The sequence below is a fragment of the Neofelis nebulosa genome, chromosome 10 (assembly GCF_028018385.1).
Source record: "Neofelis nebulosa isolate mNeoNeb1 chromosome 10, mNeoNeb1.pri, whole genome shotgun sequence".
In the NCBI taxonomy this organism is placed as follows: domain Eukaryota; kingdom Metazoa; phylum Chordata; class Mammalia; order Carnivora; family Felidae; genus Neofelis; species Neofelis nebulosa.
Window position 1 is genome coordinate 82,452,769 of NC_080791.1, and position 576,716 is coordinate 83,029,484.

Below are 576,716 nucleotides of genomic sequence, written 5' to 3' on the forward strand. Positions count from 1 at the left end.
TAGGAAATAAGGGTGTGTAGGAGGTTAAATAAGTAACCCCAGAAAAGATATGTCCCAGTTCTAACATCCAGAATCTGTGAAGGAGACCTTATTTGGGAAAAGGTCTTTGCATGTGGCATTAAATTAAGGATCTTTGGATAAGATCATGCTGGATTTAGGGTGGGTCCTCTATCTGATGACTTGTGTCCTTTTAAGTGAGGGACATTTGAGACATAGATACACAGGGAGAAAGCCATGTGAAGAAAAGGCAGAGATTGGAGTAACACACTCACAAGCTAAGGAATGCCAAGGCTTACTTACCTACAGTCCCCAGAAGCATGGAATGCATTCTCTCTCATAGCCTCTAGAAGGAATCCACCCTGCTGACACCTTGATTTCAGACTCCTGGCCTCCAGAATCATGAGAGAATAAATTTCTGTTGTTTGAAGCCATCAACTAGTTGGTAATTTGTTAAGGCTGCTTTGGGAACTAATTACAGGGTCAATGAGATTTTGCTACGATCTCACTCCCGGAATAGACAAGAGACCAGGAATCAGATAAAGTGGTCCTACTAAGAGAATGACAGAATTGTGATGTGGCATCTTCCCCAGACTCTGAAAGGCACAATTCTATGTGTCTGCATTTGTACCATGTCATTCTATTGCTCTTGGATTTCAGCTTTTGGATGATATTTGGACCACAGACCCAAGAGACCTAGTGGAGCTAATTAGCAGATTGATATGCTATATGATACACAGATCAAGCATATCCTAGCTGAATCAGAAACAAACACCCAAAAAGGCTTTTTGGAATTTTTTGACACTTGACATTTCAAAAAAAAAAAAAAATCAAAATAGACATTAAAAAAAAATCAAAACTTTTTTTGAATTCCTTATATCTGTTGCCAACCAATAAGAAAATTTTGTTTACCAACATGACAAGATAAACTTCTAGGTTTATAGGTGGAATCATCAAATGTATGCCTATTGTATCTAATTAGTCATTTAGTTATATCTAAATATCATAAATCACATATAGAATACTACATCGATTTAGAAGTATGTCTTTTCTTTCTCATATATCACAAAACAACTGTATTCAAACTCTTCAAAGTATTTTTGGCATCAATATCTTGTTATTACTGCAGCCAGTTTTGAGTCATTTAATCACTTAAGACTCAAAAAGTTTATTTCCAGAGAACATCATTTGTATTTCTGCATGAGTTGTTAGAGATAGAACACTTACTGAAACCTTGTGTGACATAGCCACTGTTTTTTTTTTTTTTATCTCGAGCACACAAGAAACCATTTCTGTAACATCAGGATCCTTGAGTTTTTCATATGAATATATTTGTAATTTCCTCAACACTAACACTTATTCTGTTGTATATAAAGGTGGCTTTAAAGAACCTGTTCACAACAATATTCAACATTTAGAATGAGGGGCTCGTAATTATAATAATTAGTAAATCTGTGTTGAATTTCTTTGTCTCTCTCTCTCTCTCTTTTTTTTTTTTTTTTTACCAATTCTGCCAGGTAACCTCAGTAATCATCCCAAGTCAGCATTAATTGAGAAAATTCTAGGGCTAATCTATTATCCTCAAACAGCGCTTTTGTTCAAAATGAAGTATTAGAGAGAATGTTCCAGAATATGAGACATTTTGAAAGAACTTGAATATAAGGGGACTCCCTCTTTTCATTTCTTTTTTGTGTATTTATTTTTGAGAGAGAGAGAGAGAGAGAGAGAAAGAGAGAGAGAGAGGGAGACTGAGTGAAAGTGGGAGAGGAGCAGAGAGAGAGGGGGACACAGAATCTGAAGGAGGCAGGCTGTGAGCTGTCAGCACAGAGCCTGATGTGGGGCTTGAACTAATGGACTGACAGACAGATCATGACTGGAGCTGAAGTCAGCCGCTTAACTGACTGAGCCACCCTGGGGACTCCCTCTTTTCTAAAGGATAGTTTTTTTTTTTTTTTTAATGTTTTAAATTTATTTAATGTTTTTATTTATTTTGAGAGAGAGACAGACAGACAGACAGGGTGCGAGCAGGGGAGGGGCAGAAAGAGGAGACACAGAATCCGAAGCAGGCTCCAGGCTCTGAGCTGTCAGCACAGACTGCAATGCAGGGCTTGAACTCAGGAGTCGCGAGATCATGACTTGACCTGAAGTCGGCTGCTCAACAGACTGAGCCACCCAGGCGCCCCATGGTTTTATTTTTTTTTTGAAAGGGGAGGAAACATTGCCAAATATGATAGTAGATAAGATTCTACTACATACTCCTGTTTTTATTTTGAATTACTCGTGGGGTTGGGCAATATGATCTTTCCAGTATTTGGAGCTTCTAAACATTTTCATCCCGTTCTAAGGTGGCATTGAGTCAGTAAGTTTCTCTCCCTTGAGAATTTGGACTAAGTCACACAGGGGTTGTTAGTTGGTGGTGGGCCTTGAGGTTATAAGATCGCTGGATCTTGAGGTCAGGTGACCGAGTTGGGCCACGTGCAAGATGAGTAAGCAGAAGATTTCCTGAGAGAAGCAAGTGAATAGGGCCAACTGGCAGAGAGAAGCAGAGAAGAGAGAGCACATGATATAGATACTGAGATGAGCTGCGGTGATTGGTTCTCACGTGTAGGCTCCACGGCCACTTCCTGACCTTGGGATGTCCATGGGATTGCCTTCTCTCTTTTTATAATACATCCCCGTTTTCCCCAATCAACTTGAATGCCACTTAAATGCCTTTAATAAGATTCTCTCCCATGACGTTTTCTTCTCTCTAAATGCCTCATTTTTTCAAAATCTGACATGTGGGAACATTGGTAGTACCCCCTACTTGTCAGTGGATAGATCAGACGAGGTGGGAAAATTGAATTTTGAGAAATATAGGATGCTGTATAAAACACATATAAGAAATTAAATTATGGCTTCTGTAATTATTCAAGATGTTCCGAAAAGGATCGGCAGAATTAGAGAAAGTCGTAGGAAAATCTTACCTACTAGCCAGCGAGCTCATGTGCTGCCCTCACATGCACCAAATCACGGGATTTGTTATTCTCTATCATGCTTCACACACCACTCCCTCTAATGAGCTAAGAATGGTGCCCACCCCTTTTCAAGCCTCCGGATGCTGCAGAATTTCAGTAAGGACATTCTGGGGCCCACCCAGGAATGACTAGAGCCCAACTAGGACAAAATGATTCCACTTTCAAATGCTTCTTGGTTCCCGCCTCAGGTTCTTCTTCTTCCAGCAGGTGCATGCGCTATTTATTTTGCTTCTCTGAAATCTTCTCTCCATCAACACTAACCTGACCTCAAGGCCTTGCTTAGGGTTCTTCATCCAAGCAACATGACTGTACAACCCTAGGTAACATGGTTGCCTTTTATTTAAAAAGAACTTGCTGGGGCACCTGGGTGGCTCAGTCAGTTAAGCATCTGACTTCAGCTCAGATCATGATTTTGCTGTTCCCGAGTTTGGGCCTGCATTGGGCTCTGTCCTGACAGCTCAGAGCCTGGAGCCTCTTTCGGATTCTGTGTCTCCCTCTCTCTCTCTCTGCCCCTTCCCCACTCACTTGATCTCTCTCTCTCTCTCTCTCTCTCTCTCTCTCTCTATATATATATATATATATATAAATAAAATAAATAAATAAACATTAAAAAAATTAAAAGAACTTGCTTTTTTTCTCTGATTGTAAAAAAAATTCACCTGCAGTTCTAAAAACATAAAGATAACCATTGCTAATGTTTTGCTATTTACCATTATATTTTTATGAATATGTTTCTTTTTCTAAAATGTATTTTCCAGGCTTATTGAGGATATAGTGGACACATAACCTGTGAGTTAGGTGTGTACATAGTGATTTTGTATACATACATGTTGCAGAATGGTTACTACAATATTAGTTAACACATCCATCACCTCACATAATTACAATGAACATATTCTTAAATAAAATTTGTACATGCCATATATATTCATCGCATTCTGCCACTTATATCATGAACATTTTCTTATGCCATGAAATGTTCTTGAAAAATATCGTTTTAGCATATGTGTAATAATCCATGATTTGACTTTTCATAATATAGTCGACTCACTCTTACTTGGATAATAACGCTGCAATGACATCCCTGTGTCTTTGAGCACAAATTTTTGTACATGTGATTATTCCCTTAGGATGTGTGTGTGTGTGTGTGTGTGTGTTATATAATATAAAGAAAGAGAGAGAGGAAGAAAGAGGAAGAGAATAAGCATTTTTAAGTCTTTGATGCATAGGTTCATTTTGTGGTAAGAATTTGCTATTTTTTTTGCTCCCCAATACCTATTTTTTGATAGGGGTAGCATCTGAATGTCCTTTTAGGAACAATTGGTACCACATCCTCAGTCCATGTACTTTTGTGGCGCTAACTCTATCCTTTGGCATAGGACCTCAGGCTTAGCCACTTATTTCTCCAATTATAGTGATTCATTTAGGGATGGGCGTGCCACCCACAAGGAGACATTTACGCCCCAATCAGAGCCAATCATGGCAATTTTGATTGAGCATGGGAGCTGAACCCGTCCTCTTACTCTTGGATGTGGAGCTGGAAGAAATGGCAGCCTATTACTGCTAAGTCCCCCGTGGGAGCTTTCTTGAGAGGAGTCAACATAGAGCAGACAGAGGGAGAGATGGAGAAAGAGGAAGTGCTTCCTGAGGACATTGTTAGGTACCCCGAATCAGGCCCAGCCCGAAACTAGCACCACTCCATGGTCTTTTCAGTGATGCAAACCAAAATAGTTCCCTTTTGCCATAAGGCAGTTTGATTTGGGTTTTCCATCAGTTGAAATTAAAAGAGTGATATTTGATAAACACATTTACAAGGGCTTTTGGGGAGAATGATACCCTAGCCCAAAAGAATGATTCTAAAGATACGAGTCTTTAAATCCCTGAAAACTGAGATAGACTGGGCAACACACCCTGAAGTCAGTGAGATACTGCTCCTCTTTCACTCATTTGAAGGACAAGATCTGGACCTGTTGAGAAACATGAGGCCCTCTTCTTGCTCTAAGAATGGCCCCTAACAGGAAGTTGGCAGTTCTCCCAGACTGAGCAGATAAAGAAGGGGCTAGTGCACCAGTGCGGAGGTGGATAGACAGATGGCATCTACTTATACTTATTAAGGTTACGACTCTAGCTCCAGCTAGATTAGGGATGATTACAATTTCCCTGGTGAGTTTGTATTTGTCAACATCTCTGAAAAAGTCATGGCCCTGGTTATAAAGTGAGCACTCAAGAATACAGTCCAAAAAAAGCACAGAAAAATCCACAAGTGTCTTAGTCCCTAAGAAAGGATGCTCTGGGTCCCTTGCTAGCACATATCACAATTTGTTGGCCCACATCCACTCTGTATATTGATCAAAGGCTTGACATGCTGTGGGGCCTGCAACATGATATAAATCCATCCAAATAATCACCACGATCCCTAAATCCCTTCCAAATGTCACAAGCCACAGTTCAAATTCCATGTGTGTGGGTGGAAAATGATGGCTCTTAATGACCTCATTGAGAAGACCCAGGATGTAGTAGAGGAGCAGACAATGAGTTATGCTCCAAATTTTATTTCTGAATGGTAGATGTGTCTTCTTGTTATCTGGAGTTGAGAGCTCATTCATGTTAAAAACAACCACAAGAAAAAACCCCGAGTACCTACTATATGCCATACGCTTTTCATATTGAAAACAGAGCAATGAAAAAGACAAGGTCTCTACTCTCATTGATAAGACAGGAAGTACAGGACATTCTGGTAGCATATTGAAGGGCACCTAGCCTATCCTTTAGGTTAGTGATCAAGGAAAACTTCCTGGAAGACATGAGATAAAGGAAAGCCCAGAAGGAACAGAAAGAGAAGGCAAATTTGAGGAACTACAAGTATTTCACCAAGGCCAGACCAGAGCGTGCAAGACAGGGAACGATTTGAGATGTTTGGATCAAGTCAGGGAGGAATTCTGTGTCTTGTTTAGACTCTTGGGTTTTATTTTGATGGCAATAAACATATTTAAATAGGAAGGTGATTCTCCCTTAAATTAAGGGTTTTATTTTCAACGCCAGAAAGGAAACCAGATACCTTAAGATTTGCAGGCTCTTTCTTCTTTCATTAGATGGATTAGGCATCTTACAGTAGAGAGAAGTTTAAAGCAATAGACAAGACTATGAAGTAGGAAATGTGCAATGGCATTCCTGCCAGTCTGTTCTGTGGGTTTCCTCTGTCCTCCATGGTGCTGTGTCTTGCAGAAGTGAGCATAGTCCTTCCTTTCTGATCTGCAGGTCAGTGTTGACAATCCCTAGGAGGCACTGGGATGATTGAAAAATGCAATGTCAACAGCCAGGAAGGGAGCTGGGGAGCTTCCCAGAGATGCTGAATTTGAGTTCACAGTAAAGGATCTTTAACTGCTTATTTTTGTCTTTTCAACTGAAAGCACTTCTAAGGAAGCTCCATTGGCATTTAGCACTATTTTTGCCTTAAATCTCAGACAGGGTACTCCACAAAACACTTCTCACTTAATCTTGTCTCACTTAATCTTTTCCAAGACTGATGTCCAGGATTATTCTTCCCATTTGACAGATGAGAAAACTCTGGCTCAGAGTGGTTTGCCCAAAGTCACACGATCTCATTTGTTGGAAGGGGTTGTGTTGGAACCTAGGTATCCTGATCAAGAGTGTGATATTAATTGCTGACAATACTGAGAACCAGGCAACATGAAGAAAGGTTGCAGAAATAGGGAGGAGTGGTCTTCAACCTAAAGAAGAGAAGACACATTTGAAACATTCATTCAGGGGCGCCTGGGTGGCGCAGTCGGTTAAGCGTCCGACTTCAGCCAGGTCACGATCTCGCGGTCCGTGAGTTCGAGCCCCGCGTCGGGCTCTGGGCTGATGGCTCGGAGCCTGGAGCCTGTTTCCGATTCTGTGTCTCCCTCTCTCTCTGCCCCTCCCCCGTTCATGCTCTGTCTCTCTCTGTCCCAAAAATAAAAATAAAAAAAAATGTTAAAAAAAAAAAAAAAAAAAAAAAAAAGAAACATTCATTCATACAATAAATTGAATATCTACCATGTGCTAGGGTCTCTGGCAAGTGATGAAGAAAACAGAAATGGCTCCAGTTAATATAGCATGTATGATTAAGGGGGAAGATGGGCATACAACAGAAAAATTCCATATTTTTTTGGTTGCTCAGGTTTTCTTCTTTTGAGAAATTATCCATTACCTTTTTCATAATACGTAGATTTTTTCTGAAGCACTGGCCTTATTAATTTGCCTGTACATTAATTGAACCCAGAGTGGGCACCTGGCTTAGATCTGGTCAATCAGTGATCCTTCCTTTAGTGATTGGTTTAAGCCTGGCCATGATCATGCCCAAAAATTTTGTGGAAGCCACTGGGGAAAATATCTGTGCTCTTTTCTTGGGGATCTTGGTCTGTAAAGAAGTATAACACTGGAAGACAGAGTGGCCATTTTTGCCATCCTATGGGGAAAAAAAAATCTGCTTGAAAATTTATGCAAGCATGGAATAAAGCAGAAATTAGGAGGTGAAGAGAGAAAGAACCCTGTAAACTTCATGTCAACTCCTGGTCTAGAGATGCCTTTGGGTTAGGTAGGGCAATAGATCCCCTTTTATGGATTAGATTAGTTAGTATTGGGTTTCTGTCTTGTTTGATACAAAAAGAGTTACATAATTTCAAATTGTGACTCTTCAGTGTAGTCTACTACCCTCAGGAATGCCTCCAGGGAGGGTGTGTATATGTTCTAGCTGGGTGAACATCTAAGAAGAGAGGTGGATTTCTCATGGGTCTGTGTTGTGTAAACCAGAGACTCCATGCATAGACACAGGAGCCCAGAGGTGACAGTGATAGCGTAAGACCTGCAGGTATCTGCAGAAATCCAGGAAGGTCTTAAAATTCTATGGAGGCATGGGACAGAGAATTCGAGACCAATCTTGTCTAGATCTCAAGGGAGAAGGAGCACCCAGCACCATGAGCTCTTGGTTATACTCACCTTATTCCAGACTGAGTATACTAAATGTTATACTTCTGTTACAGCATGATTTACATCGCATCATAACTGGGGTACACATACATATTCTTCTCCTTGCCACCGTCACCCCAAGTGTGAGATCCTTGAAGTTCTTATAGCTTCTCTGGTGCCTAGTACCTGACAAAGAAGGGGCTAGATAAATGCTTGTTCGGGGTCCTGTGCCTTTTCCCTAGAATCAGAGAAGCTATGAATCAGCCTCAAGCCACTAACCAGTTATAAGCTCCTAGACAAAGGCTTGCTTTGGTTCTGGGAATTGTGATAATGAGCCTGCAGAGGGCCTCTGGGCTGAGCCAGCTGCTAAGGACACAGGCCCTGCCCAGCTCCTACCTCGTGTGGGCTCTGACTGGAAACAGGGATGTGGAAGCTCATTAGGGAGGAATGGTTTTTAAAAAATAGCATCATCATCTTTAATCAGGCAGTGGGCTAGGGGTCAGATCCCTCTTAACAGGAATGTGGGCTGAGAGGGCAGGGGTGGGCTGGCCATGAGAGAGCACGAAGGGGCAGCTGTAGTCAGCTGCCCCGAGTGACACTTCTGGTCACCCTCGCCCACCTGCAAGGGCGCTGTGCTTGAAGGTCTTAATTAGGGCCCCTGCGGTGCAATCGGTTCCTTGGGAAACACAGCCAACCACTCCTGCCAGCCTTACAGGAAAGAGCAGATGTGCTCAGGCCTGGGCTTCGCGACGGAAAGGCGAGGTTGGCCTGGCACGGAGTAAGTAGCAGAGGAGGCCAGGGCACCCACACAAGCCTGGCCCTGCCAACAGCGTCGGGCTCGTGCTTCCGGGACTTCTGATGGGAATGCTCAGAGCGGCTGCGGGGAAGGCCCAGACTTCCTCCCCACACAGACACTGCTTATTGGAAGGATGTTGGCGCAAACCACACTGCTGGCTGTCCCCCGCTTCCCCTCAGCTCAATTAAGACAGTAATCGGTATTTCTTAATTGCTGTTCCTGCTGCATCTCCTGCCCCTCCCCCCCTCTCCGTCCACCGCAGCGTGGTACCCGGAGACCAGCCTGTCCTTCGGACTAGCCTGGGAAGAAGAGGAAGTGGCTCGAGGAGGCTTAAAAAACCCTCGACGCCTGGTAGGGAAAATAGTGCTATGGCAGGATCACTACCTGACCGGGTTCAGACCCAAATCGGAGGCCACCCTCCAGCACCTAGGGTGACATCGGTCCAGCACGTGGGTCTATCTCTACCTGGCCTTGCTTTTCTAACTCCAGTTTTTCTAAACTTGATTCTCATTTTATAGTTACATTATTTCAGTATCGGAGTCATTGTCTGTGATAAACCTCCTCAGATCTTTGTGGAATAAGGTTGGATATAAATAAAAAAAAAATGGCAATTATTTGTGTGGCAATAAAAACACAACTGGGTAATGTGATGGTGAGAGACTGGTGGGTGGGCAGAGCACAGTGTCGAAAGAGGGCTTTTTTTGATGCTATCAAAATCCCCAACTTTACATTCCCTCCTCTGAGGAGGTAATGAGATTACTTGGTATAGGAGCAACTCTAGAAATTAAATGGTTAATTACCATAGAGGTGCCTAGGGAGCCCGGGGTAGCCTGGGAGACTCTTTGAGGCTCTCAGATTAAGATTTTCTAATAAGATGTGCTTCTTGACCCTCTTCCCTCCTTCCCTCCTTCCCTCCTTTCCTTCCTTCTGTCTTTTCTTCTTACCGTCCCACCATCCCTCTTTCACTTACTTCCTTATACATTTAATTGAGCATTCAAGTTCAAGGTTCTGTATCAGAGATTAACGCAAAGGTAAATCAGATATGAATCCTCAGTGGAAGCTTTTTTGGAGCTATGTTCTAAGAAGGGAGATCGGATATGTTCACACACAACCATCATCATATAAGGTAGGCAATGATATGTGTCTTCAAAGAGACACAGCCAAAGCACTAGGGAAATTCTTTATTCCCCCTTCTGCCCCCATCTTGGCTATTCACCCACGCTATCCAAAGTCCAGAAATGATATTCAGGTATTTATTACAACTTTAAGGCGATCCCCCTTGGATGGGTTGACATTCTTGGGCCTTGAGACTCTTTGTCTCAAGGCAAATACCTATTTGAAGCCCATGAGGCCAAACATCTGTTTAACTCATCACTTGAAGAGCTCTGAGAAAGTGCCCAGTTGATGCAGACACTCTTAATTGGTGATTAAGTTGGCAGTGCCAGCCTGTCTGTGAGAGGCTGACAGAGGGTGAGGCTCATATGAAATCAAAATCCAGTCCAGAATAATGAACTTCAGACCAAATAGTGCTTTCCCCCAACCTGACTTTGAAATTGGCCTCTATTATCCATAGCTTATCCATCTTCTTAAACCTGCTCATTAACTCTTCGTGAACCCAATTGAGAATTTACATGACAGGAAAGATCATGCTCACTACTTTCTGGAAATTCAGCCTGGCCACAAGCCCCCAAGAACTGCTCAGGTGGCCTGGGAAGTGGTCAGTGGCTTTGTGCAGGTGTTGGACAATGTGTTATATGGTGTGAACAAGGAACAGTTCTAAGACTCATTCAATCAGTTGGCCCATGCTCTCCAATAGAAAAATGTAATGCGAAACACAAACGTGAGCCACTATATCATTTACAATTTTCCAGTAGTAGACTTATTTTTAAAAAGTGAAAGGGGGGTGCCTGGGTGGCTCAGTCGGTTAAGCGTCTGACTTTGGCTCAGGTCATAATCTCACAGTCCCTGAGTTCGAGCCCCGCGTCGGGCTCTGTGCTGACAGCTCAGAGCCTGGAGCCTGTTTCCTATTCTGTGTCTCCCTCTCTCTCTGACCCTCCACTGTTCATGCTCTCTCTCTGTCTCAAAAATAAATAAACAGTTAAAAAAAAAAAGTGAAAGGATTTAAGAAAAGGAAACAGGTGAAACTAATTTTAATAATATATTTTATTTAATTCATTATATATAAATATCCCTTCAGCATGTAATCAATGGGAGAAAAAATTAAATATTTTACATGTTTTTGGTGCTAGGTCTTCAAAATTTGGCACAGACTTTACATTTACAGATTAGCCACATTTTAAGTGCTTAGTAGCCACACAAGGCTAGTAGCCGCAGAATGAAGTACAGATTTGGACAGTTGGGAGAAACTTCTTACCACTAAAGCCTGTTGGCAAGAAATACCAGCATTAACTTTTATCTTCATCCCATATATATACACATTACTTTTCTTTCCAAAATACAGTTTATCTGTGCATGTACTTTATCCCTATTTTGTGGATGAGAGAACTGAGCTCAAAGAAATGAAGTAATGTGCCTTACAAATTACTTCAACAGGTAGGAAATTATAGAGCTAGGACTTGACTCCTCCAGGTCTGTTCTAAATTCCACCATGCTGGCATTTTCCAAGATCCTATAAGCTCTGTGAGATAGGTTTGGGGTCAAGGATATTTGAGGAATGTCCTGTATGATGGCCCCGTCTTGGGGATTCACAGTATGAATTACATGTTGAAGGCCCTGGGAAGTCCTCTAGTTAAGGGAACCTGCTTATTTCTGTTTCATCCAAGTTTCCCAAATGTGGACCATGGAACTGTTTTTCATGCAACATCTATTAACGTTCTAAGGAAATAGCATTTCACATAACTGGCTTTAGGAAATGTCCTCAGCCAATGGAGTTCCATTTATGGAAAACAAGGCTCCCAGCCACAGAAGAGGTCACATCACAAGTAATGACAGGACTTTTCAAAGTCAGCCTCCGGCATTCAAGGAGGCAACACTGTCTGGTGACTTCAGTTTAGCAATAATATTATTCCCATTTGGCCCTTTCAGCTTCAGATTAAAATCATGGAGTGTGACCCATCAGGTTCATCTTCGCTAGCAGAGTCCACACAATACAAGAGCTCAAATAATGAACTCTTTTTCCATCTCACACAGTGGTGATTTAGGTTCATGGTGTTAATTGGGGCCCTTTAGGACCTTAGAACAACTTCTGAACCAAAACAGAAAGAAGCTCAGATTCATACAGTGTAGTTTTAGCATAAGATAAAAGTGATCATGTTTCCACTTTTTGGAAAATCACCTATTTTATATGGGAACATTGGTGCTTAAATTGATTGAGTACTTATGTGTATTCCACATGGTTCGAAGACCTCATGATGACTCAGGGGAGGTAGGAGCCACTATCATCATCATCACCACCATTTTAAGCTGAGGAAACTGACGCACAGAGGGGTTACGTAACATGCCAGAGGTCACTTGCTAGAAAGCAGCAGGAAGTCTGTGCTTTCGTGGAGTCTGGCACCTATTCCATATGTTTAACCATCACCATGTAATCCTGAAGCAATGAATCCTGTAGGACAACCCATTTTAGAACCCACTGGAACACATGGGGTGGATGAGAGTGTGTGCTTATGTGCAAGGAGATAGAGAAAGAAGGAGACACAACAGAGAAGGGAAAACTAGACCGTATTAGAGATTGAGAGAGAAGTGATGGAAGCTCACAGTGAAGTAATACTTTGTAAAGAATTTTCACGTATATTATCTCATTTGGCCCTTATAATAATTAATTTGAATGTGGTACTAGGGCTGCTAACAAAGTGGCTGAAGAGGGGAACTTGGGCATCTGCTCTCGGGTCACAACCCTTTCCACCATGGGACTGCTGCTGGAGGAAATGAGCCTCAAGCTCCTTCCAGCCTCCCCTCTTTGCCTTAAATTGCCTAGATGCACATTAAAACAAGGACTGCGTTCATGCTTCTAGTACATACCATAAGCCTCCTTCAAATTCTGAGTCCAGACACCATCCATGCTTCCCTCCACATTTCTAAGGCCCCAATGAGACTGACCAACAGCGTGGCAAGGAGCCAGCATTCTTATTTCCTGAGGTTGGATGGCTGGGAGGCCTCCGGGCGTCTCGGCCCATTTCCCGGCACGCAGCTGCTGTGGCAGAGCCTGTAAAAATGTTTCAGCATCAGACTGGGAAACTGCATGAGGAACCATTTGGAGAATGGAGACACTCTCCTCGGGTCAATGTCAGGAAAGAGAGAAGCAAACTGAGGCCCACCGGGGGGCCTGGATGGGAACCTGTCTGGTGGGTATCCTGGAGAGCCCCTGACCCAGGGAACAGCTGAAGACCCCAAACCCTTCCCTGTTCTCAGTTGCCCTCCGAGACCCCAGAGGACTGGCTGAGGATCAGCGTAGGAAATTCATGCTGGGGTAGGGTGGCATGGGGTGAGGTAGGAGCAGTGTTAGAGTCCCTCAACTCAACCTTGTCCCTCTGCTGGAGGGTCACGTGGACACATTGTCAAACCTCTCTGTTTCCCCTGCTGGTTCCTTCCAGATGCAAGTAGAGGGGCCTGTTTTATATTTCTATTTAACAAATTAGTTACACCTTTTGGGTTTTCTCACACAAGCCAGCACATCAAAACATGCCTGAGAGCTCTGGAGAATGTCCCAGTGGTCCCAGACCCTCTGGAAAAACACTCATTTGGACAGCTGTAGGATGTGGGACCAAAGACTTACTCTGAAGCCCCTCAGTGGAGGAGGAAACTTGCCAAAATGGCCCCCTGAAAGGGGTGGGGAGACACTATATGGTGAACCTAATTCTGTGACCAAACTGTATGCTTTTACTAGAAGCTGCTGCTGCTGTGGATCATGTTAATAGCTACCATTTACTGAATATTATTCATCAAGCATTTAACACATTCATTTGTTCATTGAAGATTGCTTCACGTTCTCTTATTTAATTCTCACAATAACCCTTTATGAGCTGTTATTTTTTTTCCAGATGATAAAACTGAAGAGTACTTTTAAAACTTGTTTGGTTTCCCTAAGCTGGTTTTTATAGTGGAGGTGGGATTTGAGGCATCGATTTTTTTTTTTTCTGATTCCAAAGCTCATATTCTTTATTCATTTATTCATCCATTTATTCATTCACGTGCTGAGCAAATATTTATGAGTGTCCACGAGGCGTCAGGCATTTTTCTATATACTAGGGGTATAGGAGTGTACAAAACAGACAGAGCTTTCATTCTAACAGGGAAACAGACAAAACCCAGTAAACTAGTGAAACTGTAGTATGTTAGTTGTTGATGTGCAGGAAGAAAATGATGCAGATGTTGGATGTTAAGTGGAGGAAAAAATTTAAGCAGGGTAAGGAGTATAAGGAATACTAGAATGGGGAAAGGAGTACTAGTTAACTTTAGATTGGCTGGTGAGGAATATCATCCCCCATAAGAAGACACCTAATTTAAGGGAGCCATTTAGGTGAAGGGGTGGGGGGGTCCAGTTGGGAGAATAAGTGCAAAGGCCCTGAGGTGAGAATACGCTTGGCACTGGAGGAAGAGCAAAGAAACCAGTGTGGCTAGAGTGAGGCAAAATAGAAGGAAATTGGTTCAGAGAGGAAATGGGGGCCCAGATCAAGCAGGGTTTTATAAGCCATTGTATGAGGTCAGTGAAGTGATAAGTCAGAGGAAGGTTTTGACCAGAGGTGTGACTTGAACAGACTTACACCCTAAAGACTGCTGTGTATGGACCAGTGTGCATACGGATATTTCATAGTTCTGTCTGCTGATGGGGTCCAGGAGCAATGACATCCCCCTACCAGCAAGTACATTTAGCACCTAGATCTTGGCTTCTAAGTATTATTTCCCAATGAAAGAAACTAGGGCTCCCTTAAAAAGTTGTTATTTCCAGGATTAAGGCAGGAAAAATATAAGATGGAATATCTTTTGGTACCAGAAATCAAGGAAATGCCTGAAAAACTTTTAGGGCCATGTTGAAAGGAGACAAGAATCAATTTAAAGGTCAAATCTGGGTCAATTTGAGCAAAATAAATAGTGGTAGTATTAGATTAAATTCATAGAATAAAATAAAAATAGTGATATAAATATGTAATTCATTAAATAAGAAAATGGAGAAGGAGAGACAGAAGAATTCAAATTAATAAATGTAGAATCAGTCAAGGAAACATAAAATTACCATTAGTATACCACAGTAATAGTTGCTGCAGGCAAGTTCCACCAATAAATGCTCAAATTTGAGGGTGAACATTTGAACAGAATAGAATATTAGCACAGTTTTGAAGTATATCCTCCCAAGTATTGACTAATTACAAAGGAAACAACATGATAGTGGAGAAACCCAATATATGGCACTTGAAATCAAGTGATTAAGGTTAACCTCACCAATAAGATGTCAATATCTTACAGCATCTTACATCAACATCATATGTAGCCTAAGTATGGTGCCCTGAGAACATACCATCACTTCTGTGGTATGTTTGTTAAAATATATATAGGGGCGCCTGGGTGGCGCAGTCGGTTAAGCGTCCGACTTCAGCCAGGTCACGATCTCGCGGTCCGTGAGTTCGAGCCCCGCGTCAGGCTCTGGGCTGATGGCTCAGAGCCTGGAGCCTGTTTCCGATTCTGTGTCTCCCTCTCTCTCTGACCCTCCCCCGTTCATGCTCTGTCTCTCTCTGTCCCAAAAATAAAATAAAAAATGTTGAAAAAATTTAAAAAAAAAAAAAAAAAAAAATATATATATATAATCTTAATCTCGTCATGAGGAAACACCAGACAAACCTAAGTCGGTAGACATTCAGCAAAATAACTGACCAGTACTCATCAAAGATGATTAAAGCCAAGGAAAAACTGAGAAATTGTCACTAAATTATAGGATACTAAAGAGATAACATCATGTAATGTGGGATCCTGGATTGCATCCATCAAGAGGTAAGGAAACAACAGAGGAAAAAAAGGTGAACTTTGAACACAATCTGTACTTAATAGTCTTGTTAATGTCCCGGTTTTGACCATTTGACTATGGTATGTAACTGTTAACACTAGGGGAAATTGGGTAAAGGACATGGGTGAACTGTCTGTACACAGTTGTGGAACTTGTCTGAAAGTCAGTATTTCAAAATTAAAATAAAAACAAAAAGAGAGAGAATATGTATATTAACTAGGCTTATTGCGGGTAGTCATTTTACAATGTGTAAATATATAGGATCATTATGTTGTATACCTGAAACTAATATAAAGTTATATTTCAATTATATTTCAACTTTGTAAAAACCTAGATAAAATATTTTAAATAAGAACCTTTGACTGAAGGCTGCTAGATTGACAATACACTGTATGGGGGCAAGGTCAGGAGTCAGAAAATCAGAAGGCTATATTGGACATAATCCTGGTGAGACTAATGGTACTTTGGAGTAGGGTGTAGCCAGAAAGGAAGTAAGATGTAGCTGGATTCTGGAAATTTCTTGACAGTGGTGCTGACAATATTTGCTGGGAGAATGATTTTAGGAAGAAAAAAACCAAAAAGAACTTAGGATAACTTTCAAGTGTTTACCCAAGGAACTAAACTTCCAAGAGAATACATATTTTAAGGTGCTTTACTTATATTATTTCAATTAATCCTCACAAAAATATTATGAGCTAAAGTACTCTAATTGCCCCCATTTTAATAGTGGTAAAAACAACTACTATTTCCCAGGTATTTGCACTGGGCACTTCACATGTAATGTCTCATTTCTTCCTGACTTTGTCATTATTCCTATTTAATATGTGAGACAACAAGATGCTGAGAGGCTGAGGAGCTTTCCCACTGCATCCAGCTAGTACCGAATGGAGCTAGGATTTGGCCCCAGGGAGCCTGACTCAGGTGTCCCGCACAATGAACTGCCTAATTTTATAGCTGAGGAAACAGAAATTTAGGGGTTGCGTAATCTGCCAGGATTCACACTGTTCAAATGTGGGTAGGCCAGAATCTGACCCCAGCTGTGATTTCAAAGATCACGCTCTTCAGCCTAATGCCCTGCTGTTGGATCCTGTACGTTCAAGTGTAGATGGTGTCAGATACAGAGCTCTCTGGCACAGCCCACAAAGGGTTGGCTGGGGGCTGTTTGTGGCGAGAGGCCACAAAAGGTAGATCTGCCGCCTGTGGGGACGAACTCCAGGCCAGCGATTTGAGCAGCTCCCTCGCCCCTGGTTCTTACGCTGTTCCATGCCCTGAGCAAGGAGGGGGAGACGTCATTACCAGCCTGGGCAGCCCTGCGGTTCCATATGCTGGAGCCACACGTGCCCAGGAAACCTGCTATGCCCATCAGCCTCTTTGGTCAGCCGCCAGTTGGAAAGGACAGATAAATCATGCACTCGTTTTAATGGGCCAAAAGGTCCTTGCTTTCCTTTTCTGCTCTGTAGCAGGCCTGCCCAACCCAGCCTGCCCCAATGCACAGAGATGTGTTCTCAGTCTCCAAAAAACAGAAATGAAGTCTTCTCACAAGAAAAGGATATGCCCAAAAAATCAATTTTGAGTTGGTGTTTTTTGTTTGTTTGTTTCTTTATATATACTTTCTTTTTCCGATTTTTATAATGATCATGTAACTTTGAATATTTAAAGTATTGATAATTCTATAATTATTTAAAAGAAAAATCTAAGTGTGGACACTGACTTAAGAATCCTTACATTTGAGGGGCACCTGGATGGCTCAGTTGGTTGATCATCTGACTCTTGGTTTTGGCTCAGATCACGATCTAGCAGATTGTAGGTTTGAGCCCTACGTGGGCTCTGCGCTGACAGCACGGAGCCTGCTTGGGATTCTCTCTCTCCCCCTCTTTCTGTCCCTCCCCAGCACTCTTTCTTTCTCTTTCTCAAAATAAATAAATAAATATTAAAAAAAAAAAAAAGAATCCTTATATTTGAATACTAGGTTTACCCCTTACTGGCTATGTGATCATGAGTAAGTGAACTATTTAAGACATAGTCTCCTTATCTGTCGAAATGGGTTAATATATAAAAAAATCCTACTTCATAGAGGATTACATGAGATAATATATACAAATAATTTAGCACTAACTTCTAGCTATATTATTATTATAATTAGTATTAGCTTTTCAATTATACTCAGTTTTCTTCCCTCCAAGCTATCCCCTCTCCTTTGCCCCCATCTGGGTGCTAAACTCATTCTGTTGGCAAACAGAAGGACCGCAGGGAAAAATGGGTAGCCCCACCAGCAGATGGTTTGAAAGTGGACTGCAGGGAGATTTCTCCGGAAAAAGTAGGCATTTCATCACTATGGTTCTTAGCAAGGCAGTCAGACAGAGGCTGGTGGTTTTCGTTATTCCCATTCTCTGGGGAGCACATCCTCAGTGTCTCCAGTAAATTGGACTTTCAAAGGTAAATGTAAATTGTAGTGTTAATTTATTTAAAGTAAATTATTCAAAGAGTCATATGTCAGCAAACCTCATTTTGTGGCACTATATTAATGTCTTCCTTAAATACAGCTCGCCCTTTCTAAAAGCTGTTTTATGGGTCCAGGAAATCTGTCTATTACAAAGAAGTGCTTATTGTAAAGGATGTTTTAGCCTTTGGGTTCAATTAGGGAGAGAGCCAGGGTCAATGGGAGCCCTATGTGTGAAAGAGCCTTAATAGCTGAGATGTAGTAGGGAAGTGGGAAGCCCACTAAAGCACATGGGTTTTTACCCGGCAGGAAGGGATGTGAAGAAAGATAAATGCAGAGCTTGATTCAAGTTTCACCAGCCTTCAGGGAGCCCAGTGACAGTGTCCAACCAATCCATTGTAATGGAAAGAAGGCAGGTTCAGTGTGGGAATTTCTGGGTCCTAGTGTCTTCTCAGGGACAATTCATCTCACCATGTCTGGACCTTTTTCTCTCAACAGGGGAAAGGAGTGTTTTCCCTCCAGGGCTACTCGTTATTGGTATCAAATGAAACAGCTGTGAAATGCTTTGAAAGATTCAAAGAGCCATAGAAATGGAAAGCATTTTATTTATGGCTATTCATTACTCTTTTTTATTATTATCTGATCTCAGGTACACGGGATTGAATTACTTCTACTTCATTGTTCTTGAAATATTATCATCACCAAGGCCCTTTTTCTTTATTTCTTTATTCTCTTTGATCCTGGTTCTTCACCCCTCTTTCCCACTACCACTACCCCTTCCAACAACTAATGTGTTTAATATGTTCTTGAGAAAATACACACACACTCACACACATAGGTGTTTCATATGCATGGAGTTAAAATTTACATATGAATCTCGTTGTCTTTTAGGGTTCCTAGACCCAGTTTCAACGTGTGGGGTTGGTTGTACCCACACAACACCAAGCAATCCTTGGACACCAGCATCAGATTCCACCAGTTAAGGGTTTGGTCCTATAAGACTGCCCGCTACCCCACTTTGGAGGTCAGCCACAAGCCCTAGGTGTCACCTGTCCTTCTGACCAACCAGCTACAGATTGGAGCTTGCAGTGACCTCCCTAGGTTCAATTAATTTGTTATCATGCCTCATAAAACTCAAAGAAACACTTATGTTTACCAGTTTATGATAAAGGCTGTTAATCAACAGCCAGGTGAAGAGGTGCATAGGGCAAGGTATGGGGAAAGAGTGCAGAGCTTCACTGCCCTCCCCAGACAACACCACTCTCTCCCATCTCCATGTGTTCACCAACTTGGCAGCTCTCAGAACTCAGATCTCTTGGGTTTTTATGGAGGTTTCATTGCAAGGTCATGACTGACTAAGTCATTGGCCATTGGCTGATTGAACCTCTTGCCCCTCTCCTTTCCCTAGAGATCCGGGTGGGACTGAAAGTTCTAAACCTCTAATCACATGGTTGGTCCTCCTGGCAACTAATCCCTGCCCTTAGGTGGGGCCCAAAAGTTACCTTTATTAACATAACAAAAGTCACAGTTATTATCCTTGTTACTGGAAATTCCAGGGATTTTAGAAGCTGTGTGCCAGGAACCATGACCAAATACATATGAAAAATATATTTTGGTCATCTGAATGACCAAATACATATTTCTTATAAATCACAATATTGTGCATCATTTTATACATCTCATTTTGTTTCTGTTATCACCCATCTTTATGTTTCTAAGAATCATCTGTGCACCTAGTTAATTACTTAGAATTGTCACATAATACCTCAGAATATTAATTCCCTCCCACCTTGAACAATTAATTCTCTAAGTGAAGGGCCTTCACACTGTCTCCAATTTCTAACCATGTCAAATAACAGCAATGTGCACTGCTCTTTATGGTACTTTTGAGAATGGTTTTGGAATATAGGCCCTGGAGCCGAATTGGGCAAAGGACAAGAACAAGCAATTTCCAGAAGAGGAAACCCAAAGGACTAGCAAGCATTTGAAATTTTGATCAAACGTATTAGTAATCAGAAAAACGTGAATGAAAACAAATGAGCTACGGCAATCAAAAAGAACGAAATTTTGCCATTTACAGCTATGTGGATGGAACTATAGGGTGTTATGCTAAGTGAAATTAGTCAGAGAAAGACAAATATATGACTTCACTTATATGAAAACTTTAAGATACAAAACAGATGAACATAAGGGAAGGGGAGCAAAAATAATATAAAAACAGGGAGGGGACAAAACATAAGAGACTCTTAAATATGGAGAACAAACAGGGTTGCTGGAGGGGTTGTGGGAGGGGGGTTGGGCTAAATGGATAAGGGGCATTAAGGAATCTACTGAAATCATTGTTGCACTATATGCTAACTTGGATGTAAATTGAAAAAATAAATTAAATTTAAAAAGTGAGCTGTCAACACATTTTAAACTGCCAAAATTAGACAATTGGAGAGTACCAAGTGTAAGTGGAGATGAGGAATATAACTGCCCTCACCTGCTGCTGGTGGGGAGCGTTGGGAGGGCAAGAGTGCTTCAGGAGAGCCATTTGACCAGTATTTAGCCAAATTCAGACACACATCATTTCTCTTTCTTTCTTTCTTTCTTTCTTGCTTGCTTTTTTCTTAAAGGTTATCTATTTTTGGGACAGAGAGAGAGAGAGAGAGCAAGGGGGGAAGGGGCAGAAAGAGGGAAAGACAGAATCCTAAGCAGTCTCCATGCTGTCAGTGCAGAGCTGGATGTAGGGCTCAAGCTCAGAAACTGTGAAACCATGACCTAAGCTGAGATCAGGAATTGGTCACTTAACCAACTGAGCCACCCAGGCACCCCCTGACACACATAGTTTCAGATAGTTATTATTTTTTATGATTTCATCTTTACATTAAAAATAATTATCAGGGGCCCCTGGGGGCTCAGTCAGTTAAGTGTCTAACTCTTGATTTTGTCATGATCCCAGGGTTGTAGGATCGAGTCCCACATTGGGCTCTGCCCTGAACATGGAGCTTGCTTAAGATTCAATCTCTCTTCTTCTGCCCCTCTCTCTGTCGCTCCTGTGCTCACTCTCTCTCTAAAAAAAAAAAAAAAAAGAAAGAAAAAAAGAAAAAAATTATCAAGCACCTACTTTTTTTCATTCAAAAATAATTATTCAATACCTATTAATCTAATTCCTCCTAGCTCTACTGGGTGCAAGGTCGACAACAGCCTACAGCTCAGACATGGTCTTTGCTCTTAGAGAACTTAAGATATAGCTGGAAATGCTTGATCATCTCTGTATTGTCAGAACTTAGCAGGGTGCCTGGCTCCCTCTAGCTCAATGAATGTCTGCTGAATGAATGAACAAGGAGCAACATAAATTAACCACACCATTTCTTTCCAATCTAACCATGAGTGTGGATCAACTTTCAGCTCTAAGTCCCCTGGCAAGGCTGGTACTTTTGGTTCTGCAACCTGTTCTTGGCTTCCAGGGTGACCCTTAAACCCACCTACCCAACCTTCACTGTCACTCCCCCCCAAAGTTATTTGCGACTAATATTATTTATCCTCCAAACACTTGGCTAAGCTTTTTTATACTTCAGTGATGTAGGCACTGTTATTATGCTTATTTTCCAGATGAGGAAACTGAAGCTTGAGCAGTGCTGAAAGATGCCTGAAATCACACAGCTTTTGAGGTGTAGGCTAAGCTCACCCCAGATCATACTCTGCTCAATAGCTTGAACCCTTGCCCACCACATCAGTATGTTTAGGTGGGTGGATTGGGTGTGTCTTATTTTGGGCTGCTAGAACAAAACACCACACACTAGGTAGTTGGGTGAGGACCCTCTCAGGGTCCCAGACTTCTTGGTGCATCCTCACATGGAAGGGGCAAGAAGCTCTCTTAGGCCTCTTTCATAAGGACATCAATCTAATCAGCCCCCATTCCCAAATCAGCCTAATCACCCCCCTCCCAAACCCCACCTCCTAATGCTACCACATTGGGCAGTAGGATTTCAACGAATGAAATTGGAGGGGACACGAACATTTGGACCACAGCAGGGAGCATTCACCTTTGTGGGAGTCCCTAGCACAGTGTGCTCAGCATTGGCAAATACTTGCTACGTGAAAAGGGCATTTATATAACTGTGTTTGGGCATGAGTTTTCATCCCATGGTCTGGATAGAGAATCACCAACACCTGCCTCCTACCCTCACTCTCCATCGGCAGGGCTCATTAGGATGGAACCCCAATGCTTCCCCTTAGCTCCTCCCAGGAACCTCATCCCATCCTCTCACAAATGGTTCTGATGAGGGCTGAAAAGATTTATAGCATCCTCTAGCTGCTGACAATGTTTCTCTATTGATCCTGCTTCCGGAGCTCTGCTCAGAGGACACAGAGTGACCGAAATGCTAAATTTTTACCAGACTCATTGCAAAAGCAGCCAGACAGCCCAGGCCTCCTTTGGGACCTGGAGCCCAAGGCAAAGAGCCACTGAGTCACACATGCTTCCTTCTGATCCATAGTGGGCGAATTGTCCCCTCCCTCAGTCAGTGCCTCAAGAGCCAGTTTACAGGTTTAATCCAAGGTCTTGGCTTGAAGGTTTCAGTCTTCCCTCTCTCCTGAGACATTGACTCCTCTGTGGTGCCGCCATAGCTCCACGTACCGCCACTGTAGCCCATTTCACACTGCTGGGCAGGATCCCTCTAAAACACGCATATCTTTTCTGTTAATCTTTAAACTCTTTGAGGGCAGGGACCACACAGCTCCAGCACTTAGAACAGGGTCTGCTGTTGAAAATGTTGAATGAAAGAATGACACACAGACTGGTCAGGTTTCACAGCAGGAACTAAAATATGAGAAACTACTACTACTACCATGGACGAGTTAGAAAAGCCAAATTTCAGTGCCATGAGTCTGGAGAGCAGGAACATCGTTTGTTTCACGCTTAGATACAAGAGATCTTATCCACAGGACAAAAACAGGTCAGGAATGGCAAAGTCTATGTCCACATACCACCCCTCCCTATGATCACATCTATAACAGACATTATTGTCTAAGGCATCCTGTTGCACTGAGTATCCAGGCAACATTTACAAAACCATGAGAGATGAAACCTGTGTGCTATCCTTTGACTAGAAACAGTGTGCCATATTGTGCTTTGCACCACAGATTACATAAAACCATGGTTCTTACAAAACTAATTGGAAAAGAAATGCTTTCACATATTAAAAAAAAGAAAAAAACAACCTTAAATAATACTACAATGCTCTGTGATAGCTTATTCATTTACTTAACAAAAATCTCTTGAGTATCTATTACGTGCTGGCTACAATATGAAATGCTGGGGATATATGAAGATGAACAAACAAGGTGCCTGTTCCTGATTTCAAGGAGTGTGTAGTCCAATGGAGGGCATGGAAACATGCTGGTAATATGCAATGTGTTAGCTGGTATTGAAGATGTGGGGCACTATGCACACCCATAGAAATGGCCTGGGGAGGTCTAGGAAGGACCCAGAGAAAGGACACTGTGTTAGTTTTCTGATGATACTGTAACAAATGACCACTAATTGGTAGCTTAAAACAACAGAAATCTATTCTCTCACAGTTCTAGAAGCCAAAAGCCGGAAGTCAGGATCATACTCCCTCCAGAGGCTCTGGGGGAAAATCCTTTCTTTGCCTCTTCCAGCTGCTGGTGGCTACCAGCCTTCCGTGGCTTGTGGCCTCGTCACTCCAATCTTCAAGGCCAGCATCTTCAAGACTCTCTCTGTTCTGTTTTCACAGCAGGAACTAAAACCTAAAACCATGCCTTTCTCCTCTGTGTGTGTCAAATCTCCCACTGTCTCCCCCTTATAATGATACAGATGTGGCATTTATGGCCTACTCAAATAATCCAGGATCATCTCCCCATCTCAAGATCCTTAGTTCAATCACCTGTTGTCTTCTGTTTGTCATATAAGGTGGCAATCATAGATTCCAGGAGTTAGCATATGGACATCTTTGGCGGGGTGGTGGTGGTGGTGGCATCTTTCAGCTTTTCGTAGTACCCAGTGCTTGAAGTGTGCCTGGCACGTGCAGGCATTCAAATGTTACATGCATCAGGAAAGTTGCATCTAATCTGGGAACATAAGAATGAGTATGGAGAGAATGGCATCCTCTTGCACAGAAAAGACATGGAATAAGAATCAAGAGGGGGGATCATAAGGCAGGTGTGCCCTGCCATGCCCCAGGAGCTTCACAAGCTGCCGCCATCTCTGGGCATCCCTGGCACCACCTAGCCTGTGGAGCCCCATGGAGCTAAGCCCACAAACTAACCTGAGCCAGTGGCCCAGAGCCAGCTGGTGGGCATCCTGAAGGTGGCAGGCATCCCAGAGGTGGTGGCCTCCAGCCCAAAGGGCAGCATGGCATTGGCAGATAGAAGCTCCACAGGGCGGCAGGGGCAGGGGTGGGTGTGGTGGAGAGGGTGGGGGTGTGTAGGAATGGGGGAGTGGTGTTGGTGTTTCTGGCTCCCTGGCCAGGCAGTTGTGACCCAGAGCCCTGCATCTACCTTCAGGGCCCATCTGGGGCTGCAGGTGAGGGCTCTGGCCACAGAACACAAGGGCCCAGTGGGGCACCAAGGGAAGGTCACTGGTCAAGCAAGACCACAAGGAGTTGGGGAAGTGCCTCGACCTGGAGGAGTGAATTCTGGGGCAGCTCACTGGCCTCTACAACCACCAGGAAAAAGAGATCCTGGAATTGGAGACTGACATGGGTGAACTCTTAGGGTTCATGAAGAGTGATGATACCAGGGCTGCCAGGGTCATTGAGCTGCTGGTTGACTGTTACAAACCCACTGATACCTTCTCTGGCCTGTAGGACAAGACATGGGGCACACAAAATGAGCATACCCCAGAGGAAATAAGGGTCCTCCATCCAGCTGACTGGTGGCTCCCACAGGACATCTACTGCCCCCTCCTTCCAAGAACTGCTGCAACAGCAAATGCCAGGGGGCCCTGAGCCAGGCCTGGGCCATGAACAAGGCTTCTTGTGAACCTGACCCCTCTTCCCTGTTCCCTCAGTTTCCATTTTGGGGTTTTTAAAATTGTTATTAAACTGATGGAACTTAAAAAAAAAAAAAAGAGGAGGAGTCACAAACTGGAGAAGGAAGCAAGAAGATCAGAAGTTGAAATTCATTCAGGATGGACACCCCAAGTAGAGCAGACAGGAGGTAGGAAGCAGGCCTGGTGGTGATGATGGACAACAACAAAATACCAAGAAGGAAAGTCAAGGCCAGAAGAGTATTAACCTCTCTAAAATAGAAAGTGCACCTGCATCCACTTTAGGCATGACTTTGACCTCTTTGCGGGGCTAGAACAACTGTGGGGAGAATGGTGGGGATGCTGGGATGCCATGGGCCCCAGGTTTTCCCATCTGTTTCCTGTGCCTGCAGTGCCCTTCCCCCACACCTTCCTTGTCAACTGCTACTCTCCTTTCTGGTGTCAGTCCAGGAACCTGTTCCTGACTCTGGCTTTCTCATCACCCTGCCCTTTTCCCACAGAGCCCAGGGTGACCAGTTAGAGAGGGGAGCAGTGGCAGGGTAGTAGGTAAGAGGGAGCATGCTGACATGGAAGGCTCTGCCATAAGAGAAGCTTCACAGGGCAAGGATTTTGTCTATTTGCTTCACTGTGGTGTGCCCATGGCCTAAAACAGTGCCTGGCGCATAGCAGACACTCAATAAATGTTTGTTAGGAGAATGAATGAATGGAGCCAGATTTTGTTTCCTAATCTGGGTACTACTACTTACTAGCTGTCAGTAAATTACATAACCTCTCTGTGCCTCAGCGTCCTTGTCTATAAAATCAGGATACTAGTATCTGCCTCATGGGGTTGTTCTGGAGAGTAGAAGTGTTGATATGGGTGAAACATTGAGAACTCTGGCACAGAGTCATTTTTCAAATCTATATTGCAGAGGTATTCAGTGGTTTCACAAAGCTTGGGAAATACTTGATTTTGAAATATATTCTAGGGGTGCCTGGGTGACTCAGTTGGCTTGGTATCTGGCTCTTGATTTCTGCTCAGGTCACGATCTCACCATTTGTGCATTCGAGCCCCCATCAGGCTCTGTGCTGACAGTGGGGAGTCTGCTTAGGATTCTCTCTCCCTCTCTCTCTGGCCCTCCCCTGCTCCCATCTTCTCTCTTTCAAAATAAGTAAATAAACTTAAAATATTCTAAACTATTTGTAAAACTGCACATTGACAAAAGGATGCACCCTCAAAAGTGTCCTGTATCAGCATCAACACACAGCAAAACCCCAGTGCTTCCACTTCCTGTCCTCTCCTTAACTTTAACATCTGTACAGGATCTGAGCTAAATTTTCAATAGAAAGCTATTCTAGCAAAATAACTATCTGTTAACTCTGTTGGGGTTCTAAGAAGATATTTCGCTGGTACATAGGGTCCATTCCCTGGGGGAGATGCTGGCAACCACTCTCAGTCAACTCCATTTAAAATTGTTATTAAACTGATGGAACTTAAAAAAATATATAGTGATAGGATTTGATTCTATACATTTTGAAACATATGCAAAGAAGGCCATAAAGTTCACCTTACTTGAGGGAATGTCCTTGTTCCAGCCCGAAGGGAGAGGAACAGTTATGATTTGTACAAATCACCAGCATCCTTGCCCTAGTGTCCTACTGCAATCACAAACTGAGGGACAGGGCACCTGGGTGGCTCAGTAGATGAAGCATCTGACTCTTTCATCAAGGTCATGATGTCAAAATTCATGGGATCAAGCCCCTTGTTGGGCTCCATGCTGACAGTGCAGAACCTGCTTGGGATTCTGTCTCTCCCTCTCTCTTTGCTCTTCCCCCTGCCCACTCTCTCTGGCACCAGGATGATGTCAGTCTTCAGCTTTGCTCACTAGTGAAAAGAATTGTGCAAGAGAGGGCAAATTGACAGGATGTTCTTTTTTTCTTTCTCTTTCTTTCTTTCTTTCTTTCTTTCTTTCTTTCTTTCTGTCTTACTTTCTTTTTTGTAAGTTTATTTATTTTGAGAGAGAGAGTGGGTGGGGGAGGGGCACAGAGAGAGGGAGAGAGAGAATTCCAAGAAGATTCTGTGCTGTCAGCAAGGAGCCCAACATGGGCTCATGAACCATGAGATCATGACCTGAGCTGAAATCAAGAGTCAGACACTCAATCGACTGAATCACTCAAGCACCCCAACAGAATGTTCTTTCAAAATGGATAGCTCGGCTGGACCACTCAATCTATTTTTCATTATTCTTCATTCCAGATATGAGAATTAACAACATACCGTATTGTGGGTATTGTGTTGGGTGCCGAGGTTGTAGTAGCAGTGGAAGCGGGACAGATAAGTTCCCACCATGATTGAGCACAGAGCTCTCAGGAAATGAACTGAAAGTAAGAGGAAGTGTGAGAAGTCCTACGGTAAAGGCAGTGCTCCCCTGTGAGAGCTGGAGTAACTCACTTAGGTCTAGAAGGGACTTCCTTGGACTTTCAGAGGAAGAGGGACTTAAGCTGAGACCCGAACAATAAGTGGGAGGAGTTGGTTGAGTGAAAAGAAAATGTAGGAGGTCAGGGAGAGAACAATATTCCCGCAGAGAGAAGGCCATGCATGAAGGCATAGAGGCTACAGACAGCATATCACGCTTGCAGAACGGAAAGAAATTTAATATAGCTGGACCACAGAGCTGGGACTTTTACCGTTAACAGCCCTTATTTTTCAAACATGCTCACTGGTATATCACTCAATGTATTTCTTGGCCTTTAATTTCTTTTTTAATTTCACCTCTCTTTTCTGATTGTTGCTTGCCCCATTACAATATCCACTTTTCCAGATGGCCGTTACTCTTTGCCATATGTCCAACGTACCTTCAACCTTTTGATCTTCTCCAGCATCCCTGACTCTGCTTTCCCATCTCAGTATAAATGACACCTTCCTGTCTGGTGGCTGCCCCAAAGTTTTTCTCATGTGCCTCTCCTGGGACTCAAGTTTCACACTCACAGATAGCAATCTTCAAAGGGAGATTGACTCGGTGTAATAAACTCTCCAGCTTGGGCTTTGCAAAATGAAGTAAAGTCTTTGATCCCTTTCTGGTTGCCCCTTGGAATGAAATGAACTCTTTGAAGCAAAGTTTGGCACACCTAGAAATGATAAAACAGGACCATAGGAATTACAAGGTTATGACCAAGAGGGTGCTCTGTGTAGGTTATTTTGTTGTTAAAGAACAGATTTGAGGAGATTATCCAAGAACCTAGGTTTCAGCTGTCAAAATTAGCATCAAAAACTAGACGATAATTCAAGCTGAAATATCTCCCCCCTCTATCCTGGCCCTATGCAACAAGGTGGCAATCCCAAACCGTTACCCATTCTCCCTCAAGAACTTTCCAGAATGTATTCCAGATGCCATACAAATCAATATTCAGATTCATTTTGTTGCAGTCCACAAACACACACTATTTGTCTTCTAGAATTACACCTAGCAAGGCACCAGCCTTGCCGCTAAGGGCTATGCAACACATGTGCAAACAGCAGTGCCTTCTGAACACCACTCACCAGCACTGAAGCCATATGATTCACACCACGAGGGAAAGGAATCCAAAAATGCCAAGTTTACTTTGTAATCAGGTCTACCAAGCAGGGATGGTTAAAGGGTTGCTCTGGGGCCTGGAAGCTAGCCCCCAAACAACTCAGTTCACCCTGTTTTCTCCCTAAATCAACTGCATGTGCTGAAGAGCAGTTAAAGCATGTGCTAATTAACTATCCTCCAGATGAAGGCCATAACCAGCCTCCAACAGGAAGCAATATTACCCTGTGCTCAATTCTAGCACGTTGAGTCGCCAGTAGGTGGCAGAAATTCAAAAAAATTTGTAATCCTGCTTTCTTTTTAAGCAAGGTCCAAGTGTGTTGAACCCAATCGTCAATAGTCTGCCACATCTGTATGAGATTAGAAGCGGTGAAAGACATGTTTGTAAGGCTGATGGATAACCAACTTTGATTTACCATATTTTTAAGTAATTTTGGCAATTTCCCCAGAGGGTGTGAAAAAACCCTGTGGTGCAAAGCGTTTGATCCATTGTATTATTTTTACAACTCAGTCATAAGAAATTTTTCTGTATTGTGTGGATTTTATTCTCTAGCCAACCCTAGTTCTGGGTCTTTCCATTAAATGTCTACACTCACCACCCTTGAATTTTGAAATATTATAGTCCAAACTTTTCCCAAGAGGATGAAGTTAGCAACTTTTGATGAACATTCCCTTCTTAGTCTACAATGAATAGTTCAACAGATGTTAAGTTTTTTTAATCCCTAAAAGTAGCTTTTTTTTTTTTTTAACACACACTTTTAGTATGTATTCAGTGGTCAGAGTTACATGGAAATAAAATTTAAAGCCATGGAGAAAAACAATATGAAATAAGTATTTCCAATTAAGATCCACAAGATAGCATTTATAGGTTTTCAAGCTGGGCCATTTGAAAGCAACAGGAAACATACAACATACGAGGCATCCTAAAATGTTTCCCTTCTTGTAGAACCTGGGAGGAAAACCAAGTTTTTGTATGGTTCATTTTTTTGAAAGACCAATCAAACAACACCCAGAAACCTCTTAGAGGTTTTGGAAGGTTAATGGGTTCTGTCAGTAACTTTAAAATTCTTTAGGAAAGACTGCCATAGAAATATAAAACGTCATGGTTATTAAGGATGACTTTCTGGCGATATCAAGGAATCGGTTCACAGTTGCAAAAAAGTACATATTTTCCCCCATGTTATTAGATTTTTTTTCCTCCCTCCTGATACAGAGAGGCAAGACCCAACCTAATTTCATTTCAAACAGATATTGAATTTCTCTTCATCAGCTCTGGTGAGATCTTCCCCAAGCCAGCTTCTCTACTTGGTGGTTCTGTCCCTGGGTGATCCGCCAATAACCACACCAGTTTGTCACTGTGGCTGTTCTTTAGGTTTGGAAGCAAAGAATGAGGTGGGTAGGGACCGAGCCCAGATTGCCTATACTGCTATTACTCATATCGTAGGCCAGTGTTCTTCAAATGTAGGTAGGTTACTGACCAGAAATAGCAGCAGCATCTGAGAATTTGTTGGAAATACAAATTCTTGGACTCTGTCCTTAGACCTACTGAATCAGAAACTCTGGAGGTGGGGCCCAGCAGTCAGAAGCCTTTCAGGTGGTTCTGATAGACATCCAAGTTTGAATCTTCAACAGAATAGAGGTCCAATGTATTTAAGACTTAGAGATTTCTCCTGGGGGTTATGAAGTGCACCCCTAGGTACTAAAGGTCAGGGCAAGGAAGGAGGACCTTGGAAACTCTTTGGTCATTCTCAGTATATGAAAATGGTTTGCTTTATTCTGTGAGTGAAGTTATTTTTCCACAAGCTGATTTCCTTTCCTTTCCTTTCCTTTCCTTTCCTTTCCTTTCCTTTCCTTTCCTTCCCTTCCCTTCCCTTCCCTTCCCTTCCCTTCCCTTCCCTTCCCTTCCCTTCCCTTCTCTTTCTTTCTTTCTTTCTTTCTTTCTTTCTTTCTTTCTTCTCTCTTTCTGTCTTTCTTTCTTTGAGGGAAAGTGGGGAAGAGCACCAGAGGGAGAGAAGTAGAGAATCTTAAGCAAGTTCCACTCTCAGTGTGGAACCTGACATAAGGCTTGATCCCATGACCCTGGGATCACAACTCAAGCTGAAATCAAGAGTCAAACACTCAATTGACTGAGCCACCCACGTGCCCCAAGCTGATTTTCTTTTCTTTTCTTTTTTTTTAAAATTATGTTTTATTTTATTTTTGAGAGGGAGAGAGAGAGAGATAGCATGAGGGAGAGGCAGAGCGAGAGGGAGACACAGAACCCAAAGCAGGCTCCAGGCTCTGAGCTGCCAGAACAGCTGTCTGATGTGGGGCCCGGACCCATGAACCATGAGATCATGACCTGAGCTGAAGTGAGACGCTTAACTGACTGAGCGACCCAGGCGCCCCTGATTTTATTTTCTGAAATCAGTATGGTGTAGTATGAGAGAATGGTCTCTATCACCTGTTGGCTGTGTAATGTTGGGCAAATTACTTCATTTATCTGTGCCTCAGTTTCCACATTTGTAAAGTGAGGTAATACTAATTCTATTTTTTTTGCACTGTAAGAATTAAAAGAGATAATGCTTGAAGAGCATGAAAAGTAGTGCCTGATAGGTGACAACTACATAATAAATGTTAGGTATTATCATTTTTATCAACCCTCAAAATCAAGCTCCTTTGTCACCCAGTGCCAAAATCTTTTTGCCTCTGTCATTCTGAGTTGATTGATCCTTTATCTGCGTTGTGATAATATTTCATCCTTAACATGCACACATTTGTCTAGGTCATGTGCCACTCATGTTAATGGAAAAGGAGTGGCTCTCCAACTGAAAATCAGGGTGCTATTACTAGAAGAAAGGGGTAGGGATTCCAGGTAGGGAAACACAAAAATGTCTATTAAAGGTTCTATCATCTTTGCAAGTCCTTTGTTATTCTATAAAACCAAGTTAACCTAACAAATAGTCATTGATACAGTCACATCACAAGTTTTAGCTACATGAATATCCAATAGTTACCTAAACATTGATCAAAAGTGAGGCATGTATGTTACAATTATATTTTTCTTTTTTTAAAAAAAATTATTTATCTACTTGTTTATTTATCTATTTATTTAGAGAGAGAGAGTGAGCATGGGAGGGGCAGAGAGTGGGGGGAGGGCGGTGGAGAGAGAGAATCCCAAGCAGGCTCCGCACTATCAGGAGAGAGCCTAAGGCAGGGCTCAAACTCATGAACTATGAGATCCTGACACTTAACTGATTGATCCACCCAGGTGCCCCTATATATTTTTCTTATATAACAGGTGCCAGAAAAAATTATGAAAGACTTTGAAATGGGCAAAACAAGATTGGTGCATGAAGCTCATCTACCTAGGTTGTCTTTGCCTCTCATTATCTTTGATCTTTTTAAATAATTCTATCAGTTGTAGAAAACTAATAACAGTGCATGTTACTGTTATTCACAGAAATACAAATGGTTATGTATGGTGGAGTGCTGTGGTGAGCACATTCTAAGATGGTCCCCCGATGACCATGTCCTAAGAAAACCTCCTCCCCTTGAGTGTGGGCAGCACATGTGGATGAGATATTGCTCCTGTGATTATGTTATATTCCATAGCAAAGAGGAGATTATTTGAGTGGGTCCAATCTAATCCCATGTACCCTAATTTCATGAACCTTTAAAGTAGAGGGCTTTCTCCAGCTAGTGGCAGAAGGGGAAGTTAGAAAGATTCAATGCACCAGAAGGATTTGACATGCAGTTGCTGGCTTTGAAGATGTGCAAAGCACATGTGCAAGAACCAGAGAAGGGTTTCTAGTTGTTGACAGCAATCCCAGTCGACAGCCAGCAAGGAAATGGGGTCCTCAGTTCTATAGCCATACGGAATTAAATTTAGCCAGCAATCTGAATGAGACTGGAAGCAGATTCTTCCTTAGATCCTCCACAGAAGAGTCCAACCCAATAGACACCTTGATCTTGGCCTTCTAAGAGTCAACAGAGAACTCACCTGAACCCACCCAGAGTTCTGACCTACAGAACTGTGTGAGATCATAAATGTGTGTTGTTTTAAGCTATGAAATTTGTGGTGATTTGTTACACAGCAAAAGAAAACTAATATGAATGCAATTGATTATTGCCCTGTAAATAGACCATTTTGCTTCTCTTGGTAAATTCATTTCAGAATTCCTTTTTCCTTATGCATAATTCTGCTCTTTGAATTCACCCTTTGTATCAGTTGAACCATTTTACCGCTTCTCTCCTCAGGTGAGGGGTTAAATAATATCTTTGACACATGTTCATTTTACATTTGTATTACAGTCATAATTTTATCTTTCTTCCCCCTGAAAATTGCTCCTTAACACTGGAATGGACAATTGTGGTTTTTTTTTTTTTTTCATTTGTTATTTACTGTGTATCTGTTACTCATTCAGCCCAAAATTTCCTTTCTTTCTAAAACTTTATTCAATATGGTAAGTCATGCCAGGTAGTTTATCATTGCCACCTCACTGCCCCCCACCCCCAATACCTCCTAGAACCCTCAAACCTGCTACTCAGTTGGGAATAAATACCCTCTAAGCCTGCTGTAGAATTGTTATCCTGGAACTTCCCTTTATTACCACTCTGTGAATCTCCTTCACTTCTTTCCTTTTTCTTATCCCTTTTCTTGGATTTATTCTTTGATTATGTCCTCATTTTGTAGGAAAGCATCCTTCTTTAGCTCCCTGGAAAAGGATATATAAAAGATAAAGTTTCATGTCTAAACAGACTCTTCTACTTTTACTAGGCTATGAATATAGTTCTATGTTGGAAATCATTTTCCCTTGAAATTTTGAAAGCATTATCCATTTGTATTTTAGCTTTTAATGGTACTCTAGATTAGTTTTATGTTATTTTGAATCCAACTTTTTTGTATGTGGCTTGTTCTAATTGCCCCTCTCTCTCCTCTTCCAAAGAAAGACTTCAGAATCTTATTTTTTGGTCTGGGATGTAATGGAATTTCATAATAATGTGTCTTGAGGTGGGTCATTTTATTTATTTTTATTTTTTCATTGCCCAATAGTTTGGTAACTTTTTATTTAAAACTTACAGAAAAGTTATAAGGATGATACAAAAAAACTCTCATTAAGTGTTTGTGTCTATTAAATATGAGATACATAATGTTGGTAAATATATACTTATATTATTGATATATATGTAAATATATCATGCATACACACATACATGTCAGTGTATTTATTTTGCCACATTTATTCCATAATTTTGTGTACGTGTCTATGAGTGTATGTATTTATTCTTATCTGAACCAATTTAGAATCAATGGAAACATCATATCCTTTTACTCATAAAAAAGTTGTTAAGTCAAGAAATCTAACACTGATAAGATTATATTATCTAGTTCAAGTCTATATTCAAATTTTATCAACTGCTCCTTTTATAGATTTTATTACCCTGGCTCAGAATCAAATTTCAGGTCATAAATGTTTCTTTAACATCTCTTAATCTGAAAGCGTTCCTTAGTTTTTCATTGCCTTTTTACCTTTAATTTTTTTCTTTTCATTTATTTTTTAATTTAATTAATTTTTTAAATTTATTGATGTGGGTCATTTTAAATTCCAAGTATTGGCCAATGGATGGGTGCTTTCAGTATATAACTTCAGATTCATCATACTTGACCTTCAGCGACAAACAATATAACTGACCACTCTTTCCTTCCTGAAACACTCCTGTATCTGACTTGGCTAATGCCTCACTCTTACAGTTTTCCTCCTAGCTTTCTGATGGCTCCATTTTAATTCCCTATGTATTTTGTATTCTGGGCTCTTTGTTTTCCCTTATCTTCAGTATTTTCCTGGGTGCAACCAGCTCTTCTCATGGCTTTAAATACAATCTATATGCCAACTATGATCAAACACACATCTCCAGCAAACTTTTCAGTTCCAGATCATATATGCAATGACCTAATCAACACCTAGCATCTCAAACTTAGTATGCCTCAAACTAAACCTTTGTCCTCTTACCTTTGTCCACCTGCTCTGCCACCCCCCAGTGGCCTCCATCTTTTTAAATTTTTTTTTATTTTTTTAATGTTTATTTATTTTTGAGAGACAGAGACAGAGCATGAGCAGGGGAGGGGCAGAGAGAGAGAGAGAGCAAGACACAGAATCTGAAGCAGGCTCCATGCTCTGCGCTGTCAGCACAGAGCCTGACATGGGGCTGGAACTCATAAACTGTGAGATCATGACCTGAACCTAAGTCAGACGCTCTACCAACTGAGCCACCTAGGCACCCCAGTGGCCTCCCTCTTTAACACAAGTTCTGGGAACCAGAAACTGGAATCCTCTTCCATTCCTTCCTTTCCCTTATCATTGTATTCAATTCCATCCAATTCCTGCCATTTCTACCTGTAGAATATGTCTTGAATCAATCTTCTTTTCTCCATCTCCATAGCCACCTTCCATCACTGCTTTTCTAGTGGCTGCAATAGCTTCCGCACTGATCTCTTTACATTTGCTCTTTCTCCAACTTATCCATTCTCCAAACAGTAGTTTAAATGATCAGGTTTTAAAGTCAAATATAATCACATTAGTTGTCTGGTTGTAACTCCTCAATAGTGTCAGAATGCACCTAGAACAAAACTCAGTATTCTTAAGGGATCTCCAAGGCTCAAGTGTTCTAGCCCCTGCCTACCTCTCTAAAACCACTGATGCCACTGTCTCCCTCCTCACTTTGCTCCAGCCACACTGGTTTTGTTCATGTGTCAAAAGTGCCAAGCTTTTTGCACCTCAGGGCCTTTTCCTGGAATATTTCCTTCCTTACCTTTTACATAGTTCTTACTCATTGCTCAGGATTCAGCATGAAGTTGCCTTACAGAGAGGCCTCTTGTGATCACCACAGCATGAATAAAGGCTCTCATTCATTCCTTCATTCCTTTTTCTTTTAATACCTAGCAAAATTTTGTAAAATTTGTGTAATCTATTTGTTTTTATTTTTCTTTTCCATTAGAATTGTAGATGTCTTAAAAGCAAGAACTGCATCTGCTTGCTTTACCACAATTCCTAGCACAGAGCATGGAGCCTCATCTTTTGAATGAATGATGATTCATTTGGAATTTTAGTAACACGATTCCAGTCCTGGCCCCTCTACTAATTGTGCAAATTTGGGCAACTTACTTAACCTTTCTTGGCCATAATTTGCTTAACTGTAAAATGAGGATAATAGTACTTACTTCACAGGGCTGTTATAAAAAATTAAAGGAGAGAATCTATGGAAAATGGTTTTCGCAGTGTCTGGCACATAGTAAATGCTCAGTAGTTTTAGATGAAAATAATAACAATGAGAAGCTATAATTTCAGATCCAAGAGTGAGAAAAATGTGATGAAAAGTCGAACGAAGGGTTTTGATTGTACCTACATGACTTAGTCTATTTGGGTTGCCATAATGAAAATACCGTAGGTGGGTGGCTTAAACAAAGAACATTTTTTGTCTCACAGTTCTGGAGGCTGGAAGTTCAATATCAAGGTACCAGCTCTCTGGTTTAGAGATGTCTGTCTTCTTACTGTGTTTTCACATGGTGGAAAAGGATGAGAGTGTTCTGTGGGGTCTCTCTTATGAGGGCACTAATTCCATTCATGAGGACTCCATCATCATAATCCAATCATCTTCCAAAGGCCCCACCTCTTAATGCCATCACATTAGGTATTAGGATTTCAACATATGAATTTGGAGGGGGGGAGAAAGGTGGAACAAACAGTCCACAACATCACCTAAAGCTACATAAACTGCTCAACTCCATTGTGTATGATGACAATATTAGGTACCTGGCTATCCCACTGTCTATGTTCCATGAATGGTAAATACAGGAGGTGGTGTTGTTGTCTACCTAAAATTAACTTCTTCTTAGAACATTCTTTTTTGTTCCCTCCAGAGGTGTATCCTCTTGAGACAAAAATATGCCTCAGTCAAGCCAATTATGGGCGTCCCACTCCCCTTAGCAGTGACTGATTTTGGAGTAGGCATATAACTTCTTGATGGGGGAGTCCTGCTTGGGGTTGGAAGGAGGCCTGGGAAAAAATTTCCCCTTTTAAGAAGGAGCACAAGAAAGGTGCCTGGGAGGCTCAGTTGGTTAAGCCACCGATTCTCGACTTCAGCTCAGGTCATGATCTCACAGTTTGCAAGATGGAGCCCCACATCAGGCTCTGTGCTAACAGCATAGGCCCTGCTTGGGATCTCTTTGCCCCTCCCCCCACCTCTCAAAATAAATAAACATTAAAAAAAAAGAAGCACAAGAATAAACAGTCTTCTGCTGCCTCTGGACCCTGGTTGTAACCATGTTCTGATCACAAGGGGAATCAGCCTTAGAAAAAAATCTGTTAAAGACCAGAGAGATGGAAGGAAGATAGTCTTTGATGACATCTTTCAACTCTATTGTGCCATGCCTGAGTCTCACCTTCTTTCTCCTTCGGGTTTCTGGCTATAGGAGACAAGTTCCCCTAACATTTAGGCCTGAGTCAGAGCATGATGTTACATGAAGCCCAAAGCACCCCAACCTGGACCCAGTGGCTAGCTCTTCATTAGAGGCTGTGTGACCTGAGGGCCATAGGACCTCTGAGGAGTCTTCCCACTTTGAGATAACATAGTGACAAGTAGTCATATATTAGACAAAAATTACTCATGGGGGCGAAGATGAGAGAGTTTGAAAAGACTTTTACCAATAAACAGAACTCCACATTTGAGTGTTCTTAAGTGGGTGGGGTGATGTAAACGCCCCACTCCTAGCTGCTGGACTGTGGCACAATGGCTCCAGTGAATAGACTCTTGTTTCCACAACATTATTCTTCCACAGTCTTGCCAGATGGAAAACATCATGTGTTTTTCCTCTAGAGATAGGGGATCAATTCATTTTCCAGTATATCAAGAACATTCATTGTTTTGGTTCTCTTTGGCCCTGTTTTTGATGAATTTTATTACTTGTCCCAGAATTCAGAGGTCCTAGAAGATACTAAAATGGAAGTAGTTTTCTCAGATGTGCCTGAAAGGCACCCAAAAAAGTTCTGATGGGCACATGAGGCCAGAGGGCACGGGTGGCCTGAAGATTTTGTTGTCCAGAAGACATTCATCATGGAGTTTCTTGCTCTGTGCCTATGCCTGTGTTAGGCTTGGGGAATACTGGGGACTAGTTTAGTGGCATTGCATTTATGTCAAACTAGGTGCTAAAGTTAGCACATAAGGTAAACTTTCATGTGGTCAAAGTATTCTTGAAAAAGTCTTTAAATAATTGATGTAGAATAAGGTACATGATTTTTCTGTGTACAACCCTGCATATGGATGTATGTATATGTGTGTACAAATGTGCAATGCATTTTGTAATCTACAGTAGTATGTAATAAAGAAGATAGGAATGTATGAAAAGTATATATCTTGGTTAGAACCATACTCAGCAAGGCAAGATGCTTACATGGTGAAAGGAACTGAGAATATAAACGGAACAGCTGTTTCTTATCTTCCATCCTATGCTTGTTCTGCTATTCCTTTCTTAAATGAAGCCCATATAATTACCTGTACGTATAGTCTCCACACTGGAGGGTTATGGTTTAGAGTATCTTTATTTTTTAAAATATAGAAACCTAGGAGAAAGCCCAGAGACCTTGTTCAAAATCATAGTAATGGTTAATGGTGGTAGCAAAACTCCACAACCCAAGAGTGTCACTGGGGTGGATTTGCATCAGGACCAAAACCAGGAGGCTGAGTGTTCGTATTAGAGGTTCACATACCTGTGCAGGTGTCCCAGTGCTAAGAAGTCATGATGCTTTTGCAGGATACCATGAAAAAATCAATATGTGAGTCTTAAAATGATTCCATCAATAGTCTGCTACCAGATCCGATCTGAAATGCACTGGCAAGTGCCAAAGCCTTAAGAAAATGTTATTTTTTAAATGCCTTCTTTTTTTCTTTTTTCATTCTCTACCTGTTTCACTAGGTTGTTGCAAAAAAAAAAAATGACCTTTGCAAATGTTTTCTGTGAATTTCTAAGAATGGTAATTTTATGCTGTTTTAAGGGGCACAGAAATCCCGGTCCATAGGCTCCACTTCATGGAATTGTCAAAGAGCAGGATGAGGAGTTGTGAATGTAGGCATTGTACATGGCCCCTGAAAACTTGAAGATTGTTTGGGTTTGGGGAGAAGGTGACTGAGACTCTATCATAGTGAGAAGCCCTGGACATTTGTGGGTCAAAGCCTTGAACACTGGGACTCTTGAAGGGGGCCTTGTAGGCAGAGGAGGGGAGACTACATTTGAGGATGAGTCTAGTCCTGCTAAGGAATTTCCCTTGGATGGGCCCAGTCAAAGTGAAGAATGGGATCCCCACCTGCTAATGCCTCTAATTTCTGGGCACTAACTAATGATCAGTGGAATGTGGAAACATAATACAAGCCATATATGTAAGTTTGAATGTTCTAGCAGTCATGTTGATAAAAAGTCAAAAGAAACACATAAAATTCATTGTAAAAAATACTTCTATAACCCATTAGATACCCCAAATATTATCATTGTAACATGTAATCCATATAAAAAATGTTAATGAGATATTGAACACTCTGTTTTTTTGTACTGAGTTTTTGAAATCCAATGTATATTTACACTTACAACACATCTCACTTAAGACTAGCACAGTGTAAGTGCTCAACAGCCACATTCGTTTAGTGGCTACCCTGATGGACAGTGCAAACCTAGCAGGTCATATCACCTCCTGAGTGCCATCTGCCTCATCCAGTGTGTATATTTTATCTATATAAGTTCTAGGAAGGCAGAGATTTGTGATGTATCTCCAGCACCTACAATACTACTTAGCACATAGTAATGACACAATAAATATTTGCTGAAAGAGATAATTATTGAATGGCTTTGTATTTTATCTATGAATGAAGAAGCAGATAAATTGGTCTGGAAGAATATACCCCAAGATGACAACAGTGGTTACTTGGGGGAAGGACAGGCTGGAGAATGTGATCATAAGGAACTTCATCTGTATGTGTTATGTTTTCACTTTTTATATATGTTTTCATTATTATGTGTATTTGGGTATTACTTGTGTAATAAACTATTGCTAAAGATTAAAAATAAGATGGTGATTATTTATAATTAGAAAAACTGCCAGTAAAAATCAAGAAAAACTAGAAAATAACTAGGCTACAGTATTTGCTTCTGATGGCTACTGTAGCAAATCACCACATACTTAAGTGCTTAAGACAACAAAATATATTATCTTATAGTTCTGAAGATCAGAAGTCCAACCTAGTTCTCACTGAGCTAAATTCAAGGTGACAGCAAGACTACCAACCTTCTGGAGGGTCTTGTTGAAAATCCATGTTCTTGCCTTTTCCAGCTTCCAGAGATTACCTATATTCCTTTGTTCTTGGCTCCCCTCCATCATCAAAGCCAGTGATTATAACACTTCAACATCTGCTTCTGTCACCATGTCTTCTCTGACCCTCCTGCCTCCCTCTCACTTATGAGGACCCTTGTGATTCCGTTGGGTCCACCTGGATAATCCAAGATAATTGCCCCATTTCAAAAGGCTGAATGCAGTCACATCTTCAAAGTCTCCTTTGCCACGTCAGGTAACACTTTCATAGGTTCTACAGATACGTAGGGTTTGGGAGCCCTTATTCTGCCTGTACCACAGTTTCTTTGTCAGATTCAGCTGACAGGCTTCCTGTGATGTGGAATTGGTTGTGTGCTCTGGAATTCTCCCATCTGTGGGCTCTGTGGTCCCTAAAAAGGGGCCTGACTGTTACCGCTGGATATGGATATAGCCTTCTCTCCAAATTGATCATTTGCAGAAATCAGGAGGGACTGATTTTGTAGTTCCTATAATTTTTGGCTGTCACTTCCCCTCTTTTTGTGAAAGCTGATTCTATTTCCTGAACTTGTAGGTCTAACCTCTAAGAAGGCCACCCAGTGACTTCCACCTCCTGGGATGCCTGCTCAGTGTAATTCTATCCCTTTTACTGTGGGCTGGACGATTGACTTGCTTTTAATGATAGTATATGGCAGAAGCAATGGCATGTCACTCCAAGATTTGGTTACAAAAGACTGTGGATTCTGTCTTGGGTGTTCTCTCTCACTCTCTCTCTTGGTCCAAGGAAATGGAAACCAGCTGCTAAATTGTGAGTGGCCTGATGGAAAGGCCCAAGTGGCAAAGAACTGATTCTTCCTGCCAACAGCTGGAAAGAACCTGAGGCCTTGCCCTCATGCCTTCATCTTGACCTAATCACCTCCCAAAGGCCTCACTCACCTCCTAATGCCATCATACCTGAGTGTAGGGTTTCAACATATGAATTTTGTGAGGGGACACAAATGTTCAGTCCATAATGGACACTCAGATAAACTGTGGTTGAATTTCTGATCCATAGAGACTGTGAACTAATAAATGTGTACCTTTAAGCCCTTAGGTTTTGGGGTAATTTGCTATACAACCATGGATAACCAATACAGACTCTTCCTTCTTTCCTTTGTCCTCCCTCCCTCCTTCCCTCCCTTCCTTCATCCCTCCCCCCCCCTGCCCCCTGCCCCCATGTGAGACCTGATCTTGATCTTTAAGATAACTTATCCTGGAAAGGGTCAGTTAGTAAATATTTCAGGCTTTGCAGGACACATATAGTCTCCGTCTCATAGTCTTTTATATATGGTTTGTCACCCTCACATATTCTGGTTCAGAAGCAGTTTCTTCAAATCTGTCTCCTTCAGCAACTCTTCTACTCAAACCCTTCCATAGCTCCCCAGATCTCTAGGAATAAAAGCCTAAATCCTGGTGATGGTCTGCAAAGTCTTGGGCATTGATCATACTTACCTGTCACCACACTGCCCCTCACCCTGTTCCAGCTGCACTGGTTTCCTTGACAGTCTTCATGGGAGCAGCCCACTCTTGCCTCAGGACACGCATGCTTCGTGTTCCCTTTGCTTGCAGTGCCTCTCCCCAGAAATCCACACAGCTTGCTCCTTTACCTCCTGCCTTTCTTGGCCATCCTATTCAAAGCCGTATCCCTCCTTCCCTCCCTTCCTCCCCAAACATCTTCTGTCCTTTATTTTGCCTCATCTTACACCCTAGATATATTTGCTTATTTATGTTGTTTATTGTCTGTTTCCCTGTTAGAATTTAAGCTCTGTGAAGCCAGGACTTTTGGGGAGGGGATTGGGAGGGGGTGTCTTTTTTTTTTTCCTTTTTACTGCTGTAGGCCCAGTATTCTAAAAGTGCATGCAATTTAGTAGACACTCAATAAATATTTATTGAGTGAATGATATTTTTAGAAGCACACTGGTCTGGTTTGAGGAGCCCTAACTTCTAATTTGACTATGCCAAGACTACCCGTGTAGATTTAGGTAAGTATACAATATTAAGCAAAATTATAGTAAATAGGTGCTATCATAGGCTGAACAGAGATTTCATGTCATGTACTGTTGTAAGTGGCTTTTATTTATTTTTTATATTCATTTTTGAGAGAGACAGAGTGCAAGTGGGGGAGGGGCAAAGAGACACGGAGACACAAAACTCAAAGCAGCCTCCAGGCTTCAAGCTGTCAGCACAGAGCCCAACTCGGGCCTCAAACCCACAAACCGTGAGATCATACCTGAGCTAAAGTCGGACGCTTAACCGACTGAGCCACCCAGGTGCCCCTGTGCTAAGTTGTTTCTAAACATTACCTTAGGTACTATTATCATCTCTTTTTAACCTATAGGTTTACTGAAGCTGAATTTCATCATCTGTAAAATGAAAAGGTTGGAGCCAAATAATTGCTAAAGTCTCTTTCCCTCCTCAAAAGTATGTCTTTTTAAAAAAGATACCTATGTCTTTCTATTTGAAAAGATCCATTTATTTATCCATGACTCAAAGAAAGAAAGTCTCAAAGCTCCATCGTAAATTTGAACATCAATGCTACCGTCAAATAAACCATCTTTCACTTCTGTTTGTTCTGGAATGCTCATCTCAGTTTGCTGGATCTGGAATAAGCCTTTAGAAATGAATTATCACCACAGGACACTCCTGCACTTGCAGGCAACTTGCAACATGTAAATGCAAAGTGTGAGGTTAAACTCTTGCATTTTGAAAGAAAATCCATGACCAATTATTTTTAGGGCACCTGAAAAAAGTTCAATGTTCATTATTGGTTTTCTATTAGTAATGGAATTCAGAGCTGTTGTCACTGAATGTTCTTTGCCTCTGGCCTAATAGTCTTTCTTTAGCAATTTGTCTCAGGAAAATTGGATTAAAGGGAAAGCTTTATGAGACTCTGTACCTATACCTCGAATCACACACTTGAGGGCTGGAAAGGACCAGAGTGATACCTGAGGTAACCTTCTCATTTTGCAGAACAGGAAAAGGAAGGCTCAGAGAAGGAAAGCTATTTACAAAAACACACACAGCTAACCAGCTGCAGAGTTGGAAATTTGAACACCGATTTATCCAATACCAAAGCCCATGCATGCCTTTTCCACTTCAACACACTTCCTGACTGTGACCTTGAGAGGCAGGTTCCTCTTTGAGATTTGATTTGGAGCAGCTGTGTTTTTTTTTTTTTTCCTCCCCTACCACTGCGAATGTAGCAGAAAACACTCATGTGTATAATACATTCTCATCATATATTCAGAGTTTGATGGAAAGCAAACAGTATTTTGCATGAAAGTAAACAAATAGTATCATGAGGCACTTACAAGCACTACCACGGTTTATAATTGGCACAATTATGCAAAAGAATGTAAGTAACAGATTACATGAGTTATAAACACTTCCCTGAGTTCGAAAATTCTGATGAAAATGGGACTGAAATAATAGCTTTGACTAAATACTTACAACGTGCCAGGTGTCGTACTAAGTGTTTCAGGTTCAAATGCAGATGCAGCAAAGAATAGTGGTTGCCTGGATTCAGATCCTGTCACTTGTTAGGTGTTAAATTTGGGCAATTACCTGGACCATTATTCTTCAGTTAGGCCTGTTCACAGACTAGGGATCCCTGCAGCGGCAACTTCCTGAGGTTATTTAAGGATTAAGCATGTGGAATGTCCATCGGGGTTTTCCCACCTGCTAGGCTGGGTTCTGAGACTTCAACAAATGTCACCCATCATTATCTCATTGAATCTACACCAGAACACACTAGAAGGTGAGCTCCATGAGCCCAGAGATGTTTTGCTCACTCTACCTGACACAATTATGCACGAGGACGTAAGCTGCAGTGCCTCGAACATAGTAGAAGCTTGATAAATATTTATTCAATGGATAAATTGTGGGTTCTGTATACTTTTATCTTCATTTTGCAATTGAGGAAATAGAGTCTTAGTCCTTTTTCTAGAATCGCGTGACTAGGCCCTGTGTTGTCATGGCATATTAAAACACGTGACAAGAGATCGTATCAAAATGCAATTACCTGCACATGAGACAATAGAGATAACCCTCAATCTGTTCTAATTAATTTTAATAATTTAATTATTTCCAAATATGGCTGTTTTCACTGTCTTAATGCATAAATTACTAGAGGCATACCTGATATAATTGGGATACATCAGTGACTGGGGTAAACTTATAAGCAATACAGAGCCACAAGGCATTAGACATAGGGTGATGTGTGCAAAGGCTTTAAGGAAGACAAGTGTGGCATAAGTGTGCAGGAAAGATTGGAGGACCAGGGGCTGGGTGCTGGGAGGGCTGGACAGCAATAGGATAGGTTGAAAAAGTACAGAAACCACCTTATAGTTACCCCAAATCATTAGATAATTCTGAGCACCCCTTAACTCCTGGATCTCATTCACCAGGGCTCAATGAGTAGGAGGAAACCTAATCCAAGCCGGCAAATTCCAAGTGGCCTCCAAGTACCCCCCAGCCCAGGTAAGAAAGGCTAGATGGTGAGTCTGCCTGACCCCAGGGATATTGATAGGGTTCTTTTCAGGGGAAGAGAAAAATTCGATCTGGGATTTACCTGTGACTGTCAGAGGGGGTGGTGTGCATTCATGAATAATCCAGAGGGAATTCAGAACCCTGCAGCGTCCGCTGCCCTACAGTGGCTGGCCTGGCTGACAGCGGAGCCAGGCTGGCGGTTGTGACCTGTGGAGTCAGTTCACCCCAAGGCACCTGTTCCTGCTCCTCTGCAGCAGCCCAGCTTCATCACAGCAAACATGCGGGGGAAGACATTGGGCGGGAGGAGTTTAGGGAGAAAGGAAAAACTAAGGTGGAACATGCTGGGCACAGGTCTTGGCTTGAGGGCAAGATGCAGGCTGGTGAGCAAGTCAGGACCAATCATGTCAGCCTCAGTCTCGCTGGGGGCAGTAAAAACAGTGTGGCCTTAATGCACACCCAGCATTTCTTTATCGGTGATAACAAAACGTAAGTCTGGAAAGCAGGGTGTGAAGAAAGATAGAGAGGCTGCAAGAGAGAAGGGGAAGGTGGTTTTGTGAAAAGGCTGGTGAAAGGTCAGGACCCCTTTACAGTTATTGGCAGCTGTATTCTAATCCTACCCAAGAGGCTATGGCTACATTTGGAAATGTACACAGGGACTGAATGGAAAAAGAGAAGGATTCCTGAATCAGTGGGGGATCAGCCTGAAGGAAGAAAAGTTGTGCGGCAAAAAGACTAGACTGCAGCGGTCAGAGAGACCTGGGTTCAAGTCTCAGCTCAGCCAGTTTCTGATTGGGTGACTTTGAACAGATTATGTCACCTATCTGGGCTTCAACTGCGTCATCTATAAAACAAAGATGACAGTGATGCTAATAAAATATAATAGTGAATGTTTTAAAGCACTACGATATGCCAGAATCATAATATATTACACAGCCTGATGCATAGAAGTTACATGTATAGATCACACTATGTGGGTGTGAGTCTTACTGCAGCCACTGATGAAGCAATTTGTAAAAATTAACTTCTTTGAGGTCTAGTGTTCCCATCTGCTAAATGGAGACAGTAGCAATATCTGACTTTCATGGCAAAGGCCCAACCAATATTTGTTACATGAATGGGGGTGGTTGAGAGGACTTCATAAGATAATGTGCAAAAACCCAGATAATTGGCACATAATAGTTACTCAAAAACATACTGGCTATTATTATCTGTTAACAGGACTGAGTAAATGGAATATCTTGTAAATAAACAGTCCCATAGCTGCTGCCTATCCAGTGCTTATTTCTCCCCTTCTTTCCTTTTCCAGCCTTGTGAATGATGCTTTAAAGCCCTCTCTCCCCTAGCCCTGCCCTCCATCCAGATACCTCTACAGCTCCAAGTTGGTCAAAGATTTGTAAGCCAAAGTCAAATCTGTGTGTCTACTAGATCTGAGAAAAAAGGCAATAGGCCGATGCAATGCCCTGGGTGGTGGTGGGTTCTTTCCAGAGTCTGCAGGCTTCCTTCCTGAAAATGCCATGCTGCTCGGAGCACCTGGACATCTTGCTGTACCAGCTATCATGGGAAATCTACCCAACTTGTGGTGATCTTGGCCTCTTGTGAGAAGATGAGCAGCAGGCAAACTGCTGAAGTGATTCCATGAAGTGATGGCCCATCTCATTCAAAGCCAGTGTTTCTTCCTAGACAACCACTGATCCCCACCATTACATGCATTCAGCCAACCTACTAGAAATCCTCCCTCCTTTCTGCCTAATGGGATCCAATGAACCTTTTAAAGCCTCATGTCCGTGAGATACCACTCATTACTTTCCTCACAGCTTAGATGCAGCAAGTTCATTCAATAGCACACGGAGTCCTCCTATGCCAGGGGCAGAGCAGCTCATGTTGAATCAGCAATCCGCAGGGTACAAAACACTTTCACATACTCTGAACTCCCTGGAATGTAGGCTACCTGAGGGAAAGGACTTTTATCTATTTTGTTTATTCTTTATCTCTGGCTCCTAGAGGAAGGTAGGCACTCAACACACATTTGCTGACTGAATGACTCCATCATGGGATTCTCACTGCCAATCCTGTGACTTTGGTAAGGCAGGTGTCCTTCTGATCATCCACATCTATAACAAGGGGCAAAGGAGGCTCAGAGGCATAGAAACTCCAAAACAGGGAGCTGATGGGCAGCTGAGCTGAGACGCAGACCTTATTCATCATCGCAAAGTATATCTTTTTCCAATAAACTGTCTTTCACTCCATGTTTATTTTCCCCACTATGTGGAAGTTCCTCCAAAACCATCTGTATGAGAAACCCATCATGCAGGTAGATAATTTCTTCACGTGGAGCTTTCTCTGTGATAATTTTCATGGTGGCTTTCTGATTTGTGGGTCTTGCTTATTTTCAGGCTCCCGATACCTAGTTGGCCTTTGGTTTACCAATTTGGAAGCCTGCTGAGCTCTGCTCCTAGCCTCCAGTTCTAGCACATTCTCTTACTAGTGCCTGACTGTGCTATGATTTCTAATCCTCTGGTAAACTACAGACCCAGTATGACAGTGTCATTTCTTCTTCTTTTTTTTTTTTTAATTTTTTTATGTTTATTTATTTCTGAGACAGAGAGAGACAGAGCATGAGTGGGGGAGGGGCAGAGAGAGAGGGAGACACAGAATCCGAAGCAGGCTACAGGCTCTGAGCTGTCAGCAGAGAGCCCGATGCGGGGCTCGAACTCACAAACTGTGAGATCATGACCCGAGCCGAAGTCGGTCGCTCAACCTACTGAGGCACCCAGACGCCCCTTTTCTTCTTAATCCCTTTGACACTCAGCCCATTTGACAACATGTGTTTATATACGTTTTAAGTGTATATGCTTTGACTGTCTTTGTCCAAAGGTGGAGTTGGAGAGGATTTTATTTTCTACTTCATGTATTTGTGAATTGAAAAAAAGCATAGCCTTTTCACAAAGATTATTACTTTTATCATCAGCAGAAACAAAGATATCTTCATCAACACTGGAAATGCTCCAGCAGACATTGAGGATATACAACCTTAGTCTTGAGTTGTACCACCTCATTCACGTATATCTTAGTCTACTCTGTCCACTCCATTTTGCTCACATAGTGGTCCCTTCAAGTTACCAGGCTCTAGTGCTATTCTTTCAGCTTATGTATTTTCATTTTCCTCTATTTGCTCATACCTCCCTGAAACCCTACAACTCCTTTTCTGGTAGATGAGCAAATAATCTATGAAGGTGACCTTCATCAAGTAGGGAAAGCCTCAGAGGAAAGACAGTTGGAATATAAAGCTCCCTTCTCTGCCCGCACAGGAATTTGTGTTCTTATCATACAATCATGCACTAGGTTATGTACCCAATTGTTTTCTCATGGGTTCTTGGTATTTCCCTTATATTTCTGACTATATTTTGAATTTCTCAAAACAGGTGTCTGGAATAATCATTCTCTTTATCCCACATAGAAGGTCTAAATATGTTTTCCATGCTCTGGATCCAGATTCTTTCCCTAATGAAGGCTGTTTTTAACACAATATTCTGCAAAAGAGATTTCCTGGGACTCTCACTTGCTGCAAATGTCTCTCACAGGTTTATTTGATAAGTGATTAAGCTCAAACCATCTATTATGGTTTACAAAGTCCTTCATAATTGAGTACCAAACTATGTGACCAGGCTCATCTTGCCTTCTGCTTCCCTCTCCCACACATGCAGCCCAGTTTCCAGTAATAATTAATTTCCTCCCCATTCCACGAATACATCATCACCATCATTATTAATCATCGTTAATACTTTTACATTTTGATGTCTTTGCCCACTGAATATAGAATGACCTTTTTCTGTCTGCCCAATCTGAGATGCCCTTCTGTTCCTTCTAAGACTTGTTTCAGATAACTCCCCCTCTGGAAAAAACCTTGCATGGTTCCCGAGGCGGAGCTAGTCTCTCTCTCCTATGCTCCCACAAAACTTGAACACTTACACTTTACTTGTATGATTCTTTCTCTTTGACTTTCTCAAAGTAAGAGTTGGGTCTTATTTTTGTGTGTGTGGGTCCCTAGCAGTACCTTTTATAATATCTGACAAAGTTGGCACACAAAATATGTGTTGAATGAATGCATGAGCAAAAGACAGAAGTGTTTTCCAGGTAGTTACCATGATGGATTTGAATGTGGAGTGATGGTGAACAATGAAAGAAAGGAAGGGGGTGGGGGTCATTTTACTGGAAGTCAAAGGGATTAGTTCTTGCATCACACAGTGCAGCTGACCGCTCCCAGAAGGGAGACATCCAAATGTAAGATGCAGAACATTAAATATTGAAAGCAAAAGTTAAATATTAAATTTTAATATGAAACATTAATGCCAATAAACAAAGCCAGCCAGAGGGGGACAAAATTAGGACCAGGCCACAGCCAAAAAAGAAAGAGTCATGGCTCAGGTTGAAAGCTGACCATGGCCTGGACTTTCCCAGCAGGGCTCATTGGTAACGGTCACACCCATCAAATTTCCCCAGGGGAAACAGCGGAGGGGAGAAAAAAAAAAAAAAAAAAAAACCTTTTATAACCCACAGCCATAAAACCCAAGTCTTTCCTACAAAACAAAACACAGTAAAGTGTTTCAGGACCGCCAAGGCTTTAGAACTCATGGTACACTGGAACAAAAGTAGAGGCAGCAGAGAGGAAAATTTGAGGTTCCTGAACCCTTGGGGCAGGAATCCTATCTTTGCTTGTACTGTGTGGGACCGGGCTTGTGTACAGCCAACTTTGGCAGAAAGAAATAACAAGAGCCATAAAAAAAAAAAAAAAAAAAAAAAAAAAAAGCAAAAATAATGGGCTTGCTCATGTTGGTGCCAATGAGTGTTTGCCTAAATGAGGAACAATTTTCTGCTCAGGATCAGAAAATTGAAACTAGTGCTCAAAATTTTAACTTATTAGGGCCCAAGACTTACCCCATCTGGGAATGCAGAAGCACTTGTGTCTACCATGACTATTCACAGTCAAGGGCCTATTAGCCTTATAGGACTCAAGCTAACCCTGAAAGTCTCATAAATTGTGGATTTTCCATCAGAAAGCCAACAGAGTCCGTTGGTGAAACTCCATAATTAGGCGACTTGTTGGGTTAAATTCAAAATGATCTGGATAACTTACTTCTACACCTATATTCAAATCTTGCTTGGTACCCTTAGTTTATGAAAAATTCTTATTCTAAACATTGAGGTTGGGACTGCCGAGCCAGATCAGATTCTTCTGAGGCAACTGTGGTGAGGCATTAGGAATCGACATCCGTGACCATTGAAAGGAAATAACTTCACGGCGTTGGCCTTCAGGGTCAGGATGACACAGAAGACTATTTGTCTTGCTTTAAGCCTTGGAGTTGAGAGGAGAAGCAGAGAATTCTGGGAGCAAGACCCACATCAGAGCAAAGGTCTCACATAACCAGTCTCCGGGTTATAGGAAACTTAAGAGGTCATTGAATGTAAAGCTCTCACTCCTGGCCAGGCTTTCACTGAACCTGGGAAAGCACAGGAGTGTGCAGTACGTCAAGACAGAGGAGGTGCTCCACCAAGTCTCCTATTCCCCAGGAACCCTGATGGTTTCCAGGGGAAATATGGACGCGATGATAAAGGAATGAGGGTAATTTAGCTGGAAGGATAATCTTCACAAGAAATTAACAAGCATAAGGGGGGAAATGAGCATGGATTGATGGTTTAATTTTAACCATATGGAAGGATTAACTGATCGGTGCTATCGAGTAACCATATCAAGTGAAAGTCAATCAGGAGACAGCTTGAGGGAAAATTAGGTTTTCTTAAAGGAAACAAGGTATGAAAATGGAAGCTGGAGCCAAGAAACACAGAGTCCATATTATACGATGTTTTCTTTTCTCAAGGTCTCTTTCTTTTTTAGGATATATTTTGGTTACTTTCCTTTCTTTCAAACCTATTTGGTAATTTTTATCTGGTTTCTACCTCTTTCCCCCCACTTTTGTGTAGCCCACATAATCACATGAGGCTGAAAGAGGTTAGCCCTAGGAGACTGAATAGCCTGCTGAGTTTCAGAAGAGAATAGGGAGTTTTAATGTGAGTTGTGGTATTTTGGGTGTATACAAACTCACTTATGTCTACATGTACAGACATATAGAGAGACAGACAATATAATTGGCTTCTCTGGTAAAATATTGCCTCTCCTGTAAATAAATATTGATCATGTTTTATAGGAAAAATAGAAGTTATGGTTTGTATGCTATCGGCAACATCAAATTATTCTTAATGCCTCGCGGAATGCAGAGAAAAGATTAATGAGCCAGACAGTCAGGAATAGAGCCCAGCATTCATACTGACTCACGAGGTGACTCTGAGGTGATTACTCAACAGTACCAAGCTTCAGTTTCCATGCCTGGAATATGACAGGATTATACCAATAGGTGGTTCTCAGACTATAACCCAGGGGTCCCTAGTGGTTCATGGAGAAGCAATTCAGGGTCCACTGTAAAGGCCCATGGGAACTGGAACAAAATTAGCTATTTCAACCAGAGTTGCTCCATTTGACTCAACTTATTTCTGTATTGGACTTTTGCAATATAGTTTATGTTTAAAAATGGATTCATGGGGGACACCTGGGTGAAACAGTCGGTTAAGTGTCCGACTTCGGCTCAGATCATGATCTTATAGTTCGAACCCTGCATCGGGCTTTGTGCTGACAGCTCAGAGTCTGGAGCCGGCTTCAGATTCTGTGTCTCCCTCTCTCTCTGCCCCTCCTCCTCTCTCAAAGATAAAGAAACATTAAAAACATTTTTTAAATGGATTCATGCTTTAAAAAGTTGAAAAGTCATTGGGCTATAATAGATGATCACTTAACAATGCTACCCTCTTCTATACCCTTTCACACATATAGAGAACCACCGCTTCTTAGTATGAAGGGATTGTGGGGATCACATGGGTGAACTCCTTCCTCTGACATGTGAGGAACCCGAAGACCCAAAGCACAAGTGACTTGCCCAAGGCCTCATGGCCAGTTGGTGCCTGAGCAGGTTTATTCTTCCTAGTCTCCCAGACCTACTGCTTCCTCCATTAGATAAGTGTTGGTAGAAGCTGGTGTATTAGTTTACTAGGGCTGCCACAACAGGTACCAAAGACCCGTGGCTTAAACAACAGAAATTTAGTTCCTCAGAGTTCTAGAGGCTAGAAGTTCAAGGTAAAGAGGCTGGCAGGGCTGGCTTCATTCCGAGGCTACTGTCATTGCCTTATAGATGGTTGTCCTTTCCCTGCTTCTTCAAACGACCTTGTCTTTGTGCACTCCTGTGTCCTAATCTCTTCTTCTAATAAGGATGACAGTCACATTGGATTAGGACCCACCCATAATGACCTCATTTAACCTTAATTATCTCTTTAAAGACTCCATCTCCAAACACAGTTACATTCTGAGGTCCTGGGGGTCAGGGCATCAACATACGAATTTTGAGGACAAATAATTCAGCCCATAACACTTGGTGATTATAGTGATCACTCAGAGAGGTTCCTTTTTTTTTTTTTTTTTAATTGTTTTTATGCTTTAAAAAGCAATACATGCACTCATTCAAAAAATGCAAGCAATTCGAAAGGGCATACAGTGAATAATCACCTCAGTTCACCAGTTTCCTTTCCCAGGGACAACTACCATTACTTTTTCTTATGTATCTTCCAGAAATAGTTGATGTATATTCAAACCTATAATATATGTGTGTCCCCCTAGTATATACTGGGGAGATTTAAAACAAATAAAAACTCCTCTGTCTCAATCCCAGACTAATTAAATCAGAATCTCAGTAGCTCGAGAGAGCCCCAGGCGTGTCCAGCAATAGGATAGACTCTGGGAACTGTACAGGTTTTTGCTCCTCAGGGAGTGTCTGAAGTCCAGCAGCAGCAGCATCACTGGGAAGTTGCTGGAAATGCAGAAGCTCAGGCTCCACCCCAGACCCACTGATCTGAATCTACATTTTAATAAGCTCCTCCCTCCGGTAATTCAAATACTGGTGAAGTTTGAGAAGCCAGGTGACTTCCAGTTTTTTACTGGAACTTCTACTGGAAATTTTTATTGGAATTTGCTGGGCATACTAATCAGTGGAGGGTCCCACCGAATAGGCCCAACCAGAACAGAGAAGAATGGCTGATGCCTCCAAGGGAGGAGTTAGGCTCCCACGGGGGCCTGTCACTTGGGCCAACAAGTCCTCTGATGACATGTCCCCCAAGAAGAAGAGAAAGCACAACCTTGCCGTCCTTGCCTTTCCCCTGCAAATGCTCAGGGCCCACTTTGGTACCAGTCTGAAAAGCCTACTTTAGATCATTCCAGTTTTGCAATTGGATAGTCTTCTGCTAGCAAACAAATGTGCCCACTGAGAGCTGGATAATGGCTCCCCTAAACCACAGCGAACACACGGCAGAATCGGCAGCCTGGCATTCCTCTGGCCTGTGCAATAAATTGTTGAGGCCATCATCCGTGGCAAATAACCCTCTGCCTGGCAGCCCGCGGGGGAGGGAACCAGGGGTGGGGAGGTGTCAGCCAGTCAATTAGCCACGGAAACAGCATTCCTTCCTCCAGGGTGGATTTTCCTCTTTTCAGCACCACTAACTCAAATGTCAAACAAGTTGTAACTGCCATGGAGAGCAGGCCCTGGTTACAATATTTGCTTTCTGTAAGAGAGAAAACAACCCGCCATTTCGGCTTTACCTTTGGAGTTCTGGGACTTGGGATGGGGCCAAGTGAGCTGCTTGTTAGCAGCTTTTCTACTCCCACCCAGCTCTACACCTAGTGTTGTTAAAGGTAACCACTTCTGAGCCCACTCAATGCTGGTTGCAAACACAGAGCTGGGGGAAGTGGGGGAACTATTCACGGAAGAGTCGCCCTTCTGGGGCCAGCTGTGGATAGATGTCAGCCCCAGTCAAATTAAAGCATGTTTCCAGCATCTTGGAACCCATCAAAAAGATGTTAATGAGGACTTGGAGTCCACCCAATCCTGGAATGAACTGAGATGCCCTTCACATCCTGTAATGCCAGGTGTTCACCTCAAAGAGGCCTTTATGGGAGTACTGGTTTTGGCACTTCTCTTTGACAACAGCGACGGAGCAATGGGATGTGCCCACCTAGGGGAATGTTAGATGCAAAGAGCTTCTGTGACTTGCCCAAGACCACTTAGCAGGGAGACCACGTGGATTACAAACTCTCTGAACTTGAGTTCCCAGAGGGCAGGCACCACGGTTTGTGAATGGACTTAACACTTTGTCTGGGGGTTCTTTGGAGTGGGAGGCATGTAGGAAAGGCTCAACGCTAGGCAGGGGTAATGGAGCCTGGGGATGAATTCTACCCAATCCTGGAGCCAAAAGGGCATAGTCAGTCCTACCTAGGATCTTAAGGCAGGTGGACATCTCATTTGGGGAGCAGGCAACTTTCCAAAGTGGTTCTCATTTCCTCCCTTACTTGAAGTGGGAGTGAGGGAGGTGCTAGTGGACATTTGGTTTCCATTTAGGGGGACTGTGTAGACCTAGGCAAATTTTGATGCTCAAGGGCTAAGAGAGCATGTTAACAAGGTAGCCAGACATATGATGAAATGCCAAGTGAGCAAAAGACCATCTTTGAGTGGTCTGAATGGTGGAGGCTAAATTCTAAGAGGAGAAAGCAAAGCTGGAAACAGAGTGGAAAAACACAGTCAAAGGTTGAGTAGAACATGAACAGAGTATGGAGTGAGACAGAGTAAAAACAAAGCCTGGGGGCTTCTAACTATTTTTTTCTGGCTGCCAGCCAATTAAGGTATAGTTCTATTACTTCATTTAAAGACATGAAGTAGGAGTAAACACAGTCTTGGGCACAGAGTGCAGGAGCCTCCTTCCTTCCACCTGCTATCAGCCTGGCCAAGCTGTGCACATAAAGCTGGGGTTATTAGGTCCCTCTACACAGCTCTGGCCATTATGGACCAGTAATATTTTAATTTCATCTGTAGGTATGTGGCAATGGGTTGCCAAACCCTGGTCTAAACCACCCCCTTTCACTTCTTGGAGCAATGGGACATCCATTGAAAGCTTATCTCCTGTTTTCCTCTCATTGACAATCAACTAAGTTAATATCTAACACTAATACAATGCTTACTGTGTTTCAGGTACTCTTCTAAGCACCACAGAAATATTTACTCATTTAATCATCACAGGAACACTACATGGTAGGTACTAATATTTTTCCCATTTCACAGAGAAGACCACTGAGGTACACAGAGATTAAGGAGCTTTCCCAAAGTCGTTTGATTAGTGAGTGGTGGAGAATGGAAAGGAACCTCAACAATCTATCTCCAGACCAGTGTTTTTAACCTCTACACTGAATTGCATTTTGAGCTCATTCTTCTACTATTGTAGCTAAATCCTTGTTGTTTTCCTCTGGATCAGTGCAGAGGATTGGCAAAAACACCTACACAGTAGATGCTTTATGAAAATCCTCCATATATTTGGAGGAAGTATTTGAGTTAAGCTTATGTCTTCTCTGCGTAGCTCATGGATAGACTTCAGGAAGTACTTTATCCAAGAAGCTTCCAAGCAGAGATCTCTAGCAGATCCACAGCTAAATGAGGAATATGTAGCAAGTGCTTCAGTGAAGGTAATATAACCTTATATAGCTGGGAGCCCATGTGGTCCAGTGTATGCCTCGAGTCATATGCAAAAGAGTACAGTCCAGAGCCAAAAATAAGTAGAAAGTGGTTTTTAGTTTTCTTTCAAAAAAAAAAAAAAAATTAAATGGGACCCATCTCATAACTCACACGATTTTTTAAAATCTGTTTGTCTCTCTTTCCTAATTTATTCATACCCCCAAATCATTCCAGTGCCTCTCTCTTTCCCAGTTTATACTTTTTTGTTCTCTCAGAACTCTCCCTGACATGCATGCCACCCTTCTCCCAGAAGTGGAGATGCCTTTCCATGACTGTCAAGGGACTTGGCAGCTCTGGGTCTCAGCTCTTTGCTCACGTCCCAAGCAAGACACGTAATCTTCTGGAAAGCTTAGCTCTTTCTTGTTTTGACTATTTCTCAATGAGCAGATCTCCCGGAGAATTTGTGGAAAACAAAGTTCTCACTTGTTACATGAATAAATACCATTTTTGAGGACCTCCAACATACCAGTACCTGTGCTAAGTCCTTCAAGTTTTGTTATGTTATTTTTCTTCATAATAGCCATCCCAGAAATGTATTACTGTTGCATCAATTTTACAGGTGAGAAATTTTACGCTCACAGAGATTAAATAACATGCCTAAGGTCATACAACAAATAAGTAGCAAAGTCAGACCTACTCAAATTCTTGTCTTTCTCTTTCTTTCTTTCTTACTTACTTTCTTTCTTTCTTTTTCTTTCTTTCTTTTTAATGTGTGTTTATTTTTGAGAGGGGAAGGGTGCAGAGAGAGGGAGAGAGAGAATCCCAAGCAGGTTCCACACTGTCAGCGCAGAGCCCAATGTGGGGCTGGAACTCACAAACCGTGAGATCATGACCTGAGCCAAAACCAAGAGTTAGACGCTTAAAAGCCTGAGCCACACCGGCGTCCCGAATTCTTGTTTCTTAAAGAATGGTCTGCAGAACAGGTGATCAGAATTAGCTAGGGTGCCTGATAAAAATGCAGGTTCTCACTTCCGTCCTAGATCAAGTTACTATGGAGAGTGGTGCTGGGGAATCTTAATAAATATTAAAATGTATAATCTTATTGGTTGCAGCTTGCCCTCCCCCCAAGTCTCCCCTCCCCAGTCAGGCCTCGGTCAGATCCAGGACCTGCCAGGCATCTAACTAGATTCTTTCTGCAGGTGCAACTCAGGCCCTTTACTCCCCTCCTTCCCCCATAGAACAAGGGCAAGCAGTAGGCACTCGCTTCCTGCTGGGCCTGGATTTGTATTTTCTATTTGCAAAACACTCTCCTCCCTAGACCCTCTGAGGTCTGTGACTAGGGTGTCCAGTCTATTCAAAATCAGAAAACAAACAAGGCTTCCTGCTGGAAGGATCCAGGGAAGGAGGAACTCCAGCTGTCTGTGGCTACTAGAGGGAGGGAGCCAGGCCTGAATCCAGCTCTCTGGAGCAGATGACACCTGGAAAGAAAGCCATTTGGCATTTTTGAAAGAACTCTGGCTGGGAGCGAACAATCCAGGTCCTTGCTGTTGCCCTGTCGCTGATTCCCCGCAAGGCACAGGCTTCTCCGAACTTCATCTGTATGATGAGTGGTTAACAACAGCTCTAAGGACCCTGAATCCCTCCAAGAACCTGTGATTCCAGAAAAGCAGGATGTCAGGTCATCTACAAGGCATCCCAGAGAAGATATGGTTGAGACCCTGGGCGCATTTTGGTTCAGACGCTGGGTCATCCTGGTCAGTTTCAGTGTCTCCTTTAGTCAAATGCAGCAGGATTAGCACTTCTGCCTAAGCAAGGCTGAGGCCTGATGTGCTCAGTGGTAAAGAGTTAACTTAGGCATTCATTAAACACAATTTACTAAGCACCTCCTATTTGCCAGGAGCTAGGTACTGGTAAAAAAGCAGAGATGACACTTGCAGAATACTTACATGCCATGCACTGAATGTTTCCCATGCATCACCCCACTTCATCCTTAGAACAACCCTATAGAGTAGGTAGAATTATTCTCCCATATGATAGGTAAAGAAGCTAACACCCAGAGAAGGTGGCCTGGGGTTTAAATCTAGGCAGTCTGACCTCAGGTCTCTTGCTCTTCAGCATCACACTACACGGTCCAAGGCATCAGCCGCCAGGAGGGCTGGCTTTCCCGAGGTCTGGCTGGGCACCTGGTGCCCTGGCCTCACTTATCCACATGGATGTCTACACCCCGTGGCTGCCCCACTGCTGCCATGTCCACCCTACCACTTGGCTGAATCCTTTCCCAGGCCTGTGTATATCACAGTCCAGACCCTCACTTTCTCTCTCTAGATGAGGGCCACGCCCACTTGCTGGCTTTCTGGGATCCACCCTGCTCCATCCCTGCATACTTCTTGAGTCATCTTCCACCAGCTCCATGGCAACCAGATCAGCTCAGGACCAGCCCGTCACCACCTCTGTGGTTCCCACAGCTCACGTTATACCAAGTGCAAACTTGACATTCCAGAGACCCACTGTACCCTGAACCCTGAGTACCCACCTCAGATTGGCCTTCACTCTTAGCACACTTCTGAAAAGAGAGCAATTCTGTAGGACTGATGTGCCTTATGCAATCTGGGTCTCACGATAATTCTGCTGTTTTCATTTTATAGAAGTGGAAATAGAGGTTAGATTTTCCCAAGATCAGGCAGCTGGTACACAGTTGGGATTTGTATTCAAGTCGTGTGGCTCTAATCCCATGCCCTGGCATTTTCCTAACTTCAGTTATTTGTTTGCTATTTTCATGATTTTTTTTTACATATCCTCACACGCTGACCTTATAGCTTAATATTTTTTTTTCAAATGAAACTCCACCTCCTTTATTCACTTTAATACATTTTGTCGCATCCTACCCCCAAACTCCAAAATAATTGTGGGTTTGATGTGCTAGTTGCTTTTTCTAATACATGTTCAAATATATTTTTCATAAATTTACTCTACATAGCCCTGCTTCCCTTAACTTTCCTCACTGTTCTCCACAGATATGATTCTAATGACAGGGCCCATGCCAAGTAACCTGGGGTATTAGAAAGACCCTGAGCCAAGGGAAGGAAAAACCGGCTTCTCAGCCTGGCCATGCAGCTCCGAAGCCATGTGACTTTGGGAGAGGAGACTCCCAGCCACCAGCGACAAGTGAAGTCACTGGAAGAGAGTGATCTCTAGGGCCTCCTGCAACTTGCCAACCCGAGCCTTTCTTCTCTTCAGGGCATGCGATGAGCAACTAGGCAGCTGGAAAAGTGTCCCTTCCCCAACCATTTCTTAGCGCTGCTGTGGGATTTGGTGTACCATATATGTGCCAGAGAGCCAGCACAATACCTGGCATGGTGTGGGCGCAGGATAAGTACTCGTAGCCTCTCCCTACCAGGGCTGCAGCATCTGAGAGGGGACCCAGGCTGGAGAAGCCGGGGTGTGACAGAAAGAGATACTAATTCCTTCCCCCTTTCCGACCCCTCTGTCCTAACCCCCTCCACCTGCCAGAAACAGAGAGGGAAAAGAAACCAGAGAGGAGAGGCCGGTGCAGCTGGAGCTGGGGAGGGCTGTAAAATAATCGGAGGGCAGCCGGCAGGTATCGCTTTGCAATGATTGCTCTGGGAGGTTGTGTCAAAGTGAGAGACTGAGTCGCAATCATGAAACATTAGCACATTGACACACGTGGCCCCAGCAGAACGGGGCTCTCTGGTTTCAAGAGGGCATGACCTCTGCCCTGACCCCTCAAAGCTGGGTGACCGAGGACCCTCCAGCCACCAGATCTAGGGGCCAGCCTGTGTGGGGAGCTCCATTGCCCTGGAGGAACTCTAAACCACTTCTTTACCTGTGACCTGTGGCTCCGGAGAGGCTTCTGGTGAACCTCACTGTGGGGGAGACATTGGTGATCCCTTTGGATGCTGGGTGGGTGGTCTGCTGATGCCAAGGCAGCTAAAAGCCTTGTTTCAGACTTAGTCATCTCTGCCAAGGGTTTGCAGCCAAGCTGCCTGGAATTTCACCCCTGAAAGGCTGTGTGACTTTGTAAAGTCATGTAATCTCTCTGAGTCTGTTTCCTTGCCCATAAGTGAGGATGGAGATATCAAGCTGTCAAGGTTATTATGAAGGTTAAATCAAATATTTAACCTGATAAGGGCCCCAGGGCAAAATCTCTAGGTAAGACCAGGGGAGTGCAAAAGATTGACAAAAGAGTAGGGGAAATAGAGACGATGTTTGGTTTCCCTTTCTGTAAAGATTTAGGGGAGGGTACAGAATGAGCTTCTAACAAGGGATGTGTTTGCAGACAGGAGGCCCTGCCCTCTTGGATGTGTATATAAAGTCAAAAGGCAGATAAACACAATTTAGGGACTCCTGTGTGATCTCTTAAGCAGACCTGTGAAAGTTGTGGGGATTTTTGAGCTCAGAGTGAAGCTGGTAGGTTAGCATAGGGGCATCTTTTTAGTGCCATTAGTGTATGATGTCCACATGTCTCCAACCTAAGGCCTGGCCTTTACCAAGCTTCTTCCTCAAAAAGCCCCCAGTGATCTTCATAGTATTCATACTCTTAGGTCTTCTCCTTCTGCATGGAGCCAGAGATGATTCGTGTGACCAATAGATTGTTGCAGAGGTATAAAGTGTGACTTCCAAAGACATCATGGCTTCCACCTTGGTCTCTTGGATCACTTGTTCTTGGGGATGTCAGCTACCATATTTTAAGAACACTCAAGCAGCCCTCTGGAAAGGACCACGTGGAGAGAAGCCAAGGCTTTCTGCCAATAACCAGCACTAAGATGCAAACCATGTTAGGGAGCCATCTTGGAAGTGAATTCTCCAGCCCCAGTCAAGTCTTTGGATGACTATAGCCCACATCTTGGCGGTAACTTCATCACGGCCCTTGAGCCAGAACCACCCACCAACCATTCTCAAATTCCTAACCCACAGAAACCATGAGAGATAATAAATATTCATTGTAGTTTTAAACCACCAAGTTTGGGGATCATTTGTTATGCAATAATAAATAACTAATACAGAGCATCTCAAGAAAACCCCATAGACATGCTCTCATGTTAGTGGAAAGCATTTGGCTGAGCTGCGTTTAGAAAATCAGAGGCAGCTGAAGAGGTGTTTTAGAAACGTATAATCCTGTGTTCCCTATCTCACAGATCTGTATGAGAGTCTCTTTGGGAATTTGTGAAACCGTGTATTCCTGGGTCCTGCTCAGGGAGATTTGGACTTAGGAAGTCTGGAGCCCATGAATCTATATTTTGCTTACTTCTATAAATTCCTCAGTAGTTTTTGGTGAACAGACAGTTTAGATCTAGACCAATTGTAGATCTGGACCCGATTTTGTAGATCAGGCAGTGTTGAGATAGGAAGTGGCCCACGAAGACCGCAAAGCAAGGCGGGGACAGAGGAAAGAATAGAACTCAGGGGTCCTGGCATTAAGTTTAAGGCTCTTGCCCCAAATGCACAGACTATGGAGTTCAGATGGTAAAACAGGAGGGCAGCTAGGGAGCGATTGATTTCAGGTGTGGAGACTCAGTACCACAGTTTCCCCTAAGGAGGTTTTGGGCGGGCCGCTGCAGACAGGCAGGCAGGCTCCACTGCCCCTGTGGCTGGGCTGATCACACCCATCTCTGCAGGTAATAGCATCGTAATGAGCCTGCTGTGCTTTTAAAGTTGCACTGAACGCGGCATTTGAGTGAAGATGGCTGCTGGGTTTAGGATGGACTTCCATCTGCCAGTCCCAGCCAAATGCCACAATAACAGCTGGGATCACTGGGACTGCGTTTACATGTGTCTGTGCGTGTGCTTGTGTGTATCTGAAATAAAGAGCACGTGAGTGCAGAGGTGTAGCTGGGAGCCCAAATATGTGGTCACATGCCTATGAAACACACACACACACACACACACACACACACACATCTGCTTGTGCGTGTGTTTATTGCTACCATCACATCCTGTACTCCAGAAAACACACATGATTTGCAGACACAGGAAATGTCTTTGATGTCATGCAGGCTTCTTGTCCATTCTTGGTGCTACGCGTGGTGATTTACAAAGCCAACATTCCATATTTGATCTAAGGGAGACCTGACATGGAGCCATCAATCTGGTGGCTTTGTAAATATTTTCAGTTCTCCAGTCACAATGGGCACTGAGAACTCTGTGAAGATCAAAGGCCTCACCTCTGCCATGGTATTTGTAGGAGGAAGGGATGTAGCCAAGTAGGCGTGAGGGCGTTTGTAGAAGCATTATTAGGGAAGAGTGTGGGGGACGGAGGGTCACCCACCAAGACCAGCTGCCACCCCATCACTCCCATCCTCCCCAGCCCCCACTCCCCCAGCTTGGGGCTTCAGCTCCTCTCCCTGCGGGCCTGTTTCCAGCTGAAGTAGGGAGGGGTGATTTTAAGGAGCTCGATGCAGTGTTTGGCACCTCGGCTCCTCATCAGTCTCTGACTTTAATGTCCTAGTTCTAACAACTAAATGCTGGTGATTCTAGTAACTGCTGCTCTCATTCTTCCTGAGGCTTTTGATATATATGTTTCTGCGAGAGTTATTTATCATCTTGTATTACAGAAATTTGTTAATGTGCCTGACTCTCCCGCCTCCTAATCCTGGAGCTTTTTGAGGGCAGTCATTCTATCTTGTTTACTGCTGTATCCTCAGCCCCAGCCCAGTACCTGAAGCCTAGGTGATGGCCAGTCGGTGGTGGACCAACAGATTGAATTAGGGCCTTGCTCCTGTAACCAAAACTTTCCTCGAACCCTAGAGTCTTAGTACGTAGATCCCTGTCTCATAGCCTCACTCTGTATCATTGCTGGAGTCCCTGCTCCTTGAGTTGTCTGGGACCGCAAGTTTACCCTCTGAGAACCAGATATTGTCCTCCCTTACTCCCACCAGTTCCTGTAGCAGCTCAGCTCCTGTCCCTGCTTCCCAGCCTATGCCAGAGGAGAGCCTACACTGAGAGCCATCTGTGGTCTGCAGGTGCAAGAGGCCTATGGTGCTCAACTCCAACCAGTCTGAGGCCTGCCCTTTGTCTCTGTATCACATTGCTACTTCCTAGTGCTTCAGATACCTACAAGGTCCCAAGACCCTGTTCTGATAAAGAATGGTAGTAACAGTGATCCTCCTTTGAATTCAAAAATACTATGTATCTAGTGCCAAGTGTTTTATATACTTTAATTCTCATGGAGAAGTTTCTCTCAACAGATGAAGAAACTGAGGCTCAGAGAGGTTAAGTAACTTGCTTGAAGTCACACAGCTTCTGCAGTCAAGACCAATGGAGGTGGCCCAGTGGGGTTGAGGGAACATAGGCTATGGGCTCAGGAACACCTGGATTGGAGCTTGGTTGCTAATTGGCTGAATCGCCCTGGACAAGATGCTCTTGGAGCCTTCTCTGTAGAATATGGAAAACAAGAGCTACCTCTCTGGGTTGTTATGACAACCCAACGAGCTGTGTCTGCAAAGTGTCCAGCGCAGAGTCTGACGCTTAGTAGGTATTCAGTGTTTGTTGCCATCTCTCCTCTTCTTGGCCTCTCCTAGTTCCATCTTGAGTTCAGGGACTCTGACAAAGAGGAAAGTCGCTGACATAATCTCTGATCAGAATGTCCAGAGCTATCCTTTCCTCTTGTGGTCCCTTTATTTCATTGTCTCTAATGGGACATAATGAGAAGGCTAGTATTCACTAGTCTTTAAAAAAACTGTTCTCATGACAGTAAGCTTATGTCTCCCCTCCCCTCACTGTTAGATCATTGTGAACGTGACAAGGGAGAGCCTCATGGAGAAGCAATTATCCCCAGCAAATGAATTCCCCACAAATTCAAAGGTGAAGATTACAATGAGAACAGAGACGCGCATTATTAGAAAATTAAAGTGGAAATCAAATAAAGATTAGGAGCCTTGAGTCTCAAATATTTAATTGTCATAATTGCCTAATTAAAATGGTTTTTTAAGCACTCCTCCCCCTCACGCACGAGTGCTTAGAAGGGCTCTATAGCCAGGAAGACAATTGCGGCACTTAGACTTATCATAACATGAAGGGTGACCCCTGGCAAACCTCTCTGCTGACAGAAAAGTTAGACTGCCTCTTCATTCATGCCTTCATTTAGCAACTCCAAAGTGAGTGTGTCCTACCACACGCTGCTTTGTAGGCAGGCTTGGGGGCCACACCCTGGGGGCAAGTGAGTGGGAGAGGGCTTCAGAGCCAAGTTGAATTGACTTGTTTACCTTAAAGACTGCTCCTAGTTTGGCAAACCAAGAGGGATTCAGGGAGAGGGCTGGTACAGGAAGGCCAGAAGGTGGGTCAGGCTGGAGGGAACAGGAGAGGCATAAACTGAGCTGAGTCACACAGCAGAGCAAGTTGTGAGAAGGGACCAGGAAAAGGACAGTTGGATTTGAGTGTGTAAATGCAGATGTCCCCTAGAATATCTTTTGCTCATTTGGCACCTGTCTTCCCATGCTAGACTGAAAGCCTTTTTAAAAAAAATGTTTGTTTACTTTGAGACAGAGGGAGAGAGAGACAATGGGTGAAGGGCAGAGAGAGAGAGAGAGAGAGAGAGAGAGAGAAATGAAGAGAGAGAAGGATCCCAAGGATGCTCTGTGCTGACAGTGCAAAGCCCAACATCGGGCTCAAACCCACAGACCGTGAGATCATGACCTAAGCTGAAATCAAGAGTCTGATGCCCAACAACTGAGCCACCCAGACACCCCTGAATTGAAAGGCTTTTGAGGGTAAGAACTGTGTTCATCTGATTTGCTGTATCCCTAATGTCTAATGCATAGCAGGGGATTTTTAGAATGTGTAGTTTAATTGGGTTAAATTAAAATGACATTCACTTGAAATGGACCTTGATGTGCTTTAGGACAGAGGCCTTGGAGGAGTTGAGTTAAGATGGACACCTACTATGCCTGGCACATAGTAGATGCTTATTAAAAATGTGATGAGTGAATGAATCCATGAATGAATGAATGCCAAGCACTGTTCTACACATTGCAATAGAAAGATGATTAATGCATGGCTCTTGCCCTTGAATAGCTCCTAGACGAATGAGGGACACAGACTTGTGACCAGCTAATGAGAACCCAACCTAATCTGAGATGAGTCATACCATTTATCAAGCCCAAGAGCTGGCATCTCATTTTCATTAATCTAGGAACTGTTGCCAGGATCATTTTTGTGGGTCTAGAGACTTTCCCTCTTCACCTTGAGTATAAACTTTTGACAGCAGAGACCTGAGGCTATCACGTTATATTTGCTGGGTGAAGGCATGAATGAAAAGGCAACGTAAACTTACCTTTAATGGAAACGTTTGCCTGGGATTGTTTTCATGTTATGACAAGTGCTGTGATTGTCTTCCTGAACAAATCCTATGCATTATTGCATCCAAGTTTGCCTCTTTGCTTAACAAGGACTTTTTCTCTGACATTCCAGATATCTCAAGAAATTGGGTTGAAATGCACTTAGTAAATCTACTGCAAACACTATGCCAGATACTAAGGGGAGAGATCAGGAAGCATAGGATATGATCTCTGCTCTCAAAACGCTTATACTCTAGTTGAGGGGATAAAGCCTGTGTCCATCAAAAAGATCACCTTAGCAGCACCCAAGCAGAGAAAATGAGATGTCAGGTCTCATGTTTGATAAATGGTCACCTGCCTTCCCACCAAGAGCATTAGCCCACTTCGCCATTCAAGTTCTTAAGTGTCGCTGCTCTGCTAAATGAGTTGGTTAGACTAGGAACATTGACCCATGTTTCCATCTCCCTGGGTTAAAAATAATAGGTGTTGGGGCCTAGGACACAGAGAACTCCGGGGCTGAGTAGGTGACATGTGAGATGTGTAGGTAACTAATGATATGTCAGAGGTGGGTCAGGGAACAATTCACTTGGGAGGTGGCATTTGAACTGTGCCTTGAAGGATGGACAGAATTCTCTATGCAGAGAAGTGTCAGCACATAGGGAGAAGTGAGGCAGTACGCTGTGATTTGACACAGGCACTCTTTCCTCCTCCCTATAATCTAATGAGATAAGTCCTGCTAATATCCCCTTTTTGCATTTGAGGAAGCTGAGCTTTGGAGGGGCGGAGTCCCTTGCCCACAGACATCCTGCACCAAAGTGGTGAAGCCAGGCTCTGAAGCCGCTGTGTGGCTTTGAAGCCCACTCTCCTTCCCCACCGAGTTCCACGCAGGGGAGCTGGGGATGATAGAATTGGAAAGTAAACTTGAATTCACTGAAATCAATGAGCGAGAGCATTTATAAAAATAGAGTTGGAACCTTTTCTAATTTTCTAGCCCTTTCATTTGCTTTCATTTGACTGAGTCGTGTAGTTATTTTTGCCTTCACTTTGAAAGTGAAATCTCTGCAGGTTGGGGAAGCGATCATATGACTGATAACTCCTGTTGCCTTCAAACTTCAGGTCAGCTATTTCCAACGTCTGGCTTCGGAAAGAAAACAAATCTTCTTGGAGGAGAAACTGAGAGAAGGGGGTAGACAAATGGGGGAACAGGGAGAAAGGGGAAAGGGGCCACAGGAGCATAAAGGTGATGAACATTACTTTGATGTTCAACATTCATATCAACCAGACACTGAGAGCTTGTGTGTCCCAGAGTTCCTGTGAACACTGGAAGTGGGTAGTCTCTGATACTTTCTTAAGAGGAGCTCAGGTGGTAAATATAAAGAATTGCTCTAAGGGCCCCAAAAGAAGGACTCAGAGTAGAAATAGAAACAAAGCTCAAAAGAAGCCGTGATATTTTTCAGAGTAGATACAGAGATGCTTAATAATTTACTTCATTGCAGCATCCGACATAACACTTGAAAGCTTCAATAAATAAGCATAATGGGCTCCCTTTAAAAATGTATTGGTTGGCAATTTATTTACTCATGTATATGCACCTTATGGTATGTGACATGTTGCCCTTCCTCTCTTCGAGGAAAAGTGCTCTATAGGATGCTCTAATTAGTGCTGGCAGCTAAGGCCAGAAACTCTTTGCTTTCCATGCATTTCCTCTGCATTCTGTAGTCTTCTAGGTCTGCTTTTCCTTCTCTTTTTCTTGTTCATCTCCCTTCTCTCTCAGTCCCTCTTTCTCTCTTTCCTTGTCTCTCTCTTGGATTCTCTCTCTCCTTTGTTCTCTTTATTTCTCTCACTTTCTGTTTCCCTTCTTTCTTTCCTTTTCTTTCTTTCCTTTGTTCCTTCTTCCCTCTCGCCTTCCTTCCCCCCCCTTTCTCTCTCTCTTCCTTCCTTGCTTCCTTCCTTCCTTCTCTATAAGTATGCTTTGACATACTTATATTTTATTATCCTTTATTGAACACCTACTATGTGGCAGCTTGCTAAATTTTTAATTTGTGCTTTGACGTATAAATCTTAATTAAGTGTCCCAAGAATTCTGTAAGGTTAGTATGAATATCTTTCTTTTAAATGTCATGAAAATGAAGCTCAGAGAAAAGAAGCAACTTGTTCAAGGTCAAACAAAGTTGTCATAGTTGTGGGATCCAAGCTTAGGTCTCCTTGTTCAAAGTTTGGTGCTTCTACGAGTACTTTGGCTGACCTGATGGTGATTTGTATGTTGGCACGTGATAAAGTATGCAAAACTCATAAGCACCCATACTTACAGAAGTGGAAAGAGTGCTTATTCTGGGCCATTGTGTTAGTTTGTTTCCCTTTTGGGAAAATGTTGTATGCCATTTTATTAAGTGAGCAGTGCTCCTCTTTGGGAAGCCTAAATCAAAACAGTAGTCAAGTCATGAAATCATGGCAATGGCCGCTCACTGTGGCTAGTGCTGAAAGGCTGGTCTGGGTCGCAATGTCTTGCCATCTTAATTGAATCAGATGTGACCACCATGGTTGGCACCACAGGTAGGCTCAGCTGCCCAGAAGAGGATCATGTTTGGCTCAATCAGATGCTGTCAATGCTACTTGGCCTCACCGGATGCTGTCACCAATAAGAAATGACTACAGGGATAGATCTCATGGCAGTTTCCAAAGCATGTCTACATACACTCGGAATGTCACAATAATTGTACAAAGTAGACCACGCAAGTTGTAGCACCCTCACTTGACAGATGAGGAAATTGGTGTCTGGTGAGTGTACATGCTATGCAACCTGCTCAAGGTCAAACAAGTGCTGTAAATTGGTGCCTTCATTTTGGAAAGTAATTTGAGCACACATATACAGTAACTTAAAAATATGCATATTCTTTTACCTGGCAGTTCCACTTTGGGGAAACTGTCCTGAGGAGAGAATCCAAAAATCTGCAAAAAGCTGTGTGCCCAAGACATTTGTAGCAATATTATTTAAGATAACAATAACTGGAAACCACCAACATACTCAAACCTAGGGCAAAGATTAAGGAGATTAAGGCAAACCCACTCTGTAGACTGTAATGGAGCAACTAAAATGGTCTTTTAGCAAAAGGCTTTTAATCAAATGGGAACGTGATAACATACGATGTCAAATAAAGAAAATAAATTATGTATACAAAAATAGTGCAGTGATAACCATATAAACTTGCTAAAAGGAAATATTCCAAAGTGTTAACAGTGATTACCTCAGGGTATGGAATAGTCATTTCTCAATAACATACTAGTAATTTTTAAGAAGTAGCATTGGAAACAATTACAATATACCAGGTTCTCTTCTAAGCATTTTGCATGTATTTACTCATTTAATCCTCATAGCCCTGTATGGACTGAATGCCTGTGTCCCTGCAAAATGCTTGTGTTAAAATTCTAGTCCCCAGTGTGGATGGTATTAGGAAGTGGGGACTTTAGGAGAAGATTAGGTAATGAGGGTGGAGCCCCCGTGAATGGGCTCAATTTCTTACAAAGAGCCCCAGAGAACAATATTAGCCTCTTTCTGCCATGTGAGGACACAATGAGAAGCCACAGTCTGCAGCCTGGAGGAGCGCCCTCACTAGCACCTGACCACCCGGGCAGCCTGGTCTTAGACTTCCAGCCCCCAGAACTGTTAGAAATAAATTCCTATTGTTTATAAGCCACCAGTCTATGGAATATTTGTTACAGCAGCGTGAAGTGCCTAAGACAATATCCTAGTAAGACAGCGACTGTTACAGATGGAGCTGAGCACAGTAACCGCCCTCTGCCTCAGGTCATCAGGGGCAGAGCCAGGCCTCCGAGTCCGTGCTCACTCCTGCACAGTGCTCTGTGGCCTTGCCGTGACCACTAACCAACACAAAGTGCTTGATCATCTTGTTCAACTCTCCCATCAGCACCACGAGGAACATAGTATGATTATGCCTATTTTACAGATAAAGCAGCTGGTGTCTGAAGACATTAAGTTACTGTGCAAGGCGGTCCCACAACCCTGGCTCGGGCAGGCCGACTTGACTGACCCCTACAATATACTGCCTGCTGCTTCTTGGGATGCATGTCTGTCCTTTCGTAAACTTTCTGCAGTGAGGGTGCTTTTCACTATTATTTCAATTAGATGTCACCTACCCACGTCCATCTTGCTGCCTATTTTTTATTTATTTTTTTACTTGTTTGTCTATTTATTTTGAGAGAGAGAGAGAGACAGAGAGCGAATGGGAAGAGGGGCAGAAAGAGAAGGAGACAGAGAATCCCAGGTGGGCTCCACAGCTGCCAGCACAGAGCCCAGTGCAGGGCTCAAACCCACCAACTGTGAGATCATGATTTGAGCCAGAACCAAGAGCCGGACGCTTGACTGACTGAGCCACCCAGGCACCCCTGCTGCCTATTTTTCAAATAAAAAAATTTTGGGACACACCGATGCTTATTCATATATGTATTATCTATGGCTGCTTTTGCTAACAACGGTAGAGTTGAACAGTTTGAGATACAGAACATCTGGCCCATAAACCCTAAAAAATTTAATGTCTAGCCCCTTATAGAAAACATTTTCTGACTCCTGATTTAAATCATCACTGAACTTGTAAGGAAAACAAGGGAACTAGAATCCTGGTCTTCCGGCAATTGATTGCTTGGAGGCAGTAGATGGGAAGGGAAATGAAGCAATGAGCCCGCCAGTGAATCTGTATATGTGATATAGTCATGCCCCAAACCTGCCCCAAATCAGTTAGCCCTCTCTCTTCTCAGATTAGACCAGACTGGTAAAATCTGGTACAAATGATATGACTAGCACATTGTTTTCATCTTTAAACCGTCCCATGAAAGCCTGGACAATTATAAAAGCGGCAGTGAACGACTCTGGGGTCCTTTGTAAATTGCCAACATTAAAGGCACTTTGAATGATATGGGTGTGTCTGCAGGATGAAAAATTTGAGCAGACAAATGAGAATTGAGAGTGTTTTTAAAGAGCATTCCAGTCATTTCAGAAGTTTCCCATCTAAACAAAAATGCAGTAAATGGGAAGACACACCCTTTTGAACGAGAAGAGTCTTCCTGTCAAAGTGGGCCTTGAGGGCACTCCAGATTGGGAGACGGGTGGAATAATATTCAGTAACCCCCTGAAATTAAAGTGTCCGAGGGGCAAAGGACAGACAATACAGCCTTTGGACCATAAAGCTGGGCTATAAGCAACTAGAGATAAGTCAGGTTTTATGCTAGATTAGTCTCTGCCTCCTTGGGCTGGGAAGGTTCCTATAAACACAGAAAGAAGCTTAAGGAGATCTCAAGAAGTAACAAGACAGAAAGAAAGAACTTTTTTTGAATACTACGTATGTTTTCCATACTATATTATATTGTCCTCAGGCATTATCTTACAATATTTCTTGGTGCTATCTCCAATTTACAGATAAGGAAACCGGGGCTCAGAGAGACCAAAGGACTTGCTCATAGGTTACATATCTAACAACAACAACAACAAAGACTTGCTGAGTGCCATGTAGTTTAGTGGTTTAGAGGATGGAGTCTGGAGCCAATTCAAGGATTGTATCTCAACTCTCTCACTTACCTTGAGTAAATCACTTCCCTATGGCTCATTTTCTCCACCTGTAAAGTGGGGATTACAATTGCCCTCACCTTAAGTAGACAAGACAACTAATGTGTAGTGCTTAGAACACTGGCACGTGGTGAACACAAGAGAAGTATAAGATAAGTAAGATAAGTACAAGATTAGTAAAACTATGTGTGCTAGGTATGTCCTAAAGAACCTCATATACATTATTCATGTAATCCTATAAAACCCTATAAAAAAGGTATTCCCCCATTTTATAAATACAAAAGGTGAGGCCCCACACAAACAAGCAATATTCTCAAATGGTAGGGCCAAGAGTCAAATGCAAACAAGCTCCAGAGCTGACATAAAACCATGTCACTCTACTGCCTCTAGCTCTAGAGTTTGTCTCTCATGTTCTCAATCTAGATGTTTTATGACTTGGCATCCTCCTTGGTGCTATAGCTCTGTTTGGGCACATGTTCCATCATGGAAGACCCAAATGGCCCCAAGGCAACAAGGTCTGGCTCACCCAGTTCACCCTCTTTCTCCTGTCTGTGTTTGCCCTGTACCTGAACCTGAATCCAAAGGCTCTCTTTTATCAACCCTCAGAGGCTGTGTGCCATGTTTACATTAACAGAGAGAGGTTCTGCTCAGGATAGTTTTTAGCTGGGATTTTTTAATGCCTTCAACATGCTCTGAGAAGAAGATAGTCCAGGAAGGAAACCTGGCCAAGAGACTGTAGTAAAGCGAAGAAGCCTTGGCAACTGAAATCTAAGGACGAGGTTCAAGATCTGTGTATTACTTTGCTGGGGCTGTAATAACAAAGTACCACAGACTGGGTGACTTAAATAACAGAAATTTATTCCTCACCGTTGTGGAGTCCAAGATCAAGGTCTTGGCACTGTTGCTCTCTTCTGAGGCTCCTCTGCTTGCAGCTGGCCATATTCTTCCTGTGTTTCCTCACATGGTCTTTCTCTGTGTGTGTCTGTGTCCTAATCTTCTCTTTTTATAAGGACACCAGTCATATTGGATTAGGGCCCAGTCATATGACCTCATTTTACCTTAATTATCTCTTTAAGGAGGCCCTATCATCAAATTCAGTCACATTCTGAGATGCTGGGTCTCAGGACTTTAACAGCTGGTCCTTGGGAGGAATACAATGTAGCTCATAACAACCAGATTCCACCACTTTTTATGACTTTGTGTAAGACATTCAATTGCCCCAGTCTTTATTCTAGGTCAATCTGTGAAATGGAACAAGGAAACAAGATTGTTGTGGAAGGCAAAGGAGACTCTAAAGGACTCTATAAACATCTGAACCTGCAAATTTATCTTGCCTCAAAAGACTATAAAACACACAGATATGGCAGTAATTAAGATGACATCCTTGGGATCTCTAGCTTCAGACATTGTACTTTAAGAGGAACATTGGCAAACTGGGATAACCAATTTGAGAGGGACCAGAATGGTGAAGGATCTGGAGTAGAGAACACGGAAGGAACAGCTGAGTAGACAAGATATTTGGGCCAAAGAAGGAGAATACAGAGAGCCATCTTAAAATACTTGTTTACTATTATGATGAAAAGGGGATCGAATGAGTCTGTTTGGTTTCAGAGAGGAGATCTAATGACAAAAATTTATAGGGGGGAATATTTGGGCCCAGTAACAAGGGGAGTTTCTAATGGAGCATCCATAGTTGAGGTACTGAGTTTGCTTTCTTAGAAGGAATAAGGCCCAGGTGCTTTTCTAAGCATCTACTCTGCCAAACAGGATGCTGAGCAATTTCACGTAGAGTGGAGTGGGGACAATCAGTCCTGCAGGGGGGCCAGCTTGGAATAGCTGGCCTCAGAAGTCTCCCCAGTGTTGAGGTTCTCCTCCCATGAACAGCATTACCTATGAGGAAGGGAAACTTAGGCAAGCAAATTTTAGTTGATGGAGTCATCTTATAAGGAAACAGAAATTCTCATGAGAGTTACTGCCAAAAGTGTAAATTTCTCATAAAGGACTAGAACTGGAAACTAAAGAGTTTTCAGGGATAGAAACAATTCCTCTCCCTCCCTCATGGTGCATGGCTCTTAAATGGCCCCCTCAGCCTCAGAATCCAGGTCCGGGTCTAGCACATGCAGCTAATCAAGTACAACTTCTGACTTCCAGCTCCAAAGGAACCCAGCTTGTGTGGGATGTGCATGCGTGGTTCAGAAAGCTACTGAAGGGCAGGCTGGGGTAGAGGGGTTTCATTGTTCAGAGAGCTGTCGTGACCCATCCTTATGGGAGGGGGTCAAAGCTTTCAGAACATAAGGCTGGGTAACTGCCCTAAACCATGTTTGCATCAGGATTTCTCAAACACCCAGATGGAGATTTTTGACTTCATCATTCTTCAGAGATCCAGATTCCACAGGTATTGGATAGGGTTTGGAAATCTATATTTTCTAATTGCTCTCATGGGTGATTTGAACAAAAACCACTGCACTGCACTGTGATTCTGTCCATCATGCTACTAATTTATCCTTTTTTCAATCAAAATGCACCCTTATCTCATAGGAATGTGTTTGTATACCTGACAGGACACCTTTCAAATTATATTTACCCCAATTTTGTTTTATATCCTCCATTTAGTTATGTGGTCCTGGAGGGCACAGATTATTTCTCTCTCATCTTGCCAACTCCTACGAGCATTTACCACAGTGTCTGGCACAGCACTGATTCCCATAGAATCAATATGGTTCTGAGGACCTACAGAAAGCTGCATTAGTAGGATGTTTCTACCTCCCCAACCCAGGCAGGGAAACCCACTCAGAAAATGCCTAATTGTTCTGTGATTCGACATAGCTGGGTAGTCAGGCTGGGATGAGGGTGATTAATTACAAGCAGCATGCTGTGCTGCCCCAGAGGCTGGTAGCCTATGTTACACAGTCAATTAGCTACCCGACACAATCATCTAGGTTGTTATTTATTACTGGGTATGTCTGAGCAGTGAATCTTGTGAGGCAGAAAACAAGTGAGGGGATCTGTCACTGTGGACCCCCAGGCAGGAAAACCAGAGAACATGTTCCCGGGGAGGGGGGAGCACCAGGGACCCCTGAACAGGGGCCATTCTCTCCAAGTCAGGCAGCTGGAGAGGTTCCAGGTCTTCCCACCTACAGCTCTGAATACACAAGTTGAGAAGGAGCTAAACACATTCATTTTGGCCAGGGTGTGCAAGGCACCAGGGAGACCCCAGGGGTAGAGAACACAGAAAATAACAAGATCCGTTCATGGGAAGTCTGCAAGCTGGTGGGTGAGAAAGAGACACGCACTAGAGAAAAGAGACATCACAGTAATCGCTCGAAGCAGCTTTATCTGACCTCAGTAGATGGGCTGTCGATGAGAAATCAAAACGCAGCTTACAAGTTGTATGGATCATCATTGATGAAAGTTAAAAGAATATCACTTTCCGGGTGCCTGGGTGGTTCAGTCAGTTAAGTGATTGACTCTTGATTTTGGCCCAGGTCCTGATCTCACGGTGTGTGAGTTTGAGATCCACACTGGGATCTGTGCTGACAGTGTGGAGCCTGCTTGGGATTCCCTCTCTTCCTCTCTCTCTGCCCCTCCCCTGCTCACTTGCTGTCTCTCAAAATAAATAAATAATCATATCTATCTATCTATCTATCTATCTATATATCACCTTTGACAAGGGTGATCTGGAAGAAGGTGGAATGCCAGCCAGACCTGGAGGGTAAAGGGAAGGGAATTGCAGGGAAGAGGGGAAAAAAGAAAGCTTCGGCTTTGTAGACCCCACCTCTCAGACACTATACTTCACACTGCGAAAGATAGTGGAAACAGCGTGGATATTGGGGCCAGATTCAACCTGACTTTGAAAATCCTGGTTTTGCCACTTACCTTGGGCTAATTTCTTAACCCATCTGGTGCTGTTTCCTAATCTACCATAAGGAAAAAAGATATTTATCTCAAGTGTGGTTACAAAGATGGATCAAGATAATCGTGTATGTGAAACACCTGGCAGGTGCTCAAAAAGCAATACCTGGTGTTTTTATTCTCGTTGCTCAAAACAATGTTCAAAATGGACCCACAAAGCTGGCTTATCCCTTTCACAGATGAGAAAACTAAGGCATAGAGAAATGCTGTGATTTATCCAAAATGACAAGCTGGCGACAGAGTCAGAACTGAAATTTATACCTGTTTGACTCCAAAGTACATGCTTTTCCAAGTACATCTTAAAGAGAAGGGGGTAACACAGAATGTATTTGAGGGAACGTGAAAATGTCGTCATTTTGATAAAACTTCTCGTTGGCTTCAATTTGCTTTGAGCTTCCTGCCCACCTCTGCCCCACTTTCTCTCCTGCTCCTCTGACCTGTCATTTCCTCTGGCCTCTGCTGCTTTAAATGGCCTTGTCTTCCACTGGCTTCTGTTGCCCCATACTATCCTTATGTTCACTGTGTATGTTCCAGAGGGTCCAGCACAGCTTGGTGATATCTTGAAGAACTTTTTTCTCTTCTTAATAAACTGAGCAAGTCCCTTCACTCCCCTCAGATGGAATTTCCTAGGCCTCAGAGACTAAAGACACAGCTGTGAAGTGTCATACTTAGCCCTTTTACCCACAGCGAGGTCTCGCACCAGAGGAGAAGCAGGGAGAATAGATTTAAGAACCATTCCTGGGGGACTGAGGACCAACAGCCCCCCCTTCCATTCTCAAGCTCCAGGACAAAGTCCAGGTCCTTGGGCTAGACTCCTGCCATTGGTATGAACTGTCTCTCTGGTGTCAATCCACCACCATTTGCAATTTTGCTCCAAAAAGACCCACCTACCCACACCTCCACATGAAACCTGTGCCTGATTGTGTTTGGCCTTGGGAATTGGGAATCAATTATTCTCTAGGAGGTTCTTCAACTACTAAGTAACGTACCATGTTATACATACAGTGACCTGGTGGTTCCATATGCCCATTTTCTAGTCACTCCTGAATATCAGTTCCAGTATAGCTGTTTCCCCTGTTGCAATATTGTTACTGTTATTACTCCTTTGGGTACCAGCTGTACAAGCCAATTTTCTCAGCCAGGATGCTTCATGCTTCTTTTCCTTCTTCCTCTTCTCCTCCCCATCTTCATCTTTTTCCTCATCCTTCTTCTTCTGAAATAGGAATAGCTGGGGATCCCTGGGTGGCTCAGTCAGTTAAGCATCCAACTTTGGCTCAGGTCATGATCTCACCATTGTGGGTTTGAGCCCCACGTTGGGCTCTGTGCTGACAGCTCAGAACATGGAGCCTGCTTCAGATTCTGTGTTTTCCTCTGTCTCTGCTCCTCCCCTGCTCGTGCACTCTCTTTCTCAAACATAAATAAACATAAAAAAATTTATAAAATAGGAATAATTGTGTCTCTGAATCTTCCAGAAAGAAAGAAATCCCTACCATTTCCTCCAAAATAATAATGTTAATATGGGACTGAACATTCAATATCTAAACCAGGACTTAAAAGAAACTGGGAACTAAGCTCCTAAGAGGCCCATCCAGGGCAGAAGCATTTCTTGAAACTTCAGCCCTGTTAGGTGGGGATGATGACAGGTGGCTCTGCTGTTAGAGTAGTGTTTCTCGAAACCTAGCGAGCATCAGAATTACTCAGTGTCTGCAATGTCTATTGTGTTCCCTGGTGGTGTTGGTGCTGCTGGGATGGGGGCCACTTTGAGAACCAATCTATTGGAAGACATATGTACTCCTGCATTGCTGAAGTTTAGCCAACTGTATTAGGATTCTGGGAAGCTCTCCACATTTCCTTCTGCTGACCTTCTGCTCTTAGTTAAGGCCAAGAATGGTTTCTGGTTGGCTTTTTCTGACAGTGACTTTTCCAAACGGTAAAAACAATCTACCTTTGAAAGCCAGCTCAAATGGTACCAGAGTGACCCTATTTAGCCATACTCCAAAAAAGAAAGTTGACTTCTCAACCAGAATAGCTCATTTAAGCTTAATAGCCAGGGGAATGTCAAGTGTGTAAATTATGGACGTCTTGAGCAATGGGGAACGCTGACATGGAAATACTATTAGAAGTGTCGTGTTCCTTTTTCCTTTGGGATATAATGTAAAGAAGAGAACTTTAACTTACAAAGTCACTTCGTATTTACTGTTTAACAGCCCTCCTCCCTCATGCCTTATTTGTGCATGAATAAGCTCACATGGCCAAAAGCTAGCTGTGCATCGTCTTTATCAAATGATATGGTACATTGATTTCTTTTTTTAAATACAGCTGAAAATTATGGCTTCATTCAGAAAAGAGGGAGTTGACGGGGAAAAGAGATGTCTTCCCATTTTACTCAGAGCCTAAGAAGAAACTATAATTGGTTCCTTCTCTATAGGATTCCAGCTAAGGATTATTTCCCTTGATCAGAGTCCTTTGAGCAAGGCTCTCCATCCAGGACATAGGGCCTCGGACAACCCTGGGCAGTTGGGGGCCCTGAGATAGTGCTTCCTCCATACTGTGCACCACAGGATATAAGCAGGCATTAAGTGGGAAAAGTTTCAGAGTCAAATATGTTTGAAAAATACTAGGTTAAACAAGTTTATTTGTTATAGGATTTCTCAGAACCTTTATCTTGATGGTTCTTGTAGATCTCTTAGAGCAGGGGTAATTCTATAGAAGTCTTACAAATTTAATATTTTTTCAGTAGGGATTACAGCCATATGGTTCAAGGGTATACACTTCAAGAACCTTTTCTTCTTCGTATCCACTTTATCTCACTACAAGCTATATTATTTTTTGGTGTATCTTCCTAGGAATATTGTATTCATGTATAGCAAATATATATCTCTTCCATCTGTTTCTGAACAAATGGTATCATACTTTAAACACTAGTCTACACCTAATTTTTTTCTCACTAAATATTTTTTTCCACGTTAGTACTTTAAAAATCACCTTAATGTTTTAACAACATTGTAGTATTGTTTCATGGATGTACTAGTAGTCTCTTCTGTGAATATGTACTTTTTTCTAATTTCAAGTTATTAGAAACATTACTGCAATAAATAATTTCATACATAGGTTTTATACATGTGTGAGACATATTTCCAGAAGTGGAATTGCCATGTTAATATATCTACAATAGAAAGAGGCTGAGTGCACTATATCAAATTTTTGGAGATTTGCCAAAATGATACGTGAAGAATATTTTTTTCAGTGTAGCAATAATGTGCTTTTTTCTTATGAAGGATGTTGAACATTCTTTCATACGTTTAAGAGACATTTGTATTTATTTTTCTGTGAATTCTTTATGATCTTTGCCAATGGGTTTTTTGTCTTGTTTTTATTGATTTGTAAGAGCTCTTTAGGTATCATAAAATTGGCCTGTTTTTGTTGTGTTTTGTTTTGTTTTTTAAGTAATCTGTATACCCCATGTAGGACTTGAACTCAAGACCCAGAGATCGAGAGTCACATGCTACACCAACTGAGCTGACCAGGCACCCCTAGCCCCTTGTTTAATGAGTTGAAAATATTTTTTTCTAATTTGTTTTTTGCCTTTTATCTTTAAACATGGTGACTTTTGCCATCCAGACTTTTTTTTTTCCTCCTGTAAACAAAATTATTCATCCTTTTAAAAGACTTTGGGATATTTTATTTTTTACTTATTAATATTATTATTATTGTTTTAATGTTTATTTCTTGAGAGAGAGAGAGGGAGACACAGAATCCAAAGCAAGCTCCAGGCTCTGAGCTATCAGCACAGAGCCTGACGTGGGGCCTGAACCCACAATGGTGAGATCATGACCTAAGCCAAAGTTGGAGGCTTAACTGACTGAGCCACCCAGGTGCCCCAAGACTTTGGAATATTTAATTTTTTTTTTAACTTTATTTATTTGATTTTGAGCAAGAGACAGAGAGAGTGAGCAGGGGAGGAGCAGAGAGAGAGTGAGAGAAACAATGTCAAGCAGGCTCCATGCTGTCAGCACAAAGCCCAGCACGAGGCTCAAACTCACAAACCATGAGACAATGACCTGAGCTGGAACCAAGATTTGGATGCTTAACTGACTGAGCCACACAGGTGCCCCAACTTTGGGATAGTTTAAAAATCACAGGTAGAAAGCTTTTCCTGCTCTGAACTTGTAAAAGAATTTTTCCACAATTTCTTTTAGTACTTTTATATTTTCGTTTTTACATTTAAATAATTGATTCTTTTAACATTTATAGTGGGGTAAGGTGTAATTTATACATCTGGTTTTTTTCCAGATGGTTAACTGGTTGTACTGACAACAATTATTAAATAATTCATCTTGTCTTCAGTGTTTTGAAATACTACTTTCTTATGTTTCTGTGAGTATTTAGGTCTATTTCCAAACTTTTTAAAAAGAGTTTATTTATTTATTTTGAGACAGAGCGAGCAAGTGGGGGAGGGGGAGAGAGAGAGAGAGAGAGGGAGAGAGAGAGAGAGAGAGAGGAGACAGAGAATCCCAAGCAGGCCCATGATGTCAGCACAGAGCCCTATGAAGGGTTCCATCTCACGCACTGTGAAATCATGACCCGGGCCTAAATCAGTAGTCGGATACTCAACCGACGGAACCCCCCAGGCTCCCTTCTATGTCCAAACTTTTAATTGTTATTTGAATCATTTTCTATTCATGCATCAGTAGCACACTTTTAATTATTAAGTGTTTATAGTGTGTTTTAATATCTGGTACCTCTTGTTCCCATGTCACTCTTCTTTTTCAGAATTTTCCTGGCCGTACATTTTTGTTTATTTATCCAAATGAACTTTAGAGCTAGCTTGTCTGATTTTTTTTTTTAAAAAAACATTCCAGTTGGTATATTTATGGAATTGTTTTAATCTGACAGATTACCTACTGAGAATTGACACCTTTTTGAGGTTGTAACTTCCTTTTCAATGATATAGAATGCTTTTTTTCATTTGGTTAAGCCTTTTGAATCCCTCAAAAGAATCTACAATTTTTCATTATATAGATGTCACATATTTCTTATTAAATTTATTTCTAGGTATTTCATCTTTCGTTGCTATTATGAATGGGATCTTTTCTGCTGTGCTATGAAGCTTTTTTGGAAGGGACTCTTAGGAGATTAGTGGGCTGTGGGATCATCTTGGGAAATACTGCTTGACTCTGTGCATCCTCTTTGCTCTAAATAATGTGTGGCCTAGATGGAAAATGACGTTTCCATAGAGCATCCAGAGACCGTGTGAGAAAAGGGACGAGGAAGACCATTCTTTTGCCTTTGGAAGCGGTTTGGTCCCATCCTGTGACATAGAATATCTGAATTGGAAGATTATAAGAGATCAAGCAATTAAATCCTCTCATATGGAGTTGAGAAAACAAATGATCCAAGAGAAAAAATAAGCTGCTGAGGTTGGGCAGAGCCGGGGTTCTGGGCCATGTCTGTGATGTCTGGGGCTTCTTGTAACTAAGCTTCCAGGTCACCAGTAGTAAGCTACATCCTCTTATTCCTTCCTGAATTTCTTCACGATTTCCTAAAGGTTTGAGGGAGCATGTCCAACATCTATTTCACCCTAGTCATGTACCAGATGCTGTGTCATCCACCGCATATACACTTGTCTTATTGACTCTACTCATTTCCATCTTTTAACCCTGCACAATCTTGACTAACCTGTTTTTCTATTCCAGTAGAACCTTTATCTCTTTTCTATACCCAGAGAAATGGTTTGGTTACTTTGTCATTGCATGTGCGGTCAAAATTACCTGGTGTGTGTGTGTGAACCATGGCTAAGCTGCAATGGGGACCTGAAATGAGGGTGTCTGGAAGATTCAAAATGACTTCGATTATTGAACAGAAGCAGGGACTAAACGCCTACCTTCCTCCTTCATCCCCCAACCCTTCCCATTCCACAGGAGTTTAACTGTGGAAGTTTCTTGAAGCCTGATTTAGAGTTGCTGATGATTCATCAATCTTTCTTTGATTTCCACAGTCTCCTCCCATGTCCCTTCCTGGTTAATCAGCAGCTGACTGCAGTTTGCCATAAAGATTTTAGTGATGATAATCATGCCAAACAGCATTTTTCCATGCAACCTGGTAAAAGGGATACTGACTTGGGGAGGCAAAAGGCCTGGACTGACATTTGGCTCTGATGGTTACTAGTTGCATGACCTACAGATGGCCACATAAGCTTCAGGCCTGTTTTCTCCTCCCATCAATGGGAGAGTGAATAAAAGCACCACAGTTAGAATATATGAATTATAGCCATATACAAAAATCTGGATACACCTTAGCAATCCGCTTTTTGTGTTTATTTTGTTTGTTCATTTTGAAGCTAATTCAAACTTATAAAAATGCTACAAGTACAGTCCAAATACCTTTCTTTTTTTTTTCTGATACATTTGAGAATAAGTTGCCAATCTGATACTTCATCATCCTTGAATACTTTAGGGTATATTGTCTACAGACCAGGGCATTCTTTTACACAACTACAATACAACAATCATAATCAGGAAATTGTATTAATGTTTGACCACCATGCAATCCTCAAACCCTATTTGAGTTTTTTCAGGTATCCCAAAGTGTTTTTTAATTTTTTTTTTAATGTTTACTTATTTTTGACAGAGAGAGAGAGACAGAGCATGAGCAGGGGAGGGGCAGAGAGAGAGGGAGTCACAGAATCTGAAGCAAGCTCCAGGCTCGGAGCTGTCAGCACAGAGCCCAATGAGGGGCTTGAACTCACAGACTGCTAGATCATGACCTGGGCTGAAGTCGGACTCCCAACCGACTGAGCCATCTAGGTGCCCCCCAAAGTGTTTTTAAGAGCAAAAGAGCCCTGGGGCGTCTGGATGGGTCAGTCAGTTAAGCGTCCGACTTTGGCTCAGGTCATGATCTCACTGGTGAGCTCAAGGCCCGCGTTGGTTTCTATGCTGACAGCTAGCTCAGAGCCTGGAGCCTGTCTTCGGATTCTGTGTCTCCCTCTCTCTGTCCCTCCCCTGCTTGCTCTGCCTCTCTCTGTCTATCTCAAAAAAATAAATAAAACCAAAAAAATTTTTTTCAAAAAAGAGCAAAAGAGTCTAGTTCAGAATCACATAGTGCATTTAGTTGTCATGTTTTCAGTCTCCATCATCTGGAACAGTTCTTCAATTTTTCTTTGACTTTCATGACCTTTACACTTTTGAAGATTATAGCAGAGTTATTTCACTGAATGTCTCTCAATGTGACAAATTGACATTGGTCTGATATTTTCTCATGATTAGATTCAGGTTATGTATCTTTGGCAAGAATATCCCAGAAGCAATGCTGCATTTTTTTTCATTGCATCCTATCAAGCACATGATTTTGATTTGTCCCATTGCTGATGAAGTTCACTTTGATCCCCTGATTAAGATGATGTGTGCCAAGCCACCCCTCTTTGGAGTTACCCTTTTTCCCTTTAGCAATATAATTTTAGGTAAAAATAGTAAGTCCGGAAATTATAAGCAGTATAATGCCTTTTTATAAAGTTAAAAATAACTAAACTTTAAACAATGCTTACTAGGAATATATATAGATGAGAGAAAACCACATAAAAGGAAAAGTAAATGAATGATGAACACAGGAGTGAGGTTGGCAACTATGTTGGACAGAGGCAGGCGGGAGGGGAAGGAATGCACAGGTATGTGTAAGCAATTGCCAAGGTTCCGACGTTGGTGTTGGTTGGATGGAGACTTACTATATTGTTGAAGCAAACACAATGTCATTCTTGGACTTATGGTAACTGTGAATCGAGAACCATTGATTATGATTAATTCAGTTCTATGTTCTTAAATCCAATTTTTAGAGTGTAAAGATTGTTTGATAGGTACATAGTAGAGGGATATCGGGAGTAGAGAACAGCATTTCTAAGGTCACTCCAGTAACCCCTGCCTCCAGCCCCAACCACAGTGATTATAGCTATGTGACAGAAACCAAATACTCCAAATCCTTCTACTACCTTGGTCATGGCAGATTGCTTTGAGCCCAGAGAACAGACTCTACAGACCTTGGAAAGCCATTAAAGCTTAGAGCATTTTGATAATAAAATCTAGGAAAATTCATCTCCTTCCTGGAACAATTTTGCATCCCCAGAACATTTGCATTTTTCCAGCTTCGTTTCCCATTTGCAAGAATACATATGAACTTCCCTATTTTCTACTTCGCCCGGGCCCTGGCTTTTGCATGTTTGGGTTTGGCACAGTTGACACAGACAAGTCTTTATTGTAGAGTCCTGGGTTCTAATCCCAGTAGCATTTTTTTTTTTTTTTAAGTAAGCTCTATGCCCAATGCGGTGCTCGAACTCAGTACCCTGAAGTCAAGAGTCACATGCTCTACCAATTCCAGTTGCGTTTTTATTGTTTTATTTTATTTTAAATTAAAAAAAATTAAGTTTATTTACTTTGAAAAAGAGAGAGAACACGTGGGGGAGAGGCAGAGAAAGAGGGAGAGAGAGAGAATCACAAACAGTCTCCACACTGTCATCACAGAGCCCGATGGGGGCTCAAACTCACAAACCATGAGATCATGACCTCAGCCCTAATGAAGGGTTGGATTCTTAACAAACTGAGACTCCCAGGCACTGCTCTCCGCCCCTCCCCCCACCCCTCGTTGCAGTTTTAATTGTTGAGTAACCTGAGGCAAATTATTTCCCTTCAGTCAGCCTCGGCCTCAATTTATCCAAGAGGGATTATCCACCCTTTTCTTTCCCCCAGAGATTCTGAGTTGGTATGCCTGGGTAGAGCATATTTTGAAAAGGCTACTCAGATAAGAGTCAGTGCACTTGGGGCGCCTGAGTGGCTCAGTTGGTTTAACGTCCAACTTTGGCTTAGATCAGGATCTCACAGTTTGTGGGTTTGAGCCCTGTATCCGGCTCTGTGCTGACAGCTCAGAGCCTGGAGCCTGCTTCAGATTCTGTGTCTCCCTCTCTCTTTGCCCCTCTCCTGTTCACGCTCTGTCTTTCTCTCTCTCAGAAATAAATGAATATTAAAAAAAATTAAAAACAGAACTAGGTTAAAAAAATCAGTGTACTTTTTGACCATCTCACCCACACGTCCACGTCCTTACTTTAATGCTTTGGCTGTCCTGGGTGTTTTACCTGGCAGTGGATGTGCATTGGGTTGTGGCTCTTCTCTGGGAAATGACCACACTCCACAGACGTGGGCAGCCAACTCTGCCCTATCATCCTGACTCTTCCATGTAACCAATTTGTCTGGGGGTTGTCATCTGACTCAAAATAGGTGAGTCTCCCCCCCCCCCCCCCCCCCCGCCCCAAGAATTTGGAATTGGGACAAAGAAATTCCAGTCTCAGTCTTGGATATTCTCCTGAGTCTCAAAGGAAATTTCTGCATTGTAAGATTGGGTAACAAAAAAAGTTTTAGAATCAAGCTGATGAATAGAAAGGAGGGGGAGCAGAGAGGGGCTGTGAGAAGTGAGCACAATTTTCAATTGTTTCCATTTCTTGGTTCTGGTCTCTCTGGATGCCTGTTTTTTTGTTTCTTGTTTCTTGTTTTTCCCCTCTACCCTTATGCGATGGTTAATTTTATGTGTCAGCCTGACTGGGCTAAGGATGCCCAGGTAGCTGGTAAAACTTCATTTCTGGGTGTGTTGGTGAGGGTGTCTCTGAAAAAGATTAGCATTTGAACCATTATCTTGAGTAAAGCTGTTCCCCCACCGGCCCCCTGATGTGTCTGAGCATCAGGCAATCCCCTGGGAGCCTGGACAGAACAAAAAGGCAGTGGAAACATGAATTTACCCTCTCTGCTTAAGTTGAGACATCTATTTTTCTTCTGCCCTTGGACATTAGTGCTCTTAGTTTGTGCACTTTGGGCTCAAACTGGGACTTAACACCATTCAGTCCTCAGGCCTTCAGACTTAGACTGAATTACAACATTGGACTTCTTGGTTCCCTAGCTTGCAGATGGCAGACTGTGGGACTTTCCAGCCTCCTTGACCACCTGAAACATTTCCTATGATGAATCTCCTCTTTCTATGTATACTTATCATATCCTATTGGACCTGTTTCACTGGAGAAACTCATTGATTACTACGTCTTGAGTAGATGGGATGATGAGATAATAAAGTCGCCTTCATTTTGTTTAAGTTTTCTATTTTTGAGATAATTTGCATCATAATTTGTTCTCTCCTGGCCACCTCCAGCTCAGTCTCTTTCATCCTAGAAGGCAAGGACTTCACTGTGGGTGGACAGACTATAGACTGAATAGCTACAGGTAGAAACAAGCTGCTGAACTTGGTGGTGGAGATACGGAAGTCAGATAAATGTGAAAGTACGCTTAAGTTCCTAGCTTATTAGAGGGAGAGATACTTATTAATTCTACACATTAGAAAAATATATTTGAGTATGCGTGCTAAAAGTTTCAGAGTAACCATTGGAAAGGTAAATATAAATACGGATATCTTTCAAATGAGTAAAGCAAAATAGATTGAATTGTATACTTTTTGATACAATAGCTCTTCCCATTAGAAAACCAAAAACAGAAACAGGAAGTTTCCCTCAATAAAAAGAGTAATGATATCAAGTCAATAATGAAAATGCCACTTTGGTCCTATCAAATTGACAAACAAAACATAACAAACAAACACACAAGCAAAAATTGTAATATCTAAGTCTAAGTATGGAGCAATGAACTCCATATGAACTTCTGGTGTGAATGTATATTGCCACAATCTTTCCAGAAGGAAATTTGGCAACATATACCAAAGCCCTGATTTATGTATCTTGACTTTTGACCCAGAAATTCCACTTCTCAGAATGTATCCTAAGGAAACAATTACGAAGGTAAATAAAAGTATTTATTCTAGCATGGTTTATAATAGTGAAAATATTAAAATAACCTAAGTGCTTTAAATTACAGTATTGTTATAATAAATCATGTTATTTCCATACTTCAGAATACTATGCAATGATTATCAATTATAATGTAGCTTATTATTTATTAGCATGAAATGGAAAGATATTCACAATAGTTTTTCAAGTAAGAAATAGCGGGATGTACAGGAATATGGACTGTTTTCACAAAATTAATATGTATCTCTAAATGCATAGAAAAATGTTGAAAGAACTCACACCATATTAACTGATGTGTTTTTCTTTAAGTAATAAGCTTGATTGCTCATTTTCTTCTTTTTCCATGGCTCACTTGGAATTATGAGAATGAAAAGTTCTGGGTGAACTCTTAGTCACTATTTTCAAAAGTATTATTATCCTAAAATATGCCACTGGAAAAGACAGTCCATATCCTTTTGTATCCTGCTGTTTCTTACCTGACTCTTCAACTTGGCTCTACTCCTGCCTTGCTGTGTGAACTGGGCAAGTTCCCTAACCTCTCTATGTTTCAATTTCCACATCTTTAAAATGGAAATAATCATAGTCTTACCTTATAAAGTTGTAATGAGCATCGAGTGAGTTAATACTTATAAGTATAAAGACTAATACATGTCATGCTCCCCAAAGGTTAACTGTTGTTTTTCATACAATCAATCACCCCTAACCCAGAAGCAGCAGTAGCCCAGGGCAGTATGTGGGCATATGCATTTACCTTCCAGGTACCTACCTCATTTTGTATTGAAAATGGTTTTTTAGGGGCGCCTGGGTGGCTCAATCAGTTAAGCCCCCGACCCTTGATTTCAGTTCACCTTGTGATCTCACGGTTTGCAGCATTGAGCCTAACATCAGGCTCTGTGCTAAAAGCATGGAACCTGCTTGGGATTCTCTCTCTCCCTCTCTCTCTCTGCCCCTTCCCTGCTCTCTCTCTCTTTCTCTAAAAAATAGATAAGTGAACATTAAAAAAAAAGAAGAGGGGTGCCTGGGTGGCTCAATCACCCAGCTTTGGCTCAGGTCATGATCTCACAGTTCGTGGATTCAAGCCCTGCATTGGGCTCTGTGCAGACAGTTCGGAGCCTGGAGCCTGCTTCACATTCTGTGTCTCCCTCTCTGTCTGTCCATCCCATGATCACACTCTGCCTCTCTCTCTCTATCTCAAAAATAAACAAACATTTAAAAACTTAAAAAAAGAAAGAAAGAAAATGGTGTGATAAAGGGTTCCCATACAAATCACTTCTGATCCTGTTCAGTGCTCAGATGTATTTCATATCAGCCCTCCATTGCCCCCTCCTTTCCTGCCAGGACCTTTCTTTGTACTTAAGTCCATTCCCTTTTGCAAAGATACCATTCCATCTCTCTCCTGCACCACCTTCAGTGAATGTGTTTGTATTATCAGCAAGGACCTTCTAAAGACAGAATATCTCAACTTAGAGACACTATGAGGTTTGAAAATTGTGCTTTCAGACCATACCTCTCGTACTCTAGAATCCTTCACACTTGATAACTAGGAAGGAAGCTGGTCCTTGCTTATTTTCCTGGGACTTGGTCTTCAAGGGGCTGAGAGACAGAGAGCAACCATAATTGGGGCAAACTTGAATTGGACACGTGCTTGGCAATTGTAGCCACCAGGGAGAGATAGATCTGAAGGTAGGAAAAGGAAGGTGATTTTTGAACTGATTTCTGAGAACATCAACCTACAACTAGTTTTTGATGTTTTGGAAATGCCCTAACCTCAGTTGTCAATGCTATTACGAGTGGAAAATAAATAAGCAAAAACTAAATAGCCCTGTGGATTTTACTATAGAAGGTAGATTGCCTTTGTGGGTACATTGGGGGCATTTCCAGAGAATTTCCCGTGAGCATTAATGAGATAAATCCTAACAGCTGGGAAATACTAATTGCTGGGAATCCTAAAATCTGGCTAATGCAGGTAGAATACAGGATGAGATCTTTTTGATTTTACATGATGTTGAAAAAATTCCACTGAGCATTATTATGAAGAGGCATTTGTCTGCATTGCCTTAGTCCTCACTATGAGTGTTGGACAGCAATACCTGTCCTGAAGGTGCCTGAATTTCCAAAAGGGCTTTCATTCAACCATTAGTTCATTCACCAAACATTTGATGAGGCATCGAAACTAGGGAGAGGGGGATCAAGGAGATGCTCTCCTTTCCCCCTGAGGAACTCACAGTCTAATGTGGGAGACAGGTGAGTAAATGGATCCTTGTTATTAAAATTATATACCAAAGGTCTGGGAGCATACAGGAAGGGATGCTGGTCGTAGACCTCAGGGGGATGGGTGGAGGTTTGAAGGAAAGTTTTTTCAGAGAGGAGAATGTTAACAGCACGTGACCGCAGACTGAGTAATTGAATAAAGACTGAGAGTTTGGTTGCTAAGAGCAACATGGACATGGAAAAGCACAGTTTCCACTGATCTGGAAAAAGAGCTTTTGCAATGCAAGGTGTGATTCAGTGCATGGAGGGAGCTGCATCTTGTCCCTTTTGTGTCCAGCTCAGCGTTCTATTTTGTATTGGATGAACTAAAGTGAAAAGGTGGTGATGAGGAACTATGAAGAAGGGGATTAGCATGCAGATCCTCTGATCAACAGCTCACTTAAGTTTATAACTACAATTAGACCAATGTTTAAAGCAGTCTCTCAACCTCTGTACAACTGACATTTTAGACTGGATAATTCCGAGTTGTTGGGGAGCTGTCTCTACATTGCACTATGTTTAGCAAAATCTCTGATCTCTACCTATTGATGCCAAGAGTATTTAAGAACCAAGAATATCTCCAGATATTGCCAAGTGTCCCTTGGAGGACAAAATCACCCCTAGTTGAGAACTATAGATTTATTTATTTTTTTATTTTTTTTTTTTAATTTTTTTTTTTAACCTTTATTTATTTTTGAGACAGAGAGAGACAGAGCATGAACGGGGGAGGGTCAGAGAGAGGGAGACATAGAATCGGAAACAGGCTCCAGGCTCCGAGCTGTCAGCACAGAGCCCGACGCGGGACTCGAACTCACGGACCGTGAGATCACGACCTGAGCCGAAGTCGGCCGCTTAACCGACTGAGCCACCCAGGTGCCCCGAGAACTATAGATTTAGAAGAAAGTAGCCAACATCTTTCCATTTTGCTGAATGAAATTTCCATTGTACCAGAAGGGATTTGGGGTGCAGATCAGTGGAGCTTTTCTGAAAATAGGAAACAACCTCCACAGCCAATAGAAAGTTGGTTAAATTAATCATGGTATACCTATATAATGAAATATTATATAGCCATTAAAAATAATAGCATAAAAGTATATTAACATGGAAATATGGCTTCAGATGAATTTTGTTCCAGCATGTGTGTGTATATATATATATTTGGCCTAGGCAAAAAAGCATGGGAGGACATACACTAAAATGTTAGCAATGAAAATCTTAGGGAAGAATTACAGGATTTTCTTTTCTTCGGTATTTTCTTTATTTTGGTATTTTCTACAAGAAATTTTCTACCTTTTTTTCCTAAAGGTAGATATGGGAGGAGAGGGATATGCCACTTCTAGGCCTAAACAGTAGGGATTTGTTTGATATGTTTGCTTCTTTTTCCTCTTGACATTATATGCCAAAAGGTTGCAGCTTCCTTGGGGACCTAGTGTGTGGTTTTTCTGGTAAAATTGAATAAAGCTTACCTCAAGGCTGAAGGATGCATAAACTGAGTTGTTCCTGCAATCCTCTCCTTCCAACATGGAAATGTTCAGATAAGAGAGCTGCTCAGAAGAGTCTTGAAGAAAGTGTACCCAATACAGTGAGTGGCCTAAAAGACCCTCTTCCTGCTGATGACCCAATAAAGGGAAAGGCAACCCGGGCTTCTCTTTGAGAACATTCACTCTTTGGCGTCAGTTGACTGCAAGCCTTTTCTGTGTAACAGCCACTGATTGGACTGCATGCGTATCTTTAATTGCCCACAGGCTGAGCAAGTAGCTCTTTCCCTTCCCCACAGGCCATAACCCTGAGGAGGCAAAGCCTTTGGGCTTTAGTGAGTCAGCCCCAATAAGGCCAGGGAAGAACAGCATGAAGGTGGGGCGGCTGTTCTGGCGTTATCCTGGGTGTCTGAAGCCAGTCAAGCTGGGGGCAGTGAGGAGGTGTGTACTTCTTCTGCAGGCCTTTTGTTTGGGGGGCTCAGAGTGAGAACTAGGAGGGGAGGTAGAGGAAATGAAGAACCCTCTCAGAAACAACAGAAGTGATTTCTTCTCATGTATTTATAAAGGCAAGTTTTTAAAAGTGAGATTTGTTTGACCGTGAGTCATCCCCAACATTTGATGGATATGATTCAGATGACCTTCCCTGGCAGCATATTCTGAAAATACAGGCTAAAGTTTCCTGATTGTTCAGAAGCCCTTAAAGAGTTCTAAAAGGTAGCATCCTCAGCTTGGTGTTTAATCATCTATATTTCTGGTGGTGGTGTTGATAGGTTGAAAGAAAATAATAACAACCCTTGGCTCTGCTGGAAGAATGGATGCTTATGGAGGATTGCCAATAATTAAGTTGCCATCGGATGCAGAGCATGGAAATAAGGTGGAATTCAAGAGAACTGAGTGACCAGCAGGGTGCCTTGACCTTGACCAAAGCACGTTGCCAACCTCAGATGTGCCTCTCCAGGTAGAGTTAGCCTGGAGAATGTTAAGGTCCCTGTCACTCTTCCTTGGTAGCCCAATACTCATCAAGGTTAAGTGTCCACCCTCTGTGCAGCCTCAGCACCTTGTGTTTCTTCCTGTAATAACACTTAACAATAGGATATTGTCATTCTTGACTGGTCTGTAAGTCCTCCTTAGACTATAGATAGAATCCCTGGCTTATTCACCACTGTATTCCCGGAACCTGGAACACTGTCTGTGTACAGCACATAGTCAATTGATATTGTTGAATGAAAGTATGATTGATGTTAGGGTTTCCCAGTTCCAGTCTCCAGTCTCATTTTTCTGTCTTCTGTTATTTCTCCTGTCTTCTCTTTGGGTCTAGAATAGAAATGTTTACTCATACTTTGGGTGACTGTTGTCTTCATACTTTGGGGAACCAGTTACACTAGATACCTTTTGGGTATTTACTCAGTTCTTAATGATCATTGATTGTTGTGGCCATGGGAATGCAGCTCACAGATGTTTACCTATGAGAGTATGATCCACTAATGGCCTAAGCTGCTGAGCTCTGAAATCCACTGCCATGTTTGTTCTAAGGCCACTGCTTCCAAAGGCTACTTCTAACCAATGACTGAATCCAGCAAGGGTGCTAATGCAGATTTCTTCCTAGTTGACTAGGGTCTCCCCTGATGAGCAACTTTGGCTTGAGGACTCCCAAGTGGCCTTGCTAAACTCTCCTTGGAGCTTAAAACTTGGATCAAAAACCAGGCTAAAACACTTCTACCCTCCCTCGCTTCCTCTCTCCCTCCCTCCTTCCTTCCTTCCTTCCTTTTCTCTCTCCTTCACTTGAGGTCATATTTATATCTAATGGCTCTACTTTGGCTCCCTTACCATTTTATATCACAAGCATTTCCCTTAAGACATTTTATCTAATTTAATCTTGTCTTGGCATTTGCTTCTTGGAGGACCAGGACTAACAAAACTACTTTCTCTGAGAGTTTCTTCTACAGCACTGGGTAGGCCCCCAAGTAGCTTCTTTGTCCTTCACCCACTTCCCACTTGTCCTTCACCCACCCACCCACTTGTCCTTCACTCTCCCAATTTAGACCAGGGATAGACTAATTACATTTTCTTTCCAAGGAATTTGAAATTGGTAACAAGGTAGTCTCTGTGCATGGCTATAACTGAGGGAAACAAATAGTAACCATGGGACAGCCATCTTCTGACTATCATTACCTGAAGAAGCAGAGAAAGCCAGTCTGGAAAGAAAGAAAATGACACAAATCTCAGAGACTTAAAGATAGCACTGCCTAGTACTATCTCTTGTTTCAGACCTGATAACATTTCTGTTCCTTGTTTCAGACCTAGCTGTCCCTAACTTCTGCAAGATAATTTAGTATCTATCCAGTACATTATACTTTTGGCTTAAGCTATTTAAATTGAATTCTGTTGCTTGCAATCAGAAGAACCTAATATTAGTCACTATTCATACCTAATAAAGTTTCAATAATGAAATAGGCCCTTTGTAAACATATAACCACAGAAGCTGTCATTACCCTCTGTCCTATCATGAGGGTGATCATACAATTTATTATCTAAACTACAACACTCAAGAGTGAAAGTGGGAGTTATTCATAATTGCATTAAAACAACAAGCTTACTCTATGATTTTTTCTGGACAAACTGGAGCTATTATGGTCACACTACTCCTATAAAGAGAGTCAGTTGATAAAAGAATTAATGAGGTTGGACATAGTTGTAGTGAAACAAACCCCTTATAGGATCATCAAAATCCCAGATGTCTCTGAAAAAGGAATTTTCAAGGTTTTTTTTTTTTTATGTTATTACTTCTCAGGCAAAGAAATTGAGGTTCAGAAAGAAGTAATTAGCTCAAGGCCAGTCAGCTAATAAGTAGAAGAGTTAGACTCGAACCCAGGTCTCTGGTCCCCTAGTACAGTGTTCTTTCCTCAATATAAGAGACCTCAGAAGTGTTGATTCCCTTTTGGTGTGAGTTTAGGGTTCCTCCCCCTGTCAGAAACACCAAGGTCACTCAGATCACATATTTTTTATTTTTATTATTTAAAAAAATTTTTTTAATGTTTTTATTCATTTTTGAGACAGAGAGAGACAGAGCATGAGCAGGGGAGAAGCAGAGAGAGAGGGAGACACAGAATCCAAAGCAGGCTCCAGGCTCTGAGCTGTCAGCTCAGAGCCCGATGCGGGGCTTAAACTCACAGACTGTGAGATTGTGACCTGAGCTGAAGTTGGACACTCAACCGACTGAGCCACCCAGGAGCCCCTATTTTTATTTTTTTATTAAAAAAATTTTTTTTAACATTTATTCATTTTTTGATTGAGAGAGACACATGAGTGGGGGAGGGACAGAGAGAGAGGGAGACACAGAATCCAAAGCAAGCTCCAGGCTTTGAACTGACAACACAGATCCCAACGCAGAGCTCGAACTCATGGACTGTGAGATCATGACCTGAGCCAAAGTCAGACGCTCAACTGACTGAACCACCCAGGTGCCCCAGATCACATATTTTTAATAAGAGTATATTCTTAAAACAATCTTGGGAGTGTCCTCCTTATGCCAATGTGACAGACTGTATTTTCCAGAGATGGTCTCAATAATATCTCTCAGCCCTATGCTGTTCTACAGTGAATTCTTGCCACTCCTTCATCAAGAGGTAGAGTCTATTTTCCCATTACTTTGAATATGGGTGAGTCCTATGACTGCATTGAGCAAGAGGATGTGGTGGAAGCAATGCTGATGTAGTGTGGCTTCTTTACAGTTTTTGCTTGGGCTACTTGGAATGCCTACTGTTAGGAAATTCCCTTTTGGAACCCAGCCACCATGCTGTGAGAAGTGCAAGCCATCTGGAGAGGCTGTGGTCAATAGTGCAACTGAGATTCCAGCCAACAGTCATTATCAACTCCCAGCCATGTGAGTGAGCCATCTTAGACACCCAGCATTGTTGAGCCTTGAGATGCTGCAGCCCAGCCAATGTACAGCTACAGTCTCATGTACAACTACAACACCAAGTAAGAATCACTCAACTGAGCCAAGTTAACCCATGGAAACATGGAACATAGTAATAAATTTTTGTTTTAAGTCACTAAATTTTGGAGTGTTTTTTTTATGGGGGGGGGGGGTGGTGGGCAACAACCAGAACATCCAGAATCCTCTCTCCATGTCCAAAGCAGTCCCAGCTGGGAATTGACCACTTTCTTGGGGTAAAGTGCTCTCCTCCTAATTATAGCCACTGTGAGTAATCTAGTATTTGTCAAGAGATCCTTTTATGGGGGAGATTGGGTTACAATTCATCTGAGTTTTTATTACCTGGGATAGGAACTGTGAGCTCCATTGGGATCGTTTTCATGGAACAAACCAAAGTAAGATCCAAGAATACTTGGCACTCTATCCATGACTTGGCCCCCTACTTACATGCCTCATCCCCTAAACTCTCTGCTGAGATCTGGCAACACCTCATGGTTTTAGTGCTTCACTGACAGCAAGCTGTTTTACTGCACCATGCTGTGCTCATGCCATGGTCTCGCCCTGGAATTCCATTCATATCTCAATTCACCTATTCCCACTTACTCATCCTTGATGTAGTTTGAGACTGGACATTCTTCTCCCAGTGAGGGCTCCTTCAACGCTCTGCATTTGTTTATCTAAGCAGATAACATATTGTATTAGAATTGCCTGTTAATGTGTCTAATTTACCAAGGAGGATGTAAGCCTCTGGGTGATGGTATGGCCTTTATCTGCTTGTCTATCTACCTATCTCTCATCATCATCATCTGTCTATCATCTATCTATTTATACATCCATCTATTCATTAGTTAGTTAGTTATTTTGGGGTCTTATTTCTTTTTTTAATCCTCAGTATAATGACACTGATCACGGAATGTTTGATGAGTGAAACCAAGGAGTCAATGAAAATAGATGGAAGATTTTCAAAGAAGCCTTTCCCTTTTAATCAACAATTACTCCTCCTACCACTAACAATCACAACAGCAAAAGCAAACACTTATAAGGCAGTTACATGAGCTAGGAATTCTTCTAAGTGTCATACATGTATCATGCACACAATCCTCGTAGCTTTATGAGGTGGATATTATTATCTTCATTTTACAGATGAGAAAAAGGAGTAATTCACCCAAGAACCCACAGTTTTTAAGTGACAGATCTGGGATTTGAGACTCTGGTTGTAAAGCCTGAGTTCTTATCCTTCATCACTACCTCCCTGAAACTAGTTATCATGACTTGAAATCCCTGGAAAAGCTCAGGGTTAATGGCCCCAGCTCTGCTCTACTGTACTCTGTCTGGGGCAAGTTGCTAGTAACTGCTGCATTCCCATAGGAAGACAAGGGTAATGAAAGAGAAAGAAAGGTGGATAAATAATTTACCACCTGAGCACTGAGAAGAGATTTCTTGGATTAAGAGTCAGGAAACTCAAAAGACACAATTTAGACAATAAGGTAATAAATGACACAATTATTATCCAATTGGCTACAGGCTCATTCCGGCTCTAGAGTCTGCATTTCCCCTGACATGGCTCCTGCTTCTGCTCCTTGACAATAATCCCTCCACAAACAGAGGCAGATTTCCTCCCACCAACCTCTACCAAAATAAATTTGCTTGTAAAGCCTGAATTCTATATTTTTAAAGGAGTGAATCTCCCAATTTATTAGCATGTGTGTTGAGCTATGGGATTGGGAAAGAACTTGGGGAGAGATATAAAAAGAGGGAGAAAGAACAGAAAGACTTACAGAGGTTGGCAGAGAGATAGAGAGAAAGAAAGAATCAGAGATAGAAAGAGACATGAAGAGATGTCATGCTGCTGTTTCATACAACTTCATGCTGAGCAGGGCCCCCACCTGCATGGGATTCCTTGGAAATGTGGCTAAGTCAACAATAGATCCACAGAGGAAATAGTTTAACTGACCCACCCAAATTCCAAAACAAAACAAATTCCATTTTCTTTCTGTCTAGAATAAGAATTCTTCCCAGTTTCTCTTTGCATAGGCTGTGGGAAGGCAATATTCAGGAGTGAGTGAAAGTGTGGGCTCTGGGGCCAGATTACCCTACTTGGGGTTCTGGCTGTCCCACTCACTAACTGTGGAGCTAGAGTAAGTTTCTTTATTTCCTTCTGTTTCAGTTTCCTCATCTGTAATAACTACACCTAGTACAGGGTTGTTGTGATTAATTTGCATGTAAACACATAGAGCAGTGACTAAACTTTGGAAGTACTTGGTAAATATTAACTTAGAATATTTAGTCTTGGCAAAATATATGACAGCTACAGCTTGTCCCTTCTTTGATAAGGGCTATGGAGCTAAGACTCTGCAGGTTACTTCTCTCTGCATACAGCTACAGGCTGGAGAGAAGAGACTTACCTAATGGGATGAGAAGTTAAGCAGAAAGACTGGGTGTCACCAGTTGGATCCCCAGTTAAGGCTGGGGAGTCATCACTGGGATCATTTTCCACCCATGTATCTAGTTGTTCATTTATGAAACACGAGTAGTTATTACATTCTTCTTAGTAGGTCCTGTGCTAGAAGCAAAGGTTAGAGAAATGTGTAAAAAGAGTCTGTGCTCTTGAAATCATCACATTACAAGGAATAAGATGGACATATAGAATTAACATGGATACAGCTTTTTGGGTCACCAAAAAGCTCTTGGTTCAAATCCAATGACTGATGAGCTAAGTGACTTTAGGTTCATGAGGTCTCTGAACCTAAAATTTTTTTTCTCTAAAATGAAAATAACAATACCAGTAATAATAATAATAATAATAATAATAATAAATATGTAATTCAAAGTTTTTATAAAGTATAATGGAAAAATTCACATAAAATGCTTAACACAAAGCTAAGCACTTAATGAATACTCAATAATTATAGCTTTTGAAGAGTGTGATATAATAGATAAAAGAAGAGTAATAGAAAACACAACTGCTTTAAAAGAAACAGTGTATTAATAAAGATCTATGAGGTGCCAAAGGAGGAGTTAGGCATTAATCCATTGTGGATTGGGGGAAAGTGGGCTGGGTTGGGGGAGGCAGAAATTGGAGCTAGTGGTTAAAATGGTTAGGAGTTTGCCAGGGGAGAAAGGAGGGGGCATTCCAGGCAGAGGATACAGCAGAAGCAAAGGCACAGAGAAAAGAAAGGGGACAGCAGTTTCAAAGAAGATGAATTCAGTGAATCAGAGAAGGGAAAGAGTGGTCAGAGATGCTGTGAGAAGGTAAATCAGGCCAGGTCATGCAGGAGACCTTTCTTGACCAAATATGGAGTTTAGACTTTATCCTGCAGGCCAACTGCTCCCAGGATCTCTTCTTTAAAATACTCACATTGGAAGATGTAAGCAACCTCTGCATGAACATGGTCTGCCCTCAATAAATCCAGGAAGTGCTGGGTAGAACTACAGGGAGCTCTTTGCTGCCAGACTGTGCAATGCCTTTAACATACTAAGAGTCCTCCTGCCCCAAGATGAAGAAGCATATATAGCATTTCCCCCAAGTATTGTCCCATACCCTCCAATACTGGTTCTAAGAAATTCCATTAGGCAAATGCTGCCATAGGTATCACAGCAGTAGAGACTGCATCTTCAGAATTGCCTTTAAACAGACTAGTGAACAGAGTAACAGTACAGAGCATGGACTCTGCAGCCAAACCACATGGGTAGGAATCCCAGCTTTGTCCCTTACTAGCAAATGACCTTGGACATACGATTCCATCTCTCTGTGCCTCAGTCTCCTCCTCTATAAAATGAGAGTAATAGTATGCTCATGGGGGGTATTATGAGGATTGAATGAGATAATATTTATAAAGCACTTAGAACAGTGCTTGGCACTTATTAACACTGCGAGAGCATTTTGTTAATTAAATGGAGAGGACAGGATAGAATTCTCAAAGGAGTTTTGTTGGAGCAAATCAGAAAAGAGAGTGTGCACTGTACAAAGCTCTCTTGTCCTGTGCTTGTTTCTTTTTCTTTTTTTCTCTCTGTTTCTTTGGTTTCCTTTTTCCCTCCCTTGTTTCGTTTGTAGACCAGAGCAGTTGTATTACCTGACAAAGAAGCAAACTGGGACTTTATTTATATGAACACTCAATTTACATGAGTGCAAAATAAAACAAAATAAAATAATTTTTTAAATAATAAACACATATATTAAATTGGATATTAATATAAAATATGTAATAAAAATGACATTCGTATAAACATTTAAGTGGTAGGGGCCATTAATATGCCCACTTATAGAGGGTCTCTGTTCCCATGTCCTGCCCAGACAGGCAGCAACTTGCCAAGCTGAGGGTGATTCAACGGTTTAAGAGTAGCTATTTTTCTTATGACTTGTCTCTTAAATGCAAGCCAACTTGGTCTAATGCACAACTGAAGAAACAGACATCTGTTTCTGGAAAAAACACTGGCTGTGTTAGTTTAACTGGAGGCACCTTTATAAAGACTTTGAAAGGTAATTTTGAAGATGTGTTAGTTTTATCTAAATATACTTCAGAACACACTCTCTTGAAATATAGAGCTGAGATGATGACCTGGGTCTTCCTGACTCCATAGTCGTTGCTTTTTCCACCACAAAGACCCTCTTGGTCAAGTGCTTGTGTGTCATCCACTTGTTAACTCAACACCTCTTTACTAGGCATCCACAACATGCCAAGAACCATGCCAGGTGCTTGGGGATAGAGTGTGGAACAAGTGAGACACAGTTCCTGTTCTCATGGGGCTCCCAGACTCTGGGGAAGGTACAGGGTGAGAAATGAACTGATACAAGGCAGTATGGGGAGAAAGTCACCCATTTACTCACACTTTTTTTTTTTTAAATTTTTTTTTCAACGTTTTTTATTTATTTTTGGGACAGACAGAGACAGAGCATGAACGGGGGAGGGGCAGAGAGAGAGGGAGACACAGAATCGGAAACAGGCTCCAGGCTCTGAGCCATCAGCCCAGAGCCTGACGCGGGGCTCGAACTCACGGACCGCGAGATTGTGACCTGGCTGAAGTCGGACGCTTAACCGACTGCGCCACCCAGGCGCCCCACCCATTTACTCACACTTACAGCACTTCCCTAGCCCACTTGGTAAACCAGAACCTGAGTTAGGGTCCTGGGTGTTACGATTAAATCAAATCAAAACCATGGCTAGATTTTAAAATGGGAGGGGCAGTCTCAGAGAGTGTGGCTTAGTCCACATATACTCCACCCTTGCTGCCCATTAGAATCATCTAAGAATCATCAGACTTTATCTGAGATAAATGTAGTAAAAATCTCTGTTTAAGCTAAAGACTAAGAGGCTTAGAACTGACCCAAAGATTGAGAAGATATGCTGCCTCCACACATCTGCCCAAACATTGCAGAAAAAAATGCCCTAGATCTTAGAGATAGAGACATATATGGAATACCAGCTCTGGAGATTCTAGCTCTGCTACTTGCTAACTATGTGGCCTTGGACATGTCATTTAACCTCAGGGTTTCAGATTTCAGTTAAAAGGATTAAGTTAGTAGACCCAAACCTCTTAAAGGATCAAATAAAATACAGAAAATAATAAATGCTAGCTCTTAATGTTATCAGAAGAAATATGAGAAATCCCATTATAAGAAAATTGCATAGACCAATATGAAGCTTGGAGGAGTAGCCCTTCCACTCTTTCCCTGGGCTCTTGGTGTGTTCCTTCTTCTGTGATTCAGGTCTTCTGAGATTATATAGGACTTCCTATTGTCCTAGTTTCTAAATTACACATTCTGTACACTAATGCCCCTCTTTTTAATTGAGATATAATTTACATATAACATTATGTTAGTTTGGGTGTATGACATAAGGATTTGATATTTGAATGTGTTGTAAAATGGTCATCACAGTACATCTGATTAACATCTGTCACCACACACAGTTACAGGTTTTTTTTTTTCTAGCGATGAGAACTTTTAAGATTTACTCTCAGTGACTTCCGAATAATACAGGATTATTAACTATGGTCACTATGCTCGGGGCGCCTGGGTGGCTCAGTAGGTTAAGCGTCCGACTTCAGCTCAGGTCATGATCTCACAGTTTGTGAGTTCGAGCCCCATGTTGGGCTCTGTGCTGACAGCTCAGAGCCTGGAGCCTGCCCTGGATTCCTCTCTCTCTCTGCCCCTCTCCCACTTGCACTCTGTGTCTCTCTCTCTCAAAAATAAATGATAAAAAAATTTTTTTAAAAACTATAGTCACTATGCTGTATATTAATTACATCTTCATGACTTATTTATTTTATGGCTGGACGTTTGTACTTTTTTTTTTAATGTTTATTTATTTTTGAGAAAGACAGAGCATGATCAGGGGAGGGGCAGACAGAGAGGGAGACACAGTATCTGAAGCAAGTTCCAGGCTCTGACCTGTCAGCACAGAGCCCAACGCCGGGCTTGAACCCACAAACCGTGAGACCATGACCTGAGCCAAAGTCGGACGCTTAACTGAGCAATCGAGGCACCCTGGAAGTTTGTACTTTTAAATTTCAACTTCTGACAGTCTGTTCTCTACATTTGCAAACTCGGTTTTGTTGTTTGTTGTTTTCCTTAGATTCCATATATAAGGGAGATCATGAGTATTTCTTTCTCTGTGTGACTTATTTATTTCACTTAGCATAATGCCCTCAAATTCCATCCATGTTGTAGCAAATATTAAGATTTCTCTCTTTTCCTGATGTGTCTTTTAATTCATGCTTTACTTACTATTTGGCTTTCAGTATTGTGACAACTTAAAAATGACATTAAATTCCGGGCACCTGGGTGGCTCAGTCTGTTAAGCATTCAACTTTGGCTCAGGTCATGATCTCTTGGTTTGTGAGTTCGAGCCCCGCATCAGTCTCTGTGCTGACAGCTCAGAGCCTGGAGCCTACTTCAGATTCTGTGTCTCCCCCTCTCTCTGCCCCTTCCACGCTCATACTCTGTCTCTCTCTGTCTCTCAATAATAAACAAAAAAAAATTTTTTTTAAAAATGACATCAAATTCATTGCTACTCATCCTATTGAGAAGTAGTCTAATTTTTGTTCTCTTGAATCTGGGCTGAGCATTGTCTTTCTTGATCAATAGAATGCAGCAGAAATGATGCTCTAAAATTCTGAAACAAACTGATAAGAAGCCTCAGAGCTTCTGCTTGGGCGTTTTGGAGCAATCACTCCAGGAAAGCTAATTGCCATGTAAGATGTCTAACCACTCTGGGGGTGCCATGCTAGAAAGAGCACATGAGAGTTCCTGAGACAGTGTGAGGATAGAAACGTGCCTGGACAGCACCCATCCGCTCTAGCCCCCAGCCATTATCTCATCTGGTGGCCCAGACATCGCATGGAGCAAGATGCGTTGTCCCTGCCAAGCCTGGTCCTAACTGCAGATTCATGAGCAAAAAAATTAGTAAGATTTAGAGTGGTTTTATTTGTGGTGATAGTTAAGTGGGAAATAAATTCATAAATGTCCGTGCAGGACCATCTTCTTTGGGAGACTGGGGCCAGGTATAAAACATGATATGGATATTATGACAAAGAAACAATACACATTCTGTTAAGCAGGGTGAAGCCTCAATAATTCTGCAGTCCACTTACATGTTGGTGATCTAGCCTGGAGTGGAACCTCATGATTCCTGTCATTGCTCTAAGGTTTGCTCTTGTATTCTCCATAACTAAAAACATAGTCCAGAAGAGGGATGCTGAGAATCACAGGCAGGCAAAACTGATTCACAAAGCTGAGACTAAAAGAGGAAATGAGTCAATGAGTCATATGTTAAGGATGTGAATTTCCATTCAACAAAACTTTATTGAACATCTAGAATATGCCAGCCTATGTATTAGGTACATACAGATAAAATAGTCATGAGGTCACAAGTGGGGCATGGGAACAATAACTCCCTTCTTTTTTGTTAAGAGTTATTCCAGAGGTTATATGCAGGGTTCAGTGGGGCACAAGAGAAGAAATATTTAATATTCAACTCCACCTGAAGAGATCAGGAAAGCCTTCATGGAGTGGACTACTGAAGAGTTAAAAGGAGTTCACCAGGAAGCCACGGGACAGGCGGCTATTGCACAGTGGCTAAAGGCATACAACCTGGAAGCAACCTGTATGTATCTCATTCCTGAATCTATCACCATTAGTTGTCTAGACTAGGACAAGTTACTTAACCTCTCTGAGCTTTGGTTTCATTTTTTTTAATTAAATTTTCTAATGTTTGTTTATTTTTGAGAGAGAGGGAGAGACAGAGCACAAGCAGGGAAGGAGCAGAGAGAGAAAGAGAGAGAGAGAGACAGAATCTGAAGCAGGCTTCAGGCTCTGAGCTTTCAGCACAGAACCTGATGTGGGGCTTGAACTCACAAGCTATGAGGTCATCATGATCTGAGCTTAAGTCGGATGCTTAACTGACTGAGCCACCCAGGTGCCCCTGCCTTGGTTTCGTTTTTTATAATAGGATCAACAATTGCGGGGTATTATAGGCTTTTTCTGTTGTTTAAAAGAGTTAAAGCACATAAATCACTGAAAATAGTGTCTAGTACATCACAATTATGTTGACTCAGAGAAAATAGTATGGACAAAGGTACAGAGGCAAGAAACAGCATAGTAGAGTAAGTGAACTGCTAGCAGTTCACAATGACTAGCATAAGGAGTTGTTGGGGACACAAGCGATGGGGTGAGCTGGCAAATGGTGGCAGATGAAGCTAGAGATGGCAGCAGGGGCTGGATCATGAAAAACTTTGTACACAATGTATGGATTTCATCTCCTAAGGAAGTTATTCTTCATTGCAATATGTCTTTGGAAGGAAATATCAGAGTCACTGGTTGGGCAGTATATTTTTTCCACAGCATTTTCACCATTAGGAATACCCATTGCTTTGATAATGCACACTACCAAAAATAAATGCAAGCAAACTTCTCAACACACAAGATACTCTGTCTTCAGGACACTGGTGACCTGCCAATTCAGAAAATAAAAGAGGATATGGGGCATATCCAAAGCTTGGCAAGAATGAGGAGTGAGATTTTTTTATTTTTTTTTTAATGTTTATTTTTGAGAGAGAAAGAAACAGAGTGTGAGTGGGGGAGGGGCAGAGGAAGAGGGAGACACAGAATCTGAAAGAAGTTCCAGGCTCTGAGCTGTCAGCACAGAGCCCGAGGTGGGGCTCAAACCCACAGACTGTGAGATTATGGGCTGAGCTGAAGTAGACACCTAACCGCCTGAGCTACCCAGGCGCCCTGAGGAATGAGCTTTTTTAAAGCTGGGGTGTGAAGAGCTGAGAACACTATAGTCGGGGATGAGGAGCCATCGAAGGGTTGTAATCAGATGAGAATCATGATTAACAATGCAGTTTAGAAACATGACTTTTATTGCAGTTAAGGTAGTATTGGGATGATAGAAGAAGAGGTCAATGCTGGAAGCCGATAGATGAATAGGAGAATATTGCAATAGTCCAGGCTAGAAATTATTAGGACTTTAATTAAGGGAGTGGAAGATGGAGAGGAGGGGGCCCAGCCTTTATGGCAGAATAGATGGATGAGGTATGTCATAAAAGCTTCCAGATAGCTGAGGACCCTTAGATGCCTGTGCCCATGACAGGGTCCTTTGGCCTTCACTGTGAGCATCTCTCTGTCTTGTCTTTCACGCCAGACTAAACAGATTCATTCTTTGAACTCAAATATGTGAGCTCCTACACTGTGGCAGGCCCTACACAAGACAATAAAAGTAAAGGTTATGGTTGTTCTCTCCCGGGGTTATCTTACTCTATATAGGCGAAAGACCAAAAATAATCTTGACCCACTAACTTGTGGGTTTTTTCAGCGGAGAGCCAGAACCACAGGAAGGTCACATCTTAAAACCCATAATCAGGTGGATTTCCCCTAGGCTGGTTTTGCAACCAGGTGCAGAACTCATTTCTGAATCCTGCCTGACTCAAGGCGACTGCCTTCATTGTAAAGTAGAGACGTGAAGAGAGAGGAGGGCAGCCAAAACCATTTTGTCTTCACACCCAAATCCCTGGGGATTAGACTCATCATTGTATTGTGACTCTGAGGCTTCTGACAGGAAAAGCCAAGACATAAATCCCCTCCATTCTAAAACCATGCGGGAAGTAAGCCAGCCCATGTTTGAGAGTCTCATTCTTAAAATCACTCTGATCTCCAGGAGCTTCACTCAGCGTCTTGATGCCTGTGGTTCCCCACCTATAAAGCCGTGGGGACAGCCTGCTGGCTTCTGCTCTCTTCTTCCCAGGGGAGGAGGAAGATGCCTGTATGCATGCTTCTACTGTCTCTATCTCTGAGCTCATTAGCATAGAGTACTTCTTGGAAATATGATGTCTTCTGATGCAGTAAGCAATGCTTTTTTTCAACTTCTCTTCTTACAATGGTTAAGACAACCACATAACTAACCATTGTATCCTTTGTCTACACAAGCCAAAAGTAAAAAGAAGGTTCAGCAAGAGAGTGCAAGGGGGACAACATGGTAATGATGCTGAATCTTCCTTCATGAAAAGAGGACCCTGGCAGGATCTAAGAATCTGAGCTAGGCAAGAGGCTTGGGATGAGATGGGTGGTTCTGGGGCACGTGGAGGATACCGTTTGCCTGTTGCCTCCTTCCAATTCATGGAACTGAGTGGCTAAGAAGACACGTCTTGGGGACAAACCAAAATCAATACTACCAGACTATCCTAAACCAGAGGTCATTTGTATAGGAGTAGATGAGAGAGACTCTAGATGCTGAGCCCTGGGAAGGAGGCTTAGGAGACTGGATAGGAACAAGTGACTTTGAAGGAGAGTATAGGAAGACAACCTTTCTGACCTAAAGAATGTGGTGACAAGGGCTTTGAGTATATCCAGGAAAGCAGTCATAAAAGTAACCAACCTGACTTGCAAATACCAGAATCTGATTTCAGGTGCCCCATACACCTGGGCAATCAAGGAACTGGAGGGTAGGATTTACCTCCTATTTTACAGTTAAGGAAACTGAGCCTCAGGAAGGTGAAATAAATCATTCATGTTTGTATATCTAATGAATAACAGAGCCAGTATTAAGTCCAGGACATGTGACTTCAAATATCATGTCCTTTCCATTATACCAAATGTTTTATAAACATCTGAAGAAAGATGAGAATTCAGAGTTTCCATAGTAAAAGACTGATGTGAATCAACTGACCTAATCAGACTAGTATTAGGGGCCAATAATTGGAAATGGGCTGGAGCCAAGGAGGTGCTAAAGACATGAGGGGCAGGGGTTACAGAAAGGCAAGTATCTCCAAGGCATGAGGATGAGGTTGTGTGAGTGTTCTAGAAAGGAGACTGGAGTGAGAGGTGGGTTTTTTCCACCTCAGAGAGACATCACAGGAGTATCAAGATGGACATGTACTGCCTGGCAGCCAGGGGGATACAGGTTGTTCTCCAAAAGACATTTGCCACCTCAGCTTCTTAAGGAGAACACGCAGTGATGACTATATAGCCATTCCCAGTGCAAAATGAAAATGTGGTACCCTTACTCACAAAGCAGGAAGAGTCTCAAGCTATAAATAACACCTGCTAATCTAAGGGTGACTCCCAAGCCCCCAAAGCTGTTTGATTTCCTCCTGCCAATGTTCAGATGGCTTCCATGGTCTTCTTGGAAGTCATGAAAATGTCTTTCTATTGTCACTGATGCTGTCCTCCACTCTGCAGCTTCCAGTAGTGCTAATGGAGCTGCTAATTGCTGCTGCTATGGGTGCTCCCTCACCAAGGCAGGTAAGGGTCTCTCCTTGTGAATGTTTATGTGTCACTTATTAGAAAGTGTGGCCTGGCCCTTTCCATTTCTCTCATGCCCTGTGTTGAAGAATTTGGAGAATGTCTTTTAGAGCTAATGTGAGTATATAACTGATCATCCATATTTGACATGAAAGGAGGTTAAATTTAATAATCACACTAGGCCAGCAGGAATAACCGGGACTGTTTCAGGCAAATTAGGACATTAGGGTCATCCCACTTGGGACTGAATAGGAAGAGATTTGATTGGTCTTGTACAGTGGCACACACTTAAGAATACTAACACTGCCACCTCAAACCAGTTCCTTAACGTGAAACCCAGGCATCTCAATTTTCTCCCTCCTTAGGGCAGCTTCCCAGAACTTCCAAGGGAAAGACCAGCCTTTCCCTGCTCCACCACTATTCCCAATCAATATTCCTAATCTCAGTGTCTGTGAACCTAAATTAGAGTTGCATAGCTCCCTGTACTCTTTCTCTGCTTGGAGGCCTAGAGGGTCTTTATTCAAATTCAACTCCTAGTGAGCTGTGTAGGGATTCCCAGATTTGGAGTGGGAGTGGGAGAGCAACGAAGGTATCTCTTGTATCTTTTCTGGGTCTGTAAATGGATTGATTTTTCTCTACTTTCCAGTTGCTGTTGGGAAGCATCAAACACCCACCCTCACACCTCCATGTTTCCTGATGTTCTTCAAAGGTGCCAGAGAATTGATATCACTGGCTGAGAAATCTTAATTGGCCTTAAACAGCATATTTCAGAGTTCAGAAGGGATTTTATTAATGATTTCATTTGAAAGGTAAAGCTCACTCTTGCTTAACCTTTGCTGTAAAGGTAATTGCTCAGCCCAAATGATTCTTCTAAGAGGGTGAAATCATTCTTACCATTTCTGAAGAGACTATCAATAAAGAGAGATTTCCTTTATACTGCTATGCCCTATTTTTTTTCTCAGATGCTATCCCTCTTCCCACCATGGGAATGTGGTCACAGAAAAATCAACTCATTGGGTTTCCCATTTGACATCTGAAATGATTTTTATCCTCATACTATTTCTCTTGAACAAGAACTATGTTTTTGAAGAGTTCTATTTATGCCATGAAATACAAGTATAACCTTTTTGGTTCCTTCTGAAACAAAAAACTTCAAGGGAGTATAACTTCAGTAGTGTCAGCCCTGAGCACTTGGGGAATTTATGGTTCACAAAAGTGGGGGATCCTCCAAATCTTCCCTTACAATAGGATAATAATGGAAAGCCTAATCTTAAACTCTCAAATTTTCTTTCTTTGCTTAGTAATTTTGTTTGAAAGTTTATCATTCAAGCCATTATGTTCTTACCTTTCTCTTCTCCTATCCCAGAATCCCTACTTTATCTTTTACCCCCCCTCTTTTTAATTGGGCTAGGATCCATAAAGTGAAGGCAAAATTTTTTGATCAATTATTTTTTGAGAGTTCTGTGGAATTCTTATCTAGCCTCACCAATACTATAGTCACCATAAATTTATTAAATAAAAATATGTTTGTGCAACTGTTAGGGGCTGAATTGTGTCCCCTCAAAATTAATATGTTGAAATCTTAACCTCAAGTGCCTCAGAATGTGACTGTATTTAGGGATAGGGCTTTAAAACAGTAATTAAGTTAAAATGCAATCATTAGGGTAGGTCTTAATCCAAAATGAATTAGTGTCATTATATAAAGAGGAGATTATGGAAGATCACGTGAAGAGGAGGAGGAGATGACCATCTACAAGCCAAGGAAAGAGCCTCAGACGACACTGAACTTGCCAACACCTTGATCTTTGACTTTTAGCCCTCAGAATCATGTGAAAATAATCATGTTGTTTAAGCCATCACTCTGTGATAGTTTTTCAAGTAGCCCTAACAAATTAATAAAATAAATTTATCTTATATCAATTTACCACTTTTAATTCTTTCTAAATTTTAAAAAATCAACTTTATTGAAGAATAATGTATATATTATAAAATATGTCTTATTTTAAGTGTGTGGTTCAATGGATGTTGACAAATGTATATATCCATGGAAACATACCACAATCAAAATGTAAAATATTTCCTGCAACCAAAAAGTTCTTTTATGCTGCTTTGTAATCAACCCCTACTCCCCAGATACAGGCAAAAATTGATATGCTTTCTGTTACAATAAATTAATTTTGCCTGTTCTAGAATTGTATATGAATATTATCTGACAATATGAATTCCTTTGTGTCTAGTTTCTTTCACTTAGCATAATGTTTTTTTTTTTATTTATTTATTTATTTTTTTTAAATTTTTTTTCAACGTTTTTTATTTATTTTTGGGACAGAGAGAGACAGAGCATGAACGGGGAAGGGGCAGAGAGAGAGGGAGACACACAGAATTGGAAACAGGCTCCAGGCTCCGAGCCATCAGCCCAGAGCCTGACGCGGGGCTCGAACTCACAGACCGCGAGATCGTGACCTGGCTGAAGTCGGACGCTTAACCGACTGCGCCACCCAGGCACCCCTTAGCATAATGTTTTTGAGAGTCATCCATGTTATTGCATATATCCATAGTTTGTTACTTTTTTTTTTCTCATGTGTAAAGAAAGTTGATTTGAGCCCATGGAAACAAAAATTCACTACTCTCATTTGTTGTTAGAATAATCATCCAGTAGCCTGTGTGGATCTTCTCTTATGAACACATGGGGAAAATATGAGTTTGGTTATGATATTACTCACCAGAGAGGGAATACTACTCTGGGTAAAGTTGAGCATGTTTTTGAGCTTCTTCTAAATAGTACATTGGGGCCCCTTGGTGGCTCAATCTGTTAAGCATCTGACTATCGGTTTCGGCTCAGGTCATGATCTCACAGTTTGCTAGTTTGAGCCCTGTATCAGGCTCTGCACTGACAGTGTGGAGCCTGCTTGGGATTCTCTCTATCTCTCCCTCTCTCTCTGCCTCTCTTCAGCTTGTGCTCTTCTCTTTCTCAGAATAAATGAATGAATGAATGAATAAATAAATAAATAAATCAGATAATATTAATTTCTGGTGGTTATCAGTTAGCTATTGCTGCATAACAAATCATACCAAAACCAATACCTTAAATAACAAGTATCTTATGTCTCAGGAGTTGGACAGGATGGCTGGGTGGTTGGTTGATCTCAGCTGCTCTTGCTCATGCATCTCTGGTCACCTGGTCAGTTGGGTGGGACTTGCTGGTCTAGCATAGCCTCAGCAGAAATGACTCTGCTCTGCCCCATGTAGTTTTTTATTTTCCAGCACTTGTTCTCATGGTGGCTGTAAGAGTTTAAGATAAAAGTGGAAGTATGCAAGGTCTCCTGAGATTTACAACTGACACATCATCACTTTTGTCACTGTCTTTTGGCCAAAGAAAGCCCAAGGCCAGCCCAGATTTCAGGGTAGAGAAGTGAGTGTCATTTCTTGATGGGGAGAACTGCAGAGTCATTGTTTCCAATCTACCACACTGCTCAGTGGCACAGGGTAAGCAGGTTAACTATTTGTGAAACACTTAAGACCCATTATTATCTAGGTATTATTCTTTCTTTTTTGATGAGGAAACTGAGACTCAGAGAAGCTAAGAAACTTGACCAAGACCACAGAGCTGGAGATTTGGAAACCTGAGATTTCATTTATTTATTCGTTTATTTATTTATTTGTTTATTTATTTATTTAAATTAACATTACTTAACATACCATGTAGTTTTGGTTTCAGGAATAAGACCCAGTGATTCATCACTTACATATGACACCCAGTGCTCATCCCAACAAGTGCCCACCCTACTGCCCATTCCTCCACCCACCTCCCCTCCAGCAACCCTCAGTTTGTTCTCTATATTTAAGAGGTTTGTCTCTCTCTCTGTTTTTATCTTATTTTTCCTTCCCTTTCCCTACGTTCATCTGTTTGGTTCTTAAATTCCAGATATGAGTGAAATCATATATTTGTCTTCTCTGAGTGACTTACAACCAAGTCACAACCCTGAGATCAAGAGTTGCATGCTCTACTGGCTGAGCCAGCCAGGACCCCAAGTGGTATGTTCCTTTTTATTGCTGACTTGTATTTCACTGTGTGTATAACCACAATTTGTTTATTCATTCATCTGTTGATGGACATTTGGGCTATTTCCAGATTTGTTTTTATGAATAAAGCAGTTATGAACATTTGTATACAAGTCTTTGTGTAGATATCATTTTTATTAGTTTTTTAAAAAAATGTTTAGTTTTTTATTATTTATTTTGAGAGCGAGAGAGAATACGGGAAGGACAGAGACAGAATTTCAAGCAGACTCCACACTGTCAGTGCAGAGCCTACCTGAGGCTCAATCTCATGAACCATGAGATCATGACATGAGTTGAAATCAAGAGTCTGATGTTTAACCAACTGAGCCACCCGGGTACCCCTGTTTTTATTACTCTTGAGTAAGTCTACCTAGGAGTAGAATTGCTACTTTTTATGTTAAGTGTATGCTTCATTTGAAGAAAGAAAGAAAGAAAGAAAGAAAGAAAGAAAGAAAGAAAGAAGAAAGAAAGAAAAGGGAGAAGGGGAGGGAAGAAGGAAGAAAGGGAAGAAGGAAGACAAGACGGAAGGAAGGAAGGAAGGAAGGAAGGAAGGAAGGAAGGAAGAAGGAAGAAGGAAGGAAGGAAGGAAGGGGTGGAAGGACCTGCTAAACTTTTTTTTCAAATTGTCCACTTTTCCACTGATTTCACTTTCTTAAATCACAAATTTACCATTTTACTTTCTTACCAACAATAAATGAGAGTTCCATTTGTTCGATGTCCTTGTCAGCCTTTGGTATTGTCAGTTTTTAAAAATTTTAGCCATTCTAATAGGTGTGTAGTGTTCTCTTACTGTGGTTGTAATTTCAATCTTCCCAGATAACTAATGATGTTTGAGCATGTTTTCATATGCTTACTGAATATTTGTATATCTTCTTTGGAGAAATGTTTGGTCAAATGGTTTGCCCATTTTAAATGGGTTATTATTGAATTGTAAGCATTCTTTATATATCCTGGATATAAATTTCTTGTCTGATATATGTATTGAGATTTTTTTCCCTCCATCTGCGGTTTATCTTTCCATTTTCTTGGTGGTGCCTTTTGGTGAGCACTTTGGTGATCATTTAACCTTAATGATGTCCATATTTATCAACTTTTCCTTTCAATAACGATCGATTTTTGTATTCAAGGAAATCCTAAGGTTGCAAAAATATTCTCCTATATTTTCCTCTGAAAGTTTTGTAGTTTTAGTTTTTACATTTAGTTTTATCATTAACTTTAAGGTGTGTGTGTGTGTGTGTGTGGTATGAGGTGAGGCTCAGGGTTCTTTTTGTGTGTTCATGTGGCTGTTCAGTTGTTCTAGCACTGTTAGACATAAAGATAGTTCTTCTCCCATTGAATTACTTTGGCATCTTTGTCAACAATTTATTGACCATATTTATGGTAGTCCATTTCTGCACACTCTATTGTTCCATTACTTTATATGTCTATCCTTATGTCAATACCACATCATCTTGATTACTATAGCTCTATAGTAAGACTTCAGGTCCAACTATCTTCTACTTTAAATTTGTTTTGGTTAAACTAGGTCCTTTATATTTCCATGTAAATTTTAGAGTCAGCTTATCAACTTCCCAAAAATCTGATAGAATTTTGGTTGGGATTGTGTTAAATGTATGAGTCAATTTGGTGAGCATGAGCATTTTAATAATAATGAGCGTTCTCATGCATGAACATATGTTTTCTGTCCAATTATTGAGGTCTCTGATCTCTTAGTGATATATCTGAGTTTTCACCATACAAGTTTTGGACATAATTTATCTCTAAGTGTTGATATTCTTATAAATGCTATTGTAAAATTTTTATTTCCTAATTGTTTATTGCTATTGCATAGAATTACAATTGAGTTTTATATATCAACATTGTTTCCTGAGTAGTTGTTTAAACCCTTATTAGTTCTAGTAGCTTTATTATGGATTTTTAGAATTTTCTATGCAGACAATTATGTTGTCTGTGAATATAGTTTTACTACTTCCTTTCCAATATTTATGATCTTATTTCTTTTTATTGCCTTATTGCACATGCTAGGTTTCCAGTCTAATGTTGAACAGAAATAGTAAGAGCAGACACCCTTACTTTGTTTCTATTCTGAGTGTAAAAGAATTCACTGTTTTGACATTAACTTTGATGTTAGCCTAAGGTTTTCCACAGATGACTTTTATCAGGTTGAAGAAATTCCCATCTATTCCTAGTTTGTTCATAGCTTCTATCACAAGTAAGTGTTGCATTTTGTCAAATGCTTTTCTTAAAAATCGTCTATTAGGATCTTTCCATTGTTTCTTTTGAGTTAGCTATTGTGGTGTATAAAATTGATTTTCAAATGTTAAACCAAACTTAGTTCTTTTTAGATAAACCCAGCTCTTATTGGCAGTTTGAGACCAGCCTTGTGCTGCCCCATCAGAGGACCAAGCAACAGCTGAGTGGAGCCTCTTCCTCAAAAATCTGAGCACCAGCTCTGTGGGAGTATTTCCTCTGAGACCCTGAAGTATGCAGGCCTTTCTCAGAGGTCCAACTACTCAGGTTCAATTCTCTGGGGAATGAATTTCCGGTAATCCCATCTTCTTCTTTTCACCTCCCAGCCTACGGCTCATGGTGCTTTCATAAAAGCATGGTTTCTCAGAGTTGGAAATACCTTAGAAATCATTTAGTATAAACATCCAGAAATTTCTCTGTTAAATCTTCACCCATCCTCGGCTTGAAGTCATTTGGGACGAGGAACCCAGTATCTCTTGCTTCCTCAAATATAAATAAAGAAAATCAAGCAGATTAAGAAGAGATGGCCTTATAGTTGGGGCTTTAGCTTTCCTGAGCATTGCTAAAAGGCCATAATCCACCGTTTAATCTGTTTCAATGTTTGTGTTTTTGTTTTTTCTCTCAGCTCAGTTCTGAGAACTCCCATGAACATACTCTCAGGTTCCATGAGTTACATATGGAAAATTTTTAAAAATTTATTTCTATAACACTCTAAAGAAAGTAATATAGGTATATTCTGGATGATTTCCATGACCACAGAGTACTCATAACAGAGTACTGTTGCACATTTTCAATGCCCATGTTTACTTTGTGTTTATATTTACAGTCACTTGAGAAGCTATCCTTGAGTAAGAACAAGAGCACTGGATCTAGGATGCCTCAGTTGGATTTCCAGCTCAGCGACTGATTATATGTGTGACTTTGGGCAAATTATGTTATCTTTCTGAGCCTCAGTTTCCTCATGTATAAAATGGAGATAAAATACCGCACTCCTAGAATTATTGAGAGGATTAAATATATTAATATGTTAGAACAGTGCCTGGCACAGAGCAAGTGCTGTATAAATGGTAGTATCACCAGATAGTACTAGCTTAATTATTGCCAGCTATTAACAGAAGCAGGCAGACTTAATGTGTGCCTTTATCACTGTGTAAGAAGTGGAGACTAAATAGCATCACAGCACAGTGCACAGAGGATTCATAGTACTTGTAATAGGTAAAGTCGTAAGAGAATTAAGTAATCATATGGCACATAGTACCATAAACATACTCCACAGCACAGAGAGAGGCAATTTAGTTTCTGCAAAATAATATCATTTGTCATATTAAAGTTCATTTAAATTTTGCTACTTTTATCGTTTGCTTATAGCTAATTGTAAATTAGTTTTCTATTTCTATGTGATAAGGACTAGAAGCATATGGAGTTCATATTTAGTTTCATGTTATATATACTTAAACAACATGCTACTGAAAATAATTTGTCAGTACTGGAAATCCATGAGATAATTTTTACCCTTTAAAGTAGGTGCATTCGTTACTCAAACTTGAGAAGTACTGATACAGCCAGTCCAGTTCTTTCTCTGATGAAGCACTGTCCCTAGCAGTAGATGTAAGTGGGCAAGACATAAGACAGGCCACATCTGTCCAAGGCCAGTCAGGAGGAGGGCAGTGTTGGTCTCTTTGAAGCTTCTGAATCAGGGGGGCTCGATCACCAGATTTAGGATCCAAAGTATGAAATTGGGAAAAGGTATATTTAGAAGAGATTAAGTACCTGTGATGGAAGAAGAATGAAATCTAGGAGTAGATAGGTAGATATGGAACAAACACATGTTTGAGTTTCTTTAAGTGCCAGGCACAACTCTCATAATTTTGTGATTGATGGCCTTATTCTCTACTTTTCAGATGAGGAGAATGAGGTTTAGGGAAGTTAATAACTTGCCTGCAGTCACAGAGCTAGAAAGTAGCAGAGCCAGGGCTCCCATCTGGCTGACTGGCTTCAAAGCTGATCATTTTGCACCATAGTTTTATCCCTGAAAGCCACCAGCAAGCACTGAGATGGACACCCAGGACCAGGACTCCTGTCCAGGAATTCCAGAATGCAAGCTTGTTTTGGAACAGCAAAACTAGAAGAGTCTCTTTGAGTATTCCTTGGCTTCTGATCCATGGTGGGAAGGTTGGGTTACTGTGACGGTTAATTTTATGTGTCAGCTTGACTGGGCTACATGATGCCCAGATGGTTGATAAACTTGATTTCTGAGTGTGTCTGTGCGGGTGTTTCCAGAAGAGATTAGCATCTGAATTGGGTAAAGCAGATCCAATCCACTGAGAATGTAAATAGAACAAAAAGGCAGAAGTAGGTTTAATTAGCTCTTGTCTAAGAAGATGGGACATCTGTCTTCTCTTGCCTCCAATGACCCTGGTTCTCAGGCCTTTAGATCCAGACAGGAATCTTCACCATCCTTTCTGGCTCTCAGGCCTTCTAACTACACCACTGGCTTTTCTACATCTTTAGCTTGCAAACAACAGATCATGGGGCTTCTTAGCCTTCATAATTGTGTGAGCCAATACCTCATTATAAGAAATATCTTCCTAGATATATATAAGTAAATATTTTATGGTTTTGTTTCTCTGGAGAACCCTTATACAATTACCCTCTGGCAGAGGCAACTAAAGAGGGCTAACTCTCAGCATCCTGATGTTCTAGCTACAGGTTAAGCTGGAGGAACATTCCTACGAGAAGCTTCTTTCTTTCCTTAACCCAACTATGTTAAGGAAGAACCACAGGACATTTATTTTCACAAGTAGGTTCATGACCTCAAATAATTATAGATCCAAACATGTCTAGGAAATATAGGCTTTCCCTTCCTCAATTTACAAGTCATTTTCTGCTAAGGAAGTGGAGGTGTCCATGTCTTACAGCTGGGAGAATCCTCTCCTTCCAGAAAAGCGTGGATGCTGAAAAGAAGGCACAGAGACCAAAGACCTGCTCTCCTTCTACCTATGGTTTTACCTTTTTCTTGTTCTTCACCACTAGAAGGCTACATGCTATGCTTCATCCTCAAACATTCACATAGTAAGTTAGAGTTGAAACTCCTCCCAGGCCCTCCATTTTCAGAAAGCTCAGACCCCAAATACAGAGAAGACTTCTGTGAAAATGTTGTGGTTCCTCTCCTCCCTTGCTGCTGCAGTGTTCCCCCAGGGGCTCCCAGACACTGGAGAGCCTTGTCCCCCCAAGTCTAGGCTCTTCTTGCTTCCTCTGCTATGCCCAGCAAGGGGCACTTGACATTTCTCCACTGGCTTCCCCCTATTGTTAAGGTCAGATGTGGTTTTTGTGGAGGGCAGTTAATATAAATATTTTTAAATTATTGATAGTTTAGGAAAGCTTCTTTCAGTTTTACAACTCATTTTAGGTAACATGTAAATTAGAATTGTCAAATTTACAAAAACTTTATCAAACTATAAGATTTGGAAGGAGTTTCCACACAATACCAGCTGTTGGCTCCGTATATTCAAACCTTATTCCTCTTCCACTCTCCACATACAGCTGGTGCTGAGTGCCACAGAAAACATTCCTATCATCATATGACCTCTGGCCTTGCACCTTCAAGTCATGACACCAAGTAAGTTAGCACAGAACACAATAGGATTATTCCTGGAAGCTACATCAACACCAGCATAACTAATCATAAGTGTATAGGGAAGTGACTTTAAATCACATGAGTATGTAGTAGCAAGCCCAAGGTCATTGCCTTCCCAATTCAACTTCCCCTTAGGATGTGCAAGATGCCTATTGTCATACCAATACTACTGGGCATGCAGGCAAGTTCAAGAGAGGGAACATTGAGGGGAAAGGGCAGTCTTAACCAAGTGCAGGAGAGTGTGACATATATTGTAAATATTACAAAACATATGCCCACATTAGTACATTACTAGAGTTCTCCCAGAAACTTGGAAGGGCCTGATGCAAATGAGCTCTGAAACTTAAGCTTTATTAGCTGCTCAATCTGTCTCTGCCTTGCATTTTGGGTGCGTGAACTTCTTACTCTTCACAGTCCATTTCTCTTTAGTGCTCATACTGTCTTTAAAGGTATTTATTCCTTTACTAGATGGCCTTCCTAGATTGCTGAGGTAGATTATTAGCCATTTAATTATTATTTAAATAATTAATCCCTACCCCCTCTTTATCCTAATGCTATTACAGAGAGTTGCCTTTGGGAGAAACAGTGATTTGAAGGGTCTTACACTTGTGACTTTCAACTTGGGACTTAAATTTGGAACTAAGGTTTGTTTTCTTTGACTACAACTGGCATCTTAATGTTTATGGTCCATCTTTTCTGTTTGGTCAATAACTTAGACCTCACGTGCTTTGCTTTCAGCTACTCCGGAGAGTAACTGCCCATCTCTTTGAAGTACCCCCTAATGACCCCGCAAAGTGAGCTTCAGGTACAACATATTGCCTGTTTAGGACCCATAATCCCAGTCTCCAAATTTGGTGGAAATCTGGTCATGTGATCTATTTACAAACAGACTGACACATACGTTTATTTGTATAGTTTCATGTTCTACATCATTCCCTAAAGGATTCAAGGTACTTTATGATTTTACACTTTTTTATGTTTTTCCAACAAACAAACAAACAAACAAAACTAGAACAAAACATAAAATTGAGAGGAGAAAGAAACCTGGTCCAAGAATGCTTGGAGGTGAAAGTTCATACATAGAAAAGCACAAATGCAAACATGATGGCTGCATTTGTGTTGGTAAATCAACTCTGAGCTTCTTTGTGACAAAAACATAAAGAGATGCCTGATTAGTTATGAGATGCACACTGTTCAACAGATCAGACCATCACTATTTTTCAGAAGCTTGTCCTGGCTCAGAGAGGGGGCTCAGGATATATCTCATTCATTGTTTAAACTCCAGAGTGGTACCTGGTACTTAGTAAAAACTCATTAAATATTTTTTAGAAAAAAATGAATAAATGGATCAATGAAATCAATGTTTGCTTTCTCTAATAAATAAGTTGAAAATTATTTAAAGGCCTATTTTGTCCCTCATTTATCTTTATATCCCCCCCCCCCAATAATTATTCACTCAACAAAAATTTATTGAGGGACTGTTACATGCTAGACATTGTTCCAAGCTCTAGGAACATGGCAGTGAACAAAACATTCTAGTGAAGAAACAACAAATGAAGTGATATATATATATATATATATATATATATATACACATATATATATACATGTATATACATATATATATATGAAAATATTTATACAGTATATTAAATAGTGAGTGATCCTTCACTGTAGTAAGCACATGTTTCAATTTTGTGTAAATTCCAGAAGGAGCCCTATCCCCCAGAAAACCCTGGAGGGTCTTCTAACCACAAGGCCTCACAATTGTAATATAACACCTGGGTCTGTGGAATGGCTTTGCTGGAGGCCTTAGAATGGTTCCTGGATTGTGTGCCTCCCAATAATGCCTGGGATATCCTTTGAAAATTCTAAATCAAAAGACTCTGGGGTGGGAGACTTTGGAGCCCAAAAGCTCTCTTGGGAAACCCTATCCTTCTCAAATTAAGTAGTGAGAGCCTGAACTGAGGCCATCTTTAGAAACAGGATCTCCTTGTGGCCAATTTATAACTCTGAGTCATTCTGTTTCCTACTAAGGGAACTCCCAGGATGCCCCCCCCTCCCCAAATCAGCCAAATACCCACGGTCAAACACGGTCATTGGCCCCTGAAGAATGTTCCTCTCCTTTCCTTTGGCTCTCCTTCAGCATACAGGGACTGTTCCAGCATTGCCCTTATCTGTGGCGCCAAGAAGACTAACAGTCCCATGACAGCAGGGGCTGGTAGGGCACGCACTGGAGGCTGCCTGACGGCCAGGGCCCATTAACCTCCTCTTCCAGCTCATTGTTTTACAAGTGGTCATCGCCACCTCGCCGCCCAGTCAGAAGCCAGTAGCAGCTTTATAGCCTACTTACAGAAAATGGCTCAGCACTTAGGCATTTTCTGGTGCCCCAGGGTTCAAAGTGAAATTAATTTCCATTACCTCCCATAATAAATCACCTCACCCAACACATGTATGAAATTCCATTCAAGAGACTCAAGTCATTGTGGGGCTCCACAGAAATGCATACACACGTCAGCTTGCACTTAGTTAATTTCTCTGCTTGGGATGGAGCCGATGGGGCCCTGCAAAACAATTAGGTTCCAAGAGAGCCAATGGACCTCGAAGCAGCCCTGTAACATACAGACAGGGAGCCAGCCGATGATCCTGGGTTTATGTAGAAGAGAAGGGGAGGGGGGCTATTTTTCCCTTGGGACACTTTTTGGTGGTTTCTTTCTTCCCCTCCAAGGCCTTTCTTATCACAGGCACAGATACACAGAACCTGGTAAAGTAATACGGACATCCGTCCCTATTTGACATCAATCTGGGTCTGGTTGGAAACATTTTGAGGCCTTTTGGGGTTATATGTGTGGCTAGTCATTCTGATTCTCAATCTTTTTATAAAAGAGACCACTGAATTATCCTAAGTGTGGCACATAGCTGGATAATGAAGAAACTAAATGGCAAGGTGTAGTGTCACTAAGACAGATCCATGGAGGTTGCAAGAACGGTGAGCATGATTCACACTCAACAAATCAAATGGAAAGAAACAGAAGATTATAATAGTAACTACTACCATTTATAATAGTAACCCCCATTGTGCCTACAAGGCACTAGTTTCTAACATTTACATCAATTAAGCTTCGTAGAAAACCTATGAGGTAGGTTTCTTTTCTTTTCTTTTCTTTTTCAGAACAGATTTATATTTATAGAAGATTGAAAAGAGGTCACAGAGAGTTCCCATATATCCTACACCCAGTTTCCCTTATTAACATTTTATTAAAAAAATGTTTATTTACTTATTTTGAGAGAGCATCAGTGGAGAAGGGGCAGAAAGAGAGGGAGAGAGAGAATCCCAAGGAGGCTCCACACTGTCAGAGCAGAGCTCGGAATACAGCTTGATCCCATGATCTGTGAGATCGTGACCTGAGCCAAATTCAACATCAGATGCTCAACCAATCGAGCCACCCAGGCATCTCAACATTTTACACTAGTATAGTACTTTTGTTATAATAAATGGACCAATATTGATACACTGCTATTAACTAAAGTCCATATTCAGATTTCAATTTTTAGTAGTTTGATCAGGTATATTTTAGGATGCCCCATCTGTTGAAATTTGTCTAATCTTTTTTCTCATGATTATAGATGGAGGTTACAGTTTTTTGGGAGATGAGATAGGTATTTTTATTCTTATTTGCAAATGAGAAAACAAAGACTCAGTGGAATAAGGGGAATGACCCTAAAACATGTCACCAAGAAGTAATGGGGTCAGGTTTGGAACCCAGGTCTTTTTATTTTAATGACCAATCCTTGACCATCACACTACTTCCCTATAACCCAATGAGTAGGAAGCCCAGCTGAGACTTCAATCTGAAGTCCAAACTGATGTTCACAGTTCTCTGTGAAAGGGTGGCATCCACCCTTTCACAGAGATGGATGGATAGTTAGAGTGATAGGGAGATAGATGATAGATAGATAGATGACTGTTTATAATTGCTTTCTGATGATGTAAGTAACAAACTTTCACTAAATACTCAAGCATTATAGACAAGTAGAAAGTAAGAGTGCTCTGTAAACCCTCTGAAATCATTGTTACTGTTAGGTATAGAACCCTCCATTTTTTTCTATGCTTATGCCATAAATTATGTCAACATATTTTTTTTGAACATGCAAGTATCTTCCACTCAATTTTATACAAATATAAAACTGCTCTTAAAAAGTAAAATCTATTAAAAATTGGAAGTATCTTATACATATCGTTCTGTAACTTCTTAATATATCACACAACTTTATGGAATATATATATATATATATATATATATATTAGTTTAACATCAAACTTTATACACACTCTCAATTAATTGATTCTTTAACATCAAGTCTCTCAAATTATTATTGGTGCTTTTTCCACTAACATGGTGGGTCTAAAACTTTAGCAGGTATGAGCATCATTTGGGGAGCTTATTAAAAGTGTATATTCTTAGGCACCAAGGCTAGAGATTTTTATTCAAAAGGTCCTAAGTAGAACCCAGGAATTTAGGGTTTTGTTTTTTTAATAGATACAACTTCTTCCTCTAGGAGATTATATGTGATAAAATTATTATAAGTGATTTTGAGACCCTATTTTGCAAAAACGTTTAACTTCTTTTTTGTATCTTGGCAGTATAGTTCTCTTCAGTTTGGAATGAAGTAATCCATTTGGGCATCCAAACTTCAGAAACTCCAATTAATTGGGTAGAGTGAAATAAATCTGAATATGTGATTTTGAAAAATAATTGGTATTTGAGCTCTGAATGGACTTGCTTTAATGGAATAATAGATTTTACAGTATAGGTTGTGAGTACTTCACATATATTGTTTTAGTATGTGTTTTCACATTACCGACTTAACATTGTCTCCAGCAATCCAAGGGGTAAGCAGATTACATGTCTGTGGCATCTTATGTATGAAATGCTTGAGAGCCAGAGGAGCTTGTGAAGGTCACATGGGTGGTGGTCTAGGTTCAAGGGCATCGACCTAGGCTGACTTTGTATCAGTTAGCAACATTTTGGTTAAATGACCTGACTGGCTCAAATAACAAGCTCACAGGAGAAATGACCCAGTCCAGGACTGCCAAGACTCTTACTTTTTGCAGAAGACATTTTCACACGGTGGGAAACTTCTCCATTAGTAGCTCCAAACTTACATTCAGCAGTATTATGGCTTAGGTTGAGGGAAGGTCTTCCACCCAATTTCAGTATAAGAAAGAATCCCAGAGGATTCCCTGAATTCTTATGGGCCCACCGTGGATACATACCAACATCTAGACCTACCTCTATAGCCAAGGGGATGGGGAGCTACAACTAGCCAAAACTGGGCCATGTGCCTAACCATGAAGCTCCATTAGAATCACGGGCAGAAGGGGAGGAGATGTAGACCCTTAAAGCAAGGAGCTGAGAGGCAGACACTGCTACTAGAATAAAGGGAAAGGGTACTAACGAGACAAAAACAGCCTATGTCTACCATAGGTTCTCTCCACATAACACTTTCCATTTGTGGAGCTATATCATTTTCAAGACACTTTTACATTCAGTCTCTTCATGGTAAAAGTCCATTGGTAATTAGCAGAAGCCATTAACATCAAAATAAAAATGTCCTTTAGAAAGTTTGTTTCTTAAAGAAGATTCTATAATTACATATGTTCTATGGTTGAATGAGCACAACATACTAATTTTCTTCTTGGTGATACACTCTGCACAATAGCATATAGAAGGTTCTAAAAAGTCCTGCAGTAAGGAAACCTGTTTAGCTTATTCATCTAACCATTTCCCAAAGTAATTTTACTATGGATTTTCCCCCCTTATATATAGCTATCAATTCACTTAGAACTAGAGTTCTATGAAACTCATTGAAGGAAATGCTATACCATACAATTCACCATTCAATTCCTTTGTTAGTAATTGTCAGTAAACTTCAGCCAAGACAAATAATTACAATTTTTAATAGGAATAGCCTGAAATAATAGTGCTTTACTGTAGAATATAAGATTCTGCAAGTAGCCTTACTACATTAGAGTACTCCAACTCTGTCAAACAGAAATACTTTTTTCCACAAACATTTTGTAATACTCCCTTTATCATCCTAAAATGAAATTCATAGATGATGAAACTTACCTATATTTTGTATATGCATTTTTTAAAAGATCAATGGTAACTGTAATATAAAAGAAATAAAAGAAAAATGTCTTAAACATGTGTGGCAACATGTAAATGTTTAGCTACAACTACTCTAGAACATCTACTGAAGAACACACTTGCACTTATGCGTAGAGTCTCCAGGAATGTGACAGCTACAGATGCAGATTGATAAGGAAGTGTTGTATTGCTAACTCATATACCCTGGGTTAGTGTTGCCATCAATGATGTGATTTTTCTTAAAGGGTCAACTACTCCTGGTAGAGTTCTACACAGGATAAAGGACAGTCTTCTCTATTTACACAATAGGTGCTTTGCTGGAAAATTCAGTCCATACTTTGTGTTTATATATAACATTCAGTTCAATTTTAAGCTCGAATAATTATAAAAAGATTGTTTGATTTACCTACAGGAAAACCTACTTGGACATTCAAAAGTCATGCAGGACACAGGGAACAATTCTTCATATGCAGTTCAGCCCACATAAAATGCAAGACATTTAGAATCCCTGGTCCCCACCCACTGAAAGCCATCCCCCAGTTATTTGACAAACAAAATATCCCCACAAATTTCCGCAATGCTCCTCATGATACAGAACTACCACCACTGAGAACCACTGAGATACAGGTTATCTTTTGGGTAGCAGCTAAATTTTGTATTATAATCAAAGTACTCAGTTCTCAAAAAGAAAACTGGAAATAGAAAATAAATTGTCCCAACAATGTTTCCAAAAATTTCACAAGGAGAAATGGATGGGGAATATTTAGGCCATTATTTTCTCTATTTGGAAAATAAGTTGATGCAGAATAAATCTAGTGCCCAGTGGAAAATGTTACCTCTTCATTTTTCTCCACAAAATCCAGGTGTCAACAATGAGAAAGAAACACACAAAGAACAGGGCAGGAATCACTAGTTATTGCTGAATTGCCATCCACCAAGCCCAGTGCAAAGTATACCACATTTCCTATTTCTTTAAAAGAAGCTTGGGAGAAAGATATGATTTTCCCTTTTTTGGCAAGGTGATGGGGGCTGCTAGATCTGATAAGTCTGACTGATGCCAAACTGTACTGTTTACCTTTGTCTTGAAGCACAGCAGGGGGACAGCAGTACAACACCAAGGATATGCCTGGCATCTAAGTCCTGATTCTATTACCGCTATAGGAAATTGGGCAAGTCATTTAGTCTCTCTGTGCCTCAGTTTACTCACCTGTAAAGTGAGCGTGATCATAGTATCTATCTTCAGAGGATCATTATGAATATTAAATGGGTTACAACACTTAAAACTGTGCTTGGTATATAGAAAAGTCACATGATTATTAACTATAATAATAATCATTTCTTTTTCAGCTGCCTTAGGTAGTTTTGTAATTTCTTCCCCTGGATCTAAGTTTCTCTAACTGTGGAGGTCCACATTTCCTCCTTTTCTTCAGATAATGACTGTCACCACACGCCTGAGGCATTTCACAGTTCTGATGCAGCCACTGTCTCCCATCCCTACATCCCACTCCAGTCCCTCCTTTAAAAAAAAAAAAAAAAAAAAGGTGCTGCTTCATAGACACATGAAAAGATGCTCAACATCACTGATCACCAGGGAAATGCAAATCAAAACCACGATGAGCTATCACCTCACACCCATTAGAATGGCTAAAATCAACAACACAGGAAACAACAGGTATTGGTGAGGGTATGGAGAAAGGGGACCCCTCTTTCACTGTTGGTAGGAATGCAAATTGGTGCATCCACTCTGGAAAACAATATGGAAGTTCCTCAATAAGTTAAAAGTAGAACTAGCCTGTAACCCTGCAATTGCATTCCTAGGTATTTGCCTAAAGGATACAAAAATACTGATTCAAAGGGGTACATGCACCCTAGTGTTTATAGCAGCAATACCAACAATAGCCAGACTATGAAAAGAGCCCAAATGTCCAACGACTGATGATAAAGATGTGGTGTGTGTGTGTATGTACATGTACATGTGAATGAAATCTTGCTATTTACACTGATGTGGATGGAGCTAGAGAGTATTATGCTAAGCAAAATAAGTCAGTCAGAGAAAGACATGACATATGATTTCACTCATGTGGAGTTTTAAAAATGTGTATTTATTTTGAGAGAAAGAAAGCATGCACAGAAGTGGGAGAGGGGCAAAGAGAGAGAGAATCCCAAGCAGGCTCCTCACTGTCAGCACAGAGCCCAGTGTGGGGCTTGATCTCACAAACCATGAGATCGTGACCTGAGCTGATATCAAGAGCCAGACACTTAACCAACTGAGCAACCCAGGCATTCCACTGTGTGATATTTAAGACACAAAAGAAACAAGCAAAGGGGAAAAAAAGAGAGAGAGAGAAGGAAACCAAGAAGCAGATTTTTAACTATAGAGAACAAACAGAAGGTTACCATAGGGGAGGCGGGTGGGGGATAGGTGAAATAGATGATGGGGATTAAGGAGTGCATTTGTGATGAGCACCGAGTGTTGTATGGAAGTGTTGAATCACTATATTATACACTTGAAACTAGTATTACACTGTATGCTTACTAACTGGAATTTAAATAAAAATTTTTTTAAGTGAAAACAAATTTTAAATATTAAAAACAAGTTTTGGGATGCCTGGATGGCTTAGTTGATTAAGCATCAGACTTCTCTTCAGGTCATGATCTCACGGTTTGTGGGTTCAAACCCCTCATCAGGCTCTGTGCTGACAGCTCAGGGCCTGGAGCCTACTTTGGATTCTGTGTCTCCTTCTCTGCCCTTCCTCTGCTTGCTCTTTGTTTCTCTCTCTCAAAAATAAATTAAATTATTTTTGAGAATACAAAAAATTTTAAAAACAAATTTTTTTAAGTTTTAAAAAAAGGTACTGGCTCTAGGAGGGTACATGGTAGAGAGAAACTGTTCCCAGCACTTCCTCTAACTTGCTGGACAAACTTGGGCAGGTCACCCCAATCCTCCAGGCCTCCACTTGTGCATTTGTGAAGCCCAGCGACCGTTAAGATTCCTTTAAGCATCTTTCACCTCTCCCCATCCCTATCTGTACCTGGATGAGGGAGAATTCTGGAATTAGAGTAACAGAGACTTCCCTTGTTAGAAGCCTTTGTGGGTTTCATTCATTCAGCATCAGGCTTTTTTTAAATGGCCTCAGCTACTCCCAGAAGTCAGGGTTTGTCAGCCTATTAATTTGAACTCCAGCCAGGAAGATGCTACAAATGCAGAGATGCACCTGCTCAAAGTGGGAACCAGGCTTTCAAACAGTCTGTTGGAACATTTGAAGCATTCAGTAATTATTATCCTTGTTATTTGCACAGTACACTGACTTTTACATGCACACACACACACACATACATACACACACTCACACATCTGTTAATCATCATAGCCATTCTACAAGGAAAATGTTAGCAATCACCATCCCAATTTTGCAGTTGAGAAAACTGAGGCACAGGAAGATTATGTGGCATGCACTTGATTCGCAAGTAAGGCTCTAGTGGGACCCAGGTCAGCTGACCCGTGGTCAGATGTTCTTTGCATCACTGATAACAAGCACATAGAGGGCACTATATTCAAATGTTTCAGACATATGATTCAATCTTCACAATGGCCTTAAGAAATAGGTATTATCACCTATCTGTAAACAAACTCAGTGCCCACTAGACTTAAACCTCCCCCATGTGTGGGACCTATCACATTCTCAGTGAACTCCACCAAAATTACCTAGATTGAAAGTGTCAGATTTGGGAACATGGCCAGATCATCTGTCTATTCCACACATACTTCCAGAGCCCCTGTGCTGAGATCACAAGGCTCTACCTGTGTGTGCAAAACAAACAGCTTCCCCTGTGTGCTCTGGGAAGTAGAGGGTCTGTAGGCGAGGAAGGCCCGTGTTTACTGATCACCTCCTTCTTGCATGCAGGGCCTTTACATCCATTACTGCACCAGAATTGACCTCCCTGGAGCTCCTGAAGTAATGGATTCATCCAGTTTTCACATTTTAGTTTACGTGTTGAGAGGACTCATACTCTTCCCTCTTGTCAAATCTGGGGTTAGGGGCACCTGGTGGCTTAGTTGGTTAAGCGTCCAAGTCTTGATTTTGGCTCAGGTCATGGTATCACAGTTCATGAGCCCAAGTCCCAGGTTAGACTCTGTGCTGACAGTGAGGAGCCTGCTTGGGATTCTCTCCTCTATCTGCCCCTCCCCCCACTCATGAGTGTACACATGTGTTCTCTCTCTCTCTCTCTCTCAAAATACATAAATAAACATTAAATAAAAGATCTGGGCTTAGGACAACATATCAAGGATAACTTTTTGGGAAAATCAACATTAATGTATCATCTGAATTCCAAGATCCAGGCTGGATTGGAAGAAGTTCTTGAGACTGGCAGGAGATGGGCCTCAGTTCAGATTGAATGCCATTAAATTCACCAAACCTCCACACAGTGCTATTCCTGTGGCAGGTGCTTCAGTAAGCACTGCCAGCATAAAAATGAGGAAGGCCATCCCTGCCCTCTAATAGGGAAGACGGATGGAGAGAAATGTGAAGAAATGGAGGCAGCATACGATGTGGCCTCTGGAATCAGGGAAGCTGGGCAGAATCCCTGCTCCAGCCTTTACTATGTGACCTTGTGCATGTTTCTGAACCTCTCTGTGCCTTAGTTTCATCTATAAAGGGGAGATATGATATTAGTCCTACATACGTATTATTTTTGCAAGGATTAAATGACTTAATATGTGTGAAGTGTTTAGAACAATCCCCAGCACAAGGTAAGTGCAACCATGAAACCATTATAATACAGGGTGAGAAGTACAGCAACAGAGATAAATCCAAGGCATGAAGAGGGAACAGTGAATTCTTTCCAGGGCAGTGGGGGTCAGGGATGGCTTTACGGGTTTGGAAGGATGACTAGGATTTTTTTCCAGGAGACGTCAGAGTCAGGACAGATGCTACTGGTGCTAAGATAATTACTAACTAATGAGCACCTACTGTTTGCAAGCCCTGTGCTAATGGTTGGCATGGGTTATTTCATTTAAGTCTCTCAGTAGTGATTCCATGAAATTGGTACCATTATTATTACCATTGGAGACATGAGAAAATAGAGACCCAGAAAGGTTAAACAACTCACCCAAGGCCACAAAGCTGGTATGTGACAGACAAAAGTGAGACTTGAATAATGTTTGATGTCAGAACAAACTTTTTAAACCATAAAGTTATATTTTAGTGGCTCTGTCCCACTCACAATTATTGAAAGCAACTTTGTTCATTTCAGAGTTTGACCCTTTAGAATTTAAGATCCAGCCATTTGAAGAGCTTGCCTGTCAGTATGTCTGTACTCAGCCAGCTGAGTACATTGTCTCATTGGCTGATAACTACTATGTGGAAAGTGCTGGGCCAAGAGGGGACATCTATGGACAGGGGAGACTTCCAGCTTTCCTCCCAGCCACTGCCGTAGGCACCACCCATCTTCTACCCTTTCTCTGAGCAACCCTGTGACACCTGATGAAATAAAACCTACTCCAACAGGAGCAAACTATGGGCATCTGCTTCTCTGGCACTTTTAGCCTAATTGCTGCCCAATGAATATAATAGCTTCCCCACTATCTTTTCAGCAACACAAGCTCCTGAAGCCATTCAGAAAGGGCTCAACACCAATAACACTCACCCTACTGTCTGAAGGCTGAAATCCAATACCAGCCAGACGGTCCTAGTTTACAACTTGGTTTTCATCTCAACAAGGTCCCTCGGTCTCAAGTTTACTGCCCAGTTGCTAGACATCTGGAGCAGTCTGTGACAGCCCCTTAATCTCTCTCCTGCTTCTCACATCCCAGGGCTGCTGAACTCAGGATAGGATCACAGCAATACTTTTTAGGCTAAGAGCAGGCACAGCAAACTCCAGCTGAAACCCATTTTGTTGAACTGCTACCTATTGACTCCGAAGAGGCAACTGGCTCAAATAATTCCAGGTTTGAGTTTAGAGACCAGATGGAGAGATTCAGCGAATTAGACCTGCTAATGCAATAGACAAATGTGGATCCAAAATTGGAAAGTGCTTGCATGTAGCACCTTGCCCTAACTCTAGATCCTGCAAGGAGCCAAGAGAAAATCCAGCTCCTGATAACTAAATTTCAGGCACCTCAGTGTTTTGGTTATCTATTGCAAGGAAACAAAACAGACCACTCCAAAACTTAGTGGCTTAACACAACAGATATTTATTTATTTCTCATATTTTTGTGGGTCTACTGGCTCAACCAAGTAGTTCATATGCTGTCTCGCTTGGGATCTCTCATGAGGCTGCAATCAAACGGTGGCTGGACTGAAGTCATCTGGAATATCCAAGATGACTCCTCCCATGTCTGTACCATGGAAGGAAAAGCTGGAAGGAAGATAGGGCTCAGACGGGACCCCAAGGCAGGTAGGCTTATCTCTCCATATAGTCTCAGGGCTCCTTCCTTTCTACATGGAGTCTCCATGAAATTTCTTCAACTGAGTAGCTGGACTTATTATGTAATGGCCCAGGGGTTCCAAAAGTAGAAGCTATCAGTCCTTAAAGCTTAGGCTCAGAACTGGCAGTGTCACTTCTGCTGCATTCTACTGGTTAAAGTCATAGGGCCAGCCCGTATTTGGGGAGGGACCTTACAAGAGTGAAAATACTGCATGATCAACTCAGTGGAAGCCATCTTTGGAGCTGTTGAATTCTCCAAAGTGTATGCATCTACTGCTATAAACAAGTACAGAACAACATTCCCTTATGTAAGTAAGGAATCCTTACTTTCATCCTTTTACACAGCTGCCATTTGTTTCATATTTACCATAGGTAAGGCACTACACTAAATGGGTTAGATCACTGTTTTAGGCTTACAAAAAATGAGAGCTGGTCATTAGTACCTCTCTGTTACAAATGAACAAACTAAGACCATAGAGGGTAAATAAACTTCTCTAAATTATCCAGCTGGTAGGTGGTAGAGCTAGGGTTAAATCTAAGATCTGTATGCCTACAAAAAATATGTTTTTTCTATACTCAGACATAAGTCATAGTGTTGTCCTTTCTTATAATTCTGGTATGGTAAAAAGCCACAGTTGGCCAAGCTGAGGCTGTTGGTGTTTTGCCTGAGAACCCAAGGATGTGGAGGGTGAATATGGCTGCATGCTCAAAAGATTTTGCTACAGGCTTGTCAAGCTTTCTGCCCTGGGTTCCAGCCAGCCTACACTTGCATGGTTTTGATGAATTCAGGTCTTGGGCAGAAGACCTTTTGTTCTGGTTAGAGCATTCTTGCTTCTCTCCTGCACCCATAAATTAATTCAGCACGCTGGCTAGATCCTAACAACTTATTTCACAGCCTTCCCAGTCTTTGATCCCTCTAATTTTTGCCTGGACTCTTAACTCCTACTATTGGCCCTTCCAGAGTGTAGGACTTTCCTGCCCAGACGTGAGCTACCTGTCTGCTTTACGTGACCTTGATGAACCTGGTCCATGCCCATCTAACCAGATAGTCCTCTGTTTCTGGTCTACTTGGATCTGTTTTTGGTTAATTTGTTCCTTCCTTTCTTCATTCGCTGGTCAGTCAGTAGATCTTTATTGAGGGCATTTCATTTCTGAGGCCTTATTCCAGGCAATGGAGATGTGACAGGGAGAAAAATTGACATGTATCCTATTCTCATGAACTTTCAACTCAAGTCTGGGGGATAATTAATAAATAAGCAAAATTATGATTGCTTATTATAAGAAAAAACGGGAAGCAGAAGAAGTGTAAGAAGATATTTTAGTGTGCACAGGAAGAGGCTGTTCTCAACAGGGCTGTTGGAAAATGCTTCATTTGGGGAGGGGGTACTGGAACAGAGCCAGGGTCCTTCTGGATAAGAAGAAAGTAGCCTGTGTGAGACCAAAAAAGTGATCATTTTAAGCACAGGGAACACTAAGTACAAAGGAAAAGAGGTTGACATGTTAGGAGCCAGGCCAGTGGGCTTGTGGAGGAGTGAGGGAGGAGAGAGTTATCACACTTGGCTGGTTCCCACATGCTGATGTTGCATCCCAAATTTCATTAGGATGAAAGTTGTCTACAACAGAGAACACTCGGGGAAAGCTAGCTCCTCTGGGATGGGTTGAAGACCCTTCCTACACGAGTTCACTTTCTGTCATTCCCACTTAGTTTTATAAAATTGTTTGATTTTTCCTATTTGTCTCCTTTATTAAACTGTGAATTATTTTCTTTCTCCCTACCAAGTGTTCACCACAATGTCTGTCCGGTAAATATTTGTTGACATAAGGAAAAAAGGAATGTAGGCAAGAAGGACACGTGTTTGGTGATTAACCTGTTCCAAACCTGCCATTTGCCATCTCTAGTTTTATAAATCAAGTTTCATAAAATTAACCATCTCATTTCCAAGCATTCTCAAGGTTGTTAGCAAAACTTTCTCTCAGATGATCTGGCAGAAAGTTTCTCTACTTTGTTTTTACTTTTTCTACTTCTTAGATGCCGAGATCTTGAGCTATACAGACTTCCTAAACTCTCAAAATGGGGAGAATTTTCATGCAAAGTCCATGCTCTGCCCATCACTTCTGGATCCCATCTGTGGTCCTTTACTACTTGCAGAACAGTAGTAGATTTCAATCTTTCCCTCTGGGCTTTTGCATCTATGTTGGGACTTCCTATTCCTTCCTTAAGGCAGAAGTTTCATGGAGAGAAAAGAAGGAGAATTTGACTAAGGCCAATTTGATTTTGGTTAACTGCCGGCTGAAGATCTAATTCAAATCAAGGATCAAAGTGAGGCTTTGTATCATCTATAAATTTCACAGCGTTACTACTTCTTCATAAAAATATTAAAGTCAACTCAACAAATACTGAGCACATTTTGTCCCAAGTACTGAGAATATAATGATAAACATGATAGCCATAACTCATACCCGAGTTAGAAGAGAGGTAGTAAGTATAAAGAAGGGAAAAATTCCACAATTCTGTTGGGGGACATAGGATGAGCACATAGCCCTGTGACTGAATCAGTCAGGGTAGGTCAGGTTACGCTATGGCAAAAACAAACAAACAAACAAACAAACAAACAAACAAAAATTTCAATGGCTTAGACAACAAAGATTTGTTTCTCACTCATGCTATGGGTCCAAAGCAGGCTGCCAGGGGATCCAAGCTAATGGAGCAACCAGAAATAACAGAGGGAATTTAGCTCAAGAGGGTCTGGAAATACCAATGAAATGCTACAGCCTGGGAGTGATACATGTCACCTCTCTTCACAACACATTAGCTAAATCCAGTCATAGTTCTACCCAAACAGGAGAGGATCAGGACCCCTCCTACATGAACAGGAAGTGATGTTTAAACTGAAGAATGAGTAGGAGTAAGATAGAGAGGAGAGCATGAGGATGCAGACAGGGTGAAGAGCAGGAAAAAAAGTTGGGGGAAAAGGAGAGAATATTATTTTGGAGAATGAAGTGTGGAGTAGGGAAGAAAAGAAGCATCCTTGGTTATCACTGTAGGGTTTAAAACATTATAGATGTTTCTCATATGAAAGAAGCAGACTTCAATAAATCAGTTGACAATTCATTCATTCAGTCACTCAAATCAGTTATGTACTCTTTCCAATCACACTTTATCTCCAAGACTTTTAGCTGTTTTTTCTAATATTCCTTCAATGATTTTATCATAGTCACTGTGTGGGCAGATACCTATGAAAATACTTAGTTAGCAATTTCTTCAATGCTAATTCCATGACTTTATTATAATACTTTACTCAACCAAGAACTTGAGAAAAAAGTTTTATTTATTTATTTATTTATTTATTTATTTATTTATTTATTTATTTTTTAATATATGAAATTTACTGTCAAATTGGTTTCCATACAACACCCAGTGCTCATCCCAAAAGGTGCCCTCCTCAATACCCATCACCCACCCTGCCCTCCCTCCCACCCCCCATCAACCCTCAGTTTGTTCTCAGTTTTTAACAGTCTCTTATGCTTTGGCTCTCTCCCACTCTAACCTCTTTTTTTTTTTTTTTCCCTTCCCCTCCCCCATGGGTTTCTGTTACGTTTCTCAGGATCCACATAAGAGTGAAACCATATGGTATCTGTCTTTCTCTGTATGGCTTATTTCACTTAGCATCACACTCTCCAGTTCCATCCACGTTGCTACAAAAGGCCATATTTCATTTTTTCTCCCTCCATTAGTCTCAAGGAAAATCTCAGAATTCAAGAAAGTAAGGAGGGTGGGGCACCTGGATGGCACAGTTGATTAAGCTTCTGACTCTTGATTTGGGTTCAGGTCGTGATCTCATACTTCGTGAGATCGAGCCCTATGTAGGGCTCTGTGCTGACAGATTTTCTGCTTGGGATTTTCTCTCTCCATCTCTTTCTGCCCCTCCCTCATTCATACATGCACATGTGCATGCTCTCTCTCTTGTTCTTTAAAAAAAGAAGAAAGCGGGGCGCCTGGGTGGCTCAGTTGGTTGGGCATCCGGCTTCCACTCGGGTCATGATCTCACGGCTCATAAGTTCGAGCCCTGTGTCGGGCTCTGTGCTGACAGCTTGATGCCTGGAGTCTGCTTCGGATTCTGTGTCCCTCTCGCGTTGTGCACCTCCCTCGCTCATGCTCTCTCTGTCTTTCAAGAATAAATAAAACATTAAAAAAACTTTTAAAAAATGAAGAAGAAAGTCAGAGAGGAAAGTGACCTCTCTGAGTGAGTGACCACTTTAAATATCTGCAAATGAAGCCCTATGCAGATATAAGTAATGGAATTCATCTTCTGAATAGGGATTTAATTGATCTACGATTCTCTTTTTATCAGTGTATGGGGCCAACCAGGCAATGTCCATAGGCTTGCATAAGAACAAGAAGTTCCAGAAAATAATATTTTACTGAAGAATTTCAATGTATTTATTCACTGTTTCTTTCATCAAATATTTACTGAGAATATGCTGTATACCAGACTTAGGAACTGAAGGTATAGTAATGAACAAAACAAAGTCCCTGTCCACATGGAACTGACAATCTGGTGAAGGAGACAGACAATGAACAAGGAAATATATGATGCATCAGATGGTGATAAATGCCAGGGTTAAAAATAAAGTAGGATAAGGAACATAGACACCCAAGAATGGTTAGGGAAGTCATGTAACATAACAGATCTTAAGGAAATAAAGAAGGCTATCTGGGAGAACAGCTAAAGGAAGGCAAAGGAAAGGACAAGAGCAAAAAGCCTTAGGACAGAATCATTCTTGGAATGTTCACAGAAGCACAGAAAGGGGCCAATATGACTAGAGAAGTGTAAACACTGAGGAAAGAAGTAAGAGATATTGTCTAAGAGATAAGAGAGAGAGACAGAAGTCTCTCTTCACTGTAAGGATTTTTGCTTTAAATCAGAGTGAAGTAGAAAGCTGGTGAAGGATTTTGAGCCAAGAGTGGCATGATGTAATTTAGGTTTCAGAAGGAAGACTTTGGCTGCTGTATTGAGAATAGAATTGGGGACTTTCAAGGATGAAAACAAAGATCAATAAAACTAAAAGGCAACCTACAGAATGGGAGAAGATATTTGCGAATGACATATGAGATAAAGGGTTAGTATCCAAAATATATAAAGAACTTCTACAACTCAATTTCCAAAAAACAAATAATACAATTAAAATAATGGGCAGAAGACATGAATAGATATTTTTCCAAAGAAGACATCCAGATGGCCAACAGACATATGAAAAGATGCTCAATATCAATCATCATCAAGGAAATGCAAATCAAAACTACAATGATATATCACCTCACATCTGTCAGAATGGTGAAAATCAACAACACAAGAAACAACAGGTGTTGGCAAGGACATGGAGAAAGGGGAACCCTTGTGCACTATTGGTGGGAATGAACCACCACCGTGGTGTGGCCACTGTGGAAAACAGTATGGAACTTCCTCAAAAAATTAAAAATAGAAGTACCTTATGATCTAGAAATTGCACTTCTGGATACTTACCTCCAAAATACAAAAACAATAATCTAAAGGGATACATGCACCCCAATGTTTATAGCCACATTATTTCCAATAGCCAAATTATGGAAGCAGCCCAAGTATCCATCAATAGATGAATGGATAAAGAAGATATGGTGTTGGGGCACCTGGGTGGCTCACTCGGTTAAGCATCCAACTTCAGCTCAGGTCATGATCTCATGGTTTGTGGGTTTGAGCCCCATGTTGGGCTCTGTGCTGACAGCTCAGAGCCTGGAACCTACTTTGGATTCTGTGTCTCCTTCTCTCTCTGCCCTCCCCTGCTCTCTCTCTCTCTCTCTCTCAAAAATAAATAAACATTAAAAAAAAAAAAAAGATGTGGTGTAAAAGAAGACATCCAGATGGCCAACAGACACATGAAACAACGCTCAACATCACTCATGATCAAGGAAATACAAATCAAAGCCACACTGAGATATTGCCTCACACAGGTAAGAGTGGCTAGAATGAACAAATCAGGAAATTATAGATGCTGGCAAGGATGTGGAGAAACAGGAACCCTCTTGCATTGTGGGTAGGAATGCAAACTGGTGAAGCTGCTCTGGAAAACAGTGTGGAGGTTCCTCAAAAAGTTAAAATAGAACTACCCTATGACCCAAAAATAGCACTGCTAGGAATTTACCCAAGGGATACAGGAGTGTTGATGCACATGGGCACGTGTACCCTAATGTTTATAGCAGCACTTTCAACAATAGCCAAATTATGGAAAAGAGCCTAAATGTCCAACAACTGATGAATGGATAAAGAAGATGTGGTTTAAAAGTCCCCGAATAGCCAAAGTAATTTTGAAGAAGAAGACCAAAGCAGGAGGCATCACAATCCCAGACTTTAGCCTCTACTACAAAGCTGTAATCATCAAGACAGCATGGTATTGGCACAAAAACAGGCACATAGACCAATGGAATAGAATAGAAACCCCAGAACTAGACCCACAAACGTATGGCCAACTAATCTTTGACAAAGCAGGAAAGAACATCCAATGGAAAAAAGACAGTCTCTTTAACAAATGGTGCTGGGAGAACTGGACAGCAACATGCAGAAGGTTGAAACTAGATCACTTTCTCACACCATTCACAAAAATAAACTCAAAATGGATAAAGGACCTGAATGTGAGACAGGAAACCATCAAAACCCTAGAGGAGAAAGCGGGAAAAGACCTCTCTGACCTCAGCCGTAGCAATCTCTTACTCGACACATCCCCAAAGGCAAGGGAATTAAAAGCAAAAGTGAATTACTGGGACCTTATGAAGATAAAAAGCTTCTGCACAGCAAAGGAAACAACCAACAAAACTAAAAGGCAACCAACGGAATGGGAAAAGGTATTTGCAAATGACATATCGGACAAAGGGCTAGTATCCAAAATCTATAAAGAGATCACCAAACTCCACACCCGAAAAACAAATAACCCAGTGAAGAAATGGGCAGAAAACATGAATAGACACTTCTGTAAAGAAGACATCCAGATGGCCAACAGGCACATGAAAAGATGCTCAACGTCACTCCTCATCAGGGAAATACAAATCAAAACCACACTCAGATATCACCTCATGCCAGTCAGAGTGGCCAAAATGAACAAATCAGGAGACTATAGATGCTGGCGAGGATGTGGAGAAAGGGGAACCCTCTTGCACTGTTGGTGGGAATGCAAATTGGTGCAGCCACTCTGGAAAGCAGTGTGGAGGTTCCTCAGAAAATTAAAAATAGACCTACCCTATGACCCAGCAATAGCACTGCTAGGAATTTACCCAAGGGATACAGGAGTACTGATACCTAGGGGCACTTGTACCCCAATGTTTATAGCAGCACTCTCAACAATAGCCAAATTATGAAAGAGCCTAAATGTTCATCAACTGATGAAAGAAATTGTGGTTTATATACACAATGGAGTACTACATGGCAATGAGAAAAAACGAAATATGGCCCTTTGTAGCAACGTGGATGGAACTGGAGAGTGTGATGCTAAGTGAAATAAGCCATACAGAGAAAGACAGATACCATATGTTTTCACTCTTATGTGGATCCTGAGAAACTTAATAGAAACCCATGCAGGAGGAGAAGGAAAAAAAAAAAAAAGAGGTTAGAGTGGGAGAGAGCCAAAGCATAAGAGACTGTTAAAAACTGAGAACAAACTGAGGGTTGATGGGGGGTGGGAGGGAGGGGAGGGTGGGTAATGGGTATTGAAGAGGGCACCTTTGGGATGAGCACTGGGTGTTGTATGGAAACCAATTTGACAATAAATTTCATATATTGAAAAAAAAAAGAAGATGTGGTTTATATATACAATGGAATACTATTTGGCAATGAGAAAGAATGAAATCTTTCAGCAGCAACGTGGATGGAACTGGAGGGTGTTACGCTAAGTGAAATAAATCAGGCAGAGAAATATAATATATGTTTTCACTCATATGTGGATCTTGAGAAACTTAACAGTAGACAATGGGGGAAGGGAAAGGGGAAGAAAAGTTACAAACAGAGAGAGAGGGATGCAAACCATAAGAGACTCTTAAATACAGAGAACAAACTAAGGGTAGATGTGGGGTGGGGGTGAGGGGAAAGTGGGTGATGGGCAGGGAAGAGGGCATTTGTTGGGATAAGCACTGGCTGTTGTATGGAAGCCAATCTGACAATAAATTATATTAAAAAAAGATGTAGTGTATGTATACAATGGAACATTATTTAACTAAAAAAAAGAATGAAATTTTGCCATTCAAAACATGGATAGAGCTAGAGAGTATAATGCTAAGTGAAATAAGTCAGTCAGAGAAAGACAAATACCATATGATCTCACTCATATGTGGAATTTAAGAAATAAAACAAATGGGCAAAGGAAAGAAAAAGAGACAAACCAAGAAACAGACTCTTAACTATGGAGACCAAATAGATGGTTACTAGAGGGAGGTAGGTGGGAGGGATGAGTTAAATAGGTGATGGGGTTAAAGAGTTTACTTATCATGATAAAAAAATAAAATAATAATAATAATAATAATAATAATAATAATAATAAAGAATGGAAACAAAGAGATTCCTTGGGTCTATTCTAGGTGAAAAATAATTGCAATTGGCCTAAGGTAGTAGCAGTTACTATAATGATAAATGGTCAGATTCTGGTTCTATTCTGAAGGAAAAGCAGAGAGTATATGATATGTATGGGACTGGATATGGTGTGTGAGGGAAAGAGTAACATATGACCCCAAGGTTTTCATGCTGAGCAACTGGATGGATGGAATTGTCATTTACTGAAGTGGGAAAACCTAAAACCCCAATTTTTGACATGTGAAATTTAAAATGTCCATTAGACAATCAAGTCAAAATACTAGGTAGGTAGCTGGATATATAAGTCTAGATGTCCGGGAAATGAACAGGCTGGAAATGTGTATGTAGCTAAGAGAAAAGTATTGTGTAACTCATAAGGTGAACTAGTTACATTTTAGATGTTTATACGAGTCTTCACCAAACTACAGTTTATGAGAAAGAAGCAGAGTGTCATAGGGAAACGAAGATCTCCAGTAGAGTTAAAAGTAGTTCTTATACCATAACAGTGGGAACTTGATATCGATTCCTTAAGGTAAATGAGTGAAGAGTGGTGTTTGAATGAGCTCAAAATTAACCCAAATGTATTTTTCTAAACTTAGTCAAGGTCAGCATTGTCCAGATGTCTCCATTTTATTTCATTCCACAACATGTCAGGTACTATCAATATCTCTATAAAGATGAAGATTATGTATTTTTACTTCAAGAAACTCAGGATTAAGTGGCCATGCCTGGTGAAATATCCCACCTAGAGGGCACTCCTTGGTCAGATCAGTTCTTAAGAAGTTCAAAGGAGTCTTTAAATGGGATCTGTGGCCACAGATGAGTCCAGCAATAAGAAAAGTTGCAATCCTCTCATTGTATAACTGTAGCATTCAAAATATCCAGCTATAATGACAACACTTTAAAAAGAAAGTAGCATTTTTTCATTCCAGAACTATCCCCAATGTAGTACAAATGAAGTATTTCAATGCGTGGGGAAAGTGATTCTCACTGCTATTTTTTTTATTTTTATTTTTTTTTAAGTTTATTTATCTTGAGAGAGAGAGAGAGAGCACAAGCAGTGGAGGGGCAGACAGAGAGGGAGAGAGAGAGAATCCCAAGCAGGCTCTGCGCTCCCAGCACAGAGCCTGATGCGGGACTTGAATTCATGACTCATGAGATCAAGACCTGAGCCCAAATCAAGAGTCAGATGCTTAACCGACTGAACCACCCAGGCGCCCCTCTCATTGCTATTTAAAGAAATAAAAAGTAAAGTAACACAAAGATACTATCATACTCAGGGTTATGAGTTCAAGCCCCACATTGGGGGTAGAGATTACATTTAAAAAAATAAATAAAATAAAAATTAAAGAAAAAAAAAGAAGTTACTTGTCCAACACAGGGGAATAGTAAATTAAGCAAGTAATTTACCTTAAGTAAATTAAGGTACATATAAGATCATAAAAGATATTTATAGCATAATATTAGAGAGAAAATAGAAATAAAATTTATAACAGTATGATTTTTAATTATGAAAATACTCATCTAAGTGAACAAATTTTAGACAGAAATATGATGTAAGAAAAAACTTACTGTGGGGATTATCAGTGAGTTATTTTTCCTTTAAAGACCTTTCAACAACATTTTACGTTATTGTTAAAATAAAAATAAATGACTCTCATTAAATATTTTTCTGATGCTGCTTATCTGGGAAGCAACTAGCTAGGAAATACATTTGCTATGGAATGCTAGCCCCCTGGAGAAATGAGATAGTGCCTATTTAAACATCTTGAGGGTATCAGATGCTAAGGTGTAGTAACTTGCAATCAATACCTGTAATTTGATGAATTGGTAACAAAATCCAACCATCTGAATCCAATCTTTTTTTTTTTTTTTTTTTTTTTTAATCATAGACTAGACTAAAAACAAATAGCAAGGTTTTAAACTATCAATTCAGGTAAAACACATAATTTTATCTTTAATGAACTTTAAAATATGATCTGCACAAAAGGAAGATAGTGTGAGGATCCAGAAAGAGGGGTGATCCAACTGTTGAGCCAGGACACTTCCTGGCTAGAGCCAACAGACACACTGGCATTCTTACATGGGGAACAATGCTCAGCTCTCCTCCCCTGGGAGCCATGGCCACAGAGCCAAGGCCTAAGTCTGCCTCCCAGATGGCACAAACACAAGCACATCTCTGATATGGGTCAGGGCCAAAGTTTTGGAGACAATTTCAGAAAAACCCAATATCTCTGGATGTTATCTGGACATAGCTCCTTAAATTCTGAAAAGGAGTATGAAAATGTCAACATACATTTTTGGGAACTGTAAATAGGGAAATTTCAACTGTTATGGTTCCAAGAGGTGTCTTGATTTCTTAACACATTATTTTTCAAAATAAGTTTTTCATTCATTTTCTACAAAGAAATCCATATCGAGTATCTATTTGGAGCTAGAAGCTAGAGATACGGTAGGAAACAAGAAAGACAAAGGTGCCTGCCCTTGGTGAAGATTATATTCTACTGGGGAAAATCTAGATTAGCTCTGTGCTTCCTTCAACTTTTGGCTAGGAAAAGATTAAGAGGTAAACATTCAAAGTAAAGATTGATGTTGCCTCTAAAGGATAATGATAAAACAAGATATTAACTAACCCAAATGAATTCCTAGAAGACTTTTATTGCTTAGTCTCAGATACCCCGAGTATCAGTTGATTAATACCAACACACTGTCCATGCAAGAGGCCATTCAAATACTAAAATTGAAGAACTGACATTGTTTTGAATGAAAGAAGTTTTGGATCTATTTCCTCTTCCTAATATTTGCGCCAAGGACTGTTACTAGAAGCAAAGTGCTTCCCCATCTCTTGTTGGTTTTCCTTAATCCTATCAAACCTTTGTAATAATCCCCTCATTAAACCCTCCTAAATTACTCCATTTGAGTGGCCATCTGTTTTGTATTGGACTCTGATTGCTACAGCTTGGGAACTGGAACCTAAGAACTAGGTGGGCAAAGTGTTTCCCTCTAAAACAAAAGTAAGTGGCACAGACCAACCCTAAATGGAACCCTTCATATATGCAGTGCGGAAAAATCTCTTTAATGCTTCTTTTTTTTATCTCTCCCTGAAGATGGAGTTTATCTCTCATTCTTCTCCAGAATTTTCAAGGAGACAAAGTTATTTTATTCTTTCAGGGTCCTTTCACTTCAAGTTTGATATTTCTTCATCTAAAAGTTTGGAAAGTTCAATAAGGTCTGAGACCAGAACAGATGTTAGCATTTTAATATCAAACTTTAATATAATCCCTTTTGGTATTACTAATGATGCCTGATTGCTATAAGTTTCATAGTAAAATAAAATCATTTTGACTTTATTTTAGAATGATGGAACATATTGTAGTTACATGCTATTATTTCAAAAGAGGCTACCAGAAGGAGAGACAGAGACAGAAGTTAGTAACATGGGATCTATTACGAGTCTCCCCTGTCAACCATCTTAATAATAAAAATTGGTCTACTCAGGAAGCCAATTAAAGCCTCCTTACATTCTCCTTCATTGGCCAGAATAACGATGGCCTTAAAGCAGTCCAGTTGGGAAAAGGAAATGTTTCCCCCAGAAATAATGCACCAAAATTTGTCTTACAGAGGTGTAAGTCAAATGCAGCATTAGTCTTTGAAATGTTTATCCAGTTTTCCCTGACTCCACTCCTTCCCACACCATGGACCTAGTTCAACAGCTTCCTAATGGTCTCTCTGCCTCTACTACAGCTCCTCTCCCTCTGTCCTCCATGCTCCAACCAGAAAGTTCTTCCTATAAAGTGAGTCTGATCATGTTTTTTCCCCCATGTGTCAAACCTTTGGATGCCATCCCATGGTCTACAGAATAAAGCAAACTCCTGAGTAATGCAAACTAGTCTTGGCTCCCTTTCTGGTTGTCTCTACTGCCTTCAATTACCCCAGGATCTATATTGCAGGTCCCTACCCTTCTATTTTCCGGATGTAGCTTGCTCTATCTCTCTTCCAGGGTCTTGCCTGTGCTGTCCCTCTGCTTAGAATATTCACTGACATCTCCACTGTTAAGCCTCCTCAATGTCATCTCATGCCCAAGAGACCAAGTTAAATGTCACCTCCTGGCTAAAGCTTTCCCTAACTGCCTCCCCACAATAGCCTTCTATTACCTTTCGTTTCCTTCTCTCTCTCTTTTTTTAAATCTACTAAATCCCCCTTTTTTACTTTGTTCAAAGTTACATCCTTTCAGAATAGGGAAAGTTACTACCAATTCTCTCTTATAATGCTGTGCTTTTATGAATCAATGAATTCTAATTATATATTTAGAAAGGAAATAATGTTTATCTACCACCCACTGATGTACTGTGTGCATGATTTACATACATAGTTTCATTTAATCCTCACAGAAGCATTAAATAGAGACATACTATTATCCCATTTTGTTGATGAGAAAACTGAGCTTCAAAACAGAGAAACATTTCTCAAGACAGTATAGCTGGTGGTGGGAAATCCAGAATTTGAACCCATATTCTATCTGAGTCCAAATCTGCGCTTTTTCCATTGTGTCACCATTTTCTCATATAAAAAGTTGATTCTCAGACTTTTCAGACTCCCTTTTGCTTGTATAATGTTACAGATTACCAAGTACTTCCACAGCATTATCTGATTTGATCACAATAAATCTGGGAGGCAATTAAGGTAGGATGAAGGGCCTCTCTTTATGGATTGGAGGGTCCGAGGGGGGAATGATTTTTCCAAGGTTGTTAAACCCAAAACCGGAGGCACTAGGACCAGATGCGCGTCTCCTAAGCCAGGGCTGTTTCTGTATAACAGCACTATCTCCAGCATAGATGTTATATTTTCTTCCTGGAAGGAAAGAAGACTTGGAGCTTCAAAACAGTGTGTCTGTCTACAGGGGCTCCAAGTGAACTTCCCACACATCTTGCTCTTTTGTCCTATTGTCACCCTCCAGGACTCAACATCTGCCCTTGATTGGTCAGCTCAGCTGAGCTCTAAAACAGAGATTTCAACATGGTAAGCCAGCAGTCAACTCTGACCTCAGATATGGGATTTAATTTTGGTTTTTGCCCTACACTGCATTTTTAAAAATGTAATTAGTTCCTAATTTTTAAAGATCAGGTGCCTAGCTTCTCTTGGAAAAAAGAAAAAGAAAAAGAAAAGCTGACCTTGCTAAAATCACTGGATCTGACAATGAGATGAGACAAACACCCTCCATTTCCTTCTTTTTTGTACCTTTTGGCCCCATGGGCTCCTGCGTTTCCAGCTCAGGTCTCACCATTCAGGATTCCCAGTAGATCATTTTATGATGCAGAGGGCTTGCAGGAACACCTGCTACAAATTTGCCTCCTTCTCTAATTTTCTTCTCCAAGTTTAGCGCCAGATTCTGCCTTCCTGGAATGATTACTTTCTTTTAAGCATTGAAGAACATCCTCTATGAGTCCAAACTCTTTGCCCCTTCATGCAGGAATAAAGATACCGGGCATCATCTACTCCTGAAACTTCATTCCATCTGTGCTGGTGATTACTCTTCCCTAAATGCTCCAGAGGAAAAGGGCATTGGTGAGTAGGAAGGAATTGTTTCACTGCAGGAGATGAAGAATAGCTTCTGTCTGCTAGGCTTCTGTTCTTTGTTTCACCTTCCCTAGTTTCTGAATGACACTATGTAAATTCTATGGTCATTTCTGAATGACCATAATGTAAGTGACAAAAAATATTCCTCACTAATCCTCCTGGGTCTCAGTTTCCTCATCTGTAACATGAGGGTGGCAGATCTTTTGTTCTTTAAAGGCCCTTCCAGGACAGATTCCATATGTTTCCACTCCTATGTGGATCCTGAGAAACTTAACAGAAGACCATGGGGGAGGGGAAGAAAAAAAAAATGGTTAGAGAGGGAGGGAGCCAAAACATAAGAGACTCCTAAAAAATGAGAACAAACTAAGGGTTTATGGGGGATGGGTGATGGGTATTGAGGAGGGCACCTGTTGGGATGAGCACTGGGTGTTGTATGGAAACCAATTTGACAATAAATTTCATAATAAAAAAAAAATGAAGGCCCTGCCAGATCTAAAATTCTCTAATGCTATGAGGGAACCATCTTTAATATAAATCCAACTTTTTTCTTAAAAGTGTTTTACTCCCCCAGTTGTAATTAAAAATGTATCCTGATTTACAGGTAGAAAAACAGCCTAGTGAATTCTCATAGTGTTTTGCTGCCCTCAAAGTCAGGTTATTTCCTGGATATATATGAAGCCCCATGATTAATAGAAAGCTGATAGCTGATAGTTTCTAGGCTGATAGCCAGGAAACATGGTTGTGCCACTTACCTCCTATATGATTCTGGGAAAGCCCCTTTCCTTCTCTGGGCCTTGGTTTCCCCATTGTAAAATGAAAGCATTGGATTAAATTCAACAAATCTGTGATGGTGGATGAAAGAAATACACATCTGGGGGCTTGACTAGCAGCGGTAATGGAAAAACAAACACTGGACAGAAGGTCAGGAGACCCAGGTCCTATTAATAGTTCTGCTACTCACTAGGTGTGTGACTTTAGGAAGTCACACCTATATTCTCTGGGACTTCATCCCTATTAGCATTTGTCACTTTACGCTATCTGTTTGTCTTTAATCTATCCAGCATCATTCATTTTCATAACCACTTGGACCTTGCGGTCATCTGAGTTGCCCTCCATCCAGGAGTTTAGTTTATTTGACTAATATCTATTGAGCATCCCTTGGAATCCCAGGACTTTTCTGAGAGTTGGTGATAGAGTCAGGAGTGGGCTGCCCCAGTGAAGCAGACTCTCTGGGGAAGTTTATGGTTCTGTCTTATACACACAACACCAAGTCTGGTTGCTGGTACAACTGATTTTCTTCATCCTGCATTACCTTCCCTTGAAAGCTTCATCCTTATCCTTTCCTCCAGCTCCCACCCAGGGTTCACCAACACCTGCATGTTCTCTCAGGGTGCGCCCTGCCCCCACTCACACCATTCTTTAGTTCGCATCCACCCAGCTAGCAGCCAATGAAAGTAAGCATATGTGTAAATATTAAAAATAAATGTGTGCAGGTGGATAACCATCCCAAAGCATGGTGTGAGCAAGGGCTCTGGGCTTAGGAGAATGTGGATTCAAATTCCTGTGAAGCTACTCACTGGCTGTGGGACTTTGGTCAACTTCCTTAACCTTTTGGAACCTCAGCCTCCCCATCTGTAAAATGGGGATAACAATAGTACCTATCTTTCAAGGATAGTCTTAAGGTTTAGTAAGATAATGCATGTTGATGTTCAGCACAGTGCTTGGTCTGGAAGATTTATTATTATTATTTTTTTTAATTTTGTTTTTTATTTTTTTTAAATTTACATCCAAATTAGTTAGCATATAGGGCAACAATGATTTCAGGAGTAGATTCCTTAATGTCCCTTACCCATTTAGCCCATCCCCCTTCCCAAAACCCCTCCAGTAACCCTCAGTTTGTTCTCCATATTTATGAGTCTCTTCCATTTTGTCCCCCTCCCTGTTTTTATGTTATTTTTGTTTCCCTTCCCATCATCTGTTTTGTCTCTTAAAGTCCTCATATGAGTGAAGTCATATGATTTTTCTCTTTCTCTGACTAATTTCACTTAGCATAATATCCTCCAGTTCCATCCACGGAGTTGCAAATGGCAAGATTTCATTCTTTTTGATTGATGAGTAATACTCCATTGTGTGTGTGTGTGTGTGTATATATATATATATATATATATACACATATATATACCACATTTTCTTTATCCATTCATCCATCGATGGACATTTGGGCTCTTTCCATACTTTGGCTACTGTTGATAGTGCTGCTATAAACATGGGTGTGAGTGTGTCCCTTTGAAACAGCACACCTATATCCCTTGGATAAATGCCTAGTAGTACAATTGCTGGGTGGTAGGGTAGTTCTATTTTTAGTTTTTTGAGGAACCTCCATACTGTTTTCCAGAGTGGCTGCACCAGCTTGCATTCCCAGGCCTGGAAGATTTTAAACACTCAACACACAGTTGCTGTTATGACCAGCACAAGGTCCAGACAATGGCATTTGTGGGCAAAATGATACCAGAGATGTTCCAGGAGAGGAGAGACATTCCCATCACCCCCAAACTCATGCCAATTAGCCTATATTAAGGATGGCATTCACAAAGCCTTAGTTCAAAATCACCCTCAATGACACAGCCCTCGGTGAGGGAATCGGCCCCAAGATTGCAATTTGGCCCTTTTGTTCCTCAGTGTAGGAAAGAAAACCTTTGCCAGTTCCAGAGACAACGTATCATTCCCCCGACACATGGTTGTGACTTCCAGTGCAGAAACTCTGCAAACGTGCTTGTCAGGGGCCTTGTTGTGCAGATATTGTATTTACAAAGGGACTTGTTCTTCCTTTCTGGCACCTTGAAAGGAAAAAAAAGTCCCTGAACGAGAAGAAGGATCAAGTGGCTGCTTTGCATGTACAGTGCTTCTTGCCTACAGATTGTGCCACAGTGTTGGAGGCTAGGTTTCATAATTACACAGTGCTGGCACACAATTACCCACAATTAGGCTAATTATATAAATAGACTATGATTATCTGAAAGATAATGTTAAATAACACACAAAGAGGACTGCATGGTCCTGAGGTAAACCTGAGGGGGTTGGGGGAGGGGAATGAAAGAGCAATCAAGTCAGTTCCCTGGGATCCAAGCACCAGGTGCTAGAGGCAGGCATCAGCTTCAGGCTTCCCTGGCCAGCCTCCCCTCCTCCCAGCTCAGAAACAGGTCCTTTCCATAGTCTCCTTGGGTGGTCGCCCTTCAGGTAACCCCACAATGTTCCCTTTACCATCTCTGTCTGGTAACACAACAAATTATAAAGGACAATTGGGTTGGAAACCATATCTAAATTTCGGGCCAACACCAAAGCCACACTGCTGACATTTAAAAGCAAGCTGTGGGTTCATTCCATATTTCCACACTTTACTGATGGGCTTGTCATTCTTAGATGGTCAGGCCAGAGCAATTAAGCAAAGGTTTATACCATCATAGAAATTATGCTGACTGACAGAGGGCCTTCTGCGGAACCTCTGGCCTGCTCTAAATACTGGCTGCCAGCTTCACATTTTGATAAATGCTTGTTGAAATCTGAAGAAAAAGAGATCACTTCACAAATACGTACAAATAACATTTGGGGTTAATATACCTCGTTTCTGTTTCTGTTTCCTGGACTCTCTTGGACCAGAATTCTCCATATTCATTCAACAAATAGTTAACACCATTTTTTTTTTCCCCCGCAGTCTCCAAATTCAGTGGAGGTAGAACAAGGAACAAAACAGTCATGGTCCTTGCCCACCAGGAGTTTCTACTGGAGCTGTAGGAACCAGGGGTCTAGGTTCTGCGTGCCAGTGGATTTGCCTTTGCTAGGACTCTAGAGGCCTGTGTTGTTGCTCCCAACTATCCACTCTTCCCTCTGGCCCTGTTGTTTGCCATGTGATGTGGTAGTTCTTTTCTCTAGAAATGGAATTACTTCCCTCCCCCACTTTTGGTGGGCTTGGCCGGGTGACTTGCTTTGGCCAGTGCAATTTGTGCCAGGGTAAAAGTGAGCTCACTGCAAACTTTGTCCTCAGGAGACATAACCAGTGTCCACTCATCTTTCAGAGAACTTCCACCCTCTGCCGTGAGAAGAACATGCCCTGTGTGTCCTGATGGTCTCAGCAGAAGGAGAAAGACATGCAATAGACCTAAACTGAAATTACAGCCAATCCCCACCTGTACAGCAGACATGAAACAGGAACTTTCTGCCTGGAGCCACGCCCAGCAGCTGACATCAGCAGGACCACACAGCTGACCCTCAGATGTAGGTGTAAGAAATAGATACTAATGGTCACATGCCACTGAGATTTTATGGTTGTTCTGTTACCCGGCATTTTTACGGCAACAGAGGACTGAATCAAAGACTCTTTGAAGTTCCAAAAATGACTTGAGTATAGGATGTGCTTCACCTAAGAAGATGCTGAAGACAAAAAAGTCTGGAAGGATACAAAGCAAACCAAACTGTTAACGGTGTTTTCCTTTAGAAAGAGATATGGGGAAAGGAGCTCAGGGTGTGGGAAAGGGACTATGTGGTTTTTATTCTATATTCTCTGACTCTCTTTAGATTTTAGTACCAAACATTATTACTTTTACAATTTTAAAAGGAATGTGTTTAAAAAAAAACAGGTCATTAAAAAAAAAATCCAAAACATGGAAATGAGAAGAGAAGACAAACATTCATCAAGCTCTTCTTGTGTTCTAGGGAGTATGTTATCACTTTATATACATTACCTCGCTTAATTTTTACAATAACCTTTCAAGGTGGGTAATACTCTGTCTGTCTTAAAGATGAGGAAACTGGGCTAGGCAAGTTCTGATAGCTTGCCCAAAGCCAAACAGTTAGTATGCTGGGAAGAGAACGTTTGAATTCAAGGCTGCCAACCTCAACATGTCATCCTTTCCTTGGTGTATTGTTGCATGCTGGAACAGATGAACAAACACTCAGGGCCTCAGTTTCCCCTTCTGTAAGAAAGAGAGGTCAGGACTGCATCATCTGTTACGTCCCTGATAGTCTAAGATTCCATGAGTGGAGATTCACATCATGAAATAAAGATTCTTTACTTTCAGAGGAATACAACCAAGTTTCTTTTAAGTATAGTGCTCCCCTAGCTCACATAAATGCTCATTATTTCCAGATCATTAACTGTTTGACATAGAGATTTGGCTGAGAAACACGAAACTCAAGTGTTAGAGGACTCTGGCAACTGAAGATCAGTCAAATGTGGATAATGGCTTCTGTTACTATAATGCAAGTCTACAGGAAAAGATGATTTAATTTATAAAAATTCTATCAAATACAGCTTTTCAGGAATTCATCTGTTGAGTACAACAAGATACATCTGTACTGTATTATCCAAATAAGTTCCACCTGGCAGGCAGATGACGGTAATGCTTAAGAGGGTGGGGGTGGGGGCACAGAAAAAAAGGAGTTTTTAGAAAGTACTTCCTCAGCTCACTCCATTTTAACTTGTTCTATTCTATCACACCCTTATTTATAGGTGGCACAGAGATATTAAATTTGGCCAAGCTATGGATGATGCACTTTCATTAACATAAAAATGGATTAATCATGAGAAATTCCTTTCAAACGTCATTCCACAGTATGGAAAATTGGGAATGGGGTGGGGGAGAACATGGGAAAAAAAAAAAAAAGCAAGAGCCCATTCTTTGTCCAACTGGCCTTGCTTATGATGAAATTCATAAAATGGTCATGGAAGCTGTGTAATGTGAACCCCCAGAGGATTGTTCTAGCTTCTGCCAAAATCGAGGGCCCTAAGAATGTCAAAGGAAAGAAAACAAGCTATTAAGAAAACTCACCATCATTTGGGGGTATTAAGAAGATCAAGACAGGTTATTTGGATGTCTGGGAAAGTTGGTCTTGAAGAATGCTTTCCAGGTCAATATGATTTAACACACAGGATTCTTATTATAGACCCTATTCTGCCACAGGTAACATTTTAACTTTCAGCAGGAGATCTCCTTACCCTCTCTCCACCCCCTGCTCATTTTTCCTCCTAGTCTCTGTGGCTTCACCCAGGACAATGTCATCCATTCTTATTTGGGCCTTTGTAAACCAAAATACCTCCAGTCTAAGAAGTTAACTTCAAGGGGCCAGACATCTATTTCATTATGAATATCTGTCTAGACTTAAAAGGGATCACTCAACACTGCCTCCCATGGTCCTGTGAGCACCATGACAATAACAGGCCAACACAAGACAGACACACATGCACCCCACCCACTCCACCCCTCGGGGCTCTGACTAACCTTAATAGATTCTACTTGCAATAGAAGCAAATGGGAAGTAGGGAGGCTTCTCAGTTGGTAGAACTAATTGTGCTGTATGCAAAGACTAATTTTAGTTTCTGAGTTTATGGTTTTCTCTTCTAAAGGCAGAGGTGGTTTCCTGGTTTTGGGGGGAAGTCTAACGTGGTCAGCCTTATTAGCCCTTGGGTTCATTATTAAACTAAAAAGATCAAGAGGAAAATGTTAGCTGATTATTTTGTCTACAGCTGGAAATATTGTGCAGAATTGCTGAACTATAATCAACAGGTGAACTGTAAGAGGCAACTTTCTTAGGAATCATGTTAACTCATAATTGCTCCCTTTTGTCATCCCTTCTGAAAAATGGTGATATTGAATGGTCTCACGTAGTGTTGATAAATTCATGATGGGGTTGGGGTAGGGGATCAAGTCCTTTGCCTCAAGACAGAGGTTGTACCAAGAGAATTCTCCATCTGGATTTTTATTTGAAATCTCCAGAGCAAGTTTTTAAATGTATGCATTCTCAGAAACAGCCTTCTTAAAGTATATTCTTCTCATTTCATCTCTGAGGAGACTAAGGCACCGATATGGACACTCAGACTTGATTGTACATGTGATATTAACAAAATAAGACTGGAAAAAATATATAATAACCACATTAACATTACTATCCTTAGAAGTATGTCAATAGGAGGCCACATGCTTATTCTTTTGAGGTTTCCTTTGCTCCTAACTTTCTCCTATCTCCTTGGGAAAAAACATTCAGACTCACTTCAGTCACATGGAAAAATTAATCTAAATACTTCAAAATTCTTTTTTTTTAGCAAAAAAAAAATGACATTTGCCATGTTCTACCATTTACATGAGATTTGGTACCTAAAGATTGTTAATATTTCCAAATGTCAAGTCCACCATTGAAGGATTATTTGCAGCTATTAAAGGTATTCCAAAGAATGTAACACAGACCTTTAAGGTAATTCTAAAGTTGTTAACAAGGCAATGTTTTTGGATTAAGGCTTTCTATGGAGGTGGCTATGTAGAGGAAGCCTCTGCTCATTTGCATGCATATATTCAGGTCTCCATGTTGCACAAACTATGGAGGGTCTCATTGTATTCTACGTAAATAATACCCCTTGGGATTTTGTAACAGAGGACTCTGTATATCCTACTTTGGATAGGATATTTTGTCTGGGAAAAAATAATAGTATGACTTGAATTGCTCTCCCAGTCTTCATGGCAGCCATCCTTTATAGCATCCTTTTACCAGTCTAAGTCAGAATATCAGGCCCTTGTGGGTTATAACAGTTTTCCCCTTAAGTATATTTTTCATCCTGTGGAGTCACTGCGTGATAGTCCTATTTTATTGCTAATTATTCTCTGTCATATATGGGACTTTCAAACAAATGGGCACTACCTTCTGGAGATGTTTAGGTTTTTTATGTTTTCACATTATTTTGTAATTTTTATAGGACAAAAGTGGCAAGGTTAGAAACATTTCTGTCTTAAAGTTGGTGAGACGGTCTGGGTTAATGCTAGTCAAAAGGCTTGGAGTTTAAACCTCAGATGTGGTTGAGAACTTTACTGCTGATGTTGTAATTTTCCTTTAATCTTTTCATAAACAACAACAACAAAAAAGCACAGTTAAGAGGGAGATTGGAAAAAATGACAGAAACTCCTAAAAAATCCAAGAATAGGAATTGGTCATTGGCCCCATTTAACCATTTAGGTTTATAGGTCACATTAATCAATATTTGGTTTCATAGCAGATGTGGAGGAAGTGAAAAGTCTGGATTCCAAAAGAACCCAAGAATACTGAAAAGTATCACATTTCACACACGTGGGGGAAAATGGAGAGAGAAAAGATTTATGTGTATCTGAAAGCAATAAGGATAAAAAAAACCTCCTCATCAAAATCACTGTTGAGAAAACAGATTTGAGTTCTGCCTAAAGTTCTCTTAATTAAGTTTCAACATCAGCAAGCCATGAATAAGTTGTATACTCCTCAGTACAACAGCGATCTGGTGTCCCACCTCGCAGAAGAACACTTTAAAATCACACATGTAAGTATCCACGCACAAAGGCAAGCATTCCATCTTTCTCTCTCTCTCTCTCTCCATCCCTCTCCATCTCTCTCTCAAAACATTTGGATGGGGCGCCTGGGTGGCGCAGTCGGTTAAGCGTCCGACTTCAGCCAGGTCACGATCTCGCGGTCCGTGAGTTCGAGCCCCGCGTCGGGCTCTGGGCTGATGGCTCGGAGCCTGGAGCCTGTTTCCGATTCTGTGTCTCCCTCTCTCTCTGCCCCTCCCCCGTTCATGCTCTGTCTCTCTCTGTCCCAAAAATAAATAAAAAACGTTGGAAAAAAAAAATTTAAAAACAAAACAAAACAAAACAAAACAAAAAAAAAAACATTTGGAGTTTAGCTCCTTGTATCTTTTGCAGAAGATATTTTGTACCTTTTGTTCATTGAACAAACCTTTACTGAACTGTCTCGGAAGGCCAGCCTTGCCACTAGGTAAAAAATACACAGAGAAGTTTGACTGGTGAAGCAAAGAAACCCCAAATGGTGAAAATTACTAAAAATAGGAAGGGTCTTGAAAAAATATTGGAGCAAAATTGAATGTGGAGAAGGAGAACGCTTGCTCCCCTCCTGGCATCCACTCGACCCAGATGTATTTGTTAATTCCTACTGTGTGCTTGCTGTGTGCCGGGCACCCTGGAGAATACGACAAAAGCAGAACAGAGCTTTCTCTTCTCATGAACCTTGAACTCATATTTTTAAGTTTTATGATACTCTTCTTTCCAGGCCTTCTTGAACCCAGTCTTTGCTTGCAGTCACCAAATCACACAGCTGGATGCTAGCAGCCATGTCTGCCCATTTCCAGCTGGCTTGACTATGTAACACAATTACAGATATCCTACTAATAATTTGAATCAGTTGTTTACCAGTACAGTTATTTTAAGGCCGGCATGTGACTGCTCCCGGCAGGTTGGTGAACAGAGGAAAACGGGAAATGAATGAAATCATTTATTAACATTGAAAATAACAATTTGAAAGGTGCTGCATCCTGGGGCAAATAGTACTTGGCTGCTGCAAATGAGGGAACGGGAATTTTCCGAGGAAAGGGCTTACCTGAAAGAATTTTCCCAAATTTGGTTTTGGTTTCATGGAAAAACACTAAATTCAAAACAATGTTACTGATTGCCAGACATGTTGTCAAGAATCACATGCTCGCTAAGAACTATAACATGAACATTGTTGTTCAAAATAACTGCAACCTTCATGCCTTGAGTATATCCTGAAGATAAAAGAGAAAGAAAGAATAAAACAGGATGTGGAATTTTTATTGTGCACCCATGCATACCGGCCTAGTAATAACGATGTTTCCACAAACACCATGTTGCCTACATGTCACAACACTGGGACACCTGGGAGTTAGAATTGCCAGTTTACAAATGGAAAAAAATGGAGGCTTGGAAAGAGTTAAATAACTTGACTTAGGTGACACAGCTTGTAGATAGAGTGTGACTCCAATTAGGATTCATGTCTTTCTATCAAACTGCAAGTCTGCCCTGACTCAAAGTACTCTCTCCAATAAGGGGACTTATGTGAGGGAGTAGGAGCTCTGGGGGGAAATTCAGAAATTTTCTTACTGAATAATCAGTTTAAGTCATGTTAAACTCTTAAGTCACAAATCGTACTTTATTTATTTACTTATTTTTATTTATTTATTAAAACACAGGCTACTTCGTGAATTTGTGTGTCATCCTAGCCCAGTGGCCATGCTAATCTCTCTACCACTCAAATTTTTAGCATATCTGCTGCCCGAGTGAGCACCAAATCACGTTTTAATTCAGTCTGACAAATTATGTATTAATCATATTTTCCTCGAAACGTCTGTAAGTCTAGAGTATTATTAAAAATTGAAAAACATTTTGATTGGACAAACATTTAGTTGTCTTGTCCTTACCTTTATCCTGGGACTCTGCATTACTTTGGGGATGGGCAGGGACCCAGGAAGTCAGTGCGTAGGGAGAAAGATAGGTCTGGAAGTTGTCACTAAAAGGACCAAAGGATTTTATCATATGGAAATAATCAAATAAGTGACAACTTTTGAGTAAGGATGTTCGTTGCAGTGTGATGCAGTGGCAAACTCAGCAGTGCCCAAATGTCCAACATAAGAATTTGGATAAATAAGAAGCTGTTTTGTACACTGGGGACGTTTTCAGTGGTTAACAATAGTGGTGTGTTGATTGATGGTGGATATCTGGGGGTTTGTTATCCTATCCTGTTTTGTGTGTGTTTGAAATTTCCCATGATAGGGGCACCTGGGTGGCTCAGTCGGTTGAGCGTCTGACTTCAGCCCAGGTCATGATCTCACAGTCTGTGAGTTCGAGCCCCGCATCGGGCTCTGTGCTGAGAGCTCAGAGCCTGGATCCTGCTTTGGATTCCGTGTCTCCCTCTCTCTCTGCCCCTCCCCCGCTCATGTTCTGTCTCTCTCTGTCTCAAAAATAAATAAAAACATTTAAAAAACATTTTTAAAAAAAGAAATTTCCCATGATGATTTTTAAATATTGACCATCTCATAAATAATTTTGTGATATGTATGTGGGAAAAGTAGATTATTAAATATAGTAGAAATTTCCATTGTTCATCTGCATTTTCCTCCCCTTTCAAGTATGTGGGAGGATTATATTTCCCTGTCCCCTAGCAGTTGAGCAAAATCATATAACTGGCCAATAGATGTAGGTGGAAGTGACATGTGTCACTTTCAGGCTGGAGCAATTAATTGCCAGTGTGTGACTTTACAGCCCTCTTTATTCCCTATCTCTGTGAGCCTTTGTCCCTGGATGAGACCAACACTGAACAGCTTCCTGACAAAGCAGAGTGGACATGTAGTGTGAGCAAGAGATAAACCTTTGATGTCGAGAGCCACAGAGATGTTTGCTGCTTGGCACTGCTTAACGTATCTTGATTGATAAACAAACAATGTAACTTGACAAGAATACTCAGCCTGCTCCTTCTGTTCTGTAAAGTCTTTATGCAAATTGCATTCTCTGGATAGCTTCTCCACTTAAGTTCATATTAAAAAAAGTCAGAGCCCATAGGATTTGGCAGGTCATGGAGTCCAGTTATAAACACTGAGGCCCAGAGAGGTCAAGTGATTGCCTAAGACACAAAGATTCAGGACCAGTTCCTAGCAAATATATTCATTTTATTGTTTGTCTCTCCCACAGGGATTTTTGCCTGCCTGTCCAGCTGTAATTAATCTGTAACTCAAAAGGATGAATGAGTGATAATAACAATGTATACATATACAATGCTATCAGTAATACATATTATCACATTTTACTCTTTTCTAACTTGGAGAAAGGTAAAACTATAATTATTCAAAAATTGAGGCCTAGAAGAAGTAAGTGATCTTTTCTAGATCAAAATCACACATCCGAATCATAATAGTTTACAATTTGCTGTGGTCTTTTCCTGTACTAAGCATCTTCCGTGTTTTATTTTATTTGCCTCTCGCAACAATCTTGCAGGATCAACTGGATTATCTTTCCCCTTTTATAGGTGAGGAAAGAGACAAAGAAAAGTCTATGGAATTTAATTAATTCATTCAGCTAACATTTGCTAAATACCTGTGAAGTCCAAGCAGTGCTGTATGCACTAAGAATAGAGTACTGGGCAGACAAAATCCCTTTCTCATAAAGCTTAAATATCTGGTGGGGGGATGGGGGGGAGAAAGTGATGTCTATCAGGAGCCTCTGATGCCCCCTCATAACCCCTAAGCCATATCTCTGAGTTGAGCAACTCCCTGAAGGCTCCCATCACTTGGCATTGATAGTGTGTTACCTCAAAAGTGCACCTAACATCTTTGTTTTCCCTCCCTGGAGGTATTTTGGCATATAAGCAGCTCAGATGTGGGCAAGGAATTAGCACCTGTCGATGCAAACTTCAACCAACAGAGAATGGGAGCTGATGGATAAAACTCCCAATTCCCAATGTAGACAGGCAAATAATAAGAAGTTTAATGAGCAATTATATTAAGTGCTATCACAAATGTAAAGTAGGGTGAAGGGGTAGAGAGGGATCTTGGGACAGGGATGGCAAGGCTCTGTTTGTAGGTTGGATATCCAAGAAGAACCTCTCTAGGGTGGTGAATGGTGAACTGATGATAAGGAGGCAGTTCTATAAAGATCTGGGGCTGGGGAGGAGTGTTTCAGGCAGGTGGAACAGTGGGTGCCAAGCCCCTAATGAAGAAACAAACATGGGTGAGAATAGTATATGAAGTGGAAAAGGGAGTTAGGGGCCAGAACAAATGGATCTGATTTAATTTTTTGGTTGGCAAGGAAAATCAGAAATTATTTTCATTATGATGACAGCCTTAGGAGGGTTGCAAGCAGGGGTGTGATAGGACTGAATGGAGTCTTCCAAGTCCAAAGCCCAAGTTCCTTATCTTTGTATAAGGACATGGAGTCAGTTGCTCTAACCAAGACCACACCCGACAAGAGCAGAAAGTTATTTATGTGTCATAGAACCATCCAGGGTCTAATAGCTGATATAGCAGCCCCATGGTGCTGGGGCCCCAGAATTCTTGTGACTTTCATTCTTTCAATAAATATTTATTTAGTGCTTATTATGTACCAGGGCACAGGAGGTACAGAGGTGATATATGTATATATATAGTTGCCCACCTTCACCTTATATTCTTGTAGGAGGCATAGACAATAGACAAAAATATAAATTGTAAGGTATATTAGAAAATGGTAAGTTCTTCTAAGAAGAACAAAGTAGGTAATGAGTAGGATGGGGGTGGAGGTGGGGTTGCAATTTTAAATAGAATTTTCAGGACAGACCTAGTTAAGAAGTTCACATTTGAGCAAACAATTTCAGGTGTGCAAGTTAACCATGTGGCTATCTGGAGGAAGACCATTTCAGGAAGAAGGAACAACCGGTGCGAAGGCCATAAGACCAGGTACACCAAGTGTATGAGGAACAGCAAGGAGCCACTAAGCAGTTGGAGCAGAGAAGTGGGTATAAAGTAGTAGGCAAATTTGGAGAGGTAAAAAGCCCAGACCATGAAGGTCCTTATAGGTTATTGCTAAGGACTTCCCATCTCTGATTCAGGTGGGAAGCACTGGGAGGGTTTGGAAGGGAGTGAATTAATGTGACTTGGTAAGAGTTAAAAGAATCCCTCTGGCTTCTCTATGGAAACAGACTGATGGTGGGGAAAGGGGGGGAATAGGATAAATGCTGTGAGGTCATGAACAGCTACTGTAGTAATCCAGGTAAAAGGTAATGATGGCTGGTACCAGTAGAGCTGGGGAAAAGTCAGTGAATTCTGGATATATTTGAAAATAGAGCCAATGGGATTTGCTAATGGACTGGATCTCTTTCTTTGATAGAATAAAGAATCAAGATAGCACTGAAATTTTTAGGCTGGGCCAGATGTCTTACGAAAGGATGAGGCTGCAATACAGCAGGGTAGGGAAGATTGCAGATGGAGTAGGTGGAACCATCACAACCTAGGGGGTTGCCCTCATCTTCATGGTCAAATATACATTGCTACTTCGCTCTGACTCCACATTCCTACACGTGGAAATAGAGGAAGAGAGGAAGTGAAGAGCATTCATTTTAAAGGCAAACATCTGATGTTGTTCATATGTCTTCCACTCCACATTCCTTTGGCCAAAATTTTGATATCTGGTTTTAAAGACAACTAAGCAAAGTCATCTTCAGCTGGACAGTCATGAGCTCAGCTAAAACTTGAATGTTCTTTTTTTATTTTTAAAAGTTTTTTTTAACGTTTATTTATTTTTGAGACAGAGAGAGACAGAGCATGAACGGGGGAGGGGCAGAGAGAGAGGGAGACACAGAATCGGAAGCAGGCTCCAGGTTCTGAGCCGTCAGCCCAGAGCCCGACGCGGGGCTCGAACTCACAGACCATGACATTGTGACCTGAGCTGAAGTCGGACGCTTAACCGACTGAGCCACCCAGGCACCCCAAAACTTGAAAGTACCCCTGGGTACATTGCCTTCCCAACCAGCATCCAAACACAAGTGTTCTGAATCTTGCTACTTAAGGCCCTTTCTCCTACCAAGACGTTCTTCCAAACAGTCCCCTCTTGCTTAAGCAGTGAAGCACTTACCACAAATCCTATCCCACCAATGCCAGGTGAAGTGCTAGTTTAAGTTAAGACATAAGTCCGCTCCCCATTCCTTTATCCAACAAACATCAACTGACCATCTACAGTGATCAGGACCATATAATAGAAGCTTTGAGAAAAACAAAAATTAATAAGACTTGGTCCATGTCCTCAAAAATAAAGTGGCAGAAGAGGGAGGAACATTTATACAGTGTATTCTAATCAAAGGCAGAATTAAATTAAAGTAATAATAAGATGTAAGCAATTGGTTATAGGGACAGGGGTGCTTGGTGGACTGCTGTTTGAGTGGGTCATTGAAGAGTAAGAAAGATTTTGCTAGACCAGAAAGGCAAGGGAGGGCATTGTAGCCTAAAACACAGATGTGGGGTGGGGTGGGGGGCGGGGAATGCACATATTGTTCAAGGGATGATGAGTCGTCCATTGGGCTGTGGTATTTCCTAGAGTGCATGGAGGGATGAAACATGATATGAGGTTGGAATGATGGCTTGGGGTCAGACGGTGACAGCATGAAATCCCTCATCAAGGTGTTTATACTTCATTCTGCAGGTGCTGGGGAGTCGTTTAGGGTTTGTGAATTTGGGAGTGACTATATCTGACTTTGGTTTTAGGGCAATTACTCTAGCAGTAAGGTGGAGTGGGTGGGGAGAGAGATCTTAGAGGAAAATTATCCCCCCAGCCCACCTTTGGGAATGCCAGCCCTTGAGCCTGTCAACTGCTCACTTTTCAAACCGATGGTTTCTCTGCTGAGCTTCTCAGAGTGTCCCGGCCTTTCTGGAATTTGATGGTCTTCAGTGCTGTAGAAATGAGCCACCCCACATGTTTACATTGTGCCTGGATAACCTGGAGGGAGAAAAGCATCCTACATAATGCTTGGGGAATTATAGGACTGAAAGGTATTTGTCACAACCCTTGGGCAAAGATGTGGCCCTGGGAAGCTTCTCCACTTAAGTTCATGTAAAAAGTCAGTGCCCATAGTATTTGGCAGGTCATCTTGTCCAGTTATGTATACCATGGCCCAAGGAGCTCTAGTGAGTGCCCAGGGCACAAAGATTCTGGGCTAGCACCTAATATCACAGGCTCCCTCACCCTGTGTTTTATCTCACAGCAATAACCACAAACAATCCTTGTCACTCAGTAGAGTCTCATATTTATACTAGCTAATTTGGGCCCAGCATTTGAGCTAGAATGGGCTGAGAAAAAAATGGACAAGTGTTTTTTCTAGTAGCTACCCCAAAATTTAATTAAAGCACTTTTTAGGCTTAATGATATTTGATACACATTAGCACATTTCCAGTCAACTTACAGAATCATAATCTCATAAAGACTTTGAAGTTCATCTGGTCCAATTATGCAATCTTCAGAATTCTAACACTTGGTTTTGTGAAAGGCACAAGGGCTTAAACCAATTGTTGTCTTGGGTTACAGTATAATAAAATGTATTAGTTGTATCATTCATTCACTCAATGAAGGGAGTGACAAAACTGATTCAAGGTGCTTATAGCTCAGTCTTCAAGATGCTTATACTCCAGTAAAATATCTGTATATGTCCTTCTTTCTATCCTCTACTGCCCTCAGTATCCTTGTTATTGATTTGTCCTGTTTAGCAATTTTAGCACTTTGTTCTTAGATTTATTCAACAACCTGAATTTGACTTTAGGGGAAAGTAAAAGAAACTCTATAAGTCATATAGAGACACCTCTCAACTCTCTTTCTTCTACCCCAGACTGCACATTGCCTAGTGCAAACATCTGCTGAAGCCTAAGTTCTTGCTCTGCTGTGTTTGCTGGAGAGATTTTCCCAGCCAAGACCAGTAATCATTGACAAGCAATATGGAGACCCTTGACAGGGCCTGGAAATAAATTGCCTTGGTGAAAAACATGCCAAACTTTAGCCATAAATTACCCTGACAGTAGCAGCTAGAGAAAATCTGGTTCAAATAAGGATCCATTTGCCCCGTGTTCAAATTTCACATCTTCCTGGGGTTAAACTCCTGGAACGAGCCCATCACCCTTGTCATAGGAAGACTTTTGCTCTTCAGGTTCCTTTTTACTCTTGAAGCACATACTGGCAGGAACAGCGTGTATGCTCCAAAGATAGAGCCAGCAGTTGTAATCATAGTAATAAGCTTAAGCAAAACACTTTTCTGTTTACAAAGCCCTTTCTTACATGTATTTGTTCTCAGTGTGGAGAAAAGACAGATTGCAGTTGGGGACAGGATATGATTGAGGTGCTTCTACCTTCCTTCTACCATATAAAACCAAATTCCAATTGCATGGTGAAAGTTCTACAGATCATTAGTACTTAATGCACCAAAGAGTTGAGTGCAGTGATAGTCAACAGGCATCTTGGGATCTGTAACTCTACAGTTGTGCTATCCAGTACAGTAGTTACCTGTGGTTATTGAGCTCTTGAAATAGACTAGTCTGAATTTAGAAGCCCTAGAGGTGTAAAATACACACCAGATTCTGAAGACTTGCTATAAAAAATGTCTTTAATATTTTTTATATTTTTGCATATTGAAATATTTTAGATATGATTAATAAAATATATTATTATAATTAATTTCACCTGTTTCTTTTTACAGTTTAAAATGTGGCTACTAGACTATTTAAAGTTACATGTGTGGTTTGCATTATATTTCTATTGGACTATGTTGTTTTGAAGGCCTGTCTGGGGATGAGCTAGTTTGAACCTCCTTAACCCCTCTTTAATTGTTAAGAAGACATGCCTCTCCCTAGCATGGCAGTGCTGGGAATCACTTCAATAGAATCTAGGAGACAGACTGGAGTTGTCCAGATAAACGCCTTATTGCTTCCTTTCTCCAGCCCCAGGACCAAAAGAAGGAGGCCACTAGGGGTGTCTCTGCCTTGAGGAAAAAAGCCACAGAAGAGATTTGAGAGACGCCCATGTCTTGAAATAAAGTGAAAATATGGCAGCCACACATGACGACAGGACTAAGGCCTGGCTGGATACAAAAGACAACCAGTGCCTTGGTCACGAAGACACCCAGGAATTTCTCTGTCGTCGAACTGACCCACTGAAGAAAACATGCAACCAGGAAAATCAGGAAAGAGCCTTGCTCTCATCAGCTTCATGCTGTGACAATCTTCTCTGGTCAGCTGAGATGAGACTATCCACAAAGTGGTCCTGGCACTTAAGCCTGTTTAAATCAATGGCTGGATGGGTCTTCTTTCATAAACTTGTCTTCTTACTTCTATCCTTGCCTCAGCTGGAGTATCTCTTTTAAAACCTAAGTTAGATCAAGTCAACTAACTACTCAGAACCTTCCTGTGGCTCCTGGTTAGCCTCAGAGTAAAAGCCAAAGCTCCTACAGTGGCTTGTGAGACCCCATGTCACTTCCCTGACCTTATCTCCTACTCCTTTCCCCCAGCTCACTCAACTCCCAGCTCTGCCCTTTCCCTCTGAATGATGAGATCTTTCTCTCATATCGACATGGTTGATGGCCTCATCTCTTTAGGCTTTGCTCAGATTTCAATTTTGTAGCAAGGATTCCCTGATCACTCAGTTAAAATTGCTATATGCCCTCCTGTAGCCTTCTTTATTTTTTTCTTTTTTCAAAGCACTTCCTGTCTTCTAAGAAAACACCATAAAACTTTCTTATTCATCTAATACTGTTTGTCTCTCTCCACTGGAATATAAATATAGTGAGGGTAGAACCTTTGTATGTGTATGCATGTGTCTGTGTATGTGTGTTTTGTTTATTGATGCATCCCAAGAAACTAGAACTCAATATGCATTTTTTGGTAATAAATAAAGGGAGTTACATAATGTCGATCAACCTTTTTCTTCCTGTCATTACTTTTCCAGGGCAAACCTATATCATCTGGTGCCAAGAAGGCCCCAGTAGCATCCCAAGTCCTCTATCTGGCATGCAGGTCTTTCCAGGTCCCATCCAACTGAGTCCCCTTCCATCCCATCCTTTTGCAAAGAAGACATCCAGATGGCTGACAGACCCATGAAAAAATGCTCAACATCATTAACCATCAAGGAAATAGAAATCAAAACTACAATGAGATATCACCTCATTGTCATGGCTAAAATTAACAACATAGGAAACAACAGATGTTAGTGAGGATGCAGAGAAAGAGGAACCCTCTTGCACTGTTGGTGGGAAATGCAAACTGGTGCAGCCACTCTGGAAAACAGTGTGGAGATTCTTCAAAAAGTTAAAAAATAGAACTACCCTATGATCCAGCAATTGCACTAGAAGGTATTTACCCAGAGGATACAAAAATACTGATTCAAAAGGATACATGCACCCTGATGTTTACAGCAGCATTATCCACAAAAGCCAAATTATGGAAAGAGCCCAAATGTCCACTGGCTGATGGATGGATAAGGAAGAGCTGGTATATATAATGGAATATTACTCAGCCAGCAAAAAGAATGACATCTTGTCATTTTCAAGGATGTGGATGGAGCTAGAGGGTATTATGTTAAGCGAAGTAAGTCAGAGAAAGACAAATATCATATGATTTCACTCATGTGTGGAATTAAAGAAACAAAACAAACATGCAAAGAGGGAAAAAAAGAAACAGAGAGGCAAACAAAGAATCAGACTCTTAACTATAGAGAACACACTGATGGTTACCATAGTGGAGTTGGGTGGGGGAATGGGTTGAATAGGAAATGGGGATTAAGGAGTGCACTCATCGTGATGAGCACACGGTGATGTATGGAAGCGTTGAATCACTATATTGTACACCTGCAGCTAAAATTGCACTGTATGTTACTGAAATTAAAATTAAAAATTAAAAGCAAATCCACTAGATACTTGTGAATAGCCAAAGTCAGTAAAATACAAACGTTTGGCAAATGCTGGGGTATGGATAGTTAATGATGGACTCCTCTAGCAGGCCTCTGAGGCATAGCTCTTTTACTATAGAGTATTTAGTCTTAAACCTGTAGGCAATAGGGAATCATTGAAACGTTTTTAGTAAGAGAGGTGTGATAAAAGTGGTGCTTAACTATTCATTCTTTTCCATTTTTCAAGGCAATTTTCTCAGAATCAATTTAGATAGTCCTAAAACAAACTAGTGGGTTCACATTATCTCTGACCTTGCGGGAATAGCTTAATTGAGCTACAATTTGACTGTAGACATGAAACCATTTTATAAAGAGCCATACGATCTGGACAGTCTCACTGTGTATTTTCCAAAGTTGAAAACTTTTTTGTTTAGTCACGAATAAGTTAATAAAAGACCTACATGATTGTTCTACATTAAAAGTGGTAACAGAAAATAATATTTTTTGCTTTTGCAAATCAATGATTTTTCCTTCATCTGAAAATGACAGTAAAATCTAATATATATTATATATATTATATATACATATACATGTATTTTTTGCCTTAGTAGTCAGAAAAGCTTAATTCAGTGCCCTATCATGCTATTTACCTTACCACTTATATCTTGTAACTTTTGGGGAACAAGGAATTAAGCTCTACCACCTGAAGGAAGGAGTATCAAAAGAATTTGTGGACATAGTAATTTAATAAATATCTGGGAGGGAGTTTTTGTGAGGCTACCAAGCATTATTTTAACTCTAAATCAAGTTCTTCTTCCTCCAAGTAGATTTTCTAAACAATAAGGATTCTCATCCTTGGAATGTCTCACACACAGTGTGTATATTAGCACATATCAATCTTTGTTCACTATGAGCTACCTGAAACACACATTCTCTTTTTTGCCATGGTCCAATGGCTCAGACTTCTAGCTATAATACTATCGTTTTTCATTCCAATGGTCAAGACACACTGGATCTAGCCATTACCTCTCATTTCAAAATCAATCATGCAAGTCCTTGTGCATTTTTGTCTCTGTATGTACGTGTGTGTGTGTGTGTGTGTGTGTGTGTGTAGTTTTCAACTCTTGCATTCTTTTTAGGTATAAGAGTTTTCAAGGATGTTGGAGTCAGCTAGACTTATGTTGGAATCTCAGGTTTGCCAAATATAACTACGAGATATTGGGTAAGTCATTTTATCTTTCCAAACCTTAGGTTTCTTTGGGTCAAATATAAATGCTTATACCTACATATCCAGATTGTTTTGATGATTAAATTAATTGATAGAGGCAAAGCCCCAGTAAGAGTGTCAAGCACAGAGGGGAGCATATTAGCTGTGGTTTCCTCACCATGACCAACCATAGTCATAATCCCAAACCTTGACTGATCTATGCTTTTATACATCTTCTGGAGCTATTGGTTTTTCACACTGTAGTTTGTGGAGTCCTTAGAGGCAACCTGGAAAAAACTTATCGATGGAACATTAAGCTTCTACTTCTGCGTCCTCCAGAACAGTCTGAATTGAAGTATTTTATACATTAATTTCAGCATAAGATTTTAGTTCAAAAAAAGTGAATTCTAGAATTTATTATTGTTTTTTCATTTTTTTATGGTTAGTTTTGAAAAAGAGAGAGCACGAACAGGGGAGGGGCACAGGCAGAGGGGGAGACACTGAATCCGAAGCAGGCTCCAGGCTCTGAGCTGTCAGCACAGAGCCCGACGCAGGGCTCTAACCCACGAACCACGAGATCATGACCTGAACCAGACACTTAACCGACTGAGCCACCCAGGCACCCCTAAAATTTATTATTTTTTTAAAACCTACACTATAAGTTGCAGAGGGGAGAGGAAATCTAGTATACTTTTCTTTGGTCATAACTCAGTATAGACCATGAGATTGTACATGTCATTGATGTTCAATAAATGTCCAACCAATAAAGGAACTAAAACTCATTTTGGCTCTTGGTCTTGTAGCAGAATGTGGAATATTTATCCACTGATTTTTAATATCCAAAACCACACATGACCTGCCTGAAGATGGTTATATGGTATCCTTAAAAAAGATCAACATAGGGCACCTGGGTGGCTTAGTCAGTTAAGCGTCCAACTTCAGCTCATGTCATGATCTCATGGCTAATGAGTTGGAGTCCTGCATTGAGCTCTGTGCTGAAAGCTGGGAGCCTGGAGCCTGCTTTGGATTCTGTGTTTCCCTCTCTCTCTGCCCTTCTCTCTCTTGTGCTCTGTCTCTCTCTCTCTCTCAAAAATAAACAAACATTAAAAAAAAATTAAAAAAAAAAGATCAACACTATAAATTTATTTTCTCAGAGACCCTATAAACATTGGGTTGTTGGCACTAAATTAAATATATTATTGGGGTGCTTGGGTGGCTCAGTAGGTTGAACATTCGACTCTTGATTTCGTCTCAGGTCATGATCCCAGGGTTGTGGGATCAAGCCCTGTGTCGGGCTCCATGTTTAGCATGGATCCTGCTTAAGATTCTCTCTCTCTCTCTCTCTCTCTCTCTCTCTCTCTCTCTCTCTCTTTCTCTCTCTCTCTCTCTCTCATTCTGCCCTTCTCCCCTGCCCACACTCTCTCTGTCTCCCTCGAAAATAAAAAATAAATGTTTTATAAAAAATAAATAAGTAAATAAACAACCAAATAAGCAATTGATTGATTGATTTGCTGAGTAGTTTCTAACTGGAAAGAAGCTGTGCTCCTGAAACTTTCTGAGGGCTTATAAAAGTTTATAAAAATTCTTCTAGTCTCTGTAAATTCAGTTTGGAAGTTGTATTTCACACACTTACACTCATGCAAGTGCACTGAGACATATCTCAAGGCAGATACCAAACTGCCAATAGTATTTATTACCAGTTTATAGATTATGTGTATTTCTTATTTTTCCTCTTTGCTTATCAGCCTTTTATAATTTTTCCATAAAACTTAATAAAATGTATTTTACCAAGAAAGTATATGAGGAAGAGAGACAGAAACAAAGAGAGAAAATTGAAACATATTATTGAAATTGAAAGCACAATATTGAAATCTGCATTCACATTTCTTTCCCTAACAGATTTTCTCTGCAGTCCTCCTTGAAATGTTGTTCTCTGAAGCTCTCTGTGTCTCAGTTTACTGGTGGCAATGTCATTTGCAGCTTCTTTGCATCTCTGGTAGACAGGCATGGTAAGTCAATGCCCCTAGTGTGCCTCAAGAATTACAAAAGCCATCATCCAAAGGTAGTTATATACTTAACAAGCCCCTGAAAAAGGGACTAACCTGATGATGCTTGAGGATTTTGCATATTATTTGGACATTGCAACTGTTTTTGAAAAGACAAGAGAGTCATAGAACTCTACAGCAGATTCAGAAAAGAACATCTATTCCATCCTGAGACAACTGAAGTTCAGAAAAGGGGATGTGATTTTCCCAGGACGATTTATATCTTCCCACGAGAGCTTATTCTCCACCTTTTCTTGGCTGCTTTGCTCAATCATCACAGCTCTGTATGGTCAGTTTTCTCTTTAGTTGGTTTTTAGAAGCTGTACTTTTATTTCATCATCCAGGTAAATAAGACCAAAAGCAAAAATACCTTGGAAACAAAGCTGTACCTCATTTCTTCTGCCATGATTACTTTGCTTAATGACCTAAATGCACCATCACTTTGGTCAGGCTATTGATTTATCAAGTAAGAGGGTGTTATTGAAAAGGAGTGAGTCAGAACGTCCACACAGAGAAATATTGCTCTCAACACACTATGAGCAAGATGTTGGGGATGGGGAGAGGGAGAGTGGAGGTGGTACACAGGGAGTTAGGAAAACTAAAAGATTATGTTTAAGATATAGAAAAAAAAAATTACAGTCTCCAATCTGCTCAGTTCGCCCAGATTATGGAACAAAGACCAAAGCCAAGTGATCCCCACTGGGCCTTGTCCTTTTGAAACAAATCCCAGCCACATTCTTTACCCGTCCAGGCCTGGGCTGCCAGACTTGCACTGCTTTTGATGAAGCCAAGTATCCTTGTTTGCTACGCTGTCATAACAAATTATCACAAACTGTGTGCCTTAAAATAGCAGGAATGTATTCTTTCACTGTTTTGGAGGCTAGAAGTCCGAAATCAAGATATTGGTGGGGTTGGTTCCTTCTAGGGGTACGGAGGGAGAACCTGTTCCATGGCTTTCTCCTAGTTTCTGGTCATTGTCAACAACTCTTGGTATTCATTGGCATGTAGATGCATCACTCCAGTCTCTGCCTCTCTCATCACATGGTATTCTCCCTGTGTCTCTTCTCCTTTTCTTATAAGGACCCCAGTCATGTTGGAGTAAGGGCCCATCCTACTCCAGGATGACTTCATATCAATGATTCCATTTGCAATTACCCTATTTCCAAATAAGGTCACATTCTAAAGTGCTGGAGCTAAAGACTTCCACATATCTTCCTGGAGAACACAATTCAACCCATAACAGGGTCCAATGGACTTTAACTGAGCAAAGAATGTGTTTCCTTCATTGCGAAAAGGTCAGTGTCCAGTTGGGATAATCAAATGTGGCAGCTTTGACATTGATGTGTGAGCCAGTGCTACATGAAGAATGAGGAGAGGGCAACAAGAAGGAACACTAGGGGCATTTATGAGAAGGTAAGAGTGAATCAAGAGTGGTTAAGGTATGAGTTTGGGGCAAAGCAGATGAGGTGAACAGCGGAACCACCCCTGGCTCACAGGCACTTCAAGAAGTGTTGGAAGTCCTAGCAAGCCCATGGAATGGAAGAAGTTAAGTTCACCACTGGAAATTTTGAAACGGTTGAGCACAACTGCTTCCATGCTTGATAATTCTAGTCTCTACCTCCCTGTTTGCCATTCTGTGTCATATCCTTACAAATACATGTGACAGCCACCATACTACTCTTCCTCCATAATTCATTAGAGTGAGGGTTGCAAACAAAAAAAAAAATTCTAAGGGGCCAGATGATAAGAGAAACAAGTGAAGTGGACTGGGTATAAAATACTGAGAGTCCATCGATTTTCAGTTGTTTAATTGGTACTGGGTCTCAAAGCTGGGGAGAATGAAAATAATGTTAGAGAAGAATGTGCCCCACCTTTAGAAGGAGCTGTGTGGCTACAGCTGCCAGATGGAAGTGTGCAAGAGGGTGCTGACAATGAGGGAGGTGGGGGAAATCCGACCTGGTCTCCTCTTACTGAGCTGTGAGCCCACCAGCCCCATCAGCCTGGGGCAGCCCCTTGTTCTAATTTATGCAAAGTACAGGAGTATAGACAGAGAGCTGGTTCCAGCTTGCTATTGCCAGACTACAAAGTGTACTCTGTTTCTAGGTCTTTGGATTTTTGAAGAGAAGCTGGAAATCTGCAACTTTGTATGTAATCTCCTAATATTTCTACATTTTTAAAAATTTTATTTATTTTAGAAAGAGGGAGAGAGCACACATGCGAGGGTGGGGGAGAGGAGCGAAGTTGGTGGGAGGGGCAGAGAATCTTAAGCAGACTCCACACTCAGAGCAGGGCCTGACATGGGGCTCGATCCCACAACTCTGGGATCATGAACTGAGATGAAAGCAAGAGTCAGATGCTCAACCAACTGAGCCACCCACATACCCCATAATCTAACTTTTACATGGTGGCTCCAATATTGTAAAAGCCTGCACAGGCCAGTGAATCCATGGCAGCAGGCTCTGTGCCCCAGTGTGTGAGTCTCCTCTGGTGGGCACAGAGGGGATGGCACCACACCAGTGTACTAGCGTACTATCAGAGGGTCACAGGTGAGTATATGTATAACCCCTGCCTCCTAGAGGACTTCAGAATTAGTCACACCAGCCCAGTGTCTCAGTGGAGAGGTGCTGGCTCTCCTGGACCCTCCCATTAAGGTAACCCCTCCAGAAGGCCTCTGAGTGTGAATTATTGGTGAGTGGCTGCGAATTACCAGCTGTGTTACCTAAGGCAAGTCATTTAACTTGTCTGGGCATTTGTTTTTGCATCTGAGCCAGCTCTCTCAGAGGTGCTTACAATGATTAAATGAGATAAAGTTTGTGAAGCCCCTGCATATGGCTGTCATTCAGTGCATGGCAGCAGCCATTACTTTCAAGATTTGACTGTGAGGACATGCTGATACCCTTTTCATCAGGAAGGGCTGCCGCTGCAGTCTTATTCTTGTCACAATCAGACTACCCCTTTGAGTAACAATGCCTAATATCCTGCCCATAATTGTTACAGCATCCAACTGTGGGGATCAGAAACCTTCATCACCACCTATTATTTACAGGCATAACAAATTTAGTTATATTCAATCACGTGAAAGGAACATAGAAATGGTTTAAGATACTATTTCAATTTCCTCATTTACCAGATGAGAAAACAAAAGCTGAGAGAGAGAGAGAGAGAGAGAGAGATTCATCTGTGGCCACACAGTGAAATATTAACAGAACATGAAATGCACTTTATATCTATGTTTTTTGTTTTAATATTGAGCTTGAAAGAATGTTATGCTTTTAATTGAAATTTTGAACATTGTAGATGTTTCAAACACGAAGTAATAAATGTATTCTTGATGGATTTGGCAATGAAATACCAATTTTCTGATCTGAACTAAAATGTAAAAAATAAAAATACACTGTCCAAACCATACCCCCCATTATCCACCCCATCTTTGAAGGGAATGAATTGTATTAGAAACATCTTGCTTTTGGAGGCAATCGAAGCTGTATTTAGCTTTTTGAAGTGTAGGGTTGGCTTTGATCTCTTTTTTGGGGGAACCTGGGGAGCAATGTGCTGGTACCTTCCTTATAGAGATGTGAGGATTACATGATCAGTACTTGGAACCTTATTAGTCCTCAATAAATGGTAGCTTTGATCTCTTCCTTTTCATTCCCACATACTACACCCTATATACCCCATTCCTGCCCAGAAAACACACATAGACTTCACACTTCTACACTGTACTAGGGGCATTTTGGGGCCACACTAGTGTCTTTTATTTTATATAGATCTGGAAATAGTACAAGACTGGCCACCGTGAACCTACTCAGTAAAAGTTCGCTGAATTTAATTGACTTACTGTGCTGCATTCAATCATAAGAATTTAGATTATGCTCAGAGAACAAATTCATTCACACATTTGTTTGTGTGTTTATATCCCACCAAATGCTACAAAGGATTTAAGTCTACTTAATTGCTTTAGGTCAGATGTAAAATACTTGATATTTACCCCTGTGACCACTTTTAAATGTCTCTGTTACAACACACATGTGCTTGATACTCTGTTTACATGTCAACCTCCTGAACTATACTGTGAGCTTCTAGAATCTAGAAGCCAAGACAATATCTTAGTGTTCTTTGCATCTGTCTCAGTTCCCGGCCTTGTGCCAGGCATATGTCAAGTATTTCATTAAAGTTTGTTAAACTAAAGAACCAGGTTATTTGAAAGAAGTTTGATGAAGAGAGAGAGGCAATGTTTTTTTGTTTTTTTTTTTAAGTTTTTAAATTTATTTAGGGGGGCGGGGAAGGCAGAGAGAGAGAATCCCAAGCAGGCTGTGTACTGTCAGTGCAGAGCCTGAACTCATGAACCATGAGATCATGACCCGAGCGGAAGTTGGACGCTTAACCAACTGAGCCACCCAGGTGTGAGGGGCAACTGTTAGAGGCAAGTGTTAGTATACCTGATAGAACAGGTTTCAAGAGTGGGCAGAAGGGGAGAGGACCAGAGCACAGGTGGAGGGATTAATCTTTGATAGGAAGAAGTCTAATAATAAGTGGGATTTGATTTCTCTCCAACATGACCATCATCATTTTCCTTTTAGGGCTATGCACACAGCCAGGCACTAAATATTTCCCAGTGATTATTACCAAAGCAAGGCCTGGGAAAAACATTTGTAACAGAAAGAAATATCACAGTGAACTATCCTCCAAGAGGGCTGGAACCAGTATCTGTGTTTATGTTATAGATTAAACTGAATATGACTTTTTAAAGAGAGAATTATAATTTTCTCACACAATATTAATCTTTACTACATAACATTTTGAGAATGGAACAGGTCCAACAGAGAAGAGAAATGAGTTGCTTAAAGTTCCAAGTCACATAAATGATAATAGTAATAAATATCTTGACACTATCGAGTAGCAGTTTTAGAAATATTTCATTTTTCTTCATCAAAAGTTCTGTGGGGGGTTAACAAAGCATGAGTTGTTACTTCCCTTCCAACATGGATTAGTCATGGATTAAGTCATTTGGAGTAGACCAAATTCAACAATACTATTGTTTATGCATTAAGCAGCAGCAGTAATGTTACAGGCACAGGGCTAGCTCTGGGGGACACAGAGATGAACGAGGCATAAGCCCTATCCTTATAGAAATTACTTTTTAATTACCCCAAACCCAACTAATTGAAACTTGTCTGTAGTCAAGTTTGAGGAGAAAGTAGGCAAATAGGAAGATGAGTTCATCTTTGACGATTCTGCATTTTTTTACAGCAGCAGAGTATCTCCTAGGGCTATTCGGCATTGAGCCCAGTCTTCCTCACAGCAGCTGACATTTTCCATTTCTGTGATGACCCAGTGCTCCTGTATAATCCTCTCAGACTGCACTGGTGGGCACACACCCTCCCCTCCCCTTGGAGATCTGAAATGTGTGTATAAACAAGGAGCACAATAGAAACACCTGTGGAGCTCCCCTGGGGGTCAGGTGTGTGGAATAGCTCTGGAGTTAGCACCCTTGTTTCTGTGCACTGGAGAATCTGTTTCTGATTTGGACTCTGCACAGGAAGTGACTTGAATTGCCAGATGGAATTTATATGTTCTTTTTCAACTTCTCTCACAATTGCTCTCTTCCTTCTCTCTACCCTTTCAATTGCCAAGACTCTTGCAGATAAGAATACAGATAAGAATGCAGATAAGAATTAGAGAGACAGGAAGATGCAGCATGATGCATGGCCAGCATTTTGCAGAGCAGGATGGAAGGAAACAAGGCTTTCTAGGCTGTGCATCAGTGGATAAAGCCCTGGAACTTAGAGGTGTACTTCAAGTACAAACTTTTGGGCAAATGCACAACAAAGTTCAGGACTTAGTGGAAAGAACCTGAAAGAAACAGTGGACATCCCAGTATCAGGGCTGCCCATGTGGCTACAGTGTGGGATTCCTGAAGAAAGACACAGACTTCCCTAGGTAAAGGGTTGATTGTCATCAACTCCCTAATAATGAGACAATGCATTTATTCAATGTGAACTGCATGCCAGGTGCCATGTTAGCCTACAGACTCGATCTGTATTTACTGTAACCTGATCCAAGACAAGCTTTTTAGATCACTACTGTGATTATCTTAATTATATGAATAAACATAGACTCAGAGAAGTAAAGGAACCACCCAAGAGTTCATGGCCGGAACTCAAACACACATCTGTCCAACTGGCTTTGCTTGTAACCATTATTCTCTACCACCTTGTCAGAGAAGATCAGGAAACTGATAGCAGAATCCATCATTGATCCTTTATGATCTGTTCTGTCCATTTACAGTATACTGTATATAGTTGCAAGTCACACAATATACTTTTTTTCTACAAAGTGTGTTCAGTCACTTATAAAAAGCCCTCTGTCCTTTCATAAAATGTAAGTGCAAAACAATACCTGAAAAACTCCTGGAGATAGAAGACAAAAATGACAGCAAGTAATTGTAAACTATAAAAATTGGGACAGCACTTATTTGCAACAGAATCAGCCAGAAATGCTCAAACTGAAAAATAATGAAAGGTTAGGGCCCAAAAGTTCAATTTGGCAGCAGTGAAAGGATGGAAAGTATGGGAGAGAGATACTTAAATGAATAGGTTTAGTATGCATTTAACTTGAGTCCTAGGAGAGGAGAGAGAGAAAATGCAGAGATGATCAATTATCAAATATTTCTCTGTGATGCATTTTTCTAGTACATTTTATCTTTTCTGAGACCAGGATTTATCTGATAACTGATAGCCTCCTACTTTTACTGAAGCTAGACAACTGTTATCTATTATCATTGCCTGTGCATAAGTGAATAGCAAAAGTGCAAACAAAAACTTGGAGGAAAATCCCTGAGACAGTAGTGGAACACTCTTTCCACTTGCTAGAAAACAAATGGTTATGGGAAGAGGATGAAGGAGATCACACAGGCATGTTTAATGACATTTTCCAAAGAGAAGTCATTCGTAGGCTAGTTTTATATAATTTCAAAACCAGATTAGGAGCCCATCACTAATGGCTTTTAGTTCCTTAATGGAATCTTTGAGGAAAAGCTATGGATGCAGAGTAGCCAAAAAGTGATTCAGAAGACTTAGATTCTTTATGGGAAAAAAATTTTTAGGAATACCTGTGTAGGTAGTTTATTTTGCTTATGTTTTCCTTGTTGGGTATTGCAATGGTTAGTTTTATGTGTCAACTTGGCTGGGCCACAGTGTCCAGATATCTGGTCAAACATTATTCTGGATGTTTCTCTGAGGGTGTTTTTTAGGTAAGATTTGAATAAAGGTTATACTTTGGAGTAAAGCAGATTGTCCTCCATAATGTTGGTGGGCCTCACACAAAACACTGAAAGTCTGAATAGAACAAAAGGCTGGCCTCCCCCACATAAGAAGGAATTCTCCAGGAGACTGCCTTAGGACTCGAACTATAACTCTTTTCAGATTCTTCAGTTTGCTAGCCTCTGTCATCAGATTTTAGACTCGCAAGCCTCCATAAACACATAGCCAATTCCCTGAAATAAATCTATCTGTCCATCTACCTATATATACACTCACCCATCCTATCCATTTCCCCACAAATGCATCCTACTTGTTCTGTTTCTCTGGAGAACCCTGATTAATACAGGTATGAGCAATGATATATAACACAATTCTGTCTAATAAAAGGAATTCTGTCTAATAAAAGAAGATACAAGAGGAATGAAAAGCAACCAAAATGGGGGCACCTGGGTGGCTCAGTCAGTTGAGCATACGACTCTTGGTTTCGGCTCAGGTTATGATCTTATGGTTTGTGAGTCCAAGCCCTGTGTCAGGCACTGTATTGACAGTGCAGAGCTTGCTTGGGATTCCATCTCTCTCTCTCTTTTTCTCTTTCTCTCTCTGTCCCTCCCCTCTCTGTCCTTGTGTTTTCTCTCTCAAAATAATTAAATGAACTTTAAAAAAAGAGAGAAAAAGAAAAACAACTAAAATGGAAAATGATGGGAATAAATCTAAATAAACATTGTATATTATAATAAAAATTTTGTCTGAGAGATAAGATACAGAACAAATTCACAAGGAAATGAAAACACATAAGTGAGAAGGGGGTAAAAGGAGCAAAAGTGTGTGATGATCTTTGTTTAGTCTCGGAGGAGGTAAATTACCAAGGACCATTAGACTTTGGTAAGTCAGTGATGCATGTTGTAATTTCTAGTGAAATCACTAATAGTAAAGGAATATATGCATCCAAACTGACGAAGAAAAATGTAATAAAAAATAATCCAAAGGAAGGAGACCAAAAGGGAAAGAGAAGCCTAATAGAACAAGCAGGACAAACAGAAAGCAAATATTAGATTGAACCGTATGAAATTATTGGTTTGTAGGAAAAATGATCAAATATTGGCAATTTCATATAACTCAAACAATAGTGAGATATATTTACACAAATACATAAGGAATGATGATAATGTTGGTATCAGACATCACACCAGCAACACTGCATGAGTTCTGGGTGGAAAGGATACTGAATACAGAATTCTGAATACTCAGCCAAACTGGTAATCAGTAGTAAGAGCCAAATTGAGACATTTTGGGACTAGGAAGAAGTCTGAAAGTTTGCCTTCCACACACTCTTTACTTAAAAAAAAAAAAATTATTCAAGGAGGTACAATAGCAAAATAGAAACTACATCATGTAAATAAAAATACATGGATTATAGTAAATAGTTGGTTTACTAATAGTTGGTTTACTAGTGGTTGGATATAAACTAAGAAGTAAAGGAAGAGCTAGAAAAAAATGAAGGGAAGCTGTTTGGAAGATTTTCTGTCAAAGGGCAAAGTCTTCTTGCAGACTATTGTTTCTCAACAGGGGACAACTTTGCTCCCTGGGAAAATCTGGCAATGTCTGGGAATATTTTTGGCTTCCACAACTGGAGTGGGGATTGCTACTGGCATCTAGTGAGTAGAGGCCAGAAATGCTGCTCACCATCCTATAACGAACAGGAACAGCCCTCTATATCAAAGAACAATCTGGCTCAAGTAACGCCCCAAATGGGAGTAGTGTCAACTCCAATGTAGAGTATTACATTTCCTTCACCTTGGATAAAGTCATACTACTTAGTTCTGTATACATGATTTCTATGTAACTATAGTAATAACATTGAGAGTCCTTAGTTGGTTTATGTAAAAGAACAGAACATGTTATATAATATTATATAGTTTAATATAATAATAATAATATAGTATAATCATATACATAATGAAGAAAAATTGATGGTGGAGGAAGAAAGGATGGAAAGAGTACATATTACAGATTGCCTGGAGATCTTATTAAAATACAGTTTTTGATTTAGGAGGGCTGGGGTGAGGCTTGAGATTTTCCATTTCTAACAAGTTCCCAGGTCTTTTTCCTCCCTGGTAATATTTATTTATTTATTTTCTTTATGTTTTGAGATTTCACCAGGAAAGTCTCCACAACAACAACGTATTGATCATTTATTTTACGTTTACTATTATTTGAAGACAAGTGTCATCAAATGTGTACCATGAGAGCCCCTTTTGTCAGACTGAAATTTCTAGCAAGCAAGAAATAGCATTTAAACAGGTTTCCCTTTAGTTTCTTCCTTCTGGTTGTTTTCTTTTCTCTTTCAGAGAGGAGTGAGAGCTTTTGGATTGCATTGTGTCTTGATTTTATATTTATTCCCCCTCTGGTCTGGATTCCTCTAAGGCCAGTGTTTTATACACATGATGATGCTGATGTAAGACATTCATTCATGTATTAATTTCATAACATTTAGTGATTGCTTGCTGGGTGCCACATTCTGTTAAGGGCTGGAAACAAAATGGTAAATAGACCATTCGAGTCTGGTTGGAGTCTTTCTGGGAAAGCTTTTGTTGCTTTCTTGAGAAAAAGAGAGATGCATCTGGGGAAAACCTTGCACTTTCCTTTTCTTCGTGACTTGAGTATAGGAAATGACAAGAAAGACCTAGAGGATTGCAGAGAGAACATTCCTGAGCATTGCTCAACTGCTGAACAAACATTAGCAATTAGTTATCTTTAGATTTCTAGCTAGGAGAGGAAGTACATCCTCATTCCTTAAGCTTTTGTACTTGGGTACTCTTCCTTGCAGCTGAAGGCATTTTTGACAGACACAGCATACACAAGTGATTAGGAACTGGATGTTTCACAGTGGTGTTATCAAGTACTTGCAATAATGGTTAATGATACTGCACAGCAGATTTTACATTATATATAAGTGGGAGGAATTATATATATATTATTATTATATATATAACATGGGAGGAAAGGATATACCTTTATTGCTTCCAATAACAGGACTAGAACCAATGGACCAAAGTTTCAATGGGCCAAATTGAATTCAACATAAATTAGAACTTTCTAACAGGGGCGCCTGGGTGGCTCAGTTGGTTGAGCATCCGACTTCGGATCAGCTCATGATCTTGAGGTCTGTGAGTTCCAGCCCCGCGTCAGGCTCTGTGCTGACAGCTCAGAGCCTGGAGCCTGCTTCCGATCCTGTGTCTCCCTTTCTCTCTGCCCCTCCCTCACTCATGCTCTGTCTCTCTCTCTCTGTCAAAAACAAATAAACATTAACAAAAAATTAAAAAAAAAAAAGAACTAACAAAGTATTCCATTCATGGAGTGTGCTCTCTTGCAAAGAGATTGATTCTTAACCATTAAAATTTTCAGGAAGAGGCAGCAACACCATAGCTTAGGATTCTAGCATTGTGTGGAAGGTTAGAGGAGGAACTCCTAATATTCCTTCTTACTCTAAGGTTCTAATACCACTTTTCAACAATGAGTGTCAAAATCAAAAAAAAGTTTTAAATCAGAAACTTCTTTTAAACCATTAAATCTCAAATTCAAATAGCCAGAGCACCGGGTTCCTTAATTCTGATTGGTATTTTGTCAGACAGAGATAATAGTAGTGTTATCCAATTCCTACTCAAAAATGAAACATTTCACTTACATATAAAATGTGATTTTTTTTTCTTTATGAGTCAGTAGGTAAAGAAAATGAAGCTATAGTATAAAACCTAGATGTTCAAACATATTGAAGTGGTAAATTTACACAGGATTAATAAAAGCTGTGTACTAAATGTGTAGTATGAGTTTCAATACAGCAAAAGAAAATAATACTTTTAGCTAAAAATAGCCTGTAAACAATTACAGTTATAATTCCAGGCAATCACTTATCTTGGCATTATAGACGAGTCCAATATGTTAAAAGTAATTTTTAAAAATTTCAACAGAAGTTATTATTAAAAAATTACAGTATTTAGGGCTCAAATGAGAGCCTTGCCGAGAATGGCATAGCCATCTATCCCTCTGCCCACACAGAGGGAAAAATGGCATACACCTCTCAGGTTATATGACTCACTCACTACCTGAGAGATATAGAACATATGACCCAGGCCACTCCGGAGAAGTCAGAACATATTTTAAGAGATAATTGTAAGAAATAAATCACTTTTTAATTGCTGGTTAAAAAAAAATTGTTGTGCCATTTGTACAGACAGTGTTGGAATTGTGTTCTCCTAAATTAAGCAGTTTGCATCCCTCTGGGAAATGCCAAACGTGAACCATGATAGGGCCTCCCACTGGAGTTCTTGAGCACAGGAAAACACCAAACCAAGTACTGGGTTATGTACAAGGTGAACAAAAGTGACATGATCTTGAATTTCATACAGCTTCGAGTCTTATTGCTATGAGCATCACATAACTAAAGTGCAGTGGAATATGAAATACTGATTTATTCATTTTAAGTGAAATAATTTCTTTCTTGGTTTCCCTACTCTAAATAGAAACAGCTCATTACCAAGAAATGCAAGTTTACTCACAAATAAGTCACTGGGTTCTGCCCAATGTTTATGGCTATGCAAACCTATTAGACTATGGCTCTGATTATAGTTAGGTGAAATAAACCTAAATGACATTTCTGAAACTTTTACAAATAAGTTAATTTTAAAATGGCAAATCTAAGGTTTCAAAGTTGGCCTCATGAATATTTACAGTGGATATTTTCTACTCAGCTTTTTGTTTTCATCTAAGGTACAGGTAGTTTCATGTTTGCATCAATGATTTCTTCTAATTTACTTTGACATTTCAACCAGTTATGAACGCTTCTTAATGTATACCTGTGGATAGGCTAATTGGCCCTTTCACAAATAGACATGTTTGAATACAAAGGGTCCATTTTGCTACATGTGTGCTAATGCTACAACTGCCTTCATCAATATAATAGTCTGAAGAATTGGTTACTCAGGAACAGGTTTTCTCCCTTCCCCCAACTCCAGCATTTTTCTTTCTAATGATACTTCTAATTGAAAAATATTCTAAATCTAAGCCACTTGAATTGCTGAGTCATGCTAAGTTGTGCAATATTATGTTACATTCCATCTGGCATTAGATAATATGTTAGAATGTAGAATCTTGAATTTTAATTTAAAATACGTTTCAGATAGAGATAGATTTCAAGGTATCATGAAACTACCTATAGTTCAGGATTTATCTTGAATTCTATAAATAGCCTTTACAATGGCCACTATAAAAGGAAAACATTTTTACATTCATTGTACCAAATGTGCTTTCCATATCCAAATGTTAAAAATTATTGGCATTCATTTGAAGAACTTGTTAAGCATCTAAAATTTTGTACCAGCAAGTATCTGGAATATGCCTTGAAGCAACTTCTGTTTACAGACAAAGTCTGTAAGATATCCAAATACCACTGTGATGTGTTTACAGTTTATAAAAGAATTAAATATCAAGTCCTTTTGGGTGTGTATTTCTAAATGAGCATTAAATGAATTGGGGGAAAAAACTAGAAAATTTTCATGTCTGGTTCATGCCAAATGAACGATTGCACTCATCGCCCCTTTTCAGCTTACTTTTGGTTGATGAGGGACTCTCTAATGGTCATTAAGGTCATTGCTGGGAATTAGTTTACTTTTGTAAATGAGTTTCACCTGGAAATGTCATTTCAATGCAATCAACTGTATCATCTTGGGCCTATGAGCAATGATGCTGAACTACTGACAGATGGAGAATTTTGAAATGAGTTCCAACTAATTCTGACAGCCATCACTTCCCACCACTCTTAGTTAAAAATTAACTTCCAATAGTGGGAAAGAAAGATGATGAAATCTACCCAATACCTACAAAAGATGTTTCATATCACGAATTGTTACCCATCATTTCTTTTTTGGGAGGGAGCATGGGTTGATCTAGAGAGTCATGATGACTACCAAATACAACCAAAAGTTCATTACACTACACTGCCGACAAAATTAAACTTGTAGTCATAAGGAAGCAGTCTCCCAGGGAACATCACTGTTACAGGAATCAAAAAGTATTATCTTGGTGAAAAAGAAGCATTAAAATTCACCTGCATGGAGTTCATTTAGTTCAATTAGTTCTCAAGGCTTGCCCTGTATTTATTTTTTATTTTTTTTAATGTTTATTCATTTTTGATAGAACACAAGCTGGAGAGGAGAAGAGAGAGTGGGTGACACAGAATCTGAAGCAGGCTCCAGGCTCTGAGCTGTCAGCACAGAGACTGACGCGGGGCTCGAACCCACAGATGAGATTATGACCTGAGCTGAAGTCGGTCACCCAACTGACTGAGCCACCCAGACACCCCTCGAGGCTTGTCCTTTAAATCTTGCCAGGAAATGGAGAATAGTAACAGCACATTTTTTTCAATTCAAGATCATTAAAATATTTAAGAGAGTCCCTGTGGCTGTCTGGGTACCACACAGAACTAAATTAGACTTGGTTACTTCTTAAAAATAGAAAACATAAAAAAAAAAAAAAAAGAAAGAAAAAAACGTAAGCAAGAGGGAATCCTCTTTCATTGGAGGCTTTGAAAGCAAGAACTAAGATCATGAACTTTGGGCTTTCAGTAGTGGAAGTGCCCAATTGCTTGAAAGATTTATACTCTCGTATACTCAGGGTAGCTTTATCGAACTAAGAACCAAATAGAGGACTTTGGTAGAAGCATCTGCTCAGAGTCAAATGCTAATTCTGAAAAAAATTTGTGTGAAAGATGGCTTTTGTTACTCTAATTACCAATAGACGTTCTACCTTTTCCCATCATGCATATCTCTTTTTGATACCTTGTATCTCCTCTCAGCTTTTTTTTTTTTTTTTTTTTCAACGTTTTTTATTTATTTTTGGGACAGAGAGAGACAGAGCATGAACGGGGGAGGGGCAGAGAGAGAGAGGGAGACACAGAATCGGAAACAGGCTCCAGGCTCCGAGCCATCAGCCCAGAGCCCGACGCGGGGCTCGAACTCACGGACCGCGAGATCGTGACCTGGCTGAAGTCGGACGCTTAACCGACTGCGCCACCCAGGCGCCCCTACTCTCAGCTTTAAGGCTCATGTGCCAGTGATGGCCAGGTACAGAAAGGCAAGCTTTGTTGCTATCAATCCTTGGCTTTAAAAAAAGAAAAAAAAAGCATATGAGGACAAGATGGAAACATTGTAAATTTATTTCAGTAATGTAAAAAAATGTAAAAAGAGTGGCAGCCCTCATCACAACAACAAAGGTGAGTAAATGTGTTTGAACTGAGGATGAAAAGTTGAGAATAGGTACTCAAGAGATGGAGTCAAGTGGAGTTGAATAATACAGTTATGGGTCAGTTGTGCATAGGAGTGATTTAATTCAGGAATTGAGGACCATGTTTGAAGTGTGTGTGTGTGTGTACATATATATGTATGTATGTATATGTTATATATGGGGGAGAGAAGGGGTAGAGTGAACATAAACAGATTAGAATTTAAGTGATCACCATGATGCAATAAAAAAATTTCAATTTAATTGTGGAAAGCACTTAAGTGTGGCAATATCTTTGAGAAGTCATATAATACTTCTTAAAAAATATATAAGCATCTTATATTGGGAAGTTTGGGAAAAACTAATCTCTCACATCTCTTCTCTAGGTTCAAAACCAATTAAGAGGTAGACATGAGATCTGGATGTCTAATAGAGTATACTAATAGAGTATAGAGCTTTCTATCACTTCCCCCCTAGTTTATATCTTGGAATTCTTATACCCACCTAGCTCCTCAGGGACATAGGCTATGCAATGCTCCTGGAATGCGAATGAGCAAGAATAGAAATGCTGGAGGACAGCGAGGCTCCCGGCTTATGTCCCAATCCTGGCTGTTTACTACATGGAAATAAAGTCTGAGAAAGCACAAGCCAAGAGAATGCAAGAAGAGATGCAAGAGAATATAGCAAGAGGCCAGGCTACACATGAAATAGAGTAATAACATTCTACAGTTTAACTCAACCCAGTAGAGCAATGTAGAACAATGGGCATTGGGATTTTACTATCCCAGCTTAGATAAATCTATTCTCTTTGAGAAAGTAAAAATAGGAAGGTGGAGGAAAGAAGCTTCTCTATTTCCATTCAGAGAGAAGAAAATGTTGGATAAAATTCCTAATTTATGGGCAATAAAGGAATATGTAAAGATGGAAAAAAATTTTCTTCCTATACTCTTCTGTCATTTTCTGCTTCTATTACTCAAAACTCTTTTAGATGCAAGTGATCGAAAATTAAAAGTGACTCAACACACAAAAACCTGTATGTGAATAGTTTATAGCAGTTCTAATTTTAATAGCCCCAAACTGGGAACAACCAAAATATCCTTCAAGAAATGAATGGTTAAACACATTATGGTATATCCATATCCACATCATGGGATACTATTCAGCAATAAAAAAGAAATAAACTATTGATATATGCAACTTGAGTGACTCCGAAGGACATTAAAAGAGTGAAAAAAGCCAATCTGAAAAGATCACATACTGTTTGATTTTCATTTATATAATATTTTCAAAATGATCAAATTTTAGAGATGGAGAACAGATTAGTGATGGCCAAGGGTAAGGGATGATGGGTGGGTTTGACTATAAAGGGGTAACATAAGGGAGGTCTTGGTGGTGATTGCAGTGGTGGTTAAATGAAAATACATGTGATAAAATGGCCTAGAACTATTCACACATACTGTACCAACATCAATTTCTTGGTTTTGGTATTATGCTGTACTTAAACTGGATGAAGAGGACACAGGACATCTTTGTACCATTTTTGCAACTTCATGTGAATCTAGATCTTAAAAAGTAAAAAAAAAAAAAAAAAAGAAAGAAAAAGTGGCTCAAGTAATAAAGGGAATACATTGGTTTATGGAATAGGATAGTCCAGAAGTTGAATCTACTTTCAGGCAAATCTGGATTAAGGAGCTCAATCGGGGGGCCCGGGTGGCTCAGTTGGTTAAGGGCCGGACTTCCGTTCAGGTCATGATCTTGCGGTTTGTGAGTTGGAGCCTTGAGTCAGGCTCAGTGCTGACAGCTCAGAGCCTGGAGCTTGCTTCGGATTCTGTGTCTCCCTCTCTCTCTCTGCCCCTCCCCTGCTCAAAATTAAATAAACATTAAAAAAATAATAAAAAAAAAATAGGAGCTCAAGCAATGTCACCAGGCGCTTGCTCTCTCTCTCTCTCCTTTTTTCAGTTCTGCTCACCTTTCTGTGTTGACTTCATTCTGCTGACAGCTTTCTCCATGAAGCTGGGGAAGATGTCAGAGATCTATGCTTACACGATCTAATAGTAACCCGGGAAGAAAACAAATTCTCCATTTTTAGGGAAGACTCTAAATTTTGGATCAGATGTCTTCTTGGAACAGATCATTGTTGCAAAGAAGAGGGACTAAATTGACTCTTCACGGTGGGCTGGGGGAATGTATGCGTGTGCTTGTGTGTGTGCAGACACATGCACAGAAATAGCTCCATTAGGACCTCACTGAGGAAGAGTGGTTTCCCAAAGAAAAACTGAGATGGTTTTATCAAACTCATGTTAGGCTGGGCCAGGCAAAATACAGATTTCTACTATCCTATTAAAATGTCACAGTGATAACTCTGTGGATATATATAAATACTTGAAAATCTAATATTTGAATATTGATAAAGTATAATGAAGAGTGGCTACAGGTTTAAATTGCATGTATTTTTTGGGGGGTGGGGGAGAAGAGTTAAGGCTAAAAAGACTGAATAGAATTTAGTAACTAGCTAAAGATCTACCAGAAACATGATAAGATGTAGGGCAAAATGAATCTCAAATTGCAATGTAAGTGAAGTTAACAAAAAACTACAAATTCCCCATGGTCTCTAAATCATACAGAAAACTAAACTTTTATAGGTAAAATGATGGAATAGCTGAAATAGGTTAAATTGAAGTTTTGGGGGAAAAAAAAAAGTAGAAGCCCTCTAACACTGATTCCAGGATTTAAAAATACCCACTTATGCTCTCAAACCTGGAAAATACCTTTTTTTATTGGCAAAACCCCACTGTGATTATCTATTAAGCTCAGTGGTAGCTGGAGACTTTTTTGAGTTGGGGCCATTTTAGGTAGTGCTCTGTAGCAAAAGACAGAAAGAGGGTTGCTGGTTGTTAGAGATGTACTCTGAGTGAGGAGATTCTCTTCAAACTGTGGGGGCAGAGCTAATCGGGGACTAACAACATAGTTCAGCTTGAAATTGAATGGGGAGGTAGAAAAAACTGGCAGACTTGTTTGGAGAAAGCAAAGGAATCAGGCAAAGAGGAAAACATAATGGCAGTCAGGTGGTGATCTTTCAGACTCAGCTTGAGTAGATTTGTTTTATTTGATACGAAGAATTCAGAGTGGCAATATACTTGGAAAAGGAACATTTTCAAATAGCATTTTGAACAGTGAGAATTAGGGTGGGAATTAAGAACCTACGTTATTAATTGCTACTGGGAAAAACAGGAGAGAGTAATATATATATATATATATATATATATATATATATATATATATATATATATATATATATATTTTAACGTGTGATTCTGGAATAGTCATATAAAGGGAGAATGGGAAAGGGATGTGTGCAGGGGATGGTAGAAAGGAATCCCAGCATTTCGTTTTTGAGAAGTGAGAGGGTAAGAACATTCTGCAGGGATGAGAAATGAGGCTGAGGACAAAGTCCTGATCATAGAACTATTTTCCTCTCATGTCACTAATCTTCTTAATTATACCAAACAGACATCTTTCACCTTCCATCTGTTTGAAAGTATGAGAATAAATATTTTTTTAATTATAACTCCTGGCTTATTTTGTCTTATATCTGCTTTAGGTATACAGACACATACGTGATAGAAATATCTCAGAACTAACCTTTCCTGACAGCTCTTAACTTGACAGACTAATCCCTATAGTGTTATGCAGAACTTGCCATTTGCGGGGCTTGAGTGGTTTGTTAAATGATGTTCACTCTGAGAAGTATGGACTATCTGTCAACTACTGTCTTTTGAGGGAAGTTACAGGAGAGGGAGAACTTAGTACTCTACCTATACATTTAAAGAACTATTTTTCTGTGCTTATTCTTAAAACACATACTATATTTTGTATTAGTGTCCAAGTGGTGTCTTCAGACTTTGAATACAGAATCTTAACACAAAAAGATTCAGGATATAAACCAGTGATTTTGTAACATATCTTACCTTGAATAGTGGCCAAAACCTCAGGAGCAATTTGTGAATATGCAATTGATTGAATAATCAATCCATACGATTTGTGAATGTCTTCAGTGATACTATAGACTTCTGTTAATAATATTTTAATAATACTTTAAATTGTTTTTGTTTTCACATAAACAATATGAGATAAATATAATTGACTTATAAATTATGATTTTATAATTATAAAATGCATTGAATAAACTTCCACCAAATCTGTAGTATAATCAATTTGCTGACCTTCATCCACAAATTAAATTACCTAATCACAGGTGACCATGGGAGTGGAACTGGTTTTCTGTAGTAGATACTTTTTGTACAGTTATCCGCTCCACTGTAGATGAAGGTAATGTTTACTGTCTAGGGTTAACAGCAACCCTTTTATACCAATCTTAGTTCAAAATCCCAATTCTGCTACCATTTAGTTGTGGGATTTTTTTTGGCAAATTAATAAAATTTTCTAATTGTCTTCTCTCCTTTTTAAGCAGAAAAATAGATATACATCTTCTGAAATAGTTGGGGCTAGGAGTTCGGGAATTCAAAATTCTTTGTTTCGGAAAGGCAATATAGTACACATACTTGCTGATACAACACCCTCAATGGGATCTAGGACAATACTCCATAATCAGTAACATTCTGTAGTAAAACCTTTGAGTTTTTTTTTTAATGTTTATTTTGAGAGAGAGCGAGCGAGAGAGAAGAAGGAGGGGGGAGGGGCAGAGAGAGAGGGAGAGAGAGAATCCCAAGCAGGCTCTGTGCTGTCCGTGTGAGTTGGATGCAGGGCTCAATCTCAGGGATCGTGAGATCATGACCTGAGATGAAATCAAGAATTGGGTGCCTAAACCGACGGAGCCACCCATGCGCCCCTGAAAACTTTGAATGTTCACTCCAAGTGGGATAAATACTCTCATTAGTTTCACATTAGCGGAACTCAGGTTTTACTGCCCAAAATTACAGAAACAAAAAACTTCTAGTAATTTTCAAAACCTATGAAGTTTTAGAACTGTGTATGAGGGGCTGTGGGTCTGTTTTCTCTTACTATTATTATTTTTTAAATGTTTATTTTTGAGAGGGAGAGAGAGTGCGAGTGGGGGAAGGGCACAGAGAGAGGGAGGCACAGAATCTGAAGCAGGCTCCAGGCTCTGAGCTATCAGCATACAGCCGGATGCGGGGCTCAAACCCACAAACTGAGATTGTGACCTGAGCTGAAGTCCCATGCTTGACCGACTGAGCCACACAGGTGCCCCTGTTTCATCTATTTTAAGTTTGTTGTGAATAAATGAAAATTGCATTTAAAGCACTTAGCACATGATAAGAGCCCCCCCCCCCCCGCCCCAAATGTGACTATTATTAAAAGGTATTGATTGATGGCTCCTTCCCAAGGATGGGATACTTCAGAAGACTTGTGACTGGAATTCTCTCTCAAGGGAGGGTTAGAATGTCTATTCTACAATCTGTATCTCTAACAACACCAAAGCTCTAATTGAGCAGTTATCTTAGATATTTCTAAGTTATTTAAATGTGAAAGAACCAAAGGATAATTTAAAATAAAATACATTTCTCATAAATACTAATTCTTCTGATTATTAATAATAAACTCAGTATTTACATGTATAGTTCTGCTTTAACTGTTTTGAAAACACATGAGTTTGCTCCAGCACCACTGAGAGATCAGGGGAAACAATTTGAGCATAATGTACATTTCGTGTTTGTGTTATTTCATCCATATGAAACACTAGGTGAACACAAAACACTGCATCCGGCTGAACCAAGCCATGTAGGAGCACACAAAATGCACACACCTCACAAGAACGAGGAGCCATGGCTATCCACATCTGATCTTATAAATGTCCATCTAACTTTGGATCACCCTCCTTCCATTATTTTACATTAACTTGTACAAGCTACAACCCTTTGACACCCAATTTTACAGGCAAACTTCTTTTTCAAAGCAAAGTGCCATACTTATTTATTCATTTATACATTTCTTAAACATTTAATGTGTGAAGCTGGGCTACTGTTGATATTAGCTTCCAGTCTTTGTTTTATTGTGTCAATGACAAAGCTTTTGAGTGTTGTGTCCCCTAACCCATTTTCCCCATAAGCTCTGTGGTTTTACTGCATAGTTCTGCACAGCAGTGGTGATTTTTAGGAATACATACTGTGTATTTAGTATGTATTTAGGAATACATACTGTGTATTTAGCATGTACACAGTTAACACAATATCCAGGCACATAAGAACAAGTTCCCCAGCTAATTTTAAAAAGTAGGAAATCATAACATAAACTTACTTTTTAAAAAATGTTACTCTACAAAAACGAATGAATGAAAAAGATTGGTGGATTTAGCACTAACATGTCAAAAGAGGTTATTTGAAACTAGTAAATCCCTACCATAAAACTCTGTTTTATAATCCTGTTAACTTTATAGAGATTTTTAATCTAAAACACTATTTTTTAAATATTTATTTTGAGAGAGAGAGAGAGAGAGAGCGAGCACACATGCAAAAATGGGAGAGGCAGAGTCAGAGAGGGAGAGAGAATCCCTCTCTGGATTCTATAATTATATAATTATATATAGGATTATATAAGGGTTCACTGCCTTATCCTTACTTAAACATTTTTTTTTTTTTTTTTTACGTTTATTTATTTTTGAGACAGAGAGAGACAGAGCATGAATGGGGGAGGGGCAGAGAGAGAGGGAGACACAGAATCGGAAGCAGGCTCCAGGCTCTGAGCCATCAGCCCAGAGCCCGACACGGGGCTCGAACTCACCGACCGTGAGATCGTGACCTGAGCCGAAGTCGGACACTCAACCGACTGAGCCACCCAGGCGCCCCCTCACTTAAACATTTTTAATAAGTTTGAGGTTTGAAAGGAATTTGAGAATTACTGGATTAAATCAAATAAGATGCTGGATGGCAAGACTTCAGGGTTTACATTGTCAACGTGCATGATCAATGTCCCAAGAGACTCTGTTTCCCACTCTTCTTTTACACAACACTCTTCTCTTAGTAGAATATCCAAGGTGAGTCATGTGTGTGGACCATCCTTTGGATACTCATCTACAAATAATACTGAGTAATCCAACTTATTCTCAGAAACCATGTTCAGTGTTAGTCAAAAGAGACTGAGCATCATCGAAGTTCCTCTCTGATCTTTGATTTGTCACATATAAATTATTTGTTGTCAGCTGATACTAAGAGCAGTCTATTTGCGATAGCAGTACTTAAAAAATTCACACTTAAAAATTTGACATAGATGGCCATGCTGCTTTCAGATATGAATAAAAAAGCCAACTGCAAAACAATATACAGCATGATACAAGTTTTATATAAAACCAAGCATACAGGTTTGGAAATGACCCGGTGGGGTACCTAAATTATTAGCAGTGGTTACAACTGGGATGATATTGGTAAGGGATGAGGAGGGAACACATTTTTACTGTCTATAGTTCATGTCAGTTTTTCAAACAAGATATTATTTTTTAATAAAAATAAATTTAGTTAAAATCTGTCTATAGTGTTAGAATAGTGGTTACCTTTATAGGAAGGCGGGATACAAGGGAGGCTTTTGGAGATATAATTTTCACTTCCTTGATCTAAGTACTGGTTACATGGATGTGTTCATTTTGTGAAAATTCACTGAGCTATATACTAATGATTAGTCTCCTTTTTACATGAATAAAGTTCATTTAAAAATTGTTTTCCAGGCACGCCTGGGTGGCTTAGTCAGTTGAGCACCTGACTCTTGATTTCAGCTCAGGTCATGATCCCAGGGTTGTGGGCTCAGAGCCCTGTGTTGGGCTCCATGCCGAGCGTGGACCCTGCTTAAGATTCTCTCTTTCTGCCCCTCCACTGCTCACTCTCTCTCTAAAATTATAATAAAAAAATTATTTCACAGTGACTTACTGAATAGCATTCTTGTTCTAGTTTAAATGCATGTAGTTTCTCTGTATTCATATAGTCAACAGCTTTCTTTCCTCACAATCATTATGATTTCTTCCCACTACTTTCTCCTTAACATGGTTGTATCGCAAATGCATTATTATTAATTTTTATAGAAGGCCAAACCTCTAGCTTATAAAAATGGCATATAAGAAAATCATTCACTCATACTCAGCCATACAAAAATGAGATCTTGTCATTTCAACATGGATGGACCTAGAGGGTATTGTGGTAAGTCACACAAAGAAACACGAATACCATATGATTTCGCTTATATGTGGAATCTAAAAAACAAAACAAACGAACAAACAAACAAAGCAGAAATAGACTCATAAATACAGAGAACAAACTAGTGGTTGCCAGAGTGGGGAGGAGTGGGAGATGGGGGAAAAAATAATCACTCACATCTTATGGTATGAGGTGGACCACGAGGTGTGGTCACAGAATCCTGCTAGCTATTCATCATTACCTAGTAAAAGGATGTGTTTTTTTTTTTGAAACACATAATTTCCTAAGACAGATGGAAAGGAAAACAGGCGAAAGTGACTGGTAAATAGGCAACACAACTAAAGGCTTAATGTCAAAGGGACCTCAAAGAAATTGCATGGGTGGCTCTTGCTATGACAGATCCTGTGTGCACATTTATAAACATGGAATTGCAGACCCAGAGTTGGGAGGAACCTGAAAGATTATTATTCCATCTCATACTCTCCCACCAGATTTTAAGTTGAAAAACATGACTAAATTAAAGGTCCTAAGATGTTTCAACTGGTTGTTAAGTGATTGTTTGTTCTGGTGGAACAGTTCCCAGGCCACATAAAATTAAAAATGTGCTTGATCAAATATTTGTTGCACTCAGAAGATGAACAGGTCAAACACGGCAAGTGAACAATATGATTAATTGCAGCTCCATATATTTCCTATAGGAGAAGGAATGATTAAAAACATTGTCTCACTATCATTAAGGAATCTACGGATTATTTTCAGACTTGGTGCTACTGCCATATACCTTGATCTAAATTGAAATACAAATCTACAAAATTCACATGTTACACAAAATGATAGTTTAAAGTGTGTAAGGGGTGGTAATAAGACAGAAAAGCCAACATTGTAAAATCTACATCTTTAATATACCGAGTAGCAAGGAACAATATTAGTATTTTATTCATGAAGACTACTTAAATAATCTTTACAACAACTTTATGGGCACATATATGTACATTTGTACATCAAAGTATTTTTGGAAAGTAAAGTCACATGTGATTAAAATAATGTAAGACTAAACATATCCTGTGCCATAATTTTATCACTTCTAAATTCTCCTTATTTTAAAACAAACAGTAAGGATAACGTAGCTCACTATTATTTTCTAAAATGTCCTAATCAACTTGTTGTAGCACAGTAACACTGATCTGCCACCATGCTGACTTAGGGATCTCAAAAGGTAACAAATATGTTAGTAACTTTATTAAACCATAACTTTTTCTGTTGAAATTTCATATTTGCTTAGAATACAAAAGAATAAAACAGAAAGAACTTCATCTTCTGCTTGTTAAAGTAATTAGGGTAAACTGAGCTTTATTTAAGATGGTCTTCTTTCAAAGGTTTTAAATAAGTTCCTGAAAGGGGACTGGCAACAAATCTTTTTAAAAGGAGACAGGTCAATTTCGTTTTCCTTGATTTTGAAGTGACTTATCTTAGACTTCCTTTTGAAATACTTCTTCCAAATTTTCTAACCATGTTTGCCTTTACTTTATGGATGTTTCTTTTATAGTCTAGAAAGGAAAAAAAAAAGACATATAAATATGGTAAAAGTATCATTCAAAAATAATTTTCACTTTTCATTCAACGTATAAAAATTTGTTAAAAATTATAACCAAATAAGAAAAATTTATTTTTAAAATTCATAGTTGTTAACTAACATGATTTAAAACATGACATGAAAGAAACATTAACAACATTCATTTAAAAATAGGAAATCATTTCTCCATGTTGTCAACTGAGTTTGACAGGTATCAAGTAATATCACTGAATAAACCACTACATTTACTTTTGTTCTTTTTCAACTATTCTACAAGCATTGCTCTCTTTCTTTTTTGCATCATTTTTTCCCCTCATTCTTTGGGATTACTTCCCTAAGACTTTTAAACTTTCATATTTTTCCTATTTAAGAGTATAATTTGCATCTAGTACTTCCCTATGTGCTAATCCTGATCCCATAGCCCTTATTCCTTTTCCTGCCACCTCTCAAATGTCCATTCCTCTGGTTCTTCATAAGCCTTCACCATGACTGCTCAACCAAGCCGTTAAAAACAGTGCCAATGACTTATTTACAGATCAGCCTAATCTCTTATCCATTTTCCTGGTCACATTAGGTTTTAGTTTCAGGGGCACTTAGTCTCTTGACACTCTTATTTCTCAGTAAATAGCAGTTACCTTCTTTCCCACTGATGTTCCTTTGTTTTTTTTATTTGTACATTGTTAGTTGGAAAACTCAGATAAACATATTCTAGGAAAGGCAGCTCTAGTTCTCTCTTACTTTTCTAGTAATTTCTCATGTGTATTTGGGCATTTTCACTTGGCTATCCTAATACACATAAACTATTACTGCCCCTTAAACCAATACTTCTTTCTAAGTACTCCATTATCCTTAATAACACATAATCTTTTAACTTAGCTTTAGCTCCTCTTTGCTCTGGCAAGCACTGCAGTTTAGTATCAACTCCTACATTCTTCTCTGTAGAATTTTTTAATTCACCTCTCTTTATACATGAGATATTTAATGCATTTTTATACCACTCTTAGGAAATAAGCACATTAGGAAAACCAAATCTCTATTTGAGAAATATCATAAATTATTTAGTTGTAAATTATGATTTCCTGGGGAAATTTTTCAGGAGACCAATGGGGCAATATATATCTATACCAACTGCACATACACATTTTTAAACATTATTAAGTTTGGCATGCTAACCAAATAATTGTAGTAAATTTTACATTTCAGGACTTTTTTGATTTTTAAAATATTCATTAAAGACATTTCCACTGAACTTAAGGATGCCACTGGCTACCACAAAAAGTAAGGATTTATCGATACAGTTCGGCAAAGCTATTGAGAGATTTTGTATTACTCTAATAAAGAGGATTGACAGGGAAAAAAAAAGTTTTCATGTTATTCTTAGAAACCCTCATTATCTCATGAAACCCCTTTAAATTCCAAGCACCATAATGACAAGTTACTTTAGGGAAGAAACCAAACTGGGTCTTAAAGATCTTGCTATCTGTCACAGAACCTAGCATATAGTCAGTGCATAGTAAAGAAATACTTCCTAAATGAAGTCTTATGAATTACAGTGTCAGAGAGACAAAGGTCTGGACACCAACGCCCAGATGCTGGTTTGTGCTACTACCTCTACTTTTACCAAAGATGTGGTTTTGTTGCTACAGATTCATGTCACTGCCATATGCAATTGAGAAGATGTAGCTGTCTCCATCAGCATCTTTTGCAACTTGCTAATGTGGTTTACAATATGACTATAACTAGATACAGATTGAAGCCTGGCAATAATTACACTAATGATTCAGAGGCCAAATTATTAAAAATAATAAGCTAATAAATTTCAAGTAAACTGTAAAATACAGTTAATCATTAACTTATTAAATAATACATTTAGCTAATTATTTCAATTATTACTTAAATTATTTATGAATTCTTCTGCAGTATGGGTGTAAAGAATACTGAGTTAGAAGTCTGGTTCCACCATGAAATATCTGTGTGATTTCAGGTAAGTGTTTTCTATTTTGTGTCTTAAATTTTCTTATCTGTAACATGGAAAGTCACACTTATCATGTAGTAAATGTAATGGGTAGATAAAAGGAGATTCTTATGAGAACACTGTAAAAAAAAAATGTACTATACATATGTTTGGCAATCATGTTATTAAATCTCAAATTAAGAGCTGAGACATACCTGCTGTTGGTCTGTTTTCTTGTAAGTGCTTATCACTTGCATTATCTTGTCGAACACGTTTGGCAAATCCAGAATTTACCTCCACAGTTAATGAAGTATTTGATGCAGAACTTGAGGGAAAAAAAAAATTATTTTAGTAAAGCATTTTTTATATTTAGAATTCTAATACATATTCTACATGCAAAAAAGATTAAAGAGAAAGTGAAATCATAAAACAGTTAGGTTGCAAAATTCCATAAAATTGGAGGTACTAAACACATTTTTGGCCCATAGGGAAACGTAGTGATTTTAATGATGTTTACTCAAGTTGGAGATTATGACTGTAGGTATATGTAAACAAGTCTGTAACAAAATATTTTCAGAGTGCCCTGCTAGAATATAAGCAAACTCTATTATTCCAAGTGTAGAGATAAAGAGCACCCTGCAAGAGGTTAAAAACCAAGTTCATATTATACATTTGGAGCATGAACCTTAATCTGGAGAATATAAACAAGTGAGATTTTTGGAAACCTTGTTTTTATATCGAAGCATGGTAATAGACTGAGAATCTCTCTCTGATTACTACAATTATAGAAACTGAAATGAAAAGAATGGCCTATTTTCATTTGTTTTGTCTTAAAAAAATTTTAAAGGGTCAAATTTCTAACTCAATTTGAGGTGACATATTATGACTAAACACCTACTACTATGGTCTCATGTTACAGGATATACAAATAAGTTAGGCATTAATAACCCCTGTCCTGAAAACTTACATAATGAATTTATGGGGAGTGGGGGACAAATAAGACAAATACACAAAATAATACAAGGTAAAGCAAAAAACAGTGCTGTAGGTTTTTAAACTACAAGGAGCTGTAGGTTCCTGATTTTAAAAGTAGAAAAAACAAAACAATTGAAAGATTGTGGATAAGAGGAGTTTGATCTGGGTCCTGAAAAATAGCAATCCAATCCTTCTTAATCCAAAGAGGATCAAGTTTTAACAGGCAGGGTTGGGATCCAGTGAAGGATAAACATCCCCCCTTCATACTGATTCAAATAAGCTAATTTAGGGAGTTGCTGATTAGAAAAGATATCATATGCCATTTTACAAGTTGATACTAATTTGAATGTGGGTTGCATTAACACTTGGGGGCTTCCCTGTTATGGCAACAGCTTGCTCTAACCAAATAGTAAACTGATGTGGGTGTGTTTGTGGAATAGGGAGAAGATGGATCAGTTGTATGGTAACTGACAGTGGTCAGAAATGGCAACTTACCATGATAGGAAAGAAAAACAGGCATGAGCACACTGAGTGCTGGCAAAAATAAATCAACCTATGTACCTCAATTTTTCTACAGCCTGTGAGAAAAGTAATTATGGTACTCCAAATGTAATTTTGCCTACTCTGTTCAAGAATATAAATTATATCTACTCAGAATGCTAACAAAAAAGTACTAGTATTATGAAAGCAAACAAATTTGGTTGTAGAAATTCTCCATTTCTAAATGGTGCTAAATAAACTAAGTTACTATAATTCTGTTTGGGGTACTAACTGCCCTTTTTGGATAATATATGTATCCGCTGTCTAAGGCAAAAATTCTTTTTTGGTCATTTGGTTATTTCAAGTATAGAGACCAATGTCATGGGTTACTTTTGATAAGAGTTAGTTTTCCTAACAATTTATCTTAAAATTACCTTTATTATTATGTGGTACGATTTTTCACTTTGGTTCTAGGACCTCTGTTTTTACTCATAAATTGTTTTTACTTGAAAATTAGGCTTTCGAATAAATCTATCTGAAAGAATCTTCATATTTCGAGGAATGAAATAAAAAATAAGTTATATATTTATATATAAGTAAAATACCTGCAGTTTTTTAGGATTTAGATAAAACAGTCCACTAATGAAATGTTTAACATTCATGTTATAAATTTATTTTAGATTTATGTTGGATCACAAAATAAAAAGACTTAAAATTGGTATGAGTGAAAATTCAAATTATCTTAAAGACTATATTGAGAAGAAATTTAATAACTCTTCTGGTTATGTGTCAAATATACTGTTACAACTATTAATGAAAGTAAAGATTTAACCCCTGTCCCTTATAAAAGTAGTATGTTTCTGCATTATGTTAACATAATGCATCTCATATTCTTTCAGTTGAGATAGTTTCTAGTTGGACTCATTAGATGCCTTTCAGAATTTTATTATGGTTTATTTATTTTTTTTTTTTTGAGAAATAGCAGGGGAGGGAAAGAGAGAGCGAGAGAGGATTCCAAGCAGGCTTTGTGCTGTCCACGCAGAGTCCGATGCAGGCTCGAGCCCACAAACTGTGAGATCATGACCTGAGCCAAGATCTAGAGTTGGACGCTTAACCAACTGGGCCACCCAGGCACCCCTAGATGTCTTTCAAAACAAACCAAAAATGTATTATGAATGTGAGACTCATTTCTGGGTGCTAAGCTAGATTGTGAAACAAAGAAAAAAACCAACTAACCAAATAAAGACAAAGCAAACAAACCTCCAAAACTCTGATTAGTATAATTTATAAGTACAATTTTACATATGTATATATACATTTGATAGGTTGATTTATAGTTAAATCAGTGTGCTATAGTGGTATTAAATAATCTGAAATGATTAAAAATTTCATATTCTCAATTTAAGCAGTAACTAAGAAGTTGAGTTTCATAAGTTTTTAGAATATCCAGTGCTTTTGGGACTGCACTTTTTTTTTTTCAGAGAGAAAAACTGGTACAAAATAATTAAAATAACTATACATATGGAGGCTTCCCTTCTTCATTTTTAGAAACCACATTAGAATACACATACACACCTAAATATGTACATAAAATGGAAAATATGCTAAGTGGAAAATACCAGAGTTTATTACTCTCAAACTCATGTAGGCTTAATTGGGGAAAAGGAAGATTAAAAAAAAAAAAAAAAAGTAATTATGTACATTTCTAGCATTAATCTCTTTTAACCTTAGTTAATGGCAGGATCTAATTATTGGTACCAGAGGGAATGTAATAGAGCAATTAATAGGCTATGAGAAATCTTACTTTCTTCATATGTCCTTTAATATTATTTCGCAATATTAGCTGCTCATGTGGAAGCTCTTTAATTCATCTAAAACCACTCTAAATATAATTTTCATACCTGGACATTTCTTGAAAACTCATTTGATTTTGATAATGATGCAAACATTTTGAAATGATAATTAGCTATAAACTTTTGCTACATCTTAGTTAACACAAAAGAGCATGCTATCAGTGAAGAAGCACAAGAACCAAAAATTCCAACACTAATTAGCAGAAAGAATAACACAACTGACGCAATGAAAATTAGTGATAAGATGGATGAAATGTGATGGTTAGCTAGGCTCACTCATTAAATGATTGATACTCATACAGGAGCCAGACAAATTGCATCATTCAAATTTGTGCCACAGCAAAATACAGAAATTTAAACGTTATGGATAAAGACATTCTAGAAAAATCAATCCATGAATCTTAAATCTATGTTCCAAGTCTGCTATACTTTGGAAGGGAAAAGGACAGATCTTAAATATGCTAATGAGGTAATACTCTATGTGGCACAAACAGATTATTTGTAAGTTTGTTTACACTAGCCCAGATGATAAGAGGTTCATGGTGGAAAACAGTAAACTTAAAAAGAGTTATCCTATCTTAGGATCTTATACTCTTCCTCATAATCACATGTCAAAGAAAAAGAGATAAAGCAATTCAGTCATTTTATAATATAACCATTTACTACAATCTTGTCATTGCATTCAGTGTCGTGAGATATAAAGACTACAAAATGGACTTTGTGTCCTATAATTCAGTATATTTAAGATTTTTTCCTTGTCTTTGATTTTTAGTTGTTTTATTGCTATGTAACTAGGTATGTTTCTTGTAGTATTAATGCTGTTTGTGGTTTGCAGTGCTTCTTGAATCTGTGATTAGTTATCTTTTGTCAGTTTGGGAGAATTATTAGCCAGTATCTCCTCAAACACTGTTTTCCCCATTCTTTTTCTCATTTCTTTCTGGGACTCAAAATACACACATGTTAGATCTAATTGTGTCCCATATGTCTTTTTCACTCTGTTCCATATTTTCTATCTTATCCTTTTGCACATTGGTTTAGTTTTCTGTCAATCTGTCTTCCAGTTCACTAAACTCTCTTCTGCTGTGTCTAATCTATTAAAAATTTTTTTTTATTACTTATTTATTCTTAAATTCAGTAGATTTTCATTTTTCAGTTCTAGAATATTCATTTGATTCATTTTAATACAATATAGTTCTTTCGGAAATTGTCACTGTTTTGTTGAACTTAATCACAGTTAAATTTTTAAAGTCCCTACCTGATAATTTTAATATCTGTATCACTTATGGATCTTCAGTTTTCAGTAATTTGGTCCTGTCTCCTGGCATACTTGGTGATTTTTGCTTAAGTGCTAAACATGTAAAACAAACAAACCAAAAACCTGTATATGCTCTAGGTATACTTCTCCAGAAATTAATTTCTTCTGGCAAGCAGGCAGGACAGAGTTAGATCACTCTGATCCAAAAAGAGACTGAGTTGTTGTAAGGTCTGTTTCAGGCTTTCAAGAACTGGTCTATCTCCAGTTTGCCCTACTCCTACAGCACAGGCCTTCAAGAGTCTCAAATAAAATCCTGAAGGTTTAACAGCACCTTTTCTTCTTGATGGATCCCGGTACAGTTTTTGTGTCCCAGCCGCATGAGAATGTCAAAACTCTACTTAATACTTCTGCTTCTTTCGGCTTTATTTCTTGGCCTCTTATGCCACAGAATTTAGAACTTGGCAAACATCTTGAGGGCAAAAGCTACATACAGAACTATTTTATTTCCTTAGCTCAGTGAGACTGCTGGTAGCTGGAGTCTTCCATTTTGTGCTTGGCCTCTACACTTGATGCTTGGCAAATGCTAAATGGAAAAAAGAGGCAGAGAAGGTTTGACTCTCTATAGCTTGTCTTCCTTTCTTCTGCATCTTAGACCTTCAAGTCTTGGCTACGTTGGTTGTTCTCCAGTGCCTTTAAAGCAGCCGTTGGTTGTATTTTATCAGCTTTTATAACTTGTTGATGGGTGGGCTCGGTCTGATATAAGCTACATTGTCATAGCCAGAAATAGAAGTCTCTTTGTTCATTACATTTTAGTCATATATTAAAATACATTTAGTCATATATCAAAATACATATTTTAGGACTGAAGTAATTAATTAATGTATAAAAAGAAAAATACCAAATGAGTACAAGTTGTCACCAGAAGAAAAGTTAAAATTAAATGACATTTTTGAAGGCCAGAAGACTTTTCAACTTATTTTTAATTATCTGAGATATAGAATACTTTATGTAAATAGCAAGTGAAATACTTGGGATTTATCAAGATCTGCTTTTGATAATATAAATCCAGTGCTGCAGAGAAATTAATTATATATACGTTTAAATATGAATTCACAGGGGGCGTTTGGGTGGCTCAGTTGGTTGAGCATCCAACTTTGGCTCAGGTTGGTCATGATCTCATGATTTGTGAGTTCAAGTCCCTCATATCAACTTTGTGTGGAAAATGTGGAGCCTGCTTCAGATTCTGTCTCCCTCTCTCTCTCTGCCCCTCCCCTGCTCACATACATTCTCTTTCTCCAAAGTAAAGAAACATTAAATAAATATGTAATAATTCACAGTTTAATCACATGAAATAAAAAGCAACTATAGGAAACAAAGTATAAAGATGATCTTATGTAAATACTGAGTCAGTTTATGTTTAATTGTACCTTGTTAACTTCCGTTTCCTTTTGGCAGCCGCAGTCATTGCCATGTAGGATGGTACTATGCTTGGTATAGGCAGAGAATGTTTAGTTGAAAATGAAGAAGAGGCAAGCCTGCATATTAAATAAAAAATAAAATGAGTACTTTTGATTTGTACTATGGAGAAAAATGAACATACACTTTCATAATTAGAATATTATTTTGTATGAATATACAAAGAAAAATATTTTTGTAGACTATAAAGCCTCTCTTGCTTGCCCTAGGGTTTTCTTCTTTTTTATCTCATAGAAAGAGTTGCTCTCAAGAGATTTCTGTATCCCAACAGCATAGAAAGGTGAAGGTATCATTCTTCCCATATTTGTATTACTTGTGATTAAACAGATGAAGTGTACAGGACATGAACTGAGAAGAAGTGAGAAGGCTGTTTGCTTGGATGACATGTAGTCAGCCATACCTTAGATATATGATGATTCAGGGTAAGCTGAGGTTCACCGAACGTGAATAAAAAATGTGAGATTTTCTTTAGTGAACATATTAATAAATAAAAGTAAACACAGTAATCCTCTGATGATGGCTTGTATCATCTAACTTTGGAGTAGGTAGGACAAACTAAATATACCTTAAGGTTTCTTCTAGTCTACTGAGGGTCAATCAACTAAGATATCAAATTAAAGACTTTAAAATATTGTGTTAGTGGATTAATATTTATAAAAACAAGATTTAATGAAGGTAAAACACTGACTTTTGTCATCAAGATAGCATACTTGACTCATGAAATAGACCTTAAATATAACTAAAGAAGAAAAAAAAGCTACGGTTTAAAGACTATGTAAACAAAACAAAATGAAATAAAAACACAAACAAAAGAAGAACTGGTAAATACTCTTTTTTGTACCTTTGTAAAATGTTATTGTTTGATAGTGATTCTTGTTCAGGTAATTTACTCTTTAAGCTCCTGGTGTCTTCACATATAGTAAATGTAGAGTCCAAATCTTCCTGTCCATATTCTTTCTTCCTGCTGAGAGGAATACCTGCTTCACATAACATTTTCAGAGAATTATCACTGTTTACATTTGAGCTGATGGTCTGAAAACTTGTAGAATGTGATGATGGTTGTAGTAAGGTCACTATAGATGAATTTTGAGTTTTTCTACAGTCTTCTGGTGTATATACAATAGGTTGAAGTTCTTTGCTGAGAGAATCATTGAGCTGCAAACTTTCAGACAGTGTAGACTTTTGGGGATGTTTTGTGTTCAAGGGAGAAGGCATTAATTTTCTTCGGGTTCTTTTTTGTGGAAGGATTTTAAACAGATTAGATTCACTTGAAGATGTACCTATTCAATAAAATTAAGAAGAAGCTCAATAATATCACCTAAATAGTTTTCCAATAACCATATCAGTTAAACAACAACATCACCACCAATAATAAAGTACATTTTCTGCCAACTGATTAAAATTTAAAAGAAAGCTGGAAGGAAAAAACATAGTTTATTGCTAATAACTTTAAATAATGTTAATGAACTCATTATAAAGAGATTCTGGAACAGAAAATAAATAATAAATGGCTAATACCAACCCTAATTCTTAGAGATAGCAGAATTTAGATTTTATGTTTGATTTATGTTTAAGATAACAAAAAAGTACTCAATAATCGTACACATACAGATTAATAACTTAATAATTTAGAGATTATAAAATATCACCGGTTATTTTTTAATTGGGTGGCAGTCTAGTCTAAATTAACAAGAATGGCAATAACCGATAAAATCCCAAGTGAATGAAAGAATTAAATCTGTTACTATCTCAGATATGATGGTTAATAAAGCGTTCTGATCATTTGTTTCCTATACCATACATAATTCATCAGTTTTTGAAAATTAGATTAGTACCTTAAGATAAATGAACATAATTTGAAGAGGTCAGAGTACTCTTACATGGCCCTTCCTTATCACTCTGTACAAGTAAGTCTCCTAAATGTCAAGAGGTTGTCAAGTTTAATGAACTTTTCTTAGCTCTATCCTACAACTTCTGTAGCTTTTCAAAATGATTTCCCTCTCCAACATCTATTACCTTCTTTTTCCTTCATCCAGTAAACATGTATATTTCCCTAAAGATCTGTACTTGACCTCTAGTCTTATTCTACACTCTTGTAATTATCCTCTCGCCACTACTTTCTCAGTCACCTGGGTCCCAAATAACTAACTCTTACTGTTTCCTTGCATTTTCGAACCTCCACCAATCCTTTCTCTCTTACACTTAAACTTGAAACATAATGTTGATGTCATTCTTCTGACTAAAGGCTTTTAGTGATCTTTAAACAGAAACATGATATCCAGAGATTATTAGTAAGGAAATTCCTGTTTCTTGTTCCAAAATTAAGAGACAAATTGTTTTGTTTGAACTTAAGTTTGAATTCCCACAATCTAGACAGGCTTAATATTTACCTCTCAAATACCTTTTTAAAATATATAGAATAATGAATTGATTGAATACATAACAATACACTTCATCAGCTCCAGTGTGCTAATCTTGTCTTTCTTAATTAACTTTCCGCTGCTTTGCCAGTTTCATTCACGGTGAACTTCAGGTGCCTGACATGAAGCAACTTTGCTGGAGGTATACTGTCAGGAAACTACAATGTGTATTTCTGCCCATGTTTTCAAATCGTGCAGTAAGATTCCCAACTAATGCTATATTTGCTTTATGATATAATACTAACTTAAATAACACTGAAAGCTGCGTAAGTGTTACATATTTCAATAAAGCAATTCAAGCTTTCAACCCAGTTAGAAAATACACTTATAATAATCACTTATAATAATCAGTACATGCATTATTCTTACTATGTTAGTTGACAATAGGCTCTGCTATGACTAGGTTGACAATTACCCTCTAGGAAAGACAATTTAAAAACAGGAAGAAAAATATGATCCCTGTTCTACTAAGGAATTTTACTTTTCTGAGAACTAGATAAATGAGATCCAGATCTTAAAATAATTTTCCACTCCCTTTAACATGACATTTGTCAAATTTTCCATTACCAGATATTTTTATACTAATGCTGCAGTGTAAAGACAGTTACTTTTCTCCACTGTGCTGCTACCACCAATTTGGTGGCTATTAATAGCTGGAAGATTAACTTCTTTTCCCATGAGAGGCAGCAGGGGTATATAGAGGATAGAAAACTATATCAAGGATAGAGAGCTGAATTGGGAGTCAGGAGACTTGGATTCTATTTCTGGCTTCAGCAACAACTCACTGAGTGACCTTGGGCAACTCACTTAAGCAGTGTGGGCATTAATACCCCCTAAAAAAGGCTGGTGGGGGTGGGGGAATACTACCTTCATGTACAGGGAGTTTTCTAGGATTAGGTAAGATCTATAAAATACTTAAGGTTCAAAGAAAGGCTCTAGAAATGTAAATATGATCCAACTGTTAGCACTACTACTTTTACAGAGAAAGTTATAATTTACTTTCCATTAATACATTATACACAGTTATCACAAAAAGAACACATTTCAAACAATGTCTCATTTTTAGTTTATCAGATAACCAGTTTACCAAAGCTGATAGTAAACTGTAATATAAACCCAAAGTGTTGGTAAAGCATACACAACTAAGTGTTCTTTAAAAATGCAGGCTTCATAACAATATTGTAAAACTTAAAACACAATGGAACATGAAATCTCAAGAGATAAGGATTATCCAGAGGCACTATTTTTCTTGTACATAGTATCTAGAAAGGGATAATCTCTGGAGTGGCACTGGGCAAATTCCCATGATGGTGGACCACTTTTACCCTACTGCTTGTAAAGAACATGAAAACAGGGGTCTTCCATAAGACACTGAAGAAATATCCACCTGTTCTCTGGGATAATTTAAACATACAGCCAACATCAAATTTTGATATCATCAGACTAACAGTTTGTCAGTGAAATCAACAGCAATGTCATTATGACACATCTTTAGCCATAATTCTGCTCTCTTGGAAAGAAAGATATGATAACTTCAAGGAGAAACATGGAGATGTGGTAGTTAATGTAGATTCACATACCATGGTTTTCCTGTGCCTGGAAGAAGAGATGCTACAAACCTACAGCATACATGCAAAACACAAATCCAGAGGGTTCTTTTATATTTATCCTTTCAATTATTAAATACATACAATAATAAAAAGGGAGCAGAAAATAGATGGTCATTTCAGGACTACTTAGGCTGACTAGTTGCTCAGAAAGGCACAGGAGATAACCAGACTAAAAACAAGATTTAGAGGCTTACATAGAAATTCAACAGTCAATCTACTGTTACTTGATAAAGAGTTTATGTCTCCATTTAATCCATGAAAACTAAAAGAACACAGTAAACTGACATTTGACTTTGAATATGATTTCCATAATATATAAATACAATTATATGATAAACAATTATTCTCCTTTAGGCGATAAAGTGAAGTATATTAAGTGGGCGTGGCAAACTGGAGACTTGTTAGGTTAGGGACACTGTACATTTTAATAGGCTTTAAGAACCATTGGGTATGCTAGGTCTATGTCTATAAAAGAGATTTGCTGTACTTTTCCATTAGAGGATGTACAGTAACTTTCCAGAAGACAAGGCTTGGGGCAGTTGTAGTTTCCCCTGATTCAGACTGGGAAAATACTATCTAACAAGATTCTGTAATTCTTGGGCCTACAGAGTGGAAATGATAAAGAAGGAACCTGGAGGCAGATTATAATTCCTTTAAAAAAAGCTTCATAAAATGAGAAAAGGAATCATGCAGTTACAGACTTGCAGAACAAGGGACTCTAACAGATGATAATAGTCAATAAAATACCTCAGGAACATGGTGTCACACAGGAGAGGATAGCAAATTAAAAGTGCATTGTTATAGGCTCTTAAAAAGTGGGATAAAAATGATTGGTAGCCCCTTGGAAGGACAGCATGTCTTCTCTCCTGGGCATTTCCATCCTGCAAACCAACTGGCATCATCATATATTTAAGTATAGGAGGCAGTAGGTAGCAATGTATCTTATGGTCTAGAAATAGCAGTTTTGGGACTTTGGCTCTTCAACACATTGTAAGTATACTGCATTTCTACTGCTCTGAAACAATTATGATCCATGGGATATAAATGAATATGTTGAAATTCATTTCCAGATAATAACAGTAACCATGTCAAGACACCTAAAAGAAGTCACTACTATTATTTCCAATCTAGTATCAATGTTTATTTTAATTACAAAAGAAAAAAAAAGTTTTCGTCAGCTATGGTACAAGAGAAATAACTAAGAGGACTGTATCCGCATAAAGAGAAGTCACTGTTTGTTCATCCACCCAGTATTAAGCACCCACCATGTTCCAGACCTTTTTTAGGTTTTGAGAATCTAGCAGTAAACAAGACATTTAATAACTTACATTTCTGGGGAGAGAGGGAAGAAAAGTAAATTATCTTAATTAAGATAATCATGACAAATTCATTTAAATTCAATAAAACATAGAAATGTAATAGAGAGCGATGGGAGATAGGAAGGGTGTTAATTAGATGGCCAGGGAAGGTGATTCTAAAGATGGGAGATGGGATGCGACGTGAACGGCTGTGAAGGAGTCAGCCCTACGAAGATCTGGGAAAGAAGCAGAGGAAATAGCAAGTGCAAAGACCCGATGGCAACAATAAATTTGTTGAGCTCAAGGAAAAGAAAGAAGACTAATGTGATTGAAGCATAGTGAGTCAGAGGGAAAACAGAAATAAGAAGAGGCCAGAGAGTTCAAAAGGGGCCAGCCAATGTTAGGGCTTATGAATGAGATAAAATGAGATATTCTAAGTGCAAAGGGCTATCTGTGGAGGATTATTTTAAACATGGATATGAGGTGATATGAATTATGTTTTAAAAAAAGATTGCCTTGTTTAATGTGTAGATAACAATATGAATGGGTGAGAGAGGAAACAGAGAAATCAGTAACATAGCTATTGCTACAGCTCAGGCAAAAAATGAGAGCCTGGACTAGACTGGTAGCAGTATGATGGATGTGGGAAGGGTGTTGTAATCAAATGACCAGATTAAAATTATACAAAGTAAATTCAGAACATTTTCAATGGCATACATACATGTGACTAGCTGCCCAATAATCAGGACCAAAGATAAGGACTTCACACAAAGGAGCAGTATTTCATATAATTTAATCAACAAAATTGACAACTTTCAGTGAAACCATGAGCCATTTCTATGTGAGAAATTACAGAAAAGTTCAAAAGGTCCTAAATGTCATTCCTTCAAATTTGGCATCCTCATTGTTACTGACAGCTTCTTCCCCCCACTCCCACTTATCACATTTGAGGTCCTGTCCTCTACTGAGGAACTCTGATTCAAGTAAATGCAGGTGTCTGGGAATCTGCTTCCTTCCCTGTCTAGTTTGGATGCTCATGGACCTGAGGCAGCAGATACTTTTTGGGGTTTGAGGATATAGCTTCTTATTCAGAGATGATGGCTGTTATTATCATGCTTGGGTAAGGAAAAGGAAAGAACAGGAGAGAGGAGAGAGGTTCAGTAGGAAATGGTTCTAGAAAAGGGTGGCAGAAAGACAATTACTGAAAATGGACTTTGGCTCCTAGGAATTTATACAAAGGGAGGGAAAGATTTAAGTGAACAGAATGATACAGAAAGAGTATCCTTTTTTAGGTCAGGCACTCTACTTTCTCTGCAAATTCATCTCTAGACACCCTCTAACAATTGAAACAGATTTATCTTCAGTTCTAGGCATAGACCTACTATGATTTCAGATACAAGGACTGACTGCTCCACCCCCAATACCTTGTTGATTGATTGCTGCATTCAATTCCTTAAAAAGGAGCCACTGCATTTTAATGCGTATTTAGTGAAGCTTCAAAATGCAAATGTGGTCCCATAATGAATGCATTTTGATCAAATAATATATGATATACATGGTATCAGAACCTTTTCTTTTTGATAGGGAGGGAAGACAGAAAGGCATCAAATACTTGGAAGAATTTCTCGCTGGAAGAACCAGAACTTGGTTGGCTTCACCTTGTACGTGTTGTTTTAGAAGCATCCATGGTACAAGAAGGGACATGAAGGTTAACTTTGCAAAAGACAATCAATTTTAACCAAGATGGTAATCTGAGTAGAGGCATCTAGCTTCCCTTCCACATTTCCTTTAAAATGACCATATAATAAAAATAGGAGAAAACTTGTCTTAATGTTGGTGATAAGGGAAGAATATTATCTGCACACTAGGGCATTAGAGGACTTTAGGGATGATACTGTGTACCTAGAACTAGAATAAAGAAAGACATGGAGGAGAATATGATAAAATATTCCCCCACCTCATCCTTCAGTGCTATCCCTGGGAGTTGAGTAAAAGACACTGGCAGAATGTTACTAGAGTCCCTTACATTAGGAATAGGAATGAGGGAGTAGATGAAGTAGAAGTAGAAAGGATGAGACAAAGCTATGGGATGCAGTAAAATGGTAATATCTGAATACTAGCAGTGGCACTAAGAGGCCCTCAAACCCAGTCCTGGCCCAGCTGTCTCAGTATTGAGAGGAGTACGGAACAGAAAGTACCCAAACCTGTGGGCCTTGCTCCTAGCATTGGTACCACACTACACGTGGATCAGAAGATCTTGGGCAAAATGGCAAAGTTTCTAGCTGATACTACCTAGAGCTCTGGTTCCTTTTCTATACTCCTGGGGCTGTTAGATCCATGAAAAGGAATGCATTTGTCCCCCACTTGTGGACCCTAATTTCTAGTTGAGTATCAGCAAGTTATGGGCAAAGCATACTGATAACACGTATTGAGGGAACTCACTGGATCAGTAAAAAGACATGGCAGAACAAAGGAATGGCAGAACTGGCATACAAACTCAGGCCTGTTGATAATCAAGATGCATGTTCTTCACTCCCACACAAGATGGAGTCCCTACCACATGGAGAATGAAACCGATTAGAATAATGGCTAAATAAAACACGGGACATTCATAACTACAAAATTATTTAAAGCCATGTTTCATAGATTATCTGAAAATATGGAAAAATGAAGTAGTGTACAAATTGTACACACAGCATGATCTCAATTTTGAAAATAAAAAACATACACATACAAACTCTGCAAGCAAAAAAGGTGGGGGAAAGTTAAAGAAAACAGCAGAAGGAAATATGCATAATCTATTAAAATATTAGTGATTACGGCTGGAAAAATTCTGAATGATGTTATTTTCTTCTTAAAGTATTTGACTACTTTTGTAATAAACGTATAATTGCTCCTCCAAAATTGTAAATAGCAAAAACATTTTTTAAAATAAGAGTAATGTAAGGAATGAGACAAAAACAAATAAAAACCTAGCTCTCTGAAGCCTCAGAAAATCTCAGGAATTGGAGGCATGAGGATGACTCTGAAGGCACAGGGCGGAGCTAAAAACAGAACTGATTGAAAGTATGTATAAGGAAGTTGGACCCCCTAAATTCTTACCCCATCAATATCACCTGTCCTGCCAGGTGATTATTCCTTCATCACCCTGTTAAAAGACATGAGGTTTTATTCTCTGGACAGGTGGAGACTTGGCGCCATCATGCACAGATTACATTAGGGGTTTTTTAGTAATTTCTCAATAATGAATGCACAGATTTTTCTCCTACTGCTCTAATACACTGCTGCCAGACTTACACACCTCCTAAATGGGAAATCAGAATTCTTCATAGACAAACCATAACAATAAAGACATAGGTACTCACATTTTCAGGCTCCCCAAAACTATTTTTTTTGAGATCACCATAAAGTAAAGCTGAAAGACCTAACTATGTACACAGAATATAACTAGGGTTACCAGATGTTTGAGTATATATCTTTCAACACGATAATCAGGATAGAGAACTACATGCAGGAAAAAAAAAAAAAAAAAAAAGAGAGAGAGGAAATAGACAATGTAGAAATAGAAGACTGTATTAGAATAACCACAATTAATATCTTCAGAGGAATGAGAAATTACTACATTGATGAAATAGAAACAAAATGTTATGGAAAGAAACAATGAATTACTAAAAAGAGTTCTTAGGAATCTAAAATATGAGAGGGACGAAAAATCAAAATAAAGTCTGTAAGATCAAGTGGAGGACATCTCTTAGAAAGAACAAGCAAACCGAAAGAGTTAAATACAAGAAGGCAAATAAAAGAATTAGAGGCTCAACCCAGGAAATCCAACATCAGATTAGTTAAGAGTCCAAAGACAGAGCAGGAAGTAGGAAAAAAATATTATTATATGGAGGTACATGTATGTATATGTGCACACATACATATATGAACATTTCTCAGAATGAAAAGATAAAGATTTTCAGAGAGAGAGAGAAGCCCAGACTATTTAGTTTAATGAAGTAAAAAAGACTAATACCCAGGGTACATCATTGTGACATTTCAGAAAACTAAGGATAAAGGGAAAATCCCAAAATCTTCCTTAGAGGAAAAAGTCACACACAAAGTACGGAGAATAAAAATGGCATGTCACTTAACAGCAACACTGGGATTTAGAAATCAGTGGAGCCAATATCTACATGGTTCTTAGAAAAATTATTTCCAACCTAGAATTCTATACCTAGTCAAATAACCAAATAATATAATGCCAAACATGCACTATCTCAAAAAAGTTTACTTCCTGCACACCCACTGGAAGACTCTATTGGAGGATGTATTTCTGTAAAATAAGGGAGAGTAACAAAAAAGAGGATGGGAAAAAAAGCAAGTACTACATACAGAAACAATAAAGCTATACAAGAAAGAAAACTTTCATATTTTTTTTGGCTCAACAGGAAACAATATTTACTTGAACACATTCTAGAGATTTATTTTTACAAAGCTGAAAAACTTTTGGAAAGATGGGAGTAGGGGAGGAAACATATATAGCATGTAAAGGTATTAAATACTTAGGGTCCAAAGTAAAAAAATAAGTAGATGATATTTAAAACTGGAAAAATGTAAGCAAATAGGAATTAGCAGTATAAATTTGAAATTTGGAAATTGAAAGGAAAAACCAGAAGTTATCGCTAAAAGGGGAATAAGAATTGGGAATGGGCAACAAAATGGCAGAGATATTTCCACAAATAGGAGTACCTGTTAGCTTTCTAACCTATGCACTATGTACACTATGTACATATTAAAAAGTATATATTATTACTTTTATAAAAATGTAAGCTGGATTTTAAAAGCAGATGAAGGTGGAGAGGGGAGAGAAAGCAGAGGGGGAGGCAGACAAACACACATACGCACCCACATGTAAGAGTTTTGATGAAAATAAAATAATCAGACTTTAGAGCTGTAAAGAGAAAAGCAGGCCAAAATATGTATCTTGCTTGTTCTGGGAAGGCTTTACTCAAAATCTGTGGACCCCAAGTGGGGTCAAGCTAGCCAAAGCTGTGAAGTTTTACATTCAAAAGTCTAACTGAAACATGTAAACAAATAATATGAAAGGAATGGGCAAAAAGAACAGCATATGAATGTTCTAGGCCTAGGGAAGGTGGGAAAGATCTTTACTTAGCCCTACTCTCTAGATGCTTACCACCAACCTCCCTCCCCACGTCATGTTTTCTCTGGCATATAACAAAAAGCAAGGGAGAACAACTTCCTACCCGGAAAAATTTAAAAAGGGCTAATAAAAATGTGACTCAATTATCAGAAATAAATCATTCAATATGGTGAGAAATGGATAAAATAGATTTAAAGTCATGAGTTCCAGAATGAAGGAAAATTCCTTTTCTTCAGGGACCTGCCTGTGTAATCTGAATGCCAGCAGATGTAATGTTGATATACCAAAAATATATAGAGAACAATAGCAGAAATAAAAATAACATTTAGGATAGCAAAATCTCTAAGAAAGAAGACATACTTTGTATAAGAACAAGGATTTAATCAGTTTGTTTTCAGATATTCTAAGTGTCTTAAAGATCTCCAGCTTTAGTTATTGGATTTCTTATACCTATCTTTACCTTCACATTTAGATTCCATATGATGACATGACATACTTTAATTTATTTATATGTTTGTTGAGAAATATTCAGATGATTAAACAGAGAGAGGTCACTTTAAGGATCCGCAAATTTTCTATTACTATTTTCTACTTAACCGGATTATATAAGATTGTAAAAACACTTTGGGAACTACTCAGAGAATTGTTCACTGAAAAATAACTTTGGTATTTCTTTAGTTATAAAGGCCTAATACAATTATTCTTAAGTTCAAGAGGATCTTTTTAGGCTTATTAACACTTCACATTGTTGAAGGCACATATTAATGAGGTAACAATATAATGCACCTGATTGCTATTTCTAGAATCATGAGGCTTTTCTTAAAAATAACAATTTAACAAAAATACATATGACATGCTAAAGACTTATTGATAAACTCCTAGTTTAGGAAAGAGGGTAGGCGGTGGAAGTTATAGGATTAAATAATAGAACTTTTCGAAATAATTATGTGCTATAATTCAAAACAGGATTTTAAAATAATCAGAGATAGAACTACTGAAAGATATAGAAGAGCTCCTCTTCTAAACCCTATAATAAGTTGTGTTTAATGAATCCAATCCTAGTCTTTGTAATACTTATCCATTAATAGTTTACGAAACATCTTAAAATATTTATATGATGCTTTAAGGCATCTTATGTACAACTGAAAATGTGCATTTCAGGATAAAGTGGTTAGTGTTCTATTCATCTGTTCCTGCATTATGGCTAGAGATTTCCCGCTTTAAAAAGTTTGTTTACTGTAAGTCCATAGAGAGGCTTAAAAAGGAAGTCAGACAAAAACATTTTGTTGAGACTGCCAAGTTTTAGAAGCCTTTCAAAAGACTTTTAAGTATTAAAACCACTTTTAAAATGAACTGTAAATGCAAGCACTAAAGTTGTGGATTAGATGGAAAAAAAAAATACAATTTTCATCTGTGATTGTCCAGATTGTAACACAATATTACCTAGGTTACAACTTATGTACATTAACATTTGTGTAGTTTGTATAGTATTATACAGAATAAAATATGCTAATATAAGCCACAGCTTAAAATCAAAATAAAAACAGTGACAATCATAATGAAATTAGAATAATTTGCTTCTCCATTAAATTACATTTGTTAGTGATGAAAAGAAATTATGAATAAATATTTGATCCCTGGGTAAGGAGTTAATGAAGAAGTAAATGAAATTGATATACTAATTAATCTACCACTTGCCATCTCTTTCTCAAACTTCTGGGATCTTAAGGAATATGATCAATTATGGTAGTATAATAAAAACAGTAAGTTGTATATTTTGACTCTGTTAATGAAATATAGGACAGTCTCATGAAAAAGTATATGCAAAAGACCTGAAGAGAAACATCTAAAAATGTATTTATTGGCTGTATTGTTCTTTAAGCTATTTAAATCCACCTCTAAGCACAATCTAGTCTTCTTCATTATTTCTATCAGTATTTCATTTCTCCAAGAACCCTATCCCACAGATTTGGTTGAGGAATCTGAAACATTTCTAGTAGAAAGCAGAAACAGATTGCTTTCATATCTATCTTTCTGAAAGTAGTTTTAAGGAATGTCTTAAAAAAAAATCTTGCTAGTATTTAATAACTTAAAAATTATGCCTAAAACTTAAAAAATGTTTTAATATTTATATTTTATTATAAAAATTTCCTTAAATAGGCCCTAGTATTGTTATATTATTAACATATGTGTAAGTACAATATTATATATAATATATGCCACTTATTACCTGATCCTGCTAATATGCCAGGATATTATAGATTTAAGTTAATTATGTATTATATAATATTATACATGTCTATAATGTTTTAATAATTAACACATAGTAATTATAAAATAATATATAATAATAAACTATGTATATTGTATAATACCTGGCTACATTAGATCAGGGAAGAAGAAATAGTGGTGGTATAAATGAACTAAATCTTCATCAGAATCAGAAGATGATAAAAATCTAAACATAGATAAATCAATAAACAGCAGTGTAAGCATACTGTTTAGAAATACTAGATAAATTCTAGCAGTTTGTTATGTCATCCATCATGAGTTTCAGTGAACAACAGAAGAAAAACTGATATGCTGATTTTCCTAAAGGTAGTTATAAGAATGTTGGTATATTTTTATTTTTAAATAATTCTTTGATTATTATTTTTTATTATAAGAAATGCCCTTAAATTAATAAATTATTAAGAAAGTCAGGTCTAAATAATTTTAAACCAAATGTCACTGTGATATTCCTATGTCACAGAAATCATGACATTTAGCTATCTATCTATATTTAAATGTTTATTTATTTGAAAGAGACAGCGTGAGCAGGGTAAGGGCAGAGAGAGGGGGAAAGAGAGAATCCTAAGCAGATGGATTAGGATTAGGATCCTAAGTACACTCGGAGCAGAGCCTGACATGGGGCTTGATCTCATGAGTGCAAAATCATGACCTGAGCCGAAATCAAGACACTTAACCGACTGAGCCACTCAGGTGGCTAGCAATCTATATTTTTTAAATGAATTTCCACTTTAGAAATTCCCACTTTAAAGCAGGTCCTACTTCTTTCCTAATTACAGATCACCAGAAAAGTCACAGTGGGTACCATCTCACACAAAGAACCAGAATTTAGTATTAGATTATCTTATAATTTGTTGTTCACAGCAAGAAAGTGACATGCTCAAAATCATATCAATCATATTTGTTGTTGACAGAACTCAAGTATCTTGCTGAAGTCAGGTAAAGAAACCAAAGTAATAGCATATATAATTATAACGAAGACTTAAAAAAATAAAATTTCACAGATTCAAAAATATGAATAGAGGTAATATATAATTTCATCTCCCCAAAACAGATTCTATCTCCTGACTACTACTGTCAGAAAAAGAACGTTAAGAGTGAATGAAATATGGGTATTTTTATAATTTAAAGTTGGGTTACATAAAAATTAAAAATCACCATGAATAAAAGAAAAAAAAAAGTACCATACATGGCAAAGGGTTTAAAGCTCTTGTATGTGTACATGTCTCTGTCTGGGTGTATATATATATATGTATCTGTGTGGTTGGTTATCTTTGGTCTACCAAGAAAGAATTCTTAAAAGATGAATAAGAAACATGAAAGAGAAAAAGAAAGCAAAGGAAGTGAACAGGTAGTTTAGAATGAATCACAACTGGACAAAAGCACATAAAAAAAATGCCCATGTTCATTACCCATGTAAAGTGGTAGATTCTACAGTTATAATAGTTCTGGGGAATAATTTGACAATGCATATCAAATACTGTGAAAATGTACATACCCCTTGATCTAGCTATTCTATTTTTTAGGGGCTTAGCCTAAGGAAATAATTAGACAAGCTGTGAAACATAAACACACAGAGAGATGTTTAGTGGAATGTTACTTGTTAACAGCAATAAAATGAAAACAAACTAAATGTTCATTGGTAGGGGATTAGGTAAGCATGCAATTGTTAAAAGTAATTTAATTTCATATTTGATAGGAAAATGTGTGTAACAAGTGGTTCGGTGAGAAAAAGCTGGTTATCAATTCTATGTATAATAGATCTCAATATTTATTGTTTAAAAAATACCAACTGCATATGAATGCTTAGAAAAAATGTCCAACTATTAAAACAAAATATTAATAGACGTTAATGAAAGACATCTTATTTCTTTTGGCTGGACTTCTTTTTCCAAATTCAAATAAATGAACATTTATTGCTAAGATAATAAAAAGGCTAAAATATTAGTGAAAGGAGCAATAAAGTTAAAAATGAATTACAGAAAAGAGTTTCTGACTGCCAATGAAGATACAGTTATTGGGGAGAGAGAAGGTAAGGAGTGGTAATCACTGTAACAGAAATACAAAAAATATGGTGGAAATGCAAGGGTGTGTACAGGCCAAGGAGAGAAGACTCAGTAAAGGGAAGGTTCATAAAGAAGGCAGAATCTGAACTGGACTCTCAGCGGGGATAAGGATTTTAATAAGTTAGGATGTGGGATGAAGCAAGAGGAAACAGCATTCAAGATTGAGGGAAAAGCTTGGAAACTAGAGAGGCAAGAAACAGAAAGTATGTTTAAGAAAAGCCCGGGACACCAAGTGCTGTAGAAAAGTAAGTCTGCAGCTTGAAAACAGACTGGCAAAAGCCTTAGAAGGCTCTGCTAAATAAGGGGTCTGCACTTTATTAGGAAAATAATTGTAGTGTGAAGGGTAGACTGGAGAGAGGAGAGACAGGAGAAATGGAAACTAGTTTAGATATTGCTATTATTATTCATTTCTTACATCACATTTTCTCAAAGTGTTTTAAAATAAGTTGAATTAAGAACCATCATTCTATTTCCTGTCTTTCTCTCTTGGTTTTAAATAAATCTCTAAAACACAAGTATGAATTGGCAATTTCACGTGATGTCTTAGGTACGAGGGGTCTATATTTTTTAGCTTTCTGAAATATTCCACAGATGGTTCTTTTAAATAAAGAGACTAGATAATTTATCACTAATGAGTGAAAAATCCCTCTCTTAAAAAATGGGCAGGCCTTCTGGGGTCATCTTTTGATGTGCCATATCAGGTGTCCTGAGTGATTTTACCCAGAGGAACTAATTTATCAAGAGCTTAAGACTGCAAACGTTAAAAGATTTACAGAGCTGTACGTTAGTGTAAAAAGCAGAATGCAGTATTTAGCAAACATGAGTCACAGGCTGCAAAGCAGGGTTCACGACAGGGAGACATTGATGAATGGGATTAGATCTAATTGAGGCTTGGTACAAAATGATGGCAAGGATTTTTCTTTTGCTAGTACTCATGTTAATATGTACGTGAGGAGGTATTTTGGGAAACTATGCTAAATTAAAATTAGTTGGCAAAGGTCTAAAGTGAAATCAAATATTAATATATGCATTTCAATAAACACTTCTAGGCTACAAATGCTTGATACAATTACTGTACTAATCATAAATCTGGATTCCTTTAACAGCCTTATGACTCATGGAATTCAGCTGCAAATGATACAGGTGAGTGAATTTTAACTATTTAAAAGATATGTAACTTTAAGGTACTACTGATTAACCATACATACAATAAACATTTTATAATGCATTCATATGATACTATTGTGGTTACTGCAGTATTAATGCTTATATAGTTTACAGCTATTTACAAATATTGCAAAGAGAGAATACATTTTCCTACGTATTAAAAAATTGGCATAGTGTTTTAAATTAATCCAACACTCTGAGTAATAAATCAACCATAACCTTTTGATACTTGCCTTTGTGGGAAATAGCAGATACCATGTTTTCCACTCAGTCTCATTTTCCTACTATTCATACTTTTTTTAAGGGGGGGGGAACAATGCAAGAACCTTATAATTTATAGTAACATTTACAGTTATGGATGAGCAACTGAACACTGTTTTGTCTACGAGGAGAATAAGGGCCAAATGAAATGTATTTAGGGATATAAACATGACTTCCACTGTCTATTGGTAATGATTAAATTTTATTGCCAAATGGGAAAATACATGGAAAATTTAGGTTATAAATATTTTTGCTATTGCATATTTATTATATGAGGAATTCATCTAGAGACTTATTTTTTTAAATGACATATTCAAGTAATTTTAGGGTAAACCTAAACTTACATTGGAACTATATTCAATCATAATATATCTACTATATAGAAGACACTGATTCTACTGGTAACTTTTCTTTTATTGTACTTTAAGATAAAAACCACTAACATGAGGTACAAAATTTAAGAAAAGGAAAGGTTAGAGACAGAAATATTACTAAATGTGAGTTTCCAGATGGATAATGAGGAAATCTTGACTTTTCATTTAATGTCAGGAATTTTATCCGTTCCATAAATAAACCTTGCTGCCAGCACCCCCATCCTGCATGGCACTCAGTGAGTGCACTTTCTGTTTTCCAGACCTAAAATAGGTGCATGTTTTACTCCAAGTAAACAGACATTTAGTTTGGAGGCAAAGATTTCAAGTCAAATAACTATTCCAAAATCAAGCACTGACATTGGTAAGATATTAAAATGAACAAAATTTTAAAAGTTATTTTCTTAAGAGATAATACAGGCTTATTAATAAGAAAAATTTAAATAATCCATGTAACAAAAATATAAAATATTGCATTTAGGAATTTAATAACAAATGTACAAAATATATACAAAGAAAGTTCTGTTCTAAAATTTTGCTGAGAAACATCTAAGAAAATATGAATATGGAGAGACACACTATCGCAGAGTGAGAAGATTTGATGGCGAAAAAATGTGAAGACAAAATTAACTTACAAATTTTTAAAAATATTTTATTTCTTTGGAATTAAAAAAATTCTACTAAAATTTATTTCTTAGGGGCAGCTAATAGCATTTTAAAAACAAAGAATAATGAAGGGGGACTAGCACTGCTATATATCAAAGATACTATCAAGTATCAGTTATGAAAATAATAGCTACTAGTTCTAGGACAGACAAATAAGCTAAAGAATAGGACAGAATAGGATAAATAATTCCAAAAAAGGAATTATAGGACTACCTATTGCATTTAAAACAAAGGTACCATGAGGATGGACTATCAACTTATTACACAAGAATGTCAGGTTCTTTGCAAAAAATTAAGCTAGATTCTTGCCTGTTACCTTACATCAAAATAAATTAGAGAAAACGAAAGTAAAAATTAAAAGAAAAAAAAAAACCTTATGGATAAAAAGACCTTTTGAGGAATTATTCCAAAAGCAAGAGAGAAAAAAAATGAAGTTGTTTTATGACATAAAAATTTTAAAAATTCAGTATTAAAAGGGGTATCTCAAAGTTAAGAGTTAATGATAAACTTAAGATATTCACAACATGTATCTTAGAGGAAAGAGTTAATATCCCTTGATGATTTCATCCAGTCCTATGGCTTTAAATATCATCTAAATGTTAACAGCTCTCAAATTTATATTTCAGTTTAGACTTTTCTTCTGAACTCCAGATTCTTATCTCCAACTGCTTCTACGGCCTCCACTTGGATGTATGGTAGACAAATTTAAAATGCCCCAATTGTGCTTTAATCTTCTGCCACACCCACCCTACGAACCTGCTCTACCTGAAGTCTTCCCAATCTCTTGTAATGTGACTTGATTCTTTCTGTTGTTAAATTCAAAAACCTTAGGGTCATCCTTGACTTTTTGCTTCCCTCACATCCCAAATCCAATTTGTGATGAAATCCTGCTAGTTCTACCTTCAAAATATATTGAAATCTGACTACTTCTCACCAACTCCATTGCTACCAATCTGGTCTGAGCCACCATCTTTCACCTGCGTTATTGTAGTAGCCTCCTGTTTCCACTCTTGCCATACTACAATCTACTCTCAACTCACCAGTCAGAAGGATCTTTTGAAAACATGATGGAAATATGTTACTTCTCTGCTCAGATCATGCCATGGTTCCCTGATTTGTTCAGCGTTAAAGTCTAAGTCCTTATAATGACCTATAAGACTTTACTTGACCTGCTTTCCTCCACTTGATCTTTGTGATCTCATCACTGTCTACTTTAATTCCTTTTTCTTTTGTACCAATTATATGTCCTAGCCATTCCTTGAATATGTCAGACTGTGTTAGAGATCTGCGTGAGTTGTTCTACCTAAAAATGAGTCTTCTCTCAGATATCTACATGGGCAACTGTGAACTTCTTCACATTTATCAGTGAAGCCTATTGTGACAATGCTATTTAAAGTAGCAACCTCTCCCCCTCCCCCTTCTGAACTCCCTGTATTTCTTTGCTCATAGCATGTACCACCTTCTAAGATTTGGTTACTTTACTGACTATATTTATTGTCTTTCTTCTTGCCCTAGAATGTAAACTCCGGAAGGGTTAAAAAATTTGTTTTGTACTTTGATGCACCCTTAGCATAAGTATCTGGCACATAGAAGTTCAATAAATATTGCTGAATGAATAAACATTCATATCCTAAGCTCTTGTAAATATGTAACAATTTTTACAAAAGATGACTATGCAAGAAAAATGATCAATTGATGGCTAAGTAATTCACAGAAAAGAAAATAGATCCTTGAATAGATGAGAAAAAATATATTCAACTATACTAGTAAACAAAGGAAAAATGGAAAGAATATTTATGGTTGAAATTGGCAAAGAATCAATAAATTAGCTAGCAAAGACAAAAGAGGGAGAGAGAACCCCACATTCAAAATGATTTAATAGATATATCAACCAACGACAAGGTATGGGCCTTGTTTGTATGCTGATGAAAGGACTTTAAAAGAAATCATTTCTAAGACAAAGGGGGAAATTTAAACACTAATTGGATAGATATTTAATGACATTAGGTATGAAAAGGATATTGTGTTTTCTTTTAGAGACACTAAGATGTAAATGGAAGAAATGATACGCTGAGATTTCCTTCAAAATAATCCAGTACAGATTTGATGGGGTGGAGAAAAGCAGATGGAGTTCTCAAGACTAGCCATGAGATAAACCTTAAAGTTAGGTGATGGGTTCATAGAGTTCATTACTGTATACTTTGCAATTTTATGTATGTTTGAAAATAATTTTCTATAAATTAAAAATTAAAGATACTTTAACACCAAGAGTTGGTGAGAATAAAGGGAGAAAGGAACACATTTTCTTACACTGATGATGGGAATTAAAATTGGTATAATCACATGGGGGTGGGAGAAGTTACTAAGCAATATATACTTCAAACTTTAAAAAACTGTGCTTATTTCTTGAGTTAGAAATTTTACTTCTAGGAATTTGTCATAAGAGTAATCAGACATGAGCATCAAGATAAATATACACATTTGCTTACTGCAATATTATTTATAATAAAAAGTTATTAAACAATCTAGATGCCTAACAACAGAGCACAGATTAAATTATTATGGTTAATCTCATCAGACTTTTAAAAGCAATGTAGGCATTTTAAATATAAAGATTGCTGCTGATCTAATAAATACTATTAAAAGGTCCCTAATGCACCAGAAAAACAAAACAAAACAAAACAAAAAAAACAAAAAAAACAAAACAAATTCAAGTCTCAAATACCAGAGCATTTAGCATTTTTGAAATTTAACAACAACAACAACAAGAAATTTGACAACAAAACTACTTATTACCTATTAATGAGAATGTAGGAAAAAAGTCAGTAACACATGTATAAGCTTAGATGAATGAGACACATTTTTAACTCAGGTTTTGCTTAAGCTGAATCTCTTCAATTTTCTTAAATGTGTTAAGGCTACCATTAATAGTATAATTTTCATAATATGTTATCTAGCTATTGCTTCATATCTTTAGAAACACAAACATAAATTTCACTATGTTTTTTTAATGAACGATTTTATTTTAGTATTCTAAGACAAAGGAAAATAAGTATTTATAAGTGGACTCGCTTTGTACTCCATGCCCCTTCCCTGTTACTCATCTTTGACTCCCTACTCATAGTGAATACAACATATAAAATTCATGGAATGAATAAGACACAACAAATAGTTAATCTATGAAATCATGTGAACAAAATATTAAACAACAAACAAAGAACAAAACATAATAAAAACAAAACTCATCTTCTGATACACTTTCAAAAGGAAATACATGTTTATAAAATGTAACATGACTTCAACAGTTTTTCCTTCTAAAAATGTTATGAAAAGGAATTATGAGCCAAATAAATGTTGTGTTTTACTGCTGACAAGTATAGTCTATGCAATTACACTCTAAGTGAAATATGGATTTTTAAATAAGTAATAATGACCATCAGGTGGTCAGTATTTCTCAATCTTGGTGTTAAAACACTATTTCCTCTCCAACATCTTGAGTACATTATATAAGAAAAAAAACAAAACAAAACAAAAAAACCCAAGGCCCAAAAGGTACAAGAGAATCTGAAAAAAAATCTTAAGTTTTCTTTCCTAAGATCTCAACTAGGTTAGTTCTAATGACGATAGTACTTCATTAAAAGAAAAAGAGGATATAAATATGTATCTCCAAATTCCCACTCATTTTAATGTAAAAATATTAACATAGGGAACTTAATAATAGAGAGCTAGGTAATCCAGACCAATCTCTCTACTGAAGGCAATAAAAAATTCTGGACAAAATATAAAAAAACATATGGTTGAATGCACAGAAGAGCTAAAGAGATTGTGAAGAATTATAGGTAAGTATCAAGAGAAAGTTGGGAACCTCTGGAAGGTAATCTCTGCATTTACAGCTATTTTCCCCTTGAGATTTTTTGCTGATCCTGAAGGAGGTGGCAGAAAAACTTAGTAATGTTGTTGAGAACTTGGTAGAACTGGGATGCTGGCGCTTGAAGTTAGGGCAAAGTTCTTCCTAAACCCTCCTTGCTTTGAATTAGAACTCTAAACAGCTTATGCTCTTGAGGGTAAATCAGGGGGTAGGCAGACCCTAGCAGAAGTTTCTGTGTAGTTTCAAATTATCCCAGTCCTTAAAACTGGACTACAGTGATTTTGGATTGTTAATGCCATCAGGGGCCTAGAAGAAACAAATGTAAATCCTCTCTGAAGGAAGACATTACTATGAGAAGTCAAAGTATTTCTGTAAACAATTCTGCAAATACATGTCTGATGAACAAAACTTAGCATGTCTTAAAGGAAATGAGACCACGTGAAAGAGAACCAGAAGAAAGAGATAACAGAAACAGACCCAGAGGGCTCCAGACCTGAAATTCTCAGACACAGACTTTAAAATAATTACACCCATTGTGTTCAGTGAGAATTTTAGTCAACAAACGGAGCTTATAAAAAAGAATCAAAGAGAAGTAAACTATAGAATATGTGAAAAGAAATTTCCAGAGACCAAAAAAAAAAAAAAAAAAAAAAAAAAGGCACATATAAGGCAAGGAGAACTAATGTAAGATAATCCAGACACAAAATTTGAAAGTTCTATGAACCTACATAGAGAAGTAAAAATAAAATCATATAGGAATAATAGAGCAAAACTACTAAGACCCAAAAACAAAGAGAAAATATTTTGCGAGATCAGAATTCTGATTATATTCAAGGAAGAAATGACAGCTGACTTTAACAACAAGAAAAAAAACACCAAAAAACCCAGAAGATAATGAAATGATATCTTTAAAGTGCTAAGAAAAGAAAGAATACCAAACTGGAATTCTATACCCAGCAAAATAGTCTTTAAGAAAGAAAGTAAAATAAATACAGCTTCAGACATATAAAAACTAAGAAAATTCATCATTAGCACATCCACTGTAAAGGAAATACAAAAGATTCTTTGGATGAAAGAAAACATTTATTGGATGGAGATGCAGAGATGCTGAGAAAATATAGAAGAATAAAAAGAGTAAAGGTGAATACTGATTACGTAGACAATAAAAAAAAAACACATTTTATGGGTATATTATATATAGAAAAATAAAATGCAACATAACAATGGTATGTCAGGAGAGGAGTTTACCCAGGTAAAGAATTTTTTAAGTTTCTAGCACTGTTTGAGGGTAAATGTAACATAATTACTTTGATAAACAGACTTTGATAAAGCAAGGATACATAATGTTACTCAAGGGTAACTACTAAAAGAATATAAAAAGAGTATATAGTTTCCAAGCTGAGAGGTAAAAAAAATGGAATATTAAATATCACTCTATCATTTTAAAGCAAAGTTCAAAAGAAAAAGAATTTGGAATAAGCAGGACAATTAGAAACGTGCACAAGATGGCAGGTTTAAAACCAAGTATCAATACATTCATCAAGTAGAAAAGGAATGAATAGTTTAAAAGATAAAGACTGATAAACAGAACAACAAAGCAAAACCCAGAGATGCCTGGGTGGCTCAATGGGATAAGTGTCCGACTCTTAATCTTGGCTTAGGTCATACTTTCAGAGATTGTGAGTTTGAGCACTGCATCGGGCTCTGCGCTGACAGTGTGAAGGCTGCTTGGGATTCTCTGTCTCCCCCTCTCTCTGCCCCTCCCCTGCTCACAGTCTCTCTCTTTTTCTCAAAACAAACTTAAAAAAAAAAATTATATATAAAAAAAGCAAAACCCAATTACATGCTGTTTATAAGACACATGTTTGATTTAAAGTGAAAGAATCAGAAAAAAGATGAACCATGAAGACATGAAGCAAAAGAAAAGTCGGACAGCTATATTAATAGTAAACTTAGGGTTAAGAATAGAACTTTCTCCCTGAGATCAGGAACACGACAGGGATGTCCACTCTCACCGCTGTTGTTTCCCATCCAAGTACTAACCAGGCCCGACCCTGCTTAGCTTCCGAGATCAGACGAGATCCGGCGCGTTCAGGGTGGAATGGCCGTAGACTCACCGCTATTGTTTAACATAGTGTTGGAAGTTCTAGCATCAGCAATCAGACAACAAAAGGAAATTAAAGGCATCAAAATTGGCAAAGGTGAAGTTAAGCTGTCACTTTTTGTAGATGACATGATACTATACATGGAAAATCTGACAGACTCTACCAAAAGTCTGACAAAACTGATACACGAATTCAGCAAAGTCGTAGGATACAAAATCAATGTACAGAAATCAGTTGCATTCTTATACACTAATAATGAAACAACAGAAAGACAAATAAAGAAACTGATCCCATTCACAATTGGGAAGCATAAAATACCTAGGAATAAAACTAACCAAGATGTAAAAGATCTGTATGCTGAAAACTATAGAAAGCTTGTGAAGGAAAATGAAGAAGATATAAAGAAATGGAAAAACATTCCCTGCTCATGGATTGGAAGAATAAATATTGTTAAAATGTCAATACTACCCAAAGCTATCTACACATTCAATGCAATCCCAATCAAAATTGCACCAGCATTCTTCTCGAAGCTAGAACAAGCAATCCTAAAATTCGTACGGAACCACAAAAGGTCCCGAATAGCCAAAATAATTTTGAAGAAGACCAAAGCGGGAGGCATCACAATCCTAGACTTTAGCTTCTACTACAAAGCTGTAATCATCAAGACAGCATGGTATTGGCACAAACACAGACACACAGACCAATGGAATAGAATAGAAATCCCAGAACTAGACCCACAAAAGTATGGCCAACTGATCTTTGACAAAGCAGGAAAGAATATCCAATGGAAAAAAGACAGTCTCTTTAAGAAATGGTGCTGGGAGAACTGGACAGCAATATGCAGAAGGATGAAACTAGATGACTTTCTCATACCATTCACAAAAATAAACTCAAAATGGATAAAGGGCCTGAATGTGAGACAGGAAACCATCAAAACCCTAGAGGAGAAAGAAGGAAAAAACCTCTCTGACCTCAGCCACTGCAATTTCTTACTTGACACATCCCCGAGGGAAGGGAATTAAAAGCAAAAATGAACTATTGGGACCTCATGAAGATGAAAAGCTTCTGCACAGCGAAGGAAACAATCAACAAAACTAAAAGGCAACCAACGGAATGGGAAAAGATATTTGCAAATGACATATCGGACAAAGGGCTAGTATCCAAAATCTATAAAGAGCTCACCACACTACACACACGAAAAACAAATAATCCAGTGAAGAAATGGGCAGAACACATGAATAGACACTTCTCTAAAGAAGACATCCACATGGGCAACAGACACATGAAAAGATGCTCAACTCATCAGGGAAATACAAATCAAATACAAATACAGCAATACAAGATTGCTCCTCATCAGGGAAATACAAATCAAAACCACACTCAGATATCACCTCACGCCAGTCAGAGTGGCTAAAATGAACAAATCAGGAGACTACAGATGCTAGAGAGGATGTGGAGAAACAGGAACCCTCTTGCACTGTTGGTGGGAATGCAAACTGGTGCAGCTGCTCTGGAAAACAGTGTGGAGGTTCCTCAGAAATTAAAAATAGATCTACCCTATGACCCAGCAAGAGCACTGCTAGGAATTTACCCAAGGGATGCAGGAGTACTGATGCATAGGGGCACTTGTACCCCAACGTTTATAGCAACACTTTCAACAATAGCCAAATTGTGGAAAGAGCCTAAATGCCTATCAACTGATGAATGGATAAAGAAATTGTGGTTTATATACACAATGGAATACTACTTGGCAATGAGAAAGAATGAAATAGGGCCATTTGTAGCAACGTCGATGGAACTGGAGAGTGTTATGCTAAGTGAAATAAGTCATACAGAGAAAGACAGATACCATATGTTTTCACTTTTATGTGGATCCTGAGAAACTTAACAGAAGTCCATGGGGGAGGGGAAGAAAAAAAAAAAGAGGTTAGAGAGGGAGAGAGCCAGAGCAGAAGAGACTCTTAAAAACTGAGAACAAACTGAGGGTTGATGGGGGGTGGGAGGGTGGGGAGGGTGGGTGATGGGTATTGAGGAGGGCACCTTTTGGGATGAGCACTGGGTGTTGTATGGAAACCAATTTGACAATAAATTTCATATTAAAAAAAAAAAGAATAAGCACATGAGTAAGTACATTTTGTAAAAAAGGGAAGATGTAAGAATTCTGAAATATATAGATTTAATAATATAATCTCAATGTATAAAAACCAAAAATTGACAGAACTACAAGGAGAAATATCTCCTAAAAGATGTCCATCCCTAGCTCCTGGAACCTGTGAATATGTTACATTACATGGTAAAAGGGATTTTACAGATGTAATTGAGGTTATGGAATTTAAACCAGGGAGATTATCCTAGATTACCTAGCAGGCCCAATAGAACCATATGAACTCTTAAAAGCACAGACTTCCCTTTAACTGTAGGCAGGAGAGATGAAGCAGAAGGGAAGGTGAGAGAGATTCGAAGCATGAGAATGAAGTGTCCTGCCTTTCTTGGCTAGGAAATGAAATGATGAAGAGGGCAACGTGCCAGGGAATATGGGTGACCTCTAAAATTGAAGAATGACCCCTGGCCAACAGCACCAAGAAAACAGGGACCTCGGTCCTACAGTTGCATAGAATTGAATTCTGCTAACAACCAGAATGAGCCTAGAAGCACATTCTCTCCTCAGAACATCCAGGAAAGAGATCCAGCTGGCTTACACCTTGATTTGGCCTTCTCAAACTCTAAGTGGAGTTACCAGTTGAGCCTGCCATAATTCTGATCTACAGAACTCGGAAATAATAAATCAGTGTTATTTTAGGTTGACATATTTGTGTTGATTTGTTAGGGTGGTGAAAGAAAACTGATGCAAAATAGAAAAATCCAATGTAATAAAGGGAATTTTTAATAGGTCTCCTCAGTATATGGTAGAATGTGAATTAAAAAAAAAGTCTATAAGAGTAAAATTTGAAGAACACAGCAAATTTGACCTAACAGACTGGCAATAAATGACTACAAAATACACATTCTTTATAAGCATACTTGAAACACTTATACCAGCTAACTATATGTTGGGCATAAGACAAGTCTCTATAATCTTCAAAGGATTAAAATCATATTAAGTATTTTCTCTGAATACAATTCAATTAAGCTAAAAATAAAAAATTGGATGGAATATGCTATAGCTTTTTAGAGAATAAAAACTAAAAAATATTAAAACTAATCTACCAGTTTTGTGAAATATTTATCGGATGCCTATATGGCACTTAAAAAAGTATGATTCTCGGGGCGCCTGAGTGGCTTGGTTGGTTAAGTGTCCAACTTCGGCTCAGGTCATGGTCTCACAGTTCCTGAGTTCAAGCCCCACGTCGGGCTCTGTGCTCACAGCGCAAAGACTGGAGCCTGCTTCAGATTCTGTGTCTCCCCCTCTCTCTTTCCCATCCCCACTCATGCTCTCTCTCTGTCTTAAAAGTAAATAAAACATTAAAAAAAAAAAAAAGTATGATTCTCATTTTAATTGCTTCTCCAAGCCTGAACACAAATGGAAATTTGCTCAATCTGAAAGTGCAATTTTAAATAAAAAGTGAGGAAAAAAATGCTCCATTGGTAAAAGAAGAAATTACAACAGAAATCAGAAAATATTTTGAACGAATAATAATCTAGAATATTATGTATCAAAACTTGTGAAATGAAGTTAAAGCTGTGTTTAGAGGGAAACCTATGGACATTAATGCATAAATTAGAAAAGTCAGGTGAAAGTTAATGAACAAATATCCATCTTTATCCAGTCAGAAATAAAAACAGCAGTATAAACCGAGGAAAAGTAGATGGAAAGAATAATAAAAGTAAAGATAAAAGCAATTAAATAGAAAATAAAACCCACAGCGAAAAAGGAAACAAACACCTAAAAGGAAAAAGCTACAAAATAAATATTTGACTGACCGTTTTGACAAGAAGAGATCATACTAAAAGAAATAAAATCAAATACACAAATCTACAGAGATTTGCCTCATCTTCCTCTTAAAATCCATTGACACAGCATCAGCAATAGAAAAAAGAAACAGCTGCCAACATCAGAAACTGGGTAATTTTTGGAAGTTGGAAATCACGTGGATCAGATCAACAGAAAAGCTACAAGGAAAATTGGGACCCCACTATTGTATATATGAGAAACGCTTTTCCCAAATCTGTAAACTCAGAAAAAAAGAATGGGGAGAGACTACAAGGTAATTACCAATGATAATCAGATTAACTGATCAATGGATTGACTGCGATGTTGTACGGTAAATTAAAACTCTCTAAACAAAATGGAAACCTCCTAGTACCAGCATTGGAAACAAAGAAAAGTAGAATAGGGCCTTGGGAAGATCCAAACTTCTAGAAAGACAGAAAAGTTTGGAGGTAAAGTCTGAGAGCTGCAAATTTAAAAAGAATACAGACCAGTTTAGGGTTGCTATTATTTTGGGATAAGAATGAGAGAGGTTATCTCATATACATTTGGCATAGAGAAAATTTTGGAGTTTGACAGATTAATTTTTTAAAAAATTACTTGTCCTATATTCCAACAAATCAGTCTCTAGGAATCTGGTACATATGCACAAATGTGAATATACAAGCATGTTTTCTGATGCACTGTTCACCAATAGATCAACGGTTAAATAAATTATGGTACATCTATTCTCTGAATTCTCACAATTGTTAAAAAAATAAACAAATAAGGTAAATTCTTTAAGCATATACCCTAAATATGTTCATAATAAACTAGACAAATAAAAAAAAAGTTGTAGATCAATATATATTATGTGCTAGGATTCATATGAAACTTAACAAAAAGCTAGAGTTAGATTATGTACTACAAATATTACACATTCACATACACGGATGCACACATTCACACACACTATAAAGACAATCAAACTGTTAAATGTATTTATTTCTGAGACAGGACACAAGATTGGGTTCTGGGGAAAGTTGAAGAGGCCATTCTACTTGTACGTGTAATTCTATATTGCCTGAATTTATTTTAAACATTATATGTTTGTTTTGCAATTAAAATGTCCTAAACACACTTTGATAACAAGTGATATATGGCAATAAAATATAGTTTATTCTATGCTGTTAGTTGATCTTAAGAACAGATTATTATGTATTACAGAATATAATATTCTTAATTATCATCTTCATCTTTAAATGAGGTTAACTTTTAAAGAAGGGTGGAAGTACAATTATTCCATCAAAAATAGGTAAAATAACTTAAAGGTTTTATTGCTAGAGTTATTTAGAACATCAAGCATACTTGGCTCTTAAATCTTTGAAAGGTATTGGTTAATGAAATGATTGTGAAGCTAATTTTCCCATTAATTCTCACAAAATAGCCAAACCTATTAAAAAATTAACTGTTCTGGAGATCAATATATAAAGGAGGTTACTCTTTAGAAATAACCTTATAATTTACCTAATAAAAGAAAAGCTATACTTACAACAAGGAGATTGATCTGGTGGTCCAAGTTGTGGAAAGGTCATAAGAACAGAAACCCCTGTTAGGTCATTTTGCTTTAAAGTATGCTCATTAGTTTGGTCAGCCCAAACCACCACTTTCTTTCTCTCTACCAAATGTTCAATTTCTTTGAAGTCAGACTCAAAAGCATTTGAAAGGCCAGCTTCTTTTAATGCACAATACTGTTTTCTTAGGACTGGAAGCAAAGCATTCAATACTCTATATAAAAAAGGTGACAAGAGACATAAATATTAAATTTTAAATACACTATTACAGTTCTACATAATATCCTAAGTATTAGCACATCATTAAATAATATCTTGTATATGTTTTCATTTAGATATTTCAATAAAATACCTCAACATATTTTCACTACATTAAGTACAGAGTGGAAAGAATCCTGGATGGGAATTACAAGCACCAGGGTGTAGACTTGGCTAGTTTTCAATTCCAAGATGATCTTGGGTAATACACGAACTGAGGTTTCTTCTCGATAACTTGGGGTACAACTAGACAGTCATTACTTAAAACAGGAGACTACTGTCAAAACTAAGTGAGTTAAATACATGTAAAAGGTTTCTACAAAGCATTATGTGATTTATAAAACAAAGATACTGTTATTACTCATACTAAGTACCATGGAATTAAAATGAAAAAAATGCACTGTTAAATGATGAGATCCGTTTCAGGTATATTGTATTTTGAAGGAACCGCAGAGTCAAATTTCCTCCAAGATAGCTCTTTATGAGTTAAAGCAATGGCTTTCAAAGCCATTCAGAGGGGTTCCAAGTAGAAGAGTTGTGGACAAGGATGGTAGCTAAAGGGAATCAAAGTGGCACTGGATTCTTGGCTCTGATTCAAAATCTTGCCTAATGCTATCAATCAGAGCAGTACTGAATGTATCTTTTTATGTATTAGACCTCCATGTAAGTGCTCACTGAAGAAATACCACAGCTAAACAGTTATAAATTTATACACTCAATTAATGGTTCCTAATTTTTATATCAAGGAAGATGTCAAACAACTTGAATGACCTTGAAATGCCTCGGACCTGGTTGATTCAGTTGACTCATAACATCTGGCAGAAAAGGATTATTTGAAGTATGGTAGGGCAGCGGAAAAAGGATAGGCATTAATTTTAACAATCAAGGAAATAACTGTGCTTTTACCTCAGAGACTTAAATATTTAGATAGTAGTACACATAAATTGTGACACTGCCCCTTTTGGGGAGGGTAGAGAGTACTCCATTTAAATCACGTAGGCAACAACTATAGGGAAAAGTCATTAAGTATAAAGTCACTAAAAGAAACAGTATTTATTGAGCACCTATACTAATGAGGTGCTGTGCAGAGAACACATAACACAGCCAGCCAGACGTTGCTATTCTTAAAAAGTCTTGCTAGTTGGGGCACCTGGGTGGCTCAGTTGGTTAAGCGTCCAACTTTAGCTCAGGTCATGATCTTGTGGGGTTCATCATGGGTTCAAGCCCTGCATCAGGCTCTGTGCTGAGAGCTTGGAGCCTGCTTTGGATTCTGTGTCTCCATCTCTCTCTGCCCCTCCCCTGCTCCCACTCTGTCTCTCTCTCTCAAAAATAAACACTAAGAAAAAAAAAAAAAGGCTTGCTGGCAAGGTTGGCCCTTGGTTGACATCTTAATACTTGAATTTTGAGAGTGTTCTCATTTTCAGAACTAATAAGAGTGGCTCACTGTACTTAAACTATTTGTATAAGCAATATGGTTTATGCTGAACAACTACTTTCCTCCTGGAAAGTCTGGAATTTTGGTACAGGCTAGGAAGAAGGTGCCTTTGTAACCAACTCCCAGTAAAAACCCAAGTGCACTAATTGTATAATGAGATCCCAAAGTTTAGACATTTAAAACGTATTCACAACTTTTTGCTGGAGGACTTAAGCACATCCCGTGTGGGTCCAAGTGGAAGAAGACACTTGAAAACTTGCATATGGTTTCCTTTGGACTTTGCCCCATTTGCCTTTTCCTCTTGCTGATTTTGTTTTGTATGCTCTTGCTATAATAAATCATAACTATGAGTACAACTATATGATGGGTTCTGTGAGCCATCGTAGTAAATCATCAAACAAGGAGGTGGTCTTAGGGACCCATGACATACATATGTACTTATATTTGTTTGTTTGAATGTATTTATGCATTCATTCATTTATATTTTTTGATTTAATATTTATTTATATTGCAAATGATCACCACAATAAATCTAGTTAATTTTCATTACCACATGTAAGTTTTTTTTCTTGCAATGAGAACTTTTTTAAGATCTACTCTCTGAGCAACTTTTGGATGTACAATACAGTTTTACTAACTATGGTCGCCATGTTGTACATTTTGTTTCATGATTTATTTATGATGGTAAATTTGTATCTTTTGACTCACTTCACCTATTTTGCTTAGTCCCCAACCCTGGCCTCTGGCAACCACCAATCTGTTCTCTGTATTGATGAATTTTTTTTTTTTTTTTTTTTTTTTAAGATTCCACATAGGAGTGAGATCATTTGTTATTTCTTTCACTGATTTATTTCATTTAGTATAATGCCTTCAAGGTACATCCATGCTGTCACCAATGGCAAGATTTCATTATTTTCTTATGATTGAATAATATTCCATTGTGTGTGTATAGATATATTATACACATAAACATACATATACCAGTTTTTCTTTAACCTTTCATTCACTGATAGTCACTTAGGTTGTTTACATATCTTAGCTATTATAAATAATGCTGCAATGAACATGGGGTGCATATATCTTTCTGTGTTAGTGTTTCATTTTCTTTGTATAAATACTGAGAAATGGAATTTGTTGATCATATGGTAGTTCTATTGTTTTTTTTAAAGAAAGACTAAGAGAGAGCAGAGAGTGTGTAAGCATGAGCAGGACTGTGCAGAGAGACAGAGATTGTTAAGCAGACTTCATGCCCATGGGACTCAATCTCATGACTGTGAGATCATGACCTAAGCCCATATTCAAGAGTTGGACACTTAACCAACTGAGCCATCCAGGTGCCCCAGTAGTTCCATTTTTAACTTTTGAAGAACCTCCATACTGTTTTCTATTGTGGCTACACCAATTCCCATCAATAATACACAAGGATTCCTTATTGTCTTCATACTTGGAAACACTTGTTATTTCTTGTCTTTCTGGTAAGAGCCATTCTAATAGGTATAAGGTGATATCTCATTATGGTTTTGATTTGCATTATCCTGGTTAGTGATACTGAGCACCTTCTTATGTACCTGTTCACTATCTATATGTCTTCTTTGGAAAAATGTCTATTTAGATTTCTGCCCATTTTTAAATCAGATTGTCTCTCTCTCTCTGTTATTGAATTGTATGAGTTCTGCATGTATTTTGGGCATTAACCTTTTATCAGTTATATGATTTGCAAATATTTTTTCTCATTCAGAAGGTTGCCTTTTCACTTTGTTGTTGGTTTCCTTTTGTATGTAGAAGTTTTAAAGTCTGATGTAATTTCACTTATTTTTGCTTTTGTTTCTTCTGCTTTTGGTGTCAAATCCAAAATATCATCTCTTACCACCTATGTGGTGGTAAGGAGCTTACTACCTACATTTTCTTCTAGGAGTTTTATGTTTTCAGGTCTTATGTTCAAGTCTTTAAACCATTTTGAGTTAATTTTTATGTATAGTGTAAGACAGTGGTCCAGTTTTATTCTTTTGCATATCACCCTACTGTATACTCTTGGCTCCTCTGTCATAAATTAATTGACCTTGTATCTGTGGGTTTATTTTCTGGGCTCTCTACTCAGTTCTATTAATCTACATTTTTTTTTTTTTTTTTTTAAATACACAGAGCAGTTTCTTTTTTTTTTTAAAATTTAAATTCTAGTTAGTCAACATACAATATACTACATGCTTGTTTTGAAACCAATACCATACTGTTTTGATTGCTACAGCTTTGTAATATAGTTTGAAGGAAATAAATCAGACAGGAAGTGTGATACTTTGTTCTTTCTTGAGATTGCTTTAGCTATTTGGTATCTTCTGTAACACTATACAAATTTTAGAATTTTTGTTCTATTTCTGTCAAAAATGCCATTGGAATTTTGATTGAGATTGTATTCAATCCATAGATTGCTTTGGATGGTATGGACATTTGAACATTAATTCTTCCAATCCATGAGCACAGAATATCTTAAATTTATTTCTGTCTTCTTCAATTTCTTTCATCAGTATCTTAACAGTTTTCAGTGTACAGGTCTTTCACCTCCTTGGCTAAATTTATTCCTAGGTATTTTATTCTTTTTATGCAATTGTCAATTGGATTGTTTCCTTAATTTCTCTGATAGTTTATTAGTATGTAGAAACCCAACAGATTTCTGTATATTGGTTTTGTATCACGCAACTTTAATAAATTCATTTATTAGTTCTAGCAGTTTTTGGTGGTCTTTAGAGTCTTCTATATATAGTATCATGTCATCTGCAAATAGTGACAATTTTGGTTCTTGCTTTCCAATCTGGACTCCTGTTCTTTCTTTTTAATGTCTAATTGCTCTGGCTAGGACTTTTTTTGTTTTGTTTTTTAGATTCTACATAGAATCTATAATAATATATATAATTAATAATCCAAGTTTTATGTTTTTGATGACACATTTTATGTCTTTTCATCTTATATATCCATTAATTATTACAGTTAGAGTTTTTCTTTTAACTCTCATACCAGCTTTTTAAGTAACTAATTCCCTACCTTTACTATATATTTCCTTTTACCAGTGAGATTTATACCTTCATGTTTTCTTATTATTAATTAGCATTCTTTCTTTTCAGCCTAAAGAAGTCTCTTTAATGCTTTTCATAACACCAGTTTTATGGTAATGGACTCCTTTAGCTTTTGCTTCTCTGGAAAATTCTTTATCTTTCCCCTTTAGTTCTGAATGATAATTTGTTGGTGGTTAGGGTTTTCTTGGTTGGAAATTTTTTTCTTTTGGCACTTTGAATGTATATTAAATCAGTTTTTTTGCCTCCACTACACAAGGTCAGAATAAGACAGTTCACCTCCTTTTTAATGTCATTTAAATCCTTTCAAAATCTTTTAAGGAAAGTATTATGATCTATTAACATAAAAGAAAACTAAGGCTTAGTGAGGTTAAATAATTTATGCAAGTTTATTCTGCTAATATAAAATAGAATTCAAGACTAACTCTAAAACTCATACTCTTTCTACTATGCTGTGTTACCTCTGCTTGTAATGTTTTGGCTCACCAATTTACTAAATTGGAGAGTTAGTCAGAATCTTTTTGCCCATTTTGAAACTAAAATTTACCTTAAAATGTATATATGTCTTATATAATAAATACAGTATGGGTAAAATAAATTAATGGGTTTCTTTGATAACTTTAACTCTTGCAGGTGGTTTGACTGCTAGTAAAAGAATTTTCATTGTCTGTTCTAGACAGAGATACAGAAAGTATGAGGACATTGGGTTGAACTTTTATCCACAGAAGAATATCTCCCTAAAGTTTTTCCTTTCCTTTTTCTTTTTTTTTTTTAATTTTTTTAAAAATGTTTATTTATTTCTGAGACACAGAGAGACAGAGCATGAGTGGGGGAGGGGCAGAGAAAGAGAGAGAGGGAGACACAGAATCTGAAGCAGGCTCCAGGCTCTGAGCTGGGGCTTGAACTCACAAACTGTGAGATCATGACCTGAGCCAAAGTCGGTCGCTCAACTGACTGAGCCACCCAGGCGCCCCTCTTTTTTCTTCTTTTTAAAGTAACTATCCTAATATGATTTCCCTTACATGAGACGTATGGAAAATTAATTGCTAGATATGCAAGAATACTAGAACTGCGGAATTGTAGACTGGTGGAAAGCCCTTAGAAAAATAAATTTCTTTTCTACAGAGCATGAAAGTGACACCTAAAGAAGCGACTGACATATAACAAAAATAAAGACTTACTTTTTAAATATTATGTTTCAAAAGATGTTACTACTAAGCTAGTAGAGCATGAAAGAGCTACTACAGCATCACGTAAAAACTGGTACAACTGATGTTAAAAAATATACATTTTTAGTAATTTCATTTTAATGACAGAAAAATCATTCTGGAATTATGAATACTTAAAAACTGCCTCCTTAAAAATTGATTTGGTATTAATAGTAATTGCTTCTAATAATTAAGTTTTATAGAAAAATGCCTTCAAAACTTTATTATAAAGCAATAACAATATTAGTTGGAGAAGAACTACCTATTTTATACTTTATCAATGTTTTCTAACTCTACATACTTTCTGATGCTGGCAGACACTAAAAAATAATGTATCCTATACCTAATAAAACTCCATTTTCTGGGAAACAACTTCTGTTTCAGGTTCCTTAGGGCCACAATGTTAAAGTTTGTAGAATAGGTAAATCCATGCACTTACGCCTCAGTTTGCCTGTGTTGCTGTTCTTGAAGACAAGCTAGATCCATCATATGTTTAATTTGTGCTTTCAAGTCTTTGTTCTGAAGGTGCAAATGGTGACAATGAAGATCTTTACTGAGCTCCTGGGGAAAACAATGCAAACTACACTTCAGATTCCTTTAAGAATGTTGAAATTAAATAAATTTTAATAAAACTTATTTTATATTGGTGTTAATAATTTTAATTTTTTATATATAAAATGATAATGTTTAGAAACAATTTGACAAATAAACATATTGGTATAGGAGTTCTATAACTTACAAGCAAGATAAGTTTCAAGTTTCTCAGAAACTAAGTGTTAGGAACTCAGAACAAATTTTATTCTGGTGGCAGTTTCTTGGTCTATCCAATTTGTTGATAATGCTGTGAAAATACATGAATATGGCCAGTTTTTACTTAAATGTCACTTCTTCAGGGAAGCTTTCTCTGAGCATTATATTTAAAGATGGACACTCTACTACCAATAGTCTCTGCCAGAGCACTGATCAGTAATTATTTCATTTACCAGGTTCAGAACCAGGAGGGGGGTGTGTCAAACTATTTTAGTGTTACAGACCTAGTGTCCAGTGTCTGAAGTTGCATGTAATAAAAATTTCTTGCCTTCACTCACTCAATCTGGTGTAAGCTTCATCCTAGAGCAAAAGTATGAAAAGTCTTTTGTAGCTGCCCATTTTCCTAAACTTCATGTGCTTAGGTACAAGTGTTCTCCAACCTATCACCTAATGTCATTCTTCTTTCCTTAAGCTTACTATACCCTCAGTAGGAAAATGTCAGCTAAGTGGTCATATGAAAGAGTGAATGGGATAGTCCAATAGCATTCTCAGAATCCTTAACTGGGAAAATTTTACTCAATACGATGAAAGGAAATGAAATCTTTTGGACATTTGAGGGGCTAAGACAGCAATCCGATAAGCAGGGAAGCTAAGCTTGGAAACTTCCTCCTGGAGACAATTCCCGTAATCCATTTTAACTTTTCAATATTCCTTCCTAACCTGCATTTGACCAGATTATCTAAAAGCTTAAAACTGTTTTTTCTTTTTCTTTTTTTCGAAACTTCCTATGCCAGTGGTAGGCACTATGACTGGAAATAATGTCATTTAATATATCTGACACAGAGTAAACTTGGGGGTTGTTTCTTTACATGATTTATATTTCAAGAAATATAGCATGCATTTTAGAGAAAATCCTTCCTAGGGAATCAGGATAATATGGTTAGAGCACTGGCCTATGAGTCAAGTTGTCTTAGAGATGGTTTCAGCCAGGACAAAAGTGCTACCTTAAGCCAAAAATATAGTGTTTATGGAGATCACTTTACTTGACTACAATTTAAGAGCTTGACTAGATGATCTCTATAGTCTTTTCCAGTTAGAAAATTCAATGATCCTAATGGTCTGAACATATTTGCCAAATATTCCATCCTTTCTCTTAAAAAAACAAAACCCTTCTTTAAATATTTCCTCCAATAATTTTATTCTTTTATCTTCTTGAATTACTTATCTCTTAAAAAGACAAGCCTTGAATGTATAATTATATTAGTCAACAATGGGCCTTGGCTAGCTTGTTGTCTTTGGAAAGCCAAGTTTACAATGGGAGTCTTTTCTCAAAATTAGCTATTTTAAAACAAGTAAACAAATAAATAGATAAACAAGTGCAAAAATTTTAACTCTAACCTAAAGTCATTTTGACAATGATCATTTTGAAAACAAAACCATATTAGAGATACATGGTATCTAACGAATAAGTAAAACTTATAAATAAGTGAAACAAAACCAAAAACTACTCTAAACATTCAACACCTGCTGCCTTTCCAAGAGAAGAGGCTCTTGTGCTGTGAATGAGAAACACTTATGTGCCCAGGACTCTCAGCTGTTTTCTCAGAAAACCTGTCACTCAGCACCTGGCTTGGGTGCTCTGGTAGGTGCTCTGACAGAGGCTGCTGCATTCTATGATGAGCCCTTACAGCTTTAGATGTCTTAGACCTACGTGGAATTTTAGAAGCTACCTTTTCTAAACCTAAATAATCTCTAGTACAGTTTATTGATTAATCACTGTCTCTTTTTGCTTACTCCTCTTGTTATATAAATGTCTATTCTGTCATCTTAATATGAATACAGCATTAAAAAAAGTGTCCCTTAGTTTGCTTCTAAAGTAGATACTCTTAATGCTGATAAATAGAAAAATGACTTAAAAAAAAAGTGAAATTATATGAATGTGACTTCCCTAATCTCTGGGAGAAGATCTGTATAGCTTTTTGATCAGATTCTCAAAGGCATCTATTACCCAAAAAGGTCAGAATCACTGTTCTGGAGGAAGAATAGAAAATGTATTTTGTAATGCAGCTGACACTTTTCTTTGGCTACTGACATGTATGTTATAGATGCTGAGAATACTATTATTTGTCAACCATCTACTATGTGTTAGGTGGTGCTAGGCCTCTGCATATAGCGTCTCATTTAAATATATTTTGAAGACAGGAAATTAAGACAACAAAATTAAACAACTTATCCAAAATCATACAACAGTGTTAGAGGGGATATTCAACACAACTACTAAATAACAGAATGACTAACCACTCCAACTCTGAAGTCTAACCTTTCCCCAATATTTACATTCTTTCTCTGTAGGGAATATTCCAAAGTGCTTTATCAATTAAATTATATTATAAAATATTATTAAATTATGCTTTGTATTACACTTAATACCTAATCTACTGAATTAATCCAGTGGCATGCTTTCGGTAAGATACTTTGAAGACTTCTAGAATAACTGAAGTGTAGATCAAGTTGTTGGCTGACCCTCCACAAATCTCCACACTAAACAATTACTCAGTTTCTACTTGTCTTTGGTTTTCTTTTTTAGGAAACAGGGTATCTGCTGTTTGTTGCTCACTGCTCCTTTCACTACCTTGACTGTCATCACTGACTGCTCCCTCTAATCTTCTCCCTCTCCAGTCTGAGCTGTAATGCTAAAAGATGGCCCCTGATAGCTATTGCTAGACAACCAGAGAATTCATTTCCCTAATCATGGTGTACTAGGTAATACCTTTTAAAATTACCTTTGAATATTAACCATTACAACTTGGATTCGTTTGTTACTGAATATACTGAGCTTTATTTTATCTGTATTGATAATCAGTCTAGTGCTTTTTTAGAAATTTCAAAGTTCTAGGACTAGATACCAATTTGCTAATACATAGTAGTGAATTTCAGAAAAGCACCACCAAAGTAAAGGCTGTAGATACTCGTCCTTAAAAAAAAAAAAAAAAAAGAGTGTAAAGAAGTTGTTCTTTTAAAGTATTAGGTACTTGGATCAAAATTAGTTACTTTGTAGTAGGCATCTACTTGTCGCTTATTATATATTCATTTCCCTCTTCTTTCTTATTAAGAAAACTCTAATTTTGTTCAGGGTGATAATGTGTCCAGCAAGAACAGTCACCTTTCCATATTCCTTTATATCTAGGGACAGTCATGTGACAATTCTAGCCAATAAGATGTCTGTTAAGAGTTTCTGGAAAAGCTTCTACTCTCCCCCGTTTCTTTCTCTCTTCTTCTTCTTGGCCTAAGTGTGAACTTGAGGCTAAAGATGAAATGATGACATGGCAACTATGAAATGAAAAGTAGAATGATGACATTTTGGAGGTGCTATATTGGGAATGAACTGCATATTCCCAAGACTTATTGTGAAAGGAACAAAATACAGCCCTAACTGGTAAAGGCAGTAAAGTCACATTTCTGTAACCATGCGGATGAAAAGAATTCTTATCTGATTCAGCCATTAACCATTACCCATCACTACTTTTTGTAATCCTTTGCCATTCTAGGTGGAATATCTTCACTTTTGTACACACACATACAGCTTTCAAATCAGCTTTCATTAGCCATAATACAAGTAAGGGTGACTACATTTAAAACTATTTTTTCCACAAAACATCAAGCATTAAAACAAATTACCTATATGATGAATCCTCAAGTAGTTTGATTACTTCATTCTAACTTAAGAGCTACCTCATAAAAGGAAGCGATCGCTTAACAGTAACGTCACTTAAAAGTAACCTTACTCTTCTCAAAGTACAGAAAAGGCAAATTTAATGGGTAATTAGCAAGGCAGATGGTATATTCAAATATAAATGGTAAAAAGAATCAAATCTCAGAGAGATGGAGCAATAGTTGTCTTATGAAAGATATTTACTCCATGACAAAGACAATGGGTTTAAAGAACTCAGTTTTTACAAAGTGAATCTGAACACATAAACACATCTTACCTTTGGAATATGGCCATTTTGACCTAAGAGCTCCATTTCGGATTTTACACGATGGAGCCAATTAGTATTCTCATCAAATTGCTTCAATTCCTCTTCCCTTTTCTTCTCTAGGTAGCAGCGACGAGTTTTCAACATTGCAAGTCTATGATCTCGTCGGCAAGTGGCCTGAAAAATAATGTATTTAATAGCCAGACTAATTTTTATGGTATTTGATGTATGTGATATTAGCAAAGTAGTAAATTTTCTTGTAAGTTTGCCATTGTAATCTATTAAGTTAGACTATACTTTTATATTTAAGTCTATTTTTCCTTTGAAATCTCCACAATACTACTGCTTGCAGGAAAATAGGAAATTGAGTTGTGACTCATTTTTATAAAATTACATGTTGAGAGTTTATGGCTTTAAGAATTTCACTGGCCAAATTGAAGACTATAACTTTGTGTGTGTGTGTGCTAAAATACATTCCATTAAGTGTTGCATATGAAAAGTTCGTACAAGGTCTGATAATTCCCACAATTTTACCCAAAGCAGACACAAGTCCCACCTTGCCTTTCCTCCAACATGAAAGATGTGAAGAAATAACTCTGCTCTGATTTTGCCCACAACGCTTTTAGATAGGCTGGTGCAAATAATAGAAAATAAAGCTTATATCAGAGTGCTTATAAATATCTGATGATTGGTTCAGGACTCATAATAGATATTCTGAATAGTTTTGATGTTTTATGTAGGCACAAATCTGGCCTTTTGGCTCTCTTTAAAAGCTAACTTCTTCTTTCTTGCTATCTTTCATAAAAGATGTATTGAAACTTTTGGGGAAAGCCAGGCATTAAAGAAATTTGCAAAAATGTGAAACAGTGTCATTCTTTTCACTATCTCTTTTGGTTTGTTTTAGAAAATATAACTCACTAGTTTTCATTAAAGTGTTAGTTATGTTGTCATGCAATGAGCTAATGGTTTTAAAATTAACTGATACTAAATAGATTTTTATAAGTCTCAATTTGAATTTTTAATATAGGAATACTGGTAGATGGAATTCATATGAACAAAAGCTCTTTTAGGTCCTAAATAATTGTTTTTTTAAATAGGAAGGGGTCCTGAGACCTGAAAAGTTTAGAGCCACTACCTTAACAGAAGGTAGGATATGTAGCTTCTTGACTTTCTTCTGCTGTATTCAGCAGGTATGAAAACTTAGGCAAGTTAATCTCAGTGGTTCTTTATCACCTCATCTGAAAATGAACATAAAAGTATTGTACCTGCCTGGAGGAAGGCAGTTAAATCAGATTATCTTTACTTGGCTTTAACATTTATAAATGTTGTAGGAACTCTTAGAAACCAGGGCAGGAAATGCTCTGAGGCTCTCATGGCAGCCAATAATTTAATACCAAAAAGTTCCTAACTCAAAACCCCAAGAAGTATGCTTTTGAGTTTTTACTTCTAATGTCCATCAAATGTATCCTCTATGATGGTTCCCTATGGGGACATTTTCCATCAGGGTACTCATAATGACCTACTGTTCTGAAATAAACAGCAAATAACTATCTGAGAATAAATTCTAAATATGCATGTTAAACCCTGACATTAAAGTAAATGCTTCCTGTTAAGGTTTAAAAAGAACTTTATACACTTTATTAACAAACCCCCAGAATACCACAAAACTTTTTGAGTGAGAACAAACATATAATTCTAAAATTTAGGTGTTACTACTGCTCTGTGCAAAAGGACTGCTAATGTGGTAAATAAACTCATTATTTTGCTAAAAATAATTTGCAGATTATCTTTATATGGTCATAAAATTACCCAAGAGCTTCATTTTAATTCTAATCTCAGAGTCTATACTCTGGAACCATTTCTGCCTGAATCAATGTTATGAGATTCTTTTAGCACTTCTGATAATAAACCACTTTTGGAGAGGGTCCAACACAGATATAAAATTTCTTGCCTTAGCAAGCAGTTTAGTAAAACTATAGTTTGACACTTTAGTGTGTAAAAATCAAAACAAAAACAACTCAATCTCTATAGATGTCTTCCTATGTTTTTCAATAATTTAACCCAAACCGATACACTTAGGAGGTTTTATCTCCATTGTTTACCTAGTCTCATGACAATACCTATAAGAACTGGAACATGTAGATTGAAATGACCAAAATAAGAAATCATAAAAGGTAAGTGGGTTGAAAAAAAGGCAATTAAGCAGAAGAATACAGATGAAAACAGAAAAAAAAAAATTAAAAAACCCAGCCAAACCCATTCCCCTACTCCATCTTACTAAGTAATCACATTTTTGGTGTCAATCATATCTAACAGTGATTTTTTAAATAGACATTTTTTGATAAGATAAGGCACAATAAATGCATACTCATAAGTAAAAATACTAATGTTGAGAGTGTAACAGCTACTAATAAGCTGGCATCAGTGATATACTAATGAATCCTTTAAGATTAGTTTCTTAGCATATCACATTTTACAATTTCATAGGCTGGAAAAAAAACTGAAATACTAGTGTTTTAAAGCACTGTTTAAAATTTGATGGCTTTCAACATTAAAACATGTGAAATTTTTATATAGAGTTGATACTTCTGGGACAGGAGAAACACATTTGGGGTAGAAGTCTAATAGGACTGAAAAGTTATTTATAAGAGTTTTTTTTTTTTTTTTTTTTAGTATTTTAATGTTTATTTATTTTTGAAAGAGAGAAACAGAGCACAAGCAGGGGAGGGGCAGAGAGAGAGGTGACACAGACTCTGAAGCAGGCTCCAGGCTCTGAGATGTCAGCACAGAGCCCGTTGCAGGCTTGAACCCACGAACCACAAGATCATGACCTGAGCCGAAACTGGACTCTTAACCAACTCAGCCACCCAGGAGCCCCTATAAGAGACAGCTTTTGAATAAGTAATTTGCAAATCATCTCATGTATTATCTATGTAACTAATTTCATAAAATAAAAATAAATTAAGCTTATCATCAGTGAACACCAGAACTGGGGGGGAATAATTATCAAAATGTTTATTTTTCTGCTCTTTGGTGATTTGGAGTGGCATACACCTAGGAATACATTATTTTTTATGCTGTTTAGAACTCATTCTTCTTGAATGTACTTCTTATTGACATCTTATTAGTCCTAGAAAGTTCTAAGCCTGAAATGGCATATTATCCTTTCCCCTTTTTGCACTAATATACCTCCTTCATAACAATTATTAGAAGAATGCATGACTTTTCAGTCTGTCCTTCATGCAACAACATTTTATTTACATTTGCTATTTTTTATCCTCTATTTGACATAGTCTCCTCAGATCTCCCAGTTCAGTAATTCATCTTTAGCTGTATCTAACACATAGAAAAGGACAGAGGTAACAGGTTCTGGAATCAACTTGCTTGAGTTCAGACCATATAGGCTGATACTAATGAGAGGTGTGACTTTGCCCAAAATGACTTCTCTGTCCTCTGGTTTCCTCATCTTAATTATGAGGATAATAACATATCCCATAGGGTTTTCTGAGAATTGAGTTAATGCATGCAAAGTATTTAAAACATTGTGCCTATAAAATGAACTTATAAACTTCAGTGAATAAATCTTTAATTTCTGGACATTTCATTTGTTTTCTTTTTGTATTATGTATGTTCTTTTGACCTTTAATTCCTTTATCATTAATTCCTACTTTGACGACTTTAGTCATTTTTATAGTTTTTTTTTTTTTTAACGTTTTATTTATTTTTGAGACAGGGAGAGACAGAGCATGAACAGAGGAGGGTCAGAGAGAGGGAGACACAGAATCTGAAACAGGCTCCAGACTCTGAGCTGTCAGCACAGAGCCCGTCGCGGGGCTCGAACTCACGGACTGAGAGATCATGACCTGAGCTGAAGTCGGCCGCCCAACCGACTGAGACACCCAGGCGCCCCAGTCATTTTTATAGATTAAAAAACTTTTTTTTAATGTTTATTTTTAAGAGAGTGACACAGAACATGAGTGGGGTAAGAACAGAAAGAGGGAGACACAGAATCTGAAGCAGGCTCCAGGCTCTGAGCTGTCAACACAGAGCCTGATGCGGGGCTTGAACCCACAAACCATGAGATCATGACCTGAGCCAAAATGAGACCCTTAACCGACTGAGCCATCCAGGTACCCTAGTAGTTTTTTTAGTTTTTAAATCAGATTGCTCTAGTGTCTGAATTTTTGGGGATCCTGTCATTATTTGCTAAGTCTGCTGACTTGTTTATGGTGGATTGTTTCACCATGTGTTTTGTAATTTGGACAGTGAGTTCTCATTAGTAATTTGAGTTGAGGGTCTGTTTCAATAGGCTATTTCTGTACGGCTTCTGCACGGTTACCCATAGATTATTGCTGCTCTGATACCATTTTCTATGTTAATTTTTCATTTTAAGGCTTTACTAAATAAAACACATGGATTGTAAAAATTCAAACCTCAACTCTTTGAAAAGTATATTTATAATGACAATCTTTACATGAGACTTTTTCTTACTCTAGGCGTGGTTGTCTTGCTGATTAAGAAGATGTTTCTTCAAGGTGTACCACCAATATGAACGGTGAAGGCTTCTGAGGTTCCCAGCTTTACGTGGGGTCTGCCATTTCTGTCTCCCTGGTCTCCCTTTAGTCCCTTATCTAAATAGCAGTGTACATCAAAGCTAGGGTATTGGGAGTGGGCTGTGTATATGGAGGTTGTAGGGCAGTGTACAATTGCATAAAATAATAAAACCAAGTAAAAGATGGTCTGCCTTTTCAAGTACCACGCAATGGAAATTCTAACAGTGTTAGTGATAAAATATTCTTTCCTGGAAAAAAAAGATCTGAGTTTGGTCCAAGTTGTACATTATCACCTACATCTGGGATATACTGCTCTCACTGCCTCACCTTTGATACCCAACATTTCCTGAGTGCGGTAGGTTTATGTTAAGCATTCCAACAACCCTCACAGAAGCAACAGTTCCAACTGAGATTTTGTTCTTTTGGTTTCCGTTTTCTCTCTGAAACATAGGAATTTAATTTTCTGTCTTGCATACGTAACTATGCATTTGAAACAATCTTTGATACATTTCCCCCAGCATTTCCAGGTATTTGTAGTGAATGGGCGATTAGATAACATTACCTATCACATTTCTAGAATTAGAAGTCCCCATGTCTTTACAGTGCCTAAAATTTAACTATAAATAAATACCTTTTCTACCTTGTCTTCAGAACACATCATTTCAATTTGCTTATGGCACTGTTGTTGATAGAATGATTTAAGTTCATTTTCTTTTAGTAACATTTCCAACTTCAGATATTCTTGTCTAATTTCGTCTCGATTCTGGAACAAGCAGTTCAGAATTTCTTGAAATCTACCAAAATTAAAAATTAAAACACATTATAGAATCTCACTAATTTTGTGACAGATGTTACAATGTTTACCTAAAGAAATAAATGAGCAAAAGAATATATATCACTCACAGAATTAGACTAAACGACAAACAGCAAATAGGTTAGAGTGACTTTCCTATGAAATTACAAAATGTTTGGAAAAGAATATTAAATTATTTTTACTGTATTCTTCCTCTTTCAAGGAAGATCATGTTATTAAAAGATATGGGTATTATAAGGCCTCTATATATAAGTCATAGGTATGTAAGTCATATACTCTATGTAATCCAGCTGCTTATTAGCAAAAATATTTTGTTTGTAGGAAAAGGATGATAATTTGGACCTGTACTATCCCAATTAACAAGGCCCCAGAAGCAACACATTATTGTGTGTTGTTTTGATGTTGGCTCACTGCAAAGAAATAAGCAGTGGGTGGCATGATCATATGGTGCCTCCATGGCCCCCTAGGGAAAGTGAGATAGCCAGTTTTTAGTTTCAGAATTTGTTACAGCAAAAACACACCATAAGGTTAGGTACCCCCTACAGCCTGGCTAAGAGTCAGCTGACACTGCCAGGACCCAAAACAACCAAGTTTGCAATGTGGCAAACCTAGAAAAGCCACTCCAGTGTCTTTCCTCCAAAGGCAATGGAGATTTAGAGAATCAAAGTTGGGGAATTTGATTCACAGCATCTCCAAACACATAAAAGGCCTCAAGCTGAGAAACTACTATAAAAGGCCTAAAAGAAACCTGCAAATCTGCATCCTCCAGGGTCACCAGAACATTGGTCACAGCAATATTCTAGTTTTGTAAGTATATATTTATGTTTTAAAATCTCAGATCAGGTAGGTCTGAGCTACAGTAACAGTATAAATAGTCACATACAGGTAAAACTCCCAAAGAAAAATTAACTGTGAAGCCTTTAAAATACAACTGTAACAAAGTATATGCATTTAAAAATAAATGTTCCTCAGCTAGAATTTTAAATGTATTTGTGAGGACCTGTGGTAAAAACATTGCCAATTTACGTCAGTAGTTCTTAATGAAACTCTATTGGGAATGGCTATAAACCACAATACATCGACTTTACTGCAGTTTTGTCAAACTGATAAATATTTCATAGGAAGTATGTACGGACATTGCAATTCCACTGTATTATATTACAACACGCTAATGCCAGTAAATGAATTGATAAGTTATCTTTAGGTTATACTCAAAGATAATTTCTCAGGTTTTTTAATAACATTTTATTCAAGGACATAGTTAAATATTGGTCAATTTTGTAATTTTGTGGTTCAGACTTATTTTAGTTGGTGGGGGTCTATTGTTTAGGATGGAAGAAAAGGTAATAGTATCAAAGGTTTCTAGAGATCTCCTTTAAAAAAAAATTTACCATTTTAAAACAGTAAGAACCCTAAGGGATTGACTCATAACTATTTTCTAGTCATTTAAAACATTCAAGTAACTAGTAACAAAAATATTTGCAAATAATTTTAGGTGATACATGATGAATATTAAATTCTACACAATTTTCGTGATACACTCATAGTGAAGTTTTATAATTATTCTGTATATAAAGAACTGTACTTTCTCTTTATGACTTCTCCTAGAATAGCTTTGATAGGCAGTAAATACTGTACATTCTTCCTTTTATCTCATTCAACGATATAAAAATGTTAAGTTTATTTTTAAAAAGACACTTTGCAAATTCATGGCATTAAAAAAGCTCTATGTAACAGTATGATGGATATGATAAAAGTTATTTCATATATTTCTTTCAGGAGACAGCTAATTTTGAGGGAAAATGACAAAGGCTATGGGGTATATAACCCGATTATTAAAGCTTCTTTGTAATACAAGTAAATTATTTAACATGTTGTACAAATTAAAACTCTAAAGGCTTTTACTCTTGGTTAAATCAGGTTGAAATGTGAAAAATACCCCCCTGAAATGTTTATTTCATAGTTCAGGCCATCTCCCTCCAGAATTATCTTACCAGAAGGAAAGGTTCAAAACTTAAAGCCATCAATTGCAGAAAAGTTTAATAAGGTTTCAACTGATAACTAAATCTGGTTAGATAGTGTTGAACAATTCCATGCAAGAAAGGAGTCCAATATATAGGTCAACTTTATGCTATATTAAAAACTGATTGTCACTCAGAGAAATAGTTGTTTAATTACCTCTTATGATATTTGTAAAATAGCATGGTATGGAAGAAAAAGATTAAGATTTAAAAGTTCTTGGCTTATCTTTGAAAAAACAATATCCCACTTCAAATTTCAAAGGATTGTTCTAGTGATCAGATTAAATTGATATGGGGCTAAAAATCATCAAAAACTATAAAGTCATCGACAAAGATAAAGTACTATTACTAGAAGTAGCAATCTTAGCATCTGGGGTCAACTGAGTCAGAAAACATTATTTTTTTCAAATCAAGGATATTTTCCATAAACTTCAAAATACAAATCCAATTTTAAAAATGGTGTCATACCTGAAACTAGGTTGAAAGTCACTGTCAACTAGTCTTCCTTACATATAGCAAGATATCTTCTATAACCTCTAGAGTTCCAAAACAGTGTGAATAATCATTGGTTTCCAAATTGTGGTTAGTTTCTCATACTAATGATAACAGAACACTGGCTCTGGAGAATGTCAAGTAACTTTAACTTCAGTCAACTTCAATCAAGATTGAACAGATTCCTTTATTATAAGACCTCTCAGAGCCTTTAATAAACTGATATACTTTGGAAATCACCTAGAATCCTCAAGTAAGGTGTAATTTCCAAATTTGTTTGATCCAAGAATTTCTTACTGCCTTCTTAGAGCTACTCAAGATTCACAGCTTTTGAACTAGCATCCCCTTTGGGACAATTTGGAAAATTATCTTAACTGCTTAGGGGAGAAGTATTCGTGAATATCGTATTATCAACACCTTTTTTTTTTTTCCCCAATTACCTGCTAGGAAGCTTAGTGGGAACCTATCAAAATTCCGTATTAATTTATATCGCTGAGAGATGTCCCTTCAAATAATTAACCAAACTAAGTGAGTTATTAGAGTTATACATAGTCAAGAAAGAGTAGATAAGATTCATGTGAACTATACAAATAATGATATTATGCCAGATGAGATTGCCTGAATGTTTGTTACCCAAAATTCCTATGTTGAAACCTAACACCTAAGGTGATGTATTAGGAAGTGGGGCTGTTGGGAGGTAATCAGACGAGGGCAGAGACCCTCATGTGTGGGACTAGTGCCCTTATAAGATAGGCTGTGGAGAGAGAGATCTCCCTTCAGAGTTCATGTGAGGATTCAAGAATTGAAATCTTCAGCCGGAAAGAATGCCCTCACCCAACTATACTAGCCCCCTAATCTTGGGACTTCCAGTCTCCAGAACTGTGAGAAAGAATTTTTGTTTATTTATTTTGTTTATAGGATGCCACTCTGTGGTATTTTGTTACAGCAGCCTGAGTGGAATAAGACACCTGAGAAGAAAAACATGAAAACAGCTAAAAACTAATTTCATAAGTGACGTAACTGGCTTTACTTTCTCCATCTTATACCCAAGTCCTGGTATAATCACAACTGTGTATAATCATAACTAAAATTATCTGATCTCCAAAGTGTGCAAATAAAGAGAAATCAGTGACTTCCTGAATTCAGTTGAGAATATATATAAAGACATACTTACACAAAAAATGATGATAACATAAAATATCTGACTAAATTTCAAAACCATAAAATCCTCAAAATGAGATCTTAATGTCATTTTTACCTTTCAATTTCTTTTTCCTGAGGGTTTGAAATCATTAACTTTGCTTTGTTATTTTCATCAGTAAAGGCTTTCTGTTCTTCATAGGCTTTTAGTTTTTCTTTTAACATTAAAATCTAGTAGAGAGAAACACTAGTTAAAATACAAATTATTTGTCTCCATAATACATGGCTACAGAAAAATGTTAGCTGTGAAAAATAACTGAACATGCTAGATTTTCAACTATAATAGAAAAAAAATGTCAAATTTTTAAGCAATTAAGTTTGCAGAATCCCATAAATGAAGAACTAAAGGAGATTAACATAAAGAGAAGACATACCTCTTCCTTCTGCTCATTACAGATCTTTACATACCGAGTTATATGATTGTCAAGGTTAAGAACATTGCTCTTCAACTGTTAAAAGATAGAAATTATGACTGTATGTAGGTAGATAATAATCACATAGCTATATATATATATATGAGAAAAATGGCATTATATCCTCATTAATTCAGATCCATGAATTCAAAATTTGAGACAATTACAGTCATGTGATAATCATGATCATTTACGCTCATGTTCAAAATCTATGATAAGAGGACATGCTGAGCACATCTACAAAATAAATGAAATTATAAAGAAATTATCTTACTACCTGAGAAAAGATACTTTTAAGAACTTACAAAACATTCATTCACATTATAATTAAAATTGCCCATTTTCTTTTTCCTCTGACTTCTAAGAAACTTAGAGATAATTTTAAGTTTCAATCATTTTTAAGTTCAACTAGTTTTTAATGAGTTCTTATTACATTTTATCCTTTTTATAATTGTATGGGCTCCTTGGCAGCTATGGAATAGTGGGAAAACATCAAAGATATAAGTCCAAATACTTGATTTCAAGGCCCTGTCCACTTCTTACTTAACTGATTTAGAATTTGGTACTTAAAATTCTGAGTATCAATAGGTTGGTGTAAGGAATATATGAAAAACGTGTGAAAAGCTTTGTGTACCCATATAATATAATCTTTCCCAATTAATTATATAAAATGTATATAGACATTTCTCTAAGGAAGACAATAACTGGCTCATCTTCATACAGTGGGAGTAGCAGAAGGGTAAGCAGGAGGAAAAATCATCATACTACCTGAACTCTAGGTTTCTTCCAATCCTGAGATCCTGTGATTTTTAAACATATATCATGTTTGACCTAAATTTCTTTAAATTGCCCCAAATTACTGGCGAGAATACTTACCTAATCAATAATTATTATATTGTTAGAGCTATATTGGTTGCATCAATATCATGAATTATTTTAAAGGGGTTATTTACTTCATAAACTGAGCCAGATATATCTATTTTACAGATGAAGTGACCGTGGCTTGGAGAAATTACCTAACATGTCCAAGGTTTTCAGGAAGAAAGGGCTAGGTCTGAGCTATAGCAGATGGCATCATCCTTGGCTATAACAAATGTGTTAAAGCCTTGACCAATTACCCCAGGGTGCCATCAAAATATAATGTGCCATGATGTGAAAAAGTTTAGGAAGAAAGGCACTAAAGCATTCTAGCTTCCAAAAGACTAAATAATGGTATCTATTATATATGTAATCAAGATGCTTAATGATTTAATTGTCCAAGTAAATGCTCAATTAACCAAGCCAATAAAGACATTTCTAACCCTGTTTGCTAATTCATTAGTAAAAATACAATATTTTTCAGAGTTATAAAAATAGTATACATCTAATGCCCTTACAACAAAGGCAGAGTAAACACACTTACAGAAGATTTAATGTCCTTTGCACGATTAGCATACTTAAGAGTGTTATATGTGTCATCGTAGAACACAGAGGAAGGACTAACAGCAGCTATCATTATAGTTTGACAGTTTCCTCCAAGAGAATCCTTTAACAAGCGAGTGAGCTTACTATTTCTGTAAGGAATATGCTGATTCTTTCTCTGAAAGAACAAAAAAAGAATTCTTATGTCATTTTCCACATTTAAATGCAAACCTGCTATCACTTCACTCTAAGAATTTAAGCACTGCCCAACTTTGCAGAGACTCATGATATAATTGGTGATTGAAATGATGATGATGAATCTTCTGGAACTATTGAGTGAATATATAAAACAAATATCCTACCTAAGGATTATATCCCCATCTCAATAAACGTTAGCTAATTAAAAAAAAATCAATATTGGTTTATGAGTTGTGATAAGTACACTAGATAAATGTGAGATGTTAACAACTGGGAAAACTGAATGTGGAGTATATTTAAGATCTTTCCATATTATTTTAGCAACTTTCCTCTCTTAAAAAAATAAATGTCCATTAAAAAAAAAAATCACCATTTAAAAAAAATTAAAATACAAAAGTATTACATGCCCTATACAAATATAATAAGAATTTTGTATGGCATACATCTATTTCTCTCATTAAATAATTAGCTAACATGGACATAAAGTAAATTAAAATTATAATTTTACAGAGACTTCATCTGAAAGGACAACAGAGTTCTAAGAGAACTTAATACTTCTAGGTTCCCCTTTACTTAAAAGATACAGTTCTGATTTTAAAGTAAAAATCAAAATTTCCAAAAAGCACATTTTCTATATAAAAACAAAACATTATAATGTTGAGCTAAAAGCAATCTTATGCTATCTAGTGTAGATCTTTCATATTATACAAAAGACTAATGGAAGCTAAACCAAAAATGAAATGGCTTGCTTCGGGTCATGTGCCTGATAATTCAGAGCTAGAAATGCACCCGAGGTGCCCCAGTTCCCAGTAGTACTGTGCTTTCCACTATAGCACTGTTTCCCAAATAGTGTGGAATGTATATTACTGGTGTTAACTTGAAATGATTTTACATGTACAAGTCCATACGTTAAACATGGACTCATAAATGACTCAATAGTTGAGAGTCAATTATTAAAAATTTAGACAGTATGGAAAAAATGCTATAAATGGCTTAAGTTCAGAAAATCAGTCTCTTTATCATGCTATTTACACGTTTGACATTTTAACTTAGAATATAAAAGACATATTGCCTTTGTAATCTTTATGTGATTTCAGGAACTTGCCTTTTTTAAAAACACTTCCCAAATCATTTTAATTTTATTAAATCAAAATACAACATTTTCCTAGCATTCATTGACCTGTATTTTCCTAAATATAATTTCTTAAATCTTGAACCTGGCTTGAACTTGATTAAAAAAAAAGTCATTTTTACCAATACAGAAATTGTTAAATATGCTGTATTCTAGTAAGCACTCCAGCATATTGACGTAAAATATTTTTAAATGCCTCAAAGACATCTAATAATAAACACCTTATTAGGTGATTTGATTATACTTTATATCTTAAGCCCTTCTTCCTAAGAAAAATTAAAACTCTAACATTTAACCCAATCTTACAGTATATAAAATACAAACCAGAACAAAATTTAGCTTTTCTAAATATGTTTTTCATATTCATCCCAATTCAATTATCATGCTTGCTGTGTAGTGATCATTAAGTGATCATTTTATTTTTTTAAATGTTTGAGAGAGAGTGAAAGGGTACATGAGCAGGGGAGGGACAGACAGGGAGAGAGAGAATACCAAGCAGGCTCCATGCCATCAGCACAGAGCCTGACACGTGGCTTGATCTCACGACCCATGAGATTATAACCTGACCCAAAATCAAGAATAAGAAACTCAACCAAATGAGCCACCCAGGTACCCCTAAATGGTGATTTTAATAATCAGGTAGAAAATAAGTGATGAGAAAGTACGATAAAATACTATGAATATGATAGTCAATCGTTTTCTTTCAACAAATTCTGATTCTAAAACTAGAAATTAAAACGAAACAAAATATAGCTTTATTTGATATACTAGGCTTTCTGTGATCTTTGCCCTATATACAAATGACATTTGATTTATAATAGAGCATTAAAACAAAATTATTTTGGGGCGTCTGGGTGGCTCAGTCGGTTAAGCGGCCGACTTTGGCTCAGGTCATGATCTCGCGGTCCGTGAGTTCAAGCCCCGCGTTGGGCTCTGTGCTGACAGCTCAGAGCCTGGAGCCTGTTTCAGATTCTGTGTCTCCCTCTCTCTGACCCTCCCCTGTTCATGCTCTGTCTCTCCCTGTCTCAAAAATAAATAAAACGTTAAAAAAAAAATTAAAAAAAAATTATTTTAAGTAGTATCTTTCTAGGAATTATACATATTTCATCATTTCAATATATTTAAATAAGTAAACATATGGCACCTACCTTTGTATCTGCTAAGGCATTGATAACATTCCCAAGAGCTAAGAGTGACCGATTAATATTTGTGCCTTCTATAAATCGGGTCCCTTTAGCACTGGTAGTACTGGCTCGCTCAGACCCTGCCAGATCAATGAGTGACATCTTGGCAATTCGTACATTTTGACTGATACTTGCTGTTCTGTCTTGTTGTCGCAAATAAATCTTTTTGAAATTACAGGAGAATAGGAAAAATGAGGATAAGATTTAACAAAATTAAAAGAGAAATGTGCACTTTATTTTTAAAAGAGCATGAAATCAAAATTATTTTCATTTCAAAAACATACTGAAGAAAGTATAATATTCTGACTGGCTGATATGTAAGAATACCAGAATTATGGAAGTTGAAAAAAACCTCAAAAGTGAGATTTCCCGTATGTGTACCAGAGGGCAAATGACTGCTGGCATGACAGAAGCTCAAAACAACTATCATTTGTGTTCTGGTAACCCTTGAACCAGAACATAGAGTTACCAGTGGTGGTGGTAGGGAACAGGTACTCTAGAAATAATACTCTTTTTTTTTTCTTTTTTAAATTTTACTTTATTTTTTATTTTTTAAAATTTACATCCAAATTAGTTAGTATATAGTGAAACAATGATTTCAGGAGTAGATTCCTTAATGTCCCTTAGCCATTTAGCCCATCCCCCCTCCCACAACCCCTCCAGCAACCCTCAGGTTGTTCTCCATATTTATGAGTCTCTTTTGTTTTGTTCCCCTCCCTGTTTTTATATTATTTTTGTTTCCCTTCCCTTATGTTCATCTGTTTTGTCTTTTAAAGTCCTCATATGAATGAAGTCATATGGTTTTTGTCTTTCTCTGACTGACTAATTTCACTTAGCCTAATACCCTCCAGTTCCATCCATGTAGTTGCAAATGGCAGGATTTCATTCTTTTTGATTGCTGAGTAATACTCCATTGTATATACATATACCACAACTTCTTTATCCATTCATCCATCTATGGACATTTGGGCTCTTTCCATACTTTGGCTATTGTTGATAGTGCTGCTATAAACATGGGGGTGCACATGTCCCTTCGAAAGAGCACACTTGTATCCCTTGGATAAATGTCTAGGAGTGCAATTGCTGGGTGGTAGGGTAGTTCTATTTTTAGTTTTTTGAGAAACCTCCATACTGCCTTCCAGAGTGGCTGCACCAGCTTGCATTCCCATAGAAATAATATTCTTAACAGAACCAAAGGCAGTGGTCAGAATGCTTTGCCTTTGTCCGGGGACTTTTCCTAAAGGAAAGGTGAATTTGATGTCGGCCTAAATTGGAGAGTAAATGTATTCTAATTCCCAAAATTGTTGTATGTTGTTATATTTAAGAAAATATCCCATATAAAAAAAAATAGTAAAATGTACTTGTCATGTTCAGCTCATTGGCATACAGCATTATTTATTGAGCCAATTTAGGTTACTTTATAGTTTAACTGAAATAAGCTAAGTGGCAAACTTAAAAAGATGGAGAAGATTAGCTATTATTCCATTATAAAACTCTTTGCTAATATTCTTATGAAGCAGGGTCTAAGACATTTGGGGGAAATTTCAGTGTCACAGATAAACATTTCTCTCATGACCACTGATAAATGAAGAGTCATTGGAAAGAACAGAAAAGATTAATAAAATTTTATGGACTAGAGACTTTCTGAATGACTTGACTGCTTCCGATATGAATTCTTTCAACTATGTCAATTTCTTTTATAAGATGTGCTCCAATAATAGAATCTGGAATGAAGCTATAAAATAATTTGTATTTTAACAGGACCAGAAGCTACAAAAAATAATATATATTAACCTATGCTTTAACTCTTTCTAGAATTGTATTCCTAAAAAGAACTGTAACAATGCAATCGATGTCCTTCAGGAATGCAACTACTCACACAGTCCCTAAGGTGAAATCTTTAGAAAGTGAATCAGTATCTCCCCAACTTATTGGTTCTGTAAATCTAGATCTATAAAGAGAAAGTTTGCTCTGAATATAAGGTTATCTTTAGACAAGACTAAATATTTTTGCTAACTTAAAAAAAGAAAAACAACTAACTCAAGGAAAAAACCCTCTAACACTACTACCTTACTACCCTGTATTTTCACACATGTAAAACTTTATACTTCCGATTTACATCATCTCAATTCTGAATATTCTTGATAAAATCTTTTCAAAGCTGTAGAGTTAAGGAAATACTGAGTAAGGAGTCCACAGATGAAGGGATTTTCTTTGTATATGTGAAAACTACCACACATGAATTTGGCTTTGTTCATTTTAAATTGAATTTTAAGAGCAATAGTCTAATGGCCTGTTACCTGGAAAACAGCATGAGAACGAGAAGATGTGGCATTCATATCAGTGGGATGCTGTGTCCTGTTTCTGTTTCCATTATCCAACAACTGTAAAATTTCCTCTGAGGATTTGGGCTAGAAAAGTTTAAGTGAAAGAAAAATATACAAATTAGCCATCTATCTTTAAAATTTTTAATAAACTTTCAACAAGAAAAAAGACTTTTAAAGATAAAAGGTAAAAAACGTTTTCTATAAATTGAATCCCATTAAATATTCCCCACCCCTCCCCTCCAGGGAATTGAAAATCTATGTGTAACTTATGATTTCCCCAAAGCTTTACTAATAATGTGCTGTTGACTTGAAGTCTTTCCGATAGTAGGAACAGGTGATTAATACATATTTTGCATGTTACATGTATTATACACTGTATTCTTACCATAAATGAAAAAAGGGAATGTTATTAAGAAAATCATAAGGAAGAAAAAAATACATTTGCAGTACTGTACTGTGTTTATAAGAAAAAAATCTGCATATAAGAGTACGCATTCAGCTCAAACCCATGTTGTTCAAGGGTCAACTATACTTTGTTTGGTGTTCTATGAGAAATAAAAGATAAAATCTTTTCTTTCTGTGGAGATAAAATATAAATGTATTATGCAGAACACATGGTATTAAATTTTCAAGTAGATTTTTAAAAGAAAAGGTCATTCAATTATTTCAAAGGGAAACAATACTAAAGATATACTCTGATTATTTTAACTCTGCACTTCATTATTTTTCTATCTTGAACACAATTGAAAAAAAAGTAAATGGCTAAATAATCACACTTGCTATTAGCATAAGGAAAAAGAAATTTATAAACATACCTGATGTAAAGTCAACCCCTGAACAACTACCCCTTTTTGGGCGTCTTCCCGAACGGCAAGTGGTCCTGAATTTACTAAGAGGTCACGAATCTGTTCATTATATACCTTAAGGGGGGAAAAAAAACCCCAAAACAACTGCTTTAGCACTGATGTTGAAATAATAGTGATAACATTACATATGCTACTGATTTAACGTTGTATTAGAATTACATCTTAAAGGTAAGCATCAACTCATTTTCATTCATCTCACCCATTCTACCTCTTGTTGCCATTAATTTTCTATCGTCTGAGAAAACAGAAGTTTTATTACCTAGGTTTGCAACTGAAATTTAGAGGTGAGTCATTATATTCTTACTCTATAATTCCTAGTTTGATAACTACAGTGAAACAAATAAGATAGCTGGATGTGTCTTTTCCTATTTTCTGGAAATATATGGGACATAAGGTCTTGGGAGATTCTAGTAAGTTATATGGAGATGCCATGGTTCTTACTGAAGATATTTGTTATTTTATTATGCCCCAACAGTCAAAACTTTTTTAATTTTAGAGCTTAAAAGTTAAAGAAAACCCATACTCAGGGATATATTTCACTTATCTTTTAATTGCATTAAGTTTAATATGCAATTCTTAATAATAAATTCCATAATAGGACCCCCCCCCCCCACACCCTTCATTCGAATGATGAGGGGAACTGAGGCCCTAAAAGGTTAAGTGATTTGTCCATGGTCACAAAAGTAATAGCAGAGTGGTGCCAAATAGCTTTACCTTACTGCATGGCATTGAATACACATCTGTATTTTATGTCTCTGGCAATATATATATATTTTAGTAATTTTGTAAGCAAGGCATAAAAATGGTACTATTGATTTTATGAATTTATCAAAGTTACTGAATTTTCTACTTGCCAAACAAATGACAACTACAACTAGTGATAAAACTTAAACACATACACACACACACCCACCCACACACACACACACACACACACACACACACACAGAGAATTAAGGCTTTAAGAAATATTTTAAGTTATTTCCATGTTCTAATAAATAGCCAATAGTGATACTTCATTTCTCGTAAGATTTTCTACAATGAATGATAACCATTTTTAAATGTAATAAATTTTTTTTTTTTTTAACGTTTATTTATTTTTGAGACAGAGAGAGACAGAGCATGAATGGGGAGGGTCAGAGAGAGAGGGAGACACAGAATCCGAAGCAGGCTCCAGGCTCTGAGCTGTGAGCACAGAGCCCGACGTGGGGTTCGAACCCACGAGCCGTGAGATCATGGCCTGAGCCGAAGTAGGATGCTTAACCGACTGAGCCACCCAGGTGCCTCAAAATGTAATAAATTCTTAAAAGTAGTAAAATCGAAAGAGATAATTTTTGTTGGTTGTTATTTTTCTGATAAGCAGCAGTCACTTTTCAAACGCTTCCCCTTACCCATTTCAATCACACAAAATACACAATTAGAACAATCATTCTCAAGCCAGTCTACACATCAGAATCACCTGGGAACTTTTAAAAAACCTAAGATGCCTCAACCACAATCCAGACCTATTAAATTAAAATGTCCAGGGGGTGATACCTAGGTATGTCTATTTTTAAAAAGCTCCATAGCCAACTCGTGTGCAGAGCCTGAGTGAAAAACCACTAGATTAGACATTGCCTTTCTTACCATTAATAAAATGAAGGCAGATTAAAAGAAAAAACAATTAAAAACATTATAAAAATAACCAAACTTTAGAATTCCCCCAGTTACAAAAGGATCTAAGGAAGAAATAATGAATACTGCTATGCTCTTTCCCCAATTAAGTTCAAAGCAATTTTTTCAACACTTACTTATAGACAATGAGTTTTTTCAGCAACCTACATATCTTAATCAATTTTTGAAATGCGAAGAAACTTTCTCAGTAGGAACCAAACTACAAGATGTCAATAAGAGAGCTGTAACCAGTAGAAATGTTCTCTCCGATACCACAAACGAATAGGCAGTAAAATCACGGATTTGTTTCTGCACTGGCATCAGAAACACTATCTGAACACAAAGTTAAGAGTGCCTACCACCTAGTTATGATTTGTTGAATGTCAGCTACTACTAAGAAAGCAGAAGTCCTCAAAGAATGATGGCGTATGTCAAAGGACACAAGAGAAACATGAAGGAGACTTGACTGGTCAAATCTAGCATAATTTGAGCTTTATAAATAATTATGGAAAAGGTTTATAAGCTCTTAAATAATAATAAGAAACCATGAGTCCACACTGATATAATAAAGAAAAGGAAAAGCTCTTTCCGTATAGGAGAAAGTGAGGAATGACTATAGATGAAATTATGGAATTTAAGTATCACTATCATCTACCATCATAATAACTGATTCAGGCATGAATCATCAGTGGATGCCAATAGTAATAGATGAAAGTTTGAGGAGTAAGAGGATAAAGGGTAAAGTAATATCTTTATAGGGCAGAAATTTTGCCTACATCAACATAATGAAATGGATCAAAGTTAACCAAACCAGTAATGGGACTAACTAACCACGTAAGTTATGATACCATAAGAACTCAACATTACTTCTACGGTGTTCTTGCCAGTTTACAACCTGAATCCAATTGCTGACTAACACAAATTAGAGGTTTTATGACAGTGGCATAAAACAGAGAAAAAAAATCCAAATTAAAACTAAAGAGATATGACAATTGCATGCAACTTATGATCTTAGATTTCCTTTTTCAAAAAGGGCAACATTGGAATAATTGGCAAAATCTCATTAAGATTTATAGATTAGGTAATGGTGTTCTATCACTGTTAATTTCCTCATTTTGATAACTATTCAGTGGTTATTCTTGTTTTTACAAGTTCATAACTTAAACAGATTAGAAAAAAGAGGAAGACACACACATACCAAGGGAAAAAACAAAGGTAGTAAAGGTAGTAAAATATGGGGGATCTGGGTGAAGGGTATCTGGAAGGACTTTGTGCTAATCATGCTACTCAGAAATTAGGCCAAAATAACATACTCAGCAGAAAGAGATAAAGATGCATAACAAATACCTAAGAGCAGGAATTTCAATGATTTTATACATTCATAAGAAAATTCCTATTTGATAGAATAGTTTGAATAGGCCATGGAACGTCTTAAAGATTTTGTAATACCATTGACTCATCTAAAGAATGATATTGTCAACTCACCTCCAGATAAGAAACTGCGGTACTACATACTTTCTCTTCTTTAATCTCCTCCATAGATTTGTAAAGGTCTAACATCGTTAGATACATCACTCCAGGTTCAGCAGCTGATCCTAGCATCGTGTGGGTCTTCCCAGCTCCAGTGGCACCATATGCAAGTACTAAGTTTTTATAAAAGGGGATCAAAGCTCTTTATTATGACACACAACATTACTATATCCACTGTCCAGTGGAGAGTTCAATCTGTATATCCTGAACATAACCTTAAACTCATTAGATCCAAAATTAACTTCTAGGCTTATCCTAAAACCTAGGAATTTTAGCACAAATCTGCTCTTAACTCCTATATTCTTTATTCTGGTTAATGGTACCACTGCTCTCCCCCCCCCCCCCCCCCTGCCCCAGCTCATCTGCTCCCTTTCCTCTACAGCACTCTTAAAACCTTTAATCAGTTATCAGTATCCCTACCTAGTCTCAATCTTCTTTAATTCATCTCTTAGAATTTTGTACAGTTATTTTTATGAAAACAAAATCGAATATGTTAAATCTCCTTAATTGTTCCACAGTCCTATATGAGAAAGTAGAAATTCCTCCACTTGGAATATTAATATTATTAAGCCCTCTCTCTATCCTATTCCTTCCTTGCTGTGGTCTAGGCATATTAGATTGTGTGACGTTCTCTGCATGTGCTGCTCCTTATCTACTCCACTGCCTTTCCATTGAAGAGTTCCTCCAGTTAATCCAGCTGGAACACTTACACCTGTTCTAAATATTCAGCACACATGTCACTTTTCCATGTCACAGGCAGATATGTGTACTCCCTCATTTGAGTTCTCAGTGTATGCTGCACATCCTTCTATTCTAGCCTGTATCACCCTGTATTTCCAACTGTGAGCTCTAAGTCTGAAACTGTGTATCCTTCACAAATCGCGAATCAGCTGAAACAAAGCAGATATCCACTGCAAGTTTGCTGAATACATGAATTCCAATAGAAGCCATTTATAAAATTCCTTTTTAAAATTTGCTTTAGGGGCGTCTGGGTGGCTCAGTCAGTTGAGTGACCGACTTCGGCTCAGGTCATGATCTCACGGTTTGTGAGTTCGAGCCCTGCGTTGGGCTCTGTGCTGATGGCTTGGAGCCTGGAGCCTGGAGCCTGGAGCCTGCTTTGGATTCTGTGTCTCCCTCTCTTTCTGCCCCTCCCCCACTCATGCTCTGTCTCTCTCTGTCTCAGAAATAAATAAACATTAAAAAAAATAAAATTTGTTTTAGGCAAATTACTTTGTTTTCACAATTCTCTCTAGCATAACATAAAAGTGATGTTTGAAGAACAAAAAACAAAAAGCTACTCTGAATTACATATGGCAATTCCTGACATAATAATCAATTAAGGCAATTAAGTCCTCATATTATTACTGGTAAGAATATTTTTATAAGTTAAATTTCCCTGCTAAACCAAATATTAACAAACTACTAAAATACTTTTCAACAGAATTAATTGAACTGACACATGTTTCATTTTGTTCTATATTATGTAAGCTAGTGGTAAACTGAGAAGTCTTAAGACAGTTGGATCATAGTGTAAAAGTCAAGATTCACAGAGATTCACTATTTGCTTGGTGGAGACTTTTTCATTTGGAGTCAAGAAAAATTTTAAAAATCTCTAGAGACAATATGGAGTTTCATGAATGAGGAAAATATACACTTAAAAATGAGAATAACAGCAGTTCTAATCAATAAACCACATTCTATTCTTATTTGACCAAGACGGTAAGTCTTCTGTAATAAAACTGAATGAGTCAGAGACAGTGAAACATGTTACAGTTTTGGGGTATCTTAAAGAAAGTGTCATAAATGGTGGTAATTACAAAAATAAGATATAAATAATAGTGTTAAGGGCCTTTGAAACACTGAATTAACTGGCCTTTTGGATCTCTCTCTAGGAAATGAACATGGCTGTTTTGAAAGGCAAATTAGAGATCTATCCAGAACACTAGAGATGCTTTGTGGGCTGAAGATATGCTGAAATAGCACATGGTACTCAATTAACATGGCCTTTTAACATTTTTATTTCAAGGTACTATAAATGAAATGTCCAAGTATTCCCCAGGGATAGATCGTTGTATAGGTAAGCGGAGAGAATACTAATGAATTAAATTGTGAGAAATCTGGCATCAATTACAAGATATGTGTGGTTTAATAACATAGGAAACTGAGAAGATGACTGCCTAAAGGGACCATAGCAAGGCTCTAGAAGAGAGAGTTTCAAGATATGTTATATGTGATAATTGAATTTCAGTATATGTGCTGCCGAAGTGAGCACGTGATAATTGAATTTCAAAGGAAGTCTACATTTACAGTGAAATACTACTGAACTTAATAATTTTTAGCAAAAAGCACCTTAAAATTGATTATATTTAGAAGAATGGGCCAAGCTGATGTACATTCTAATGTAAAACTGAAATCAGGTGGAAAAATTAAACTCTAACTGAAATAATTACCTGTGCAATTATATCCATTCAAAAAACTACGAAGAATTGGCTTAGTAGTATGTTCAAAAACTTCCAATTGAGTTGAAGTTTCATCAAAAACAGCATCAAATACAAATTTGAGATCCTTATTTTGTCTCTTTGTAATATCTCGATTTGCAGTTTTCTTTCCATGGAAAAAACTGATTTCTTCTTGTTTGGGATCAAAAACTAGGATATGTTTATCCACAACATGGACCACTTTATGGAATCCAGCTGCCTTTTCTTTTGTATTTTCAGGACGCACACGAACAACTACTTTCATGTGGTGACACAGGTCTTCCTCGGTGACAGACATTATTGACTATCTTGCTTCTGTTTATGTGAAAGCCTGAATATTTCTCTGTAATTAAAAAGGAAAATAAAGTATTAATATTAATTCTATTATAATATGACTGGAATGTAGTAGTCACTAAAAAAACTATGAATAATTCTATTCTACTCACCTGGTAAATGTTACTGGAAATATGTACATTTAAAAAAATACAATGTATATTTCACTCCTTGGTTCAAAACCTTCCAGTCGTTCTTTATTTTATTCAGAGTACATGTTTAAGTTCTCTAAATGGTCTCAATTTCCCATTTTATTGATCTTCCCTTTGTTCCCTCCATTCCAGCTAACACACCAGGCACCCCAATAAGGTCTTTCCACTAGCCATTCTATTACAAAATGCTTCCCTCAATATCTGCATGACTAAGTCCCTCGCTTCTTTCAAGTCCTTGCTCAAATGTTGCCCTCCTCACGACTTATTAAAACTACCAAACCAATTCCTAGTTACTCTTATACAGCTTTTCCCCCCCAAACACTTACCATCTCCAAATAGTATATATTTTATACCTATTTATTGTATTTGTTGTTTATTTTCTCCCTTCCAGGTAAACTATGCACTCTTTAAAGGCATGCATTTTTTTAAATCTGTTTTGATTACTGATAACGTTCCAAGAGCCTAAAACGGTGCCTGACACATGGTAGACTGTATAACTATTTGATGAATAAATACGTTAGAAAATCTAAAATGTTTTTAATTTTTCTTAGTTTTAACTTTTAGATTCTAGGTTATTTTCTGGATAATTGAGGTTTCCAAATTATTGATCTTTGTTAGTTTATCTTCACTTTTACTATTTAATTTTATGTGAGACAGTCTAGCCAAAATTTTTTGAAGTTTATCTATTTTGAGAGAGAGAGAGTGCGCACATGCAAGCACGTAAGCAGGGGAGGAGCAGAAAGAGAGGGAGAGAGAGAATCCTAAGCAGGTACCATGCTCAGCGCAGAGCTCAACATGGGGCTCAACCTCATGAACCATGAGATCGGGACCTGAACCGAGATCAAGAGTCGGATGCTTAACCGACTAAGCCTCCCAGGCGCTCCAATCAGACAATTTTTAAACCTACCATCACTGACGTACAGTAGACTTATAGAATTACAGAGCAGATTAGGATCTCTGAACACGTCATCGTGTATATGCCATCTTTATCACCTTCATGCCTGGGCTAACTAATTGAGGCATCCTTGTAACTATTTTTAAACACAGGGGTTTGTGAAGATACAGGTAGAGTCTGGATGTATCAATTTCCACTGCCAACAGGCTTGCAGCCAAGATCACTTTTATTAAAAATAGTTCAAAAGCCAAGACTTTCCCTTCATTACCATGATGATTCTGAGAGATCTTTTCCTGTCCATTCCCATAACCCAAACTAAAATAGTGCTGAAGTTCTTATGAAAGCCAAAGCTTGGTTTTTGGGCAGCCTGGCTGTGGTTGTATGTGGTTTAACAATAGTGTTTCAGTCTAAGTGGAAGCCCAGGGTCTGACTTATACTTCAGGCAGAGAGATTTATCAGGGTTTTGTGTGTGTGTCATTTAATTTTTTGTTTTGTGATATAATCTGCTCACTCTGACTACTGCGTAGATAACACACTATAAGGAATAGAGACTAGTTAGAACACTTTAGTAATATAAACAGGAGATGATGCTGTCAACTCAGAAGCAGGTAGCGGTCATATTCTGGATGTATTCTGAAGGTAAAGACAATAGATTTTCCTGATAGATGTGCAGTATGAGAGAAAGTAGGATTCAAGAATAACTCCAAAGTTCTTGGCCTGAGTGTTGGAAGATCTAGAAATCTACAAATGTCAAGGTGGATAGAACCCAAGTTAAAAAAGTACAGTTTGTCCTCAGAGTCCTAATGCTCTTTGAAGCTTTTAATAGTTTTTAGAGCTTCAAGTGACACTAAGATTTTGGGGAATCTTTAAATGAAGGACGGGATCATCAACTGTGTTAGATACTGCTAATACATAAAGTACACACTAAGAAGTAACCATGAGATTTAGTAACATGGAAGCCGACTAGAAGAAAAGTTCTAGGGGAAGACGGGACAAAAACCTGATGAGACAAGACTCGGTGAACACAGGTAATAATAATACCAAAGTGAGCCAAGAAATGGTGTGGGGGAGGGGGAAGGTTAGAAGAAAATATTTTGTTATTTAAAAAATTTTTTCTTTAACATTTATTTATTATTGAGAGACAGAGAGACACAAAGCGTGAGCAAGGGAGGGGTAGAGAGAGAGGGAGACACAGAATCCAAAGTAGGCTCCAGACTCTGAGCTGCCAGCACAGAGCCCGACGCAGGGCTCAAACTCACAAACTGTGAGATCATGACCTGAGCCGAAGTTGGCTGCCCAACTGAGCCAGCCAGATGCCCCAATATTTTGTTATTTTAAAATGGGATGAATATCAACAATGATAAAGCCATACACTTTTGGGAAGAATTCAAAGAAGGCTGAAGTAATCTAAAAGCAGGAGACACTGGACACAGCACTCCCTTTTTAGGACTCTGTCTTTCCCCAAAAATAGAATGCTGAAGAGGGAAGGATGGTCATTTTGATTCCAACAGTCAGGTTCCATCCAGAAGAATTACCTTCTGACTAGCTAAGTCCCACAAAGCACCTATGCCTCACCTCTGTGACCTTGGACAAGTTACTTAATCTCATTGAGTCTCAGGTTTCTCATTTGTATTAAAGAAATAATACCTCATAGTTGTGAAGGCTAAAAGATATAACAAGTATTAAGTGTATTAAGGCATTCAATAAATGTCAATTCTCTTCCCTATCCACCCCCATTCTTGTCTCTTCTTGCTAGAGATATGGTTCATCTTTTTAGTGTTTCCCAATGGGCTTATGATGGCCCTTTGGATAGGACAATTCTTCCTTGTTTGGAACTGTTCCATGTATTAGAGAATGTTTAACATTTCTGACCTCTATTATAGGCCAGTAGCATCCCACATTCCGGGTGATACCAAAAACTGACCTCCATACACATTTCTAAAAGCTCTTAGGAATATTGAATGCTTTGATCTTGACGGATACAATTCCCCTCCCCGCCAATGATAGGTAAAATACACACAAATGAAATGGTTAAATAAGCACAAAACATTAGGTAATTATTTCAAAATAGACCTTAGAATCTCAAGGTTGGATGGGATCTCTTGCTAATGAATTAATTAACGAATCAACTCAATACGCTCACTGTTAGATGTTGGAGCCAGATACCTTAGGTTAAAATTCCAGCTCTACTATTTATTGGCTGTGACAGCAAGTTACGTAACCTCCCTGTGGCTCAGTTTCCTCATCTGTAAAGTGGGACTAATAATGCCTACCTCACAGAACTGTTGTGAGGAACTTAGAACAATGCCTGGCACACGGTAGGTACTACAAGTGTTTGCCACCATTGCTATTATTATTATTATTATTAGTATTATATACAGTGCAGTGAGAGAAAGTGGTATTAGTAAAATAGTGACACAAATATGTAAAGGTGTAACTATGACAAGTACTGTAAGGTAAATAAAGGTTAATAGTGCTACGTAAGACTATCATGGGGGGCTCAAATAGTTAGAAAGCTTCCTAGAGGAAGTGACAGGAGCAGAGAGTTGAAGGATGCATAGTTATTAACAAGGTTAAAAAAAAAAAAAAGCATTTCAGGAAGGAAAACTAGTTACACATTAAATACATATGAGCTAGGCATTTTCCTGGGTCTCAGGATAGATGGCAGGAGTGTATGTGTGGGCTCCTGTTTTAGATGGGGCAGTTGAGAAAAGCTTGTCTAGTAGAGTGTCTTTTTACAGAAACTGAAAAGGAGTGGCTCTCTGGGACAAGAGTATCTTAGGCAGCAAGTCTGAAGGCCTGTGGTAAGAAAGAGCTTGTGGTGAAGACATAACTGATTTAAGCATGGTCAATCTGCTTAAATCTCATTTCTTTTAGCTGTTTCGTTTTACCTAATTGCAACTTTACAGTATATAAAGAAATACTCAATTTAGCTTTACCCAGTCCTAAGGCAGCTGGAGAGAATGAAAGGGAACAGAGTGGGTTGCATTAAGAAGCTATAACTATATAAGAGTGGGGCCAGATTTGGAAAATCTTGAGTACAGGCTATCAAGTTTAGATTTAATTTTGCAGTTTACTGGAAACTGCTGAAGGTATTTTAGAAGGCAAATGATCTTACTCAAGGAATACATCAAGTAGAAATACTGACAAATATCTAAAGGGGTTTAAGAAGTATAAACTCAAATACAACTTTGTTTTACAACTTGTTACAGATTTTAAGAAAGACATTGATCTTAACTTCTAAAGTATCACATATTTCTCCAATTTTTCAAAACAAAGGAGTGACTATAATTTTCTTAATAAAAACACCCAAGGTCAACAGAATCACCAAAATGTAAACAAGTAGTCTATGTTCAAATACACTGATGTCTTGGGGGAGCCTGGGTAGCTCAGTTGGTTAAGCATCCAACTCTTGGTTTCAGCTCAGGTCATGATCTCACAGTTCAAGAGACTGACCCCTGCGTTGCGCTCTGTGGATGGCTCGGAGCCTGCTTGGGATTCTCTTTCCTTCTCTCTCTGCCCCTCCCCCACTCAAGGACACACACGTGTGCACTTGCTCTCTTTCTCTCTCAAAATAATCACATAAACTTAAAATATGAAGTTTTTCCTACATTAATGCATGATGCCAGTTTTTTTCCTGACATGGCCAACTAAAAGAGATGGGCATCTAGTTGATTCTGAATAAAGGCACACAGAAAGCAAATTCTTTGACCATGTTGACCAAGAAGCAACAAAAGAAAAGCCTAGATATTGCTATCTGTGTAATAATGTGTTGATTCAAACATTCTTTTCAGATGACTGTTCAGAAGATAGAATCACAATTTCTGATTAATTCTGTCATATCTACTCCTAATTATATTTGTTTAATAGAACCAAGAGTAAGCTGCTAGAATTTCACTGATGGGACTAAAACATTAAAGATAAATACTTCCAACACCACTGTTCATTATAATAAAAAGGTATTTGTTTAGTCTTGAGAAAGTAGAATATAAATGAGAATAATGAAGAGGCTTCAGTTGCTAATCTATAAAGTGATAGGATTGGTGAAAGGATAAAGTCCTTTTCTAGCTCTAATATTTTATTATTACATGTGATTGGAAAAGGGTTTAAGAAAGTGACAAGAAATAATAGCTAATGGGACTGTATGTTTTTACCATTATATCTCTAATCTCTTGCAGTGAGCCTAGTCAATAGCATGTTCTCAAATATTTGATTAATGAGTAAATTAATAAATTATAAAAAGTAGACACAGAATCCAAGAGAGTAACTCACTCATTTAGAATAGAGGCAAACATACAATATATTTCTCTGAAAGAATCAACATATTATAGTAAGTATGACTGGAGTAATAGGCAGTTACAATGAGGATTCTGAGGCATCAAAAAGAAAAAATTTTACATAGTGTACCCAGTTTCTTGTTTACAAAATTAGGAAAATGGGAAGATCATCTTTTATATGAATTATTGAGGGTGGTTAAGACACCATGCCATGTTATACTTAACAAGGGTAACATTTAATTTTCTGGGACATTCACTTATATAAAAAAAGCTCATTCCTCTGCTACATTTAATGAAGAGGTGTTAAAATCTAATTCTCTACACCAGCTGCAAGATAATATAAACCAAGTTGAAGAGGCAAATTCTTAACTTACAAGCCACTGCTGTTCACCCAAGAAAAAAATATAAACAAAATAAGTTAGACTCACCCCCAGTTATGTGCAAGTAAATAATAAATTTTATTTAATTCATTGATTGCATGCACTGATGTCTTCTTCAAGAGCGATCAGATCATGTTATGTATCTCATGTCATTCCCCAGCTCCAAACTCTCCAATGACTTTCCAGCATCAGAATAAAATGTAAACTCCTTAGCATGTCTTGTAGGTTCTATATCTGGCCCTGTCTACCTCTTCAACCCCTTCTTTAAATGTTATCCTCCTCCTTGATTACTCTGCTCCAGTCACACTGTCCTAAATGTTCCTAAAATACTCAGTCTTATTCTAACCTCATAAACCTTGCACTTTCTCTTCTTTTCCTGGAAGGCTCTACCTTCAGACACTTGCAAATCTTTTTTTATTTTTTTTATTTTTTTTTTTTTCTCAACGTTTTTTATTTATTTTTGGGACAGAGAGAGACAGAGCATGAACGGGGGAGGGGCAGAGAGAGGGAGACACAGAATCGGAAACAGGCTCCAGGCTCCGAGCCATCAGCCCAGAGCATGACACGGGGCTCGAACTCACGGACCGCGAGATCGTGACCTGGCTGAAGTCGGACGCTTAACCGACTGCGCCACCCAGGCGCCCCAGACACTTGCAAATCTTAATCTCTCAATTCATTATTCTGGTCTCTGTTCAAATAGCACTACACAGAGGCTTTCCTTAAAGATTCCATTCAAAATAGTGTCACCTTGCCTTTTCCTCTTTAATCTCTTAAGGGCTTTATTTTTCTTCTTAGCATCTAGATTAACTGGAAAATATTATTTGGTTACATATTTACTGCTTGTTTCCTCTTTAGAATATAAGCACTATGAGACTATGCACTTCATTTGTACCCTAGAAACTTGAACAGGGCTTGTTCAATATTTACGACTCAAAACACACTTGTTCAATAGATGAATGAATGAACTAATGCAGCTTTTCAAAATATATGTGCAAAAAAATAAGTGCAGAATAGCAGACTTGGCATGTAACCATTTGAATTTTTAAAAACATACATATTTGTATATGCATGGGCTGTCTCAGGAAGACAACACAAGGAGTTGGTAACACCAGTTGCCCCATGGTGGGGAAATATGAAGGTCTGGGTGACAGGCAGGCTTACTTTCTACTGTATATTCTTTTGTAGAATTTGGATTTTAAACAAGACTAGTTATTTTTATTTCAAAAACAAACCAAAGGAGAAAGTACTAAAATTTACCTTAAGCACAATCTTCCATTTAATAACATTGTATTTATGGAATATTTTCTATTGAGCTCTTAGTATACAAATAGAAATTGCTAAGCAACTTACATACTTCTCATTTAATCCCCGTAACAATCTTATAATATAGGTATTATTATCATAGGAAGAATATAATATAGAGAGATTAAGTTAACTGGCTAAAGTTAACTTGGAAGCACAAGACATGAGATTTGAACTCAGACTAACTGGATATGAAGTCAAAGTATTTAAATCACTACTCTTTCAGTTGTAAATATTTAATCTCTAGAAATTTTCTCAGAGAGAATAAAAATATATATTTGCCTATTTTTGATAGAAACCTCAGGGCCTAGCGTAGGAGCTCTTGAATGAATACTGAAATAAAACCAAAAGTGTATGATTTCTTTCTGCTTGTGGGATATCCAACAGCATCTATTCTCAGCAAATATACTATTGAGAACTCTTAAATTAGATCAGTAAAGTGATAACTACTATTAATGAACAATGATTATCATTTGAGCATGTTATGTATGTCAGACATACATATGGTATGGTAAACATTTAATATTCATCATCTTATTCAATCCTTAAAATAATCATATAAGGCATACTCTACAATAGTCTCCATTTTACAAAAACAGAGACTTAATTTAGGACAAGTAATTTTTCCAAGATGACATAGCTAGTAAATGAGAAGCCAGAATGTAGACTCATGTCTAAATCCAAAGCCCATGTCCCTAATGATTATACTCTACTGGAATAACAACAGAACATTTTCAAACAAAGGAACAGAAATGCTGCTCAAATTATCTTGAGTGTGGAGTTATACAGTTATAAATGATTTCTTATATTCAAACTCAAATCTGAATTAGATTCAGGTTCAACAAACATTTTTTAGGAGCAGGAACTATCCTCCACAATATCATTTATAGTCTCTATGCAGCTTACACCTCTCTGGAAATAACTTTAGTGTTAGAGCCAGTGCTTCTACTAACTTAAAAACATCAGGGAGGAACAAAAATTTCAAACGGAGTTTAAGGGTGGCACTAATATCTGGGCTATTTTTTCCTCCTAGATTTCATGGAGTTACCATAAAAGTGGCTTTATTGTGTACTTTAATTGATTCAGGCTATCAATGGATATTGACAAGATGCACTTTTAAAGTGAAAATTTTATGTACTTCTATATACTTGCTCAGTAGCAGAAGAGATTAATTACTACCGTTAAAGGCAGATAATCTTTGTTTACTGAAAAAGTCAATTCTTACAATGTAACGGAAACTTATTAACAAGCACTATCTAGTCTTTGGATCTGATATTCTCTAGCACCAAAGTTCATAAATACTTCCCAGAGGGCCTGAATGTGGTGGAATAACACTACCAACTAAACCCTGTAGAATGCTTAACACAGTCTACTCCATAGTTCATAGTAAATAACCTAAAGTATGTATTATACAAAATTATTCAACTCTGGACAAATAAACTCTTTTCATAAACAGCAGTTAGCCTTGATCTCTCTGTAACTGAATGCCTAGTAAGCTGCTAAAAGTCTTGCATAAACTAAGAACAGAGGGTAAAAGGAGTTCTGATTCATTTGCAAAGCACTTTGCCAAGTGGTATCGCTTCCATACCTCATCTGATTCTTGGCAATCCCGTTACACAGTGCTGGCAGGTCTCATCTTGACGCTACAACTGAGACTCAGAGGAGGTTCCCGACTGACCTTTGCCACGTTAACACCAGGACCTTGCAGGACAAAAAGTTTGTAAGTTGGAAAACCAAAATTCCTTATTACATAGTTAAGCTCAGAGTTACATTTACAACTGTATCTTAAACAAAACATTCTGAATTTGGAGTCCGGAACGAACTTTACACTGTAAGGTGCAAGGCAATTAAAGTGCTCTGCCAGTCTAGGGAAAGAGCCAGGATGCCCTTTAAAACTTCCGACTTTCTCAGAATTTAAGGCAGGAGATTTTTGCCCTTCCTGTGGAGCAGTGAAGGGCTCCCGATCAGGTAGAGCCCTGCTCTAGCTGGGACTCGAGTTCCTCTTCCTTTCACTTTCTCCCCGGGGACGCTAACTACCCGCCCCCTACGCCCACCTCCCCTACCCCCCCACCCCCACCCCCCACTCAATCCTTCGGCGTTTGTCAACAAGCCCATCCCGTCTTCTCCTCAGGCGGCCGCAGAAGCCTTCCGTTTCCAGCGAGATAGGCCATCAAAAGAAGCGTTCCCGAGACGAGAAGTTTCTCCTCACGAGCCTCTCACTCACCTCTGGTCCACCAAAGGTTACCGCGACACTTCACTTCGATGTCCGCCTCCCCGCGATTCAAACTCGGCAACAAGATTCAAACCCAATCCAGCTTTTCCAGCACCTCGTTTCATTGGCTGCCGACTTCGTGACGCAATCACGTCGGACGTTGCCGTGGCGCGTGGTAGCTTGGCGCCAGTAGTTTCAGCCGCGCGGCTCTGTGGAACCGGCCTTGCTGCGCGTCGCCAGGGCAACGCGCACGGCTGTTTCCGGAGGCGTTGGCCGAGGTGGGCGGGGCTAGACCGCAGCTGCAGGTGGGAGGTAGCCACCTGGGATCCTCAGACCACTTCAAGAGCCGCGGGCGCAGGGCCCGGTCCTTGGGTTCAGGGTGTGAGTGAGACGGGAGCGGGCAGGGGTTGGCTTGTGCCGTCTGCTGGGGGAGAGGCGGAGCCTGTTGGGTGTGGGTTAATGGATTCTGAATGTTTATCTTCTTTTCTCTATTGAGTAGTGAGGCCTCCAAGGCACAGGTCCCATGCTTTGGAAGGTGTAGGGACCTGTTCCTTTCAGCCACTTTCACTTAAACCGAACTGGGGTCAATTCGCCTCAATTAATTGAAAGTCCAGAGCTTTAGGTTTGAGGCCCTAGGCTTCATTTCTCAGGACTCCCAGGCCTATTCCCTTTATTGCTGACTGAAACTATTTGGTGTTTTTGACATTCCTTTCGGATGAGGACTTTACAAAATAAATCCATTTAAATTTATTGGCTTAGTTCATTTTTGGATGCAGTGTTTTTTTAAAGTCCTAGATTGTAGATATTATTTCAAAATGTACGGTTTAAAAAGAAAAAAAAATACCAGGAAAAAAGGGAAATATGTTTGCTAAGATAAGTCCATTTTATTTGTCAGGATGTTTTCAATAGCATGATCTGAATGTCATTGTTATTCTTTATATTAACATTATTGTATCCATTCTGCAATTACTGATTGTAGACTTTAGGGACATAATAGCATAAATAAAAACTCCCTGCCTTCTTGGAGCTTATATTCTTATATGGAGCTTATCACCATAATAAATAGGATGGCGCAACACATTGCAGAATATTATAAGTGAAACAATTATGAAAACTTCTACATTATGGACACTTATTTCCTTTTGAAGAAAATCAGAAGCACAGTGTATTGTATATGATGCATGTTATATGATTGTTTCTGAACTCTGGATAGTGCATCAATAAAGATATTAATTGCTGGCTATATTACATATATGTTAGCTAACACAATAGTTACTTGTGTGGTGCTGGGTTTGGTAATAAAATTGAGAAGTCTTTTTATTTTATTTCAAATATGTACTCACTCTATAGTACTTGATGTATACTTGATGTCCCAGGCATTTTGTTAACTCTATATGTTATTTTATTTCACTCTCAAAATAGCCCATGAGATACAGGCACAATTTATTTTACTTAAAAAACAAAAACAAGTTTTCAGAAGATCCCTAAAGGAAATTTAATTGTACAAACCAGCCAATTCAGAAATGAGGCATTTGTCTCAGAAATAATTTCTAGGTTAAGTGATCTTAAGATACTTAATCTATTCTGAAAATAGGTATTTTAAAACCAATTTCTTGTAAAATTGCGTTCATTATTGGTGAATAAGAAGTGTTTTAGATTTCATTTATTTCGACACCACATTGTAAGCCTTGCAAACAGGTGTTTCCACACCTAATCTAAGTGCTTATTTTACGTTTAACTTTAAATTCTGCCTTACAGTTGCCATTTAGCACATTTAGATGATGAGGTCTATATTCTTAAAGTATTGTGTAGTCAAAGCAAAGAAACTTTAATGTTACAATAAATGCCATCACTCTGCCAGTTGGCTTCTGTTTGGCAAGACATCAAGAAATAAAACAAAGTATGAGACTAGTGTATTTTGTAACGAAATGAAGGGAAAAGAACCGAAACCATAAAAACATAGGACTAAAGGAGACAGAAATTCCCACCTTTTGTTAGAAATTGGGAGTATAATGTGTTACAATAGAACACGGAAATTTAACAGAGGTCATAGTAAACGGAATAGAGTGGAGTTAAGAATAAAATGGAGTTAGGTTTAAAGTTGATTCAGACATTAAAAAAAAAAAAAGTAAAAGTAAATTTAAACCTGGCAGTGGTAGGTTCTTATTTCCGCCCCCTCTTCAGGAACGCTATTTGAACCCCCTCGTGCCTGCAGGACCCTTTGTCAGCTGGGGCCTGAAAAGAGCGGAACAAAAGGCGGACGGTTTTCGGTTGCTGGGGCGGACGTGGACCAGAGCTGTCCGTCCTTGCAAGTTTCCCCCAAGGCTGGGACCTAGACGTGCGCCAACTTGTGTTCTCTGGCACCGTAGTAGTGGTCGTCGCTGGCCCGAGTTAGAAGCCAACAGTGAATTCTTCGTGCCTCAGGTGAGGAGAAGGTGGCCGAGTCCCGGGAGCTCTCTTGGAGCTCACCCCAAGCCTTTGGGGGAACTTCCAGAGGTCGCTGAATTCGCCCAGGACAAAAGGAAACACGCCCCTGCTCCCGCTTTCCCTCCTAAACACTCACTCATCCTGAGTTCAGAAGTTTGTGAACAGTTTTCCCTCCTCCGAGTATAATTCTTAGGCAAAAGGATGCATTCTTCCTGAACTTTAGAACCTCTTTCAGTTTCTCTCCTTTCGGCTGCCAGCCTTCAGGCTGGGTTTTTGGCCTTAGGAATTAAGTTTTCGAACGTTTTTCTCCACTGGGAAAGCTGAGTGCTAAGATGGTAACGGCACCGTTGAGGAAGTAGTTTTCAAAGGTATCACTCACTTCTGTACCCACAATTAAAGAGTAACCTGGCCAATTCCCTGCTTTCAACAGCTGAAACTGAACTTTGCTGGCAAAGCTAAAAGACTTACCTAGGAAACCAGAGTTGGCTCAAGCGGCCGGTTTCCCGTCTCTCCGCTTCCTTCCTGTGACCAGAGGAAACTTTTAAAGGATCTTAAATCCTGTAGGGTGTTTGGTTCATAGCCAACTGCATGAGCGCTCTGAGTTATCTGGTAGGACACTGGGCTGCGGAAAGGAAAGAACATCCTCCTTTAGAGCTTGTCCCCTTCCATTCTTGGGAGATAGTCAAGGAAACCACCAAAGAGGAAGATTATTTGAGGTCCTTTCTCCATGTTAACCCACGTTAGTAGCCAATTGCTGCATAATAAAATCTTCAGGCTTTGTACTTGAAACATAGTTGAGTAAATACGTATAAATTGAATGCAAAAAGAAAAGAATTAACGGTTGGCAAAGGAAGCTTTTTTTTCTATTCTACTTGCGGTTCTGTGTGCACTTCCTGTGCGGTTCTGATTCCTGTACTGGAATATTATAGAGATGTATAGATGTATGTATATCTATTTAAATATACATCATACATTTATCTAGGTATATATTTAAATATAAAAATATGGATATAGGATTAAGCAATAGGAGGCTCTTTACAGAAAAAGTAATCCATGAGATACAACAAATATACAGTCAGTATAATTAAAGTGCCATGCAATTACATGGGTGCATTAAATGGAGCTAGTGGGCTATGTTTGTAACATAGAAGCTAAGATTAAAGGCTTGGGATAGAGTGCTGGAGTTACAGTTCTAGCTTTATGGCTTTCTAGGTATGTGACCTTTTGGCAAATTACTTCTCTGTTTTTCTCATCTGTAAAATAGAAATAAGTATACTGTCTATCTCTAAGAGTTGTAAGGGTAGAATGAGTTTAGTGGTATTTAGTAAGTGCTTAATAAATGTTAGCCTCTATTTTGAAAAATGTTAGAAACACTAGGTTTTGAGGGTAGTAGGGTTTACTTTGTATAAGCCTTTTTTTATTTTTTTAAAGTTTTTTTTTTTTTTTAATGTTTATTTTTGAGAGAGAGAACCCTTGCCGTGCACATGCGTGGGGGAGGGGCAGAGAGAGAGGGAAACAGGAACTCTGAAGCAGACCCCACACTGTCAGCACAAAGCCCTACCTGGGACACAACCCACCATCCACTTGAGCCATAGTTGGATGCTAAACCGAGTCACCCAGGTGCCCCTGTATAACTTTTCAGAAACAAATGAGGCATAATTAATAATTTGACTAATTTGAAACTGGTGAACATTGAAAACTTTACTTAAAACATTCCCCCCCCCCCCCCAATATTTTTCCTGTGTCACGTTTGCTACAAAATTCTGTGGATTATGCCTTAGGTAAAGTTGGCGTATTTTTAAGGTAACATCTTGTTGATACTATATTTATATAATATAAATGTATTTCTTTTCTAGTCATTACGTGTGGTCAACTTTTCAACATCATTTTTCATTTTCTGTTGCAAAAGGAAGGGAAGGCATATTTAAACAAGATATTTATGTTTCTTTTTCTTTTTTGGAGGTGGATATTTATGTGTCGAAGTATTTTGAGAATGTGGTTTTTGGTAGGGTCTGTCAGGCAGGCAAAATTTCCTAAAGCAAGTTTTGTTAAAAATATTAATTCTGTAGAATTATCCATCCATTCACTTTTTTTTTCAGAAAACACTAAGCACTGAGTGTGCATCTGCTTTTGTAGATAAAAAAGGTGTTATCTTATTTTTAAATAACTCCTAATCTATGAGGACTAAAAAACAGTGTTAACTCTGCATTTACTATAATAGTATTAAAAACATTGCTTACAACCTGTATAAAAAGCATAATGTTTTTAAAACATTTTCTGTTAATATATTTACATACTTTTTTCCTCTGCATTTAAGAGTTAGAGATTGCAGAATAAAAAGGAACAAGTGTGAGAAAGTTAAGGAACTTAATCTTTATTTTCTTGTTTTTTGGGAGCAAGGACAGACAGTTAAAACAAAGGTGAATACGAAATGCCAAAGTAGGCTCAGTTGAGTGTTTATAAGGTTAAAATTTATTTATTTATTTTTATAGATTTCCTAAGCTTTTTTTTTTTTTAAGTGTTTATTTGTTTACTTTTGAGAAACACAGAGCAAGCAAGCAGGGTAGGGGCAGAGGGAAAGGGAGAGAGAGAATCCCAAGCGGGCTCTGCGCTGTGTGTGCAGAGCCTGAAACAGGGCTCGATCTCACAACTGTGAGATCATGACCTGAGCTGAAATCAAGAGTCAGGTGCTTAACTGACCGAGCCACCCAGGTGCCCCTGTAAAGTTATAATTTAAATTGAAACATGCTTCGCTGATACAGGCCATCTGAGACAATCTTGTCAGAGCATATTCATAACAAGTCTGCAAGATTTTCACAGACAGTTTTACCTTTCTTTTTAGATAAACATATGTAGCTTTTTCCAGGGACAGTTCCTCAAAGTTAAATTAAAGATGAAGATTTAGCATTATGAGAAAAAACAAATAGAAGAGCTTGAAATGAAAGACTACCTGAACCTAAAATAGGATAATATTTATAATCCCTTCAATCATCCAGATAGTTTTTTCAAATAAACATTTCTAATGCACTGAATCCGTTCTTTAGACTTAATTAAAATTAGAAAAGTATATTTCTGTGGTGCATAGGTGGCTTAGTCAGTTAAGTGCCCAACTTAGGCTCAGGTCATGATCTCATGGTTCATGAGTTTGAGCCCCGTGTCGGGCTCTGTGCTGACAGCTCAGAGCCTGGAGCCTGCTTTGGATTCTGTGTCTTCCCCTCTCCCTACCCCTGCATCACTTGTGCTCTGTCTCTCTCTCTCTCTCAAAAATAAATAAACATTAAAAAAAAGTATATTTCAGAAAAATGATGACTTAATAAACAGTTTTTACATTTCTAATAATTAACATGTTAATGGTCTTAGAAGCTTACCAGGCCATTTTAAAAAGTTATACAAAATTACATATTTTAAAAATCCAACAATCATGATATTTTTAATTTTTTCTAGATTGACCTACAAGATGCTTCGATACCCATATTTTTGTAAAATCTATAAAGAATTTCTATCATGCTGGTTGGAATCTGGCATATTTAATTTAGGTATCTGGCCAAAAAAAATACATGCTACAACAGAAAGATGTAATGAATATGAAGCCCAGGAGCGAACAGATCAAACTGGAGCTCAGGAGTTCCATAGATGTCAAAATGGAGATTTTGAAGCTATGACTAAATTACATATCCCAGTAATGGTGGATGAAGTTGTTCGTTGTTTGGCACCACAAAAAGGCCAGGTAAGTTGATTAGTTTTTTAAATTTTTAACACTTTGAAAATTGAGATATTCACTTATCTTAATATTCACTATTTTAAAGCATATTATTCAGTGGATTTTAGTATATACACAAGGTGGTACAATCATCACTATCTAATTCAGGAACATTTTCATCACTTCAATAGGGAATCCCATATCCATTAGCATTCACTCCGCATTGACCCCCTTCCTTTTGCTCCTGACAACTACTAATCTATTATTGTCTGTATGGAGTTGCCTAATCTGGAAATCTTATATAAATGGATTCATATTATATGTGGCCCTTTGCATTTGCTTTGTATTATTTAGCATGTTTTCAAGATTCATCCATGTTATAGCATGTGCCTGTACTTCATTTCTTTTTTCCCTGAACAACATTGCATTTATGGATATACCACATCCTTTTTATCCTTCAGTAATTGATGGCATTTGCGTGTCCACTTTTTGGCTACTGTGAATAATGCTGTTATGAACATTCACGTACAAGTTTTTGTAGGGACATATGTTTTCACTCAGGTATATACCTAGGAGTGGAATTGATGGGTCATATGATATTCTATGCTTAACTCATTGAGGATCTGCCATACTGTTTTACGGAGTTGATTAGTTTTGCCAAGTAACTGTTTTAAAAGAAAAAGAACATTACATTGGCTGAGTGGTTTGGGTATGAAAACAATTCTAGCATAGCTTGAGAATTTTAGTATCTTTTTAAGAATGACTATAGACAAAGATAAGGATATGAATTCCTGTTTTCTTGTTTTGTTAGACTTTTCAACTACCCTGCTTTTTGATTTAGAGTTCTCCAGAGAAATAGGACCAACAGGATGTGTGTGTTTGTGTGGATGCATGTATATGTGTACGTACATGTGCATGTATGTGATTACATATGTGTGTGCACACACATGAGTGAGGTGGAAAAGAGATTGAATGATTGATTTTGAGGAATTGAATCTCAGTTAAAGAGGATTGGTAAGTCCAAAATGTGTACAGTAGGCTGACAGGCTGGAGACCCAAGTAAGAAATCTGAGTCCAAATTGAGTCTGCAATTTGCCGGCAGAATTCTTGTTTTCAGGATGTCAGTCTTTGTTCTATTAAGGCTTTTCACTAATTGGATGGGACCACCCACATTATGGAGAATAATCTGCTTTACTCAGTCCAGTAATTTAAAATTTAATCTCACTCCCCCCAAAAAAACCTTGACAGAAACATCCCGAATAATAATGTTTGGCCAAATGTCTGGGTATTATGGCCCAGCAAAGTTGACATAAAATTAACCATCATACTTGACTTATTTATAGTGTTGCTGGCAGGATTATATAAGGTTTTAGATACAAAAATGCTTTAAACTCTATAAAGAGATCACAAAAATGTTAGGTAATATAATATCCAATATGATAAAGCTAGAATTTCTGGAAATTAAGCTCATTCACAAGAGAGAGAAAAAAATAAACCCTTTTGTCATAGTAAATTTTCATCAGATGTGTTCTTATAACCTAATGCTGATACTTAGCTTACTGACTTCAGAAATATGATCTCTTATTTTAAAAGTTATTATTCCCTAAATCAGTTATGTACGTTTAAAAGTCACACGTTGGTTCTTTTCCAGGATATAGTGGGTTAATGGTTAAGAGCAAAGATTCTATAATTGGACTTCCTAGGTTCGAATCCGTCATCTAACACACAAGTGTGTACATACATTCACACACACAGCTCTTTTTTTTTTTTTTTGAGACATGTTCAAGTTACATCAGATAGTTCTCATGAACTAAGTTCTAAGCTATACACATAAGGTATGCTGGAATGGGTGGATGTTGCTCATGTGAAAGCCGTCATTAATATGACTTAGGTTGCTTTACCACAAAAATATTCATTTACCTTATCCTTAGGCAGTATATATATAACAAGGTAAATCCAGTATTCTTAGATGAGATTATGTGTATAAAGCATCTAGGTCAATGCTGTCATATAGTAGGGACTCTAAAGTATACATGAAAATATAAATTAAAAAATTGGATCAAACTTCCTGTTAAATATGACTTAAAGTGAAATTCTCTTCATTTTCTGTAAAGATTCATAATGCAAGGATAGCAATTAATACCCATACCTTAATGTGAGTCTAAGAAAAAGTACATGTAAATATATATGATATATTAGAGATCTATAGGAGAGGGAAGGGGCAGTTAGTAAAAAAGTGGGACTGAATTTAGTGGCTTGAATTTGACCTCTGGAACCAGAAACTAAAGCTCGTTGTATAAATTCGCTGAAACTTAGTAACAACTAAATATTTATTTTGTAATAACTAAAGTAGAAAAATAGCCAAACAAAAATAAACCCCACAAAGTCTCCTACTAAATCAGTATTGGATCTGCCTTTGTTCTAAAACCAAGTGGAATAAAATGAGACAATTTTACAACTTGACCTATCTTGCTGTTTCATTTGTTCAGGTTCCTGACAAATGTAATGTTGGTTTATTGTGACATTTCCATTGTTCTGATTTGAGTTGGGTTTTCTGGTAACTTTTTATAGAAAGTTTAATTTTATGAATGTTATATTTGAAAATTTTCATGCGAGGTACATTTAGAGACAACGTTATTTCTTACCTTTTCTGCTGTCTGGCAGACAGCTTTATTCACTATTCCCTTAATCTTCAAGTAATAAAGAACTGGTGACAGTTCTTGGACAGGAAAGGTCTTCATTTCTTCCAGAATCCATTATTTGCTTCTTTCTTCCTGAGCCTTTTCCCCCAAATCATTTTCTTTTGCAAACTATGAGTCATACACTCACTTGTATCAATCACCCACATAATTATTGTTTTTCACATCACCTTCAATGGTGAATTAACAAATGAAAGTTTTGATCATAACAGGAACCTTAAAAATATCTAAATATAGTTTTCAATGAGGCCTTGTTCATTTAATAGTAATTTTTTTTTCTGTAACATTTAAAAGTTGCTTACTTCAAGCTAATTTGGGGGAATTTGTTCTATATCATAACCAATTTACTGTTATTAATTTATATTACTATTGCAAATACATGCAAAATATTTATAAATTTGGATTAAAAGAAAAAAAAAGTTCTTCCTTTCCTTTGGGAGGTATAGAAGGGATTGAATAAATTATAATTCTTTCTCCTTGGCAAGTTTCCATTTCATATTCTGGGTGAATAACTTTTTGTAAGAATATATTATTCTAAAAATTTTTTCTTGCTTCTGGAGATGGTTTAGTGTTGGCTACTGTGGTCAGTTTTTCATTCCTAATTTCTGAAAAGTGGAGAAAAAGCATGACCCTGCCTAGTTGAAGATGGTAGCAATTTGGAGGATATAGGAGACTTGATATTTATTTTTTTCCTAGTAGTAGTGCCAGGAAAATAGTTTGATGCCTTGGGTTTCTGTGAGAGTGATAGGTTATGAGGCAGGTGATGGACATGTAAGGACTAGTACCAGTAGCTGTGTAATTTTGGGCAGGTAGCTAATCATGACTGTGCCTCAGATTCTTCATCTGTAAAATGGGGAAATGTGACGTACCACCTGGTCACTGTAAGGATTAGGTGAGTTCACATATGTAAATTGCTTATAATGATATCTTCCAAGTAGTATGAACTCAATAAACATTAGCTGTTATTATTAGGGGGGTTAGTAAGGGTCAGAGCTGGTAGCTAGCTAGATACAATAAAACTTAGGAAAAAAATACCAAGAGATAACAAAGGTGGAAACAAAAGTTCAGGAAAGGTGAAACCAATATGTCTGGAATTGAAAAAGTAGTTTCCTTTGCACTATTGAATTCTCCTTTGGTCTTGAGTCAAATTTCACTTTATCAGGCAAATTTTTTCTAAGGCTCCAGAGGTGGCAGGTCTTCCTGTTATACATTCATTGAGTCATATGTTTTTCTTTCATAGCATTAATAATAATTTATAATTATAATTTTTTAATGACATTATTTGTTCAGTGGACATTTCTCCTAACAGACTGTCCTCTATGAAGTCATAGGTGTGTTTTTTTGTTTTTTTTTTTTTTTCCATTATATCTTCAGTGCCTGGCACAGGCCTACAACATGGTGGGTTTTATAATGATTTTTTAAGTGAATGAGTAAAAGTCAAATTGAAGGACAGATGAGAGGCACAAATAAAAAGAATGTCCCTTGGGTACTAAGGTTGCTTCTTGGGCTCAAGACTTTATATCATTCCAACTTCAGTGTGACAGGCCTAGTCCCTGGTGAGGGAGTAGATACAAGGACTGAGAAAATGAGCTGATATCTAAACTGATGCAAAATCAATTATGATAAATATCAGAGTAAGGTTGTAAGGTTGGTTTTATATGTACTCGAAATCATTATCTTGCTATTTTGATATTCTAACATTTAATATTAATTTCATAATTACTAGATTTACTGAAGTTGTCCCGGTACCAGTTATGATAATTTTCTTTATAAAAAGATTCATTATTCCCTGTATAATGGATTTTTCTTAAGATCAGGAGCAATATTTTACTTGAAAATCTTTATAATCTTTAATGTAGAGTAAACATCAAAGAGAAAATCCTGAGACTATATGTTTGCTGTCTTAAACAATTGAAGGCTGATTGGTCACAGAGAGGAGGAGTTTATTTTGTTTGACCTCAAATTATTTAAAAAGGAACTTTTCTGAGAGACAGGACCAGTACCATAGCTCCTGTAGGGAGTTGCCTTTTTTTTTTTTAGGAAGGACTATTAAAATTTCAGATGGAATGGACTGTCAAAATGAAGTGCTTCCTCTCCCATATATTTTTTTAAATTTTTTTTTTAAGGTTTATTCATTTTTCAGAGACAGAGTGTGAGCAGGGGAGGGGCAGAGAGAGAGAGAGGGAGACACAGAAGCTGAAACAGGCTCCAGGCTCTGAGCTGTCAGTACAGAGCCTGATGCGGGGCTTCAACTCATGGACCGCAAGATCATGACTTGAGCCGAAGTCGGACGCTTAACCGACTGAGCCACCCAGGTGTCTCTCCCATATTTTTTAAAGTATAGGTTTCTTTGAAGTAAATTTTTATTTTACATTGCATTCTACCAATTATTTGAAAAAAATAATGTTTCCATCTTAAAAAATGAGGTAGCTAATTAAGTGAACTTTGCATCAGAATACTTTCTGCAGTGTGATACTTCCAGTGTTACACTGGTAAATATTTAGTGCCTGGTCTGAGAGTCAGGGTGTGGTGTAGCTTTAAAAACAAAAACAAGGGGTGCCTGGGTGGCTCAGTTGGTTAAGTGTCCGACTTCGGCTCAGGTCATGATCTCACAGTCCATGAGTTCGAGCCCCACGTCGGGCTCTGTGCTGACAGCTCAGAGCCTGGAGCCTGCTTCGGATTCTGTGTCTCCCTCTCTCTCTGACCCTCCCCTGTTCATGCTCTGTCTCTCTCTGTCTCAAAAATAAATAAACGTTAAAAAAAACCCAAAAACAAAAAACCTTGATTTATTTTGTTTACAGATTTTCATGATATATGTATTCCTATTATAGTCCATTTCAGCCTACCAACCTAATGTCACTGATTGTAGCCTTAGGGAGAAATATGAATAGCTGGTGCTCTTCAGCTGGTATGACCAATACCAGGTATGATTCTCATGATGCCATGAGATATCTGTGAATTATATAATGGCAGAATTTTTGCCTTACGTTTCTGAAAATCAGTATGGTCTGTAGAGTTCTTTTGTCTTTGTTCATTTGATGTTCCCTAGTTAAAACCTTTGTTTTATGTTTCTCTGCCCTAGGAAGTACCATGGTATAGCCAAAGAATATTGTTTTTCATACATTTTTTAACAACAGAGTTCTTTTTTCTCTCTAATAAATAGTCCCAAACATAAGACAGATAAAAACAGCATTACATAGTGTAAATTTGTTTATATAATTTAGTTGTGACAGAGTCAGTTACAGAACAGAGGCATTTTGTTGAGTGCAAAACTTCAAAATCAACATCCGTGTCTTTTTTTTTTTTTTTTTTGCATAATTTCAAAAATTTTTTTAAATGTTTACTTAGTTTTGAGAAAGAGAGACAGAGCAAAAGTAGGGGAGGGGCAGAGAGAGAGGGAGACACAAGATCTGAAGCTGACTCCAGCCTGCTAGCTGTCAGCACAGAGCCCAGTGTGGGGCCTGAACTCACAAACTGCGGTGAGATTATGACTTGAGCTGAAGTTAGACACTTAACTGGCTGAGCCACCCAGGTGCCTCCCCCACTTTTTTTTTAATTAAAAAAAATTTTTTTTGTTTGCATAATTTGGATTCACAAAGGTAAATTATAATTTATAATTTATAAAATGTAGATTTTTTTTAAACAGTCTTCCTGAAATCTGCTTAATTTTTTAAAAATTTATTTTATTTATTTTTATTTTATTTTAGAGAGAAAGTGTGTATGCAAGGGGGCTAGAGGGCAGGGGTGGGGGAGAATTCTAAGTAGGCTTCATGCTCCATGCGGAGCCTGATGTGGGGCTCAGTCCCATCACTGTGAGATCATGACCTGAGTTGAAACCAAGATTTGGACACTTAACTCACTGAGTCACTTAGGTGCCCCTCAGCTTAATTTGTAGTTAAATTGAGGTGGTAAGAGAATTTTTAATTAGATTAAAAAGGACACTATATATTAATAAATATTCATGTGCCTAGTGCCAGGCCATCAAATTATATGAAGCAAAACCTGACAGAATTTTTATTTTTATTTTTATTTTTATTTTTATTTTTATTTTTGAGAGACAGAGTGGGGGTGAGGGGCCAGAGAGAATCCCAAGCAAGTTCCATGCTTACCATGGAGCCTGACATGGACTCAGTCCCATGACCCTGGGATCATGACTGAGCCGAAATCAAGAGTTCAACTGACTGAGCCACTCAGGTGCCCCCAAACCTGACAGAATTAAAAGGAGAAATAGTGCTATGATAATAGTTAGAGATTTTAATACCTCACTCAAAATAGCCTCTCCAATAACGAGAACAAATATTAATAAAAAAGTAGAGGCTTTAACACAATAAACTTACTAGGCTTAACAGATGTATACAGAACACTCTACCCAAAAATAGCATACACGTTTATCTCAAGTGCACGTGGGACATTTTCTGGGATAGAACATATGGTAACTGGAAAATTCATGAATTTATGGAAATTAAACAACATACTCCTAAACAACTAAGAAGTCAAAGAAGATCAAAGAAGTCACAAGGGAAATTAGGAAATACTTAGGAATGAAAAAAAATACAACATACTAAAATTTATGGGACACAGTGAAATTTATGTTAAGGGAGAAATTTATAAATTGCTTACATTAAAAATCAAGAAAGGTGCCAAATCTTCCATAATGTGTATAAGCACATTTTGTAACGTATATAAATGTTGAATTGCTGCTGTACACCTCAAAGTAATATTGTATGTCAACTATACTTCAGTTAAGATCTCAAATCAACAATCTAAGTTTATAACTTAAGGAACTAAATAAAAAGAATAAATAAACCCAAAGTTAGCTGAGGGAAAGAAATTAAAGATTAGAGCACTGTTAAATGATATAGGAAATAGAAAACCAATAGAGAAAATCAGTGAAGCCAGATTGAAGAGATCAGCACAATTGACAATCTTAGCTAGAGGGACAATTAAAAAAGAAAGAGATGGCCCAAATTACGAGACTGAAAATGGGGACAATTACTACCAATTTTGCAGAAATAGGATTATATGAAAGCACTATGAACAGTTGTATGCCAACAAATTGGATAACCTAGGTGAAACTAGACAAATTCGTAGAAACACAAAACCTACCAAGACTAGGGGCACCTAAGTGTATCGGTTGAGCGTCTGATTCTTGATCTCAGCTCGGGTATTGATTTTGGGGTCATGGGTTAGGGCCCTGTGTTAGGTTCCTTGCTGGGTGTGAAGCCTGCTTAAAAAACAAAACAACAAAAAAAACAACAAAACAAACCTACCAAACCTACTGAACCATGAAGAAATAGAAAATAAGGATAGACCTATTACTATTCAGGATATTAAATCACTAATAAGAAAATCTATTGACAAAGAAAAGCCCTGGACCTGATGACTTCACTGGTGAATTCTACAAATGTTTAAAGAATAATTAATAGCACCTCAGGCTTTTCCAAACACGTTGAAGAGGAGGGAATACTTCCTAACTCATTTTATGAGGCCAGAATTATCTTATACCAAAGACACTACAAGAAAACTATAGCCCCAAATCCCTTATAAACATGGACACTAAAATCCTCAACAGAATGCTAACAAAGAGAATTAGGTAGTATATTAAAAGGACCAGGTGGGCTTTATTCCCGGAATGCAAGGAGGGTTTAGCATACAAAAATTAATGTAATCTGTAATATCAACAGAATGAGAAAACCCATATCATTTCAATTGGTGCAGTAAAAGCATTTGACAAAATTCAACACCCTTTCATGATAAAACACTCAATAAACTAGAAATAGAAGGAAACTACCTTAACAAAAGTCTTAAATGAAAAACCTACAGTGAACATCATACTCAATAGTGAAAGACAAAGTGTTTCCTCTAAGCTTGGGAACAAGGCAAGGAAGTCTGCTTTCACCACTTCTGTTCAGCATAGTACTGGGAGTTCTAGCTAGAGCAGTCAGGCAAGAAAAAGAAAAGTTATCTGAATTGGAAAGGGGAAGTAAAATTATCTGCAGATGATGTGCTCTTATATATAGAAAACTATATGGGCTCCCCCCCACCAAAAAAAAAAAAGGAAAAGAAAAAGAAAGAACCTATAAGAACAAATAAATTCAGTAAAGTAGCAGGATACAAAGTCAACACAAAAATCACTGTACGTGAACAATCAACCATCTGAAAAGGAAATTATAAAAACAGTTACATTTACAATAGCATTAAAAAAATGCTTAGGAATTAACTTCACCAAAGAGGTGAAAGACTTGTACACTGAAAACTATAAAACATTGCTGAAAGAAATTAAAGAAGACCTAACAAAAATGAAAAACATCCTGTATAAATGGATTAGAACACTTAATATTGTTAATGTCAACACTATCTAAAGCAATCTATAGATGCAATGCATTCCTTATCGAAGTCCCAATGATGTTTTTGAAGAAATAGATAAATCTGTCCTAAGATTTATATGGAATCTCAAGGGATCCTGAAGGGTCAAAACAATTTTGAAAAAGACAAAACTGGAGGACTCATACTTTGTTACTTCAAAATTACTACAAAGCTACTGTAATCAAAACTGGTACTAGTGTAAAGTCAGGCATGTAAACAAATGGAATAGACTAGAGAGCCCAGAAATAAACCCCTAAATATATGGTCAAATGATTTTTAACAAGAGTACCAAAACTATTCAAGAGGGAAAGGGCAGTCTTCAACAAGTGGTGCTGGAAAACTGTATATCCACATGCAGAAGGATGAAGTGGAACCCTTCCCTAACACTATATACAGAAATCAACTCAAAAAATGGATCAAAGACTTAAATATAACACCTAAAACCATACAATTCTTACAAGAAAACATAAGACAAACCTTTATAACATTGGATTTGGCAGTGATTTCTTGGATATAATACCAAAGGCACAGGTAGCAAAAGAAAAAAAATAGACAAATTGTACTTTATGAAAATTAAAAAAAAATTGTGCATCAAAAGACACTATCCACAGAGTAAAAAGGCAGCCCACAGAATGGCAGAAAATAATTGCAAATCATATATCTGATAGGAGTTTAATATCCAGAATATATAGAGAACTCCTAAAACTTAACAGCAAAAACAACCCAATTCAAAATGGACTTGAAAAGACATTTCTCCAAAGATGATATCTGAATGAAAATATGCTTGATATCACTAATCATTTGGGAAATGCAAGTCAAAACCACAATGAGGTTTAACCTCATACCCATTAGATGGCTACTATCCAAAAAACTCCAGAAAACCAGTGTTGGTAAGGATGTAGAGATATTGGAATCCTTGTGTTTTGTTGGTGGGAATGGAAAATGGTAGAACTGCTGTGGAAAATAAGATGGTGTTTCCACCAAAAATTAAAAATAGACTTACTGTATGATTCAGCAATTACACTGAGAGAGGGAGACACAGTGGGTATATATGCAAGAGAATTGAAAGAAGGTTCTTGAAGCAGTATTTGTATACCCATGTTTATTGCAGCATTATTCACAAAAACTAAAATGTGGATTTAACTCAAGTTTTCATTAATGGATAAATGTATAAACAAAATGTGGCATATATATACAGGGAGTATTATTCAGCCTTAAAAAGGGAAACAATTCTGCTGTTTTCTACAGCATGGATGAGTCTTGAAGACATTTTGCTAAGTGAAATAAGCCAGTCATAAAAAGATACCAGATGATAGTGCTTGTGTGAAGTATTTAGTGTAGTCAGAGTTATAAAGATTGAAAGTAGAATGGTAGTGGCCAAGGGTTGGGAGGAATAGGGAATAGGGAGTTATTGTTCAATTGGTACAGAGTTTCAGTTTGATAAGATAAAATAAGTTATGTAGGTGGATGGGGGTGATGGTTGCACAGCATTATGAATGTATTTAATATCTATCATTGAATGTATACTTAAAAATGGTTAATATGGTAAGTTTTTTTCTTATGTGTATTTTAGCACAATAAAACTGTTTTTAAAGCAAGTTACCTTTTTGAAGAAAGCACAGTTCTTATATTACTTTATGGTTCTAGGTATAGATGATTGTCTAATATGAAGCTTGCAAGTAAAATGAATTTGTCGCTTTTTTATTTTTCTTTTGCAAATTTTATACTTGCAGATTTTTATTTTTTTTTAAAAAAATTTAATGTTTATTTTTGAGAGAGAGAGAGAGAGAGAGAGAGAGAGACAGACAGAGCTCAAGTGGGGGAGGGGCAGAGAGAGAGAGACAGACAGACAGACAGACAATCTGAAGCAGGCTCCAGGTTCTGAGCTAACAGCACAAAGCCTGTATACTTGCAGATTTTTCTATGTGTACTTCCAAAATATGTCTTTAATATATACTTAAGAATCTTATTAGTACTGAATTTCATGATTAGCTTTGTGCTTATTATATGTAATATTTTATTAGTGACATTTATTTTGTTATCTTTCACTTGAACTATTAAGCATTTATAGAAAGCTACACTACCTGATGATGTGATGAACATACTGTTAAAGTATTTAAAATCTTATAGGGAGTCAACAATAGTAAACGTAAAATAGACAAATGTTAAATCCTTATATTTTTTGATCATTTATTAAAATATTTTCTTTACAAATATTTTTAAAATTTTTTTAACGTTTATTCATTTTTGAGAGACAGAAAGGCAAGCATGAGCTGGGGAGGGGCAGAGAGAGAGGGAGACACAGAATCCAAAGCAGGCTTCAGGCTCTCAGCTGTCAGCACAGAGCCCCATGTGGGGCTCGAACCTAGGAACCATGAGATCATGACCTGAGCCGAAGTCAGTTGCTTAACAGACTGAGCCACCCAGGTGCCCCTTCTTTTCAAATATTCTCAATAAAATGTATCGTTTATGAAAATGTTAATGTGTATTATTAGTAAATCCCATTTCCTTAGACTGTCAAATTTAGAAATTCCTCTTAGAGTTTTGAGGTGGAGCATATGGGAGTATGGAACCCAGTGATAAATTTAATATAATGTTTTCAATGGGAATTTATATAGTTAATGTTATTTATAAAATGCTTGCTTGTGTCTCGTTATAAAAAATGTTGAGAATTGATGCAGAAAGAAGTTTTCTGGTTACTTTTTAAAATTTTACTTGGTATATATAAAGGAATAAAGCTTTTGTAACGAAATGAGCTATTCAGTCATACCTAAAATGTTAGTTTCTTTAACATTTCCTTTAAAGTTTTTGATATAAATGTGTCACTTAAAACTAAAAGGAAAATAACTTGTTTATGCTTATTTTTCATAATGATATGATACTATTTAAAATACTTATTTTACATGTATTTTTGTACACATTTATGTAAATAATACATATATTAATTTTCATATTGAAATCTTTAATAAGTGCTGTATATTTCTTGCATGTATATCCACCCTTTCCTTTAAGTTCAACATCCATGAGAATATTCTTGCTTTTTTACCAGCGAATTAATGCATTTTTATCACTGAATATAATTTTTTTCATTGGAGTTTACAATCAAATTAAAGAGGGCATAGGAAAAATAAGGCCAATTACTTAACTTGATTGTTTGGCCTATCCAATGTCTTCACATTATCGTCCTACAATTTGGTCATTTTTGTAGTCCAGAAGCTGAATCTTTATTACATTGCTACTATTAAAATATAAGAATAAAGATTTTTAAATTTTAAGTTCAACTTAAATGATAGGAACTACAGTTTTAAAAATCACTGGTCCAGTTAAAACCCCCCAAATAAATATGTTTCTGTGGTTGTGAAAAATGATGTTCCACCATGTCTAAAAGTCAGCTTTATGTACTGATTTTTAAAATTTATTTAAGAGTCATTCTTTTAGTTCAGTAAATAGAGACCCAGGAAGAAAACAGAGGTCCATTCTAGAATGGAAGCTCAAAGAAAACAGGAGAAATAAGAATTTTTTTGTTCCCAAAACACATTCTCATGAGTCATCCTGGGTACTGGTTACTCTCTATTTAGGTCAGTCAGCACTAGTCCTTAATCAATAGTCTAATCATAGTTACTGCAAGAGGCTAGGTTCAGTGGTTCTCTCTTTTCCTATTGTTTTTCTAAGTCCCATACTGTTTTTAAGAGTGGTAGGAAGTATACCTTGACCTTGTAAGTTCTCATAATATTTTATTTTATTCTTCCTACACTACTTTCTCCTCATATAACAAACTACTGAGCTGTAAGTAGCATACTTAAAATGTTATTTTATAATAAACCAAGTTACAAAGCTTTATGATGACTCATCTTCTTGTAATGTTCTGTGAACCCTCTCTCTCTTCTTTTTTGCGGGTGCTAGTTTTTGTTTCTCTTGGGTGAAACAAATACCATTTACCAGGAGGTAATGTGCCTTTAAAGGTTTTATTTACTTTGATGAATGTCGTTTTAGAAAGTGTTTTTGTGCATTTTTTTATAGTTACTTATTTTTCTTCTTGTTCTGTGTAAACATTGCACTTGTTTGGTCCTCAGTATATGAGATGTCATTATATCACATTTCATACTAATTTAAACATATATTTTATCTTTGTCATATTTATTTTCTCTGAGTGGCATACAGTATTTTTCTATATTTATAATTAAGTTTCCAAATAAAACCTAGCTTTTTCTTTTGTTGTATGTGTTTTTCTTTCTGGAAAGCAAGTAAGTTAACTCTGGATGTTGAATATATTCATAAAGATGGAGGTTTTTCCACATGAGGCCAGTGTTTGCTAGGAAGAATATTATTAATAATAATAGCATAGAATTATGTAAGATTTTACTGTTGGCAAAGCACTTTCATATATTGTCTGTGCTTTTCGTTAGGTCCGATCTCAGTAGCTTTTTGTACAAAGTACTATGTTAAATGTAGAAAGTAGGAAAGGAAATATTTCCAGTGCTTCTGTGCTACTGGAACCATGTAGTAATAAATGATATTGGTTGGATTTGAATGCTTCTAGCTAATAATCAGATTATGCAGTATGCTTTTTAACTCCACCATTAGTGTTAGTTCCCTTGTATCTAGTGGTCAGACTACAAGATCTTCAGGATCTGTATTTGGTCCCTTAATCCCTTACGTCAGCCATTTTGGTCTAATATCCTTAGAAAATAGATAACTAGTTTCCCAAGCACTCTAGGGACTATGTTAGTACTCAGTCATTCAGAGCACATTATGCTGCTTTTGCCATCACAACACTCTGCAAGGGGTCCTGACACATCTCTTTGGTCTACTTTCTAGGTTTTTCAGAGCTTGTTTCAAGATCGATCTTTCATTCTGGCAAGGAAACCTTGTATTTCTAATGACAGGAGAGGGAGGCATATTTGTGTAATAAAGGTATAGGATAAATTGACTAGAGCCATTAAGTGACTAAGGCTTAGAAATGAAGGTGGAGGGAAAGGATAGGGTCAAGGGAAGGAAACTGTTAAGAGGATGATTTGAAGAACAGTATTAATACTAAAGAGAGAAACAGCTTCATGAATTTCCATCTTTTATATGTTTTCAGTTCTTTCTCCTACACCTTGCTACCATATGCCTCTTCTCTGTGTTTTGATTTTACTGTTTCTTTGCAGCAGAAATCATGAAAAAATTGAGTTTATTCTCCCCCACCCCCTTTTTATTTTTATTTATTTTTATTTTTATTTATTTATTTTTTTTATTTTTGGGACAGAGAGAGACAGAGCATGAACGGGGGAGGGGCAGAGAGAGAGGGAGACACAGAATCGGAAACAGGCTCCAGGCTCCGAGCCGTCAGCCCAGAGCCTGACGCGGGGCTCGAACTCACGGACTGCGAGATCGTGACCTGGCTGAAGTCGGCCGCTTAACCGACTGCGCCACCCAGGCGCCCCTCCCACCCCCTTTTTAAAAATGACCTTCATAATTGTCCTATGAAGACTAACTTTTCCACCAATATAGGATATCATCACTAAGATGATTTCTTCTTTGAGCCATATGTATGAAACCAACATTGTTAAATAGAAGGACTTCCTCTGCATCCTTGCCAACACCTGTTGTTTCTTTTTGTTAAGTTTACCATTCTGACTGGTGTGAGGTGATATCTCACTGTAGTTTGGATTTGTATTTCCCTGACAATCAGTGATGTTGAACATCTTTTCAAGTATCTGTTGGCCATCTGCATGTTGTCTTTGGAAAAATGCCTATTCGTGTCTTCTGTCCATTTTTTAACTGAATTATTTGGTTTTTGGGTGTTGAGTTTTATAAGTTCTTTACATATTTTGGGTATTGACCCTTTGTCAGATGTGTCATTTGCAAATATCTTCTCCCATTCCGTAGGTTACCCTTTACTTTTGTTGATTGTTTCTTTCACTGTGCAGAAGTTTTTTATTTTGATGAAGTCCCAATAGTTTGTTTCCCTTGCCTCAGGAGACATATGTAGTAAGAAGTTGCTATGGCCGATGTCAGAGAGGTTACTGCTTGTGCTCTCCTCTAGGATTTTAATGGTTTCCTGTCTTACATTTAGGTCTTTAATCCATTTTGAATTTGTTTTCATGTGTGGTATAGGAAAGTGGCCCGGTTTCATTCTTTTTCATGTTGCTGTCCAGTTTTCCCAACACCATTTGTTGAAAAGACTATCTTTTTTCCATTGGATGTTTTTTCCTTCTTTGAACCACAACCCATATAGTTGTGGGTCTATTTCTGGGTTTTCTATTGTGTTCCATTGATCTTTGTGTCTATTTTTGTGCCATTAAAATACATGTGTTTGTAAATGTATGTGTAGAATCATATGGGAATAGCTGTATGCTTCACACTCTGAAACCACGGTGTATACCGTCTTTCAAGTGTCATCTTCTTTCATTAGAAGTTTCTACATATATGTGTAGACATATATGTGAAAGCTATATGCTTAGCTGTGTATAAACTGTTACTCAAATAACACCTTCTTTCATTGATATATATGTTTGTAAACATATGTATGAAACACGTGGGAATAGACCTATTCTTACCTGAATGAAACTACACAGTATGTAATGTGTGTTTCAAGTAACAACAACGACAAAAAGAAAGACTTGATTTTACTTCAGTTTAAAATGATCAAAATGGTGAATCACTTTAATGAATGAATCAATTTCTCTTGCTAAGGAGGATTACTGTAGAATTTAAATACAAAATGGGATTTTTAGAAATGAGAATAGAGATACCAATGAGAGAGAAATGTTTTATAATGTTTTCTTGTGTTAATGATTATTTTTGTAATATGTTAGTAACAGAAACTGCCCAGATTTTTCTAAAGTTACAAAGTTTTCCCCTGAAAAGCCATTAGCTTAAAGCATGATTCATAACATACAAAACAAAAAAATTATTTCGGGATTCATTCAAAGTATATATTAGAAATTCGTTGAGAAACGTATATCAGGGACATTTAATCAGTTCTGCTTAACGTGACTATGCCTTCTGAAAGCCAGAGGTGAGAAGTGGTGTTGTGTCAGATTCTTCAGTTCCTGTAAAATCTTCCATAAGTAGATTGACACTACTGTGGCTCTATTATGCTGAATGTATTATTTCTGAACCTTTTGCAATTGGTATCCATCTAAAACTAACATTTTTTGTTTGTTCATTTTATTTTCTGTGTGTTCTGTTCTGAATTTTTTAATTACACCCAAGCTATCTTACTTGACACATTTGGTTTTATAATTATATATGGGAAAAAATCCAAAAAGTAATTGTTTTTTATAAATGATTAATGAATGACTTTTGCCAGAATTATTTTTTCTGAAGATGTAACCATAAAAATTAGAAAGTTCTTTTGTTCATGGCTAATCAATAAATATTTATTGACCAACTGCTTGGATATGCCTCAGTCTATTTGGACTGCTATAACAAAACTCTATAGATTGGGTAGTTTATAAACAACATAAACTTATTTCTCACAGATCTGGAGGTTTAAGTTCAGGATTGTGGTGCCAGCATGGTAGGACAAGGGACTTCTTCCTGGTTCATTGCAGGCACCTTCTTGCTGTGTCCTCACATGGTGGAAGGGGCTAGGGATCTCTCTGGAGGTTCTCTTAAGGCACCCATCCCATTTATGAAGGCTCCATCCTCATGATTTAAGCACTTCCCAAAGGCCTCACCTCCTAATACCATCATCTTTGGGGGTTAGGATTTCAACATAAGAATTTTGGGTAGATACAAACATTCAGAGCATAGCAAGGTACACATTTTTCTTCCATTTGAGGAAACAAGAATATAATCTGGTACCCACCAAAAATAGCTTAGAGTTTCCTATTGAAGGTAAGAGAGAAGCAGCCTAGGTTTCAGGATAGGAGACTGTTGACAAAACTAATATTAAATGATATATCAAAGTTAATATAGATTTTCATTTTGCTGAAATAGGAGCAAACTCTAATTGAGTTATGATCTGCAAAGGCAGATATTCATTTGTATGGTGATATGAAAACTAAGATATTAATTTATGTTTTAAATAGGATTCAATATTGCATTTCTGTCTAGTTCATTATGTCAGTTTAAGATGTTAACCACAGTGTTGCATACCTCGGGCCCTTTTCACTGTACTTCTATGATAATGGGAAAACAAGAACTAACTAATTAAATGAGAAAACAAACCATAGCTAACACTTATGTTTGATTTTGAATTAGGGTGATTGCATATTTAGTTACCACTTTAAGTATTATAACTGTTTTTGTTCACTTGTTGTGCATTGGTTTTTCGATAAAAGTCTTCTAAAATCTGATCTTTCAAAAATGCAAACTTACTTACCTTAGAATATATGCATTTAAGTTAAACTTTTCTTAATTGACTTATGGTAGTAATTTTCAATATTCTTTTTCTGTTCTGTGTAACAGTGATATTCTTAGTGCTTTAATTTCTCCCTTATCTAAATCCCTACATGGCTATGTATTTCTAGATGCTTTTTGTTTTTAAATTATTTCTGCAGGTGTTCATTTTGTAGTATGCAGACTTACAGCAAGAGCTACCTACTTACTTACAACATAGAGCTAATCTAAGCAAATTGGGGAGTTTGTAGGTGAAAGTAGATAACACATTTATTGAGTCAAAAAAAGCCTCAAATACTCATCGCTTAGTTATCCACATGACTGGCTTCCTTACTACTGGTCTTTCTTTAAAAAACACCTTTTTAGAGACCCCCTTCCCTGGCTACCCTATCTAAAATTTCAGCTACCACCCACCCCCAATAGTTGGTGTCCTCTTTTCTTGCTTTTTTTTCTTTTTCTTCAGCACTTATCACTAATATATATGGTATATATTTAATTTTCATCTTGCTTCTTAACTGTCTGTTGCCCTTGTCTTATGCCCTTCCTCTGTGGAATCCTAGAATATAAGCTTCATGAAAGCTTGGATTTTGGCTGGGTTTTACAACCCTATCCTCAACCCTGAAAACAATTTATGGCACATAGAAGGTGCCCCATAAATATTTTTTGAAATAATTACTGAATGGAGGAATGAAAAGAAAGATGCTAGTAAGAGAGATGTTAAGGAGAGAGATGTGGCAAGTGGTTGGATGAAGACCAAAATTAATGAGTAGTGATGGTTGTGGAGTTGGAGAGGAATGGATAGATCTGAGAGATATTTAGGAGGTAAAAACACTGGCTGAAACTGATACTTATTAAAACACTATTTTTACGTTAGACACTGTGTTAGGTAATGGGGATACAGAAAAGAAATAACCTGTGGTAAAAGAGCTCTCTGGAATAAAGGTATCTATTTTAGAGATAATGTATAGATTGCTTTGGGATAATAGTAAGGAAACACTTCTGCCTGGTGTTTCACAGAAGATATGGAAAGCTAATATACATTTTCAGAGTTTTCTAAGTGGGTAAGTAGAGGAAAGGCATTCTAGCTAGAGAGAACTATTTGTAGAAAGGCAAAAAGGCAAGAGAAGGCAACATTTGTTCAGGGAGGCAAAAGTTCAGAACATGAAGGAATGTCTAAGGAATGCTAATAACATAGGAATTTTATCCTGTTGGAGATTGGAAACATTGGTCATTTCCTCTTTCTCATTACCTTCAGGTTGGTGTGGAATCTGGAGTTAAAACTCATTTGGGGGTAGAGATGGAAAGATGGACAGTTGGGTTTGATGAGATAAGGTTTTCATTTGAAATGTTCACCAGCAGAAAGAAGAGACTAGAAAGAGGTAGGTACTAGATATGGAGACTGAATATATCACACAAGTGATATTTAAACCCTTGAGAATAGATATGATTGTTAAGGCAGATAAAAGAGGTTCTTGGATAACACATTGAATATCAAAGCTGTAAAAGAAATTGGGAGATAGAAAAAGAAAGGGTTAGAGAAGTTGGTAGGTATGTAAAGTAAGTTGGAATGAATGGCTACCTAGTCTAATCTGCTTCATTACTTTTGGCCCATTGGCCCGGGGTTTGAAGGAAAAGGTTGTTTTCTGGCTCTGTGAACAGCTCAAGTGAAAGGCAAAAATGATTTATAACATCTTTAATACCTGGACTATTTTCTTCTTTATATTTAGAATTAACTCTTCCCTTGCTATAATTAATAATAACATTTCATCCAAGTTCCAAAACACCCACTTGCAATATATGCATTATTTAATCTAGAAACTTAAATTTTAAAAAATGACTTTATTTAAAAGCTTTACATTGCTATTGCTTTATGTAGAATAAACTTTACCACATAGATCCAGTTAATCAATACTATATCACTACTAATCTTGACAGATTTATTTACAAAAAGGAATTCCAAAGAAATTGCCCAGTTTAAATTATTTTTTAATATTTATTTTTGAGAGAGAGAGAGAGAGAGCGAGCAGGGGAGGGGCAGAGAGAGAGAGGGACACACAGAATCCGAAACAGGCTTCAGGCTGCAAGCTGTCAGCCCAGAGCTCAACCCAGGGCTTGAAAGGAGAGATCATGACCTGGGCCAAAGTTTGATGCTTAACGACTGAGTCACCCAGGTGCCCCCTGTTTTGAATTGCCAGCTTTGAACTAGAGGTTACCCATCTCTGGTCCATTGTTTGAATTTTGTTGTATTTCTTTCCATGTGTTTATAGCTTCAATGCTTTGGGCTAATATTCAACCTATTAGTTGACTTATTACCTTTCAGAGACTTAATTTCCATGTAAATTAAGTAACAGAACACCTACTTAAGTTGTGAATTTTAATTTTGTCTTTTTGGACCTACTTGATGAATTATATATAATGTTCATACCTAATGGAGAAAAGAAAGGATCTTCCTGCATATGAGTTTCCATTGAATTATCTGTAGGCGTTTTTTTTTTTTTCTTTTTTTTCTTTTTTTTTTTTGAGAGAGAGAGCATGCATGCACCTGGCAGAGAGAGAATCTTAAGCAGACTCTATGCCTGGCGCGGAGCCCCACTGAGGCTCGGTCTCAGGATAGTGAGATCCCAACCTCAGCTGAAATCAAGAGTTGGACTCTTAACTGACTGAGCCACCCAGATATTTTCTTATGGCAACTGTTTTAATCGAGGTATAAACCTCTCTTCCATATTTATATATTGATGGTATTGTATAGATTGGGTAAAAAAAACAAAAGGAAAATAAGTAAATAAATTTAAGAGCAGAAAACTAACTAGGAATAATAGTCTACTCTCAAAATGAATGAATGTTGCTAAAAGGTACACTATATACCACACTTATAGTCAATGAGAACATTTAAAATAAGAATAATTTAGCTTACATATACATAATGTTCAAAATTGAAAAGTAGAGTTTGTATGATGTTTTAAGAGAGGCATTCAGGGTGTATGTTTTTTGTAAATTTGTTGTCATTTGCTGAAAATTAACATGAATGTGTATGCTTGCTATAAACATTTTCAAGATGCTTAAAAATCAGACACGTATTTTGTATAGTTTTTCCTCAGATAATATTACTGCTAGAGATAGAAACTTAATTGTTTTGCAATGGACATTTTATATGAATCTTTGGGGTTTTGTTTTTTCATGTTTTGTGTAAAAGTTCAAAACGGAGCAGAAATTATGCATTCACTGTTTTTCTTTTTACTAAAATCAGGGATATATGATTTCCTGTAAGAATGTGAATTGGGAAACTAAATTCTTTCAAATGAGTTTCCTGAGCAGATTTTATAGGTAAGGCTTTATTATTTAATTATATTAGATGACTTGGGGATGTGTTGACCATCAACAGAAGTTTTTAGACTGTAATTTAAAGTAGCACTGACGGTGTTTTAGGAGAGTACAAAAACATTAAATTGACAAAATGCATCAATTAGTCTTTGATGGTTTTGCTTTTTGTTATGTTAATTTATTCTCATGACTCAGAAATGAGAGCTCTTTTAGATTCTATTCATTTACACTGCAGGTCAGTGGACTTTAGATCAACATGTCTGTGAATAGATATTTGTGGTTATCTTGAACATTTGAAATTGCTTAGATTTCCCCCCAGTCTTCATAACATTTTATTATATTGATTTTTTTAGATTGCAGAAGAAAGGCATACTCATATACTTTGATATTCATTTTTGTACTTTTTTCTTTCTAATCTAATGATGGGGAAAATGTTCAAGTTATATCAAATTACTTATGGATCTTTTATATGCTCTAAAATTTTTTTTAAAAATTCAGTAAGTATGTACTGAATGTTTTTTATGTGTCTGGCATTGTGTTTGGAGACGTAGGGGTTATCAAAATAGTGGGTGAATAAATATTGAGGGGATAGTCAAAACTAAGGAGATTTTATCCTTTAACTGAAGGCCCTTATTTTGTGTTTGTGGGATGATCATCTAAATCTAGAGTTGGTGGAGAAAGAGCCCAGGTATGAAATAGCTTGGGTATTCATGGGGAAAAGGGGTGGGTTTTCTCTTACTTAAGGAGCAGTCACATGTTAGGGGTGGTATGTGTGGGAATGGATTTAAAATTTCTCTCAGGGTTTATAATTCAACCTGTGAGAATAATCCATATGTAGATGACCATAATAGTAACACTAGTTGAAAAGGTAAGTGTTATAACAAAGGTGTATTATTCAAATTAGAGGAGGGAGCAATTATATTAAATAGGGATCTTTAGAAAATACACTATGGAAAAGGTGGCATTTGATAAAGGCTTGGAAAGATGCTTATGCTTTTGGAGACTTGAATATTTCATTGTTTAATGGAAGCTTACAGAACTCATGAGGTGTAATGGAAATTGTCACCTAACTTCCAGTACATGTATTGCTCCTAAGTAATGATATGACTTTGGAAATGTCACTTGATTCTCTAAACCTCAATTCCTAATATGGAAAAGGAAGATTTTGGAACTATATTCCTCTTTAAGGGTTCTTTTAAACTGTAACAGATTATTTGTAATTATCAGAGTAGACTTTATAAATGGACTGGATATCTTCTGTTTACCTTTTCAGAACTACTCTCTACCTCTGTCTACACTATTTGTGTCCTGGGTGACTGACCTTCCCCAGCCAAATCATCTGGCTCCCCTGCCCTGTGGCTTCTGGTTGGATTACACAAATGGGAGTCACCAGCTGGAGATCAGAGAGTGAGGTGAAAGTGGAGTCAGGGTAGTTACTCCCCTGGTGCCCTCCCTTGTGTTGCCTTGAATTGGCAGCTTTCCTCTCCCAAAAGCTATACCTCCTGTCAGAAGGCCCTCTCTATATAATTACCCCTTTTTAGATTCTGATAATTACTTACTCCTCTTGCCCTTCAGGCTTAGGGATGGTAATATCTCTTGTTGTTGCCAGATCCCCAGGAACTGTGCACTATCCCCTGTTCTCTATCCCCTAGACTCTGTCCATGTTTTTGAAGTAGACCCTTAGTTAAGCTATCATTCTCAAATTACCAAGTTTGAGCATGCCACTTTTTTTTTTTTTTTTGCCAGAACTAACTGAATACTTTCTGTTCTCCTGGAATGATGTCCCACCAATCTCTGTATCTTAAAGATTTATTGCCATTACGTGTTATCAAGAGTCTCTATAAAATGAAAATATTCTGGGAGGAACTACATGTTAAGTTGTCTGGCTATTATGTTAATTGTCAGTAGCTATGATTGGATTGTATGCTACCTGTTTAAGAGATGTGTGTGTACTCTTCTGTGTGTGCCCCTTTTCTTTGCATTCAGTGAGAACTGAACAGTTTTATTTAAGTCATCTTCCTGGAAGAAAATATCATTAGACTAATTGGATCAAGGTGTGTGGAGTCTTTTCTTGTACCAGTGAGGAGGAGTCTTTGAAGAGTATAAGTCCAGGGCACCTGGGTGGCTCATTCAGTTAAGTGTCTGACTCTTGATATTGGCTCAGGTCATGATCTTGGCAGTCATGAGATCAAGCCCCATGTCATGCTTTGGGCTGACAGTGCAGAACCTGCTTGGGGTTCTCTCACTCCTTCTTTCTCTCTCCCCTCCCCTGCTCACTCGTGTGCATGTATATTCTCTCTCTCTCAAAATAAATAGACTTAAAAAAAAAAAAGAGTATAAGTCAAGGAGTCACCTGATTAAATTTCCATTTTTTATGGGCTCCTCAGATGTCTATATGTTGGGTGAATTTGTAGGTAAGGAGGCTGATGTTTTATATTAGATAAACGATTATAAGTATCTGAAGAAGAACAGTAGTAATCAGTGTGTTGAAGGAAGGAGTTGAAAAATGAGTGGTTGTGGCAGTGGACTGGATGAAAGGGGAAAAAGCTTTACATCATTTTTATCTTTTTTGTGTGAGTAATCAGATGGAGGATGGTGACATGATATGGAGAATAATGGAGGAAGATGAGGTTTGGGGGAGAGATGATGAATTAATTTTTTATTTGTGTATTTGAGGTGCCTAAGGGACATCTAGGTTCTCCTGTTATAGAAGGCAATTGATTGGAATAGTCTGAAGCAAGGAGGAGTAGACCAGAGTAGAAATAATAACCTAAGGAGTCATCAGCAAACCATTATTAAAACCAAAAAGGGAATGAGATCACTCAATAATTGTGTGTAAAAAACAATGTGCACCAAAGATCGGAAGCTGGAGAAAACTAATGTAATATGAATTTGGTAGAAGAAGTTGACCTGAGGAATGAGAAAGAAGGAATGGTTGAAGGGGTATGCAGAGAACCAGGAGATGCTGGTAGCCTGGAAGCCAAAGAAACTGAGCTTTAAAACACAGGACCATCAACAATGGCAAATGCACCCAAATTTCAGAAAGGTAGAGGCTGAAAAATAGTGTTTGGAGTTGACAGTTAAATGATTACTGTAGGGAAACAGCGGTTTCAATGGAGTAATTGCTCATTAGATATTAGATTTCTATATGGAAGGGACAGAAAGAGAGAGCAAGTGTAAACGGATATGAAAAAAATTGAGGTGAGTAAAGGAGAGAATATGGATGGAAATATGTCAAGACAAGGTTTTATGTATGTGTGTATGTATGTATGTATGTGGGTGAGTAGGATGGTAGGTAGATAGGCAGAAATAGATATTGATTTACTTTTATGAGAATGGGGTAGGGCAGAATGAAATTTTGGAGATACAGGAGAGGGGATGTCTGATAAAAGCCAGAGAGTCTTGGTTCAAGAACACAGGTACTAGATTGGCCTTAAGTAGAGGAGAGTCACTGCACCCTTTGGGACTTGAAGTAAGGATAGGGATGATTAAAGATAAATTTGTAGGTAAGGAGTCAGAAACATTGAGAGGAATCGAGTCTGAGTGCCTTTACTTTCATGATAAGGTCAAAGACAATGTTGTCTGTAAATCTGAGGGTTGTTTGAAGAAATTATTAAAGTAGGGGTTTTAGGAGGTTGTTAAAAATTTGGAGTAGTCACTGAGAAATGAAGTGTGGTTAAGAGCTTGAGCTCTAGAATTCTGCTACTGTTTAGCTGTGTGACCACAGGAAGGGTACACTATCTTTCTGTGCCTCAAGTTTCATGGAGAAATGGAGATAACTATAGTTCCTGCCTCACTGGAATATTGTGACAGTTAATAAATGTTTACCTTCTAAAGTGTGTCTGGTACTTAGTAAATACTCTATAAATTATAGTTCTGATTGTTATACTTGAAATGTGAGGGATGAAGCAGTGAATAAGTGGTATGGAGAGGGAAAGAGAGCAAGAATATATGTGGTTGTGTCCATGCAAGAGCTGGAGTAGTTGTGGTTAAAGAATAGGTTATTTGAATTAAAAATTTTAGTTAGAACATGTTGAATTGATGAGAAGGTCTGGTAACTGACTGTGAGAGGTAAAGGTCACTGGATTTGAGATGGACATATTGTCAAAGTATTAGAGTTTTGTACTTATAGACAGAATGATTGATGCAACCTCTGCAGACTGACAAAGGGGTGTGGTATTGACTGTTGACCACTTAAATATGACAAGTGGCATTGCTAAATGTGAATTGATTTTCTGGAATGGAAAGCTATTCTTGGTAAAGTTTCTCTTAATTTACCTAATAGTTGCATTCTTGGAAAATTTACTGTATATTAAATTCTTATAAAAAGTACTGTGTGATATGTAAATTTAAATTTGGTTTCAGGCATAATTGTCCTCCCCTTTCCCCTACCCCCTTTGTGAACTGTATGTCCTATAGAATTTGGGTTCTTTTTCAGCACTGTGCTGTCTATTGCAGGACATCCAGCATTCCTGTACCTCATCCATTGATAGCTAGCGGTGTCCTCTAATGTTTTGTACAGCCTAAGCACATTTTCAAAATGCTCCTGTCGAGCATTACAGGGAATTAGGGGAGAGAAGGCACAGAGTAGCATGTGGATTGGATCCCAGGAAAACGGTCCTGTTTTGCACAGTGACCTAATATTATAGAGATATGAGGAAGGGAATTACCTGGTAACAAAGTTCCAGGTAGAATCCTGATACAAAGTTGAAATGGTGCAAAGTGGTAAAGTTTTCTTACCACCTTAGTCTCTTGTCCTCATTAATTCCTTCCTCCAAGCCACCCCCAGCCCAGTTGCAGCTGGTAGCCAACCTATGTTAACACTTCATGGCCTGGTGCAGTAAGAATTCTTGACTGGACTTGGTGAAGAGTATAGTTTCAGCATAATTTCTCTTTTAACTACATTAGCATTTTACTTCCTTTCTGCTAACTTCCAAGCTTTCCTTTTCTGTATGAAGACTGGTATAAATGCCTTATCATTCCCATTTAAATGTTTATTCTCATTTTTTCCTTGCCATCAGTAAATGTGTTGCATAAAATTGTAATCATTGAATTTCTGTGTTTGCTTGTGAATGTAACCCAATGCATTAAAATGCAGTAGTGTTATTTCTGTTTCATCTTTTGCTCAAAATGATAAACCTTTCATAGTGTCACCTTTGTCCAATGTCAACAGGTTTTGTTATTTTGGAAGAATCATCTCATTTGCAGCAGGTTGCTTCTGGTGATCTTAATCAAAAGTATTGCTTTTGAAAGAGTAAAGTTTGGTCAAGTTGTGCCATTCAGATATTGTGCTTTTTAAAAATTAGGTGACTTTTCTTGTTGGGATGAGCACTAGGTGTTATATATAAGTAATGAATCATGGGAATCTGCATGTGAAGCCAAGAGCACACTGTATACACTGTATGTTATATAACTTGACAATAAATTATATTAAAAAATAAAAAAATAAAATTAGGTTACTTTTGAAATATGGAACAATAGTTTCCATTAAAAAAATTTTTTTAATGTTTATTTATTTTTGAGAGAGAGGGAGAGAGAGAGTGTGAGCAGGAGTCGGTCAGAGCAAAAGGGAGACACAGAATCTGAAGCAGGCTTCAGGCTCTGAGCTGTCAGCACAGAGCCCAACGTGGGGCTCGAATTCTTGTACCTCAAGGTCATGACCAGAGCCAAAGTCCAATGTTTAACTGACTGAGCCACCCAGGCGCCCCAATAGTTTCCATTTTAAATAAAAATTTAGGATGATAAAAAAATGATTAGTCAGGGATAAATGAGGTTTGATGAGGTTTTTATAGCTTCCCTTGGGAAGTAAAACCCCATCCTTAATAGTGAAGATTTGTTGTAGTTCCTTAAGTATACATGCTTTGTGCAATATACCTACTTTCTGTCTGTTTCCTGGGAGAAATGTCCATGCCAAGAAAATCATTGTGATTGGCATTAATTGTTATGCCTCTTGGGTTTCCCTGAAGATTAGCCAGAGTTGTAAAAATGGAACCTTTTTTTTTTTCCCCATATAAAGGTCAGAGCAACAAATATGGTCTTGAAATGAAGCACTAGTATGGTCGCCTAGCACTGTGTAATTACATCACAATTATACGCATGGGTGGCATCTCTTTATTCAGTTACATTTCTTCTGTATTAAAATATATATCATTTTTATGTGAGAAAAATAGATCTTTCATAAATCCAATTTGTTCTTGTCCCTTAACCTTAATACATTAGTCTATGTTTTAAACTGGTAGAAAATAATTTGTTCTTACTGTCTTACTCTTTTTTATCATGGCTCCTTAATAATCTTGAAAATGAGTCTATTAAATCAATTAAATTAATTTCAACTGCTTTTAAGTTCATTCTGTGGGGGTTTTCCCCTATGAGTTTTTCGTAAACTATACTTGAGCTTATATATACCATAAATGAGTTTTTCAGTCATCTATTCTTTGAAATTCACTTTGGTGTGGCATGTGGTATATTAGAGGAGAATTACTTCTTCATCTTTGATACATGGTGTATAGTGTTTTGTTTGTTTGCTTGTTTGTTGTTTTTGCCACCAGTGACAAATTCCTGAAAAGTTCTATGAAAATCAAATTTCAGAAACTTCCATTTACTTACTGTATATTATAATCTTAGCAAGTTTTATTTGAATAAAATATTGTATTAATACTGATTCCAAAAATCAGCAAGAGTTGGTAAGATTAAAGGGAAGGTATATTTTTTAACTTTCAATTTTCATTTCCTCAGATTTGGAAGTCTATAGACCTATTAGAATAATGATGCATAAGGAAATTAATTGCAACTTAGAAAATAAAAAGTTTTAATATTTGTTAAAACCTATCATGTCATGAAGAAAAAATCCTGAGAATATTGCTTAAGAGTAATCTGATTTAAGAAAAAGATTAAAGATCTTAGGATATGTAGTTTTGTAAGTTTTTTTTCTCCAAATATTGACATTGATTTTAGGGGAGCCTGCCTGGCTCAGTTGATAGAACATGCAACTTTTGATCTCAGTGTCCTGAGTTTGAGGCCACACTGGGCGTAGAGCTCACTAATAAAAATTATTTTAAAAATATCTCGAGGCACCTGGATGGCTCAGTCTGTTAAGCGTCCAACTTCAGCTCAGGTCATCATCTCACAGTTCGTGAGTTCCAGCCCTGCATCGGGCTCCATGCTGACAGCTCAGAGCCTGGAGCCTGCTTCAGATTCTCTGTCTCCCTCTCTCTCTGACTCTCCCCTGCTCACACTCTGTCTCTTTTTCTCAAAAATAGATAAGCATTTAAAAAAAATGTCTCTTAGAGTAGTTAGGCTAGGTAGTGGTTGAAGTGCGGGAGGCAGATGTAGAGTGCTTTAAAGAGGATGTTTTTGGAACGTGGCAAGAAATAGGTTACCTTGGGGGTGGGAGCTGTGACTCAGATTAAGCACAGACTTCAAGGTAATTTCAGGTTTACTATAGTCACTTGAGTTTAGGACCTGGAGTTTAATCTCTTGGGGAACATTACAAAAAATCAGTTAACACACTGTGATATTCAGTGTACAGATGGCTGCTGTTGATCTTCACCTCCTGGTGTTCACAGTCTTTGGAGTTCCTTCCCACAGTGAGTTGGGTTGATCTGTGTAACTAGTAAGATGTTCCAGATATGATGGTGGGTGACATCTGAGGCTAAGTCAGAAAAGAAATTGTGTAGGGGTGTCTGGGTGGCTCAGTCTGTTGAGCGTCGCACTCTTGGTTTTGGCTCAGGTCATGATCTCATGGTTCCTGAGTTCCAGCCCCAGTGGGCTCTGTGCTGACAGTGAGGAGCCTGCTTGAGATTCTTCCTCTTTCTCTGCCCCTCCCTCGCTTGCACTCTCTGTCTCTCTTAAAAATAAATAAATAAAATTTAATAAAAAAATTTTAAAAAAGAAAGAAATTGTGGGTTCTTCCTTTCTGTCTCTTGGATTGCTTGCTTGCTCTGGAAGGCCAGTTACCATACCATTAGGATGCTTAAGCAACCCATGGAGAGGCCTGCATAGGGTGGGATTGAAGCCTCTTAACAGCCAGCACAGGTAAGTCAGCCATCTTGGAAGCTGATCCTCTAGGCTCAGACAAGCCTTCAAATGAATGTAGTCCTGGCTGACACTGCAACCTTGTGAGAGACCCCAAGCCAGAATCACCTGGTTAAACTGTTTCTGTATCCCTAACCCATAGAAACTGTGAGATAAGAAATATTTATTGTTTTAAGCCCCTAAGTTTAGGGTAACCTGTTACACAGCACATTAATATGCTGCACAGTAATGCAGAAATAATACACACAAATAAAAGAGTTTCAATTGTGATAAATGCCATCAAGGAAAGGTATGTACTGCTATGAGAATGGCTAACAGACTTTTGACTTAGTATGGGGGTTTGAGAAGGGCTTGTGAGTTTAGATCTAAAGAACAGGGAAGAGCATTCCTGACAGGAAGCATCATATGAAATTCTGTTGTGGGAAAAGGAGAGTACTTTTGAGAAACCTGGAGAAGACCAGTGTGGCTAAGGGTAGACAGCAGAGAAGAGATGGAAAGAAAGGAAGGTAGACCAGAAGATGCCAGGCCTGGGGCCGTGTTAGGGATTTTGGTCTTTATTTTAAAAAGCAGTGGGAATCTACTATAAAGTTTTTATCAGGGGTTGTGGGGTAACTGGATTAGATGTGTTTTGTAAAGAGCATTCAGACTGCCTTGTGGAGAATAGATTAGAAGTGGTAGGCTGGCAAAGGGTTGTACAAAGGTGGATGAGAGGAGACAGTGGGAAAGCAACTGAATTCATCTAAAGAGGTGATAGTTTGGGCTAATGTGGTGGCAGTTTAGATGGAGAGAGGTGGGCAGATCTGGGAGGTTTTCTATTTAAAATAAACAGAATGTTGGGAGGAGTTAGATATGAGAGGTGAAGAGAAAGGCAGCTGTTAATGAAGGTGTTTGGCCTTGTTACTGTATGGATAAAGACTAAATTTTTTAAAGGAAGAAAGATCTTGTATTTCTTTTTGGACATGTTTTTAGGTGCTTTTCAGACAGCCAAAATGGAGTTTCCAGAACTAGTTAGATACATTGTTCAGAAGCTCAGTGGAGAGTTATGAACATGAGACCAAAGTTTGTCAGGTTTATTTCTTAAGTCATAACCTGTGTGATGCAGTCCTTGAAGAGTGTTGTGGTCAAAAGAACACAGTCCAGCAAAACAGTTACGTCAAAATAATGCAGATCCTTTGTGCGTTTCTTAAAACTGTGAATGGGACTCCTAATTCCCAGCAGTACTTTCTGTTAATGCTCTTGTTCCGTTTTCCTCTTTCTTCGTCACATGCAGCTGCTCTTCCACCCCTGTTTTCAACACTCCTGAAGAAGCTGCTCCCTCCTATTCAGGCCAACTTTTATACTAACTCTTCCTTTATCTTTTGTTTTTTGCTCCTCATTGCTTAAATTGATGTAACTGTTTTGTCCTGTTTTGACAAAATAGGGCTTTCCTGGCAATGGAGGGTAGGGAAACTGGGAACACAAAGCCAGATGTTCTTCAGATGGCTTAGGGAGAGGAAAGTCAAGGAACACTTTTGGGAACAGTGACACATTAATGATTTTCGTTACATCACTGATTTTTCAGCGTGTTAAGTAAAAGTTGAAGCCATAGGCTCAGATGATTTTGCCTGTCAATGAGTAAATGAAAGAGTGTCCTGATCCTTAAGTAGCTCTATCACGTAATGGTTCGAGTTAGGAAGATGAGCCTAGAGAAGGACCAATCTGTTGACTTCTGACCGGAACGTCTGAGCTGACTCCTCTGTTAGGTCTCAGCTTAGATAGTCGTTTCTTTGAAAAGCCTTTTCTAACGTTTCATTTCCAGGTTAGGTTCTTCTCCAGTTGCCACTGAACCCTATTATTGTCCTCATCATTGCTATAATTATTTAATTGCATGTGGTCCCCAATATTCTAACCTTGGGAGGATGGAGGACAAGTTCACTATTGTATCCTCAGTAAGTACTGCCTTATCTGTTAAAAATGGGACTCCTTAAGCACTTGTTTAATTAATTTAAGCAGGTATTCTCATTGGACTCATTAGGTTTTATATGTGTATATCAACCACATTCCCTGCTTAGCTTACTGGTAAAATATATAGACTTTCTCTTTAACAAACATCATAAAATAGCTATAGTCCAAGTTTTTATTGTAGGTTATGACTTTGAACTCTTTGCCACCTAATACATATAAAAAGTTGGGGGGAAATAGAATTTACGAAGGACTGCACTGTACTAGGATCTTATCATTTTCACATTCTTAGAACTGGTTTTACTGAATTGTGTTATTCCATAGCTTATATCAAGGGATACTGAAAGTAACACAGCTCTGACACTCACCATTGTGATCACTTGTAAGGTTGGAGGAGAAGGTAGTTTACTGTGATTTCTTTGTGAAGACTAGTAGGAAATGTTTTTCAAGGTACAGTAAGTAGGAAGACTTATTTTGTATGACTATGGTTTGTGTATGTGTGTGTGTGTGTGTGTGTGTGTGTGTTTAATTTTCCAGGGATATGGCAAATGATGCATCTGCTTATGTTTCTCTCTTTATAGTGGTTTCTGGGATACTCAGATAAATTTTGTAGCTGCCTTTATCAGAGGACATAAACATTCTTTGTTCTGTGTTTTGACTAATAGTCTTACTACTGATTTTAATTATACTTTTTAATTTCTTCTGTCTTTGTTGCCACCTTCCTCCCCTTCCTATCTCCATTTCATTGCTTTTTTACTTTCTGTGCTGATTTCTCTCTGTAAGTCATTTTAAATTTCATTTGAATCACAAGGCATTAAAAATTACATGTAGACATGGATCTCCTATTGGCAGTTTGTTTGGGAACTGACTTGGTGTTAACTTTGGCTTCTCTCACTGGATTCTCTAGGCTCTCCAGGATATTGAGACTGGCTGGGGCCTGTGGAACACCCCCTCTCTTAGACTCTATTTTGTGAATACAGGGTCTTGTTTGTCTACCCTGCAGGCAATAGTCTTTCATTCTTTTTTTCTCTGGTCCTCTACCCACTCTCCCAACCCCAAAGCAATTTTTAAGTATTTTAAAAATAGTTACCTATATTATAACTCTATGATCTAATAAAACCTTTGAATTAGGTGGAAGTAAATTTTATACTGAAAGCAAGGAAAGCTAATTATTTGCCTTCTTTTTTATATTATGTTTTGTAATTTTTTTGAAGAACCATTTAACTCATTTATATTCTAGAAAGGTCAGTAATCTTGGATCACACTAAGAATAAACTAAATCTGAAAAAAATATAAGAAAGTTCCCATAGGCTAAATGTATTTTAATGTTTCTAGGCTTTTGTTTATATCTAAATTTTATTTCCGTTGCTATTTACAAAGAGTTAGGAAATATGGGATATGTACATATATATAAATATAAATATAAATATATATATATATGAATTGGTGCATTTCATTAAACACTTTAATATGAGTTATTTATATCCTCTATATGGTTTAGAAAGCAACTAGCATTCCTTATGGATATATTTGCAAAACTGATTTTAAAGTAATATATTTTCATTGTTTTGTTAACAAATCAAACTTTTCAAGCTATTTTTGACTATTAAACCTTTCTGAAAACTTGTTCCATATCCTTCCGGTCATCTAAATTTATCACAGGCCTTTAAGAAGGTTGGTGAACCTTCTTTCCTTTTGATCTTGCATCCTGGCGGGTGCTTGGATATTTCTTCTTAAGAAAAGTTTTGGTGGATGAGTCAGTGCACTGAGTCATAGGCAGCATGAAGCCTCTAGTGTTCTATACGAACTAATTGGAAACAGTTTCAAAATTAATTAAGGCACAGTTGTCAGCTCAGTGTTACTGATTGACATCCCACCAAAGTATTTTGTCTTTTGGCAACTTGCTTAATTGTTCTTTGGTATTTAGGTTTTTGTTTTGCTTTATGTATTTTTTTTTAAATCTGTTGAATAGACCTATAGTTACCATGTTGATTTTTTTTTTTAAGCTCTCTTATGAACCTTGTGTCATTTGTGTTTAATTTCTCCCTTGCTTGATGCCTTTTTTCCTTTAAAAATTATTCAATACAGTTCCTGTTCTTTCTGGCTTGCTAATTTATCAGGTCACGAGAGAAGTCTTTTATGCTCCACAGAAACTAGTTTATACAATAATAATATATTGATTTATCAAATAAGAGCCCCTTCTCCAATGAAACACCATGTGTTTAATTTAACAAATACAAATTAAATGGCTTATATAGATTTCTTTACATTGCCTTAATTTGACCTTAATAAATTCATTAAAGATGACATGTTTTTGAAAGATTCTTTTTCTTTATTGTACTTAGATTTGTTGAAAGTACTTTCATTTGTATGAAGGATTTTGCAAGGGGGACATTGATTAGGTGTTCTTCATGTTTACAGAAGATTAAACAAGAAATTAAGACCAGGAAGATATTTTGGCTGAGAGGTCAAATATGTTCTGGCAAGATGATAAAACGCTAAGGTGAATTAGTAAGGGGGAAAAAGAAATAAAAGTAAGAAAACTCACATAATAAGTACCTACTAATTTCCAGGTTCTTTGCATATATTATTTCGTTCAATCCTCTTAGCATGTCTTTAATATGGGACTTATTTACCCACAATCAAATGTGGAACTTGAAGCCCAGCAAGTTAATAACTTATTCAAAGTCCTTTAGTAAACACCTTAGGCAATCTATGGCAGCTCTTTAGTGTGCTGTCTCATGCCAGATTCGGGCATTATGCCAAAGGAAAATGCAGGAAAAGTATTTATTTTAGTTATACAATAGACCATCTATATGACAATAAATGGATGACACATTTTTTTAATCATTCCTCTTAACCATTACTTTTGAAGTTATTTCATTGAAATTGAGAAACATTTTATGACTGATGATATGTCAGTTTAATTGGCAGCATCTTTTTTTTATAGTATGTAAGATTAATGCTGCATCTTATAATCAGTATGATCTTAGATTTGTTGGAATACAGTAGATAGTCTTTGTTCTTGTCACTCCTTAGAAATGTTTAAGAACAAAAGCAACCATTTAACCTTTTGGTTTTTCTTTCATTTTTTCCTATGTCTGCTCTAATGAGATGGTCTAAAAAATTCAATGGTCAACGAAGTTTTAGAAACATAGCATACTCTATCCTCTTGGAGATTCTCATTGCACAGTAGCATATAAGCATTTTAGCAAAAAAAAAAAAAAAAAAAAAAAAGTGAAAAGTAAAATATATTTAACTTTGTTTAACCCATTGTTGTACAAATTTGTTTGACCAAAGAATCTCCTGTATTCTTTTTTTTTTTTTTTTTTTTTGTCTTTTTGCACTTGAAGAACTTAATACCCTGCTTATACCTTTGGGAAATGCTGGATTACACACTCTCTTGCCTGAGGGTATCACCACTTAAGAGTCTTAGCTTTCTGAGGGTTAACAGGTTTTTCTTTTTCAGACTTCTTACCCAACCTCATTTTATTTTTATTTTCATGTATTAATCATACTTCATTACCAATTTCTTGTCTTTTTTTTTTTTTTTTTTTTTAAGTTTCTTGAGTTGTGTCTTGGTGTACAGTTTTTCCTCATTTGCTAGCAAAATTTTTGAAGCTTATCAACTGGGTGTTTGGAGTGTTGTTAAGGATTCTAAACAACCAGAGAATTCTTGGTAATGTATAAATTACAAATGTATAAATCACATTTTCTTTCATTTTATGACATCTAAAGGTCAGTAGGTTATGGGAGACTCATTTACATATCTTATGCTGATCTCTTCAAAGGTATGACATTTTTCATCTTCCAAGGACTTACTAGGGAGGAGTATGTTCCCTGCTATTTTTCTTACTTATCTTCTTATTTCCTGACCCTCCCCTCTGCTCTCCTCCTCTCTATCCTTCCCCCTGCCCTCTGCCTAATATCTGGACTCAGTTTACTTACCAATTCTGTGTTCTGTCGGGATTATGAATTTAATCATGTAATATTTGTACACTCTCATTCCCCATTGTGTATTTTAATGATCTTGCTTCTGGAGCCCTGTTCTTAGCACTTCTGTACAACAGAGCCTGCTTTTGGCTTTTTATGCTTAAGCTAAACTAACTTCTTACCAGTCTTCCTGTTGGCCAATAGATTATCATGTCTTTTCAGTCACCAAACATTCAGGTATGCTGATTTTATTGCAGTGTTTTCCAATTTCCTCCTTTCTTACCTGTGGTACTTGTAGCTATGCTTGTGATTATTATGCCTGCTAGCAGGTACTCTTGAGTTTGAAGTATGTTTCTAAAATGGTAGTGGCCATCATGGAGTTTACATATTCATGCTTTTAAGCATCCTATGATCTCAGTGAGGAAAAACCCATTAAGTCATAAATTACTGCATTCATAGCATATAAAGGGGACCCTGAGAAGTATAATACTGCATTAAGGGTGTAGAAATGGGATTAGAAATGTGGACTGGTGCCAGGTTGTTTAGCAATTTTATTGCCAGAGTAGGATAGCTCTTGAGCAAGGGAATAATACACTTCATTTTTCCTATCAAGCTATGTAGTTAGCCTAAACACTTGAATTTATTTCAAGAAGCTTGATGCTTTTATTACCACCACATCTTTTTGGCTTCAGCCTGTTTTCTGATATTATGTTTTAGCCTTTTCTACTTTGAAGAACCTATGTCATAGGATTTTCTGGTGATTAAATTATACATTGTTCTGGGGCGCCTGGGTGGCTCAGTCGGTTAAGCGTCCGACTTCGGCTCAGGTCATGATCTCACGGTCCGTGGGTTCGAGCCCCGTGCCGGGCTCTGTGCTGACAGCTCAGAGCCTGGAGCCTGTTTCAGATTCTGTGTCTCCCTCTCTCTGTGACCCTCCCCCGTTCATGCTCTGTCTCTCTCTGTCTCAAAAATAATAAACGTTAAAAAAAAAAATTAAAAAAAAAATTATACATTGTTCATAAAGCATTTAACAGTTCTTGGCACATATGACAATGACAATAATAAAGTGCCAAAAAGTACTGGAATATGGGTATAGCCGAAGTATGTGTATGGGGAGTTTCGGGGCAGGAGTTGAAACCACACAATCTGTTCTAGTCTAGCAAGCCTAGCTGGGTAGCAGACATACCACCCCAGGGCCATTTTTGCAGCTTGTATTTTCTAGACTAGAAATCAGGAGACCTGGGTTCTGGTCCTAGCTCTGTGTGACTTTGCCAGTCACCTTCCCTTCTAGGCCACTGTACCTAAATAGATAAAATAATGGATTTGGATTAGGTAATTATTAAAAGATATTATCCCAGTTTAAAATATATGATATTTTGGGGCCAGGCAAGTAGTAGTTAAGGATGGCTTAAAGATGACAGGAGAGTTGGGCTATCTCTTTTATTTCATTGTACTATTTCTGATGGATTACCCTAAACAAACTGGTAAATGACTATTCAGGATTCATCTGCTTCCAATAGAAAAATTATTTTAACTACAAGAAGGAGTTACACACACACACACACACACACACACACACACACACACAAAGCACTGTACCAAAACAGTGCTTAAAGTGCATTTAAAATGCATTTGTGTTTTTCAAATTGAGAGTCAATACATAAAATTCTCAGACAAGAAAACATCCCTGCAGTTGGAAAGTGCTCACTGAGTTAACTGAAGAATTTAGAAAAAAATAAGTTGAGTAGTATGTGATATTTTTATAGTCCTTACACATCTAAGGTAGCCTCTTTACATTTCAGATATACAAACTTCTGGCCTATTACTGTGCAGGATGCATCTCTTGGGCAGGCAGTCTTCAACTCCTAGCCAGATTAGGGTTGAAAGGCTCTTCTTTCCATGCCCTCCTATGTACTCCAGTTCTCCTTTGTGTCAGATTGTCGACAAAGTAGTTAGACTGGAATATTTTTAAGATACCTTCCAATTCAGTAGTTTTGCTATATCAGTATATACTGATCTTTCTTCAGCTTGGCTCCTGCTTCATTGTTACTGGTTCTTTTGCCTTTTCCCTGTTACTGCTTATTTCCCTGTTCTTTCTTACTATTTCTATTTTGGCCTTGGTACTGAGGTGGATTTGTATGAGAGAGATTATGGGAACAAAGAATTTGACCAGTATCTTCTCACTAACACCTCTTCCACAAGCAAACACACAAACAAATACCTAGCATTTTGGACATGGAGAAGGAGGAGACAGTGAGATGGAAAAAGGAGAAAAGGTGAGGATATTGAGTTGGGAAGATGCATTGGGAATATCTGTACTGAATTCGAAGTGTAGATGATTTTAAAAAAATGAAAGATTCTCCCCTTACACATACATACATACCCCCTGAGGAAAAAACAAAAACCTAAACAAAACCCCCTAACATTTATATAATTTCATTCTAAAGGATGGGATATGTTGTTCTAACTTCTGGTGATCAGCAGTTTAGGAATCCTGCCCATGAGGGTTAGAACATTAAAAACAGAAGAGAATAATTCCTGTCTATTCAAGAGAGTTGAGGCTTTAGCCTTACTTTTCTTATAAAGCTTTATTTATCAAAGGCATTCTCAGGAGGTAATGATAAACCCAAAGCTCCTCCAACCTGTGCTGAAATACTCCCACACTATGTTGTTGGAATAGATTTAAGCACTCTTTGTAAACCCATGCCAGAAGGTTCTTACCATTTGAAGTTTCTGCCCTCAGTTGGATTAAGAGGAGGAATTTCCCATCTGTTCAGACAGAAGAACAGTGATAAAAAAAATAGGTAATAAAAAAGATTTCCCTGTTTGAGATGTGCTTTTTGTGGATGAAAGCTTTTCATTGGAAGGGATTGTTTGTTTCCATATGACAAATATTTGGACCTGATGTTCAAAGCAAGTATTTGGACCTGAATTAAAAACAAATTTATAGCTTTCAAGATTGTACTATATAATCTACTTGTTTGGGTTGGTGATTGAATTCAAGACCCAGTAGGTATTCTTTTGCTTAATATCTCACCCATTTTAAAACACTGTATCACCACCTTTTCATCTCTTACGAGGATGACTCAAGAACATCATAATAGGTCATTTACCTTGAATACATCTTCCACTCTGCCATTAAATGGATCTAATGTTACCTGTGATCATATCACTTTTCAGTTTAATCATCTATAAATTCCTGACAAATGTACAGGTTCCTTTACCGCTAGACCCATTCTACCTCTTCAGCCTCCTCTTCTGCCACATGCCGTACTTGCCACTCTGATCAGACCTGTGATGTTCTTTTAGGTCTTTGTTACTCTGCACATGCTTCTGTCCCTTGTTTTCTTTCGTGATGACACTTAGGCACTGTTTATTACGCTATTTTTTTTTCTTTTCTTCCAGTATGGCATTTATTACATGGTTCATAATTGTCTCTTAACTTACCTGTTTCCTCTTTAAGACTGTGGATCATACCAACTCTGTCTTTTCTCAACATTTAGCCAGTTAGCCCATTTGCCCCTCCTTCTGTGTCTTATAAAATTCACTCTGTGTTTGTTCAACAACATTTAGAATTGTAAGTAAATTTATGACTATTCTTTTTTTTCCCAAACCACTTAATTTTTTTTATTTTACTTTTTTATGTTTATCCTTTATTATTATTTATTTTTTTTGAGAGAGAGAGAGAGAGAGAGACAGAGTGTGAGCGGGGAGGGGCAGAGCGAGAGGGAGAGAGAGAATCCTAAGCAGGCTCCACGCTGTCAGCACAGAGCCCCATGTGGGGCGGGAACCCATGAACTGTGAGATCATGACCTGAGCTGAAGTTGGACACTTAACCGACTGAGCCACCCAGGTGCCCTGATGGCTGTTCTTTAAGACCCATATTTTCTAAGTTTTCCCCTGAAAACATATCTTTAATTTCTAATTTTTACCCCTGCTATCATTGGTCCCATCCTCTTCCTTCAGATTTCAATAATCAGTTGTAATTATTTATCTAGAGAGGGTTAACCCCTGGCATGAATGTTTGCTTTATTCATACTATGTAACATTGGTTAGTGTATCTGTATTTCTGCTTTTATTTCTTGAGACTTTTACATTTTCCTTCTATCCTCTAGGCCACACCTGTTACTTTATGCACATTCTAGATAAGTGGATTTGGGTTTAGAGAAGTGAAATGAGTAGCCCAACATCACAGAGTGGGGAAGTGATAGAATTAGTTTTACATGCCCTCAGAGCCTGGGTGTGTTTTTTTGCTGCACCACCCTGCTTGTTCCTTTCTGGTTCATTAGCATTATGCCTAAGCTGCTCTCTACAGTCATCTTGTAACCTTAGCTTTCTTGATTCATTTCTCGTTTCCAAATGGATGATAGGGAAGGAAGTGGAACTCAGGATACAAAAAATTTTCTTTCCAGTCAGTTTTGATGAAAGAGATTTGTTTATATACTGTAAATATATAAACAGTGTAGCCAAATGGTGGTCCCATCACATTCTTTTTATAGTTTGACAGTTCACAGAGAGCAAAAAGGAAAAAGGTTATGAAACCTTCATAGCCTTTAGTGATGTTTTTTAATTTTGAAAAATAATATTTTAAAAGAAATATTCTAATGTGTGATTTATACAATTGGGCTTGGCTACATGGAGAAGAGATGCGGGGGGGGGTGGAAGGACGTGGAGGGAGAGAGATCTGAGCCCAGGAAAATATTAGTCTGTTGGTTGCTTGTAATAATTAAAGAATTAGAAAACTTCATTTTCCTGTTATCTCAAAATTTTGTCTTGGTGACCCAGGCTACTGAGTGGGCAAAAGAGTGTGCTCAGAACATGATGGAACTGGCATTTAGAAAATCCAACAGATAAAATATTACACCCACTGACTCATGAAACAGAAACAATTAAGGTCCCAATTTAGAATGATTCTGGACACAGACTCTTAATCGTTAAGCTCGTTTAACAAACATCCATGTGGTAGAGTTGGAAGCATGAGCTAAGTGCAGAAATTAGTTGTGCTGGGAAAAGTTCTAGTTTAAAATTTGAGCCTCGGTTAATCTCCATAAATTGACTCATTTGCCTTTTAATATAAATATCTATTATGAGTTGAAATAATGGAGTTGTTTGAATTTTCAAACTAGGGTTCTTATCTGATGTTTCTATTATTAATTCTTTTATCCATAACTCATAAGTGCAAAGTTTATCTTAATTTCAGGTAGGAATTTTTGTTTATTTAGTCTGCAGTAAAGGGAGCTGAAAAGGGAATTAGGAGATCCAACTTGCAATTGAAAGGCACATTCTAGCACAGCAGTTAAAAACACAGGCTGTGGAGCCAGACTGTCTGAGGACAAATCTCTGCTCCTCTTGTTGCTTGCTTTATGATTTTACACAAGCCACTTAAACCTTCCCTTTGCTTCAGTTTTTTTCATTTAAAAAAATTGGTTAGTAAGAACACCTATGGTACAGGGTAGTAAGTTCAACATAAATGTGAACAGTTTGTAGTTTCTGTCCTGCCAGTTAACTAACTTGTTATGTAATCTTACGTGAGTTACTTTATATCCTTGGCTTTGTTTATTTTATTTATTTTGTACAAGAAACTAAGCTCCAGGTTTCCTTCTGGTTCTAGAATTAATTTTAATAGAATGAAGTAGACAGGTAGCAGCTTATTGCATCAGTGTATATGAAGTATATAGTTTTTGATATTAAATAGGTGAATAAGGTTTCTGATCTCAGAAGTCTGTGATTTAATATTGTGTTACTTTGAACAAAGTTTTTTTCTTTAAGCTTTAATAGTATTGTGTATAAAATAGGTTAATAGCAGCTATTTCATAGGGATGTTGTACTCATTTTATGAGATAATGTGCACACTGCCAGTTATGCTTGATATGTAGTATATATATTCAAAAATGCTGCTGCCCTTAACTTACAGTTACATACACAGTCTTTCTCTCTCTTAAAGGAACTTCATTCTAATCTGTGTATTTGAATATGTGTCTGTCTCAATCTGGGATGGTTGTAGCATATGACTTAAGTGAATTTGTTGGTTGCCAGTGAATTTGAGATGAAGCAAATTTCATCCAGTCCTTTGTGGAAGGGAAAGCCGTATTAAGGTTGCTGAAAATTAAGAAGCCACAAAAGATAGAAAGAAGCTCTCCTGATGGCATTTATTCTGGCAGGATCAGAATTGAGAACACAGGGAAAAAGAATTACAAAAGCAGTGTAAGGGTAGGGTGGATCTCAAGTTATCTGCAGTGCTAATGCAGCAATTTGTAGGGAAAACCAGTCCCAGTTCCTTCCCTTCTGATTATTTTGCTGAAGTCTTTCTGTGCCTTATTACTGCACTGTATTTGGTAATTCTCCAGTATTAAGGATTTTTAGAATGTATTGCTTTCCAATAAGAATTCAACATCAGTTCTTTATCTGGTTTTGCCACAGCTTATTAGGGCTTGAGAAAAGTCACCCAACTTTTTTAATGTTCACTTAATGTTTCAGCCTCTTCTTTTTGGGGAAGGAGAAAGGGGGGAAGAGACAGAGATCGAAATAGATGATTTAAATGTCTCCCACCTCTAAAATGTTACCGTCTCTAATATTAACCTAAATATATTGTCCTGCAGAGTGCAGAGTAATCAACCTTAGAAAATGCTACATTTATTCCAATAAAATTTCCTTTAGAGCCAATTCTTGATCTGTCAAAAAGCATAGCTCTTGCTACTTTACAGTCTGAGTAATGTGTCCTTCTCTCTTTAACTTTTATTAGAATTTACTTTGTCTTTTCATTCCCTCCCTTGCCAGGTTTCTGGAGCGGTTGTGTTTGAATGAATAGCCCATAGACCCTCTTAGCAAGAGTGAGATGGAAGGGGTGGTGAGACCATAATAAATCTAGGAGCTGAAGATTTGAGTAAAGGACAAAGAAGAAAGGACAATACAGAGAAGAGGTTATGAGGATGGGACTTGGAGAAAGACTGCCTGAGTTCACATCCTGACTTCTTTCTGTGCCTGTGTCCTTCAGTTTAATGAAGACAATAAACCTCAGAGGACTGTATTAATGTGATACATACTTGGTAGTGATCTTTAACTAATGTGTGATAAACACTAAATGAACACTTGCTAGTATTAGCAATTATTATTTTAAAGGTTGTTACTAAAAAGTTCTTAGGATTATATCAGAAAGTAGATCGGGAAGCATGGGCTTCATTTTTGTGATAAATGTGAATTACTAGAAACTGATATGCCTAAAGCTGAAGGCTGTGTAGGTATATGTATAAATTTCCTCTATAAATGCTATTCTGCTTGGAAAAATTTGTATGTTCCCATGTGTATCTAGTGTGTTATTACTCTTGCTCTTTTAGGGTCTAAAGTGTACCGTAGGGTAGGAAATTAGATTTGGAAGGGACCTCAGAGAAAATCTTTTTTATCCCTTGTACTTTTTAGGAGACATGCTTGTGATAAGGTACCCAGTTAGAGAAGAAGGAAGAGATGAAGACCTGGAATTTATATTAAGGCATATATAACTTGGGAACATTTTGTATCTTTCAAATAGATAGAATGGTTAGAAATTCATCTTTGTATTCATGTCATAAATGCATTTCATATGCTTGAAACTTTAACATTAACACATCTCAGTGTATTAGGGAAGTGTATCTTTAGTTCAAAATACCATAACTCTTCCTGACCATGGATATTTATTACAATAGAATCTTTGAAGCCTTTAAAAATAACCTTTTCAAATAGGTAAATATCTTTGCCCATAAACATTTATGTCATCACTTTGTAGATGTTTTAAGCCACTCTTATTCTTTTTTTTAAGTGTTAACAATTACCAGTGCTTCATTCTCTGGGAATGGGGAGGGAATAAAACAACCAAAAAGACATTTGTGTAAGGTCACTTTCTTAAATGAAGAAAACTCCAAAATATAATATTTACGAGCTGTCAAACTTGCCTGTGGACAAATTTGTTTCCCCTCTTATCTTATAAAATTAAGTGTATCGCCTTAAAACTTACAAATGATAGTATGGGCAATTATTTTATTCCCTGGTAGTGTTAGACATATGACTCTGATGGCTCCACTGAGAAGAAAATGGGCTTCAAACACAATAAAAGAACAGAAAATATGCTTGACATCAAAATTCTGCAAAAACAGTTACTTTAAATTATGTCTGAAAAACATGGTTATTTAATCTGCAATAGATATAAGAGAAATGATAATTAGTTCTTACTCCTGAAATTATAAACCCTCATTTTCTTATTTCATAACAGGTGTAGTAGTTAATTCTTGTTGTTGGGAAGTGGTCAAAGAGAAAAGGATGGCATCTTTCTCTTCATAACAAGTTAATAGACTATTTTAAAAATTGCTTGTTAGATAATAGGATTCTAAAATTAATGACCTGGCTTATGTGTCAGATTTAGGATTTTTTGTACAATTTAATCTGTTTAAGAATGGTTTCCTGGATATCCTTTATAAATACAAGTGCATAGTTATGTACTGATCTAGTGTGGCCCTGGCTTCTTAGAAAATCGTTGTTAGTTTTTTTTTTTTTTTTAAGTTTATTTTTATTTATTTTGAGAAAGAGAGAGCAAGCGGGAGAGGGGCAGAGAGAAAGGGAGAGGGAGGATCCGAAGCAGGCTTCGCGCTGTCAGCGCAGAGCCCAGCACAGGGCTCCAATTCACAAACCGTGAGATCATGACCCAATTGAAACCAAGGGTCGGACGCTTAATTGACTGAACCACCCAGGCCACCCCTGTTGTTACTCTTTAAAAACTTTTTATTTTTTATATTGGAGTTGGTATACTTAATTCTGTCATAGAATTTATGCATATGAAATCAATATGCTTAGTGAGATTTTGCAATAATTACATACTGGTATGATGAAGACATTTGTGAAATAGTATTGTACTGGTAATGATCAAATTTACCCTATTATTCATACATAGTACATACCAAGTGGCTATAATACTAAAATAAGTAAACCCAATAGCAAAACATTCCTCCCTTTAATAAACCTAGCAAGACAATAGAACTTCATGATGTAGCTCTTCATTTAGTACAGTGATTCTAAATCCTATCAGACCTGGGTGCCTGGGTGGCACCAGGCATCTCATGGTTTGTGGGTTCAAGCCCCACATCAGGCTCTGTGCTAACAGCTCAGAGCCTGGAGCCTGCTTCAGGTTCTGTGTCTCCCTCTCTCTCTCTGCCACTTCCCCGCTCATGCTCTGTCTCTCTCTCTGTGTGTCTCAAAAAATAAACAAACATTAAAAATAAAGAAATAAATAAATCCTATCAGAGGTAACATCCCCTTTTTATAATAAATATTTTGTAGCATCTCTTATAATCCTGAATATATAGCCAAATATGCACAATAAAGCAAATCAATGTAATATACCAATTGCAGTTCAGAGAAATTTAAAGAAGTAAATCATAGTAAATATTAAGTATTACAATATGTAAATGCTAGAAAACAATGCTAATAGTGAATATTTGGAGTTAAGAGATGGAGGAGATCACATATTATTCCATATAAGAAAGATAGGAAATTGAAACAGCTCATGTACAAATGGGCTGTAGAGTCACAGGGGATGTTAGAATAAGTAATAACATACCATGTTTTTAGTTTTTTATTTAAGCAAAATACCTTTTTAAGGATAATACCTTTAGCCAAAGTAGGGAAACATAAGAAGACAAATTATATACTATCAAATTGGAGACAATGAATTGGGCCTCATTTTATGTGTAATAGTAAAATGATTGTCTCGGTTGTGACATAAGGTGGTATAGTAGTGAAATAGGATAGAAAATATGACTTGTATTTGGAATTCTTCTACATCAAGAAAAAGGAACGTAAGAGTAATAATTTTGGGGTAGTAATGAGTTCGGTTTGGGGTCTGTTGAATTTGTGCTTATTGTCAGGGCATTGTAATGGAGATATTCAGCAGGTAATTGAAAATGAGAATTAGAGTTCCAGAAAAAGGTTATCTCGACAAGATTTAGTTTTGAAGGTCATTCACAAAGCAGGAATCATTGAAGCTGTAAGATTAGACAATATTACAAATAAAGAAGAGGATGATAATAATATAATAATAATAAATATCTTCATGGCTAACATTTGTTCGTTTCTTTTGTGCCATGCATTATACATCTATTTGACGTATATTTTCTTATATATTTCTCACAAACCCCTATAAAATAGGTAAAATTATTATCAACATCTCCTTTTTACGTATTAAACAATGGACACACAGAAAGGTTGCCTTACTTCACATAGCTAGTAAGTGGCAGGGTTTGAATACAAACTCAGGTGATCTGACTCTGGAGCCCAGTTTCAATGAATTCTTGAAGAGTTCATTCATTTTAGAGGCAACAGTAATAAGAAATAGCAGTTAGTGAATAAATTATGTTGTTATAGAAGGCCAAAGACACAAGAATGATAGCTATATCACAGGATTAAGAGCATTTTAGAAAAGGTCATTAGATTTGGTGATTAGTAGATCCTTGGGAAATCATCATTCAGTAATGTTACAAAGCCCACAAAAATTATCCAAGTGTGTTTCTTCAGACTTTCTAGAAATTTTTAATTTTCTATTTCTCCAATACCTATTCTGAACTTTAATATATTCTATACAGATTGAATTTGAGCTTCACAACCATGGTGTAGCCATTCTTTTAATAAATCCTTATGCCATTCTCGAAGATCTATCAGAAACAAGCGGTCTAATTTTGGATTTAATTGGAGCAGTAGAATCTGTTGAAAACACCAGAAGCAACAATTAAATTATTTTTATTTGGAGCAACAAATATTACAGAAAAGTTCAGTGTAAAAGAGAAACAATTTTAAGTATGATTTGTACTATGCAGTCCAGAAGAAGCCACTCATCATTCTTGGGTGTGATAATGAAGAGAGAAATATTCATGTGGGCGTTTTGATGATTAATTAGTTGTGTGTAAAATGCTTGAAGAAAAAAAGTATGGCATAAATTTTAAATATTATTATTGTATTCCCAGAGTTCTGTCAGGCTTCATGGCCGCCTTCCCATGTGCCCATCTTTCTGGACCTTTTGCCAGAACTTCTTTCTACAGCAGCACTGCTTTTGCTGTCATTTGAAATCTGTTCCAGATTTTTTCCTGTCATAACTCCTCCACATGCTGTTACTTGGTTATCTAATTTTAATAGGATCCTTTTTCTTATAGAACCATATATATCACACAATCATCATATACATAATAAACACAAATACGTTTCCTCACCCTTAATGACTTAGGTGGAATAATTTTGTTTATATAATTTTCCCCTAGAATTACCTTACCCAAAATGGCTTGTTCCTTGGGAACTTCATTATCTTTAACTAAAATTTAGTGAACTGTTGTTAATTCTTCAATGTGCATTTCATTGTCTGGAAGCCTTTTCTTTGTCCAATTTGAAAACTTGCCACAACTAATATGTCTTCTCTTTTATTAGAAAGAGTTATACTGGTAATGTATTTTCCAAATTATAATTTGTATCTTTTTAGAAGAGGCTCTTTTTATTTCTTTTGTTGTTTTTCATTTTAAGAATCAACACCCCCCCCTTTTTTCCTGGTGGGCTTAAATTTATTTTTAAAAATTAAATATGAGTTTTAGAGGCAATTGGTAAAGTCTGAAGAAAATACAAACACCAAAATTTCACATTTTGAACTCTTCTTTTTTTTAATTTTTTTTTTTTTTTATCATTCATTTTTTTTTTTTTTTTAATTTTTTTTTTCAACGTTTTTTATTTATTTTTGGGACAGAGAGAGACAGAGCATGAACGGGGGAGGGGCAGAGAGAGAGGGAGACACAGAATCAGAAACAGGCTCCAGGCTCCGAGCCATCGGCCCAGAGCCCGACGCGGGGCTCGAACTCACGGACCGCGAGATCGTGACCTGGCTGAAGTCGGACGCTTAACCGACTGCGCCACCCAGGCGCCCCTATCATTCATTTTTGAGGCAGAGACAGAGCATGAGCAGGGGAGGGGCAGAGAAAGAGGAAGACACAGAATCTGAAGCAGGCTCCAGGCTCTGAGCCATCAGCACAGAGCCCGATGCAGGGCTCGAACTCACGGACTGTGAGATCATGACCTGAGCTGAAGTCGGACGCCCGACTAACTGAGTCACCCAGGCACCCCTTGAGCTCTTTAAATATAAACATAAGTCACCCTTAGGGATTATTCATTGCCAAAATGAAATCACTGTATTTCCTTGGTACTTTATTTTGATACTGACTTTATTACACATGCATGTGCACACACACACAGACATACACACACACACACACTGGGTCACTATTATATCTTTCTTTCCTGGTCTAAAACTAAAACAAGCATTTAAAAACTGAACAAAATGATTACGTATTTCATCTGCTCTCTCTATACCCTGTGGGTTCTGACTTAACCTTTTGATAGTGTTTGTTCCTTTTTTTTCCCCCTGAATTAACAAGTTTTGCTATTGAAAGACACAGTCATTAAATAATGGGGCTTCCAGGAACTTTGAGAGATCTTTGCTTATTGCCAAATGAATGGATATGGCTAGTTATCAAGGCAAGAGTGGAAGAGGAATTCATTGAAGTAAACTGAATAGTTCTCACAGTCAGCAAAAGCACTGGAGAACCAGGTTCAGAAAATGGGCAGAAATCAAGGGAAGCTGAGCAGTGGCAAACATAACCAGCATCATGCCACTGAATAGTCTAGGTTGGGAATCTGTCATTCTCAGTCCTGTTGCTGCTGCGAAATTCTCAACACTTTCGCCACACCCGGGCTCTTATCCTCACATGTATAATTTTAACTATCCCCGATTCTTACTTAGTATCACTCCTTCAGGATTCAAAATCCCGGGTGGAACCATTGAACTGCCTGAATCTAGATCACTTATTGCCGGGGAATGAGAGCAGAAGGGGGGGTGATGTGGTCCCTGCAGCTTATTTATGAGGAGATAGAGGGTACTTGTTACCAAGGAAGCCCACGCTGGGGTATTTACCTCCATGGAAAGATTTTTGGTGCTAGATACTAAAAAGTCAAATTTAGACTGTAATGACAGAACCCTACAAGTTTTCTCAGATGGTATTTCAATATCTTATCACAGTGATCTGCTACTTAGATTTTCTTTTATCCAGCGTAAGTTAATTTTTAAATAATTTTATATTCTTGTTTTAGTCTTTGAGAAACATGAAGAAAAACTTGTTAGCATCCATGTGTGAAAACTACTTATGTTCTATAAGATTGTAATGTGCCAATCCATTTTTTAGAATTAAAGTGAGAAGAAGGTAATAATGGAAACTCTTTAAATTTTTATTTATTTATTTTTAAATGTTCATCTGTTTTTTTTAAGTTTATTTATTTTGAGAGAGAGAACGAATGAGAGCAGGGGAGGGGCAGGAGGGGGGTGGAGAGAGAAGCCCAAGCAGCCCCACACTGCCAGTGCAGAGCCCAATGTGGGGCTCAAAATCAAAAAACTCACAAACCATAAGATCGTGACCTAAGCTGAAATCAAGAATCAGATGCTTAATGGACTGAGATGCACAGGCGTCCTGTTTATTTGTTTTTGACAGAGAGAGAGAGAGAGAGAATGAGAGAAAATAAGCAGGGGAGAAGCGGAGAGAGAAGGAGACAGATGATCCAAAGTGGGCTCTGCACTGAGTGGAGAGCCCGATGCGGGGCTTGAACTCATGAGCTGGGAGAACATGACCTGAGCTGAAGTCAGATGCTTAACTGACTGAGCCACTCAGGCACCCCAATTTAAATTTTAAATTCAATACTTTTCCTATATTTGGGGAAAGATTCTTATACTGACGATTTTTATTCTTTCCCTTCTTCCTCCTTCCCTTCCTCCTTTTTCCTTCTTATCCTGTTTCCAGCCCTCTTTCCATTTGTCACTTATTTATTGAGCACTTCTATATGTAGGCATGGATGTCTAAAAGAAAAAAAAACAAAAACATGGCACCCTCAGCCTCACCCACCCTTGAGGAAACTCACAGTCCAGTGTAGAACTGCAGACAGGTATGGATACTAAATGCAAGTGATTACCATTATAATTGAGAAATGAAAAATGGTATAAAAATAAGTATAAATTTTGATAAGTTATGTGGTAGGATAATTAAGGATAATCTCTTTGCTTTCACTTGGTTTTTAAATTTATTTTTTCCTTTTAGAGAGGGAGAGAGTGCACAAGGAGAGGGCAGAGGGGGAGAGACGGAATCTCAATGTAGAACTTGATCCCATGACCCTGGGGTCATGACCTGACCCAAAATCAAGAGTCAGTCGCTCAGCCAACTGAGCCACCCAGGCGCCTTTTCATTTGGTTTTTTAGAATCAGTAATCTAGCGGCACCTGGGTGGCTCAGTCAGTTAAACGTCCAACTTCAGCTCAGGTCATGATCTCCCGGTTCGTGAGTTTGAGTCCGCACTGGGCTCTGTGCTGGCACCTCAGAGCCTGGAGCCTGTTTCGGATTCTGTGTCTTTTTCTCTCTGCCCCTCTCCTGCTTACATTCTCTCTCTCTCTCTCTCTCTCTCTCTCTCTCTCTCTCTCTCTCTCTCAAAAGTAGACATTACATTAAAAAAAAAGAATCCGTAATCTAAGTGATGCTTCTTTTAAAGAGAAATTTTTAAATATAGAAAAACACAATGTGTAGTACAATTAACTCCCATATTCCCATCTCTCTAAGTTAACTCCTTGTCATAATATCTTTTAGTTAATTTCTAAAAGAAATAAAACATTAATAGATATAGCTTAAGTTCCCTTTAACAAACACCCACACTGTTCCATTCCCAACCCCTTTCCTCAAGAACAACTATAGTCTTTGTATTTTTAACCTGTAGGCAACAGGAAATCCCTGGGGTTTTTTAAACAAGGGAGTGATATGCTTAGATTTGTTTTATTAAGAAGATATTTCAGAAGGCAAAGTGGCGGTCAGATCAAAATGGGGAAAGAGAATAAATGGTAGAATTAATAAAAATGTTTATGTAATCTAGGTGAATGATTCTGACAACGTAACTAAAGAAATCACTGTTACAGTGGAGAGAAGAGAGCAGGTTTGAGAGTGAAATCTGAGGGTTAATTCAAAGGATTGGATAAAAGGTATTAATGTTCAAGCTTTACGTCCAATCTGGGTGTCATTTTATGTGTTTTGAAATTTTCATGGAGGAAAGATTCTCCAGATGTTTCTTATCTTGGCTCTCCAAATCTTTGAAAGCTTCAGATTTAAAACATTTATGAGGGCTTTTCCTATTTTCATTCGTCTCTAATATACATTATTATTAGTTATTTGAGTATAGTTGATACACAATGTTACATTAGTTTCAGCTGTACAGCATAGTGATTTGACAGGTTTATAAATCATGCTGTGCTCACCACACGTGTAGCTACCATCTGTCCTATTACATTGCCATTACACTATCATTGACTATATTCCTTATGCTGTGCCGTTTATCCCCATGATTTATTCATTCCATAACCAGAAGCCTGTATCTCCCAATTCCCTTTACCTATACCTCCCTTCCCCCTACCAGAAACCACCAGTTTGTTCTCTGAATTTATAGTTTTGATTCTGCTTTTTGTTTATTCATTTGTTTTTGTTTTGTTTTGTTTTAGATTTCACTTATGAGTGGAATCATAGGGTATTTGTTTTTCTCAGCCGGACTTATTTCACTGAGCATAATCCCCTCTAGGTCCATTCACGTTGTCTCAAATGCAGCACAGTCTCATCTTTTTTTATGGCTACATAGTATTCATTATATATAGATAGCACGTTTTCCTTAACCATTTGTCTATTGATGGATACTTAGGTTATTTCCATATCTTGGCTATTGTAAATGCTGCAGCAAACAGGGGTGCATATGTCTTTTCAAATTAGTCTTTTTGTTTTCGTTTTCAGTAGTGGAATTATTGGATCATATGGAGAAATACCATATGAAAATAGAAATAATTTTCAGTTTTTGGATGAGTGTCCATTTACGTTTTCACCAACAGTGCACAAGCATTCCTTTTTTTCTATATCCTTGCCAGCACTTGTTATTTCTAGTCATTTTGATACTAGCCATTCTAAAGTGATATAAGGTGATGTCTCATTATGGTTTTGGTTTGCATTCCCCTTATGACTGGAGATGTTGAGCAACTTTTGTGTCTGTCATCTATATATCTTCTTTGAAAAAATGTCTATTCAGGTCCTCTGTCCAGTTTTTAATTGTACTGTTTTTGTTTGTTTTGTTTTTGGTGTTGAGTTTTATAAGTTAACTTACTATATTTAAGATACTAATCCTCTATCAGGTATATCATTTGCAAAAACTTCTCCCATTCAATAGGTTGTCGTTTTGTTTTGTTTTGTTTTTTGATGGTTTCCTTTGCTGTGCCAAAGCTTTTTATTTTGATGTAGTCAAATAGATTAATTTTGCTTTTATTTCCTTTGCCTCAGGAGACCTATCTAGAAAAATTTTGCAGTGGCCATTGTCAGAGAAATTATTGCCTGTGGTCTCTTCTAGGATTTTTATGGTTTCAGGTCTCACATTTAGGTCTTTAATCCATTTTAAGTGTACTTTTGTGTACAGTGTTAGCAAATGGTCCGATTTCATTCTTTTACATGTAGCTACCCAGTTTTCCTAGCATCATTTATTGAAGAAGGTGTCTTTCCCCTATTGTATATTCTTGCCTCCTTTGTCATAGATTAATTGTGAGTTCATTTCTGGGTTCTCTATTTTGTTCCATTGATCTGTGTGTCTATTTTTGTGCCAGTACCATGCTATTTTGATTACTACAGATTTGTAGTATATCTTGAAATCTGGTATTATGATACCTCCAGCTGTGTCCTTTCCCAGAATTGCTTTGGCTTTTGGGGTTTTCTGTGGCTCTTACAAATTTTAGCATTATTTTTTCTAGTTTTGTAGAAAAGCTGTTTGCATTTGACAGAGATTTCATTGAAAAAAGTATATTGCTTTGGGTAATATGGACATTTGAACAATATTAATTTTTCCCATCCATGAGCATGGAATATCTTTCCATTTGTTTGTGTCATCTTCAATTTCTTTTATCAGTGTTTTATAATTTTCACAGCACAGGTGTTTTACCTCTTTGGTTAAGTTTATTTCTAGGTATTCTTTTTGGTTCAGTTATAAGTGATTTTTAAAAAATATAATGTACATTGTTTAAAAATAAATTTAGAAAGTAAAGGCAAATGATATAGAAGGATACTATACAGCCATTAAAACTTTGATGTAGCTCAAAACTTTATGAACTTTATGAGTTCATTGTAGATCTGAAAGGTGATATATCAAAATTACTGTAGAATCATAGCAATTAATTTCTCACTTCATTTCAAAACTTTTTTTGTTGGTTTCTTTAATGGTGAACATTTTTTAACATTAAAACTTGTTTTGTGGTGCCTGGGTGGCTCAGTTGGTTAAACGTCCGACTTCACTCAGGTAATGATCTCACAGTTTGTGGGTTCGAGCCCTATGTTGGGCTCTGTGCTGACAGCACAGAGCCTGGAGCTTGCTTCAGATTCTGTGTCTCCCTCTCTCTCTGCCCCTCCCCTGCTCACACTCTGTCTCTCTCTGTCTCTCAAACATAAATAATCATTAAAAAAAAAATTTAAAAAAAACTTGTTTTAAGTTACTAAATTTGTGAAATCTTATTTTGATAATTACATTAGTCATAAAGCTATAACTATTAACTGGGTTAATATTAATTACATTTTAGAATAAATATATATTAAATTTAGAAACTTAAGAAAACACAGGTAAGTTTGAAGGAGACCAAAAATATCCCTGTTATTAGGGGTGATCACTGTTAATACCCTTGGCATATATCTTTCCAAACTCTTTGTGTTTGAAGGATTGTTCTTTTCTTATAGAATTGGAATCATACTATTCACACTTTTTTGTATGTAGCAAAAAATTTAAATATCTTTTTTTTTGTAATATAGTATTAAGAGCCTCGAATGTCTGAGTCGGAATCCTGATCTTGCAAAGTACTATTTGTGTTCTTGGGCAAGTTATTCTCTTCTGTGCATCAATTTCCTAATCTATAAAGTTAGGATAGGGGTATAACAAGGGTTAAGTTAGTTGATGTTGGAAAATGTTTAGAACACTGCCTGGTACCTAATCAGCTTTAAATAAGTATTTGCTATTATTATTATCATCCAGTATTCTTTTACACTAAGATATCCAATCTTAGGAAGTGTGGTCTTTGTAACCTAGTGGACCTGGCTTGTGTTGCCAGTTATTACCAGTGTGACCTTGAAGCATTGACTTTAACTCTGTGAGATTATTTTTACATGTAAGATCGAGTTGTTATGGTACTGTGTAAGGTTTTTGTGAAAAATAAAGTATTCGTATAAAACACCAACTTAGAAAAACTCCTGGCACATAATATACTCAATAAATGTTACCTACTGTTTTTGTCAAGGTAGAATAGCTTCATAAAGGGCATCAAAAGGGTATCTTAAGTTTTTAAATGATATTTGTAAAATTAAGAAGTTATGAGTGATAAGCTTTGATAAATTTATAAATGTAATAATTCTTACCTGGACACACTAGGATAAAAGTTCTATGTAAGCTGGACACACTAGGAGAAAAGTTCAATGATTCACATTGTAGTTATTTTTTAAACTTTACATTAGTTGACATATTTGGTAAGTCTTTTTAGAAATGAAAAGTTTCACAGAGTCTGGAAGAAAATATTTAAAAGTTTGAAAATATTTTATGTAAACTTTTTTTGCAGTAGTAAAATAAATGAATTTTGTTCAGATTTCTACTAGGGAATAGATCACTCCATAAAAAAATATATAGTAATTTTTTGTAAGTATTTGGCTTCAAATCAAGAGAAATGCTAATTTCTACAAAGATGATTGAAACAAATGTCTTCAAATTTGAAACATTTGGTGGCAAAGCAGATGTTTTATTTGAGACAAGTGTCTCAAGTGTTTCAGGTTGTGTGAAGACTCCAACTAAAATGTTTTCTGTTCACATAGAAAGTTGTATTTAATGTGAAATATGACAATGGAGGCACAACATTTGGATTATAAAGGTTAGGTAAGAAAAAGTAAAAGTTAGAACACAGAACTCTGGGAACTGCAAAATTAAACTACTCACATGATCAGAGGAGTTAGGAAGGCATTTGAAATTGTATGCTTTCTTCACTGGATTTATGAATTTTCATGCTTTTCTTGGCATCTGTTCCTCATCTGATGTGGCAAAAGTGATAGAATCTTTTGGAATTTAGATATCCTAGAGTGTTTAGGCCTTAGAAGGAACATTTAATGTGAAAGTCTGAAGAGAGGTTGTAGCTTAAATTGCTTTGGGTGGATGGATGGACAGATGGATTTAAAACAAAGTTGAACAACCCTTTATGGGTTCATTGTATGTATATGGGACTAGAACTTAGGACCTTACTATAATTTTTTTTTTTTTTTTTTTTTAATTTTTTTTTTTTTTTCAACGTTTTTTATTTATTTTTGGGACAGAGAGAGACAGAGCATGAACGGGGGAGGGGCAGAGAGAGAGGGAGACACAGAATCGGAAACAGGCTCCAGGCTCCGAGCCATCAGCCCAGAGCCTGACGCGGGGCTCGAACTCACGGACCGCGAGATCGTGACCTGGCTGAAGTCGGACGCTTAACCGACTGCGCCACCCAGGCGCCCCAGGACCTTACTATAATTTAAGACTGTGATTTTTACTATATTATCACATCTCTGATTTGGGACTTTTCAGTGCTTTTCACTTCCTTGGAAGAAATACTGAACCCAAGTTACTTGCTTTTTTCCTTTCCATAGAGGTAGAAATGATTTGATGCTTGACTGCCTAATTTGCTTCTGTTATCATTTATTTGCCTGCCCAGCCATTCTACTAAGCCACATTTACTGGCAGTGTGGTTGCTTATTCAAGATTATGCGAGTATGAAAACCCATACATATATACACATTCACCGCTCTTACACCAGTATTTTTGAGTAGCAATTTATCATTAACATTTGTCATATTAATAAACATAAATACAGTATATTAACTGTATAGGATTCTGCTATAAAAATATACCACAAATATTTAAGCAGTCATTGTTGTTAGGAATTCACTTTGTTTTGGGGTTCCTCGGTGGCACAGTTGGTTAAGCATCTGACTCTTGATTTTGGCTCAGGTCATGATCTCTCGGTTCGTGAGTTCAAGCCCCGCATCAGGCTCTGTGCTGATGGTGCCCAGCCTGCTTGGGATTCAATCTCCCTCTCTCTCTGCCCCTCCCCTGCTTATGCTCTCTCTCTCTCAAAATAAATAAATAAACTTAAAAAAAAAGAAATACACTTTGTTTCTAGTTTTTGCTATTATTCACAATTTTGTATGGAAAATTGGTATCTCGCCAATTACACCAATGTAATTACTACATTCGCATCAATTACTTGACATAAACCATTTTATGGTAGTTGATACATATTACTTAATCGCCCTCCAGAAAACACCTACCAGGTGATAGTCTGCCAACAGTGTTATCAGTGTCGCCCTCCTACAAGGCCAGATGTTAACAAACTTTTTTGTCAAGAGTATTTTATTTCTATTTTAATTTACATTCCCTAACTATATGTAAAGTTGAACATTTAATCTTCTGTCTCTATGTCTTACTTTCAATGTGGCCATTAAAAAAATTTGGGGTGCTAATCTTTTTACTGTTTGGAACAAAAACTCAATATCATTGACATGAATACTTTCAAGTCATAATCATTATTAGCCTTAGAAAAATGGGGTAGGAACAAGATGGTTTTTATAAGCAATGCAAATAAAATGAATAACATTTGAACACGAGTTTCCCCAATTCTTTGGTATTTTATTTCATTTTTTAGACCTTTTCTTCTACTGGTGGTCTCTAAGACTTGAATAAGAAAATTGAGTTATGACAATTGCCATCGAGTGTTACCAGTTTTTCCTTTTATTGTTGGTAAAGGAAGTAAAAGCATTAGTAATTAATTAATAATTTACACATACACTAAATCTTCCATATTTTTTTTTTACCAGGTTTAGGTTTTTTCCTCTCAAGTGTAATAGCTACAGAGATAAAACATTGACTGATAATAAATTTATTTTCCTTTCTTTCCTGTTTGTCCTGTGGATTTCAAAAATGGCCAAACAGCAAGATAAATAATAAAGAAAATATTCATGCCCAGAGGCATGAATAACTACTGTGTTACATAAAGGTCTCAAGCATATGTGTAGAGACACATTGATGAGTCATAATTGTAAGTAATTTGTTACTAATAATATTTAAAGATGATACATGTAAGTACTTAGGACTGTGCTGGGTTTATAATTCTTAACTACCATTCTCTTATTGTCATTAGTACCAAATGCAAATTTTTAAAATTATAGCCGATTCAGGTTATTGTTATAGTAATGTTACCTAATACTTTGCAAATATTCTCATATATGTTCATATGGGGGAAAGATGGTAAATGATGGGTATTGGTTAGGAATCAAACCCAGCCTTATCTTCCCTACAGAGTAAGTAGGCTCCTAGCAGTATGTGTCACCTGTGAAAGCCATCTTCCATCAAATGTGTGATGGAGAAAAACTGTTGAAAATGCCCTGATATGTCATCCCTAGGTAAAGGAGATATATTGGAAGTTTGTAATGATGAATCCTACTTAATTCACATTTCACTTAATGCATTTAATGCCAGAAGGGGTATTATAAGAAGAAAATTGCATTTAAAAAAATATATATAAAATAACTGCTATATATATATATATATATATATATATATATATATATATATATATATATAATATTTTTTGATTTGAAAGCTATCTACAGTGGTCCCTTAAGTTGTATATAATAAGCTTTATAGGACTAGGGATTATATCTGTATATTTGTTTACTGTCCTACAATGTGTTACACATTGTAGCTATTGATTGATAGTTCTTTTGGTTAAGTTGAATACTGTTGAAAATGAGTAGACACTAAAAATAAGAAGAAATGAAAACATTTATTTTAAAAACATTGAGTTTTGAATCAGACTGATTTGGGTGGGCTCAAATCCTAACCCCCCCTTTAAAAGAACTTGGACAGGTTGCTTAACCTTGAGTCTTAGTTTCTATATCTATCATTATTTGCATTTGGGAACATGAAAATACCTTTCTTTTAAAATTGTTAATTAGGATTAATTATGTATAAAGCCGTTTCAAGTGTGACTCGCATATAGTAGCCATTGAACAGTTAGTAGCTATTGTCATCATCATCATTTTTTTTTTTTATTATTGATTAGGATCAACTTGACTTTGCTATGAAACAAAAGAAATCCATTGTTATGTAATTCACTTAAAAATAAAACAGTTCATCAGTTATTACCCTGTGATGGTTTTAGGTTTAAAACTGTTTTGCGTATTATTTTAAAGCCCAGGGCAAAAGCAAAGTGAAGAATCGTTTATTCCAATTCTGTATGTTATTTATTCATTCACTTAGTACATATTTATAGAGCTCTATGTTTCAGGTACTGAAACAGGTTTGTTCACAGCCCTGAGGATTTAACAGCTAACAAGAAAACATTCATGTTTTCGTGGAGTTTATGAGTTACTGGGGAAGACATAATTAATACATAAATAAATATAAAATGCACATTTATATATAACATATAAATATATATATATGTATGCACATATATGTATGTATTTAAAATGTAGTAGAATCAAGTATTCTGTTTTAGCTGTGTTAAGTGTAGGATGCATAGTAGAAATCCAAGTAGAAATGACAAATATGACATTTGGATGTTCGGGTCTAGAAAATAAATGAAAAGTTAGGCTATAGAGGGTATTTAAAGCCATGGCTAGGGAAGACAGTAATTTGAGGAATGAATCATCCACTGTATAAAATGCTGTGGTCAAGTAAGATAAGAACTGAGTTTTGTCTAGATACAGGTCATTGGAGATTTTGTGAGGAGATGTGTCAGGAAAGTAGTAGGGATTGAAAAACCTGATTGGAGTGGGTTAAAGAAATAATGTTATAAGGATAGCAAATATAGGAAACCTGTATTACAGAAATTTGTATTATTTTCAATAATTATCAAATATTTTACATTCAGCAAGAAAATAAATGATTTCTTAATGTTTATATGCTTAAGATTTGCATTTCTTGATATAATTTTTCAGTGTTTTTACTAATTTATTTGGAAGGCTAATTTTATGAATTTGGATTTTATATTTATAATAAAAATTGTTTTAGTGGTTAATACCTTGAGATGAAAACATCTTGTTTCATAATAGTTAATTATAACCATAATTGCCTAGTTTTTCACTATGTACAATAATATATAGTACCTATATTATGAATGAAAATGGCATAGGTGACAAGTGTGAACAAAGCTTTAAATCCCACAAGCTTGAGAATATTTAGTGGGATAATAATTCTATGTAAAATATTTTTAAACTTTGTTTTTTTTTATTTTGATAGAGAGTGTGCAGAAGTAGGGGAGGGGTAGAGGGAGAGAGAGGGAGAGAATCTTAAGCAGGTTCCACACTCAATGCAGAGCCCGACATGGGACTTGATCCCAGGACCAACTGTGAGACTGTGATCTGAGCCGAAATCAAGAGCTGGGTGCTTAACCGACTGAGCCACCCAGGTACTCCTCTATGTAAAATATTTTTAAATGCAGTGTAGCTGTTTATCTTTAGTACTTTTATCATCTTAATTTTACCCTACACTATAGTAATACAGCATTTTTAAAAACTTTTAGGAAGAGGATACTGTGGTTAAGTAAGCTTAATCAATCTATGTATAGTATACTTGTCAAAAGCAAGGAGATTCCTTGGATAGAATAGACTGGTAAAACCTTTGAAGATGTACTCATATTGGTTAATCTTTAAGTATGTATTTTTGGAAATAAATTAGTTTACCAATCACATATCTTCATTCCAGTAATCAGATGGGATGTACACAGGGTGACACTGTGTACTTATACTTGGAGACAAACCTCATAAAAATACAAAAACAACTCTATTCTTCAGGAGCTTAAACTGAATAACCTTAAGTAAATCTTTACTGGAAACCTCTCAGAAGTATATAATAGAAAGCTTCAGAAATCTATGGGGTATACTAGCTCTTTAAAAATAATAATTAATGAATATAAAAGTAACTAAATTTCTCCACATATCTAGAGGTGATTCTGCACAAACGTAGGTGGGTTTGTAAACTTTGACGTTGCTTATGGCCCTCTTTGACTAAATAAATCCTAGCTGAACTTTGAGCACATGCAGTTAGGTAGCTGGAGATTTTGAAAATGTTTGAAAATTTATCATTCAGGAAATGCTTAAATAGAATTATAAGATTGCACATGCAGCTTTTAGAAATGATGAAGTAGGACTGGTAGGGGAGGTAGGGGATATTAATAAAATAAAACTCAGAGTCATTATGAAGATTGAAGAAAAGCATATGAAATAGTACTTGATACATAGGAAGCACACAATAAATGCTGGGTTTTTTCTACATGTCAGTAAAACATAGTTACCTCATAGTTGCAATACAAGACTTACTGTATAATTTTATTTTAATCTGATTTTTTTTTTTGTAGTGAAAATCTATATATGCATATTTAAATATATTTATGTTTGGGGCACCTGGGTGGCTCAGTCAGGTGAGGGTCCAACTCTTGATTTCAGCTCAGATTATGATCTCATGGTTGTGAAATTGAGCCCTGAATCAGGCTCTGCACTGACACCACAGAGCTTGCTTGGGATTCTCTCTCCTTCTCTCTCTGTCTCTCTCTCTCTGCCCCTCCCCCACTTATAATCATTCTCTTGCTCTCTCTCTCAAAATAAATAAACATTATAAAAAATATGTATTTATGTTTGCATATGTATAAAACAAGGTATGAAAAAGAAGCACTTAAGTTTATATTGGAAAAACTAGGAGGAGGAAGTAGAAGCCATTATTTATTTTTCATTGTTATTTATTGTTTGAAGTGTTCTAATTTGGAAAATAATAATAGAGAAGAAAAAAGCATATATTCTGATCTGGAAAGGTCTTTAGGTGATAGTTTCACCACTTCATGTATATGGATACTATCCAATTTATTGACAGAATTGGATTAATTTCTACTTAAAAGTGCTTGACTGCTACTGTAAGTTAACCGATTACTTGGGAGAATGGCTTTACTGTATTTTCATGTATAAGAAACTGTGAGGTTTGATTTATGTCACACAGGTAAGTGATCAAATATATGGAAAAGAAATATTTTTGATTCCATAAAATTGTAGACTATAACTTAAATTTTAGTGTTATAGTATTTGCATTTATAATTTAGATATGCAAGTATTACTTTCTTGGGTACTTTTCTCTTTACCATTCATTCTTTTTAGGTTTTCCCCTACCCCAGCCTATGCCAGATTAGATTAATATTTTATTCATTACCTTTCCTTACACTAGTTTTCATGGCATTTGAAAATACAATGAACACCATTTCACAAAATCTTATCCAATTAACTTTCTAAATGGGAAAATATTCTGAGACATATCATAGTTGACTTAGCCTATTTCTGGCATTTGGTTCATCAAAGAATATGAATTACTTATGTTATTTGAAAATAAATTCAAATATATCATTGGAGAGATATTTTAATATTCTGACAAAGTTTTAAACTGAGGCATATATGGTATTTTAATTTGTGATATTTAACAGTGAAAATTATTAAATAACTTTGATCTTTTGTTTGGATTTATTTAGGGATGAAAAATATAAAGTCAGATATTCACTTATTGGAACTAACTTACTATGAATTAAAAAACTGATGTAATGATACCAAGCAGATATTAAAAAATTGACTCGACTCATGCCTAAATGTTAGCTTACTAGTTTGTAATATTCATAACAAAAATAATGTTGTATAGATGTACAGAAGAAACAGAAAGATATGAAATCTTTTTTTTTTTTTTAATTTTTTTCTGAAGTTTATTTCTAGAGGCAGAGAGACTGTGAGCAGGGGAGGGGCAGAGACAGAGGGAGACACAGAATCCAAAGCATGTTCCAGGCTCTGAGCTGTCAGCACAGAGCCGAATGCGGGGCTTAAACCCACCAACTGCTGGATCATGACCTGAGTGGAAATTGGAAACTCAACCGACTACACCACCTAGGCTCCCCAGAAATGCCTTTCAAAAAGGTGTAGATAGGGGCACTCTTGATTTCGGCTCAGGTCATGATCTCAACCCATGTTGTGGGTTGGAGCCCTATTTTGTTCCCTTGTGGGACCTGGAGCTGGCTTAGAATTCTCTCCTCTCTCTGCCCCTCCCCCACTTGCCATGAGCGCGCATGCACACACTGGAGTGCTCTCTCAAATAAAAATAAAATTAAACAAAACAAAAAAACCAAAAAGTGATACATAATATCAGTAGCAAAGCTGATGTTAGGACTTACTTGAGTTTGTATTAAGCTGCTTAGTTTAAAAGCCTTGGTGCATTCCGTATAGTCTTGGCTGAGCTGTACCTGTTAGCCCTTTGAAGCATGGCTGTTATTGTAATTTACCCAAAGTCAATTTAATCATATCATATAGATGGATAACTGATTCTTCCCTGTTACCTTATTTATTTTTTTACACTGGGAAATGTCATCACTAACTTCTTTCAGTGTAAAATAATATTTATTTCCCAAAGGAAACTGTGATTGTTTGCATAAATGATAGTATAAAAATATATTAACTTGTTTCTTAGTAACCCATTCATCTTAACTTATTTTTAATGTTTGCATTCATGAAATATCATCATTTATTCGATGTATAATTTAGGTATATAGCTTATTTTATTGTTTTTATTTCCTAGAACACACTTAAGTGTATAATAAAGTGTAGCATATAGGTGATAGTATAAATTGACTGAACTAGTATGCCAGTAAATTTATTGTTGGATTTTTATTTCCCTCAGAAGCCCTCAAGAAATTTTAAATTTAATGTTTAATCATAATTCCAAGTTTCATTTCCTTCTTTAACATGTATTTAGAATTTTGGGGTTATAAACCTTGCTGCAAAGTCACTAATAACTTGAACTACCAAATGAGATTTTTGTGTGCTTAATTTAATGGCATTTCATCCTGTGTATCTTCATTTTTTATTAACTGAAGAAAGAAACAAAGTCTACAGAATGTCATAGTAGATAAAGATAGGATTATGCCTAAAGTCAATATCAGATATTATTTATGGAGAAAGAGACCATGAAATAATTCCCAAGGAATTTTCCAAAAGCTCTAATTTGAATTCTTTCTGAATTTTGTTTACAAACTCCTTATATCTATTCTCCAGTTCTTATTCTGACAAATATAAACAAATCTGGATCAACTTATTAGTCTCAATTAAGCATGGAGGAAGTGGTAGTAAATGACACAGACCAGTTTAAAAATCTGATTCCATGACTACTTTTATCAGTTGACGTGTACAACTGGGTGAATGGTTATAATTGGACTAAACTTCCATGAGTTCACTTGCATTGATGATTCCCAGTGATGATTAGCTAGCCAGTACAGTAAACTTCACATTTTATAAAATATCAGTAGGATGTCATGCAAGAGTATTTTGTGAATTGTTCGAATAACATTATAATAGAAATTTTAATAAAAGACTCCCAATTGATCACAGTCAGCTGTGTTTTTATTGCAACAGCACTTAGTTATGAAGCCATTACCACAAAGTTCTTTGAAACAGATTTCATGTGTATTTGCAATGTTATTGATTTATAATTTTTTCTTTTTGGGGCTCCTGCTAGAGTCCTCTGCAGTGCTCTGTATTTTGAGTTAATGTAATTGATCTATTCTTATATAGTGATTATACTTTATTGTCTACTTTAATTTTTTTCTTGATCAATGGTTATTCAAAAGTTGATTTAATACTGTTTATTATTGATGATTTTAAGATTACTTCTCATAAAGAGAGACCTCTGACATCTAAATTTCCCTTAATAGTTCTCTTCTTGTGTGTGACAATAATTATTTAGAGAAGGGAAATAGATGGCCTCTTTTTGCATTTATCCTAGAACATGAATAAAATCCCTTCATCACATGAGCCTTTTTCCCCCCTGTAGCTAGCAGTAACAAAAATAATTTATATTTTTATAAGTGATATATATATGAAATTCAACTATTTTTCAGGAATTTTAGGAAAAATCATTATTTCAAGTATTTATCAATCTTTCAGTTACTTAACTCTTTGGATTTAAATTTCCAGTGCACTTGACGTGATATTAAGTTATAAGAGAGTTATTTTAAGTCTATTTAACTCTATTAAAAATGCAAAGAAGATGTCTCTGAATTTATAGTCAGCTATATTTAGATCCTGTTTATTTTAGAATTTTAGAATATTTGAGCTTGAAGAGATTATCTTTTTTAATCCCCTTGCCTTATCATTTAGGCAATTAAGGCCTGGAGAGGTGAAGTGGCTTCCTGAAGTTACATACCTGTTTTTATATACAGAGCTTAGCATGATGCTTATACATGAAGTGTTTACTAATTAATCTGTTTCAAAACCTGGGTAAGTGATTATGACAGAAAAGGCAGAATTAATGTTTACATTAGGTAGAATTATAATGTGACTTAAATTGAAATATTTATTTATGGGGCTCCTGGGTGCCTCAGTTGGTTAAACGTCCAACTTTGGCTCAGGTCATGATCTCATGGTCCATGAGTTCGAGTCCCACATCGGGCTCTGTGGTGACAGCTCTGAGCCTGGAGCTTGCTTCGGATTCTGTGTCTCCCTCTCTCTCTGCCCCTGCCCCATTAGCGCTCTCTCTCTCTCTCTCTCTCCTCTCTCTCTCTCACTCAAAAATAAAAAGTAAACATTTAAAAAATAAAATATTTATTTAAAAAATTAAGTGAAATTTTTCTCAAGATTTGGAATGATGCAAGGCAATATTTGTCATACTTAGCTCATGTGCTTTAGTTATAACTTGTTTAACCCAAGTTATAGATGTAGAATGGCACTAATGAGAATTATACTAGATTTTATTTACATTATACTATACAATGAAGTTATAACATTGAGCCTATTAATAATACCTTTGCTTGACAACAGTTAGATTCTGTATTATCTCCCAGAAGACAAGTGATGCTTCCTTCATATAATTACCATAATAAGTTTTATATTTTATAATTATCCCTGAAGTTATAAATTGTTTTGTAGAACCAAACTAGCTTTGTAAGTTCTTACACTTGCCAGTGGAATTTAAAAGTGGGTGACAATACTTTTACTTAAAATTTTGTCTGAAATTTTAAAAGCAAACCTTTACTCTATGTAAGTTGATGAAATTTATGAAAAATTTCTTTTTTAAATATTTTTTTCAACATTTTTTTTTTTTTTTTTTTTTTTTTGGGACAGAGAGAGACAGAGCATGAACGGGGGAGGGGCAGAGAGAGAGGGAGACACAGAATCGGAAGCAGGCTCCAGGCTCCGAGCCATCAGCCCAGAGCCTGACGCGGGGCTCGAACTCACGGACCACGAGATCGTGACCTGGCTGAAGTCGGACGCTTAACCGACTGCGCCACCCAGGCACCCCGAAAAATTTCTTTTTCTTGTGATGTCATTAGTTTGGGTATTGGTGTAATTCAAATTGCTTTTTTTCTCTTTTGTGTTACAGTTTTTTTTTTTTTTTTTTTGTACCTCTCAGGTATTATTGAGAATTCAATTATTAACTAAAATTAAAAAACAGGAAAAACTTGGAATAGAGGCAAAAAAGACAAAAAGATCGAAATTTTACTTGGCCTTTCTATCTAGCATAAAGAAAGTTACCTTTCAAAGTCTGTATATTTTCATAAAAAACTATTTTTTAGTGGAACAGTTAGTCAATAATAGTCATTTTTACAACTTAAAAATGTTTTTATAAAAATACCATACGGATATAAGTCTGTGGTATACTTCAGGCTTTGTGGATAGTATTCTAGTGTTTAATTTGAACTCCGAATATAAAAAAGCAAGTGGTAATATATTGTGGAAGAGTTCTTTTGGCACAGAAATATTTTAAGAAGTAACAGCAATTACATGTCTGAAGTTAGATAAACTCCTGAAAGGTAAAGTTGATTTATTTTTAAGTCTCTTGTGAGAACTAATAGAAAATAGCTTAGCATTGTGTTTTGACAGTAAAATACCTTAACTAACCGAAAGTGCTGATTGTTTCTGTCTAATAACTCTTAGCCAGAGTAAGACGAATTTTCTTGATCTGCACTAATATTTTAATATATATTTTTTTATTTTCTCTTAGCCTGCTTCTGATCTCTGTTTGCTATACTTAATGTTTACATATTTAAAGCATGTTTTATAATGATTAATCAAATCATCTGAAGTTATTTGGAGTATTATGTTTTACTTCAAACATAGGCAACTAAACTTTCTTCTTTGCTTATTTGTATGTCCTTTCAGGATTGGGTATTCATTCAAAGATCATATCTTCTCTGGCTTATGGTATCTTCTCTTAAAATCATATCAAATAAATAGGCTTAGTACTTGCATTATGAAGACATAAATGATATTGTTCGATAACAAATGATAACACATACTGCAGTACACAACATGGCGTAACTAAAAGATTTACACGCTTTAAGTGATTATGAACTTGTTTGTAGTCATGTTTACTGCAGCATAAATCTAGAATTGGAGATAGAAAATTTAGGGTAGGCATTTAATTTTAGGTGAAGGGTTGAAGGAATGATTGGAAAAATTGACTTTTCATCTAGTTTAATGTTTCTTCCTTAAATCCAGAAGGCATGTTAAGATGATTTAATTTAGAATGGATTGAAAATATTGGACTTTTTTGGTCATTTCATAAATAGAAGTAACTCAAGCACCACTTGAAAAGTGGAAGAAAGAAGATATATTGAGAAGACTAGCTTCCTTTTGTTATTAGATTTATAGCAATTTACATTTTTTGTTTTAAGAAGTTGCTCCTTGTATTCTAACATAATATAGTCCTGGTGCTTAAAAATATAATTATTTTGCACGTTACAATTATTGTTTTGAAACCTAAATGGTCCCTGTAGTAATGGATATATTTGGCATTTAAGTACCTTTGTAGCTTAAAAAAATTTTTTTTTAATGTTTATTTATTTTTGATAGATACAGAGAGCAAGCAGGGGAGGGGCAGAGAGGGAGAGGAGACTCAGAATCTGAAGCAGGTTCCAGGCTCTGAGCTGTCAAGCACAGAGCTTGATGCAGGGCTCGAACTCACACACCGTGAGATCATTATGTGAGCTGAAGTTGGATGCCAACTGAGCCACTCAGGTGTCCCTAAGTACCTTTGTAGCTTTGAAAATATTTATATACTTTGGGTTATTGCTTCAAGTATTCCAGCATACTTTTTGGATGTGCAGAGGTGTGAAAATTGGGGGAGAGACAGGAAGTATACAACACAGGTCATGAACTGTTCAAGAATGTGGACCATGATCTGGGCTTTTGAGATTCCCATTACAGTTGAACTCAAAGAGTAGTAGATCTCTAATAGTGAGACTTTCGAGCTTCTTAGTTATTTTTCATAGACAAATGAAATAAAAAATAATAATTTCAAGTGACTTGAACTTTTTCATTTTTTATATATGGCGTTTTGAGAGGCAGTTTTCTTTAATTTTTTGTTTGTTTCAAGTTTTTATTTAAATTCCAGTTGAAATACAATATTTCTAAACACATATGAGATAGAATTAGATGCCATGCCATAATTGCCACCATGAAATGATTAATGGCAAAAATAATATTTGTGTAGTGATCTACAGTGTACAACACATTTTCATATGAATTATCTCATTATTTTAAACAACAGTATTGAGACTTTTATTAAATGACTTTTCCAAAGTCATTTATAGTGGAGACCGCTTTCTAAATGAACCCACCCTTTGCTGACTCCATTTTCAGTGTTCTTAAGGGCACCCATCTGTTTTCCAGCACTATATTGGGACTCTATTGAATTATGTGGAGAACTATCTTATGTCAATACCTATAGTAAAGAACACTTGAAAGAAGCCCATAGTGAATCTAAGATTCAAACAAATAAAATTAACACTAATTCTGGATATCATTTTTTTTAATGTTTACTTATTTATTTTGAGAGAGAGAGAGAGAGAGAGAGAGTGGGCGAGGGGCAGAGAGAGAGAGAGAGAGAGAGAGAGAGAGAGAGAGAATCCGAAGCAGGCTCTGCATTGTCAGCACAGAGCCCAGTGTGGGGATCTGTCCCACGAACCATGAGATCATTACTTGAGCTGGAACCAAGAGTTGGACACTTAGCTGACTGAGCCACCCAGGTGCTCCTAATTCTGGATATCTTTAATGTATTTTAATAACACTGTAATAATCAAGCAAGATGTTCATTTCATATCAAAGTTTATTTAAAGCTTTTCCTGGTAGATAATATTTTCTTTATGGATTTTATAGACTTCCTCTCTTCTTTCCATTTTAAGTACGCCATCTATTTGTTCATCTATACTTAACAAATATTTATAACCTGCTGTGTTCATAGCATTGCTGGAAGTCTACATTTGGAGTTTCTGTTTTGTCCTATTTATTGTTTCAGACATTTAGGCAGTATTTGTAAAAGTCAGGGTTCTCTGGAACCTGAAAAAAAGAATCAGTAGGATGTATACATATATATTAAGAAGTTTATTTTAAGGAATTGGCTCATACATTTGTGGGGATCTGAAATCTGTAGGGCAGGCTGGCAGTCTGGAATCTCATGTAGGGGTCAATACTATAGTGTTGGAGTAGTACTTCCTCTTTCTCCAGGAAACCTTAGTTTTTGCTCTTTATGCCTTCCAACTGATTGGATGAGGCCCCACTCACTCACCTAATCTCACTTAAGGTCAATTAGTTTTAGATGCTAACTATATCTACACAATATTTTTACAGCAACACTTAGAGTAGTGTTTGATTAAGTGACAGGGTGCTATAGCCACACCAAGTTGACACATAAAACTAATCATCACAATGCCATTTACTTGAAAAGTTACCTATGATTGCATCCCTCCATTGATGGAGTTTACACATGCTAGATTAGATATGTAAATCTTAGCTAGTACCTAAAATACTTTATAGGAGGCAGGGTGATAAAGCAGGAAGCTCATTGACCCTCAATCAAAAAGGCACTGTTTACAACTTGGCTTCATTACTTACTACAGTTTGTTTTGGGAAAAGCTGCTTAACCTCAGAGTTTGTTCTTGTTTTATAAAATAGGGGAAATCTGTATCTCACAGGAGGATTAGATGAGTATTTAGTGAGTTAATATATGCTAAACACCCAGTAGACTTCCTGGCACACATTAGATGTTAAATAAATATTAATTATGATTGCCTTTTCTCCTTTATTCTTTTGAAAACAAATTGTGTTTAATTACCAATATATTTGTATTCGTTTACCCATGTATACATTCAACAAATAATAAATGGTATAGGGAAGAAGTAAAACAAGAAAGGGGTATAGGGATTGAGGAGTGTTAGTGGTGAGGAAAAGAGTTTCAGTTTAAAATAATAGCTTTACTGGAGACAGCCTTACTAAGGAAATTATATTTAAGCAAAGACCCAGAAGAGAAGATAGGGTAAGTGCTCCAGCCTTGAATATCTGGCTGCAGTGGAGTAGGCAGATAGGACACTTACGTGCAAAGGCTTTGCGACAGGAGTGTGTTTGAGGAACAGTAGGGAGGCTCTGGTAATTGGAATAGAGTGATCCAGGAGGAGAAGGGTAGAAGATGAAATCAGACAAATTGGGTGAGGTGTGCTGGGCATATTTTGAAAAGGGCTTTGTGAAATAGAAGCCATCAGAAAATTTTGAGCAGAATTGTTGATGTGATCTTGTATTTGTGCTACTCAAAAACAAATGGTAGGAAATGGTTTTGTTAAGAGTGTAAACTCAGAGGATAGACTTCATCCTTTGGATCTGTAATTTATTAACCCTACAAGCTTAGGTGACTTCTCTACATGAAAAGGAAATAATAATAGCATCTATCTCATAAAGTTGTTATATAAAGTAACCTTCTCCTTGACATATAGAAAGAATCTAATAAATCTTTGCTATTAGTAGTAGTAATAATAAAAGGGTCCAACTCTAATGGAGTGCTTGGATGGCTCACTTGGTTAAACATCCAACTTCCTGATTTTGACTCAGGTCATAATCTCACAGTTTGTGAATTTGAGCCCTGCATCAGGCTCCACGCTGACAGTGTGGAGTCTGCTTGGAATTCTCTCTCTCTGCCTCTCTGCCCATCCCCTGCTCTTTAAACAAACGAACAAACTTAAAACAAACAAACAAAAAAGTAAGGTTCCTGGTGCCTGGGTGGCCCCATAGGTTAAGCATTCAACTTCAGCTCAGGTCATGATCTCTTGGTCCGTGAGTTGGAGCCCCGAATCTGACTCTGTGCTGACAGCTCAGAGCCTGGAGCCTGCCTCAGATTCTGTGTCTCCCTCTGTCTCCTCCCATCCCCTGCTCGTTCTCTGCTTCTCTCTCTCTCAAAAATAAATAAAATATTTTAAAAAATAATGAAAAAATAAGGTCCTAACTATACTATTTTTTGCTAGTGATCTTGAATAGAACCTGTTCTTGTCCTTGTTTTAGATACAAAACTATATTGGTGAAGTAGAGATGATGATGAGTCTTAGGGAAAAATACCTCTGCTTCTAAATTCATGCTTCTGATTTTGAGAGGGCCGGATTTGAGAGGATCATGGTAATTCCCTGAAAAACAGATTATCTCCTTTCATGATACCATCTTTTGGTAAGCACTATCATTAGTTTTGAAAGTGTTGTGACAATGTTAACCTTTTTCCAAGTGTAGTATTTACATCCAAACTGAGCTTTAGTTCTTATGAGTACTTCTTTATGGTGGTATTCCTTCTGTCATTTCTCTCATATGGACCCTTTCCTCTCCATCTGTTATTATCCTAGTGCAAGTCCTGTCATGCCATGGACTCTCGTCTGTTCTACTTTTTGTCAGTGGAAGTAGTAGGTTTTATAATTATTATCGTTGTCATTGTGATTGTTATTATTTGAACGCTCACTGTGTTTCTGGAAGTTAAGCACTTTATATGTAAACACAAAATTCACTTAATCTGTAAGGCAGTGTTTTTGACTCCATTTTATAACTAAGGAGCAGACTTACAAAGGTTAAACAATCTAACATTCAACCTGGTCTATTCTATTTCTTATTACAAATCTTGTATTTCAAACAATTAAATCAATGAATGATTCAAGGATAATATCTTTGTTTTAGATTTTTTCTGTACCCTGGGGGCATATTTTTTCCCCTCTATTATACTTAGTTAATTATAATCCAGGCTTGACTTGGGCCATGATTTTTTAATAAAGGGGACTTTTGAGACAATGACTGCATGGCGTATTATTTGCTTCTGTAAAACATAGTTTACTCGTTATTAATTCTGCCATTAATTGTATACTGGTGTTTAGCATGCCTGGAATTTTCTTTCTTCTTATTTAATCATTCTATAGATATGTTTGGTCTCTGCAAGTAGATTGAATGTTCATTAGGAACTAGGAATTATTTTAATAATTCTTATATTTCCACACAAAATTTATACTCTAAAATTCTGTATTCTGCATACAGAATTTATACAATAAGTATATAATTTTTCTTTACTGTCGAGATAATTAGCTAATTGATTTTCATATGAATAGTGCTTACTTTGAGTAAACTGGCCAATTTGAAAATTGTATAAAGTCTTCCGGGTCAGTTAAGAATTGAGAAATTTTGAATTCTTTGTTCCTAGTACTATGTCAGAGTACTAGTGCAGTTAAATTTGCCCCACTGCCCAATTCATTGTCCTAGATGGAATTGTTTATCCACTCTAAAATATGACCAGCAGTGTGATAAAATTTTAAAGGGCAATAATAAAATTTTTTAAAGCTATTACTATCTGAAAAAGAAAAGTAATAATTCTTACATTAAAAAATATTTTTTAGGGGCGCCTGAGTGGCTCAGTTAGTTAAGCATCCAACTTTGGCTCACATCATGATCTCACAGTTGGTGAGTTTGAGTCCTGCGTCAGGCTCTGTGGTGACAGCTTGGAGCCTGGAGACTACTTCAGATTTCTATGTCTCCCTGTCTCTCTCTGTCCCTCCCCTGCTTGTGCTCTGTCTCTCTCTCAAAAATAAATAAACACTAATAAAATTTTTTAATTAAAATATTTTTTATTTTACTCAAAAGTCACTTGGAATAATTTTTTTCTGCATGGTTAGGTTATTTATTTGAGAATACCAACAAATGTTTCCAATTTGGGGGTTTGTTTTTTTTTAATTTAAATTGATGTTTTGACTATGTAAAATTTATATGACTCAGAAGTCTATATATAAAATAATATTCATGGAAAAATATTTTTAAAGAGTGAGTACTTACAGAGAACAAATTGTTGGTTGCCAGAGGGAAAGGGGTAGAGGAATGGGCAAAATGGAAGAAGGGGAGTGAGAGATACAGGCTTCCAGCTATGGAATGAGTAAGTCACAAGAATAAAAGGAACAGCATAGGGAACATAGTCAACGGTATTGTAATAGTACTGTATAGTGATAGATGGTAGCTACACTTGTGAGCATAGCATAATGTTTGGCGTTGTTGACTAGTTATGTGGTACACCTGGAACTGTGTAACATTTGTGTCAACTATACTCAAATAAAAAAATTAAAAATATAAAGAAAAAGGATTTAAAGATCATCTAGTAAACTGTTTTGCTTTTTTAATTTGGGCTGAATTAAAAGATAACTCAAAGACATTTTCTTAGTTTTAAGCATACCAAAGACAGACTAATTATGAAATTGTCTTATTTCAGATGTATCATTAGTGATTTTTGTTGCATTTAAAAGTTTTTGAAATTTCTCCCTCTAGAAGCATTACATTATGGAGAGGCTTCTTTTATTTGCTGAATTTATTTAAACAAATCAGTTTAGAAATATCATAGAATTAAACAAAAATTTTGACGTGTAAACATACTGCCATGTTCCTGAAACAGATGTTAACACCTGATAAAAGTTAATAATCGCTTGTTAGGAAAGCTGTCCATTAATAAGGCCAATCTTCATGAAAACTAAAGCCATTTTGTTTCTTTAGCTTTCCTAGTGTGACAATGCAATACTATCAAACCACAATCAGACAAGATTGGGTGGATAGATGAGTACCATTGGTTACAGCTGTTAAACAGTTTCATTCTCGATGCTACATAAAAAGAAGCCAATCACATCAAATGAATCATGACTTTTTCCCTTTATTACAGAGAGTCTCCTTTTAAAGACCATCTGCCAACTGAATGTTCTGTTAGTGTTTCTTCAGATTCAGAAGCCAAAAAAAGTGGGTTTTTTTTTTTTTTGGTCTGCTAAATTACTTTTGTATTTAGTATAAATTATTATGGAATTTGAGTCTTTTGTGAATAATTATTTTCTTAAAGTACATTTTTAAAATGTTTATTTATTTTTAGAGAGAGAAAGCACATGAGCTGGGGAGGGGCAGAGAGAGAAAATACCAAGCAGAGCCCAATGCAGCACTCAGTCTCAGGAACCGTGAGATTATGACCTGAGCCGAAATTAAGAGTCAGACACTTAATTGATGCTTAACCTTAAAGTGCATTATATTAATAGTATTATTAAATAGCACTATACCATTTTCAAAATTCCTTTATGTATATTGTCTTATTTCCATATCCCAATAACCTGGTGATGTGGAGTAGGACATATACTTATCTCCATTTGCATATGAGGAAATTGAGGTTTAGAGAAGTAACTTGCCCAACTTTTATGGCAGTTAAATAATAGATTCTGGACCAGAAACTAGATATTGTAACCTTCAGTCTCCTTCTTTTACACCCTGCTGCCTCATTTATGTCTTATTTTTCAAGTCATATAGTACTTGAAAGTCACAAAGGCAGTTCTAAAAGTATTTAGATATTTTATTGAACCTGTTTCTTCTGATTATTTTGAATTATTTTCAAAATAATTAATGATTTTCCTTCTTACTAACCTATGAAACTCTTTCTCTTTAAATTTTACTTTCCAACATCTACTTCACACAAGGGTTTCGTGGTAGTGTAGTGTACCCTATTCTGAGTATGAAACTTGTCCAACCTTGAGTCACATATTTAAACAAGTCAAGTACATTGGCAGTTTGTACTCATCTGTTTTTATATGTATGCATGCATGTGCATACACATATGCCTTCTTGTGTGTGCACATAGCACAGTAGATTGGACACCAGTACTTATGTATATATTGGTCTGCTTTGATTTGTACAAAGTTGTTATCTGAAGGCTAAGTAGTAGAAAATGTTACCATTATTGGTTTTATTTTAATGCTGATAAAAATTTAGTACTAGAACCACATTGAAAGTGCCATCAGTAAAATGACATTTGCCCCTCTGACCAAAATAATAATAATAATAATAATAATAATAATAATAATAATATTGAAAAGAGCATTTGCTGAGCACACTGATTAAAGAGCTCAATATGCCATTATTTTCACATTATTTTTTGCAAATACTGTAAACCATCTATATATTTAATAATATTTATAAGAAAATATTTGTCTGACATTCTCAGAGAAAGTGTGTCCAGAATATGTCATATGAGTTTCTTGATGGTGTAGATAAAAACTTTTTTTCTTATTAAAAAGATGCTAACAGATTGGCATTGTCTGGGCCAGAAACGTCTGTGAAATTAAGCTTATTGTGACCACCCATGCCATATTATTTTTAGCTATTTTTGTTAATTCATGCATTGTATGTATCTGCAAGCAGATCAAGTGGGAGTCCATTGTACATAGTTGGGACTTATGACTGAAACCCATCCATGTTACAGATAAGAGCAAACCTACTTATCACTGGAGAAAGATGAATACTATAATTATTTAATTTAATATAACTGAAGAACATACTTTATGAACAAGAGAAAAATAAGTTTTGTTATGACAAGTAAAGGTTTCTATTGTGAATAGGATGGAATTTAAGCTACAAGATGAAATGTTTGCAGAATGAGTTATAGTAACACCAATACTCTTGATAAAATGGGAAAAGAGATAAATTTATTGCAGTGCATTGATTGTTTTGTTTGTGGTATAACTTTTATGTCCTTTTGAGACTTTTTTTTTTTTTTTTTTGCTTTTACATAAGCCCATGTAATAGTTACAAATAAAACAAAATAAGAGTGTAGCAGACAGATACTCAACGGAGCTTGACAAGACAATAATAAATCAAGGAGTTTGGTAGAAAAAATGTTTGTTCAGAATGTTAGCTGACTATAAGGTTGGTAGCCTTCTATGTTCACAGTTATATGTTCTAATTTATTTTGGGTCTTCAGATTCTTCGGTGTGATAAATGTCTACCTGTCAGTAGATTAGACAGATACATAAGTAAAGTCTGAGAGAAGTCAGTGATAGTCTTGTATGATTCAATACACAATGGTACAACAATAGTTTGCTTAGCAATTATAAATATTCCAGTGACACTGTAAAGCAGGTAACTTCTTCTAGTGATTTTTTTTTATTCAAAATATCCATTATATTTATTATATCATGTCCAAATAACTAGCTCATCTCCCTTTTAACATTTGCCTCACTAATTACATCAAGGGGCTCTCTTCTGTTGCATTTGGTTTAATGTGTGCCACGTTACACTGTATTGGGGGCACAATACTTCCAAAGGCTACATAATACAATTTGGATATATAATAAAAGTAATTTATCTTACTTTTTTTTTAATGTATCAATGTTTTTGACTAGGATGAGCTTTAAAAATATAGTTAGAACTTAGTGTTCTTTAAGTATTTTAGGAAATCAAACTTCTTCCTCCCACTATGCATTAATGCTGTTATAATTGGTCTTATGTTTTTGGGTTTCCAGCTTTTTATTATTATTACTCTCTTCAGAATCTCTGCTCAGTATGGCCCCTCACTTCACTGTTTCCAGTTTACTACAAAGAGTTACTCTATTCCCACGTGGAGTTCTTAAATCTTTGTTCTCCCTGTCAAGCTGCCTGTATCTTCTCATACTTCTGTTTTTCTCTCTTCTGGAGTAAAAGAAGTTGTTCGTTGGCCTTTCTAACACTAATTGGGAGGTGGTGGGGGTGGAGTAGAAGGGTGGAAGGGAGGAGAGGGAAATGCTTATTTCTGCCTCTATCTGTAATTACACTGCCAATTTATGTTTTCCTAAGTAAATGGCTCTGATATACTCATCTGTGAAATGGAATTATTTTATGTACCGTACAATCTGTTTTAAGTATTAAATTAGGTCAAGTTTTTAAAGTGTGTGGCATAATGTATGGTGGCACATAATAATTGCACAATAAATATTGTCTTTTGTGTACTCCTAGTTACCCAGATAGCATGCCTTGTAATCATTTTTTTATTTCTCTCACTTCTCCACTCACTACATCTAATTAGTCTATTCTACCTCTATAGAAAGGCAAAGCTGTTAGGTTCAGGAGACAGGATTGCTTTTGAAATCTGTTTCCAACATTCATCAGCTGTGCCTCAGACAATTCACCTAACCCTCTTTTAAATCTCCTGTTTCTCTATAAAATAGTAATAATAATAGTAACTTAGAATGTGTAAGAATCACATTCAGTTAACTGAATGTGTGTGTGTGTGTGTGTGTGTGTGTGTGTGTGTGTGTGTGTGTGCGTGCTTATGCCTATGTATAAAATGAATACATGATGCAGATCAAATGTTTGGCACCATTTTTGGTTCATAAAATAAGCACTCAATAAGTGCATTGTATGTTGTTATTTATCATAATTACTCTCCATTTCTGTTGACAGCTCAGCCTTTGTGTCCTCTGGCCTGGGTGCATGCTCTATACCAAGTCACAACTATATTCTCACAACCTGCCACCCATCTAATACTCTTGGCAGTTACATTATTTTATGTACTTTAGAAGTCTTCAAAAGCTGTTCATTTTCTAGCAAATGTGATGTGAATCACTTACCTTGGCCTTTTAGGATTGCCACAGTTGCTTCACCCTACCTTCCAGCATTATTTCCTAGTTTGTCTCATAGGGCTACTATTAGGACGGAGAGAGGGAACATATCACAACAAATTACACAGTATCTGGCACATAAGTGAAAGTTTTAATTTCTCCTTGTTTCTCTTTCCTCCCTTTTTCTTTCTCCTCTCTTCTATTAATACATCCTGGATTCCAATCAAACTCTATATAACATATTCTTTCCTATGTCTACACCTTTGCTAACATTTAATTCTCTTTGTCTTTATATATTTATTCAATAGATATTTATTGATTATATTCTGTGTCATTCATTATTTGGCATTGGGGACAGAGATGTTTAGGACATCTTCCTGAGGTGTATTCTAGAAAGAAAGAAAGAAAGAAAGAAAGAAAGAAAGAAAGAAAGAAAGAAAGAAAGAAAGAAAGAAAGAAAGAAAGAAAGAAAGAGAGAAAGAAAGAAAGAAAAGCAAGCAAAGAAAGGAAAGAAAGCAAGCAAAGAAAGGAAAGAAAGAAAAAAGCAAGAAAGAAAGAAAGAAAAAGAAAGAAAAGGAGAGGACAGGAGAGGAGAGGGGAGGAAAGGAGAAAGAAAGAAGAATATATTAAAGATACTAAGGCCCCCAGTTAAATATTACATGAGAGCAGAGGCCATGTCTGTTTCGGCCTACTGTTGTATTTCCAACTTTTGGAAAAGAGCTGTGGATATACCAGAATCCTTGTAATTGTTTGAGAATAAAATGAGCGAGATGGAACAAGGAAAAAAGGGAGAGAAGACATGAGACAGTTCAGCATGTTTGGTAATTGCATGTGCTTTTATTATGTTTTATAACCATATGGCTAAGGAATACATTGTAAAATTCATGTGTGAGTGGTGGGAGATAACGTTAGGCAGAAATGCAGAGGCCAGAATCTGAAGAATATTATCCAGTATGCCTAGAAATTTGGACTCTATCTTGAACCTTTGGAGAGCTTTTGAGGAGAATAATGTCACATGTTATTTCAGAAAGGATATCCTGTTAACAGTGTAGAAGAAAAATTAGAATTCAGATTAGAGGTGCGGATATGAGTGTGAGCCTATTGCAGTAGTAAAACAAGGAAATAAGGGGGCCTGAATTTAAAATGGGAGCGGAGAAATTTAAGACATATTTATATGATAAAATCAACAGGACTTGGTAGCTAATTGAATTTGGAGAATATAGGAGAGTGAGAAGATAGGGTGCTTTCGGACTTCTGCCCAGTCTTCGAGGCCCAGCTGAGTGAATTGTAACCTACCCTGATTCTGTCCATCTCACAAGTGATTGACATAAGTATGTTTTTTTCACTCCTATAAAATATGCTTTTTCTTGTATTGCTGATTTCTTTTTATTAGTAGTTATTTGTATGCATGTCTAAATTCCTTACCAAATTTGAAGGTCCATAGCTTAATATCTTTGTATTACCTCATGTGGCCTTATCTGTACTGAGTGTTCAGTAAATATACAGATTATTAATTAATGCTACATTTAAATTTAATTACCTCCTGAAAAAAAATTCAGAAAGTTAAGTATATGCTTGAGACGTTTCAGTATTTAAAAAAATACCGAAATAGGTGCCCGTTGCAAATAGGTGAAGCTTAACTAAAATTCTTTCAAAAACACTTCAATTCTAAAAATTCAAAATTAGTAAAACACTTCAATTCTAAAAATTCAAAATTAGTAATTGCCAGAAAAGAAAATATTCATAGGAAGAAATTTTAAAGTGAAATCAGGCCATATTGTTTCCAAATTCGGATGAGAACTTACTATTAAAAATCTTGCACAGATTGGAAATGACTAATCAACATTAGGAAAATGAAATTGAAAGATCTGCCCTCATGCTATTCATGGCTAAAAATGTTTTCATGTCCAATTTTAACAGTGTTCCAGTGTGAAAATTTCAATGATTAGAATTCTTGGTTTGGAAAAAACAAATCATTTAATTATCTAGTCTGCAGGATGATCTTGGGCAAATCCCTTGATTTCTGTCAGTCTCCCCCTTCAGAGAGCAGCGTTAGCTGAGTCTTAAAGGATATCATTTCTGAAAGGTATAAAGGAATGCTAAGAATACTCTAGAAAGAGTAGTATACACTAATGGGATTAAATTAGCATTATTTCTATGGGTCATTCTAGCTCTAACTACCCATGAGGCTGTGATTTTAAGTATTTTAATTTTTTGCTCTTAATTTCAATATCAATTTGAAAACTGTAACTTGTCAAGAAGTCAGTTATCCCCAGTTGCTCTTACATATAATGGGTGGACATTTATATGAGGCCATATATATAACATAATTGTCTTTGGAATTTAATTCAATTGGATTTATCTTCATAAAGTCTTAAAACAATTTAGAACAGTAGAACAGTGGTTGCTTTCAACTGTGTTGGAGGCTTAAGATGCAAAGTTCCTACATATATCTATCTTCATATTAAGAAAAAATACTTTTTCAAAAATTGATTGTTTATTTCAGTGTTATTGTATAATGTCAGTACAAGAATATTATGAGATCAAGTGGAAAGAGCATAGGATCTGAGTTTTAGTATTAGCTTTGCCCTCCACTAGTAAACATCTACCTTCTTTGGTCCTTGGTCTCCTCATAAGTAAAATGAGGAGGTGGAATAAATAGTGTGTTATGTCCCTTTCAGCTCTGAAATTCTGCATTTGTACCCTGTTCATTATCAGATTCACAGCTATAGCTCAACTATTCAAGTGTGACTCATCATGGTGCAAGGTAGAACCTAATCATTTCTATATTTAGAAGACCATGGGGATAAAATGTCATTTAGTTGTATTTGATTAAAAGAGGTAACCTAAAATAAGAAATATTCATTTCTTATTTCAAACGCAAAGGAAGACTAGTCAACAAATAGGAACATGGTGCATTAGAGGTACATAATACGATTAATATCAGATTATTATGAATGTTTTGCAAAAGTTTTTTTCATTAGTGAATCAATTTGTAATGTTAGGATTATATTAATGTTAAATAAATCCAAAAGTTGGATATCCTGTGACTGTTTTATGTCCTCCTATGGTAATGAATCTTCCATCTTGAGTATTTCTGAATTAATATGCACAAATGAGTATTGCTATCTTTATCATTGTTACCTTGGGAGGCTGAGCTCTTTTTTTCAAATTGCATCACTAAATATTTACTATGCATCTACCTCTGTGCACTGATGCTACTCTATTAAATTTGAGGCAAGGGGCATCTGGGTGGTTCAGTCAGTTCACATTCAATTCTTGATTTCGGCTCACTTCATGATCTCTTGGCTCATGGGGTTGAGCCCCGCATCTTCGCTGGCAGTGCAGAGCCTGCTTGGCATTCTCTCTCTCTCTCTCTCTCTCTCTCTCTCTCTCTCTCTCTCTCTCTCCCTCCCTCCCTCCCTCCCTCCCTCCCTCTCTCTCCCTGTCTCTCTGCCCACCCCCCTTTCTCGCAAGATAAATAAATAAACTTTGAAAAAAAGTTGGAGAATTGTAGTCATGGATCTTCCCTCAAATGCTTGTTTATTTTTTAAGTCACTTTCATTTTGACTCTGAGCCTCAATGTCCTTGTGCTAAGAAACCATCAATCTCAGTCATTCTCTTGACTCCACACACCATCCAGAGCTGTGCAGAGGCCCTGCATCTTATTGTTCACCTCATACTACCCTTTGTTTCCCCTGAGATACCTTTTGTTATAACCTGTGTAGGCCCTCGAGGACCAAAGGTTCTGCTTCTTCTGTACCACATAGTGGTATGGAAATCTCTAGTAGCACTGAGAACCCTGTGTTGAGGGACCACACTCCCTCAGTTCCTCAAACAGACAGCTGCTTTGAGATCTTATCCCCTGTCAGTCATTCATTGGTCCTGCACCTTCTTGGAATTTGTTCATTCATTTCCATCGCTCTTCTGCCAATTTCAGTGAAATCTCTGTCTCTCTCTGTCTCTTTTCCTTAAAGACACTAACCTATCCAGGATAACTAGCATTCTTTCTGAGCTTTTTTTTTTTTTTTTTTTAACTACTGACAGGAAAGTAGTTGTCTTCAGACTATAGGAAAGGTACTTTTTTCTTTGTGCCATGCAAAAATCCTCAAGGAACATACATTGTAAAGCTCTGAATCCTTAGGTGCCTGTTTGAAAGAGGAGAAGGAGGGAGGACAAAGGAAAAAAAGAGAGAAACACACATATCTCAAGAATTACCCTGATACAACAAAGATTAAGACATGGTTTCCAAGAGCCTAAATTCCAGTGGGAATGAGTGCTCTATAAAACAAGTAAAGTTTTCTTGTATAATTTTTGTAAAGCTATCTCTGCTGTGATTGTTTCTGTGCCATCCACTTTCTAAAATTTCTTTTGTTTGCTCACCCCTCCTCCTTCTCTTTTTTTCTTTCTTTCTTTCTTTCTTTCTTTCTTTCTTTCTTTCTTTCTTTCTTTCTTTCTTTCAGAAAAGCACAGAATTTAGAGTTGGTGACACATGGCTTAGAGTTCTCTTTCCCTCACTTGCTAGTAATATTATCTAAGAAATCAAGTCACATCATCTCTCTGCACCTTGAGTTTTTTTTCTATTTGCAAATATGGGAATAACGCCACTTGTCCATACTCACTAACAGAGCTTTTGTTAGACCAAGAAGGAAAACGTTAATGCTTGTAAACATGAAGTAGTGGGCAAATACAGCCTTCACTGATTTAATGCAGAGGCAGAGTAGTGCGAGAAAAAACACAAATTGTATTCAAGTTTCTGTATTCAGTTCCCGCATTTGCCACTGACTAGCTTAATGTAATCTTAGTTTCTGTGTATGTACAAATCTAATAACATCTACTTTGTGGTCATAAGGAAGAAATAACATAATTTTTATAAATCTCTGTAAAGTAAACAGGGAGACATTCTATCTCCCTTTCTTAGATGAAACAGCTGGGGCTCAGAGAGTTAAAATTTGACCAGGGTTATACAGGTGAAAACTGACATTAGCAGAATAAACTCTTAGTATCAAATATGGGTTTTGTGTTTTAGATAAATTATATCAGGTAATCTCAAAGAAAGAGTTCCATGTATGTTTGGAACATGACCTAAACATATGAACACACACACACACACACACACACACACAGATCAGACTCATAGAAAGATTGTTTTTTAACATGCAGATATATTGGTTCTTGTGCATTGTTCTTGTCCAATCTCCTAATTTTATCATCAACTCGTACAAATTAAAAAATGTGGTCCTATATCAAGTTAATGACCCAGGAAAAGGGAGAGACTGATTGGCTCCCTTTTCAATTGTAGTGCTGGTTGACTCACAAGGCCTGGATGTCATGATTTATATTTGATGAGCAATGTATATTTGAATTTTAAAAATGAAAATCTATGGCTTCAGTCATGTATTAACCCAGGACATATGGTGGGGTTCACTTATAGTTTTATAAATCCCATATCTCCCACTTTGTTTTGTGTTACACTTGACTGGTAATAATTTTTTCCCTCTATGGAAACTTCCTTGATTGTCAGTATATCTCCAATGGTGTAATCATTGTATATTAAAAAAAAATCATGTAAATTATTATCATCATCTCACATTTTCAAGAACATTTTTAATGATAAGGAATTTTTCTTTTTAATTACTGATGGGGACTTTTCCTGGCTTGGGATAAGGTAATCATATTTTAAGTGCAGGATTATAGACTTGATATTAAGACTTGATATTGAGCATAACAAGAAGGTAATTTATACTTTGCCTTGGAGAAGTTTTTTTGTTTATGCCAAACGCCTAGAAATTTCGTTTTTAATTTCTTTTTAAAGCTTATTTATTTTGAGAGAAAATAGAGCACAAGCAGGGGGGCACAGAGAGAAGGAGAGACAGAATCCTAAGTAGGCTTCATGCCATCAGCACAGAGCCTGATGTGGGATTCAAACCACAAACTGTGAGATCATGACCTGAGCTGAGATCAAGAGTTGGACCCTTAACTGACTGAGCCACCCAGGGGCCCCTAAATCGCTAACAATATTAAAACTGAAATACGGTGAGATGGCAGATTTTTACCTATTCATAGATGCATAAGAAAAGTATACAGACTGGGAAAAGAAATTATTCATTCTTGAGAGTATAAGTACGTACTCCTAACAACTATACAAATAATATGACTTCAAGTATTGTTTTCACATTACTGTTTATAATGGTGAAAAGAGTGTGTAGCCATGTCTTTTGTGCTGACAGTGACAGAAATGCAAGGTTAAGTTGTATTAACATACTTTTGTTAAAAAGCAGTGCTTGTGTATTTTCACCACATTTACATCCCTCATAACTTATCTCTCTCTTCTTTTCAATTTTTATTGGAATATTTTCTCCATATTATTCTTCAAATAGCAGGATAGCTTTTCTGAGGACTTGATCAGAGGATGGGACTCAGCATGATTGCTGGTAGCAAAAATTCAAAGCATACTTGTGTCTTGTTTCTGCCCACTCTGCTGGAAGTAAGTTGTAGTGTTCTGGGCAGGGAAATGTTCACATTCATTGCAGGGATTTCCCTTGTGCAGTGTATTCATATAACTTTAAAGTTATATGTTTGAATATTTTAATAGTTTGGCTTAGTATATATTATTTTTTCACAGTATTCGATATTATTGGAATGATTATTTTCATAATACCATGAAGCTTATTGAAAGGGTACATTAAACTAAGAGCACAACACTGAGTGTCTTGACTTCCACATTGGCTGCCATCAATTAACTTCTTCACAAATATGTTTTTAATGGTCCAGGTCTGGTTTCTTGCCCAACTGAGACCTATTTTCTTTATAGTATGGCCCAATAAAATAGCCAAAAAGTAGGTTCAAATCCAATTTACTTTACTGTTTTTTTTAGAATGATCTAAGCATTGAAGATAGGCACCCCTGCACATTTTAATCTGTTGTCCTGGCAAAATTATTACTGGCAAATATTTTACTCTCAAAAGTGTCTTCGTTTAGGTAATTATATGTCATCTTACCAGTTAGGTAGGTATTGATGGTATCTTCTTCTAGACTTTCTTTTTCTTTTCAGAGCCTGGAGAAACCTAAAGACACTGGGATTTTAAGTGTCTTTCCCAAAGATGTATAGCTACTTCATGGCAAAGCTAGAGTTTACTGTAGTTGTTTTGACTTTAGCTTTGAGCCTTTTCCAGTTTAGATTTTTAAAGATTTGTCCTGTGACTATTTATTGTTGGATATATTCATTCCCTTTCCCTCCATCTCTCCCTTGCTCGCTCTCGATGTTTCTCTCACTCTCGCTCTCTCATTCTTTCTTTGTATTCTTGAATATCTTTATGTGTAATATAAAGTATTTAGAGAAACTGAGATAAAATGAGCCATACTAATTGTAAGCTGTCTCCTTTTGATGAGAAATTGTTGGAAATACCATTATCAGCCAGGTGCTGGAAAGCATTAAAAAGCTAGCAGTACAACACTGTGGCCAGTTTGACCTTTGGAGGAAAATGTAAATTTGTCTTGAATTGGCCACCCTGTACCAGAGATTATCATTTTACTGATATCTGTCCCGTTCTTTTGGACTGATCAATCATAATTGATCCAGATCTCATGTATAACAAATTCAACTCTCGGCAAAATGATTTTAATTGTTTTTCAAATTACTATCAGCTCTGAAATTCAGTATGTGCTTCTAGAAATTAAGGTAGCTAGCAAGAATATTTTCTTCATGCTAAGTGGTAATTCTCTTTTTTCATGTTGGCTAGATTTTTCTAGATATGACATTTGGTTCCGGAGGACACACAAGAGCCATTCTACAGAAGGAGTCAGATATTACTCTGTATGCCTTAGACAGAGACCCGACAGCTTATGCAATAGCTGAACAGCTTTCAGAATTCTATCCGTAAGTAATACTCTTGTATAATTATTGAATTTTCATGCTGAGTTTTATAGAGCTTGGTTTACCATTTTGGCATTTGTTCTCCCTTGTGTGATGTTATGTTTCACTATGCTACATATTTTCTCCCTTTTTTCTTCAAAAGAATTAATGTAAATAATGTTTTAGTACCACTTAAAATGATATTACTGCCTTTATTCTTTCTGAATTCATAAAAATGAATACAAAAATGATTTATGGCTAAAATCTGAAGATGGGTTGAAATCCATCCATGAATAATGTTTTGACAAATAAGCCTTGGTTTAAAAAATAATTTTTAAGGAATGTATGAGTTACAGTTTCCAAGAATTTACTGAAGTAAATAAGTATGTGAGACTTCTGCAGAATTCATTAGGTCACATATATTAACATAATACAGTTGTTGTCTCTGAATTCTTTTTGAAATTCACAAGTAAATTTAGAGCAGTCTATCCCTCTGTCACGAATTAGGTGACCTTTCACCTTGGAAATGAATATAAAATATTGTCTTCCTAAGTTCTTCCTTAGGAAGAACTTCCTTCCTGTTCACTTCCTAAGTGAAAGCATCTTCCTTTAGAGAAAATTTTGGATGAGTTATGCTATGTTGTTTAAAAGTTATCAGCCTGAAAAAGGAAAATGTCTTGGAGTTAAGATGACTATCTACAAATATGTAAAGGGCTGTTTTCAGGAATAAGGAATTGTTCTCTTCTCTTATGCTTCAGAGACTGAAATCAAGAAAATAGATGAGAATTTTAGTGGTAAATTTTGACTTGATGTAAGCCAGGGTCTTTTGATAGTTCTAAGTGTCCAATAATGAAAAGGTCCATTTGGTAAAGTAGCAAAAGTATGACCATGGAAAAGTTTAATCACAGACTAAGGATAGGAAGCTGAATTACTAATGTAGAATAGTCTATTTTGAGGCACCTGGGTGGCTCAGTCAGTTAAGCGTCCGACTTCAGTTCAGGTCATGATCTCACAGTCCGTGAGTTCGAACCCCGCATTGGGCTCTGTGCTGTCAGTCCAGAGCCTGGAGCCTGCTTCAGATTCTGTGTCTCTCTCTCTTCCCTTCCCCCACTCACACTCTGTCTCTTTCTATCAAAAAATGAATAAATGTTAAAAAAATTAAAAAAAAAGAATAGTCTATTTCACGTTTTCAGGTCCCAAACTCTACAAATCTATCAATGTGATTAATTCTCCCAATAAAAATGTGAATAAATACACCTAAGTTTTTGTTAGCAGTATCAGAAGGTTTATTGGAGTGCCTGAAATCAGTTTGACCCCAGGTTATTTTCTTCTAAGAAAAATATGAGGATATGGTTTAATGATATGATACTTTTTTTTTTTTTAAACCTACCTCTGTCATTCTGCAATGTCCCATAGATGCATCTTCTTTAAGAAGATCTTGTATTAATTAGGGCATCCATGTTTGTAAAACATCTTAGGAGTTCACTTGTTTATGACCTGAACATTCATAGAATGCATGTAGGTCTCCTATTTCACTATCATAGAAAAACTGGATTTTTCTTAGATATTGTTGTTTCTAAAGGCAATGAGTTCCAGTTCAGATTTTCCAAAGTCTCTTATTCCTTCAAATAGCCTCCTTTCCTCGGAGAGAACTTAACATTTTATCAATTTTGTCAGGTGTAGTTTTTTATCTTGAGACTGTGTTTTCTTTTCAGTTTTCAGTAGTAGAAACCATTAGCTAGACAGATATGATTTGCTAAAAGGCATATATGACTAAATAGAAACAAAGCTGAGACATGCATCCTGCCCCATCACCTAATATTGTTATTATCATCGTCATTATTATTATTATTATTATTATTATTATTATTTTGAGGAATAGGTGACATAAATGTTTTATTAGTTTCAGGTATGCATCATAGTGATTTAACATTTCTACACATTACTCCATGCTTACTATAGTAAGTATAGTTATCATCTGTCACAATATAACATTATTACAATGTTATTGACTCTATTCCCTAGGCTGTACTTTTCATCTCTGTCACTTATTTATTTTATAACTAAAAGTTTGTGCCTCTTACCCCTTCAGCTATTTCACCCATCCTCCCGTCCACCTCTTCTCTGGCAACCACTAGTTTCTCTGTATTTAAAAATCTATTTGTTTTTTGTTTGTTCATTTTATGTTTAGATTCCACACATAAATGAAATAATAGGATATTTTTCTTTCTCTGTCTCACTTATTTCACTTAGTATTAATACCCTCTAGTTCCATCCATGTTGTCACAAATAGCAAGATTTCATTCTTTTTATGGCCGAGTAGTATTCCAACGTATATATACCTTTATCTCTTCATCTGTCAGTAGACACTTGGGTTGCTTCTGTATCTTGGCTATTGTAAATAATAATGCAATAAAAATAGAGATGCTATTATCTTTTGAGTTTAGTGTTTTTGTTTTCTTTGAGTAAATTCTCAGCAGTGGAATTACTAGGTTGTATGGTATTTCTATTTTTAGTTTTTTGAGGAACCTCTATACTATCTTCCACAGTGGTTACACCCGTTTACTTTTCACACAGGAACGTTCCATTTTCTCTACATCCTCCTTAACACTTGTTATTTCTTATCGTTTTGATACTAGCTATTCTAACTGGTGTGAGGTGATATCTCATTATGGTTTTGATTTTCATTTCCTTGATTAGTGATGTTGAACATTTGTTCATGCATCTGCTAGCCCTCTGTATGTCTTCTGTGGAAAAACATCTATTCAAGTCCTCTGCCCATTTTTAAATCAGATTGTTTGTTTGTTTTTGTTTTTTTTATTTGAGTTATATAAATTCTTTATATATTTTGGATATTAACCCTTTATTGCATGTATCATTTGCAAATATCTTCTCATTTAGGAGGCTGCCTTTTTGTTTTGTTGATGGTTTCCTTTGCTGGGAAAAGCTTTTAATTCCTCTCTCTGTCTCTCTCTCTGTGTCCCTCTCTCTCTCTGTCTCCCTCTGTCTGTCTCTCTCTCTGTCTCTCCCTTTGATGTAATCCCAATAGCTTATTTTTGCTTTTGTTTCCCTTGCCCAAGGAGACATATGCATAAATATGTTGCTAGGGTGAATGTCTAAGAGATTCCTGCCTTTGTTTTCTTTTAGGAGTTTTATGGTTTCAGGTCTCACATTTAATTTTTTTTTTTTTTTTTTTAACATTTACTCATTTTTGAGAGACAGAGAGAGACAGAGCATCAGTGGGGAAGGGCAGAGAGAGGGAGACATAGAATATGAAGCAAGCTCCAGGCTTTGAGCTGTCAGCACAGAGCCCAAAGCAGGGCCCAAACTGAAGGACAGCAAGATCATGACCTGAGCTGAAGTTGGACGCTTAACCGACTGAGCCCCCCAGGCACCCCTCAGGCCTCACATTTAGGTCTTTGTTTTTAATTTTTTTAAAATGTTTATTTATTTTTGAGAGAATGAGACACAGAGTGCAAGGGGGAGGGAGGGTCAGAGAGAGAGTGAGACACAGAATCCCAAGTGGGCTCCAGGCTTTGAGCTGTCAGCACAGAGCCCGACACAGGGCTCGAACTCACAAATGGTGAGATCAGACCTGTGCCAAAGTTAGAGGCTTAACCAACTGAGCCACCCAGGCACCCAGGCATTTAGGTCTTTAATCCGTTTTGAATTTATTTTTGTTTATAGTGATCCAGTTTCATTCTCTGGCACAGCTGTCAAGTTTTCCCAATACCATTTATTAAAAATACTGCCTTTAATTCATGGTATATTCTTGCCTCCTTTGTTATATATCAGTTGACCATATCATCATAGGTTTATTTATGGGTTCTCTATTCTTGTCCAAAGAGCTGTATGTGTCTATTTTTGTGCCAGTACCATACTATTTCATTACTATAGCTTTGTAGTATACCTTGAAATCTGGGATTATGATACCTTTGGCTTTGTTCTTCCATTTCAAGCCTAATAATCTCATTTTATTTTGTTTTATACTACCTTGACTCAAATCTAATTGATACTTTTTTACTTCATCCATAAGATAATTCTTTGTCAAGCATAATAAATTAGTTAAGGAGCAATAGAGTAAATCAAAATAAGATAGGAAGAAGGGATTAATACAGATTGAAATCAGAATCAAAGAAACTAAAAAGAAAAAAGAATAAAGAAGTCCTAAGTGTTTATTTGAAAATAACAAAAGTCCTTGATAGCTTGATTAATTTTTTTTATTATTTAAGAAAAAAAAATTTTTTTTTTACATTTTATTTATTTTTGATAGACAGAGAGAGACAGAGCACAAGTGGGGCAGGTGCAGAGAGAGAGGGAGACACAGAATCTGAAGCAGGCTCCAGGCTCTGAGCTGTCAGCACAGAGCCTGACGTGGGGCTCGAACTCACAAACCACGAGATCATGACCTGAGCCGAAGTCTGATGCTCAACCGACTGAGCCACCCAGGAGCCCCAATAGCCTGATTATTAAAGAAAAAAATGAGCAAAAATATATGATTAAGACTGTAGAGGACACCAGCCATAGACACAAGATAAATTAATCATAAGATAATACAACCATAATTCTGTGGTAACATGTGAAACCTGGATGAAATGAATAATGTTTTATCAAATATAAATTATTAAAATTGACTGAATATTATGAAAGTTGAGTAGATCATTACATTATCATAACAGAGATAAGAAAGGTAGCTAAAGTATGTAGAACAATGTACCATGACTAGATTTGCAGTTGTTACCTAGTTCTTAAAAAAATAGGAAAGAGCATTGTCTTTTACACTATTCTTGATCATGGTAAATATGTAAAGCCCTTTCAGTTCATTTTATATTGAATCTAACCTAGTTTTAATATTTAATCCTGATAGAAATAGTATAAAAGAAAAAAAATAGAAAAAGTCTAACCTCACTGAAGAATATAGATGCAAAGTTCAAAAGGAAATACTAGCATATCTAACTCATTTATTATTTAATTAAAAGAATAATACGGGTCACCTGGGTGGCTCATTTGGTTAAACGTCCCACTCTTGATTTCGGCTCAGGTCATGATCTTATGGTTTGTGGGTTTGAGCTCAGCATCATGCCCTGTACTGATAAAATGGAGCCTGCTTGGGATTATCTCTCTCTCTGTGCCTCCCCCCAGCCCCACCCCTCTCTCTCTTAAAAAGAAATAAACTCAAAAAAAAAAAAAAAAAGAAGAAGAATATGTATAGCCTAATTAAGAGTAATACCTAAAGAATATAGAGATGGTTCCACATCAAACAGCCAGTGATAAGTTGATAAGCATGACTATAATCAACTATTCTTATTAAAATCTCTATGCTAAACAGGAATATAAATAAACTACTTAAATGTAAAATATCCTATTATGCAAGGACAAACAGAAATTATTTTCCCAAAAGGTAAAATACTATAACAATTTAAATCAAAATCTAGATTTAAATATGGATTAGCTTCTATAAATATTCTAATCAGTATTTTTGGAAGTTCTGGCTTATGTAAGTAAGAAACTAAAAGAAAGGTTAAAATATTCTTCTTGTAATCATTTAACTGAAAGGCTTGTAAAATTAGTAAGATGATACAATAAGATGGTTAGATAAAAACTTTAAAATATACTCAGTAGTAAATAGTTGGAAAGAGAATTAGGAAAAAAATTCCATTCTCAAAAAAGTACCTAACACTATATAGAATATTTAGCAATAAATTTAATAAGAAAGGCGCAGTTCTAAATTCTAAAAAAATATAATTTTACTAAAGGACATATGGAAATGAACGAAGAGAAAACATTTGTTTTGGTGTAGTACCAGTAAATTAGTATTATTTAAAAAGTCAATTCTCCCCAAATTTAATGTACTCCCAGGAATTATCTTAGTTGATTTCACTTTATCTGAGGTACATTTGTTTATTAGTTTATATAATATGATGTTAAGTATGTATGGCAGGGGAGTGACAAGATCTTTTTTTGAGGGGATGGGGGGAGTGACACGATCTTTGGGGGGAAATAAAAAAGTGAGGGGAAACTTGCCTTACCAGATGTCAGATCATACTTTAAAAACACTATAATGAAATCAGTATCATATTGGCACAAGAATAGGTAAGTAGATTAGTGGAAGAAAGAATCTAGATATAGATTCCAGTATGTAATAGATATATACTATACTATAAAAAAATTAATAAAAGACAAAGGTATTTCACTTCTTTGAGAAAATAGTGCATTGTTAAATAAATAGGGTTGTTACAGTGATCACTATGAAGAACATAAAATGAACCCCTATTTTAAATCAGATTCAAAAATAACTTCCAGATAAAGTAAAAAGGTATGAAAAACTGAAGATAAAAATTCTGTAAGAAAATTGAAGAGATAATATAGACAATCCAAGGTAAGAAAATTTCTTAAGACTAGAAATCATAAATCTATAAAATTAAATGCTAGAGTATCTCATAAAAATTTTAAAAGTATATGACAAAAATAATATGGTATATTTTTCAGTCAATCTGGAAAAAGAAATATTAGTAATATAGAGAATAGGAACAGAATTGATATTCTAGGGAAGGAAAATATCTTTTTCCTCTATCCTCCTAAATTCTCAGCCTGAGCAAATTAACAAGAGAAAAAGCATACACATTTTTTATTTAAGTTTTCTGTGACATAGGAGCTTTCATAATGAAGTAAAGTACCTAAGACATGGTTATACTTGATTATTTCTATACTGGGTTTAATGAAGAGTGGAAAGTTATGGATAAATATGATAGGACAAGGGTATGAACTAAGTGTAGTCAACTGGGAGAAACTTAGCAAGCCCCATGCATTCAGATTCCTCTTGTCCCTCATTTTCAGAGATAAGAAGGCTTTTTTCCTCTGCATAGAGGGAGGGCATCTCTCACATAAGGGTCTGAAGACCTACTGCAGAAGAAGGTCAACAATTTCTTTCATGTGCCATTTCTCAAATTCCTTCAGTTTGAAATATTCAGTGTGCCAAGGTAATGTATTTTGAGGTAGCATGTCCTGAACCCGATCAATATTTATTATGTAGGAAGAGTTTTTTTCAAAATTGATAAGACAACAAAATCCAATTTGGCAAATGAACAAAAGATATGGAAAGGTCATTTATGGTAGATTAAGGTATGAAAAGATGCTCAATATCAATAACGGTGATGAGGAAAATGAAGTGAAAATAATAAGGGCTAATATCCTATATATATCAGACTGGAAAAACAGAATAATTTTGAAAGTGAAGATATGGGGAAAGGATATTCATCCATTTCTCGTGAGCATCTTTTAATATTAAAAAAGTACACAACATGCTAAGAATTTATTTCATCTAAGTAAAAGAATTGGTATCTAAGGAAGCATATCTTCAGCGTTATCGTAGACTTTATATATACATTTTGTGTATATATAATCATGGAGTACTTGAGGAAGAAGGAATTAGTTGTGAATGGATGTGTGGAAAAAGGGAAAATTGGTTAAAAAGGACAAACCCATAGATTGTATGATCACATGTCTGCATGATATGGAAAGTAGAAAATGCCAAGCAATGCTATATATTATTTATGAATACCTACCTATGTAGTTGTAGTATAGGAACATACATGAGATAAAAAAAACACAGATTCGGCCTTAGGATTATTTTTCAGGATAATGGATGGATGGATGGATGGATGGATGGATGAATGGTTGGAAGGATGGACAGATTAAACTTCTTAAAAATACATCTTCTTAAAGATACATGTATAATTATGACTTGTAGTAAGGTACACAATAAAGGAAACGGTTTTTCATTTCAGTGTGAGTATCCTTTGAGGAAATATAGTAATTTCTTTCTTTCATTTATTTATTTTGCCATTGTCAAAGAGAAGCTTATGCTTGTGAAAAATCTCATATTCTTTACTCTGTCAAAATGAAGTCAAAAATAGAAAGTAACATTTTCATTGAAAACTAAGAAATTCATGGGAAGGTTGAATTTTAGGCTAACCAATTTTAGGTGTTTCAGAAAAGATGGCATGTTAGATCACCTCTTGTTTGAAAACTGAAGCTTTTTCCTATTGCCTCTGAAGACTGTAAGAGAGAAAACACATTTAAATTGGAGCAGTGGGGTGTTTGCTTACTTTTGCCACAGTGGAAGATGGATGTTGGAAGACAATTTTTTTAATGATTTTTTTTCTAAATTCAAGAATAAAATGTGCTATTGAGTAGAGAGAATATAGACATATATAAAGAAAATAATAAATATCATAATTGATTCTATCATTTGACTAATTTTTTTTTTAATGTTTATTTATATGTTTAGAGAGAGAGAGAGCGAGCAAGCAGGGGAGGGGCAGAGAGAGTGAGGGAGAGAGATAATCCTAAGCAGGCTCCACGCTGTCAGCACAGAGCCCGAGGTGGGGCCCGAACCCACGAACCATGAGATCATGACCTAAGCTGAAATCAAGAATGGGACACAGCCAACTGAGCCACCCAGGTGCCCCATCACTTGACTGTAATTTTAACATTATAGTTCAACAGTTTATAAAAGTAGGTAGCTCATTGGAACAAATTTATAATATACAGAAAAATGTAAAGGAAAAAATTAAACTCACTAATTATTCCACCACCTTTATCAATAGTAATGATTTTATGTATTTCATTCCATCTTTTTAATTATCAATATTTCATTATATGTACTATTTCTTTTTTGTGCTTTCTTGGGTACTTTTGCTTTTTATACTTATATATAAATTGTAAGAATATCTTGGACAAGTTTAAAAAAAATTTTGATCAATTGTATTAAACAATTAATTTAGAAAGAATTGGCATATTTATTCTATATCCTAATCCAGAAGCGTCATATGCTTTTCCATTTATTACAGATTTTGTGTAATTTCTCATTAATACTTTTTCTTGATTAAAATGATAAAATACAGAACAGTCTGAAAAGAAAATTAAAATAACTCAAAATCCCATCACCAGTATTAACATGTTTATGCATTCAATATGCATACATATATATTTTATAAAATTTGATCATACTTATACATTATCAGATTATTATACATTATATATTATATGTTATATAGATCATATATGATATATGTATCATACTATTACTTATATATTAGCACGTTCATATTTCATTAAATTATCTAAATAATAATTTTATTGATTGTAGAGTGTTTCCTTCATGTAATTATTACTTAATTTATAAGAACTCTAACTTCACTATAGTGTCATCCATGTCCATATTGCTGCTATTTTAAATCTTTCTATGCTATATTATTTTAGATGTCTTCCTATTAACAACAAATACCAGATGTACTTTGTGTAAACAAATCTGAGTATGTGTTCTGTAAACGGATAATTAATTCAGGACATGCTTGCACTCTTCTATGTGATCTTGTTTTATACTTTTCTATTTTTATGTTTCATTGAAATTTTTTTGGCTTTTAAAATCTATTTTGTCCATATATATATCCAGTTTGCCTTTTCTCTACCAGTTTTGATGACATACTTTTTGTTTTTTAATTTACTACTGGCTGATGTGTTTTTTTAAAATTTAACAAATTTAAACATTTTTTTTGTTAAGTATACAGAAGAAAATGATATTCCCATTTTTATTTTACTTGTTTTTCCCAACCCCCTGCTTGTCTTTTAAAGTATTATCTTGGATTTATTCATTCATATCTACTATTATGATAATTTATTAACATTTACACTATTTGGCGGTCATATCTAAAATAATTAAAAAAAATTTTTAATGTTTATTTTTGAGAGAGAGAGAGAGAGAAAGAGAGACAGAACATGAGTGGGGAAGGATTAGAGAGAGAGGAAGACACAGAATCCGAAACAGGCTCCCGGCTCTGAGCTGTCAGCACAGAGCCCGATGCAGGGCTTGAACTCATGAACCATGAGATCATGACCTGAACCGTGGTCAGATGCTTAACCAACTGAGCCACCCAGGCACCCCTAAAATAATTATTTTTACTTAAATCCATTTAATTCATGTCAGTGCACTCCACTAGCCTTTTTATACTACAGGTCCTATTTTGAGTTCTTCATGTAGGCTCATATCTTAGTCGGTTGATCACATCTTTAAATGTTATTTCTAGAAATATGCAAAAGGGAATCATCTCTGCCTTTGTCTACAGAGACTGTGGTACTCATGCTTTCTTACATCAGTAACTTGATTTGGCATACCATTTGGGGCATTTTATAGATTTTACTCTGTTTTCTTCTGACATGGAATGTTGTAGAGAAGTCTGAGATCAACCTAGTTTCCTTTTTCCACTCCGAGGTAATCTGTTTCTCACTCCCCTCTCCCCACACCAGCCTAGATGCTTACTAGATATATTTCTTGACCATTTTTGATATTTACAAATTTCACTAAGAAATATTACTAATTGGTCTCTTTTCATTAATTTTCCATATACTCTGTGAACAATTTTGCCTGTGGATCAGGTCTTTTCTCTACAAAGGAGTTTTTTGTGTTAGTTAGCCTCTGCTTTTCTTTCCATTTTCTAACCTTTGAGCACTTTTTATTTGTTGGCTGGAGTTGTATTATCTGTCTCCATGACCTTTAATTCCCTTCAGTGTTTTCTGCTACTTTTACTTTGCCTCACTATACTGGGACATCTCCTCAAGGTTATTCTCCATGTTACAGATTTGGTTTTCTACAGTGTCGATTGTGATTTTTATTGACTCTTGTTCATGTTTTGATTCAGGTATTGGAAGTTATCTTTCCTTGTAACCATATTTAATTTGTTGATCTGTTCTTTTCTGCCATTTCCTTTTTATTTCTTCCTGTTCTGTTGTCTCATTTTTGTTTTAATAGTCAGCAGACTTTTGAAATTTATGGAATCCAAAGTATATGTATTTCTGTTTTTTCTAACAAATCTTTTTTAAAAGTATGTTTTTGCTCTGTCTCTTGAATGCAAAGTTTTCCTTCTTTTCTCTTCCAGGATCTTTTCATAGGCCCCCTTCTTGGTCATGTATTTATATGTACAGTTTTTACTATTTGCATAGGTTCTTTGTTGACCTGCTCATTATTTGGTGTTACGTGGCTGGAATCTTCACTTTAGATTTTAAGCTAAAAAATTACTTGAGGCACATAGTCTCTTACTGCAAAAAGTTTAACATTTTAGAATCATTGTCTAGGATCTGCCAATAGGAGGAGGATTCTGTTTTCTTATTCTTACTGGAGAACACGGTTTATAAATGCTACTGATCCCATAACCTATTACTTCTGTGGCTTTTCCAGCCTTCCATTCTACAGAGATTCTTCATATCCAAGGTACCTTTTGACAATACCTATCCATTTCTGCCCTTGGTGTTAACACATTGTATGAATTGTAAGCCCTAAATGCATGTAGTCATAAAAGTATTGGTTCCTGCATAAGAAGTAGTGAGGTAAAATGGCCCTGGTAGCCCCAGAGTATTCCTGTCTAGACTGTTTAAATAATCCTTTCAGGTGCTTTTTTGTGTTTCTGAGGTAATGAGTAAGAATGGAACATTCTTAACCTTTTAATTAAGTGTCTCTACTGCCTTCAATCAGGCTCTCATCTTACCTTTGGTAAGAAGAGATGTTTTTCCAGTATTCTGCCACATTTTTGAGGAACGTTTTTAGTTACTGATACTATTCGAACATCCATTGTTTTGTTTGCTTTCAGAGAAGATTAAATAGGTATCAATAGCTGGCCTCCATTTTTTTAGATTAAAGTTTGTTCCATGGTCATTAAAGTGGAGAGTTATAAGTATATTACTCATATGACATGATCTATTCTTTTTTTTTTTTTTTAGTTTATTTATTTATTTTGAGAGAGAGTGAGAGAGGGTGCATGATTGGGGGAGAAAGAGAGACAGAGAGAGAATCACAAGTAGGCTCCACACTGTCAGTGAGGAGCCCTACTTGCACCTCGAACTCACAAACTGTGAGATCATGACCTGAGCCAAAATCAAGAATTGGACGCTTAACTGACTGAGCCACCCAGGTCCCCCTGACATGAGCTATTCTAAATCAAATGATCTCTTCTAAGTCTATAGTCTGTTCCCTGGCACTTTGAAGTTTACCATTTAACTTTTATTCCTTTTAAGCGACTATTTCTTATTTTAAGCGACTATTTTCTTATTTTTGGTTAAACTTGTTAAATTTTATTTTAAATTCATACAGGAAGCCAGGGCAAAGGCAAATCTAGACCTCATGGGTTCAGGCTTGCTACTTATGTTCTCTGTACCACTCTACAATATTGTATGCAAAGCAATTTAGTCATTTTCTCTAGCAGAACCCATACTCATACCCAGGCTTTTTGTCCCCAGGGCCAGTGTAAAAACCGCACAAAGGGATACACTACCTCAAACAGCCCTATCTACCTAAAATTTAGACTACCAGGATAAGATAGGAGACACAGCTCCTATTAATCTTACTAACCATGGGAGGTCAGTTCTACTATGTACCATCAAAGTGAAAGAATTTTTATAAATATAAGCAAGCATAAAAAAGCAACTTGAAAAATTAACAAAGCCATTTTGAACTATTGTTGATGGTCTGTCACCTTTTCACTATTTTTGGTAATATAAACATTACTAAAAAGACATCTTAGGTTTTGTCCCACTGAACATTACTAAATATAACCTTTACCTGAGGGATATCCATCTTACAGGATGAAGGTGTTTGGGGAGATGAACATATGTGATTTTCTGATATACTAAACATTTAGTTCCAAGGCTTGAGGAAACATGCTGTACTAAGTAGTGTTAGGCAGTCATGACTGTTGTAGTGGCTCCCAGGGGATGGGTACAGGGTCCATGCCTTCACATAGCTCATGAAGTAAATGGAAAATAGATAGGAGAAGATAATTTCACAATTAATTATTGCATTGCAGTTGTGATTATGGCTAAGAATGAATATAGTATGTTCTAGGAGCAATATGTTCTAGTCTAGAATACCTAGAAAGCTACCTACTATGTGAATTCAAGACAGGACCTGAAGGACTAGTGACTGTTAGCTAGGTGAAGAGGGAGGGATGATGGAGTTGAGACAGCACTTGTAGTAGTGAGAACAGAATATTCAAAGATCTTTAGCAGGAAAGAGAATGCCAATGAAGGGACTATAAAATGAACAGTTTGAATGGATGAGAGACAGAGAGGAGAAGTGGATAGAGAGGTAAACTAGGGCCAGATCATACAGTGCCTTGTGAAGGATTTTAGATTTTATTTTATGAGCAATGTAAAGGCACCAAGTGCTGAAACAGAAAACTGACATGATCATATTTGCATGTCTAACAAATTATTCTACCTGAAGAATATGGGTAGGAAGAGGGTAAAATGGAAAAGATTTAGTGAGAACAAGTTAAAAGACTAGGAATTGACACTCTTTGTGAAATCTGGTAGTGATTGGGCCCTGTAGGTTTCCTTTTTCTGATCATCCTACTAGAAATCCTACTTTTCTTTGATGGTCTGTGGCTTCCCATTTTAATGGGATTTGAAGGGATTAAAGTAGTTCATTCCAAGGTAAAATTATGTTGCATGTTCATAGGTGAAATTTAAGTTAGTATTGTGATACTAAATTTTATTTATTTTATTTAAATTTTTTTTTAATGTTTATTTTTGAGAGAGATAGAGCATGAGAGGGGGAAGGACAGAGAAGGAGGGAGAAACAGAATCCAAAGCAGGTTCCAGGCTCTGAGATGTTAGAGATATCCAACACGGGGTTGAACTCATGAACTGTGAGATTGTGACCTGAGCTGAAATCAAGAGTTGGACGCTTAACCAACTGAGCCATCCAGGTACCCCTTTTTTGGGGGGTCTTGATCAGCATTTTATGGAATTGAATGGAAAAGAATAGGAAATATAGTATATCACATGAAGTTAATTTAAGTATTGTTTTCAATGAAATAATATGTATGTGTTTGTATATATACATATATATTGTATTGTTTTCATTTTTAAGTTTTTATTTTAATTCCAGTTACTTAACGTACCATTTATATTAGTTTCAAGTGTATAATATAGTGATTCAACAATTCCATACATCACTTGGTGCTTATCATGACAAATGCACTTCTTAATCCCCATCACCAGTTTAACTATAGGTTATATCTACTTAACAATTTAAATATATTGTATTTTTGTATATGGGATTGCAGTTAAACTTTATATATATTATATAAACCATAATATATATAAATGTTTATTTTTGAGAGAGAGAGAGAGACAGGGAGACAGAGTGCAAGCAGGGGAGGGGCAGAGACAGAGGGAGACACAAAATCCAAAGCTGACTCCAGGCTCTGAGCCATCAGCACAGGGCCTGAGGCAGGGCTTATACTAAGAAACTATGAGATCTTGACCTGAGCCAAAGTCTGATGCATAAGGGACACGCTTAAGGGACTGAGCCACCCAGATATCCCTAAACCATATTTCTGACTATGTATCTTGATCAAATTCTTTTGAAAACAGTAGTTCCATATGGCTACATTTCACATATTTGTTCACATTGTATACTAAATGTTCACTGAAGATAGAAACTCTGTCTAATGCACATCCATATTCCTAGAACCTGGCTCAGTGCTTGAAATACATATGGAAGTTAACAAGTGTTTGTTTATGGTTGAAACAGAAAGAAACCAATGGTATAGAGGGCAGTTATACCTTCTAGGATCGTGCTGTGTGGAAAGCCCAATTTGCCTAGAGAATTAGAACCCCTTGAAAACTGCCATCCCTTAACTTGTATTTGCTTAACTATCCTGCCATGATTGAGATAGAATATAAAATATTAGACACCGACTATGAAGGAAGGACACATGGTTGGGAGTGGAATAGTGTTTCAAAGTAAGAGATAAAGCATGATGTCTATAATCAAAACATTTTTAATATATGACAAAAGTTAACTTTTCTTTTGACTTAGAACTATGATAGCACCTGGAAGAAGGAATGATAATCAGGCTCAGAAAGGTACCTGATTCCAAGTTGACCAAATGAATTGCTTTTCTCAGTTTTTTTTAAGTCAACCCTTACTCTTCTGAATTCCTATGAGGTGTACTGAATAATCTCCATTTATCCCTAGGCTCTCCCTCCACCCTTGTCCACATTTGAATCCCAGGAGATAACCTTTATGGATTTATCAACAGTCTTCTTTGCCTCTGGCTTCTGGTTGAGTTCAGCAAATGGGAGGCACTGGAAGGAAGTGACAGGGCAGAGGAGAGTGAGGCCAAAGTGTGAGACACAGTGGCCACATTCCTCTTCAGGGAGGTCATTGTTCATAGCCTCCTACCAGATGTATCTCTGGCTCTTCGGGATTCCACTCACCACTTCTTGTCCTTGCCTTTTCACCTCGTAGCTTTGGGGTGCTTCTCACAGCCCGTTTTGACTCTCCTTAACCTAGTCATACTTTTGTAAATAGTCTCTTTATTAAACTTTTTCTATTTACCCTGCCTGGATGTGCCATTTTTCTCTTACCTTAAACTTTGCAGATTCACAGGGTTTCTGACCCTTCTTTATCTCTGGGTTCTCCTTCTATGGACTCATGTGGATCTAACTTATGACAAATTTCCATCCCCACTGATGGAGAAGGACTCTAGATTTTGGAATCAATCAGTCCTGGTTTGGAGTCTTATTTCAGCTTTCTAGCTGTGGAATTTTAGATAAGTGACTTAAACTTTCTGAGTTTTTATTCTCATCTCTAAAACGAGGTACTATTAATATATGCCCCACGGTGTGTTTATTAAGTTAAATAAAATTATACAATTAAATTGTGTAGCTTCAATTTACTTACTAAATATTAGCTATCATTCCTTTGTTATAATAACTGTTATATAAGATAATACATAATTATACTAATAATTATTGCCATTATTCTAAAAGTATGGAAAGTTTCTTTGGCATATACCAAGATGATGGTTGGCTTTTGTTTCCTGTCTTTACCTTCTTGGTTCCTTAACATGCATGGATACGAGCTGGTCTAAGATTTCAGGTGTGGGACACTGCATCCAGCTTTCTTCACCTTGCCATATTCTGCCTTCTGTCTTTTATTACAGGTTCTTTTTCCTGTTATCAGCAAAAAATACTGAAGATGATGTCTGTCACAATTCCAAACACTTTTCCACTGAGCTGTATCATTGTCTTCCTTTTTACCCCCCTCCCCACCGATTTACTTTTTTATTGATTGTGATTTCTCTATCAATTCTTGGCTTCAGGATAAAATAACTAATATTCTACAAATGCCATCAACCAATCAAAAGACCTTTTCTATGTGTCTCTTCTTCTCTGGCCCTCTCCTATATTTATATGCAGCTACCTTCCCCAAAACTTTTTCCCCATTAAAGAAGATTGAAGGTTTTCTGTCATTTACTTTTCAGTTACTTCTTGTTCTGAAATCTGAAAATTCTGAAAGGTTGATTCCTGAGTCATCTTCATTGCCTTTATATTTAAGTTCTAATTGTCTATTATTTAGCTTATTACCAGCATGGGGAGACAGAGTCTGCAAGTGTTTATTTAAAATAAAATCTTTGATGGGGCACCTGGGTGGCTCAGTCAGTTAAGCACCGGACTTCAGCTCAGGCCATGATCTCACAGTTCGTGGGTTTGAGCCCCGCTTCGGGCTCTGTACTGACAGCTCGGGGCCTGGAGCCTGCTTTGGATTCTTTGTCTCCCTCTTTCTCTGCCCCTTCTCAGCTCTCTCTCTCTCTCTCTGTCTCTCAAAAATGAATAAATGTTAAAAACATTTTTAAAAAAATTAAAAATAAAATAAAATATTTTGTTTTTGTTTTCTGACATTAAAAATTTAACTCTACATCTATATTATTAACACCTCTACACCCATTTCCAAGTGGTGTTATAGATTAATTTCTTCACTTAGAATATTTGACTTAAAGGTTTACAAAACTGATTCATAGAAGTCAACATTATATTTGAAATTCAAATCATGTTTCATATTATGATAACTATGAGAAGATGAATTATCTCTTCACAAACTTAAGATAATCCATTTTTATTGCCTACGTCATTTGAACATATCCATATGGTACCAGGATGAGAATAGCAGCTTGTTTAGCACAAGAATGACTATACCTAGAAAGACTTCATTTTATTTTATCTTGGGTAAACAATACATATTTAGGGACATATATTATTACATATGAGAAAGCTTTAGTAAAACCCTTTATGTTTGGGCTTCTGAGATATTAAAAGAATGAAAACAATAATTGTATTTTCTCTAACATCATAAACTAATTAAATCAAAATAGGTTAGCTATAATTACAAGTATAATCTTCCTGTTCTCTACACCCCCACTTTTGCCTGATATTTAAAGTAAAACTGAGACAAACAGCTGCTAGATTGGATTATCTACTTTAGTATTTTATTCTTGTTTCCTGAGAGAATACAATCTAAATTTAGTACACAATTCAACATGTATTTTAGTACCTCCTGTGTATAGGGAAATAGGCTTGGCATGGGGAGTGCTCAGAAGCCCCAAGACAAGGTCTCTGTACCACAAGAGAGAGTTCATTGTCTAATACCTAGACAGGTAAACCAATAATGAGATCAGTTAGGTAAATCTCTCAGAAGGGAAAATACCAGATGTATTCTAAATCCAAAATTAAATTATTTTTGGAAAATCTGTTCTTATTTTCTCTGTTAGTACTATCTTTTATTCATTTATGCACTTCAGGAAACCCTATTTTGGGGCAGATATTAACCACATTCTGGGAGTACAGCTGGATAAAAAGAGCAGTATAATCCCTTCCTACGTTATTAAAAAATGACAGATATTAAACAGGTGTTTACAATAGATAGTAATGAGTGTCAGGACCCAGAAGCATTAGATGTTACAGGAATAAGCTTTTATATCATGGAAGAACTGATTCTATGTTATTTAAATAAAATACCATTTCCACAAATATTTATGAAAAGTGGGAATACTCACTACATAACACATATTATGGACATTTCATAGGACAATTAAAATGTCTATAATAACGATAACACTGATCAAGTTAAATGAGCTATTCAAGTAATACTTATATACAGCAATCTTTATTCCATGGTAAAAGTCTTATAGTTTTTCAATGATGAGCCATAGCTTTCCAAATAAAGTTAAACTTTTCAGCTTACCACCGGAGGCCATTGAGGATTTGGCCTCTGTCTTTTCTCTAGAATCCCCTCCTATAACTCCATACCAGTTTCCCCATACCCTCTATGAAATACTAAACTGCTTTTACATAAACTTATCATGTTATGTCATACTTTATATCTAGATGCTGTTCATTTACCTGGAGCATTATTTATCCCACTTATCTTTCAAGACTAAGCACTATGGCCTCTGAGAAGTCATCAGTGATTCTCCCAGTCTGTTTTAATGTCTCTCTTTTGTTCCCCATCACACCCTGTACAACCCTTGTCTAAGTTCTTAACACACTATTCTGTTGGTTTACTTCCATATATTACAGGCTTCTTACAGTATGGTTGTAATCTTTCCTGACTTTGTATCTTCCAAATTCTGTAGTAGATACTTGATTAATGTCCTATGGATAGATGGATGAATGAATGGTGATGATTTTCTATTATCTGGATCACATGTGTGAAGGAGTCAAATTAGATATAATTTGCAGAGTTTATCTTGCTTTCCATTTCACAATGTAAATATAACCCTTCTAAATCTCCAAACCACTGTTTGAAATCATGTTAGTCCAGATCTAGGTTCTAGTGAGAACTAAAGACTGAGTGCAGATTAAACTACTCATTAAATATTTATGAAGAAATACTAGGAGATAAACTCTGATTGGATACAGTAAACTTTAGAATGAGCTAAAAGCCCTTATTACCAGTTTTACTATGGAGAAAGTAGTTACCACTTGTTTCCACTTGAAGTCCTGCACATCCAGGGAACCTATATGGAAATATATGTATTCCCATTACATAAAGGTGTTTAGATACCATATAAGAAATTTTAATTCCATTGTCTAGTAATGCTAGTCTGTTTCTCTTTCACTGAAACTTAAAAATTCAGATTTAGAATGTGAAGCTCCTATAGATAAAATTAATAATTTCTTTTAAAAGAAAAAAAAGTCAGTACTACATGATATTAAATAGTCATGTAATAATTTAAGACATCAGGATACATAGAATAATCTAGAAAATAATTTTTATATTAACATCCTTATTTGTATCTTAAAGGATTGTTTTCATATAAGCAGGTATATTAAAAGGAACATACTGTGTGCAATATGTAGGCTCAGCGTAGGATTTTCTGTACTAAAACTTTGCAATGATATTGGTTAACTGCTAGATTTCGGGCACCTTTCTAACCTTCTTTTTAGTGGGTGTGAAAGGGTTTATTTGTAAGAGATATTGCTACTGACAGAATTTTACCTTTTTCCCCTGGAATCTCAACAGCAATTCCCATGTCAGAGGCATCCCCAGAAAGCTCGTCAAAGGATTTCCACCTACACTCTGAATATCTAACAGGGCTTGACCTATTTTTTTTCCCCTTATTAAGGTAGCAGCATACACATCATGGGGAAAAATAGAATAAGAGCTTGTCCAAGCTTGGACTTTCAAAAAATTATCTACCTGTATGCAAGGAATTGAAGTGGAAACCAAAATTCCTCTTTATTTCTTATTATACCCATAATAAATCTAAATTTCTCATATCAAGGAATCACATCTGGTATCATCAATATGGCTTCATTTTTAATGTCTTAAGATTTATGTTATCAAATGCAATGAATGTGAATACCAAAAGTAGAACACATTTATAAATCATGAATATGCCTTTGTATCTGAATTTTAGGATGCAAAGTATTTTTTTTATAAACCACTTTATCGAGGTATGCTCGACACACAAAAAGCTATATATATTGAATGTATATAACTTGATGAATTTATAGGTAAGTATACATTCATGAAACCATCACCACAATCTATGCCATAAACATATCCATTAGTTCCAGAAGTTTACTCCTACCCTCTGTATTATCATTTTGTGTGTGTGTGAAAAGACTTAGAATAAGGATTACCCTCTTAGCAAATTTTAAAATATATGTACCGTATTGTTAACTTTGGCTCTATACTTTCCAGTAGATGACTAGGATTTATTGATCTTTATAACTGAAACTTTGTACCCTTTGACTAATGTCTCCCCATTTCTCTCTCCCCCCCAGTACCTGACAGCCACCATTTTATTCTCTCCTTCTGAATTTGACTATTTTAGATTAGGACACAAAGTATTTGCCTTACTGGTTAAATAATATAGATAGTAATAATTGAATGAAGACTAAAACTTTGAATAGTAATACTGTTACTATTAACAGTATTAGAATTCTTTAAAATCAAGCAAAATAATTATATAGAGAATAAGAAAAAGTATTTTAAAAATAATTTGCTCACATAAACGATCACATCTGCTATAAATTTCTTTATCCATCTGAGCCATAAAACTCTTGTTTGTTTTGTTGCTGTGTTTTATTGTTGTTGTTGTTGTTGTTCTATTTCATTTTTGTTTTCATGTGACATCCAGATACTCCTATGTAATCTGTGGCTGATTTTTTTTTTTTTTTTTTTAACCTAAAGGATAAAATTCTCTTTGGAATACAAGACTACCTTCAGTTTTTTCCTCTCATTAACTGTCTGACTTTGAGCAAGTTCCTTTATGTGTTAGTCACCTTGTCTTCTTCCTGATGAGTGTAGTTTATAGGCTTAAAGAAAATAATGCTCAATTATTTAAATAAATGTTAATCATTGTTACCATAGCTGTTGCTTCTTATGCTATTGTTAATTTGTAGTCAGTCCCCCAGCTAACATCCAAGTACAAATACATGAGTGTCATATTCACTGTCCTGTTTTAGTTATTCCATCATCTCTCTGCATTCATTGTTTTGAATTCCTCTTTCTATTCTTTCTTGGATTCACTCAAGTATGACTTTTCAGCTGCCGCACCTCCCAGCTCTACCAGAACTGCGCCCCGTCAAAGGTACCAGTATATCACCCTGCCAAATTCAGTGCTCCATTTTCATTCCTCATCCTATTTGAACCAGCAGCATCATGTGATATAGTTGACCATGTCTCTCTTCTTCAAACTATTTTATTTGGGTGTTCTGGTTTTCCTCCTCCCTGGGCTGTTTACCTCTTGTGAACTTCTCCCCACATTCTTCTCATCTTCCCCTTACATTTGTGCTTCTCTGGGGCTCATTCTACAGGCTTCTTTTCTATTTATAATCACTCCCTCTGTAATCTTATCTAGTCTCAGAGTTTTAAAAACTACCCATTGATGACTCTCATATTTTTATCTCTAGACTTATCCATCCAGTTGCTTAGTTAACACTTTCACTTGGCTAATAGAAATTTCAAATCTAATACATCGAGACAAAGCTTTTGATCTTCCCCTTTAAAACGTGTTTTGCCCTGATTCTGACCATCTATTAAGGGCAATTCTATTTTTCTATTTGCTCAAGCAAAAAAAAATAAAATGAATTTTTTAATTAAGAAGAGAATATCATCTTTTCATATGCCAGTACAATTCTGTCTGGAAATCCTGTTAGGTGTATCTTCAAAATACACACAAAATTTGACTCCTATAAACCACCTTAGTGATACTGTGTACCATGGTTCAAGCCACTCTCATCTCCTACCTGGATTTTTGCTTTCTTAACTGGTCTCCCTGCTTCTTTCTGCCATTATAATATTTTTGTAATCTATTCTTACCACCAGCACAAGTCATTCTAACTGTTAAAAGCAAATTAGATCATGTCACGACTCTGCTCTTTGCTTGCCTCCATTTTACATCATTCTAGCTTCCCCAGCTTCCCAGTTTCCTTCCTATTTTTTGAAGATTCCAAACAGGCTTGGAACAATAGAGATATATATTAAAAGACACCTAGGTAAGAAATCAGATAATGGAAAAATTTTTTAATTTGCTGATAGGTTTCAAATTTGAAGAAAATAAAAGCTAAATGGAATTATTTAGCAAGATGATCATCAGAAAATGAAAGATGTATTTTTATTTTTTTACTAAAAACATTTTTTAGTGTTTTATTTATTTTGAGAGAGAGAGAGAGAGAGAGAGAGAGAGAGAGAGAGAGAGAGAGAGAGAGAGAATTCCAAGTAGACTCTGCACTGTCAGCGTGCAGTCTGATGCAGGGCTCAAATTCACAAACTGTGAGATTATGACCTGAGTCAAAATCAAGAAGTTGGATGCTTAACCGACTGAGACACCCAGGTGCCCAAGATGCATTTTTAAAGAGCTAATCAGATTTCTCAGAATAGTAAAATACTCTGGAAACGTTTTCTTGAAATATTGTTTTATTCTAGACACACAGTCATTTGTTCATTCATTCAACACATATATTTTTAATACTGACAATGTACCAGGTATTTTTCTCAGTGCTTGGGTTAAATCAGTGAACAAATTAGACAGAGTACTCTACCCATGGGAGTTAACGCTAGCACAGCAGAACCCATAATAAACATATTGTTGTCCAGTATGTGAGAAAGTGTTACATGCTTTGGAAAAACACCAGAACAGAGCAAAAGGGGTTGAGATGGGAAGGAGAAGGGAGTGTAGACATAAACTAGTTGCAGTTTTCAATAAGGTAAATGGGATCTCATTAAGAATGGGACATTTGAGCAAAGATTCAGAGGAGTTGAGAAATTAGCATGGGATGGATCTGCGAGGATGAACATTGAGGCATATGAGTGGCCAGGGCAGGGTGAAGGCATGAGGGTTATACCACTCACATCCAGAGTGTTCAAGGGAAAAAATAAAAAAAAAAAAAGGAAGTCCATATGGGGAGTAGATAATGATCAAGTAAGATTTTAAGAATAAGAGATGTCAGAAAGCTAATGGGTGGGAAGGAGGGAGGGTGGTGGTGCTCGGATGACAGACCATGCAGAACTTTTTAGGCCATTGAAAGAACTTTGGCTTTTATTCTGAGTGAAATGGGAAGTTATCACAGATTTTTGAGTACAGGAATGAATGACATTGTCTGACATGTTTTAAAAGCACAACTCTGGCTGCTATGTTGAGAGTACTCTCAAGAGGCCAAGGGCAGATGCAAGGAAGCTAGAAATAGGGGGGCTATTAAAATAATATCAATAAAACTCTTTAAAATTCTAATCTTGATTAGGATTGTGAGAATGTCAGAACTAGGTATTTGGTAAAAGATCTATACACACGTTTGCATGTTATTAGCGTGCACTTGTCAGTTCTTAAATATTCATGTTAAAATTCTTGTTACTATACTTAGATTTATTGATTTTCTCTCATGCTTTGCATCATCTCTGCTCCAGAGTATGAGCAACTCAAAGACAGAAATGATGTCTTATTCACCTATATTTTCAGTGCTCAAAATTTGTTTCTTGAATTAGAATAGTTCAAATATACCATCAATATGCAAAAATTATCCTAGAAAGAGAGACAGCCAGAGGCTGGATTCCAAACAACAAACCTTAGTCAACTGTAATTTAGAGAATATCATTTCTAGCATATAAAAATACCCATTTATTCAAATGTAATAAAAGGATTTCATCAGATTACAAAGTCATGATAGTTTCCTTTTCCATGTTTATCTATTATATTATTGCTTTTCATTTTCATTTGTGTCTTTCCATGTTTTTGTAGATAAAACTCCAATTTTATCTTCCTTGGACTTTCTGCATCTATTTTAATTTCAAATGATAAAATAAATATTCACGATAGTCTTGAAGAATCAGGGAAAAGGAACTTTAGAGTTAATTTCCTTCTCTCTCTGGACCCTGGAGGAGTTTCTTTAAGGCTGCTCTGAAGGGAAAGGATACGCTAAGCTGGCAGAGAACTAAATCTTACAAATCTAGCCCAGCCTTCCTATAAGAGTTGTTTATTGGCAGACACCAAATTTCTTACATTGTTTTCTAGACATCCTATTGCTTTAATAATTTCATTAACATAAGTGTCTGTTATTGAGTGAATGCTTGTTGTTTTGAAGGAGGTAATGTGGATTAAACTTCATAGCCAAGAATGACCACATATATTTTTATAATCTCTTTAAAAATAAAAGAACTTACTGAGGAAAAATTGTAATTCTGTATCTTAATAGAAGGATAAGCAAAAACAGCATGAGAGTGAAAATGGTATTTTTAAAACTGGTATTCTAGAGGGATTTTTAAATGATTTTATAGATGAATGCCAAAGAAGAGTTCCTCAAATGTATGGGGTCTTGGTGCCATCATTGGTATAAGTGTATGTTTCCCAGCAAGACTTCTAGTAGAGTACTCAGCTGTAGGAATATTGGTTTGGTTAGAATTAGTCTTGTGACTTCTTGTGGTCAATCAATGTGTTATTTGCTACAGTTAAAGTAGTTAAGGTGGGAAAGAATATCTAAAAACATACAGATGTGTTTGCTTCCTTGAATTTGTGATTGAAGACTCATCTTCCTACTTGACTTAATAAAATGATGCATTGACATCAACTACTTTTTTGAGAAGAAAACTGTTTTATTCTATTCTTCTCCCTTTTGCCAGTGTTATAGCATTCAAATACCTAAGCAAAGTTATTCATATTAAAGTTTAATTCAAATTAAGTATAGCATTCCAGGATCTCCAGATGGGTTATGTGGAAGTATATAAAGTCAGGGACAAATCATCAATTTTACTGACCATTGAAATTTACTGACCAATTTGCTGCTCAGCTGGGTAGCTCAAATGGCTGGAAGTGGCTAGGACAGCCAGTTCAAAACAAGTTTTAAAAAAAGTTCAAAATCAGGCAAGGAAACAGTAATATTTAGTTATATAGTCATAGACTGTAAAAAATAAAAAGCTATAAATAAAAGTAAGGGAATAATTAGTGCAGAATTCAGGATCTTAGTTATAACTTGGTATTAGGCAAGGAAATCAGATTGCTGAGGATCAAGAAAATTTTGTTTCTTTGCCTGGTGAGTATCTGCATGGGTATCTATTTTATTGTTATTCTTTAATATGAAAAGTGTCATTTATTATAATGATTTTTTTCTTGTCCTGATCTTTTTTAGCTCTACCTGAATTTTAACATGATGACATTTATATAAGAAACAATGTAACAATCATTTCCCATAGATTGTGGGATCTAAGTAGTTGAAATTCCAGATACATAAGATTATTGGGGGTGATTTTTTATTTGTTTGTTTTCTTCTCCCCCCACCTCCCATATACATTCCTAGGTTCTAACTCCAATTTTGTTTTGTTTTGTTTTGTTTTCACTATAGCCCAGCAATTTGTATTTCTAAAAGCTCTTCCAGGTTATTTTGACATTATGTCCAGGTTTGAGAACTACTGCAGTTTTATCCAAACCTTATACTTATTGGAAAGAGTATTAGCAAGTATGAGGAGAATTCTAGAACAAAAGGAGACTCTCTCAGTGAGGGGAGGGGATATATACACAGTACTGAAGAGCTGAGAAGTCAAACAGGGAGGCTTTCCAGGGATTAAAAAGGCCAGAAGCCACTACTAATCCTAGGCTGGGGGGACAAAGGCATGAAAGTCTTACTAGAGCTCAAGAACCTGGGTCACCTAGCTGAAGCTGGAGCTATGGAAAAGAGACCCAGAGGAAGTGGAGAAATCCCCTGGCTTCTTTCTTCCTTTTGCATTCTGATATTATGTCAGTATCCTGTATTGGCTGACCCTGATAGACCCCCGGAGAGTGCAGCCTTTAGCATTAGCCCCCCTGAAATAGAAAGCAGAGCAGGAGAAGGTCAGAAGATAGATTTGAGACAAGCATGTCTAGGACCTGAACTGATGCCCGGCTAGATGGGGGATGACATTCTTTTTAATTGATTTGGCTTCTCATATTTTGGTCTGTATCAGTTGGAAATCAGAACTGCAGAATTGTTAAAAAAACAAAAAAAAGCACAGATGATGAACCATTGCAAATTCTGTTCAAAACCCAACTCTACCCTTAGTCATGTGAGGCTTTGGGAAAATTACTCAATCCCAGTGCCCATTTCCCCATTTGTAAAATAATGGAAGTAATTAACTACCTCTCTCCACTTCTGAAACTGTATACCAAGGAGGCTAAGCTAACTAATGTGGCCACAAAAGGATATTTTGAATTTTCAAGGGAAACATAGTGATACTTAATACCTTTTGTATATTGCCAACCCACCAGTTCAAGGTTATTGATGATTTCAACATTAGATCATGCATTATTTCTTTCAGTGATGTTATATCTTTACAAAGCTTGATTTTTAGTGGTTGTTATGAGAAAAAAAATTACCACATAAAGGCAACGTGGAAATAAGTAAGGGTGGTAACATTCAGTCTGATGCCAAGATTTGAAAAGCTGTACATTGTCTAACAGGCATACATATACCTTTAGTAAGTAATTGTGATGAAGAATAAAATAGAAATATTTCTTGTTTCAATTAATACATACTTCAAATGTCTCTAAATGATGAAGACATAAATACTTATTAAGCTGCTTGGCCCTAACTACTTAACAACAGAACTTTTGGATATTTATTTTGTCCTGGGGGGTGTTGTGAAAAAAATGACTGAAACACTAAGGGTACAGTGAACCAGGCAAGTTAACCTCTCATCTGTTTCATAGCATTGTTGAGAGGATGAACTAAGCTAATAAACATTACATGATTTTATTTATTTTTTGATTTATATCCAAGTGTGTTAGCATATAGTGCAATAATGATTTCAGGAATAGAATCCAGTGACTCATCCTCTATTATAACACCCAGTGCTTATCCCAACAAGTGTCCTTAATGCCCCTTGCCCATTTAGCCCGTCCTCCCACCCACAACCCTTCCAGCAACCCTCAGTTTGCTCTCTGTATTTAAGTCTCTTATGTTTTGTCCCCCTCCCTGTTTTTATGTTATTTTTGCTTCCCTTCCCTTATGTTCATCTGTTTTGTGTCTTAAATTCCACATGAGTGAAGTCATATGATAATTTGTCTTTCTCTGACTCATTTTGCTTAGCATAATATACTCTAGTTCCGTCCATGTTATTATGAATGGCCAGATTTCATTTTTTTTTTTGATTGTCAAATAATACTCCATTGTATATATATACACACCATATCTTCTTTATCCATTCATCAGTCAGTGGACATTTGGGCTCTTTCCCTACTTTAACTATTGTCGATAGTGCTGCTGTAAACATTGGGGTGCATGTGCCCCTTTGAAACAGCTCACCTGTATCCTTTGGATAAATACCTAATAGTGCAATTGCTGGTTCGTAGGGTAGTTCTGTTTTTAATTTTTGGGGGAACTTCCATACTGTTTTCCAGAATGGCTGTACCAGTTCGCATTACCACCAGCAGTGCAAAAGTGTTCCTCTTTGCGTCCTCGACAACATCTGTTGTTGTCTGAGTTGTTGATTTTACCCATTCTGACAAGTGTGAGGTAGAATCACATTGTGGTTTCGATTTGTATTTCCCTGATGATGAGTAATGTTGAGACTTTTTTCATGTGTCTGTTAGCCATCTGGGTGTCTTCTTTGGAAAAGTGTCTATTCATGTCTTTTGCCCATTTCTTCACTGGATTATTTGTTTCTTGGGTGGTGAGTTTGATAAGTTCTTTATAGATTTTGGATACTAACCCTTTATTTGATATGTCATTTGCAAGTAGCTTCTCCCATTCCGTCGGTTGCCTTTTAGTTTTGCTGATTGTTTCTTTCACTGTGCAGAAGCTTTTTATCTTGAGGAGGTCCCAATATTTCATTTTTGCTTTTGTTTCCCTTGCCTCTGGAGACATGTTGAGTAAGAAGTTTCTGTGGTCGAGGTCAAAGAGGTTTCTAACTGCTTTCTCCTCGAGGATTTTGGTGCCTTCCTGTCCTACGTTTAGGTCTTCCATCCATTTTGAGTTTATTTTTGTGTATGGTGAAAGAAAGTGGTCCAGGTTCATTTTCCTGCATGTCACTGTCCAGTTTTCCCAGCACCATTTGCTGAGACTGTCTTTATTCCATTGGATATTCTTTCCTGCTTTGTCAAAGATTAGTTGACCAAACGTTTGCGGGTCCATTTCTGGGTTCTCTATTCTGTTCCAATGATCTATATGTCTGTTCTTGTGCCAGTATCATACTGTCTTGATGGTTACAGCTTTGTAGTACATCTTGAAGTCCAGAATTGTGATGCCTCCCTCCAGCTTTGGTATTCTTTTTCAGGATTGCTTTAGCTATTCGGGGACTTTTCTGATTCCATAAAAATTTTAGATTCCATACAAATTCTAGCTCTGTAAAGAATGCTGGTGTTATTTTGATAAGGATTGCATTGAATATGTAGATTGATTTGGGTAGTATCAACATTTTAACAACATTTGTTCTTCCAATCCATGAACATGGAATATTTTTCTTTTTTTGTGTCTTCTTTAATTTCTTTCATAAGCTTTCTATAGTTTTTAATGTATAGATTTTTCACTCTTTGGTTAGGTTTATTCCTAGGTGTTTTGTGGGTTTTGGTGCAATTGTAAATGGGATCAATTCCTTGACTTCTCTTTCTGTCGCTTCATGTTGGCATATAGGAATGCAACTGATTTCTGTGCCTTGATTTTATATCCTGCAACTTTGCTGAATTCATGGATCAGCTCTAGCAGTTTTTTGATGGAATCTTTTGGCTTTTCCATACAGAGTATCATGTCATCTGTGAAGAGTGAAAGTTTGACCTCCTCCTGGCTGACTTGGATGCCTTTTATTCCTTTGTGTTGTCTGATTGCTGAGGCTAGGACTTCCAATACTATGTTGAATAACTGGTGAGAGTGGACATCTGTGTCGTGTTCCTGACGTTAGGGGGAAAGCTCTCAGTTTTTCCCCTTTGAGGATGATATTAGTGGTGGGTCTTTCATATATGGCTTTTATGATTTTGAGGTATGATCCTTCTATCCCTACTCTCTTGAGTGTTTTTATCAAGGAAGGATGCTGTATTTTGTCAGATGCTTTCTCTGCATCTATTGAGAGGATCATGTGGTTATTATTCTTTCTTTTATTAATGTGCTGTATCACATCGATTGATTTGTAGATATTGAACCAGCGCTTCATCCCAGGTATAAATCCCACTTGATCGTGGTGAACAATTCTTTTAATGTATTATTGTATCCGGTTGGCTAGGCTAGTATCTTCTTGAGAATTTTTGCATCCATAGCATTACATGATTTTAAAAGTATAGCAATTAATAAGTGCAGTTTAAGTATCACATACTTAAGTATCAGTGCAGTTTAAGTGTCACATCACATAATCGAAAAGGCGTAATCAACAGATTTATAACTATGGCCAGTAGTACTTCTATTATCATGAAAACCAGGGAAAACTGACCTGGGGCTTTTATGGTATTTTGGGGGGACCCCTTTCAGTCAAGCTCACATTTCCTACTAAGATACATTAGTGATGCACATGGCTGATGTCTATGAGCAAGGATGACCATTTTCAAGAATTGCACTGTCCAATAGGGTAGCCACTAGCCACATGTGACAGCTTATTAGACACTTAACATGAGGCTCATGTGAGTAACTGAATTTTTAATTTTAATTAATTTAAATTAAAAATTCAGTACTTAATTATTGGAACATTTTTTTAAATTATTGGAAAGCTTTTAAATGTTTTTGGAGTAACATGGGCATATGAATCTACTTTTTCACCTGCATTTTATGAAATCTAAATACAGATTGAACATTTCTGATGAAATTTTGCATTTGAAATGAGATATGCTGTAAGTGTAAAATATATACTGGATTTCCAAAACTTAGTGTAGAAAAGAGAATGTAAAAGATCTCATTAATAATTTTAACATTAAGTTATCCACAGTGGACATATTCTTCACATAACTTGGTACATGTCTATAATTTTTTAGTAGGAAACCTATTGAAAATGGAATATGCGAATTAAAAAGTATGCATATTTTAAATTGTGGTATGGGGCGCCTGGGTGGCTCAGTCGGTTGAGCGTCCGACTTCGGCTCGGGTCACGATCTCGCGGTCCGTGAGTTCGAGCCCCGCGTCAGGCTCTGTGCTGAGTGCTCAGAGCCTGGAGCCTGTTTCAGATTCTGTGTCTCCCTCTCTCTCTGACCCTCCCCCGTTCATGCTCTGTCTCTCTCTGTCTCAAAAATAAATAAACGTTAAAAAAAAAAATTTAAATTGTGGTAAATATTGTCACAATTGTACAATTTATAATAATATAGTTTTAATTTTTAGTTTTGTGACTGGTTTTCCTAATTTCTCAAGATATTAAATTTGTTCATGAAAAGGAACTTTTCAAAAGAAGTCTGTTTATTTCTGTATACCTTTCACTGGTTTGTGAAGTGAGTTGCTTCATACTTTTATGCTATAAATATCAGTTAGCATCTTTTATAATTTGACCCACAGATCAAGCCTTATATAAGGCCAGAACCTGAGAACATTTTCAGATTGATTGGTAATTTGAACAGAGCTTCCTGGGGGGAAAGAAAATACCATGTTGCAAATCCGGAACTAAAAACTCATTCTCTCCTTATTGGGTTGCTGACGTCTTTGTCCCATAATCAACTTTTAGAGGTACAGCAGGTGGCTTAAAGGTAAAGTGAGTTAACAATTAATAAGGCTTTTCAAGGCTTTTTGCGTCACTTTTTATTTCCAAATCATTTACTAACAAGTCGCCCAAGGGGTTGAAATCAACCAGAAAAATAATCAAACAAAAGCTGTTAAGCAGCATATTTTAACCAACAATGGCTAGTTAAAGTAAATTAAAATAGGTAACTGTAATAATAATTAAAAAGACATTCACCTGTTCAAAATGATATTTTTGAGTTTGAAAATAGCTTCTATCAAATTCTTGGTAATTTATATTTATATTTATTGTTGAAGACAACAATGAGAGTATTTGAAAAAGAATACTTGCCAGTTTATTCTGTAAATCTCATCATCAGGTTACTCAGTGGTTTCTCATCTTTTAAGAATAAAATTCAAAATCCTTTTGTCAGAAGTTGAAAGCCACTTATGAGTCTGTCTACACCCCATCCCTATCACCTCTCCTTTTATTCCAGCCTGCAGTCCCTTGTGTTGATTATATCCAGAACCCCTCTCCTGCTCCTACACCTGTTAAACTCCTACTGCTCTTTGCAAGCCTTCCTTGGTTTCCCAAGTCCAGATCACATACCTGCCGTGTGTTCCCTTAGCATCTACTTCTTATCTCTTTCATAACATTTATTGTATTGTAGAGATTTGCCTGTTGGCCTCTCCTACTACATGTGAATAACTTGATGTAAGGGTGTTTTTCAATCCTCATTGTTTAAAACAGTGGTGTATGAAAGGATTTGATAGATATGTGATATTGAATAAATTGAAAAATAAGGCGTTTCATCTGGGAATGGATCAGTTGCAGATGGTTTTAAATTCAAAGCGTGATACTTTTTATCCTGAGAAGCTAACTAATGTTATATAACTTTTCTAATTTCAGTTTACTTTTCTATTGCAAAAGCAATTAAACTGATGGATTTTAAAATCAAAGAAGGAAGTAAAAATTCACTCATGGTCACCCTAATGTAAAGTCTGTAGCTTTTTTGCTGAAATCTCTATCATTGTGGGTTTATTTTTTTCTTCATGTAGTTCTATCAGTTTTTGCTTCATATATTTTGAGGCTTTATTATTAGGTGAATAAAAATTAGAATTACTACTTTTAGCAACCCTCATACATTAGGTACTTAACTAAAAATTGAAATACTCCTCTGGTATTCTACCTAATATTGTATTATAGCATGTAAATATATTATTTCCTAAATTACATTATATTTTCTGTGGGGAAAATCTTATGCTTCTTAAATTTATTATTTCCTTATTGCTTTGCATTTTGTAAGGGATTCAGTAAGTGTTCATTAACGGGTAAGTTCCTTCTTTACATCATTAGACAGGTAATGCTCATCATCATGCACATTAATATGTTGTATAATTTAGCTGCCTTGCCCTATTAAACAAATGATGTTGTCATGTGATGTTGCACTGATTTGGTACGACACTAATGAGATATTTTAAAACTTTTTTTCCATTAAAACATGATGTTTCCCCTACATCAAGTTGCTTCATTTTCTTCTTGCTCATAAAAGTATGAGTAGAGGAACCTAACTATGTAACTTTCTGGGCAGCAGGCATGGCTGATGCAGCAAAATTAATTATTGATTCAAAGGCCAAAGCAACCTTCTCTTCATTGGTTTTCTTGTCCAGAAAATCCCCTTCAACTCTGCTCTTCACCTGCCAGAAAAAGATCTTCTCTCTTGTTATCAGTGACCTTTGACTTGTCAGTAGCATTCAAAACATTGTTATTTCTGCATCACTAATAAAATGTTTCAGGTCAACCACCTTGTCAGTTTTAGCTCTTCACTTTCTTGTCCCACTTGCATTATTTGTGTGTGGGGTGTAAGAGAGGAGCTTCAGGAGTTTCTGTGGATATTTTGGGGAAAGGGTGATTCTTGAATCAAAAGTATCAGATCTGGAGTTTTCTTTTGTCCTTTTAAACAAAGCCTCCCCATAGTCGCATGTGAAATATAACTTGTTCTTTAATGCTCTATGACTTTCTAACCTCTCATTTGCTTCTCAGTAATGCAGATCCTGATATTCCTACTAATAGTTGAAGCAAATTTGAAGAGATAGCGAAATTACTCCTTTTGCTTTTCATACCATGGTCCTACCCCGCTGTGTCTGCTATTCTCTAGCAAAGGGGTAAATGAGAATGATCATTTTTTGGCCTAGCCCCCTGTTACTAAATTAGAAACTTCCTATTTTGGTCAGAGTTTTGCTTCACTCTTTACACATAACCCTCTTAGCCATAAATTTTATAATTAATAAAGCTTTTAGCTTTAAGGAGACCAAGGCTTTCAGCTATAAACTTCTCTCTCAAGTCATTGTTGAAGGTTAATTTTATTCTTCCTAGGTCATTAATTTTCTTGTCTATCTGAGTCATTACTCCCGGGCTCTGAGATTCTTTATGCCATCAGAAGTAATATAATGCTGGAATAGACTTTCCTTGTAATAACTGACAAAGTCCTAGATGCTTCATATACACAAGGTACCTGGTACTCCAGGAATCAATATTAGAAATATGTTACTAACCAGTCTCCGCGATGAATTCCATTCAACATCCTGCTGTCTCAGTTCCTTGGCTTCCTTAACTCTAATGATTTTTTCTTTTATCCCACCTCAGCCATCAATCACATGATCATACCCTAGATCTCTAAAATTTTCATTTCAAACATTCTACTTTCTGACCATCACTTTCTGTCCTTTTAGATCCCCTACCCAAAAATATACCTGCCAACTTTCAGCTGCTTGGTGACCTCCGACCTCTAGTTAACATCCAATGACTATTATTCTGTTTCACTCTTCATCATCCACTTCAAGTCATTACTCATCATTTTCCCTTTCTTCCTCTGTCATATTGCCTCTCATTACCCCCGAATTTCTCTAAACCCACCTAACTCCCAACTCCACAGCTGCAACTGAGCTTTATTAGAGAAGGGAATATAATTTTACTGGGTGGACAAATCTCAAATTTGTTACCACAAATTCATTCAATTAATTGATACTTATTGCTTATTAACTATGTGGTAAACATGGTCTGAGTGCTGGAACTGTATTTGTAAACAAAAAATACAAAAATCCTTTCCTTCATATAGCATACATTTTAGTGGGAGGTAATATATATATTATCAAGTGCTAAGGATAATATATAGTAGAGAATAGGAATAGAAGCATTGATGGGAGGAAAGGGGAAGTATTGATATCTTTGCTAACAAAGACAGCATCGCTAATTTCAAAGGGACAATATTACTGCCAGTAAATTTCCATTCTCTTAGACAGGTATTTTCATACCTCCACTCTTCTTATATCCTAGCTCCTTTTTCCTCTCTCCCTCTCAGCCACTGACTTGCCAGGTACAGATAAAAAGGATGAAATAAAATATGAACTGTTTCAAATTTCTCCCATCAGCCCCACCATCTTACCTGTATCTGTATCTGTCCACTGTTGTTCCTTATAGTTGTAATGGAGAAGTACTTTTTTATAAAGTAGGCCTCAAGCACTGAACCCCACTCTCTTTTTCTTCTCAAGGATTTTGCTCTTGAAAATTTCCCTTCCCTGCATTATCAGTCTCTCCCCTTCTATGATACACCCTCATCAGTAAACAAGCATTTTTAATATCACAATTTAAAAAATTCTCTTGACCCCAAATTTCTTTACAGCTTTGCTTTATTTTTCTCATCTCTTTCCAGCAAAACTGCTTGAAAAAGTTGTCTATATTTACTCCTTCCAATTGTCCACTTCCCATTTGCTCCTTAAACCACTCCCATTGGTTTTTTTGTCCTCATGACTTTACTGAAATAACCACTTCTTCCTTGTTGATAGAATATTTTTTTCTAGGCTTGTATGACCTCAAAGTCACTGGTTTTCCTTATTAATGCCACTTCTTGGTCTTCTCCTCCTCTACCAGACTTCTAGTTTTGGAGTGTCCCTAGCCTTCTTTTCTATCTACATCCTTTCAGAGTTTGATTCCTTGACCTCCAAAGTCGGCTCTTCAATGATGGCTCTACAGTTCATCTCCATCCCTGACCTTTCTCCTAAACTCAAGGTTTAAATTCAGGTGTAGTCTAATTAGCTACTTGAAATCACCACTTTAACATGGCCAAACCTGAAATATTTTTTCATCCCCACCAAAATCATCCTCTATTTCTTGTCTCAGAATTAGCACCCAATTGCTTCGGTCAAAAAATAAGAGGTCATCCACACAATTCCTCTCCCTCAGTAATACTTCTTGTCTAATTCAGCCACTTCTCACCATCTCTACTGCTACATCATCTCTAACCAGGCTTACTGCAAAAGCCATCTGCTTTTCTGTCTGCCTTTACTGGGCTCTATCTATCTATTCAGAGTCTTCAAAATACCAGTCTTCCTGGTTTCCCACACGTGAAACTTCAGAACTGTATCCACAAAGAGGAACTTGATGTGCAATTTCATACAAATCTTGAAATTTTAATATTTTTCATGTTCTTGAGTGCCTCAGTCTTTATGTTTGAACTTTTTTTTTTTTTTTCTTTTTAGGTCATTATTTCTACTTCCTTCCATTTTTGATCTCTTAACCTGACCTCCAAAGGCTTTTCCCCATTGACCTCTTGGTCAGTGTATCTTTTGAAATTTGGTGCTCCTAATTGAACATGGTATATGCTTTGATATTCCCTTCCCCTCCACCCCCCACCCCAGGAGAATATGGTGACATTCTGTCTTCCCATACTCTGGAAATTAGCCTCCTATTAGCAAAATATTAAGAGATGTAGTTGATTCATTTTACATATGATAAAACTTACTAAGTATACCCACTTCTGTAAAGTTAGATGTAATAATCTAAAATGAGACTCTCATTTTATTGTCGTGCCTTTTAACTGTTGGTCTTATAGGCATAGATGACATTGATGAAATAAAATTTAGTCTTATAGTCAAGGAGAGAGTTGGATAAAGACTAAAACTACAGAGAAAATTATATATATATACATATATATATATGTATCTCTTTTTTAGACTTCGATTTTACTGAAACCTGAATATATGTTTTGATTCCTTTTTATATAAAGAATTTAGCTGTCTCTGAGTTTTGAAATACCATTGTAGAATTAATCATTTTGTATTCTTAATTGTATTTATTCTCATTAGGAAGCACTGTCCATGTATTTTCATATTTCCAGTATAGTACCTTGCCCAGTTCCTAGAACTCAATAGACATGCAACCTTTACACATAAAATGCACAGTTATATTCTGACTTATATTGACCTTTAATGTCAACAGAATGTATCATTCCCCTAAGAAGATGGTAAATGCCTTGAAAGCAAAAGTCACATAATATGCCTCATGTGATTCTTCCTTAGGGCTCGGCACAGTGCTACACACATGGCAGTTAATTTTTTACACTTAAATTCTAAGCTCCGTTTAACCACATAGAATCTTAACAGGCCTAAAAAATTCTCATGACTTTGCCTAAGTTGCACAGCTGGTTGAATCCCTACTGTTGTAATCCCCGTTCAAATCGTGTGACCGACACTGTGAGAAGTAAATTCTTTTAAAAATGTGAAAGTGTTGTGGCGCCTGGGTGGCTCAGTCGGTTAAGCATCTGACTCTTGATTTCGGCCCAGGTCATGATCTCACAGTTCGTGAGTTCATTCCCTACATTGGGCTCTGCACTGACAATGCAGAACCTGTTTGGGTTCTTTCTCTCCCTCTCTCTCTGCCCTCTCCCGCTCTCTCACTCTGTCTCTGTCAAAATAAACTTAAAAAAAATGTGAAAGTGTTTCATTCAGCCCAATTCTCTAGTATAATATTTTGAATAATATTGCTCATAGACTATTATTGTATTTCTGTTACTATTCATACAACTTATTTTTTTCTTGACCTAAATTACTGCTTAGTATCTGATAATCAACATTAATATCTCACCATTTTTTCCATTCATTTTAGTAGAATTTTTTGTACATTGGTAATTAGAGCAATAGAATTAGTGGTTATCTGGATGGTTTTTGGTTTTGTTTTGGTTTTTTTTGTTTGTTTGTTTGTTTTGGTTTTTTTTTTGGTTTGCAACTACTCAAAAATCAGTGTAGACTGAGGACCCTGCTTAAGAATATCCTCTCTGGTAACGAACCTCACACCACTGTCGTCTCAGATCCTGTGGTTACATGTCACCTAGTTATTGATCAAGTCAAGGATCAATTGTTTGTAGGAACCAAGAAAAATCATTGTGTACCAAGATTTTGTTCTGCATATTAAGAGAATAAAGATGTAAGGGATTAGAATACTCTAGAATACAGTCTCTTTAATATATTCCTTTTCATACCCTGTTCACAGTCTCTTGTGGTAGACTTCAATTCTGAATAGACTTTGGTTCTTCTACTCGTTAACTATTTGAACTTGGACAGACTACTGGCTCTCTTTGAATTTTTCCTTATCTGTATGGTAAGGGCTTAGTTAGGCTATATGATCTCACGGATTTTGTGTAACATTTAAGTTGTAAATATTGACTACAGAAGGATATGACCTGGTGTAAGCATTGTGTATGGAGAAAAGAATCCTTCTTACTCACCTAAGGATTTACTTGTAGTAATGCTTTGCATCAATAATAATAGCTATAATATATCAACCATCTAATATACAAGCCTCTGTAATTGGTGGTAATCAAAACAATTGTAAAATACGTAATAAGCCAATCAGAGACTTTGTGAAATGAATTCTATATGTGCTGGGAATGAGTAAGTACAAATTACCAAAGATAGCTAATGCTATAGAAAACAGTGGCTAAACAAAACAGATATTTTAAGGTCTGTGTATGTTAAGGTCAGGCCAAGCCCTATTTGTGATTCATAGGCAGGTAGGATCCTCATTCCCTGCACACCTCCCCTCCCCCTTTCCCTTGTGAATTCCCTAACTTTACAAGGTCTGAATTATTCAACCAGATTAGTACTATATGGAATGTAATGATGAAGTCTTCCACCTTAGCAGGTAGAAGCTTACTTATATCACAGAAAGGTAGAGAGAAAGAACTTTCTTTGAGAAAAGCATGAAAGAGGCAGTGAGTAAATGAAATTGTCAATCCTTTGGGCCTCTCTATATTATCTCCTATTTGGAGTCTGACATGCACATGAAGCCCTAAATACAGTATCTGGGGAGCATCCTAATCTAAATTATTATTATTGCAATGAATAAATATTAAACATAAATACATTGTCAATCATAATTTCATCAGCTTTCCTAACTTGGTATTAGTATTGGAGTTCTGTGGTTCTCTTCTCTGTCTAGTTTCACACCCTTAGTAAGCTCACCAAGTCTAATGGCCTCAAATACTATCTTCATATCAATATTCTCTCTGGAACTCTAGACGTGTATACCTAAATACTTTCTTGACATCTCTACTTGCATATATGATGAGACCTCAAATTTAATGTGACTAATTGAACACCTGATCTTCACCCAAAACCTGCTTTATTTATGTCCTTCCTCATCCTTCCAATAGGTATGGCCAAAATCCTTGTAGACATCCTTGATTTCTCCCTTCCTCTCTCAGCCTACATCTCCTCCATTTAACTTCACAATATATTATAAATGAATACCTAGACTGCACCACCTCTACTGCTACCGCTCTGTTCCTAACTACCATCTCTTACCTGAATCACTGCAATAGTCTCTTACCCAATCTTCTTGTCTCCTCAGTATATTCTCAACACAGCAAACATTAATGATCCTTTTAAAACAAAAATCAGGTTATGCCACTCCTTCGCTCAAAACTCTGCAATGGTAGCTATTTTACAAAAAAATGAAGAACTTACAGTAGGTTACAAAGCCCTACAATGTATAGCCTCCTCATTACTTCTCTGCCCCTTGATCATTTTGCTTTGGTCATTCTTGCTTCCTTGCTATTCCTGAAATTACCAAGCATGCCTCTGAATTAAAGGGATTGCATTAGAGATTTCCTTTACCTGGAATGTTTTCCCTCTTCTTTTCCCTCCTTAAAGTCTTTGCTCAAACATCATCTTCTCAATGAGGCCTACCTCACTACTTTATTAAAATCACAACCCAGCACTTCTGATCTTACTCTTTCCTATTGTATTTTGTATTTTTTTGATGCTACTTATTACCTATTAAACTATATAATTTACTTATTTAAAATGTGTATTCTCATTCCCTACCCCTTCCAGACTATCAACTCCATGAAACAGAATTCTTTGTTTTGTTTGCTGATGATTCTCAGTAGCATAGAACGGTGCCTGGAATATTGCCTGTGAGGAGCACTGTTCTAGAGATTTTATATACATTAGTTCATTTAATTATTATTTCTGCATGTATGGAGGAAGACAACTCATAGAGCTCCCCTAACTTGGCTGAAGTCAACATGTGGTAAATAGTGGAGCTGAGATTTTTCTGTTTAAATCTTCTGCTCCTTGCCTCTCTTATGCAAAGTAAGGAAAAACAAGGCAATAGAATAAATACGGATAGATTAAATAATAACGATGTATAGATTTAGGTGTTATTTCATGGATAAGGCACTGTTCTAAAAGTGTGTACTATAAGAATAAAATATTTTTTATTTTAATATAGAAATAATTGAATAACAATTCAAATATTTTCTTTCATATAAATCATTGTCTTCATCAATCACTTAAATAAATATTGCTTTGTTTTGATATATTAGTAAATATTGTTGCTGAAACAGAAATTTTTTCTTCTTTCTTTACACAAATATATCCTCTATGCAGTCCATAGCAAGACACTGGTATAGAAAAACTATTATCATTCTGATTGTGCATGATCTGTTTGATGGATTGTTCCAACCTTATAAGATCTGATTTGCACTCGCTTTGAAATAAACTGTTTCAATTAGCATCTTTTCGATATTAAATATAATACATAATTAGAGCACACCCTTCAGGTGTTTTCAACTTACCAGTTCCAAGTCTGGTTCTAGGGTAAGATTGTACAGTTGCTCTATTTTGATTGGAATGCCTGTATTTATTTGAGCAGTATCCTTTCAGAAAGGAGACTGATATTCCTATATGAGCTAATATAATAAGCCCCCCGCCCTTCCTTTGGCATTCTGTAGACTCACTGTTCCTATTGCTGTAAGTCCTTGGTTAAAATATCATCATTATACCTATCAAGGGAGATTTACCAGTGTATGAATCACTTTGTCTTTGAGATATGTATATATTTCTAATTTGACACTGTGCTAACAGTGAATAAGTCAGCTGTGTACCACTTTAGGTCCAGACAAAATAAAATATAGTATTTTTTAATTCTGAAATTTAAGGAGCAGGGCATCCTACACCACCAGATACTATTTTGGTATAATCTATCACCTTTGTTAACATTTTATTGGATATAAATCATAACGTATCAGGTTGCATAGCGACAATATGGTTCACCAGGCATTCTATTTTTATAACTTTATTTAAAACTGACATGTAACTTGCTGTACCTGAAACCCCAAGTGAGCCAGTTATTGGAGTGTAACAAAGTTTTGACGTCAGAGTAGCTATTTATTCCACTGGAAACCATTAGCGATGCATTACCCTTTGGCACTGCTGTTTTTTGCAGAAACATGGTTAAAATTTTATGACTGATTTTGACCAATTAGATTTCTTTCCCTCTTAGAACTAAGAAATTATATATAATACACAAATATATATACATGTGTGTATACATAATATGCATATGCTTTATATTCCTAAGGTGTGTAATATATATTTAAATGTTTATATTTATATATACTCTAACATTATACATATAAAGCCTTTTAAAAGTTTCTTCTCAAAAGCCACGTATTATGTTTTTATTTTCTTAAGACTGCTTAGTATTTCATGGAAAAACATTACCTATATATTATTGTTATTTCTCACTATCGATGTGGATACTGATTAGCTGCTTAGTTTTACATGTTTGTTGTCATTATTGCTGTTGCTTTTATTTTAAGAGGACTCCATAGCATTTCATTTGTTTACTACCAATTGTAGATTCTTTGGAAGTGATGGGGTAATACCGTGTTGTACAAATGTAATATAATCAGTTACAGACAGGCTTTCCTCCTGCTTCAGTTTGTCTGGTTTTTTGGGTTTTTTTTTTTTCCCCTGAAGATACTAAAATATGCGCTGTGCATCCACGCATGGTGTTAAAGTCCCTTGACTCCTGAGCCAGCCAAGCAGCAACTTATATGTTGAGCTCTGCCAGTGCATTTCAAATTGGATCTGATGGGACCACCATTTAGAATTAAGAAGAGGAAGTTTTTTGAGTTTTTTATTTAATGACCTAGCTGCTCTTAAAACCCTGTATAAAACTTTGCCAAACTTGTGTTTGTGGAATAATTCAGTTGTCAGTTAAGGAGATGCTTGCATTTAATCTGAGAAAAGAAAGTTAATTCTCTCAAACTCCAATGTGAAACTTCAAATGAACAATCATCTTATTATTATTTTTCATGTGTCATCTACTTTTTAATCCTCACATATTATTGGGTTGATTGTTTTTCTTCAGAAAATTCAAATACTTCTATATAAATTGGTAACCCCTTCACGTTATATAATTTTTTCAACTCATCTTTTCCTCTTGAAACCCACCCCACCAAAACTCTTTTGAAGTTCAAAATGTATATGATGAGTTCCAACTCCAAAAGTAGCATATTTCTAACAAAGCATCCTAATATTGCACATTGGTTAAACATAGAGGCATTAGAAGCAAAGAGCAAACAAGGTTAGAATCTCAGCCTGCCGCTACCTCTGACAGTGACCATGCATTTTTAAATCCAGAGTCAGTTTCCTGACCTGTGAAATAGGTATAACAACTACTTCAAAGATTATTATTTCTGTAAGGATTAGATGAAATAACAAACATAAGGTAGTTCAATGTCTGGCAGATAGTAACAACTCAGTAAAAGGTAGCCATCAATTGAGCTGTTGCACTCGATTAACTCTTGTTGTCTACAGAGCAGTATGGCACAGGACCGGCTTTAGAACTAGACTGCCTAGGCTGGAATCCCATGTTTACTACTTATTGGCTCTGTAAGCCTCAAGAAGTTCTGGAGCTCTGCTGCCTCAGATTCCTCATCTATGAAATGGGAGAATATGGTTGTACTTACTTCAGGTGTGTTTGAAGATTATATGCTTTAATACAACGAGAATACTCAGAACAATGCCTGCCACATAGTAAGGGTTCAATAAATATTATTTTTCACTGTCCAAATATTACTGGATATTAGTTTCCCTGGTATATTTGAGGTTTGGTTTTGCTTTTTGTTTAAGTCTAGCTCTGGTATTTTATAATGACTAAACAGGCCCAGCTATAGAAATGATTTTCCCAAAGACACACAGCATTTCTGAGCATTTTGACATCCAGAGCCCACGCATCCTGTAAATTGCCTTTCAATAAAAATTTATTGTAAAACTCATTTAAACACAAATGAAATAACCCAAATAACTGACACTAAAATTCAGGTGAATTCATTTTAGTACTTAATGCAAAACCATGTTATTTCGGATTTTATTGGTGTTCCATTTTGGAAAGTTGAGAGAGTCCTTCCAGGAAGTCTAGTTACACTGGTCTGAGGCTAACCTGGTTAATTCTGATTCAAGATTGAGATTTGGATTATTCCTGTTTTTGAGCACACAATAAGTTTTTTTTTTTTTTTAGTTTAGTTTTGTTTTTTAAGCAGGCTGATAATTTCAGTCTGATAATACTTGCCAGTGCCCTAACCATCCATATTGCTGACCTGGATGCTAGAGCTCTATAATTCCATTTCTTTGCTGCCTCCTCTCCCTCAAGGGTGGATGCTAAAACTAGAACAATGAATAGACTTTTTCTTCTGGCATGCTTGCCATTCCACCTTAAAAAAAAATGTATACATAGCTCAAGAATTACTATATTAAGAAGTTGTTGAATCAGTTACATCAGAGAGATGTACAAACAGATGCCCTGAATCAACCTCTCAAAACTATCTATAGTAATACTTTGACCTCTTGGTCTTAGAATTAACTTGACCTGAGTTTAATTTTTAGTGTTACTGGTACTAGCTATGTGACCTTGAGCACATCACTCATTATCAAATATTTATTGAGGATCCACTATGCTCCCCGTTAGTGTGCTAGATAATCTTATACAAAGATACATTAGAAAAATATTCTCTAAGCCCACATTTCAATAACTATAAGTTAAAGGTAAAAGTATTTATATTATATAACTTCTAGGATTGTGATGAAGCTCCAAATGTAATCATCTAAGTTAAAACATTCGGTAAATAATAAAGCTTTGTACTATTATTTACTGTGAGATCTTGGAGAGTAGGGACCAGGTGTTACCTTTGTTACCTTAGTATCTAACATAATACCTGACACAAAGAAGTATTCAGAAAATGCTAGCAGACTGATTTCCTTAAAAATCTCAAAAGCATTTATCTGTGCATAGAAGGATATTAACATTTCAAAATTGATTTAATCTATTATGGCCAAAAGCTGGTATTATTATGATGTACCTAAAGCCACAGTTAGCCTCCAGATTTTAGAATAATTGAATTTATATGTCATATATAGAAATATATTGAGTGGTTGAAAATATATTTTATACCTAAACCTAATAATAATCTTTGAATGATGAAATCTACTTAATCGGCATTGTAGTCAACTCCTTAAAATCCTTCTAATTATTTGGACACTATATGTTTATTAACATTATTGAATGGACGAGAAACACAAACTTTAGCACACTGGACTGCATTTAAAAATCTTTCATGTAATGTGTTTAATGTATTTTAAGTTAATAATGCAGGAAGTAAAATCCTGTAGACCAGAAAAGTGTTGGAGTTAGGCAACATTAATCTGACAAAAAAAAAAAAAATAGATCCTGGACATTATTTCTTACATTGCATTTCCAGGTTTGAATCTAATCACCCAGGCACCCTTTTGCAAAATAACAGCACTCAAGATATATATGAACTAAATCCATGCTTGGTTTGGGAGATTATCTGCTACTAATATACCCTTGAATATTCTTTTAAAATGAGAAATTATATATAGTAGTTACAGGACTAAAACTCAGCAACTGAAAAGTACAGAAAGCCTTTTTTCAGAGAGAGGTCACTGGAAAATAATACGGCTAAAAGAAATTTCCTTCTGACACACACCCAGCGACTTAATTTGCATTTACAGAGGGAATGAATTTTCTTACTCCCACTGAACTTAAAAAAGCAATGAAAATTTACTAAAATTTCCCACTATCAATTTTAAGTTTTAATGAACTTTCTTAAAGAGGCCAGAAAGGTTATATTTTCTTTTCCTTAGACTAAAACCATTAACTATTTGCCATAATCTTCTTGCTATATTATGTAATGACCACACTAAGTGTCTAAGCTAATGAGAACCACCAACAGGACAAAAGTTTGCATGCTTTCTTCTTCTTCTCAGGATACATCATTTTATTTTATTTTCTCTGGATACACATTTTAATATGCCAGTAGTTGTCAGCAGTGTTGCCCAGTGAGTATTCAAGACTACAGGAAAAAACATGATATGGCTTTTAGGGCATCAACTTGTTAAGTTAAACATGGTTTTATAATTAAACATTATATTAAAACGAACACAGATATAGAATAGATAAAAAATGTGCATTAATTTAAACATTAAAACCTCAGGCTTCATGGTCTGAATTTTGAACTAATGACTACTCTCTTCATTTGAAAAACACTGCTTTGAGGCACCTGGGTGGCTCAGTCGGTTAAGCATCTGACTCTTGATTTCAGCTCAGGTCATGATCTCACGGTTCATGAATTTGAGCCCTGCATTGAGCTTTGTGCTCACAGTGTAGATCCTGCTTGGATTCTCTCTCTCTGTCTCTCTCTGTCTCTCTCTGTCTCTCTCTCCCTCCCTCTCTCTCTCTCTCAAAACAAATAAATAGACATTAAAAAAATGAAAAACACTGCTGACTTCCATTATAGATTTTTTTCCTTCATTTTAAAATACTTGGTTGTATTTAGTGATTTTTATTTATTTATTTAAACTGAACTCAAGGTGCCGTCTTAGAGTCCATCCATCAAAGGCTACTAGGGTAGGAATTGGAAATTTCAGATTGACTAGAGTTAGGGCCAGTTGATACATGAAGGCAGGTTAGCATGTGCCCCCATACCACTTCCTCTGTGTAGGTGACTTTATTGCTTACCACAAGTTAAGTGGAATTTCTCTCTTCTCTCTGCAAGGAGTGACATACACACCTACTTCCTAAGACTCAGGTTCCTAACAGCTGCTGTCCTTTGTCTATGTGACAACCATCATTCTTTAGTATAATAGTAAGCATTTAATTTTTCTCACTCATTTGCTTCATGCTTGTTGTACATACTTCATAAAAGCTATTATCAGCCTCAAGAATTTACCATTCCTCATGGTCTTTATAAACATGCCTAAAGTTTTTTTTCTTTGTGTCTGAATCTAACTGTTGCACCTTAAAGAGGGCTGTAAGTGAGAATACCTCAGGAAAATCCCCAAAATATAGCATGTTTGTCTTGATGTTGATTCTTCAGGTTGGTAAAAAAAAAATCCATAATTTGTAAACACTCTCTAGATGATTGTGATATTCATCCTTAATTAGAGATGTCTAGATTAAATCATCTGGCCCCTTCAGACTTGATTCAGGCCATCATCCAAGCATCCTGCATCAACAATCCCAAGCATTCAAAACTATTGATGTTTAAATTGTGATAGAATTCCCTGAATAACTAATAGAATCAGTGGTATATTTTGGCAGTGTATATGCACAGTGATTATTTAGAGGCTGAATTCATCTAACCTACTTCACAGGGTATAAATTTTAGAAAGTGAAACCTCCGAGAAATGGATACTTTTTATTCCAATTATCACATTACTTTTTAGAAAATTGGATGTGAGGGTAGTATGAAGGGAGTGAGGTTAACCAGCATGCAAAAGCCAGAGACATATTAGAAATCATAGAAGGAGCAGTTTAAAGACTATTTTTTAATTACTCTATAATTATTACCCAGAGAAAACCAGACTGTAGATAAATTTTTCTGCATATGAAAAAAAATACATTTATTTCTGGGACTTTTTAAGTGCCCCAGATGAGGAAAAAGAATACTCCAAAAAGAAATTTTGTTTAAATAGTATTGTGACTGTAATACTATCTTTCAAAGTAAAGCTCTTCAAAGTTTTCTTTTTTATTGAGTGAATTAAATTTATCTTTAATTCTCTGGCTATAGTTGGTATGAATTGTGAATTTTATTTTTTTTGTAATAGAACATGCTAGTGTTCTTCCTTTGATATTGTATGTAGGTGGCAAGATATTGTGAACAAAAACTTAAAATAATCTAAATTGATTGTGGTTACAGATTAGTTCTATAAAACTTATAACTCTCAGACATGTGAAAAATAAGTGTCTAAAACTTATGCCCATATAACAATTGTATTTAGTTAACTACTTATGGGATAAGCACTGTATAACTACGCTTCTTCTCCAAAGCCTGTATAAGTATACTTTGTATCTTACATCTCTTTTTTAGTAGTTGATCACATTTAAGTATGACTTAAAAAAAGAAATGAGTTATACTAAATGTCATGATAATCACCACCTTTATTGTAAAAAAAAAAAAGTTTATTATACACTTAGAAATTTTTGGGTGATACAAAAGAGTATATGACCTAGTCCATGTGACCCTTAAGAAATTTAGGTTCTTATTGCAGATGAAGCAGGATGCACACAATAATGTTACAAAGTAGCATGTACTGAGTGCCAAATGAATCATCAGTAAATTCTATAGCAATCTAGGAAGAAGTGATCAGCAAACACTGGAATAGTACAGTCCAATTATGTTGGTGTTTTTATGTGAGCATTACATAGAATCAGAGTTCAGTGTTTGAATACCATGTCAAAAGAGTACATGAAATGCTAAAATAAGAAAGCAGTTTTTACCAAGAAAATTTCCTTATTAGAAGTCTTTTTTATTCCTTTTCTAATCTTTTTATACTATTAAAGTATATATAACATCCCTATGAGGGGCCCAAGTATAATGAAGCCTTCTCTAGACCAAATATTTGGGAAAATTACATTTTTATTTGATATTTCTTTTAGTATCAAGTATCCATCTCCTGAAAATATAGGCCTGAAACTGAGGCCAGAAGAAGTCTTCCACTTTAACGTCCTGTTATATATTCATTTAGTAAAAATTTAAGTGCTTACTATTCTGAGACAATTGCAGAAGCTATCTGCCCAGCCCTGACTTCTCTCCTTAGCTTCAGTACAGTGTGGTCAACTGCTTCATGGGTCTTGCCACTTGGATGTCAACCTAGTGATATCTATCATCTCATATGTGTGTAGTTGGATTTGGTATGCTCATATTTTGTTAATTTTGTTATTTTTTTATTTTGTCCATGAGAGAGATTGGTCTTTAGTTTTTCTTTTTTGTAATATCTTTGTTGAATTTTATATCAGGGTTATTCTGACCTTGTAAATTGAGTTGAAAGAGATTTCCTCTTTATTCTCTGGAAGAGCTTATATACTACTACTGATTTTTTTTGTTTGTTTACATAATATTGATGTTGTATAAATGTTAGAAGAATTCATAATAAAGCCATCTATGCCTGTTTCCTTTGTGTGAGGTTTTATAATTATAGATATAATATCTTAATGTTTTAGGACTAGTTTACATTTTTTCTTAGGTCAGTTTTATATGTAGGATTTTTCTGGGAAATTTTTTATTTCTTATAAATTTCTAATTTATTTTCACAAAGTTACTAACAGTGTCCTCCTATTACATTTTTAATGTCTGTAGAATCTGTAACGACATGTTCTTTTTCATTCCTTATATTAGTAATGTCTCTCTTCTCACTTCGTCATCATCTTTATAAGGGGTTAAACAAGTTTCTTAGTATTTTCAAGGAAGAAATTTTTGGTTTTTGTTTAATTCTTTCGATTGTATGTTCTTTTTCTATTTCTATAATTCGTTTTTGCTCTAGAGAATTTCCTACCTCTTTTTAGGAATTTAAATTGCTGTTGTTTAACTTATAAAAATGAATGCATAGATCATTGCTTTTCAGCCTTTTTAAACATGAACATTCAAGTATGTGAATTTTTTTTCAAATATAATTTTAAAAATATAAGTTTTGATGTGTTGTATTTTCATTGGGTTTTAAGTTATGCTGTACTTTTTATTATTGTTTAAAATATTTACTAATTTCCATTCTTTCTGTATTATTTAGAAGTGTATCACTAAACTTCTAAACATTTGGGGACTTTCTAGCTATTTTCCTATTATTGATTTCCAATTAAGTTCCACTATGTTTAGAAGACACATTCTGTATAGTATCAGTTCTTTGAAATTTGGTGAAACTAGTCTTACAGTCTGGCATATAGTCCATTTTTTACATATTCAGTATACCTTTAAAACTATGTATATTGTGTAGTTTTACAGTGGGGAGTTTTCACATTTCAGTTATATCAAAGTTGATAATTATGTATTTGGAGTCTTCTATATGTCTGCTTATTCTATATTTACTAAGAGTGATATTTAAAAAACTACCATGATGATTATGTATGACATTTTCCCCCTTACTTTTTACTTTTCTGTCTCCAAGAGTTAAGTTGTTATTTATAAGCAGCATATAGATTTTAAAAATCTTAGTCTTTGAATTTGAATTTTTAACCTGAGTATTTAATATAATTACTGTTATATTTGAGTTTAAATCTGTATACTATTTTCCTGTTTATTTTCTGCTTGCCTAACCTATTCTTTGTTCCTTTTTTTTTTTTTTTTAACTCCTTTATTGTCTTCTTTTCTTGTTGTTTTTCTATCTTCTCTCTCTGGTTGCTCATACATTATACATTATTATTCTTTCTAAGGTTACTCTGGAGATCACAATATGCATAATTTGCTATGAAAATCTCACATAAATTAGTACTTTAATCTCTTTCTGGACACTGGAATTGCAAGAATTTTAAATTCGTTAACTACATTTATCACACGCTTGCCTCTTGTGCTACTACCATATATTTAACTGTACATATATAAAAGGCACAAGAAATTATTATTGTCTTATACAGTCAGTATTCATCCAGATTTACCAAGATGTTACACATTCCAGTGATCTTCATTCCATCATGTATTTTCTTTCTTTCAACTTGAGATTACTTTCCTTCTGCCTGAAGAAAACTATTTTCAGTATGTCTTTTAGTATGGGTCTGCTAGTGGTGAATTATCTCAATTTTCTTTATCTGAAAATATTTTTATTTCCCTTTCACTTCTGAAAAAAAATTTACCAGTCTTTTGGCTTTCATTACTTCAGTTCTGACTATTGCTCCTGTGAATGCAATATATCATTTTTCTTTGTTCTTAATATTTTAATTTCCCTTGTCTTCACAAATTCTACTGTGAAGGTCCCACTGTTGGTTTTGTTTCCTTTTGGTTTTGTTTGTTTATGTATTTATTCTCTTTAGACTTTATTATGCTTTTTGAATCTTTGGCTTGAAACCTTGAATCATTTTGGAGTCTCTTGGTCATTATATCATTATAAACATTGTTTTTTTGCCTCATTTCCTCTCTCTTCTCCTTTGGAATTCCAGTTATACATATGTTAGATTTCATTACCATGTTACATGTCTCTTATGCTCTGTTCTGTATTTTTCAAATCATTTCCTCTGCCTTTTTCAGTCTTAATACTTTCCACTAAACTATCTTCTATGTCAGTAGTACTTTCGTGGTCTATTTTCTAAACTTACCTATTGAATTCTTAATTTTAATTCTTGTGTTTATCTGTTTTCCATTTGCTCTGATTTTCATTTTACCATTGTCTATAGAGGCATTTTTGGGTTGAAATTACTTAATTTATCCTTTCTTTTCTTGAGCATATTAGTTATATTAAAGTTCATTCTAAGGACTTTATTCTATATTCTGTATGTCTGTTTCTATTATCTATTCCTTAAGGTATTTGGGCTTTATCTCTTGGTCTATCTAGTAGTTTTTTATTTGATTTCATACATTGTTTTTGAAAACTCATGGAGCTATTTTGAGAGTCTGAAATGTATCTTCCTCCAGATATTATTTACTGTTGCTTCTGGTGGGCAATTCATCAAAGACCATATCACCTTATTGCAGTGTGTATTGAACTGATTTGAAACTGTATTGCAGTCTTTGTGTGACTTATTTTTGGTCTACCTTTCCACGAGTTTTAGCCCTTTTGGGTCCCATCTAAAATTTTAGGGCTATTTCCTGGTCATATCCACTTAATGGACTCTAAGCTCAATCTTTGTCTCCCTCATCCTATAAGGTTCCCAAAAGTTCTCAGTTTCATAGCCTCTGAGTTTCTACTTGCAAATAAACAAAGGCCTTGAGTGTCAGGCTCACTTGTTTGCACTACCCATTTATCTCCTCAAGTCTTAGCTGCTTTTGTAGCTGTCTGATCCCTTCAAACAGATAATTGTAATTCTCTAACTTTCCTAGGTTTTTTCAATGGAAGGGTTGTTCTGGTCAAGTTAATTGCTATAGACAGAAATAGATGTTTTCAAATATATTGATTGGATTATCTTCTGGATTGTAAGCTCTGCAGTCGTGGGATTTTATGTTTTATTTACTTATATCACAGGTGCTTAGAACAATGATTGATATTTAATAGTTGTTCGGTAAATATTCATTTGTTGTTTGTTTTTGTAGCCGAGCACTGGGCAGTCTAATTTCTAACCTTGCTATGTTTACAACTCACAATAGCTATAGGACTGTAACAAATTAGTGAGTGGAAAAGTTATGAGGCCTGCCAAGCTATTATTCCAGAACAGGGGAGATTACTCCAGTGAATAAATGTTGAAAATTTTTGTAAGAGATACAAATACCAATTACATTTTATCATTTCTAAAATGTGTATTATTCTAAAATGTACATTATGAGTTTGAATGAATGGCTAGATCAATTTTTAACAAGTATTTCCTGAAAGGAAATACAATGGTCAGTAAATATGCTATCGAAGATTTTGAACAAATTATGCAAAGCAAAAATAATGTTTTTTTTCATTCTACCTCTGCGGTGTATGGAACTATTCTTTGAGCAAGGGCATCTTTTAATAATATTTAAAAGTGATCATAATTAATATGAAAATCAAAATATCTTAGATTACATATATATGTGTCTGCAAAGAGCTCTATGCGGTATGGTAAACATAAACATATCAAAAAGTTAACAGTTCTCAACATCACTTATCATCGGAGAAATGCAAATCAGAACTATGGTGAGATATCACTTCATACCTGTCAGAATAGCTGGAATCAACAACACAAGAGACACCGGGTGTTGGTGAGGAAAAGGAGAGAAGGGAGCCCTCTTGCCCTGTTGGTGGGGATGCAAACTGGCTCAGCCACTCTGGAAAACAGTATAGAAGTTTCTTGAAAAGTAAAAAAAAATAGAACTACCCTACAATAGAGCAATTGCACTACTAGGTATTTACCCAAGGAATACAAAAATACTGTTTCAAAAGGATACATGTACCCTGATGTTTGTAACAGCATTATCTGCAATAGCCAAATTATGGAGGCAGCCCAAGTGCCAATTGATGATGAATGGATAGAGAGGGTGTGACATATAATGCAATATATAATTCCAATATATAATGGAATATTACTCAGCCATGAAAAAAGAATGACATTTTGCCATTTGCAATGACATGGATGGAGCTAGAGAGTGTTATACTGGGTGAAATGGGTCAGTCAGAGATAGGTACCATATTATTTCACTCATATTTGGGATTTAAGAAAGAAAACAAATGAGCAAAGGGGAAAGAGAGAGAGGGAGAGAGAGAGAGAGGCAAACCAAGAAACAGACTCTTAACTATACAGAGCAGACTGATGTTTACCAGAGGGGAGGTGGATGGGGGGGATGGGTTAAATAGGTGATGGGCAAAAAAAATAGGTGATGGGGATTAAGGAGTGCCCTTGTGATGAGCACCAGTTGTTGTATGGAATTGTTGAATCACTATATTGTACACCTGAAACTAATGTTACCCTGTACGTTGACTAAATGGAATTTAAATAAAAACTAAAAAGAAAAGTGAACAAGTTCTCAAACTAAAACAGGGGCATGGTGAAGTGGAAGGAGAAATAATAGTGGCACATCAAAGAGGTTGAAGAGAAAAATCTTTGTAGTTAAAGGGTCACAGCCAGTATGCCCTTGCATTTGGTGGGCTTGAAGGAAATCCTTGCCAATGCTCCCAGCTCTTGATTGGCAGCATAGTGACCAACTTGTAAGAAGAGTATCTAAAGGAATAAAACAACGTGGAGCAGAGGAAGATAAGTAACATTTCTTGACGGCTTTTCTATGCCTAGGGCATCTTAGTAGGTGTTCTCATGTACATTAATTAATATACTCTTCACAAAAGCTCCATGACATTGGTACTGCTGTGTTGTTCACATAGTGCAAATGAGGAATCTGGCTCCAGAATCATTAGACAATATGCAGCTAGAAGAAGGATGAAGTTATATATCCGATCTTAAATACACAAATCAAATGCTCTTACATCACCAGCCTCAGTACATACCAGTGCACCACAGTTTTTTGTAATAGAGCAGACCCATAACTTGTATTCCAAGTGCAGATCTTGCTGGAGTCAAGATTAACAATACCTAACGTAGCCAGATTCAAAAATAATTAAAGAATTAGAAAGCTAATGGTCTGATTCAGTCTGAGTCCAGAACTTACGGAGATATTTCTTCCATACTAAGTTGAGTTAAAGGGGGGAAACTTGGGGCGCCTGGTTGGCTCAGTCAGTTAGGCATCCGACTCTTGGTTTCAGCTCAGGCCATGATCTCACAGTTCATGGGTTCAAGCCCCGTGTCAGACTCTATGCTCTCAGCACAGAGCCTGCTTAGGATTCACTCTTTACCTGTTTCTCTGCCCCTCCCCTGCTTGCTCTTTCTCTCTCTCTCTCTCTCTCTCTCTCTCTCTCTCTCTACCCCAACCTCAAAAAAAAAAAAAAACTTAAAATAAAAGGGGAAAATTTAAATAGCATGAGATATTAGGAACTGAAATGGAGAGAAATTAAATAACTTGTCCAATACCACAGGGCTTAATAAGTAGCAGAGCCAAGATTTAAACATAAACCTTATGCTGCAGTGTCCCCATTCCACTCTGCCACTGTTGTTTTAAGAAGAAATAAACCACCTCCTCTGTAATTTAGTGAGTTTGTGTATATACCTTTCTATATTATGTGCTCTCTTTCATTTTTATATTCCTGTGTCCAGCACCTAATAGATAATCCTTATTCAGCAAATATTTGTTGAGTGCTGAATCTGCAGACCTACAACTATGAAGAGATGGCAAACATTAAAAACAATTAAAGTATTTTAATAAAAAGTCAGACAAACTAGGCAGATTTGTGGATCATGACAAGGTCATAATGGTAAGGAGTAAGAGATCTGAAATGGTACTAAGTAAATAGAAAGTTGAAAGGTATCACAGTATAGTGGTTGCGAACAGAGACTCAGTAGCCAGACTAGCCTGAGTTTGCATTCTAATTCTGCCGCTTACTAGTCGTATGACTTGGATAAATAACTTCACCTCTGAACTTGTTTCTTCATCTGTAGATTGCAGGCCATAGTGTCACCTACATCATAAGGTTATCAGGAGCTGAAATGATTTGATAAGTATAAATGATTTGATAGGGTCTGGCACACAGAAAGCACTCTGGATGTTTGTTCTTACCATTGCTCAAATCAACTACATGTTTCATCCACTGCTTTGGCTCACTCTGAATTCCTATTTGGGAGGCCTAAGGACATGGTAAAAGCAGCCACGGGCCCTGCTTTTTGCCTACAGATCAATTAAATTTAATGACTGGAAAATAGGCAGTACATTGGGATTCATATGAAATAATGTTGATGCTAATGTAAGAAGGACCTGGAGCCACAGTAAAAAAAAAAAAAAAAAAAAAAAAAAAAGCTATTTGTATTTTGCTCTTATCCTCTTATGGAATGTTATCACCTAGGTATGTCTCCAAGTGTACACACAAAATGAATGATTCAGGTTTATGATGAAGTGAACCCTGGATTCAGTTCACTTTAAGTTCAGTGAAACAAACTTGAAGTGTCTGGGTACTGTTCCTGGCAGCTTCTTAAGAAATGTTAGTTCTCTTCTGCTTTCCATTGCTCTGCTTATCACTCTAGTTCATATGATTAGAGTTTTCTGTATATCCATCTGCTAGTTCAGTGTACCCTCATTTTTCACCACAGGGCTCCGGTAATGGATTGAAGATGGCCTAGTCTGTAGCCTAAGTGATAGCATCAAGTTGCCTTTACTACTACTCCCAATTTGATGCCTTAGTTTTAGTGACTGGGCTGGTTCTAATTACGTGTCTAAGCTTATTGTCTTATGCCTGAATCTCTTCCCTTATTCCTGTTTAGCACCTCAATTCCTTTACACTTGTCCTACATGACTTGTTTTTTTAGGAAAAGTCTGGCCAACAGTTAGAGCCCGCCTATTTGCTGCCACATTTACTTGATGTGAACACAACTAATTCCCAATACATTGCTTTCTTGCAGGCCCCCTACTACCACATGCTACCCCCTCCCAGATGATCACGTATTAGCTCTTGCCAGACCCGTATGGCAGACTCCTTGTTCGTCTCTGCCCAGAGTTGTATTTCTGGTACCAGAACCTAGCACCTTAGTCTTCCTCTGCATTCTAACATCAAACACCACCACTTACCACTGCGTATTTCTTGTGATGCCTGTAGAGGAAGCTACTCTGTAATATAAATTCTAACTCCGTAGAAGAGAATCTAGAGGGAATTTTTTTTCTCCTTCCTACTTTCAAATTCACTCCTAAATACAAAGAAAGTGGTACATTGTTTGCAAAAATGCCCACTGTAATCCCTCTCTTTTCTCTACATACTCCCTTGTAATATCTTTACTATTTTTATCAAGAGGTGAATCTAATTTTATAGCCTTTGAACCTGAATTGAGCTGTGGGCTTCCTTTGGCCAATGGGATATTAGAAAATCCCATTGGCATAATCAGAAACTTAAAAAGTACTTCTGTATTGGGGTTGTCCTACCTTGGTATTTTTGGAACTTGACCACTCTGTGTTGAAGGTTGGGCTAGCTGGCTACATGGTAGAGACACATGGTTTACCCCAGCCAACTTCCCAACATGTAATTGAGGCCAAATGAGACCAACTAAGCCTCAGTCACCCACTATCAAAAGAATCACCCAGTTGAGCCTAACCTAAATTGTTGATGCACAGAACATGAGCTGATAAATAATTGTTGTTTTAGGCTAATAAGTTTTGGGGTAGTTTGCCACACAGCAAAAGTTAAGTGATTCAGAAAGAATCAAGACTGTCAATCATTTTCAAGGACCATTTTTTGTTTTTGTCAGTTGTGTATGTTTCTATATTTGTTTATTATGGAAAAGTTCATTACTGTACTTGAGGCTAGAGGCATATAATGACTTAAAGCATTTATTTAGTATTATTGGTGAAGGTGGAAGAGTGTTAAATCCTATGAGGAAAAGTATAATAGTGATGGTTTTCTTCCCTAGCCTGTCTCAGAGTTAGTCTCCAAATTCAGTGTTTTTTGAACATTTATGTTCAGACTTCATATGTTTTAAATTGTGTTACCTGATTCTACACAAATAAGTCTTCTCTCCATGAAACTGAAAATTACATATCCCTGGGCAGCCAAAGTACCTCTTTTGTATCAAGCATTTTATAAACCATTGGAGTTTTGGGGTTTTAAAACCAAGATGGATAGGTATTCATGTTAACTCCAAGGTGTTCAACCCTGTGAGTTGGATCCACTTTTATAATTTGTAGAGTAATTCATCTTTAACATCCTTAAACCCTTATTATTAGACTTTATGTGCAGTTAGAGGAGTGGTGATGTGCCACATTCAATCCTAAATCAAATACACAGTGAGTTGTAACTACTCTTATATCACCACCGCAGTATATCCCAGTGCACCTTAGTCCTTTATAATAAACAGACCCATCACTTGTACTCAAAGTGCAGATGACTTGTTAGAATCAAGATTATCACAGAGAACCTCATAAATGGCTTCCAGCAACCAAGGTATTGTTGACACTCTACTGCTAAGCACTTTGGCTTTTCCTGGGCTTGGGTTGCAGAACCATTCTCACATAGGATGTGCTTTGAGTCACAGTAGTATTCTGCTTACATCCTAGGGAGCCTAAGGTGATGACACACGATGATGACAATTTGAACAAATTGTGCACTTGTAATTATGGCTAAATGTCCTGGTTTGCCTCTATTTTTTGTGACCATCATGATCCTCCCTGGCCAATTCACACTTTGTGTTACTTGTTCTATAATCCTTGTGAAATACATATGCAAAAAATACTGAAAATTAAAATTTGAAGGAAGGGAGGAAGAAAGAGAAAAGGGTGCATGGAATGTGCCTGTCCAGGAAAATTAGCCTGAACATAATTGTATATATGAAATAATGCCCCAGGGCCTGAAGTTAAGGCTGAGTTTTCATGCGACAGATTGGTCAGTAAACATTGTGGATGGTTTTTTGACTGTGAGAACGATCTAATTCTGGAAACATATAACTGATTTCAGCATCAGAAAACTCTGCCTTAATGATCTGCCACATGATTTACTTTGTGCTATTGCCACGTGGTTACTTTTGTTCCCATGTGACATTTTCATACTTGTGTTTTACACTGAGTTTTGTACCACAAGGATTGCATTTTTATTATTTACTAATAGGCATAAAACTGTGTGAGTACTGTGTGTTAAACAATTATGTTTGAGGGTACCCAAGAATGCAAACACTCTTTATAAGATGTTACTTGTTATTTAACAAGTATGTTAGCTTCAAGCAGGATAATAGCTGTAATACTAAGGAATTAAGACTGGGAAGTAGTGATTTGTTGGAGGTTTTGCTGAAATATAAAGAAGATTCTGTGGTTAAAGGTAATACCTGGATCCTAAAGGGTTGTAGAGAATGTGTAGGGCAGAAGTTATACTTAGATCCGCAACATTTGACAAAACAAAGCTATACAAACACAGTGATGGAGGAAGCTTAGCAGCTGTGTACAGGAAAAAAACTGAAGGGTATTAGGTACCATAAGGCAATGGTGTGAAATCAATTCTAAAATTATTTTGATATCGAGCTGCGTTAATATAGTAACTACAATAAGAAAAGGCCAGAATTGACTTTATTCCATGCTGATCATTATAGAATTTAGATCAAGGGGCATAGGCAAACTGGAACACATTCAGAAAAGAGCATCTAGCATGATAGATTTTCTTTTTTAATGGAGAATATAGCAGAAGAAACAAGAGTATGGTTTGGAGGAAAGAAGACTTAAAGGAGCATGATAGCTACAATAGTTATGATGTTTGTCTGCCATAGTAAGAGAAAAAGCATTTCTAACTGGCTTCAATAACAAACAACTTATGGGTTCATGTAACTCAAAAGTTCTAAGACAAGTTGGATTTTATTTGAGTCTCAATCTAGTGGCTGTTTGGCCAAAAATGGTTACTCTCTCCTTTCTTTGGGTCAGAATATTTGCTGGCAACAGTCCAGGCAGTGTGCTTCTTTAATGTCAAGTGAGAATCTGAAAAACCTTTTTCTTCCTATATAGTTCATTGAAAGAAAGAATAATTTTCTTTTCCTAAATCCCTAGGAAATATCTCTTATATCTCACCGGCTAGAATTGTGACATATGCCAGTCTCTAAACAAATTATATAGGCTTGGAGATGGTATGTAAATTAGGATGGCTAATCACAAATCTACATCTTTTTTTTTAAAGTTTATTTATTTTTGAGAGAGAGCAACAGAGGAGGGGTAGAGGGAGAGAGAGACAGAGAATCCCTAGCAGGCTCCATACTGTCAGTGCTGAGCCTGACACAGGGCTCAGACTTACGATCTGTGAGATCATGACCTGAGCCAAAACCAAGAGTTGGATGCTTAACCAGCTGAGCCACCCAGGCGCCCCCACAAATCTACATCTTGAGCTAAGATACTACGTCTGTCAAGATTCTCAGGAGAAATAGAATCAGCAAAAGATACCCACATACACACACACACACACACACACACACACACTTACATATATTGTATTATATATTGATATATATTATAATTTATAGACTATACATAAAATATATTTTTATGTATAAATTGTGTGTGCAAGTATATTTATTTTGAGAGAGAGTGCATGTGTGCAAGCGGGGGAGGGGCAGAGGAAGAGGGAGAGAATCCCAAGCAGGTTTCACCCTTGTGTGCAGAGCCTGCCGCAGGGCTCAGTCTCACACCTGAGTGGTCACCACGTGGGATGATATTAAGATTTGGTCACTTGAGCAACTGAGCCACCCAGGCTCCCCCAAAGTGAACTGATTATTAACCACATCTACAAACTACCTGCACAGCAACACCTTGATTATTGTCTGATTAAATAACTGGGTACTGTAGCCTAGCCGAGTTGACACATAAACCATCATAGATATAATGAGTCTCTTCCAAAATACATGGCTGAAACGTTGAGGTCCTGTTGAAACAGAGATTGGCAACTAAGAGGTAGCCAACAAATATCCCTTACAATGACCAACAGAAGAAATGTAAAAGGCTTCCATGGTTGTGAGTTTTCAGTTGTTTTACATAGACTGACACCAAGAGGAAAAATTGTAGAAATAGTGAGGAAACAGCTATCAACTAAAAAATAACTAAGAAAACAGTAGTGAGTTCTTATTATTGGCAGTGTTCAAACATGGACCAGGGGATTGTGGTGTAAGGCCTTAAAATTAAATCCCAATATTATGTGTTCTTGACATCTGAGGAAAACTAGGAGATCCTCCAGTGGACCAACCAAAAATTGTCCTCCCCACTGTGCTCCCACAGATAAAGTCCCTGAGCCAAATGACCCTTGTTAACAACATCTGCTTATCATTGAAAAGCAGGTTTCAGTTCCCTGCCCATGGAATTACTCAGACAAGACAATCACTTTCATGGGAACGAAGGGCCACCTGCTCTTTTGTTAGTATAAAACCTGCATCCTACAGCCTCTGCCTGCCCATTCTGTCTGTGAGTACAACCCTCTTGTAGCCATGCAGGGCACATGCTGCCCTCCTCCCCTGGGCTGTAAGTGTGTGTGATTAATAAACTGTCAATCTCATCTGTCCAGTGGTCAGGTGCCATATTTCAAGCAATGTCCATAATCCTAGAATGGGAATCCTTCCCTCACCAATGGGGTGAACGGGAGGTGGCTAAAAAATAACTGCCCCCCCCCCAACCCAGCCCATTCAACTGTGATGGTGGAGAGGGAAGAGATTCAAACATCAGTTAAATAATTGGAATAAGTGATTTGTGAGTTGCTTTTCAATCCCATGATTCTATTTTTTGTGTTCCCGGTATTAGTATTAGCATTAATTTTATATTTTCCAAAGACAGACATAACAATCCATCTTTCTACAATTAGCCCCCATCAGGTTGTTTCACAGACTATTCATTTGTACATTTCTTCCTCTTAGTTCAAAGCTCGGAAAGCCATGCTTTATTAATTTTTATATACCTTCAATTAACATAATGCCTGAGAGATAGCAGATATTCAATGAATTTTTGGGGAATGAATCTGAGAATCACTTTCTCCATTCGAATTTGGGAAGAAATTACCAATGAGCAGTGAAATTCTCCTTAAACATAACACATAAGTAAACATCATAAATACGAATTCCCCAACACTGTTGAAATCCAAATTCACCCTATCCACCTGTAGATGGAGGGAATGAGGTCTTGGGAGAGTTGCCATTTTTTTTTCTCTTCTCATTCCCCATCCAAAATGCATACCAGTTGCCCTAAGGCTTCCGAAGAACCCTGCAGGCAGCATCTCACTTTGTGTAGGAAGGAGAATTAGTATAGCTGCAAGGTGATCCCAACTTCTTGCCTGTCTATTGATTTTGAATGCTCCATTGACTTCAAAATCCCTGCTGAAAGCTAAAACATGCTTCTGCAAGAAGGTATTTATTTTAAGCATAGTTTCATGCTTCAAGTATGCAGCTACACAGTACCCCTATCCTAAATTATGGGAAAAATATGGAGAAAGCTAAAATGCTTGGCTTGAAGATGTTTGACATATCTTTTTTCTGTGATCTCTACTTTATTATTTGTTGTAATTAAGTTGGCTTACTCAAAAATTTATTTTTTCCAGTTTTATTGAGATAGTAATGCATATAGCACTGTATTAAGTTTAAGGTGTACAGTGTAATGGTTTGACCGACATATATTGTCAAATGATTACCATGATAAGTTTAGTTAACATCCATCATATGTATTCACTTTATTTATCTGGACATTTCTACCTTTTAACCACCTTCATCAAATTCTCTTTTTCCCCATCTCCTACCTCTGGTAATCACAAATCTGATCTGCCTTTTTTTTTTTTTAATCAATTTGGCTTCTTTCTCTCTCTCATTTTTTAAGATTTCACATGTGAGATCATATAGTATTTGTCTTCTCTGTCTGATTTATTTTACTTAACATAATGCCCTTAAGGTCCATATATGCTGTCACAAATGACAGGACTTCCTTCCTCTTTTATGGCTGAATAATATTCCTGTGTGTGTGTGTGTGTGTGTGTGTGTGTGTGTGTGTGTGTGTATGCAGCTTCTTTATTCATCTATTGGTGGACACTTAAGTTGTTTGCATGTTCTGGCTATTGTAAATAATGCTGCTATGAAAATGGGGGTGCACATATCTTGAACAGAATGTTTTCATTTCCTTTTGATATATTTACAGAAGTGGAATTGCTGGATCCTATGGTAATTCTATTTTTAATTTTTTGAGGAACTTCTGCATTGTTTTCCATAGTAGCTGCACTAATTTACATTTCCACCAACAGTGCACAGTTCCCTTTTCTCCACATCCTCATCAGCATTTGTTATCCCTAAATTTATTCTTTTGATAAATGATATGTGCTTTTTTTCCTAACCTATAGATTTAAGATTTATTTTTTTAAGAAAAAAGTGAATGACCTGATCCGACAAAGGGATTTTGCAAATTCAGTGACTTATTGTATACCTTCACATAGGTATACAATAAATTACATTTATTAGCAAAACTAAAATTACATTAAATCACCTCTGGTGTTGAAACCAAGGATGTAAAGTTTCCATTTCCAAATGTCTTTATGTAGTACTAAACATGTGGTTGGTATAAATATATATTGGTTAAATAAGCTAATAATAGGATACACTTCCTTTCATTGATCATAGACCTTAAGAATTTAATATAACAGAAGTCTTTTCTCCCATCTCCTGGGTTTATTCACAGTAAACAGATCCGAGCTATGCTAGGCCAGTTCAGCCAGGCAGAAGCCTTATTAATGAAAGCTGGAGTGCAGCCAGGGACTTTGGATGGAGTTCTTTTGGATCTTGGGTGTTCCTCCATGCAACTTGATGCTCCTGAAAGAGGTTTTTCCCTTCGGAAGGACGGCCCCTTGGACATGAGAATGGATGGTGGCAGGTGAGTATTGATAAAGCATTTCTCCTCACAACAAGAAATCAATTTTGCAAAAACACCCTGAATTTAATTTCCTTTTAAGACTGCAGAATTCCCATCACACGCCCACACCTAACACTATCCATACATAATAAATCAGTTTTGTTTGCTACTCATTATAGATTTTAGTGTTTCTCTAGATTTGAGATTCTAAAAGAAAAATCTTTGCTGTCTTTACACAAAATAGTGAGGAGGATAACTTTCATACTAATTATCTTTTTTATAGATACAATATGGGCTTTTAGACTGCTTACAATATTGATTAATGTGAATCTGAAACAATGGATCCATTTTTATGCAGGCCCAACTATGCCTCTTGTGAGATGTAAAAGGAACTCTACTTAACACATATTCTTTTGAATCCTGCATGAAATGCAGGATTCTAGGGGTCAGTGATTGTGTGTTTTGTGCTGTCTCTTGTATAGTCACTTTTATTTAACATTCTCCAGGGAAATTACAGTTTATGGTACTGTATCCACATAGTACTATATATAGGACAGCTTTACACCTCCTGTTCATTCCTCACCACCATGGAAATACTAGTTTGTTCTCCATTATTCCATTATTCAAATAGGTACATTTGAACACAATGAGGCTCACATTCTAGTAAAGTATAGGGTAAGTTCTTTTAAATCCAAATTAACGTGTAAAGCTTAGATTAGCACTTGTCTCTATGCCTAACACTGGCTTAGGGACTGAACAGCCTGTTCCTACAAAGCTTAACCATGTTTTTCTCCCTTATTTCATGTCCCACCACCACTGCCAAATTATGTATCATGGCCCCTACCTTTGGGAACCTTACCTTCTAAGAGAAATGTTAGATTTTCTTATATCTGAATAAGCAAACCATTCTGTTACTCTTACTAATCTGCAATTCTAGACCTGCATAAACATTTCTACTGAGACAAACAGGTTTTCCAAAATTTCTTACAGTCTATTCAAAGGACCTATATATAAGAAATTTAATGTCCAATTCAAGTCAGCAAATTCATATTGAGTTGACTTTGACTTCTTTTCCCACAAACTTCTTTGTCCAATGCTAATTATTCACAGATAGCCTTTTCCCCATGTTCTGATATGACCTAGTAACTTGGATTGTGACCCATACTTGCTAGAACCTTTTGTTCTGAGTCTTATACCTTCTTTTTCCCAAGTTGGCATTCATTGAATGAAGAATGTGATCATAAAAGAAAATAATGAAAATCCTTTAAAAAGCAGTGACTAATAGTAAAGGTCAAATATCTTTTCATGTTTGGAGATTGAGGTTGTTGTGCAGAGGTAATAAAATGTCAAGCAAATTTCTGCTGTTCCTATGTCTTGTTAAGGAGGATGCCTTCTGAAATACGAAGAACAAAGCTTCTAGTTAATGGTAGTAAATCCCCATATTGTTAATGTAAAAACTTCTCAGCAAATTGTAGTTGTGAATCAGGGTTCTTGAGGTTTTCCCCTAAGAACCTGAAAATAAAATTTTCCTTAAACATTAAACTCTAAGTCAATACATAATGGATGAGATTTGAGTTTAGCAAATATATCTTAGAAAGCAGGGTGGCTTCCAGGTAGATAGCCCAGACTGTATAACCTAATCAAAGATATTAACAGATCTGAAGAAAGTATATGGCATTCAGAAAAAGGGAGTTCATTCGCATGAATTCATAGAAAAGGAGAATCATGGTAAATATGTGCAATGTTTACCCAAGTGGTATCATGGGGAGAGGGAGGCCACACCAAAAAGTATGGCCAGTCAGATCCTGGAGGCTGATATATCTGTGGTGAAGGTGGACACAAGAGGCTTTCTTAAGCTGTTCCGTTTATCACTAGAATCTTACAGCATAGTTTAGTTAGTTCACAGCTTCAAGTACTTGTAGGTCTAACTGTTGTTAGTTGTATTCTTCCCTGAAAGTTAATAAATAAATTTCCACTTATGTTAATATTTTCCTTCTGTTGTTAATGTAGTCATTTTAAATCTCTGGAGAACCGTTAAAATCTCTTACCTGTTAAGTTGGGGGGGGGGGTGGGGCAGATTTTGACTTCTTCATTATGAATGCCTACCCTGATGTGTCTGCTAGCAGCCTGTCAGCTTTTCATAGTGTTGCCCCTTTTGTCTTGTGGAACAATGGAAACCTGTACATTACTATTCAATGTTAGAATGAGAGTAAAATAAAATGATGCCCATTATTCACTGAACTCTATTTGAGCAAAATGCTGTTTTAATTGTCTCACTTAAAAGTAGAAAGGTATTATAAAGAACTGCTAAGTCCATCTATACTAATCTCAGAGTTGTCCTGGTAGAACTGGACCTTGTCCCTTGGGTCTGAATTTACCATCATTAATAAGGTTTATCTTGATGCTCAGTGGTTTTGGGCAGTTGAATGCACAACTAGGTAAGATCTAGCAGGGATTTTGTCAATGAGGCCAAGAATGATGATGGGAAAATTTAGGAATGGGCAAGATCTAGGGGACATGCGCATTCATTGACCTTCTCCATGTGCCAGACATTCTACTATCTGCTTTACAGCTGCATGCACCCTTAATTCTCCCAATAATCCTATGAGTAAAGCATGGTTACTTTCATTTTACAGGTTAGAAATTGAGGTTTCAGTAAGTTAAAAGTCTTACTCAGTGTGAATAGCAAGTCAGGTATTCTAATCTATGTGGATCTGACTCCTCCTCATTGTTGTTGTTGTTGTTATTATTATTAGCAGAACAAAGCCTATTGAGATGGAAACAGGACTACCTTACAGGATGTTCATTGGTCTGGGGGTGTCATGGCAGCTAAAAAAAATGAGGCAGATCTGGAAAGCAATGTTGCCTTCTCTCTCTCTCTCTCTCTCTCTCTCTCTCTCTCTCTCTCTCTCTCTCACACACACACACACACACACACACACACAGTGAGAGACAGAGAGAGAGAGAAAGAGAGAGAGAGAGAGAGAGATCATAACAAAATAGGGGACAAGCCATTCTCCTGGAGGCACTAGATATGTTAACAAGGTTCAGGTTATTATTTTTAAGAAGGGATTTTCAGGTGTTTACAACCCCCCTCTTAGGCCTTAAAGCTCTACCATATCCTTATTACTTAAAGTCCTCACAGTGTGATACTGGCAATCAATCCAACGTATTAATTACAGGAGTAGTAACAATACTGTTAACAAAGCTGTCTTACCAATAAGTAAGTTCTCGGTTCGTTCATCATTTAGAATTCCTTGGCACATTTCCCTAAAGGAAAGTAAACTGCAATGGTCTGACAGAGTGAATGCTGTTTCCTACTATGTGATCTGTTCTGTTTGGCTAGAGGTTTTCCTTTGTCTCCACCACCTAAAATTATTGTCTTAGGCTTATTTAGTACTGTTTCTTGATTACTAAGTTTTACCCCATGGTGACTTTAGTCCTGAGTTTATAAGCCAATATCGTTAAATATTTGAAGTAATATACATTATTGTCATTAAGATTGTTCAGTTTTTTGTGAGGGAAACTGACTGGGAGTACCTTCTTGTATAGACTTTCTAAGTTCAATTTGTGCTCCCATATCAGTACTCGGTTACTTTATAATCTCAGATTTAGTTAAGTTCCTGGGATATAGGCTCATTTAAATATGTCAGTATCTTGTATCTTGTATCTTCTTATAGTGAAAAAAAATCAAATGGTAGTTTAAATTTTCAACAAACTAAATCCAAACATTTTCCATTATTTTGGCTTAGGGGAAATCTGCATAAGGAATAATAACTTCGTGAATTAAATGTTAGTAAAATATTTTAATTTCCTGCTGCCTTTGACCTTGATGAATGTCACACACAATCCCCTCTTGCCATTATGATGGGTATTTGAAATGGAAAATCTATTTCATTTGTGTAAGATTTCAGTCTCTGACTTGAAAAACCTCAGATGCTTAGACTGTGTGTGTATGCCTGACTTCAGTACTCTGAAGTCTCACCTCTTGTCAATGAAAACTGACGTCAGCGAACTAATTGGCTCTTCTTGTGCGTAGGTACCCTGACATGCCCACCGCAGCTGATGTTGTGAACGCTTTAGATCAACAGGCACTTGCCTCCATCCTGAGAACATACGGGGAGGAGAAGCATGCCAAGAAAATCGCTTCAGCAATCGTTCAGGCTCGCAGCCTCTACCCCATCTCCAGAACCCAGCAGCTTGCCAGCATCGTTGCAGGTACCCTCATTAATTCTGAACAGTGTCTCAGAGAAAAAAAAACAACACTAATATATGTATGTGTGTGTGTGCGTCTGTGTATATATATATATATATACACATATGTATGTGTGTGTGTGTGTATATATATATATATATATATATATACACATATACAGACACACACACACACATATATACAGACACACTCACACACACACACACATATATACACATATCCTCCAAACTCCCAGAGGGATTCATTTGTACTTAAAATCATTCAGAATAGAATCTTGCCTATCTTTCTCTCTATATCAGCTTTCTTTTGGTTCTGCAAGCTTCCCTCACCCAGCACCTCTCCCCACACAATTTAAGAAAATATACTATAGTTGCTGATTAGTTGAACAATAGATTGTTTTTTCATGAGAGGTAATTTATCATTGTGCCTACCAAGGTGCAACATGGAATGATGAGAGCAGAATTTCTTGATCCATCACAGTGGTTGATAAGCATTCTGTATAAGATCTGACATTACCTCTCTTAGTTTCACATTTCTGCATTTTAATATTTTGGGCAAAAGGAGAATTGCATTGCCCAACTGCTAAAATAAAATCTAGTGACTCATACATCTATTCTAAACAACCAGCTAACAAAGGGTATGTGATGTATAGGTTATTCCACTTTGTGAATGCTAACTAAATCAGCCTGAGGGGCTTATTGAAACATTTCATCTTTTCTGCTGTTCGCCACCATAAACCTCTTGAACTTAAGTCTAGCTAGGAGGCGCTTTATTATAGCCTTTCTGTTTGAAGCCAAAGTTGTTTCACAGCTGTGTTCCATGATGAAAGTTTTCCAAGGCAAAAATACAACTCCTGCAGTTATTTAACAGAATTCATGTTACATTCTTTGTCTTGTGGGCCATCTGAAACCCTACATCATTTTTATTTACCAAATGTATTAGGATTTCTTTCCCATGGCCCCTATTAAGTTACCTAAGTAGCTAAAGAAGTGGAGAAAAATAAATAATTGTATAACTTGTAAAAAGAACCTGATATTGGTTGCCTCTAGTCTTAATATTATCTATAATTTAAGGAATAAAGCTTGATTATAAATTCATTCAGATCAAGATTTAGGGATCATATAGCAATTGTTTTATGACATAACTTAATAAGACTATATTTTACTTAGTTAGAATAATAAAATATAAAGAGCTGACCAAGTCTTTAAATGTTTTAAGCTTTATATATACCTCAAGGCCCTTCCAACTTACCACTGAGATTCCTTTAGGCAACTAAGAGCACAATTCTTGTGGGTTAGATGATCATAAAATATGCCATTGTATTTGTTTCCCAAAAAGAGTTTGTACTAGTAGGCTGCATTAATTCACTCTCTGTCTTGTGTCCCTTTCTTTCCAGCCCATACTCACTAAACATTACCACCTTACCTTATCTTTTTGTCATGATTTAACTGGCTATATGTGTTGTTCTCTGTCTCCCATATGGAAATGATGACAGTGAAAAGTCACATTTTTTATTCATAAGAAAATCCAGAATTTTCTGGTGCTGAAAATGAAGACTAGGGCTGAGGGCAGTCAGCCAATCAAAAACCTCATCTGATAACTGAAGAAACTGCGACTCTGAGAGGGTCAATAGTATCCTCGAAGGTATACAGCCTAATTAATGACAGAGTCTGTACTAATCTAGAATCAGAGGCATAACTGGGTATTTTTGCCTTTAAGATATTAATTTTTTGGTCTCAAGGTCCTAATCTTCGAACTTGGGGTACTAACACTGGCATTACAGAGAAATTATATCAAGATGTAGAATAGAAACAATTTAAGTACTTTCAGAAAGATTATGATGTGAAAAACGTATTAGGGCTATAACAAATGATATTGTAAAAGTGAGAATATTCATATATGTGTAGGCTTTAATAAATGCCATTAAAAGATTGAGTTCCCCATAATGAGTCCATTTTTATAGTTCAAATCAGCCCATAATAATACAACTTTATTGATGATGATATAATTCTGTAGAAAAGGAAAAAACATAAAAAAAACAGTTTGCATTTTATGCTCATTCATTCACAAAATATTTTGGAAGAGGCTGGTATATACCAGACATTATACTGAGTACTAATGAAAAATGGGTCAGAGGTGACTAGATTAAAAAATGGTAATAGTAAACAAGGTTTTTCTACTTATAGTGGAAACCCTCTTATTTGTTGTAGTCTAAAGTTATGATTGTGTGGGTAATAGAAAAAGTTGGTACATGGGGAGAATTTATAGAACCTATCCATATTTATATATATGGAGATGCTTAGGTCCTAATTGCAGTTCCACAAAGTCCATTCTTACATAAACCATACCCATGGCATACCTTCTACAAGCGCTGATTTTATTTTTATTAAAAAGAACTTAGAGTTCAAAGGTACTTACAAAGCAATCTGAGCATATTTTCTAGATTTTCTTAATTTTCTACATTTTCATAATTTTTTAAATCTTTCATAATTACCTCACCTACATCTAATTTGATTGCATTTTTTACATGACTTATCTTTATTAAGACTCTCCAAAGTCTCCAATTTACTTTTCATGGGAACAGCAGATGTCTTTCCTTTTGCATTCATATTTCACCAGTTTATGTAATATTTGATTGAATTATTTAATGGCAATAGTAAGTGCTCTTGGCTTACAGCTCTTTTGGTGGGAGCAGGACTGTATAGGAATATTCGAGAGTAAAATACCATGCTGAGACAGTTTAACAGAGAAAGGGATTAATCTGTCAAGTCCATTAAACAGAAGTCTCTTAAGAGAGCTAATCCATGAAGATGGGAAGCAATGGAGGGCCCAGGAAGGTTCCTCTGTTAGTTTCGTTTCCTAGTGCTGTATTAACAAAGTACCACATATTTGGTGGCTTAAAATAACACAAATTTATTCTTTCACAGTTCTGGAGGCCAGAAGTCCTAAATGAAGGTATCAGCAGGGCTCTGGGGGAGAATAGCTACCTCCTTGACGCTACCTTGTGTCTGGCACTTGCCAATAATCCCTGGTGTTCGTTGGCTTGTGTATGCATCACTGAGTCTCTGCCTCCACTCTCACTATCCCCATACATGTTTTTTGTGTCCAAATTTATCTTTAGTATAAAGACACCAGTCATATTGGATTTAGCGCCTACCCTAATAGAGTATGTCCTCAACTTGATTATATCTGCAAGTACCTTATTTTGAAATAAAGTCGCGTTCACAGCTTCCTGGTAAACACAAACTTGGGGGGACACTATTCAAGCTGGTACAGCTCCTAAGCAATATCTTTATTTAACAAACATGTATTTTGTCAAGCTATAATATGCTGTGACTATATCTGGACATCTTTTCTGGTTCTAATAAATTCATGCTAAATATGTTCAAGATTATCCAGGCACTCTGGGAAATATGCCACAGTTCCTGACACATGGTAAAACCCATATATTGATGGAAATATAAATCATTCCCCTTGCTTTCAAAAAGCTAATAATCCATTAGGACAAGGAAGACCACCACACTTATAATCACAATATACTTAGTGGGATTATATAATAATTCAAGTAAGTAAGTTGTAATTTGTAGAACCTAGAGCCTGGTGCATTTCACTAGTACAAATGAGTATAGTCCAGTACTCTTCCATATCCTATCAGCACCAGAAGACAGATTCAAGGCTGCAAATTGAGGCAGGAAACTTATAACTACCATGGATTACTTTGTAAATTACCAAATTAGTAATTTATAATTCCAAAAACGACCTGTGGGACTTCACTATTCATACACACTATTCAGAACTGCTAGGCAGAAATTTCAATGTTAATATGTCACACATGTTAGATAGTGTTCCCTCCAAAAATAATTTATAAATAACAAGTCACATTTTGTTAAGCATAGTTTCTATTCTAATGCAGTTATAGCTGAAAAATTGGATTTATGAAATTTAAGACTTGAAAATGGCCTGAGGGACTAATTTAATGTAGAGCCAAATTCTTCATTACCTCTAATAAGTGGTCATCTTGCTTTTTAGCCTTTTCATCTCCATCTATCTTACTCCCCCCGTATTTCAGTGAAAAGGAGCACATTTCAGTCTGAAATTGCTAGTTCCATAAATAGAGGCCTTAAGTCTTTAGAAAGGATGAATTCCTTAGAATAAAGTCCAAATTCCTTTACATGGCTTGCAAAGCTTTTCATGGACCGGTTTCTACCTTTTCGTTTTCATCTCTGTTGCTTCTCCATAGTAATCTCCGTTCCGGCCATGCTAGAGTCCTGATGGTCGTGTCTTTCCGGCACACCACAGTCCCTCTACTCTTACAGGCCTTGGATATTATTAACATTAACACTAGAGTGCCCAACCCCTATCCTCTCCTGTGGTTAATGCCAGCTCATCCTTGTGAGCTTTAGTTAAAAGTGTCACTTCCTCCAGGAAGGTTTTTCTAGCTCTACACAGATTAGTTAGTTGAGGTGTTCTCCCACATGCTCCCCATAGTGCTGAATTTCCCTGCCGAAGCACTGACACTGTTCTTATTGCTTTCTATTTAACTTCTCCCCTAGACCTATACTATCTAGTACACTTGCCAGTAGCCACATGTGTCTTTGGAATTCTTGAAATGCGGCTGCTCCTAATTGAGAGGTCATATATGTAAAATACACACCTTAGTTTGAAAAAAGAATTTAATGTGTCTCAAAAATTTATATGTTCATTCTATGTTGAAATGGTAACATTTTATAAATTATTGAGTTACATACAGTATTAAAATTAACTTTACGTGTTTCTTTTTACTTTTTTAACGTGGCTGTAGACATTTTTAAATCACATATGTAGATTGCATTATATTTTTATTGGATGGCGCTGCTCCAGATACTAAGCACTGTGAGGGCACTGCTGTGACTCTTTTACTCATCAGGGTGTCCCCAGCACTTATCATAATTTTGGCCCTTGGAAGACATTTGGTAAATGCTTTTTCAAGGTTAATTTATCAAATAAAGAAAATCACATAGATCCAGGAAGATTCTGCTTTTATACAGTTGGTATTCAGTGAAATAACATCAATGTTAGTAAAAAATTGGTGTTCAGTCTTGTAGACCATAAACTGAATCTCTCCCACACCAATATGCACTAATAACATTAACACTAAAGTACTCAGGTAAATTAGAAAAACACACTGCCTTCCCAGTATTTTAGTTTATTCATCTTTAGACTGAAATGATATTTTTCTTCCCTTATTCTTTAGAGGTGCTGGTAAGAAAAATAACACTAATAAAATATTTTTATTAATTAAGAATCTTTAGCAATGGGAAATGATACATATAAAAATCCCTCCAGCTCCCCAGGAAAAAGATTTATGTACTTAATTTTTTAAAAAACATGGCTGTGGTCTAGATTTTGCAGAATTTGTGTATATTTGATTTACAGAGGCTTAAAAAATGGGATTGGTTCTAGACATACCTCTGAATATTGTCTCAAAAGGCTGTCCATATTTTATTCCATATTCCATTGTTCTTTCCAGTCTCTGGATACATCAAGGGAAACTTAATTATTAAATTCAGTTTAACAAAGAGAGTTTAGTTCAAGTCCTGGTTCTGCTTGCTTCCTGTGTAGACTCGAACAGTTCTAGGCCTTTTCTTTCTCATCTTGAAATGGAAGTGAATAAAATTGATGATTATGACCATTTGTTATTTTGTTCATAATGTAACTATGTTTTGTAATATTGAAATTCACTCAGTTTCCAAGCACATGCGAAAATCAAAGTATGCTTTTCAGATCATTGGAATTTAGATTCAAATTCACAAAATATATAATCAATGCACTGATAATCAAAAAGTGACAGAAGGCATACAATATCAATTTTTGAAAGGTAAAACGGAGGGGGGTAGGTTTCTTAGATTTGTTTGATTCTTGTTGATTAAATATATAGACTTTATTCCCTGACTGAAACTTCTATGTAACCTTTATTCTGACTCATGAACTGGGTACATGGCCAGATCTTAATGAATGCTTGTTGAACAAATAAATCAATAAAAAGATGTGTAAATTCCCAGCCAAGGTAAAATGAAAATTCAGGGAAAAAGTATAAGTTGTTAGGTGTTACTGAGAATCAATTGTACTTTCCCCTTCACACTGAAGAGGGGGGAGACCTAAGCTTCCAAGTACAGTATAAATTAAAACAGCTTGAGGAATAGATGAGACTCCTTAGGACATGGAATCAAAAATTCTCAAGTTCTTTGTCTGATTCTGCTATTTATGTGCTCTGTGAACTTGAGTAAATCACTTCTCTTCTCTGATCCTTATTTCCTCATCTGGAAAAGAAGAATAACTAATTCTTGCTATGACCAATAAATGAGATGGTGGTATGTAAGAAAGTTCTCTGTGAATTGTTAAGTGTATATACAACTATAAGCATTTTCTACTTCTCTCTATCCAGACCTGAGAAGATCCAGGGAACAAACAAGTGCAGTAGTCAGAACTATGCCTGTGATCTTATACCAATGAATACCTGTCCACAGCCAAACAGTGTGATTTGTGATAGGCTAATTGCTTCATTCCAAGCTTTTCTTCCCTTAGGGATTATGTGACTTTTAGAAAAAAGAAGAATCTTTTTTTGTTTTTTTTCTGTACTGGCATATAAGGTATATCTTTCCACAGTAGCATTAATAGCTTATGCCTCTGCTTGTATCTGAAATCATTATATTTTTCCAACAAAGCTTTGTTAATCTGGAGAGAAACATCCAAAATACAAAATAAATGAAGTGCAGCATTCGTTAAGAAGTAGTCATTGCCATCAAATTTTAGTGCAACTTTTTCCTGATGAAATTAATTAGACCAGTTTGCCATCCTTTTATTGTTTTAATAACTTACATGTTACTTCCTCCATCTTCCCCCAAAAGCACTCTGTATACTAACATTGCCATGATTATGAAATAAATGAAGATATCAGAGAGTTCAATTGTCACTCTCTGGTCGATCTGTCACTCTGTAGTATGGTCAAACCTACAGTCAAATTTGGATGGCTTGCCAGTGAGTTACAGTTGTCATTGTCACCGCCTATGATAATGCAGTTATTCTGTCATTTAAATCTCTTGAGTTCAATCTGTTATACACTGTGTACATTAGTATGGTAACTTCATGCCAACTAAATTATCAAATGACATTTCATAAGTAAACTTATTTCTTATTTTAATAAGTAATTTTTCCAAGAGACATTCTGTACAAGAAGCCCAACTCAGAAAAAAATGAAATATGGAAAGAAAGAAAGAAAGAAAGAAAGAGAAAGAGAGAGAAAGAAAGAAACCTGAAAAATCTTTTTTCCTTCTAAAAACCTGGCCATTCTCAGTTTGAAGTATCACGTGGGGAGCAGGGATTGCCCTAATCCCAAGTAATGGTGGCCCAAGCCTAATTTGATGATGATGGTGATATGATGATGATGATGATGATTATGATGAATGCTAGCTAACACTTATTGAGCAAATATAAGACACTATCCTAAATTATTTTCATGTATTAAATCAATCCTCAATAACCTACAAGGTGGGTACTGTTTTTATCCCCATTTTATATATGAGTAAACTGAAGCACAGAGTCTAGGTAACTTGTCTCTTGTCACATGGAGCTGGAATTAGAAGTAATCTCACTATAGATTCTGTGCTCTTATTTAGGACGCTACCCTAGATCCCTTTCTCATAATTAAGGTACAGTGTGAACTGTTGCTGGAGGATGCTGACAGCTCAGTCTTCCAGGATCTCACATCTCTCATATGGGAGAGAGTCATAAAAGCAGCTCACTCTGTCACCCTGTGATAAGTGCTGTATAGAGTAGAGTCATGAATGAAAAGGTATGGGAACCCAGAGAAGGGAGAAGTTGATTTTGATGTAGTGAGAGGGTTTAATTTATTGTGGAGAAGGGTTAAGTAGAAGTTACAGAAAGGAGACCTTTGAGTTGAGTCTTTAGGGGGAGAAGTGATAGCTATCTATAGAAAAGTGCATGGCACACAGTAGATACTCAGTAATCGCAGAAGTAAAAAAAGGAATGAACAAATAGCAGGTAGGATTTCAAAGGGCTGAAGGGAGTACAAGATAGGCAATTCAGAGTCCAGTCCCAAAACCCAGTGGAATTCCAAATCCCTAAAATTCCCCCCATTATCTTGGTATCCACTATCCTAAATGTGACCTTGAGTTGGGTTAGATTTTTAGAACAATAATTCAGCATAATCAAGTCCTCTAAGTCTTAATTATTATGGCCGAATTTCAAACTGCTTTTATGGAACAAGAGAAGAGAAATGCATCCCTTTACTTATTTCTTATCCCATTTCTTATGTTATATTTTGTGTACTTCTACAGGTGAAAATTAAAGTGATCTGCTGGTATTGTATGTTCTGCATATAGTAGTTTTCACATTGGTATTAATTTTGCAAAGATGTATATAAATAGCCTGGCCATCTTGTCCTTATCTTTATTGATTGGAAAAAAAAAAAAAAAGAAGAAGAAGAAGAAAGATTATTTGTTCCTGTAACTAGTTATTCAGAAGTTTTAAGAATTTGGTGCTAGATATTTACAGGAGCTCTTGATTTAAGAATTAAGATAAAGCAGTCTTCTATATTTGTACTACCATCCTGTTTTTGAGATTAACATGATTCAGATCTCATCTACATGGTAGGTACAATTACCTGTCTTTACTTCACCCTAAAAGTACTGAGAGGATCAACAGTGTGCAGCACTTTTCCAAAGAGTAGGTTTCAGACATCAGCAGTTACATGTATACATTGGGAACATATTTTGAAGACAAGCATCTGCTTTCATTTTCAAAGTTTAAATGTTTAAACCACCCCAAAAGACTGTCAGAGAAAGAGAACCCCAGATGTTAATAGGTTGATAAAGATCAAAGGTTAGATTTCTAGGGCTGGGAGGGGGAATAGTGAATGAGAGTAGATTTGATGTCCAAGCTTTAATTATAATGAAAAACTAACACAAAAGCTTCCAAATTATTTTCTGTTATATCTTTTGTTTTGTAAAGTTGAGAAATTATGGAATATCTGGAAAAGATATTCCTCAGAATTTAAAAATAAAAGGAATCCATATTAATTTTTCGTATCTTTTATGTATGTAATTGTTTTGTGTCTTTCCCCATCTTTTTATTTTTGTCAAGAATTAGCAGTTTTGGGAAGCCTGGGTGGCTGCTCAGTTGGTTAAGTGTCTGACTTCAGTTCAGGTCATGATTTTGCAGTTTGTGGGTTTGAGCCCCATGTTGGGCTCTGTACAGGCCTGGAGCCTGCTTCAGATTCTGTGTCTCCCTCTCTCTCTGCCCCTCCCTGCTCAAGCTCTGTCTCTGTCTCTCTTTCTCAAAAATAAATAAACATTAAAAAGAAGTTTTTCTTAAAGAATATAGTAGTTTTGCATTTTAATTTATTTTACCCATTTATTCTTTATGTGACTATATACTGCCTCACATATTTTTAATTACTCTCATTCCATATGATAAACCAGAGAACGTATATTCTCCCCTTACATTTGCATGTAGTACACAGTAAGCAGTAGGACTTCCTACATTCTCATAATGCATGAGGATTCATTTAATGACTTTCTTATCAGTTGGACTACTAACTCTTTGAGAACAAGGATTAGATATATCTTTTTCATTGTTACATCTTCAACACCTAATATAGTATTTAGCTTATGATAGGTGTTTAATTAATATTTCTTGAATGAATTCATCAGTGTCCATTTCTTTGTAGTTCTTGTGATGTTTAGAACATGGATGAGATAAGAGACAGCTAATAATAAAATTTCCCAACCAACTAGTTTCTTCAGCAATAGGCACTTTGTATTGTTAGTAGACTCAAACCTACAGTAATAAGAGAAACTGTCATAATCTTCTTGGCATTGTAATATCTTTCCTGTTCTCTAAAGGGTGGATCAGGTTCAATATGTCACACAATACTGGGTCAGTCTTCTATATTTTCAGTTTCCTCATTAGCAAAGCAGGGAATTTGACCTAACATTGAGATGAGACACATTTTATTTATACATCACAAATTTATTTAATCAAGTATTTATTGTGACTCCACTTTGTTGTAGTTACTGATGAAATTGCGTAAGTGATAAATACGAAGTTTTCATCTTCTAAGAATTAACAAAAAAGTGATTTTCCCCTATTTAGATAGTAGTCTTCATAGTTAGTGCTTATTTGCATATAGCATCATGTTTACTTTTTTTTCTCCTTAGCATATACTCCCCACTCCTTTCTGGGATCAGTTTTCTTCTTACCCAAGTACATATTCTGATATTTTCACTGAAGATCAGTGAGTGATATATTTTCAAACTTTGTCTAAATATATCTTCATTTTGCCCTCACTTTTGAATGATAATTAGTTGAGTATAAAGTCAACAGGTTTATGAATATTTTCACTCAGTTCTTTGAAGGTAATATTTTATCGTCTCTTGACATTTATCATAGTTGATGAAAAGTCTGTCATTATTTTATGGTTGGTCTTTTTCTTTCTCTGGCTACCTTTAAAGATTTTCCTGTCATTGTTGTTTAATTGTGATGTACTTGGTTGTGACTTTGTTTTTATTGATCATTAATGAAACAAAACAAACTTCTTTAATATTTCTATTTCTGGAAATATCAGATATTATTTCTTTCCATATTTGTTTCCTTTACTTTCTTGACTCCTGGGCAGCACTTATTCCTCACCACGTCTCTCATATTTCCTGTGTCTTTGTCTCTGTATGTTACAATCTGGGTAAGATCCTTTACTGATTTGCTAAGTCTCTTTTAAAGAGATAGTTAATCTGTTAACCCACTTGTGGAATTTTTAAATTCACTATTCATCCCTGCAAGTTCTATTTTTAAAAAATACTCTTGTTCTTATTCTTTCATCATAGTCTCTATCAATTATTTTAAATCTTAACATTTTAAATAGTAAATATACACAGTTATTTCATATTTTGTGCTGATTTGTTCTGTTATCTCCAGTTCTTCCTATTTACTTCATCCACTGATTTACCACACACACACACACACACACACACACACTTGTATGCATAAATGTATATAGTATGAGCATGTCTTCAGAGGGTTTTACATATACACACATCCCCTTTAGAAATCCTGTTTTGTTTGTTGTGATTGAATGCTTGCTTCTTCCTTTTTCCCTTCCCCTTTTCCATCTAGGGTTCACCTGATGAGCAAAACGTATGTTTGGCTATTTAGGTTGTGGAAATCAAAGACACATGTAGGCAGACTTAAGTGATAAACGGTTATTATAAGGTATATGTGATAATAAGAAGGAATTATTATAAGGCTATTCATGTTATTAAGAAAGACAGTTATCTGAGCTTCACAGATCTCTGAAAGACTGGAAGACAACTCAAAGGTTGTTCAGGATGCTACACAGTTTTGCAACTCAACGATTGTGTTGCAGCCTCAACAGGAAACTTCTTTTCTCGAGTAAATTATTATTATTTTTGTTTGGCTCTTCTCTACTACTAACTTTTTTCCAGGATTACTAGTTTCTGCTTACTCAGATCTTTCTTGTTTTTACTGTCTCATGGCTCCTACTTAAGTAATCTTTTACTGTGTGTTTTAATTTTTGCTTCTTTTGCCAATTGTTTCTGTCTTTCTCCTTCTTTTCTCATCACCTCATCTTTCTTTTTCTTGGCCTGGTATTCAAGTTCCCTAAACTAAAGGACTTAATTTGGACCATAGTTATCCTTAGCATCTACTTGTTTGGCAGAATTTTACACTAGTTCCATTTAAAATTCCTGCCACTGGAATTACGTGGCACTAGCACGGTGACTAAAGCTTAAGGAACTACTTAGGTTCCTTAGAGTCAGTCCATAGAGTCCTCCTCAGGATTGCAATTATTCAAATAATGCTTTAAAGAAAGAGTTGTTCTTTAATGAAGGAGGCCATGACTAGTGGTGAGGTTTTTTCCCCTTTAATTCATCTACCTAGGTAAACAAAATGGACCCTGTAATTTGTGTCTTTTTCAGTAGTCTTTTGTTGAAAGAGTTGCTGTGTAACTGCTGTATAACAGTTCTAATATGCTACCAAAGCATGATAAAATTTATAGTTTTCCCAAATCTCCAGTGGCAATCAAACCACTCTACTGTCCAAGACTAATAGCCTTATTTTGAGATCTTCTCTTCCTTCCCCCCCACCCCCACCAAAATAAGGCTACACTGAGACATCTTCTCTTCTCTCTAGAATGTCACTTTTAGCAGGTCATTTGATAGACAGACAGATATGCCTCTGGCTAGGATCACATTTCCGAGGTCCACTCCCATATTTCCAGTGGTCTACAGGGCATCTCCACGTGAATTTCTTGCCAACACCCCCATCTCAAAATGTGTAATGTGGTAAATTCATAATTTTCTACACCAAAACCATCTTCTCTTCCTGGGTTTGTTGTGCATATGTTAATACCTGGATTCCATTCAATTGCTGTCAGTTGGCTGACTGACCATGTCAATCTGGCTTCCGACTCACACTACCACTGGTGACTAGTAAGCCTTCTTTTCAGTGTTCTTGGTTCCCAGCTAACTTGATTTCTTATACATTCTATACCTACCCGACCATGACTAGCCCTAGTCCTGACCAGCTTCCACTTTTCTCTTATTCAGTGCCCAATTCTGTTACTCTTATATCTTCACTTTACTAACACAGGTATCTTTCCTTTTGTATCTCTAACACTTCCCATGGAATAGTGTTCTTGCCTATTTTCTTGGAAATCTTGCAGCACCATTTCTTCTACCCCACCCAAGGTCCAAATTTTTATCACCACTTCCTGGCCAAGTCCAATCTCCACAAGTCGTAATTCCTACTCTACTACTAATTGACTGTTACTTAAAGTCACTTTGTCTCTCTGGTCCCAATTTTATTTTCTCATAAAGGGAAGGTATATTAAACCCCCCAGTCTCTAATGTCTTATGAAACTACATCAGGCATTTTCCTAGTCTCTGGTATGGAAACTTCAAAGATAGTTTTGCATTATTTTCTGACACACACACCCCCACACACATTTTTCCATTGATCATTTATTAAATTCTGCTCTGATTGTGGCTTTTGGTTAAGTTCTCTTTTCCATACCTACCACCACTACTGTTATTTCTTGTGTAGACTATTACAAGAGCCTCCTTAGAGGTTTACCTCCTTTCACTCTCTCCCCTTAAATCCATTTGTTACTCATATTTACAAGTGTCTGCCCAGCCCACACTCTCTTCCTTTAGAATTGCCCAGACTCCTACCAGTTCCTGATACCTGATTAAGAAACAGTGCACCTAGGCAGCCATGTTGATACCAGGTCACCCAAGAAGCAACTGATTAGGTCATATAAATTAGATACTTTTCTCAAAATGTGAGCCACCAAACCCAGAAACTATAATTATATGGTACTGGGAGTGTAGAATTGAGACTAGATTTGACTCTCTGTCAGTCCAGAGCAAGGTGAAAATCACAGTTAAGAGAACTGGGAACCATGAGCAGAGTGAAGGAAATAAGGTTGAAGAAAGAACAGACATCCAGTAAATGGAAGAGATGTTCACACACGCACACACACACAAATGCACACACAAACACAAGTGTGGAAAGAATGCTTGTTGGATAGGTTTCCAATTCCCATAAAGTCTAATGGTATTTCCTATAGTTGGCTTTTTGTGATCCCTACATATCCTTTATTATTTTGTTATCTTAATTTGAGTGGGTTTTGCTCTATTCATTAACATCCAACCAATCCCCTAAGGCATTACAGTTTTACTAATCATTGAATTTACTTGTTCAAAAACTTTCATTAGCTCTTCATTGCTGCTGCATTTTATCCCATAAGTTTGCCATATTTGGGTCCATTCTCTGGCCTGAGCCATAGTTTTCATGCTTCTCTCTCATCATCCTCCTATATTCTTACCTAATTGTTCTGTCCTTTTTCCCCAAACATGACTTGTACTTTCCTTGCTTATATCTTTGATCATGCTATATCTTCTACCTGGAAAAACAACAACAAATAAACAAAACAACAAAATTCTCCTTCTGTCTCTACTGGTTGAAAACATTTCCACTGGTTGAAAACATCTACACTCTTAAGACCCAGCATAAATGCCATTTTTTCATGATTGCATCTCTGATCTCCTGAGTTGGATAGAGTCTTTGATTTAAACTATCATAGCATTTTGTCCATCTTTTATTTTCCTTGTGGCAGTGTGGTATAGCAGGAAGAATATAGGCTTTCAAGTAAGACAGAACTGCATTCATATCCTGGTTTTGCTACTTAAGGGATGTGTGATTTTTGACAAGTTATTTAATCTTTTAGTGCCTCAGTGTGGGGGGGGGGGCAGGCAATAAGCAAATAATCCCTCAAAGAGAGAATTATAAATTGTATAAATGTTAAGAAAAAAAAAGTCATGAGAAAGTATAGTAGGGAGACATAGCAGGTTAAGGGTTTTATGGAGGCCTTTAAGCAAAGACTTAAAGAATAAGTAGCCAAGGGACAAGTCTGGGAGTAGAGTTTTCAATACAAAGAAACTAAACATAAATCAAAGTACTGGGGCCCTTCTGTATCCTATTTCATCACTAATATTTTCTCTTCTCTTAAATGTTACTTCACTCTCAATTTCTTATTATTTCATGTTTATTTTTTATTATTTCAACCAATCCCCTAAGACATTACAGTTTACTAATCATTTAATTTACTTGTTCAAAAACTTCCATTGGCTCTTCATTCCTGATGTATTTGATCTCAAGCTTAATTCTCATTCCTCTATTTCTGTTATGTGACATTTTGTAGCGTAATGTTGATAATTGTTAGCATCAATTTTGTGTATCTGTTAAGCTGTGTCACTCTGGTACTTAACCAAACTTTTCTTCTAAAACATTGAAATATGAATAAACCAGGACAAGCACTGCTGTTTTAATTCTAACATCTCTTGATTATTTCCTTTTGATGACTTCCCTTTTTCTACTTTCTTTGTTTTTCAGTAATATATATATATATATATGTACATATATATATATCCATCCATCCATATCTATCTACATCTCTCTCTCTCTCTCTCTCTCTCTCTATATATATATATATATATATATATATATATATATATATATATGCCCATCCTTGTTATATGTTCATAAGAAGAAGTTTAAACTCTAATGGAGTATTAGACATCTAAACAAATAATTCTAAAATGAAGCAGAATATTTTGCCACTCTCTGTCTTTTAACTACCTTCCCCTTCTCCACTGATGTTTATGATGACATAATCTCCCTTTTATCTCCCTCCTACCTCTCTGATTGTATTTTTTAGTACTAATTTCTCTTCCTCTGCTTGTGCCTTTAATGTTGATATTTACTGGGGTTTCAGTCCTTGGGTCTTTTCTCACAATACATATGATGCTGGACATCTACATCCATTTCCACAGATCTGACATCATCTGTATTCCCATCTGCAGCTGAAATCTTTCTTCTGAATTTTAGACCAATATTTGCCCAACTTTCTGAACGTATCAGTCAATGTATCCTACAAGCATATAAAGTTCAGTGTTCCAAATCTTACCTTGCTGAGTGCCACTGACCCTTCCTCTTTGTCTATTTCCAATGCACCTAACTACATTTACCCAGTTTCCAATGCACCTAACTACATTTACCCAAAAGCCCAAATCAAAACCTGAAAATCAACCTTGAGTTGAAGTATAAAGGTTTATCACTAGAACTTTTCAGTTCTGCCTCCTAAATGTCTCTTAAATCCTTCTATTTTCCCCAACCCCAGGTTTCTACTGTCATTGTTTTATTGTAAATGTTTATCATCTTTGCCAAAATTACTATCTTAATCTTTTAACTGGACTCTATCTTCTGTCTCTCCCAACCTCCTCAAACTCTGCCAGAGTCATATTTATAAAATATACTTACAGAGTTATGTTTATAAATAGAAGCCTCATAATATCACACCTCTCCATAAAATTCTTAATAGGTTCCTATCATCTGTAAGACAAAATTTAAACACCTTCACATGAAAAACAAGGTCCTTCATGATCTGGCTTCTGCCTGTCTTTTTAACCTAATTTCTTCACTGCCACTCCCCACCACAGCCCTCCATATCTACACCAAACTGCTCACCATTTAGGTTCCCAGAACTCACTTTCTATTTTCTCACTTCCATCCTTTTGTGTATGATCTTCCTCTGCAGGATATGTCCTTCTTCATGTTTTCTCTTGCCCCTACCTACTCTACAAAATCTCTACTTCTTTTAAGACTAGGCTTATGTATCATTACTTTGGATCCTTCCTGCACTTTCCTTTTTACCCTCCTCCTGAAGTTGCTTACTTTTTCAATATATTTATATATCTCCTGTTTACCTGCTGTTTATATATCTGATGAACATTTGCTCCATTATACTTTGTCTCCCTTATATACTTTGTGAGCTCAGAGATAGAGTGACTACATCTCATTTTCCTGAATAGCCTCAGCACCCATCTGTTAGAGGATATGTTGAAGAAGTCAACAAACTGGATTAACGAAAGCAAGAACTATTGAGTCAGGTAGATTTGAGCCAGCTGTGTCATTTCCTATCTTTGTAAATTTGGGCATTTATTACCTTCTCCGATTCTGTTGTTTCATCTGCAAAATATGGGTTATGATAACTACCTTACAAGATTCTTGGATTACTAAATCAGACAATGTATTTAAAAAAATGTTTTTACATTTATTTATTTTTGACAAACAGAGTGAGAAAAAGAGTGAGCGGGGGAGGGGCAGAGAGAGAAGGAGACACAGAATCTGAAGCAGCCTCCAGGCTCTGAGCAAGCGGTCAGCACAGAGCCTAATGCGGGGCTCGAACCCACAAACTGTGAGATCATGACCTGAGCCAAAGTCGGACGCTCAACGGACTGAGCCACCCAGGTGCCCCAACGATGTATTTTAAATGCCCAAAAGAGATCCACCTCTAGTAGATAATCTATTTATTTTTCAACTTTTGTTGCATGGGCACATAAAAAATGAATGAGTGAGTGAGTGGATAATTGAATGAGCAAATGCACTTGAGTGAATAGAGCAAATACTATAAAAAATTTTTTATAACGAATTCACCAGGAAAGGAAAGACTTTCTATACAAGCAACAACTGTCTTACTCTTTAAAGGAATGGTTAAGATGTCAGCATGCAGCAGTGTTGCAGTCAAGGCACTGGGAACCTGAGCCTTGAGAAGCAGCGTGCGAAAAGCCTAAGACTGGGGAAAGCACCCCTTTTTTGTTGAAAACATTATTCTCTGCTGTCACTTTACCCTTCTACCTAGTTTTTCTTCCTCACGTTAAAGAACTCTAAGGATGGGCTGGCTGCCAATTCATTCAAGATACATCAGCATCTCATTAGCCAGGTGACAAGTTAGACCTCACACAAAAAGGTCTATGGATTTTGAAAAGGGAAAGTGGATTGTTATTAATAGTAACATAAATTATTGTTGAATGGAGATTTCTGTTGCCTAATTATTATTATTCAATGAGCTGTTTTAGACACAGCATACATTGCAACGATGTTGAAAGCACTACATTTCCTTCCTTAAAAAAAACAAACAAAAAATATTAACATTTATGTAAAATCTACTAGAAGGCCTTAATTTAGAGTCTTGTGTGCTTCAGATATTTGTCTCAAAAGTTGAAGCTGAGAAAGGTAATCTAACAGGTAGAATTTATAAGCTGTTGATTTATCTCTGTACTCTTTAGATGGAAATGGACTTTGATGACAGACTCAAATCATAAAGCCCACATGCTGTATTGCTATATTGCTTACCCATTTTTCCTTATTAGTCTTTTTTTAATGTCTCATCACCCTTGCATTATTTATGGGTTTATGTCACTGCATTCTATTGTGTTACTGAGTAATTGAAAAAGAAATTAACTTTGGAATTATACAAAAACCAGGATTCAGATTTCAGCCCTGCTGTTTACTAGCTGTGTGAACTTAGACAAGTTATATAACCACTCTAATCCTGTCTAAAATGGGGATAATGGTTCCTAACTTATAAGATGGCCATGATGATTAGAAATTAGAATGTAAAACGACCTACCCTAATGGTAGACATATGATAGCCACTTGATAAAGCTAGTCAGTAAAAAGAATTTACCTTATCTAGTTGTTGACAGAATCTACTTTATAAATATATGTAAAAATATGTAAAATCCATGATTTTCTGTATTATATAAGCATTTTCATTTGTTGGTCATATATACAACATTGTTAAGAAATTCAAGTGAAAACTTTTAGAAGCTTGTAACACCACTCTACCACCATAACATGATTATAATTTTACATATTTTCTTTATCTCTTTACCTTTATTTATTCTCACATCATTTAGTTAAAATGATTGAATTTATATAATTTTGAAATTTATTCACTTGGTATCTTATCATGCTACCTTTGATGCCACTATACTGTGTATCAGTAAGAAATATTAGAATTTATTTAATCACATCCTTATTATTAAATATTTGGCATACATCTTAGTGAGGGTTATTATTAAAAACCGTAATAGTTTTTTGTGCATATTTAAGAGATTTTTGGAGAGGAGAGGTGTACTTTCTTTCTAGTCTAAATTCCCTAATGAGGTTAATGACATATATGACTTTTGCCTTCAAAACATTATTTTTCAAAATGGATACACATCCAAAACCAAAAGACTTTACTGGACATTATTCAAAGCACTGCTCCTAGACCAAGGTAGTAGAATAGAACAGGCGGAAAAATAAAAGATGGAAGAGTGCAGTTCAGTAGTGAATTTAGATGTGGTAGAAAAAAGTTACTTACAACCTGTGATTTAATTAAAATCCATATGCTATTGGCCCTTGGAGATATTAATCATCTATTCTTCAATTCAGTCAGATAGTCTGTTAGTCTTTCAACAAGTGTGTTATGAGAAAAATTATGATAATGCAAACTCCCTACTTTCTGAGAGTAACACACAGTCCCTGCCTTCTGCAAGCTTATGCTTCAGTGGAAGTGATAAACATTTTTTAAAGATCATTGTAAACAGCTGATCAGTGTTCCACTGCAGGTTAAGTATGCTACAGGAGGGCAGGCAACTTACCTTGGATCCCAAGGATCAGGTCTGAGTATGTGCTCATCTCACAAAAAAGCACAGTTACATACCTTTTCTTGTTACTATCTCCCAGTGCTGGGAAGTGCAAATGTCCCAACTCAGAGGGCAGTACTGCACTGCCCTGTTCAAATAAAGTAATGGTTCAAATAAAGTATCTTATTATGGGTCTTAAATATGCTAGAACCTTCTTCTGCTTTGTGTTTACAGTATTTGGCAAATAGGCCTCAATTCCTTCTTAAAGATTCAATAATTAAATTTAATATTGACCACCTAAATAAGTAAAAGGAGTCATAATTCACTTTGAGATATGCCATCTACCCTCAACATTTTAAGACTTAGATACTATAGAATTATAGTACTATACTACATTATAGTATAGTATAATATTATATAGTGTTATATGTTTTATTTAAAAATTATATATGAAAAATATCAGTCCTTTTCTTTAATTCTAAGCCATGTTTATTTCAGCTCAGCAGGTAATGTTCCTCTTTATCTTTTTTGCTCAAGCCTATAACTTGATTTTTTTCCCTATTGTATGAGGATTTGTAAGCCTCAACCACCCGTAGTGCGATCATGTTGTCATCAGACTTAACCCGTAGGAGTTGGGGATTAGATGAGACGATGAAGAAGTTTAAAAAGAACCTCACTGAGTAAAGCCAATTTTATCCAGAACCATTCAAGTTCACAGATTTTAATTAACAGTTTGAAATTTGTAATATTACTTGAATTTCAAATGGGTGAGAATTTAACACTGTATTATAGGAGTCCAGGCAAAAGGACACGAGTTGCGTCACAGAGACTTATTAAATGTGATGGAAATTCAACAGACGAATGCCGGCAAACAGGTGCAAGAGCTGAATTAATTTTTAAACCCTACCACTCAGGGGGAATTGCAATGCATCACGTTGACAGCCACAGCACGTTGCTAATTTCATTCACAAGCTTAAAAATCTCAATACATTTGAACATGTGAATGTATTAAATTTTAAAAAGTGTAAGTAGCATAAGGGTATCCCAGAACTAAAAATGATAATTTCTCTCTGGGACTTCAAGTCATTTATCTAGCCAGAAGCATGGTGTTTTTTATGAATGAAATCTATCTTACAGCTTCCCCATACAAATTGTGTTCTATTATTATATGTAGTGCAGACTGTTACTAAGCAAGGTTTTCTCTTACTTTTAATATGAAATCCCTTGTTAGTCAGCAGAAAACTGAGTATTCACTGATGCAGTTTCCAGCTTCTGCTGTCATGCATGAAGGGGGTTCTCAATCCGTGCCTCTGATGATGCTAAGTGGTGGTACTCCTGGAGTTAAAAATGCAAAACCAAACTACATGAAGGCAGAGGCTTTTTTGGTGGTGTCACTAAAGGTGGTAAATTGTAAGCTGACAACTCAGCCAACTCTTTTTACCAGGAATTTACCTACTTTGGGGTCCCTGATGCATTTGAGAATTCAGTAGAAACCCTGGATTATCTCCACATAAAACTGTACATACACACAAAATCTTACAGAGATTCCAGCGCTTTCAGGAATGTCCACATTTAGAATACCATTTATGGTGCATCTTGATCTTTGGGACTGGAGGAGTGTCTCTTATTTAGTGGATTTTATCCCTTCACCACTTACTGTGCACCAGGCCTTAGCCCTGGGACTGAGACCTGGGACTGAGGATATAAATGAAGATAGTACAAGATCTTTGGACCTTTTACAGGCTAGTAGATTTTAATAGACCAATAATGTAGAATGGCAATAGTTTGTTGAAATATGTATAAAAAGGTTATTGCAAAAGCTTCCTGGAGAAGATGCCACCTTAGTGAGCATTAGGGATGAGTAGACATAAACTGTAAGAAGAGGGAGAAGGGCATTCTAGACAGAAGAAGAGCAAAGATCACTGCCCTGTCATTGCTGAAACTGTATTTACAAGAAATGCATAATATAAAATGTATAGAAAATCTTTCATTCTTCTCTTTCAATATTTCTCAAGAAGCTTTAAAGAAAAAGTTTTAGAGCTGGGTTTAATTTCCCAAGACTTTAGCCACCAGAACCTTTTATTTCTAATTTTACACAAGCTTGTCCCCTCATTTTGCTTAGCAAGAGAATATTAAGCACTAATTTTTGGAGCATAAAAACAACTATAAAGGGCTCCTTTCCTAGCAAGTGAGTCAGGAAAGGCCCCAGTGTGTACTGCATTGGATGAGTCTAGATTCTTAATCAAAAACATGTAATCAGTACCTGCCCAAAAGTCTTTTGATAATGACAGCAGTTTCTTTTTTAAACCCACTATCAAGAAAGCTGATGAAGAAGAGAGGCAAATGTACAGTCTAATAACCTGAGCTAACAATATGTTATTTTCAATAGAACGAAAAGGACAAAAGCCAAAGGTATTCATTACCGTTCCCAGGGTAAGAGACCAGGGCACTTGCTGCCTTCACCAGATGTGCCGTCTTGAGGCCTAACAATGCACATCTCCCCAAGGGAAAAGTGTAGAGAAAGCCAAACTCTTGCAACCTGATGCAAAGTGATTTGGGTTCCATTACAACATTTCTCAGTAAAAGGCTATTCAGGCTTAAAGATTCCACACTCATTTTCTCCCCAAAATAAAACACTAGACATGGAATCAGAGCTTCTGCAAATCACTCTAAGCCATGTGATTTCATCTTAACTTCCTTAAATTCTAATCAGGAAAAAGGAGATGAGGTGGTTTGGTGAATGTACCATCTTAAAATTGTTGCCTTGTTTTGAGCACATGTAAAGACAAGAAAACTCAAGAACATCCACAAGAAACTGAAAAATTAACATAACAAACCTATATAATGAAATGATTTTTTTTTTTTTTTTTTTAACGAAACAAAACTGGCCTTCCCAGAGTGTGTTTATCAGATGGACTAGTCAGAAATGTTAGGCCTCTCTTCGGGAGGAGTCGACTTCATTCGGTCTCATAGGAAGAACAGGTGTAGGGATAGGCTTCATGTTAAAAAGACCCAGATTTCCATTTGAGCTCTGCGAACTTGGGAAGAGGCCTTTAACCCTCAGTTTTTCACCTTTAAATGCAAATACGAATATCTGCTTTTCCCTCAGAATTATTATAGGGATTTAATGACATAATTAAGATATGTGAGAGGGTGCCTGGGTGGCTCAGTGTCCAACTCTTAACTTTGGCTCAGGTAATGATCTCATGGGTTTGTGAGTTTGAGTCCCAAGCCAGTCCCTGCACTGGCAGCATGGAGCCTGCTTGGGATTCTCTCTCTCTCTGCCCCTCCCCCACTGGCACTGTCTCTGTCCCTCTCAAATAGTAAATAAATAAACTTAAAAAAAAAAAAAAAAACTAGGGGCACCTGGGTAGTTCAGTTGGTTAAGCATCCGACTTCACCTCAGGTCATGATCTCACAGTTCATGGGTTCAGACCCCACATAGGGCTCTGTGCTGACAGCTCAGAGCCTGGAGCCTGCTTTGGATTCTGTGTCTCCCTCTCTCTCTGCCCCACCCCCATTCTCCCTCTGTCTCTCAAAAATAAGCATTTAAAAAAAATCTTAATGAAAAAACATGTGTGGAGTGATTAACACCAAGCATACTTCTAAGTATTTTCCTACCCAGAAAACAAATTCTATGGAATGGATGGTTATAAAATTGAAGTTTTTGTTTCAGGAAGTTTGGAAATACGAGGTAAACAAAGTTAAACAATTATCTGCAGAGCTTTACCATGCTAATGGGCATTGTGGCTCTCCAAAAGAGGAATATAGCATGCTGCATTTCTCAGACTCACTTGACAACAGACACATTGGTATTTGGATAGGGGTTGAAAGTGCTATATAGTTCACAAGGTCACTGTCTCCAGAACAGTAGATTGGAAAATGCTGTCTTTCCAGGGGATCAAAATTCCTTTTTTTTTTTTCCTGTTTTGTTCCCTTCATACTGTGTACAATCCTTTATAGCCCTCTACACAATATTTACATACTATTCTTGGGTTTAAATTTCTTGAGGGCAAGGACTAAATAAGATGTCCTCATAAACATTTTAATCCCCAGTGTTTTGTACACTGTGCATAATAAATACTAAGTGAATGAATGATGTGTTATTTGGGTTGTCATTACTGCATTAAAAAAATTTTTTTTTCATCTATATTTATTTTTGAGAGACAGAGAGACAGTGCGAGAGGGGGAGGAACAGAGAGAGAGACACACAGAATCCAAGGTAGGCTCCAGGCTCTGAGCTGTCAGCACAGAGCCCTATGCGCGGGGCTCCAACTCAGGAACCAAGAGATCATGACCTGAGCTAAAGTCAGACACTTAACCCCATCATTACTGCATTTTACCAAATATTGCTGATGCCAGTTTTAATTGAAACAATTTCAGTTAATGTCAGATTTCATTCAACTAATAAATGGACTAAATAAATCAGGGTTTGGATCGGTGAAAACAATGGGTATGATTTAAAATGATCCACAAATATATTTCATCCTTGTGGAACTATGCTTAAGAAAGAAGATACCCTGTACAGAAAGGTGCATCATGAAAACTAGAGCAAAGGAATAAGACAAGAGTAGAGACCAAATAAATAAATAAATAAATAAATAAATAAATAAATAAATATTGTGTGCTCAAAATACCAGAATACAATTTGTGTACTTGGATGACAAGAGAAATATAGAAGTTTAATTATGGTAAATAATCTGGCCAGGTGAATATAATGCAACCAGGAAGGTTTAGGTTAGTCAGTTAGGGCTCTTACAATTTTAGTATTAGTTATTAAATAGTTAAGGTCAAACAAAAAATTATTTTTAGGGGCTCCTGGGTGGCTCAGTCAGTTAAGCATTGGACTTCGGCTCAGGTCATGGTCTAACGGTTTGTGGGTTTGAGCCCTGTGTCAGGCTGTGTGCTGACAGCTCAGAGCCTGGAGCCTACTTCAGATTCTGTGTCTCCCTCTCTCTGTGCCCCTCCCCTGCTTATGCTCTATTTCTCTGTGTCTCAAAAAATGAATAAACATTAAATTTTTTTAATGTAGTATATGATCAAAGTGGTACTTCAAATGAGTAGGGAATTAATGTACCATGTAATGGGATAATTGGCTATGTGATTTTCAAAAAAATGAAGTTAGATCCCTGCCTCATACCAGACTAAAATTAAATCTTCTGTGGATTAAATATTTAAATATAGGAAGTAAAACTAGAAATATACCAGAGAACATACAGTTGATTTTAACTACATAATGTTGATATGGGGAAAGCCTTTTTAAACTTGATAAAATCTAAAAAAATATGAAAAAAAAGTCTATATACTGTTTTAATGGCTGTATGGCAGAAAAACTCCACAAAGTAAAAAGATAGTCACAATCCAGGAAACATATCTGCAACTATATATAAGACAAACAGTTTAATATCCTTATTTTATAAACAGCTCTCTTAAATCAATAAAGAAAAAAAAGCAACCTCAGAATAAGAACATGGACAAAGGGTTTGCTCAGTCAATTCATAGCTGAAATCAAATGGCCATTAGATTTGGTAGGATGCCCAATTCTAATTGCCAAAGAAATGTAAATTAAAACAACTATAAACTATCATTTGCTCAGTATAGTAGACTAGTTACGGTTTAAAAGATAGCTAGTTTTAGTACTAGTGGAGATATGGGGGGATGGACTCATGTGCTATTGATGGAAATAAATTGGTACAATCTATTGAGAGTGAATTTAGAAGCATTGATTCAAGTTTAAATGGACGTAAATAGCCTTTGACCTAAAAACTCTAATCCTATAGATGACTATCATAGGTTCAAATAGTTACACATATTCTTTTTTTCCCACAATGTGGCTGTCTTTTTACTTTGTGGAGTTTTCCACCATGCAGAAATTTAAAATGTGTATTTCATATGTTTACTGCAATATTTTTGTGATAGCAAAAATAGAGACAATCCTAAATGTTACTGCTGTGATGGCAACTTGAGTGCCACCAGAGTAGAGACTGCCTCTGTCTTAATTACCATGGTATTCTGGTGCTGTGGTTCACACTACACCCATTTGTTATATGAACAAGCAAAATGAATTACATTCATCTCTACAACTGAAATTATTTTTTAAAGTATGATAAGTAAACAAAGCAAGTTGCAGATTATTGTGCATTTCCTTCTTACAAATATATTTATATGCATAGATACATTTACATATACAATGTCATATGTGTTTATCAGGAAAAAAATTATAAAGTATACCTCTCAGTTGCTTCTTGGGGTGGGATTTAAGGAGTAATGACATTAATGTTTTACTTCATGTACAACTAATGATATGTTTTTGTTTTTTAAATAATAATTATGTTTATAAATTTAAAGTACAAATGAAATCATTCGTTAAATCCACCAACTCTTCTTGGTGCAAAGGATTTATGGCAGTGAACAAACAGTTCTCTGTTTTCACTGAGTACATAATCTAGCGGAGGAAGACAGGTGGTAAACAAGTGAATATTTGTTCCTGATAAGATATTAGGAAAAAAATTAAACAATGTAAGGGACTTTAGTGACAGGATACTACTTTTCATAACTGTGGTCAAAGGCTATCTAATTCTGTGATACTTAAGAATAGACCTGAATGAAGTAGGGAATAAGCCATCCAGGTATGTGAGGGAAGTCAAAGGTCCCAGGAAGGAAAATGCCATGGTTCAGTTAAGAGTACAGAGCTCAAGGTTAGGAAGGTGAGGTCAAAGAAATGGGAGTGGTAGGTAGCAGTAGTTGCATATGGCACAGAGACACTTGACCAAGGTAAGAACTTCAGTTTTTCTTTATTTTTTAAAATCTTTTCTTTTTTAAGAGAGAGAGAGCACGAACAGGGGAGAGGGGAACAGAGAGAAAGAGAGAGCACAATCAAGGGATAGGGGAAGAGAAAGTGAGAAAGAGAGAATCTTAAGCAAGTTCCACGCTCAGCGCAGAGCTTGACACAGGGCTGGATCTCGAGACTCTGAGATCATGACCTGAGCCGAAATCAGGAGTCCGCTGCTTAACTGACTGAGCCAGCCAGGCGACCCTTCAGTTTATAATCATGTGATAGAAAGACACTAAAGGTGTTGAATAGTATAATCACATGATCTAATTTTTATATGAAAAGAAATGGTCTGAGGTGCCTGGGTGACTTGGTTGCTTGAGGGTAAGACTCTTGCTTTCAGCTCAGGTCATGATCCCAGGGTTGTGTGAGCTGAGCTCCATGCTGAGCATGGAGCCTGCTTAAGATTCTCTTCCTCTGCCCCTCTCCCTCACTGTGTACCTTCCTTCTCTCTTTCCCTCCCTCCCTCCCTCCCTCCCTCCCTTCTCTCTCTCTCTCTCTCTCTCTCTCTCTCTCTCTCTCTCTCTCCAAAAAAAGAAAAAAGGGATTGACCTGGTGGCTGTGTGGAAAAGATGATGATGGCTTGGACTAGTGTGATAGTGGAACTGGTGAGAAATGGTGGGGTTCTGGATACAATTCGGATATAGAGCTGTCAAAAATTGCTGATATGAGAGAAAGGGAAGAGTAACCATATGAGACTGTCAGGAACTTTAAAAATCTTGCAACAACAAACTTGATTTGGAATGTGAGAAGCGAGTACCTCTAATGAGGCAGAACTCAACAGTTTTCTTGAACAGCTAGGGTCAATCTCGTATGTCAGAAATTTTCCCAAATTACTGTGTGAGAGGTAAGTATCAAATAATGTAAAATTGAATTGAAATTACAACTTGTTACCGCATAGTGGATTTAATGTACATTTACTTTTAACTATACATTGTTAAAAGTGTACTTAACTCGAAAACATCTTGCTGTTAAATGTATGTTAACCTTTAATTCCCTTTTGTAGTCAGATTTACTAGCATAATTTTGCAATCATAAAGTATTAGAAGGATATAAAAAACCTCAAAACATGAAAAAAAACGTATTCGGAGGAAAGCAGTTCTGCTATTTTGAAGAATTGAGAAAACTCATGGTTAAGGATTTCATAGGTGTTAAGTGAAATAAAAGCTTACAAAAAATATCAACAGTATTGTGCACTAATCTTTGTGGAAAAAATTTTGGGTTGATATCATTGAAGATCATTCTCATGTCTTATTTTATTCTGTAGAAGAAATATGCAAAAACGTTCACCTTGCACATTGGTTACTTTCAGTTAATAAAGGCTTGCAAGTTTGCATTTCCTGAGGTTAAAATTATTTGCAGGTGCTCTGTTGCATGTGCAAATAATTGATTCATTAAGGACATTCATTCCCAGCCATTATCAAGTATCATTAAATACATAGGAATAATTATATTGAAATAATGAAATAACTAGCAAATTTGAGAGTTCAGTTGTCCCATTAAAATCATAATTTGTTACCCATATTCACATTTGGCCAAAAAGTAGGGCATTTCACAACATTATTTGAAAATTCAGTTCATAATGTTTTGTGTGACTAAAAATATGCCCTTCATTTAGTCGTTCATTTATATGATTGAATATTATACTCTTCACTTATCCATTTATTTTTTCCATTCATTATCTATTTATTATCTTTTCAATAAACATTTACTGAGTGTTTACTATAGTAGTTCTGCAATCAAAATCCTCTGTGAAGCTTTTTAAAAGTAGTGATTCCCATGTAATAAACCCCTGAAACTGATTCCATAGGTCTGGACTGGGGCCAGGCATCTTTTTTTTTCAAAGGCTCCACAGGTGATTGATGTACAGTCAAGGTTAAGAATCACAAGCTTCTCTGTTAAGTATGAGGAATATGAAGAATGAACATGAAACAGCTCCTATTCAGCATCAAGGTACTGAGACACAAGTAACCTAGTAATCACAGTAGAGTGTGACAAGTGCTCCACTAGGAGTAAGCACACCTCTGCCCACTTAGAACTCATTCACATTGGCCTGGTGTTAACTAAGTCCATTGAAGGACTAGAAAACACAAAAGAGATTTTCTCTAAGCACCAAATCAAAGGACCAAATTTGTGATTGAGTCAATATTTTCTGTCTTACCTACTGTATCCCTTAATCAAATGAATTAGCCATCTAAGATCTGTGACTAAGCTCAGGATAGAGGGAAGATCAGAGACCTGTTTCTATTTCTGATAATAGAATATGAGCGATGAGAAGGAGGTGGGAGAAGGAAGACGTCTTGCAAAACAGTGAGTTCCTCAGGGGCAAGAACCAGGTCTCATTTTAATATTTTTCTTTCTCTGACCTAATTTAGAGTCCAGCAGATGTTCCCACATAGTCTCTGCTTACCTAGGAGAACTCTGGCCCCTGCTCTCTGGCCAGTGACTTTCACAAGCAAGTCCATTTTTGGTACCTTACAGGCACAGGACATTTACTGATTGTCTTTAAACTTGCTAATTCAGACCAAAAATCTTTGCTTAATCCTTGATAGTAGGATTGTCTTTTCTTCTTGTCTATGTGTACCATTGCCAGTTGATGTTTTGTTTTTACTATTTTAATTTCCATTACTGGCTGTTTAAATTCTGTTTTTTTCTTTTTAATTTCATTTTATACAATCTGCATCGTCAGCCTTTCTTCCTATAAATTACAGACACAGAAGTGCCAGTTTATAAAGGAAGGGTAGTCCTAGAAATTGAACTTCTCTAAAATAAGGCAGCATATGTACTTCTGGTCCCCAGAGCAGCACCAGAAAACTCCATGGAACACATCGTTTGCCCATTGCAGTTCTTTATCTTCCCGTAAAGATGGGACTTGAGGAGGTCACCGGACCACACCTGGAAATCCTGTCCAGGAAACCCATTTCACAGAGTCTAGTTTAGGATTTTCTAAGCAAAATAAGAAAGCCCTGGAAGAAAAGCTTTTCATGGATTGGAGTTCTCCTATTATCTTTAAGACCATTCCTAAATAAAATGAAAGCTCTTATTTTCTCTATTATATGACATTGGCAAGGCCTAATTAGACCCTATAAAGAAAACTTGTCTGATCACAGTGGTGTTAATTTTTCAGCTGCAGATTCGTATGCAGTATGCATATGTTTAATGTAAGTATTAATTATATAAACATGAGGTTGTATAATATAAAATATGAATAAATTCTCACGTTATGTGAAATACTTTGAAATAAAAACGGATCCCTTCATTTAAAATAATTGGGGATCTCATAATTTCACAGCTAGGTGGCTGAATGAATTATAAATGATAATTCAGCCACGGGAAGGTACCATTTAGCTGGTAAATGGAAATGCCTACCATACTTTATGTCAACCAATGCTGTTGTTTATATTAGAATTTGCATGGTGATTTGAGTTATGATTTTAGCATTTTCTATTTTCATTAGTTTTTAAAAATACATTCATTGACAATATCAAGCAAATATTTTTAAGCTCTCTGCCATTGTGTTATTTCATCAAATTAGTTAACATATAGCCAGGTCTGACTAACTCAGTGCTGTTAGAACAACATCCTCGAATATATATCCTTGAAATGTGATAAGAACCAGGAAAGCTAGGGAATTAACCTTTTGAGCCATCCTTTTATTTCTACAAAATACTAGAGATAATGTTAAGAAAAAACATTTTTTTAAATGCTACGTTATTTGTTGCTTCATGTGCTCCATGGATGTTAACCTCCTATTTTACATCAAAATACATGTAAATTAAAATGTATTCTATATTACACTTCTTCTTTGAGAAAATTAGTGTTGAACTATGCAAGGTTTGAATCATGCAAGTCTTTAGGAATACACCCTTCCTGAAGCATCCTCTAAATTCATGTTCTAAAATATGAAGAGTTGCGTATTTGTTCAGATATTCAAATGTTTTAAAATACATTTCCCAGTGACCAAAACTCATTCTGTGGAAAGCAGGGAGATTGAATAGCAAATAGAAAAGAGGTGATCTCCCTCTTCAGCTTTGTCTTTGATAGTTTGTTTCTGAGAGACCTGTTGTTAGAAGATAAATTTCCTAACATCTAACATCTTCTAAGAGCCTTTCATCAGAGTAGTTTTGGTAGAGGAAAGAGTGAACCCATAACACTGATTTGGTTAACTGTTGACAGCCAGGTTCTCAGCTCCCTGGTACAAGTAAGATACTATTTCTTTCATTCTCTGATCCAGTTCCCCAAGAAGCTTAATCAGGTGTGTCTTAATGTACTTCCGGACCTGCAGGTTACTAAAATGTGTAGCAAGGTACCAGCCTTGTATAATTTACTTTGCTGTAAGAAGCATGCCAAGGAAACTCAAGTGCCAGGATTGTAGTCATACTCTCAGATCTTCATCCATAGAAAATCTGGACTGGAAGGATTACATCTCTCTGGGATAATACTCTCTAGGAACAAAAATTTTAAGACATGATTAAACAAAAATTTAAATAGAAAATTTCTGTATAAATGCATTGAACATTATACTTTAATATAATTTGTATGCCAATGGAGTAGGTCTAAATAAAATTATATTCATTGATTTATTAAATCAACACTTTTTATTTAACCCTATTCTTGAAAACTATATGGGGCTTGTCTCTTTTGATGTGCATATTTTAAAATGTAAATACTATCATACATACATGCATCACTTTGTAATTTTATTCTTTTACATACCCTAGATACAAATCTCTAGTCAGTTATATGATACGCAGTTTTTTTCCCCATTCTTTTGGTTGTCTTTTCATTTTCTTGATTGTGTCCTTTCAAGAACAATTTTTTTTAAGCTTATTTATTTATTTTGAGTGAGAGAGACGGCGAGCAGGAGAGGGGCAAAGAGAAAGTGAGAGAGAATCCCAAGCAGGCTCCACACTGTCAGTGCAGAGCCTGACCTGCGGCTCAAAGTCATGACACAAAAGATCATAACCTGAACCGAAATCCAGAGTCAGTTGCTTAACCAACTGAGCCACCCACATGCCCCTAAAGAACAAAATTTTTAATTTTGATGAAGTACAATTTTCTTTTTTTTTTTTTTTTTTTTTTTTTGTGATTTGGGTGTCATATCTAAAAATTATTTGCTAAATTCAATGTCATTAATATTTATCCCTGTGTTTTTCTTCTAAGAGTTTTCTAATTTTTGCTCTTACATTGATGTCTTTGATCCATTTTGAGTTAATTTTTCTATATAACTTAAGGGTCCAACTCCAGTTTTTAGTATATGACTATCCAGTTGTCCCAACACTGTTTGTTCAATACACCATTCTTTCCCTATTGAATGGCTTTGACACTCTTGTCAAAAATCAGTTGCTCATAGATAGAAGGGTTTATTTCTGGATTTTCAATTAGATTCTTTTGATCTCTCTGTCTGTTGTACCACATTGTCTTAGTTACCATTACTTTTTAGAAAGTTTTGAAATCCTTAAGTGTGAGTCCTCCTTCATTCTCTTTTTTTTTTTTTTTTTTTCATTCCCCCACTCCACCCCTGGATCACTTTGACTGTTCTGGGTCTCTTACAATTCCATGTGAATTTTAGAATTAGCTTGTCAGTTTATATAAAAGAGTCAGCTGGGATCTTATAGAGATTGCATTGAATGTTAAACCAATTTGGAGGAAGGAGTATTGCCATCTTAAACAAATTTTTAAAATATTGTTTGTAGCTCTCATAGCATAAATTTTACATTTCTTTTTTTAACTTTATTCCTAAGTGTTTGATTCTTTTTGATGCTATTGGGAATCAAATTTTTGATCTACCCTATGACCCAGCAATAGCACTGCTAAGAATTTACCCAAGGGATACAGGAGTGCTTATGCATAGGGGCACTTATACCCCAATGTTTATAGCAGCACTTTCAACAATAGCCACATTATGGAAAGAGCCTAAATGTCCTTCAACTGATGAATGGATAAAGAAATTCTGTTTATATACACAATGGAATACTACGTGGCAATGAGAAAGAATGAAATATGGCCGTTTGTAGCAACGTGGATGGTACTGGAGAGTGTTATGCTAAGTGAAATAAGTCAATACAGAGAAAGACAGATACCATATGTTTTCACTCCTATGTGGATCCTGAGAAACTTAACAGAAGACCATGGGGGAGAGGAAGGAAAAAAAAAAAAGTTAGGGAGGGAGCCAAAACATAAGAGACTGTTAAAAACTGAGAACAAACTGAGGGTTGATGGGGGGTGGGAGGGAGGGGAGGGTGGGTGATGGGTATTGAGGAGGGCACCTTTTGGGATGAGCACTGGGTGTTGTATGGAAACCAATTTGACAATAAATTTCATATTTAAAAAAATAATAAACTAACCCTAGTGAAAAAAGTTCATTTTGGATTGTTTATTATTAAGTGTAGAAACATAACTGATTTGTGCATGTTAATTTTATATACTGCTGCTTTGCTGAATCCATTTGTTCTCACAAGGTGTGTATATGTGTAATCTTTATTGTTTTCTACATAGAAGATCCTGTCCTCTGTAAACAGATAATTTTACTTCTTCCTTACCAATCTGAATGCCTTTTATTTCTTTTTCTTGTTTGATTCCTTGATTAGAACTTCCAGTACTGTGTTGAATAGAAGTGGTAAAAATGGGTATCCTTGCTGGTTCATGATCGTTGAAGAAAAACTTTCAGTCTTTCACCATTAAGTATAATGTTAGGTCTGGGTTCTCATATACGGGCTTCATTATATTGAGGTACTTTCCTTCTATTCCTAGTTCTTGAGTGTTTTTATCATGGAAGAGTGTTGAAATTTTTCAAATGCTTTTTTCTGCATCAATTGAAATGATCATGTGTTTTTTTTTCCTTCATTCCATAAATACGATGTATTACATTGGTCAGTTTCCATGTGTTGAGCTATCCTTGGTCATGACCATGCAGCTTGGTCATGGCATATAATTCTTTTAATATGCTGCTTTGCTAATATTTTGTTGAGGATTTTAATGTTTATATTCATAAGAGATATTGACCTGTAATTTTCTTGTGATGCCTTTGGTTTTAGTTTCATAGTAATACTGGCCTCATAAAGTAATTTGAGAAGTGTTCTCTTTTCTTCAATTTTTTTTGAAGCATTTGTGAAATATTGTTATTAATTCTTTTAATATATGGCACAATTCAGCAGTGAAGCCATCTGGGCTTGGACATTTCTTTGTGGGTTGCTTTTGATTACTGGTTTAATCCTTTCACTTGTAATAGTTCTGTTCAGATTATCTATTTCTTTCTTGGGTCATTTTCTTTTTTTTTTTTTTTTTTAATTTTTTTTTTTTTTAACATTTATTTATTTTTGAGACAGAGAGAGACAGAGCATGAACGGGGGAGGATCAGAGAGAGGGAGACACAGAATCTGAAACAGGCTCCAGGCTCTGAGCTGTCAGCACAGAGCCCGACGCGGGGCTCAAACTCACGGACCACGACATCATGACCTGAGCTGAAGTCGGCTGCTTAACCGACTGAACCACCCAGGCACCCCTCTTGGGTCATTTTCAATAGTTTGTTGCTTTCTAGGATGTAGCATCTAGTGGATGTGTGGTGGTATTTCATTGTGGTTTTAATGTGCTTTTTTATGGCTAATAATGATGAATGTCTTTACATGTTTACTGACTTTTTGTATATCTTTTTGTGAAGTGTTTGTCCAAATTTTTGCCTTTTTTTCCAAATAGGTGGTTTAGCTTCTTTTTATTAAGTTGTGAGGTTTCCTTATATATTCTGGATAAGAGAGTTTTGTCAGATATATATTTTATGTTTAGTATTTACTCTTAGGTCTGTGGTCCATTTTGTATTGCTTTTTGTGTATAGTGTGTAGTAAGAATTGAAGTTCATCTTCTTTTGTACAGGTACTCTCTTTCATTGAAATTTTGAGAACTATGTTATTTGGTGCATATGCACTTATAGTTGTATCTTTCTGCTGTATTGACATTTTTGTCAATAGGAAATGTTCCTCTTTGGGTCTAGGAATTCTCCCTTTTTTCAAAAACTTGTTTTTTCTAATATTAATAGCATTATTATATATTATGATATAATAATATATAATGACCTCTCTTCTTTATGCTTCTGTGTACATGGCATAACTTTCCACAGCCTGTTCCTTGCTTTCACTTCTATTTGTTTTTATATTTAGAGTACATTTCTCTAGACAATGTAGTTAGGTCTCACTATTTTTCCATCTGATGACCTCTGCATTTATATTGGGATGTTGAGTACATTTATACTTTATGTAATTATTGATATATTTGGTTTTACTGTCTGCCATTTTACTATTTGTCTTCTCTTTGCCTCATTTTTGTTTCTTGTTCTCTTCTGTCTTTTGTGTTAAACAATAATTTTTTTGTATTATTTTTATTCTCTGTTAGATTATTAGCTTTATTTCTTTGCATTATTTTTATCGATTGCTCTAGGGACCACAATATGCAACTTTAACTTCTAGCAAAACATGAATCTTGCAAGCATTTGGTTCCATTTACCCACTCTAATCCTTCACACTATTGCCTATCATATACAGGACATATCTATCTATATTAAAATATTTATAAATGTAGAAAATTGTTATAATTTCACTTAAAGAGTCCTGTATTTTAAAGAAATTAAGAGAAGAATTAATATATAAAGATGTATCTATAATCTCTTTTTTTCTGTATATGCAAATTATCATCTGGTGTCATTTTACTTCAACATGGAAGTATTTCCTTTTACATTTCTTGAATACAGACATATTAGCAGTGGATCCTCTCATTTTTTTATTCATTTAAAAATGTCTTTGAACTTTAATTCTGAAGAATAGTTTTAGAGAGCCTTCTTGGAAGACAGATATTTTTCCTTAACAATTTGAATGTTATTCTAGTACTTTATAGCTTCAGTTCTAATGAGAAAATAACTGTTAATCATATCTTTGCTCTTCTTTATGTAATGTATTTCTTCGTTGTATTCAAGATTTTTCTGATTAGCTTGTAATAGTGTGAGTATGATGTGCCTAGATGCAGTTTTCTTTTGTTCATTATATTTGGGGTTCACTGAACTTCTTGAATCAGTGAGTTAATGTCTTTCACCTAAGTTGGGAAGTTTTTTTAATCATTTTTTCAAAAATTTGGCTACCTCTTTATCTGCTCCGTGTTTGACACCAGTTACTCTTATGAGTTATGAAAGCTGTTTCTGACACAATAGTTTGAATCTTGGTTGAATGGTTGGAAATAAAATGGGAAAGTATGGCTGAAATGCCACAATTTTCTAAAGAAACCTAGTTCCTTAAATATATGCACACACAATACAACGTAGACTTAGAGTGGAAAATATTAATTTTTCCTCTCCTTTTTTCCTGTTTTTACTAAATTTTTTTATAGGTGCATTTCCTCCATCTGCTATTTTTGCACGAAAAGACTTGCTACAACGATCTACCCATATTGCTACCAAGACTTTCCAAGCTTTTCGAATATTTGTAAATAATGAGCTCAATGAACTTTGCATAGGATTGAAGACAGCTCAGAAGTTTCTGAGACCTGGTGGTCGCCTTGTTGCCCTCTCCTTCCATTCACTAGAGGATCGCATTGTCAAACGATTCTTGCTTGGGATAAGCATGACAGAAAGGTTTAACCTAAGTGCCAGACAGAAGGTGATACAAGCATCACAATTAGGTTCAAGTTATGAAAACAAGGAAGGAGACTCTATAAGCAGAGCCCCTTTAATGTGGGAATTGATACACAAGAAAGTACTTACTCCAGAAGATCAGGATGTACAGGATAACCCCAGAGCACGCTCAGCCAAGCTTAGAGCAGCCATCAAATTATGATAAAGAAAGTTTTCATCATGTGGTCCTTCAAGTTTTCACTCAGAGTTTTCTCTTCTTTTATTGGATATTCCTGAATAACTTAACATAAGGAAGTATGGGATCTATAGAGAAACATGTACTATATATGTGTGGAAATTGAGGGTATTTACCATTTTTTGTCTTAGAAAGCAAATCTCAGAAATACTAGCATGACACAGAAGGTTCAACTCAAGGAGAAGCAGCATCCCAAAACTGGAAAAATGTCTCTATCTGAGCATTATATTTGACTTTTGAAATGTAGTCCTTTCCCTAATCATGGAAAATTTTTAAAAAGAAGAATACTATGTGTATTTATTTAAGTATGAACACTCAAACTGTCGGAAGATAGAGATTATAATTGTATCTGTATTTTCTAAGTTCTGAATTTAGATATTCAGATTTGCAACAAACTTTCTATGGGTCAAGTAATAAATAATAAATAAGTAAAGATCATCAAAGAAATTTTCATTTCTATTTAGGAGAAATTAATTAGTAAGTACCATAGTCTTCTCAAATACAGGTATTATGTAAATTTTAAATTTTCAAGTATTATTTTTAAAATGCATCATACTGAGAAATGTCACTTTTGAAATTACAGAGTTCATTGTTTTAAAGGAATTTTGCAATATGATATGTACTATATTTTTATATATTATAAAGTAAAAATGCAAAATTGTTCAATAGCCCTCATAGAGAATGTTTCATAAAACTAATATTTAAAGTCAATTATATTTTAATAATATCCCAGAATGTCTTTGACAAATAATAAAATCTGTCATCATTTGAATCTGGCATTTTTTAATTGAGCTATTCAAAATAATTCAACCAAGTCTATTGCAATAAAATATAGGGCATATTAAAGATATTAAAATGAATGTGCCCTTTGCCTGGGTGGCTCATTTGGTTAAGTGTCTGACTTCAGCTCAGGTCATGATCTCACGTTTTGTGATTTCGAGCCTGGAAGCGGGCCCTATGCTGACGGCTCGGAGCCTGGAGCCTGCTTCGGATTCTGTGTCTCCCTCTTTCTCTGCCCTTCCCCCTCTCACACTCTGTCCCTCTCTCTCAAGAATGAATAGACATTTAAAAAAAAAAAGAAAGTTTAAAATGAATGTGCCCTTTAATGTTTTTATTTACCCAACATTACTGTAATAGTAAAATGTTTTTTCAGGAGACATTCACTTGGTAGAGGATTCTTAATGACATTGATTCATAATTCACGTATAAACTTTTTATATATAAATAAACATTTCTATTTTTTTTTTTTTAATTATTCAGCAAGCATTGAACTAGGCAGAGAAATAAAGGTGAGTAAAGTAAGTAAAGTATGTCACAGTATCTGGCCTGTAGAGTTTAGAGTCTAGTGGAGAAGAGTGATGGTAGTTAAATAATCACAAAAGTCAATGTAAAATTAACACAGTGGTAAAAGCTACAAAGAAGCAATACAGGGATACGAACATCTAGTAGGGATTTCATTTACTGAAGGAAACCAGGCCTGACAACGTGATGCTTGAATTATGACTTGAAGGATGAATGAGAGATATAGTCAAAGGGTACAATGGCATGTTGAATAAAGGTGTATATAAATGATTGCTTTCTTAAGTAGTTCCTGATATCATATTTATACTACTAATATGCTTAGTAAACTATTCAAATACAGGGAAAATTCATTCTCTCCACTATGATGACATTCTGAATTGGTGAGTACAAGTGAATAAAATATTAACATAATTATGGGCAAAAGATAAGAATTAAATACTTTAATTCTCCTTAGATTTACTTTATCTACCTCTGTGATATTTAACTTTAGTTCTCAAGCTTGTGCGCCACTTTTACTTTATTTTTTTAAATTTTATTTATTTATTTTGAGAGAGAGAGAGAGAGCAGTGGGACAGGAGCAGAGAGAAGGAAAGACAGATTTCCAAGAAGGCTCTGTGCCATCAGCACAAAGCCCGACGCAGGACTTGAACTCATGAACTGTGAGATCATGACCTGAGCCAAGATCAAGAGTTGGATGCTTAACTGATTAGCTCACCCATGTGCCCCACAACTTTTACTGTATAGGCTGTATTCAAGTCTGAGCAATTCTGCAGTGAAAGTAATTTCTAGTTATGCAGAATTAGAAAATATTCTAGGGAGCAGTGTCCTCAATTTAGAAAGAAATGAATGTACCCAAGTTAATCTGCTAATCTTTTCTGAAAAACAAATGTTTTGCATGTAAGTCATATTTGTGAATGAGAAAATTCCAAAAGGTGAATTCCTGTATGAGTATCTGATTGGAATATAGGAGATCACACTCACATATAACAATGATTCACTTATTCATCAGTCATTTTTGGATCCTGTATAGTATGGGAATTTTTTCTTTAACATTGAATGGAAAGTAACTGCACTGGATTGAATAGTGTTTCCGCTCCAAAATTCATGTCCTTCTCAGAACATCAGAATATGACCTTATTTGGCACTGTGGTCACTACAGATGTAAGTACTTAAGCTGAGGTCATACTGGAGCAGAGCAGGCCTTTAATCCAATATGTATGGTATCCTTCTAAGAAGAGAAGAAAGACAGAGACACAGGGAAGAATGTCACATGAAGATAAAAGCAGAGATCAGAATGATACATCTACAAGCCAAAGGACACCAAGGATTGCTGGCAACCATTAGCACCTAAGAGAAGCATGGACGAGATTCTCCCTCAGTCTGAAGTGGGAGCCAACAATTTTGCTGACACCTTTATTTCAGACCTTCAGACTCCAGAACCACGAGACAATATGTTTCTGTTGTTCAGAGCCACCTAATGTGTGGTAATTTGTTACAGCAGCCCTGGGAAGCTAATACCGTGATAGAAAAAAATCTTGAATATTCATGAAAGAAATCCTTTCTTCAATAAATACCAAATTAGTTTCAAATGTTGTAGTGTAAAAATATATGTTATTTTCTGTAACTAGGCTGTTTGCCACAATCATTCTTGCCTGGTTCTTAGTCTTTGCTGTAGGATGTATAATAAAATACATGAATGAGTTTATGCTGGAAAATGTTTTTGTGAAATTCAAACAGTACATACAGAAAATAAACACTGGTCTTAAAAATGAATGTGTATTTCTTTTCTAATCAAATATAATGAATATAAAACAAGTGTCTTACGTTTCTGAATCTCTTCTTGACTGCTTTCTACTAATCATTTTAATATAGCATCAATACCACTGTGTAGTACATCAGTTCTTAAGAGGTTTTAGTTCGTTGCTTATTAAGAAATTAAATTTAATAACAGCACACAATTTTTAGTTGATATCTCTATTTTGTATATTCATTTTGTTTTAAGTACTGTATATTAGTTATTATATAATCTTCTCTTTGGAGTTTCTAGGGTCATTTGAGAGACATGAATCATTTGAGAGACATCTTTTCTATTTCATGTAATATATGATACATGATTTGTGCTTAAAGTCATTTTTATTGAAGTATTTATTATGTTACAACCAATAGTTCATGAGAGAATCCAATATGCCTAAGTAGGTTTTTTATATCTCTTACAATTCACTTGTGAGCCTTTGAAAATCATATTTTCTTTAGTCTATGCAAAGTAATAAATGTTCAGAGGTTTATAAAATTCTTTTTTCTGATTTTTGTTTTTAAATAAGCAGAAATAATGATGCATCTACACTGCAGACTTCTAAACAAAAGCAATTTTAATTTCATTTTAAATCTCTCATTCAAAAAATAAGAGATAATTCTTAATGGAAAATTCAAAATGTACATATAAATGTACAAATAAAAATCTGTATCAGCACTTTTATTCTGTTAAAATGTATATGTATATTTCTTACATAGTATGTATTAAAAGCTGACTATTTGGGGGCACCCTGCTGGCTCATTTGGAAGAGCATGTGGCTCTTGATTTTTGATCTTGGGGTTGTGAGTTTGAGCCTCACATTGGGTGCAGAGATTACTTAAATAAATAATTTTTTAAAGCTATTTAGGAAGAAATCAAAACAATTCTCACTTCTTTTTTATAGTTTTATTTTACACTGTATTATCCATTAAATTAATAAATTTAAGGTGATATTTCTTTTATTTTTTTTAATTGAAGTATAGTTAACATAAATGTTATATTTCAGGTTTACCACATAGTGATTCAGCAATTCTATACATTATGCTTGCTCACCACAGTAAGTATAGTTACTATCTGTCACCTTACAACACTATTGTAATATTATGGACTATATTTCCTACACTATACTTTTCATTCCTGTGATTTACTTATTTTATAACTTTAAGTCTGTACCTCTTAATTCCCTTTACCTTAATTGCCTACCCTCTGGAAGTCACCTAATTTGTTGTCTGTATTTATGATTCTGTTTCTGCGTTTGTTGTTGCTTTGGTTGTTCTTTGGTTGGTTTTTGGATTCCACATAAAAGCGAAATTATATGTTATTTGTCTTTGTCTGGCTTATTTCACTTAGAATAATACCCTCCAATTCCAACCATATTTTCAGAAATGGCAACATTTCACTTATTCATGGCTGAGTAATATTCCATTGTATGTATATATCATATCTTCTTTATCCATTTATGTATTGATGGACACTTTGGTTGCTTCCATAACTTGGCTATTGTGAATAATGCTGCTATAAACATAGGTGTGCATATATATCATCTTGAGTTAGTCTTTTCATTTTGAGGGGGTAAATACCCAGTCGTGGAATTACTGGGTTGTGTGGCATTTCTATTTTAATTTTTTGAAGAAACTCCATACTATTTACCATAGTGTTTATACCAATTTACATTCCCACCAGCTGTTCATGGTTTTTTTTTTCTCCACATCCTTACCAACAGTTATTTCTTGTCTTTTTGATACTAGACATTCTGACAGGTATAAGGTGATAGCTCATGGTGATTTTGATTTGCATTTCCCTAATGATTAGTGATGTGGAGCATTTTTTCTTGTGTCTATTGGCCATCCATATATCTTCTTTGGAAAATGTGTATTCAGGTCCTCTGCCCCCTTCTTAATTGGATTGCTTGTTTTGGTGTTAAATTGTGTAAGTTCTTTATATTTTAGATATTTTAGATATCTAAATATATTTTATATATTTATATTTTAGATATTAGTCCCTTATCAGATATTCTTTTTTATTTTATTCTTTCAAAACTTTTAATTTTAGATTTATTTAGGGCCATTTTCAAATGTGTATAGAATATTTACTTTACTCTAACAGATGACAAGACAGCTGCCTCTCAGACCCTGGCCTAAAGGAATTTGCTTTACTTATAGAGCAAGAGGATAACATTGAACATGGAAGCTTTTGACTTGGTCTTGTTTTTAAGCTCTTTCCCTTTCCCATTTCTGTTCACATTGGTATGTGAATTTCTTATACCAACTGTGGTGGCATTATGTTTCATATTTACTGTAGATAAAGAAATATTAGACAATATTAGCATGTACTCTCACAAACTAAGCCCTACATGTTAGGATTTCTGTAATGACTAAAAATTAACTAAAAATTGCTTATGGTCAAAATTGTATAATTTTAATTGAGCTACTTTTCTACTGAGTTTTTGTGATTGCTGCCTTAATCTAGTAGATTTGTGTGTGTGTGTGTGTGTGTGTGTGTGTGTAACATTCTTTAATAGAAAGCGGTAAGCAATAAAGAATAGAAGGGAATTTTGTGAAGTGCTTCGTAAATATAAATTTAGTGATAGAAATCTTAATCAGAGATATATTTTTCTCAGAACCACAATGCCATATGTTCGATGTTGAATGAAGCATGATTTATAAAAATCAGCATCATATTCTAAAGAGGCTGGATTGTATAACAAGCATAACTATTTTTATATTATTTTCTCAAATTTCATCTGTTTATAGCTACTATTTCCAGCTAATGTTTGGTAACACACAGCATGATCTGCGGGAATACTAAGAGAAAGTTTAAATATATATAAATTATTTTTTATAAGTCTAGTTACAGCATAGATTTCCCAAAGCATTAAAAAGTTCAATAGAATTAATTACTTAAGATGCAGTGGTGATAGTCATAATGCCTGTTATTTAGATGGACCTTAAAAATTCTTCGTAGACTTTTGTCCACCTCATTCTTTTCTTATATATTCTACCAAAATTGTTGGACAATAAAATAAAGAATAAAATTTAATACTCTGATATGCACAGTAGAAGTTTGCCTCTTTGGTAATGTCACATCTCCTTAAACAGTTCTTTACCTTAAATATTGAACAAGTTTTCTACATTAGCATATGTCCTATTAAAATTTTTTTTTCGATGTTTATTTATTTTTGAGAGACAGAGTGTGAGCAGAGGAGGGACAGAGAAAGAGGGAGACACAGAATCAGAAGCAGGCTCCAGGCTCTGAGCTGTCAGCACAGAGCCCGACATGGGGCTTGAACTCACGAACCATGAGATCATGACCTGAGCTGAAGTCTGACACTTAACTGACTGAGCAACCCAGGTGCCCCTTAGTACATGCCTTATTAAATATATCATTGCCCAGGCACTAAAAAACAAAGGTGAAATCAAATGACAGGATATTTTCCATTTCTCATTCTTGAATAATTGCATCTATCCATTAAAATCCATCCTTATACTTTGGGCAATATACTTGTCTGCCTTGCACAGGGTTAGAATTTGTTACAATAAACAATCAAATATTCTAATTTCTTATTCTCTCACAAGGAAAAATATTATCATCCAACTCATAATTATAAGTGCTAGACTGGGGAGGAAGCTGTATAGCACTGTAAGTAACACTATTGGCTTTGGATTCAGAAAAACAAGTTTGAATTCAAGGTCTGCATATATTAGCTGAATATACAAACTTGGGCATGCTCTTTAATCTCCTGAATCCTCATTTATTTCACCTTAAGATGAGGATAATATTGGTACTTTCTCATCAGTTGCTATGTGTCAAATAGAAAACACTCAATAAATATTTATGAATTAACTGAAAGTTATAATTACCAAAATGTAACTCACATTTCTGGACATCATGATTAAGGATCTGTGTGCTTTATTCTTTGTAATTTTAAGTTCAGTATCTACATTACTAGCAGCAATTGACTGGGTTATAGTCAGTTTTATTATTTGGAAGCTTTATCCCCATTTATTATTTATGTAATGCCCCCAATGTTTGCAACACATTGACAGGGCCTATAAAACACAGTCATTTTTCATGTGGAGTTTCCATTTATAAGAAAACAAAATAAGAAAAAAAGAACTAGTTGCTAAGGTTATTTGACATTCATTTAGGTTGGAGAAAGTATTTGTCCTCCTACACTTACATATCAGTAAGTAGCCAACCTACATGGTCCTTATATTAAGATTTTTCAGAATACATTTTGAGGGAGGTAAAGGAAATGAGTACTTTGTGAAGTAAGAAAAGATTGCTTTGGGAGTATTAAAAAAGTTTCCTACTTCTTCACACTAAAGGCAATGAAAGGATACCAAAGGGCTCCAAAGCCAATGAGAAGGACTAAATATGTGTGTTGTAGATATTAAAGGGAAAATAGTGAAAGGTAAAAGAACTATTTACACTTAGAATGAGTTGATGACCTTTTTTACAACACCATAGAAATAGATACTACAGAACTGAATCCATGTAATTCCCACCTCTTTATCTTCATCTCAGTATTTAGAAATCTTGTCCTTTATCTCTATTTTGTACTCCTATATCTCAGTGGAGAGATTAGCCTCGCTCCTTTTCTTTTTATTTTCTCTGGGATTTAGTTCAATTAATTTTGCTTGTCCCTCCAGGCTTTAATCTGTTCTCTGCTGCCAAACATACTCAAAAGTGCCTAGGCGAAAAGCAAACAAGGACTAAAATCTCTCCTTGACTCTGTCTTCCTTACCAAAATACCACACCCATCATTCTGTTTTCTTTCATAACTTGACTTCTTAAAGTCTACACTACCTCCAACTCCTCTCCTGTCTTTTATTTATCCAATCTAGTACACTATCTATAGAAACTGTTCTCTTAATGATTAATGGTGACCTTAATTTTTTAATGGAACATTTCACAAATGTGCCTGTCATCCTTGCACAGGGGCCATCGTACTCCTGTTGTTGTCATTTGAATTTTAGTGAATGAGCTGCTAGAGTAAGCACAATGGTCACCTCTTAATTACAAGACACAATAGCCTAATCTTCTTCTTGTGGTACGTTATCTCTCCAGTGTTTGATAATATTGGTCTATCCTTCCATAAAAACCTGTTCTCCGTTGCATTCTCCAAAATCACCCCTTCTGTAGTTTTATTTCTCTCACACTCTAATTCCTTCACCAGATTTTCTTCCTTTGTCCAATCTAGCCAGACCATGTCTCATGTGATTTGTTCTCATGGTGTAGGTATACCAAGTGAAGAACTACATTTAGTGAAGGCACTGCTATGAAATCACTCCATGATCATCTGTGAAGCAGATGAAAGATGGGTATGTTGCCAAGATAACAAGCAGTGGAAGGAACAGAGAATGGAGTCTTCCTGGATGCTAAAATTGACATCAAATTAAAGTATATACTAATCAGGACTTCAGCTTTGCTAATGGCAGACAATAACTTGGACCAAACATCCCAGTAAGAACAATTAGAAAATCTAGAAAAACAATGTGTTTTTTTTTAATGTCTATTTGAAAACATAAAAAGCTAATAAGGCAGTGAAGAATATCTGGAAGAAGGAAACCCTAGCATTTGTAACTGCCAATTGCCAATTAATTCCAGAGAAGGCAAGTGAGAAAGAAAACCCAACTTTTGACAATCTTTTATGGAGTACAGGTGAACTGGAAGTCAATTGGACCTTGAAAGAACTGAAACTCAGTTTCAAATCATCTTAGTCCTTGAAATTGGACTAAACTGATCCTAGATGCTAGAGTCCCTACCTGTTTGACCAAAGCAATTTTAAATACTCTTTGGGGGTGGGGAGGGCAGGGTGCAGAATTCTTGCACACAATTTCTGTTATGTTTCGTATTTATTGTCTATTACTGAATCAGAAAAATAACCAGTCATGAAGAGACAAGACAATTTTTAAAAGAAGGAGAAGAATATAGATAATTTAAAAATACTCATAGGGTATGTAGACAAATGCTATAAATATGTTCAAGGAAATAGAACTAAAAACTATAGAGAATAAAGCAACTGAAAATATACAACTGAAAGATGTAGTATTCAAACTTAAGAACTTAGTGGATTAATTAAAGAGCAAATTGTACCCAGCTAAAGATAAATCATGAACTGGAAGATATTTCAAAGGGAAATATTCAGCATAATGCATGGAGAGACAAAAGATAAGGAACACAAAAATATGAGTAACTTAGCAGTTACAATAAGAGGTCTAATTCATGTGTGATTGGAATATTGAGAAAAGAGGAAGAAGAGAAAATGGCTGAGAATGTTCCAAAGCTAATGAAATACATCAAGCTACAAATTCAAGAAGGCTCAAAACTTTCTAGAAACAGATCTAAAACGTACTAGAAATCAAAATCAAAGGCAACAGGCATTCTCTAGGAATATGGCTCACATGAACTATTCGTAGGGAAAGGTAACTATTGATGATGAAATAAAGCAAACCAAGATAAGAAAAACAAAAACAAAAAACCAGTAAGGGAGAAGTTTGGTAAAGGGTACCGTGATAAGCTCGGAATCCATGTAATACAAAACTAAGAGTAAATAACTGTGGGAATTATGGCTACAGAACAGAATACAAGCATAAGTCTTGAAAATTAACAGAACTCACCAAAATTATAAGGTTAAGAGGTCAAGATACAGGGAAGTATAGTGCACCAATTTCCTTATTTTTAGAGCAAGGACTCAATACTGTGAAAATTTGAAACATAGTTTCTTAAAAATATTCCAACCTTTTTGTACATTAATTTGTACGTTTTTGTACATTACATATTTTGTACATTACATAATTGTAACTTGTTTCTGTAAAAAAAACAAGGGTTTTTTAAAAAAAAATTTTTTTAACGTTTATTTATTTTTGAGACAGAGAGAGACAGAGCATGAACGGGGGAGGGTCAGAGAGAGAGGGAGACAGAATCTGAAACAGGCTCCAGGCTCTGAGCTGTCAGCACAGAGCCCGACGCGGGGCTTGAACTCACGGACCGCGAGATCATGACCTGAGCCGAAGTCGGACGCTTAACCGACTGAGCCACCCAGGCGCCCCAAAAAACAAGGGTTTTTTTATAGTTAAAAAAAATAGAGATTCAGCAGTTCTTCACTCTCTAATTTCTTTCCAGTTAAATTCAAGTAAAATTAAATGTTCTGTTTTTATTTTAAAAATAAGATACATCATGATGGGTCCCTTTTGCAAAAACAAAACAAAACAAACACACACACAAAAAACATTGCTGATCTATTTACTCTTCTTAGTGATATATTGAAGATATTCTTTGTTAATGATGTTAAATTCTAGGTGGAGGAATGTGGAGTGTTTATTCATTCTGTGTTAAACATAGCACAGTGTAACTATTTATAATGAGCACTTACATGCTTTATAAAAACAATCTCATCGTCAGTATTATTATTTTTAAAGAGCACAGGTTTTGGAATCTGACAGACCTTTGTATAAATCTGGGCTGAGACACCAAGTAGCAGTGTAGCCTTAGAAAATTTACTTAATCATTGGACCTCAGTTTTCTCATCTGAAAAATGAGGATGTTAATACCTATTTTATAAGGTGATTGTATTAAACATAAATATGTATATACAACACTTTATCAGTTTATGGCCAAAGCAATCAACATTTATCTTTTTATTTTCATTTATTGAGTTCTGGCTATTTTGCTAGTTTGTCATATAAGCTACAACAAACCAATTCATCTCTTTGCTTGCTTACCTGTAAAACGACAGAATTTGTATGAGACATTCCATTGTACCCTCCACCTCTTCTAGAGCTGACTCTCATCTGCATGACTTCTTTGCAATCTGTTGTGTTATTCCATGACTGCTTCCCCTCCCCAAATCTCTTGCTCCACTCTTGTCACAATAATTGATTGGTCCAGGGGAGGATTCTGATGCAAACTAGATTAATCCTGACTACAAGAGATTGACCTAATCTAGACCAATAATGCATTATTTTCTTAAAATTGTTTGATTTAATGTGAAAAAAGAAATCTCTTGATCCCTCCTCCATATCTGAAAGATCTAAAACTGAAGAACTCTTAGGAGTACACATCCCACCATGTAAAAAAAGAGTGTGACTTGCAGAGACAATAAAGAGATAGAAGTTGGAGAGCTACTCCTGGGAGCATTCTCACTCCAGATCTCAGTTTTTCTGGAAACCCATCTGTATCCATGCCTTTTCCATGATTTTGCTGTGTAGCTCATTCTTGGACTCTATAAGCCACTATATTCCTTCCTTCCTCCTATCACTTTTTTTTTTTTTTTTTTTAAAGACAATCACTTCAGGTTGAATTTCTGTTATTTACGATTACACCAGTATAGGTTTGGAATAGATGATGCTTAAGAATTATTTTACCTGAATGTTTAATAATTCCTTAAAATGTGTTTTTTAGCTTTCCTAATTTACTGAATCACTTAATGTGATCTTCATATTAATGAACACTTACGAAATTATTTTACATGCACAATTGTACAATATATATCCAGGTTCTAAGCAATAAAATAAGTTCCTCAAACTTACCTAACTAGATATCACATGGCTTTGTCATTAGTCTTTCTAACTAAATTTGAATATGTCCATCTGAAAGAGACTGTCCAACCCATGGAACTTTCATTTAAGTGATAACAAACATCTTACATTCCTGCACAGTGCTGATATGGTAAGGGAAAAAATGACTATGTCCTCTTTCCAAATTTACATATATTCTTTATGATTCTGCTTTTCTCTCTTTAATGGCACCATATCTACTTCTTTATCCATAAATTTATTTTCACACAGAAACCCTTTGATGATGAAGAATAAAACCATGTTTTAAAGCCAGCCAGATGGTTTTCCCATTTCCTGTTGTGTACATACATATATATTTTTCATGATGGGGAGGGGTCACAGAGAAGACAAAAAGCAAAACCTATAGTGAACGTTGAACCTATCTAGCTATCCTAGAATCTATCATTGTTCCTTTGAAGAAATTCAACATTTGCCTTACAGCCAGAGAATAAACATCAGCTGCTAGAGAAAGCTATTGAATTTCAAAATCCCTTTGAAATGTCACATTAACCTGTTTAACTTTCAGTCAGTTCTTTAAAATATCAAACATTTCCTGATGACTCCCAGATCTAAGACTGCTTATATTTCTCTAACTTAAAAGCTTGTTTCCTTCACTTGCAAACAAACTGTGGTGAATGAATCAGCACTATTTGGGCCTGGGAAAAGTGTATCGCAGCCACAATCTGTGTGCAGTCTTTCTACAGGTTAGCTCAATTTTGGATGTTGAACGAGATCAAATGCTGAATCTCGTTGATTTGGCTAAAACTACACAGCTCTAGCCTTTTATTTAGCCCTCCATTAAGTTTTAATCTTTAAAGCTGTATTTGTTTCATAAATCATCTTTTATTCTCAGATGTGTAGAAGTCAGGCAATAACCATTAACTTATTTTACTCAACATCTACTGAGCATCCACTTGTTAGGCGCTGAGGGCAAAAGAGTGAAAAGAAAAGTAGTGCCTGTTGTTCATGAAGAGCCACATTATAAATTGAGACACAGATATGCAAATTATGAGAAGTTAGAATATAATGGGTTAAATTCTGTAATAGAGGTTAAACTATTGAGAACACAAAGGAATGAATAAGTGAATGATGTTTTATTCTTTCAAGCAGAGCTGGATTTATAACTTAACCTTTAAGTGTAAGAGCTACAGGAATTTTGTGCTGAATCATCAGTAGTGTCCTGGGACATAATCAACACCAGGTGTCTTTCCTTTTAATGCCATTGATAGCCTTCCCATCTTATACTTATTGCTGGTGATTCTTGTTCACTGAGCTCCATGCACTTTCATTTTCATGATGTGTGTATACACATGTTCACATTATTAAGAAGGCTACTAGTCATAGACATGGATGACTACCTTACAATAATTGTGAAGTATCCTATCTAAATGAGCCATTTCATTCTAGAGTTTCATTCATTTGAGTTTTTCATATGAGTTCATATGAGTTTTAGGTGTACAGCATAGTGGATGATTTCAACAACTCTATGCTATGCTCATCACAAGTATAGCTGTCTTCTGTCACCATACAACACTATTACTATATTCTTGACTATGTTATCTATACTATACCTTTCATCCCCATGACTTATTCATCCCATAACTGGAATCCTGTACCTCCCACTCCCTTTTACCCATTTTGTCCATCTCCTCACCCCCCTCTCCCCTGGCAACCACAAGTTTGTTCTCTGTATATGAGTCTATTTCTGCTTTTTGTTTGTTCATTTGTCTTGTTTTTAAGATTCAGTATATAAGTGAAATTATATGGTATTTGTCTTCTCCACATGGCTTATTTCACTTATCATCATATCTTTGAGTTCCACCCATGTTGTTGCAAATGGCAGGATCTCATTCTTTTTTATGGCTGATTGATATTCCATTGTGTATAATGTACCACATCTTCTTTATCTATTGATGGACAATTGAGTTACTTCCTTATCTAGGCTATTGTAAATAATGCTGCAGTAAACATAGGAATGCATATATCTTTTTTGAATTAGTGTTTTCATTTTCTTTGGATACATACCCAGTAGTGGATTACTGGATCATATGGTAATCTATTTTTAATTTTTTAAGAAACCTTCAAACTGGTTTTCACAGTGGCTGCACCAATTTACATTCCCACCAATAGTGCACAAGTGTTCCTTATTCTCCACATCCTTGCCAACACGCGCGTGTGTGTGTGTGTTATTCTAGCCATTCTGACAGTGATATTTAATTGTGGTTTTGATTTGTATTTCCCTGATGATGAGTGATGTTGAACATCTTTTCATGTGGCTGGTAGCCATCTGTATGTCTTCCTTGGGAAAATGTCTATTCCGAATATCTAAGAATAAACTTAACCAAGGAGGTGAAAGACTTGTACCTATATCATGAAAACTATAAAACATTGATGAACGAAAATGAAGACAATACAAGCAAATGTAAAGAAATTCCATGATCATGGATTGGAAGAATCAATATTATTAAAATGTCCATAGTACCCAAAGCAATCTATAGATTCAGTGCAATCCCTATCAATCTACGAATAGTATTTTTCACACAACTAGGACAAGTAATCCTAAAATATTTATGGAACCCCAAAAGATCCTGCAATCTTAAGAAAGAAGAACAAAGTGGAAGTGTCACAATCTTAGATATCAAACTAAAGTACAAAGCTACTATAATCAAAACAGTATGGTACTGGCACAAAAATAGACACACAGATCAATGGAACAGAATAGAAAGCCAAAATAAATCCATGATTTTATGGTCAATTAATCTATAACAAAGAATTATAAGACAGGAAAAACCAGACCACTGTCTTATACCATGCATAAAAAATAAACTTAACATGGAATAAGACCTAAATGTGAGACATGAAACTCCTAGACGAAAACATAAGTAATCTCTGTGACATTGGCCTTAACAACATTGTTCTATATATATGTCCTCAGGTAAGGGGAACAAAAGCAAAAATAAACTATTGGGATTACACCAAAATAAAAAAACTTTGCACAGTGAAAGAAATCGTTAACAAAATGAAAAGGTAGCCTACTGAATGGGAAAAGATATTTGCAAATGATACACCTGGTAAGGCATTAATATACAAAATATATAAAGAATTCATACAACTTAATGCAAAAATAAATAATTCTGTTGAAAAGTAGAATTAGGATCCTTAATATTTTTGAAGCCATGGCCTCCTATGAGGTTCTTCTTAAAATTACAGCCTCTTTATTTTTATTTATTTTTAATGTTTATTTATTTTTGAGAGAGAGAGAGTACAAGCGGGAGAGGGGCAGAGAGAGAGGGAGACAGAATGTGAAGCAGGCTCCAGGCTCTGAGATGTCAGCACAGAGCCCTGTGTGGGGTTCAAACTCCCAAACCGTGAGATCATGATCTGAGCTGAAGTCGTATGCTTAACACTTTACTGACTGAGCCACCCAGGCACCCCATAGTCTCTTTAAATAAACAGGTACACACAGACTAATTTTGTGTAATATTGAGTGGTTATAAAGCCCTCATGTCTATGATGGGCTCAAGTCCAGTAACTCTAGCACTAGAAAAACATCTCAGTTCATCGCATTTCCAAATCTGACCCTGTGAAACATCTAAGGATCAAGGCTGACAATTTCTACCATTCAGGTTCACCTGGTCCCTTCAGTCCTAGATACTTCAAGCTCCATACGTTGTTTTCGAGGATCCCAATCTTGGTATCACCCACTTGGGCAGTGTCCCAAGGCTAATCTGAGCTCCTGTAACAGTTTTGACTGGGCACAATGAATAGAAGAGATAAAATTATTTCCAAAAACCTGAGTAGATCAAATATTCCAGATGAGTGCTGTCTAATGGAAATACAATGCAAGCCACCAAATCAAGCCACACTGTAATTTTTAATTTTGAGAAGTCACATTGAGAAAAGTAAAATGAAATAGTTCAAATCAATTTTAATAGCATAATCTATTTAAATGAATGCATCCAATATATTCCAACATGTAATCAATATACAAAAGTAACAAGATATCTTATATTCCTTCTTTTGTACTAAGTCTTTGAAATTTGGTATGTATTTTACACTTAGAGCACATCTCAGTTTGGACTAGCTACATTTCAATAACTCAGTAGCTACGAGTGTGTAGTGGCTTTCATACTGGACAGGAAGGTATTAAGCCCAGAATAAATGTCAATCTTTCTGTATACCTGGCTTTGTTACAGCAGTGATCAGTTTTTTACCTTTTTAAGAATACTTTCTCCCATAACTATCTGGGAAGAAACGAACAGTTTATTTTCTTCTATTGTACTGCATCTCACGTGGGAAGAGATGCAAGCCATGCCCCCTGAAACCATGTTGTGCAGTGGCCCTGATCAGGAGGAAGCTGCATCTTGTCAATCCTGTTCTCTAAAGGGCCAATGCATTTGGTACGACTTACAAAACAGCTTTAAAAATAAAATAACCAAAACAGATCTTTGTAGCCACATCCAAAATCAAACTAATTCATACTAGCAACCTCTCTAAAAATTGCTTCAGGCTGACTACACCAGGGTTGATCAGCATTAAAAGACAAGTTTATACTGTAGGTAAATTGATGCATTCCTGGCCAGGAAACAACCACAGCATATATTAAGCCAGGAATGATGGTTATAGAGAAAGATATTTAAAGCAAATCATTATTTAAAAAAAAAAAAGAGGGAGTGGGAATCTTCCTTCCTCAACCTCTTCATCGCTCATAAAATATTGCTATCTTATTCAGGTACTATAGGACATTTAACTGAATAATCTTGAAGACCAAATGTCAAAATTATAGCTCATATATAAGCTAGAGTATACATATACATATATATGTAGCTGTTTTACAGACACATCTTCAGCATGATTCCCCAGTTAAGCTATTTCTTGTATGCATTTCATTTTTGGAATAATTTTCTTGCCATTAAATTAAAAAAAAAATCCTCCAAATTATTCTAGCCACCATTTTTTTTACCTGATAAAATATTCGTTGTGTTTTTAAATGGCATCATTTGGAACAGACAAATCATACTTTGAGGAAAGGGCACATTGTTAAGTTTGTTAAAAGCTATAATGGACATCTTGAATCTTTTCTTAGGGTTAAAAAAAATCTCTCTGCTAGCAGTTAATAAATGTTAATAAGATTTTTTTTCAAAATAGTGGCTACAGTATTGCAGTGTTAATTGCATTACTCAGTGAAAAAAATGCAGTGAGTCATATTTTATAGTTGTTACTTATGCAATTTGGAGAACTTTTCAGGCCCTTGATAAAGAATGAGGGGACTCCAGACCTGATAAAATGAGTCTAGAAAGACCATTTCCTTTCTTTAATAGGGTTTAGAAAATTTGCAATTAAGAATAGACTAAAACAACTTGAAATTGTGTTATGAATTCATACTCTTTTCAGACTCAATAGGACCTCAACAAGATCAGTAATTTCAATTGTTCCCAACCTTCACAAAACTGAGGATCCCTTTTGCTATTCCTTTTTACCAGCTTTTCTCTACCACATGAACCTAGTGTTTAAGGGGGAAAAATGTGCTTTTCTACTAAGTATAAATAAAATGTATTTCCCTATTTTATTAGTGAAACACATATGTAATTACTAAACAGCTTCTGTTCAGTGTAAAACAACTTGTGTTACCATGATGGATCAAAGTAATTCCAGAAAAAAAGACAGTTATGTGATATTTAAGTTAGCCTCCTCCACAGATGGACCAAATAAAAACAGAAATTTTAACTACATTAAGAAGCCAAAGCAAGTTGGTAGGCTCTCCAGGATTAGATGTCCATGTTTATTAACTGCAGATTGATAAGTGTGCTCATGGCTCATGGCTCAAAAGTGCCTGATTCCTTTGTAAATAAAAGCCAACTGATAATTTAAAAACAACAAAGGTGAAGTACTAAGTGCTTGAGTTGAAGGTTTTTCACACCTGGAATATCCTTCACCTCTTCTGTCAATTAAATCCTTTCATAATCATCAAATGTTTTTGAGTTTTGTACATGAGAATGTATATTGCTTTCTTCTACAAGAGGGAGCCTAATTGACTAAGGATCCAAGCTGCTGCACTATGAAGTTTCTCCCTGTGTTTGCACTGAGGCTGTGCCTACTATGGGCTGCTTCTCACCAGTAACTGAGTGAGGTAGGATAGTAATGCAGTCCTGTTCCTGGGAAACAGGGGAATGCTTTGGCTCAAGGACTCATAAATGGTTTTACTGAACCTTCCCACCAACTTACCTTTCCTTCACTCAGCATCAGATGTATGTCACAGCCAAATGACTCTCCCAGATTTCAGCTTCCTCCCAGTTCCCTTTCATGCAGGCATTTCTCTTAATAAACTTGTACATTTAATCCTGTCTTCGCACCTGTTTCTCAGAAGACCTGGACTAATACATTAACTCAGATCATTTTTTTCAGTTTCTCAAACTGTATATGTATATAATACTCTGCAAAAGAAAGCAAAGAAAATGGCCCTTTATAATTTGGCCTCACCTCATTACCCTGGCTGCTTCTACCATCTCTAGGCTCCAGATATACCCAGCTCACTACAAGTACCCAGGACCCTGCAATTTGAAAATGCTATCCCCTTGCCTAAAATGACTTCCTCTCTAGTTTATACGGCAATGTTTACAAGACCACTTGTGAGTCATCTCCTTTGATCAGCCTTCCCTGACATCTATAAACAGAATTCAGAGAGTGTCCTCCTCTTGCATCCATACTTGACTTAGCTTGCATGATCTTGGCACTTTTGAAGACAGGCCGGTTGTTTTTTTTAGAATGTCTTGCAGTATAGATTCATCCAGTGTTTCTTCATTATTGGATATATAACCATTATTATACCCGTTGTGTATTTTTGGCCAGACTGTCTCACTGTAGTCTCTTCATTATATTTTATCAGTTGCACATTATGGCTATTTGTTCCATTACTAGTGTTGTTCATTTTGACCACTTTATCAAGACCAGGTTTATCTACTTCTTGTTCCATCTGTAAATAACAAGTACTTTGTAAGAGTATTCTTTGAAACCATGTAAAATTTTCATTCCTTGTCTCATTTTCACCTACCTGTTTTAGTATCCACTGAAATTTCTTGCCTGGGCTAATTATTACTATGCCTTTTGCCAAATGGTAATTTTCTAAAAACCATTATTCCTTCTACATTTCATTGAAGGCTTTCCACTCTATGGAGGAACTTTCTCTTCTATCCATCTATTTAGTCATTCATTTATTTATATCAGTGGAGTACTAGTTAAATCAATGAGTTACAGTTTGTTATATCATTCTTTAAAGGCTCCAGTTGTCCTTTATTTGGCCAGTTAGAGCCCCCTCAAGTTTACTTCTGTGTTCTTTTGACATGCCCCTATCCTTCTTTGAGCATTTCCTTACTTTCTGTTACCAAAGATGATATAGGTTCATCATGTTCTTTTCCAGCCCCAGCCCTGGATTTAGTCATTTCTTCAAAGAGCCCTGGTTCATTTAGCATTTGACACCAAGAGCATGAGGTATTCGTTACTACTAAGATGCCACTGCTCCCAAGCCTTTCCAGCAGATAGCTAGGAACTAACCACATGTTTACATCTATATTTATTTCTTTATCTGTAATGGAAACTTAGCTCACTCTGGTACATCCAATTCCAACCCAATGGCAGCTGCATTTATTCTAGCTTTATCTTTTTCTGTATTTGTAGCTTTTTATCCAATAGTGAGAAGCCTGACTCTTATTGTTCTCGATGTATTTATTTATTTGCTCAATCTCCCTGGAGGTAGCCAATTTTCTGATACTGCTGGGCCACCACCCTCTTTGCAAATACACCTGCCCCATGCTATGTTTGGCTTCTTCTGCATAGGCCCGCAGCCTTCCTTGTCAGACTCAACTCATGGCTATTGAACAACAGAAAGAAAAATGCTAATAAATATTTTTTTTTGAAAAAAGGAAAGAAACAAAGGGAAAGGGGAGAGGGAGAGATATAGCTGCTAGTGTTTTTTATACTTTTTTTCTCTTTTAAAAAGGGAGCAGCTTTAGGCGTAGAGCCTTCTATAAGGAATAGTATCTATCTAGAAGTTAATAACACAATTTTTGTTTTAATTGTGAATGTATTTAAGTTACCCGGTCTATTTCTTTTGTTTAAATATATTTTTAATTGAGGAAAAAGTTACATACTTTAATCAGCACAGTTCTTAGGCATATATTTCAATGCTTTAACATATATATATATATATATATATATATATATATATATATATATATATATATAAAATCACATTGAGATGTAGAATACTTACATCTCCCTAGAAGATCCCAGTCAATTTCCATCCCCTGTAGGCATTGAGTTTTGTGATTTATATCAGGATTGGTTTTGCTTCTTTGTAAATATTTTTAAGTAAAGTGTTGATGAAAAAAATAAAATATAAATGATAAAGATTATAAAAGGAGTAGGGAGGGGATAGCACAGAAGGTGTTGTAGCCACAATGGTTTGTTTCATGGACATCTTGCAGAGTTTTTCTCTTGCCCTTAGAAATGTTTCTCTGCTACACTGAAGATAGCCACCAATATTAGGCTAATGGATACAAGCTCTAACCTTCCCTCTCTACTCCCTTCATATATACTCATTTTTCCAAGCATTTACTATATACCTACTGTGTGCTCCAGGAGCTAAAGACAAATAAGGAGCAATGACCGCATTCAAAATAGAGATGATCACCATAACCTGGTCCAAGGAATTGTTTACAAATATGGCCACAAATTTGTCATATACTCTGGGTCTGGAGTTCTTTCTTGTCCAGCAAGAAAGCGGGACGCAGCATTAAAAATATGACAGATTTTTCTTCTCCTAATGTCCAGGAGAAGACAAGAGCCCTGATTAAGGGTACTTGCTCCGTTTTTATTAGGATCAGAAGGCTTACAAACATGGTGATGGAAGTGCACAAAGAGGCAATGAAACAATATTAACTCATGGGCGTGAGGGAAAGGGGTTTTTGAAGGTATATGATGTTAAGGGTTTGGGTTAATACAAAACAAAATCCTGACTCCTGGTGGAAGTTTGTTTATAGCAGACGTGAGGCACCACCTGTGTTTACCTAAACTGGTCTAGGGGGACAAGAAAGAGCATGCTACCTCAGGGTCAAAAAGGCACCTTTCTTTTTTTTTTTTTTTTTTTAAATTTTTTTTTAACGTTTATTTATTTTTGAGACAGAGAGAGACAGAGCATGAATGGGGGAGGGTCAGAGAGAGGGAGACACAGAATTGAAACAGGCTCCGCGCTCTGAGCTGTCAGCACAGGGGCCCGATGCAGGGCTCGAACTCACGGACCGCGAGATCGTGACCTGAGCCGAAGTCGGCCGCTCAACCGACTGAGCCACTCAGGCGCCCCAAGGCACCTTTCTTTTGTTAATTAGCTCCGCTTTGGGCAACTTTGCCCCGCAGAGGTATATAACCCTATTAACCTGTTCACCTAATTTGGTCCTTCCTTCCTGTGGAAGCAGCTTTCTGCTATACTACTAAAGGGGGGGAGGGGTGTTTCTGCCCTGAATACCTAACCTTATTTACCTTGTATACCTTTGTTCTATATTGGGGCATTTGCCCTGCCTTATCTATACTGGGGCCTTTGCCCCACCCTCTTTATACCTATTTACCTAACCTAGTTTACCCAAACTTGGACGTGAACATCCAATGGCTTTCTAATTCTTTATGCCTTGTTAACCCATCAGTGCAGGCTCAGGGAATTCCTAAACTTATTCCCCACACAAATTATTGTTTCTAATTTATGGATTATGGCCAAAATTCACAAATATACAGATGTGCAAATTGACCATTTCAGAGGCACTGGAAAGAAATGAGAAAAACAAGGGAAGAGCAAAGAGGGTAGATTTCCTATTTAACAATTTGTATGTGGTTTTTAATAAATAAAAGTAGTTTTATTATAGAATTACAGCTGGCATTAAAAAAATAAAAGGGCCACCCATAATCTACAATTTAAGCCTATTAAACACTGAATCAACCCAAGTTTGCTGGAACAATTGCCCCTTTCATGGTAAAATCCATCTAGAAAGAAAATTACTTGGTTTGAAGATTTTTGGAGAAAAGCCTGGTCTTTCTAAATGGTGATCACTCCTTTTGCTCTACATGTTTTTGCCTTTATATCTTTTTATTGTTCAGCATCTGACCCAAGTTGGGGAATTCCTTTTGTACTTCAGTTAGCACACTGATAAAAGTATAAATATAGAACACAAAGTGATGTTGTCAAACAATCAACAGGTATTCATTCACTGTCCCTAAGGAGCTTTGCTCTATTTAAGAAAATAAATCACAATTAAAATTTTTAACTTAAATTTTGAGACGTAGGAATTATAAACCTCCTTATATACATTCCCTACCCTAACTATTAAAATAGGCCATTGGTAACCAAGCAACTCTTATTTACAAAGATTACCCACTCTCCCATATCCTACCTGAATTTGAGAAGTTTAGCCAACCTGGAAAATGCAATGAGCTCCATTAATTTCTCCTTACAGACAGTGTGGCAGTAGCAGAAGAAATCTCTCTTACTTGTTAAACCTAATGGAATTTGAAGCAGACTACTTAAAGTATGAATTCAGAAACAATCATTCATCAACACAAATAAATAAGCAACATGAACATTTCAAGTCCTTTGCCCCACTTCTCTATGAGAGTATCTGCCTTACTAGCAAGTCAGTGTGATGATATGTGTGTGTGAGAGAGCATTTCATAAACCATGGCCTACAGTCCAGGTGTAAGGGACTATATAGTCTTCATCAGTCTACACAGGTTGCTAAGCCATAGTATGACAGTGTGTGTCCTTGCATTTGAATATCATTAAGTATAAACTTAAGGCAGTTTAATATGACAGAGCAGTATTACCCAGTCACATATCATGTTTCAGTTAGGCATAACAGGAAATTTATAACTAAGCAAAATCATCATAGGCAGGACTTAGAGGTCTTCAATGAAGATGGCTAACGATTAAGAAATCTCTTAAACCAAAACTTGAGAGGGACTAAGTTTTATAAGCTCTGCTGGAAGGTTCATTTCACCTGGAGCCATGAAGCTAGTCACTTATTCTCTCGGCTTTGATTTCCCTCAAAAGGATTTCATGGTTGTAAGAATGAAAATGGCTCTGTAGATGAAAATTGAGAGTCAGTGTATATGGTATAGATAATGTAATTTTTGTAATGTAATTTATTATTCTCTCTACATTAGGTCTACTTCCTTTCTTTGCAAATTGAGCTTGAGAATCTGAACTCTTAGAGATGTCCCCAGACCCAGCCTGCACTTCTTCACAGCACAGGTGAGAAATGCTGTCTGACCTTTCTGCTGGGAGGACAGAATGTTTAGGTAAAAATGGCTGACCAATGAACCAGCCTACATGGCTCTCTCACTTTGGTGCTCTCACAGGAACATAATGGGGTGAGGTGAGAATATGGAGAATGGGATATCAGAGTAGCAAAGAAATGGCTATCCCCTTTCCCACTCTAATCTGTAGATTTATTGTGCCATGCCAAACTAGAAAAGAGAGGAACCTAAATTTGAGGATAGATGTTGTTTTAGATTGATTTTAATATTTGAAAATAACAGTTTTATTAATATCCAGAAATGGCCAAAAAAGTTAACAAATTGGCCTAAGAGGACAGAGAAGAAAAATCTTGTAGAATGGTTTGAGGGCAGCAGTGGAAATAAAAAATAAAACTGATTAAACTCCATCTTCCTTAGATAGCTTATCCAACAAACAAAATAAGAAAGGTCAGGGCAGTAAACATTGCTACTCACACAGAGACATAGAGCTTAAGGAAAATCAGTGAGTGGCACTATAATTGGGTGCAATTTTTTCTATTTGACAAAACTTATTTTAAAATCAGTATTGAACTTCTAACTTTTAACCCCTTCATGTATATTGTATGTCAACGTATGCTGCCAACTAAAGGGTATTAGGAACCACAATGGAAGAGAGTAGGAGGCATGAATAGGAATTGGGTGTGATCTTGGGGTTGAACACAGATTTTACAATCATTTATACAGAAGTAGTTGAGAGGTCTTTGTCTGCCTATCCCCAAACCTGTTTTCCGTTATCAACTTTGGATGGAAGTATTCATATAATTTCATCCCTCATTCACTGTTTTAAAGTTGTCTCTCTTGAAATTTGAAAAATTCTTATTTTTAAATAGATTTTTTAATTTTCTAGGCCCCATCAATACAAAGGCCTGGAAACAAAAATTATATTTGAAGAATTTTATTTATGCAGCAATTTGGAACTATTTTGTAGGTTAATAGTAGCTCTCCAAGGCTAGGCTTCCTTGTCTTTGGAGGAAAGCCACCATTCAGTTGGTTAAATTTTATTGGTAGAAAAGATATTAATCCTTAACTGGTTTGTGGAAAGATCAAACAAATATATATATTTGCTTATATATATTATATATTATATATGTGTATATATATACAATGTGGCCTCCAGCACCTACTGCCACCATGATTTAGATTCTCCCTACCTTCAAAACTTTATTTCATAATACCTTTTTCCTTCACTCACTACCCTCCTAGCACACTAATTGCCTTTCTCTTCCTCAAAAACACCAAGCTGTTTCCCACCTCAAGGCCTTTGCATGTATTCTTCTCTCTACTTGTAATTTTATACTTACAGCTCTTTGCTCCTTCTCACCTTTCAGGACCCAGCTCAGATGTCACCGTCTTAGTGAGGTCTTTCCCTGCCTTCTATCTAAAGTTGCCTTTGTGGATTTTTGTTATCTCATAACCATGCTTATATGTCTCTCTCATAACACTTTTTACAATCTGTAATTATTTTGCTTATGTGTGTATTTACTTTGTTGTTTTCTGTCTCCTTCCACCGGATTCCACGCTCTTTGAAAAACCTTGTCAATATTATTTACTGCAGAGCCCAAGATAGCTAATACAGTGTCTGACTTGCAGTAGACACTCAATAAATGCTTGTTGAATGAATAACCTGAGCCCTTTGTATATGAAAGTCTATTTAAAAATTTAAATAATGAAAAAGTAAAAAAATGTATATATATAAAGTTTCTGCTCTTTCTCATAAGAAATTACTTGGGCATATTTATGAAGTCTTAAAGAAGAGGTAGGAGAAAGCTCTCTCTACAGGAAAGGTTTGAAGGGTTTGTTTAGAAGGAAAGCCAAACCAGGAGCTCTGGCTGGGTGGACAATGGCCTGGCATCTTCTGACTCCAAAAGTGGCTTCTGTCAAAGCAGTGGCATAAGTTCTATTTTGGCAGAACATTTTCAGACCAGCTGAACCAGGCCAAATCAAAGGCCTGGGAACAAAAATATCATTTGAATGATGTCATTTTGTAGAGCAATCTGGAATGATTTCACAGGTTAGTACCAGTTTCTCTAGGTATTTAGAGCTAACCCACCTTCAAATTAATCAGAGACCCAGATGGTATCCTGGCTGAACCAAGGTGTTCTCCTGAGTAGAAGAGGCATCACCTGGCGTGTTTGTGGCTGACACAGGACCAGGTGTGCTGGCCTCAGGGCTCATTTCTTGAAGAGATTGGGCACATTCAGCTCCATACTTGAGCCTGACACCATGGATGTGTCCAGAACCTCACGGGTGCTAATAACATCCTAGTTCACTGCACACAGAACATTTCTCTTTTCATTTCCTGCTCCTAATAGGCAAAACTTTTGCTTTTAACTTTGGAAGGAGTGTGTCACTTGTAGGACAGGTAGCATAAACTGAAGGGCTACAGACTTTGGATTTACACGTGGTTCTCTGGTTACCTCTTACAAAGTCTAGGGTCTTGGCAAAATTACTTAACCTGAATGAGCTTCAGTTTCCTTTTCCATAAATGGAGAATATATAACCAAATAGAATATCTTGGGGAATTCCATGAGACTGTGTGTGTGTGCATGTGTTTGACACATAAATATTCCCTTCCCTTCTCATCTCTTTTTTCTTTCCCACCTAGTTTACATATAAAAGAAAGTTTCTCTCTGGTTACCAGGAGAAACAACACTGGATAGTAGCTTTAGATTTACATCTCAGGATTTCCTGTCTGGCTATACAGACTCTCTGGACCTTCATTACTTTATCTTTCAAATAATCACAGTAATACTTCTACTTCATAAGAGCATTGTGAGGATTACATGAATTTATGTGCCTGATTCATGGTAAGTAGTCAATAAATACCAATCAGCTTGGTTATCACCCTCTACCTTTACTGACTACCCTAGAATGACTGAGAGGTTTAATGAAAGAAAACCACAAATTAGGACTAAGTGGTTTAATCACCTGACCTAGTCCAAAGAAATCTTCATTTTATTAGGCATTGCCTTTGAGTTTAGTACATCTTCTGTCTAAGGCACTGGTCACTTTTTATAGTGATTCAAAAGGAATCAACCAGCAAAGAAAGGAAGAATAATATACATATGTCAGGTATAATAGGTAGATTTTTTGTTCTGTGACCTTATCTCTTTCTGGTTTTACACCCATGAATATGTTGTTACATGACAGAATTACACAAATGTAATTAAAGTTACTAATCAGTGGATTTTAAGATAGGGAGATTACATGATCCCTTTAAAGCAGAAGTGGAAATCTGAGATACTCAAAATACAAGGAGGATGCTATGTGCTTTTGTTGGCTTGAAAATAAAAGGGACCATGTGTCAAGGCAATGGGAACATCAACCCACCTTGGAACAACCACAAGTAACTGAATTCTGTCAACAACCAGTTAGCCTGGATATGAATCTTGGGCTGCAAAAGGCTGAGAACTGATTTTAGCCTTGTGAGACCCTAAACAATCATGTCATATTATACTTCCTACTGAAACTGTAAGGGTAATAAAAGGCGTTGTTTTAAGCCACTAAGTTTGTGGTAATTTGTTACAGAATCAGTAAAAAGCACTACACCAGGCTTGCAACTTTGACTGAAGCATAAAGTATAAAAATGAAAAATTAATTAGGGAAGAAGTGCCTCATGCTAAAAGCAGTACTTTGGATCTGAAATAGAAATAGAAAGTACACGTAGAATCTCAGAGATCTAAATTTTGAAACTTCAGGTAATCTTTCCTACTGCCTCCCCTGGATTCCTTCAGCACCATTATGTGGTTTCATTGTAGTACTTTTTGGTGTCTTGTGATTACCTATTTATGTGACCATCTCTGCAAAATAGTAGTGTCTTTAAGGGAAGGAACTATGTGATTTACCTTTGTATCTCCCAAACTTAGCATAGAACCTGACATTGTGGAGACACGTGAGATGTGTTTGTTAGATGAAATAATGAGTGACTATGTAAGAGAATTAGTGAACTATTGACACTGAGACCCAAACAGTCAAAGTATTTGTTAGGATAACATTGTAAATTTTGGTTTTAAACTTATATATATAAGAAATTATTATTTGTTCTGCTTTGCAACTCATAAAAAACTGTACCCATCATGCTCTTTGACAAACTGATTTAACTAAAAGAACGACTATTAAATTTGCAGAATCAGTTACCGTCCTAACTGAAGCAACTTTAATTATATGAGTGATTTGTATAGAGAGTAACATCCATGCCCTATTAATACCAGTTCTCTTGAGTGATTTCTGAGAGGTGCAGTTCTTTCACCTTGATCCCTATCTCCATTTACCTGCTTGATCCAAAAGTAAATTTGACTCGAGATGGTCTTAAAAGACATAGAAAAGAAACTCACCCCTCAGGAGAGAGAGTGCCTGATCACTGGAGTCATGGGAGCTGGAAGAGACATTAAGAGCGTGTTTTGCCTCTAAGGGAATATCTAAACCACATCATTAAAGCTTCTCTTCTTTTTTTTTTTTTTTTCTTAATGTTTATTTATTTATTTTTGACAGAATGAGAAAGAAAGCATGCACACAAGCAGGGGAGGGGCAGAGAGGGTGGTATTGAGAATCCCAAGCAGGCTCTGCTCTGCCAGCACTGAGCCTGACAAGGGGCTCAAATTCACAAACTGTGAGATCATGTGCTAAGCCAAAATCAAGAGTTGGACGGTCAACCAACTGAGCCACCCAGGAGCTCCTAAATCTTCTCTTTTAAGATTTCCAGGGATACAGTCACCATGACATCTTTTCATGTCCAGAGATACATTCTTTCACTTGCTATCTTCATTCTGTTCGAACTGCTCCTCCAGGTCACAAGCATGAGATGAACTTACCAGCCATATTTCCATTGTATAATCCAACCACCTCACCTACCATCCCACTTCACTCCCTAGGCAAGGCTGATTGGAACTGGGCTGAAAACATGATTCAGGATGAACCAAGCAGATTATTTAGCCTAATCCTTCTCATGAGAATTGGTATTTGGAACTGAGAAGCAGCTGATAGTTTGTATTGTAACCATACAGTGTAAACTCATAAGATGTTGGATGGCCACTTTCCCCTGGAGAACAAGAGAAATGGAGAAAGCCAATCTGTAGACTCAGGCATGATGTGGAAGAGGAACACTGCCTGGGATCCAGAAGGCTTTCCAGAATCTGTGAGGCCTGGCATCTTTCAGGATCTGTAAGGCATCTCTTTATCCTTAAAATATATCCACCCCCCAAAAAAACAAAAACAAAAACAAAAATGTTTCTTTACTTATACCAACTAGATTTGGTTTCTGTTGCCTCTTAATGAGGAATTCTAATAAATACACTACCAGAACCGTATCCTCTTTTAAAGCACATCTTTCCTTCCTGGACAGGGGGAGGAGAGCATAAAGAATCCTATGATATTGCTATTTCACTTAGTAAATATTTACTTAATGCTTATAACATGCCAGAAAATATGATCAAACCATAGTATTGGCTCCCAAAAGGTTGGGATACTGGAGCTTGTCTATTTCTTCCTAACACAGAATTCCTCTAATGAGTACTTTTTGCTCTAGAGCTCCTCATTGGATTGGAGAAGACTGTTCAAGGCTCTCCCTGCCTAATTCTGTTTCCTCTCGCTGTTATCTTTGACAAACATTATTCCAATAAACTGATTACACTCATAGCTCCATCTCAATGTCAGCTTCCTGGAAGACCCAGCCAATGCAGATGACCTTCAAAGAAAAATGGAGAGAGCATTTTTATTTATTCAATAAGTATGTATTGATGATCAATAATGGCCAAGTGATATGCTAAACACCAGCTGTATCCATGAACAAGATAAACAAGATTCCTTTTCTTATGGCTACAGTCAAATAGGAATAGTATTAAACAAATAAATTACACAAAACACTGGACCCACCAAATAATTGAGCAAAGAATCACAATGGTGATATTAAGAAAAATATAAGAAAAGAGTAGAGAGAACGCTAGGTGGGGAATATTAAATATCAGAGTAGGTTGGGTCTCAGTGAAGTAATAAAACCTATTATTTTCTATGCTAATCATATTCCTCCTTTAGGACTCTGAGTCTGGAAACTGTGGAATTCCTTTCACAAGAATAGAATATGGAAGACTTCAATTGGCATTATTTTATGTGAAAAATATGTGGAGGATTGGACAAAAAAGCAGAATGTTAACTTGACACCATTTGGAATCTTGTGTTAAGTTCTGGAGTCCTTTAAAGAAAATTTTAGGTAGGACAAAAGCAAACCAGACTCCATGGAGGCCATACAGATGGAAAGAAGTCCTTGATTCATACAACAAAAGGGCTTGGGGATGTTCATCCAGAACCAGATGAAACTAGAATGAGTCATTGTATTCATGTTTAGATAAAGGACTGCCCTATGTAATTAAAAGGAAACAACAACAAAAACAAACTCAGACCAATTAGTTTGAATTTCTCCTGAGGGTAGGAATAGGAGCAATGAGTAGAAACAATATAGAAGTAGATTACAATTTAGTGTTAAAAAAATCATGAAAATTCAATTTCTGAAGCCTAAGACTATTTATCAGTTGAATTAGTTCATTCATGAAGTGGTAATCCCTTCACTCTTGAAGGTGAAACTCCTGTAGTGAGGCTTCCTGTGAATGGTATTCTGATACTGGGTTTTCAAACATTGGAAAATGTATGGATATAGAGTATCTAGAGGGGCTTGGAAGACAATTCTGTATCATTCAGGGCTCCATATAAGATAAGTGAGGGTAGGACTAAATTGAGCTGCATGCTCTGCTGATCTATAATCAAATACAAATTTTCCAAAAACACTATGTCAGAGCGAGATGGTAAAATAGGCATCCCAGACTTCATTCCTCACAGAGACACTGACTTAACAACAATATACCAAAAAGCCTTCATGAGAATTCAGAAATTTAGTTAAGACAACACAGTACCTCAAACAAGTGCAAAACCAGAAAACTTGCACTGAAATGGTTAAGAAAAGCCATTGCATTTTACCTGTGGTAGTCCTTTCCCCAAGCTGACACAGCTTAATGCATTTAGGATAAAGTGCCCACTTTTTTCTAAGAAGGGAAAGGGAAATGTGGAACGTGTCCCTAACATTCTGGCTTTTTGGGGGACTGTGTGAGGGACGGGCAATGTCTTACCTAACTCACAGTGCTGGTAGAGAACTGGCATATTTGGATATGTGGGGGCCTCTGAGAAAAAAGAGCTCAATGGTTTATTGTAACTCGAGCCAACCTGCAGTGTATGCACATACCCCAGAAGGAGAAAGAGATTATGAGCCCATACACCAGAGGGAGAGAGAGATTATGAGCTCCAGAAAAAGAAACCAGCAAACCCCTCTAATTCAGAAATGGCATATACAAGCCCAGAAAAGATGCCTTCTTAGAAAAGACTTGAGAGGCCAGAATCTCTAGCCAAGCTGATTGGGAAAGATCTTTCTCTGTATATATCCAGTTCATAAGAACAGGAAAGGTGGCTGTTTTGTTGAATGCCCAGATCCTAGCAAAAAATAAAAAGCCCATAAAATAAAAATACCAAAAAAAATGACTGAAAAAAAAATAACAAGGCATATGAAAATATAAGGAAACATAGCCCTATCAAAGAAACAAAATAAATCTCCAAAAACTGATCCAAAAGAAATGGAATTTGATGACTTATCTATTAAAGAATTCAAAGTAATTATCTCAAAAAACTCAATGAACTGCAAGAGAACACAGACAACTAAACAAAGTCAGGAAGATGATGAATGACAAAAACATGCATCAACAAAGAAATAGAAACTTTGGAAAAAAGAACCAAACAAAAATTCTGGAGTAGAAGAATATAGTAACTAAATTAAAAAATTCACTAGAGGAATTCAACAGCAGACTTTATCAAACAGAGGAATCACAAACTCAAGACAGATCATTTGAAATTATCAACTCAGAGGAAGAAACAAACAAAAAAGGAAAGAAGAAAAATGAAAAAAGCCAAAGGGACTTGTGGAACACCATCTATGGAACAATATAGTAATTCCCCCTTATCCATGGGGTGTTCCATAGGGTATCTGAACCTTATATATACTATGATTTTTCCTATAACTACATGCTTATGATAGCATTTCATTTATAAATTAGGAATATTAAGAGATTAACAACAATAATAATGAAATAGAATAATTATAACAATTTGCTATAATAAAAGTTATGTGAATGTGTTCTATCTCAAAATATTATACTTTACTCATTCTTTTTCTTGTGATGAGGTGAGATGATAAAATGTCTATGTGATGAGATGAAGTGAAGTGAATGATGTAGGCATTGTGGTATAGCATTAGGCTATACTAACATTCTGATGATACTTCAGAGGAAGGATCAACTGCTTCCAGATTGCAATTGACCACGGGTAAGTGAAGTCACAGAAAGCTAGATTGCAGATAAAGGGGGACTACTATATATGCATTACAGGAGTCGCAGAAGGAGAAGAGAGAGAAAAGGTGACAGAGAGCTTATTTGAGGAAATAATGGTTGAAGAAGCTCAAAGAGCTCTAACTAGGAGGAATCTAACAAGGCCTAAACTGAGACACATTAAAATCAAATTGTTAAAACTCAAAGACAAAAAGAGAATCTTGAAAGTATCATGAGAAGAGCAACTTGTCACACACAAGTGAGCTCTCATTAGATTTTTAGCAGATATATCAGCCAGAAGGAAAATGTGGAGATGTATTCAAAGTGATGAAAGAAAAAAAAAAAAAAAAAAACTACCAACCAAGAAAACTCTATCTCACAAAACTGTTCTTCAAAAATGAGGAAGGGACACCTGGGTGGCTCAATCAGTTGGGCGTCTGACTCAGCTTAGGTCATGATTCTCGGTTCATGGGTTCAAGCCCCACATCTGGCTCTGTGTTGATAGCTCGGAGCCTGAAGCCTGCTTCGGATTCTTCATCTCCCTCTCTCTCTCTGTCCCTCTCCTGTTCGCACTCTGTGTGTATCTCTCTCTCTCTCAAAAATAAATTTAAAAAATGCTTAAAAGGAGGGATAATAAAGACCTAGCCATATAAACAACACCTGGGGGAGTTCATTAGCATTAGACCTGCCTTAGAAGAAGTGCTAAGTGGACTCCTTCAGGTTGAAACAAAAGGATGCTAACAGCAATATGATTAGCATATGAAATCATAAATCTATGGTAAACAAACACAGAATGCTTTAATGGTGGTGCATAAATCATATTTGATTCTGGCAAAGAATTTAAAATATAAAATTGTAACAAATAACTATAAAACTATATTAATGCATACAAAATATAAAAATATGTCATTTATGACATTGACAAACTAGGAAGGACATGTAAGGAGTAGAGTTTTTGTATATAATTGAAGTTGGTAACAGTTTAAAATAGATTGTTAGAACTATAAGATGTTTTTTTTTAAATTTTTTTTTTTTAACGTTTATTCATTTTTGAGACAGAGAGAGACAGAGCATGAATGATGGAAGGTCAGAGAGAGAGGGAGACACAGAATCTGAAACAGGCTCCAGGCTCTGAGCTCGTCAGCACAGAGTCCGACGCGGGGCTCGAACTCACCATGAGATCATGACCTGAGCGGAAGTCGGACGCCCAACTGACTGGGCCACCCAGGCGCCCCAGAACTATAAGATGTTTTATGTAATCCCCATAGTAACCATGCAAACACATAAAACCTATAGAAGATACACAAAAGAAAATCAGAAAGGAATTAAAGCAGATTACCACACACAAAAAAATCAATAAAACATAAGGAAGGAAGAGAAGAAAGGAAGGATAAAATAACTATAAGACATGTAGGAAATAGTGAACAAAATGTCAATAGTAAATCCTTCCTTTAAATTTAAATGGATTAAATTCTTCAATCAAAGACACAGAGTGGCTGAATAGATCAAGAATATGAGATCCAACTATAATGTATCTATAAGAGACCCATTTAAAAATTTCTATTTTTTGAGAGACAGCACGAGTGGGGAAAGAGCAAAGAGAGGGAGAGACAGAATCCGAAGCAGGCTCCAGGCTCTGAGCTCCAAGCTGTCAGCACAGAGCCTGGCACAGGGCTCAAACTCACAAACCAAGAGATCATGACCTGAGCCAGAGTCTGATGCTTAACTGACTGAGCCACCCAGGTGCTCCTATAAGAGACTCATTTTAGATATAAGGACACACATAGGCTGAAAGTGAAAAGATAGAAAAAGATATTCAATATAATGGTAACCAAGAAAAAGTAGGGGTGGCCATACTTACATACTTAATTCAGGAAAAATAGGCTATAAGTCACAAATCATCACAAGAAGCAAAGAAGGACATTATATAACGATAAAAGGATCAATTCCACAGGAAGATATATCAATTATATATGCAACTAATATCAGAGCATTTAACTATATAAAGCAAACATTGATAGAATCGAAGGGACAAGTAGATAGTTACACAATGATAGTAGTGGATTTCAATGTCCTATTTTCAATATAAGATAGAACAACCAGCCATAAGATAAATAAGAAAATAGAGGAAATGAATAGCACTATAGACCAATTGAACATATCAGACATATACAGAACACTCTACCCCAAAACAGCAAAATGGATGTTCTTCTGGAGTACATACAGAACATACTCCAGGATAGATCACATGTTATATGGTTACAAACTATGTAACAGTTAAAAAAAAAGTTGTAACAAATCTAAGAAAACTGAAATCATACCAAGTATCTTTTTTGACCATAATGGAATAAAACCTAAATATCAACAGTAAATGGAAAACTGGAAAATTTATAAATATGTGGAAATTAAACCACATACTCTTGAGCAACTAACAGGCCAAAGAAGAAATCATGAGGGACATTAGAAAATATTTTAGGATAAATGAATATGAAACAACATACCAAAATGTATGGGGTGAAAAAACAGAACTAAGAGGTAAGTTTATAATGGTAATCACCTACATTAATAAAATAGAAGAAAGATCTCAAATCAACAACCTAATTTTATACTGCAAGGAAATAGAAATGAAGAACAAACTAAACCCAGAATTAACAGAAGGAAATAATAAAGATTAGGGTAGAAATAAAGAGAGAATAGCAAAACAATAGTAACATTTTTAACAAAACTGAGAGTTGGTATTTTGAAAATACCAACAAAATTGACAAATCCTTAGCTAGACTAAAAAAACACAGGGAAATTCAACAAAGCCTGAAATGAAAGAGGAGATATTATAAATGATGCCACAGAAATAAAAAGGATCATAAGAGACTACTAGGAACAATTATATACCAAAAAATTGGATGACCCAGAAAAAAAATAGATGAATTCCTAGAAACATAAGACCTCCTAAGATTAAATCATAAATAAATCAATTATGCATCAGGATTCATAGCCTTCCAACAAAGAAACTAGATGGCTAGGACTAAATGGCTTCACTGAAGAATTCTACCAAATACTTAAAGGAAAATTAACACCAATCCTCAAATGTTTCCAAAAAAGTTAAGAGAACACTTTCAAACTCATTTTATGAGGTTAGCATTACTCTGATTACTAGACAAAGGTATAAAAAGAAAAGAAGCAAAACCCCATAGACCATTATCCCTGATGAATATTGATGCGAGAATCTTCAACAAAATACTGGCAAACCAAATTCAACAGAACATTAAAAGGATTATGTACTATGACCAATGGGATGTTGTCCTGGAATGCAAGGATGGTTTAACATATGAAATGTAATACACCACTTTAACAGAATGAAAGACAAAAAATCAGATAATCATCTCAAGTGATGCAGAAAAAACTTTAGAGAAAATTGAACACTGTTTCATAATGAAAACACTCAACCAACTAGGAATAGATGGAAACTACCTCAACATAATAAAGGCCATAGATGAAGAACTCACAGCTAACGTCATACTCAATTGTGAAAAACTGAAAGCTTTTCCTTTAAGATCTGGAACAAGGCAAGGGTTTCCGTTCTTACCACTTCTATTCAACATAGTACTGGAAGTTTTAGCCATAGCAATTAGGCAAGAAAAAGAAATAAAAGGCATCCATGTTGGAAAGGAAGATATTTACTGATGATATAATCTTAAATGTAGAAAATCTTAGAGATTCCACACACAAAAAGCTGTCAGAACTAAAAACTTAATTCAGAAAAATCGCAGGATACAAAATCAACATATAGAAATCAGTTGCATTTCTATACACTAACAATGAACAATCCAAAATGAAATTAAGAAAGCAGCGCCTGTGTGACTTAGTCAGTTAAGTGTCTGATTCTTGATTTTATCCCACATCATGATCTCATGTTCATGACTTTGAGCCCCACATTAGGCTCTGCACTGACAGTGCAAAGGCTGCTTGGGATTATCTCTCTCCTCTGTCTCTGCTCCTCCTCCACTATGCTCCCTCTCTCTCTCAAAATAAATAAATAAACTTTAAAAATAATCTTAAGAAAGAAAAAAATGAAGAAAAACAATCATTTAGCATAACATAAAAAAGAATAAATTACTTAGAAATCAACTTAACCAAGTAGGTCACAGACCTGGGACAAGCTGATTGTCCTAATGCTGCTCCTCTCCAGCCACTGCTCATGGGCCTTGCCTCCTTACTCTTCCTTAGGAATGCATGCTATAGCCCTGATGCAGCCACTGACTCACTCAGGTATCATTACACTGTGCTTCACCTTTCCATACCGGCACCCTGGCCCACAAACTCATACTGTGGCTGAGCTGTGAGTGCTCATGTTTGATGACATGGTGTATAACCTGCTGAAGCACCAGAGCCCACCTACACCAACATGAAGGTAGCAGTGGTGCCAGCAGCACCAACTCCTCTATTGCAAGGATAGTAGCAGCCGCTCTGCTTCTGCTGACACTGACTGCACTGACTACCTGTCTCATGTGGCACCACAGACTCACTCTGCTGTAGGCCTTCAGACATGAAGAGTGCTTATCCCATAGCAAAACCCAGTCTGAGTTTCTGGTGTCCAGAAAACTCCAGATGTCTGAGGAGGCCTTGCAGTCCCAGTCCTGATTTCCAAGAGAACAACTAGGACAGTACTTCCAAAGAGAGTATATGAGTTCCAGGGTGAATCCTAGTCCATCAGCCTTTGGGGACAACCAAACTCTCAAAGCAGGAGCACTTGGAGTTTTCTGTGACCTCTGGATGGGAAGAGGAAGAGACACTCATTCCAGGGTGGTCTTTCATATCCTTCTCTACCATTACATGGAGTTTTCATTTTCTGCCTCTTCTTGAAATGCAGCTCAAGAGGGTCTCTGTCTCCCCTTGACAGTAATGTGGGGTTGTGCTCACGGAGGAGGGGACTGGAAACTGTCTCTACCCAGGTCAGCATCAGTTTATTTCACAGGGTTTGGTCAGGAAAATCAAAACCACTTGAGAAATTTAAGGCAGAAAGACATTTAATAATTTAATCTCTTGATTAATAATTTAATCTCTTGAGAGATCAAGGCTGGAACAATGGACAGGAGATCAGGAAGTATGGCATTCATGGAGACCCGCCACCCTGATTCTGGCTGCCAGAAATTCTGATGTGGGCAACTCTGGAAGGGTGCCTGGGGTTCTGGCAAAGCCTCATGCCTGTCACTGGCTTGAACCATAGTGGCTTTTCCCAAACCTCACACTGGTTTCATCTCAGAACCCAATAAGGGATCCAGACAGCAAAGGCCCATGGTTTCCAGACTTGTAGCTGCTGAGACACACAGGCTGGGTAACAGACTTCCCAGCATGGGCACCCTTTGGGCTTTTAGCACCTGTACTCACCTCCTGCCTTACCTCCCAGTTTCAGCAGCAACACTGAGCCATGGCCTAAGATCCTGTAGCTATTGTCATGCCAATGACACACTGGTGCTTCCAAAGACTGGAGGGCAGAAGGCACAGGTCACCTGTGCATTTGAGCATGTCAATTCTTGCTCTTATTCAGACACACTGCACCGGGACATCCTATGGCCTCAAGACTATACTAGAAAATTAATCACCATAAACACTCCTTAAATAAAATAGTGGGGAAAGAGAAAAGGAAAAAGTGGGTACTCTATATGAATTACAAATAATATAGTTCTTAGTTAATATATAACAAGGTAATAATGAAAAGAAAGACTTGTACACTAAAAATTACAAAATGATAAAAAAATTGTAAAAGACAAATAAATGAAAGACATCCATGTTCATGGATTAGAAGACCTAATATTGTTAAAATGTCCATTCTTCCCACATGATCTTTAGATTCAGTGCAATCTCTTTCAAAATTCTAATGGCATTGTTTCCAGAAATAGAAAAAAATTATTCTAAAATTCATATGGAATCTGAAAGGACACTGAAGGGCCAAAACAAATTTAAGAAATAAAAACAAAGCTGGAGGTCTCATACTTCCTGATATTAAAAAGTTACAGTAATCAAAGTTATAGTAATCAAAAAAGTATAGTATGGCACTGGCATAAAAACAGACACATAGACCAATGGAACAATGGAATAGACAGCCGCAAAATAAGCCCTGATGTCTATGGTTAAATGATCTTCAACAGGGTGCTGCTGAATCTACACAACAGGAAAGGATAGTCTCAACAGATGGTGTTGGGAAAATTGAATATCCACGGAAATAGTGAATTTACTTTTATCTTATACCATATAAAAAAAACCCTAAGATATATATATATATATATGTATATTTATAGCTATATATATGTATATTTATAGATATATGTATGAATATTTACAGATATATGTATGTATATTTATATATATGTATATATATGTGTATGTGTATGTGTGTGTGTGTGTGTGTGTGTGTATACACACATACATGTTGCCTGACTGTCTTTGGAATTCCCATATCTATGTAGGTTCCTTGTATATACACTAATACACTAGTAAATTTGATTTTCTACCATCAAAAAAAAAAAGAAAAATAACTCAAAATATATTAAACACTTTGTTATAGATTTAATGTTTGTGTCCTCCCCAAAATTCGTATGTTGAACTTTAATTCCCAATGTGATGGTATTTAGAAATGCAACCTTTGGGAGAAGATTTGATTATGAAAGTGGAGCCCTCATGTAAAAGATTAATGCCCTCATAAAAGACATCATAGCTTCCTCACCCCTTTTGACATGTGTGGACATGGTGAGAAGACAGCCATCTGTGAAGCAGGGAGCATAACTTCAGTAGACACCAAATCTGCTGGCACCTTGATCTTAGACTCCCCAGCCTCCAGAATGGTGAGAAATAAATTTTTGTTGTTTATACCAGTATATGGTATTGTTATAGTATCCCAAACAGACTAAAATAGAAATATGTACATAGAAGTAGGGTGCTACTTTAACAAATACCTAAAAATGTGGAAATGGCTTTGGAACTGGTTAATGGGCAAAAGCTGGAAGAGTTTTGAGGTGCACGCTAGAAAAAACCTACATTGTTATAAACAGACTGTTAAGGGTGATTTTATTTATAGCTCAAAAAAGAAAGGAGCTGTAGAGAAAGCCTCAGTCTTTTTAGAGAATACTAAATAATTTTAAAAAGAATGTTAGTAGGAATATGGATGGTAAAGGACATTCTGATGAGATCTCATATGGAAATGAGGAACATGTTATTGGAAACTGGAGGAAAGGTCATCCTTGTTATTATAAAGTGGCAAAGAACTTGGCTGAATTGTGTTCATGTTCTAGTATTTTGTGGAAGGTGAAACTTTTGAGCAATGAAATTGGATGTTTAGCTGAAGCTATTTTTAAGCAAAGTGTTGAAGGTGTGGCTTGGCACATCCTGACTGCTTATAGGAAAATATGAGAAGAGAAAAGTGACTTAAAGATGGAACTGTTAAGGAAAAGGGAAGTAGAACTTAAAAGATTTATAAAATTCTAAGCCTTTCGACATTTAAAAAAATTAAACACTATGGGGCGCCTGGGTGGCTCAGTCAGTTAAGCATCCGGCTTCAGCTCAGGTCATGCTCTCACAGTTCATGAGTTCAAGCCCCGAATTGGGCTCTGTGCTGACAGCTCAGAGCCTGGAGCCTGCTTCAGATTCTGTGTCTCCCCCTTGCTCTCCCCTCCTCTGTTCATGCTCTGTCTCTCAAAGATAAATAAACATTAAAAAAAAATTTTTTTTAATTAAACACTAAGGGTGTAGCCATGTGATAGTTTAATGAAATAAGTGTAAGTGGGCCAACTTAACTTGAGGCAGAGCTATTCTATAAGACCATGGAAGAATGACCCCAAAGGCAATTCAGAGATCATCAGATTTGCCACTCCCATCACAGGCGAAGAGTGCAAGGGCCCATAGGGTAGAACAGTTTCAAAGGAGAGGCTTCTGGCACTTGAAGAACCTTGGTGCTTGCTACCCAGCACTGCCTCACATCCATGGCTCTGCTCTTTGCTCCATAGCACCATGCTCCTCAGCCACCACAAGTGCTGCTCCCCTGGGCCCCAGTGCAGAGCAGAACAGGCAGCAAGTTTTGGTGGCATCTGTGTGGTGCCATCTCTGCCACCACAGGCCCAAGGGGCACGACTGCCTCTACCTAGGTTTCAAAGGATGGAGCTTCCTGGAACCATAGGATTTCAACCTCATTCTGAGAGAACTACTGAGGCAGGCCCCAGCAGAGAGCTGGCCATAGGAATGTTCTGCTAAGCCTTGGGGGTGACAATATTAGCCCTATGGTTCTAGAAAGCAGAATAGCAAGCCAAAGAGTGTTCTTTTTTTTTTTTTTTTTTAATTTTTTAAATGTTTATTTATGTTTGAGAAAGAGAGAGTATGAGCAGGGGGAGGGGCAGAGAGAGAGGGAGACAGAATCCAAAGCAGGCTCCAGGCTCTGAGCTGCCAGCACAGACCCCGATGCAGGGCTCAAACCCATGAACCATAGGATCGTGACCAGAGCAGAAGTCAGATGCTTAACCAACTGAGCCACCCAGGCACCTCTAAAGAGAGATAATTCTTAAGCCTTAAGGTCTAATAGAATTTTCCCTGTTACGTTTTAGACTTACATAGGACCTGTCACTCCTTTTCTATTTCTCCTTTTTGGAATGGGAATGCCTGTTCTATGCCTGTCCAGTAGTCTTTTGGAAGCACATCACATGTTTGATTTCACAGGTTCACAGCTGGAGAGGAAATTGCCTCAGGATAAATCATACCTCAAGTCTCACCTCTATCTAATTTAGATGATATTTAGATAAGGCTTTGGATTTTAGACTTTTGAGTTGATGCTGGAATAAGTTGAGACTTTGGGAGATATTGGGATGGAATGACTGTATTTTGCTATGAGAAGGACATGAATTTTGGGGGCCCAGTGAATGAATGTTTGTGTCCCTGCAAAATTATGTTGGAAACTAACCCCCAATCTGATGATATTTAGAGGTGGGACCTTTGGGAGGTGACTAGGTTGTGAGTGTGGACCCTCATGCATGGGATTAATACTCTTATAAAAGAAACTCCAGAGAGCTCCCTCACCCATTCTGCCATATGAGGTCAGAGAAAGAAGATAGTCAACTAATATCAGAAAGCAGGCTCTTACTAGACATCAAATTTGCTTCTATTTTGATTTTGGACTTTCTAGCCTCCAGAACTGTAAGAAATAGGGGTGCCTTGGTGGCTCAGTCTGTTAGATGTCCAACTTCGGCTTAAGTCATAATCTTATAGTTCATGGGTTCAAGCCCCATGTCAGACTCTGGGCTGACAGCTCAGAGCCTGGAGGCTGCTTCAGATTCTGTGTCCCCCACACCCCCCCTTGCTCTTTGCCCCTACCCTGCTTGTGCTCTCCCTCTCTCTCAGACATAAACAAACAAACAAACAAGCATTCTTTTAAGTATATTCTTAAAAAAAACTGTAAGGAATACATTTCTATTGTTCATTAGTCATCCAATCTATGGTATTTGTGATAATAAGCCTAAATAAACTAAGACAGACCTGAATGTCAGACCTAAAACTATAAACCTCCTAGAAGAAAACATAGGAGAAAATCTCCATGATATTGGATTTGGGAATGATTTATTGGATATGACCCATCAAAAGCACAAACAATAATAGAAAAAGTAGACAAACGGTACTACATCAAACTTAAAAACTACCACAAAGGAAACACTGAACAGAATGAAAAGACAACTTACGGAATGAAAGAAAATATTCATAAACCATATATCTGATAAGAGGTTAATATCCAGAATATATAAAGAACTCCTATAGCTCAATTACAAAACAAATAAACAGATTTAAAAATGACAAAAAACTTCAACAGATGTTTCTCCAAAGAAGATATACAAATGGCCAACAAGAATGTTCAACATCACTAATCACCATGGAAATGCAAATAAAAACCATAATGAGATATCACATCATACCTATTAAGATGGCCACTAGCAAAAAGAGATAAAAACAAAACAACAAGCAAAACAAACACCCTCCCCCCCCCCACACACACAAACAAATAAAACAGAAAATAACAAGTGTTGGTGAGGATGTAGAGAAATTGGACCCTTGTGTACTTTTATTATTATTATTATTATTATTATTATTATTATTTAGAGAGGGAGAGAGAGAGAGCACTTGCCCATGTGTGCACCTGAGTGGGGGAGGGGCTGAGAGAGCAGAAGAGAGAGAATCTTAAGCAGGCTCCATGTTTAGTGCAGAGCGTGACGTGGAGCTCCATCTAATGACCCTGAGATCATGACCTGAGCCGAGATACTTAACCAACTGAGCCACCCAGGCACCCCACCCTTATGCACTTTTAACAGAAATGTAAAATGGTTCAGCCCCTATGGGAAACAATATGGAAGTTCCTCAAAGAATTAAAAATAGAATTACCGTATGATCCAGCAATTCCACTTCTGGGTGTATATCTAAGAGAATTGAAACAGGACCTTGAAGAGATACTGCACACTCATATTCATTGCAGAATTAATTTTAAAAGTTCCAAAAAGCAGAAGCAACATTAATGTCCACTGACAGATGAATGGATAAAAACAGTGTGAAATATACATACAGTGGAATATTATGCTGCCTTTAAAAAGAAGGAAATTCTGGCATATGCTACAACATAGATGAACCTGGAGGAGATTATGCTAAGTTAAATAAGCCAGTTACAAAAAGGCAGACTCTGCATGATTCTACCTGTATAAGTAGTCAAACTCTTTAAAACACAAAGTAGAATGGTAATTGCCAGAGGCTAGGGAGAGGGACAAAAGGGGGTGTTGTTCCATGGATATAGAATTTCAGTTTTGCAAGATGAAAAAGTTCTAGAGATCTATTTCACAACAATGTACATATATTTAACACTATAGTGCTGTATCCTTAAAAATGATTAAGATGGTAAATTTTATGCTATGTATTTTTTAACACACACATCAAAAAAACATTATACCAACCAAATTAAATGTATCTAGTAGATGCATATGGCTCTCAAGTTCATGAGTTTGTGACCTCTGAACTGTAGAAGACATTGACAGGAAAGAGACAGAAAATTACCATTTATTGAGCACCTCATATGGGCCAGGAGCTATACTAAACATTTTTAAAATGTTTTCTTACCCAATTGTCACAATAATCTTATAAACATTTTTTTATTACCAGTTTACAGATGAGAAAACAAATTGTGAGTTTAAAAGACTTCTCTAAGATCGTATATCTAATTAATCAAAGGCAGGATTTGAACACAGCAGACTCCAGAGCTGGTGTTTTCTCCACTGCTTTAGGAACAGAGAAAACATGTCAGGAGAATAAATGCTATACAGAAAATCAGAGTGGTGAAGATCAACTAGCTATGTGAAATTTTTGAAGGTAAATAGATAAGTGTTCCATGGGGACCCCATTACAGGATAACAAACTGAAGTACAAGAACCACATTAGAAGACACTGAGTGAGAACACTGGCTCTGGGTTTGAGTCCTGGCTCTGCCACTTACCAGCTTTGTGACCTTGAACTACTCACTTAGCTTCTCTATGCGTTATAAAAGTGCTTCTTAACATGCCTGGCAGATAATAAATGTACACTAAACATTAGCTATTATTAGATAGTATGGTCTATTGCTAGATTTTAAAGGCCAGATTAGGTCTGAATTTGATGTCCTGGATAATAAGCAGATATCAGACATAGGATTTCAGCTAGGTTGATTGGAAAGCAAGCAGCTTTCCCTGTGAAAACTGTTTTAACTGCCTGCCAGTGAACAGTCTGTCCCTCTCCAATCCACTCACCACATAGCTGCCATGGTCCATCTGAAACTCAGTTTTGACTAAGTTCTTTTTTTCTTAAAAAGTTGTCAATTGCTCTTCATTTGTCACCACATTCTTAAATTTGCATGGACTTGAGAATCAGCTGAGGATGTTATTAAAAAGCATATTTGAAGGCTATGCCCACAAAGATTTTAACTCTGTAAATTCAGCTGAACCTAGAGACGCAGAGAGTCCACTGTTGAGAATCTTTGTTGGGATCCACTTCAAATTTATTAACTAATAAAACACTTCATGTCTTGGCTCTGGCTACCTCTCCAACCACATTAGAAAAAACCAACAACGACAACAACAACAAAAAACTTTTCTATCCTAAGATTAACTCTCTTGCACTAGAGTTTCATTTTTAGCTCCTGACATATTCAGAGCTTTTGTTGTTTCTGTTTTTCATAGAACACCTTCCATTTTCCTTCTTCACTAAACTCCCATGACCTTCACCTGCCTAAGCCTGCCCAACTATATTAGTCTTCTATTGTTGTGTAACATATTGCCCCAAGACTTAATAACTTAAAGCAATGATAAATATTTATTATTATTCAGAGTGTCTCTGCAGGAATTTGGAAGTGGGTTAGTTGGGCAATTCTGCTTTGGGTCTTTCAAGGGTTGCTGTCAGGTGTCAGCTGGAGCCATTTGAAGACTTAACTGTACTGGAGGATTATTTTCAAAGTGGCACAATCACATGGCTGGCACGTTGGAGCTGGCTGTTGGCAGGTGGCCCTTCTACATGGGCCGCTGCTTAGGGCTGCTTGAGAGTCTTCATAGCATGGGGGCTGGCTTTCCTAGAGCAAATAATCCAAGAGACCAAGGCTGAAGGTGCAAAGCCTTTTGTTTTCTAGCATTGGAAGTTAGAGAACATTTTTACTGCAGTCCTCTCTTGGTCATGCAGGTCTGCCCTGCTTCACTGTGGGAAGACACTACACAAGGATGTGAACACCAGGAGATGAAGATCATTTGGGGGCCATCTTGAAGGGTAGCTACTACCACATCATCATTTATCACTTAGGTGTTAATCCTCAGGAAGCCTTCCTTGAATTTCTTTTTTTTGTTTTTTTTTAAGTATAATCTCTGTTTTATTTTTCCAGAGAACAGTTTTTCTTCAATCCTTAAGGACTTAGCTCTTTAAATGGGCTTTGGTGGAGGTCGTGGGGCAACACCCGCAGGTCTAAATCAGGGTGGCGGTGTTCCGTCCTTCCCGTGCTTCACGAGAGCAATTCCTGACTATCTTGCTGTGAACGGCACAACTCACCCAGTAATGTAGTTTCACATACAGCTTAGGAAGCACATAGGCGTCGAAAACACTCGCTTCGGAAATGTCCCTGACCTCGGCGGCGTCCTCTACTATGTTCCAGATAACGAACTTCTTAATGGCGTTGTCCTTGGGCACGCAATGGATGCAGTTGGTGCAGCCAGAAGGCTGCACGTGGCCGTGGCCTTTTTTGGCATGACCATTGTTCTTTCTTTTCTTGGTCATCTTGGAAACGAGGACCCGAGAGAGGCCTTCCTTGAATTTCTTTCCCAAATTGTGTAACTGCCTCTTCTGCATACTACTATATATGTATTTAAAATGGCAAGTGTGCACTGTATGTGTGTGCATACATATACATATATATCATATACATGTATGTATCAATATGCATATATGTATATGTAGGGGTCATGCCTTTTTATCCTTGTACTTTATATTTTGCTCAAAGATTAATGAAGGAAGGAAGAAGGAAAGAAGACAAAGAGATAAAGGAAGGAAAGATCAATCTTGAGCAATTAGATTTGGTTGTCACAAGGCTCTATGACACATAAGAGTTCCATTTCTGTTAATTAGCAGATGGTTAACAACAACAAAAAATATATCTTTGTAAGGGCAGTTGGGAAGGAGCAGGAACAATTAGAAAATATTTCACCACAACAGAAATGTTGAGGAATTTGTATGAATTTTGGTATTATTCAATTTGTACAGCTCTGAAAATCACATTCAGTCATATTTGGGTCTAATTTTCTTTTTGTTCTCCTTTTGATGTTTCACTGACACACTGTGGCTCACAAATAGGGGGGATGGGCTTAGAGATGGAAGAAGACAAAAATTCTCAATACTAAAAAATTCCTAGAATGTTTTAAGGACTCAGTTCTAATCTTCCTATGCTGGGAGGTCCACATGCACTGAAGATATTAGATATTTTTCTTTTATTTTTTTAATGTTTATTTATTTTTGAGAGAGAGAGAGAGAGACAGAATGTGAACAGGGGAGGGGCAGAGAGAGAGGAGACACAGAATCTGAAGCAGGCTTCAGGCTCTCAGCTGTCAGCACAGAGCCCTATGCGGGGCTTGAACTCACAAACTGTGAGACCATGACCTGACCAAAGTCAGATGCTTAACTGAACCACCCAGGTGCCCCTAGATATTTTTCTTATAACTAGATTCTACACTGAAAGAGAGGTGTACACATAAAGACATTAATGAAACTTCATCTTTTTAATGACACCATTGCTGCTGTTTTCTGGAAGTGGCTCTTCTGTCCTTTCCAACAAAATTCTTACCTTGATTTCCTATAATCATTAGTTTGTGCTGGTTTCTTCCCAGGACTATGAAAGAGTCAAGCACTACTTATCTTTATATGCACATCATGGTCCCTGATACACAAATGAATATGTATTAAGCATAAGCTAAATGAATGAAATCATTTATTCAAAACAATCCATGTTTAAGATTACATCTTAGCAGATTCCTTCCCACCAAACACACTACTTATTGAAATCTGCAGAAGCAGTGAGCTAATTCTAATAAACCAGTCATAATTAAAATAAAATATAATGAAATCAATTTAGGAGAGTTGCTTCCACATGTATATTTTATACACAGCATTCTCTGACATTATCTGACAATTATCCTTGCCCACAATTTCCTTCTACTTCAAAAGGGACTTGATTTTGCCTTCACAATTTGGAACCCAAGATTGTTTGTCCTTTTGAACTTAGTGTCACGTGAAGCACAAGCCTGACTCTGATTTTCAGGGGAATGCTAGTCAACAAACTCACTGAGCACTTTCTAGGTGTCAAACACTATGTTAAGGCACGGGGATAGTGAGGATACTGTGTCTGCCTTCTAAGAGAAAGTAGTTGAGTTCCTGTATGATCCTGGAGACCGAACAGAGGTTACTGTAGTAGTCATTGTAGTATGTTGGCCTGATTACCCATCCTACCTGCTTTAAGACTGAAACACTAATTCCCCTATTGGCTGCATGTTGATGACTGATAGCTCATGATTGAGGCCCCTGAGGAGATTGGCCTTATCCTGAAGACAGCTACTTCACCTAAGGTTATGTCCCCTGGTCAACATGGAGATATAAAAGTCTGCCCCTGGCCCTGATTTTGGACAATTCTGCAGGGATGGAGATTATATATATATATATCTCCAATATCCAAGATATATATATCCAAGATATATAAAATATCCAATATATAATATCCAAGAATTTTGGGTAACACTAATAAAACATAACCCACGTGAACAATAGGAATCTAATTTGCTTATTTTAGTATTTATCACACTTGCCTGAAACTCACAACTGGAACTTAGTATCTAAGTATAAGAACTCAGCACTTATGGTGTAAGTGTGGATTATTTTCAATGCATTAAAAGTAGGGAAATTTTGTTCTCTTTTATTTGTAGCAGCTACTATAAGAAAGGGAAAATGGAACTTTATTTTCATCTCTCTGAAGAAAACTTGTAGATAGCATTCTCATTGTATTTGTAGGTGTTATTATAAAGCAATGTATCTAAATGTCAAGAGGGTTTTTTAAAAATCATTTATCTTCAGGGGCGCCTGGGTGGCGCAGTCGGTTAAGCGTCCGACTTCAGCCAGGTCACGATCTCGCGGTCCGTGAGTTCGAGCCCCGCGTCAGGCTCTGGGCTGATGGCTCGGAGCCTGGAGCCTGTTTCCGATTCTGTGTCTCCCTCTCTCTCTGCCCCTCCCCCGTTCATGCTCTGTCTCTCTCTGTCCCAAAAATAAATAAACCGTCTTTAAAAAAAAAAAAAATCATTTATCTTCATAGCACATATGTTGGAATATTAGTTAGCAATTTTTTTCTAATAGCTAATTCTATACTGTAGTAGTGACAGATACATACCAAGTGGTTAATACAAGGTTACTTACTGTATTCATTACTTGCTTTTCTCCCCTAATACAGACCTCAATATATTAAGGTATAAAATCTTTCTAATCATTTGAAAACATCAAAATGCATCTACTGATTAATAATGAAATTCCAAAAATAAAATTAAAAAGATTTACATATAATTTACACAAACATTTGATATATAAATTCAAGGTAGATATGTCATTCACAAAGTCTTTTTCTAAACTTTTCTTTAGTTAACATAACAGAGAGAATGACAAATTGCCATGTTACCCACACTATTTGGCAGCATGGTACCTGAAGCCATAAGCTAAATGTTTATATCCTACTATAGGGTGGAGTATAAAATTTGCATGAACTTTTAAGACTTCAAAGAAATTCCAACAATGACCTGTTTTTGCCTAATCTTAGATCATTCTTTTTTTCTCTACCTCCTCACATTCTTTGCTGCACTTAAGCAGTAAAGTTTGAGAAAAATTGCTCTGCAGATTTGATTCAGGACCATAGATTTGGCCTTTTGCTTAGAGATGGCTACAATTTATTTATTCACCCATAATTTATTGACAACCTACTATGTATAGCATTGTATGGAGCAAGTTTTCTTTTCCTACAGCAGTCCTATACTGTACAAGGCAGCTTCCATTCAACCTTGGTAATCCAGACTCCATGTTAAGCCTACAGATTTTTAAACATGACTGCACTCACAGTCATCAACATGGAAGGGAGCTATGATGTCCTAACCTGACCTTTGCTCAGAGGTAAGGCACCATGAGTGCTGAAGGCCAGCTCCTCAGATAAACAGCAAGTCAGCTTCCCCTAATTAGGCATCTTTCCAGGTGCTCCTCAGACAAACAAAGGAGATCTGATGTGGATAAGGTGAGGAATAGTTTAAAAGCCAACTGAAATTAGTCAATGTAGTCTTAGTTGCCCCCACCCCTGCACTCCTCTTTAGGTCCAAAGGTTACATATTTTCCTAACATTTCTGCATTCAGCTTTCTTGCTCAGCAGGCTTTGTAGAACCCAAGGGGTTTACATTAACCAGATGAGGGTGGATGAAATCAAAGTTCCATCCACTGCGGTGGGTGGGCTTGGGCAAGGGAATGAAAATGTTTGCTAAATTTAGATGGCTCATGTAGTGTTCACTAACTATAACAACGTGTTTTCAGAACACTGAATTTGGAAAGACAAGCAGTTTCCCTCCTAACCAGCTTCATTCAGCACTGAATTGAACAGGATTGAAAACACTTGAGAGCAGTGACTTATTTGAAGTCTTTTTAACTGCAAGGTTTCCACTGGACTAGGATGAGCACACACTAGTGTGTGTGAACAGTTGTCAAGAGGAAATCATTACCAATCTCTGTTTTAAAAATAGCCAACGAGTTTTCCTTACAGCAAACAATAGATTTTTATTTGGCAAAGTTCCCCATAAATAAATGACATGCCCAGCGGTATCTGTTGCCATTTTAATGTTGCCAAAAATCCACTGATTTCAAGTGGACGTGAGACTGCCATATTTGTGATTCAATTTAATGAAATACCTAAATTAGGGAATCCATTATTTTTATTGGTATTATTATTACTTGCCTGGAGGAAGAATCAGCTGACTATGGCTTTCTGTCTAAGAATATCTGCTTGGGGAGGATCCTTTTGGGGGCTTTTACCTCCCCGAAGAAGTAATTACTTAATCTATTTTTTTTAGTTAATTATCAGGATTTAAAAAAAATCATCTTCATTTTTCCAGATTTGGAGAAGAGGACTCACTGGTTCTCTCTCATCTTTTGTGTGATTTATATGGTTTTCCTTTTGTTGACCCTACTGTTTTTATCTCTGTTCTTTTATTGAGTAATTGTCTTGATGATTGCTGTCTCATTTATTTGGTGTCCTTTTCTACTCTTTGTCTTTGCAATGAGAATTGTAAACAGCAGCACCAGTGAAATCCGTACAAGGCAACCAGTGCCACACCTGGGAATAAATAGCTGAATGCATTCATAGTTCTCAGCAAACCTGCACTTGGTCCTTCCTGAACCAAGGGAAGCTCTTACTTGGCTTTGATGAAGATCTCCATCCTCATCTTGGCTGGCTAAAAGAGACCAAAAATGACAACAAAAGAAAAAACAAAAAAAGACACTGTTCCCTTGTAATTCATAAACTTTAGAGGCCAAATCACTCTTGTAGGAAGATACTTCCAGGATAGCTAAGTTACTGCTGGAACATCTTTTATCTTACTTTCAGCATGATTCAAGGTCTCTATGAAAAAAAAAAAACCCTGTAATTTTAAACTATGCAGTAAAGCTTCATATTATTGTATATTTTGATCCATTTGTTTCCTTACCAGTGAATGTGAAATAGACATGTATAACTCCTACCTAAGATAAGCATCCACTTCCTGTGCATGCAACCTTCCAAAGCCTACCCAAGCCTGCTTTAGTAGTTTCCAGAACTTCTACAAAATATGGAAGATTCCAGGTCAATAAAGTTGTTTCCCCTTCTCTTGTCCCTATTTTAGAGAATATCACCATTATCTATTAGCTAACTAAGCCAAAACATGTATCATTCCTTCTGCCTCTTCCCTTTCCCTCACCAGCAGCAACAAGTCAATTCAATCCATGGATCCTCCCTACTAAATGTCTCTCCAATGCATTTCCTTCTCTCAAGTCTTGATTGCTGAAGCAGTCTCCTAACCAATCTCCTTGGCTCTCTGTTATTCCTTCTATACTCTGCAGACAGAAAGATACTCATCAAATATAAATATTTTTTTTGCAACCAACTGGTAGTCTTCAGTGCTCTTCATTTCAGTACAAAGTCTAAATCCTTAGATGTCATTGAGGACCTTTCCAAATCTATACCCTAATTACTACTTCAACATTGTCATCTCTCACTACCATCTCCACCTTGAATCTGATGACAATTACTTGGTGTTCTCCAGATACACCTCTTGCCTTTGGGCCTTTGTACCTGCCGCTTCCTCTATCTAAAACATTCTTCTTGCTTATTGCCTGGCTACCTCCTATTCATTGTTTAAGTGTCCACTTCTCCAGGATGCCCTAGATTGGGTTTAGAGTCCCGTTTCTTTGCTTCTGAAACTTGAGTTCAGTCAATGGTACTTGTCACACTGTTTCTCCAAACTCTTCCCAACCCATCCTACCACTGATGAGATTGTATCCTATTCAACTGTCTAAGTCCAACACCTGACATAGGGCCTGACACAGAGCAGGCTCAATGGACGTTGGTTGAATGAATGGATGAATAAGTTAACTAATGAATGATAGAACATGCAGATGAACACTGATTTTTCATGTGCTTTGCTGCTTCTTTTGAGGCTGCTTTAAGGCACTGTAACTTTTATGTATAAACCATCCCTGTATCTGCTCTTCTATGACAACATTCACCAACAATGTGTACCTTTGAAAGGTTATGGTGCAACTTGTTGTTTGGAGATTTCTGAGAGTAGGATTGAAGCTTTAGGTAAAGTTTCAGTAGGAAAGAAACAAATGGCAGGACAAGAGCAGGACAGCTTGAAACCACAGGGACAGCCAGTGAAATCCTCTTACTTTTGAGGCACAGAAATGAAGGTCAGAAAGGTTAACTGGCTGCCAGGGGTCATAACCATGTTAATCACAAAGGGTCCTAGAGCCCAGACCTCCTGATGCCAGCTTATATTTCCTCAAGCAGTGTGGGGCTTTTGTGCTATTACTGTAACATTAGTCTCATGTGACTACTGACCACTTGAAATGTGGTTAGTGTGAATTGAGATGTATTATAAGTGTAAAATCCATACCTGATTCAAAGACTGTAAGAAAAAAGTATAAAATATCTCACACAGTAAGTTTTATATTTTTAAATATGTTGAAATAATATTTTAGATATCTGGGTTTAAATAAAATATTGAAATTAAGCTCTTGTTTCTTTTTCTTTTTTTAATGTGACTAGTAGAAAATTTTAAATTATCTATGCTGTGCATTATATTTCTATTGGACAGTATTACTCAAGATGAATTTTAGGTAATGCACAGACAGGGTGTTAAATAAGAGTAAATCATACAGTAATAAAAGTTATTCTCTTCTTTATTTCCCTTTAACTCTTCTGATTGGATCAAAGAGAAATCCTAGTTTAGTACAAGTTTTTCTCTAATACTACATAATTTCCCCTTTTAACAATAAGAAAGAAGCACGAAACTTAGACTTAGAAGGCCATAAATCTAGATAGAACTTGACAACATGGTTTCTGTGTTTGCTTTGAAAATTGCCCTCTATTTTGGTTAGATGTACTAGTTTTCCATTTATTGTGATGAAATAAGCTTTCATTTATAAATATATTCATTTAACTAAAAAAAAGAGTATATTTAAATCAAAATATTAAATAAATACTAGCACAGATAGCACAGAACTGAAGAAAAGTCTTGGCCAAGCTTTGGGAAATAGCCATCAATGTAGTATCTATCCCTAGCCAGCCCAATATACTTAGTCTTCTACGTGTGATCCATAAAACCTCTACATATAATTTATTAAACTTGACTGTTCAGAGTTTAACTCCAACTTTGTTAAGGCCATTGCAACATAAATGTTTCAACATCCTTTCTTAAACAACTGAATTCAGACATAATTGACCAACAAGGAGTATGACAGTCGAGGTCCCTAAATGGTCATCCTAGGTCACTAGGATGACTCCATTTAATCCCACTCCATTTTTTTTTTTATTTTATTTTTATTTTTTTAGACAGAGAGAGACAGAGCATGAACGGGGCAGGGTCAGAAAGAGGGAGACACAGAATCTGAAACAGGCTCCAGGCTCTGAGCTGTCAGCACAGAGCCCGACGCGGGGCTCGAACTCAACGGACCGCGAGATCATGACCTGAGCTGAAGTCGGCCGCTTAACCGACTGAGCCACCCAGGCGCCCCAATCCCACTCCATTTTATCCAGCAGAAAATGCTGGAAGTTTATGGAAGTTGAATATAGAAGCAACTTTGACATTCTGAGTGGGAGAGCTGAGGAGAACAAACATGGAAAAAATTGGGTTGACGAGAAATGAGGAATATATGAGCAAATAGAGGCCAAGTAGCATAATAAACTGTGGAGTGACTGGGCTTAAGTTCTGGTTTGGGCTTGCTAGCTCTGTGATCTAGGATAATTTACATAACCTTTCCATAGTTTAGTTTCCTTGTCTGTAAACTTGTTAATAATAGTCACTACCTCCAAGGCTTTCTGTGAGGCACATACTAAGTACTAGACCAATATCAGCTATCACCATCATCACCCACACTGTCACACAGTGATGTTCAGAGGTGCATGGAGACACATATGTGAGTTTAATCTAGAATAGGAGTTAATAAATTGGGACCTGGAACTCAAGAGCATGCAGAAGGTAATATATCACCAAAATGAATCAGGATTAGGTTAAAGATAGCCAAATTACCTACAGGCAGGCAGGCTTTCCTCTCCAAAATAGGTCCAATCACTGTGGACTATTTCATAGGCACTCTGATGACACTGGACAATCCTATAGAAATGTTTCTTTTTAAGGTCTCTACATGGCTAATAAATGGGTAAATATTATCTCATTTATTGCCAATGATGACACTTCTATCTGATTAATTGCTGTTTTTATAACATATTAAGATATTTTTTCCTACAGGATTTTTTGTTTATTTGTTTTTTATTTTATTTTATTTTTTCCATGTAGCAGTTGGGATCTTGGGAAGCTAAGAGGAAGAGAAAATCCCTTTAAATAGCTTTTTTTTTTTCCTTTTAGCAATTGCGCTGATTACTGTACCCTGAGGTTGATGATGATTCTGATGATAGGTAAATTACTGTAGCAGTAACTTAGACTAGTATTTTGAACTTGAGCATTAATTTGTGCCTGTTTTGTTCTTCATGTACCTCTCAAAAACCTTAAGAAACCTATAAGCAGTAAGTTTTAACTTTTTTGAGGGACTTAAAATTCCATTTGAAAATCTACTGAAAGCCATGAGGTGTGTCTCCAGAAAGATGAATGTTCTCATGTAAAAAGAAAATGTTTATACATAGTTTCATGGGGTTCAAGGGCCCCCTGAAGCTTAGTAACCCCAGACTGAACATTTCTGTTGTGAGGGCAAATAAACTATAGGCCAACCTGGAACTATGGAGATAAATACAGAAAATGTAGTTGAGCAAGGTCCCTGATCTCTGGGGTACAAATATCTGTCTAGGTAAAAGGCGGGACAGAAATGCACTTAAATTTTAATTATTGATGGGAAGTTGAACTATCTGTCTTCCTCTTGATTTATGTCTTTACAGTATAGCATCATTATTAAAAATGCTGTAGGTCTTAGAGAAAAAGATTACCATCAGAGCTTAGTCACAGAGAAGCTGGTTAGGTCTTCCTGAAGTCCATGAATGACACCAGGTGAGAATGATTGAAAAGTTTCTGAACATCTAGTTCAAATCATTCATTGATCCAACCATTTATTGTATGTATACTGTGCCAAGCAGAGCTCAGGGAGCCTGAGTTAATTTTCTAAGGTCACAAAGTTAGCTAGTGGCTGAGCCAATGACTCTATTTTAACTCCTACATTGGGACTTTGTCACCTCATTATATGGCCTCCACAAAAACATGTCATGATGAGATAAAATTCACAGTCCACCAAATCCTACTTTTGTGTAGAGCTATGTACTGACGAAAGAAGAATATAGCTCGTTTGGCATTTTTAAAGAGATAAGGAATTTAAATTGAAATCAAGATTTCAAAACATGCAATGCTTGCCATTAAACAATTTAACCTAATCTATAACTTAAACTGATGTAGTTTTTCCACTGGCCTTAACTATAATTTACTTTTCCTCAATCCTGTTCAAGTATTTTGCCCAATCTGGTGTTCCACAGAACACTCTTCTCTCAAGATACTTTAGTGCACAAAAGATTTTGTGGCCAAATAAGTTTGGGAATTGTTTCATGTTATAGTCTCTGTTTGGTGTGTTAAAAAACATAGAAGAACATTAAAGGTTCTGGGAAGTCCTACAGTAAAACATAATAGCAAAAATCTTGTCTCGCTTTAAGTCTGTATTTCTCAAAGTCACTATACCTCAGAACACTTCCCTAATGTAACACCTATTAAAATCCCACACAATGGATACTCTGCTATGGAGAATTCTGCTGGAGCTTTACAAGTCTTTGGTCTAAGCTCCCATTTTCCAATGATTGTTGGAAATTCAGAGCCACTATTTTATGAAAGCCTGTTGCTTTGGCATGCCCTCCTTCTCATTTCAGTTATGAAAACAATGCTAGCTAAAACCACCCTCTTTTTCTGAGCTTCAAGCTTTTCTCTCTACATTACACTGGCTTCATGTGCTGCCATCTTTATTCCCATTCTTCTTCCCACCATTTCTATTTCAGAAGTGTACTGTAAGGAAAGAATCATACATGGGGACAATTATTTATTTGATAATAAAAAATTGAAAACAATATAATCTTTAATAATAGGGGGATGGATAAGTAAATGATCCATGCAATAAAATGTTATCAAAAATCACATTTTTCAAAGATCATTTAGAGATATGAAAAAGCCCATGTTATGTTTTAGTGGTATACATAAGACACATCATATTGAGTGCACCATTCCAATTTTGTAATATATACATATACATGTACATATATACATATATATATATACACATACATATATATTTTTTTTTCCAATGCGCACACGCATAAGAAAAATTTAAAGGAAATACTTTAATATGTTTGGCTATTTATCTCTGAGAAGACTGCATTTTTTTCTTTATAGTTTAAGCATTTAAAACATTTTTTACAACAAATATAGTTTTCTTTTAATACAAAACAAAACAAAACAAATGGGTTTTACAGTGTGGGCTCAAACTGGAAAAAGACACCCTTTCAGACATGGGCTGACTTAGTCCTCATGCATATTTCATCCAGAGATTACCAAGTAGTATTCTTTGTTTTCCCTCCAAAACACTGTTCTTACTTCCTCTAATTTCAGAAAATCTGAAACATGAAAGTGTTGTACTCCTTCCCTGAAATTATAATCCTTTTTTTCAAATTAAGCTTTTTATACTAAGATGTTTTTTAAAACTGATTTTGGAAAGACTATTTACACTTTACAAAATTTATATTAGTTTCTTACAGGATTTAATTTTTATAGGTAATACAAAATAATACATATGCAAATCTGTGTAGCGGGTTCTTCACACAGAAGTACCCTTGAAATAAAAGGATGAAATGGATCTCGAATTCTAATATGCACAACTTCTGAATTGCTGATCATTTGTATAGACTCTTTTCTCCTGAAAAGAGATAGTTTGATAGTGTGATAGTTTTTATGGTAGAGGAAGTTGGTCCGATGTACTTGAAGGAATAGGAGGCACTTTGTGAGACCATAAAAGAGGACATTTAAAAGAAGGAGCTACTTTACTGCCTGCCAGAACAAAACTTAATAGCTTTTAAAGGAAGATGAAATAATCAGACTCATTATAATGTGATTTAACCTAAATGTATATATGTTTATATATACATGTATAATATATGTATATGTGTAATATAATGTTACCTTAAATGTCTTGCATAAAATTTTTAACAATTACTAGATATAAGAAGAAATAAAAAAATAAGGTGACCAATAATTTTGACATAAAGAAGCCAAAAGAAACAAATCCTAGATGACTCAGAAGTTAGGAGTACTAATTTTAAATTAGTTATTAAAATATATATTTAAGACTTTAAAAGGAAAGATGTATTAGGAGATATACAATGGGAAATCTCAGAAAAAATGAAAACTATAAAAAAGAACCAAATTGAACTAACAAACACAGTGTCTGGCACTTAAAAAGTTGATTGGATTGTATTAACAGCAGCCTGGAAATTGGAAAAAAAAAAGTTATTGAACTTGAAGATAGGAAAACAGACATTATCTACTCTGAAGAACAGAGAAGAAAAGATTTAATAAAATAGAAAGAATATATTCTCACTGACCACGGGACCTTATAAACTGTTCTAACGAAAGTGTAATTGGGGTGCCTGGGTGGCTCATTCAGTTGAGCGTCCAACTTTGGCTCAGGTCATGATCTCACAGTTTGTGAATTCCAGCCCTGCATTGGGCTCACTGCTGTCAGTGCAGAGTCCCCTTAGGATCCTCTGTGTCCCTCTCTCTGGCTCTCCCTCATTCATGCTGTCTCTCTCTTTCTCAAAAAATAAGTAAACATTAAAAAAAAAAGGAAACTGTAGTTGAAGTCACAGATGTAGAGATATTGAATAAGGCAGAAAAATAAATCTGAAAAATTAATTACATAAAACCCCCAATTCTGGAACAGCAGCAACAATCCACAAGCACATCATGGTCCATTTGCTGAAAATCAAGAATAAAATGAAAATGAGAGCTATTCACTAATTTCAGCTTTCCAAACTTAAATATCTCTAATCTCAACATAATTTTCTACTTTTAAAATTACTTCAGGGAGCCTATGTGAGTGATCTTTGATAAATACAGAGAACAAACTAAGGATTGCTGGAGGAGAGGGTGGGGAGGGTGAGTAAAACCAGTGACAGTGGTTATGGTGGGCAATTTTTGAGATGTGCACTGGGTGTCATATGTAAGAGATGAATCACTGGGTTCTATGCCTGAAGCCAAGATTACACTGTATGTTAACTAACCTGAATTTAAATTAAACAAACACACAAATAAATAAATAAGATGATTTAAAAAATTAGTAAAGAACTTGAACTCAAAGCAAAACTTGCCGAACTTCAAATCCAGTACCTTTATACAACTGTATTTTAGAGAGTAAGACGACAATCTCCTTTTTCCTTTTAGGATTTAAGATGACGGAAATAGCTTAGAAAACATATTGAAGTGTTAATTGGCTGTCTTTCATTTGAAGTTTACCACCTGTTGGCTGATACTGGTCCAAATACCACCTCTACCCACTCCAGACCATAAGCTCCACACAAGTAAGGGATTATTTTTTGTTGTTGTTCCTTATTCAGGGATATATTTATAGGACATAGAAGAATGACACACAGTAGGGACTTAATGAGTAAATGAAAGAATGAGATCAAAATGAAGGCAGACGTTTCTGTGATTTTGGTTTATACAATATTTGGCACTTGTTTTGTTACACCAGACATAATATTTTCAGATGTTTCCTTGAGCTATTCTAATGAACATCTTAGTGTAGCCTGTATAATAGTGCAGCAATAATAAACCTGCTGGCCCAAAGTCAGACTGATAAATAGGTGAGTGATTATTCTTGCATTCACTGCTCACCTATATATTGTTTTATCTGGAGAGAGGAAAAAGAAAAGGGCAATCAAGTTCCCAGATTCTTCTGGTGCCTCTGATTTAGTCTTCTGGCTCTTGCTGGGGCTGTTTGTTCCACAATTTACGCTTCATTTAATGTAGTATCCTTAAAAAAAAAAAAAAAAAAAAAAAAAATATATATATATATATATATATATATATATATATATATATATATATATAGTGACTTACTGTATCCCAGGTCCTTAACATTCCTGTTAGTGCACTAATGGTTATGTGCATTGTTTCAGAAGTCAATGCATATAGGGAGCCTGGGTGGCTCAGTCTAAGCATCTGACTTCCGCTCAGGTGATGATTTCACGGTTCTTGAGTTCAAGCCTCATTCTGGGTGAGCTTGAGACCCGCTTCGGATAAGCTCGAGACCCACTTGGGGTAAACATACGCCCCCTTTCGGATGAGCTCCACTCCTCTCCCTCTCCTTCTCCCTGCCCCCGCCCCCATGCCCCTCGTGGGATCGTCTCCCTCTTCACCCTCGCTTACTTGCACCCTCTCTCTCTCCAATTAAAAAAAAAACATTGGGGCGCCTGGGTGGCTCAGTCGGTTGAGCGTCGGACTTCGGCTCAGGTCATGATCTCGAATAAGTTCGAGCCCCATGTCGGGCTCTGTGCTAATAGCTCAGAGCCTGGAGCCTGTTTCGGATTCTGTGTCTCCCTCTCTCTCTGACCCTCCCCCATTCATGCTCTGTCTCTCCCTGTCTCAAAAATAAATAAATGTTAAAAAATAAAAATAAAAAAAATTAAAAAATCAATGCATTATATTATCAGAGTGTAACCAAGAAAACAGAAACCACCTTAAGACTTTCCAACACAGTGAATTTAATTCAAGGATTTATTACACAGGTGATGGAAGTTCTGAGACCCACAGAGGAGGTAGTAAGGTATTCCAAAGTTAAACAGCAGGAAATCACTACCATCTCTGGGCTAGAAAGATGAAACATGTAGTGGTATTAATGCCCAGGGAGTCATCAGGTGGAAGCTGGAACTAAGACAAACCTGCTGAGCCATGAAACCAAGGAGCTGTAGCCATAAAGGAGAAGTAAATGTTGAGAAGATGCCTCAGGTAGAGAGGCAGGAAGAGAAAGGCCCTGGCTTCTCTCCCACCCCATTCAATCTCTGACCCGTGTCTTTCCTTGTCAAAACTCAGCCATAAGACAGCTGATCTGGGATCCTGGGAAACGCGGACTGCAGGGCTCAGTCTCTCCCTCTAATGGAGAGCTGAGCTGGAGAAAGACAAAGGATGGAGCCACCATGCCCAAGCTCCTAGCCATAGCGCCTATAGGTGTGTCAATTTTTTCCAAAATTTAAAGTAGTTTTTCCCAAAGCTTCTATGTTTGGTGCCATGTCTCAATGGTTCCACAATTCCAAGTAATCATTTTCTTTTGGGGGCTGGGGAAACTTTACAGGACCATCTGGTGGCGACCATTGGAAACTAGAAGAATCTTCTAAAAATAAAAATTACTTAATGCAGCCTTGCTCATCTCATTATGGATTTTTAGACATTTGACTGAAATATGCCAATAAAGTAACTTTTGAAATGTTCCCTTTTCCAAGTTTCTGAACCAGAAACAGAAAGCTTATCTTCCTGTTAAGCATAGGCTACTGTTGTGGTAGGCTCTTAACCTGAAAAATGTAATGAAAAGAAAATGCATCATGCTATGAAAGCTGTTTGAAACTTGTATTGCTATAGGACTAAAAGATTCCTTAAGATTCTGAAAATCAAGAAAACCAAAGAGGAACTTAAATGCTTGAATCCTTATCTTTCTATTGCAGATCATGTCATTGGATACTCCAGAAAATGAATATGTCTTGAAGTGCATGGAGTGTGTGATTAAATCCCTGAGTAGGGTGAGTATGACATAATAATGCTTGACAAGTCCTTGAAGCGTTTAAATAGCAAGCAAGGAAGAACATGGTTTCCTGTAGCATAAGGAGTTAGAACTTGAAGTACCAGAATGGAATTGGCAAATGGAAACACTTGAATGGCTTTCTAGAAATATTTCCTAATGCAGTCATAAGTTAGGACAGTGGAATTGGTTTTCCAGAGGGGAGTGATTGGAACAGGGGTTTCTGAAGTAAACAAAGAAAAGGCATCAGGGAATATACCTAATGAGTCAGCTATTATTAACTCTTTTCTTTAGGTCCAGCATTAGAAATAACAGTGTTACATCTGCATTCAGTAAAGTACACATATTATCTTATTCAGTCCTCAGGTGAGAAATTAGGGTTTAGAGAGGTTAAACATGGCTTGTTCAAAGTGCATACCAGTTAAGTGTTAGAGCTGGGTCTCCAACCTAGGCTCTCATTCAACATCAGTACTCTTGCTGCTACAGTACAGAACCTTGGGATTGGGAAGAGTCACTCAGAGAAAATCAAAGCTATGGTTGGTACTGGAAGAGTTCTATATTTTTGGAGTTGATGTGGATTTATCTACAACAAAAGGAAAATACCACTCCTTTCTAAACATCTAGGGAACTGTAACAGCCAGAGTTCTTAGTTTTAGAGAACAAAATATGCTCTGGATAGTTTAGGCCGAAGGAGGTTTATTACAGAGCATAAGGTAGTTTACAGAATGTAGCAGTGGCTAGAGAACTGAGTAGTTCTGCTACTAAAATTTGTGGGATTTGGGGCAAGAGCACGAGTAGATACTCACATAACATGTCTAAGTACTCAAAAGTTAAACACCAGCTTCAGATTGTTAATAACATAATGTGCTATGTTTCCTGATTGAGAAATTTACCTCCTAAATGACCTGGAAGGTCAAGATAGACTTTAAAATTCTCAGACTCATTTGGGTTCCTCACCAAAGCATAATGGCATGAGGAAAGCATAACCCCAGTCCCCAGCCCAGGTTTTCCACCTTCTCGTTTTGTCTCTGGCTCCATTCTTGTGCTGTGAGGGACTCTCATCGCATATGGGTGGACACTGCACCCACTGTGTCCAGGCTGTATCTATACCCCTGGAAGAAATTTGCCCTTTAGCCACTCTCAGACCTAAAGGTGTCCATACTGATTGTGTGGCTCACTCTCAGGAGAAAACAGCCCCAGGAAGCAGGCCCACAGATACCCTGGAAACAAGTTCAGGGCCAGTTAGGTAAAGAATCTGAGTCTATGATTCCCAAGGCACACTCTGGGACTAGGGCTCCAATTAAGTGTGTCCAATTGACCCCACATATTCCTTACTCAGTATTTAGGGGATGGCCAGAGGAGAGCTAGATAAGAGCCTCTAAAGTGTTGGACCCAAACAAGAGACTCTGTCACCTGGACAAAGGACAGAAACAAGTGTAGGTCCTGCTTGTTCAGGTACAATGCAGCCTCATGAATTGCCAAGCCACACCAAGGGACTTGTTTAGAGAAACCTGACTGCCACAGACACTGGCTGCTTTGTACCTTTGACGCCAGGTACTAACATATAGAGCCTGCCTCACAGCTTCCTCAGGAGAATCAAACACTTCCGCGGTTATGCTGGCCAGAAGGTCCGGTCTCTTGTGTAAGGCTATAATCTCACAATGTTGATTTTTGCATTTCAGGTTTTGTGCAGGTATATCTGCTTAGTGGAACCTAATCAGTGTGGAAACTTAGCTTCAAATGTAGCTTGGTCTTCACAGTTTCTATTACTCTGGAAAATACCATAGAAGTAGATTGAAATGTGTGACCACATGAGACCAAACCTCTTTGCAATATCTTTGGAAAAGCCCATTTATTGAGATAGAAATAGAAACGGCTTAGATACATATTGCCTTTTTTATGGTAAAACCACCATTATGGATTTAGTTGTAATGGCTTTCTGGAGTACTCTGCTATAAAGGATTCTGAGGCCTTCTCTGGACTCAGTGAGAAAAAGTACTTCTTTTAATTTTTGGTATCTGCCATTATTGTGGGAGAGGCTGGGGTAATACCTATGCCATTTTTGGAGGCGGGACTATGTCTTAGATATATGCAAGTAGGTACCGGGTAGGGTTTGTTAAATGAATAAATAAACTGTAAATGAGTGAATTATAGCTGGGACCATAGGCAGGAATTAAAGTGATTCTGAGTTTTTTCCACTTTCTAACCCTAATCTATTTAATTTTATGTTACCACAGTGACTTAGAGAAGAAAAGAGATATAATGCAGGGGAATCAAAGAAAGTGACATTTGTAGAAGTTAAGGAGGCAGAAGAGATTCTCTTGACCTTCTTCCCATTCTCTTCAATGTTAGTTAAGATAATACTACCTGCTGTAACAAACAAACCCCCAAATTTCAGGGGTTTAGCATGAAAGAAAACATGTGTTCTTTTTCCCCTAGTAATCTGATGGGGGTGCTTCCTGCCAGTGGGGAAAGATGTCTTAGACTGATGAACCTACAATGTCTCCCAGTCATCCACATGCAAAAAGCATATAGGAAAAGGGAGTGGGAGAAAAGGATATGTAATTGCTCTTTAACCACTTTACTTGGAGAAGTGACACACATCACTTCTCATATTGCCTTGATGAGCACTAGTCATTTGGCCCCATCTGGATGCAAGGGTGAGGCTGGGACGTACAGTGTCTGTCTGGGCAGCTGCTTCCCAGGCACAGCTCTAGATCAGTTCTCCTCAAAATGTGCTCCAGGGACCTGAACATCAGAATCACTGGGGAATTTGTTACAAATGCACATTCTTGGGCCTCACCCAGGATGATAGATTAGGACAAATGGAGGTGGGCCCCAGAAAGCTGCAGTTTAATAAGCCCTCCACAGGATTTCTGTGTATGTTCTTTTGAAAAGTCCTGATCTCTGCTGGACAGCATGTCATTTCTGCCCTAGTGTCTAATGACTGCCTTCCGGCACACCCATATTTGAAGCCCCTGCCCCCTGAAGGAGTACCTCCTACTCCCTTAAAAGTCAAGCTTCCTTATGTGACTTATTTGGGCCAAGAGAATGTGAAAGAAATGATCATGACCACTTCCAAGTGGACATTTTAAGAGCCAGTGTATGCTTTGCTACTCTGTCTTTCCTTCTGTCACTGTGAACTGCAATGAGCAGATAATAGCTGCTCTGTTAGCCTAGATCCTGGAGGGAGGTGAGCAGACAACACAGAGCAGAGTCCCAGCTGACTGGCAATGAAGATGCAGCATGAGAAAGAAAGAGACCTTTGTTGTTTAAAGCTTTGAAATTTCGGGGGTGTTCACCGCTGTGGCATTGTCCTCACTGACATACCTCCTTTCCTCCAACCTGTAACTGACTATGACTTTTTATGAATGGCTTTGCAAAGCTTATCTCCAAAGGGTTATTTCCTCCTTGGCACGATGTGAAAGAATTTTGGCATGCTACCCACAAGTGTTTCCTAGGGTTTGTACACCTATCCTTTGCCTTCTTTTTTTTGTCCTTTTCATTCTTACTTCAAGTATTGACAGTATCTAGAAACCTTAACCATTTGCACAGTAGAATTATCTCTGGTTTGTTCTGGTATTGGTGACCTGATTTTTCCTTTTTAACATTTGTGAAAAGAAGCATGCAAAATATCACTTACATAGATTCTTGCTCCATCTTCTAGGTCCCAGTCAATCTATTATCTTTCTCTTCTAGGTTCAAGAATTCAGTTCTATTGGGTGACAATAATTTGATTTCTTGAGAATCCAGCACAAGGGATTCAAAGAGAAATCAAATCACAAGAAACTCAGACCATTAGATTAGAAGGATATCTTCTTAAGTGGACTGCTAAAATTGGATTTAAACTTGATCAGCACATACAATAACATACATTACTTACGATTGGCAGCTAGCAGCAGGACAGATAAGTCTGGAATCATCTGTGTAGGGCTGGGGTGGCTAGCAGTGTATGATTTTATTTTGGGGAGGGTAGCAGTAACTTTATATGCCTAATTTTGCTAAGCTTGGGGGTAGTACTAGCATAAACATATTGTGTTTCCTGAGCATGGCTTCCTGGCCAGTGAGGGGTAAGAAGGGCAGGTGGTGGCTTGGGATTAAAATTGAGAGGTAACTAATGTACAGTAAAATGTCAGCTATCTATCCAGAACTACGGAAATGAGTTGTTCTGGTTACAACGCTCATGTGTATAAAAATAGGTTCATTTAAATTATTTTTGGTGAACGTCTTTGAAAATATATGTATACTTCCCTTCTTTATTAAATAGAACATTCTAATTTGATCTTGTCCTGATGACTCAATCATAAATTATTCTAAAGGGCTGTAACAGAGCCCATTGAGTTCAGGGCTCTGTGTTTGAACCTGTGGGGGTTCCAGTTTAGAGTTCTGGTATCAATTTTTCAGACTTTTCCTGTCTTCATCAACTCTCAGGCTGCCAGCTGTCACTTTCTGATGCTGCCAGTGTGTATCTCCCTGTGACCTGCCTCCAGGATACCTTGAACTGGGAAACTAAACAATCATGCTCATTAAAGTTGTGCCTAAAATATGAGCAGATCAACTCTAAATGTGAGCCCCAGGAACATCCCGATGTGAATAAAGTGCATGAGTTTTATTATATCACTTTGCTTTATCAGTGACCCACTTTTCTTTTTTCTTTTATTTTCTTGATTTCTTGTTTTCTGTCTCTGTCTCTCTCTCTCTTTTCTTCCTCCCTCCCTCCTTTCCTCTCTTCCCTCCTTCCTCCTTCCCTCCTTCCCTCCCTCCCTCCCTTCCCCTTCCCTCCTTCTTTCTTTCCTTCCCTCCTTCCTCTGTCTCTTTCTGTCTCAGGAAAGTAAGATTGTTTCATTACCAAGTTTCATGCAAGTGAAGTATTTCTTTTCATCAGGTCTATTCTGAACAAGAATGGTAGAATATTGAGTAGAGGTGGGATGTCATAGCAATATGGGGCTAATGAAACACCTAGTCATAATACTTTGCATTTTTAAAGCTTTTTATACTGCTCAGAATGTTTCTCCCTACTGGCTTTTGCATCTGTCATTTTGATATAATGCTAATATTACATCATTTTTATAGTCATAATGGCTATAAAGTTGTCTTAAACTAACCTTGCTAATAAGTTAAAAAAAAAAAGACTTAATCTTACAGAGAAGAATTAAAAATGTCTAACCTATCACTTGTTACCCAAGGTGGGTAATTACTATAGGCCCCTCTCTCCTCTTTGGTTCTCTGCATGGAGGATAAGATAGGGTAAAAGTGTAGAGAAGGTTTGTACATATGACAAAGAAGGTGATAGAAACACAAAGAACAGCATAAATTCAATACAACACTTAGAATTTCCTGCACCTAATTCCTTCTGAAAAGCATTAGCAAAGGCTCTTCAAAGCCGTGTCTTTCTTGTCAGTTAGAGAACTTTGTATTCTATGAGCACCTGGATTGTTAAAATGTGTGTGATAATAAAGGAAATGACCCCTGCCACCCTGTACCTCAAATGGGCTTGTTTAATGCTTGGAGAAAACCATTCGGCCACACACAGAAGAAAAGATGTGCCCTTTCAGTTCTACCACTGACAGATGTGGAAGGTATGATTTATCACATAAGGCCAAGACCTTTTGTGTGAGTGGGATTGCACCAAACATTCCAGACCTTTTTTGTGCCCCCTTTTCTCTGCATCAAGCCATGACCTGTGGCTTGATGCAGGGATGTGGGGAGAACAGAAAACATATGTTTACAGTTACTGAAGTAGTGGTGGAGGGTTGTAGATGACTTGTCAGACCTATAAAAGCTGGACATGAAGTCTCAGAAACCAAAGACTGCCTGGCTGGGATGGGAACATGAGGGGCCATGCAAAGCATGAAAGGAAACCACCATTAAATGAAAACCAGTCCTTGTTCCCATATGATAGCATTCCTGCTGGTAGACTTGGTCTCTGGGGCTGTCTTCTGGGCTCTAGGCCCTCATAGAAGACTGAGGGGCAGGTGGGTTTTCAGAGCAAGTAAACCAACTATGGCCTATTTCATGGAGGAGGAAGAACAAGAATTGATTTTCCATCCATCCATCCATCCATCCATCCATCCATCCATCCATCCATTCTTTCCACACAGAAGCCAGAATAATTTCCCAAAATGTACATCTGGTCATGTTACTCGACTTTAAAATTTTCCCAGCTTTTCCATCAGAGTGGTCTAGATTGCTGCATGTGACCTCCCTGGTTCTGCACAATGGGTCTCTATGCACTTCTCTGGTGACATCTCTTATCCTTTCCTCTCACCTCCCTATCTATTCTATACTCCTGTTGCATAAGTTTCTTCCAGTAATTTGAAAGAAATCATGCTTTTTCTTGCTCCTGGGACTTGAGCAAGTTGTTCGTTTTATTTCTTGTCCCTCCTTTGTTTTCATGACCACTGTCTTCTGTCACATCCCTCAGGAGGTCTCACTTTAAGGGAGCATTGGGTCCTGGCATGAAGTGCTCTCATAGCACTCTGTAGTCTCCCATCAGGGCCCAGGAGTAAGTGTTACTATCTTTATTGCATTTATAATCCCACTATAACCTAAGCTATTTGAAGGCATGAGTGATATCTATAATACCTAGCACAGAGTCCGCCACATCATACGAATTTAGCAAATAATTCTTGTATACAATGTATGACTAAGATCAGCAATGTAGTTTATAGATTGGATCTTGTTGTCAAGCTATTTGTATCTGTATTCCAGTGTCACCTCTTATTAAATTCATGACATTGGGCAATTACTTCATATGCCTTTGCCTGGGATTTCTTATCTGTGAAATAGGAATAATAGTATATACTTCTTAGAATGTAGCTAAATGAGATAACACATGACAAGCACCTCGACTAGTGTCTAGCACATAGAATATACTTATATAATTATATAATTATAATTAAGTGTCTTCTACATGCTCAGGGTTCTGGACTTGAACCTGTGGTGGAATACAAAATTATATAATCTACAAGTCACTATAGGGACTGGTTTGATCCCTGTAAACCTCACAGATGCCTCTATGAGGAAAGATGAGTACCAACAGAGGCTCTGGGGGACATCTTACCCTGAATCTAGTTTAGGAGCTTAGGACCTCAGTCTCTCTGCTGATCTGTCATGATCTCCTTGACAAGCCCAACTGCTCCCCATCCCTGAGGTCAGATCATTGCTATCTTATTACCTTGTGTCTTTCTTTTCCAGGACTCTAGTGCTTTTGAGAATGGGCCTGTATTTGTCACCAGCAGATCCTGTTCTCATATCCTGATGACTAGAGTCCTATTCCTAAACCCCAGGCCCTGCTGGGGCCAGCCATGCTATTTCTTTGATGCTGACCACCTATTCATATAACCTTTGTCTGGAATGCTCATCACCACACTCTACCTGCCTGACCTTTTGGCCCTCTGTGACACTGCTGCCTATTGGACTGCTGCCTCTTCCCTGTACCTCGTGGCCTGTCAGGAATATAGCAGGACCAGCTTTCTACTGCTTTACCCTACCTTATGTAATAGGTCCCTCAATCTGACACTCTATTCTCAGTTTTATCTTGCCACCACCAGAACTGCTGTTTAGAGAGCTCCTGCCCTCAAAACACTACGCTGTCTTAGGGGACATAATATATGTCCTTAAATGACAAAGAAGGCTAGAAGTCAGAAGTGCCTTGGAATATTGGTGGAAGTTGTATGTTTATTACAATACTTTAAAGTAAAGAGAGGAATGAAAATACTTACGTCTAGGGACACCTAGGTGGCCCAGTTTGTTAAGAGTCCAATTATTGATTTTGGCTTTGTCACAGTTCATGAATCCAAGCTCCACGTTGGGCTCTGCACTGAGTGCAGAGCCTGCTTGGGATTCTCTCTCCCCACCTCTTTCTGTCATTCCCCTTCTCTCTCTGTGTCTCTCTCTCTCAAAATAAATAAAATACACATTAAAAAAAAGAAAATACTTATGTCCAGTGAAGTCTATAGTGACACTCCAGGAAAGAGTCAGACTAATAGCTTATTAGACAACAAGCAAACTGTGTCTCCACAGGATAGGACATCATAGGACTCTTGACTCCCTCCCAGCCTTTATTAGGAATGGAGAAATCCTTCCATTAACACCACAGTATGTAACTATGGGTATAGGAAACAGTCCAACTTTCCACTACGAAACCTTACGTGACTTGGCATCCATCTCATGGAGAATGCCCTTTTGTGCCATCTATGGGATTATAATTGGGATGACCAAATTCTTAGTCAAACCCTATAGTCTGTTGTAGACAGGTGGTTTGGATAGTAATTGAGAATGGAAAAGAATAAGGACACAGAGTTGGAAAAGAAAAACAACTCACTACTGTTTTATTTCTCTGTTAATAGTCTTTAAGATGTTGTGGTAGTTTAATCAAAGTTGGGTGAATCTCTTTCTTTTTAAGGAATCGAGTATAAGGACCAACAACTCTGATATAATCATTCAACTGACTGGAAATGACCATTCATGTTTATTATTCTTTTATCTCTTTGGAAATGTATTTGAGGGGAGAAAGTGTTTCTTCTTCAACATTGCCCACTGAAGGCAAAGGGAGACATTTTCTTTCTCTTTTCTTTTTAAAAAATCTTTTATTTAAATTCAAATTAGTTAATATACAGCATAATATTAGTTTCAGGTGTACAACTGAGTGATTCAGCACTTACAAACAGTATCCACTGCTCAATGCAACAAGTGCCCTCCTTAATCCCCATCACCTTTTTAAACCATCCTCCCACCCATCTCCCCTCTGGTAACCATCATTTTGTACTCAATAGTTAAGAGTCTGTTTCTTGGTTTGCTTCTCACTTTTTTTCCCTCTATGATCATTTGTTTTGTTTCTTAAATTCCACATGTGAGTGAAATCATATAGTATTTGGCTTTCTGTGACTTATTTTACTTATCGTAATACTCTCTGTCTCCATCCACATTGTTACAAATGGCAAGATTTCATTCTTCATGTGACTGAATAATATTCCATTGCATATATATATTTATACCCACTTCTTCCTTATCCATTCATCAGTCGATGGACATTTGGGCTTTTTCCATAATTTGGCAATTGTAGATACTGCTGATATAAACATTGGAGTGCATGTATACTGTCAAATCAGTATTTTTATATTCTTTGGGTAAATACCTAGTAGTGTGATTGCTTGTTCTTAGGGTAGTTCTGTTTTTAACATCTTTCTTCTTAAATTTTAATTAAGTTCTAGTTAGTTAACATACAGTGCAATACTGGTTTCAGGAGTAGAATTCAGTGATTCATCATTTACATACAACACCCAGTGCTCATCATGACAAGTGCCCTCCTTCATACCCATCACCTACCTAGCCCATCCCCCATCCATCTCCCTCCATCAACTCTCAGTTGGTTCTCTATCATTAAAAGTCTCTTATGGTGGATGTCTGGGTGGCTCAGTCAGTTAAGCATCTGACCCTTGATTTTAGCTCAGGTCATGATCTCACAGTTCATGGGTTTAAACCCCACATCAGACTGTGCTGACAGCTCAGAGCCTACTTGGGATTCTTTCTCTCCCCCTCTCTGCCTCTCCCCATCCCTCTCTCTCAAAATAAATAAACATTAAAAAAAGTTTCTTATTTTTTTTCCCTCTCTTTTTTCCCCTCCCATATGTTCATCTGTTTTACTTCTTAAATTACACATATGAGTGAAATCATATGGTATTTGTCTTCCTCTGACTGACTTATTTTGCTTAGCAAAATACACTTTAGCTCTATCTGCATCGTTGCAAATGGCAAGATTTCATTATTTTTGATGGCTGAGTAATATTCCTTTGTGTATATATACCACAACTTCTTTATCCATTCATCAGTTGATGGACATTGGGCTCTTTCCATAGTTTGGTTATTGTTGGTAATGTTGCTATAGACTTCAGGGTGCATGCACCCCTTCAAATCTGTATTTTTGTATCTGTTGGGTAAACACCTAGTAGTATAATTGCTGGGTTGTAGGGTAGTTCTATTTTTAACTTTTTGAGGAACCTCCATACCGTTCTCCAAAGTGGCTATACCAATTTGCATTCCCACCAATAGTGCAGGAGGGTTCTCCTTTTTCCACATCCTCACCAACATCTGTTGTTTCTTGTGTTACTGATTTTAATCATTCTGACAGGTATGAGATGATATCTCATTGTATTTCCTTGTTGATGAGTGATATTCAACATCTTTTTCATGTGTCAGTTGACCATCTGGTTGTCCTCTTTGGAAAAATGTCTATTCATGTCTTCTGCTCATTTTTTATTTTAATTGTTTAATGTTTATTTATTTTTGAGAGACAGAGAGACAAAGTGTGAGCAGGGGAGGGGATAACAGGTCAGCAGAGAGCTATCAGCACAGAGCCTGATGTGGGGCTTGAATTCATAGACTGAGAGATCATGACCTGAGCTGAAGTCAAGACACTTAACCAACTGAGCCACCCAGGTGCCCCATCTGCTCATTTTTAAATTGGATTATTTGGGGTTTTTTGGTGTTGAGTTTTAGAAGTTCTTTATATATTTTTGATACTAGCCCTTTATCTGATATGCCATTTGCAAATATCTTCTCTCATTCCATAGGTTGGCTTTTAGATCTGTTGATTGTTTCCTTCACTGTGCAGAAGCTTTTTATTTTGATGAAGTCCCAATAGTTTATTTTTGCTTTTGTTTCCCTTGTCTCAGGAGACATATCTAGGAAGAAGTTGCTATGGCTGATGTCAAAGAGATTACTGCCTGTTATCCTTTGGGATTTTATTGGTTTCATGCTGCACATTTAGGTCTTTCATCCATTTTGAATTTATTTTTGTGTATGCTGTAAGAAAGTGGTCCAGTTTCCTTCTTTTTCACGTTGCTGTGCAGTTTTCCCAGCACCACTTGTTGAAGAGACTGTTTTTTTTTTTTTTTTTTTTCCATTGGGTATTCTTTCCTTCTTTCTTGAGGATTAATGACCATATAGTGGTGGGGGTAATTTTCTCTTTCAGTCAGTGGTCTGAAAGTTCTGTTTGCATGGTATAAAAAAATAAGACAAGGTTTATGTTTTTTATTTTCTTTTTTACTTTATTTATTTTGAGAAAGAGAGAGAGGATGAGTGGGGTGGGAGGAGAGAGAGAGAGAGAGAGAGAGAGAGAGAGAGAGAGAGAGAGAATGAGAATGAAAATTCCAAGCAGACTCCGAGTTGTCAGCGCAGAGCCCAATGTGGGGCTCAAACTCACAAACTGTGACATCATGACCTGAGCAGATATCAAGACTCAGACGCTTACCCAACTGTGCCACCCAGACACCCCAAGAAAGGGTTTTAATGTTAGACAGATTTAAGTCTGAATCCCTCCACCATTTTTTCTCTCTGAACTTTATTCACACAATGGAAGGAATGGTATCAATCTAAGAGTGTTGCTGTAAGGATTAAATTATGGAATGTATATGAAGGGTCTGACACAATGAATAGTACATGTACGGACATAAGCAGTGAATTCTCAGCTGTTCTTGCTAATTAGGGTCAGTGCACATGGAAGCAGGTGCAACTCAGGAAGAATGCTTTATAGCATGGCCATCTTTGACCACAACTTGGTGAGATATTCTTTCTCAGCAGCAAACTGCCAGAACTTGTGTGCTAGCTCATTTGGATGACCTTTTTTCCCTTTATTTTTTGCCTTCTGTTCCTAGATATGCAAAGGTTATTCTTATCTGTATAAATAACCTCGTTGCCTTTATATCATTGATGCCAAAAACTGATGTTTATTTAATTTCTTGTTCAAATTTAGTACACTGCCTGATACGCTTGTTATAACAAGCATAAGTATTCAATAGATGTCAGTTTTTGAGGATAATGATGATGATTTCTAATAACCCAGTCCTTCATGGAACTCAGACTTTAGTAAGGATATCACATACATTCCTAAAGAAGCATTGAAGGTTTTTAAGCAGATTAATGACTGTCTGTGATCACCTTTAATGCCTCATTTTCACTCTTCCTCTTCCACAATCAGACCGTAAGACTAGTAGGATTTTCCTTTGATTATGTTTCACAGATCTGTCATTTTTTTTCCCTCTAATCCCACTAGGATTTCTAATCCCCAGCAAATTGGCTGGAGATGGCCTGATTTACTATAGTTTTAGATAGAACACTTGGCTCTTTTCTATGTGTCTCTCATTCCTTCCAGGAGACTAACCCAGATATGTTCTAATGATAGTGTCAAGAATCAGGGAGATCAAGGCAGAAATGCATGAAAGCTTTTTTGAGTTTCTGCTGGTGTCAGATATTTCCTATTGGCCAAAATAAGTCATGTGTTCTAGTGGGAAAACATGACCAAAAATATGGATATAGGGAGGTGTGAAAACATGGGGCTATTACTCCAAACAATCTACTGCTGTCTGCTTTCTGGCCACAATTACTAACATGCTGTCATATGTGAAATATGTTTACTCCCATATCTCAAGTCCTGGCATTATGCTTGAAGTCTAGGGTATTATGATGTACATCAAGTTCATATAAGATTCTTCTGGAGAAAAAGTCATCTGCCCTATACATATTCACTATATAGTAATGAAATGAGGAATGACCAATATAAATATTCCCATCTAGAAAAAGGAAGAGTAGAAAGTACGTAGCAGTCACTGGTCCATAGCAATTCTGAACTTTTCTTGGGCATATCCTGTCTGTTTTCCTACTCTGGAGATAGGGAATGTTCTTTTAATAGACTTTAGTTCTGCTCCCTAGGAATGGCCCCCAGTCCATTCTTCTTCATGGCTCTTGGGTCAGATTTCTGGCATGTTGTTTCTTTTCCATCCATTTTGGGTATTTCCAAAGAAGATATTGGAAAATACTCTTGATTTTTTCCTATAAAGAATTGAGGACACAAAAGTCTTTCTACAATTTTGACACATTTTTCTATAGTCCCAATTCATTTTAGTGCATACTGACAGAACATTGCCAATCCAGCTGAATTTAAAATATTGCAGATTTCCTTTGAATATGATATGATTCTACTCCATGAACTAAAAGCCACATCTTGAATACCTTTATAAGCCTTTTTGTATAGCAGAGAGGTTCTACTAGGCCCTGCCTTAATTCTTTCACAGATATTTATAAGGGCCTGATAGCCACATCTATGATTTCATCTTTTGTCCCCAAGCTATATTTTATTTTATGTAAAAAAGTTTTTAAATTTATTTATTTTGACAGAGAGAGAGAGAGAGAGAGAGAGAGAGATTGAGAGAGTAGGGGAGGGGCAGAGAGAGAGGGAGAGGGAGGATCTGAAGCAGACTCTGTGCAGTCAGCACAGAGCCTGACACAGGGCTCCAACTCACAAACCTTGAGATCATGACCCGAGCTGAAACCAAGAATTGGATGCTCAACTGACTGAGCCACCCAGGTGCACCCCCCAAGCTATATTTTATTTTGAGAAGTTTTTTGCTCCCTAGAGAGGCTAGAGATGAAAAGCAGTTTTAGGTTTCCTGCCAGAAAATTGCAAACCCTCTATATTTCCTCTGTGTTTGCTTATAAACTAGCTAGTTTTTTTTTTCTTTAGACCATCTCCTTATTACAGCAGTTTATTAAACACAGCCAATAAGAGCCAGTCAATATTTCAAGATTTTGCCTAGAAATCGCATTGGTCAAATCTAAAAACTCATTACTACATTTTCTCTTTTCTTTGTTGCAACAGGTGACAGATTTACCAATTGTTTCACCACTATATGAAGTGCATGACCATTCTCATCATTCCAGGTTATGTAGGCTCCTATGACCAAAAGCCAATGTCACATATGCTATGTTTTAGTGATGGCAGAACCCATGTGCAACACCAAATTCTTTGTCAGCTTGCTACAGTGTATGTCACAAACCATTTCAAAATTTCATGACTAAAATAACAATAATATGTCATTTCTCACAAGTCTGTGGATTGATAGAAGATTTTGCAGATCTTGAGCTAATTTTAATGCTTCAGTGCTCTTATATCTATGGTCAACCTGATCCAGAGTGGCCTTCACTGGGAAATCTCAGCCCTCCTCCAAATATCTCTTACACTGAATTATTTTAAGTGCTTACATGGAATTCCGTGTTCTAGAATATTCAGAGGCTGTATATAAGCTCAGCAGAAAAGGGTACTGTGTTAATTTAGTGATTTCAGCCATTAGTGAGAATAGAAGTGACCCATGTGCCATGTACTCAGAATTTCTCTCTTGATCCCTAAAGTCGTCGAGGGTATTGATTAGATCATATATATATATATATATATATATATATATATATATATATATATCTCATATATATCTCTCATATATATCTCTCATATATATATATATGAGATATATATGATATATATGAGAGATATATATGAGAGATATATATGAGATACATATATATGAGATGTATATATATGAGATATATATATGATATATATATATATGAGGTATATATATGAGATATATATATATGAGATATATATATGAGATATATATATATGAGATATATATATGAGGTATATATATGAGATATATATATGAGGTATATATATGAGATATATATATATATATATGAGATATATATATATATGAGATATATATATATGAGATATATATATGAGGTATATATATGAGATATATATATATATATGAGATATATATATATATGAGATATATATATATGAGATATATATATATGAGATATATATATATATATATATATATATATATATATATATATATTCACCCACTATGGCAGCTGATACATATTAGGTGCTTAGTGAATATTTTGAATGAGTAATTGAGTGGATATGTAGAAAAAGAATATGCACATATAGGTATGCAACATAGACTAAATTTTTAGCCAGGTATTATTCAACCTGTTCTGATGTTTTTCTCTCCAATTCCTAAACCTACCCTATAAAGCACTCATCCTGTTATATTTTTCCTCAAATAATAGATAGTCATATTTGCCTTTTCCTGTTATTTCAGTCAATGAATGTTCTTCTCCTGTCTGCATGGCAGAATGTATCACAGCATCCAATTGTTTCCAAATCATGTTTACTAAATTTGTTAAACAAATAAATTAATGAGTAAATGAATGAGTGAATAAATGAACCAGATTTATGCCATCCAAGGGCAGTGACTTTGTCTATCTTGTTTATTCTTAGCCATTATATCAGTGCCCCATACATGGTAGATGCTTACTAAATATTTATTGGATTAGGAGTGAATAAATGAATGAGTAAATGAGTTAGTGAATGAATTTAAAATAAACAAATCTGAATTCATTATTTCTATTTTTAAGAAGTTCCAGCCTACATTATATTAGGGAGTTCTTTTGTGATTAGTTTTAATAGTAATTTTTTTTAAACAGCCCAAGAACTCAATTCTATTATTATCCCAGTTTGCACTTTTGCTCAAAGATCTTTTCCCAGACAGTGAGAATGAGAAATTGTGCACTATGCTCACCAGGAGCTTCATTTTCAAAGTGAAATATTTCAGAGTTCCTAACAGGACAAATAGGATGTTGGAGTCTTTTCAGACCAAGTGGGGCAGAAAGGACTAGGGTCTCTGTCCTGAGTGGGTAACTTAGGAAATCTCAAAAGTCTTTCCTTTGACCCTAAATATCTCTTCTCCTGCTAAAACATATTCCCTACACTTGAGAGATTTAGGGTTCAAAGCCATGGTTGTTGGACTTTAGTGTCTGACTGAATTCCACTTCTCACTCTCCAAGTTCTAATTTGTACAGACTGGGGTAGGTCCCAGGAAACCATTTTATCAATTACCTCATACTCATGATTCTGATATTGGTGGTCCTTAGACCACACTTTTAGAAACACTAATTGTCTGTGTATACGTGTGTGTGTGTGTGTGTGTGTGTGTGTATGCAGAATGCAAAAAAAAAATGTCATAAGGTACTATAAGTGCTGTGGTAAAAGTCTGTGTAGGGTCCAGTGGGGACAGATCCAGTCGGGGACAGAAAAAAGGAAATTGCCATCCATTGCTAGAAGTCTCTAGACCCTTGTTTGGAATCTTGGCTGGGTGAACATTTTCTCTTTTGCAATAACTTGTAACTGTTTTAGGATCTATGGAAGGAATGATTGAGGTCTCAAAAGGACTAAGGCATGCATAGAGGTTGGAAATTTTGTTAAGGCTAATTCTTTCCTAGAAAATCTCAGGAAGGTGCCTATCATATGTTATGTATTCCAGAGAACACTCAGAAATATTGTTGATGCTAGCAATAGTGATGATGATGATGATGATGAAAGCTTGCTGTGCTGAGCATATACCCAGCATGTGGACAACAGAAGTAAATGTTTTACATGGGACAGATCTGCTCCATGAGATGTCAGGAGAACTCAATCCCAAACTAACTAGTTAAAACAATTTGGAATAACAGAATTTTGTCTATCAAGGTATCATATCTGATCAGGTGCCTAAACTTGAATGTGATGGTGCGTTTCTTCACGTAGAGCTCTATATGTGTCTTTCCCTCATTATTTTTGTGGGTGGGACCAATGGGAGGCAGAGGAGAAAACATAGTCAGTGAGTACTCAATAATATTACTAACATCAGATAGCCTTGGTTAGTGGGGATGTGTTTTATAAGCACTGTTAAGTTTGATCTCTTTTACTCCTACTGCAATTATCTGCTGGAATTTTACAGGTCTGTAGACATACCAAGAGGAGGGATTTAATCATTAAGTACTTTGAGACTAATTGGTTTTCAATTTGAAGAGAAGCCTTGGGTTTGGAAACCTGCCACATGTTAGCAGAACATGTCGGTTCATTGCCCACCTGTGGAGTTGACAGATACAAGAGAATGTATCTGACTTGGCATCATTTTTGGCATTTAGTTGGCATATCTATCTTCAGGGCTGCTCCTAGGCCTCTGAATTTGTCAACTGTGCCTGTGTTGGGCAGAGATGGAGGCTTTCGCCAAGTCTCTTAGATACCTATGTAAGTTCATCTCTACTTGCCTACACCACATCAATAGACTTTCATCTGGGAGATTTCTATTACTTGACTCCTTTCAATCCATTCTGCTTATCAAATCCAGATTTATCTTTCTAAAACATCACTTTCTAAAAAAAATTATATCCTTCCTATAAAAAAACTTTCAATGATACCAATATGTCTATAAGACCCACACCATTTGGCTTGGTATTATTCTGGTCTCCTTTCTAATTACTTGGTCCAGATTTCTAGTCTAAAAACAAAACAAACAAAACAAAACAAACAAACAAACAAACAAACAAAAACCTCTTGCAAATATTATGAGGTGGGATGGAGAGCTATAGCTATATTGCTATTCTCCCCCCAGGGATATCCATGCCTGGGTAATTGAATGACCATCAACCTAGTTTTCAACATATATCTCATTATACCTTTTTGCATACCCAATCAAACTGGTGAGCAAGTTACTTGTGTTGCTGAACAACAAAGCCCCACTTGTGAGAAGGAAACCAAAATCCGGACAAGGAGAAATAAATAAATAATTTATCCATATGCAATTTTATGCACAATCATTAGAGTCACAATTTTGAATATTATTTTGAGATATGAAAATTGTACACAATGACTTATTAGCTGATAATAGCCCTAGCATTTATTTTTTGCCAGAAAAGAAACTCAATCAAATAAATCCCACCAGTCTTTTTTTCTCTCTTGACTCCTTTATAAAATATTTTTTTATCTATAATTTTTTTAATTTATTTTTTTAAATTTACATCTAAGTTAGTTAGCTTATAGCGCAATAATGATTTTAGGAGTAGATTCCTTAATGTCCCTTATGCATTTAGCCCATCCGTCCTCCCACAACCCCTCTAGTAACCCTCTGTTTGTTCTCCATATTTAAGCGTCTCTTATGTCATGTCCCCCTCCCTGTTTTTATAATATTTTTGCTTCCCTTCCCTTATGTTCATCTGTTTTGTATCTTAAAGTCCTCATATGAGTGAAGTCATATGATTTTTGTCTTTCTCTGACTAATTTCACTTCGCATAATGCCCTCTAGTTCCATCCATGTAGTTGCAAATGGCAAGATTTTATTCTTTTTGTTTGCCGAGTAATACTCCATTGTATATATATACCACCTTTTCTTTATCCACTCATCCATCGATGGACATTTGGGCTCTTTCCATACTTTGGCTATTGTTGATAGTGCTGCTACAAACATTAGGATGCATGTGCCTCTTTGAAACAGCATACCTGTATCCCTTGGATAAATACCTAGTAGTGCAATTGCTGGGTCATAGGGTAGTTCTATTTTTAATTTTTGGGGAACCTCCATACAGTTTTCCAGAGTGGCTGCACCAGGTTGCATTCCCACCAGCAGTGCAAAAGTGTTCCTCTTTCTTTGCGTCCTCGCCAACATCTGTTGTTGTCTGAGTTGTTAATTTTAGCCATTCGACAGGTGTGAGGTAGAATCTCATTGTGGTTTTGATTTGTATTTCCCTGATGATGCGTGATGTTGAGAATTTTTTCATGTGTCTGTTAGCCATCTGGATGTCTTCTTTGGAAAAGTGTCTATTCATGTCTTTTGCCCATTTCTTCACTGGATTGTTTCTAAGGTGTTGAGTTTGATAAATTCATTTTAGATTTTGGATACTAACCAATTATCCGATATGTCGTTTGCAAATATCTTCTCCCATTCTGTTGGTTGCCTTTTAGTTTTGCTGATTATTTCCTTCTCTGTGCAGAAGCTTTTTATCTTGATGAAGTTCCGACAGTTCATTTATGCTTTTGTTTCCCTTGCCTCTGGAGATGTGTTGAGTAAGAAGTTGCTGCGACCAAGGTCAAAGAGGTTTTTGCCGGCTTTCTCTTTGAGGATTTTGATGGCTTCCTGTCTTACCTTTAGATTTTTCATCGATTTTGAGTTTATTTTTGTGTATGGTGTAATAAAGTGGTCCAGGTTCATTTTTCTACATGTCACTGTCCAGTTTTCCCAGCACCACTTGCTGAAGAGACTGTCTTTATTCCATTGGATATTCTTTCCTGCTTTATCAAAGATTAGTTGGCCATATGTTTGTGGGTCTATTTCCGGGTTCTCTATTCTGTTCCACTGATCTGAGTGTCTGTTTCTGTGCCAGCACCATACTGTCTTGATGATTACAGCTTTGTAGTATAGCTTGAAGTCTGGGATTGTGATGCCTCTGCTTTGGTTTTCTTTTTCAAGATTGCTTTGGCTATTCGGGGTCTTTTCTGGTTCCATACAAATTTTAGGATTGTTTTTTCTAGCTCTGTGAAGAATTCTGGTGTTATTTTGATAGGGATTGCATTGAATATGTAGATTGCTTTGGGTAGTATTGACATTATAACAATATTTGTTCTTCCTTTCCAGGAACTTGGAATCTTTTTCCATTTTTTTGTGTCTACTTCAATTTCTTTCATAAGCTTTCTATAGTTTTCAGCATGTAGATTTTTCACCTCTTTGGTTAGATTTATTCCTAGGTATTTTGTGTTTTTGTGCAACTGTAAATGGGATTGATTGCTTGAATTCTCTTTCTGTTGCTTCATTGTTGGTGTATAGGAATGCAACCGATTTATGTGCATTGATTTTATATCCTGCAACCCTGCTGAATTCATGAATCAGTTCTAGCAGTTTTTTGGTGGAATCTTTTGGGTTTTCCATATAGAGTATCATGTCATCTGCGAAGAGTGAAAGTTTGACCTCCTCCTGGCCGATTTGGATGCCTTTTATTTCTTTGTGTTGTCTGACTGTAGAGGCTAAGACTTACAGTACTATGTTGAATAACAGTGGTGAGAGTGTACATCCCTGTCTTGTTCCTGACCTTAGGGGGAAAGCTCTCAGTTTTTCTCCATGGAGGATGATATTAGCATTGGGTCTTTCATATATGACGTTTATGATCTCAAGATTTGCTCCTTCTATCCCTACTTTCTTGAGCATTTTTATCAAGAAAGGATGCTTTATTTTGTCAAATGCTTTCTCTGCATCTATTGAGAGGATCATGTGGTTCTTGTCCTTTATTTTACTGATGTGATGAATCACGCTAATTGTTCTGTAGATATTGAGCCAGCCCTGCGTGCCAGGTATAAATCCCACTTGGTCATGCTGAATAATTTTTTTTAATGTATTGTTGGATCTGGTAGGCTAATATCTTATTGAGGATTTTTGCATTCATGTTCATCAGGGAAATTGGTCTATAGTTCTCCTTTTTAGTGGGGTCATTGTCTAGTTTTGCAATCAAGGTAATGCTGGCTTCATAGCAAGAGTTTGGAAGTTTTCCTTCCATTTCTTTTTTTTTGGAACAGCTTCAAGAGAATAGGTGTTAATTCTTCCTTAAATGTTTGGTAGAATTCCCCTGGAAAGCCATCTGGCCCTGGACTCTTGTGTTTTGGGAGATTGTTGATTACTAATTCGATTTCTTTACTGATTATGGGTCTGTTCAAATTTTCTATTTCTTCCTGTTTCAGTTTTCGTACTTTATATGTTTATAGGCATTTGTCCATTTCTTCCAGATTGCCCATTTTATTGGTGTATAATTGCTCATAATATTCTCTTATTGTTTGTATTTCTGCTGTGTTGGTTGTGATCTCTCCTCTTTCATTCTTGGTTTCATTTATTTGGGTCCTTTCCTTTTTCTTTTTGATCAAACTGCCTAGGAGTTTATCAATTTTGTTAATTCTTTCAAAGAACCAGTTTCTGGTTTCATTGATCTGTTTTTTGTTTTGTTTTGTTTTGTTTGTTTTTTTGGTTTTGATAGAATTGATTTCTGCTCGAATCTTTATTGTTTCCTGTCTTCTGCTGGTTTTGGGTTTTATTTGCTAATCTTTTTCAGGCTTTTTAAGGTGTAAGGTTAGATTGAGTATTTGAGACCTTTCTTCCTTCTTTAGGAAGGCCTGGATTGCCATATACTTTCCTCTTATGACTGCTTGCTGCATCCCAGCGGTTTTGGGCTGTGGTGTTATCATTTTCATTAGCTTCCATTGTAACTTTTAATTTCCTCTTCAACTTCTCGGCTAGCCCATTCATTCTTTAGTAGGATGTTCTTTAGTCTCCAAGTATTTGATACCTTTCCAAATTTTTTCTTATGGTTGATTTTGAGTTTCATAGCATAGTGATCTAAAAATATGCACTGTATGATCTCTATCTTTTTGTACTTGTTGAGGGCTGATTTGTGTCCCAGTATGTGATCTATTCTGGAGAAAGTTCTATGTGCACTGGTGAAGAATGTGTATTCTGCTGCTTTAGGATGAAATGTTCTGAATATATCTGTTAAGTCCATCTGGTCCAGTGTGTCATTCAAAGCCATTGTTTCCTTGTTGATTTTTTGTTTAGATCATCTGTCCATTGGTGTAAGTGGGGTGTTGAAGTCCCCTACTATTATGGTATTATTATCAATGAGTTTCTTTATGTTTGTGATTAATTGCTTTATATATTTGGGTGCTCTCACACTTGGAGCATAAATGTTTATAATTGTTAGGTCTTCTTGGTGGATAGACCCTTCATTATGATATAATGCCCTTCTTCATGTTTTGTTACAGTCTTTATTTTAAAGTCTATGCTGTCTGATATAAGTATGGCTACTCTGGCTTTCTTTTGTCCACCATTAGCATTATAGATAGTTTTCCATCTCCTTACTTTCTTTTTTTTTTTAATGTTTATTTATTTTTGACAGAGAGAGAGAGAGAGAGAGAGAGAGAGAGAGAGAGCAAGCTTGAGCAGGGGAGGGGCAGAGAGAGAGGGAAACACAGAATCTGAAGCAGGCTCCAGGCTCTGATCTGTCAGCACAGAGCCTGACATGGGGCTCGAACTCATGGACCGTGAGATCATGACCTGAGCTGAAGTCAGACGCTCAACTGACTGAGCCACCCAGGCACCCCTCCATCTCCTTACTTTCAATCTGAAGGTGTCTTTAGGTCTAAAGTGGGTTTCTTCTAAACAGCATATAGATGGATCTTGTTTTCTTATCCATTCTGTTACCCTATGTCTTTTTTTTGGAGCATTTAGTCCATTGACATTTAGAGTGAGTACTGAAAGATTTGAATTTATTGCCATTATGTTGCTTGTGGAGTTGGAGTTTCTGGTGATGGTCTCTCATCCTTACTAGTCTTTGTTGTTTTTGGTGTTTTTGTTTGTTTGTGTGTTTGTTTTTTCTTTCATCTTTTCTCCTCTCAGAGAGTCCCTCTTAAAATTTCTTGCAGGGCTGGTATAGTGATCGTGAACTCCTTTAATTTTTGTTTATCTGGGAAACTTTTTATCTCTCCTGTTTTGAGTGACAGCCATGATGGATAAAGAATTCTTGGTTGCATGTTTTTCCAATTCAGCACATTGAATATATCCTCCCACTCTTTTCTGGCCTGCCAAGTTTCTGTATATAGGTCTGCTGCAAACCTGATCTGTCTTTCCTTGTAGGTTAAGGACTTTTTGCCCCTTGCTGCTTTAATAATTCTTTCCTTGCTTCAATATTTTGTGAATTTGACTATGATATGCCTTGTTGATGGTAAGTTTTTGTTGAATCTCATGGGAGTCCACTGTGCTTCCTGGATTTTGATGTCTGTGTCTTTCCCCAGGTTTAGAAAGTTTTTTGCTATGATTTGCTCACATAACCCTTCTACCCCTTTTTCTCTCTCTTCATCTTCTGGGACCCTTAGATTCTGATGTTCCTTTTTAATGAGTCATTGATTTCTCTAATTCTTAAATTGTGCTTACCTTAGTCTCCCTCTTGATTTCTGCTTCATTATTCTCCATAAGTTTGTCCTCTATCACTGATTCACCACTCTGCCTCATCCATCCTTTCTGCCATGGCATCCATTTGAGATTGCAGCTCATTTATAGCATTTCTTATTTCATTCTGACTAGCTTTTACTTCTTTTATCTCCACAGAAAGGGATTCTAAACTATTTTTGACTCCAGCTAGTATTCTTATTATTGTGATTCTAAATTCTGGTTTAGACATCTTGCTTCTATCTGTGTTGATTAAGTCCCTGGCTGTCGTTTCTTCCTACTCTCTTTAGGGGTGAATTCCTTCACTTTGTCATTTTGCAGGAAGAAAAGGAATTAATCAGTTAAAAAAATTAAAAACAACACGCACAAAAAATCATATAAATGATGCTAGATCCTAGGTGAGTTTTGGTCTGGGTGTTGAAAGGAGCTTGGTAGATTAGAGAAAAAAAAGGGATAGATAAAAAACAAAAAAAAAAGAAAAAGAAAAAAAGGAAAAAGTTTGAATATTTGAAAAAAATGAATACAATGAAATAGAATAAAAAGAAATGATGGACGTCAAATAGAATTTGGAAAATTTACAAAAAAAGTAAAAAATATAGTAGAAAAAAATTAAAGAGAAATATTTTTAATAAAATTGAAAATAAAAATAATGTTTTCTTTTTCTGTATTCAAGAAAAAGAAATGATAAAGAAGAAAAAAATGAATAGATGGACCAATGAACAGACTGAAATATGGTTGAAATTACACAGTTTTCCCCTAGAAGTCAAACTCTGAAACACTTTATAGTCCATAAACTAAGCAGGCAGAGAGACCTGTTGTGTTCCTGAAGATCAAGGTTGGCCCAGTTGGGTGGGGCTTAGTGTAATGGCTCCATTGTTTACTAGTAGACGCTGCTCAACTTACTGTGGTGAATTGTTGTGGAGCTTGTAGGCATGTATGCCCATATGCGGGTGGGGTGAAAATGGCGTCACCCAGCTACCCAGTCTCTAGTATCATAACTCTGTTCTCCTGATCAGTACTTGTGCACCTGTCTTTTATCTCCAGCTCCTGTACGCTTTTACACTGTCTGTGACCAAGCCATCAAGTTTCCGGATGGCACCTCCCTCCTGAGTTTATCTCAGATGTGGCTGTGTTTCTAACCCCTCACTTCTGAGGGACTGCAGCTTTGACCCACTCAGACCTTCTGTGGGAGGGTCTCACTGAGAAATGGGTGGGTGTTGGCCGCACCCACGAACATTCACAGGACTGTGCTGTGGCTGATGCCCAGAGACTGTGGCTGGGTGCCAGCCTACCCCAGAAAAAGTTCACATGATTATATACCAGCAATGTTTCAAGGATTATGGAAAATCATAGCACACATCTGGCACCAGGCTTCACCCTTAATGACCTTGTTCAACACTAGAGAATGTGGTTGTTTTCTGGGGTCTGCTGGGACCTTTGCCCGTGGGATTGCCACACAGCCTCTACCAAATGTCCCCCTAGCAGGAGAACCATCTCTCCTTGTGTGGCCTGAGGACCCCCACCCCCCACCCCCAGACCTCACTCTCTGCTCCTGGGGATTTGTCCTTACCACCAGAGCACCGCCAGGTATCAAGCTGTGGAGTTTCAGACTCTGCCCTCCCTCTGTTTATAGAATCTTAATATAATTTAAACCCTCTCCTTTCTCCCTTTTTTATTCAGTCCCTGGGGCTGTTTCCCCTTTTCACTTTCTCTTCAGCTGCTTTTGGAGGGAGGTGCTTTTCCCGTACCCTCCCCCATCTCCATCTACTCTCCACAAGCAAAAACAGCTCCCTGCCCCCCGCAGCTTCTCTCTCCTCCAGTCCACCTCTCTGCACCACATACTTGCTGAGTTCTGTGGTTCAGGTTGTGGAAATTGTTGTGTTAATCCTCAAATCAGTTTTCTAGGTGTGCAGGATGGTTTAGTGTTGATCTGGCTGTATTTTATGGATATGACACACACAAAAAAGTCCATGCTGTAATGCCATCTTGGCCTGTATAAATCCCACAAATCTTAATATAAGTTAAGTGCAAAGATTTTGGGATGAGACTGGTCCACTTTAAAGAAAGTAAATAACGGGGTGCCTGGGTGGCTTAGTTGGTTAAGTGTCCAACTTCAGCTCAGGTCATGATATAACAGTTCATGGCTTCCAGCCCCCCCACTGGGCTCTGTGATGATGGCTCAGAGCATGGAGTATGCTTCAGATTCTGTCTCGCTCTCTCTCTCTCTCTCTGCCCTTTCTCCGCTTGCACTCTTGTATCTCTCTAAAAAATAAATAAACATAAAAAAATAAAGAAGGTAGATAACTTTTTCAAATCTACTTAAGTATTGCATAACTTTTAAAATTTTACTTAATCTTATGAAGACTATTTTTTAATTCATAAAACAAGACTAATATTCATAGTACTTACTCCACAGAGTAGTTTTAGCCATTTTAACATACTAATATATGCAAAATGGTAAATTAATTGCGTGGTATATAATAAAAACTCAATAATTGTCATTACAAATGTACACATAAATATAAACACATACAGATGCACACAAACAAACATAATTTTATATACCTTCTTACCTTTTCTGTCTGGGTAATCAGGTTTTCCTTCTCCTACGGACTTCTGTTATAAATGCTAAACTATGAGAAACAGGAAAATATCATCTAGAATTGCACTGTGCAATATTGTAGTCACTACCCATAGGCAATTAGCTGCTGAGCAATTGAGATATGGCTAGAACAGACTGAGATGTTCTGTAAGTGCAAAGTCCACACTGGATTTTGAAGATTATGGAAAAAATAATTTTGAAGAATATGGGAAAAAAAAGTATAAACATCTCAGTAATTTTTAATATTATTTACATGATGAAAATATATTTCTGATATGTCCAATGGTTAAATATGTTATTTAATAAACTCATTACACTCTTTGACAGAGGCAACTATACAGATTCTCTATGATGACATTGATGGAATGTTCTTCCCAAAATAATTATGTTTCAAGCCATTCTTCTGCTTCCTATTCCTGCACTTTCAGTTGTATATGCCTGACATTTCTGTTTGGATCCCACTGTCACCTTAAACTCACCATGCCCTAAACCATATTTTCATTTTCTTCACGACTATATCCTATTTCTGACTTTCCTATTTCTGTTCTATTCTTATTGCTCTCACGACCTCACCTCCACTTGCCTGAACCACGTCAATAGACTTTCATCTGAGAGATTTCTATTACTTGACTCCTTTCAATCCATTCTGCTTACCAAATCCAGATTCATCTTTCTAAAAACATCACTTAATAGAAAAAATTATATTCTTCCTTTAAAAAACTTTCAATGATACCAATTTGCCTGTAAGATAGGATCCACCTCATTTAGCCTGGTATCATTCTGGTCTTCTTTCTAATTTCTTGGTCCAGATTTCTATTCTAGAAAATACTAATTATTCTCTATCCTGCAAACACAACTTCCAGGGATTATATAAATGTGCTAAGCTGCTTTGTACACAAGAAAAAGAGTAGGTTTTGCAAGTTGGTGGGTTGAGAGAAGAAGAGATTTCATTTGGGGACATATAGAAGTTGATATGCCATTTAGATAAATTAAAACTTCCTTCTGAACTAACTGATAAGAAGGGGCTCTCATTGTAATGAAAATTGGAGTTAGAGAAAGGTATAGAATGGGTAGGGTCATTTGTCAATTTCTCAGATCATGAGCTTCTCATTGTACTACAAAAATGTGCTGACTGTAAGAAGGTGATGCTTCAGATTTGCAGGTGTGTAGGCAATTACTCTGGGTTATTTTTCCAGGAAAGAAGGAGGTTTTGAGTTCTACCTTCAAAATACACATCTCTATGAGTTTACTGAGATAAATGGAACTTCCCATGGTCTCAGATGGTATTAATATTTCCCAGGCCTTGAACTTGTGGAATTTTTTATGACTTACAAATAGCTCTCATGGTCATTAGCTCATGGAATTGTCTCAAGACCATGAGATTGACAAATTGCAGACAGCATTATTGCCATTTTGTAGAAAACCTGGATACAAAAGTTAGCTGACTTACTCAAGGACATAAAACTACATTTTGACATTAGCTTCCATTGTTCTTTGTGTGAAAAATGCAAAAATTACTTATCACCTGAAGTGTCCAGTCTTGACCTGTGGAGAAGTAGATTTTGCCTGGTTTATCTATAAGAATTAGTTTTTTACTTGCAGAGGTGAGTTTCCCCTGGGGAATCCATGGCAAAGTTTTCATTATGTACACTATTCAATTATTATTTACATTGGTTTTTGGTTGAGGGAAAAAATAATATCCTGCTAATTCTTACCTTTACAATTCAAAGAAGTTTGACATATGCAGTAATCCAACCTTCGTTTCCAAATGTTTATTTTTTATTATAAAAGTAATGAATGTTCATTATAGTAATATTAGAAAATCCAGAAATGTGAAAAATAGAATTTATTTTTATTTTTTTATTGAAGTATAATTTGCACATAGTAAAATGCACAGATATTAAGTGTACAGTTTGATTAGTTTTGAACAGTATTCTCACCTGTGTGACCCACACCCAAGTCAAGATATAAAACATTTTCATCACCCAGCAAGCTCCCTGATGTCCCTTTCCTATCTATCTTCATGATTTCCTTCCCCACCCTAGGCAACCCCTGTTCTGATATCTATCAGAAAGGGGAAATTCAAAACAAAACAAAATAAAACTTAGGTCCTACCATTTACTGACAATCACTGCTTAACCCATCAACTTTTGACACCACTAATAGTTTCCTCTGTAAAACCCTACACCTTGGCTTGACTTCTATGGTGTGGTACTCTCTCATTATACCTCTCACCTGACTGGCTGCTACTTTTCTCTCTCTGCCCTATTCTCATCATCTTCCTAATCTCTGTTTGAACAGAGTCAGTGCTTGGCTCTCTTGTATTCCTTATTTGCACACTTTTCATAGTGATTTCACCAAGTCACATGGCTTTCAGTGGAGGACAGTTCTGAAATTTCCATCCATAATCCCAGCCCATCCCTTGAACTTGGGTTCTATATCCAACTGCCTCAACATTCTTGCGTGAATGTCTAACTATCATCTCAAAGGTAACATGCCCCAAATATAAGCCTTGATTTGTACTTTCCAGCCTGCTCCTCCTCAGTGTCTCCATCTCAGAAAATGGTAACTCCAGTGGCGTGAGCCAAAAGGCTGGAGGGCATTCTTAACTCTACTCTTTCTTTCATACCATACAATAAATCTGTTAGGAAATCCTGGCAGCTCTACTTCAGAGTATATAAGAGAATCTGACAGATTCTTACCACCTCCCACATTAATACCTGAGTCCAGTCCACCTCCAACACTGTTCCTCTGGACTAATGCAGTAATTTTATAAGTGGTTGACCTATCAGCCTGTAATCTATTCTCCAACCAACAGGTAGACACAATTTTTTTAAATACAGAAGGTTTCTCCCAGGCCGCATTCTTTACATTTAATTTTAGATTTTGATTTTTTTCACTCAATACCATAACAGAATTTTTTCATGTCATTACTCTTTATAAACATAATTTTTAATGACTGCATTGTTACTATATGGAGATATACGCCATGATTTACTTATTCACCCCCTTATCATTGGACATTTTGACGATTATTTTAACTATTATTAATAACACTGCAAGAAATATCTTGCTGCATAAAGTCATCCAGTCTCCATAGTTACAATACTGGATAGATGTCCAGGAATTGCTAGGTTAAAGGCTATAAACATTTTGAGGCTGTAGCTACATATTGTCAAGTTGTGTTCAAAAAGAATAGATCAATGCTCCCACTTGTAGTGCTAACAATAAAGAGATTTTTTTCCCTAAATTAGTTGAATTTTATTAACAATTTTATAGAAGATGTAAATGAAAGATCAATATAAAGTGGCTTATATTTATTGGGCTTTAACAAAATAGCTTATGTAAAATAGTTCATAGTTTATTTGATATTGCTAATTATAAGTCAGTGCAGATAGTACTTCTCTACTGTTTGCCCACAGAATTGGGATACCATGTAATGAAGTTGTTTAGATCATGAGGCTTGGAAACATAAAGACATGGGTTTGATTAATGACTTAATCATTTAGTGGCGTGAATTTGAAGTTGCTTAACATCTTTGAACCTCAATGTCTTCATCTATAAAATAGGGATAATAAAATCTGCCTTGCAGCAGTGTTGTGAGGATTAAACAAGATAGTGTACATAAATCACTTAGCATGAGGGTGACACTCACAAATGTTACCTCCTTTCTTCCCTTCCAAATTTACCTTCTTTTCTAGGTTAAGATTCCCACACTAGCACTATCATACACAGACATGAATTGCAAGCAAGCCATTTCTCCTGCAGCTTACTGAACTTGCTGAACTCCTAAGAAAATAAGGAAAATTATATTTGCTTTTTTTTTTTTTTAAACAAGAATGGACAAGCCAGGGACATTGCTCAGAGCAAGGTAGACAGCTGTCATGTCAGGATGTGAGCAGCATCAGGTCAGACCAGATATGAGTAACTGGCCTGAATCCTGATCTTGAAGGGATGGGGTTACAGATATGATGGGGGTAGCCAGGAGAAACAAGCTGAGGGGCAAAACTGTGGTGTTTCCAGAGATCAGAACCAAGTGGGAAGTATGTGTTTGAGGTTGTCCAACATGGATGCAACTCCTGGTGGTTAGGAACAAATGAGGAGGCAGGAATCCTGGGAGTGAAACCCATAAGTCATGGTATGAACATTAGAACTCACTTTTAAAAACTTTTCCTTTGAGGGGTGCCTGAGTGACTCAGTTAGTGAAACATCTGACTTTGGATCAGGTCATGATCTCGCAATTTGTGAGTGTGAGCCCTGCACTGGGCTCTGTGCTGACAGCTCGGAGCCTGGAGTCTGCTTCAGATTCTGTGTCTCCCTCTCTCTCTGCCCCTCCCCCGCTCATGGTCTGTCTCTCTCTTTCAAAAATAAACACTAAAAAAAATTAAAACTTTCCCTTTGAAATAATTTTTAATTTGTAGAAAAATGGTAAGATTAGTAAAAGGTAGTTCTGTAGACCCTTTTCCATACTCACCATCTATGAACAATTTTGTCATCTTTGTATCTTTATCATCTTTGTATCTTCTATGTATCTAATGTATCTATGTATCTATGTATGTATCTATGATCTATCTATTATCTATCTATCTATCTATCTATCTATCTATCTATCTATTTCTTTATTCCCTAATTATTTAGTGTCTGTTTCCTAAGAACAGAGATTTTCTCTTACATAATCATAGTCTAGTTATCAAATTCAGGAAATTGAATATTAATACAGTACATTCTAACTTCATTTATTGGCTCAGTAATGTCTTTTACAGCATTTTCCCCCATTGTATGATCCAGTCTACGATCATGTACTACATGTAGTTTCCATGTCCCTTTAGTATCTGGAATGTGTCTCAGCCTTTCTTTGTTTTCACATGACATTGACATTTTTGAAAATTACAGGGCAGTTATTTTATAGGATCTCTTTCAATTTGCATTTTGTAGACCTCATGTTTTGAAATTGCTTCTGAACTGCCATTTTCTTGCTAGATATATTAGACTCTCTATCCAGATAGAGTTAGGATTAAGGATTCTAGGTATAGCAGGACATGGTGGGACATCTGTGCCTATGGAGAAGCAACAGCCATTGAATACAAGTTAGGCCATTTGGGTCAGGTGGAGTTCTTATGCCTGAGCCAGAGTTGTAAGCCTGAGTCACAGGACCAGAAGGGATCTTGAGGGGTCACCAAGCCAATGTCCATCCACTTAGCTTTCAGCAGAAACACATTTCCACTCACCCAGACACACCAGCCTATTTTTAAAGTCCTCCAGGGAAAGTAATTCTGTGTGTGCTTCTTGTTAACCCACATGGTGTCACTTGCCCTCACTGTGTGAAGTCTTCCCTGTAAATCAACTAACTTTTTAAGGAGCAGGTCTTACATTTTTTTCTCATCCTGTTTTCAGGAAGGACTCACAATAAGTCATGAGCCCTTCATTATATTTAGAGAATGGTATTTTATCACTTATCGCTCAGGTTTGTTTCCTCAGTCCAATCTAAAAGAAGAAAAAAGAACTTAACTGATAACAATTTAAAAATACTGTAAAATACTGCAATTATGGTATACTAACATTAAGTTATCATGTCAATAACTACATGTTATCACAGCAGTAACACAGTTCATTTTATGATTGGATTTATTTTTCATGGACTTGACTCCCAAAGGGACACTTTAGAGTATCTTTTCTATTCACTTATTTTTTCTTTTTTATTATAAAAAATATATCTATTATAAAATACAAATTCAAACATTACAGAAGAATGAAAGAAAAGAGGTAAAGTTCTTTCTTTTTATCCTCCTCACCCTCAATCATATTCCTAAAACTAGTACTTATAGTTTTGATATCTGGAGTTTCAGAGTTTTTCTATACACATACAAGCATCTATGTATGCACATGTACACATATAAATACACTCTCTTTAAAAAATAAAAATGGGGGGTGCATGAGTGGCTCAGTCAGATAAGCGTCCAACTCTTGATTTCCACTCTGGTCATGATCTCCTGGTTCATGGGATCAAGCCCCACATCTGGCTCCACACTGACAGCACGAATCCTGTTTGGGATTCTCTCTTTCTCCCTCTCTCTCTGCCCCTCCCCCCACTCATGCTTTTTCTGTCTCTCAAAATAAGTAAATATTTTTTAAAAAATAGGATCGTATATTTTCATAATATTTTCAGTGTAAAAATACTTTGTGTTCTTTGTAGAAAATAGAAAAAGAATATAAAGGAAACATATTTTTAAATTACCTATAATTGCTCTGCTCACCTCTATTATTACTTGGATATTTTTCTCAGAATTTTTTTATGCATCTGTATTACTGTATATTCTGCTTTCTAATATTCTTTTTCTTTGTCAACTTTGAGCATCTCAGGCTATTTAATGTTATTCTTAATTTGGAGCCCTACTGCATGTAGTTCTCTCATGAAGTTTGATTACAAAAGGCAGTGGAAGAAAGCTCAGAGGACAGCAGGCTGGCTGGCAAGGAGTCAGGTGATCAGACATGCAGAAAAGAATTTCCAGAGCAGAGCTCCTAAAAGGGAATACAGCATCTGTTACCCATGAACCATTTGGTGAACACCACTTCTTGACAGTGTTAAGACAGTGTCTTGAATGTGCAAGGCCAAACTCCTTCATTCATTATGAATTCATCACTATTAGCCATGCTAGTAATGAAGCATTGAATAAGACCAGAATGGGCCTTGACTTCCCCCCTTTATTTGTACATTTTATCTATCTATCTATCTATCTATCTATCTATCTATCTATCTATTTATCTATCTATCTATCTATCTATCTATCTATCATCATTTATCATCTTTGGTATCTCAGAAAACAATGGCTGGATCTCTTTAGCTTGTGTTCTACTTAGATTTTGAGAATTTTTATTCTCTAGTTTTATACTGTGAATCTTACAAAACTTACCATGGATAACTGTTCAAATCAGTTCTTCTTGATGCATTAAAAAGTTTAGAGGCTGGGTCACCTGGGTGGCTCAGTCAGTTAAGAACCTGACTTCAGCTCAGGTCATGATCTCATGATTCGTGGGTTTGAGCTCCGTGTTGGGCTCTGTGCTGACAGCTCAGAACCTGGAGCCTGCTTCAGATTCTGTGTTTCCCTCTCTCTCTGCCCTTCCCCTCTTGCATTCTGTCTCTGTGTCTCAAAATAAATAAACGTTCAAAAAAATTTTTTTAAAGTTTAGAGACTGGATATTATATACTTTCTTGCTGAAAAACTCTTCAGATTCAGAATATCTCAATAAGAGAGAGACTAGAATTCTTGCTTTAGGGTTTAAGATAGATTATGCCAGCCTTTGTTGTTTTCTCATACCTACATATGCCCACGCCTTCAAGTTGACTTAGGCACAACCCCCAGTTCCTAAGTCAACCAAGAGAAAAAGATGGTGAATAGTGATGTTCTTCACATTGCTCCTGTATTTTGAGTAGAATAAATCTTGGAATTATGTTATGTGTCACACCACAGATCATGTGGTGTCCCCTCCATTGTGTCTCAATCCCCCTTTCTGCTAACAAGGCTTGGGATCTGAATGCCCAAGTGCTGACAGGGTTGCAGCAGCCTTGTAATTGTCCCCTTTCCTCAGTTTTTTCACTTTCATCTCAGAATAGGATTTCTCTGTGGGGCCCCTCTTCTGAGCTCTGGTGGGTTGTTCTTTTTGACACTGAAGAACCCCTCATTAGACACTGTCCATTGGGCAAGGATCCTGAGAGCTGCCTCAGTGTTGTCAGGTATCTTGTCTCCATTCTCGTTAGCCAGGGCAGAGTTAACTGCTGCATGAGCAGAACTGCACCCACATTCAATTAGCCTCCTGGATTCCTTTAAAGTAATTCTCAGGAGCTTCATTTGTTAAAAGTGAACAAATATTTATTGCATGCTCATTATGTACTAGGTGCTTTTCTAGGTGTCTAGGATACATTAGTGAGCACAAATACCAGAATCTTGCTCCCCATGGATCTTGCTTTCCAGTGGACACTTTAAGAGTGAGAGATTGTGATGCTGGGGCTGGACAGTTGTGTCCCATCAGAAACCAGGCAGTTCTCCCAGCTATCCTCTCTAGGGATCCATCTGTAACTTCTGCCAATCCTATCCTTTGCTTTTGTACTCTAAGGTTTCCAAATTTGTATCTAAATCTACCTTGGGTATGGCAGGTCTTGCATTTATAAAATGTTTTCCTCCCCAGTATACTCAGCCCTTATACTGGAAGTTCCTAAGGACTAAATAATCCAAGTGTACACTTGAATTTGGTCAAACCAACCAGGTCCTCTTTTTTTAATCAGTTAATAGAAAAGCCTTGGGTCACTGAAAATATATGTGTAATATAACTGCTTGTGACAGGTAGAAATTAAGATCATGACACAATGAGAAAATAATCCTTGTGCCTATGGAATTAATTTGAATTTGTGGGAGTGGGGGTTTTAGCCATGAGAAGTAAAACCATGAGAAGTAAAATTCTTTAAAATAAGGAGCCTCTAGAAACTAGTGTGGAGAATAAACTTTAGTTCTCTTTGGAATCGTCCGAGATGCCCTGTGCTTGTTTGTGCTATTTGTATTTCCTTTCTTCTATGTGGTTTCTGGGATCATTGTGCTATTTTAGCTCTTACTTAGCCATACTCCCTGTTGAGATGCTAAAATATCCTGAAAGTGGCGGTGCTGAATTTTTTCATGCCCAGGAGGTGGATAGCACAGGGTTGATTTGTAATGACACTTTACTGTAGAGTAAATTTTTAGCTGTAATGATATTTTGGGCAGCTTGATCCCACCAGATTTGGAGAAGTTTGAATTACCTTAAATAACTAGAACATAGACACTCCTATGTTACCCCTGAGACATGCTCACTGAAGCATGGAAATTAATTCAGATATGCATCCAAGTTTCATTGAATTTTAATCTAAGGGTTTATAGAATTATTTACTGATATTTGGGAAATGAAAGTTATGCCATGAGGAAAGTCTGATTGAAGGTGGCAATAAGAACAACTGTGTAGTTCAATTTTGCTGAGCTTCCTGTCCTGGTTAAGGACACTGTAGCAGATTAACAGTGACTTTATATTCTTTGTTAATCTTGCCATCAAGATGTGGGATCAACTTTCCCAGTCTGAGCCACAGGCCATCATGTGACTGCTTTGACCAACAGAATACAGTGGAGACGTAGTGCTCTAGCTCTAACCATTACACTTAAGTGATCTGTAGGGTTTTTTTTTTAATTTTATTTTTTATTTTTTAAAATTTACATCCAAATTAGTTAGCATATAGTGAAACAATGATTCCAGAAGTAGATTCCTTAATGCCCCTTACCCATTTAGCCCATACCCCCTCCCACAACCCCTCCAGCAACCCTCTGTTTGTTCTCCATATTATGAGTCCCTTCTGTTTTGTCCCCCTCCCTGTTTTTATATTATTTTTGCTTCCCTTCTCTTATGTTCATCTGTTCTGTGTCTTAAAGTCCTCATATGAGGGAAGTCATATGATATTTGTCTTTCTCTGACTAATTTCGCTTAGCATAATGCTCTCTAGTTCCATCCATGTAGTTGCAAATGGCAAGATTTCATTCTTTTTGATTGCCGAGTAATACTCCATTGTATATATATACCACCTTTTCTTTATCCATTCATCCATTGATGGACATTTGGGCTCTTTCTGTACTTTGGCTATTGTTGATAGTGCTGCTATAAACATGGGGGTGAATGTGTCCCTTCGAAACAGCACACCTGTATCCCGTGGATAAATGCCTAGTAGTGCAATTGCTGGGTCGTAAGGTAGTTCTATTTTTAGTTTTTTGAGGAACCTCCATACTGTTTTCCGCAGTGGCTGCACCAGCTTGCATTGCCACCAACAATGCAAAAGAGATCTTCTTTCTCCTCATCCTTGCCAACATCTGTTGTTGCCTGAGTTGTTAATGTTAGCCATTCTGACAGATGTAAGGTGGTATCTCATTGTGGTTTTGATTTGTATTTCCCTGATGATGAGTGATGTTGAGCATTTTTTCATGTGTCGGTTGGCCATCTGGATGTCTTCCTTGGAGAAGTGTCTATTCATGTCTTTTGCCCATTTCTTCACTGGATTATTTGTTTTTTGGGTGTTGAGTTTGATAAGTTCTTTATAAATTTTGGATACTAACCCTTTGTCTGATATGTCATTTGCAAATATCTTCTCCCATTCTGTCGGTTGCCTTTTAGTTTTGCTGATTGTTTCCTTTGCTGTGCAGAAGCTTTTCATTTTGATGAGGTCCCAGTAGTTCATTTATGCTTTTGTTTCCCTTGCCTCTGGAGACGTGTTGAGTAAGAAGTTGCTGCGACCAAGGTCAAAGAGGTTTTTGCCGGCTTTCTCTTTGAGGATTTTGATGGCTTCCTGTCTTACCTTTAGATTTTTCATCGATTTTGAGTTTATTTTTGTGTATGGTGTAATAAAGTGGTCCAGGTTCATTTTTCTACATGTCACTGTCCAGTTTTCCCAGCACCACTTGCTGAAGAGACTGTCTTTATTCCATTGGATATTCTTTCCTGCTTTATCAAAGATTAGTTGGCCATATGTTTGTGGGTCTATTTCCGGGTTCTCTATTCTGTTCCACTGATCTGAGTGTCTGTTTCTGTGCCAGCACCATACTGTCTTGATGATTACAGCTTTGTAGTATAGCTTGAAGTCTGGGATTGTGATGCCTCTGCTTTGGTTTTCTTTTTCAAGATTGCTTTGGCTATTCGGGGTCTTTTCTGGTTCCATACAAATTTTAGGATTGTTTTTTCTAGCTCTGTGAAGAATTCTGGTGTTATTTTGATAGGGATTGCATTGAATATGTAGATTGCTTTGGGTAGTATTGACATTATAACAATATTTGTTCTTCCTTTCCAGGAACATGGAATCTTTTTCCATTTTTTTGTGTCTACTTCAATTTCTTTCATAAGCTTTCTATAGTTTTCAGCATGTAGATTTTTCACCTCTTTGGTTAGATTTATTCCTAGGTATTTTGTGTTTTTGTGCAACTGTAAATGGGATTGATTGCTTGAATTCTCTTTCTGTTGCTTCATTGTTGGTGTATAGGAATGCAACCGATTTATGTGCATTGATTTTATATCCTGCAACTTTGCTGAATTCATGAATCAATTCTAGCAGTTTTTTTTGTGGAATCTTTTGGGTTTTCCATACAGAGTATCACGTCGTCTACGAAGAGTGAAAGTTTGATCTCTTCCTGGCCGATTTGGATGCCTTTTATTTCTTTGTGTTGTCTGATTGCTGAGGCTAAGACTGCCAATATACTATGTTGAATAATGGTGGCGAGAGTGGACATCCCTGTCTTGTTCCTGACCTTAGGGGGAAAGCTCTCAGTTTTTCTCCACAGAGGAAGATATTAGCATTGGGTCTTTCATATATGGCTTTTATGATCTTGAGGTATGCTCCTTCTATCCCTGCTTTCTCGAGGGTTTTTATCAAGAAAGGATGCTTTATTTTGTCAAATGCTTTCTCTGCATCTATTGAGAGGATCATATGGTTCTTATCCTTTCTTTTATTGATGTGATGAATCACATTAATTGTTTTGCAGATATTGAACCAGCCCTGCATCCCAGGTATAAATCCCGCTTGGTCGTGGTGAATAATTTTTGCTTCTTCATTTTGGAGGCCTGTGCTGCTGTGTAAGGAGTTTGAATACTCCCTAGAGACACAACATGGAGGGGCTCTGACATCACATAGAGAGGGAAAGGAGTCCAGCTTGGACCACCTTCAGCAGTTCCTGCAAAAGCCAAGGCAAGTGAATGAAGAAGCCATCTTGGAAATGGATCCCCTAGCTCTGTTCACCCCAGCTGATGCCATATGGCTTAAGAGATAAACCAGCCAGGTGAGCCCTTCCCAAATTCCTGATCCCCCAGTATGAAATGCTTGTTTTAAGCCACTAAGTTTTGGGCAGTAATAGATTAAGGAAACAGACTTTTGGTTTAAATTTTGGGTTTCACTTTTTAGAAATGATGTTTTATTCATTCACCTATTTAGCCACCTATCCATCCACCAACATTTATCAAGAGCTCATTATATCTCTGATGACACTGGGCTAAGTCCACCAGGAAGTTCTAATAGAGTTTTAGCTTGGTATTGTTTTGGCCTCAAAGTATTCAGTTTTACTGTTCAGGAACTGAGAGTTCTTTTTTTATATTTTCCCTTCATTTATTCCAACACACTGAGCACCTCTCATGTTCTAGGCACTGTATAAAGTGTTGGTGAAGCATTGCTGACTAAAACAATATAGTCTATGTGCTCACTAGTCTTATTTACAAAGGAGAAATACAAAAACAAAAACGAAAACAAAAATGGAACAAACAAGCAAAAACTTTTCTTCCAGTCCGTAAAATAGGACACTAATACAAACCTCATAGGGTTTTCCTGAAAATCAAATGATATGATGAATGTGAAAGCTTTTTGTAGGTAGTTATTGTTTATAAAGGTAAAAGCTTTCATTGAGTCTTTGTTTAAATGTTTACTTATTTTTGAGAGAGTGTACGCACAAGCAGGGGAGGGGCAGAGAGAGAGGGAGAGAGGATCCCAAGCAGGCTCCATAAGTGTCAGTGTAGAGACCGGCGCAGGGCTTGAACCCATGAACTGTGAGATCATAACCTCAGCTGAAACCAAGAGTCAGATGCTTAACTGACTGAGACACCCAGGGGCCCTCTTTTACTGTGTCTTGATGATAGTATCAGTAGCAGAAGACATCAGAGGCAAAACAGGGATTTAACACTCAAAATGAAAATAAGTGTATGTCATAAGTGACCATATATTGCAGGAATTATTAACCTTAATTGCTGGGCCCTTATTGGACTTCAGTGGATCCAAAGAACTTCTGAAATTATATGCAAGATTATGTGTGGATATGTTATGCACATTATCTTTTGAATGAGAGACCCAATGCTTTTGTTAGATTTTCAAAGGTGTTAGTGATCCTGACAGGTAAGGAACCACTGATTTGAAGAATTAAAGCAATTGCAATATATTAAACTCTTCTAGGCATCAACCAGCCTATGCAGTATTTTTTCTCATAGTAATTTAATCTACACAATCTCTCTAGAAACTGAGACTTAGAGAGGTTAAGTGACTTGTCCAAGTTTAGTATATAATGGGCCTGGCATTTCATTCCAGCTCTGCCTTATTCGAAAGGTCTTTCCACTGTAACATGTTGAGTATTTGAGTTCTTAATTACAAGCCACAGTAACCAATTATGTTGGCTTAAGCAAAAAGGAAATGCACTGAGAAGATACTGCTGCTCACAAATTTTCTGAGATAGAAAGAATGGAGAGCCAAAATCATTCCTATCATTCCAGTAGGGACTTTCTAGGGACAAAATATTACCCCTTCAAAAAAAATGTCTGAGGTATAAGCCCAATGCACCAATGGGTTTGCTAGGTGTTTAAAGAAGACCCAAATAAACAGATCCCATCCCCACTTTTGTCTGATCCTGCTCTTTCAATGCAAAATTGTGTTTTTTAAACATTTGTAAGACATGTTTTTAAACACCTGTAAGACTGCTTATATTATTACAATCCTTAGCATTTATGATTTGTACTGAACTTGCACAAATTTTATCTGTTTATATTTTGGTTCACTCAACCAGTCTGAAAGGTTGATATAGGGGAAGTATTTTCATCCCTATTTGATCAACAAGGAAACTGAGGCTCATAGATGCTCCTTGACTTCAAAGCTCTCATGGCTGTTAAAGCCTCTCATTGCCCACCTCTCGGGCCTCTTCCTACTAGATGTCCTGTGGACCGCAAGTGCCTCAGCTGCCCACAGAACTGAGGTATCAGGCCTTCACCAGGCAGGCTTGCCACACTCTTCCCTTCTTAGGTGCCATAAGGGGAAGATAGTTGATTGTGTACACTCACATACTGAGCATTGTTGCACAATTGCCGAAAGATTGGCAAGTGTGATGTTTGGTCATTAAAACATAACCTGACAACAATGAAGTGAGATGGGCTGGCATCATGATATGAATTTGTTATCTAGACTTGGATGTTAGTTTCAGGTGACAGTTTTCATAAATATATACATCAGTTATGCTGGTGTTTCAGAGTGATGTTTTTGGGAATATCCAGGCTTTGAAAATCCCCTCCTCAGGGCTTCCAACTGTCAAGACCTCACCCTGAATGGGCAGAAGAATATAAGCACACATGAGTGCATCCCCTCACTGAGGAAATGGGGGAGTTTTAAAGCTGCATGCAACGAAAGTCTTCCAGTCCAATATTCTATGGTAGACTTTGTAGGAAATGCATCCTTTGGTGTCACTGGGGTTCACTGAAACTGGTATGGGTTTAGGTATCAGATTATTCATTTTTGTGAAGTCTCATCTTCAGTCTTCTGTGGGATTCGTTTAGTATCAAATGCAGAAATGAACAAATGGCCCTGTTTCATTCCTTTTTTCTTCCAAATAACCATAGTTACCATTTATTGAGTGTTTACTATGATGTAGGGACTGTGATACATAATATCCATAATTATGCTATTTAATATCTATTGTAATTCTATGAGATAGTTATTATTCTATTCATTTAACTGGAATATAGGTATAGATAGATTGCCCAATATCTTATAGATCCCAACTGGCTTAGGAAGGATTTGAACCTAATTTTTTTCTCCCAGACAAAGCCTGGAATTCTTCATGCCCCACTACTCAGAGAGGAGATTCTGCATGTCTTTTAAGTCAAAATAATAGGAGAGTTCATGGTGTGAAGTGTTCTCATGGTGTGAAGTTGTTCTTCAACTGCCTAGGGCCTTGCAGCAGAAAAAAAATGTGTCACTTTATAGAAATCCTGGAATACTATATCACTTGGGTCCACAAGTTGACTGCCCATGTTATTTCTTTGATGCTATTCAAAACAACATGTAACCTACATCTGTCCAGAGGTGCTTCCCATCCATCTGCATGACTATCTGTGACTAGAAAAACACATTTCTCTTTTCTTTACACCACTGTAGCTGCAGGACATTTTGGGGGATTATTGTTGAAGGAAGGAAGGATTTCCATTACTGGTGGAAAAAGTCAGGTGGAATGTTCAGAAATTCACTTGTTTATGCAGTGTCTGTTTATTTATGTTCTTTCTAGGATGTTTATGTTCTTTCTGGATTTTTTAGTTCACCTGACATGTTTATAAACACCCTTCTCATGACCCAGTATTATTGAGATGTTCCTACTTTGATTCTCAACCTGTTTGCTTTGTGTCTTGTTCTTTATCTTGGCTCTTCATCCTTAACTTTTTCTTCTATTGTGTCCTTACCAAACACCAAGAACAAAGGAAATTTCTCCTATGTACTTTGGTATTCCTTATTCAAACTAGTAATTAAAAATTAAATCAATTTAAATTAAGTAATTACTATACTTTTATATAGTGAGTATATATTACTTGATATGTAACTATGTGTTAAGTATTACAATAGCATCTTCAAAATTCACAAACTTTATGAAGTGGACTTTTTAAAATCTCATTTTCATAGATGAGGAAGCTGATGTCTGCTGGAGTTAAAAATCTTACCCAAGTTCCCACAGGCAGAAAGTGACAGCCAAGAAGAAATAGAGTCAGGATTAGAACCTGTGTCTTTCTAAAGCATATGCATTTTCCACAGTGTCATAGTGCTTTTTTAATTTCAGGCCGAGCAAAGTACTTTGTAGTAATTCCTTATTTCTTATCTTACCATTATTATTGAAGTGCTATCCTCTTTTGGAATCAAGTTGTTCCTATGATCAATTTTAGGAATTGGGAAATTGTATAGGTTGAAAGATCCCATAAATGAATGTTACCCTCTAAAGAGAAAAGCTCTTTAAAGCTGTTGGAATCTGGGCTGAAATAACCAATTTCTATCTATGCTCATGTTAGAAAGGTTTAACCTAGAATAGCTTTTTGAGTGAAGTCATTGACCTCATTTTTCTTCTTCCCCTAAACAGAACCAGTTGGAGATAAGTATATGTTTATCCCTTGTCATTTATTCTTGGTGTCCATAATGGTTTTATAGATTAGCTGTTTCATGCCCTTATGTGTACATAAAGAAGTTTCTTTTGGTTTCTGTTGGTGTTAATTTACAGATACCATGATTTCTAGCCAGCATATTAAACACCAAGCAATTCTCTCTGGCATGAAACCCATTTATTTATATGTTATTGAGTGTTTTTCAGTGGGACTTGGAGGTGGCAAATTTATTTTGCCATAATAAGAAAAGTTCAAAGACACACATGTTAGTCACATTATTAGTATGTGTACAGTTAACTGGGCATTTACTTTTCCCTTGACAACAACCTTACATGGTATTATTTTGGAAGTGAGTAGTCATTAATTCATCCAACAAATAGTGGACTATATTTTATGGGAACTGTGATTGATATATGGTCTTAGCTCTCAAAGAGCTCAGGGTCTAGGAGGGAAAGATAGATCAAAAGATAAATTACACAGATTATGGAGATATGTTTTACAGCACTGTGGATGTTCAGAGGAGTGGAAGGCTAAGTCTTTTAAATGAGTAAATGGTATGGAGAGGATTTTTCCCCTAAATAAAGGGGACTAGGTTTCCCAGTTAAAGGGTGCAGCAGGCTTGAAAGTACCAGGATCAAAAAATATATATTTGGATAAACTGGAAAAGTTCAGAGTAACTAACTTTTGAGGCAGAATGGTAGAGATAGTGGGAGAAGAGATAGGGTGGAGCCAGGCGAAATCATCAAGGGCCTTGTATGCTAATGTGAGGAATTTAAAGTTCATTTTGTACACAAAGGGGTTAAGATGAAGAGGATCAAGAGGTCAAATTGGAAAGATCATTTTTCCTTTCCCTTCAAGAATGGGGACATATAATACCAAAGCCATATTATCTAACTCTGGTCAATCAGGAAGGGCAGCAGGTGAAATAGGACAGGCACCATTAAATAATACAAAGAGAAAACCAATTCCATTTATTTCCCCCTAGTTTTGATTAGCATTTTGCTTCTCTGATTGAAGTGAATTCATTTGAACAATTGCAAAATGAAGCTTTGGATCAATGTTTTCAGTAAAGAAGAGAGGAATCCCTGGCATTTTCTTCTTTATGTTTTGTTTTTATTGAATAATTCACTAGCTATTTACCAAGAGGAGCCCAACTGTATCCATCTCCAGAATTTCCTAAGGGATTGCATCCTTGGCCTTCATTCACATTAGCAGCCTTATTAAGGATTTCATGAGTTTTTTTTTTCTTTTTTCACATAGTCTCAAGAGAGGAGGGAAATCCTGTTTGTTATACAATGTAACTCATTGCATAATGGGTCATTGCATATTTCTGCTAAGACAAAGGCCAAAGGAATTTAGAAAAAAAACAAAAAATGGCATTAAAATGTGATGTGTCAGTGGAAAAGAGAGAAGCACCGAAGCACAGAAAGAAGTGGGACAACTATTTTTGCTTTCTACATCTCATCAGTTATTAATTCCCAACTCTGTAAAGTGTTAATGGGATACAATGTTCAAAAGAGCACAGGATTAGAAACTTTAAAACATATAAACAATAAAGAAAGAAAGAAAGAAAGAAAGAAAGAAAGAAAGAAAGAAAGAAAGAAAGAAATGCAAGAACCATCTTTTAGAAAATAAATCTCTTTAGATGTGATTCAATTCATTCAATTCAACAGATATTTGTGGAACTTTGTGTGTCCTTGAGGACTTCAGCATCTCCTGGAATCACTAGCTATGATACCATATTGTAAGTTAGAAAGAAGTATAAGTTGCTATGGATACACAAAGGCAAGGACACTTCATTTTGCCTGTTAAGGGTGGGGAAAGGTTTGAAGTAGAAATACTTACATATTTAAACTAACACTTGAAGGATGAATTGGACTTTTCCAGGAATGAAGAAAGGGTATTATGGGAACAGAGAACCGTATGATTAAAAGCTTGAAGATTGGAACTATATAGCATTCTGTGGAAACTGCTCAACTTCTTGTGGTCTTGAAATCTAGTACGTATAACAAGGAGAGGCCTGGGGGAAGGTTGGGAGGACCAGTTAGAATTCTCTGGTTACAAGCAACAGAAGCTAATGGAGTAACTCATGACAAATGTACACATATACACTCACATAGCTTCCCCACCAACACACACATACACACCCACACTGTCACTGTTAATGGTGGTCTCTTCAGGCAGTCTCATAAGGTGAATCATCTTCAGTGATTTTTCTTGAACATCAGGGTTCAGTGAGGCAGCATATGATTGGTACAACTTAGACATTCTTTGGCTAGGAGAGAGCAAAACTCTTTGATAGAGCTCTTTCTAGAGAGAGCTCTATCAAGCTATAGAAATGGCAAAAAGTTAGATTCTCCAATCTATTTGGTTACTATCACCCAAATAGATGGGAACAAATACTGGCCAGAAAAATGACAAATGTCCATTAAAAGTAAGATGGGACCAACTTGTGAAGGATTTTTTATGTAAGCTGAGAATATCAAAGCATATTTTAGAGGAAGAATCAACAAGGCTTCACGGTCCATTATCCGTTGGGGAAATGCTAAGGGAGGAATGAAAGAAGACAGAAGAGTTTTGCCACAGATGAATTCATGGATAATGAAAACTATTATTGGGACAGGTGTTACAGGAGGGTGACAAGTCTATTTTGAGAAGCCTAACAGATATGTAATATGAAGATGTATCATGGGTGTGGAAAAAAAAATTTAATGTGTATTTTAGAACTACCTGCTATAAGTCTGAAAATTTCTGGAAGAAATCCATGAAATTTAATTAAACATGTGGTAATCCATTCATCTCTTATCCAAAAATTACTGGTTGAAACCTTCTATGATTTAGAACACCACCCAAAACAAAGAAGGAAGTTAAAAAAAATAGACCTCTGAAAAGTCAAATGGATATTATAAGACTCGTACTACTAAACATTTTAATCACAAGAAATTCCCTCAAGGACTTCTCTCAGAGACAATTAATTTTACTTTAGAAATGATTAAAATGATTATAAGTATCTGCTTTCTCAGACTATATAAGATTAAGATCAGCAAATTATAAATGAATGTGAATGTGGGACATGCTGACTTAAAAGGATAGCCTAATATCAAAGAAAAAGAAAATATGAAGTTTAAAGTATTGACATGCTCTAGTGTATGGGTCTGGGAGCAAATAGCATGGAGGAAAACATTCTTATGCTGATAAATAATTCATAGGGCATTATATTAGTCCATATAGGATAGGTTTATATTGCAGTAACAAACATTACCAAAATCTTAGGGACTGAACACCACTAAAGATGATTCCTTACACAAAGACTACTTCTGGTCTGGGTGGCTCTTTTAGACTACTAATATCCATGTGAGGGCTCCTCAGTTTAGCCTACTGCATACTGGACACTTGACCCTCAACACATTTATTACTGAATGCCATGGCAGGGGAAAATTATCCTTAGAGCATCTCCTTCCTGGCAGTTAAGTGCTTTACCTGAAAGTGACACACACACACACACACACACACACACACACACACACACACACACATCTACCACTGGGCAGAACTAGCCACATAATTTCAAAGTGCAAGGAGAGGCAGGCAAGTAATCCTCCCTTGTGTCAGAAGGAAAGAAAGACTAGATGCCGGTGAACACTAGAGAGCTTTCTTGCAGTCATTCCCATACTACAACCTAGGGTGAGAGTTTAAGTTTACAACAATGCTGGAGTTATCTCACCAAAGTTCAATCATGTTTGATTATATTTGACTTTAGAAGGAAAGAAAGAATATAAGGGATTTATCTCATTTTATTTATGGAAAGGTGAAGAAAGCTTCAGTTCATATAACACTGTCATCATTTGTGCAATACAATCTAAAATATTTTACACAGATTTCTACCAATGATGATGAAAATAAAGTTTAATCATATGAACAGAAAGACTTCTATTACCTAGAACAGGAGTTGGCAAACTTTTTCTGACAAAGGCCAGATACTAAATATTTTTGGCTTTATGGGTCTCTGTCTCAACTATTCAATTCTGTCATTGTAGTTTGAAAGCAGTCATAGACAGTATGTAAACAAATGGGTGTGTTGCAATAATACATGATTTACAAAAATAGCTGGCAGGCTGGATTTTACCCAAGGGCCATATTTTATCATTATCTGATCTAGAAAATTTACTTGTGGACATCCCTGTGGAAACTCTAGGGCTCCCCAGGGTACCCTTTGAAGATTATGAAATGTGGATCCTTTCTAAATCTACTATTCTTCTCCAGCCAGATTGGACTACTTTCTGTTCCTCAAATGCTATTGCATGCATGTACTTTTATTTACATTCTTCCCCTCCTATGAATGCCCTCTCCTTCTAAGTTTAACTCCTCTGTCTCAGATCAAATTCTACTTTCTTTTTGAGGCTTCCCCTTAAGGGTTTAATCACTGGTGAGAGCTATTTCATCTGAAGTCCAAACTATCTGGCTCAGTGTCTCTTTACCTTAATGTTCTTCTCTGTGGATATATCCTCATTTCATACTGGATTTTGAGTTCCTTGAAGGTAAGAAAAATGTCCTTGATTTAATTTTATGACCTGACATAAAAGATACCTTACAACTTTCTTCCTAATCACTTCCAAGCTTCCTGGAAGATCTGGCCACATTGGCTCTATTTTCTTCTCTCCTGCTTACTCATCTTTTTAATGTCATCTGCCTCCCAACTTCACCATTACACTGTTTTTGACAACATGGACAAGGAACACTTTCTAGCCAATTTCTAATTGACATTTTTTTTCAATGAGAAATTGTCCATTTTCTATTTTCTTATCCAAATCCTTCAGCAGTATGGACACTAGTGACTACTCCCTTCTGAAATATTCTCTTCCTTTTATTTGTTTGCTAGTAAACCTATTGGCAAACCTGTTGGTTTTTTCCTTCCCATATTCCAGGCATCTTTCTCCAGACCTTCTTCCCCTTCTTATCCTTTTAATAATGGTGTTCTTTAGAGGTCCTACACCTTCTTTTATTCTGCACATTCTTACTGAAAAATTAACTCCTGTATATTTAATTAAATTCCATATACTGATGACTCACAAATCTATTTTTCTTACTCAAACCTATCTTCTGAACTTCACACCTATAAATTTTCTTATGAGACATCTCCATTTGGATAACTTAGAAGCCTCTCATATTTAATCTCTCTAAGGCTAACCCCTTCATCTTTCTTCATACTATATTTTATCTTTAGTGAATTGTTTCCACCATCTACTGGTTGCCAAATCAGAGACCTGGCAAGCATCCTTGTTGCCCCTGATCCCACTGAGATGCTTTTTTATTTGTGTGCTTCTCTCTCCTCACCTGCATCTCCCTGGCTCATCCTGTATCACAGCAAGATTCTCCTAACTGGTATCCCTACCTTTTGTCTAGTCATTTTAATACATTCTACACATCACAACCAGAACTATCTTCTAAAATGAAAATCTAATTTTCAAACATATTCATGACATATATGTGCTAGGACCTGTGCAATCTGGCTTGAACAACCTCTTAGCCTTCTCTCTTATCACCTCACTTTTGGACTCTGACTAGCCAGTTTTCTCAATATAATGCCTGGAATCACTCCATCTCTTCTTATACCTGGTTAATTCCTGTTTTACTAAGAGCTTTCTGCTAGAATGTCACTTCCTCAAGGAAGTTCTTCCAACCCTGTAATGCTAGGTTAGGTGGCTGTGACCACCATTAAGGCCATTTGCAAATGCTCTCATTCTCCTCCTTTTGGGCACATGGCTGGATTGCACATTCCCACCATCTTAAATTATGCTGTGATCATGTGACTTGCTCTGGCCAGTGAAATGTAATCAGAAGTTGTGTGTGTCACATCCAGGCAGCAACCTTTAAGAACAAATGTGCGATTAGCCATACCCCTTTTAGTTCTCAAGGCAAATGCCGAACCCCAGGTGGTTAAAGGCTCCATCCATTTGGATTCCTGATTGAGAAAACTTGCCATCCAGTAGAAATATGAAGTACCAACTTGGTGTTATAAACTACTATGATTTGGGGGTTGTTTGATGCCTTGATGTAATCTAGCGTCTGTTTATTAATATAGTGCTCCTTTCTGTGCAATTTGTTAGCACCCCATACTTCTTCCTTTGTTGCACTTGCACATCTCCCAGTAGACTATATGCTTTATGAGGACAGGGATTATGTATATGTTACTGACTTTTCTATCTTCAGCACCTAAGAAGTGTGTAGCACTGAATAACAAAGATAATAATAGCAAACACTTTTATAGTGTTACATATTCATTCCCTTATTGCACACAATAATCCCAGAAGGAAGATTCTTATAATTATCCATATTCTACAAAAGAGGAAGTGGAGTCATAGAGAGGTTAAGCAACTTGCTCAAGATCACACAGCTGGGAAATAGCAGAGCTGAGATTTGAAGCCAGACAATTCTATATCCAAGAGTCTGTACTCTTAACCACTATGCATTCTTCCTTTCTCAGTAAATGTTTATGGAATGAATGAATACTAAATGAATGGATAAATTGGTATTTGAGCAACTACCTGTGTTTCTGTAAAGGGAAAACTTTTCTCTCTCCTCCCTGTTTTCTCTGTCTCATCTAACACTGCATACCCTGTAATACTCAGCTCAGTCATCATCTCTTTAAGAAAGCCTCCTTAATCTTCTCCCATGGGAGTTACATACTCTACAACTGAGCCATATCAGTCCACTATGTATAACTCCAATGGTGTACACTTGCCACACTGTACTGTAATTATTGGTCAGTTTCTGTCTTTCCCTTCAGACTGTGAGCCACTCAAGATCAATTACTTGGTCATGTTTGTCTATGCCTAAGTAGCTACTTGGTGCTTAAAACATTATAAATGGTTCATAAATGTTGGTTGAATGAATAAAAGAAAAAGTGAATGAATGAGTGACTTTCTTTAGTCTAAGGTTTCTGAGTAGTGGTCCTATTAACATTTTGGGCTGGATAATTCTTTGTTGTGGGGGTTGTCTTGTGCATTGTAAGATGTTTAGCAGCAACGCACGTCTCTACCCATTAAACCCACACCCCACATTGTGACACATACACATGCACATGCACACACACATGCAATGACTCTAGACATTGCCAAATGTCCCTTGAGGGGTCATAATTAGCCCCACTTGAGAACCACTGTGTTCAAATATCTTTATTATAACCATATGAAAGGTATATGTTAATTCCATCTCTCCCTTCTTTCCTGTGTTAATTAGAGCTCTATGTTGTAAGGGACAATCAACTTGAGCTAGATTAGACGAAAAGGTAATATCTTAAGGAATGCAAGAATATGAATTTGGCTGGGCCTTGGGCACAGCTGCATCCACAATGTTGGCTCTCTTTGGGTCAGTTATCTATACCTGGATCAATCAACCGTAGCCAGTGTCAGAAGGCAAGCTGAGGTATGTTAGTTCCTGCAGAAACCAGATGGGATGGGAAGATTATCAGAAGACTGTTTCTGAAAGAAGGCATCTGACAGATATAAAATAGGTTTCCACTAAAACCTCTTTCTATGATAAACCCACAGAAAAAAAGAAATTCACATTAATAAAGAGTCTGGAAACAGGATGGGTCCCTCCAATGGAGAAAATTCCTCTTCACTTGAATATTGGCCTAACCCATCAGGCATCAGTAGTAAGACAAACACAGAGACCATAGCCACACTGCAGCTCAGCCCAGTTCCTCAAGATGTGTGGGATGTATTAGTGCACTCCCAGAATAGATGAGAAAGCCTTGGAGGGTGATTGTCTCCAGTAACTAGGTAATTTGGTGTTCCAAAGCCAGTCTCAACCCAACCTCACTCTTTTCATCTGGCTAAGGTGCTGTGGCTCTCCCCATACATTCATATGGTGCCCAATGGTCTACATATTTGCAGCAAATCCAGAGCCTCATTAACCCTCAGTTATTTGCAAATTGTTAACTCTCTATTCTGCCACAGGTTTAGTTTATTCTTTTAGGAGCTAGTTTGGGGAAATAAATGCAGTTAGAGGTGGGTAAAACAGAAGTATCTGGGCTCAGTGGTACAGATGCTGATGAAGCTGAGGCTTATGTCTAGGCAAGATGCACAGAGTTTAGTCTGCTGGGGAAGAGGAGGTGCAGAAACTACCACAGCTGATATACTTTCTGCCCTGGAGATGCTTTTAAAAACTTCAGTTCTTTTTGGGGAAAGTATATATGAATTTTTCCCCTAATGGCTTGGCCTAAAATTTCCCTTTCTCAACTCTGGCATGCTGCCTTTAAGGATATCCCTAGGTAACTTTTCTAAATGACCACCAGCACCAGTTGGCTATTTTAGTTCCCGGAGAGGGGAGCTAATGGAAGAGGCACTATACAGAAGTCAAAATGTGGCTAGACTCATGTTGACCCTCCAGACTTCTTCCTCTGGTCATGGTGGGCTCATGCAGCAATGGCGGGAAGTAGGAGGGTGAGGATGAGGAGCCTAGATAGTGGCAATATAAAGATTTGAGAAAAGGATTTTGGTGTTTCAGGAACATTTTTATTCTCATGCTACACAAAGATCAAGCTGCATAACACCGCTGTAGACACCTGCAACCCAACTGACTTGGAAGAGCTCAGCTCTTCAACAAGAGGCTCCCAACTGCCGCACCGCCCCCCACCCCCCGCCCCCGCCGGCCACTTCACTCTGCATGTGTCTGATCCTCCCACAGCACCTTCTGTCGTCTAACCTCTTCTCAACTGCTCACATTCCATTAGGTCTGTGCCCCTTTGTTGGAAGTCCTCAGTGCTCTTTTTGCATCACTCATTTTTAGAAATCACAGAGGATCTGTTGCTGTCTTGTTCCCTCTCCTGTCATTGGCTGTCTGGGTTTGGCTTCACTGACTCAGGTACTGAGTGTCGTCTCTGAACCAGATACTCTATTAGGCACCAAGCACACAATGGTGAAAAGACAGACCAGAAGAATTGCGTGTTTCAGTAAGGGGGTGATGGCTAAGGGAGACAATAATAAGCAAGGAAATAAATCAATTTTCTGGGTGCAATATGGCCAATAAAGGGTTCTTTGAAGAGGTGACATCTTAGCTATGACTTGAAAGAAGAGGAGCCAGTGATATGAATTTCTCTTCCAATATATATATATATATATATATATATATATATATATATATATATATATACTTATTTGTTGCACTTCACCATTCTGAATAAATGGAAATAAACTATTTTACTATAGGACTGCCTGGCTTGCAGATTGTACATGACCTTACCCCTTAAATGCTTGAACTTAAAATCTCAGCATAAAACTTAAATGACATCCCAGCCATTTAATTCTAATGATGCTAATATCCCTGTGCATCTTAACACTGATATACCCCAAGTCACTTGCTTTCCAGTCCTTCCCCTACTCTGATTGTCCCTGGAAATGTTGGACAAGCCCTTGCCTTTTCTTTATCTTAATTTCTTAGTATACAAACTAAGGAGATTAAACAACATATTTTATTAGGATTTTTTCCCCCATTACAAATTCTGTAATTGAGATATTCTCAAATGGGGTGAGGGTAACTCCTGAGAAAGAGCACCAGGGAATCAGGATAGAAACACAATGAAAGGAGAAATGAAGGGGCAGGATCAAAACTACTGCCATGCATCCATGAAAAAACAATCTTGTTTCCCAGAGCAGCTACAAGCAATGCCAAACTGGGGACAGTGAGGCATGTCACCTAGTTTAGCTGGTTTATCAAATAAATGTTGATATAATATTGTCTTAGCCTAGTGCGCATCATCTTTTTTTAAATTTTTTTTAACGTTTATTTGTTTTTGAGACACAGAGAGACAGAGAATGCATGGGGGAGGGTCAGAGAGAAGGAGACACAGAATTTGAAACAGGCTCTGGGCTCCAAGCTATCAGCACAGAGCCTGATGCGGGGCTCGAACTCACAGACTGCGAGATCGTGACCTGAGCCGAAGCGGGCCGCTTAACCAACTGAGCCACCCAGGTGCCCCTAGTGTGCATCATCTTAAGATACCAAGGGGTTGTTCATAAATCTGTGAAGAAATTCTATTTATAAGCAAAATACTATTATTTAATAATATATGCAGGCATAATTGCCAAAGCTCTCAAATTTCTCTGAGTACCCCTAGTGTAGGTTTTCTGAAGGGCGAGAAAGGATTATTAGGGACCTTTGCAAATAACTCCTTGAGTTCCACAGTTAGCAAAGGGAGTTTCGTGATGAGGGTGTCCATACTGGCCACAGTTTTAGCACTCAATTTGCTAATTTCCGTAACATTCTAGAGCTCCACCTCATATACCCTTCTTGGTATTTTAATGTCTTTTGATCAATCAGTGTTTCCTGGTTGAATGAAAGATTGAATCCCAACTGGCACTCACAGTTGAAGCTCTATTTTACATGTTAGAGACAAGGCCAATTTGGGGAGTAGATAGAAAACCCAATTAAGAATTGATTTTAATTTCTGCCACTTTATAAACATAATACAACCTTTTTGAAACCTCCAGGGGGCGCCTGGGTGGCTCAGTCGGTTGAGCGGCCGACTTCGGCTCAGGTCATGATCTAGCAGTCCATGGGTTCGAGCCCCGCGTTGGGCTCTGTGCTGACAGCTCAGAGCCTGGAGCCTGCTTCAGATTCTGTGTCTCCCTCTCTCTGACCCTCCCCCATTCACGCTCTGTCTCTCTCTGTCTCAAAAATAAATAAACATTAAAAAAAAAAAAAAACCTCCAGGACCTATTTAAGGATTTTATTTTTTTTAACATTTATTTATTTTTGAGACAGAGAGAGAGAGAGCATGAACAGGGGAGGGTCAGAGAAAGAGGGAGACACAGAATCTGAAACAGGCTCCAGGCTCTGAGCTGTCAGCACAGAGCCCGACACAGGGTTCGAACCCACAGACTGTGAGATCATGACCTGAGCCGAAGTCGGAAGCTTAACAGACTGAGCCACCCAAGCACCCCTATTTAAGGATTTTAAAAGAATGATATAGCAAACATTATTTTCCAAATTTATCCAGTTCATGCATTTTATAATTTATTTAGGAATGAAAGTGTGTGTGTGTGTGTGTGTGTGTGTGTGTGTGTGTGTGTGTGTGTGAAATCTTGCACTTCTAGTGCATACCTTTTGGGCAATAATATTTTAGACCTTATTTAGTTGGGCCAATTTCTGATACCTGGCTTCCACCATGGAGTCTCTAGCTTTTAATGTAATATTTACATCTGAATTGGCAATTCAATTCACAATTGAGTTGACCTTGATTTACCAAATTCCTGAATTCAAAATTATTAGATCCCCTCCTTGGGTGGGAGCAAAGTGGTTTTGTTGATTTTTGAATCTGTAAGATATTTTCCATATTGAAAATTGTTATATCTGTGCAATGAGAAAATGTTTAAAACTGCTTGTTTCAGGATGCCCCAAAGTTATTTGACTAAGAAACATCCCTTTCTCTCTCTCTCTCTCCTTTTTTTTTTTCTTCATTTTTTCTTGACCTTCATGAGAAATACTTTGGGAAACTTTGTCCTATACAGTTATACCTTGAAAAATGGTGCTTCAAATTAAGCACATTCCCAAGGGACACCTTTATTCTATGCATTAATTTTTTTTTCTTTTTTCTTGACATTCTGCCACTAAATTTGGGGGCATAGTTTATTATCTATTGCTGGAAAGTGACTAAAATATTATGTATGCTTAATAAATATTTGCTATATTTTACTGGTATTACAATAAGAATAACAGCAGAGTTATCAGTTAGTTATGTTTTCTTTACTTGTGCTTTTGATTTGGTTGAGAATAATTCACTGCCTTGGATTGTTCACAAATTCCAGGACAGATAGTCAAAATGTCTGCTGTCTAGACATGATCTATTCCAGTCAGTGTGGTTGTTTTTATTTTTGTTTTGTTTTGTTTTGACAATTTAGGGGCATATTTTTCCTTTTATTTATTTGTTATGAAATAAGTTTTTCAGCAACACATGTGCCTTGAAGATATATAACATATACTGAATGTTCTTTAAAAAAATAAAAATGTTCATTTAACCTTTTAGTACTTTCTGAGATAGCAACTTTTTGGAAATGTTTAGAAAACAGGGAAATATGACGTGTTATAAGTATACAAAGGAATATTGCATAGCAGTTAAACATATGATAAGATATGATATAAGAAGAAATATCAAAAATGTTTCATGAAAATGTTATGTTGCAAAGGGCTACAGATGGTAACATTTATTGAAATTTAAAAAAGGGCTTGCACAAAACAATACCACTTACTGCTCTTGAGGCACAGTGGCCATTTTTTATTAGTGATTCTAAAAGCATGTACTCCATTCAGAGTCAGCATGCATGGGTTTGAATCCTGGAGCTGCCACAATTGGTTGTATGACCTTGGGGCAAGTTATTTAATCTCTCTCTTATTTAAATTCTCCATCTGTAAAATGAAGATAATAATTGTACTCACCTTTTGGTTATTATGATGGTTAAATGAGTTACTATTTACAGAGTTCTTATAAGAATGTCTACACAGAGGAAGCATTATATTTCCTATCATTACTATCATTATTAAAATATTATATTGTGCATTGTTGCACACAAAATTTTTATGAAGTGGGATGCATCTAGGGAGGAAGGGAAAGGAATGGGACAGGGGAATATAACACAGGGGATTTTGACTTTTTCTGTAATATTTTATTTTGTAAAAAAAAAAAATGAAAAGGTCTACAGTCTCTATTAAAACACAACAACATTTGCTAATTTTCAGTGTCAGGCTCATGAATGTATTCTAACTTACCTGTTATACTTTATGTTTATTTGCTTATTTATTTTATTAAAAGGAAGAGGTAACCATTAATATTAATCTTAAAAACCTTGTTTAGCTATTGCTTCCATAGAAATGTCACAACTGACAGGCTCTAATTTCCAGCCATCTTTATATTTTAGTGGCAATAAGATACAAGCTAAGCAACTGCTAAGAGAAGTTTTTATCGAAAAACAATCAATAATAGATGATCTTATTCTAAATACTAGATGGGGGGGCGCCTGGGTGGCTCAGTCGGTTAAGCATCCGACTTCAGCTCAGGTCATGATCTCACGGTCCGTGAGTTTGAGCCCCGCATCGGGCTCTGTGCTGACAGCTCAGAGCCTGGAGCCTGCTTCGGATTCTGTGTCTCCCTCTCTCTCTGACCCTCCCCCGTTCATGCTCTGTCTCTCTCTGTCTCAAAAATAAATAAACATTAAAACAAATTTTTTTTTAAAAAAAATAAATACTAGATAGGCTGCCAAGCAAAGTGGTGTACCTATTTTTTTAAATTAAAACATTTCATGCACAAACTTCAAAAAATAACAAAAACAACAAAAGGTAACAAATTAAAAAATACCCTGAATCACATGCAGAATCTTTTTTTTTTTTAACATTTTTATTTATTTTTGAGAGACAGAGCACGAGTGGGGAAGGGGCAGAGAGAGAGGGAGGCACAGAATCTGAAATGGGCTCCAGGCTCTGAGCCATCAGCATAGAGCCTGACACTGGGCTCAAACTCACAAGTGGTGAGATCATGACCTGAGCCAAAGTCAGATGCTTAACTGACTGAGCTACCCAGGTGCCCATCAGACTCTCTTATTAGAGAAATAGAGGGCCATTAATACTAGTAATGCCACTGCTAATAATTTTCAAGGAGAAAGAATCCCGTATTGTTAAAAAAAATCTTAGAATCATAAAAATTCCATCCAGATGCATGCAGTGAATGATTTTGTTTCCTACTCAGCACCCATTCTCTTTTCTGCTGGCAACTCTTGTCTCCTAGAAATCTTACACAGTGACAAGAATTTTAGTTCGGCACAAGGCCATTAATAAAGACTACGTTTCCTGACTCTCTTGTAGCTAGGCATGGCCAAGTGATTCAGCTGTAGTGAATTGGATGTGAACAGAAGTTTAATGTGTAACTGTTGTATCCTTCCCTTCCCTTTCTCCCCTTTTCTGCTTGGGAGAATGTGACCATGACAGACAGAGCTGCAACAGCCATTTTAAGTTATGAGATGGAACCTATGTATTAATAATGGCAAAACACTAGGATAAAAGAATCCTGGGCCCCTGACATCTTCAAGGATGAGAGGTGGTTCATTGCTTGAAATTATATGTGAGAAAGAAATGAACTGATTTTCAAAGCTGTTTTAAAGTTTGGATTTCTACTCCTGAACCCGAAGTGATAGCCTAGCTAACATAAGCACCCCCATTTGTTCAGGGACTCACTCCTTTACTCTAGTGTCTGTTTATGAAAAAGCCTTGATTTTATCTCTGGCTTGAGGAGTGGGCTTGTGGCCCAAACCAGGCCAGTTTACAGAAATATTGTATATTTATTGGAATGGTTGAGACAGAAAAGTGCTTTCTGCTGGAGTTTCCAAACGTTAACTTCAAGAATAGTGCCGTTGGTGGCTAATGCTAGAACCTGCTTGGGAGTGGAGTTAACTGAAGAGCAGAGGGCAAGGAGTGAGCTCAGTTTCCTACTATATCACTTGAGGACTTAGATCTCATTACGGCTGGAATTATCTACAATTAAGATTTTCAGCTACCTGAACAAATAAATTCCCTTCTTGTTGCTTCAGTCAGTACAGTAAGTCATTTTCAACTAAAAAATTCCTGTGTAATGCAGGGCTGATGTCATATAACCTTTGGAGTTAGTACCCCTAACTTCTAAGAATATTTTTCCTGTTATTTACTAGAGCATAACCATGTCTATCCCTACTCCTGCCCCAGTTCTGGAGGCTTAAAACAGCAATTTATTATTGTTGCTCATGTTTTTGTCCATCAAATGAGCTCAGCCAGGTAGTTCTAGCTTGGTTCCTCTCATGTGCTGCCGTCAGATGTCACCCCAAGCTAGAGGCACCACAAAACCCAACTGTGCTGGACATCTCAGATGACTTCTTCACTCACAAGTCGACTTTTTATATAAGGCTTGCTTCTCCAGAGTAAGGATACCAGAGACCAACGCAGAAACTGCTTCTTCTGACCCAGCATCAGAAGACATGTAGCATGCCTTACTTATTTGTTTCAGGAAAACCAAATTCTCAACCCAGACTCAAGGTGAAGAAATCTCACAGGGTAAGAATACTGGAAGATGTGGGACATCTTTAAAGATTAGCTGCAACAACAACAACAACATTTTTTTTTCATTTTTTATGCTCAGGAAAAATTCCCTTTTGTGATCTGACTCAGTAGAATAACTAATCATTCCTCTGAGTTGTGATACAAGGTTTGAGCACCAGTGGTTGAAAGAATTTCTGGGCTTTACATGGTTCCAACTGTAGCCCTCTCTTCACCTGGGGTTATGGCTTCCCAGCTCTGCCATCACACAGGGTTGCATTTCAGCTAAAGCTTTTGTTATCTCTGGAACAGAAAACAACACATTCTAAATCAAGGTCTGGATACAGTATAAGCTTCTCTGAGGAAGTGCTAGATGTTTCTTTATAAACCCCCATTTCTATAGACTTTAACATTGTTGTTTGTAGAGAAAATGTTTCCAGCTGGTAGATTATATACTTCCCAGTACAGGTGGGAAAAGTGGTCCTTGATCATAGGAAAAGAACTGGCTGGATTCTATGCTAATCAGAGCAGATCTCATTCTCTGTGGGAGGGTGGGGGGGGAAGGAAAAAAAAAAAACCTCTCAATGAAATACTTTGAGGCAAAAGCTATTTGAATGATTTTTCTGAATGACGTAAGGTTGAGCTCAGGAGAGGCAGATCAAATCCGGCAAAAGAGACTAATGTTGAAAAAGACTGAATGTCCAGCTGGGATTCCTGCTAGTCATAGGCTTGCAATAGAAACTTTGAGAAAATATGGTCTTTTTGAAGTACAACTTCTCCAGGAAAAGTAAGGCAATTTAACTTGAGACAATGAATAACAGAAAGTGTCCCCATAATTAGCACATAGGGGTGTTGGCTAGAACTTGATAATAGATTTGTTAAAAGCCTTTGCTCTCCTACATCAGATATTTTAAGCTCCAGAAATTCGGCATGGCTGGGAGCTCACCATTGATAGATACCTGTTTAGGGGCTTAACTGCTTGTGAGCACTTAATAAAGTAGTCATCAATCTGCTAATAAAGCTGTAATTTACCCAATTTCTGAATCTCAATTTTATAGGGGCTCATGCAGGCCACATTGGTGTTGGATTTCCAGAGGTATACTGGTTGAGGTATTCTACCTGAGGTATCATGAGGCTAAGGAAATTAGTTGGGATACATCTAAAGCAGATTCCATGACGGAATTCAAAAGTCAGAATCTCAGAGGTATCAGAGGCAAACATCTACTCCAACAGGGCTATGAAAAAGATGAAAGAAAGCATATGTGGACTGAACTGAGAGGAAAGCAGGACAGGAAGGAGCAAGGAGCCTTAGGACAAGTACCTTAAATGCAAGAAGTGCTTGTATCTCACTTTACATGCTAGCAGGTACATGAGGAATAATAACAGCAGCAGCAAAACAGCATTTAATGAGCAATTAATATGTACTAGACACTGTTTTAAATGCTTTACATAAATCAACTCCTTTTAATTTTCAAAGCAACTCTATGAGGAAGGTCCAAGTACTATTGTTATTTTTTAGATGAGGATACAGAAGCCAAGAAAGCTTAAGCAGATTGCCCAAAGTCGTATATCTTGCATGTAGAGAGCAGAACTGAAATTTGAACTTACATCTGTCTTATCTCAGAGCCCAGCTCTTAATTGTATGATTTGCACACTGAACATCAGATGATTAGATCCACTTACAGTTTGCATATGGGCTTCGAGTGATGAAATAAATCTTAACTCTCTTGTGACCATCCCCCTTTCAATCATCTGTACAATTGCCTCCATAAGTATTCTCATAATTGCTGGAAAATGAATCCTTCCTTTGATTTATATGATAGTGTAACCTTTTTCTAGGGATCCTATTCTATGAATAGTATAGTGTGACAACTCAAACCACCAAACAGTTAAAGAAGACATCTATGACAAGTATGTTGCTGTTCATTTACTTGGAGGGGGGAAGGGTAGGAAGCATGAAGCCTTTCACTTCTCCATCATGTACACTTTTCTGATGAATATTTTATTTCTGGAGCCTGAATTGACTAGTCATTGTGTTGGGTCAGTAGTATTTAGATCTGGCTTATTGTCATTATGATTATATATATGTGTGATTATATATGCTTGGCCTTCCACTCCAGACCTCCTGAATCTTAATCTACAAGATAGTGTAGTGCAAGTTGCATTTTTAACAATTTTTCCTCCCCAGATAATTGTAGTCTGTTTGACTTTTTTTTCCCTCAAGGAGCAGAGTCTCACTCAGAATCCATAAGTGTAGGAATAAGGGTTACATGTAAGAATAAGTTATTACTATGCCAAGCCTCAAGGCAATATGGGGATTGTCACACAACCAGGCTGCAAGGGAAAGTAGTTTGAGAGGCAAGATGTGTTGGGTATTGGTACAGCTGTAGCAGCAATAGAGGAACTGCCTCTTCCCCAGTCTGATGTCCACCATTTCATGACCCATCTTTTCTTGCATGATCTGCTTCTTTGACTTTTCCTCCAGATTTAAACTACTTCTCTCTCTCTCTCTCTCTCTCTCTCTCTCTCTCTCTCTCTCTCTCTTTCTCTCTCTCTCCTTCCCTCCCTCCCTCTCTCGCTCCCTATCCCTCTTTATGCCCCCCTCTCAAATTCAAAGTTCTGAATGAGATTTGATTGGTATGGTTTGTCACTCTCATTTTCATGGGCAGAATTCCTGAATAAGCCTACCTCATAACCTTCCAGCTGGCCTACATATTGGCTGAAGTTGTAAAAGCTGTCCTCCCCTGGTTCAGTCACCTGTGACCAAGGTGGAAGGGTGATATAATAATGCATATAGCCACCTACCTTATAAATAATAATTTAATTAATTAACTAATTAATTAATTAAAATAGTGACCTCAATAGGAATAGTTGGTAAGAAAACTGGAGGGAAGCTGAGGCTTTTGCTGGTATGCTGAGGCTTGATTGATCTGGTGTACACTTTTCTTGCTTGGGAAATAAATTCCATGCTGATATAATCTCAAACAGGCAGCCTCTTTCCTGATGGTGGCAGCAGGAATTTGGCCTGGGGAAACAAAAGGTATGTCTGGGACACCTGCCATTATTAAAAATGTATGGGTCAGAGCCTAATCACTGGGTCATTGGATTCTGAGCCCATCACTCAATGTTGACAGTGGAAATTAAATCCTTGGACCACCTGGACAGCATTATGCCTTTTTTTTTTTTTTAACCTTGTTAGAGTTAATATTTCCTTATTTTTTTCTTTTTTTATTTTTCTCTCTCTTTTTTTCATTCTCCTAAAAGACTTCAGCATTAAGAACAGATGATGACACAGGAGTCTCTCTTTGCTCCCAAGAACAAAAACATCATACATGTGGGACATTCTGAATGCCTTTGTGACCAGAACTTAATTAACTTCAAGCTAATAACTAATTGACTCTCTAATGGAGCTGAATGAATCCCTAGTTTCCAGCACTGATCATTTGTTTTGTGTAGTTCATCTCTTCATGATACACAAACAAAGCTGGGCTGTTTTGGAATCATTCCAGTTCTTGCTGGTGTGACACTTGTGTTATTTTGTTTCTTTTGAGAAACAGACACAAATGCAGAATTAGATGAGAAAGAATTTGACTAAGAGAAACAACAGAGAGAAAATGGGAAGGGAGCCAGGGAAGGCTAGTCAAACTGGCAGAACGTGATGCAGGCCTGACCCTGGGTGAAGGAGAGAGGGAAGGTAAGAGAGTGAAGAAAGCATTTTAGATTGCAGTGTAGTCCAAATGAAAGGTCAGCAATGCAGTCAGGGAGTCCTCAAGCCAAAGTTGCCCACTGAAGTGGTCCCTTATCTCCTGGGAACATACCTGCCTTAATGTCCCTGTTGTGCTCAGTCCTCAGTTATTGGTT

The 576,716-nt window shown here is 37.2% G+C and overlaps 2 protein-coding genes, 2 long non-coding RNA genes, 2 other non-coding genes and 1 pseudogene across 13 annotated transcripts; 3 read left to right on the forward strand and 4 right to left on the reverse strand.

Moving 5' to 3' along the window:
* Positions 1-150,877: 150,877 nt before the first annotated feature.
* Positions 150,878-150,982, reverse strand: LOC131488941 (U6 spliceosomal RNA). The gene has a single exon (XR_009250319.1). It is a non-coding gene; the product is annotated as a U6 spliceosomal RNA (small nuclear RNA).
* A 35,926-nt stretch (positions 150,983-186,908) lies between these two features.
* On the reverse strand, positions 186,909-266,988 carry KIF18A (kinesin family member 18A). 2 transcript variants are annotated; one of them, XM_058688513.1, is made up of 18 exons: positions 266,860-266,988; positions 266,224-266,336; positions 257,270-257,639; positions 254,775-254,932; positions 251,586-251,690; positions 250,744-250,854; positions 248,408-248,605; positions 245,931-246,107; positions 244,490-244,564; positions 244,174-244,286; positions 240,220-240,382; positions 235,048-235,212; positions 230,748-230,869; positions 224,321-224,556; positions 196,436-196,874; positions 195,546-195,653; positions 189,771-189,880; positions 186,909-187,575 (listed from the first exon to the last, which is right to left on the reverse strand). In XM_058688513.1, the coding sequence occupies exons 3-18, from the start codon at positions 257,592-257,594 to the stop codon at positions 187,493-187,495; spliced, it is 2,688 nt and encodes an 895-aa protein (XP_058544496.1). In that variant the 5' UTR covers positions 257,595-257,639; positions 266,224-266,336; positions 266,860-266,988; the 3' UTR covers positions 186,909-187,492. The 2 variants fall into 2 exon arrangements, with proteins under 2 accessions (XP_058544496.1, XP_058544498.1); XM_058688515.1 differs by lacking the exon at positions 266,860-266,988 and adding an exon at positions 266,713-266,733.
* Positions 229,319-229,384, reverse strand: LOC131488956 (small nucleolar RNA SNORD57). The gene has a single exon (XR_009250333.1). It is a non-coding gene; the product is annotated as a small nucleolar RNA SNORD57 (small nucleolar RNA).
* Positions 266,989-272,633: 5,645 nt separating the features above from the next.
* METTL15 (methyltransferase 15, mitochondrial 12S rRNA N4-cytidine) lies at positions 272,634-480,123 on the forward strand. 6 transcript variants are annotated; one of them, XM_058688519.1, is made up of 6 exons: positions 272,656-273,001; positions 356,199-356,335; positions 417,034-417,225; positions 421,244-421,422; positions 461,250-461,304; positions 480,010-480,082. In XM_058688519.1, exons 1-6 carry the CDS (start codon positions 272,696-272,698, stop codon positions 480,047-480,049), a joined length of 909 nt encoding a protein of 302 aa, XP_058544502.1. In that variant the 5' UTR covers positions 272,656-272,695; the 3' UTR covers positions 480,050-480,082. The 6 variants fall into 6 exon arrangements, with proteins under 6 accessions (XP_058544504.1, XP_058544501.1, XP_058544500.1 ...); XM_058688521.1 differs by lacking the exons at positions 461,250-461,304; positions 480,010-480,082 and adding an exon at positions 456,671-456,894 and having other exon boundaries at positions 272,634-273,001; positions 421,288-421,422; XM_058688518.1 differs by lacking the exon at positions 480,010-480,082 and having other exon boundaries at positions 272,651-273,001; positions 461,250-461,781.
* Positions 291,626-315,519, forward strand: LOC131487631 (uncharacterized). The gene is made up of 4 exons (XR_009249855.1): positions 291,626-291,749; positions 293,618-293,694; positions 294,965-295,103; positions 314,377-315,519. It is a non-coding gene; the product is annotated as an uncharacterized LOC131487631 (long non-coding RNA).
* Positions 480,124-494,947: 14,824 nt separating the features above from the next.
* LOC131487634 (uncharacterized) lies at positions 494,948-555,293 on the forward strand. Of its 2 annotated transcripts, XR_009249857.1 has the most exons (5): positions 510,750-510,841; positions 514,262-514,398; positions 515,912-516,046; positions 516,538-516,612; positions 553,397-555,293. It is a non-coding gene; the product is annotated as an uncharacterized LOC131487634 (long non-coding RNA). The 2 variants fall into 2 exon arrangements; XR_009249856.1 differs by lacking the exons at positions 510,750-510,841; positions 514,262-514,398 and adding an exon at positions 494,948-495,340.
* On the reverse strand, positions 501,233-501,800 carry LOC131487632 (small ribosomal subunit protein eS26-like; annotated as a pseudogene).
* Positions 555,294-576,716: the final 21,423 nt, after the last annotated feature.

What these genes read in the sequence shown, in the direction of transcription:
- KIF18A (XM_058688513.1), bottom strand. Translation starts at nt 257,594, where the DNA reads ATGTCTGTCACCGAGGAAGACCTGTGTCACCACATGAAAGTAGTTGTT. An exon ending in GAATGGATATAATTGCACAG is followed by an intron (nt 254,933 to 257,269) that starts GTAATTATTTCA and finishes ATAAAAACTTAG; the next exon opens with TACTTGCATATGGTGCCACT. An exon ending in CAAAGGACATTAAATCTTCT is followed by an intron (nt 244,565 to 245,930) that starts GTAAGTGTGTTT and finishes ATCTTTTAACAG; the next exon opens with TTGAAGAGCAATGTTCTTAA.
- METTL15 (XM_058688516.1), top strand. Translation starts at nt 272,696, where the DNA reads ATGATATTTTTAATTTTTTCTAGATTGACCTACAAGATGCTTCGATAC. An exon ending in TGGCACCACAAAAAGGCCAG is followed by an intron (nt 273,002 to 356,198) that starts GTAAGTTGATTA and finishes CATGTTGGCTAG; the next exon opens with ATTTTTCTAGATATGACATT. An exon ending in CAGCTTTCAGAATTCTATCC is followed by an intron (nt 356,336 to 417,033) that starts GTAAGTAATACT and finishes GTTTATTCACAG; the next exon opens with TAAACAGATCCGAGCTATGC.